Source organism: Ctenopharyngodon idella, chromosome 1 (assembly GCF_019924925.1).
Source record: "Ctenopharyngodon idella isolate HZGC_01 chromosome 1, HZGC01, whole genome shotgun sequence".
Taxonomy (NCBI): Eukaryota; Metazoa; Chordata; class Actinopteri; order Cypriniformes; family Xenocyprididae; genus Ctenopharyngodon; species Ctenopharyngodon idella.
Genome location: NC_067220.1, coordinates 28,501,103 through 29,031,422, shown reverse-complemented (window position 1 = coordinate 29,031,422; position 530,320 = coordinate 28,501,103). Strand labels below are relative to the sequence as shown.

General features: G+C 37.8%; 7 protein-coding genes and 1 non-coding gene across 20 annotated transcripts; 4 read left to right on the top strand and 4 right to left on the bottom strand.

Moving 5' to 3' along the window:
* Positions 1-11,208: 11,208 nt before the first annotated feature.
* chmp2bb (charged multivesicular body protein 2Bb) lies at positions 11,209-20,334 on the bottom strand. 2 transcript variants are annotated; one of them, XM_051893278.1, is made up of 6 exons: positions 20,160-20,334; positions 19,653-19,744; positions 17,909-18,103; positions 17,152-17,254; positions 15,795-15,901; positions 11,209-12,542 (listed from the first exon to the last, which is right to left on the bottom strand). In XM_051893278.1, the coding sequence occupies exons 1-6, from the start codon at positions 20,191-20,193 to the stop codon at positions 12,429-12,431; spliced, it is 645 nt and encodes a 214-aa protein (XP_051749238.1). In that variant the 5' UTR covers positions 20,194-20,334; the 3' UTR covers positions 11,209-12,428. The 2 variants fall into 2 exon arrangements, with proteins under 2 accessions (XP_051749238.1, XP_051749247.1); XM_051893287.1 differs by lacking the exon at positions 20,160-20,334 and having other exon boundaries at positions 19,586-19,738.
* Positions 20,335-21,164: 830 nt separating this feature from the next.
* On the top strand, positions 21,165-32,646 carry creb1a (cAMP responsive element binding protein 1a). Of its 2 annotated transcripts, none has more exons than XM_051893264.1 (8): positions 21,165-21,462; positions 22,805-22,903; positions 23,086-23,217; positions 24,979-25,079; positions 28,028-28,167; positions 28,357-28,539; positions 28,767-28,920; positions 30,505-32,646. In XM_051893264.1, the coding sequence occupies exons 2-8, from the start codon at positions 22,814-22,816 to the stop codon at positions 30,647-30,649; spliced, it is 945 nt and encodes a 314-aa protein (XP_051749224.1). In that variant the 5' UTR covers positions 21,165-21,462; positions 22,805-22,813; the 3' UTR covers positions 30,650-32,646. The 2 variants fall into 2 exon arrangements, with proteins under 2 accessions (XP_051749224.1, XP_051749214.1); XM_051893254.1 differs by having other exon boundaries at positions 21,171-21,462; positions 23,086-23,232.
* Positions 32,647-74,663: 42,017 nt separating this feature from the next.
* dhrsx (dehydrogenase/reductase (SDR family) X-linked) lies at positions 74,664-120,144 on the bottom strand. 3 transcript variants are annotated; one of them, XM_051901110.1, is made up of 8 exons: positions 119,728-120,141; positions 113,302-113,558; positions 111,666-111,773; positions 109,773-109,838; positions 92,308-92,409; positions 89,655-89,862; positions 84,711-84,918; positions 74,664-76,790 (listed from the first exon to the last, which is right to left on the bottom strand). In XM_051901110.1, the coding sequence occupies exons 2-8, from the start codon at positions 113,432-113,434 to the stop codon at positions 76,608-76,610; spliced, it is 1,008 nt and encodes a 335-aa protein (XP_051757070.1). In that variant the 5' UTR covers positions 113,435-113,558; positions 119,728-120,141; the 3' UTR covers positions 74,664-76,607. The 3 variants fall into 3 exon arrangements, with proteins under 3 accessions (XP_051757070.1, XP_051757080.1, XP_051757088.1); XM_051901120.1 differs by lacking the exon at positions 92,308-92,409 and having other exon boundaries at positions 119,728-120,144; XM_051901128.1 differs by lacking the exon at positions 113,302-113,558 and having other exon boundaries at positions 119,728-120,142.
* An 884-nt stretch (positions 120,145-121,028) lies between these two features.
* Positions 121,029-139,196, top strand: cd99 (CD99 molecule). 2 transcript variants are annotated; one of them, XM_051895842.1, is made up of 15 exons: positions 121,029-121,176; positions 121,278-121,342; positions 127,672-127,716; positions 129,295-129,345; positions 129,515-129,544; positions 130,222-130,263; positions 130,808-130,828; positions 130,961-130,993; positions 131,469-131,516; positions 133,521-133,598; positions 134,045-134,080; positions 134,204-134,227; positions 137,758-137,865; positions 138,490-138,540; positions 138,652-139,196. In XM_051895842.1, the coding sequence occupies exons 2-15, from the start codon at positions 121,282-121,284 to the stop codon at positions 138,678-138,680; spliced, it is 657 nt and encodes a 218-aa protein (XP_051751802.1). In that variant the 5' UTR covers positions 121,029-121,176; positions 121,278-121,281; the 3' UTR covers positions 138,681-139,196. The 2 variants fall into 2 exon arrangements, with proteins under 2 accessions (XP_051751802.1, XP_051751803.1); XM_051895843.1 differs by lacking the exons at positions 137,758-137,865; positions 138,490-138,540; positions 138,652-139,196 and adding an exon at positions 134,902-136,326 and having other exon boundaries at positions 121,029-121,342.
* trnar-ucu (transfer RNA arginine (anticodon UCU)) lies at positions 138,236-138,327 on the top strand. Its single transcript is given in 2 exon segments — positions 138,236-138,272; positions 138,292-138,327. It is a non-coding gene; the product is annotated as a tRNA-Arg (tRNA).
* Positions 139,197-139,866: 670 nt separating the features above from the next.
* Positions 139,867-527,041, top strand: gyg2 (glycogenin 2). Of its 7 annotated transcripts, none has more exons than XM_051908469.1 (12): positions 139,867-140,034; positions 143,373-143,511; positions 143,757-143,931; positions 144,178-144,340; positions 145,578-145,704; positions 145,852-146,047; positions 146,666-146,827; positions 148,020-148,181; positions 149,552-149,713; positions 152,468-152,599; positions 153,185-153,326; positions 527,032-527,041. In XM_051908469.1, exons 1-11 carry the CDS (start codon positions 140,028-140,030, stop codon positions 153,308-153,310), a joined length of 1,551 nt encoding a protein of 516 aa, XP_051764429.1. In that variant the 5' UTR covers positions 139,867-140,027; the 3' UTR covers positions 153,311-153,326; positions 527,032-527,041. The 7 variants fall into 7 exon arrangements, with proteins under 7 accessions (XP_051764429.1, XP_051764421.1, XP_051764472.1 ...); XM_051908485.1 differs by lacking the exon at positions 527,032-527,041 and adding an exon at positions 142,306-142,946 and having other exon boundaries at positions 139,927-140,034; positions 153,185-155,490; XM_051908461.1 differs by lacking the exon at positions 527,032-527,041 and having other exon boundaries at positions 153,185-155,490.
* Positions 156,394-168,767, bottom strand: mxra5a (matrix-remodelling associated 5a). Its single transcript, XM_051908421.1, has 7 exons — positions 168,337-168,767; positions 167,812-168,020; positions 165,386-165,515; positions 164,815-165,205; positions 160,462-164,565; positions 159,402-160,323; positions 156,394-159,024 (listed from the first exon to the last, which is right to left on the bottom strand). Exons 2-7 carry the CDS (start codon positions 167,994-167,996, stop codon positions 157,116-157,118), a joined length of 7,641 nt encoding a protein of 2,546 aa, XP_051764381.1. The 5' UTR covers positions 167,997-168,020; positions 168,337-168,767; the 3' UTR covers positions 156,394-157,115.
* prkx (protein kinase X-linked) lies at positions 189,381-237,524 on the bottom strand. 2 transcript variants are annotated; one of them, XM_051908525.1, is made up of 8 exons: positions 236,839-237,524; positions 218,984-219,170; positions 218,244-218,507; positions 210,741-210,860; positions 201,458-201,553; positions 196,011-196,068; positions 193,990-194,067; positions 189,381-192,257 (listed from the first exon to the last, which is right to left on the bottom strand). In XM_051908525.1, the coding sequence occupies exons 1-8, from the start codon at positions 237,026-237,028 to the stop codon at positions 192,132-192,134; spliced, it is 1,119 nt and encodes a 372-aa protein (XP_051764485.1). In that variant the 5' UTR covers positions 237,029-237,524; the 3' UTR covers positions 189,381-192,131. The 2 variants fall into 2 exon arrangements, with proteins under 2 accessions (XP_051764485.1, XP_051764494.1); XM_051908534.1 differs by having other exon boundaries at positions 218,984-219,152.
* Positions 527,042-530,320: the final 3,279 nt, after the last annotated feature.

Here is a 530,320-nt window from a genome sequence, read left to right as displayed (position 1 = left end):
CATGGCCACAGGTGTATAAAATCAAGCACCTAGGCATGCAGACTACTTCTACAAACATTTGTGAAAGAATGGGTCGCTCTCAGGAGCTCAGTGAATTCAAGCGTGGTACTGTGATAGGTTGCCATCTGTGTCCATTCGTGAAATTTCCTCAATATTCCACGGTCAACTGTTTGTGGTATCATAACAAAGTGGATGCAATTAGGAACAACAGCAACTCAGCCACAAAGTAGTAGGCCACGTAAAATCACAGAGCAGGGGTCAGCGCATGCTGAGGCGCACAGTGCGCAGAAGTCGCCAACTTTCTGCAGAGTCAATAGCTACAGACCTCCAAACTTCATGTGGCCTTCAGATTAGCTCAAGAACAGTGCGTAGAGAGCTTCATGGAATGGGTTTCCATGGCCGAGCAGCTGCATCCAAGCCTTACATCACCAAGTGCAATGCAAAGCGTTGGATGCAGTGGTGTAAAGCACGCCACTGGACTCTAGAGCAGTGGAGACGTGTTCTCTGGAGTGACAAATCACGCTTCTCTGTCTGGCAATCCGATGGACGAGTCTGGGTTTGGCGGTTGCCAGGAGAACGGTACTTGCCTGACTGCATTGTGCCAAGTGTAAAGTTTGGTGGAGGGGGGATTATGGTGTGGGGTTGTTTTTCAGGGGTTGGGCTTGGCCCCTTAGTTCCAGTGAAAAGAACTCTTAATGCTTCAGACATTTTGGACAATTTCATGCTCCTAAATTTGTGGGAACAGTTTGGGGATGGCCCCTTCTTGTTCCAGCATGACTGCGCACCAGTGCACAAAGCAAGATTCATAAAAACATGGATGAGCGAGTTTGGTGTGGAGGAACTTGACTGGCCTGCAAAGAGTCCTGACCTCAACCCGATAGAACACCTTTAGGATGAATTAGAGCGGAGACTGCGAGCCAGGCCTTCTCGCCAACGTCAGTGCCTGACCTCACAAATGCGCTTCTAGAAGAATGGTCAGAAATTCCCATAAACACACTCCTAAACCTTGTGGAAAGCCTTCCCAGAAGAGTTGAAGCTGTAATAGCTGCAAAGGGTGGGCCAACTACATATTAAACCCTACAGATTAAGGATGGGATGTCATTAAATTTCATGTGCACGTAAAGGCAGGCGTCCCAAAACTTTTGGCAATATAGTGTATATTATGATGTTATGATGAACTATATGCCTTTCTGTTGTTAAAGCATTTGTAAGGATGCTGATTTTTAGAAGGCAGCTCTCTGACATGGCGAACGGGAACATGGTTTATGTAACATTAGCAACACATTATTAGCTGTTTGATAACATAGTCAAGCAAAAGGCTAATCATGTTCATTTCCATTATGTGTCCGATGTTGTAAAGAGCGATACCATTGTGCTGCGTTTACCTTGGTAAGTTGAGCGAGTAGATCTCTGAGCTGGCAAGCGAGTGGAGGCGGGGCTAATTTGCATATTCATTGATCTGCGTATATTAAATAACGCAAGGGTGTAGAGTTACATCCAAGCTATTTTAAGGCATGAAGAATTTTTTTTTTTTTTTCACAGGAAAAAACGTTTAAATATGCCATTTTGGTGATCCAAGGGATAAAATTATTGAATGCAGGGGGACTTTAAGCTTCATAAAAGACAAAGTTTGTGTCAAATAAATCCATACGGAAATTACAAGATAAACAGATCAAAATATAATCTCAAATCAATTCAAAGATCAATGCACACATACATCAAATATAGTAACACAAACCTTAAATGTCAACTAAGTCAAACTGTTCTTGCACGTCACGTGACTAGAATATCAAATGTTATTCATTGTATGGACAAAAACAGTTGAAAAATTCTTCAGAATAAAATCTTTTATTTTGTTCCACAGAAGAAATGACACCATGGAAGTTTAGAATGAACTCTTTCTTTACATCTAGTCTTGCAGACACTTTGGCATGAAGTATAATTAACTTGGAAACTACTCATTTAGACAGGAATGTGAGTAACTATACAGTATAGGGTTAAGCAGACTGAAACACAACTTGGTACAAATACGTTCTACAAACCTGGTGCAATCTGGGCTTAAGTGTCTTTTCAAGAGGCTTATTTCACAGGTCACTTCTATCCAAACCTGTGATATTTGTGTCACAGGCCCAGGAGGGCACTTCATACAACATTTATCATCTTGTCAGTATTGAGACGAAATGAAAAATAACCTATACATATCTTAACCACAAGGCAGCATGGTCGGATAGCACAGCAATGCATCACACTTTTGTTACACCACATAGAACTGAAAATAAATGCTGTAACAGAAGTAAAATTCCCAATGGATATTTTGTGTGTGTGTGTGTGTGTGTGTGTATCAGGATGGCTTCCTTTTTGGGTGACACCATTTGACGTGTTGATCAGGGATAAAAGTTGGATCTGACATCCATCTCTGAATTTTAACTTTTTTTTTTAAACCACTTCACATTGTTGTAATGAGTTCACAAAATTGATTCTTCAGACAGACCGCTCTTCAAATTTACCCTGCCATTGTCATCTGTCTCTTTTCATTATTATTTGTCTTTCACTCTCAACTAAACTAAATGTGAGTAGTTATAACCTTGTTGATATATATATATATATATATATATATATGTCACACAACCCAGACAGAGATCCAGACACCACACTTCCATCTCTTCTCTGAACTTGCTTTCTCTGTCTCTCATACACACACACCAATACATGCACACGACTTCCTTGGGAAATGTTCTCTCTGAGCTGCAAGTGTGTTGCTGTGCTTTGATGTTGCTCCTGCGCAGACAGAAAAAAAAAAAAAAAAAACTGCAAGGAAAAATACTCAAAAATGTGTGGGGGAAAAAGTGTTTTCTTGAGCTGAATGGGCATCATACACTGCATTATACATATACACAATATTATACATATATACATACATGTTTGTAAGTTTAAAAATATATACATGCACTCTAAAAAGATGGTTCTTTAAAGGTTTTTTACACATAGTAACAGTTTTATTTAGAACCATATCATCCTGAAGAACCCTTTACATGCTGAAATGGTTCTTTGTGTTAGAGTTTAGGGCTCTCTATTCCCGCCTTTTTGTTTTTCAAATCTGTAACTGTCAAAGCCACCTCATTACTGATTTTCTAGAGCTCAGCCATCCAATTACAGTCACAAAAAACAATAAAGCTATCCCATGGCTTTATATCACCTTTTCCTTTTAACATTGTGAAGTGCTCACATGCATTTTTGCTAATTTTGGCCTTCATAAACATCATTGTTTTTATATAAATGGAAGAGATACTGTAACTCTAAACTCAATTGTGTATTTCAGATGCTGTCCCATCATCTACAGAGGGAAACTGCCACTTAAAATACATACAATGATGGATCATGGATGTAAAGACAGAGGATTGTGAAGATATTTCACTGGTCTTCATTAGCCTATCATGTTCAATGTCAATTGCTATTTTATCTATTAATATTTATTAATGTATTCAGCAAATAACTGTTGTTAGAGCACTGTCATTTTTACTACAGTTTGCCATGCATGACAATAAAAAGTAAATACTAATATTAATGAAAAGAAACTATTATTAAAAAGGTTATTTATTTATTTAAGGTTCTACATACAGTAGCACATTCAAAGCATGGTTGGAACTTTATAAAAAGGGTTCTATTTAGAACCAAATAGGGTTCTACTATTGTTACAAGCTGAAAAACCCTAATTTGGAACCATTTTTTCTTAGGAGTGTGGAGTGTTTCTGGTCAGGTGTATAAAGGATCTGCCCAATAAAAGGTTTTGCTCAGCAAAAACACAAATTAGAGGGACCATTGGCGTATTAAATCAATTAAAAAATTTAAATGCAATAGCCAGCATCTGCTACCCCTCTTTAATAAATGCTGGCAGAAGAACATAGGTGCCCTTGTGCTGGATTGAAAATACTACTGCTCTGATCACAGCTGTATAGTACAATCATGAGCACTGTGTGTCTCAAAACAACATACAGAAATGCCCATACTTGACATTAGACTTACAACCCTCACACATAAGTGCTTGTTGAGTTTATGATTGGATACCATCATAAGGAACCCATAATCCATGACTCCATAATAAGATGGAATTGTCCAAAGCTCATGAAAGATAATGATAGGCCTATACGGGCATTTTTTAGGCATTGTTGCCATCAGGCGATGTTGATGCAAATGGAAGCAGGCATGACAGACATATATTTAGGGCCAGAGCACCGATGGTGTGAGGACCCTATTGTAATTGCTCAGTCAATTCTTCTTTTTCTCCCAAATGAATCGCATTTTTGAGGGCCTAAACATGCTCGAAAACTCATGAAACTTTGCACATGCGTCAGAAATGGTGAAAATTTACTTCTGATATGGGTTTCAGAATTAGATGTGGCAAAATGGCTCGATAGCGCCACCTACAAAATTTCAATTAAGCACCCTTCGCGCTACGTTTCACATACAGGTATGAAGTTCGGTAGACACATGTAACAGCCCAATACTTACAAAAAAGTCCTGGGTGCAAAATCTGAAAACCCAACAACAAGTCAGGTATTTAGAATTTTCTCTGCAAAATTTTTGAAGTTTTTGCCATTTCCAGACATTGTACTTTTAACGAACTCCTCCTAGAGCTTTAATCAGATCAAGGTCATATTTGGTCAGTCTAATCTAAAGGCCTTTGTGACGTTAAATTGCGAAGATCTTGACTTTTCACTGAAGGGCATGTCCGTGGCGGCCTGACAAAGTTCGATGTTTCGCCATGAAACAGGAAGTTGTTGTAACTTGGGCATACAATGTCCAATCTGCCCCAAACTTAACATGATTCATTAGAGTCCTGACCTGAAGACATCTACAATGCAATATTCAGTTACAGTCATAGTGCCACCTGCAGGCAACAGGAAATGCCATGTTTTACACTGTGATTAACTCCTCATAGAGATTTAATTAGATCAACATCATATTTGGTCAGTCTAATCTTAAGGCCTTAGCGATGTTAAATTGCAAAGACCTTGACTTTTCACTGAAGGGCATGTCCATGGCGGCCTGACAAAATCTGATGTTTCGCTATGAAAGAGGTTGTAACTCAGGAATACAGTGTCCGATCTGCCCCAACTTGATAAGAGTCCTGGCCTGAAGACATCTCTATGCCAATATTCAGTTAGTCATAGCGCCACCTGCTGACAACAGGAAAGGGCATGCTTTGCACTAGGGATGCACCGATCAGCCTTTTTCGCTTCCGATACCGATTCCGATACCTGGGATTCAGTATCGGCCGATACCGATCCGATATTCAAGTAATAATAAAAAAAAGTGCTGAATTACCTAGTAAACTGTATGCCTCACTGTGTGAAGAAACTGGGGTCATTCTTTTGTGCATGGTATCAGGCTTGACTTAAATATTACTTTCCTAACGTTGTAAAACAAAATAACAAACAGACACAAATGTAGTGAATTATTTATTAAATAATTGTGCATCAGTGCATCAACTGTAAATAAACCAATAGCTTCACTAGCTTGGTCGGTAGACATTCAAAATAAACAGGAGTCCAGCTGATTCCTTCATCCATGACTCATGGCTTGTTTTTCATGAATGTTTGAGCCAAACATGACATAAACTAAATAAATTTATATATAAATATAAGCTATACAATAAAATTAAAAGACATTTCTTTTAAATTTATAGCGGAGTTTTTTTTAATGAGGCAGCAACATATGATATATAGGACAGAACAAAAAATGCTATTAACAATCTTTCATTGCGCAAAAGTATTATAATATGAACGGCTCCCATACAGAGCGGCACAAAGCGCTTATGCGCATTTCGTGTGCAGAATGATGCGCTTGAAGCATCATGGAGTCACAGCGCGCAGCGGCAGCGCTCCGCATTGAAAGGTTCAAAGCACAAAGTGAAGACATAGTGATGCGTATTGTATGACCGGTATCGTTGTCTACAGATGAAGTATAATAATAGAAACATTGATTCATCTTGGAGAGAGTTTCATTGTGTTGACTGTCGTAACCGAACGCTAAATGCTGAATAGAGAATGACTGACAGCCGTAGCGGAGGGAGGCATTTACGTGAACTTTAATTTAACGACTTAAATATTTATCTGTACCTCAAATTAAACTATGGAATGGCTTCAGAACACTTGGAATATAGTGTACGGAAACTTTATGGTGCTTTTTAATGTTTTTGTGCCTTTTGTGGAGCTTAACAATAACAGAATAGTACACGCACAATATCGGATTTGGATCAGGTCCCATCCGGCCGATACCCGATCCGGCAAAAATGGCAGTATCGGAGCCGATACCCGATCTGAATATCGGATCGGTGCATCCCTACTTTGCACAATAATTCACTCCCAGAAACACATTTAAATATGCCATGAAGTACCAAACATACTAGAAACACATTAAATCATGCAACACTTGGCTAAGTACTAGTGTTGTAACTCAGACAAACAATGTCCGATCTGCTCCAAACACATGATTGATAATAATCTTAGCCTGAAGACATCTACATGGCAATATTCAGTAATAGTTAAAGTGCTACCTGTTGGCAGCAGGAAGTGTGGCACGTTGAAATGACTTTGCCATATTTCAACTGTATTTACTCGCTTACATGCATGTCACCCACTATTCACTTTTTTCCTAAGGTGGTGGCCCTGGGTGTGAGGGCCCTTTCATCACTGCTTGCAGCTTTAATTGATTATTGAATTTCTTGGTCCCTCCCTACTGCCACCCAGCAACATTGCCTTTGAGATTGTGGTGTATTGTTACAAAATAGCTGTAATGACATTTTAGCTCATTAATCTTGTTAATACCATAATTACAAGCTGGTTTAAAGCAAAAGTGATCGAACATGGTGAATGACAGCCTCATTAAAAAGTTATGTTTAATATGTTCTCCTATAGCTAAATGTTATAGACAATTTATTGGGGTATCCAGGCTAGAACAATACAGCAAAACTGGCTCATGTAACAGGGTGAGTTTGAGAAATGCATACTGTGTCTATGGACTGTCAGTTTTTACAATGTTATAAAATATAGCTCAGACACAAAACATTGGCTGCGCTGTCTGCCGAGTTATTTATGAGATCAAACAAGGATTTCAAGCTCAAGTTGTTGCCAAAAAGGTATTAGCAGTATATGTTGGTCATATTTCAACATCATAGCTGTTCATTGTTTTAGGGTAAAATGTTCCTAGTTAGTCAACAGGAGTAACGTGCCAGTTATTGATGTTTTCTTGTTTCAAAAGGGAAATGGTTATTATCCTACACAAATTATTTAAATTACTACAATCTGTCTCGGAGAAGAAAAAAAATGTTAATTAAAAATTCCTAGAACTTGCATGCAAAACAGCATAAATTACTTCCTCTCAAAATGTAAATAAATTCAGAGGAACAAAAACACGGTTGCTGTTCTGCAGCAATGTAATTTAACTATTATCCCTTCCCATGAATAAGTAGAGGTGACTGCAGTAAGTGAATTATTAGAAGTGTTTTGTTCAACATTAATTACTTTTTTCCCCACTAGGCTTTTTCTCCGTTACTTAGTGGCATCACAAGTGCGCACCCCCTCGCAGCCCTCATTGAAATGCTTGTGATGACATGATCTAATATAATGAACTGTTTAACACTGAAGATGTCTGATCCATGTGACCCCATGATGCATAATTTACTGCCTGTTAACTGGCAGAAGTTTTAGCTGCTGCAAACTAAATATATGTATAATAAATAAGACATATACACCGATCAGGCATGACATTATGACCACTGATAGGTGAAGTGAATAACACTGATTATCTCTTCATCACGGCACCTGTTAGTGGGTGGAATATAGGCAGCAAGTGAACATTTTGTCCTCAAAGTTGATGTGTTGAAGCAGGAAAAATGGGCAAGCATAACAATTTGTGCGAGTTTGACAAGGGACTGGGTCAGAGCATCTCCAAAACAGCTCTTGTGGGGTGTTCCCAGTCTGGCCAGTATCTATCAAAAGTGGTCCAAGCAAGGAACGGTGCTGAACCGGCGACAGGGTCATGGGCAGCCAAGGCTCATTGATGCACGTGGGGAGCGAAGGCTGGCCCGTGTGGTCTGATCCAACAGATGAACTACTACAGCTCAAATTAATTAAGAAGTTAATGCTGGTTCTGATAGAAAGGTGTCAGAATACACAGTGCATCGCAGTTTATTGTGTATGGGGCTGCATAGCCGCAGACCAGTCAGGGAGCCCATGCTGACCCCTGTCAACTGCCGAAAGCACCAACAGTGGGCACATGAGCATCAGAACTGGACCACGGAGCAATGGAAGAAGGTGGCCTGATCTGATGAATTACTTTTTTATTTTACGTCACGTGGATGGCCGGGTGCATGTGTGTAGCTTACCTGGGGAACACATAGCACCAGGATGCACTATGGGAAGAGGGCAAGCCGGCTGAGGCAGTGTGGTGCTTTGGGCAATGTTCTGCTGGGAAACCTTGGGTCCTGCCCTCCATGTGGATGTTACCTTGACACGTACCACCTACCTAAGCATTGTTGCAGACCATGTACACCCTTTCATGGAAACGGTATCCCTGACGACTGTGGCCTCTTTCAGCAGGATAATGCACCCTGCCACAAAGCAAAAATGGTTAAGGAAAGGTTTGAGGAGCACAACAACGAGTTTGAGGTGTTGACTTGGCCTACAAATTCCCCAGATCTCAATCCAGTCGAGCATCTGTGGGATGTGCTGAACAAACAAGTCCGATCCATAGAGACATTACCTCGAAACTTACAGGACTTAAAGGATCTGTTGCTAACATCTTGGTGCCAGATACCACAGCACACCTTCAGGGGTCTAGTGGAGTCCATGCCTCGACGGGTCAGGGCTGTTTTGGCAGCAAAAGGGGGACCAACACAATATTAGGAAGGTGGTCATAATGTTATGCTTGATGGGTGTATATAATATATAATAAATAAAATGTTTGCATGTGCTTTTTTTTTTTTTTTTTGAAAAATATTTTACACTATCACTGATCTTGTCTTCTGTAAGAACATTTACAGCAAATTTAAGATTTATACAAACAAATGTAATGACCTGCTGTAGACTAGAGGGTCAGTCATTTGAAATAATAGTATTATAGATTATAATAATAATAATCTAAATGAACATAGAGTTTTATTATTATAGCAGGAATCCATTTCCATAAATTCAAGTATTTTATCTTTTAGACTTTTAAATACAGAAGCTGTTTTAAAATACTTTAGCGATTGGAGATTAAGAAATGCCAGAAAGTTATTAAAATTAACCACAAAAGGGTCTAATCATTTTAATTAATGTTAAAAAAATCACATTACACTTTGGGACTATAGTTAAAAACACATTTTTTCCCCCTTTGGGTCTGTTGCCAGATTGAATTCATGAATTTTGAATAGTTTTCAATGCGAGTCAAATTTGATTCGAGCACCACAAGTGGGTGCAGTTTTTCTTTTTCTTGTAAAAATGTATTAAGAAGATATGGGACAACTAAATAAAATATTTAACAAACAATCATGCAAAAGGCAAAGGGCTTTGTGAGTTTTTCTGCAGCCTCTGTAAAGCCATATTCATGACAAAAGATGGACTTTCATCTCTTCATATTGACCCACACACAAAATCTCCCCGTCATATCCTTCTACCAATTGATTGTTATTTGGGATGAAGAACCTACCACCTTCAGTGTCTGAGTGAATGATATAGATAGAAATAAAAATGTCAACTTCTGAAGAAAAGTCAATATCAATTGCTTCTGCCAAACACATGCCTGCAGAATTATTTCCAGCCTTGGGCCTGTCTGACCATGGCTGACCAGAAGCTGTAGTTAAATTTCACACAGTCTTTTGGCAACATCTTGCTTTGTTTAACCATATACTGCGCAAAAAAAAAAAAAAAAAAAAAAAAGGAGGTGAAAATGTTAAAATGTTAAAGTTAAGATACCTTTGGACTTTGAGTTGGATTCTTCTTCATGGCTAGTCTGGCATGACCTGAATGGAATGGAATATTCAAGTATTTGTGAGTGGGAGGCCAGCATTTGCCTCTGAGTCATGCATTCTTACGTCTCCAGACGTTCAAGGAGGCCAGAAGGATTTTACTATGTGCATCTTCTGTCTCTCTGTGAAATGAAGTGAAAATGTGAGGGTGACACATTTTTCAGTAATCCTCAAAGGACTCCTACACTAGTGGCAGTTTCTGGGTTTGAAGTCAGTAAGCTGTTAAATTGAGATAAATGCTTCCGAACGACCGTAACCAAAAAGGTTTGTATTATCTAAGACTCAAGTCTCCCAACTATTGTACTTTTTGAAATACAGGATTAAGGTCAGAGAAACAGTCTGGTTTTTTAAACATAGTTCAAGCAATTTGAGACTCTCTTTCTTTGAAGAGGGCAGTTTAATGTTGATCCCGATATTTTGGAGACTTTCATTAACAACCACTGAAATTCTGTTAACATCAGATTGATGATTACTATTATCACAAACATATTTTAAGACATTCTCCAAAAATAAATCTAGATAAAATTACTGTTGAAGGCAATACTGGTCTTAAATGTGGGACTAATGGCCAAGAAAACAGATACATTTTAATTTGCAAATCAAAGTACATTTAAGAGTTTGGGGTCTGTATGATTTTTTTTTTTTTTTTTTTTTTTTTTTTTTAGAAGTATGTATTTAGAAGAACTCTCTTATGCTTACCAAGGCAGCATTTATTTGATCAAAATAGTTTTTTTTATTTTAATATGTTTAATATGTTTTAAAATGTAATGTATTCCTGTGATAGTAAAGCTGAATTTTCAGTGTCACATGATCCCTCAGAAATAACATGCTGATTTGGGGCTAAAGAAACATTTATTATTATTATTATTATTATTATAAATATTGAAAACAGTTGTGCTGCTTTAATATTTTTTTTTCAAGATTCTTTGATAATTAAAAAGAGCATTTATTAAAAATGTAATTTTTGTTACATTATAAATATGAATTGAATTACAGTCAATTTTGACCAATTTAATTGATCATTGCTAAATAAAAGTATTAATTTCTTTAAAAAAAAAAAAAAAAAAAAAATGTACATTTTATGCACTTGGTAACAAATGTAAATATTTAAGCATGTTTCTCTGCCCTCTAGTGGTAAATGGCTATTTAAACAAATAATTTCCCACATGTCTATAGAAACAAAACACAAACAAGTCACATATTATTACAAATTTTATTTATGGTTAAATAGGGCATATAATCCCCTTAAATTTGAACAATACCTGTCAGTGAACAAATTTTAAGAAAGGAAAGTTATCACCCATATTTCAAAACTCTCACTGTAGATTAAACAAACTCTAAACTAATTAACCTTTCATGCTTACATTATTTACATCCTTATGATATATTGCAGTGCATAACTATCGTCAACCTAAAACCCATTTCTGTGCATAAAGATCAAGCTCAGTATGCCGCTTTCACGTGCGACTCAAAATAACAACCCTTACTTAGGCCACACTCTGATTTAAATTGACAGGAAACAGGAACCTTTCGAGTGTCTCTGAAGTCAGAATAACTGACTTGACTGATACACCTATACAACTGCAAGAGAAAACCACACACACTGTCAACCTGAGACCTCAGGCACATGAGAAATCAAGGAGAGCTACCATCTTCAGACATCACAGGAGGATAAATAATGTGCTCAACAGGAACACACTTCTTAAAGTTTGGCATCGCCCCTGAAAAGCAGCTGAATAAAATATGAGCACTCAAAATATCCAAGCAAGATCTGAACCCAGAAGACAAACTCAGTCATTTCCAATTCATAAATGGAGCGAAGGTGAGAACAGGAAACTAAAGATGTGACTCACACAAGTGTTTTGTCATGCACCGGGAGAACAGCAAGGTAAAGTAAGGACAAGACAAAACACTGCGAGACTAAAGAGCCAGCCCTGTCACTTCTTATGTTTACAGAGGTAGAGTTCTCCTGTCAAACTTATTTACACCAATGTGATTTTCAGAGTTATCGATCAAAGAGACTGAAGTTGTAGATTTCAGGGGAACATAATCGCCTTATTCTCAAAGGCATTGTGTATTCATTTACAACATGTGTATTCAAACTTTTTTTTTTTTTTTTTTTTGTCCTTCTAAAGCCAGATGAAACAGAGTCCTAAACAACCTCGATAGTCATCTCTTATTGTCATAAATAAATAATATTTAAAAAATTGCATTTGCCATCTGTGGCACAGTTATCCCAGAGAAGGCAGGTCTGTGACTGTGAATTTTTAGACTGTCCATTTATCAGCAACTGTGTGTATATGTATTAGTATTCGGTATGGATGTATCCTAATGCGTGTCTGTGAATCTGAGTGGAGTGTGTTGTTGCCTCCTGTTGCCAGGCAATAATCAGGTGTTTGTGTGCGTGTGTGCATGAGCACTAGTCCACTCCAAGGGCTTTGAGCTGTCTCTCAATCTCCTCATCTGATATCCCATCTGCTTTGGATGTGGCGGCGCTTGGTTGCTTTCGGCCAGCTGAAGGGGCATGAGCCATCTGCAGAGGAAACAAAAAATCCATTATGGATCAAAATACGATATGATAGATAGTGCTGCTGCAATCAAAGACTCAATAATTATGACACTGCACTGCGTAGGCCGTAGGGTACAGAAAAACAATATTTAATTCTCTATGGATCTCTAAATATAAAATATATAATATGTGTGAATTCTTTCACAGAAATTATGATTCATTCAAGTTTCAAATTCAAGTTTGCACTGAAAGTGCCCCCATACTTTTTCGGACATTACCTTTCATGTGGTGTGATCAGTAGCTACCTTTGCTATGTTTCACCCGTTTCACTTGAAACGGGCCTCGCAACAGAAGGGGCCTCCGCTTGCGCTCGAAAAAGAGCTCCGCCCCCCCCGGCGCACACACATCAGGGTCGGAAATTAACGGGGGCTTGAGGCAAAAATGCCACAAAAAGCAATAAAAAAAAAAATACCCCAAAATCCAATTTATGGTGCAAAAAAATCTATAAGCAATACCACACAAGCAAGAGTGCCATTTTCCCGATTATCAGCACGTTTGAAAATGCGATATTGATTTTAGTTCAATAAACAAGAAGTCAATATTAGGTGACTTACATTTTAGACTCAGAATGTTGTTTTTGCTCTATTTTGCCAACGGAAATAGCTCCACACTAATGCACATTAGAGCCATTGTACATCTCTGAGCAACACAATGATGATTTGTTACTGAATAAATCTGCGTCTTTGAATGAATCGGTCAAATGAATAAATGAATGACTCATCCATAAAGACGGGTGCGACCCAATTCATGTACTTAAAGTATGCACTATTCTATGCCATTTTGTAGTAGTGAGTAGTTAACTTTAAATACCCAGATGATGCACAACCAAAAAACGAAGTGTGGAATGTTGGACCCTACATGCACTCAACTGTCGCAGCTTTAGTTATGTATAAGAGCGTATGGGAGCAATCAGACTCCGATGCTGAATGACAAATTAACCTTATGAAGTTCGGTAACACTTTATTTTACAGTGTCCTTGTTACACATGTTACATGTAGTTACTATAGTAATAACTATAAATTATGAATAATTACATGCAACTAACCCTACAACAAACCTAATCCTAACCATAACCCCATAGTAAGTACACACAGTTAATTAATATTACTCAGTACTTACCGGTAAATGCATAATTACATTGTAACAAGGACACGTTAAAATAAAGTGTAATAAGTGTGTAATAAGTACACAGTGTATAAGTGCATAGTGTATAATGCACCAACTGCAATTGTAGGTGAGGTATGGAAGAGTTTGTGTTGTTGTCATGTAAAAAAGAGGGAGTTTTCTGTGCTGTGAAAGCAAATCCACTTTGCATGCACTTCCAAAGTGACTCGAATTGATAAGGTAAAACCAAATGGCATCCCTACTGTTTATATCATACATGTGCCAAGTACTGGTTTTCGGTAGCAAGTAAATACTGAATATATATATATATATATATATATATATATATATATATATATATATATATATATATATATATATATAAAAATATATATATATATATATATATATATATATATATATAAAAAAAAGTATATATATATAAAGTATATTTTATATATATATATATATATATATATATTTTAGAGATCTGATAGATTTCACAATGCTGTTGTGTGCTGTTCCAATGGACCATTTACATATAATAATTATTAGCATTAATAATTAACTCCTTTCATTTATCTATTTTTCAAACAGTTAAAATATTTTTTGCTATGGTACCGAATGTGAGACCAAGAACTGCGAAATCTAACTGTGGTACCATCTACTTAAATTTTGTTATCAAAATCAACACTACTTTTATAATAAAATAAGTATTTCAGAATAAAAACGCAGCTGTTCACATATAGTATAGGATTATATGAAAGGTGTACTTTTCACATTTCTGGAGTTCACAGAAGCAGAAGTTGTCATAGATGGGTTAACTTCAATAGTGATAACTGGGAGACTACAGCAAATATGTTTACTCAAAGATCTTGCTGCATGTGCACTCAGGACATCTCAGAACATAAGGATACTTTTTGAAAGAGTGACGAATGGCTGTACAGGTGACGTTGTGTGGAATACTCTGAACACGTGGGTGTTTTTTTGTGCAAATTTAAGAGGCAATACATGAAAATTCATGTAATTTTACATGAAAAACTTATATTGAAGAACTTGTAGGCAATTATCATCAAATGAAACCCACTGTGATGTGGTAAAATTCTCTACTGGCATTTGTAAATAGGGATTTTATAGTTACATAAACATTAGGGCTGCGTGATACAAATGAGAAACATGATATGTGATAAACTTGTTGGATTATTTGATAGCTCCTGTTTTTATTTAGGAGATCAATATCTCCTGTTCTTTCTAGTTAAAGAAAACATATCTTAGATTAAACAGCAAATCCTGTACTGAAGTGACATTCTGCATAAAGTCTGATCCAGGATTACTGTAAGTCAAATGAAAACCTAAAAAAGTCTTAAACGTATAGGGTTCAATTATTTATATGCTAAATGTAATGTAGAACATCAAGACCAACAAATTATGGGAGGCTCAGTGCTTTGACTCCATTTTCCACATGTGATCTTTTCTCATATTGCTTTTTTATATTGCTTCTTTACATATAGCTATATATCAATGTGAAAAAAAACAGGCCTTCTAAACAAAGGGTACGCTTAAATAGATCAAAACTTGAACCTATGGAATGCTGCTTTCGTGCTGTTTGAGAAGAAGGTTAGAGCTATCCATGCTTGCGTGCTTATACAGAATGAAGAGGTTTGTCATATTTCTACTCTGAATAGCAAATGTGGTCTACAGGTTTTATTATAACGACCTCTGACTGAGCATGGTCATCAAATTTAAAACCAAAATACTCCCACACAGCCGAGGTGCTTCCTCATTTTGGCCTTGTTTGATTGCAAAAACATTTGTAAATTCAGTTAAAGATTCTCTGTACCACACTGGCATCACTGCTGCTTGGCTGTTGCATATGACACATATATGCATAATCATAAATATGCCAGTATTTTCTCTGAATCTCCATAAAGTCCATGGATTAATGCATTGAAATCATATCGCAATGCATAGGATTTTTTATTCAATATATTATGCAGCCCTAATGGACACAAATGGATTTCAACACTAATGCACAACAGTAATAAGACAGTTTATTGAATCTAGTGCCTTAACATGATTTGACTGATGCCCATATAATCTTTCAGTTCTTACCTTTCCTGAGATCTCAATTCCAATTTCATCCAACACCTGATTCACAATGTCCTGAGTTTCTTCCTCATCACCAGAATCCTCAAAGATCTCATCCAGAGTGTCGTTCACTGTAAATAGACACAAACACAAGGAAAAAAAAGGTCTAAAAACACATCTAACTCAAGTTGGCTACAGGTGCAGAACACAATGTAAGAAAGGTGAACCTAAAACCAAAATGTCAAAAAGTTGCATTTCGTGCTACATTTGTAAGTCTCTTATGCTTACCAAGGATGCATTTATACAGTAAATTGTGAAACATTATTACAATTACAGAAACAGTTTTTAGGATTCTTTGATGAAAAGAAAGTTCAAAAGAACAGCATTTAATTAAAAAAGAAATATTTTCTGTCTTAACGGTCACATTTTTAGTAATTTAATATATCCTTCCTAAATAAATGTATTCATTTCTTTTCAAAAAAAGAAAAATTAATGGTGGTGTATACATTTTTTGAGCAATAATATTAGTGTGCAGTCATTTACTTCCTGGCCCTGTTTCCACCTGGTATTAAGATGCGTTTTGGTCGATCAGATCACAAGTGGACGAGGGAGACGCATATCCGTTTACACCTGGTATTTTAATCCGTCTTTTTTGTCCACTTTCAACCACTTCTGTCCTGATTTCTTCAAGTGGAGGGTCTATGGGCGGGTAAATATGTTTTTTTCCCCAATCTTTGATCTAATGGACAAAATAAGCTTGTGCAATTTACATATGAACGCGCCCATGATGATGGACAAAAATACGGAGATCAGCAGCTTTCGTTCTGCTCTGATAGCCACAAGACCGGCCAAACACGGTAAGTGTGTGTTAGAAATCAGGAATGGTGAGAGAACATTGTGCTTGGTACATTTTTCATCTTCAAACCAAACTTGGGTCTTCAGCTGACAAAGTTTAAATCCCATGTGGCTAGCGCACTTTCCATAATGTTTATGCATTAAGTCAATAGGCGAAGAGTAGGCTGTCTTTAGTGGCTGTTCGAACACATTCCACCACATGAGTGTCTACACTATGAAAGCAATCCGGTCGAATGTGTTTTCGACTACCTCTGGAAGTGATCGAAAATGGACAAGCTTAATACGTTTTAGACCCCGTTTACACCTGTATTTAGCGTCGTCCACTTGTGATCCGATCAACCAAAACCCATCTTAATACCAGGGCCTCTTTTTCCACTTATTCATTTTGGAAACAACAAGCTATTCATCATAGGAGCGGCAAAAAACAAGGATGTCAAACAACTTCCTTTAGGATTTCTATAACATTAATTATCAAAATCCACTTACAAAAACACCCACAATAACAATAAATAAAAACACATCTTACTCATTTCTTCTGTCATGTCCATCTTTGCTGTTTCTTTCTGGAAGTTCTGCAGGGTCTGCATGGTCTTCTTTGGATCCATCTTTTTGTTGACAGCTTGCATTGTCTGTAAGTTGTTTCGAGAGAGGCAGACACAAACAACTGAGTCACTCTTTGATTCATGTCCATTTTAAAATGTGCACTTTAGGCTACTCATGCAATTATGAAAGAATGATGGCTGTGTATCAGCATCCCACTACACTGTGCCAGTTATGCATTAATAGACCAACATATAGGCCCAAATTAGAACAAATACTAATAAAACCAAAACAATTTACCTACATTATTAATAGAGTCTTGCACAACATCAATTTGCAGCCCTAGCTGGAAGCAAATTAGCATTTTCGAGCCGTGAGTTCCCTTGGGAATTTATAATGGGGGTTTTGAATAGTGCTTTTCCATTTGAGCAAAATAAGGTTAACATTACTTTAATATCCTTTTACATTAAAAGAGAATTTTATAAACAAAATATCAAAGTTGCTTTCAGTAATGTTTACCACAATCCTTATTTTACTCCTAAATCCAAATCCATAAACCCATTAGAAATTCCAGAGGGAAGCCATGGCTCTAAAATGCTCATTCTCTTTGGGTTTTAGGACTACAAAATGACTTATATGTGAAATCATAGTAGACCTGAATTGCCTAAATGGAATTGAGCTAAAATTCCTGGGGCTTAGAACAGACTTTTATAAAAGTTATCATGAGTTCAAAAGGATCTTACTTTAGTGGTTGTGGCCATGGCACCAGCCATCTTCATCTGGGAGTTCATAAGCTTGGTTTGTGTGGACATGGAAGTGACCTTAGAGCTGACAGCATATGTACGTGTTTTCTGTTTCCTCACTTGCACAAGCTGCTTGGCTAAAACTTTACAGGCATCTCTGTTCCCTGTTTTAGCCATTTTCTTGATTTCCATCTCCTGTGATAAAGAAAACAGATAGTAGGAAACGGTTAAGGATGGATGGCATTATAATTGCATTACACAGTTCTCAGTTAAGCTAAAATGAGGCTTAGATAGCGTAATAGTAAGATAAAGAATAAGAATGTTTATTTGTATAACACCTTTAATATATAAAATGCAGATCTTTTGTACATTTGTGTAAGAAGCCAAAGAAAAAAAAAAGTCTAATTCTTTCTTGCAAAACAAACAAACAAACAAAAAAACAACTTGTGAAAATGCTGAAGTAAAAACCTGTTAAAAGGTTAGTTCACCCAAAAATTTAAATTCTGTCATTAATTACCCTCATGTCGTTCCAAACCTGTAAGACTTTTGTTCATCTTCAATACACAAATGAAGATCTTTTTGATGAAATCTGAGAGCTTTCTGTCGCTCCATAGACAGCTACACAACTGTCACTTTGACACTTCATAAAGAGATTGTGAAACTAATCCATCTGAATTAAGTGGTTTAATCCAAATTTTCTGAAGAGACTCGATCGCTTTATATGATGAACAGATTGAATTTCAAAGCTTCAGTTGTGTAGCTGTCTATGGAGGGACGGAAAGCTCTCAAATTTCATCAAAAATATCTTCATTTGTGTTCTAAAGATAAACAAAAGTCTTACAGGTTTGGAATGACATGAGGGTGAGTGATGACAGAATTTTCATTTTTGGGTAAACTAACCCTTTAGACTTTTATTTTGGACACGATTAATCGTTGAACAGCCCTACACCTTACCATATATGGTGAAAAACAAATTTGGTTTAACAATTTATTTTTTTCTACTGTAAAATACGGTCAAATTTATTTCATTTTGTTTCTAATTTTTGTTGTCAATAATGTACATTAGAGTGTTTGTGTTTATATATATATATATATATATATATATATATATATATATATATATATTTATTTGCATTATTTTAGTGTCAAACATGTTTTTGTGTGTGTGTATGAACCTGTCTATATATGGGTATTGGCCATGTTTTTAGGCCACGACCACTTATGATGAACTCAATTCATCATGTGGCTTTATATTTTACCACATGTATTATTATAATGGCTATCTGTAGTACTTTTAAAGGTGAAAAGCAAAGCAGATTCTGGTAGATCAAGTAGATCAGTATATTATATCAATTAATGAAATATATGGTTATAAGTTCTAAATAAAATATACAGGCACCAATATACCATTCTGTAATTCCTGAAACACTGTCAAAGAACTTTTTGCTGTGAATTTCTGACAACTACAGTTACTGTTTTTATGTTTACACTGGTTTTAAAATATAGCCACTGAAGTATGACGGGCAGCTATAAGAAAAGTATAAAAGTAAACTTATAAAAGATACACAAAAACAGCCCTTATCTCAACTTGAAACAGAATCATGAGCTGAGTCATAATCTAGTGACACACTAAGGCCCTCTGTGACATTAATGACATAACCTCGTGATCTCACACACCTCACTGCTGAGAAAGGGGAACATTTGGCATCATATTCACGTCACATTTATGGGTGGGGATTCTCACCAGCTGTTTTTCCTGTCTTTCCAGTGCTGTCCGGTCTCTTGTAATCTGTCTCTGCGTTCCCCGCAGCTCTTTGTTTTGTTCTTTAATAACATCTGTAGTATGACAGGAGACATAGATATCGATTACCCTTTACATTAGTAACGCTGACATTTTTGAATCAGTCATAACAAATTAATATATAGGTATACTACTTCTTTCATAAGACATTTTAGAACCCTTAACGATACAGTAGTGGCCCAGTGATTTCATAAACTAATTAGTTTGTTTTAAAGACCACCTTTAACGCGACACTGTTAAGTAGTATTAGTTCTTAGACTCGAGTCAGATCAGCTTCCCCAAACACGTTTTAGAATAAAAGACACTTCTGTGTTAGATCGACCCTAAATCAGGTTAAATGTATTAAACAAATTAACAATGAGTAACGAAACCACGATGATTGACGTGAGAGTGTTGCTGGGCGGCTTGACAAACAAACAAGCCCTTAGAGCAGCAGCAAAAAAAACTTACCATCTACGGTCTTTTTCTTGAATAACGATGCCATAACTGCGACAAACTCTGTCGACCACGAAACTAACAGAAAAGTAAGTGTATCACAATGACTAATATCAAGTGAGAGTCGTCTATCAAAATATCATGACTATTTCCTGGTTCTTGGCAAGTAGGCGGAAAACTTGTGCTCTTCTGCAGAGATTATTTCATTTTGATTGGTGTACATTGCCGTGACGTTGCATTCAAGTCATCCAATCGTAACCTCATATTGGAAAGGACCGCCCATAGATCTGGCTGCAAAAAAATCCTTTGTCGGTTTTATGGGTCTCATAAACAAAATACGGGTTGGATTTTTTCCTTGTCCTTTTGAAACATAGTACAGAGCCGGAAAGGGGTTTTCAAACTTGGGTCCACAAGGGAGTGCTGGTGGTCTGTGGAAATGTTTAGAGGAAAATAGTGTAAAAAAAAAAAAAAAAAAAAAAAAAAAAAATAATGATAATATGATTAAAATAAATAAATAACGAAAAGTTTGATTAAAATAATTCAGTATATTGATTTCTTAAAATTATTTTAATATAAATTAAAATAATAGAGTTATGTATACATTAATTAATAATGAAAATAAAACATTAAATTAAATTATTAAAAATAAATCAAAATTGATTAACATACGTAAATAAGAAATTAGATTACAATAAAGAAAGAATAAAAATTATTAAAATACATAAATAAATACATAAATAACAGTATAGTATTATAGTGAGTAGAAAAAAAAAAAAACTTAATAATGTAGCTTGATGGAAACTAAATATTTTCCAAATAATATTTTACACATATTCATAATACTATTCTGCATGAAAATATATAGCTGCCGTAAAAGGTTCCTTGCATGAGGATGATAAGGATGGTTCATGGCATCTAAAAGACTGAAAACCCCCTAGTCTAGTACATTTGAACGTTTATTCATATTTATTACGACAAAGGGCAGCCAATCATAGCGCAATGATTTGACGCATGCGCAGCCAATTATTGCGCAAGGACTCAGACGCATGCTCGTGTGAGTAGACATGGAGCGAGTGCTCGTGTGAATCCGACTCTATTCGTTAGCTGTTCGTTTATCTTCGTACACCATTCGGCATGTTCCGCCCATACCTCGGATTCTGTCGATCGTGAATTAGGGCTGTATTTCGTCCCCCTCGATCTCTGTGTTGTTGTCCTCGGTGACGCGACGGAGGTGTAGCCTGACGCGGTCTCTTACGTGTCGGACTAAATAAAAGTGGAGCTCCGGAGGCCTGGGAGTGACGAGGCGAGTCTGTGTCGGGTAAGAGGAGACGCATTCGTGGGGGAAAGAGATAATGCACTTGCTGTTTTAGTGGACATGTCGCAATGCTCGATCCGTGTGTAACAAAGAGATCATGGCGGCGGTGGGCATGTTTCTCAATAGCTCAGACTTGCTTGCAGACAATGAGTCAGTCAGGCAGTCGAAGGAGGAAAGCGCGACGGTTCTACGAAGTACGGGTGTTTGTGGAAAGGATAAGAGATGCATAGCGTTATGAATGCGATCGCTCGTCCATGGCACCTTTTGATGGAAATACAGCACATGAATTTTTTTTTTCTTGACTCCAGCATTGGTTTATCGAGCAGTCGAAGCTTTCCGTGTTACATTAAAGATCTTTACTGCATTCTCGACCATGCAAAGGTCTTTCTGTACCACAAAAACATATCTTCTGTAATAAATTGTGGATTTAATTGGTAAATAAAATAAGAGCGAAAATGTATTCCTCTCGAGTATTATTTCCTTCAAATTACACCATAAAACTGATTTTGAGTTGCATACTTGCTTCATTCAAACTGGAACACTATTTTACAAGTCGAAACATGCCTAAAAATGCAAGCACTTATATTTATTGAATTGTTTTACTTTAAATATACATAAATAGGCACTCGTAAAAAATGAAATTATTTCGCTTACACTCTTTTATTATTATTCTTTTGCTATATTCATAAATCCTTAAAAACCAAAGCTCAAATCTGACTGACTGACAGCTGTATACGGAAGTAAAAAAAAAAAGGCGGCAAATGGAGTCAGCCTGGTTTGTGGAGCACTATGATTAAAGTCTCAGTTTTAACATTATTAAAAATAGTCATGGGCTCCTTCAAAGTGTATTTCGTTAATATTAATTATACATATTCTCATTCATGTGTTAACTCTTGGTGGCTACATTTGTTTCTATATGTATTACAATCTATTTTTCATGTTAATTATATAATGTCATACATTATTTTTGCCATCTGAAACTAAATTTAGACTATAAATGCAAACATTTCCCCCCTCTAAGAATGTCAACAAATGAATTTATATGATAAATTGCATATGTGTTATATATTATACGTGATTAATTTATTCATTTTCTTTTAATTTATTGCATTTATTTAAGACAACCATTCAGTCTACATAAATTAATACTCAAAATGAAACTGACAAACCCAGTCTGTGGGCAGAGTGATTTTGTGGTCACACCCTTTCAGATACATTTACATCGATAAAACGTCCTCCTTTTTTTAGGGGACTTTGGTGACCTACCCTATATATTCATAGTATATTGTATATTCATAGTATCTTTTATATTTGCCAAAATAAAATATTTGAATTACATGTCCAGGCTATCTAAATGACCATGGAGGCAGGAGCAGATGTCCAGCAGGGCGGTGACACTGCGGTCTCAGAGACAGACGCTCAGCAGATTGCCACTTTGGCACAGGTGAGTTTCTCGCATCGCATGTTTTTGAGGCCCTTGGAAACACGTTTTCTAGCATGGCAAGGCTGATTATAATTCAACAGTTAGAGTAATCATGCATGTAGAGATGGGTTGATATTTTAATTCAGTCCAGTTTTAATTAGTTTTGTCTCTGTGTCTCACCCTGTTTTACCTCCCTGATGCAGGTTTCGATGGCTGCAGCACAGGCATCAGCTACTGCACCCACAGTGACCTTAGTTCAGCTGCCCAATGGGCAAACAGTGCAAGTTCACGGGGTCATCCAGGCAGCCCAGCCCTCCGTCATACAATCCCCACAGGTGCAAACTGTACAAGTAAGCCTGACGTGATGATTTAAGAGAGAACTTACACTGTGGGTGATCCACTGTCACTTGTAACTGTAGTTCCCAGCCCTGTCCAGTTGGTGGCGAGTGTTGCGGCCAGTGTTACCAGAATTTGATTGTGCGGGTAAAAATTGGTTTGGGTGGGTGGACAAAATTTGGGCGGGTTTGGGGTCAGTTTGGCGTTTTTCAAACATTTATGTTTTATTAATTGGTTAAAAAACAAAACCCAAGTGTACATGTCATTCCATTCAATCGTCATCATGACATTAGTAAACACACAACGAACAACGATTAATTAGTTTTGACTGTGCAAAGTTAATGTTCTACAATGTGTGCTTCAAGAAAGACGTGTAGTTCTGTTTGAAGTTAAAGCATAACACAAAGCGCATATTTATTGTCTTTCATTTTTTGAACACGAATGACACATTTTCTGCTTTTATGGTGTGTGTGAGGGGTAAAATGTGTTAATTTCTTGACTGTCATTTGCAAATAGGCTATTTAATAGTTTTTTGTTTGAGTAGAAATGTTGTTGTCATATTTGCTAATTTTCTTTTACTCTATTTTCCATGTTTTGATTCGTTTTCCTGTTGTATTGATCTCCTGGCAGAGAAATTTATTAAGTTTTATCATTTTATTTTGTCATCATTATTTAGTTTTAAGAAGGTAAATGGTCCTTCTAAACCTTGGTTGTCATGACAATAGAATTCTATCACATTCTTTAGGCAGTGAATGTTTTGGGCGGGATTTGGAGAGCTTTTGGGCTGGAAATTGTTGACTCAATCTGGCAACACTGAGTGTGGGTTCAGCCTCCAGAACAAAATTAAAACTGCCAAAAATACGCAAAATCTAATGATAATTGCCTCTGCGTTAGTCTCCCTTGATGCATTGACTGTGCACAGGCGAGCATCCAGTTTAACCCTCCCTGTTATGTGTAAATTTTAGCAGTGTTTTTGTGTGGGGTCAAATGCCCCCAGACATCACAGATGGGATAAAAATGTGTACAGGCATTTTGAAAACTCTGTAACACAAGATGTGCATGTTTATGAATTCTTCTAATAAATACAATTAGCATATTTTTCAGAGATGTCAAAGTGGCATTGGGGTCCATTTGACCCCAGACATTACAGGAAGGTTAAGTCGATGTGGACCCGAAGGATGATTTAAGGCAGATACAGAGCATCGATTGAGTTTAGCTCAGTTAGTTTTTTATAGGAATTGGAATCGGAATTGTATTTTTTTTAATATATCGTATTGTTCATATTTGCCTGTTCAGGCACAAAAGCTTTTGTTTTAGTGGCCTCCACTGTCACTGCAGAAAAAAAAAAAAAAAAATCATATGTTCATCTGTTCTCTTCCTAAATAAATAAATGCATAATCTAGCCCTTATGCTTGACCTGTAATTTTTTTTTATTAAAAATGAAAATGTGAACGAAAACAAAAGCTATTTAAAATCTTATTTTCATTAAAATAATAAAATTAAAATGATGGATAATAATAGATTTTTCGACCCTGTCCGTCAAAATGACGGACAATGAGAAAGTCTACCATAACCTCTGGTGTGAGCTGTCCTTGCAGACTCCATATTGTATGCAGGTAGCACATAGGATTAAATAACCGTAATTCAGTATTTATTCCCTGTTTTTTGTTAATCTAAGAAGATTTGATAGTTTAGAAATAATAACTTTTTTGTAGGAAATGAAGTTGCTTCAGTATTTATGGGTTCCTGTTTTGTCTTAGATTTCAACCATTGCTGAGAGTGATGATTCTCAGGAGTCAGTGGACAGTGTGACAGATTCCCAGAAGAGGAGAGAGATCCTGTCTAGACGGCCATCATACAGGTACTTGAATGTATTTGTACTTTGATCTCATGAAATCAAAATGGACAATTCTTATTTTTTATGGAATATTGCAGGATTTATTATGAATGATTTATCCATGCACACCATTATTTATTTGTTTATTTATTTTAAATTCGTGTTCCCTTAATCTTCAATCAAAGTAACTTACCGTCCCTCTTGCGGTGACAAGCTGTAGACAACCACAACAAACCAATGATCCAATAAATTTTCAATGGACAAAATAGAGTCCCTCCCTAACATCACAATAGAGACTATCGCAATTTCCATTTCATCCTGACCTTAACTCTTGCAGAGTTGAAGAAATGAAGAAATTAAAACCAAAATTACTAATAAAAGTTTTGTAATTTTATTATAAAAATTCATTATATACTTAATATTAAATATTAAATTACATTTGTTTTACGGTGCAGTTATATTACCATAGAAATGTATTACTGTCTTAGGCAGGGCTTGACATTAACTTACTTGCTCAGCAGACACTGTGGCTAGTGGTTTTCTAAAATTAATGGACACTCAGCATTTTCACTGGCCACAATTTTGTTGTTGGGAAATTACATTATTAGGGGTGTGACGATACACTTAGCTCACGAGATGATACACAATATTGGGTTCATGAGAAAAGACGATATTTTAACACTATTTTTAAGATATCTTCAATAAAGAAATATATGACTGGAAAAATAGTCTTTTGTTCAACTGAATGTCAAAAAATGCAAAATAATGCTGGTGCATTTTTAAATGTTTTAATTAATCTAGGGCTGTCACTAATGATTATTTTGGTAATCGAATAATCAGTTGATTATTTTGACAATTAATCAAGTAATCGGATGATATTTTTTGTGGTAATAAAAATAGACCTAATTGAACAATAGGCTTTTAAATGACTTAAAATGCATATATAATAACAATGGGGCAATAATAATTGTTTCAAATAAAATATCAAAAGCAAGTAATCATGGTTTTATTGAACAACACTGTTATAATACATAATGCAATATACATAATATAAACAATCAACTTGCATACATATTATATATTATAACAAATGCCTGCAGAGGGCATCAAATCCTTGTTTAATATTGGCTAAACAACATTTAATTGAAATGTCCATTTAATCTTTAATATTTGGCCGTCTTTGATAGAAATACAGCCACAGTGACTGTAATTTCTTGAACAAAACATTTAAACATTCAAACTCAAAGCAAGGGTTTAAACTAGAGCTGAACGATTTTGGAAAATAATCTAATTGCGATTATTTTTAACAATATTGCGATTGCGATTTAATATGCAATAATTTTTTTAAGCTCTTTATCTTCTGTATTGTTCAACAAAGACAAGCAATAAATCATTGTAGGAGTGGGAATCTTCTGCGATTCTGGGAGTCACAGTCCGATTCCAAAACGATTCTTGATCTTTTTTTCTTATTGATTAGTCTTATTAATAAAACGTTTTTATTATTTCATTACATATGTGATTATAAGTACTCTTTAAAATAATTACACATTAAAAATGTAATTAAAACAATTGCATGTTAATCATTTTAAATAAACAGACAGGGCTTAGATTAAGCCATTATTAGGCCTTAGTTTTAAGTAGCTTTTATAAACGTGCCTTAGAAAGAAAACATTACTGGTGTGCATCTTGAGACAAAACAATGGCACTGATATATTTTAAGACATGTCAGTGCAAGTTGCTTTCAGTTAAGACAGCTCAAACATTTATTTTAGTCTGGGAATAGCTTAAGCCTTGTGTGTGAAACTGGGGGAAAAGCTAGTAAATAATAAAGAGGGGAAAAAACAAACAAACAAACATTACAAGCAATAATCAAACAGTTTTCCTTTCAAGAGCTTTGAGTGATTTTTCTCTTTCTCAGTTTTACTGTTGTTGATTATTATGACATCATAGAGACAAGCAAGCATCAGCAAAGCACGCGTTTCTCACAGTGCATCCTGTGCAATGAAGCGCACAAATGTCCTTGCAATTCGCTTCAACCTTTCCGAACTTTATTAAAGATTATTTTGTAGATGGTTCGAGTGGTGTGTGTGTGAGAGAGAGAGAGAGAGAGAGAGCGCAATTGGAAGCAAGCAGAAGTAAGTTTCTAAAGCACACGCAGCGCCACTGCGCATTAAAAAACTAAGCTCAGAATCGTTAGAGAATCTTTTCTCCCATCTCTATTGTATAGTATGAACAACACAATATTAGATAGATTAAACATAAACTGTGTTTTCCTGTAGGCTAGGCATATGCGTAGCGTGTCAAGTTGATGCTTCCTCTGCAGACTGCTTACTCGCGTGTCACGTGACAGTGTGAAATCGCAGCCTTTGCGGTTAAAAAAATAATGTTTTGTCATATCGCGATATTATCGCAAATGTGATTAATTGTTCAGCCCTAGTTTAAACTGTTATTTTGAAATTGTGATGAACAACAATTAGCATATTTAGAAAAATATTGATGTATTCTTCTGTGTTGGCATAGGTTAATAAGTGATTTCTGTTACAAATCTGGTGAAATGGCACACATTGTGTTCCCAGATTAACGTTATAAGCAACCCAAACTCACAGCATATGCAGAGATGGAGTTTGTTAACTGAGCTGCATAAATAATAACAGTACACAACACTTCGCTATGAAACATAAAGCGTGTCAGACTTTATATCATTCCCAAATGCACGTTATTAGAAACCCAAACAAACAGCACATGCAGAGACTGAGTTTGTGTGGAGCAGCATTTACTTTGAACGGAGCCGCTCTGAGATGCAGGAAGAAACACGTAACCTGCAAGCATGTAAATAATTAAGGCGTCGCGCTTCACTCTGAAACCTGCAGCGTATTTATCTATTTAATTGAATATAAAATTCAACCCACCAAAGTGGCTGGTTTATTCGCAATCCATTGTTCACAAGCTTGATTTGATATTTTGAAATGCAGAAAGATCCTGAACGACCTTTCATCCGATGTTCCAGCGGTCCCACGGATAGAAGAAGAGAAATCAGAGGAGGATTCCACTCCAGCCATAACAACCGTTACCGTGCCAACGCCTATCTACCAGACAAGTAGTGGGCAGTACAGTAAGTCGTTTGCTTCTCTAGTGCAATTACACTACTACTACTATTTTCCAACTTTTATAATAGTAACTTGACACTTTTTGAGTCTGCTAAATACATAAAGAAATGCAAACATTGTCAATATATTTCAGATAACTTCATGAATATACCTGTTGCATTTAAATCAACCTCATGCCATTAGTTTTCTCCCAGTTGCTATTACTCAGGGGGGAGCGATCCAATTAGCCAATAACGGAACAGATGGAGTTCAAGGGCTACAAACCCTGACTATGACGAACGCAGCAGGCGCTCAGCCCGGCACCACCATCCTGCAATATGCACAGACCAGCGACGGACAGCAGATACTGGTGCCTAGTAATCAAGTGGTTGTGCAAGGTGAGATTTTGCAAAAATAGAAGATATTTCAGTTTTAAGCAAGTACATACAACCATGAATAAAAGATGGCAACAGATAGAGAGATAAGAGTAAGTGTGCTGATCTAGTTTCTCAGAGGTAGATTAAATCTAGGCTCTAGGCTTAATCTTTGTCCAGGACGCCAGCCACACAAGGCATCTAAATGTCTCCTTGTCAAACCATAAATCTGTGCTGCTTGTGTTTTTCAGCGGCCTCAGGAGACGTTCAGGCATATCAGATCCGCACCGCAGCTGCTAGCACCATTGCTCCAGGTGTGGTCATGGCCTCGTCTCCTGCACTGCCCAGCCAGGGAGGAGCTGAGGAGGCCACTCGCAAGCGGGAGGTTCGGCTAATGAAGAACAGGTACGATTAAAAACTTATCTGCATGATTAATTGCACATGTTCATTTTGGATTGTAAATAGTGCACTGATACCAGTGCTAAAATTAAACAGGTATGTGTATTGTTGCATATTTAGATACATTTAAAATAAAAATCTTTGTAGAATAAATAAGAAAAAATTAAGAAATAATAGTAATAATAAATTTAATAGGAACAAATTATAATACTTGTACAATATAAGATAATATATTATAGAATAAAAGATAATTTGTGTAAAGCATCAAATAGACATTACAAAAAGTAGCTTCAGAAAGAAATACTTTATTTGATTCAACATAACATTTATTACATATAAACTTTTAGACCATGAAAATGAGTAAATGATGACTACATTTTCATTTTTGGGTGAACCATACCTTTAATGTTTTTTTTTTTTTTTTTTTTTTTTGAAATATAAAATTATTAATTAAACTGTACTCTAAATAAGACATTTAAACTGCCAGTAGGTGGCGGTAAATGTCTTGATGATTAAGTCATTCATTTATTCATTCATTCGATTCATTCAAATGGCTGATTGATTCAGGAGTGAAGTGAATTCTCTTTATGATTGATTTATTAAATCATTGGTTCACCCGATTCGTTCAAAACGCAGATTCAGAAATGAAATGCCGTTGTGTGTTGTTTGGAGACTAGTTCTGCTTTCTTTATATTTACGTTGGCAACATTTAGCAAAACAGACAATATTGTGTCTAAAATAACACAATATTAACTGTTTTATATATATTGAACTGTTGTATAAAATCAGTATCACATTGCACTCGTGCTGGACAGAAAAACAGCACTCGTGTGATATTGCTTAACTATATCATATGATGTAAATATGTAAATATGAGTCAAAAACTCATTTTTGCCCTCCATATCTTGAATTTTAGAGACATTCTAACTACATTATATAGCTAGGCTTCATCATGCAATGAGTTGTTGCCCTGCATCATATTCGTCATCAATCAACTGTATGAAATGTCAGATGACCTACATAGGTCTGGGGCGGGGCAAGTGTGTTACATGCATTAATAATTTTAATGCGTTTTTACTGTAATTAATTAATGCGTTAAATCATATATCATAAATCAGATATATATTAGTATTGTAATTTGTTCCTATTAAATTATTATTACTTTTATTTTATGGTACAATAATATTATTGTAATAGTAATATTACTTTATTGTTTTGTTTTATATAATTTAAATATAAAATAAAAATATGATTTTGAATTATTATTATTATTATTATTATTATTATTATTATTATTATTATTGTTATTTACAATAATGTAGCAGTTATTGTAATCATATTGAATTAGGGGAAAATACAGATTTGTTCTTAGCTGATCATGCCTGATTAAAACGGCTGATTTGTGTGTGTCATAATTTTGTTTATAGATATTTTTTTTCTTGTAATTTTACTTTTACTATGACTATATATCACCTCTATGCTGTGGTCTCCCTTAGAACCTTAACTAAATGGTTTTGACTGTTGTATTTTTAGTGACTAATTTGGTGTCCTCTGTAATAACCTGACTGTAATAATGTGTTTCCACCACAGGGAGGCAGCACGGGAGTGCCGCAGGAAAAAGAAAGAGTACGTTAAATGTCTGGAAAACAGAGTGGCCGTGTTGGAGAATCAGAACAAAACGCTCATTGAGGAGCTCAAAGCGCTTAAGGACCTTTATTGTCACAAATCTGAATAATTGGCCTCACGCATACATGCTGAATGGATCTCTTCTGGTGCCTCAAGAGACAGAGACTCTAAACATACCACAGGCACCTGCACAGCATCTCTTTTTCATTTCATTTTTTTTTTTAATTTTTTTTTTTAAATATTCTCTTCTGTAAAAATCCAGTTATCAGGAATACATTGTAAGTTTGTAAGTGTAAACTTTTTATTTCTCTTTTCTCTTCAAAAGAAAGAGAGTCGGTTTCGAAGAAAAAAACGAAATGCAGGGTACAGTTTCGTTATCAAACATGTTGCCCTACTTTAGGAGCGTTGTGAACCATAAAGAGCACCTTTCAGCTGCAGCCGTGACAGGGAATGAATGTTTGTGTGGGTTTATCATGAAAACAGCTTCTTCTGAGACCTGCTCCTGTCACTCTGAGGTTCCCATTTGAAAGACTTTCCCACAATGCACCAGTCGTTGATGGCGCTGCTTGCGAGCATGATTAAAGAAGGGTGGATTTTTCACTTTTGCAGCATGGGTCTTTAATGATTGAGATTAAATCAGCTGTGCCCTCTCCTGTTGTTTAACTGCTTCTGTTACTAATACATATACTCATATTTTTGTTCTTATCAAGACATGCAGATATATATATATATATATATATATATATGCCTCTGTTATGACTTGGTTTGATATGTAATGCGCCATTGTCTATTTTTTTTTTTTTTTTTTTTTTTAAAACAGTGTTTATTTTGTTACAAAATTAAGTGCTATAAGGAGAAACTCAGTCACATTTGTTAACAGAAAATAGCGGACCCTTTGAAACTTGGAATGATAACGTTGGAAAAAGTGTTGTAAAGTAAATGATATATACTATGTGATTTTCAGTGAGAATTTGATAGCCCATAATCAGAAAATCATTTTTTAAACTTGTAAGTGTGCTTATATTGTAATATATTGGATTTCTTCATCTATGCTAGACTTTACAGGTCATTCTGGTGCCATCTACACTGATCAGAGTCTAATTGTGTTGATTCCCTTATATTTTGATCTCTGATCAATGGAAAAGGATTTTTTTTTTTTATGTTCCACATTGCAATGAAATGCTGATCTTATTCTCTTCTATGTTTTGCCATAACATGTACCTATCCACAACAACAGAACATACATGTTATTTTTACTTTTTTTTTTTTTTTCCTGTTAAACTTTTTTTTTTTTTTTTTTTTAATGTAATGTATTTTTAAGATATGTTGCTTATGTGTAACCTAAATCAGTTATAAAGCATTCTGGTGCAGTCTTTCATCAACAATTATATATCTGGCAGCTGTTCATAATCTGATGTGTTGAGGAAGTTTTTATTTTCAGAGTTTATCTGGAATGTTTGTGAAGATTAAATATCATTATTTAATCTTCCAGGGTTGTTCAGACCAGCAAATTTCAGTTCAAACCTACTTCAGACCTGTCTATAATTGGTTTTGGTTAATTCATTTTAGAGTTGGAAATAATCCCTGCAGAAAGGTCTGATCAACCTTAAAGCCGCAAAATGGGTTGTGTTCAGAATACTCTATACTTTATACTGTTTTATCAGTATGATATCATTCAGTAATCATTCAGTTTTTTAAAGAAAATACTTTTATTCAGCAAGGATGCTTGATCAAATGTGACAGTAAAGACTACAAAAGATTTCTATTTCAAATAAATGTTCTTTTTACATTTATTCATCAAAGAATCCTCAAATAAAGTATAGTTTCCACAAAAATATTAAGCAGCAGATCAACATTGAAAATAAGGTGATGCTTTACAACAAGGTTTCATTAGCTAACAACATTAGTTAACATGAACTAACAATGAACTAAAATACTTCTACAGCATTGATTAATCTTAAATCAATGTTAATCTCAACATTTACTAATACATTTTTAAGATCCAAAGTTGTATCTGTTAACATTAGCTAATGCACGGTGAACTAACATAAACATGAAGATTTTTAACTAAAATTAACAAATGTTAATAAATGCTGTAAAAATATATTTCTCATTGTCATATTTTATGTTAGTTAATGCGACTCATGTTGACAAATGAGACCTTATTGTAGTGTTACCAAAAATAATGAGAAGTGTAGAAATGACAAAGACTGGAGTAATGGCTGCTGGAAAGCTTTGCCATCACAGGAATAAAATAATTGTTTAAAATATATTGAAATAGAAAACAATTATTTTAAATTGTAGGATACTATGCACATTTTCTACACATATAATTCCTGAGTGGCCTATTATATTTGCTTCAAAATAAAAGAACTGACTGCAAAGAGATTGTACAATGGAATGTGCTCACCTTCACACTTGCAGTGTGTTAAAAGAACTGGAAGTAACAAATACTGACTGACGAGACATTTTTACACAAAATTGGATCACGCTTTAAATTAGGTGTCTTTTTTGTACTTGCATCAAAAAAGAATAACTGTTTGGTACAATATTGATTGTGTTCATGTTGTATTGTAAAACACTGTTGTTATGGAGGTAGGATGCAGGGAAGGTTAGGGACAGGTTTGGTGGTATGGGTCGGTTTATGGGTTAAGGTGTAAGGAAACGGTTTAATTATTGATATAGTTTTTTAAAAACACAAGTACAATGTAAAAACATGTACACAAAAAGTGCATTAAATTATTATTTTAAAAGTTAGACACTTAATGTAAAAAAAAAAAAAAAAAAAAAAAAACTGATTAAAATAATATAAATGTGCAATATAACCATGTTTATGAATAGATTTTTAAAATACACTGATGTGCACATGCAGCGCTATGCCATTTCACATATAATACATGTCAGACTACATTTTAGAAAATCTCAAAATGCAATTTTCAGGCCATTTATCGTTCAGCTAGTAGCTGAATGGATTGAAAGAGTGAAATGCCTTGAAATGATGAAGGTTACTTGATTGAATCAGGTGGGCACTGCTTCAGTCATTCATTCGCCTACAGATTGAGAAAATGAAAAACAGATGTAGTGTAAATTGTCTGATGCCTAAACTGCCTAATATGAAGTATTTTGTTTTAAGAGACATGGAAATCTAAATTTTCTGCTTAAAGAACAACAGATTGTTGTTGTTGTTGTTGTTTTTTTTTTTTTTTGCAGCAGAACAGCACAGAACAGCTCCCTGATTGCTTGTATTTTGCTTGTACTCAGAGCGTTTTACCTTCACGGTCAGTGATCAAGGTCTCCAGCAGTCTTTGATAGGGGCCACAGGCAAACTTTTTCATAAAACACACTAGGGTAGTAAATGGTGCTAAATGTACCCTCTGTGTCTCACCCCCTTGTCTATGAATCTGTGAGTTTGATAAAGCAAAATGCAGTCTTAGATCAGACTGTTCTTTGATCAGTAATTATAGGCTCTAGTTATTAGCACTGATTTGTATTAGCAATATTTAAATGATTAAAAATGATCATTTGTGTCAAGGGATAATTATAGAGCTTTTTCATGCAGTCTATCATTTAATGATCTAAAGATTTATTCAATTAAGTTATTCATCATCTGTTAAGAGGTTTGTTTTTTTTTTGTTTTTGGTTCTTTGCTCTGGAAGAAAAGACATTGGTAACACTGCAATAAGGTTTCATTAGTTAACATTAGTTAACTACTTTAGTTAACATGAACTAAGAATTAAAAATACTTCTACAGCATTTATTAATCTTAGTTAATGTTAATTTTAAAATGTACTAATACATTATTAAAATCAAATGTTGCTTTTTTTTTACATTAATTAAAGGGTTAGTTCACCCAAAAATGAAAATTCTGTCATTAATTACTCACCCTCATGTCGTTCCACACCTGTAAGACCTTCATTCATCTTCAGAAGACAAATTAAGATACAAACCCGATTCCAAAAAAGTTGGGACGCTGTACAAATTGTGAATAAAAAAGAATGCAATGATGTGGAAGTTTCAAATTTCAATATTTTATTCAGAATACAACATAGATGACATATCAAATGTTTAAACTGAGAAAATGTATCATTTTAAGGGAAAAATAAGTTGATTTTAAATTTCATGGCATCAACACATCTCAAAAAAGTTGGGACAAGGCTATGTTTACCACTGTGTGGCATCCCCTCTTCTTTTTATAACAGTCTGCAAACATCTGGGGACTGAGGAGACCAGTTGCTCAAGTTTAGGAATAGGAATGTTGTCCCATTCTTGTCTAATACAGGCTTCTAGTTGCTAAACTGTCTTAGGTCTTCTTTGTCGCATCTTACTCTTTATGATGAGCCAAATGTTTTCTATGGGTGAAAGATCTGGACTGCAGGCTGGCCATTTCAGTACCCGGATCCTTCTTCTACGCAGCCATGATGTTGTAATTGATGCAGTATGTGGTCTGGCATTGTCATGTTGGAAAATGCAAGGTCTTCCCTGAAAGAGACGACGTCTGGATGGGAGCATATGTTGTTCTAGAACTTGGATATACCTTTCAGCATTGATGGTGCCTTTCCAGATGTGTAAGCTGCTCATGCCACACACACTCATGCAACCCCATACCATCAGAGATGCAGGCTTCTGAACTGAGCGCTGATAACAACTTGGGTTGTCCTTGTCCTCTTTAGTCCAGATGACATGGCGTCCCAGTTTTCCAAAAAAAACGTCAAATTTTGATTCGTCTGACCACAGAACAGTTTTCCACTTTGCCACAGTCCATTTTAAATGAGCCTTGGCCCAGAGAAAACGCCTGCACTTCTGGATCATGTTTAGATATGGCTTCTTTTTTGACCTATAGAGTTTTAGCCGGCAACGGCGAATGGCTCGGTGGATTGTGTTCACCGACAATGTTTTCTGGAAGTATTCCTGAGCCCATGTTGTGATTTCCATTACAGTAGCATTCCTGTATGTGATGCAGTGCCGTCTAATGGGGCACTGCATGGGGAAAAAAAGGTGAATAAAGACTGAGAGGAAGAACCTGACATCCAGAAAATATTATTTCAAGAAATGTTCAGCATTTGTACTGGCTCATCTATTTATCTTGTGTTCTGTGAGAGCTGTGAGTGGAGGGAGGGGAGTGTTTTTGTTCAGCTCTGTGTTTTTCTGAATGTCTGAATATGTTTCTTCATCTGTTTGCCTGTATAGTTTTGATCTATGCTGTATAACTGTGTTTTGCAGTGTTCATTGTCAAACTACAAAATTATTTAAATTTGAATTTCTAAAAAAAAATGCTATTATTTTATATGAAAAAAATAACAATTGTCTTTTATAGACAAAATATTTTAGTTTGTCATGTATATTTTTTTAATTAAATCAGATAAGATTTTTAGTTGTCATATGTTCATGTTACAACGTGCCCCATCACATGTTACAGTTGTCACATTTCACTTCCCTTCTTTCAGGGTAAATAAAGAAAAAAGTATACACTGTATTAATGAAACAAAGCCACATATTTGTACCAGACGTGTGTGAAATTCATGTGGAACAAAAGAAATTCTCTGAACCCTAAGTACATTTACACAAACTGAGAAAGTCGAAAAGCGTTAGGTTGTGCCCCACTCTCCCCTACCTTTCTGGACCTTGAAAGTGGTGATTATATTGCTGTCTATGGATGTCATATACCTCTCGGATTTCATTAAAAATATATTAATTTGTGTTACAAAGATGAACGAAGGTCTTGCAGGTGTGGAACGACATGAGGGTGAGTAATTAATGACAGAATTTTCATTTTTGGGTTAACTAACACTTTAATGCACTGTGAACTAACATGAACAATCAATGAACAGCTGGATTTTTATTAACTAACTTGAACAAAGATGAATTAATACTGTAACAAATGTGTAAAAATGTGTATTGCTCGTTGTTAGTTCAAGTTAGTTAATACACTATGTTAACAAATTGTAAAGTGTTACCACAACATTTCTATCTAGGGAATTCAAGATGGAGAGGTTATACAATAGGAATATGAATGCCTTATCTTAACTTAATCTTATCTTAACTTAAACATTACAATCAGATTGCCTTTAAAAGAAAGAAAAATATATTTAAGTTCTCTTGAAAATGAAAATTCTGCCATCAATTACCCTCATATCAATTTAAACCCACTTACTTGATCTTCAAAACACAAAATGAAGATATTTTTTTAGTGAAAACTGAGATATTTCTGTTCCTAAATTGAAAGTCCATTCCACCAAGACCTGCTTCAAAAAGAAACACAATCGCTTTATATGATGAACAGATTTATTTTATAGGCTTAATTATTCACACATAAACATTGATCAACGCACAAACATAGAGCACATCAAATATGGTCAACAAGCTTAAATACTTGATACATATGGATAACTTTTATGATATATGGATGAACTTTTTTGTGGAGATGTGCAAGTGTTAGTGGATTTTCAGTGGTGGTACAGAAAGCTCTCAGAAATCTCAGGTTTTAAAGATGATGGGTTTGAATGACATGAAGGTGAGTAAATGATCACAGAATTTTCGTTTTTGGGTGAACTACCCCTTTAAGAGAAATATATTTCAAAAGTTTGGCCATTTTAAATAAATTATTTTAGTGCATGTTCCAAAATATTGTAAGGTGAATATCAGATTATGAAAATTATGCTGGAAAAATGGATAGATTCAAAAGCAAAATACTGATTCCCCCAACTACTGATGACCTATAGACAAAAGAAAATTCTCAAATCCAAAGCACAAAATGGACAATCTGCAAAAAGCCACAGAAGGTATTTGCATTCATATACTAAACACACTTAAAAAAACAATTTGCCCTTCATTTGTTTCACCGCCTGGTCATTTGTTAATCAGATTTGATTAAGCATTATTGAAATGCACGGTGTGATTGCTTTTGCACTCATACAGCTGTGTCCTGATGCTCTGATGAAGGATTTTTACAGTAGTCATGGTATAAACTCCCCTCTCATACATTCTGTGCTATTTAACTTCATGACCCTGTCGGTTTGATTTCTGTTCTGGATTTTATTGTTTTTCTTAGCTGGTGAGGTCCTTCAGACTGATTTTAATGTGCAACGATTTGAAATAAATTAAACAGTAAATGAAGTGTGAACCCAGCTGCCAGTAATGGGCTGATAGACTGATATTGCATTTTCTAATCTAAGTCCATTATGTCCTTGTGATGTATGTCTGTGTTTTTCTACCATGTGTTGAAGTCCAAGAAAAAAAATCTCTGAAAAAAATACATTCTATTCTATTCTATTCTATTCTATTCTATTCTATTCTATTCACCTAATATTCTCTATATATAGAGGAGCCTAAAAGTCCACACTAAAAATCTAATATTCAAAATCCAATAATTTAAACTTGGAAATAAATTTATAATTAAAAAAAAAAAAAAAAAAAAAAAAAATGCATACATATATAAATAGTTAAAATATAGAAAGAAACCTTTTCAACAATGGTCTCATAGTCTTTTTAATTTTTACATAAAAAAACAAATGTTACATTTATCTTATCAATTAAAAGATAACAATTTGATATATAATCCTATTTCATTAGTACAACACACTTATTGTTACATTTTAATAAATCTCATTCAGTAAAATTAAAATTCATAAGCTGACACCTGTCCTCCTCGTAAAGAATTGTAAAAATTTACATGACATATTGCACTATTTTCTGATCAAAGAGCATGTACGGACATGATCTAATTATCATGTCCCTACTGTTGCATTGACTAAGGAGCATGTATTGCCAAATTGAAATGAGACCTCCCAGGATGGCTATACATTTTCACCCATTCACAAAAATCAATTCATCACTCAATAAGAGAGGAACAAGCTTAGCAGGTATGTCTACCCAAAGCCTTTTGTCGCTTTCAATATGTTTCAATTATTCATCCAAAGAAAGCTAACAAAAATGGCTATGAACGAGGACAGCGCAGTTGATTTGATGACTTGGTTCCTTTGGGCATTTCACTGTGGTACAATTACAATCTAATTACACAGCGGCAGGGCAGAGGGAATGGGTCGCTCCAGTGGTATTACTCATCTACCATTCGTTTCTGGAGCAAATCACTGAAAACTTGCTTATTTATTTTCTGTTGTCAGGCGCCGCTCTTTTTGCTATGCTGAGACGATTTTGTTTATATTCCAAGGATAGAGAAGGCAGAGCAGAATGGTGAATGGATTTGTGGCAAATTAAATACTTTGAAGATACAAACGTGTCTCATTATAATGCATTTTGAAGGGAAGAAATGTCTTGATGATTGTCTTTGTCCCCATAAATAAACTCAGAATTAATCAGCATCCAAGAAAATTGCAAAAAAAAAAAAAAAACACTGTTTTTGACAGATTTATTTCAAACTGAATATTTATAATAAAAGTTGAGCATAGGCACAAACTTCTTGTTCTCCAACAAGAAACTAAGCAACACAAAGAACCAGGATAAAACAAGGAACATACACCATCAACAAACCTACAGAAAATATTGACTGACAAGGAACAAAGGAAATAGCAGAGCAGGGGAGCCAGGGTGGGGCCAAGTAACACCAGGGTAGGGATGGAGACCACCACAGCAGGGCCGGTGGGGCTGGAGACCACGGTGAGGCCGGTGGAACAGAGAGAGAGAGAGTACAGAGAGTTCAGAGAAGACTTTAGTGGTCGTGACAGGGAGCACAGAGAGTTCAGCTATGGTCTCCGTGGCTGTGAAAGGGAACAAAGAAAATCCAGAAATGGCCTCCGTGGCAATGAGAGGGCAGGCGGAGGGTCATAAATAGCGTCCTTGGCCGTGACAGGGCAGGTTGAGGGTTCAGAGATGGCCTCCTTGGCCGTGACTGCGGACGCAGCCACCTCGGTAGGAACTGCCGATGTGCGTGCATCCTAAACACACAAGAAAGTGGTAGCCATCACAAGCAGCACAGATGACAGTGGAACGACCTCAGACCTCATGCCCCTTGAGTACCAACACAGGAAAGTTGAGTTCTGAGTGGCTCATTATGTCCAGTACGTGAATTGTCCAGAAAGTGGGTTTGAAATGCTAAATCTAAAAACTCATGGGTGTGAGTTTAATAAGCTGAACCTAGATCTGCTAGATCGATTTTTGGTCAGTCGATCTGTAATCAGGGCAGGAATGGAAGAGAGAGTGGATCTGTGTAAGGGGTTTATTGAACAAACTAATAAACATAAACTGAAACTAACAAGGAAAACACAAGGGTGTATTGTGTGGACCAATCGGACACAATTATTCATTATATTTAATGAATAATCCAGAAAACTCACTCTCCCAACAAAGTTCTGTGAACCCATCCCTCCAAAACTGCAAATCAACTCCCCAGCTAACACCAGGTCTCTGGTTACAGGACACATGAGGACTGATAAGGTTTATGACTCAAAGGAATTTGCAGAGCTATGACTCACTTAATTCTTATTGAAAAGGACAAATAAACCCTTTTAATCTTATATATTCTATATGTAAAATCACTTGAGAAATGTACTAAACCTGTATCCAGTGTTCGCCTTTTATGATTTTCCTATCATATGAATATAGATTTTTCCTTTTCTATGCATTAATTCAAAATCTTTTGGATTAATGTTTCAGAATATGGTTAACTAAGTTTGCATGGGTCACATGTTTGCTATCTTTGGACTCCAACTTTCATCTCCTATTTGTTAATTTATGTTACATGCTACATTTTGTTAATTTATGTTACATTGCTAACTCTGTGAAACATTAGTATTATACGAATCTTGAAAGTTCTTCTCTTGAACACCCAATCAAATTACATATGCAAATGCCCTGCTAGAAGGACAAAGGATCGTAAAATTTCCCTCCGAAAGCTTATGTGAACATTGGCTCGCTGACCCGTGGAGGTGGGACCTCCGCACAGAGTTAAAGTGCAACTTCACAGTGACCTCCTCTCTTCTTCCTTCTACTTGCTGCTTCTACTGATTGATGTTCGCGTAAGACCTCACCCGGCAAACAACACAGCCGCACTGGCAAGCCTCATTCACTTCAAGCCATGCTCAACTTCCTCGACCACAGAGTCAAATTAGCAATGCAAGGCTGTCGTTATTTCTTCATTCAGCGCAGAAGATATTGATTACAACTTCAACACCCTCAGACCGAACCATTAAGAATTTCTCCTGAGACTGCATATCCAGACGCTCTTCAACAGCGAAGGCATTTGCAAGTATTGTACATTTGAACACTAAACAACGATTTAGTATTAAGTTGTAAACCCCTTTGTTAACAAAGGTGCTTTATAGTGAGAAACTGGTGGTTCTTCCAGCTTGTTAAATAACTCTTTTCATAGCTCCATTCCTCTGTTATGCTACGGTTTCATTCACTTCCACTTTCTCATTTCCTGTGTATGCGTGATTTGTATGTCTGTGTTTGTTTAGTTTAGTTATGTGTTAGTGAGTTAGTTAAATAAAACTTTTGTGCACATTATTGCGATTGTGCACATTATTGTTGATTCTGATCTGCTTATCAACCAATGTCAATTTAACAGATTCGATCACAGCTACATGCTAAGAAAGTGTTATTTTTCTGTGGCCATGGAAAATATCCTTTCTGAAGAGTTGATAGATGATCAATCCAAATATTTATAATAAATTATAACGAGTTATGATTAATTATTCATATTTCCCTTCTGAGATAATTTGCTACAAGGGAAATACAAGGGCTATATATACACAGGGGGCTAATTGGCTAACAAGACGCACCTGGGAACAATGAAGACTAATCAATAAGAAAACCACAAAGAACTACAAACATGACACTTGAGACAGGAAACAACCTTAAAGTCCAAACACAACACAGGGAAGTAACACATCCCTCCAATTCATAACTGTGGCAAGCAGGGCAGGGCCAAGAGCTGAGGGAACTGAGCGAGGCCAGCGGCGTGAGTGCTAAAGAGCATCACCTGCGTGACATACCAGTCTCGAGTCTCACGGAGGAGCTCCGGAAGGATAAAAGTAGAAGTGATGACGGTGCAAGACGAGAGACGACCTTGGACTGGACTTTATGTTGTTGTGTTTTATTATGTTTATGCGGCAGTAGTCCGTGAGGGGCTGTCACTTTACTTTCGTTTTGCTGTTTGTTTGTTTTTGGATTAAAGTATGTTGAGCGTTCGCCAGTTCCTGCCTCCTTCTTCCCTTATCAACGAACTGTGTTACAGTTCGTTGATAAAAAAAAATATATATATTATAAAAAGATGTATAATAAAAGAATATTATACAAAATAATAATAAATAAAAGGAAATAAAAACTAATTTATGAATAGCTATATCAGAAATCAATCTTTGTTCTAATTATAACAATAATTTTATTAGCATCATCAATGCACAATAACTTTAATTTTATTAGGTCCATCAACACACAATAACGTTATGTTTATTATAAGCTTGCTGCTTATAATAGCATTGAAAGATTGGCTCTCAAATGTTTTTATTTTTTATTTTTATGAGCTGAAAAAAAAAAAATCGTACTGAAAGTGATTCCAACGATATTTTTCCTCTTTGTCGTTATTGCTATAGTTGTGGTGTGAACAATTTCCCATTTCCCTATTAAAATGATTATTAAAACTTTATAATTATTTATCATTATAGATATCATGTGAACTGTTAGGGCTATTTGATCTAGACAGATTCTTGTAACATGTTTTTATGACATCCAATCTACAATTCCTCAAACGTTTATCAGAATTTGAGGTAATTTTGTAGATGATAGCTACACAAAAGACAAATCGCTCACATACAGAGTGAAAAGCAAGACATCCAAAAATAGTGCAAAGCTTGTTAATTCACAAAACCAAAAATTATCCAAATTCTGGATTACCATTTTGGCAGCAGGGAGAACTAAGACCTTATTACAGGCCTACCGATAATTCTCAGTGTTTCCGCAGCTCACACATGGATGAAGCTGGCTCAGCCTGTTACACCCTAATATGTGTTTCTACACCCCAATGAGACGGTGACAGTCAGCCAGCGATGATGAATATATCTATTCCCTCAACACTGACAAATCCCATTTTCACCGTACGGAGTCCAGCCTTCAAATATGTGTCCAGGCACATTCCATTTTCTCACAATAAGGAGCTACAATCCTCTGTAATGGGTGATTTTTGTGGATCATCTTTTTGCGATCACCATGCAGCGGTGCAAGACAATGAGGGCCGAGCCATTGCTGTTCATTGTGCACCTAATTTAGTGCTCCCACATCCCTATATATCACTGTCTCATAGAGATAAGCCATGAGAAGTTGATTCTGAACAAGATTTTTGTCGTTTACATGCTAGCAAGAGTGCTGTTGTTACAAATATCAGCATGACCAAACCATCTAATATGCTTGATTGACATTGCTTTTACCAGTTCAATTAACGAAAAAAATAATATGGTAACACTTTATTTTACAGTGTTCTTGTTACACATTCCATGTAGTTACTGTAGTAATAAATATAAATTATGCATAATTACATTGCAACTAACCCTAAACCAAACAAACCCTAATCCTAACCCTGTAGTAAATAGTTATTATTACTCAGTACTTAAATATAGTAGTCAGCATTTGAAGTGGATCAAAAAAGTTAATCAAAGTTGTCCTAAGAACTAAGCTGTTCTAAGAAGAAGGTTTTAGGACAACTTTGATGAAAGGTTTTGATCCACTTCAAATGTTGACTACTGTAGTTACACTGTAACAAAGACACGTTAAAATAAAGGGTTACACTTTATTTTAAGGTGTCTTTGTTACAATGTAATTATACATTTAAGTGCTGAGTAATATTAAGTAAATACATGTACTTACTATAGGGTTTGGTTTAGGGTTAGCTGCATTTAATTATGCATAATATATATTTATTACTATAGTAACTACATGTAACATATGTAACGATGACACTGTAAAAAATAGTGTTCCCAAATAAAGTGTAATCATAAATATTGAGTAACTTAAATTTTAGACATAATATTGCCAATTACTTTGTGAATTTTTACTCCGAAACACTTAAAAACAAAGTCAAAGCAGAACCTCAGAGCAATACGCAGCAAAAGTGTTTGAACAAATAATTTCGTTTGAGTGGATGATTGAACAAACTCATAAAGACAGTCACATATCGCCAACTACTGGAGTATTGATGTAATATGCAGAAAAATAATCACTGACAACCTACTACTAAAAGGTGTGGTCACATTTACCATTGCACATTTACATTTACCATCGCAGGGCAAAATTCAGTCATTCTAATAGGAATCTGAGCAATTGGGAGTTTTGAGTGAGAGCAAAAAAGTTCCCCACACAGATTTCGCTCAAGTTCAAGCTGGTCATGTAATTTTGCTTTGCCGGCCAACAGAAAGCTGCTTGGTTTGACTACTGTGTAAGCTGAGCTTCATACATATCTATGGTTCTGACAATGGACAACTGAACTTTTTGAACGCAAAATTTTGCTAATGTGACTACAAATTCCAAAAAGCGTTTTGTGCCCTTGAAAGGCACTGGAGGAAATGTTGTTCACACGAAAGAGAGCAATTTAACCCCTTAGGAATTGCCCTCCCACAAGGCCTACATTACTGTATCTACATGCAATGGTCCCTTCAAAGGAAGTTATTTTACCGTTTATGATCACATAACCCAGTGTGGCAAGTCTTTATAATTAATTTTAATCCTTAAATGCATACCTCGGGTCTTTATCGACCCGGGACATCATTCACTACCCTCCTCCTCATTCTTTTTTTAAAGATAGACATCAGCCTTCTTAGTATTCCTCAATCAATACATTATAAAGAATATAACAAGAAAAAAAAAAATCAAAAAATTTTAAAAGAATGCCTGTTTTTTTGTAAAAATTGTATAGGGTCGCTAACGACCCGAGGTGTGTAGTATATTTTTTTCTGCACAACAATTGAATCTTTGATGACGGAATAAGTGCAATTCACCTTTATTCTACAAGGTGGCGATGTCTGATACACAATGATGAAGTGACGTTTCATTCAGACAGAAAATGAAAGAATAGGAAGTTATTATCAGCAAAATGTGAAATGGCTCAGCAATTTACTGCAGAGCAAGTAGACAACTGAACGCAATCAAATATGAGTGTCAATGTCACTTGAAGGATCTAGTGAAGCTGTCAGTGATCAAAATATTGATTTTGAAGATGTTGAAAATTATATCGTTTTTTGATATCACGAATGGGCTCATATTCGCTCAAACAAATTCTCAAAACTATCATTTGCTGAATGTACTGGGAAATGAGCTCTGACGAGGACAGTGATGATAGCATAAAAAATCAGCTCAAACTTGAACTTTTTGAGTTTTATATTATCGCGACAGGTAGAGATCCATCCGTGTATAGATCGGGGTCGCTAAAGACCCGAATAATTGGCGAAACATTCATGCATTTAAGGGTTAAAGCTAGATGGCTTGTAGTATTGTAATTATAGTATATTACAGTTTTTCTCGATTCCTTAAACACTATAACCAGGCTTTTGAACTAAAATTTCAAAACCATAATGCCATTTATCAAAAAGCACACCCATTTCCCTAAACTATAAACACTATTCCCCTTTTTGACACATGAATCAGATTTGTTGAACTGTCACTGCAAAACTCTACACACAAATCCCTTCATTTCTCATTGCCTACACCATGTTGTCATTTAGAAAGCACTAGCGTTCAATATTGTTTACTTAAGTCAGCATAGCTTGAGCTCAATTAGCACACAGTTACCCACGTGGAAACACTAAGAGTCAAAATTTATCACACAACAATCAGAACGTTCAATAGATAGATAAAAGAGCCCCAGTCAGTTCATTCAGTTTTGAAACAATGGATCCAGAGAGATGTGATTGAAAAGGTCGAGGACACCAGAGAGGAGGAGGAAGAGGATGAGCAAGAGCGGTAAAGAGTGGAGGAAGAGGTGAAGAAGGAGGAAGAGGAGGAGGACGAGGATGAGGGGCAAGGAGACAAGGAGTCTCAGATGAAATTCGTGCCACTAGTTGATCATGTCCTTGTCTGTGGTATGACCATGAGGGAGGCTGGGCAATGAGTTCAGCCAAACTTAAGTTGCTTCACCGTAGCCTCGATCATAAGAACCTTTAGGGAGGAAAACAGGTAGGTGTACCTCAGTGTACTCTACTGTAACTTTTGAGTGCTGTTCTCTGTTACAACACAAGCATCAAATTGCCTTACATACAGATAGAGTTTCTGTCTGCTTCCATTTTGTAAAAAGGATGTGTTACAGTTACAGTAATCAGTACTTCTATTTTTGTAGGACACAGAGACGATGAAATGGAAGAAGCCCGACTAGACATTTCAGTTGATGCGCGCCGGGGGGGATCCGGCATGCAAGAGGATTTTCCCCAGCTGCCTGGCTAGGGCCAGTATAGCCTGTGATGTTGACGAGATACTCTGGCCTGTCCCAGACCAAAGATGTGATGCTGGGGCAGAATGTTTTTTGTTGTTGTTTGGTGTATTGTACTGTACAGTAAATTAAGGAATAAAAAAATGTGCAAATGTATACACGTGTTCATCGTGTGAAAAGTTCCTTGAGGGGGAGAACCACAAGCAACATAACTTATTACTGGTTTTTGTTTTTGGTTTTTGTAGTATTGTTTTGAATTTCTCTCACCAGTGTGTAAGACTATGTTGTAGTGTGTGCGTTTTTGAGGGCTTGTGTGTGATGTCTGAGGCCAAAGTGTGGTTTTTCAGCAAGAGTGAATGGTTTTGATTCTAGAGCTTCATTTTGACCTGAAAATAGGATGTTTGGGGAATTGGGTGGGACGTTATGGATTTGTTGTTTACTGTTTTGAGAATATGAGGCATAGTTTCAAGAAATGTGTTTAAGCAATCGAGAGAAACTGTATTATTATAATATATTTTAAAATGTAATTATTTCTTTGATGGCTAAGCTGAATTTTCAACAGCAATTACTGCAGTCTTCAGTGTCACGTGATTCTTCAGAAATCATTCTAACATGCTGATTTGGTGCTCAAGAAACACTTCCTCTTGTTATCAATGTTGAAAACAGTTTGTTGAAAAAAATATTTTTATGGAAAATTATTATTTTTCAGGAAAGGTCAAAAGAACAGCATATTTGAATGTTTTTGTAGCAGTTCAAAAGTCTTTAGTGTCACTTTTGAATTTAGTGCGCCCTATCTGAATAAAAGTTGTCTTTCTAAATAAATAAATAAATGTTGCTAACCCCAGAATAGAATTATTCAAGTTGTTTTGTTGTAATATATTACACACGTTTCCATCACCCATAAAAAATATTTTAAAACATAGTTTAAGTTTCATAGGCACCTATACCTGCTCCTTCCAGAGTTCCCACTTCAAGGACTCTGTCCTTTGGAGTGAGCAGCGATGCATAGGGATGTTCATTTCCTTTTGTAATTCACCCCATATCAGCAATATAATGTTGCTCAACCAATCAAATTCAAGGACTGTAACAAACCATTGCATGAATATGAATTAGTGAATGAGACGTGAACAGCAGTCAACACACACAGATTGGAAATAGGTTACACTACAAAGCAGTCATGCGGCAAATCAAAGACCTCAGCCTATTTCCACTTCTGTCAAAATGTTTGTGAGTATGTGTGTGTCTCTTAAGGCAAGGTCACAGAATGCGACCACAACGTTTTCAACACTTGCTCAGTCGCCCCTCAATCCACCCGTGTTTGCAGTGGTGCAATCTTTGCGATTCCCATTTCGAGAAGGTAATAGTGATCTTCTTCTCCGTTCTACTGAAATAACGCAGATGCTGATCACCTCTTTTATTTTCTCTCTGCTGTCTCCCACTGTGGACTCGGTTATTGGAGAAACGAATAATAGCTTGAGCACTGATTATTTTGCTCAAATGTTATTGCTTTTTTATTGGGTTGACCTTATAAAAGCAGAAAATGTAAGGCAATTTCAGCAACTTCAAATTGGTTATTGATGCCTTTAGCATACACTTTTCCTTTAAACCCTCAGAGGAAACATATCAGCTGTCACGTGAGGCATCAACAGTCATCATGACATCATCATAATCAATGCAAATCCCTTTTACTTGTGAAAGGAAATCTAATCAAGGATGCGTGTTGTAGCAGACCACATGGACAACATACATTTTTAAAATTTGTTTTAAAATAATTAATTTAGTGGTAAAAAGAATAGTGGAAAATTTTGTCAATAATGTACCAAACCTGTATGCTGTTAATTGTTTCGATGGAACACAAAAGAAGACATTTTGAAGAATCTTCAAACTGGTATTTTCCATACAATGACATTTCACGGTGACCATATCTGTCAAGGAGGGAAAAAAAACATAAAAGATCATCTGACTCATCTGACTCTATATTCTGCTTCTTCTGAAGCCATACAATACCGTTGTGTAAGTTATTTTCTGAAAATCTTGATAACTGCTGTGATCGGATTATTAAATCAGTAAACTGAACTTGAGAACCGAATCAATGTGATTTGTGAACAAGTTGTTCTTCTGAGCTAATTCTTGAATTGGTGTTCAAGCCAGTTCACAAATTAGATTAAACGATTCATTCAGAAATTGGATTGTTATATGTGTCATTAATCAGACTGAATCAGATTTTTTTTTTTTTTTTTTAGAATAAAAACTGTTACAATGTCTTGATTTTTCTGCTAAGAAAAAGAGTCAATTACGACAAAGAAAACCATCTGGTTGAAGAGAGCAAAAAAAAAAAAAAATAATTAAATTAAATAAAAAAAAAATAAAAAAAGGAAGAGAGAAATAAATACTTTGAACTGTTTTCAACATAAATAATAAGAAATATTGAGCATCAAATCAGCATATTAGATTTCTGAAGGATCAGTGTCTAGCAAATGTTTATACTATCCATTAAAATAATACTGAAATCCACTGAGACCCCTATTACAGACAGCAAATAACCATTAGGATTTATAATATGGCATCAATGAGATATTCTAAGTTTGGTGTGAAATGTGAGAAACCATAGTGATATCAAAATAGCATGGTATATTGCCATTGACAGTGGTGAAATATACAGTTTAGCAGTTACAAACCGAATTCTGGAAATGTTGGGACGTTTTTTAAATTTGAATAAAATGAAAATAAAAATGATTTTCAAATCACATGAGCCAATATTTTATTCACAATAGAACATAGATAACATAACAAATGTTTAAACTGAGAAATTTTACACTTTTATCCACTAAATGAGCTCATTTCAAATTTGATGCCTGCTACAGGTCTCAAAAAAGTTGGCACGGGGGCAACAAATGGCTGAAAAAGCAAGACATTTTGGAAAGATTCAGCTGGGACATCTAGCAACTAATTAAGTTAATTGATATAAGGTCTGTGACATGATTAGCTATAAAAGGGATGTCTTAGAGAGGCAGAGTCTCTCAGAAGTAAAGATAGGCAGAGCTGTGAAAGAGTGAGTAAAAAGGTTGTGGAATACTTTAAAAACAATATTCCTCAACGTCAAATTGCAAAGGCTTTGCAAATCTCATCATCTACAGTGCATAACATCATCAAAAGATTTAGAGAAACTGGAGAAATCTCTGTGCGTAAGGGACAAGGCCAAAGACCTTTATTGGATGCCCGTGGTCTTCGGGCCCTCAGACGACACTGCGTCACTCATCGGCATGATTGTATCAATGACATTACTGAATGGGCCCAGGAATACTTCCAGAAACCACTGTCTGTAAACACAATCTGCCATGCCATCTGCAGATGCCAACTAAAGCTCTATCATGCAAAAAGGTAGCCATATGTGAACATGGTCCAGAAGCGCTGTAGTGTCCTGTGGGCCAAGGCTCATATAAATGGACTGTTTCAAAGTGGAAAAGTGTTCTATGGTCAGACGAGTACAAATTTGACATTCTTGTTGGAAATCATTAACACACTGTGTCCTCCGGGCTAAAGAGGAAGGAGACCTTCCAGCGTGTTATCAGTGCTCGGTTCAAAAGCCAGCATCTCTGATGATATGGGGGTGCATAAGTGCATACGGTATGGGCAGCTTGCATGTTTTGGAAGGCACTATGAATGCTGAAAGGTATGTAAAGGTTTTAGAGCAACTTATGCTCCCCTATAGACGACGTCTATTTCAGGGAAGGCCTTGTGTATTTCAGCAGGACAATGCAAAACCACATACTGCAGCTATTACAACAGCATGGCTTCGTCGTAGAAGAGTCCGGGTGCTGGATTGGCCTGCCTGCAGTCCAGATCTTTCACCTATAGAGAACATTTGGTGCATCATTAAACGAAAAATAATCAAAGATGACCACGAACTCCAAGCAGCTGGAAACCTATATCAGGCAAGGATGGGACCAAATTCCAACACCAAAACTCCAGAAACTCATAACCTCGATGCCCAGACGTCTTGAAAAGAAGAGGAGATAGTAAACATGCCCCCGTCCCAACTATTTTGAGACCTGTAGCAGGCATCAAATTTGAAATGAGCTTATTTTGTGCATAAAATTGTAAAATTTCTCAGTTTAAACATTTGTTATGTTATCTATGTTCTATTGTGAATAAAATATTGGCTCATGTGATTTGAAAGTCTTTTAGTTTTCATTTTATTCAAAATTTAAAAAGGTCCCAACATTTCCGGAATTCAAGTTGTATTTTACCAATTTTTTATTTTTTATTTTTTTGACTGCTCAGTGCTGTGATTAACCAGAGAGAATAAAGTATTCCAGAGGGGATACGAATATGATGGGTTTATATTATATGCCTTAATATAATCTGAAGCCTTTAGCTTTGCCAACGTCTGAGCACATAACTCTAAAAAAAAAAAAAAAAAAAAAAAAAAAGAGGTATATATATATATATATATATATATATATATTGCTTCTTGAGTAAAGAAAATGTTCAAACAACTAGTTCTTTATTTACCTTTGCATTGCAAGCAGAGATGGTCAAAACTGCAGCAATTCATTCAAGATTCACAGTATGTAAAGTTTTTAAAATATCGAAAAGCCTAAATAACTGTAGGCTTATCTCTGCTAAATGAATTTAACATGTTTGTGATGCCCTTTAAGTTCAAGTTTTTGTTTCTTTTTATTTAAATTATTGTTGTTTCAATTTATACTTATACAATGTGAAAATGTGTGAACTGTGTCAAGAACTTGCTGTTGAATTCTGTAATTTTGAAAGTTCAATAAAAAAAAAAAGAAGTGGGTGGAGCTATGAGGTTTGACCACCAGATTGAGGAGCCAATGGAGTTGCGAGGTTTAGTCACAAGCTGTTTTTATTACTTTTCATTGGTTAAAGTTTTGCAAAATCCACAGACAGACGTAAAGGGTGACCAATAGTAATGATTTATGAAAAAAAAAAATTTAAAAAAACATGACGAAATATGGAGATACCATTTCTGCCCGACAGGGACGACATTTTAAATGTTATTAATTCATAAAGTAATTGTCTTACAGAGTTTTAGCATTAGAATAAAATAATAATAATAATTAAAAAAAATATTATTTCTCCTCATTGTAATTGGGCCCCCCTCCGGACAGCATAGGCGCGTGCATAGAGTACCTAAGCATAAATCTAGCCTTGCTCCTCTCTCTCTCTCTGTGTGCTCCCTTTCTACCAATCTGTAATTACACTGTGCGAAACACATTATTTTTAATTGTTAACGTGAAGTGGATATTCAGAGGTCAGAGAGCAGTGTTTCTGATTACAGTGGGACTCACTTGTGTCTATGTATGTGTGTGTTTGTGTGTAGTGGTGGGTACCTCCTCTATGTCCTGTGATTAATAGCTGCAGTACTGTGCTGTTGACCTTGAGAGCTCCGTCATTACAGGTGGTGGCTTAAAGGGTGGGAGGGAGAACAGATGGGACATATTACCCCTGAATATCCACAGACAGGGAATATCGCACGGGCCAATGCACCCACCTAAATCAAAGTTTGGAATGTGGAGAGGGGAATTTGATAGATACTGATACATAGGAGGACAGTGCGCTTTTCACTGTGCTCTTTCATGCGAACTAAGGACAGCCCAGTGATTGGTTACACTGCTTAGCTGGAAAAAGAATGATGCCAAAGGGGTAGACTTAAGTAGAATGCTGTAATCACTGGGTTTCACGATCACGGCAACCATAATAGTAATATCTTTATTTGATTAATTGGTCAGCACTAGATGATGTTTTATGATTAATTTTCCATCTGTAGATTGTGCACGTGGATAGGCAGATGGAGTAGACATGGTTTGTGTCGTTCTCCCGCACTTTGTTTTTCTTTTGACTGTTTGAACCCCTCTGTACGTTTATTTCAGTTTTAATATGATTGTACTGAAGAAACTGACTAAACAAATCGACTAAACAGAGCAGGAAAGACCCCAAAACAGACCTCGCTGATGACGCCACCAGCGAGCTTAGCATGCCCTTTCAGCAGAATTCAAATCGAGTATTGCTTCACTCGAGTCAAAAATAGACATTGTTCAAACTGCAGTTTCCAACCATACCCACAAGATTGCTTTACTGGAATCTAACGCTAATGTCCTGGATGAATGTATGCTTGCACTGAAAGCATCTTGTGCCGCTGACAGTAACACTAAGTTACAAGCAAAGTTTATTGATCTTGAGTCCCATAGCTGCTGAAACAACATTCGAATAGCTGGCCTCCCGGAGTCGATTGAGGGCCCTCGTCCATCGGTCTTCTTTTCACAACTCCTGTTCGATGTCCTGGGGAAGTCTTTCTTTCTTTCTTTCTTTCTTTCTTTCTCTTTCTTTCTTTCTTTCTTTCTTCTATCTTTTCTACTTTCTCTTCTTTGGATCCAGAGTGTATCCTATCAGATCAGTACCACAGCTTTACTAAATTACGTAGAATGGCTAATATTCCTACAATGACAGGCCACAGACTGCGGCTAATCTCTTGGAATCTCAAGGGAATGAATAATAGTGTTAAGGCTGGTAAGGTGCTGTTGCATTTACAACATCTTAAGGCCAATATTAAGTTTTTGCAAGAAACACACCTGCGAACTGCTGATATACTTCGAATCAAGAGGGCCTGAATGGGCCACTTGTATCATTCTAAATTTTCCCAGAGGGCTCGTGGGGCTGCTATTATTATTCATAAAAATGTCATGTTTGAACTGACTAATACCATATCGGGCCCCAGTGGCCGTTTTGTTGTGGTCACGGGTAAGCTCTGTAATGTACCAGTTGTTTTAGTTTCTATATATGCCCCTAATTGGGATAATGATGAGTTCAAGTTTTTTTCAAGTCTTCCAAATGTGGATGATCACCACATAATTATTGGAGGTGACTTCAATTTGGTCCAAGACATCTCACTTGATAGGTCTTCCTCTAAGCAGTCCATTTTATCTAAATCGGCGAACGTAGTCTTAAATTATGCCTCACAGCTGGGACTCTCTGACCCCTGGAGATTTAAGAATCCTCAAGATAAAGCTTTCTCATTATTTTCTCATGTACATCGCACCTTCTCAAGAATTGACTTTTTCTTGCTAGATAACAAGTTGTTAAACTGTATTAATGCATGTACATATCACACAGTATAGTGATTTCTGATCATGCCCCCGTTTTAATTGATATTGCTTTATCCCCCAGTAGATTCTCACCCTCCTTTTGGAGATTTGACTCTTTATGCTGATGATCTTTTATTGTACATTTCAAATCCTGCCTCTTCCTTGCCTAATATTTTGGACATCCTTGACAAATATGGCCACTTATCTGGTTACAAGATAAACTTGCAAAAAAGTTAACTTTTTTTTTTTTTGTTAATGCTCAGGCCAAAAAGCTCTCATACTCTCTTTTTCTCGTCAAGATTGCTCTAGGTGGATTCAAATATCTTGGGGGTTTTTTTTCACCAATTCTTATAATAATTTATTTGTTAAGAATTTTCAACCACTTGTGGATAAATCCATATTAGGTATGTCCAGATGGGCCTTGCTCCCTTTATCCCTTTATCTTTTTCAACATATTCCAATTTGTATTAACAAGTCTTTTTTTCACTAAATTTGATGGCACTCTGCGTTCATTTCTATGGGGAAACAAGCTAGCACGTTTCAAAAAATCAATTCTTCAACTTCCTAAGTTTAAAGGAGGCCTGGCACTTCCTAACTTTCAACAATATTACTGGGCTTGTAATATTAATCAGATTCTCTACTGGAACAGCTCTATCCACGCTGAAACCTGTCCCTCTTGGGCCCACATAGAGATTGCATCATCAAAAAGCTCGTTGTATTCTGTTATTTGCTCTCAGCAAATAAAAAAATTTCCTTTATTTTTTCTTAAATTTTCCTTTAGCTACAACCAAAATCTCAACCAATCCAGTTGTCACTAGCACTATTAAAATCTGGGTCCAATTCAGGAAACATTTCGGTTTGCATAGAGCTTCTATCTACACACCTATTTTAAATAATCACCTTTTCACCCCATCTTGCTCTGACCCTGCATTTCGCATTCGGTAAATCAATGGTCTTGTTACGCTCAATGACCTTTATGTAGATGGGGTCTTTACATCTTTCTCATTTTTGTCTACCAAATACAATCCGCCCAGTAGTCATTTTTTTTTCAGGTCAGACACTTTGTTCAAAGGTTATTTCCCCACTTCCCCAATCGCCCTCCTGAATGCCCCCTTGATCAATTTCTTACCTTAAAGTACCTTTATTATTGTAGACCCTACTGTTTCCCTTAAAGTGTCCTGGGAGCAAGACTTAGGAGTCTCTATTACTGATGAACATGGAATGGCATCCTTAATCTTGTTCACTCTTCATCAATATGTTCCAGGCATGGTCTATTGCAATGTAAGGTGCTCCACAGAGCCCTTCTTACTAATGCCCGATTGGCCAAATTTTTCCCTGATAGGAGTGATGCTTGTAATCGTTGTAAACAGATTCCTGCTGATCACCTTCATATGTTTTGGAGCTGCCCCCGGTTAGCAGACTTTTGGTCAAATGTTTTTGATACGCTTAAAAATGCTCTTAGTATAGACTTGGACCCCGACCCATTGACAGCCCTCTTTGGCATTTCCTCAAGATCTGACTTAAATGCATAATTTTGTCGGGTTATTGCATTTACTACAGTTTTAGCTAGATGAGCCATTCTTCTTAAGTGGAAACACGCTGCCCCCCATCACACGATAGGTGGATCCAAGAAACTTTTTGCTGTATAAGACTCGAGAAGCTAAGATGTTCACTTTCTGGATCCCTCAAATCTTTTCATAAGACATGGAAACCTTTCTTAGACTATATTAAAGGTTTGCCCTGTTCTCCTAATGTTTGTAGGGATGAACTGTAATTAAATCCTAGCAGCAACTAACTGAAAGAGGAAAGATTCATGTTGGAGAGAGAAAATTATTATTATTTTATGTTTTGATTTATTTATTGTTATTATCGTTGTCTATTTCTATTTTTCTGATTATTTTTATTTTATTTCATTTTATTTATTTATTTTTTCACCTTGAATGTAGGGTGTGAGCTACTTGGAAGGGGAGGGAGGGGTGGGGGGAGGGTTTCAATATGAGACAAGCTGTATTCTTTTTTTCCTTCTCTTTTTGATTTAATAAATGTACAGCTATGTTTTGTCTTGTTAAATACCAATAAAAAGATAGGGACAAAAAAAAAAAATTCCATCTGTATATGAACATTTTAAAAAAATCTTTCAAACTTATGTTCAGCATCATAAAATGAGCTAAAGAAGACTTTTGAATTATAAAACAGGGCTTTTCACAGTTTTCACAAAAATATTAAGCAGCACTATTTTCATCACTGATGTTTCTTAATTAGCAAATCAGCATATTGAAATGATTTCTGATGGATCATGTGACAATGAAGTAAGACTGAACTAATGATGCTGAAAATTCCGCTTTAACATCACAGAAATAAATTACGTTTCTAAATTAAAATAGAAAACAGCCATTTTAAATGGTAATAATATTTTACAATATTACAGTTTTACTGTATTTTTGATTAAATAAATGCAGCCTTGGTAAGCAAGAGATTTCTTTCAAAAACATTAAAAAATCTTACTGAACTGAAGCTGTAAATAAAACAAAGATTATTGGAGTGATTTACAAGAAAATACTATTTCAGTCTTTCTATTTCAAAATTTCACCTTTAATTCAATGTTACTTGCCATTTCTTTGTTTATTTGTGACATTTAGCAAGTTCTGCAACACAGGGTGAAAATTGTTTCAAAGTAAATGTTAAACCATTTTTTCAGAGTGGGGGAGGGGGATTCTATGGAAGCCTGTTTCCGCCACTAAATAAAAAAATAAAAACAGCAATTGCGACTTTTTATCTCAGAATTCTGACTTTTTTTTTCTCACAATTGCCAGTTATAAAGTCAGAATTGCGAGATATAAACTCGCAATTGCGTGATATAAAGTCACAATTCTGACCTTTTTTCTCGCAATTGTGAGATATAAACTCACAATTGTGTGAAACTTTTTTCTCACAATTCTGACTTTTTTTCTCGCAATTGCGAGTTTATATCTCAGAAGGGGGTGAGATTTATGAATCATAATGAAAGACAGCTTCCTTACTATCCTTTCTTGCCCAATTTCATCTGCAGAGGGCAGAGGGCACCCCAATACTGAACTAGACCTCCTTCCTAATGAGTTTGTTGAGTCTTTTTTTTTTTTCTTTCTTCTTTGTCACTCTCAGAAATCCCAACATACCACAGCATAAAAAAGCACATGTAGCATAAAAAGTCCTTAACAATACCCAGCACACACAAAACAATCTCAGTCGAGTCTGACCCTTCTTATACAAGTAATTTATGTGATCCCACCAGTCCAGCTTAGTAGACTCTAAGGTATTTATATAATTTCACAATTTCAATGTCCACCCCTGGAATATTTACAGGGACAATGTGATCTGTTTTCTTTCCGAAATCTATTACGAGCTCTTTAGTTTTACTTGCATTAAGCTCATGGAAATTCAACTTGCACCAATCTACAAAAAACTTAATCAGCTCTCTTTATATTCATGCACATTATTATCAGTTATATAACCAACAACCGCAGTGTCATCATTTCTGAAGATGATAACTAGCAGAACTGTACTGAAACTCATGCCTACCATCAAATCCTCATACCCCACCCAAAACACACCATACTGTGAAGTATGGTGGTGGCAGCATTATGTTTTGGGTTTTTTTCTCTTCAGCGGGGACTGGGCAGTTGGTCAGGACTGCAGGGAAAAATGGATGCTGCCAAGTACAGCAAATTTCTTGAGGACAATATGTGTCCCTCTGCTACAGCTGAAGATGGGCAGGTCATTTGCCTACCAACACGACAATGATCCTAAACATACTGCCAAAAGAAAAACTCAATGGCTCAAGGATAGGAAGGTGAATGTCCTTGAGTGGCCAAGTCAAAGCCCTGACTTAAAGCTGCAGTCTGTAAGTTTTGCCTCTTTGTCACCTTTTCTGTTCGAAACCTGCAATTGCAGTTATTTGCGGAATTATTATCTTTACGTGGATTGTGCCTCGGCACGACTCCTCAGAGTGGATGAATCTAATGTTTGCTGTCAGTCACCGCACCGGTGGATACTGTACTTTGGAATCACAGATTGTAGTTTTGAAGTATGACCAAAGTAAGAATTTTCACCAGAAAATGTTATCTGAACAAGTAAGTAACATGTTTGCCACTTTTGTTCTGACCAACTGAGGAAAAAAAGCATTGCAATAAACCGCGCTGCCAATGGTGATTAAATCTATAATGATCACTTAGCTCGGATCACATCAAACTGTGAAAATTATTATTATTGTTATACTTTGTTCTCAAATTGTTAATGTTAAGCATTGCGTTACTATGTGTATTTAGTGTGTATTAGCGTTACCTGTAGATTTCAATTTCTGTACAGTCTAATCTCTAACGTTAATTTGTCATATAATCTGCCATCCAAATGATAAGTTTAATTATTGCAGCTGCTGTGAGAAAAGGCTATAAATGAAGGCTATAAAAATGATTTTGGATCATTTTTAACCAAAAAAAGTTACAGACAGCAGCTTTAAATCCAATAGAAAAACTGTGGATGGACTTGAAGACAGCAGTCCATTGCCACTCACCACGGAATTTGACTGAACTTGAGCAATTCTGCAAGGAAGAATGGGCAAATATTCCCCAATCTAGGTGTGCAAAGCTAGTACAGACATATCCAAAAAGATTAATAGCTGTAATTAAAACAAACGGTGGCTCTACGAAGTATTCAATTAGGGGACTGATGACTTTTCCAACCCTGTTATTCAAATTTTTCAGTTTTTTATAAATTTTCAGAACTTGCCTTTTGAATTTGGCTTGCCTTTTGAACTCACCTTCAGACCTTGGGTTTTTTTGTTGTTGTTGTTGTTGTTTTGTTTTGTCTTTTTTTTTGGGGGGGGGGGGGATTTCAGGCAGTACGACAAATAAAGTAACTATTTCAAAGGGGTCTGATGATTTTCTATAAGACCACAGTGAGAGAAAATTGTATTTTATTTGGTATGTTGCTTTGTAGTAAAAATTTAACATAGTACAGGAAAGATGTGTATGTGCTTCTGATAAGGAAATATCTGTGAAATCTGTGGCATAAAAGAATGAGTATGTGTGTAATGCACATTTTAAGGTTGTGTCCAAAACCTATGTCTTGTTTACTTAAGAATCACATTTAATTCAGATGATAATGTTTACTCTAATCATGTTAGCTGTTTATTTTCTGCCTAACTGCCCCCAAAGATATGTTTAACCTTTAGATCAGTTGCAGCCACACTTACACTTACACACTTTTTGCTGCACAGCCTCTTACCCGTGTTTTTATACTGAGACTTCCTGGCCCTGCAAACCTCTTCCTTCTCCTGCACTGCAAACTCCATTTGAAATGCAAATCAAAGCCTGGTGATTATCGAGAGTAACCCAGCCTCCTTCTGTTCTGTCTGCTGAATGCTTATATTTGTGTATGCTCAGGCACAAAGACATGTATGCTCACACACACACACACACACACACACCAACTCAGCTAGAGATACGCCGCTGTTCTCCAGCGTGTTCAGGACGGAGCAGGATTTATGGGAACACGTCTAAATTAACAGCACTGCGCCAGCTGTACATCAATCCAGATAATATTTTACCAACACATCACCATTTCACATTAAATAAGGTCATTTATCACTGAGCATGATGTGTGGTTCCAAACGCATTTGTTGATTTAAAAAAGGATAGAAAAAGCTGGTTTATGGAGCCACTGTACAGCTTGTAGTGTCAAAAGGTAAAAGGAATATTTCTCAACAAAATTAAAATTATTTCATTTACTCACTCATTCCAAATCTGTATGACTTTCTTTCTTCTGCATAGCACAAAAGGAGATAGTTTAATGAATTTCCTTTTGGGTGAATTCAATACAATGGCATTATGCCGTGACTGTACTTCTATGATTAATAAAGCACCCATGAATGTCAGCAAAATAGTCCAGTGCGGCATGCTAATCATTTTCCATGTGCTCTTTTTGGGTTTGATGGAACCCCCCGGCTCTACTTGTAACTGATTTCGCAGATAATTAGTTTCAGACTAAAAATGTCGACACAATGTACTAACTATGTGTGCTCGGGGACCAGCAATATTAATTTCTCATCCATTTTGTTCCATTCTGTGCTTGTTGATGTTGTTGTACAGCAAGAATTTTGTGACAGTTGGTCGGTGTTGTATATGTCCCGCCCCTCCTCCACTCTGATTGGACGGCTGGCTAAAAAGTGACAGTGATGAGCGCAGCGTTTTACTCAAAGTTGAACATTCTTCAACTCGAGGCGACCGGTAAAAAAACGCTGAGCTCCCAGCGATTGAGCGTGAAAAAGACGCTCAGCGCATCGTTAGGCCGTGTGTCCACCAAAGCGTTTTTAGCCAGCTGAAAATGCTAGGCGCTCTGCTTAAAACGGCTATCTGTGAGCGCTTGAGAGCGCTTCAGCAGCGCAGCGGTTGAGACACTTTGTTGCTATGATACGGAATATCCCCGGGACTGTTACTTATAACTGATTTTACAGATTATTTGTTTCAGACTAAAAATGTCGACACAATGTAGAGTACTTGCTATGTATGTTCGGATACCAGCAATATTATATTCTCATCCATTTTGTTCTGTTATCTGCTTGTTGATGTCGTTGTACAGCAAGAATGTTGTGACAGTTGGTCGGTGTTTTATTTGTCCCGCCCGTCCTCCACTCTGATTGGACGGCTGGCTAAAAAGTAACAGTGATGAGCGCAGCAATTTATTGAACATTCTTCAACTCGAGGCGACAGGTAAAAAACGCTGAGCACTCGGCGCTAGAGTGTGAAAACGATGCTCAGCGCCTCATTACGCTCATGGCGTTTAAAAAACGCGTTGTTCCCATTGAAAACAATTGAAAAAGGACACTAGCAGCTGGAAAAAACGCTTTGGTGGACACCCGGCCTTACGCTCATGCCGTTTAAAAAATGCGGCGTTCCCATTGAAAACAATTGAAAAAGGACGCTAGCAGCTGGAAAAAACGCTTTGGTGGACACACGGCTGCTGAAAGTTCTGCTTTGCCATCACTAGAATAAATTATGACATATTTTAAATAATATTTCACAATATTACTGCATTTTAAAAAAAAAAAAAGCAGCCTTGGAGAACACTAGAGACTTCTTTCAAAAATCTTTAAAAAATCATACCAACCCCAAACTTCTGAATGGTAATGTTTTTAAGGCTGACAGCTGTAATAAATAACTGCTCATTTATCATTGTCCTCAGCATGAATGAACATTAAATAGTGGATCTAGGTGGAAAAAATAAGCAATGTCCTCTTGGAGCACTGTGACCTTCTCTTCAGATTCTCAGTTCGCTCTCTCAGCCTAAACAAATGCTGTCAAGACCCTGACAGATCTCATCTGGGACGTAATTGAAAACAGTCTTACCACAAAAGGGGCCATATTGATTATATTCAGAGCTCCCTCTGTCACCTGTCATTCAGCTACAAACATATCTGAGCAGCGGCCTATAGAGATTTGTTGATGACATTAATGGGTAAATTCAGTACATTTGGGATTGTCAGAAGAATGAAAGAAGGATGAAGCATATTCCTGGGGTAAGGACTGGTTATGTATGTATGCAATCGTTGCACGACTTTGATGAAAATGAATGCTGAAACCATAAAATTTAGTGTCTATCAAATTAAAACCTCAGCATATAAAAATGTCATGGCAAAATGAAGCAGTATCAATCTCATACAGACATCCAGAGTTATCTGCATACATCTTTGTTTGGTTGGTTTATTAGTTTCAGCCTGAAATTGCATGGCATTCGTTTCTACGGTATACCTAAGAAAGGGACTTGGCATGACTAAATGGCCATATTTAGTAATATATAAATGAATACATGTGTAGCTGATGGTTTTGGAGTATTACTGTTATTGATATTATATTTAGTTCTCAAGGATTCAGCAGGGATGCAGATTACATATACTGCTGAAGGAGATGTTCACAGTGTAACTAATGAGAGTACTTCCTGCTTGAATGGTTTAGATGTTTTGATCTACAAATACCCTGAAGCTTGTGATGTTCAGATGTGTGCCCTCCACTTATCTGTGTTTGAGACACCTAATTCACTCCCATGGCACAATATTTCTTTCATAATCCCTTATTTGTCTGTCATTGTTTCTCAGTCATATGCATATGAAATATTAGTGCACATTATTAAGCCTTAGGCTAACAGCATTTAACTCTAACAAATGAACATTTTTATTTTGTTGTGGCATTTGTTATAAATGCTTATTTGGGATTTATGAGTACTGGCATACTGCATCAGCTAATTTTGGCAGAGATGTAACCATGTTATTCTTTTTTTTTCTTGTTATATTCATAATAATACCTCTGGCAAGCAGACAGAGCTGAACAGTGGTGTCTCAAGAGTTTTATAGTTTTTCATCAGTTGTTAAGATACAATTCCAAAAAATAAAAATAAATAAATAAAATCTCTAACCTATTTCTCAAAGCAATGAGCACAACCTACAATCTCAATTGTGCAATTGCCATTATAAAACCATCAAATACACCATACACTGAACACTTATTATTAAAAAAATATGACCATATCACTACTGTATCACCCTAAGGATTATTTTGCCATTATACCTGTTTGACTGTACAATTTCCTGCTTATTACATGACTACTTACCAAATAAATAAATAAGGTTACACTTTATTTTAAGTTCCCCTTATAGTGTAACTATACATACTGAGTACTTTAATTAAGGTTAGGACTAGGGTTTGGTTTGGGGTTAGTTGCATGTAATTATGCATAATTTAGTGTCATTACTATAGTAACTACATGTAAAATGTGTAACAAGGACATTGTAAAAGAAAGTGTTTTTATATATAGTTTTATCAGTATATTATCTTGAAGCTTACACTTTAAGGTAATATACATATAATATACAATAAAATAGACTTAAAACGTACAAGATTAAGTGTCACCACAAGTGTCACCAAACATATTATTATATTTAAAGACTATGTATGGCAAATGGAATGGATTTTAGTGTCTTAAAAATTGAGAACTGTATGTATTTGACCTCTGACCTGGGGTTCAACATGCCCAAGGGAAAGCAAGTCTGCTAATTCAGATTCTAAGCACATGCTCTCCTCCTCCTTCTCCCTGCAAAAAAAAAAAGAAAGAAGAAGCCCAGAGGGAGCAAGATACTGTTCCACTGAGACTACCTTGTCACCTCATATTTTCATTACGGAAACGGCTTATTACTCCAGTATTGCTAATCTGAAAGCTTACACAAAGGGTAAACAACCACTGCAACAGTTGTGTCAAAATTCATAGTGGCCTCAAGCATTTCTTTAAGACTTACTGGAGACCTTGAATTTGTTTTTATTCTATTACCATAAACCAACTTGAAATGTTGGGTAAAAAGGAATTTATGCATTCAGAAAAGTACAAAGCACAAAAGTGTGTGTTTTTTTTTTTTATGATGTTACAGAACTGAATATAAATCTATGGTTATCTATAAGCCCCTCTGAAAATGTCAAATGGGAAAATTAAATACATACATACATATATGCTATATATATATTATATATATATATATATATATATATATACAGTGCTCAGCATAAATGAGTACACCCCCTTTGAAAAGCATCATTTTAAACAATATCTCAATGAATACAAAAACAATTTCCAAAATGTTGACAAGACTAAGTTTTATATAACATCTGTTTAACTTATAACATGAAAGTAAGGTTAATAATATAACTTAGAGAACAAAATTTTCGGTTTTACTCAAATTAGGGTGATGCAAAAATGAGTACACCCCACTGAAAGTCTCTGGAGCAAAGCTCAATTTTAGACTACAAATGTCTAATTTAACAAGAATTCAACCACAGGCGAGTCTAATTATTCATTACACAGGTGTCCAGCAGACAGTTGACTTAAAGGGGTTAAAACCCCTTCCCATTTCATGCTGTCAGCAATGGCACCACATGGAAGAGAATTGTCACAAGACCTGAGAAAGAAAATAATTTCTTTACACCAGAAAGGTGAAGGCTACAAGAAGATCAGCAAAGCTTCACTTATCAGTCAGAATACTGTAGCAAAACTAGTACAAAAATTTAAAAAAGATGGAACTGCAACCATCTCACAGAGACGTCCAGGTCGTCCACGGAAGTTAACACCTCGACAGGAGCGTCTTCTGATGAGAAGGGTTGAAGAAAATCGGCATGCAAGTTCACTGCAGTTATCTAAAGAAGTAGAAAGCCAAACTGGGGTGACTATTTCCTGCGACACAATACGGCGTACACTGCAGAGGAATGGCATGCATGGGTGCTGTACACGAAAGAAGTCTCTCTTAAAGCCCAGGCACAAAAAAGCTGCCTAGAGTTTGCCAGGGCCCATGCTGACAAAGATGAAGACTACTGGGACTCTATACTCTATACTATCTGGAGTGATGAGACCAAGATAAATGTTTTTGGAACTGATGGCTTCAAAACTGTATGGCGTCGCAAAGGTGAGGAATACAAAGAAAACTGCATGGTGTCTACAGTGAAACATGGTGGTGGCAGTGTCCTTATGTGGGGCTGCATGAGTGCTGCTGGTGTCGGGGAGCTGCATTTCATTGATGGCATCATGAATTCACAGATGTACTGCTCTATACTGAAAGAGAAGATGCTACCAGCACTCTGTGCCCTTGGTCGTCGTGCACTTTTCCAACATGACAATGATCCTAAACACACATCTAAGGCCACTGTTGGATTTCTGAAGAAGAACAGGGTGAAAGTGATTCAGTGGCTCCTGATCTGAACCCAATCGAACACCTATGGGGAATTCTGAAGAGACAAGTTGAGCATCACTCTCCATCCAGCATCCAGTCTCTAAAAGAGGTCATTCTTGAAGAATGGAAAAAGATAGATGTTGCAAAATTTCACCAACTTGTTCATTCCATGCCTAGAAGACTTGGTGCTGTCATTAAAATCATGGAGGCCATACAAAGTACTAGATGTAGTAGTTTTTGTTGTGGGGTGAACTCATTTTTGCATCACCCTAATTTGAGTAAAACTGAAAAATGTGTAATCTAAGTTATATTATTAACCTTGATTTCATGTTATAAGTTAAACAGATGTTATATTAAACTTAGTATTGTCAACATTTTGGAAATTGTTTTTGTGTTCATTGAGATATTGTTTAAAATGTTACTTTTCAAAGGGGGTGTACTCATTTACACTGAGCACTGTATATATATAGCATATGCCAAACTGTTTTATAGAAAAAGCTCCATAATGATTCTACAATTATTTCAATTTTTTTTTTTTTTTTTTTTTTTTTTTTTTTTTGTTCCACTGAAAACATATCAGCATAGGCATTTGGCATGACATGAGTACTTTTAAAGAAAAAAAGGTTTTTTTTGTTGTTGTTTTTTTTTTTCCTCCATTGGCCCCATCCAGGCAGACAAAAAGAGATTTCTCAAAAGATCCCTTTGTATTAGCAGCACTAATGCTACTGATTATATCACAAGGACACTTACCTGCTCTGTCAGCCATTAGCCATTTAGGCTTTAACCAGTGTTGCCTGCGCTTTAATAAAGCTGATACAAAGAGATTGTGGAAGCCAATGTTGGATCTATAATTACATGTTGTCTGCCTGAGACTAGTGGTTGGGTACCTGTTAAAAATGACTGACACCTCAAACAAATGAGGCAATATTTTGATAGCGTCAAAGAGCAGCAGTGTTTACAGTTTTTGAAGAACTCAGTTGGAAATAGAAGTTGTGGGACTAAATAATTGGAGAAGTTTGGCATACATCACCAAAGAGAAGTCCGTCGTTTCACTGAAAGATCGAGTTATGACATTTTGATTAAAAATTACAAGGTAAAAAGATTCATTTTGAGAATGTATGCTTATAGCTTGTAGCTATACTTGTAGCTGTCTTTGAATATTCAGCTGGTAGAGAACAAGTATTTTAACATTAGTCATTTTCCTCTAATGTAATCTAGTTTTTTAACATTTAAAATGATTCTCTGGCTCATATGCATTTTATTTTGCAATGCAGAAATAAGCTATTTTCTGTAAATGTGTGAGACTTCCAATTCATCACCAGCTACAGGTAAATAACTTGAAGAATAACAGTGGTTATACACTAGTTATAGTTTAAACTGTAAAACTGTTTGTGCTACAAACACGTGTGCTTAGGATTAATATGTTAACATAATAATAATTATGTTAACATATGTTAAAACAAAGCATAATGGACTGTTTTTGACAACTAAAATAACTGGAAGTGGATGAAACCAGAAACCTCACACACTGAGCCTCACAAATGGCCGCAGCCACTCTTATGTTAAAAATAAGGTGGATATGTGCATGTACAGTGGAGTTCTCTTATTTTACTAAATTATATTTAGATTTTTTTTTTTAAAAAACTGCTGAAACTGAAAATTAAACCATATTATAAAGTGTCATGTTAGAATAATTATTAGTTTGAGTGTTCTAGAATAAAAATATCACAGATAACAAAAGGTCATTATAGGATTTTTCTTCAGTGAAATGAGAGAATAATTGGTAATGCCATTGTATCTCTACTTGTGAGATCAGGGTTGGACTCTTAAAAGTTGTTAAATATGGATGATGGCTGTGCTTTGGTTGGGACTGGCAAGGGAAAGAGCGAGAGTCTGAATGTTGAGGCTTATCGAGATAGCATTACCAAGGTTTAGGCAGGCCTGCTGGTTTGTGAAGATAAGGCCTTTCCACAGAGCCTGCTAAGGGGGCACAGGAGCTATTAGCAGTGAGCTAACAGCTCTTAAAATTGCTCTTTTATATGGATCTAGGGTCAGTCGCACTTACCTCAATTCTAACCAGAAACCAGGAAAAGTAGATCTTGGATCAGGTGTGAAAAAGGCCATTTCTGGCAACACCGTTGATTGTTGTGTCTCTCAGGCTGTGAGGGATAAGTAGTGGAGAGTTGGCAGAGGATTTGTATGATTAGCGACACAAAGTTCAGCATCCAGTACACAGAAAGCTTTCTGGAGGACATATAATTACAAAGGCCTATTTAGAGAGCCCATTAGAGCCTGATCTGTCTTGACAGGCCAAATTGCCTTTTTTTTTTCTTTTACCTACAAATTATTCAGTGCTGCTCCTACCCTTTTGGGGAGCCCTCAGCAAAATTTGTGTCTGGGCCACCGTCAGTGTATTCATAACCTCCAAAACGGAGGTTATCTAGCTCTCCATGATTTCTGTCTGAACAACATTTCTGTCTGAAAATTAAGTCCTAACCCTATCACTACCCCTAAACCTAACTCTTCCCATAACTCATGCCTAAAATCAGAGGGAAATGATAGGTGAATAACACTGATGTAGAAGCACCTACCCCTGGTTTTAAGCCTAAACTTGACATAAACTGTAAACTTGTCTCTCAAATCTGATTGGTTGATTGGAATGTTGATCCAGGAACATGTTGTACTTGATGAAATCACGTTAGTGTATAACATTTCATTAAACAACAAAAAAAAAGTTACTCTCTTACTGTTCCCGGTCAAAAATGACCAAGAACAGGAAAGGTGTGAGCCTTTTTCAAAAAGCTTAGGCAGGTTAAGACAAATATTGGCAGCAACTCTTTAATTACTTTTATTTTTATTTACTGACAATAGGCCATATAAGATAAGATAACACTTCATATAAGCATTGACATTATACATTCAGAAAAGCTTGCTTGCTTCATTACGTCATGTTGTGATTTGCATGCTTTAAATTGGACTCCTGACATTCATTTTTATTTATATTATTTTTTTAATTTGGCATTTTTGTTGTAAAACATTGGTCGAATATCCTGGAGACCTAGAGAATTACTTAATACTGTGATATGTTTAAAAATGAATATTTACATATTAAATATTTAATATAAATATTATAGAGTTGACTTTATAGTTTCATGTTTCATACCATTTTTTTTTTTACCATTATGTTTTCATGACAAGAAATACCAGTACTAGGCTGCTTACAAGAACAGCATGTTGGTTCAGGGGCCCCATGTGTATTTTGCATATACAGAGGACCGGCAATGAAAGAATTGGGTTATTGGGAAAAACTATGCACCAGTTGATCGTTGACAAGGTGACGCTCCACCAATTAATTAGATTCAGCAGCGGCTACTTACTTGCCCATGTGTACATCTTTTATCGAGCAGATAGAATGTACATATTAGATGGTAAAAACAGGGTCAGATAAGGATCAGAATAGTGAGGCTAAAAGCTGGATTCCAGACGCGGTGGGGCACCAACCGGAGCACCACAGAGGCCATCGAGTGACGGGCAAATTGTGACAAGCCCTAGCAAGCCTGTGACAGTGATAAATTAGAGATAGCCATCCTTTTCTGGAAAACAAACTGCAGGGGAACATGGATCAAGTCAAGCAAATACACTCCTTTACACACTAATGTGGCTTGGAGAAACTAATCAGAGATTTATGGATAAGACAACAGCTCTCTGCACATATCACATATCCATCCCATTGAGAGTAAAAAGCAGGAGGATTGATCGAGGACAAATCTGATAGATGACTGATAGAGTTAAAGAAATACTGATGTACCTGCTGGTCACCTCTAAGGTGAGTCTGTGGAATAATTTAATTACCTCTATTGGTTCTAGAATGATGTTCTTATCAAATAAGCATTGTTCTAACCCCACACCTAAAATCTGAGAAAAATCATAGGCTGATTAGAATGGGTCGCAACCCTTTGTGGGGACTCCATAGATGCACATAGATAACTATGAGTCTTATTTATGGTAAGCTTCTCTTTCGCTCAAAATATTTTTTGGAAATATAACTATGCAAGATTCAGGGATTCCATTAAGACCAAATCCAAATCCAAAATATAGCTGCAAACAGCAATTATCGGGGCCAAGCACCACAGAGGCAGAACGAGGAGCTAAAAATCAAGGCTGCGAGCATCAGTCAAACTTCAAAAATGAGTAAAGACATTTGGAGATGGTTTTAAGCAGAATGGTTGAATACAAGTATAATACAATCACTAATGTGGCATAATTGCTTATTACTTTTGACCAATAGGTGGCACTGACACCAAATTTATCTGGTTTAGATTTTTTTGGTGAGTTTTTTTTCAGAAGGTTTCATTAAAAAAACAAACGAAAAAACAAACAAACAAAAAATCCGATTTCATTACCACTAGGTGGCACTGTGCCGAAACTGTACAGGTAACCTCAGGTCATGGTTGTCATAGCACACACCAAGTTTGGTCAAAATATGCTAAAGCGATGCAGAGATATAGCCTCACGTCCATTTTGTTATGTTGTTCGTACAATTTGTTCTCACGTTAAATGAGAACGGTTTGACAATTGATTTGAATTCCATGCTTTTTTTGTCAGCATGGTCAGAAGATTATCCAATTCAATTTTAGTAAAATAAAAATGGATGAACAATCTAGGAGGAGTTTGAAAAAGTAGGTTTTCCGGAAAATTCAAAATGGCAGAAAAATGTTTAACTCTTACGGTTTAAAAGTTATTAGCGTAAACATGAGTGCAAATTTGGACAGTTGGTGGCACTAGTGGGATTGAGTTAGAGACTCCAAAATTGTTGTGGTTAATGTTCAGACTGTTTTCTATCTGTGTGCCAAATTTCATAAACTTCTCGCAAACGGTTCTATGGGCTGCCATAGACTTGAAAAGCGGAAAAAGAAGAAAAAGAAGAAGAAAACTAACAGATACAACAGGTATTATACAACCTAATTAGATAAAACATTAGAGATGAAATGAAACACAGCATGCAACACAAGCCAATCCACTCCATACACAGGGTGAATTCTTGTTACAAACGTAATAAAAATGGACTAAATTGGAAATTTTATTGTTATTCTTAAATGAACATACAGTACATTTGCAGTTATCTAAATATGTCTGTGAGATTCTACTGTCTACAGTTTATATTATACCTCTGTGACGTGGGGAAAGCACCTTTTAAAACCTAAAATATATGATGCTAACCAAAAAAACAACCTAAGCACTAAAATATATTCTTTGCAAGTACATGAATGCAGACATTTCTAGCTACAGTATGCAAACATGATTTTGTCCTCGCCTTCCAAAATAAACAGAGCAAATACATGTTGCATTCTCAGCGTTGCTGCAAACGGCGCTATGGCAGATATTACCATAAATTGTTTTTCAGTTTTCTCTATCAGGTCAATTACTGTCACGGCAGGGCAACAGTTTGAAGACAATCTTGTTAAGCTAGTTAGTGAAAGTTAATGGCTGCCTCCGAATATGCTATATAGTAGGTAAAAAAAAAAAAAGGATGCAAAAAAGTAGTATGTCCGAAATTCACAATATTCATAAAGCAATATGTAAAAGTTTCCGAATGACCTACTACTTCTGGTTAGATTCTAAAGTGTGCATTCAACGGACACTTTACTATCCCATTAGGCCATGGGAGACAGCAGTGAAGTGACATCGTAGGTCAGATGACAATGACAACATGATCAATGTAGTATGTCCGAATTACATTCATACTACACACATTCATAATATAGAAAATGTCAAACGAAATTTAATCAAAAGAAGTACCTACTCAGAGACTATGCGATTTTGGACACAGCCATTGTTAATTTTGTTAATGTTCTTTTATTTTATGTCGCTATGGATAAAAGCCTCTGCTAAATACATAAATAAAAATGTGTTTAAAGCAACTTACCTAAATAATAACATGTCTGGTTTAATGGCACAGTCATCTGAAGGTAAAGGCCCCAGTATACTCATAGCGAAGTTCTTGTTCATTTTTTTGGTTCACACACCAAAAATGACAGCGGTGAGAAACATCAGTTAAGAAAGCATCTGATCATAGCGATGTGGATATGTTTGCATCAGCTCTGCAATTCGGCATTCCAGTCAAGCCACGTCATGTTTATTTATATAGCACTTTATACAAACTGCCTTACAATACAACTGTCGCATTCTATTAGAATTACAACTTAAATTTTTACCATAAAGGCAGTAGGATCCGTGGTCCACAGATCAATCAGGTCCCAGTCTGCTCCTGGCTCTGGGGTGGACTGATCAGCGTGCTTCGTCTCCGGAGATGGAATGGTCTTTTGCTCTGGGACTTTGGTGTTGGCCTCGGGCTTGAAAGTGGTGAGGAAGAGGCTGCCATGTTTTACCATCCAGCCCAAGTACCCCAGAAGACTCCGGTTCTCAGGTCGGAGGAGAATCTGTATCACCGCTAAGTTAATATCTGATTTTATTTTGTACTTGTTCTCAAGGGTCGGTTCTTCTGTCACAACATCAAGGTTTTGAAGAAGAAGCTCACACGATGAAGATGAATACAAAGGAACCGACTTTAATAATAAGCTCAATAATAACAACAACACCTTAACATATAAACATAACGAGAACCAACAACAGAATGAACATAACGGGATATTTATACTCAGAGTAAACGAGGAACTAAATCACAAACACCTGAATGTGATGAATAACAAATGAGTTACCACAGAAACAAGCGTGAATTAATACAGACATGACAAAAACTGAACAAAACTGGACATAACCGTGACAATCAGGGCCTAAACTCAATCGCCCCTAGAGTTCTGAAGTGTGTTACAGCTTTTCTCAGTCGCTTTGGTATTTTTTTAATCATCCTTAAGATTTGCAAACCAGTGAGTGCTTTTCTCAAAACAATTCATACAAACAGCATCACACAATGTATTTACCTGCAAAAGCCTGTAACTTGCTCAAAATCCTTAGTTAAAGGATTAGTTCACTTTCAAATGAAAATTAGCCAAAGCTTTACTCACCCTCAAGCCATCCTAGGTGTGTATGACTTTCTTTTTTCTGATGAACACAATCGGAGTTATATTAATAAATATCATTACGCGTCCAAGCTTTATTATGGCAGTGAGCGGGATCAACGAGTATGAGCTGAACAAACTGTCTCCATTCACATCCATCCATCCATCCATCCATCCATCATAAACATAGCTCCGGGGGCTAATAAAGGCCTTCTGAAGTAAAGCGATGCGTTAGTGTTAAAAAAAAAAAAGAAAAAAAAGAAAAACAAGTTATGAAGTAAAATATCTAGCTTCCGCCAGATCGCCTTTCGTATTCTACTTACGAAGAAAGTGTAAAACTCTCGCAGTTTAAATGCTTACGCTACGTCCTACGCCTTCCCTATTCAATTTACAGAAAAAACCTAACTGACGTGACTCCAGTTTACACTTTCTTCGTGGAAGCTATAGATATTTTACTTCATAACTTGTTAAATATGGATTTTTTTTTTACACAAATGCATCGCTTCGCTTTAGAAGGCCTTTATTAAGCCCCCGGAGCCGTGTGGAATATGTTTATGATGGATGGATGTGGATGGAGACACTTTCTTCAGATCATACTTGTTGATCCTCACTCACTGCCATTATAAAGTTCGGATGGGTCAGGATATTTACGTATAAATATTTCTTCAATTGTGTTCATCAGAAAGAAGAAAGTCATATACACCCAGGATGGCTTGAGGGTGAGTAAAGCTTGGGGTCATTTTCATTTGAAAGTGAACTAATTCTTTAATCTCTTAAAAGTAATTATGTCAGTGAACATAACAGTGCGATCAGAATGACAAGTCCTTGTGTCATTGTTCACAAATGTGACCCTGGACCACAAAACCAGTCATAAGTCGCACGGGTATATCTGAAGCAATAGCCAACAATATATTGTATGGGTCAAAATTATCGATTTTTCTTTTATGCCAAAAATCATTAGGATATTAAGCAAAGATCATGTTCCATGAAGATATTTTGTAAATTTCCTGCCGTAAATATATCAAAAATTTATTTTTGTGAGCAGATATGCATTGCTAAGGACTTCATTTGGACAACTTTAAAGGCGATTTTCTCAATATTTTGATTTTTTTGCACCCTCAGATTCCAGATTTCAAATAGTTGTATCTCAGCTAAATATTGTCCTATCCTAACAAACCACATTTCAATGGAAAGCTTATTTATTCAGCTTTCAGACGATGTATAAATCTCAATATCAAAAAATTGACCCTTATGACTGGTTTTGTGGTCCAGGGTCACAAATAAGATATATGTTATCAATATAACTGTACTCTGTCAGTATTTTCAGATGTAAACTATGGCTACGATTTTGATGAAAGTGATTAAAAACAAATTTACACATTACTCTATGTGGGATATTGATTGCAAGAGACTGGCCAGGATTCAAAGTTACACTTTTACTGTTGGTCTGTCAACAAATTACAGTATAATGTTATTGCGATATAAAGAAAAAGACAACACATTGTCATAATTTGTAACTCTGTGTTGCACTCTGTCTACATGCTTGTCAAATGAAGCTTCACGAGATCCTCCTCTGAGCTATTTTAGAGAACTGGTTGATCATAATTGTTTACATGTCCCTTCATTAGTTAAATTCAAAATTCACCTCTGCAGTTCATCAATTCAGTACACATTTGCAAAAAACAAAAACAAAAAACAAAAAAACTAAAAGAAATGCATAGAAAATATACACATTATGACAACTAGTTCAACCATTTTGCATTTAACGACTTATGCAAGGAACTAATACCTAGATGTTTTTGGGGGTAAAACTATTCAACAGAGAACCAGTGTAATACATTTTGATCAACATGACATAAGCAATTGATAATGTAGGAAACAGCAGACATTTGTACATAATCAACTGCATGAATGTACCAAAGCATTTGCAATTTCTTCAAAAAAATGAGAAATTGCTTTTATGATGTGCACAAGTGACTAGATGATGTGGAGGTTGAACAAGTAGTTTTGAGAATTTCAGCAGTGATTGAGAAAAACTGTAATGCCAGACCAAAGAAAGACAGCACATTAAATACGTTCAAACAATGTGTTGACCAAGTGTTTGCTACTGAATACTTGTGTGAAGTATGTTTGTGGCCTAACTCTTAGCTTAAAATCTTAATTAATAAAATCCAAAAACGAATCCTTACTTAACCCCTAAATAGATTATATGGAATAAAAGTCAACTGAATCATTAACACTTGAAAAATTTGTAATGCTGGAATAGGTGCAAAATTAGAAGTCAACATCTGATCAGCAAGTGCTCGCATTCAAAAGTATCACTTAAAATGCAATCAAATGTGTTAGTATTAAATATGTGAGCGAGGTGAGTCTTGCATATCGTTGCGTGTGCTTGAGAGTGGGTGCTAGGATATGCTTTAAGATAGATGTCCTACAAACTGCCAAAGGCATTCATAACAGAAAAACCTAAAATGAGTCATCCGCTCCAGTAGAGGATTTCAGGTCACAACACACACACATTGGATTTCCATGATTTATGGGGACTTTCCACAGACATAATGATTTTTACACTGGACAAACTGTAGCTTTATTCTGTCCCCTAATTCTAACCCTACCTCTAAACACAGCACTCACAGAAAACTTTCTGCAAAACAGGTAAAAAAAAAAAAAAAAAAAAAAAAAAAAAATCAACACTTTCACATATTACATGTGACTATGCATGACAGAACTTGTTGGGAAGTATTAGCAAAAGTTAAAGGGTTAGTTTACCCAGAAATGAAAATTCTGTCATTAATTACTCGCCCTCATGTCGTTCCACACCTGTAAGACCTTCGTTCATCTTCAGAACACAAATGAAGATATTTTTGATAAAATCTGATGGCTCAGTGAGGCCTCTATTGCCAGCAAGATAATTAACACTTTCAGATGCCCAGAAAGCTACTAAAGACGTATTTAAAACAGCTCATATGACAACAGTGGTTCAACCTTAATGTTATGAAGCCACGAGAATACTTTTTGTGTGCCAAAAAACAAAATAATGACTTTATTCAACAATATCTACTGATGGGCGATTTAAAAAAACCGCTTCATTAAGCTTTGAAGCTTTACGAATCTTTTGTTTCGAATCTGTGGTTCGGAGCGCGTATCAAACTGCCAGTCACGTGATTTCAGTAAACGAGACTTCGTCACGTCATAAGTGTCTTGAAATTTCAATGTTTCACCACTGGGGGGTGTGACTTTGGCAGTTTGATACACGCTCCGAACCACTGGTTCGAAACAAAAGATTCGTAAAGCTTCGAAGCTTCATGAAGCAGTGTTTTGAAATCGCCCATCACTAGATATTGTTGAATAATGTCATTATTTTGTTGTTTTGCTGCACAAAAAGTATTCTCGTCGCTTCATAACATTAAGGTCGAACCACTGTACTCACATGAACTGTTTTAAATATGTCTAGCTTTCTGGGCATCTGAAAGTGTTAATTATCTTGCTGGCAATGCAGGCCTCACTGAGCCATCGGATTTTATCAAAAATATCTTAATTTGTGTTCAGAAGATGAACGAAGGTCTTACGGGTGTGGAACGACATGAGGGTGAGTAATTAATGACAGAATTTTTATTTTTGGGTGAACTAACCCTTTAAATAATTTTCAGTGAAATGCCTGACAGAAAGGATAAATGTAGCCCTTTTTTATTCTATTCAAGTTAACAGAGCACATGGATAGTATGGCTTCTGCTCTGTCCTTAAAACGGCAATTGACCGACCCTGCACAATTTTTAAAACCCACATAACATAAATTGGATTTGACATCCCATATTTTCATTTACACTTCACCATTAGCAGAACATTAGCAGGAGAAAAAAAAAAGAAAAAAAAAACAGCTACTGCAATAGGGAAATCAGTGTTTTTATTTAGACAAGAGCCTTAGAAGAGAAACTCATTCACTCTGTTTTCTACAAGAGCTGAAGATGAGACACTTCAGAGTCTTCTGGCAGATAATGCTGCACTCTTTTCTCTGTCTTTATCCCTCTCTTTCACACACACAAATGACAGAAACATTGGGCTCATTCACAGTGCATGTGGCTGAGGAGCTAAGTATGCAAAATCCTCTTTGCACATTTTGTACTAAGACTGTTTCTCGATTCATTTATTATCAACGATTTGGTGCCTCCAAATATTGTTATTAATTCATTTCTCAGCGTCACAACCATATAATTAATCTATTGGATCATTATTATCTGTGCATGGAAGTTAATTACACTTCCTATAATGCTAAATACATTATAATACAGCAGCACTTCCATTAGTGCATAATTACAGTACCATGAGCAAAACTAGGATGATGATAAAAGCAAATTCTCAAAAGCAATCGTCTCTCATTGACCCAAAAGCTTCATATCCCATTCACTGTACAATAAAGAAAAGGAACAGAATTAGTTAGGAGATGCTTAAACGTCTGCATGGGAACGCATTTGGTCAACTGCATGACTGACGCCACATAAAACACACAAATGACAGGCACATTTTGACACCAGTACATTTAAATTAGAATTTAACAGGTCAAGGTAGCACTTTATCCAAAGCAGCCAAAGTCGAGACAACACCTCCAAGTTGTTACAGACACCAGCAGGTAGAAAGTAACTCATTTTACAGTACTTTTATATATTGATATTTATGAAGCGACATCTCCGATCGGAAAACTTTTACGTTTTCCATTATTTCAAGACTCAATTAGCTGTTTTGCTATTGCACACTGACCTTGGGTAATTATATATATTAAAAAAATAATAATAATAAAGATAGCTGGAATATATTTAAAAGTTAAGACTCAACATCTCAAAAAAGTGCACATATTTTAAATGTTTCTGTTTCAATGTCTGCTCAGAAGCAAGAATAAAATGAAAAAAGAACACCACAACCACATTATTACACATTGGAATCACAAATTCTAAGCACATCACAGTCACAAACAGAATATTTGGGTGAAATATTCCCCTCAGGGAGAAAGAAGGTGGATGAAGGTGAGGCACCTGGCATGAGGATAGCAGTCTCTTTTGTGGAAGATTCAAAACACAGTATTGCAAATTGCACAGTGGAAGAATGAAAAATGAAGGGCTTAGCCAGACAAATGTCCTTAGCCTTTCTGCAGTTTGTGTTTAGAGAATTAGATGCGGTAGGCAGAGGCAGGAATGACACTGACTGATGGATGGAATAACCCAATGTAGAAGCCACTGAAGATATACAACTATACTAACAAAGAAAGACGTAAAATCCCAGCGCAGCAACGAAGAGAATCAACAGAGATAGGCTGGTATTTGCCCAGTTTAGAGAGCTTGAGATTTCACATATAATCATTTTATCCTTCGTTTGTCTTTAGTCTGTTGACAAATTCCAAAGGAAAATCAGTGGAACAGCCATTGCGACGGTCCTGATTCATTAAGCACTCAAAAAGGCTTAGCAGAGTACAAGATAGTAGATTATTAGACAAAATCATTGTTTTATTAGCTTAGTTCAGGAAAACAAAACTCTTCAGAAAGTTCCCAAGTCAGAAGAAGTGGAGGAAGAGAGAGGTTTTAGGTTGGAAAACAGTGCACTTGTTAGTATTGGTCATGTATTGTTGAGGTAAAGTCTTCAAGACTTTAAAGGATGGCTTGTGTGAACACTAAAATGGTAATGAGATGGTTTAAAAACCAAGGGACGGTTTCAGAGAATGAAAATTTGGCAAATAGGGATACTAACTTAACTTAAGGCAGAAGGTTGAATTTTTTTCAGGTGGACGTTTTATGAACTATAAGTTGAGAGCTGAGGTCTCTGTGATCAGGAGCTCGGTGCTCTCAGGTCTTTTGGAGACCCACTAGAGCGCAGCTTTCTTTCCATAACTTGGTTTGCAGCCGTTCATCACAAGACAGCGCTGAAGACTCCGTCTTACGACCGTTGTACAGATACAGTCCTCCGATCCCCTCGAGCTCAGAGGCAGCTGCAGCGTAGATAGCTGTGGATGCTCCTTCTGCAGGCGTCTGTGGATGGACAGGAATCAGAGATGAAGTCAACACAGCTGTGGGCACGTTAAGAATATTTAATCAGAGATGGATATATGACATATCAAAGAAGGGCAGAAAAGATGTTCCTGATTCCTGGAAACAAAAATCCTAAATTTTGCATTTCTGCTAATCTCGTCGACTTCACTCGTCCTTGTACGTGACGGCCATCACAACATTCCTCCTGGTGCGTGTTTGCAGTTGTAATGGCGTTCTTGTGTTTGTGCTGTAGTGCTCTTCTTGGCACTTGAAGTCTAACCCTAGCACTTGACATGTATCCTTAGCTGCAAGCTCTGGTAATTGCCACTTATATGTGCACTTTTTTGTAAGTTGCTTTGGTAAATATACTGGTTAAAAAAAATAGCATTGTATCTGTATTAAATTTCAATTTGTCATTTGGTAACACTTTAGAATAAGGTTAAATTTGTTATCATTAGTTAGTGCATTAGGTATCATGAATTAACAGTTTTTTTCTCAGCATTTATTAGGTCAGGGGTGTCAAATCCTGCTTCTGGAGGGTCAATGTCCTGCAGAGTTTAGCTCCAAGCCTCCAACCTGCCTAAAACACACTTACCTGGAAGTTTCTAGCAATTCTGAAGACCTTGATTAGCTGGTTCAGGAGTGTTTAATTGAGATTGGTGCTAAACTGCAGGATAGTGACCCTTCAAGAACAGGACTGAAGACCTCTAATGTAGGTTAATTTATAAATATACTCCTATTGATTGTTAATTAATATTTGTACACAATACATTAGAGGCTATATTATGCCCTTTTACAAAGTCTTTTTTTTGGGGGGGGGGCCTACTTGAATAGGTTTTCATGCTTGAATGTTCAAAAAACATTCAAAACAACACAATATTTTACATTGTTGCAGCACCTCTCTTCTTAGTCTGTCAGTAACACTCTGTGTGTGTTTCAGAAATGTCACGTCCCTAACCGCAAGTTTCAACACTACTAACGTAACTAGGCTTCGGCCTCCCTCCCTTTTTCTGCATGTGCCTTGCCTTTGGGCAGGAATTATTTAAATAAGGAATACTGTGATGTCTACATTTCTGGAGGAAAAAACTCAAGACTACAATCGAGGCATTTCGGGGAATTCAGAAACACTGCTTACTGGTATGAAGAATAACTCCAATATTACATAGTAACTCCGATTAATTAAATTCAATTAATTAACTTAATTTAAATAAAGTGCAATTAATTAATTGATTTTTTTTTAAATAATAATAATAATTATGCCTCGTGACCTGGGCATAAATTCCCCACTTAAATGAAGTTTTTGCAAGCCAGGGAATGAGAAGGTGTCCCATTCACACAGGACACATTCAAAAACAGCAAGATGGAAAATACTTGAATGAAACAGAGGAATAGGTGTTCTTAAAAGCTTAAAGAGATAGTTCACCCAAAAATGAGGGTGAGTAAACGATGACAGAATTTTCATGTCATTCCAAACCTGCATAACTTTTCTTCTTAATAAAAGAAATGAGGATATTTTGAGAAAATGTAAAAAAAAAAAAAAAAAAAAATCTTTAAAATTATTTTGTATTCCACAGAAGAAAGAAAGTTTTAAATGACATGAGGGTGATTAAATAATAACAGAATGTTCATTTTTAGGTGAACTATCCCAAGACATCTCAAAATCTTGTGCTCTTGATGCAAATTGCTGTAAAAAAAAAAAAAGTCTGACGTGACACAATGGCCAAAGATGTCAATCTAGTGCACGTTAAAATAAATCAAAAACAATTATAAAACAAGTGTAGATGGGTTGCAAGAACATGTTGAACATGTTAATCAACTTGAATGGATTATACTGACTTTTTGTAATGGCTAGTGAATGCATTACTGGTAACACTTTACAGTAAGGTTCATTAGTTAAATATTAGTTAATGTATTAACTAACATGAACTAACCATGAGCAATACATTTGTTACTGTATTTGTTAGTCCTTGTTAATGTTAGTTAATAAAAATACAGCAGTTCATTGTTTGTTCATAGTGCATTAACTAATGTTAACAAGATTTCAATAATGTATTAGTAAATGTTGAAATTAACATTAACAAAGCATTAATAAATGCTGTAGAAGTGCAGTTCATTATTAGTTCATGTTAACTAATGTAGTTAACTAATGTTAATTAATGAACCTTACTGTAAAGTGTTACCGCATTACTTGCCTGCCACAACACTGTTATATTATCTTTATATTTTAATTTCTTTTTGCAAATATTCATATATTGTATTTATCGCAATTAATTTGATTACATAGCTAATCATGTAATTCAATTTAAATTATTTGTTGTCGGTCCTAATTCGTACACTTGACTCTTGCCTCATGTTTACACACGTGATGCTTTCCGACTGTCATGGCTGATTATTCAAATTAGCCTTCTAATTGCAAATGTTATGGCTCGCTTCCACATCAGAAGATCTAAAAGTTGGGCTGCACAGTTGGTGAGATTGATATGCAGACGGTCAGTTGGACTATGACCTCCAGACGGATCAATTACACAGGACAGCCGATCTTCTCTAACACTGGTGCCAGATTCTCCACTTCAAACGGCTCTCTTTGAGGCCAGGCAATTGGGGCTGAGCACTGTTTTTCTCTTTTCTAGATCTCTTTCGTCTGAGGGAATTTGGATTAAACTACAGGAGCCACAAGGTTTCTCTATACTGAGCTGAATCAATACATCACAAAGAGTGTGAGAAAAGCTTCTCTCTTAAAGTTGTTAGTACTGGGGCATACGGGGACTGTGTGCTTAAGGGGAAATGGAGCAACAGCTGCACTTTAGAAAGACTTAACACTTTTATATACTGTTTTATAGGGCTGGGCGCAAAATTTACAAAGGTAGAAATGTGTCAACCAGTAGATTTTGCAGTAGTATCTGCATGGTTATCATTATGTAGGACTGCTTATGTGAGTGATAGTACACTGCATGTGCAAGATTTTTCGAAGAAAGATTATTGGAGTACATTTTACAAGAAAATACTGTCAAGTCTTTCTACTTCAAATGTTCACATTTAAAGGGTTAGTTCACCCAAAAATGAAATTTCTGTCACTAATTACTCACCCTCATGTCGTTCCACACCTGGAAGACCTCCGTTCATCTTTGGAACACAAATTAAGATATTTTTGATGAAATCCGAGGGTATCTGATCCACACAGGCAGCAACGTCAAATTGTTGAATAAAGTCAAATTGTTGAATAAAGTCGTTATTTTTGTTTTGTTTTTGCACATAAAAAGTATTTTCGTCGCTTCATAACATTAAGGTTGAACCACTGTAGTCATGTTGACTATTTTAACCATGTTTTTAACTACCTTTCTGGACGTCAAAAGGTGCAATGACGTTGCTGCCTATGTGTGGATCAGATACCCTTGGATTTTATCAAAAATACATTAATTTGTGTTCTGAAGATGAACGAAGGTCTTATGGGTGTGGAACGTCATGAGGGTGAGTACTTAATGACAGAAATTTCATTTTTGGGTGAACTAACCCTTTAAGTCAATGAAACTTGCCATTTCTTTACAATTATTTGTAAAATTTACTAGCAATTTCTGAGTGAAAATTGTTACAAAGTAAATCCTACACCAAATTGTTTTCAGTGAAGATAGAGTGAAGTAAAAAGGAATAATGCGAAATTGCACACCATGCCATTTCCCAAACAAATCAAGATGAGGAACAAAGTGAATTTAGTCGTTTATGGTTGACAAGCTACATCATAGATGACGCATATAAAATTAATATAGAATTCAATCGATATTTGCATAAGTCGGCTATTTTACAACCATTTTAAATGTGGTTCAACCAATTAGAACATAATAAAGCAAGAAGCCACAGTTTGCAGAGATTTTATAAAAGTTAGGGGCCGTTGCTTCGTTTGCAGCTCAGCCAATCATAACTAAAGACTGGAACTATTCATATTATATTAGTAGTTTTACTATTTAGATTCTTTTGTATTTAAAGGAACACTCCACTTTTTTTGAAAATAGGCTCATTTTCCAACTCCCCTAGAGTTAAACAGTTGAGTTTTACCGTTTTCGAATCCATTCAGCCGATCTCCGGGCCTGGCGGTACCACTTTTAGCATAGCTTAGCATAGTTCATTGAATCTGATTAGACCGTTAGCATCTCGCTCAAAAATGACCAAAGAGTTTCAATATTTTTCCTGTGACCCCCTGCTTGCACAGGGAGCGTGCCTTGCAACCATGGAGACATTTGTGTGAGACGCTGCGTAATATTATTGCTCCTGCTGCACCCACGATATGGCAGCAAAGTTCCTTGATTATTACACCGGAATAAAAGTATAGTTCCTAGCCATTATCGGCCTAGAAAATCGCAACTTTTCATTCTCCGTCTGTCTTGGTACACAATGTAACTACAGAAGAGTCACGTTTTAAATAGGAAAAATATCGAAACTCTTTAGTCATTTTTGCGCAAGATGCTAACGGTCTAATCAGATTCAATGAATTATGCTAAGCTATGCTAAAAGTGGTTCCGCCAAACTCGGAGATCGGCTGAATGGATTCGAAAAAGGTAAAACTCAACTGTTTAACTCTAGGGGAGTTGGAAAATGAGCCTATTTTCAAAAAAAGTGGAGTGTTCCTTTAACTGTTCCAAAATGTAAAGTTGTTTTTGCATGGCATTTATCATGCATATCATATTTTATGAAAATCTCATAACCCTTCACACTTAAGGTTTTATACGTTAACATTAGTTTAGCTAACATGACATAACAAAGATCAATACCTTTACAGCATTTATTAATCTAGATTAATGTCGATGTTTACATGTACTAACACATTTATAAATGTGTTAGTATACCCTATATTCAAGTCTAAATGAACATTAGTATTATAAACAAAATAAATTTACAATAAATTTGTAAAATGACATTGATCTAGATTAATAAATTCAGTAAAAATGCTATACTTAATGAATTACCAAATGAACTGAAACATAATTGTTACTTATTAAAAAAACACGAGTATTTTTTCATCCATTAAGTACCTTGTATTTGTACATAATAATTCACTTGATTATCTAAAAATGGACATTACCAAATAGCTATTTAATATGTAAAGCATTATTTTGCTGAATTTACAGTGAAAATGAACTAGCGAAAAACAATGTGTGAATGTAAAATATGTTTAAAAGTATGTGTCATATTATATCGTATGTGTTTAAAAGATAAACACATATCTCCCTCATTCGTTGAAAACACAGTTCCAAAAATAAACATCAGAAATTGTATTCGTATTCAGACCGTGCACAGCAAGCACTCCTTTTCAGGGAAGAAAACCTATTTAAACACATCATTATCTTTTTTTTCTTTCTTTCTTTTTTTCTGTATTTTCTGCTCTTGGATAAACCTTCCCCATCACAGTTTCTTTTCGCCAAGTGCCAAAAAATTGCATTCTCTATATCAGGTGTTCTTTTCTATTTTGAAAGTCTTCGGCTGTCTAGTCATTAGTAATAAAATTTCTCCTCAAGACATTCATAATTTGTCATCTTTTCTTTTAAACACGTAAAGCACACAGTCCTCGCTGAGCTCCGTAATTTCTGGGTTTTCTACAGCAATTTCTGTGCCGCATACATAATGGACGCCGTGAACCGTGACTCAACCTGACTCATAAATAAGCACCCTGCAAAAGGATATTGCTGTGGCTGATAACTATCACAATAAATCAATATCAACACACCTCACCTCAACAAGGGTACGAGATTCACGGATATTACATTTGTATTCAACAGATTACACATTGAATTATCCTTTGTAGTACAAATAATTCCCCTTGAGAAGAGGCCAAGGTCACTGCCCATTGTTGTGGTTTTCATATGTTATCTATTGCACATAACCAAAGAGAGTTGTTCACACACAAAAATGAAATATATAATGTTCTAACAGAGCGTTCAACGCAGTCATATGCTGCTGTTTGCTATAGATGTTTGCTCATCTCTAAAGCTCTTTTAGCACAAGCTCAGCTGAATTTAATGGGCCAGAGAGAGAGTCTATGATTGGCTGAGGGATGACAGCTGTAAAACAGCCTGCAAAAAAAATGGTAGCAATTTTGATCATTTTGAGACAACACATCACTGAGCACAAACAGATGGGTAGTTATTGCATAGGTGGCATATAACATACCAAAGACAGTGTTGAAATAAACAGTGAGGTCCAACATTAAAACCATTAAAAGCCTAGAAATACTATATACATATTTGTAATTGTATACTGTATATTACTTTATTTTTCCTTTCTCACGCTTGCCTCCATTTTCTTTCAATGATCTGAAATTCAAGGTGTTAACATATTCTAAAAAGAAGATAAAAGAATCATGTCTGATTAACACACACTGACACACACACACACACACACACACACACACACACACACACACACCTTTGAAGCAAAGAGACAAGATAAATCCAATTATTGTTCACCCTGACATAGCGGATCCAAACCTTTAGATTTCAAGACGAAATCCAAGAGATTGGTTGAGACAGACAGATGGAGAAGAAGAAAAGAGAGAGTGAAAACAGTGTCTCCCAGGATACACCACACTGTCACAATACCTTATTGCAACATATTGGGGCAGGTGGGTTTGTCATAAAGTGTTGTCATTCAACAGAGCACATTTCACAACAACCTTGTCACTGATTCTAAAGTGTGTGTTACACACACACACACATTGTATCTAAAGGAGAATATTCATGTACTCATGAAATTAAATGTGTTTTAGATGCAAAAGCAGGAAATTTCATATTGGACCTAGAAGTAATAAAAGTTATAAGGGATATTAGTTATTATTTAATTTATCAGTATCATTCTATATAGGACATTTATCAGCTGATATTTAATTGTAGTTGCTTGCTTCTGCCTATTTTTAGATTTTAGATTACTTTTGCAATTATATAGCACTTACTTAATGGGAAAGATTAGGCAAAATTAAAAGAGCTTTCCTTTAAATAGGGCTCCCACCCAGGGTTATTATAGTTACAAAAAAAAAAAAAAAACATTAATTGAAATGAAAATGAAAATAAAATATATAAAAAATCTTAAACTTGTTTTATTTCAGCTTATAGCCAATTTCATATTTTCATTTAGTTCATTTAGTAACTTGATGTACTAAAATAACTAAAACTAGAGCTGAAATATAAATTAATAAAAACTACATAAACATACATACAAAACAAAAACTAATAAAAATGATAAAAACTACAACAACAAAAAAATAGTAAAACTAAAATGAAAATGTATAAAAACAAAATATTAAGAAAAACTACAACAGTATCTCAATACTGGTCCCAACTCTATGATGGGGACTTTCTCATCAACTATCCATCTCAAAATAATAGTATTTATACATTTCATACTTTGCATTATCACAAAATCATGTATTTATTTATTTATTTAGCCATATCAGCATCAATGGCTATTTCAACATTCATTTAATTTTGATAAAAATATTGATTTTAGTTTCTAGTGTATTTTATTAATTTTTTTTAGACAAAATAGCAGATTTTAAATATTGTTCTATTAGCAGTTATCACCCATAATATGAAAATAACTGCAGTCTTATTTCTATAGAATTTTTTTTAATTAAACCACTTGAAAGCTGTAAATTCGCTCAAGCCTAGTTCCCTCATTTCCTGTCCTATTTCTGTCCTGTCAATAAAAGCGGCAAAAAAGCCAAAAATAAAATAAATAATGAACCCAAACATGAGTGAAACTGAAGCCTTACACCTCAAGAATTCTCTGCCAAGCACAGACATGTGCCTGAATAAACCATCACACCAGTGACTCAGACCTGGTTTGACAAAGTTTGGCAAGTTCTTCAAATAACATATAAGACAGTCCAAATATGTACAGGCAATTATTATCCTTATGTAATATGATTTGCCTTACCCTGAAGAGCAGTTTAGCAAAAGGCTTCTTGGCCATCTGGGCCGGGCTACACAGATTGTCATACAGGGCTGTGTCCACCATGCCTGGGTCCACTGCATTAACCGTTACATTGTCTCCTTTGGCCCACAACTGGTCCTGTAGGTGGTAGGAGAACAGCAGCAGGGCCAGTTTACTCTGGGCATATGCACCATGGGAACTATAACACATCCTGTGGAAGAGAGACAACGGGGGGAAAAAAAGAAAGAGGCCTTGAGCGTAGTTATGCAGCTATTTTGGTGTCAACAGCCATTAATGTGTTGTTTACTGTAATTTGTGTTTGCAAACCCATTTTGACAAGAATGTGCATGCTGATGTGTTGTTGCTTCAAGTCGGATCATTCAGAACAGCAGTGAATCTTAAAGTCAACATGAAACCAGTGTTATTTAGTATTATTTATATACTATTACATACTTATTAGTATTTTGAATTAGCTTTTAATTTTATATTTTCAGTTTTCATTTCCATATTAAAAGATTTAGTAATTTTTGTGTTATATGCTTTTTGTCAGTTTTATTAGTTATTGTTTTCTAATATTTCTATATAGCTTTTTTTAATCTAATATTTTTGTTTATAATAAAAAAAAAACAACATTGAACTTAAACGCAATTATCGCTTAAACGTGATTCTTAGTGCGATTATGAAATCGCAAAGGCTGCGATTATTTTTTTTTTATGCGCAGCTTGTCAATGAAGTATGACTCCAAATGCTAATCCATTTGAAAGCACTGCGAGTTTGAGTCGCTTATAATGTCCATTTGAAAAAGCAACATGCGTCAAACATCGTTCCAGACATTAGAAGCATTTATTAACATTTTGTCCAACAAAAGACAACATTTAATAACATGTTTTTACTCCAAACTCACTTCATAATGACAGTTGAGCATCCTTCTGTGGCTTCTTACACAGAATAAGGCAGTCGTGTGCTTATTAGTCATGTTTAATCAATCAAAGCGTTTCAATCTTTTGTTTATTCAGCTACAGTGATATGATGCGTGTTATCTTCTTCTGCGGCAGGGCATATTTAGAGTTTCTGATGAAGATGGAGAAGCATTTACTACTGATCACAGAGCCGTACAGCTCTGACAAGCTGCGCATAAAATAATCGCAGCCTTTGCCAAATTGCATGCAGCTTAATCGCGATAAATCATGCAGCCCTACTTCAGAGGTTTAGCAAATTATTACATTTCCATGAAGGATTGTGAAGAATAACATATCAGGTGTTATTTCAGACATATCTTTGAAATAACACTTGATATATGATATACCTGATGTAACATCATGTCACACAATGAATGATGGTGAAAAAAAAAAAAAAAAAATCCCACATCCGATCTGATTGTTCAGACTGAGACGCACTAACAAAAACCTGGATTTCAGACCAGCTAAAGAGTGGTTTGGATTTGGTTTATCAAGTATTTTTTACATGTATTTTTCAGATTTCATCAGTGGAAGAAAAAAAAAAACTTGGTTTAGGCTATTTGTTCTATTGTAATTAGTTTATTTGTTCTTCTTCTTCTTCTTTTACTATTTACTTGAATAATTCACTTGAAATGTTTACTTGACTGACAAATACTTGATTGCAGCATATCACAGTTTTAATTTAATATGTTAATAAGTATTTTTAACATTTAACTTATAAAAAAATTTGTTCAACAGCATAATAGTTTTAGTTGTGGTGTTGAAATTAGCATCAAGAATTGTGAAATTTCACCAGCATTGGTCCATAATTGCTATATTCACATTAAAAAAACATAAATTGATTAAAAAAACCTTTCCTTTCTATGCACGTTTTGAAGTCCTAGAATGCCCTAGAATGAAGAATCCATGTCTAATCATTCAGCTGACTCATTTATCCGTTATTTATACCAGCAGATGTCTTTGCACCCACCCCTTCCTCTCTCTCTCTCTCTCTCTCTCACCTTGAAGGACATATTTATTAGGAATCTTCTGTGCCAAACCACAGCATGAACCCCCCCACACACTTAACATACAGCGTGACAAGAAGTCATCACCAGTGGAAGCAGGCACCTTGTTTGCTGTATTAGATTTGTTGTTTGTCAGTATTTTATTGTAACACTCATAACCACCCCTTTCTGCCTCCCAGGAGGCATTGCAGCATTCAGTCAATCAATAGACACACGGTGCTCTGAATCACGCTGCATGTTATAGCGACTGTGTCCTTGAGCCGTTGCGAGTCTCTGCAGTACATGACTGCAGTAACGAATGAGGACTCTCAAGACTGAAAAGCAATAAACGCAGACCTGAGAAATATAGGTTAGAACAGTGGCAATATTTTGCGGAGTAAAGCAGACGTCAACAGGATGGACTGATCTGCACTACAGGAAGATCTGTGTTTAATACAAGACACAAAGAGATGTTTCACCTTTTAAGAATGCTAGGGATGCACCAAATATTAAAATTCTGGCTAATACAGATAACTCGATATTATTTTCACTGATAAATGGCCAAATTCTAAACTTGGTTATAAATGTTTTTTTTTGTCTTAAAGGATTAGTTTATTTCTGAATGAATCACCCCCATGTCTTTCTTCAGTTGAAAAGAAATTAAGGTTTTCGAGGAAAACATTCCAGGATTCTTCTCCATATAGTGGACTTCAGCGGGGTTCACCGGGAGGAAGGTCCAAATTGCTGTTTCAATGCAGCTTTGTACGCGATCCCAGACGAGGAATAAGGGTCTTATCTAGCGAAAACGATCCGTCATTTTCTAAAAAAAAGCGAACATGCAAAGATTAAGCCAAACGGCCTTTACAAAAAACAAACAAACAAACAAACAAAAAAAAAACAATATCGGACGATTTTGAAGTTGGAGGAGAAATTTAGATGAATTTTTTCGCCCTACCGCGGTACTTCCACCTAGGTCACGCGTGACCTTTCAACGTAATGCCGTGGCGCATCGCAGAGATAGTGGAAGACAAGCATTTGTGGTTAAAAAGTATATACATTTTTTTTTTTTAAATGACCGATCATTTCACTAGACAAGACCTTTATTCCTCGTCTAGGATCACGTAGAGCCCTTTGAAGCTGCATTGAAACTGCAATTTGGACCTTCTACCCGGTGAACCCCACTGAAGTCCACTATATAGAGAAGAAACCTGGGATGTTTTCCTCAAAAACCTTAATTTCTTTTTGACTGAAGAAAGACATGAACATCTTGGATGACATGGGGGTGAGTAAATTGACTATATGCACAGAGGGTTCTTTAGAACTTCCACAATAATATAAGCCAGCTGGAAAACTTCCGGTGAGATGTCACTTGCTAGTGTGTTGAGCATCAGTAGTGTAATACTTAGTTTATATTCAGAATATAGTCACTTAAATAGTCAGGCATATCATTAATTTAGCCTTCCATCAGTTTTCACACTTTCTTGTGAAAAAAAGCATCAATCTAAATATTTATTGTGCACTTTAGTTAGATTAATTGAATAAAATGTGTGTTTTCACAAGTGTGCCAAAATCATTGATCTTGCGCTGCACTGACTGACAGCTGCTGTGATCACAAAGGGAAAGCGCAGTGCTTGCTTTCTGTGTAATTCATTCACAAGAAAAGTTATTGTTTTTCATAAGACTTTGTGAGTACTTCATACTTCACATTGACAAAATGTATTTTTAAACCTAGTTATTTTATAATGCTTAATATTTAGTCAAAAACGAAACTAAGTGAAAAACTATTAGAGGAAATGGCTGATATACTATGCGCAAATAAATGCTACTTGGCCACCACCTGCTGGTTATAGTGGTAATCATTATCTTTTTTATTTTTAAATAAGTGTTTTCTATCAAATGTTGGATTTCCTACATTTTGAAACGTTCAGTTTTACAAATGGGGACAATTTCAGAAGGATGAACAAGTAATGTTTGTGTTCATCACATTAAAAATAACATTTGAAGTGCTGGAAAAAATAATGCGTGTGCATGTCTAATTACAGACACCGCGTTTCTTAAACGGTCCCAATAGCTTCATCTTTATTGCAATTAATAAAGTTGGTTTATTGGCAAATTAGGTAAATTAAAATATTAATTAAAATATGAATACAACATTAAAATATGAATACAACATTAAAAAGTCAACCACTGATGGGTTTGTGTCGATGTACAGCGAGTACAGAATGAACAGCTAACAGTTCACCAGAAATGCCCAAGCTGGCTTAACGAAAACCAGGAAGTAGCCATGCATATAGTCAATTATCAGGAAATTTTCATTCAGAAGTGAACTAATCCTTTAAGTTAAAAATAAAACACTAAAAACTGAAAAAAATAATAATAAAAAAATAAATAATAAAAATATTAATAATTTTGAATGCTTTATGGGAATTTAGGCATCACAATATTATAATGTACCGTATGAATGGACATTAATTTTGAGATCTGCTAAAAATGAAGAACATTTAACAGTTTAAGTGAGTGATAGATGATAGCAAATATAATTTAAATGAAAAAAAAAAAATAGATAAATGAGTAATTTTACAATTAAATTAATTTTACAATTAATTTTACCATGGGGCCCGGGGCCCACTAGGGTGCTTCATGATAACTTATGAGTTAAAACAAGACAAAATAAGCATTAAAATAATTTATTAAAAAATTGTTTGAAAAAGAACAGACTCAGAATTTGTTTGTGAATATGACTACAATGACTGGGTTGTACGTTTTTGATTGTTTGTGCAGTCAGAGAAGACAATTCAGACTGCAAAAACAGAATATAAAATAGGATGTCTCTTACATGTAGCACTATAGAGTCAGTAGTGGTGCCGAACCATATGGAAAAAAAATGATTGTAAATACAAGTAGGAAGATTAAATCTTTATCTTTAAGATTCTGTTCATCCCTTCCATTCACAAAAATGCTTGAGGCAAGAATCTCAAGTGTAATACAGTAAAGCTTCTAACCTTCCCTGCAAGTCATCCAGAGTTAATCTTCCTCCATAATGGGTAGCTGAAGACATAATAACTATTCGGGAACATTTCCCAGGTTTGCCTGACTTCCTCAGGAGATCTAGCAACAAGTTGGTCAACAGGAAATGGCCCAGGTAGTTTAGCCCAAAGTGCAGCTCAAATCCATCCTCTGTTCTCCTCTCCGGAACAAGCATAACGCCAGCTGCAGACATAAAGGAACATCATTGCTGATATATTATGAACAGACAGAATATGCAGGACACAGGGAAGAATCCTACTAAGTTTGATCAAGTATTCACACCTTAAAAATGACTCATGAGCCATTTCTGAGTCACTGAAAAGCAATGAACTTCATGCGCTCAGAGAACATTGTACCGTATGCAGCTCTCTGAATACCGTGGATTGAGTATTGCTGGTTTATTGATTCGCATCTTTTTGAACGGCTTTTAACACACACAGAGAAGGATATCAGAGATGTCTTCATATGAAACTGAACTAGAAAATAACCATTTCCGCCACTAATGTTCTTAATGTGTCTCTTTCTGCTTAATTCATGTTCTTGCTGAGAAGAAATAATGTCTCAAATGAAAAGATGTGAAGATCATCATGCGTCACATTCACAGATAAACATACCCTTCTACAAAAAAACATTTCTATATCTTTACAAAGAGCGACCACAAGATAATTAAAGTTGGTGAATCCCAATATTAAATGGATGTAATCTGGTTTAAAACCCTGACTGAGACTGAGCACTAGCATTCATGCAGGAATAAGCCTCTGCTCTTGAAAACATGTTTCATCGTTATTTTGCTCTTAACAGAATTACAGCTCAGTTCGCAGGAGAAAACAGTAATCAGGATTATAAAAAATGTCCTAAGCATATTAAATGAACATTAAACAGTATGTTTTTAATTAAACTCACACTGGAAAGTTGAACCTAATGAATCCTAATTTTATCGATCCATGTTCTCTGAAGAGAGAATCAATGTCCCTCGACTCTTCCTCAGACACATGCAGTGTCTTGACCAGCCAGAGCACTAGAGGGGTCAAGCGTTGACCTTTCTGCATCATTAGACCCTCAATGGGGTGGCACAAATGCATTGGCCCATCAGCTGGCATCAGAGGGGAGGGGTGTGTGCCATAGAGAACAAACAGGAAAAGGGGAGCGTGAATTATTAATTCTCTCTGTTAGGGAGAGGACAGTGTGTGACTGTTCCTGTCATTTAGAGACATTCCCTGGGGCAGGCTTCTAAATAAAAGTCATTCAGTTAAAACAAACAACCCCCAAGGCCCTCAGGACACAGACCAGACATGTCCAACAGAGCGAGCTTAGGAGGACGCAAGAGATTACAAGTTGAGAGACAACCTATAAATGATAAATATGTAACACATTTTTCCGTTAACACTTTACTGTTAACAAAAGTTAATGCATTAGGTATCATGAACTAAGAATAAACAGCAATTTGCAGCTTTTATTATTCATTATACATTAATTTTAATTAATAAAATGTAATATCTATTACTTATACAACTTAGAAATTAATATTAACTTTATTAAATTAATAAATGCAGTAAAAAAATATTTTTTGTTAATAAGAATGCTTTAAATCATTAAAGCTGCAGTTCGTAGGTTTTGCCTCTTTGTCGCCATCTCTGTTCGAAACCTGCAATTGCAGTTATTTGCAGAATTATCATCTTTACATGGGTTGTGCATCGGCACGGCTCCTCAGCGCCGATGAATCTAATGTTTTGAGGGAATGTGTGGCTCTCAGTCACCACACCGCTGGATACTGTACTTCGGAATCACAAATTGTAGTCTTGGAAGTATGACCAAAATAAGAATTTTCACCAGAAAATGTCATATGAACAAGTAAGTAACAAATATGCCACTTTTGTTCTGACCAACGGAGAAAAAAAAAGCATTACAATAAATCGTGCTACCAATGGTGATTAAATCTAATGATCACTTAGCTCGGATCACGTCAAATAGTGCAAATTATTATTATTGTTATACTTTGTTCTCAAATTGTTAATGTTAACAACGTCAGCATTGCGTGACTATGTGTATTTAGTGTGTATTAGCGTGACCTGTAGATTTCATTTTCTGTACACTCTAATCTCTAACGTTAATTTGTCATACCGTCAAAATGATAAATTTAATTATTCCAGCTGCTGTGAGAAAAGGCTATAAATGATCCGCCACCTGCATTATCCTCACATGCGATATAGCCTACTAGATGGGACTCCTTCTTTATGTGAACAGACGTAATGTAATGACGCAAAGACGAATGGCGGCATGCTCGAATTTCTCACGGAAACCTACCAGTACCACTCAGATTAGAACACATTGTTACAAGCTTACCGTTGTGAATCAGGTTAAGGTAAGGAGTTAGTTTTGAACACTGGCTGGTTCTGTACTTCCTCAAAAATTGATTTTGGATAATTTTTAACCAAAAAAAGTTACGGACTGCAGCTTTAAATAAATAAAACTTAAAATGTTAGACACTGCAAATATGACAAATACGACAGAATATTAAAATACAAGCACAATACACAAGTACAATTACAGCACAATTGCTGTAATCAACTGATGCATTTACAGTGGGAAAATTGCCTAATGTTAAGAGGAATTCAGAAATTTACATACCATTATTGACAAGGACATGTAGTGGCAAACCTGTGGCTTTATATCTCTGGACAAACTGCCGCACAGATGTCAAAGAGGCCAAATCCAGGTACATGAACTCCACTGAAAGCAAACAGATTACAAAATCAGTACTAAAGCAGCACCTATTAGAGCTAATGCTGAAAACTAATGTAGGAATTCTGAATTGGAATGACAGGAAGATGAATTTACTGAACTGCGGTTCAAACAAATTAAACAATATAACCCTTTAAACTTAAAGCGACAGTTCACCCCAAAAAAAAAAAATCCTATTATTTACTCACCTCATGTTTTTTCATTTAAGATAATTTATGTCTTTCTTTCTTCTGCGAAACACAAAAGAAGTTGTTGGTAACCAAACAGATTTTGTTACTATTGACTTCCATTGTATGGAAAAAAACAAAAAAAACAAAAACAAAACAGAGACATTTCTCAAAATATCTTTTTTTTTGTTCCACAGAAGAAAGAAAGACATACAGGTTTAGAACGACATGAGGGTGAGTAAATAATGCCAGAATTTCTATTTTTGGGTGAACTAACCTTTAAAGACTTTCTTCAAAACTTAGGCTTTGTCAAGCCAACATATTAAATTTGTTTTGAAAAAGTTAGCTTTTCTTGTTAAAAAAAGGGGAGGAATTTCCTTGTTTCTTTGTTTACTTGAAGTTCACTTCAATTCTACTGCTTTACATTAAAATCTGAATTTCACTTATGCATCTTGTTTGCTACCTATGCAAACTCAGTAATTGAATTGGAACTTAAAAGGCATTTTCAATTCAATCCTGAATAGCATACAACCCTGGTAAGCACACATAATGAATTGCTCAAGGACGGCACAAGCATGCGAATGGCAATAATACTGAATTATCCAATAATATAAGGCCTCTAAGAATGGTCTGATCAGCTGAACAGGTCATTTTCTGGATACAAATCAGTTCAAGCACTTACACAATCACAGCAATGATGTATTCAATACAACAACAGCATTGCTCCACAAATGGCATACTGAATGAAGTATATTTTCATATGCAGCTCATAATAGTCAGAGGTAATAAAAAATAAAAGCTTGTTTTACAGGAGTTTGTTTCAAATAGTTAGAGGCTAAATTCTGTTGATTCATCCAGCGTTCTCATGCTGTAGTTCATTTAATAACCTTTTTCTGTTGGTCTGTACATCAAAGAACGTCCAATTAGTCTCATTTCAAAGCATGCAAATTATTCCACTCACTAACGCTCACATAAGGTCAAAAGGACATTTTTCCCATCATCCCAAATGACCTGGCAGTTTCAATGATCGCCTCTTTAAAGATAAACATTTGAAACAAAAACAAATCACTATAATTGCCATAAAAATTAGCTTCAAGCTTACTTACAAAATTACCAAAAAACAATAATATCTAGCTGAACCATAAGTGTAGCTAAATTTGAATGCTATTGAATCGAAGACTAATATAGCTCTCTTAATTAATAAAGTCTTGACAATACAGCTCACTACAAAGTACACCTTAAAAACAAGTTCTGCCCATTTTAAATGTATATCATTTATGTTACTAATCTTGAAAAGTATTCATTAACTATCAATCTGTCATGTTTCTTTGATGTAACATTAATAAACTCTCTTTAAATTTGACATCTACTCCATTTTGAATGAACAGACTCATATGGAACAACTAATCTAAATAATTTGATGGGTCTTCATATCTCTGTTTAAAGAGGGTCACAATCCTAATTGTGGAAACAGAAGCTAGAGTTTTGCCTACTCATCATTCCTGTTCTTGTTCTCCATCAACTTTAATTAGGCTTATCATTCATTCAGTCTGACGGAACTAACCTTTGAGCTAATAATGGCTCCCAAGTGAGAATTAGACCATTACATGCCTGCTGGGGTGGACAGCAAGAAATGTACACAGGAGGCCTTATAAAAGAGCAGTGATAAAGCTAATGCAGTTCAAGGATGTCTTTTAAATAGATGAATGTGCCAGACATAACATGTCCAATTTTAGCGTAGAAATTCGACATGACAAAGTCAGGGTTTTTTGGCATTTTGTTGACAGAAAAAGTAAACCTGTAAGCCTTGAAACCTAAGCTTTTAGTTGCTCTAATGTGAATCAGAATGCTGTTGTGTTTATCTTAATAAGCCCTTTGGGCTTTCGGCTTATTAAAATGAGAAACTACATTAAAATACTCCAGTCATATGCACATCACTGCTTCAATCAGCTTTCGTTGTCATGTTATGCAAATCCTGGTACTTTGTTCATTTTTTCCCCCCCTCCCTGCATAATAGTGAGGTGAGGCAAGGTCAACTTTGACAAAGTGTTCACCTTTACTGTCCTATCAAAACAGAGTTACCTAGAGTTAGATGTGACCCATGGTCATCTAGCAGACGTGAGCAAAATTAGTAAAAAAAATAAAAAAAAATAAAAAAAAGCCAAAGGAATGGTAATAATCTTAAAATAACTGTAACTCCAATTACATCCTTACATCTGAGTTTCTATTCATCATTTCATTAGTTTGTAAAAACATTCAATGAATTAAATTAAATTCCAGCTGAAATTCCACTAAATTGAAACAACCTTTGGACTAAAAGGACTAAATTAAATCAACAATTAATTTTTTTTTTTTTTTTTTCCAAGCAAAAATTAGTTAATTTGAATGAATCTGTTTTGGTCTTGTTGCATGAACCTAAATTCAAATAAATTTCAAATTAAAGGGCTAAATGTTTCAAATTGTGCCATCACTCACACACCACTGCAACATATTAGATGAATTGAGAAATCAAATTTTCCTTGATCTTTTGTCATATAAGAGGTCTTTGTACTATTAAAACATCCTGTAAGTTTCAGAACTCAAAACTTCCTTGTTAGTTCAAACAGCTTTTATTGAAACCAAGCTCCCAAAATGACTCATTTCGGATTTTGTCACATTTTGACATCATAGTGCGACTAAAGACCGCCTCTGCTTCTTCATCATCGTATCTTTGGCCCCGCCCACTGGCACTTTAGTGAGATGAGAAGGAGAGAAGAGAGATACAGGATCACTGGACTAAAAATAACATTACCTTCCAAAGGATCCTAATGCTAGGAAAGTGGTTATTTATTTTCAGCTATGTGAATGTCTCAGTAGAGCATTATTTGTTCTGTACATTTCACTGTGGATTCTTTGATAAATCAGTCGCAATTTTGGCACAGGTTGGCAAACAGACTTTTACTGTAAGATATGGACCTGACAGTAATGCCACAATATGCTGTTATTTGAATTGCGATTAAAATATATACAGAACGCGATCAAAGAATGCTCCCTTAATAATCGCTGGAGCTGTCAATCACACAGCACGAGTTTATCGGTGATATAATCAATGACGCTGTCTACACTGCACAATGAATCTCTTATTTACATCATGCTTGCACTGTTAGTTACGATGAAGGCATTTGTGAGAGTGCAGAAATAGAGTTGCAATGACGAGATCACTGCATTCGTGCACTCAACAGACATGTCTGTCATCAGCTACAATGCTCATCGCTGCAACCTTTCATCTAAATATAATGCTATAATCAACACTTTTCACGATTAGTTAATCTCCACAGCTGTAATAGTAAAAATGTAGTAAAAGTTTTCAAGAGAGTTTCACATGTAATACTTATTTCATATGCAAAGATGTTAGCATATCATAGCAGTGGGCATTTACATTAAAGTCTCACAGCAGACACGCCCCTTCCAACACAGCGGTCAAATCAATGACAATATTTGATGTAAAAATCATACTAACATTATAAGTGAACCTCAGGAAACATTATAAAATAGTAATTAAAAAAAATGCTGTTCATAACTCATTTAATAGAGTAAAAAAATAAAAAATGGGTTCACTCAAAAATTAAAGTGATGTCTTAATTTAATCAACTATGGTTGAGCTTCCATTTACCAAATTTGATGTGTTCTATGTATTTGCATTGATCAGTGTTTATACATGAATAAATACGTGTAAAATAAATCTGTTAATTATATAAAGCAATGGTGTCTCTTTAGAAGACTTTGATTAAACCGCTCAATTCATGGATTACTTTTACAATCTCTTTATGAAACTTTTGAAGCTTTAAAATGGTGGTTGGGTGGTCTTTCAATGGATGGACAAAATTGATGAGAGTATATGGGTTTGGAATGACATTATGGTAATGATAACAGAATTTTCATCTATAGGGTGAACCGATTAAATAAATAGGGCCTGATGCAGAAAATGCGAACTGAATCATGTAATCCAGCCATTAAATCTGAATTTACTGTATAATGTGAAATGTCTTGGAAACTATCGCCAGATACACACAGAAACTCAACGGTCTTCACTACAACCTGCCAGCATAAAAATTCAGTTTAACTTGAAGAAATTATGACAGAAATATTATTACTAATGACTATAATATATTTTAAGAAATAAAATATCACACAATATTTGTCCATGTTTTAATTTAGAGTAAACCTCTATTGTGAAACTCTATTTTTTGGGAAAACAAAGTGCTGCACAATAAAGGAATTTTTGACATTCCATTTGATTATTTATAATAAATTTGATTAAATAATAAAACAGGGATTCCAGAAAAATAAAAGTGAGAAATAAAACAGGATTTGGGGGGGGGGGGGACAATAAAAAAAATCCTCCAATCAGTTTCTAATGTGTCTGTATCTCTGCATATCCAGTTATGGCAAAAAAAAAAAAAAAAAAAAAAAAAAAATCAATCTAATATAATAGAACCCAGAACTTAGCAAGGTGGTATTACTCTAACAAAAAGTTAAGCAGTTAATCTAATCCTGCCTCATGAAAGCCTCTCTGATCCTCAAGGCATCTTCATTTCTGAGATTTACTGTGATAAACAGCACAACTCCTTCGAGGTTTATAGCCCATTTCTGGCTGATTGAAACTGGCTGTAAGGATGGAATGGCCTCTGGTCCCCTTACAGTGCACTTGACCCAAATGCTATCAATCCATGAGATCAGCCCAGAAAAAATAATGAAGGGAAGAGAGAAAATGGGATGGCAGGAGGGATGAGAAAACCAGGTGCAATGAACAGAGATTCTGATGGCAGTGTGGAAACAGCAGATGAAAACAGTAGATAATAGGCCCTTTCTGCATCAGATCTATTTTTCATACAAACAGAAAAATATTGTCTATCTGGCCCTCCCATTAAGACTTACAATTACATACTATTTCAATGGTGACTTAGAAGCTAAGCTTTCATACCAGTAATAAAATGTGAGTATCTGTTCCTTTCAGCTCTTTGGCACAGACTGCACCTTTCCAGCGCTGAGTACTCAACCGCATAATTAAACTAATTATAGTTACACAATTACAGCAATTACCCACTACATTACATTAATCGTTCAACACTACCCCAGTTTAGAGTGTGAAATGCCATTCTGACCAGCAACCCTTGATTACAAAAACCACTCATTCATCCCCAAATAACAGAATGTTCTCAGACAACTTATCAAGAGCAAAAGTGACAATTTATAGTAGACTAGTCTTAAACGTGACAAGGTTTGGGTGAATTTATAGTTACACTGAGATGAAAATTCAACGCATCTTTTTTTTCTAAATCGTGTTACTGATTTTATTGTGAACATTTCATTAATGCATACATTTTATTCTTTAACATTTTTGTCAGCATAATAATATCAGCATTCCTGTGAAACAACAGATTTCTCCAATCATTCCATTCATTTTACAATTGACTGCAAGCTCACACTCAGATCTGCCTCCATCCAATCAACAACTAGTGGACTGAAACAAGACCCTGTCTACATTTTTTTTTTCTTCCCTTTTTGATCTGTTTCACTTGGATGTATGTCACAATATGGAAGAAAAGATCTGTTGCTACTTCTGTTACATTGCGTCACTGACTTTGATAGTTGCTTTTCTTATTTTTATGGAATATTGCAGTATTTATTATAAACGATTTATCTGTGGAAATTATTATTTCTTTAAAATCCAAGAAGCACTATAACGGTTACAATTGTAGTTCACTTAATGAGAAAATCTAGGGAGTGCACAGGGTTTTAATTGTAACAGCTAGTAAGATTTTACATTATTTAATGGCTTAATTAAACTATTAGGGAAAATGTTGTTTAAAATATTAAACTTTAATGAAACCATGTATTAATTATAGCCTTACCAAGTCATAAAATGTCCATTTGTACCACATTACATAGTCTAGCTTAATGAGAATGCTGTAAAAACCATAGACTTTTCTAGATGCACCCTTCACACACATTAAATGATTTGAATTTATGAGACTGGACTAAAAGAGTATTAAACAGAGGGATATAAACAGGAAGACTGAAGTCTCTCGGTGGTGACATTGTGTATCATGACTCATGGAATGAAAGGGCAGTGGGGTGAGATACAGCTGAGCGTGTACGAATGAGTCTGTGTGTGTGGGGGGGGGTATAGGGGATATCAGGACACGTTCATGGGGCAGAACCCTAATGATGTATTTTGTACTCCCTTAGGTTTCTCTCTCTGTGTTGTGCATATATAAGAGGCAGTTTATGGTGTGAGGCAAAAAGGATGACTAACAGCCCCGTGTATGATAGCTCTATATTGTCTCCCTCACATAATTTGCTGTGCTTCAGGCCTTTTCCACTACAATATTGTCAATTTAGATAATCTAAAGGGTGTTTTCACACTTGGTTAGTTTCCGATTTCTTAACAATTGGCACGAGCTGACATGTGAACGCGCCAAAGCAAACCTCATTAAGGTGAACCAAATTGAGACTATCTCAAGAGGTGGTCAGAGTATGTGAGTATTTTTTTTTTTTAATATGAAAAAAGTTTTATTTAGTTTGACAAGGATACTACAGCACACAAAAAAAAAACAATTACTTTTCTTTTTAGCAGCACAGCCTAAAATGCATCAAACAACATATAATCAAGCATCATATGTAAGTACAATTTTAAAACTATTTAAACACACATAGAATAAAAAAAAAGAACAGTTACATTTCCTATTAGTAGCACAACCTGAAATGCGTCAAGACATCACAAGTCAATGCATCATATACAGTATCATATACAGTTGCAAGAAAAAGTATGTGAACCACTTGCAGAATCTGTGAAAATGTTAATAATTTTAACAAAATAAGGGAGATAATACAAAATGGATGTTATTTTTTATTTAGTACTGTCCTGAGTAAGATATTTTACATAAAAGATGTTTACATATAATCCACAAGACAAAAAAAAAATAGCTGAATTTATTAAAATTCAGCTAAGAAAAAAGAAAAAAACTCCACATGAAGTGGTGAAATCATGCAGTCCATGAAGGGCAGATCATTAATGGCGGGTCCTTGTGGTATAATGTATGTCGGGGAAGGAAATCCAAACATTCGCCTATTATCCATTGACCTCAAATATGGCTTATCGTTTGAAGCATGTAAGAAGTAGCAACTTTACTTGGCCTACGCTCTTACGTTACCCTAGATAAATGTGCGCTATTAACATGTCTTACTGCAAGACATGGGCCCTGTTTCCACCTGGTATTAAGATGCGTTTTGGTCGATCGGATCACAAGTGGATGACGCTAAATACAGGTGTCAACGTGTCTGAAAACTTTTTGAGCTTGTCCACTTTCGACCACTCTGAGAGGTAGTCGAAAACGCATTTGACCGGATTGCTTTCGTAGTGTAGACACTCATGTGCTTGAATGTGTTTGAACAGCCAAAAACGACTGCCTACTCTCCGCTAACTGACCTAATGCGTAAACATTATGAGAAGCACGCTAGTCAGACGGGATTTAAACTTTGTTGGCTAAAGACTCAAGTTTGGTAACGAAAAACGTACCATGCACAATGTTCTCTCATCATTCCTGATTTATAACATGCACTCATAGCATTCAGTGTGGTCTTTCAGAGCAGAAATAAAAGCTGTTGCTCCATATGTTTTGCTCCATATGCATTCATAAGTAAATTGCGCAAGCTTATTTTGTCTATTAGATCAAAACATCAAATAAATAAATAAATAAATAAATAAATAAAAATAATAATAATAATAATAATAATAATATATAATAATAATATATAATAATAATATATAATATATATATATATATATATATATACACACACACCAGATATATTTACCAAACCCTCCCCTAGAAGAAAGTGTTCTGATGTAGAACCCGGAAGCACTGCACTGTGTTTACTACGTCAAGTGCGTAGGAGACTGGCATGGAAGAGAAGAAATTGTTGAATAAAGTCATTATTTTTGTTTGTTTTTTGGATACAAAAAGTATTCTCATCACTTCATAAGTTTTGGGTGAACTAACCCTTTATTAAGTGCTTCATGAGAGTATTGTAGAATCTGAATCAGGGGACGGTTAGTTGATCTGTGCGCCATAAAGCTGTTGCGATGGCACAATCTTAGTGACTGTATCCTCCAGAATGGCATCTCTGAGGATTCCTTCATACACTTTTCCACCACAACTGATTAATGAAATCTGGCAGTAATCTGCTGGAAAACTGGGCTTTGCTTTTTTGGGAACAGCTTTGACCATAGCCTTCTTCCATTGTTTTGGAAAAATATTATGTTGAATTCATGTGTTAAAGATATCACATATCACATATCACAGGTACCAGTTCTTCAAGAAAGGTTTTAAGACCCAAGGATGAATACAGACAGGACCAGCAGCCTTCGCTGCATTCATTTTGCAAAGTCTAGCTTTAACTTGCCCAATACTCAGGGGAGGTATTCTACCATTTGACAGCTTTTGAATAACATCATCTTCAGAGGGAGAAGTGTGGATCACTTGATCCCACACGGAAGCAAAATGCTTAGGTATCACACTCATGTTGCAAGATGTTATAATCCTGAGATGTTATAAGTCTTTGAAGGCAAAAAATAATGCCTTCAAAGACTCAAACCACTATTTCGTCTTAGTACAGCACAATTCTTCCACTTTGTTCTTGTAGTATTGTTTCTTTTTATTCTTAATTTTAGATTTCTATTGCAAATTTTATTACCAGGAGCAAAAAAGCATGCTGCCTCTCTTTTATCAGATCTTTAATTTGTATAGTCATCCAAGGCTTGTCATTATTTGTAATAGACACTTTTCTTTAATGAAACAGTTTTGTCCAAGGTAGACCTGATAGTGGAAGTAGAAGCACTAATCTTAGCCTCAAGGTCAGTAGCCTCGTAAATGTGAGAAAAATCAGTAGTATTCATGGGAGGGCCCAACTGCCTATTTGTCTCAGAGGTAAGTTTTCTGCAAAAGATTTACCAACATTCAACATGAGCCAACAGGGGGCAAATGCTCAGGTGACTCATACATGGGAGCAATGTTGGTAAAGACTGAATCAAGTTGACTGGCCTTTCTTGTTGCTCCAGACACTACTTGTTTCAATCTATGTCTGCTACAGATGGTTTCAGACTTTGTGTCTCCAAGTATGACAATTGCGGCTTGCTGGTAGCTGCATTTAATGTTGCCAAGGCAGCGATCCAAGTATTGTGTAGTAAGCATATCATGTTGGGCCACTGCCGAAGAACACGGTAGAATGTACAGCACAGCAACAACAATACAACTTAACCCTCGGGGAAGACAACTGGGATGTAACCAGACCCATAGAGCTTCATGTTCATCTGCTTCTGAGTCAGTTAGTTCTGTGTGATGTTGTTAGACATACAGTGCAACTCCTCCTCCCCCCTGCCCTCGCGATCCTGCTGAATAACAGCTAAATTATTGTTCACTGGTATAATGTGCAACCATTTGTGGAGTAGGGAATGCACATTAGAAAGGAGAAAACCAGGCATAGATGGCTTTGATTTGCATAGGTTTATACTTCTGTGCATTAAGTTTTGAGGGAAATAGCAACATGCAGATATAAGCAATCTTCACTCAGTCAGCTGTGTTTCAGTGTCTGCTAAAGTTTCACATAAAGTGGGGCAATTAAAAACAATTTTACATACTGGAAGAATAAAGTTCTTCTCAGCTTTCTTACCCCTATGGTGGGATCTGAGGAAAAAGATTCTTAAAAAAGATTCTAAAAAGTTTCAAAGGAAACTACCATCCAGATCCACTATAAACGAGTTGGCCGCATTTCCTAGAATCTCCAAAAGTTGATACATCCACATATCTTTGCTTCCAAACTGAACATGTTGTCACTCATGAATGTAGTTTGAATGTGCATTTCCATGCCTTACTCAGTTAAAAAGGATTAAAAACTCATATTTTTCATATCTTCTCTTATGTTCCATAAAATAAGGAAAGTCATACAGGTTTAAGTGAACTATTAAGTGAAAATGTACTTTGTTCAGCTGCATGCTGAAACATCTAAAACATGTTTAATTAATCTTCACAATACCATTAATAATTTATTAGCTCTAATTATACTCAAATATTTAATATAATATTCAACGTACATTTAAAGGCGTCTTAGTCTGGTTCTTGAAAAGAGGACTAAATGTAAAAGCACCCTATTTTCGATATTGTGCCAGAACCTGAAGACAGACCAGAACCAACAATCCCCAGAACCCAAAAATCACAACCTCTAGAAACTCTTTGATGACAAGTTTTGTCCATGTATTTCCACTCTGCGCTTTTCATTCGAGACTTTCTCAAAGCTCTTCAGTCGTGGTCTGTCTGTCCTGGCATGATTGATCGTTGGCATGTCTCTCAGAGAGCTGCTGGACAGGGATGCCTGCAGATGTTCTGTTCTGATTAAGAATCTGAGCTGCAGTAATGAGCACAACAGCCCATGCAGAACTCCTGAGTGCTGTTTCCTGATGGCACCGGACCAACAGGTCTGCTTTATAAGAGGTGAGTTAATCTGGGCATACGGCCCGCCATGGAATATACCCGTCTCATCCTTATTTCCTCTTTCTCTTAACATTTTCAGTTTGAATGTGCCAAAGAGTGTGGTAATGAGGTAGTCTTGGCACCAGAGGTACAGTGCCAGCTGGAGGACATGGTGATTGGCATACCGCCATTTTCAAGTACCAACAAAGACATTCCCCCCTTCTCCATCTTCAAAGGCTGCCAGTAAATCAGACACGGGCTCCTGAGAGAGGAAGACTGATAGAGAATAACTCCTGGGTAAGTGACAGCTCTGGCTGAGATGCAGGGTTTTGTCAGTCAGGTTGGTCTCCAACAGGTCTCTGAAAATGTAGACGGAAGATGCAGATTGGACAGTACATCTTAGAAGGGATGATAAGATTTATCTCTCCGTATCAAGACAGGAAGAGACAGAGCAGATCAATAAAGGACAGTGAAAAGGGAATGGGCTGTTTTTTTTTCCATTGATGTCATAATTGCAATGTCAGACTGCTATTATAATGAAGACGCAGAAGATAAAAATGTATGACTGTTATATTATAAACATGCAAAACAGATGATAACACAGTTATATGCACAAACACTATCAACTGCTCTGTATTTGACACCTCACAGATGTATGAACCTCCTGTTTGGTGCATATGCGCCATTGTCTCTATAACAAAATATTTTACAACTTTTGTGAACCTCTGACACACAGTATGTGTTGTGGCCATATGCTGGGGCGTCTGTCTAATTACATCAGGCGGTAGGGTGCCATCATCCCTACACTGAGCCCTCAAGTACACATTTTACTAAACACTGACTCCACTGGTGAGGATCCAGCAGGTTCTTTGCAGGTTCTGGCTGTGCAGACGTCTGCTATTCACATCAGCTGCCAGCTGGCTTTCAACAGGTACCACAATAAACTCTCACCATGTCCTATTGACAATTACATACAGGTTTATAGGCAGTTTATTGTAAACCGTTCAGTTTGAGTATGTAGTGAGATTGTACACCACCATTGAGAGTCATAAACCTTGATAATAAAATCTTGATACCACAGACCCCTTTTTGTGTAGTAAATTATTACTTTTGCATTCTAAGTAAGCAATAAGGTACGAGAGGCTGTGCTGTGTTGTGAATAAGTCACAGCTGAAGGGCGTTGTTAGGCACGACGCGAACCCTTTAGCAGTGACTTATTCACGATACAGCACTAGCCTTGAGTACCTTTTATAAAACGGTTACCACACAATACAAATAGTAAAGCCTAAAATGTGTATCAATGCAACTTTCATGAAGTAAACTTTCACTAAAGCATTCCTTCCGGCGGAAAAAATAGTCCCTGACCGTGAACAGCAACAGAAATTACATTATACGCCATTAGATGGCGACAAAGACTGTCTTTATGAGTGTGTCAGTCAGTAGCTTTTACATTAAAAAGACTGAATTGTTGTGAACACAAAACAAGACGCAACTGACAAATGCTTTGACTAGCGCTGTCAGTCACGGGAAAACCCCTTAACTGTTAAAAGGACAGGATAATACATCGGACATTTAAACAGATTTTTTATTATGAACATAGGACTGACCTGAAGGAAAATGCGAAATCTGAATGCAGGCAATAAACTCGCTCACTCGATCTTTTTCTCACAATACTCTTCTACATAATACAGTAAGCTTCACTGAACAATATCAATTGAGAACATACAGTTTACAATGCTAAGAGTGGTTGCTAAGGGTGTTGTGTAGTGATACACAGAACCATTGGGTGAAGCGGTCATAGCCTTGTTTTATCATGAATAAAACACAGCTATTGACCAATCAGAATCAAGGACAGGAACTAACTGTTTTATAACAGTTTACATACACTACCATTCAAAAAGTTCAATGGTATTCAAAAAGAGGTCAGTAAGATAATTTTGTTAAAGAAATTAATGCTTTTATTAAGCAAGGATGCACTGAATTGATTAAACGTTACAGTAAATACAAGTATAAATGTTACAAAGATTTCTATTTCAAATAAATGCTGTTCTTTTGAATGTTTTTCGCAGAAGTCGATATACTTTTTTTTCCAGGATTTCAAATTTCAAAAGTACATAATTTATTCGAAATAGAAATCTTTTGTATCATCAAGTCCTTACTGTCACTTTTGGTCAATTTAATGCATCCTTGAATAAAATTATTAACTTTAAAAAGAAAATAAAAACTTGCTCACCCAAAACTTTTGAAATGCATTGTATATTTACATCAAAATGTACTTTGTTGAGTTGTAAAATATGTTTTATTGATGCTGAAACATGTTGAATTAATGTCATTGATATCAATAAATTAACTTCCGTAATAATACTCAAATATTCAATAATCTATTGGATGAGAATCGAATTAGTGAGTCTGAAAGTAACAAAAGACTCAAGTCACTGGGATGAATTAAATTTCCTACCACTAGTCAGATCAATGAACCACAGTCAGAGCAATGTCATCCAAATGGAGATTATTTGAAATAGTTGCCAGTCCAGTAAGTCACAAAGAACACCAGAGCTGCATCCAAAAATTGCATCAGAAAGACACTGGGCAAAAATGGTATCCTTGGCAGAGTAGCAAGGATGACCCACCAAGAAGAACACGAAAGCTCGCCTCATGTTTGCTAAGAAGAACTTGGATGATCCTCAAGAATTCTGGATCAAGTTTTTATGAAGACATGAATCAAAAGTGGAACTTTGGGTTCGTTATGTCTGGCGAAAAACACTGCATTTCATAAGAAGAACCACATTCCTTAACATATTTATACAATTAAAAAAAGCCAAAAGAGAACAATGGTATAACCATATCTGTTTTTTTGCAGTGTAATTGTAATCTTGCATACTTTTTAAGACAGACAGTATGCAAATTGAGATGCAATCTATCTGTGCAAAGCAGAGGAAGAGACATTTAAACAGACATTCGATGGCCATACAATATGTATGTCACATATTGGTCGGACAACTAAAGTAAACTCAAATAGTGCATGACATTATGGCAGACTCCATGACCACATCTAACATCTGACACACAGTCACATTCTGAAAACCATTGTTATGAGCTATAAAGGCCTCGTCACTCAGAAATCACACCAAAGATCCAGAGCTGCGGCAGCTGCGCAGAGAAAGAGACAAGCGGAGGATGGGTGGAAAACAGCCTTGGGAACATAACTGTCCGCCCATCCAGAGTGACTGAATCCATAACGTGTTGACAGGGTGTATTGCCGCCTGCCACGGCTCAGCTCTGCACGTCTGCCTTGTGTTGTCAGGGCAAGAGAGAGGAGAGCGGATCAGCGTGGGACGAGTGTGTCTGCCAGCAGCGCTTTGCCCTGAATCAGTCACTCAGCACTATCTGTCTAAGACCGACATTATCTTGGAGCTGCAGAGTAAAGGGTCAGTGTGACCCCGTGATGAGCTTGGCCTGTACCATTTTGGGTGGTTCTGTTCAATTGAGCTTGGGTACATTTAACTAAAGCCATCTAAACTCAATACATTTGCTTCACAGTAAGCATTTTTCTCCCTGGTGCCCTAGTTGGGCAAATACTTGAGATTTTAGCTTGCCCTGCCAACACTTTGACTGGTGTACTACAGTTCAAAGGTTTAGGGTTGATAAGAAAATTAGTCTCTTATGCTCACCAAGGCTACATTTATTTGATCAAAAATACACTAAAACAATAATATTGTGAAATATTGTTTTTCATTGTAATATATTTTAAAATGTAATTTATTCCTGTGATGGCAAAGCTGAATTTTCAGCATCATTACTTCAGTGTCACTTGCTGAATAAAAGTATTAAAGGGTTTGTTCAACCAAAAATGAAAATTCTGTCATTAATTACTCACCCTCATGTCCTTCCACACCCGTAAGACCTTCGTTCATCTTTGGAACACAAATTAAGATATTTTTAATAAAATCTGATGACTCAGTGAGGCCTGCATTGGCAGCAAGACAATTAACACTTTCAATGCCCAGAAAGCTACTAAAAACATATTTAAAACAGTTCATGTGAGTACAGTGGTTCAACCTTAATGCTATGAAGCGACGAGAATACTTTTTGTGCGCCAAAAAAAACAAAATAACGACTTTATTCAACAATATCTAGTGATGGGTGATTTCAAAACACTGCTTCATGAAGCTTCGAAGCTTTACGAATCAGAATTTCGAATCAGTGGTTCGGAGCGTGTATCGAACTGCAAAAGTCGCGCCCCACAGTGGTGAACTATTGAAATTTCGAAACACGTATGACGTAACGAAGCCTTGTTTACTGAAATCACGTGACTTTGGCAGTTTGATACACGCTCCGAACCACTGATTCGAAACAAAAGATTCGTAAAGCTTCGAAGCGTCATGAGGCTGTGTTTTGAAATCGACCATCACTAGATAGTGTTGAATAAAGTTGTTATTTTGTTTATTTTGTCGCACAAAAAGTATTCTTGTCGCTTCATAGCATTAAGGTTGAACCACTGTACTCACATGAATTGTTTTAAATATGTTTTTAGTAGCTTTCTGGGCACTGAAAGTGTTAATTGTCTTGCTGGCAATGCAGGCCTCACTGAGTCATCAGATTTTATTAAAAATACCTTAATTTGTGTTCTAAAGATAAACGAAGGTCTTACGGGTGTGGAACGACATGAGAGTGAGTAATTAATGATAGAATTTTCATTTTTGGGTGAACTAACCCTTTAATTTCTTAATAATTTATCTGGCATATTATGCAAAACATTAGGCACTTTTTATAATATTCAACCAAATCTAACTAATTCGTCCACAACCAACACAAGTCACTCACACAATTTAGACAAAACCTCATGTTAACCAGTTAGAAAACTGTACCATGGTGAGCAGAATTTGCAAAAACAAATATACAAAAAAAAAAAAAATCACAGATCAATTTATAAAAACACATGTAAAATAAACTAATGTAAGATGTAGTGTCAATGCAACAATGGTCCAATGGGGGTTCAAAAATGGCTCCTTAATATGTTCTTTGATATTGTAAATGGCGATTAATTTTTTTATTTATTATAATATAATTTATATTAAAATACTTTTGTGTAAGGCAACTGCATTTCAAAACAGGCTACACAATCAAAACAAGGCAAGAACTGTGTTCCTAAATCAGTTTATTGCCATTTTACACAGTGCCTAAATGCACATTGGTCCACTTAGCAGCATGAAATACAAAATTATTATTCTAAATTTTAATAAATAATGCATATGTAGCGAGCAATACAACAATACTTGAAGCTAATGCTGCAGGTTTACACATCTCCAGTTACAGAAGTGAAACACACAAGACCTGTTGTCGTTAATAGTAACAAAGATTAAACATTTTTCATTATTTGTTAATTGTGGTAACAATAATCATAATCTTGATTACTTTTTCAAATAATTGTGCACCCTAAGGTAAATTTAATTCACATTTAATTACAGTTTAATTCAGCACTTAATGAGCATTAGCATGTGTCATCATAATGAAGCAAGCAACACATTCCTGGCAATTTTAGTGCAATATTAACTGTGATTCAGGAGCAAAAGAAATGAGGAAATATAGGAAATAGAGACAAACTTTGAAGTAAACATTTTCAAGTGTGACCTCTTTGACCCCACCAACTGCTTTTATACCAGCAACATTCACACGGCACAGCATTCGTTTTTAATAACCCAGCCACAGCAAAATTTAGACTGTCCAATTGAGCAGCAGTAAACATCTTAAATAAGACGGCTGCTCGACTTTAAAGTTCCCACACAGCAATCTGAGCCCATTATAATTACATGTCTTATCTTTGTCAGCTCAGTCTATCTTGTTTTCCTAAATCAACTCCTCTGTTTAACTGGATGTGATGCCTAACCCTCATTAGGTGATTGTAGACGTATAAAGAGCGATCATGTGTCATTATTAGACCAGCTTAAAGAAGTACAGTGACAGATCACGCTGAGCGCAAAGCCTCACACACACATATGAACACAACCAGACCTCCAGCCAAGCCTTTGCTTGTTTTGAAAGACTCATTTCTTGTTAGCACATCTGACATCTTCGCAGTATTGCTTTTTTTGCCTCTGAACCAAAGACCAATTTCAAAACTGGTATTTAAGGTTACGGTTTCAGACTAACTGACCCTAGATGAGGGCAGAAGGACAGCTTTCCTTCAGTGCATTATTTCCCAATTTCAAAAGCCCAATGATAAAAGCTGAGTAAAAACGGATGGGCCTGTTCTCGTCTAGCAGTTGAAAATCCATGTGGGGGAGGGGTAGATACCGCAGGGAAGCGAGCGTGCCTTCATCCAAACTGCAGCTCTCAATATCCCATCTGCATTACAATGAGGTTATGGTTCTTCAGCGAACACAATCATCAAACATCTCTCTATTGGTATTCTTCTGCTTGCATTCACACATTCTTCCAGTAAACACACCAGTCCAAACATGGCAAGAAAAATGATCCCGTTTAGCTGCAAGTTAAGAGGTGTCAGGTCATGGTGGAGTAAATCATCACCTCAAGGAGAATGTAAAAGTCAGGATCATCGATGGAAGAGGGTGTAGACATAATGATGCTCAGGAATACACAGAGCCTTTCTTACAAAGCAGACCAGCTAAAAGCCCCAAGCCTTCCAAACCATTTAATTTAGCAAGAATTTTACCTTTTCCCCGATTCAACTCCTGAATCTTCTTCACTGCTGCCAGACCCTCCTCTTCCTCATTCCCAGCTGAAGAAGAGAAAGAAAAGACAGGGAAGGTTAAATATACTAATTATTAAGTTCTCATTGCATCAATGGAACATGAAGAATTTGAATCAGCAAATTGGTTAAAAAAACAATATCAAGGTAAATGTGCAAAAGTTGATTCACCTTTATTTGCTCATGGTAAAAATAAAGGTGCATTCAGTAGTTTGGTTCTAATTTAAAAAGGTTAAGAAAGAAATTGTGTATTTTGTGAAAAGAATGTTTTTATCTTTTCTATATGAGGGTTGTCCCCTTCAAAATGTATTTGGCCATGTTGAAATGATGTGATCTACAGTACAAACGTCGGAAAGAATCCTCACGCTCATTGGCTGCCCTCTTTGTTGATACACTAGTAGCGTAGTGTTGTTTCGTGATGTGAAACATGAAAATTAGGCAATAGCAGAGACCAGAATTTTTTACCAACAGAGACAATTGGGGAATCAGTACCTGTATAGCCAAAGAAGCAGAAAAAAGTTTGAAGCCAGAAGACAAACAAAGACAAAAAACAAGCATAAACATTGGTGGAGCGTACACAAGTTGGAAAGATTTGATGATGGAGAAAATCCTGAGAAGTTATGCCTAAGTTGCTTTTTTTTGTTGGACATGAATGGGAATTAATTATTGCGTAGATCGCTCTCTAAAACTCACTAGTATCAGTTTAATTAACATAAAAGCCAGAGACGATCATGCTGATCCACGTCAATAGATGGCAGTGTAGTGTGTAACAGCATTGTGGGATCAGTACTTAAAGGCCCACCGAAGAGCCTTGGAACGCACAGCATTATTCAATGTGTTGACGTAATTTCAACTAAAACTGGAAGACAGGGTGTGACATATCAAACAGCTCCTCCCCTTTTTTTAAAAAAAAAATAGCCAATAGCGTTTTGTTTGTATCACAGCTTGGCCAGAGCCATTGAGCTAGTTAAAATATCAGTTTCATTCTAATGATGAACAGTGACGTTAACGCTACCTGAAGAAATACTGAATGCACCTTTAATCAAATTGTTCAAAAAGTTATTTCAAGAAAAAAAAAAGACTCACTTTGCATAGAAATTAAATTATAACATTGATGTTAGATGGCACACCATCAGAAAAATAATGAGTGAAAATGTACCTTATCTATGGTAGCATATTAGCACTGAAAGGGTCCATATTAGCATGTTAAGGGACTAATATTTGCATCCTTTAGGAGTAGATGATGTCCAGAAATATACTTTTTGAGGGTTTCCCTAATGACAATCAATTTTACTGTCATTGCACATGTTTTTCTGTCAGTTTACCTACAAAGAGGCACATATTTACCTCAGGCTCACACTTCAACCATGGAGCTCAGAGCAATTATACAACAGTTTTACCATGAGCTTTTACCAATATTATCAAAACAGCCAGTACATATAAAAACTTCTGCCAAAGTCAACTCCTCTTCCTGCATATACAGTACCCTAGGAACCCTGTCCTGCATTTGAATGAACATGTGAGGAGAGGTACTCTTGCATAAGCCCTTTTTATTGCCTTTTATGTGTCACTATACTCCAGCAAAAAGCTCTTATTGATAATGCAGACTGACAAGGAGGAATAAAAAGAGAAAATGCTTGAAACAGGAAGACAAGGAATAAGAAGAAGGTGGGTTGGAGCTCCTTCGGCACCAGTCATACTAATAACACTGTACATGGTATGGACAAAATTAAAAAGTATCACAAGTAGCAGGAAACCAATTAACAGGTTACATAACCACAGGAACTGATCTGTCAAGACACCAGTGGAATACTGTTGGTTCACTGATCTGAAATCAGGTGTGAGATGATACTATACCAATGATAACATGCATGTCCAGGCTGACCAGATGTCTGGAAATCTCATATCCCATTCCTCTGGTTCCCCCTGTAACTATGGCAACCTTTCCATTCTGCTTTGGCAAATCTGAGCAAGACAGGAAGCAAGAACATTTTGAAAAACATTTTAATGCATAATATTTCAAAAACGAGGGGGGAGGGGGGTTACACTGACACAGACTAACTTTGTTTGGGACATATTCTGAAATCCCTCTGTGAGAGTTCCTGGATGTGCAGTGGCCTCAGGGATCATTACATGTAGAAACTGCATGACCTGATTTTGTGATAAGCCTACTAATGGTGCCATTCCTTCACTCTTTTGCTTAATGGGTACTATTTATTAACACTAATTACCAATATTGATGTTTTTACTCGACATTAGTCAAGATTATGAAGCAGTGTTGTTACTTTTTGTTACCATTTCCATGTTAACATGTCCAGTTAAAATTAAATAACATTAAGTTAATTATGCATTAACCTCAAGGTTTATATTGTATTGCCATCACACAAAATAGTCAAAGAAAGCAAACAATTCTTAAAAATCAGTATTCCTTAATCATCCTTTTCTTTTCTTTTCTTTTTCCTTTTTTGTAGCTAATCCCGTAGGCTTCAAAAGCATTAAATATTTCTGAATCAAAAGACCATTGTGAGGAAGGATTTGGTTCTAATCCTTGTGCTTTGCACTGGGACATGGTTGCCCTTTAACGGTGATTTAAATTTAAGTAAAGAGCTGTCTAAAATTACAGCCATGCGATCTTAAATAGAAACTTGTGATTACTTTGTGATAATGATGAAAAGCCTTCATTGAATCTCTGGCAGCACTCAAATGACCTGGAATCCACCATGAATTAAATAATATATTACTTTTTTAATAAAACAGGCATAAGTATGTACACTAAAAAGCCAAAGTTTAAGTGAGAGACCAATGAGACACTGGAGGTCCGTAGGTAAGATTTTCTTTTAAGATAAGTTCTTTTAAAAAAATACATTACATTTCTATTTAAATGAACATTAACTAAAGAGCTTTATTATGTAATCACATTTAATGAAAGGTATTATGGTGTCCTATGTGCGTGTACTTTAAAGTACATAGGTCAAAGGTTACAGTAGTTTATGTTTATTATACCAAATGAGAAACAGGTTTAACAACAGGTTCAATGCAAGTTAGCAGCCATAATATACAAAAATCATATACAAACTGTCTCAGTAGAATAAAGTATAAGAAAAGTTAAAGTAGTCCACTCAACAACATTAAAAAAAAAACGTGCAATCTTCATTGTTTTAGACAGAATAACAGTCTCAGTCACCATCCACATTCATTACACTTTTCCATACAACTAAAGTGAATATTGAGTGACTGCTGCTGTCATCCTGCCGTACAACTCATTTTGTGTTTATCGGAAAAAAAGAAAATCATACTGGTTTAACCTAACCCTAATATGAAGGTGATGCAGAAAATCTGTTTTTGGGCGAACTGTCCCTTTAAGCGCAGTTCCCACATATCATTCCAAAACTACACATGCATACAACTACTGAATAAATGTTTGACAGCTGTTAAGACATAAAATAACTACCAGTTAGACCACTACAAATCCGTAACGATAAAAACGTCTAACCTGGCAGAGTGAACGATTTGTTGAAAAGCTGGTATAGGAGAACTTTGACGCCATCTAAGTAGAGTCTGATGAAGCCGAGGATACAAGGCAAAAACCACCACATGTTTGAAGATGACAGCGAGTGTCTCAGCATTTACGCTCCGTGCTGAAGTACAGTAGGAACGGATCAGCTGTTCTTACGATAGTTCCGCTGTCTACGACAATCACTGTAGACACCCAATAGAGTCTGGATTCCGATTTACTACAGGAATTAACCACTGCCAGGAAGGAAAAAAGGGGGGGATTACAGAAAAAAAGAAAAGCAGGATAAAGATAAGGATTTGAAAGTTTGGTTAGAACAACCATTTAAGACATTTAAATAGTCCTGTCCTATCAAGAGATACCTTGAATAAAAAGAGGGTTTTTTTCACTGGCCAGTGCAGACCTAATAACTAGAGAGCTGGCCAATATAATGCAGATAGTTGTAACTTGTAACAAAATTTAATGAGAGCAAATAAGATCAAATAATTGTTGAATTCAATTGACCAGGTATTTTTTATTTTATGGCCATCTATATTTATTATGTCTATACAGTCCCAGATAATGAGGGCTTTAAAACTGCAGTGAGCATGGGAAAAAACTATGGGAAAAGAGCAGGGTGTCAAGACGTGTTTAACATATAACTTTATAAACACGGCACAAGAAACTGAAAAAGCAGACAAGGCACAACAGTCAAGAGCATTATGTTTAGATCAACCTTTTCTCTTTTTCATTACCACTAGGCTATGGCAAACAATGGGCAAGATTTAATATTGAAATTTATATTATTTGACGCAGTGGCGGCACTATAGCCCCGGCAGATATTTGCATAGCACCGACAAAAGTCAATCTGCTGAAGTTCAAACTGAGCATCATAACGGGGAAGAAAAGTGATTTAGTGTCGTTGAATGTGGCATGGTTGTTAGTGCCAGACGGGCTAGTCTAAGTATTTCAGAAACTGCTGATCTACGGAGATTTTCACGCACAACCATAGGGTTTACAGAGAATGGTCTGAAAAATAGAAAATATCCAGTGAGCGAAAATGTCTTGTTGATGTCAGAGGAGAATGGCCATACTGGTTTGAGCTGATAGAGAGGCAACAGTAACTCAAATAACCAATCGAGATCGAACCAGAAGAGCATCTCTGAAAGCACAACACGTTGAACCTTGAAGCAGATGGGCTACAGCAGCAGAAGACCACACCGCGTGCCACCGCGTAAAAACAGGAAACTGAGGCTACAATTCGCACAGGCTCACCAAAATTGTACAATAGAAGATTGGAAAAGCTTTGCCTCGATTTCTGCTGTGACATTCAGATGGTAGGGTCAGAATTTGGCGTAAACAACATGAAAGCATGGATCCTGAAAGCATGAAAGCATCATCCTGCCTTGTACCAGCAATTAAGGCTGGTGGTGGTGGTGTAGTGGGGGATATTTTCTTGGTACACTTTGGCCCCATAGTACCAATTGAGCATTGTTTAAACACCACAGCATACTGCTGATCATGTCCATCCCTTTATGACCACAGTATACACATCTTCTAGTGGTTTTTACAGCAGGATAATGTGCCGTGTCACAAAGCTCAAATCATCTCAAACTGGTTTCTTGAACAGTGAGTTCACTATACTGAAATGGCCTCCACAGTCACCAGATCTCAATCCAATAGAGCATATTTGGGATGTGGTGGAACGGGAGATTCCCATTATGGATGTGCAGCTGAGAAATCTGCAGCAACTGAGTGATGCTATCATGTCAATATGGACCAAAATCTCTGAGGAATGTTTCCAGCACCTTGTTGAATCTATGCCACAAAGAATTAAGGCATATATATATATATATAAAAAAGAAAAGAAAAAGAAATTGTCGGATGTCCTTGCTTCCATCGAATTATACAAGATGTGCTTTTGGAACATTTTCAAATCTTGCTGGATAACATGGATCATCAGGTTTTACTTGTGGAGTTGCCAGCTCTCCAGCTTAAGTTCTGCTGTCATTACAGCAGAAGGAGGACACAATAATCCTAAAACATTATGAAATTCATGTGAATTGTTCGATTTAACTTTTCACTGAAAATGTTATGTGGATAGTATAATTTGTCATGAAAATCTATTAGAAAAAAAAAAAAAAATAGAAGCATTTCCCCTAGTGGTCTCAGACTTCTGGGCCCCATATTGTATATTTTGTAATGTACACTGACCAACCAATTCATCAAAAGTCTATTTTTTTTTTTTTTTTTTTTTGCATTTACAGTATGATGAAATGAAGAATCTCTGTTTCACACATTCTCAGCACATGCAGGTTTTTTCTGTTGGGAGCAAACAGGTATTTATGTAGCCTACTGTCATACAAGGTGGATGTGTGCCATGAAAACGCCTCAGGAGACAGGAACACAAACCTGGGGCTCAGCTTTGGTGCAGTGACAGCAGGTTGTGGAGAATCCTTGATGTTTGACTAGTACTATGTAAACAGACATTTTCTACTGGAAGTGCTCTCAAGCCTTATAAGAAGAGATTTTGTCTGAGAAAAAGTGTCTGGATGTCTCAAATTATGGAAACTGAGCACCAGCGAATACTTTCTTTGAGTAATTTTGTTTATAATTTAAGCATTGACCTGTTACTGAATTTTTATAATGTATGAGAATTCTGGGAAAAAAAAAAAAAAAAAAAGGAAAATGCTGGACATGGGTCAGATGGACAACACAGGACATGCTGAGGTATGACAAAACGACAACTTGCTTTTCAACACTAGCACTCAAGATTTGTGCTCGCTGGATAAATCAATACCACTGATCAAAAGTGAAAACTTTTAATAATGTCAGTGTGACCTGAGGATCTCCTATCTTGTCTCTCTCTCTCCTTGTCTTCATCTCTTTCAGCAGACATGTTGCGTTATCCTTTCAGGGCCAGGGAGGGTGCTTCCCCCTGAGCATGTTCTAACACTGACCTGAATCCCTACTCACAGTCGTTTCTTTCCAGAAGTGCTAAGCCTCCAGACAAACATCCACTCGCGCATAAACTCAATCTCTCTCTCCTTCTTTTCCACTTACTCTGGAAGCTGGATAGCAAAACAGCTGTTGTATTTCTCCCTTCAGAGTTTGTTTGTATCTACTGACTCCTTGTCAGAATGCATTCAGAACAACAGCACATTTAACCTGGGAGCTCCAACCCTCCCCCATCTCTCACTCTACCTCTTCTTATTTTCTCTTTCTCTCCAGTTCCACTGTTCCAAGAACAGTTGTGTAATTTGTTACATATGCACACATGGAGTATAGTTGGCATTCAGAGCGTGAGTGAGCTTAGAGGGATATTTCACCCAAAAATGAAAATTCTGTCATCATTTACCTTCGCTAGATCTTTGTTCATCTTTGAAATACAAATGAAGATATTTTAAATGAAACCTGAGAGGTTTCTGTCCCTCCATTGAAGGTCCAAGTAACCAAAACTTAAAAGGTCATAAAAGCATCATATAAGTAATCCATATGAATCAAGCAGTTTAATCCGAGTCTTGTGAAGAGATACAATCGCTTTATGATGACTTTTATTTAATTTACTTTTATTTAAACAAATATTGACACACATATACTGTATTACATATGGTAAACATGAAAACTGAAATGAGCACATTTGAGTCTATGTTTACTGTATGTGATTTGCTCTATGTATGTGTGTTTATATGTAGTCATAAAATCATAAATTAAATTTGTTCATCATGTAAAGCTATCATCTCTCTTCACAAGACTTGGATTAAACCACTCATTCATTTATGTGGATTTGGTTTCCAATACCTTTCTGGATCTTTTAAGTTTCTGTCTTTTTTCTTTCTTTCTTTCTTCTTCTTCTTTTTTTTTAATCTTTGTTTCGAAGATTAACCTTAGATTAAATCTTATGGGTTTGGAACAACATTAGAGTGAGTAAATGATAACAGAGTTTTAATTTTTGGGTGAACTATCCCTTTAACCCATATAGATTTGAATTATATTCAAGGGACAACAAAATAGGACCATGCTTTATTTTTGCTTACATTACTAATGTATTTCATCAGTTATGACTTATTTGTTTAATGTCACCTCTCAGCTTTAAACTGTTTTTAATAGTTGTTAAATTTATTATTATATGTTTTATTTTTCTGTATGTTTTTATTTTTATTTATTTATACTGTGTGATATGGCATATTTGACAGCAGCAATGCACTAATGGGTATGTACAGTCAGTGTTGAGATATAAGTGTGGTTATTTTGTAATGAATTGTTAATGTCAGTGTAAATGACTTCTTCACATCTATTGTCTCTCTTTTGCACACATTTATCACACATCACCTAAATACATCTCTTACATTATTTTTAGTATTCTTAGTTTTTATTCAAGTCTAATGATTTTATATTCAGCTGAACAGCTTCAACATCTTGAGACATCTGCAACAAAATCAATGAAATCTGGGTTAACTACAACTAATCTACCCTCTATTTGTCCTTCAGATAGGAAATGTAGGCGACTTTTTGAGTTCAGTCGGTAGCCTATAGCAGTTCAGTCGGTAGCCTATAGCAGTTCACCTCAATGCCATTGATCTGGTTCTAGCGGTTCTTTCTCAAGCTCACTTGCAGTAGGTGGCCTCGGTTCGAGGGCAATTTGGCAGTTGGACGCGCTCATGATGCGCTATGGTGACTGTGCTGACACTTGAGATTCTTCTCACGTTCAGAGTGGAGTATTTAATCGGTGAGTCACTATGCTCGTGGTGTGAAATTGTAGCCGGTTTACAAAAGAAGAAATAGATAAATTTATATACTCTAAGCATTGGAAAGGATAAAGCATTATTAAAGCATTTCAGAAATATGCACACTGCTTATAAGCTATACATTTGTGACTAAAAACGATTAAATATAAAGACACCTGAAGCTGTAGCATTGAATCTCTGCATAACGAACGGATGAAGGAACGAACCAAATTCCAAACGCTCTCGCATCCCAAGCGCACAACAGGCGTACCACAGGTTTATATGGCAAGCCGGTTTAACATTTACTTTGTAAACCCAAATAGTATATTTTAATGTTTCTAACTATAGTGACAGGCAATGTCACTAGTAACACTCATAAATAAGTTCTAGTAAATAACTCTCTATTATAGCTGAAACAGATACTAGTGACTATAGAGATAGTTAGGCCTATAGGTAGGCTACTAGAAAAAAATGAGTAGTTACTTGTAAAACTGGAATAGGTAGCAGCAACAACTGAAATTCATTCTATTCTGTGAATAGCTCACACACACACACACACACACACACACACACACACACACACACATATATAATCTCCGTTCAAAAGTTTGGGGTTGGTAAATTTTAATGTTTTTGAAAGAAGTATCTTATGCTCAACAAGGCTGCATTTATTTGATCAAAAATACAATAAAAACAGTAATATTGTGGAATATTATTACGATTTAACACAACCGTTTTCTATTTTAATATATATATATATATATATATATATACACACACACACACACACACACACACAATTTGTTGCCACTAACAATGGAATTGTTGCTATTATGTTATGGAATAAGCTAGTATGTAAAGAATAGGTTATGTAATGACTAGCCCTATAGTGATTATTGGAATAAATATTAGTATCTATTGAATGTTATGAGTGAAATAAAAGAAATTTGTTAATATTGTTAATATTGATTACTCAGACAAATATACTAGTAGATTAACAAAAACAGATACTATTTAATTTAAAGGAATAAATGTTAAATAGGCTTGCCATATGATTCCATAAACTTCCAGTGCGATTAAATGGTGTAAGACATTTGCTTTAGTGTATCTGAAATCTATGACAGACGAAAGGAGAGACATAGGCTATAAACTGTATAAACACTAAGCAGAAGGCACTCAACAGATGTCATGCTTAAAAACAATTGAGAGCCCCTGATATCATATCTGTGCCAACTTTTATTGGTAATTTTCGCTAACAGCGCAGCAGTAGGCTATCTGCTCTGTGTCTATTTGGGAAAGAAAGAACTGAATTCATGAAAGGTGATTTAGTCTTTTGAATATTTACTAATTGAGAAAAGTTCTTTTATCATAAATGGCAGCTAAGTCCATTGAATTCAATTTAAACGATGGATGGAATAAGATGCGGTTGGTTCCTTCTTGATTCCCTGATTTCAGATTAGTTTAAAAGCTTAAAATTGGACATGTGAAATTAGTTGAATTGTTGCGTCCACATTAACAGGTGGAAGGAAAGCAGGTCTTTGCAGTGGTTACCGACAGCCAGTGAAGCGCAACACGTTAGTGGAAAAGGACACCTCAGTCTATGTCTATAGCGTATATTAAAATAATAGCTACCGAATCACTGCTGTCCACTCCTAAATCTCATTCCTGGAGTTAAACGTGTTAGTCACAGGGCACTTACCAGAGTCACCCTTTGCTCCCTTGTTGATCAGTGCCAATGCTGGGACACCCGGTGCATGTCCTTAAAGACGCATCCAATAATGTCAATCAAATTCCGTGATCACAATCCACATCTCGACATATATACCATAATATCACGTACAAAATGAGCAGGATCGCAAAAATAAACAGTGCAACCAGTATTGCTTTGGTGACTGGGGATATTAAAGACTGCATGATACCGGCGAGCTGGAGAAAAGCACCGTGAGCGCAATGAAGATGGATACACGTTCAGGCGCCAGCAGCGTCCGATCCGGTCCGTATCTGCATTGGTGCGTGCCGAGTGGGGAACCTAGAGTGAAACGCGTGGCTCTTCAAAAACATGACACGCGAAAGAGCGCTGCCTCATCCATTGGTGATCTCTCACACCATTTGCGCAAGGGGGCACAATACTCTGAGGTCCCTTCAGGATACCCATCATCCAATAGCCTACTGCTTGCTCAAAAGATAGATGTTAATTAAATCAAATGTTAAATGTTTAAAAAAAATTCATCATTCAAATTTATATATAGGCATATGTAAACAATATAACAGATTTGTATATTTATTCGGTTGCGTTCCAAAAAGTGTTTTCAAAAGCAAATCTTAGGTTTTGAAAAAATCTGATGCTCTTATAGCGTTTTTGTCCTACAAATGAGGTGTCCTTGTATTGTCACCAAGCCGTCGACAAATACGATATCACATGGGCTGTTTTTTATTTTAACTTTAATCCCAACTGCACTACTGAGGTTATGCATCTGATAAGGGTGATTCTCATAGGGTGAAATATTTGTCATTGTACTTAATTCATGCTGTAGATCTGCCTGCGCTTCTGTTGTTGCAGCGCCTTCGTTTAACACTAGATGGCGTAAGCAGTCTATTTTCTGTACAAGAGCGCGCCATGCTGAAAATGAATTTGAACACCCAAACAGGCACGTGCACGTCCAATGATTTTTGAGCAATAAATAAATACATACAATTTAAAATGAGGTGGTAGCCTGTTAGCTAGCCGTTTGTAGGTAAACATGCTTGTGTTCAATTCTGTGGCAGAAACCATAAATTTGTAACGATTCTCACCTTTCGCAAATTGTTTTACAAATTGTTTTTTACCCCAAGTTTTTGTTCATTTGTAATGTAGCTTGCTTATAAAATCAACAATATCCCAGGCCCCCTAGGCATATGCGAAACAAAAATTCTATATTCTAAATGTTCTATAATAAAGACTGCTCTGGCCGTAATAGTACAAAAGCCAGCACTCACACGCACAAACCAGCGCAGGTAGGGCGTGTCGAGGCGCGTCTTCTTCCTCACTCTGTTTCGAATCATCACTCTAATTAGATTACATAGACATCTGCACTGTAGAATAGCAATTGGTTTACGCTTGGATCACTCAGAGGGGCGGGTGACTCCTCAACTTTCCTTTCCAGAACTTGTAGGTTTAGTACGTTTCAAGGGTTGTAAAGCGGTCGCGTGTTTGAGAATTAAAAACATTGTACGAGGTTCCTTTTAATCTTAGGCTACATCTTTTCACAGCAACATGACTTCATACACGTGGATTTTACTCATTCTGGCAAGTCTTGCGGCAACAAGAGCACAAGGTATGGTATCCTATCTAAACTGTTGACATTTTGTTTTGGTAACAGCGCTCGTAACATTTCTTGCACTGGGACTTATATGATCATCCCTAAAATAACAACGGGAACAGAGTCGTTACTTTTTGCTTGTGCTTAGACGTCCTGCTGAATATAAACGACGTCGTCGCTCGTTTAAATCTTTCTTGAATTGAAGGTGAAGCGAAGTAGAGTTAAAAGTGGTTATTTACGCTGATGCCATACGAGAATGTTTTTAAGGTGCCAAGAACTTGGTACATGGTGAATTTTTCCTACATACAAGTAGCATGACTCACCAGCCTATGGGAAAAATGGCAAGAGGACGAAGCTAGCCTACTAAGATCACATAATACTTTTAAAAGTGCTTACAAAAGCTAAAATTAAAGCAGAGCTACAGAAGCTGAGGTTGGTCTTCCCAATTTTAATTCCTTATTCCCAACTTCAGTTGTTTTTAAGTAAATTAATTTAGCGGCAAACACAATGAAAAACAGAGTTTACATGTTAATTTGAATAGTATGGCTGTTCCTCACAGAGCAGCAAAAAAAAAAACTTTCAATTATAATAAAAAATAAATAAATAAAACAAACCTTATGGACAGTACACTGTAATGTAATGTAATTTAAGTCTTCTGTTTAAACTTTAAATACAGTAAATCTTAACAGGGCTTGATACTGGCAATTTCATTGGTGCCATGTAATGCCATTCCATGTTTAATGTTTTTTTTTGCAGGCTTATGAATGGCTATGATTGTATTCTTGACATTGCTAACCACCTAAAACAACTCTTCTATTTTTTTGGTGTCTCTCCTATAGCTGCAAGCAAGTAGCAACTCATAGCATCCCCTGGTAGTTAGACTTTGAAGGTCAAAGAAAAAAAAAACTCTTCAACCACAGCAAATTTTGCTCTGAACTACATTTTCAGCAGTCAAGTTTCCTTCAGCAGTCAAGTTGCCTTGAACACAGTGTTCTAAATACTTGATCCCATGATGTTGACCCATACTTCCTGTGGTATTGTTGCTTCAATGAGCCCATTAATCCACAGGCACGCACCTTTGTTCTAGATGGTGCGTTGACAGTTTTGTTTTGAAATGATCTAATATTAATTTCACCTATCTGGTTTTAATAGTCTAAATGCTCCGAGATCAGCATGACAGGACAAATGTACAGTAAAAAGTACCAGAAGATCATCATAAGGAAAATAAGACATGCACAAATTAAGATAAATGTATAAAATAAAATAAATACCTGCATAACTCAAGTTTGCCTGAATCTTCACTTTTCCTAAACTCTAAATGTAGTTCTTCCCAAATTTAGTTTGCATGCAAAAATGCATTAACATATATTTAGATGAAAGGATCACTCTGGTTTGAGTTCTGACTCAACCACCAGTCATCATCATGAGTTATGCAAAGACCGTAATAAAAACAATACATCGCCTTGGCAACATAAGCGACAGGATGCGGCTTCTGCTTGGGTATTTCGTGTGGCAGACACACACGCAAGCTCACCATCACGTGTTGTGTAGTGTACATCTTTTTTCATATACAAAAATTGATGTTTAGTTTTGCTGAGTATGCCAGAGGTGGGAGGGTTTGGTCACAATGTGAATCCAGTACAACACACAATAGTTTATAGAATACAATACAGTATATAGTTGGGTGGGGTTATGTCAAAGAGAACTGTCAAATTCCAGTCATTTAGCTCAGTCACCGCCTTACCCAACGTTCCTACCCTCTAGGAATGAAACTGGTTTATTTTTAGTTGGTGATTTCTTTTTCTCACACACAGATGGTTTTAGTTTTTTTGAGTCTTCCTATTTGTGGGTCATACAAGAGTAATTTTGCTGGAGGAAAAGCATTAGATACTTTCTGTAATATGACGGCTGTCTTGTTACGAACTTGGAACACTTTAAAATGACTCCCTGCAGTGCTAATAGCCTTTATATTTGGAAATGGTTTCATAAAAACAAAACAATTACTTTAACTAATTTGAGTTGCTTGACTTGAGTTCGATGTGCGTCATTTATTTGGGTTTTGTACTGAGATGTGGAGCCACATGTAAATTGCATAAGTCAACTCAAATCTGGCAAATTGGTTTCCATTTGATCAAATTTAACAATCTGAAATGCTAATGAAATCTTTCCAAAATTTCATTAGGCATAGGCGCATATTTTAATGAATATTTTGCTGTATTTGGAGTAGTGTTGTCAAAAGTACCGGTACTTCGGTACCAAGTCGGTACTGAAATTTTGAAAATGTGACGATACCAGCATTTCTGTAGTACCGGGAGTACCGAGAATATTCGGTACCCACTGATACACTGTAAAAAATGATGTGTTGGATTTACTTAAAATATTTTTGCATTACACTTTTTAAGTAAATCCAACTTGAAGCAAATTTATGTAAAACTAACAAGAAATCCTTTGTTATAGGTACTTAAATATATTTGTTTACTCAACATTCTTTACTTAAAAACACAAGTTGAATTTACCAAGTAATAGCAAGTTGTGTTAACTTAACATTTAAGCTAATTTACATTAAAAAAAGACAGTCAATTGAGTTGAACAAACTTAAAATTTTAATTTTAACCTTGAGCTAAAGAATAAAACTTACTGTACTGCTCTAGAACATTCAGTGTCTTAAAATAAGTGCAAAACATACAAATAAACACAAAACAGCATTTTACTTCATTTGTGGACAGCATTTCAACAAAAGGTTTTCACATAATTAGTACAATTAGTAAAATCAGTACAAAAATAAAGCATTTTAGGTTTTCTGGCAGAGATTGCAATACTACTCTGGAAACAGCAACTTAAATAGTCTAAAACCAAAAATCATGACTGTAGTACTTCTGAAAAAAGTGACAGTTTGACCAAAGGATCGTCCATGAAGACACCTTTGTGATAATCCTCAGTGTGTGTGCTGTTCCAGTTCCTTTAGGTCACCATGGCTATCCTAAAGAAAAGCATAGCAAATATGTATTTACTTACAACATTACGTGGTAGTTTCAGATTGTTTTACAGTGGGAAAAATATAATGTATTTATATAACACAAAATGAGATCGAATGTTTTGAAATAACAAGAAATCACATATATATTTAATAAATAAAATAAATGTTAGTTTATCGTTTAATTTCGGTTTTATTTTATTTTACTCTAAACAACTGTCGGGTGGTTGCAGGCAAAAAGACGAAGATGAAGAAGAAGGTGCCAACACAAAGCTTTAATAACAATAATCCAAATGACAGGCGAACAGGATGCAACACACTTAACTTAGGGGCTGTTTACACAACACCGTTTCCAACAAAAAATGGAAAACTTTTTTAGCCGTTATGGCCGTTCATTTACACAACAGTGTTTTGGTGGCCTGAAAACACAAACTTTTGAAAGTGGATTTCAAAAAGCTTTTGAAAACGATACAATTGTCATCTCCATATAAACTGCAAAAACACGAATCTGTGAAAACAGTGATAGCACGCACATGCGTATTACGTGTTTAGTCTATCCACCTTATTTTACAATGAAAAGGTAAGGTGTTTTCTGCGAGTGCTCTGTAAAAGAATGCGTATCAGATCTGATGATCTGAATCAGGGGTGTTAAATAAGGGAGACATGCAAAAATGTGCAGAGCAGGGGGTCCCCAAGACCAGGTTTAAATACTACTGCCTTATGTATAGCGTTCAATGTATTCCAGACACTCACCTGGTAATGCCTGATGAGATTATCACCATTGTCAGAGATGTACACCATTAAACACTGAATCAACTTCTCTGTGTATTTCCACAGCATTGGACTGAAAAGTACATGAAACAAAAAAGTTGATTTTCATGGTCCTTACACAAGCTTTTATACTGTATCTTAACTGACTGAAATATGATGCCTTTAAAAGCAGACAAATCACCCAAAATGCAGAAAATATGCCAGGTTCACCTTTTATTTTGGCAAAGCCAATTTGTCAAAAACAATTCATAGTCAAGTGTGAAATTAACAAAACTGTATACCTCAAAAAACAGGATGCACCATATCCTTCTATTGTTGCACCACAAATGTTCGCACTGGAAAGACAGATAGAGAAAAACAGTATTAAACAACATGAAAAAATGATTAGGCTAGCTTTTTCAATTTTTATTATGTATTATTTTTGGAGCTGTGTGAAAACTCAATGCATTAATGTATATGCATTAGTGCAAACTCGATACTTTTACCTTAAGCAGTCTTCGTGAATACAAACACTGCATAAGCACTCAATACGTTCGAATGAAGCACGCACATTTATAAATATATATAACGTTATATAACTCGATATAGAAATAGTTGCAAAGCTTTAGCTTACCTCCTTTCACCATCGTCACCACATTGCGCTTCAGAAAACGTTGCGTTGTGCTTCCAGTTTAACGAATACACCCCACTAACACAATAAATGAGTGTTAATGAATGTTAAAAAAGTCAAAATCTAATGTTTTACTTTGTTAATCTAAAGCTAAGCTTTATCTTACCTCTTATCTCCGTCTTCACCACATCGAACTTCAGAAAATGTTGTGTTGCGCTTCCGGTTAAGGAATACACCCCACTAACACAATAAACGAGTGTTTATGAATGTTTAAATAATCAAACTCTAATATTTTATTTAGTTTTCTTTAAAGACCGCTTACCTGACAGAGTACTCGCTGTCTTCACCACATCATGCTTCAAAATGGCTCCAGCTTCGCTCATTGGCTGGATAGAATATTTGCATATCACGCAGCTCACAAATACGTAAAATTTTATGTTAGGTTTACTTAATTTTAACCAAGTTTTAATGCTAGTTGATGTTACTTACGTTTTTTCATTTACTTACGAATACACTTATGTTACTTAATTTACGTTTTTGTGTTGCATACACTAGAAAATGTTAAGTAGAGCTTGAAATGTTATGAATATATATATTTTTGAGTTTATTCTATTTATCTTGATAAGTAATAGATGTTGAGCCAACGAATCACTTTTTACAGTGTAGGGCTGTGTCAGTATTTACTTGAATATGACACGAGTGAAGCACAAAGCTTTGTTTAAAAAAAGAAATAATAGGTTAGCAATTAAATGTGACATCGCAGCCATGGAAACATTTTGGTTCATGCCGAATGAGAGAGGTACATGAGTCCATAAATTTAAGCTTTGTATTCTGTTTTGAGAATCACGATCTGGTCAGCCGATTAGCAGAGAATTTAACAATATTCCATTAGTTATTCCACTGAACATGGAATCTTTGTTTCTTTTCCCAAATCCTCACTCACGCAGGGGATTATAACGTTTCTTCCTTTCGTTCGCTTTTATTGGCCTATTACAGGCTATTCGCATTCTTTACTGTGGTAAAGTAGGAAAAAACACCGTAGGACAGAAACCTTTTTGCTTGCACGTCAATTTCTATTTAACACAGTTTGTGCTCCCACACGCTGGTAATTTTTACTTTCGCTTTCTCTGGCAGCGCAAAATTAAATATAGCCTGAATGTGTGAAGGTAAAACTCGCTCTTCAGACCTTTTACAACAAGTATCAGTTCCTTGTAACATCAGGAGATAGCGTGAAGATATTATTAAAGCAAAATGGTCTCTTTCCTGCTTGTGTCCCACATCCATCTCAAAGAGCAGAGCAGTAGGCTATATGAGGCATCTTTGTGTAGAAATAAAAAACTAATGTTTTTTTTTTTTTTTTTTTTTTTAATAATATTTTAACTTTCTTATTGTTTAGGTTACCATTATTTACCGATATTTATTTCATAGTTTTACAGGCTGTAGTGTGTTGTTTCATTGAAAGAATAGCTAAAATAAACACGCACGTCTGTTACAAAATGGATGTTTGATAAAATGTATTTTTGTTTAAGATTTAAGAATTTATTTTTTTTATATTTCAAAATGTATTTCACTGAGGTGTGTATATATAATATTTATATACACACACACACACACACACACACACTCTCCAAATATTTATATGTATGATTACCATATTTAATAGGTTTTTAAAATAGTTCCAACAGATTTTGCTGTGGTTCCGAAGTTGGTACCGAGAACCGTAAAGTTTTTATGGTATTGGTACTGACTACTGGAATTTTGGTACCGTGACAACACTAATTTGGAGTGACTGTCTATTGCTGAGATATAATATGCATTGCCTTAGTGAATCAAATGAGTTCTATTGGTTGGATGCATTCTCTATTGACAAGTCTATTGTCAATTAGATTTTAAACTTGAGTTTTGAATGGGTTTAAACTGGCCCTAAAACCTCTAGAGATGGTTTTTAGTTTGAACAAATTATTAAAATAACAACTGTTTTTCTTGCAGACTTGGACCTCTCTGATGCCCTTTTTGATGATGATGATGATAAGCGTAAGTAAAGAGCACTCTATATTTACTGACCTTATTATTTTATTAATTAATTATTTTACTATTTTATTTTTTATTTTTTATGTTAAATAATTATAATATATACAGGGCTCAGATTGCACGTGTCGCCCCGCCCTAATCAGCCAGGTGTGCTTGGAAAATATCAGTCGCCAGATTTACTCCAGATTCTTTGCATTGCAAATTGATGTATTGTCTCAGCCCTACCAATCAAGTATTTCATTGCAAAATAGAATTAGAGAAAATGCCACAAACCATTATAAAGTGACACCTACCATTCTGAAATGCATTAACCAACGAATTCAGAAGTGTCCTGTGCCTTTTACACTGGCTCTTCACAATGAAGAGTAATGTAGGTCTGTCGATACTATATTAAACTGGATAGGGCTGCACGATATATCGAAATTATCGAAATATCGCAAATGTACATATCGCAATATGCATATCGCAACGGCATACGATAGGCTATATATGAATGATTTTAATAAGCTACTACAAAACGTTGCGAAAAGTCAACGCATATAGCAGTGAATAGACTGGGCACACGACTGTTACTTACGTGAAGTTAAAAAGAGTTATTACCTACAATAAGTTGCGGAAAACAACTTGTGGTCTTGCACTGTCTGCTGTCTCGTCTGACACACACACCGAAGCGTGCCCACAAGCCTCAAGCCCACAAAGAGAGGCCTCTGACAGAGTATGATCCTTTCAGTTCTCTTTCGCGCCTCTTTTGTACTCAAATGGTCAAATACACACACTGTTATTTCAAAATGTCTGTCTTGGTGAGTATTCATGTAAACGCAGTCGGTTATAACTCACAAACAAATAACAAATACACCTCCCTTGGTTCTTCCTCAACTGTTGTAAGTTTTGGTTTATCTTGCGCTGGCCAATGTTACACTTACTTATACTTACACCTACTGGTGTGCACGCAGCATAAAATAAAGGAGGAATAAAGGATTACAGTAACGGATGCAACTGTTAATGTGGTAGTATTGACCTATGTTTCCTAGAATGGGCTGTTTGCATGATCAACAACATACAAGCACAAGTAGCACTGGTATTGCATAACATTCAGTAGCACGTGCCACTCAAATACACAAACTGACTACATGTTTGAAGAATATTACTGATTTGTAAAGGCATTTAATTGATATTTATTTTTAAAAAAAATCACTAAATTAGGCTATTTATTTATTTAGGCTATTTATTTTGGATTTTGTGTCAAAATTATGTCAGTACAGCTGCAGTATCGTGTCTTCTTGTGTTTGAATCTGAACTGTTTTGAACAGTTAAAAATCACCTGAATGTTTAAATTGACACTACATAAAAACACAGGCAAATGATCTTTCCTGACTGTGAATTAGCAGCACTGGGCCGGGCAAGTGACAATTCCATCTCTCACGGCCCATCAGCAGTCCTTATTGTCAAGCCCTGTATAAAGTGATTTTTTTTTTAAATCAAAAGTGGAATATCATATTCCCATCCTTGTTTATGTGTTAACTATTCTGTTATGTCATTTATATTGTATTTTCAAACAATTAACAATATTATAATCTTAAGCTCCTGCAAAGGCAACGGTGAAACCAGCCCCACCAAAAAACTCAAATCCAGGTAATAAGTAACTTCTTCTTTTTTTTTTTTTTGGCATATGGCAATTAAAATGTGTTTGAGCATATTATTTTATAGTCGTATGGACTGTTTTAGGCACATTGCAGGATATGTAGAGTGACTTATTTAACATGAGTTTCACCTAATTTATAGTTTTGTCTTGCTCTTCTAGATTTTGATCTGTCAGATGCCTTCGATTTAGGTAAGACTGAGTGGGCTATGATTGCCGCAATCTATTTTTAAACTCTTTGTGAATATTTTTTTTTTATGATGCATGCTAGTATTCCTCTAAATTTGCTAAGTATTTTTTATTTTATTTTTTAGGACATGGTTATATATATTTTTGCACTGGAAGTTAACTAGGGTTATATTATTATTATTATTATTATTATTATTATTATTATTAATCATTCTTTATTATTCATTATTATTTAATTTTGCATTAGTTTTTAATAAAGTTCAACTACTGAATGTATGATGATCACCATATTGATTAAACTCATAATTTATCAGTGTGTGTTTGTGTGGCAACTTTATGAATATTTTGTGGTTCTGCATAGCAAAAATGAACACCACCTTTGGGGATTTGAAGTTTTTAACTTGAGTGATATGTCGGAAAAACTGCATTTTACATATTGGGGAATAAAAAGGCACAATTACTCAAAGATTAAAATCATATTTTATAAAAACTTGACTATTTAAATTCCGTTGCTGTGTGATGGTTGAATTTCTTTGAATTTGAATTCAGTAAATTCCTTTGCCATGCTAATTCAAATTCCACCATTCCACGGGGTGTGGCCATTTCATTTCAGTTAATGAATTTAATTTACCTTAAACAAAGTAAAATATCTATTAATGACCGTTGTTTATTGTACACAGACCCGAAAAAACCTGCTGTGGTTCCCCCCAAACCAGGAGATGGTAAGAAATCATTATGCTGGGTATTTATTTATGTATAAAGTTCATGGGTTACACTTAATTTTAAGACAGTGATTCTCAAACAGTGGGCCTCAAGATGACTTAATATTATTTTTTTTTAAAAATCAAGATATTTTGAATATACATACAGTATTTTACATCTTTCTAGCTATACCAAGCTTTAAAATATTTTATTGGGTAGAAATTTTGTGGTGGTGGGGTCTTCAGATATTGTTAAAAGTTAAAAAGTGTTGAGTTCCACTGAGGTGTCCTTGTTATAGTAATATTAATTAATAACATGTACTAATAGTGTTAGGATTATAGTTTGGTTTAGCGTTGCATGCAATTACACAATTTATTGTTACTATACATGTACAGTTCGTAACAAGGACACTGTAAAATATAGTGTTACCATTTTATGTAGTAATGTTTGTTTAACTGACCCATATAGTGCATTTTGTTTAATGAGCTAATTTAAGTTGATTTATTACTTGTTTGTAAATGAGTGCATTAATACAATGTATTGTTCCTTTTTGTGTATTTGCAGATAAAAAGAAACCATCTGGAGGTAAAATATACATGTGCACACACACACACGTCATTGTAGGTTAATAATGTTTCTAAATCAGTTATTTTTGTACAGTAATCAACCTACTAGTATAATGCAAACAAATTAACATGATGATTTTGTTATTATCAGATGAATTTGATCTCTCCGATGCATTTGGTCCAGGTAAAAATGAATGTTTGTCTCTTTCTCTTGAGAACTTTGTACTTTCTTTGTAGTTTTTATCTTGTTTACAACCTGTTTTTCCAGTATCATTTATTGATTTAATTAAATATTGCAATCCTGCTTGCAGTTTATGTTTGAGGTGCACTGTATTCATAGATAGTCAGCAGATAACTGCCAACCGTTTTTTGCTTTTAACACAACAGAAGGTTCACCCAATTTTTTTATTTTTTTATGTTAGGCATTAATGTGATTAAATATTAATGTAAAGCTACAACTTACTAGCTCCTTCTCTGCTATTCGTGGCTATTACAAATGCTAATAGTTTTTCTGTTATGATTGTTTTAAAGGTGCTATCAATCCAGTGTGTAACAAATCATGACATAGGTTTTCTTTAAAAAAAAAAAAAAAACTTTAAAACATTCTTCAAAATATCTTCTTTTGTGGAAAAATACATATGCACTTTCAATTTTTACAGATGAGGAGCCCAAAAAACCTGTTGTTCCACCCAAAGAGAGAGGAGCAGGTATGTTTTTGCCAACATGTTTGTTTGTTTGCATCCTTTAGGGTTTTGCACTGCCCTTATATCTCAAAAAAGTAATAGTGATTCTTGGGGTCTGTTTTACTGTTTAAGAGAGAGAAAACTGGAGCGCTGCACATTAAATTATGTAATTGTTTTATTATAATGTATGACACTAGTAAAAAATAAAATATTGTACTCAGCCAGGGAACATGCATAAATCTTCTTAAAGTCCAGGTGAAGTGGCTTGATGAACACAGTTCAGTCAGGACCACTTAAGTCAAAAAATTACCAGAGACAAACTTTTTAGTCAGTTTTTTATTGGCATATTTTGCTGAAGTTACATTTGGCGGTATGGCTCTGTTCTAAATTCCCCGTCCTTTTCATGAGCTCCATGAAAGCTAAGACCGGGAACAGCAGCAGCTTCTGGGGACAACCTCCCTTTTTTTTTTTTTTTTTTTTTTTTTTTTAACAACAGAATGACACTGATTAAGTTACACAATTTTAAGGAGGAGGTGTGTTGCAAGCAGCATGCAGTGGAAGCAGCCAAGCAGGCAGAGAGACAGAAGCTGCGTTTAAGTAATGCGCCTTATTTGAGAATTGCCAATTGAGTCCATAGAAATCAGATCAACTAATATGGGTGGGGTTGGAATTTCTGAATCAGCTGATAGCGGAGCTTGACTACGAGGCCTGCCTGAACTAACACAGAATGCTTGTGTTTTTTTTTTGTTTTTTTTTCTCCTTGTTGCTGACGAATTATCCCAATGGAAACACATTTATACTGTGTGGATCGCTCCCTATTCCATATATAGTTCACTATGTTTTATTACTATCTAGGAATTAGTAAATGTGTTCACAAACTACCAATTTGATTGGATACACAATCTGGTGAGAAGCTGAAATGCAGAATTATGTAATCAATTTTCTTTTTTTTTCTTTTTTTTATTTGTATCGAGAAAACAAAAATGTAAATTTTTAAATGCAAATCTTCTAAATGAGAATTATGTTGCCATTTTGAAACACGCTAGCTTATAAATAAACTTGAATGACAATTATGGATTATGTGCACATTTTCAAATTCCGTGAAGTCCATCAGGGGTAAAATTGCTTATTGATGTAATTTTTTTTTTTTTTTTTTTTTTTATATATAAAGGAAAATAAAATGATGCAATATACTAGAGACAGCAGTCTATTTAAAAAAAAAAAAAAACTTATTACATTTAATTTTGGTAAATCAACACTTTAAAGAGGTCACTTATAATGTTTGTTTGTTTTTTTTTTGTTTTTTTTTTTTACATCAAAAATGTCAATGCATTTTTCCTACTCTGATTTTTAGCCCTCTGATTTGAGCTCTGATTTAAGGGGCGTGTCTGTTGTGAGACTTCAGTGTAAACGCCCACTGCTATGATTGGCTAACATCTTTGCATATAGAATTAGCTAAGTATATAGAAGGCACAGCATAGTTTTTTTTTTTTTTTTTTTTTTTATTTCAGGTTCTATGCAAATCCAATGCAGCTACTGTGTTTTTCCACAACCTGGCACTTCACAACATTTTGCACTCTTCAAAGGCATGTTTATCACTTAGCTGCTCGATCCAGTGTTAGCGTCATGTCTGTTATTTACCTACTACTACTTGTCATGCTTGAATCAGTGGGCGGGGCTACAGTGGTAACGATGTAGAAGTAGGCGTTGATCATCCTCTGCAGACGTGGTCTGTCACCTCTCTATGACGTAATAAAGAGGCACACTCCGCACGAGTCGTAATCTGGGCTTGGTTTCAATAAAAGCTGTTTTTGGACCAAAAAGAATGTTTTCAGTTCTGAAACTTACAGGATATTCTTGTAGTACAATGATGACCTGTTATATGCCAAAAGCTCAAGGAAAATTTGATTTCTCAATTTATGACCCCTTTAAAAAGTCTAAGGAACTGAAAGATTACTCAGCCCACTCAGATTCTTACGTGTATTACACTGCTATTCTCATGAAAATTTGCATTTGTTTTTGATTAAGGTGGTGGAACTTTTGATGACAAAGACCTTTCAGATGTGAATGAGGACGGATATGTGCCCGATAAAGGCCGAATTGGAGGTTTGTGTCAAGTTTTACAATCTTTTAAATCAGTTTTTCAGCTTGATTTAGTATGTTGTCTTCAATTTGAAGTTTGTATCTCTGTTCATAGCAGAGGATCAAATCCAGAGTTAAATTAGACGGATGTTACCCAATTCAGTAAAAAAATCTCCCAATAAACGTTATATAAACATAAATACTTGCAGTGATTTTCTAATTTAAAAATGTTAATTTAAAAGATGTTCTTCATTGTCCATGTGTGGCCGTAGAACTTACCACATTTTTCATGCTTCCCTGGGGTTTCCCATAGTGGTTTCTGTGACTTGTAACTAGGCTTTATATCTGCACCAAATGCAACCACACACAATTACCTAAACTTGGTAGCATTTTGTAACTAAATGTATAGTACTGTCTGTCAAGTACATCAGTGCTGTGAGTGAATGTGTGGTTTTTGGTTTTGGTTTAAGGAGGAGGAGCAGACCCTGGTTATGATGATCAAAGCGGTATTTATTTTCTTATATTCATGCCAAATATATACCCTCTGGTTCATAATTGTTTTTGTTTTTAATCTGCTTTAACAAAACATTTACATCTGGGTGTTAATTTAAATGTCATTTTCTCATTAGGTGGTGCCTCTGAACAACCTCAAGGTAAATATTATTATTTTCACTAATTTTATTTAAATAGAACTTAAGTTCCATCTGTCAGTAATTGTTTTGGAAAAACTGTCGGTCACAAAATGAAGGTTGCTATGGAGTTTACCTAAGGATAAATTGTCCCCTGAAATATAAAGTTGTTCTCAAACGCTTACATGACTGAGTGCCTCTGGGTGGTGTTTTTGTTTCAGCTGTTTCATGCTCTCTTTTCTTCACTTGTAGTTGTTTGTCCTGACTAAAGCTTTGTTTACTTGCCAATGTCGTCTTTCTCAGTGGAGTTAACATGTGCTCTGTTTCAGATTATGTATTTATTTATTTATTTATTTTTATTTTTTTATCAAGTCCACAAAATGAGACCACAAAAGCTAAAATGTTTCAGCCTAAATATTGAGTGAGACCATGGAAACTGTGCTAGTCTGATGACTAACTGTCACACAGTTCTTGCATAAGGACAGGGCGGTCCAACTTCCAAAAACAATTATTGTGGGCAGTACATGTTGAGGTTTTTCCACTAGGTGATTGTTTTCCTCTGTGTTGGAGTTGTAAATGGGTGGTGAATAGTCATATACAGTGCCTTTTAGTATATCTGAAGACTGATTGATTTGACTGTTCATTCTGCCAGTGGCTGTGCCCTAAATATCTGCTTCGATTGCCTGTTGTTGTTGCAGATCTAAACCAGAAGTGGCTCCAACTTATCAAGATGCTAGGCGTTAAAATACCGGAAGGCCTCAGTGTCTGGATTGACCAGTTTTTACAAACCGTAGAGCCCCTGCTAGAGCAGTTTCGGGGACTTCTGAATGTAACGGAGGAAAAGGCAGAGCTCTAAATGTCTTGTATAGTAACCTCCTTTGCTTGTGTTGGGATGAAATGGTTTTAAACATTGTCATGGTGTGCAAATTATACTTGGTTTTAAGGCTGGGGCTCTTGGTGTTCATGGTTTTTTGTGGATGAGATGCATTTGGTCGTGATCAAAATTAATTACGTTGAGATTTTGCAAATTTGGCATTAAGGAATGAATTGCATTTTATTGCTGACTAGTTTGACTTTTCTTTTTATGTTGGTAAGGATTATTAAAAGCCTATACACTACCATTCAAAAGTTTGGGGTCAGTAAGTGTGTGTGTGTGTTAAGAAATGTTTCTTGAGCACCAAATCAATCTTCAGTGTCATGATCCTTCAGAAATCATTCTAGTATGCTGGAGTAATAGTTGTTGGACATTCAGCTTTGTATCACAGGAATAAATTACATTTTAATATGTTAAAATAGAAAAGTTTAAATATTATGGCCTTTACTGACCTCAAACTTTTGAACAGCAGTGTATGTAATAAATCAGTAGGTGGTAGGCCTGTCGCAATAATCAATATATCGACTTAACGTGCAATATATGTACATGACCTCAATTTTTGGTGACAATATGTCGCCCATTATGTTTACATGATGATGAATGTCACCAACATTTTGCGAATCATGCTGTCATCTGCAATTCCTACACAGCAGTCATCAACAGGTCAAAAAAAGCTGTTATTTGAGGCGTTCTAGTGTTTTGCTGACAACTACAGACAGTTTGGAAGAGCAAGTCCGAATGCTCTCAATTTCAAAGCCGCAATCCACTGTTCCGGTGCAAATATAAATTTCTTTGTTCATACGGACATCTGACTGCTAAGTAGGGTTTGTGTTTTCAGCAGTAGTGCACCCTTACTTTACTGAGAAAAGGTCAGGGAAAAATCTGTAAATGGAAAATCTCGTGCCTTTTGTGCATTTGCAGTTGTGTGTTTTTTAACTTGTTACTTTGCACTTTTTTTTTTAGAAAATATTTACCATTTATTCAAGTTTTTTATTTAGGATATTACATTTTTTGATCTGAAAGTGTGTAGGCCTACTTGCATTTATTATGCTGTTATATTATGATTATATATTAAGTGGCATAAAATGCTCTTAAAATAACAATATTATCATTTATCGCAATTATTTCTGGAACAATATATCGCACAACAAAAAGGAGTTATCGTGACAGGCCTAGTAGGTGGAAGCCAATAAGTTTTTTGTAATGCATCTGTTGTACAAATAAATGATGATTCTGGCTGTGAAAAAGAGAGTATACTAGTTGTACTTTATTTTTAGATGAAAAGAAAGAGCGGAGTTCCTTTTTCCTCAGGACATCCTTTATGACTTCTGGTCTTTTGTTCTTTCTTCCTTGCTGTGTTAACATGTTGTACATACATAGGGTCACTCACTTTTTTGCCAATAAATAGATCTAACAGAGTGACTGATTTTGCCTGGGTTTGAGAAGGTGTTTCTCATCTCTGTCGGTTTAATGGAATTAACCCCAAGGCCATGTTGATCATTCCATAACTTCTCTTCTCTGCTCATGGAAGCCATCTTATTACCTATTTTCTTGAAAAAAAGAACATTTAAGTTTGAAACATTGTAGCACAATTCTCTTTTGGCTAAAACTTGGTTTTAGATATACTTGACCTCAAATGTACCAGTGGATTGAAATTGTCAAATATTTGCCCGTGTGTGCGACGGGCGTCTCAACTGAAACTTGCCTTAAGCACACGCAGGGATTATGCCTCCTAATTCTCAAAGAGAGTAGAGGTGCTATAGGGATGTTTTTTCACCCCAGATACTTGTTCTAACATTATAGCTTTTGATGTTTCAGGTAAAAAGTGACAGATTCATTATGCAGATACTCTTTATAAATTGAGTTTTTTTTTTTTTTGGCAACAATGGTTCCCCAATGGTTTGTCTGGTTTCTTTCCCACAGAAGTGGCTATTTTTTTTGTCAGTGTCAGCATATCTCACTGGGTAAATACCATCAACAATGGCATGGTGAAAATGTATTGAGCATGTGTGAAGAACACTGCTAGCGGTTGCCTTTTATCTTGTCTAGCTACCTAAGGTTGTGGGAAGTAAATCTTCATAGCTTTACATTATTTTGTTGGATGTTAACTTCAATCATTAGTTTAGATAAGTAGTTTGGAAGTCTCTTTAGTCAAGTGAACTCCTGCATGCACGGTTGCGTACACAAAAATGGGCGTATGCAGGCAACTCCCAGCATGTTTACACAGTATATCTCGACACAGTGGTATCACAGCAACTCCGCAACTGAATTTCTAGTGTAATTAATCAAAATTGCACAATGTACTTACAGTATTATGAACCTTTCTCTTTCTGACATAGTACAGTTAAATAAATGAATGCATACTGTAATCTGTCTGTCTGTCTATCTCTCTCACATGTTTAGTTGAAGAACGATATGTACAGGAACATTTGCCAAGTGTTCTGTGGAGAATAGGAAACTCCTGTTGCACCCTCTAGTGGCAAAAACCATTTGTTTGTTTGTCCTCCTGTTAAATGCCCATGTTTCTGTAGTTTTATCAAACTCCAATTAATAACTGATGTAGCCATTTAAAAAAAAAGTTAAATATGAATCACTTATTGTACACTCCTAAAACAATTTGAAACTAGCCCTTGTCCTTCTCTTTTCTTGTGTGTTCTGTCCCTTTAAATTTATCCCACAGGCGGAGCCATGGCTGCCATCATCAGTTCTGTGGGTGTTGCTCTGCTCGGTGCCGCCTCAAGTTACTTTGCGTATCAGAAAAAGAAACTGTGTTTCAAAGTACAAGGAGGTGAGTTTAACACTTATCCAGTGAAGGATTCTGAATCCTTATACAAGCACTAGCTTGGTTTTGATTTAAGTTTCTTGCTTAGCCTATCTGAGCAGTTCGAAAAGAAAAGGGGAAAAAAAAACTTCACATATAAGCTGTTAAACTTAACAAAAAAACTTTTTTTTTTTTTTTATTACTCAAACTATTTGACCTCTTTTAATAACTTGTTCCACAATTATATGTAAAGGCTTTCGGTAGCCTCAGTACATGGTTTAATTTAGCTCAACTAACACAGCAGCTCTTGTAGAGGAAGTGGGGGTTGGGTGCGTGACGTGGCAGGCAGTTTAACTGCTTTGCTTGTATTACAAAAGACCTCGGGGCCTCAACAGGTGGCTCTGTGGCGCAATGGATAGCGCATTGGACTTCTAAGCTACACTTAGAGAAGTGATTCAAAGGTTGTGGGTTCGAGTCCCACCAGAGTCGAGCTTTTTGAGTTTGAGAGAATGTTGAAAAAGCCTAACAACACAATTAGCAGTGTTGTCCAAGTGTGAATGGTGTTAACATAGAACTTTAGTAACAGAATTTTCAAAATACCATAAACAAAATTGTTTCATGGGATAAGCTAAAAAGTAACTTTTCTTATAGGGGAGGATCCAGAGAGTGGCAAAAACCGTGGTACTCAGTCTGATCCACAAGGTAAGCATGATAGTGCCAGCATAGCATTTTTATATACCGTATGGTTTAAGATTTAAATTAATTTAAGAAAGTGTAATTATAGATAACAATGTACTCTTTTCTCCCCCAAAGTTCTTAGCAACCTGCTCCGTTCATCGTAACTGCAATTGGATCTGCACACTGAAAGAATATGTACATTTGGCATGTACAGTTATGGAGAGCCTAAACCTGTGGGAAACATGTTATATGAAAGACTGGTTTAAGGCTAATTTTTAATTTTTTTTTTTTTTTTTTTTTTTTTTTTTCCTTGACTAATTGTTCGTCTTTGAAAGAGGTAGAGTAATGTCACTAAATGGCTTTTAGTGTTCTTTTAGTATTTCATGTGCCAATGTAAGATTCTGCACTTTAAACTGACAAAGTTGTTACTATTTTTGTAGAAGTACAGCAAGTTTCATAAGGGACTTGCTATTGTAAAGCGCAAGCTGTCTGTATACAGATGAATGCATCAGTTGTTTTTGTTCATTCTTACATTACATACATAATCTGAATTTATAGACTGCCTTTTTTCCCAGTCAGACAAAACACGGAGGAGGAGGAGGAGGATGATGAATGCTGATGAGAATTGAATTGACTGGTGACAATGTCAACTAAAATAAAAATCATTGAGTTTAAAATTATGGGCCATCTCACTTGTATATCATTTTATATTTTTTATATTTAAATTTATTTAAAATAGAATGGAGTGATTTGAGATTAAAAGGAAAAAAGATATACACACACACACACACACACACACACACATATGTATTTTTTATATATATATATATATATATATATATATATATATATATATATATATTAGGCTATATATATTTTCCCCCATTATTAGCCTGTTTTAGCCATTGTAAATACTACTAAAGCAAGATATAAAGATAGAATAAACTTTTAGACTGGCCATATTATACACAAACCAATTTGCATTTGTTTTAATGCGTGTTTAACTACAGAACAAGGCTTGATGATTTATTGTCTTTTTTTTTTTTTTTTTTTTTTTTTTTGTCGTTTAGCTATTTTTGTTTGAATATTCGTTTGGTTGTCCTTCCAAAATAAAGCCGTCGTTTACTATTCCTAGATTTAGAACATTGTTCTATATTTTGATGTTTCTTATAACGCATTTTTTTTTTTTTTTTTTTTTTTTTTTTTTCTCATTCTTTTAATTCGGCGCCAAGATTGTTTTCCTTGATTTAATTTTCAGTGTTGAAATATTGTAATAATTTTAATGACCCAAAAATCGATATCGGTAGTTGCTCGTTCTATGTCCAGTCGTAGTAGTGGTGGTTGAATGACCCCTGTCGCGTGACCGTTACTTCAAACAGTCCCCCCACTTGACAGTGAACGTTGACTGAAGGCAGCTGATGTTTGAAGACCTTGCACGAGTATCGTTTAATCGACTGTTTAATTAACTTTATAGCACTTGTTCCATAAAAAGTTGCCCTCGTTACTGAGAAATGACGGGTAAGTTGATCCTTCTAATACTACTAAATGTTTAGACCGAGTAAAAGTATATTTCGAGCTCACTTAAATTATTAACTGGGAAGGACGGTGTGATGTATTTGACCTAATCCAACAAACCTATATTTATAATGGCGTTTTGAAAGAATTTTTTAAAATACTTATTTTGCTTGTTTAAAAGAAATTGTTTATTCCAAGTGCTGTCAACAATATAAGCACTCTATCTGCACATCAAGCCTGTTCAATCACTGACCATGCCATCCAGTGACGTGTCAGAGCCTGCTCCCATTGCCTGCCAAAGAAAAGGGGGTCAGAAAAACAACTGTGGTGATATCTTGTGTATATCAGTAACCAAATCACATTGGCAGGTGAATGTAATATGTCATTGATTTAAACTTGAAACCTTGTGTGCTTTTTGAAACCCACCTTAAAATTCAGGCACACTTATTTCTTTTATTAGGCTAATATTCAGATGTGTGCTTGGCACTTGTTGGGTGCTTTTCCTTAAATATCAGGTCCATTTAGTTTACAAAATTAAATTCATGTAAGCATCTGTCCTAAGTTTAGTTAAAAAATAAAATTATCATGATCATGAATTTAGTTAAAAAGTAAAAGTAAAATTAAGATCAAGATGGCGCCGTGGATTTTACTGTTTTTGTTAGTAGTTCTATAGTCTCAGCCTCACACGTCTTAAAAAAACATCTGATGCATATGGAATACTTAACTGGAAACACTTCAGGATTTTCAAAGTCGTCATCTGGTTGGTTGAATTCTACAGGATGTCAGAGAGACGTGTGTGTCGCATTTAATGGTCCGACTGGAAACAAATGCCGTGGAACACCAGACCCCCTAGTGGAAGAAGAACTCCGTCGTGTTTACAGCTTTGACAATGAGTGCTTACCAGGATCAACTAAACACTGGATTTTCAAAAGTAGTCCTATGTGAAGTTTGTGGCTCGTTGCAGTAAACCTGCACTCTTGAATTAATAATTTATTAGATGCATGCTGGTGTGTTATCGCAGGGACATCGACTTTTTCACATTTCTACTTTTTCACGCCCCTGAACATGACGCAGAACAAAACGAACTATGATTGGTTGCGTTGCATGTCAGTCAAACGTCCTCTTGGGTGTTCCTTGGCCAACGAAAGCTGCGATAGGCTACGAAAGTTATATCCCTACAATAGATACACATTTTTAGATTTCACATTTCTGCATTCCTCAGAAGCGGAAGTCGTCATAGTTGGGTAAACTTTTCTAGCGGTGAATGAGAGACTTCATTACATAATGTGTTTCCATTTGTGCAAATAGCAATAGTGTTTTCATAACTTTCAAAAAAAAAAAAAAATAGAGAGTGATTGATAATGACAGTCAAAGTCAGAAAAATGTCATTTTTACTGTCACTCCCATATAGCGGCTGTATTAGATACTCCCTCACAGCAGCGTTAACTAGTTTTTGTAATTGGATGCAAAGGTAATATAATACTAAGTATAGTGTTATAAATGCACATTTAAAAAAAAAAAAAAAAAGACGCTTCGGAAGCAAGCTGGCGCTAGTCAAGTGCGACAGAATCAGCGGGGAAATCGCGTGGCGGTGGGACATGCTTCTACATAAATGAAAGGTGGTGTACAGGGGCCATATTATAGCATCATATATAGCAAACAGGGTTCAAATGGTCTAACTAATCAGCTCAAAAGGGAAGCAGTCCGCCAACCCAACTCCTTAGTCTCGGCTAGTTCCTATTCCCAGGATATGGGGGAGTACTTTGGGTTTGAGCTCAATTCCGAGCTCGGAGCCTCTCCTCGGACAGCACGCCACATTTACTCTATTCGATCATTTGTAAGTGTGAAATCATGAAAAAACTGCCACATGTAATCGGACATTATTTTCTTTTTTATTAATTTATTTGCAAAGATTTATTTTTGGTGTTTTTCCCTTTAATTATGATAGGACAGTGAGCATACAGGAAGAGAAGTGGGAGAGAGAAAGGGGTGGGGCGGGATTCGAACTCGGGTTAACCGAGCTGCCCACAAGGCTATCGGTGCTGACGATAGGATATTATTTTCAACTTGACCGCAATGTTTTATTCTTCATCATTAAATACACTAGTCAACATTTGAAGTGGATCAAAACCTTTCATCAAAGTTTTCCTAAAACCAAAATGCAATACCCATCTTGTCTTAGGACAACTTTGATTAACCTTTTTGATCCACTTCAAATGTTGACTACTATACATTTAGCCTGTACATAAATTAACCTTTGTTATGTCATCGCAGATTAATTGTAAACACAGGTAGGAATACCTGCAAGGCATTTCTGCCTGCCATTTGGACTGGCTGCAGAGACGTCAGCCAGGAGCCACCCATCGTTGATGTTTTGCTCCTTTAATTCCGGAACATCTCCGGTTGGTGGAGCAGCGGCAGGGACGTCTCCCTACTGACCCCTGCAGCCAGCCCTCGAATTCTTCTCTCCCCCACACCTTGTACTTTCTCCGCAGCCAGAGCTAGAAACTCCCTTTCTCTACTCCTCTGTTAGATCTTTTAATGCCTTTGACAACCTGGTGCCTCTGACAGCAAGAGACTTCAGGAGCCGGTGAAGCCTCGACAGCCAGCTTCCACTGGATAAGTGAAAGCACTCCACCCTGCCTCTGTGCACGCAGCTGTTAGGTCTGCATACTTCTCCTTCTTCCTCTCAAAGGCAGACTCCAGGCCATCTTGCATTCATGAAGAAAAGGCTCAGCACCCAAATCTCTATCACCTATTGCCTCAATGGTGTACAGTGTCTTACAGTGTCTGTAATAAGGACTGTAAAAAGATGGACTAATGAAGCAGAGCGGGATTTACAAGCCTGCTTCAAATGCACTGACTGGAGTGTTTTTGAAGCTGCTGTCTCCAACCTGGACGAGCTCACGGATTCTGTAAGTTTCTGTGAGGATATGTGCATCCCTACCATGACTCATTTAACTTACAACAATGACAAACCATGGTTCAAAGCAAAACTCAGACAGTTTCGACAGTCCAAAGAAGATGCCTACAGGAACAGGGATAGAGTCTTGTTTAAAGGGCTAAATACACACTGACAAAGGAGATCAGAGTGGCTAAGAGGAACCATTTTGAAAAGCTGAGAAACCAGTTTTCAGCCAACGACACTGCATCAGTGTAGAAAGGCTTGAAAGACATTACTAACTACAACCCCCCACCCCCACCCCCACCCATCAACACCTCCAGCTTTTTTGTTTTTTTTACAGTGTGGTGTGGTGTATTAGCCCAAAGCACATTTATTGCATTATTGTCCTCTTTTTACTATTTCTTTCTTGTATTTTATCTGTGTCTCTTTCTCTCAGAGGCTCAGGCCTTTGTGACCCTGGCCACTACAGATTCCTATTGCATGGGATGTATAGTGGTAGGCAAAAGTTTGCGCAGACATGGAACATCAAGGAAGTTAGTGGTGATAATTTCCCCCAGTGTTTCCAGAGCAGGAAGGTGAGTGAGCAACTGTCCTTCACTAGTCATTTTGAAATAACATCAATCCATTCCTGACTCAGAAGTGAGGGCTATTATAAGTGATAAAGCTCCTCCTTCTGTAAATTTATAGTATGACTTTCAAAACGGTAATACATTCCCATATTTTTATTTATTTTATTTTTTTTGGGTTGCTTTTCATCTAACTTGAATTGAGATTGATTTTTTTTTTTTTTTGCCTCATTGATTTTTATGCATTCTTCTAGATTGGCCCTGGAGGACGTGTTTGATGAAGTTGTCATGGTAGATGTGTTGGACAGTAGAGACAAGGCTCATCTCGCCTGGCTGGGACGTCCTGAACTAGGGGTCACCTTCACCAAACTCCACTGCTGGACCCTTACACAGTTCAGCAAGTGTGTGTTCTTGGATGCAGACACACTTGTGAGTTCTTGGTTCTGTTCAGATAAATGAGAGTAAAGATGGCTATTAAACTACATCAAGGTGTTCAAAGCTTTAGGAGCACACAGAATACATAACTAAATAAATATATATTAAAAATGCACAATATGCAATAATACACAATGTGCCATGGTCTACATATGTTACAGTGCAAGTAAACTACATTTGAGGAAAATGTATGAGTTGATGCCCCCACAAATTAGGCTGTTATATTATTCTGTGCCGCAGGTACTGTGTAATGTTGATGAGCTGTTTGAATATGAAGAATTATCTGCTGCACCTGATCCAGGCTGGCCGGATTGCTTCAACTCTGGGGTATTTGTGTTTAGGCCCTCCCTGAATACTCATACCCAAATACTGGAACACGCCGCACAGCACGGCAGCTTTGATGGTGAGTCACTCCGTTATATTTAGCGTATATTACATTCAGATCTTTTAAGTTCAGTCTAAATCGGCTGCGCTCAATCGGATGTTGGAAGTATAATTAGCCTCAAATGCTGTTTTGTCACATTTGTATTTTTAATCTTTAAAAGCAACAACAGGAGCATCAAATATACACTTCCATTAAAAAGTTTGGGGTCAGTTATACAAATGCAACAAAGATGCATTAAATGACCAAAAGTGACAATTGTATATATAATGCATTATAAAAGTATTTTTAATGCATAAATTATACCTTGTAATGCACCTTATAATGTATTGCATGATCTCATGAATAATTGTAACCACACTTATAATACATTGTAATACTTAACTAGTCACTGTTACATCTTTACAAAGTATAATGCGTTAAAACACACGACCAACAACCAATTTTAGATGTAACAAGTTATCTGCAAATATTAAAATGCATTTTAACTTTGGTTACAATTATTTATGAAAAGATATATTTCATTATATCGTACCTAGAAAAATACCTTTATAATGCATTATACTTAAAGGCTTCAAGTAAAGTGTTACCAAGATCTCAGGTAAATGCAGTTAAATATGAACTTTTTATTCATATTATGTTTTCCACAAAACTTTTAAGCAGCACAGCTGTTTTCAACATTGATAATAAGAAATGTTTCAAAAGCAGGTGACACCAAAGACTGGAGTAATGTTTGCTAGAAATTCAGTTTGCCATCAAAGGGCTGAATTACATTTTAAAATATATTCAAATAGAAAACAGTTGTTTTACTTGTAATAATGTTTGACAATATTACTGTTTTATATTGTGTTCTTGGTGAACAAGACAGGCTTCATTTCATTATAAAATCTTACAGAGCTCAAACTTTTGAACTGCATGTGGCTCTTCATTGATTGATTGATTGATTGATTCACTCACTCAGATGCAAACACACTTGTAAGTACTTGGTTCTGTTCAGATAAATGAAAGCAAAGATGGCTATTAAAGTACATCAAGGTGTTCAAAGTTTTAGGAACATACAGAAAACATCATAAAATCTTACCGAGCCCAAACTTTTGAACTGTATGTGGCTCTTCATTGATTGATTCATTGATTCATTCATTTATTAATTCACTGATTCACTCACTCACCTCACTCGGTCACTCACCTCACTCTAGGTACTACAGTACTGTCAAATATATATAAATGACATTAATACGACATGACCCGTCATGCATAGGAGGAGACCAGGGTGTTTTAAACACTTTCTTCAGTGACTGGGCAGTAAAAGATATCAGGAAGCATTTGCCATTTGTGTACAACCTCACAGCCAGTGCCATCTACACGTATCTGCCAGCATATCAGCAGTAAGTATTCACACTAAATCTTATTATTTAGGTATACCAATAAATAATGGTGTTATTTATTTGTGTAACGTGCTGTTTATTAACTAATCATATACCGCAATAAATACATACACAAGTAGGACAAATAAGCATTTTGGTTTTGTACAGGTATGGCCACCATGCAAAAATTGTCCACTTCTTGGGTGGGATCAAGCCCTGGCATCAATCCTATAATCCACAGTCTGCCAGTGAGTCATATTTCAATGGTTGCAAGAACTTTGAGCAGTTTATACATTTATGGTGGGCGGAGTACTACAGTCAAATCCAGCTACAAGTTAAGAAGGATGACAAGAATGAAGACTATGTAAGACAACATTCACATCAGATATTTTGTTTTTTGTGTTGTACATAGCAGTGTTACCTACGTGGCCCATTTGGCTATTTGTATGACTTACAGTAGATTTATGCATTTTGCAGATACTTTTTTCCAAAGTGCCTTAACACTGCATTCAAGGATTACATTTGATCATTTCTTTAATCGCTAACTAGAGTTATTGCAAACAAGCGCTTGGAACCTTATAGTCCACCCATAAATCTAAATTCTGTCATAATTTACTCACCCTCATGTCATTGCAAACCTGTATTGTATGACTTTCTTACTTCAGTGAAACATAATAGAAGATATTTTGAAGAATGTTGGTAACCCAGCAGGTTTGGTTCCCATTGACTTCCATTATATATTTTTTGGTCCATACAGAGGAAGTCAATGGGAACTAAAACTGTTTGGTTATCAACATTCTTCAAAATATCTTATTTTATGTTTCACTGATGAAAGAAAGTCATATGGGATTGGAATGACTTTTCTTTTTTCGAGTGGATTATTCCTTTAAATTCCATTAGTATAATAATTTTATTTAATAGACAATGTTAAATGAATTTAATCTGTCATACATCTCTGATCTTTTTTTTTTTTGGTTTGCAGTCAGTGCAGCAGTTGGATTCCCTACAGACACATCAGACTCCATCACAAAACCAAAAGAGCAGCACTGAAGCCCACCACAGAGAGATGAGACCCTCTTCACCTCTCCAAGATCTGACTTTGGACTCATTGACAATCAGCTCATTTGAAAAGCCTGAGGAAATGGTAAGTGATAGGTGGTGCTGTCCATCCAGAGAAAGGTTTGAAGAACTGAAATGAAGAGTTCTGAAGAGGAAGGGGGAAAAAAACAACAAAAAAACAACAACATTATGCAGCCTTGATTCATCTCTCGCTCTGAGTCTCTCTCTGAATCAACTCTACTTCCTTTAAAAGTATTGTGCCCTCTGGGCTTTTAGAAAAATCCAGTGACACACCCAACAGTGACTCACTCCAACACCAGTGACTCACCCCAACACAAACATGTTCAGAAGGATGCAAAACCGCAATGAATGTGAAGATATCAGTTTACATGTAATGCAAAGACCCAGAGGAAAAAAATGGACTTTTGATTGATTGAAGAAAAGGATACAATAGGTTGTTTGCACATGACGTTACGTGGTGGCGCGAAATGCAGATGGAGGGCAGGAAGTGATTTTCTACATAGGGAAGCACTATGAAATGCCTATAATTTGCGTCTCTTATGGTTGCTCTAATCGATCAAACCGAGAAACCACAACCACAAGGAGCCTTTATCGTGCACCAAAAGTTGTTGTTCATCAAGGGGAAAAATTCAAGAAATTGACTGAAAAATACAGGAAAAAGTGGCTTGTAATCCTGCGTCTGTGGTCGGGAGGAGCCGAGTCAGATAATGCTTGTGTGTGCAGTGACCACTTTGTCAAAAGTTAATACTTGCATATGCAACTATTAACAAAAAAGTAGTATGCCTCCATAGTTTTGTATGCTTTCATTTGTTTTTTGGAGTAGAAGGATGTCCGTGCCCGGTTGCATAAAGCACCTAAGTGTAAGTTAGGTGCTAAATTTCCCTTAGAGAACTGTTTAAGGAATTATATCATAGACTTTATCCTCCAGTTTCACAGACAAGGCTTAAGCTAGTCCTAGACTATATGCATGTTTGAGCTGTTTTAACCCAGCAGGTTCGGTTCCCATTGACTTCCATTTTACATTTCTTGGTCCATACAGTGGAAGTCAATGGGAACTAAAACTTTTTGGTTATCAACATTCTTCAAAATAACTTCTTTTACATTTCAATGATGAAAAAAAGTCATATGGGTTTGGAATAACTTTTTTTGGGTGAATTATTCCTTTAAATTCCTATTAGTATAATGATTTTATTTAATAGACAATGTTAAATGAATTTAATCTGTCATACATCTCTGATCTTTTTCTTGGTTTGCAGTCAGTGCAGCAGTTGGATTCCCCACAGACACATCAGACTCCATCACAAAACCAAAAGAGCAGCACTGAAGCCCACCACAGAGAGATTAGACCCTCTTCACCTCTCCAAGATCTGACTTTGGACTCATTGACAGTCAGCTCATTTGAAAAGCCTGAGGAAATGGTAAGTGATAGGTGGTGCTGTCCATCCAGAGAAATTAAGGTTTGAAGAATTGAAATGAAGAATTCTGAAACATTATGCAGTCATTAACAAAAAAAGTAGTATGCCTCCATAGTTTTGTATGCTTTCATTTGTTTTTTGGAGTAGAAGGATGTCCGTGCCTGGTTGCATAAAGCACCTAAGTGTAAGTTAGGTGCTAAGTTTCCCTTAGAGAACTGTTTAAGGAATTATATCATGGACTTTATCCTCCAGTTTCACAGACAAGGCTTAAAGAGTTAGTTCACCCAAAAATGAAAATTCTGTCATTTATTACTTACCCTCATGCCGTTCCACACCCATAAGACCTTCGTTAATCTTCGGAACACAAATTAAGATATTTTTGTTTAAATCCGATGGCTCCGTGAGGCCTTCATAGGGAGCAATGACATTTCCTCTCTCAAGATCCATAAAGGTACTAAAAACATATTTAAATCATTTCATGTGAATACAGTGGTTCAATATTAATATTATAAAGCGACGAGAATATTTTTGGAGCGCCAAAAAAAACAAAATAACAACTTATTTAGTGATGGCCGATTTCAAAACACTGCTTCAGGAGGCATCGGAGCACAATGAATCAGTGTTTTGAATCATGTTTCAGATCACGTGTCAAACTGCCAATGGCTGAAATCACGTGACTTTGGCGCTCCGAACAGCAGATTCGATACACTGATTCATTGTGCTCCGATGCTTCCTGAAGCAGTGTTTTGAATTGGCCATTACTAAATAAGTCATTATTTAGTTTTTTTTGGTACTCCAAAAATATTCTCGTCGCTTTATAATATTCATATTGAGCCACTGTACTCACATGAACCGATTTAAATATGTTTTTAGTACCTTTATGGATCTTGAGAGAGGAAATGTCATTGCTCCCTATGAAGGCCTCACAGAGCCATCGGATTTCAACTAAAATATCTTAATTGTGTTCCGAAGATTAACGAAGGTCTTACAGGTGTGGAACGGCATGAGGGTAAGTAATAAATGACAGAATTTTCATTTTTGGGAGAACTAACCCTTTAAGCTAGTCCTAGACTATATGCATGTTTGAGCTGTTTTAACCCAGCAGGTTCAGTTCCCATTGACTTCCATTTTATATTTCTTGGTCCATACAGTGGAAGTCAATGGGAACTAAAACTTTTTGGTTATCAACATTCTTCAAAATAACTTCTTTTACATTTCACTGATGGAAAAAAAGTAATATGGGTTTGGAATAACTTTTCTTTTTTCGGGTGAATTATTCCTTAAATTCCTATTAGCATAATAATTTTATTTAATAGACAATGTTAAATTAATTTAATCTGTCATACATCTCTGATCTTTTTCTTGGTTTGCAGTCAGTGCAGCAGTTGGATTCCCCACAGACACATCAGACTCCATCACAAAACCAAAAGAGCAGCACTGAAGCCCACCACAGAGAGATGAGACCCTCTTCACCTCTCCAAGATCTGACTTTGGACTCATTGACAGTCAGCTCATTTGAAAAGCCTGAGGAAATGGTAAGTGATAGTTGGTGCTGTCTATCCAGAGAAATTAAGGTTTGAAGAAGAACTGAAATGAAGAATTCTGAAACATTGTGCAGTCATTAACAAAAAAAGTAGTATGCCTCCATAGTTTTATATGCTTTTATTTGTTTTTTGGAGTAGAAGGATGTCCGTGCCCAGTTGCATAAAGCACCTTAAGAGTAATTTGAAAACTTCACGTCAAATGTTACACGGAGCGAGCAGGTTCAATCCAAGTCTTACGAGACATGACCGTCCGCTTTAAACATTAACATTTTAATTTAAGCATTTATACACATAAACATTGATTAAATTACATACGTAGCATACCCTGTCTGTATTAACAAATACGTGTTCATGGCAACAATAGAATTTTATAACGGCAAAACCTGGGTCGCTGTTGTGAAGCACAGAGGTTTCCCTTAGAGAACTGTTTAAGGGATTATAGACCTTATTCCCCTGTTTCACAGACAAGGCTTAAGCTAGTCCTAGACTATATGCATGTTTGAGCTGTTTTAATTGAAAGCAACTTGTACTGACATATCTTAAAATATGTCAGTGCCATTGTTTTGTCTCAAGATGCACACCAGTAATATATATATATTTTTTTTTTCAGTGCAAGTTTATAAAAGATACTTAAATGCCCTAATTGAACTAAGGCCTAATCCTGGTTTAGGCTAAACCCTGTCTGTGAAACCAGGCCTATATGCAACACCGTTAAGTCAATCCCATAAGGGGAAGGGTTTGTGTACTTTTGTGTCCATTCCTTTCACATTTTTTAACCACGTTGAGAAAAACAAAAAACGAACAGTTGTTTGGTATATGTAAATACTATGTTAAATACCAAAATTTAAATTAAAACCGAATACACAAATTGCATGTGCACAAAATAAATATTTTTGCTTCTTTATAAACCAAAATTAAAAATGGACAGATTAAAGACAAAGAAATGTCAATTTACAAGTTTTCTTTTGTAAATTGTTGTTTCTCCCACACTTTCAAGAGCCATGTCTCTGAAACATGATAATACTTGACTTGATTTTCAACTCATTCTCACTCACGAGGGGTCCGATACTGGTGCATGTCCAAGAAAATGCTATAGCCTACTGGAGGGGAAAGGAAAAAGGAATGGACGCAAAAGTACACGGACCGGGAAATCATGCCTCATACGTCTCATACTTGAGGGAAAAACTCGAGGTGCTTTACACAACCGGGCACTGGAGAAGTTGTGTCTCGATGACAGGCAAATATTCCAATTCAGTAGAAAAATGGCTCCTCTTTATAACATAATGATCACATCCAACATATGTTGTAATTTTCTGTTTATACTTCTCTTGTAATGGTGTCTGAACCATTAAGGACTTTCATCTATCTCATCTGTTCTGCTTTTCACTTCCTGCCCTCCATCTGAATTTTGCGCATCATCAGAATCACGTGATTGCAAACAAGCTATTGTTGGCAGTTTGATGTCAATCCATTCCATTTCTTGTATCAATCCATTCCATTCCATTATCTTTTTTAGGATATGCTCAAGTTCAGTTTTTCTGTACCTTCTGGTATGATCTTTCTTTGTTTTAAACAGAGCACAATGGAAGATCTGATTGCATTCTGATTCACTCTAAATATATCTCATATACACACATTACATTACCTCACAAAAGTGTACATCCTCAAATAAATAAAATTCATTACATTTAGCATTCATGCTACATTTATGTTTCCCTTCAGCAGGCCGTTATTGTTTGATCTCAAACTAATTTTTATGTATAAATGAAAAACAGCATTAAACAAAAAATACAATATCAAGTTAACTTCAATCAAAGCAAAGTTAAGAAACTAAAGTTTGTTATTTCATTTCTTCTAAGTGCCACCCTCCACCTCCAAATGCCAATTTTGTATTAAAGGGTTAGTTCACCCAAAAATTAAAATTCTGTCATTTATTACTCACCCTCATGCCGTTCCACACCTTCGTTAATCTTCGGATATTTTTGTTGAAATTCGATGGCTCCATGAGGCCTACATAGGGAGCAATGACATGTCCTCTCTCAAGATCCATAAAGGTATTAAAAACATATTTAAATCAGTTCATGTGAGTACAGTGGTTCAATATTAATATTATAAAGCGACGAGAATATTTTTGGTGCGCCAAAAAAAAACAAAATAACGACTGATATAGTGATGGCTGATTTCAAAACACTGCTTCAGGAAGCTTCGGAGCATAATGAATCAGCATGTCGAATCAGCGGTTCGGAGCACCAAAGTCACGTGATTTCAGCAGTTTGGTGGTTTGACATGCGATCCGAATCACGATTCGATACGCTGATTTATAACGCTCCGATGCTTCCTGAAGCAGTGTTTTGAAATCGGCCATCACTAAATAAGTCGTTATTTTGTTTTTTTGGTGCACCAAAAATATTCTCGTCGCTTTATAATATTAATATTGAACCACTGTACTCACATGAACTGATTTAAATATGTTTTTAGTACATTGCTGGCTATGGAGGCCTCACTAAGTCATCGGATTTCAACAAAAATATCTTAATTTGTGTTCCGAAGATTAACAAAGGTCTTATGGGTGTGGAACGGAATGAGGGTGAGTAATTAATGACATTATTTTCATTTTTGGGTGAACTAACCTTTTAATCATGCATACATTGTGAATGTGCATGTATTTTGTCTAGTTCTAGTGTTTTAGTTGAAGGCCTGTTTATTTATTTACTTATTACTTATTTATTTATTCTGTCTTCTCAGAATATTCTCTTTGATGTCCTGTCTGGTGGGGAGACTGACGAGACCCCTATAGTCAGCCTTTCGTCTGAGCAAGAGAGTGAGCAAACTGAACCAGAGACTGCTGATGATTCTGCCGCAGCCACTGGAGAAGCTGTATGTATGAAAATAAGCTGTGGCTTATGGGAAACATTACTTTTAATTTGACGTTGTTATAATTTTTTATAATGTATACTTTTTACTAATTATTACTTCTTTCCAAGATACTTGAGTACCATATATTTTTTCTTAATTTGAAATAAACGTCAACTAAAAAAACCTGAGAAAACAAAAAAAACAAAAAAAAAACTTTTGTTCAGCTATAACATTTCTTATTTTTATTTAATTTAACTTGATATACTAGAATAACTAAAACTGGAATAAAAATTTATACTCAACAAAATTACTAAAGTTAAATTGAAAATGAAATATATAAAAATAAAAACTAATTCAAAATAATAAAAACTGTAATAGTATCTCACATGACACTAAAATAACTGCTTCACATAATGAAGTTTGAGATGGGTGTTTTTTCTTGCAAATATTAGTGTATATACTGCCATCTAATGGTGGCTCGGTAGAGCAGTTATTATTTGAATTTGCAGTCGTGAATCAACCAGTATTGAACTTCATACTTATCATTATGATTTTGATAGTAATATTGTAATTAAAGATGGACTTTATCATATGGTCCCATTGCAGATTGCAATTGAGACAGAGCAAGAAGACTTGGAGCACCGGCGCATGTGGGAGGAAGGTCACGCTGATTATATGGGCAGAGATGCCTTCGACAACATCAAGAGGAAACTTGACCTATTCCTTGATTAATTGTGTGTGTGTGTGTGTGTGTGTGTGTGTGTGTGTGTGTTGGATGTGTTTTCAAGAATGTATAACGCAGTATCTCAATATATTTTCGCTTGTACTGTATGTCCATCATTTCAACTGTTACGTTTTCACCTGAAATATAGCCATTTTTTCTACCTCTGTAGTATATTTGCCACAATGACGGGATCATATCAAAAATGAAAATGTCTTGCATATAAATGTAACATGTTAAACTGAACTTAGTAATTCAATTTATGTACTATGAGCCTAGATTATGTGATATATGGTCTATCTTAGCCTCTGCTGTGATCTTTTGTTTGCAGTTTTATTAAAGCGTAACTGTAAATCAATCCCATTCTAGAGCTGTTAAAGAAGCCATTATAAATAACTTACTAATTAATCAATTATTAAATCATGAGTAAGGAATTAAGAGAAGGTCTGGTATTAATTGTCAATGTCCAAAAATAATCGTGTAACATCCTTTTCAACCCAGAGGAAATGTACAATTGTGTTCAATAGCGTTAGTATTACTATTATTATTTTGGCCACTAGAGGTCAGGCTATAAACACTCTCTAGCTTTAACACCGCCACAATCTCCACTGGTAGAGCAGGCGGTCATCGTGATTTTGCCAAGTGAGACATGTTCCTGGATCAACATATTTTGTTGATCCTGGAACAACATTCCTATCCGAAAATTTTGTCCTAACCTTTTCCCAACCCCTAACCCTACCCATAACTTAGGCTACCCCTAAAATCAGAGGGAAATGATAGTTGAATAATACTGTTGTGGAAGCACCTAACCCAGGTTGTAAGCCTAGTCTTGACATAAATGAAAAACTTGTCCCTCAAATCTGATTGGTTGATTGGAATGTTGTTCCAGGATCAACAAAGATGTTGATCCAGGAACATGTTGTACTTGGTGAAATCGCGGTCACCAGAGCAGTCCAGTATGATGCAAAACTATAAATCATTTAATATTTAAACATCTATTAAATGGTGATAGTCATAAATGATTATTCCTCTGAGCTTTACATCACATCTCTTTCCAGAGATGTTGACCCGTCTCCAAATCTTATCTTCCAGACACCACAAACTTATGGTAATCAAACTAGTGGTCAGGCATAGTCAAAGGCAGCATGTTCTGTGATGCATATTTTTAAACCCTTAATTGTTTTCTCAATGTTTTACTGGAGCCATTTTTACCCCCTGGCCCTGTACAATTAACATGACAGCTCTTTGAAGTCATGAAATATTTATGCTTATGTTGCACAGTCAGATAGGGAGCATCCTTTATTTGATCTTGTTTAATAAAACACGTCGGCCACAGTATCTTGAGGTTTTCAGGAGTACCCTTCTGATCTCTCTCTCTGTTTTAAACAGCGCAAAGAAAGATTTGATTGCATTCTGATTCACTCTAAATATATCTCAATTTTAACCATTACTTTACTACATTAATATTATTTAAATTAAGCAAATGCTGTCAATACAACAGGGTTGGAACATGGATGCAATGTAAATTTAGTAAATGTAAATTTTTTGTTTGTTTGTTTTTTTTGCATTCCAATTTGCTCCAACACTGGAAGAAAAACACCACTGTTGCATTTCCATGACTTTTCCAAGAGAGTTTTTCTGAAAAGGGTTCATTAATAAACACAATCTACATAGATCAGTTTGAGGTAATGCAGTTTTTAGATAAGCACAATTTATATGTAGATAAAATGTTAGCCACCAATTCCATCATTAAGCAGTATATTTTAACATTCACATATTTTCACTGCCACAACAGGTGCAATTTAAATGGATCGTTCACCCAACGCTCAAGTTGTTCCAAACATGTATGAATTTCTTTCTTCTGCTGAACACAAAAGAAGATATGTCGAAGAATGTTGGTAACTAAACAGTTTATTGGACCCAATTGACTTCCATAGTATTTTTTTCTTTCTTTTCTTTTTTCTTTTTTCTTTTTTTTTTGCTATAGAAGTCAGTGGGGTCAATCAACTGTTTGGTTACCCATATTCTTCAAAATATATTCTTTCGTGTTCAGCAGAAGAAAGTAAGTTTGGAACAACATGAGGCTAAGTAAAAAAAAAATAAAAATTCCGGTAAACGTTAAGCAAATGAAGTTGACATTTTATAAAAAAAAAAAAAAAAAAAAAAATCAAGATGTGGCACTGGACATAAACTCTCATAAACTCAGTCTTTCACAATTACTCATTTTGACATCTTAGCAATCTGAGAGATTTGTTAAGCCGCTCACGCTCTGCCGCATTACCTGTGCTGTCATGGTCTGGTACAAAGCACCGTTTACTTCGTTTCACGGTGCTGCCAAAATCAGAAGTCTCAGAAGTATTCTAAGAGACCGATGAAGAACAGGCTGAATATATATAGAGAGAGAGAGCTTTTTTGTATACCTTTTTTGGTGAGCTTTTTGTATACCCTAAGTGTCTGCAAAGTACATAGTGTATAGCACTATGTGAAGCGACCTTGAGCTATGGAAAGGCGCTATTTAAATAAAACTTCTTCTTCTTCTTCTTCTACAAGCCTTCCATTGTCATAACTGAATTCAATATGGATTATCTGAGCTCTTCCACTTTGCATGGTTTGTGTTTTTGGGATCAATACATAGTTTTCTTGCTTCCCAAACAGATTTCACACACATTTGTGTAAAAGACATCTGTTGTATGATATAAGTGTGAATTTGACAATTTAAAGCTTTGCATGGGAACAAACAAAGATGTACCACATAATGTGGCAGATGTAAAGATGTTTTCTGTCTCGTAGTAATGTTCTTCCACTCTTTGAGAAAATATTTACAGAACATTTAGTGACTAGCTGCTCAGAATATGTTTTGTTGAAATTTTAAAAACCATAAAGCAGAAGAGGGTTTAGTTTAGTCTGTGCTTTCATCATGTCTGAGAAAACCTCAATTACATGATAGTTTCCAAAATCCCATTTTTATGAACTGCTCTCATTTACTGGTTGGAGAATGTTTGCATTTGCATTTGAAAGTCATTTGCAGAAGGGAGAGAGTGCTCACATCTTTTCTGTCTTATCAATACCATCATGTTGCTCAAGGACATGAAACTTTGGTTATTTATTAAAAGTTATCTTTATTAAAAAATATGCAAAATAGAAATACACTAGTTTTTAAAGGACAAATAATTTATGTTACAAATGGAAAAGTAGGTATGACATTTTTCAAATGGATCAATGTAGATTTGTATTTCATTTGCTAGTAATTCTTGAAAGCTGAATTCAAATCTGTGATTGTAATACTGTGAAAATGAATCTAAGCATCTTGTTACATTTGAAAGATTTGAATAATTATATTTTTTTTCTTTATTTGAAGCATTATTAAAATAATGTTATCCCTGATTTGTGAAATATTCTGCATTATTGGCTTCCAAAAAGTCAGAATATATAATTTATATTTTTCTTCATGGCTACAAATATATATCTTTTCATCTATACATTTAGACATAAAATGTCGTTGTCAAACATTAAAAGTAGAAAGATGCCTTGTAATATCAGTAGGTTGGTTACATTACGTGAATCTCATACCAAGCTTTTGAAGAATAGTACCGTTTTACATTTTGCAAAGTTTTACTTGCAAACTTTAAACTAAAGCTCACATCATTAATAAAATATAATGAAATGTTTTTTTTTTTTTTTTTATTTTATTTATTTTTTTACATTGGGCAGATTTCATTCTATATTTCACATTGACAAATGCTATTGCTATCAAGCTTTGTTAAAGCTCAATGTCGCAGTTCCTTGGGCATTTGAAGAGTAGATGTCCTGTGTTTCTTAGTATACATAAAGGTATGTACCTTTTGAGTCAACCCCTACCACATTTCTGGCTGTGCATCTGTACAGTCCAGCATCTCTTGTTGTAGGATTCTGGATGATTAAGGAACCCAGAGGATGGAGGTACTTGTTCCCAATCAGCCGTGGTTGGAGGCTGACAACAAGCCGTGTTCGGTCTGGAGTCTCCCATGCAATTTCTGCTTTGGGGATGCCAGTGGCCACACAGTTAAGTTGTACCGCTACTCCTCTTTTAGCATAGGTAGCAGGAGCTGGGCCATTAGTGATACGGGGTGGATATGCAATAATGATGACTGGAACAGTTAGCAGGGAGCTTCCATATTCATTAGAGGCCCTGCAGGTGTATGAGCCCCTGTCATGGACAGAGGCCTGTTGGATGGAGAGGGTTCCATTGGGAAGAACAGCATAACGACCTGCTCTCTGAGGTTGGTTTAAGACTATACCACTTGGCAGGGTCCAGGTGAGGCGGACGGAGTCAGTGTTTGACAAGCAGTGCAGATGTAAACTTTGCCCATTTATGATACTAACAGGTGAGTTATACCTGTTATTGATCTCTGGCTTGTGCCCTGGGATTAATGTAACAGTTCTTTCAACCAGCCCAGCTGCATTGCGTCCCAAACAACGATATGTGCCTGCCTCTGAGAGAGCAGGGTTACTGATGACCAAAGTCCCATCAGACTTGTGGAGGAATTTACTGAATTGTGCACCACTCAATAGTGGGGAGCCATTTAGAAGGATCCACGTCAGCTGTGGGGTTGGTGATCCCTCAACTGAACAGTTTAGGTTAATGGTCCTGCCCACGGTCAATAAGAGTGACTCCATTTTAGGACTCTTAAGTTTCGGCTTCTCCAAAATATCTGTTACATCAAGCTGAACAATGAGTCTTGTTTCACCTCCCTCATTACGAGCAACACAGGCTAACTGGCCTGAATCAGTAATTCTCACTGAACGGATATCCAAAGTGCCATTGCGATGTACGGTCATTCTACTGCCATAATATGGTGCAGGGAGTACAACATTGTCTGGAAGAACCCACATGACACGTGGAACAGGTGTGCCAGTAGTTTCACAGTCAATTAGTTTCCGTTGATCTCTCACACTAGACACTTTCGCTGAGGTTATGGTGCCTATGAGGCCATTAATAGCAGGTGGAGAGACAAGAACTTCTACTCTGGTCACTTTGCGATCCTGTCCTGCACTGTTTCTGGCAATACAAATGTAGTTCCCACCATCGAATCTCTGAACTTTCTGAATGACTAGAGTTCCATTGCTGTGTATAAAGTATTTGTCTGAAGCTGAAGTGATGGCTCTATTAGTGGGTGAGAACCACAATATAAGAGGTGTTGGCTCACCCTTGGCACTGCATTGCAGAGAGATGGATTCTCCATAGAGGACCTTGATGACATCATGTGTCTTATTTGCAATCATAGGAACATCTGCAACTACTTTGACATGCACTTTCATCTCATCTTTTCCAACCTGGTTCTCAGCATAACATGTATAGTCACCCTCTTCACGCATCCCTACTTCATTGAAGAAGAGGGTTCCGTTATCAAAGACAACGTACCTGCGACTTCGACTGCCAACATTACGTTCAGATTTCACAACACTGTTGATCATGGTGCCATCAGGCAATGCCCACTGGATTTTAGGATCGGGTAGTCCAGAGGCCACACAGTCAACTTTTAAGTTACCTCCATACATCACCTTCCTGTCAACCTCTGTCTTCTGCTCAATTTTAGCAGGTTTTGCCAGGACGTTGACCTTAAAGGGCACAAAATCATCCCCAATTTTGTTGCGAGCAACACAGAGGTATTCACCGTTATCTTTCTCTGTCACAGAGATGATGGATAGTGTACCGTTGGCAGAGACTTTTATCCTTTGATCATAACTGAAATATAAAAAACATGACAAAAGTATTATTACTGAAGATGTTTAATTCAACCAATTTCATGTAAAATGTTACTAACAGAAGATTTTTACTTTATATTTAAAATGTGGCACCCCAGATGCTTGGGATTTCATAAACAGATAAGCACCTCTTTTAGAGGAGCAGTTAAGAGTGTTTGATTTGCATGCAAACAGTAACGACTCGTTAGTCAAAACAGGATGCAAACTTAAGAAAACATAGTGTCTAAGTGCCTGCTTTAAGGAGCATGAGAAATACAGAGGGAGAAGAAAAAGAAAGGAAGACAGTAGCTATGTGCACATTTTTTCTCAATTGTATAAACTCAAAGTAGATGTACTTCAGTGAAATGTTTATATTACCTGTAGTGAGCATCCACAAGCTTTTTGGACGGAGTCCTCCAGATGATCCTGGGTTCTGGATTCCCTGACGCAATACAGTCCAGGTGCAACCTGCCTCCATAGACCACATCTGTTTTTTGAGGCGATGAGAATGTAATCTTGGCTCTTGAGAATGTTATGGACTTCCTCACAGTCAAAATAATGGCCCTCCGTGCAGTGCCAACGACATTGGTTACTGAGCATTCATACCTCCCTGCATCTGTCGGAGCAAGACTACGAATATAGAGTGTCCCATTGGGGAATACAAACAAGTTACGTCCAGTAATAAACTGTGAGGGACGGAGCTGCATGCCATCAGGGGTGATCCAGCCAATGGCAGGGGGTGGGGTACCCCTAGCAGTGCAATTCAAGTAGGCAGTGCTTCCCTCTGGAAGAGTGACATTCTCATGTTTTGGCTGCTGAATGATGGGTGGCAATGCAGTAATAGTCAGTCGAACGGATATGGTATCAGCACCTGCAGCATTGCTAGCAATGCATTTATAAATTCCTCGATCCATGTGACTGACCGATTTCATGTGAAGCGTGCCATTAGGTAAGACTGAGACCATGTGCTCAGGAGTGCCATCAGTAGGTTCACTAGAATGTACCATTTCCCTATCAGGTAGGACCCAGGTGATCCGAGGCTGAGGATGCCCTTGGGACTGACAATCAAACTTGACAGTTTCTCCAAGGTATGCTGTGGCTTCTCTATAGCGAGGCTGCAGCACTCTGGGGTGTTCAGCTAGAACAATTAAATTAACTACAATCTTGTCCTCTCCATACTGGTTTTGAACACTGCAGAGGTACTGGCCTCTATCCAGAGGAAGTACACTGTGGATTATGAGCGTACCATTAGAGGAGACCTTGAATCTCTGAACCCTAGTGTTCTGTGTGATACTAGCTCCTATAGGGAAAAAAGGGCCAAAATAATTTTAGAGCTACAGCATCAAAAGAATATATTTCTACATGAACGTGTCAACAATGTACTGATTTAAAAACCTAATTGTAATATTTAAATAAAGATAAACCATATATGTCCTACCTGTGGATACTTTAGTCCAGGAAAGGAAGGGACTGGGTTTCCCCACAGCCACACAAGGCAAATAGGCATCAGTCTCAGCATGTGCTGTTACTGATCTAATGTTTGTGCTGGTGATCCGAGGTCTGCCTCTACCCTCAGGCACTACCGTTGGTCTTTGTTGAGGTCCTCCTGATGTGGCGTAATGTACAGAAAAGCTTCCTCTACCCTGAACACCTGGCCTGCCAGGAAGTTTTTGCTGTTGTGAAGATACTGTTAAAGTTGAGTGAAGTGGTTGAGTTGTGGGTGTTTTTGTAGTGGTCTTTTTGTAGATATTTTCCTCTAATTCTTGAGATCCTGTCTTTTCAGAGGTGCTGGCTAATTGATAAGGAAATTGTGTGACTGGAAGTCTTGCCCTACTGTATGTTCTGTGAAGTTCTTTCTTACTAATGTTTTCCTGGCCTAGGGTTACAACTCTGTCGTTGTCACTATCAGGAATGTGATTTGCTTTGTCTGGTTCACCTAGCATGCTTGCAGAAGTGGGTGTATTTGGGTAAAGCATATGTGTATGTGCTGTGGGAGGCATCAGGGCTGTTGTTGTTGTTGTGGCAATTATGTTTTCTTTTGTAACTGGAGACACATTCACATTTTCTGATGGAGACCAAGGGGTCATGAATAAACCAGAATCTTGTCTGTTATGAATGCTACCAGTTGGAAGTCTAATTGGTTTTGTTGTTGCAAGCACTAATGCTGGATAGATTTTGGGCCTTCCTGTTGGAAGTTGTGAACTCTTTTGTGCCCCTTCAAAAACTGTAGTAGTTGCTGATGCTGAACCATGTGGGATTTCTGAATTTTTTTTGATGATTTCATCCCGGGTACTTGGGGAAGATGAAGAGAATGACCTCAAAGGAAACCTTCTTTCAAGCTCTTTGTATGACAGAACTCTTTCAGTCTCTGTGGGGTTATATTGGCTGTTTGTTTTGTCTAGACTTGCATCTGGAAGTTCTTCTAATTGCGCATGAGAGTCATCTGATGTTGGGCTCGAGCTGGGGTCTCTTGTAATGTTTCCCTGTTGAGTCTCTTCAAACATTTCAGCTGCAGGGGTATGGGTGCTTGTAAACCACTCATGAATGGCTGCCTTCATAGAAGGATTTGGAATATGGGGAGACAAGGTGGATTCTTTTTCTTTCTCTATAGTTGCTTTTTCTTGTTCACTTCCTAAACTACTGAATGTTGATGGAGACACTAGTACTGTTGTGGTGCTTTTCTCTTGAGCTGGCTTAGCATGAGATGAGTGTCTATCCTTTGTCACAGATACTTTTTCTTGGGATAGGGATTTGTGGGTTTTGTGATTCCTGTCACTGTATAATGGATCTGTGTTCTCTTCATGAGTCATTTTGCCTAGTGACTCTGGTTGGCTGTCAGTTAATGGAACAGTAGTATTCATCTTGGCTCCTGCATTTTTGGCCCATGGAGATGTTTCTATTTTAGGTTGAGAGAAGGCAGTTGTCTTAGTAACGACTGAAAACTCATTTGTGACCTCTGCAGCTGAAGCTGAAGTGGGCTGAGGGGTGACATTAGTGACATGTACTGATGATTTAGAACTGTTTGTCTTAGTTCTAATTCGATTAGGCTTTCTACGTCTTCCACCGTTCCTCCTCCTCAAACTGGACGGGTTCCTAGCACGTGAGGAGGAAGCATTAAGTGAATTAGTGAAGGTTGCTTTATGTCCTGAAGTGGGTTTGGTGGTTGGTGCCATAGTAAGAAGCAATGGAATTTCTGAGACATTCTGTTTCTTTTGAGTTATGTGCTTTTGCAGCGTCTGTGGTCCTTGCTTAATTGTAGTTAGAATTTCAGTAAATGAGTACACAGCAGTTTCTGTACTTGGTTCTGTGAGGGTTTTTGCTGTGGTTGATGCTAAGCCGTGATCCATCCTTTCCTGATAAACCTCTCCCACATGCTGAGGGTTTTGCAAAACCCTGTATTCTACGTCATCTTCGCCATCAGACTTTTGAATTGCTTCAGTTACATCCATTGTGTGGCTTTGGTTTTCCTGTAAATGGGTTCCATATGATGCTGTGCTCCACACAGTGCTCCCAGCAACTCCATCTGCACCCTCTGAATCTCCCACTGTAAAACTGGTCATCTGTGGTCCAACTGTGGGTTGTGTGTTATACTTGCTAACTGTAAACAAATCTGAATTTGAATCTGTTTCAGGAGCTGCTATCTGGTAAATAACATGTCTTGCATCCTCAGAATCCAGAGCTCTTATATCCAAGTTGTACTCAGTAGCCTCAATAGGCATCTGTGGTATTGTGACTGAGTACAATACTTCCTTTACTGGTGCCCTAGATGTTGTACCTTCTGCAGATGACCCTTCAGTTTTGTTAGCAATTTCTGACTGCATTGTGTAGGCAGCTTCTGACTCCTGTATTTTGTTTGTACTGGTCTGAACATAGTTTGGAGTAGTTGTTTTTGAACTAGTTCCACCACTGCGAACTTTTGCCAAAATGTTAGCCCAGTGCTTTGGGTCTATTTGGTTGTTAATTCTTCTTCTTGACTCAACAGTGTTTACCCTGTCCACTACTGGGGTACTTATTCTTCTCCTTGGTGTAGCAGGGCGTCTCCAGGAATTCCTAGACGGATGGCCTCCCCTTATTCCTATACTTGGGACCCTCCGTCGATTGGGAATATCCACTTGCGTAGGTTTCGCTTTCTTGGAAAACTCTTCAGGGTCATTATCCCCAGATGACTCCACATCGTTTGTCACAAGGACTTTTATTTTGGTTGAAACTCCCTCAGCAGGTTGAGGGCTACTGGAGTACTTCCGTAAGGGACGCATACCTGGTGGCCTAGTTATTATTACTTTTGTGGCTAAAGTATCCATCCCATGCTGGTTTCCTGCTACACACTTATAGTATCCATTGTCTGAAAGCTGACTGTGTCGAATAATCAGCGTTCCATTTGAAGCCACAAATATCCTGGAAATGTTTATCCACTTGTTAACAATGCTGCCATCAGGGAGAATCCAGTGTATATCAGCATCAGGGGATCCAGTGGCGACACATGGAAGGGAAAATTGTCCACCTGTGAATCCTGTTACTGGCTCAGTTACTCCTTCTCCTCCAGGAGGTGGGCTGGAGGATTCCTCCACTGTCAGGCGAAAAGGGAGGATCGTAAGGTCATCTGAAACCTGTGCAATACAGTAGTACACTCCTGAATCAGAATGATCCAGAGATTTGATTTCAAGAAGACCACCACTTGAAGCTGAAAGCACGTTATCAACATTGCTATAAGGTGTTTTTAAAGTAGAGCCATCAGGTAGCATCCATTTAACTGACTCGTTCCCTGAGCTATGTATGGCACAGTTTATTTTAGCAGGACTTCCCACGACAGCAGCCTGCATTGTTCTAGTGTCATTCCTGGACTCAATTATAACCCATCCCCTACTCTGCTGTCTTATAGATTCCTTTTCTATAACTTCTGTCAAATGGGTGCTGAGAATAATTCGAACACTTTTACTTGTCGACTGAAGTCTGTTTAGCTGGAGGTCCATTGATGATTGCATTAACCAGGGTGGGTCAGCTGCTATGTTAGCTTTTACTCCTGTATAGTAAAGAGCATCCCTTTCAACATCTTGCCGATATCTAAAGCTTGTGTAAGGGTCCTTACTTAACATAATTTCCTTTCGAAGGTGGGCTGGAACATCACTGTAATATGCAATCAATCTCCACAACCTCTCATAACTGGACCTGTCAATAGCGCACTTTAAATCTAATGTCAAAGTCACATTTGCTGATATTTGATATTGGTTAACATAGTCCCAGCCTATACTTGTCAGCTCTCTTGGCTCAGTGATAAGGCATTCCAGGTCTACTTGATGTCCATGTTCATCTGACAGGCCCAGGGAAATGTTGCCAAGGGGTTGACGAAATTCATCCATTGTCAAGAGGTCACTTTCAGTGTCCTCTGGGGAAATGGCTCTGTGAGAGGGGCGGATGATGGGACTATTGCAAGTAGGTTTCTCCAACTCCTGTAGTTGTTTCTTCTTTAGGTGTTTTGGAGAGAAACACATAGGGCATAGCTGGCCATCCAGATAGGCTTTGTCCTTTTTACATTTCAGCACACCTGGAAAAGAAAAAAGGAGGGCATTAGAAGTAAGTGGACATTCATCAAGATAAAGTAAAGTCTTAAAATGATCTTAAAATTATTAAAATGAAACAGGCATTGGAAACAGGTCTGCAACTAATGTTACAATTATGAGTACAGTATAATTATAAACAACATTATATAATCCTATGCAGAACTACCATTATGTAGAGATAATCACAAGTGATGGTTTCTATTACTACTATTGTCAGTCATGATAATAATGACCTGGCAAATTTTTATTCCACTCTTTGAACCATCTCATGCGACAGTCACAGGTCCAGGGGTTCCCATGCAAGGAAAGGTTCTCCAGGTAGGGCATGCCTGCTAGCATCCTCTGTGATAATGTGGTCAGTATATTATCTGACAGGTACAAGTGCTTCAGGGTGGACACGGGGAAGTGTCCAAGAATAGTGAAAGTGGAGAAGGTTGCTGGATGGAGCTGCTGAAGTTGGTTGCCTTCCAGTTGGAGAAGGCGAAGAGATGTGAGACCTTGGAATGCATCAGGGTGGATGAACTCAAGTCTGTTGTGATCCAGGTGCAACCTAGTGAGACTCCAGAGACCCATAAGGGTTTGCCTGCTAATTACCTTCAGTTTATTATAGCTTAGTTTCAGCATCTGAGGAGAAAGAGGCATTGAACTAGATATGATTTATTTATTTATATTGCATTTTCAATTTGATTTCATTGATGTTATTTCATTGCAAAAGTTGTTCCATAAATATATGAGGTATCACTGCAAACAGTAGTACAACAAAAGTACAGAGATGAATGTTTTCTCAAGGGAAAAAAATTGTACCTGAAGGGATATGAGGTCACCGAATGTTCCATCAGGAATTTGATGCACATCATTGCCATGTATTAAAAGAAGCTCCAATTTTCGTAACCCAGCAAAAGAGCTGTAAGTTATTCTATTTATAGTATTAAACCTGAGTGAACAGAAGAAGGTGACAATAAGATGGTTAATTATGCTGTGATGCTGCAGATTTACCTAATAGTACCTAAACTGACTGAATTTCAATGTGGGAGAGTAGGGCTAGTTTTGAAAAGGTTTTATCTCAGTAACTGTAAGGTTTTCAAATGCCTAGTTCAAAGTTTTCTTAAAATTAATAAATTCCAAAATCACATTTGTAATTTGTAACCTGCTTGGCATGCAAGAACAAACCTCTTGCGGAAGCTCAAATGTGCTGCGTAACACACAAAAATGAACCTCATTGGTTCTCTCACATCATGCAAACATGCTTGAGCTTCCGTTTACCACAACTGATATGTGAGTTGATGAATGTTTATATGTGATTATACTACGGGGCTGTTGAATGCTCGAATCTGATTGGTTGACCAACATTCTAAGGTGTGCAATTATATTCAGGGAAATGCACGGCTAAAGTAGTTCTAGGCAGGTCTTGACCGCATTGCAGTTCCGTATCACTTCACCAAATGATTTCAGTTATTTCAATAGGTCCTTACAGCCTACAACTGCAAAAGAAACAAAACCCACAATGACACTGACCAATCAAATAAATATAGTAAACAATAGGATGAAAACGACAAATTATTGTTATGGTTTTTGCCACAAAATACGTTTTATTGTGCCCTGAAAGTACATACTCTCTCACACGCTCTCTTTCTCGCTCATTCAAACGTACACACGTACTGTATAGTATGGACACACACTCGCACAGAAGCGTTTTGTCAGTGCTGCTCTAACGAATTAATCAGTAAAATAGTTTAGCAACTTAAAAGATACATGACATTTCTCACCAGCGAGGTAATAACTGTGGGAAACATAGTTTTGCTAGTAGTAGACACTGCTGCCGTGAGAGATGCACAGACTCAGGTAAGTTAGGCAAATTCACATATGCTTATTCTCTCTCTCTCTCTCTCTCTCTCTCTCTCTCTCTCAACTGTGTTAATAACTGTAGCTCAAGCCTCCGTTACGAGTTCTGAAATGACGTTTTGGAATTAGCAACAGAGGCTTGGGATGAGATGTGTAAGAAATTAGTCCCACACACAAGAGTGTTTTAAGGACAAAAACTTGACAAATGTCTTGAAATACAACGTCGGAACAGTGTCTTGTGGTGTGGTAACCGTAGTGTAAGCGAAATAATTGACTCCGGACCGTTGAATTCTTAGAAAATAATGCACACCTAAGGTGTAACGGCCACTCCGCTTTGTGTCGTGGCCACATTACCACCTCAGGTGTGCATTATTTTCTAAGAATGCAATGGCCAGTCGTCAATTATTCCTTACACAAAAGCCTAAATTCAATCTGTACATCATATAAAGTGATCGTGTCTCTTCAGAAAATTTGGACTATTCATACGGATTAGTTTTATGATCTCTTTATGAACTTTTTGAAGCGTCAAAGTATCAGTTGCGTAGCTGTCTATGGAGGGACAGAAAGCTTCAGATTTCATCAAAAAGATCTTCATTTGTATTCCGAAGATGAACAAAAGTCTTACAGGTTTGGAACGACATGAGGGTGAGTAATTAATGACAGAATCTTCATTTTTGGGTGAACTATCTCTTTAAAATGTATACAATTTATTAAATACAATTTTTGTTGGTTAAAGCAATTGTTTTATTTTGTTCATTACTGATTACATTTTTGTTGCTTTATAAATTATTTTGTTTATAATAATCTTTTTACTGTTTATTTTTCATTTCATTTTACTTTATTTTATATATAAAAATAGACTGAGCATAGGTTGCATTGTGACAGCTATTCAGAGAGCTGGATCTTACACTTGGGTAAGAACAAGTGAAGTAGCTTTTAAGTTTTAACTAATAAGTTATGTGTTTATGTAGAAACACATAGAATTTACATACATACATACATATATTCACTGGAAAGAAAAGTGTGACAACTAGCCCCTGTCACCCCAATTAAGTATGATCTCAAATCCTTCCTGGGAGAGTAAGCATACTGCATAGTTGTAGGTCACCTGTAAAATGGTAGAAATATCCCCGGCATTTGACATCATCAAGGGAAATTCCCACTAACCTACAGATGAACCCACTTGGATTAAATGTCTTAAAACAACGAGTAATAAAATCCAGTTTCAGCATGCTACAATGACCTGTATGATTATCTACAGATAAATCAGTTTTGGTTTGGAAGTGTGTCTGCTAAAGTGTTCTATTAAGAAAGCTGATATCAGAATGCGAAGAAAGAAAGCAATGTCTAAGAATAATAATCTCATGGCACATCACAGTAAATCTTACCCCAAATTCATCCGCTCCACCTGTTTGGGCACGCCGGCAGGCACCGTGAGTAAGGAGCGGAACGTGCAGTGCACCTCTGCGGGCTGGTGGCATGCACATGACCTCGGGCAACACCGTACCACTACAGGCAGTGCTACTAACAACAGCATCATCAAAACCTGAGCATAAAAGCGACCCATCTTCATCTTCACAGCAGCAACCACCTTAAACTGCAGAAAGACGCAATAGTTGAAGCGGCATATTGCAAAATACTGTCGAAGAATTTTTTGCTTGTGATTTCTAAGACATAAGATAATATGTCTGCAAGCACAAGGCGCTCGTCCAGAAGTAAAATATAAAAACTTGACGATCTATAGTTATCTATATTTGATCTTTTTATTGAGAAATTAGATGTTTTTGCGGTTTTGTTGTTAAATGTCACTGTAATCTTACAATAATAAAAAAGCATTCTTGCTTAAAATAAGTTAGGGAGCAATACTAAAATCCGATTTCATTCAAGAGCTACTGGAAAGAGAAAAAGCAAACCTTATGTTAACTTTGTTAACAGGAGATTATTCCAACTACAATCCGGCATGATTTTGATCCGCGGCACCCCTCAAAATTTCATCTCCAGAAACCATGTGATAGCCCATTAACTTCAGGAAGCAAATTATCCACTGATGGTGAAAAAGCTCAAAATGTTTTCATTCATAAAGTTTGTATTGGTTGTCGGTGTTCTCCTTAATCCAAGATTACTCCAGTTGATTGTATTCTGATGCGGAGAAACGTCAAAATAGTATAAATAAATCCATACAATTTTAGAGAAAGGCTGTATTTCAGAAGCGCATTGGAGACTCCAGCTGTGAAGCTGTGCGTTATGTTGGAAACGTGAGAATGGAACTTTCAGATGGCGGTGGCGCGCGCGTGGATGCGTCTGCGCAGAGAACGCAGGACCCAGGGGAGTGACCGACCGTGAGCCTTTTACACGCGTTCCTGAAAGTAATGTTTTGGATGAGACGAAGAGCTGCTGAAAAGCACACAGTCCAGACAAAAGGTAGTGTATTAATGTCAGTTCTATGCTAAAACTTGGCAGTATCAAACCCGAACATGTATGTGCACATTGTTGTTTATAGTGTAGCTTTGAAGTTATTGCATCCCCCACTGTTCTTTTTTCCATGACATGCTGTTTTGACCCTTAAAGGTTCAGAATCTATATAAGTAAAGGTTACACAAGGTTCAAAGACTTGTTATTTCTTTCCTAGACCCTAGACCCTCCATGCTATTCACACACACACACACACACACACACACACACATACTTGTATATGTGGTTTACGAGACTCTCCATAGACGTAATTGTTTTTGTACTGTACAAACTGTTTATTCTATCCCCCTACACTACCCCTACCCCTAAACCTACCCATCACAGAAAACTGTGCATTTTTTGAATTTCAAAAAAACACCGTTTAGTATGTTTTTTAAGCCATTTGGTTTACGAGGACACAGGAAGTGTAATACCCATGTCATTATACACATTTGTGTCCTCATAAACCATGTATACAAGAACACACACACAAACAAATACTGTGCATGCTTTAAATTGACACATGAAGTCCCCTGAGTTCACAAGGCACCCTGAAGCATTTAGAGAAGAAAATGCAGGGGGCTGGCAAGGGCAAAGGTCACAAGCTCCTGCCCATGTTATTGACCACTTGGGAGATTCCATATATTATGTCATGTCATGTCATTTCAAGCAGAAAGCATATCTGTTTGAAAATGATATGTATCTGCAGTCATCTTCAGTGATGGAAATAGAGGTGAGCATGCACAAACTGTGATCAAGGTAAGACAAGAATAAAAACAAAATGTAATCATCTTCAGGAAAGGATTTTTCTTTCTTTCCTCACATATTAAGACATATCAAATTGATCAACAGTAAAACAACAGCAAAAACAGTTATTTTAAATTGTAATAATGAATGCAGATAAATGCAGTCTTGGTGAGCATAAAAAAAATGTTTGAATGGTAGTGTAAATGTAAATTACTTGATCTGATTACTTGATTCTTGTTTTTGTTTTTTTTTGCTTTAGTATGTCACACAGTAAGTCTAGGAATGTGCTTTAAGAAAGTAAATAGGTTTTCCTTTTGATTTCAAGACATCTTGAATAAACTTTTGTTATGTAGGTCTTAGTGTGAAAACATATAACGGGAAAATGAGTGATTTATGAAATTATAGTTTAGTTTTTATAGTCAAAAAGGTTAACAAAACATGAAAATAAAGAAATTCCATTCTTCAATCACAATCAGGGCATTGTTAAAAGGTAATCAAAACAGTCTTCCAAGGTGACTGGTTTTCTCAGTGAGCACATTTACACATTCTTCAAACAACATGCACAACTAATTTCCATTTAATGTTCAGTGACCTCCACATGTCGTTTTTTTTAATGGCAGAATAACTTCTAAACACAGTGAAAGAACCTGATGTCAGAATCTTTTAACAACTACTGACTGAGTGGTTAAAAAACAGGCCTCTCTTAAAGAAGAGGGAAATGTCTCATGCTTTGCCACAGGCCAGTCATACACTAAGTCACGCTGAATGGTCTTTGAATATACTTCTACAGTGGTCAGATGAACTAGTGCACCTGGAACAGACTTGTGAGTTCATCCTCCATCGCCTTCGATACACACACTGCACACGTGCAGGCTCACATTATTCTGAATCAGCCACCATGACTTCAACTTTTCAAAACAAATTCTAGGGCTATATGTAGCATAATGTGTACATTTTTATTGCATACATGCTAGAGGTGGAAAAAGAAATTAGCTGGCCATAAGTGTGCACTCTAAAATGCATTTTTAAGGATAAGCTAAATATCTGTAGCAAGTGTGCAATTAAATTTAAAGGTTTAATACATTTTTAAAAATGTATGAGTGCCTATGCCCAATAAGGATAATGATATTACTTTAAGGCGAGACACTACAGGCATTTTCTTTTTTTTTTTTTTGTTCATATGTCAATTTTGAGATTTTAAGCTTTTTTGGCTTTTCATTAAGTGTTTTTTTTTTTTTTTTTTTTTTCAGACTAGTGGAAAGAAACTGTCCACTTTTAAGTGTATCTTTTATAGCACTTTATGTATTTGTGTCTGTAGATTTCAATTACAGTACAATCTTTAAAATCCATTTTCTCAAAATGGGTCCGAAATCTCCACTTCAGTAGCACTTACATCAGTTGCACCAGACTTTACAGTTTTATTCCTATCTATATTCTGAAGGTTTTTACAGAGGGGTTTGTTTATTTTGTGTGATTTTATACATTTTATTCCTAAAAAACTTTCTGATTCATGTAGTGATAAAAGAGATATTCAAAATCCCCTCTGTAAAAACCTTTGACTCAAATATGTCAACAAAAACAACAACAAAAAAAAATTCTGGAAGTGTATGCAAATTACTGCATATTTAATTAGATAATGCCTAATTTGCATATTTAAACATAACATTTCCGAATTGTTTTTTTTTTTGTGTGCAATTCTTAATGTAATAAATCAGCTGGGGAAGTATGGTGATTTTTTTACCCTGTTCACCGGGGGTGTCTTGCCTTAAGGCTTGTTGTAAATTTGTTATGTCTGAGACATGATTAAACTTAATAACAGGGAGGCATGAAGACCTAGCATGTTTACAGGTTGTGAGGTAAAAAGGTGCTATGTTAAGATTATAATCAAAGACCTTTGTTGGTATGTTTTTTAAATTAACATTAAAGGGTGTGCACACAATTTAACAACAATCTCGTATTGGATTAATAATATTTTGGTGTAGTGGGAGGCATCAAAGCTTGCACCTGTTTTTCCAGACACTGTTTTGAAAGCAAATGTAGCTACCATTCAACAATGAATCTACAGTATGCAATGCAGACCCATGCACCTGGATAGCATATGTTCCCAGTGGTCCCTGAGTGGTAATTCAGCTGACATGGAAATGACCTAAGGACCTATTGCATGCATAATCTTTTTGCAAATACATTTCAGGTGTAGTAAAAGCTTTGTTTCTGGCAGTTAAGATCTTCATGATACTTATTGCAGAAAAAAAATCATCATTCATTGTCCAATTTAATTTTACTTAACAAAACAAAACAAAAAGTTAAACCAACAATAAAACATATTGCAGCAAGCTGTAAATTTAAAATAGAATGAATGAATGAATGAACAAATAAATAAATAAATGCAAAATAATCATTGATTATTAGTGGGTTTTATTCTTTTTTAGCAATTATCAGATTTATTTTACATTGTTTACTTATTATTTAACTGGTATTGTTCAGATACAATAACATTTTTTATTTTTTTCCAGCGTTACCAACAGCACCTGCTGTGGCAGATGTGAAATATACTGTAGCACCTGTTTTGTAACCTCAGTGATTTATAAAATTTTACCAGCTTCATCATTTCCATTTTTTTGTCATCTGACACTGAAATGTGTTTTTCATTTCCCTCTGCATTAATCAAAAAGTGACAGTTGCCCATTTATGCTGCTCCCAGATCAGTTTCCTTGCTTTATTCATTGAAAAAGAAACTGTAAAGCTGACCTTGGATCAGCAAAAGGCAGCTGCAAGCTATGATCTATATTAAGCAGACTCCCCTGTTTGACCATCTGGCCGAAGACCGACCTGTAGAATACCACTAATAACAAACAACATTCCCTAGACAATGAAGTCCTGTTTATTTTCACTGGTGGTCTGACCACATATGTTAAAACGATAACTGTGAGACAAATGATCCTATAATGGGTAAAGTAGCTTTTATTTACATTGTCATATTTCTAATAAAGGAATATATTATAACATAGATTTTTGTCAAAGCAATGCAAAACAAACTATGAATCCTGAAATGAATATAGCTTATCACTTCTGTTATTACCATGACTCTTAAAATATTTCCAACCTTATCTCAGCTTTAATGAAAAAGGAGTGATGGACATTTAAAGGGCATATCTGAGAAAGAAGGCAAGCACTAACAAGACAGATATAAAGATGTGCCATTTTAGCCTTTCTGTATTTGCTTTTGGCACTTTACTGTAGAGCAGGTTTTCAGTGTATCAGTATTAAACCGTAGCATTCAGGTTTATAGGCCATTACCCTGAATTCTCACATAGCTTTTTGTCTTGCCGTTCTGGCCTAGATCCCCAGGGCCTCCACATGGACAGGACTGTATAATAAACAGCCTCCCAACCCACTGAGTGCAGCTGGACTATTGCTAGAATCCAGACAAAGAGTGGAAAACCATGGAAACATCAACCTACAGAGAAATATTTTAGACTGTGAGGCTATAAAGAAATAGTTATTGAAACTTTAAAGATGATGTGTCCAATTTCTGAACAAATAGTGCACCAAACAGAATTGCAAAATTGACTTTTTTCCAAACAGGTTTCCTGATCATTTTCCTCACTCACACCATTGGTTGAACATTTCTTGTATGAGGTAGTTCGCGGTTTAACCACCATAGTATAATGCATCATTGAAGAAATCACATCATTAACCACATCAACACTGAATTCACATCAACGCTGAATTCACTATATTTGAAAGCCATCATTTTAAGCATTTAATATGCTTAAAAAATAAAAATGTAATTTTAGATTATTTTAATTTAAGTAAACTTAAAACAATCTTGCATGTCTTAATTGTTGAGAAAAGCATGCTACTGGCATAAACAGCCAGACAGACAGAGCTTGAGCTAGTGTCCTGTCGGTCGCACTCATTGGACTCCCAAAGATGGAAATGGAATGAAAGATATAGACTGTCCTGCATGTTCGCTTATTGTGCCCAAGAACATGATCTATTTAAGTCCACATTTCATACAACCCGAATTCCGGATATGTTGGGACGTTTTTTAAATTTGAATAAAATAAAACTAAAAGACTTTCAAATCACATGAGCCAATATTTTATTCACAATAGAACATAACATAACAAATGTTTAAATGGAGAAATTTTACAGTTTCATCCATTAAATGAGCTCATTTCAAATTTGATGCCTACTACAGGTTTAAAAAAAAAATGGCATAGGGGCAACAAATGGCTGAAAAAGCAAGAAATTTTAAAAAGATTCAGCTGGGAGAACATCTAGCAACTAATTAAGTTAATTGATATCAGGTCTGTAACATGATTAGCTATAAAAGGGATGTCTTAGAGAGGCAGAGTCTCTCAGAAGTAAAGATGGGCAGAGGCTCTCCAATCTTTGAAAGAGTGCATAAAAAGATTGTGGAATACTTTAAAAACAATGTTCCTCAACATCAAATTGCAAAGGCTTTGCAAATCTCATCATCTACAGTGCATAACATCATCAAAAGACCCAGAGAAACTGGAGAAATCTCTGTGCGTAAGGGACAAGGCTGAAGACCTTTATTGGATGCCCGTGGTCTTCGGGCCCTCAGACGACACTGCATCACTCATCGGCATGATTGTGTCAATGACATTACTGAATGGGCCCAGGAATACTTCTAGAAACCACTGTTGGTAAACACAATCCGCCGTGCCATCTGCAGATGCCAAGTAAAGCTCTATCATGCAAAAAGGAAGCCATATGTGAACATGGTCCAGAAGCGCAGTCGTGTCCTGTGGGCCAAGGCTCATTTAAAATGGACTGTTTCAAAGTGGAAAAGTGTTCTATGGTCAGACGAGTCCAAATTTGACATTCTTGTTGGAAATCATGGACGCCGTGTCCTCCGGGATAAAGAGGAGGGAGACCTTCCAGCGTGTTATCAGCGTTCAGTTCAAAAGCATCTCTGATGGTATGGGGGTGCATAAGTGCATACGGAATAGGCAGCTTGCATGTTTTAGAAGGCACTATGAATGCTGAAATGTATATAAAGGTTTTAGAGCAATATATGCTCCCTTCCAGACGACGTCTATTTCAGGGAAGGCCTTGTGTATTTCAGCAGGACAATGCAAAACCACATACTGCAGCTATTACAACAGCATGGCTTCATTGTAGAAGAGTCCGGGTGCTGAATTGGCCTGCCTGCAGTCCAGATCTTTCACCTATAGGGAACATTTGGCGCATCATTAAACGAAAAATACTTCAAAGATGACCATGAACTCTTCAGCAGCTGGAAACCTGTATCAGGCAAGAATGGGACCAAATTCCAACACCAAAACTCCAGAAACTCATAACCTCGATGCCCAGACATCTTCAAACTGTTTGGAAAAGAAGAGGAGATGCTACACCATGGTAAACATGCCCTCGTCCCAACTATTTTGAGACCTGTAGCAGGCATCAAATTTGAAATGAGCTCGTTTTGTGCATAAAATTGAAAAAATTCTCAGCTTAAACATTTGTTATGTTATCTATTTTCTATTGTGAAAAAAATAATGGCTTATGTGATTTGAAAGTATTTTAGTTTTCTTTTTATTCAAATAAAAAAAAAAATGTCCCAACATTTCCGGAATTCGGGCTGTAGAATAAACTCTAACTACGGGTTAAGAGCTGTAGTTCCAACTACACAAGTTTGCTATGCTGCTTGTGAATGTTCATTGGAACTATGGTTTAGGGAATTGCTAAATCGTTGAACTATGTTGGTAACTACAAAACTTGCGACCATTGTTGGCTAACGATGTTCAAACAATTTTTTTTGAACATCGCCCATTTCTTTGTGGAAATCAACCAAGAAATATGTTTTTTTAATCCAGAATAAGCAGGGATAAGATATAATATTTAAAGATCACAAAGAATTACATTAAGAAATTTCTGAGAAATGTGTTTGCTGCTTGTATAAAGACAATACATTCTACAGTCTAAAGTAAGACTAAGTGTAAACTGTTCTGATGTTCTTCCAATGCTCTCATAATGCATTTCAGCTGAGTCAATATTTATCCAGAAACTGTAGGAAAACACTGCGTATCTAAGTCGCATAATCAAGCTTTAGGCAAATGATTCACCCGAAAAATTACACAGCACTCCTTTAGAGTGCACACTTATCTGTTATACAAAAACTGGTTTGATAAATATTCCTCATATTAGAGATTAATACTTTTAATCTTACCCAGAACAAAAAAAATGAATACATCTCATAGCACATGCAATCTCTCTGCAATGAAGGTAAAAAGATTTCTTCATCACCAACACATCTGTCTTTAGTGGGCAGGAAAGTTATTCTGTATTTCACTAGTCCATCAAAACAGCAGTTGAATATCCAGGCAGGCAAACTTTATACGAGTTTACTCACAAATGCATTTTACCCCACTTTTGGTAATGAACTGCTTCCTGCAACAGCTAAATCACATGTTGTCAGTTGGAACATAACACCTGGTCTTGATTACTGTGATATAAGATGACAGTAAATCACAGAACTGTGTGTACTACTGAGAAATCATGGCCAAGGTATGTGGAAACTACTGAATGTGATTGCACATTAAACCAAACATGCCCTGGCACATTTTTTATTTTTTACAGGTTAAAGGCAAGAAAAATTATAGAAATCTATCCTGCCTTTTCCAGGTCTTACAATAGTTTGTGTCCTCTAGAGGGATTTTTCTTTCTCCAGAGATGGAACAGACCCTGCGTATTCTGATTAAAACACTTTAATGAAGACCATCTGTGGAATGGCACTGAAATTAATACCTTTCTTTCCAGGTTGTCACATGTGGGGGAGAAAAGCTTAGAATGTTCAGTAATAAAATCCCTGAAAGTAAAGAGAAAGAAGAAAAGAAAAACTAAAATTGATCTCCCTTAAGTGATGCTATGTAAAGTAGACAACTTTTGAAGATAATACAAATTGAGCTGAAAAGAACGAGAAATGTTTTATTTTTATTTTCATTTTTAACAGCTATGACTTTTTGGACTTTTCGAGGTAACAAAACTTAATTGATGCAAATGTTGAACCCCAGTGACTGGAAAACCTCTTAGGTCAAAGAGAGAATATAAATCAGTATTATACCAGAAACCCCAGATTACACAGTGTAACATATTTTCAACATGTCTGGCTCAGATCACAAACAGATGCTAAGCATAAAATGCTCTACTGTAAGTGCAGGATTATATAACAACTACCTGTAGCAACAGTAATGACTAAAACACAAACCTGCTCAGATAATTAACTCAACAGCTGTAGAACACATTCAAAGAATGCATTTCAAAACAACCACCTCCAAAAACAACGGATACTTCTTTAGGTGTTCTGCCCAGTGAAATCAGTAAGAGGCATGAGATGTTTCTTAGACATCAAATTGAACATAAACTTCCCAATGAATCACTAAATGGTGTAACAGACCTACTGTATTTAACATCTGCTCTAGACCAGCCTGTCCACCAAAGGGTGATAAACCGAGAGTTATTTCAGATGTGCTTCCAGAGCAGTTGTTTTAAATTGTGATTTTAATTGAACAATTTCTGAGACTTCTTAGACTTCTTGGGGTTCGCCGGAAATGGTCTACTAATACATTAGTTCTCTGACTGCTAACTGTTAAAAAAAAAAGCAATCCCTAATGAATAAACCTGCAATCCCTAATTCTGAGTGCTTACTTGTTTAACATTGTAAAGATTGATATCACACATTGCAAATTGTTTAAAACACTTCTTGTCTTGAAGTCTTGTCAAATAGTAACTGAGAGAATTTGGATTTTTAACAGATGTACCTCTAAACAAATCCACATGGACTCCTTTGGAGAAATGCAGTGAAAGGCAAGAATGTGGAAATCTTTTTTGACCCCCAGAGGAAGAGACCCTGATAGGATCCGCACACAGAGGGAGGAGCTCCTATGGGAGAGTAATTAAATTACAGAGCTTTTAAGTGAATTTCATAAATTGCTCATTAGTGTAGATCAACATGATGATATAAACAATACAATTTGGAAGCATATATTAAATTAGTTTTATCTCCTCCTGTGGCAGACATTAATGAGGTTGCTATATCACTACGCTGACAGCCAGTGTTGAATTAAAGTTGTAAAGTATTGACTTTTTGCTTCTGGAATGAGATAAACTAGATGTCTGTTTCATGAGTGAGAAAGCAAGACATGTCTATCGGAATGTCCATTCAAAAGCAGCCCAGAATATTTGTAAGAAAAAAAAAAAAGTGGTCCAATGATCAGAATGGAAACCAGTTTATTGGAATCACCTCACTGTTATTTGAAATCAGTTACAAGTATATGGGCAATTATATGCATGTCACTTTTGCCTTTCGGAGCAAATGGACAACAGAAATGTTGATTGTAATCTGATTAACAAAGGTAAGCTACAATCACATTATTCAGGTCTGTTAGTTCAACTTTGTAAAACTAGGACTAATACGATTTTAAGTCAGATTAAGGGGCTGTTTACACGGCACTGTTTTCAACTAAAAATGGAAAACTTTGTATGCATTTTGGACATTCGTTAATACGACAATGACGTTTTGGTGGCCTGAAAACGCAAACTTTTGCTACCTTTGTCATCTCAGTGTAAACTACAAAAATGTGAATCTGTGAAAACGGTGACGTCATGCACATGCATATTACATGTTTAGTCTATCCACCTTATTTTTCAATGCGGAAGTAAGGTGTTTTCTGTGAATGCGCAACACTTCCAATTTATTAGCCACTATAGGGAAATAACGAGAAGAATATCAAAGTGCAGTAAACTGTAAAAATAAGGTGGTTAGGCATGCGCATTTGGCGCAGATGCTCTGTAAAAGAATGCGTATGCGCAGGCGCGTAGTCTTTCTTTACAAAGTGACATCGCCAACTTGTCTGGCATAAATAATGCAGCATTTTTAATCATTTTCGTGAATCGTTTCGTGGAACATTGTCATCTGTACAAAGAAAAAACTGTCCCACTTTATATTAGGTGGCCTTAACTACTATGTACTTGCATCAAAAAATAAATACATTGTACTTATTGTGTTCATATTGTATTGCAAAACACTTGAGCTGCTATTGAGATGGATACGGGTAAGGTTAGGGACAGGTTTGGTGGTATGGGTAGGTTTAAGTGTGGATCAAGGTGTAAGGGATGGGTCAACAGTGTAATTATAAATGTAATTACAAAAATTAATTACAGATGTAATTACATGCAGGTATTTTTAAAATATAAGTACAATGTAAAAACATATATGTACACAAGTGCATTGTATTAAATGATTAATTTAAATGTAAGTACATAATAGTTGAGGCCAACTAATATAAAGTGGGACCTTACAAACTTTTCAGTTTTTAGTACATCACTGTCGTGTAAATGTACCCTAAAGCAGGGGTGTCCAAACCTGTTCCTGGAGGGCCACTGTCCTGCAGAATTTAGCTCCAAATTTCCTCAACACAACTGCCTGGAAGTTTCTAATATGCCTAGTAAGAACACAATTAGCTGGTTCAGATGGGTTTAATTGGGGTTGGAGCTAAACTCTGCAGGAATGTGGCCCTCCAGGAGCAGGATTGGACACTCCTAGACTAAAGCATTCACATGACATACTAAAAAGATAAATGGATGTTTTTGTCCAATTGAATCAAGTTCTTAAAGTGCCTGTAAAGATCTGTTCACACAAACAAAAATTGTGTGAAGTTTTGCATTAAAATTTGTCTGATTGTCGCATGCGTTTTGTCTGTTCAGACAAATGTGTAAAAACAGAAGGGGGGCAGAATGAAAATACAGTTTCACTCTCTGACAGTAGGTGGCGCTTATAGAAAAGTAGAAAAAAAAAACTGTAAAAAGTGCTGTGCAACTCTCCTTCTGTAAAACATGCCAGGAAAAAAAAAAAAAAAAAAAGTTTACAGCCTTTAATTTTTTGTATTCGCTATGGTGTTTGTCAAACAACACCAGATACAAGAGTACAGAGACAAGATAGTCAGTTCTGAATTCTTCCTCTGCTATTACATAAGAAAATCATCTGTTTGTGAGCACCAATAAGTTAAGTAACATCAGCGGCTCTAAAAATGTGACCAAAAGATCACCTTTAAAGCATGCAAATGTTCATATCAATCTAAACAGATGCATTAACAGCCATTCATTCAAATGAAAATGTTTATTGTGCCAAATTTTCTCACCAAATATTCTTCTTGGTGTGAATAGGCCTTAATTGTACTTGGCGATTTATTTTCCAATTCCATTAATGGAACATACCAACCTTTCTCAAACAAGAAACTTCTCTAAGTTCACTTTTATTATTTGTTGTATGAAGAATAAGGCCAGCCATATAGCTAGTTACTCCTAACCTCTTTTTTAATGACTTGATGTTTGAAGTTACAACAGCAAAGGCTTTAATAAGATGTCCTTGGTCACACTTCAAAAGGGGAAGAGATGGTGAACTAATGGCAGATTACCTGCAAGGCAGTAATAACAGGGTGATGACAGGGGTCGACCTTTATGGGACACCATGTTTGCATAATAACTTGCAATAAAGGGCTACAAAGGGTTCATGGTATAAGCAAATGATTAGCTCTTTTCTTCTCTTGATTTCATTGAATCTTCTCAATGTGACACAAACAGCTATTTAGCATGCTAAAGCAAAACCGAAGACAGCTGAATCAGTTAATCCTTATAAAGTGTTTGTATCAAATAACTTGTCATCATACACATACATCTGTTAAGGAATGCAATCAACCTGTTGTCACTGACCTGGAAAAGTCTAAACTGATTTGAAGGCAAACTGCATTCAGTAACAAGATGGGTTGATAGGAAGGCCTTAGGCAGTGCTTAAACTTGCAGTGTACTGATGGTATGATAAATCTTTGGATTGTCTTTCAGCCATGAGCTTTAGTTTTATGTTTCCTCTCTCAAAGCTAAGACATCTCCTGGAAACTATGCCAGAATATACTTCACTTCTGCCAGGGCATGACTCACTTTTCTACTGGTGCCTGTTGAGCATGTCAGTGTGTCAAGGACTGAGGGGCTTTTATAGGGGCTTATAAAAGGAATGACAGCTGGGATATGGGACACTGAATTCACCATGATCAAATCGAATTATATTGTAGAATTGATTGTCACACTTCATAAGGCAGCATTCATATTATTCTGTATTTGCATATAGTATTGAAATATGTGGCCTGCTCAGTAATTTTTCTATGTTGTATGATTAAAAGTCATACAAACAAGCTCTTCTTGAAGCAACACAGATTATGACATCACATCAGAGCTCTGTCATTCTAGGTGTAACTTTCAAAGACACAAAACGTACATTTTTGTACGTTTAGAAAGGTGCTAAAACGTACAATACTGACGTAATTATGGCACTAAAACGTAAAAATACTTACGTTTTTACAGCGAAAAAACGTAAAATATTTACGAATCTTTCATAAAGATATATGTATAATTTCTATTTTATCGTTTTGTAGATAAATGTAAGATCCCTAAACCCCATCCCGAACCTACACCTACCCATTTTATACAGAATGTTAAAAGAATAAAACATAATGGACAGAAATGTGTAGGAAAATGACAATTTTAGTAAAAATATAACATTAAAACGATATTTTGAGCCACTAATCCTACACCTACCCCTAAACCTACCCATAACCATTTCTTTAAACTCCGTACCGTTATAAATAAAAGAATAGCAGACAAACAAGCGTAATCACAATAATTTATTTTTTGCGAAAATGTCAAAAGTGGTAACGTTACCAAAAGTAGTTCAAATGATGAGTTCCAGTCACAGTCTTCTCTGGCGGTAATAGTTTTTTACAGGGTACAGAGCAGAATTTAACTTATTAATCCATGAAAATATGATAAATCCGGCTTCTCTCCATGAAGGCGCGACACTCATTTCAAATGTCAATCCACTGAAACACGGCATGTCGCAATCTGTGACGAAGCAGGTGAGAGCCAATGAGCGTTCGATATCAGTGCCGTAAACCATGTCGTAACGCTTCTCGAGGGTGGCGCTACTTTCAAATTTGAATCATAACGAGCGCGAGCTTTGACTGTGACGGTCGCTGTTGCTGAGAATCAAAATGAAGATCGATGGATAAAGGGCTGAATTTGGATCTGTTCCTTACAAACATATGGATTCTAAAGATTTGGAGTACAGCGAACAAATAAAATGGATGTGATTTGTGAATTTATGTTGTGCTTTGGTGTATCTTATGGTTGTATTGTCAGTCGCTGCATAGGAGAAAACGCCTTCTGTGTCTCACAGCAAACAAACTAAATATTACAAAATGGTTAAACAATTACAGAAATTTTATTCATAAGGTTTCAAATTGTAGTCGTGTTTAACATTATGTAATCCTCCGAAACGAGCAGCACAAGTCATTTCATATTAAGTGAGTAAACTGCTTTCAATAAATTCGACTAAAAACATCATTAAAGCAACGATTTTAATATTAATACATGGGAATTTATATACATTCACACTTTACGTTACATGATTTACGTTTTTTTTTTTTTTTTTTTTTGCTGTTAATACGTAAGTATTTTTACGTTTTAGTGCTATAAATACGTCAATGTTGTACGTTTTTGTGTGTATAAAAACGTAAATGTACGTAAAAATACACACGTATTCTCATAAGATCACGTTGCACATCCACATAGCCCGATAACACCTGTTGTGTACAACCTACAGCCTGACCAGACCACAGATCTTGACAAAGATGTCAAATTGGTGCGCCCTCGAAAAATTCAAGTGCTCTTGTTTTGAAATTCTGCTTTCCATCTTCTTGTATTGTGTCTGTTTCTTATAGTTGACATGAAACAGAAGTCGTGACTGACTACTTCCATACTGTGATGTATTTGCAAATAATTTAGGTAGAAATGGTGTAGAGAGGGACTTGATTTTATCCATTGGTTGTTTGAATTGTGAAAAGCGAGCGCTGCGTACTGAATTGAAGGCAGATCTGAATGCAATTGGCTGAACTGCAATGCCTTGCAAATGTCAACAGAGAGAAGTGAGCATATCAGAGGAAGAGCAAATTATGAAATTTTGATTAAAAATTACAAGCAAATTGCTTAATGTACAGCATATAATCCTTTTTTTTTTTCTTACTATCAAATGTTGTGCTTGTAGGTCATAATACTGTCAAATGGTTGTTCCATTCAATCCTTGTTTCCACTTAAGTTTTTGGATTCTTCTTTAGAGATTCTCGTTGTGTTTTGCTGTGATGAAATAAAGCAGCATTTAGATCCTCACATCAAGCACGAAAACACAGGATACAAGAAGTAATAATGTACAAAATAACGGACTAAAAAAAATAAGGGTAATAAGGGTTTTTCCTTCCATTGGAGCAATTCAAGCTTGAAGTGCCACCCTTATATTTTTGAGTTTTCTGCTACTACAAGCAACACAACTTGCCAAACCACATTTACACAGGATGTGTTACTGCTTTCAATACGGAATAAAACAGAATACAGTGGTCTGCAACACATTTTACAAGGCACTTCTTGTTTTTCACTTGACATCTTAAAAATATGGCACTCATTGCATTAAATAATAGCCAGGCGCAATACCCAAAGACATACTTGATTCGATTTTTGTGTATAGATCTTAAACTTGTTTTCATAGGCAAAAATTTTGACGCCATCACTCACAAACAAGAACAAAGCCGAGACATAACAAATCTTCAAATAAGTCAGTTCCTCATTTTGAATAACAACCAAGCAGAGTCAGTCTGATGATGCAGACTGACCACCAAGCAATTCATTTATAAGAGCCTTGCAGTTATTTGAAGACTTTAGGAAAACAACTGTTAAAATGATTTGTTTGTGTCAAACATGTGTGTCTGCTTTTCTGTAAAAGTCTAAATAAAGTCAGATCAAATTCCATTAACAATTCACACAAAACAACACTGGATGAACAATAAAGTAATCTTGTACCCATACGGCCTAAAGAAAAGCATTACAGTTAATTAAGGGGAAGCGTTGAGTGTTTCCGACCAGTCTTTTGTACGAGTCCAAATCATAATGATACTGATACATTCTGACAGTTACAGCCATGAATCACAAATATATGTTCACATAAAAGTCTCCTCTATTGCTCTTATCCACCACTTGAATAAGACACAGATCCAGTGTAATATCATTTCAATTAGATCTTTTACTTCTCCATGCAAGAAGATCCCCTCTAATTTGATTCTCATTTCCATGCAACATCTTCCCCTCTAATCAGACCGTTAGACTGTAATCACAAGAGCTACAGTGCAGTTCACTCCTTCCCCAGAGGCTCTGCAAATGGACGTTTAGAACTGAGTAAGCATATTTGTGCAATGACCATCACCGTGGAGGCCTGCTCTAAATTCACTTGCCGTTACACTCAACAGCTGGTTAATCAAGAAATATTACAGCATTGCCGGTGTTAAAATCTAGGCTGACCTAGATATGGTCTTTATATATCTGCTGACCTTAACTGCCCCCATGTACCGACAGGGTTTTGTGCCTGATAGCCACATGGTTTTACTGATACCTTAGTGTCATTATACTTTACCCTCATGTTGTTTCAGATGTGGAACACAAAAGAAGATCCAATAAAGGGCAACATTGGACCCCACTGACTTTCATTGTATGAATAAAAACAGTTGAAAGCATTTTTAAAAATGAATGTCATACAGGTTTGGTCAAGATGACTGTGAAGTAAATGATGACAATTTTTTTTATTTCATGGTGAACTATCCATTTATCCCTAAAGCCTACTATATCATATTTGATACACAAATTACTAAGGCCTCTAAATTATCATCATGATCAAAATTTTGCAGAAAAAACATTTACATTTATGGTACTAAAGCAACTTAGGTTTTTTTTATTATCCATAATTTGTATACAGTTGAGCTCAAAAGTGTACATACCCCTTGCAGAATCTGCAAAAATGTTAATCATTTTAACAAAATAAGGATTGCATGTTATTTTTTATTTAGTACTGTCCTTAATAAACTATTTCACATAACAGTTGTTTACATAAAGTCCACAAGACAAAAAAATAGCAGAATTTATAAAAATGACCCTGTTCAAAAGTTTACATACCCTTGATTCTTAATACTGTGTGGTTACCTGGATGATCCACGACTGTTTTTTTGTTTTGTGATGGTTGCTCATGAGTCCCTTGTTTGTCCTGAGCAGTTAAACTGAGCTCTGTTCTTCAGAAAAATCCTCCAGGTCCTGCAGATTCTTCAGTTTTCCAGCATCTTCTGCATATTTGAACCCTTTCCAGCAGTGACTATATGATTTTGAGATCCATCTTTTCACACTGAGGACAACTGAGGGACTCAGACAAAACTATTACAAAAGCTGCAAACATTCACTGATGCTCCAGAAGGAAACACGACGCGTTAAGAGTCGGGGGTGAAAACTTTTGAACAAGAAGTTGATGTGCAAGTTTTTTTAATTTTGTTTAAAGAACATATTTTTTCATTTAGTTCTGCCCTTTGGAAGCTACAAAAGATACATACATGTATCCCAGAAGACAATTCAATCCAATTCAAAAAGTTTACATACCCGACTCTTAATGCGTCGTGTTTCCTTCTGGAGCATCAGTGAATGTTTGAACCTTGTTTAATAGTTGTGTTTGAGTCCCTCAGTTGTCCTCATTGTGAAAAGATGGATCTCAGAATCATACAGTCACTGCTGAAAAGGGTTCAAATATGCAAAAGATGCTGGGAAACCAAAGAATTTGCAGGACCTGGAGGATTTTTCTGAAGAACAGAGCTCAGTTTAACTGCTCAGAACAAACAAGGGACTCATGAACAACCATCACAAAAAAAAAAAAAAAAAAAACAACAGTCGTGGATTATCCAGGTAACCACACAGTATTAAGAATCAAGGGTATGTAAACTTTTGAACAGGGTCATTTTTATAAATTCAGCAATTTTTTTGTCTTGTGGACTTTATGTAAACAACTGTTAGGTGAAATAGTTTATTCAGGACAGTACTAAATAAAAAATACAATGCAATTTTCATGATCCTTCTTATTTTGTTAAAATGATTCACATTTTTCTAGATTCTGCAAGGGGTATGTAAACTTTAGAGCTCAACTGTATGTTGTATATATTTTAGAAAAATCATGTATCTGTACCAAATTGCATACTTTTGCTCAGTTTGGGCCTCTAAAATAAAATTTAGGTGTTTTTTCCTCCTCAAGTATGAGCTCCATATTTTCAATACATAATAATATATAAGCCATAAATGCCTGATGTATCAAATGTGATACTCAACAAAGAACCCATATGCAACCTTTTTTTAATAACCTATTCCAACAAAAAAAAACTATTGCCCAGTGTTCCAATATAAACGCGTTAAATCCTCTTTTGATGAGTAACCCTCTCCAAATCTGCAAACGCAGTTACATTAGATTATGTGTTTACCTTGATCGGCTAAAGGGCACAGGGATATTGATATTATGAGCTGAGAAATGCAATTAGTTCATGACATGGAAACAGATGCTCTTTGAATTATTCCTGTTACACTATCCAGCTGCCTGCTTTCTTTGTTTACTTGAAACAAATCTCTAGAAAGTATGTTCCCAACCAAGCTTGAAATGAAGAAAGCATTTTAACATATCTACTGATGATTTGTTTGTTGTCTGATTCATCGTGTTTCATTGATGTTTTGGGAATTTAGTGAATCATTTTGCGGGTTTGCTGACATGTCTTTGGAAGGCCTAGTTTTGGAGAGAGTGCATGTAATTAAAGTTAGCAAAATGGTGGAATCTAGTAAAACGCCTGAAATCATGTAAAGCACCTTTATTTGCCAAGAAGCAGCTCCCGATGAGTGCACTTAAAGGGATAGTAAACTATCTCTTAGACGCAGATGCACTTTGTTTTGAACTTAGTTAATACTTTGCCAGGATCTTACTGTTTCAACCTGTTCTTACTCCAATGTCATCAGATGTTGATATTGAGCTACACGACAGGTAAACCCATTGCATTCAATGAGAAACCTTTAATTGATGTGAAGCGCATCAATATTTTTTATTTTCATAAAGAACTTTCTTAAAATATCTTAATTTTGCTGGCTAAAATGTCTCCATGGTTGTGTATATTTCTAAAGAAATATGTATTATATACAGTATATACACTACAGGACTGGATTCTGATCGTGCTGGATCTGAACAATGCAAAGCTCCTCCAGGAGACAGACTGTGATCCAAATCTGGAATAAACCATCACTGTTTTTTTATTGACCGAGACAAACTCTCAGATGGTGAGCTTCCCTTCCTAAGTACTAACAGGTGTGTATCAGTGAAAGACCGGCACATGATACATCTGCAGAGAAAAAGTTCATATCAGAGCCAAATACAAACCAAATCCAGCATCTGAATCACATTCACATACACACTCCTCCCTTTCAAAAGATGGACATTACTTGGTGTAGCCCACTAATAGCTTTTTGTTGTGTGCACAATGTCAAAACATCTACTGTATATACACAACTTTGGTCTTTAAAATTAATTAATAAAATTATCTAACATTATTTACTTCAATGAATTTAATATTAATTTAGCATGAATTTATTTGTTAGAAAAAGTTGAGAAGTTCAAGACATCTAAAGTGGGACAGACTATAATAAGTTTATCCAACATATCCAATAGTTCTCACAACAAAACTCATTGAATTTGTTCCTGTAATGATTTATGTGGAAAGTGTCACCAATCTAGCAGAAGTTTCTGCCTTTTATATGACAATTAGTTTGGCAAGACAAGAAGGTGCTACCTTCGGAAATTTCCTACTTCCCACTTCTGAAGTTGTAATTGCGAGTTTGACATGCTTTATTGTTGGAAAGAATAGGAATAATGGGGGACACCAGGTACATTCTTGCCTATTTCTTGGGGAAACTTATTAAAGCTAAAATGTATTGAAGATATTTGGTCAATATACGACAGATTTTGAATTGAATCCCATTCATTGCCAACCAACATTACCTGTACTATGTATGCATTCACTGTACTGCACATTTATAAGGTTCATTAAAAAATAAACTCTTGTAAAATATATACATCAAATGGTTTATTTATATGTTAATATATGACTGTAATGGCAAGAGAAAGCAATGTAGATGTTTTGGGAAAAAAAACAAAACAAATAATTAACATTTGCTACAGCAATGTTTCTCTCCTCCGCCATGTTTAGAGTTTATGACCTGTCAAATTTGGAAACTTGGGTATCAGAATAATTTTAGAGTTTACCAGTCGTTAATACGACTCGAGAGGCTGTTGATGTCCGATAGCACGTGAAGGCAGCATAAGCTGTAGCTGTTAGATGAGTGGGGCTTCCTCTATGATAATATCTCATTGTGGGTGTGGTGGTGGTCTGATGACAGGACTCTTTGACAACCTAAAGCCATTTAAATGCACTGATCACTGTGGTTTCCTGCTTTTACAAGGTGTCGCCCTATAGAGTTTTGTCTCTAAATGAAGGTTTTTAGGGTGGTTTGACCTGTTTACTCCAGTAAGTGAAGGGTTAAATGAGCGGCATGTAGGTGAACGAGGGTGTAATGGTAGGTTTGTAGGCTTTTTTTCTTTATTATGAAGTAGACTCCACCACACTCAGCAACTTTCAAGGTTCTTTGCTCCAAGCTGCAAATTCACATCAGGTTTATTTCCAACACAGCAGCACTGGCCCTGTAATTTCTTTTCCTAATAAATAAACTAACCCTGATGCAATAAACGAGCAAAATCAGTCTTCTTTACCAACAATTCCACTATGGGACAAAGGGAGATTAGAGAACATCATTCAGCGCCCCTGACTCAGCCAAAAAGTGTCATCAGGTAAGTGCTGCGTTGACATTGAAACAGCAGCTGCAACTTTCCACATCGCAGCTTCAGAGAACATCTTTCAACGGGTGATGTATCGAAATTTTGTTGGATTTGAGCAACCCAAACACACACAGATGAGTGTACACAAAGTTGAACACACCTGTAGTCTTAGTGTTAAATGGAAATGTCATTTACATCTTATGAGTAAAGTGTTTTTTTCTGTTTTCCTGTCACATGTGGGAATATATTACACAAAACTGCCAAAGAGCGGAGGTGCGCACACAATACATACTATACATTAAAAACCATTTCCTATCAGGCTGAGGACAGATCCATCGTACAGGCATTTAGAAGACCGTAAGGGAACTATTAAGTAAAATTAGTCTTTCCCAGTGGTGTGTCTGACAGGACTAAATGTCATTAAAATGTTTAAACTGTAGTCAAATTTTACAAGGAGCAGAGCGAAGAAAGAAAGTTATGTTTGAACATTTCACTATGGGTGAAGTCTAACCACAGGGGTTAGAGAATGAAATAACCTCTTAAAAATGCAATAGTCTCAATGGATGAGATCATTCATCTGCTTTTGCAGGGAAGGAGTGATGCTAATTTGTCTGTTAACTGCTAATGTACATTTAATATACATTTTACACTAATACTTAAGGAAAGTAAACTATAAATGGACCAAAAGAAGGAAATACAAGCATATTAAACTGTGGAAAACACTTAATCTTGGGTATATGGAAAATGAGAATATATTAAGAGACTTACAGTAAATGGTCTAATAATTTTCCCTAAGCTAGTCATAGTTTAAAAGGTTACAGAGACTGGTTTGAATCAGTCTGCTAAGAGCATATGGCTTAGTGCCAACAGACTGTCCAACCCATCTCAATAAGACCTCAACAAGTTTGGTCAGCGTACGCTGAAAAGTTATAACAGGCAGTAGGTGTATTAGTCAAATAGTTTTGCCCACATGAAAAGTTCAGTTTATTTTCATGGTTATAGTACTTGCAGATTTCCATAACAGCTTGGTTGAAGTTAACATTGCACTTGTACCATCTCAAATACACCAAAAATATTCAGAAGGCAATAAAAGAAAAGTACTGAAAAACTTAAAACAAAACGTAATTAAAAACCAGTATAAAATCCTATGCTGGGTTTGTCAATTTTTAAGTTCATAGAACTTCATTCTAGTTTTTGCTGTTGCAAATAATATAAAATACAATCTTTTCTCAAACAAGTGTAAAAAAGAACACACTAAAAACTGAGAATACAGCAAAAATCATCCACACAGGGTACAACAACATACAAATAATAACAGAAAAATCCAAAGATGGTAACAGCTGTAAAGTCCAATCTGCAAGTTCCTAGTACAAAATTGCATGTGCAATTTAAAAAGAACAGCAATTTCAAGAAATTATCTTAATAAATGGTTTTCAGTAGACACTTTACAATGATAGATAACTGCTTCAAACAAAAGCAGTTACAAAAAACTAGGGAAGTCCAGAATCAGAAAGAATGGTTTTGAACATACACACAGTAGCTACATTTCAAAAGCATTTCACACCATACTCAGTTCTCTTCCCATTATGCAAGGCTTTCAATATGCCAACCATGTATTGAGTGGCATTACAAAGCAATGTAAACTGTGTTTGCTAAATTCACCCCCATATCAATGCAAGGCAACTTTAGAAAACACCTGACTAGTAATTTTTTTAAGTGTTAATGCACTTAACCAATTATTAAACACATATAAAACATCATAAAGCACAACAGCCAAAGTATTTGAACAACCATCTGATAATACAAGCATTAATGCAGATTTATTAGTTACCTATAGGTTTGTGAGGTCAAGTTTGATTAGGTAAGTGCTACTGTACCTCTGTTTTACCTGGTATTCTCAGTACGACATCCTGGCAGGAATGTGTTAAAAAGCTCTTTGGATTTTTGGGGCCGTTCACACAGAACACTTTTTTTTCATATCTATGGAAGCTCATTTCTGCCACTTAAGAAAAAAAAATAAATAATTGGATATACATAACTGACAAAAAAAGTCAAAATTGAGTCATAAGTAATGAGACAAGTCAAAATGATGAGTCGTATAAAACCTATTATAAGATAAAATGTCGTATGACAAAGTTGAAATTGAGATTATAATATATATAAAATTATATATATATAAGATTATAATATATATATATATAATTATAAAAAGTCTGACTTTTTATCTCCATTTCAACGTCATATGACTTGATTTTAATTATAACAAAGTCACTTATGATTTTTAATCTCATTATTTAGAATTTTTCATATTTCGACTTTTTTCCCCACCTCATAGTTATGACTTAGGGTGTCATGATTTACCAAAGCATTTTTTCCCCCTTATGTTCTGGAAATGGGTTTCCATACATATGAACAGGTTATAGTATTCAAATAAAATACTGGAACAAACTATTCACCTATTGAGAGAAAAAAAAAAAAAAATCTGTCAGCCTTGATCGAAATGTAGGCACACAAGCAGCACTCTGTGTTTAGTAAATATGACAGAATTCAGGAGACTTAAGCAGTGTGGGTTCTGTTCTGTGTAGATTAATGACTATTTGGAACCTAATGTAAACTACATTTCAGACTATACATTTTTGTAATAATTTTAAATGAAAAAGACAATTGTTGGCCATTATTAAAGGAAATATTTATAATAGTAACCCAGAAATGTGACTATTTATTCATTTTTTTGTTTTTGTTTTTGTATAGACCTTATGTAGCCCCGCCCCTTTTCAGCGCTGCGCTCGTTGTCTTTTGACTTCCGGTTTGTATTTCCACAGCGATATTACGTATTTATGAATGAACTGTTCGTTTTAAAATCTTCCTGGTCTACTGACATTTGTTAAGACATCTGCTTTAAACATTACAATTCTCATGATAACCTTTGTTAACTCTACAGTAAGTAAATCCACTTCATTAGCTAATTATTCTTTGACAGCGATGCCATAGAAATATACAGAGCTACCGCAAAAACGGAAGTTCAAAGACAAAATTCTAAAGATGGCGGCGCGCACGTTTCTCTGGCGCATAAGGTCTATAGACTGGCAGTTTTGTTACTTGAAACGCTGAAGCGCAATTTTGCAGTTCCGCTGTTGTTTTGCTGATGGGCCTGCTCAAGTGTGCGGTGTAAAACAGGCCTTACATAGATAAACCATGTAGGAGGAAAGGGTCAACACAGCAAGTTCAGGTAACCAGAAAAGTAAATTCGTCAGACTTAAAGCTCTGATTCAGCAAGCTTTTCAAGATATGAAGTCATAACAAAAGCATAGCCATGCATGTTTAGGTATAAACAATGACATAGTCTAGATCCAGCAAAAGGAACCTTGAACAGAACCTTGTTATTGCTAATTTAAAATTATATTTTTGCATAATATAAAGAGACAGACTGTGTTGAATGATGTTATTCATTACTTAGTAGATGCTGAAGTGATAAACTGTTTCCTCCTTATTCGTTTGACGATAATTATGATAACAATAATGGTGATCACAAGAAGTCTATTTCTGTTTCTCAAGTGTGCAGGACTCAGGGACAGGCAGGGAAGACATACCTATATTAATGCAACTATGACCTTTTATTGTCCCCTGAATGGCTAGGTTAAACCTTTAGATCCAATTCATTATCTTCTACCAAGTCCTGTCGTTTGTGTCATTAAATAGAATTTCCTTTCAGAAGTTCTTGAAAATTTCCAGATCCTTAGCTGCTACTGGTGTGTCCTTCTTCCACTCATCCTCTGGATAGGTGTCGAAGTTAGACGTGTCACCCTCATGAGATACCTTCGGAACTATGGGTGGCTGTCACAGGAAGGAGAGAAACTCATTAATGAAGCTTCAGATACAGCTAAATATACAGTATTGTTCAAACGTTTGGGGTCACTACTTTTTTTTTTTTTTTTAAAGAAATTACTAATTTTATTCAGCAAGGATGCATTAAATTGATCAAATGTGACAGTAAAGACTTTTAGGTTACAAAAGATTTATATTTCAAACAAATGCTGTTCTTTTCAACTTTCTATTCATTAAAGAATCCTGAAAAAAATGTATCAGTTTCCACAAAAATATTAAGCACTTTTTTTTTTACATTGGTAATAATGAGAAGTGTTTCTTGAGCACCAAATTAGCATATTAGGCCACATTTACACTGCAAAACTTGAAGCCCAATTCGGATTCGTTGACTATATCCGATTTTTTTGACAACCAGCTTGCATCTTCTTTTTAAAGTGACCCATATCTGATATTGTCGTTTACACTACACTTAGCAAAACAACCCAAGGTAGATGTACTGATCCCGAAAATCTTAGGCCAAAAAGGAAGTAAAAACGGCGATGGATGCAGATGAAATGATAATATAAGCTTTTGCTTTCCATTGGGTTGAGCCTTCATCCTCTATTGCGTCAGTGAAAAGAGTGTGATTGTTGTTGATGTCATTAGCAACCGTCGCTTTTTCAATGACCTCGCATTGACGGGGAAATATCCATCTGTCCGCTTACATGGCAGATGCAAATGCCTGTATCCGATTCTTATGAGATTTTTTTGCCACATATGAATGAAGCCTGAAACCGATCTGAAAATATCGGAATCATGTGCCTTTTTCCTGCTTACACGTTTGTGGGTTATATCCGATCTTTGCCACATGGGAGGAAAGAAATCGAAATTGACCATTTGCAAAGACCCGCCTCCTTTAGTTACTGTTGCTATGTCTGACAAGCCATGCCACTCTCACGCCACACATCATGTTCTCACGCAGTGAAAAATACATCGCGGAGCAAAGAGGACACTGACAACGCGTCGACAGACAAGGCAGAAAAGTGAAACAAACTCTTAAATTTCAAATATTGTAATTTTTAAATAAATTTAAACAATAAATCCCATTTTGTGGCCCTTTAATGTGTCGTGACAGATCGCTGTAGCTCCTCAGTTCAAGCGGCTCGTGAACAGATCATCTCTTCCTACTAGTTAATTTATAGCATGAAATAAACATGTAAGAACATCAGAAAGAATGTTGTTTCAACTGCGGAAAGACGTCAGTACACACCATTTTTCAGGTTCAAGTCCTCCGACGTAATCTACTAACTCCCCTGACTGCTTTGTTGGACAAAATGGCAGATTCGGCGTTATGATTGGTTAGATTGCCTGTCAATCAAACTCCTTGCGAAAGGTCAATTGAGTCCAAAAAAAACAAAACAAAAAAAAAAACGTGATACTGAAGACTGGAGTAATGACTGCTAAAAATTCAGCTTTGGCATAACAGGAATAAATTACATTTTAAAATATATTAATATAATATATTTAAAACGGTTGTTTTAAATAATAACATTTCACAATATTACGGTTTTTACTTTATTTTTGATCAAATAAATGCAGCCTTGGTGTGCGTAATTAACTGTTGGTAATGTATATTGTACTTGCCACTGTTATGTGGCCAGTAATGACTTGGAAATCTTACAAAAATGGTTAGTGGTATTAAATGAATCTTCAATAACAAGGCATATCCTTAAACTCTATACGACAGAAGTGCGGGGCTTACCTTGAGTTTTCTACAGGGCACAGACTCCCAGTCTACTGACTTAAACCATCTGTGCTTTTTCACATCATCAGCTCCATTCTGGAAGAAGACAAAAATAATACACAAAAATGGATTACTATAACTAAATGAACATTAAACTAGAATAAAGTACGTTTTGAGACAAACCATCACAGTTAAAACTGTGACAAGAATCAAAACCTAAATGGTGCTACAATGAATAATATGTTCATCAACACTTTAGATCTGACCTTGAACATTATACTCCTCATTTGAATCCATTTTATATCAAACAGTCTTTTCAGCCACTGTGTTGTCTTTTTAGTTTCTTAGAGAGGAAAAGAAAAGTGGGGCAACAATGCAAACCTACTGAAGTCTTCTAGAAACCTAAGAATTTGGGCCACGCATTGCACTGTGGGACTATGAGAGATAGACATCCACTCAAGTGGAATAACAGATATCTGCACTTGTGAATGAGCGCTGCCAGCAGGACCTGGCCTTGCTGTGGAAACAGTGCAAACACAGCTGTGATTGGGCTGCCGGCTCTTAAACCCTCATTGTATGGAGTGAGAGGACAATAGAGTGAGTGAGTTAGAAAGAAAGAAAGAAAGAAAGAAAGCATAATGCTAAATTAACAACAGAAACATCTAGCCTGGGAAGTCTTTGTCCCCTACTCTGAATCTGCTTTGACAACAAAAAGGAAATCTGAATAAATCATAATGTATTTAATCTTAAAAAAAAAAAAAAAAGAAAAAAAGCAGAGATATACATTTCAGCACAGCTCATTCCTCACATGCAGAGAATTATAATAACAGCATTAACTGTTGCTAATGGGAAAATGACGCTCAGACGCAACCATTCACAAACTTCCCATGACATCACCGTCACGATATGCATCACATTACGCGTGACAGGCCTGGCGCACTGCTGCCACCTCATCTGGCGCCAGTTATTGACTTATTTCCTCTGAAAGGACAATTTAGAAAAGTTACTGCCATTAAACCAAAACTGTTTGAATTACTCAAGTTAGAGATGCAGAGACATTTTGCACAAGGACTCTGTCTGCAGTTCTTTCCTCTCTTTCCACCTTGTCTGATGGGGGTTGGAGGGGAGGTATAGTGGGAGAGTTGCCCTTTGTCAGAATCACTCTGTGAGTGTCCAGGGAATTTCTCCAGAGCCTCATCTCATCCCCTCTAGGCAGATAGGCAGCCTCCTTATCATAAATGGAAACATGTGGCCAACTGTGGCCTTTGGGAGAAAGATCTCCCAGGACTCAATCAAGGTCTTATTATTTACTAAAGATGCAAAACTGGCCTAGAAAGAGTTTAATCTATTAGATGATTCATGGATTTTCAGCCTGGCCTTGAATGTGTTATGACTATAAAGAGCCCATATGGACAGAATAAAGAGTGTATCATCAATATAATGTTCTCAACGGAAATATCCCAGATGCTGATTCCTGCTGAAATACTAGGGCTGGGACAATATATCGATGCATTGTGATTTGAAGATCATTTCAGATATTTTCCAAATGCATCGCAAATCGATTCTGAGCTTAGTTTTTAACAGCAGATGACGCTCTAGGCTATTTTTAACCACATGCTCAAATGCTCATGAAGAAGACCGCTCGTGCATTCGGCTGAGTCTGAGAATGTATTTGCACCTCAGAATGCTCTTATGATGCGAGATTAATGTAAACAACCCACTGCAAACAACCTTGTAATTCGCTTCAACCTTTTCGAACTTTATGAATGATTATTTTGTAAAAGGTTCAAGGGGTGTGTGTAAGGAATCAGAAGGAAGCAGAGTACGGCTGTTTCTAAAGCACGCAGTACCATCTGCTGTTGAAAACTAAGCTCAGAATCAATTTGAGAGAGAATCATGATACAAACGGAAAATATCAGAATCGATCCAGAATCATTTCTCGATTCGCAATGCATCAATGTATTGTCCCAGCCCTATGAAATACCTTGCTCAACCATACAAGCACTATAGAAAATATCTGTTACTAACACCTTGCTTACCTTCATGTTTCCAAGCCTTCTTGCACGGTCAATTACCAGAAACTTCTTGATTAGGTCCCTAGACAAACAAAGACATTATATGAGAATCACTATGCTAAAAGGAACATGATTTAGACATTTAATTATTTAATATACAAAAGAAAGTTATGCACAAGGCAAAAATTAAGGTTAGGGACACACTGTTATTGAAATTCTGGTATGATAACCTATAAATGGCTAATATTAAAAATCTGTACTACTTTGCTAAAAAAAAGAAAGAAAATGAAATAATTAAAACAAATTATCTGTATACTAAAAGTGAATTTAGGCATCACAGCATTATAAATGTACAGTATTGAAATTTTCTATATAAAATAAACACACTGTTTGAATATTTTGAAATAAGTCCTCAAAAAATGATATAATAATCTGTGTGTGGTCGGAAACAGTTTATGGCACATTTCAAGTAACAATAAAGTTTTAATTATTCTGCTTGTACTATTCTGAACAATATCTGAAACTTTGTAATACTAGCTTCTCGTATTTATTGTCTCCTTAAGATAAAAGATCTGTTGTATTCCTAATTTGTGAGTTGCTTTGGATAAAAGCATCTGCTAAATGAGTAAATGTAAACATTTGTAAATGCAACATTTGCTGTACTTTTTTTTTTTTTAAAGACTTTTTAAACTTTAAAGGGAAAATTGCCTCTTCAAGAGAGTGAGTTAAATCTTCACTATAAATGCAATTTAATTTTGTGCTAGATAATGGCAAAACAAATCTATATTCTATCTAATGTTTAAAAGTGGAAATATATAAAAAATATGATCAAATATCCCAAAAAAAAAAAAAAAAAAACGTTTTAAAAAACGTCCCAACATTTTGTCAAAGATGACCACGAACTCTTCAGCAGCTGGAAACCTATATCAGGCAAGAATGGGACCAAATTCCAACACCAAAACTCTAGAAACTCATAACCTCGATGCCCAGACGTCTTCAAACTGTTTTAAAAAGAAGAGGAGATGCTACACCATGGTAAACATGCCCCCGTCCCAACTATTTTAAGACCCGTAGCAGGCATCAAATTTGAAATGAGCTCATTTTGTGCATAAAATTGTAAAATTTCTTAGTTTAAACATTTGTTATGTTATCTATGTTCTATTGTGAATAAAATATTGGCTCATGTGATTTGAAAATCTTTTAGTTTTCATTTTATTTAAATTTAAAAAACGTCCCAACATTTCCGGAATTCGAGTTGTAATTCATGCTGATATCTTGTGTGTCCCTGTGGAAGAGTGGCCTGCTTTTAAAAAACTGTAAAATATATACAGATTGTTACATGATATGTGAATATATTTTTTGACAAATGTCAATGTTGGAGAACCACCATCTTAAAGAGATTATTCATTGTGCAAGAGGGTTAATCAGCTTATGAACATAAAAACAATTTCTTCAAACATAAATATCTACCTGCATTAAGGTTAAGAGTTACTTTCACAAAAATAATCTGTATCTATGATCCAACATGCTTCAAGCGAAAAGGAGCGCATTAGCATGTCGACTGCTGTGGCGTTGATGTTCTCACTCAAGCTAACGCGAGAGACGCCTGGAGCGATCTTGCTACAGATGACCTTACCAATCACTCTAGCCTCCCTTACAGATGTTATTCATTCTCAAATGATCACGTGTGTTTGACTTCACAATACTATAATCTTATCAAGCTTGTTAAACCCCTACTGACATAAAACGTCGTTTCGGCTACTTTCACAACTGTAACTAGAATAAACATGTCAATCGAAAGGAAACATGGATTTGCTTTGCCTGAGGTGACTGTCTGTCTCTATTTCCGAGAGCTTCCTTAAGCTGTCTTTGTATCTGGAGTGGAGATCGTTTGAAGCAGTGAACAGCAGTTAGTGGACAATTAGGAAATGCAGCTGTGATGTCATTTTGTGTATGTGTTTGTACAGCTGCAGTGACTTTTTAGATGATACAACTAAGAGAGGATATTGTTCTGTATCATTAAAGGATTACTTTTTTTTTTGAACATCAAGGCGAAACAGCAGCTTTTTTGCTGAATCCTGAGCTCCTTTAGTTCAAAAGCACCATGAGTAATTGCGTAGAGTGAACAGACACATGTCTGTCTGTAATCTAGAGGATGCCTCCACTCATATAGCCATCAGTGTGCTTAGTTGACATGTTTAGATGGGTTCATTAGAGGGCATGCATGTGTATCTGTAAAAGCATCTCTTTGAACTATGAACTGTGTAAAACATGGGTCTTCAACCTTTTCATGTCACGGACCCCTTGCTGGAAAGAGAGATGGAGCAATGAATCGTGTTATCACTGAAAAATGATTGTTACATTTTAAGGGCCAGATTTACTAACAGCTTGCGCCAGCGCAAACCCTCTTTTGGCGTTAAAAAACTACTGTCGGGATTTACTAAAGGACCTGCAGTGCAAAATTAGCGCTGAAAAGGTGTGGACTGAGTTGTTTTTGTGTCTGACCTTATTGGATATGCATTTGTAGGAGTTTCCCTTTCAGACACAATTTACAATTTATGGTAGGAGAGTATTTAAATGAATCACGCAACGCGATTTACTAATGTGTGCGCTTGTCAATTTACTGGCATTTGCGCCATTATTTAACACCCAATAAAATCATGTCTTAACCCATTTTGCGACGTGGCTGCAATTGTTGCTGCTAGGAGGAGACACCGCGGAGAACAGAGAGCGCGTGGTAGAAGGGAGAAATGATTTGACTGCGTCTGTGTTCTTTAATTTGCGCGTCAGCAGTAGATCAAGCGCAAAACTTGGCACTCCCATCGGCCAAAACTTGGCACACCCAATTGCGCTCTCACGCTAATTTGCCCCGTTTACTAAATATGGCCCTAAGTGTGGTCTAGTATCATATTTGTGGATTTAAAGTCCCACTGTGGTAAAATATTTTATCCCTTAAAACTCATCTTTGATCACCAAAATGACATATTTAAAAAAATTTTCCAGTGAAAAAATTGTCTTCATGCCTTAAAATAGCTTGAATGTAAATCTACACCCTTGCCTCATTTAATATGCACGGATCAATGAATATGCTAATTAGCCCCGCCTCCACTCATGCCAGCTCAGAGAGTCTATTCTGCTGTAGTGACGAGCAATTTGTTGCTTGTGTTGTGGATATTTAAGAAAAAAGCTTGCTTCGCTTCGTATATTCAGTTTAACAGCTGTGTAACTGAACTGCTCACATATTTTTTGACACTTAAATTGTGTTCTAAATTATGAATTGGTAAAACGCCTTTACAAAACGGTCTGAATCCACTCGCAACTTTAATGTCTTTACTTCAAGTCAGCTGTCACTTTACTTTGGCGCGAGGCCCTATGCGCTCGCACACTAAGCACAGCCCTTGCGACGGTTCTGTCGGACACATAACAGTAATTAATATGATTAGCCTTTTGCTTGACTATGTTCTCAAACAGCTAATAATGTGTTGCTAATGTTACACAAACCATGTTTCCGTTCTTCATCTCAGAGTCAGGCAGCTGCCTTCTAACTAGGGTTGGGAATCGTGAGAAATTTTCCGGTTCTGGTTCCGATTCCAGTTCTGCCTAACGATTCCGGTTCCATTAAAATAATTAAACAACTAATAAAAAAATAGTAGTAAGGGAAAAATGCACAATACTCGACTCAAACAGTCCTTTTTGTGTTTATTATTCTTGTAAAATGAATTTAACAGACTGTTAATCTCAACAAATTCGCTAACACTTTATAATAAGGTTCATTAGTTAACAATAGTTAACTACATTAACATGAACTAATAATGAACTGCATTTCTACTGCATTTATTAATCTTTGTTAATGTTAATTTCAACATTTACTAATACATTATTAAAATCAAGAGTTGTGTTTGTTAACATTAGTTAATGCACTATGAAGTAACGAACAAACTATGAACGGCTGTATTTTTATTAACTAACATTAACAAAGATTAACAAATACAGTAACAAATGTATTAGGCTACTCATGGTTAGTTCATAAATGAACCTTATGGTAAAGTGTTACCACAAATTAGATAAGATGCTTGAACACACATGTAAGATTCAGACAGGTGAAACAAAATATTTTTGTAAGTTGGATTCATAAAGACTTGTTTCTGAAAGAATGATTCAGTGATGGACACATTTTTAACAGTAAATTTGTTGCCACCTAGTGGCGTAACAATGCAATCGATACAGTCGTTATTTGAAGCCCAGTTACTTTCAGAAGGTGATTTATTATACATAAACATCAGCGTTTCTATCTGAATAATAAACTTTTGTATACTTCTGTTATAACTGGAATAGGCCTATTTGTCACACAGAAATAACGATACTGTGCGTTTGAAAAGTGTTTGTGAAGCTGTTTATATCTACACATGACAACTCTCTTTAGATCAACGGCAGCGTGAACGCAGATTTGAATGTCGTGATTTTAGAAATCTTGCACGGTTCCGGTACTTTTCAAAAAACGCTATCGGTTCCGGATTAGAACCGGTTCTTGGTTCCCAACCCTACTTCTAACAATCAGTATTCTTACAAACAGAACAGCTCAGAGCTTTGAACAGCTCAGAACATCAGTGGAGAAAAGCATATAGTTCATCATAACATCATAATATACATCATAGACTCGTTATATCGCTAAATCTACACAATTTTTCATATCAACAGAAAATATACTGGGATAACCTGGCTTCTCTCGATACTCTCCTTCTTCAGAGCATTCGTGGTTAATGATATGCCGGCATGTTGACGTGATTGGTTACAAGGTAGTTTGTGACGTCACAAACACCAGCGATTTTTTTCACTGCAGTTTTAAGCATAAAATACTCAGCAATGGTGTTGACTTATGAATTTGCACATGGTTTGTCTTAAAGCATATTAAAAACACCACATAGACATATAAACAATATTAAAAACTTGATTTTCACCACAGGGTGACTTTAAATACTTGACGATGGTTTGTTGCAGTCATTAAAATAGTCATTATTAATGTTCAATGGCATTTTTATTTTACTTGATATATTTTAATGTGGGAGGAGGAATGAAACTGAACTATAGCTTTTTAAATGTAACTTAATAATGCATTTTTGTTTTACCAGTGTTATTCTAGCATTATTTATTTGCTTTTACAGTATTTATTAAAATTCTGAATATTTAAATCTTTTCTTTTTAATGTTTAAGATTTAGTAATTTAATTAGTAATAAAATATTTAATTTTTTATTAATACATTTTTTTTATCTGATTTATTTCAGTGTAATTTCACTAAATGAAAATTAGTTAATCATTTAATCATAAGTTTTAATTACCAAAAACATATTTCAACATGAACATATTTCATGTTGATGCTGACATGATTTTATTAGACTTTGTGTTTAAAGTATGCTATAAATATGGCATGTGTAATTTTTTGGGGGGGTTGTGTTTTCTTTATCAAACTCACTTTACATAGAAATCCAGATGCCGTGGAAACTCCAGCTTTCCGGCCAGAATCTTCTGGTAGATGCCAAAAGGATTATCATCAAAAAATGGTGGATACCTTAGACAGAGAAACAATAAAAGGATAGAGATTTTTAAATGCCAGTAAATCCCAAAACCTTAAAAAGATATACCAACCAGAGAGGGCCTGAAATACTTTTATGCTGTCAAAGACATTTTGAAATAATGATCAATTAATGTGTCAATATGACACAGAGCAGGAAAAGTCTTTTACAGATGTGTACTTGCATCCTCCATCTTATTGACAGCCTAGCTGAATTCAATGCTGAAATCCCCAAAACTAATGAGGACTTTATCTCTGTCAGCAAAACCTCTGCAATGATTCATGAAGAGACCTGACCTGGACACTATACACACGGACAAGACAAGCACATAGATGAACACAAAAACAACTGTGACTTAAGCCATCAAGGACCAAACTTGAACTATAGGGCCCTGTTTCCACCTGGCATTAAGATGCGTTTTGGATCACAAGTGGACGAGGGAGACACATACCCATTTACACCTGGTATTTTAAACCATCTTTTTTGTCCACTTTCAACCACTTCTGTCCTGATATCTTCGATGGGTCTATGTGTGGGTAAATGTATGGGTTTTTTTTTTTTCAGATTTTTCGATCTAATGGACAAAATAAGCTCACTCTATTTACATATGAACGCACCAGGAGACGACGGAAAAACATACGGAGAGCAGCAGCTTTCGTTTCTGCTCTGATAGCCGCAATACCACGGCGAACGTTGTGAAGAAATCAGTAATAGTGAGAGAACATTGTGCTTGGTACATTTTTTGTCTTCAAACCAAACTTGGGTCTTCAGCTGACAAAGTTTAAATCCCATCTGTCTAGCGCGCTTTCCATAATGTTTATGCGTTAGGTCAGTTGGCGGAGAGTAGTGGTTGTTCAACACGTTCGACCACATGAGCGTTTTCACTACTAAAGCAATCCAGTCGAATGTGTTCTAGACTACCTCTGGAAGTAGTCAAAAGTGGACAAGCTCAAAACGTTTTACACCCCGTTTACACCTGTATTTAGCATCGTCCACTTGTGATCTAATCGACCAAAACCCATCTTAATACCAGGAGGAAACAGGGCCTAGATGGCAAAAAAGTCGATATTTGACTCAATATAAGTGCAGATTTAAAGCCGACATAGAATAATTCAATAACAACAGATCACTCTTTTGTTTTGTTTTAGGCGTCTATAATAAGTATAATTGATAAACAAATAAATAAATCCAGTTTACCAATGATAGAATACATTTTTTTTTTTCTTAGGGAAGTTTTACATAAATGCATTTTAAGTTTTTATGAAATAATTCCAAATGGCATACAGACAATACAGCATACATTTTTCTTTCTTTTTTTTTTTTCTTTCTTTTTTTTTTTTTCATTTTGTAGTGCTTTATTATCATTATGTTACCATGGAATTATTTAATAAAAAAAAAGACCTTGTCAATTATATGAATTTTCCTTAATGCAAATATTCCAATGTAATATAGAGTGAGTTAACTGAAAAAAGACTTCAAGTTTTTGCTTTCAAAATGGCTATAACAGATGCAGTCCTGGTATGCACTTGTCATCAAATCACCAAAAGTAGCATTGGAGGAGGACTGAAAATGCTGAATGTGTTGTTTAGGCCTTTGCATGACTGCTGTGGACTGTGTCTCAGTATAATACAGTTTCTACTCATTTGTGTCCACGTGTTCTCTAATGTCTGGTATGCGATTCTGTGTAATCCTTTACTCCTCCATTACAGACTTCCAGCTCAGTCCTGCTATGCCTCAACAAACATGCCATCAAACATCCTTCCATTCTCCAAGCAACGAGCTTGTGTTTAATGCCTGAGTCCAGGTGGCATTGCAAACAGCCATTAATATGAGGAATAGATAAGGTGAGAGATGCTAAGGAGCCTGTTACTAGGCGACCACCTGAAGTCGCATGAGGGCACAGATCACTGACAATGACAGAACTCAAGTGTCAACAGTGAAGATGAGATGATACATCAGCAGCGAAATATAGACTGAAAGACCCTGCAGTGATAGACACAAAATAAGCCATTAGCTCAGAGTTGCACAATGGGGATGTCAAATGTGTGACAAATGTGTACTCACCCAGAATGGCCGCAGTAAGATTTTATTTAAGATGTAATACTTAGTTTTATCATAGACCAACCTTATATCTTTTAATTAGGGATGCACCGATACTATTTTTTAAGGACCGAGTACGAGTACCAATACTTTTTTTCTAGTACTCGTTTATTTAACATATTTTGTTGTTTTATTAACATTATTGACAAATATAGGCTACGGTCCCTTTAAGACCGAATCCATGGATATTGACACATATCCTGTTTTCACCCAAATGTTTACGTCCACTTAAGCCATAACCGACTGTATTTACGTGAGATACTCCACACGATGGACATTTTGACAACTATGTGTGCATCTGACCATTCAGGCGCAAGGAGAACTGATCGCGCGCAAGAAAGAGAGAGAGCGCGTGCAGGAGAGAGAGCGCTTCTGGTCTGTGTCATTCAGCGCGATTCCGCCTATCCCGCCTTCACTAATCGATAACGAATTGTGATTGAAAGCATGCAGTTCGCAATGTGTTGAAGTATTTCCACACCTCTGAGGCTGACATTGTTTCTGTTGCTGCCGCCAGTGTCTTTTCTGCCAGTTACGTCACGTAAGGTATCGGTCTTTGGTATCGGGGGTATTTTTACGAGTACGAGTACAAGTACATGAGCTTGGTATCAGGCCCGATACTGGTATCGGTATTGGTGCATCCCTACTTTTAATTCTTGACAAAAAGTGAGCAAGATACATATTCCAGTCATTACATTACCATTTATAGTGCATTTTTGAAGCTTGATAGCACCTGGTCACCATTTACTTTCATTGAATGGAAAATAAAAACTTAAAAATCTCCTTTTGTGTTTAAATGAACAAAAAAGGTCATATAGGTTTGAAATGACACGAGAGTGAGTAAACGATGACAGAATTTTCTATTCCTTTACAGACTTCTAGCTGCGGCCTTCTAAAAGAAGTAAAATAAGGTGGTTCAACATAATGGATTGAGCAGGACTGACAGTATTGACTGAGTGTGGAAACCATAAACTGAGAGAGAGAATCCAGGAGAGCAGAACTTGCAGCTATTCCTTCTTGTGAGTGATGGAAAAGAGAGATAGAGTGAAGGAGAACGAAAGAGAGAGAGACATATTAGTCTCTATAGTGTTACTGTAAGCAGTGGCTGGTGACAAGGGGAAAAAAAGAGAATTATAAAACTAAAACTTTTACATAACAGCACAGGTGTCGCCAAGATTCCACTGAGAAAATGAATAGAAAAGGAGAAGCCTTGAAGTACTGGATCTTATAACAACCACTGTATTATAACTAAGACTGTAAATTGATTAAGTTCAAATCAAATTGATGGCATGATTTTCCGATTAATCAATCAAAATCAATTACTATTAGTCCATCGATTATCAATCAATTTATTGACATTTACATGTATTAATTTAGCAGACACTTTTATATTTGAAAAGCTCCTAAATGAACATAATTGAAAGACATTATTGTAGAAGACAATACTGCCAGTTACATTTAAACAGCTGGAAAAATATACATCAAATTTACATGAACTCTGAAGCTAAGAAGGTGATCTCTCTAGAGAGCCCTGAGTTACACTCCAGTTTCCTTCCTAAACTCTCAGAGGAAGCTGTGTCTGTCATTTTCTATGGACCCCCCTACAATCTGACAGTAAGTTTTTGGGTAACACTTTATAATAACTGCACACTATGAAGCATTAGTTAAGCATTAGTAAACAGTCAATTCATCATTTATAAAGCATTAATAGACATTACTAAGCAGTTTATAAATACACCTATACATGCTTTGTTCTTGATTTATAAGCATATCTATAATGTGTTTAATAATTGTATTTTCATACTTTATTAATGATCAATTTATCATTTCTAAATTATTACATTATTTACAAACCAGTTATTTAGGAGTTGTCAGTGGTTCATAAGATAATTTATAAAGTGCAAGTAAATGATTAATAAACTATTGAAACATACATTTATACATATTATTTAGACATATAGTAATAGTTACTCAGTGTGTTAATAAATGCTTTATTAATACATATTCCTACTGTAATTCATGATTAATTCAGGTAGTTATAAAACATTTAGTAGTTGTCAAGTTAACTATTGTTGTGAGCTCATCTAAAGTGAGGACTGTGTATGCCTCGTAAAGCTTTACAAAGAAGATTTAAAGGCTCAGTGATCTTCTGCACTGCTGTTCTCTAATGTTTTAAAGTTAGTACTGAGGTAGTTTTGACACTATGAAGTATTTTATTACATTATTAATGTTTTATAAAAACATTATTTGTTGTATTTTGGCACTCCTGTAATCCAGTGTTGGCACTGGTAAAATTTTATTCAGCAATGTTTACACTTTACAGAAATGTATTTTTATATCAGATTGGAAAATCTTAGTTTCATTTTACTGCAGTTATGTTTTCTGGAGGAGTACATGGATTTTTACTTTCTGTGAAATTGCAGAGGTTTACTTTTAATTTTATATCAAGTTACCCATTGTAAAGTTTCATTTTTTTCCTTGAAATAAATATTTCTATGTTCTGTATCCTTTAAATCTCCTTTATAAAAGCTTTACGAGGCATGCATAGTCCTCACTTTAGATGAGCTCACAAAAATAGTTAACTGACAACTACTAAATGTTTTAAAACTACCCGAATTAATCATGAATTACAGTAGGAATATGTATTAATTAGGCATTTATTAACACACTGAGTAACTATTACCATATGTCTAAATAATAAGATGCATAAATGTACATTTAAATTGTTTATTAATCATTTACTTACACTTTATAAATGATCTTATGAACCACTGACAACTCCTAAATAACTGGTTTGTAAATAATGTAATAATTTAGAAATGATAAATTGATCATTAATAAAGTATGAAAATACATTTATTAAACACATTATAGATATGCTTATAAATCAAGAACAAAGCATTTATAGGTGTATTTATAAACTGCTTACTAATGTCTATTAATGCTTTATAAATGATGAACTAACTATTTACTAATGCTTAATTAATGCTTCATAGCGTGAGTTATTCTAAAGTGTTACCAGTTTTTGTCACATATAAATAAACGCAACCGCTTTCTCTTTCAAACACCCTAGCTGTGCTATTGAAATTGAATTAAAATTGCTACAGTGCAGACTAACCCTAAACCAATCCTTAATTCAAAATACTTTTAATACAAAATATCTTCTGGTATTTTACCCAGTTTGTGAACCATTTTTGCTTTGTAATGCATCTCTAAATGTTTCTGCTCAGACTTTCTCACTAATTTTGTCTCTAAAAGTAGTTAGGTCAGAAATACAAACACACCCACAAGACATCTGCTCACACCCATTACACGGTCACATCATTGAGGTTGCGACTCCTTTGATGGCCCAGTCCAGGAGGAGCCATTTCAACTCTTGTTACATTTCTCACAAAGAAGAGTCAAACAACCTTTGACATAAAACGGACAGGACAAACACACAGTCCCAGAGATGACTGAAGAGAGCTTTTGTATGTCTGGGCAAGCTGAGCCTATGTCCGTGTGTCTGTCTCTTGGAAAAATAAGGGACCAGGTCTTTTTCTCTCACTGACTTGCAGGAGCCAACACTCCAAAGGAAGTCTGGGAGAAATGAAGAGGGTGGGTCACTTTTTCCTCAACACGAGAGCCTGTGAAAGCTCTAGGGTAGATTTAGATTCAGCAACATGCAGGTGGGAGAATGTAGCAGTTTGGATTGGATATACACCACAGCATCCAAAATTATACTAAGAGGGAAGAAGTTTATTTTCACACCGGCTTTGGAGTCCATGTGACAAAATGACCACATTTTCTTGTGCAAGACAAAGATTTTTGCCTTTAGCTGTGTGGAAATTGATCGAGAAATAAAAACATCACGTATAATTTGCCCAAAAGTTATCTACAAATTTTACATGCTTTTCTACCACACATTTATGCCCACATGTGTTGGTAATAACAGTTTAATCTGGATGTAATCTTTTTGTAAACAAGATCTATTCCAAGAAACACATCCGCCCCCTGAGATACTCTAAATGCGAGCTGATTATCTACACAAATATGCCAGTTTGTGCATGCTGAATATGGGCCGCATCTAGGCAAATGGATAAATATCATAAGGATATCATAAGGATAAATATCAAGACAGCACTGAAAGAGGCCGCTGCATGCACATGGAGGTTTACAACCTTGGCAGAGCTCAATATTCCACTGCTGCCCTCTAGTGGTGTATTTTTGACAATAGCCAAACTCTCCTGACCACACACCATATCAAATACAGTCTGAGCCATACAGGATGGAATGGCAACTTATTTTTCTTCAGACCTGCAAATCCTTGGCCACAGTTTTGCAATCCGTTCCCTTGGTTTAACAAATCGTGCCCACGGATTAATAAACCGTACTCACGAATTTCCAATTTGTGCGCTCACATTTGTAATCCTCACCTTTGGTTTTCAATCCATACCCACAAATTCAAAATCCTTGCCCACGCTTTGGCAATCAGCTCCCAGAGTTTTGCAAACTGTACTCATGGATTAGTGGCCCGTCCCTCATTTTAGAAATCCTTGCTGACTGATTAGACTATGGCTCACCTATTGGTTACATTTCTTGCTTTTGCAGAAGGTTTATGTATGGCTTGTAGTGTGGTTTTTGGCAATGTAGTAATATAATAATAATAATAATAATAATAATAATAATAATCTGTCAGTAGGTGTCCACATACCATACAATTATAATTATTATTTATACTTATTCCTATTATTATTATTATTAATTATACTTATTACTATATTTTTCAAGAGTACGATCTTTTTCTCCATGCAGTGGTGCACTTGATGAATTCATTACACAAAAGGTATTCATGTCTCGTGAAGTGAAACACAAGGACAGGAAATACATTACCAAACGAACAAAAACACATTATTATTATTATATTTTGTGTTTTCCCGTGGGTGCTCAGCCATTTCCCGTGGGTGATCGAGCCCCCGAGTACCCACAGGATTGGTGCTAATGATTATAATAATAATAAATCCTATGGTGTTGAAGAATGAATGGAGGCTTATGCTCCTTGGTTGACTGAAGGTTGTCATGGAAATGCTTCATGTATTTTGTACTGATGTTTGCCAATAGAAAAAGTGCTGGGGTAAAATGTATTTTGTATTGAAAGTACACCATCCCCGGTCTATAAAAAGCAAGAGTATTAGAATATCACAAATAAACAGATGGACAAGATTGACGCACATATTTCTTATTAAATCGTTGTCTATTTCACCCTGTCTCCACTACAAGTTATAGCCTAGAATTTAAGCAAACAGTTAAGACAGTTTGATGTATTTAACCTAATAATACACAATAAAAACAATATATATATATATATATATGAAGACTTCAGATGCAAAAGCCTCCAAGTGCCGTCTGAAATTTTCTTCTAAAATGAGCATTTTTATCAAGCTCATTTAGGTTCAGTAATTTCACTTTAATGGAAATTAGTAGGTTCTTTTCATTGCCATTAAAGTGAAATAACCGAACATAAACATACAAGCTTGATAAAAATGCTCATTTTATAAGAAAATTTCAGATGCCACTTAGAGGCTTTTGCATCTAAAGTCTTCATATATATATATAAAGATTTGTTAACAGAACTGGGAGCTTGTTCTGTTCTTGTGTCGGTAGACTACATTTCTAAAATGAGGGATGGGCCACAAATTCGTGAGTACTGAGGAAACAGATTACGAAAATGTGGGCATAGATTTTTTTTTTTTTTTAAATAATTAGTGTAAATCAGGGATTTTAAAGTTTGTAGATCCATGGTAGATTCTCAACCAACTTAGTGATTGACTTTTTTAGCCGGGTATGCTGGGTAGTGCATCATGCAAAAATATGTGGCCGATGCAGTTATGTTGAATGGGTTTATAGCTAATAAGCAAGATGCTCGCGTTCTCTCTAGACAGTGTTAGTTTACTCAGTTGCTTACTCAAGACACATAGCAACACAGCGAAAAGTATTTCTAATATGTTGGACCTTTTATTGAGAGTAGCCTACATTTACCTGTTGAGCCGTGCCTTCACAAGCAACCTTAAGAGTTTTGTGATGTTTGAGTCGATATGCGAAAGGTGCGTTTGCAAAATATGCTGTACTTTTGTAAGTCCGCTAGGTGCTGCTAGTGTCACAGAAACGACATACTTCACCTTTACACATATTATTTTAGGACACAGATCTAAATCAAACACGACAAATAAGAAACACCATGGCGTCAGTTTAAATGTATGCCAGAAGTACTTTTTAAATTAATAATTAAAAATAAGTAGGCTATAATATCATTTGTATTAGCAAATATAAGTAGGCTGTAATAAATAAAAAATATCAGTATTCTTTAAAAAAAAAAAAAAAAAAGTTTAAAAAAATTTGAAATTATGCAAACTGATGACTTTAACAAATGCAGACTACATTAACATCCTCTGATAGTTACAGTAGGACTGTCTTAAACAAGTTTTCGTAAAAAAATAAATTTCCCTATGGAGAAAATGAAATAGGTCTACTATGAAAATAATTTTAGTTATGATTTTTCCCCATTTGATTTAGTCTAGTTAGTTTTGTATCAAATACAATGTGATTTTCGGTGATCGAGATCTGGCAGCAGCTAATTTTTCCTCTTGGGCGAGCGATCTGCTCACAGCTTATCCTGCCCATGGAATCCGCCATAGGCCAGCAAACCAATGAGAACGCAGGAAGATGATGACGTTCCATAACAAAAGAGTGATGGCGCAAAAGCTGCTGTAGATCAGTTTACCCGGAAGTCTCCATAACTGGCAGATATAAAGAAAATTGCCGTCGTTTGGCAAATAAATAAATTACGGACAGTTACATACGCATTACCAACGTTTTATCATGTAGGCTTTATGGTACACCTCAAACAAGGCATTTAATAGTAATTTATAGTGTTAATATTAATTGCAGAGTCCAAGAATAGCTTGGGTACGCAGAGCATTCGGAGCTTATATGGACTGCACGCCACTGATATATATATCATATATACATATATACATACACACACACACACACACACACACACTCAGGGTACGCAAACTCTGTACAATGTTTAGCAGGTGGTCTTACCCTGCTAGCATTTCAAAGATGAGCACACCAAGAGCCCACCAGTCCACGGCTCGCCCATGACCTTTACTCTGGATCACTTCAGGAGCCAAATATTCAGGAGTACCACATAAAGTCCATGTCCTGTAAAGAAAGAAAGAATAAAATAGTGATGGACAGAAAAAGAGAAAAAGAATCCTACAGGGCCCAAAAGACTGATTTAAACTCTGAAATAAACCGAATGTTTTAAGACTATGAAAAATAATCAAATAGTTTTGAAATTGACCTTGTTAAGAGGTAAAGGCATGGTTCACCCAAAAATGACAATTGTGTCATCATTTACTTACTCTCATGTCGTTCCAAACCTGTAAGACTTACCTTCATCTGCGGAACACAAAAAAGAAGATATTTTGTTAACCAAACAGTTTTGGCGATTACTGACTTCCATTGCAGGAAAAAAAAAGCACAGGGACATTTCTCAAAATGTCTTTTATGTTCCACAGAAGAAAGAATGTTATACAGGTTTGGCAAATTATGACAATTTTCATTTTGGGTGAACTACACTTTTATTAAAATATCAGATTTTCATGCTTTCATTAAAGTACACAATGCTCTTTGGGATATTCTCAATTCATGCTAGATTACATCAATCATCAGTTTTTGCCCAAAATGTGGAGTTTATGCCAGTCTGAGTGCTATGATCAGTAAAGCAAAAATGGGACATATTAAATATTAAACATACTGAAATTCATATAAATTTTTCTATTAAAAATTTTGCTCAAATTATTATGCTTATAATAATATGCACAAAAAAAAGACATGCAATAAATAAATGAATAAAAACTTGACATAAGTACAAGATACTTATGCAAAAAAGAAGGGTTGGAGGTTTATTTTGTGTTAATGTACATAATCATACTTACATACATACATACCTGAATTATTGATTTGTGTTGTCTATATATTTAACAGTTTAACAGTTAACACAGTTTAACTCAGTATATTTAACACAATACTGGTATATATATATATATATATATATATATATATATATATATATATATATATATATATATATATATATATATATGACAGTATGACATAGCCCAGCTACTGCAGTGACTGCTTAGATAACACACAGAGGGGTGTAATTACAGTACACCTTGTGACAGCTGGCTATCTAGGCTGGATTGTATTGGCTGGTGTAAGGTAGAGACAGCATATCCACTTCAAGCCAAGGATACTATAAGCGTAACTGTATATTGAGCTAGAAGCCAGGGTGAAAGCCCACTACACTGTGTTTTATTTGTAGTAGAGGGTTTCTGATTACATAGAGCAGTTGCAGCTCCATGGGGTGAAATGACAAATCTGTGTTTGTTTGGGGCCATAGGGCCGGTCGATAAATGAGTCTGTTGACCTGTCCTTCAGTAAACGGCTGCCCTTTGCTTCTTTGTCTGGACACGGTTTTGTAACAGAATTATAAGATTGTATCTGTTGATACCAGAATGTCAATATTGAAAAGATATGTAAATATGTAAAAGAGCAGAAAATTGTTGACTACTCATTCTGTATAAAAACAAAAATATATTTTGCACTTTAACAGAAAAAAAAAAAAAAACCTCTGCTAAATATACAGCTCAACCTTTTGATTGTTATAGCTTTCAGGTCTTCAGCCTTTTCAGGCCAAGAATTATTTAATAAAGGGACAAAACATATTGAATCAGTATTGAATTTTAGGCCAGGCCTCTAATAACACGTACAAAAAAAAAAGAAAAAGAAATTTCAGGTCAAGAATCGTTCGGTAAAGGGACAAAGCATATTGTAGGAGTGTTGAATTTTAGGCCAGGCCTAATAACATACGTAACAATGCAAAGTCATTAAAATGTTCATTACTGATGTCTGCAGTCATACACTTGTCACCATACATTATATTTACATTTTAGTTAAAACATTTTAGTATAGGAGGAACATTTTATTTTATATTAACATACATGAATTACATGAAGATTATATTCTTTATTACATTATATGAACATGTCCACTCAGTATTGCAGGGCAGAGACCAGAAATCTCACCATCTAAATACTGACACACAGGTCCCTCTTGTTCCAGGAATCCTATCTGATGGGTAGATTTTTCAAAGTTTCTTCAATGGGTGTTTAAATCATGTCACAACACTGGAGTACCTCAGGGTTCAGTGCTTGGCCCTTCTATTCTTAATATATATAACCTTATTGGGCCATACTACTGCTGATACCATCATAAAACTGCCATGATGACAGGATACTTAAATGCTAGTGGGTCTGGAACAGCTGCATAAATGTCTCACACAGTATTTCTATTCCTTATTTTCTTCCCTCTATTTTAGTCTCTTTCTTTATCTTTCTGTGCTCAGCTGTATGGTTTTAATCCTTCTCTCTGTAATAGAGAGGATTAGTCTCCCTTGTGTTAACTGAAGCCTCTCAGTGTCAGTTCACAACAGCATTTCAATGAACGGCAAGAGAAGTTTGGTGTGACGTGGTTTTTGATTGGCTCTGATGATTTATGTTTACACTAATTATATCAGACTGCATACTAATAGGAGCAGTGAAGAAACTGATCCTGTTATCAAGATCAGTTCCTGTTATCAAAATAAGAACACCTGATGACTCACTTAACAATATGTTTGTCTGTATGGCTGTGTTTGTGTGTCTGCGCAGGGGCATGACTAGAAAAGGTAAGCCTGTTTTATTTAACTGTTACTCTTTGCTGTGACGGCTGACAAGTCTATGTCATTGCTGTAATAAGTGTGTAAACATCTCAAAATTCAGCCGAATTTTCAAAAAGGATTTTTAGGATGTCAACGCTGCTGTGATGAAGGTGACTTTTCTCCTAATTCCTTTTTATGTTTTCTTTTTGATCGGCCACTCGAAGCTGTGCAGCTACCGTTTGACAAGTTCCCTCCTTTACCTCCAAACATGACCACAATAAGAGCCCTGCAATTGATCAGTAAAACTGTGGCACAGTAATAAGCCCTCATCTTGAGCAGACACTCTGACAAGATGATAAAAGAAAAACAGATGAAAATGTCCTAATGCTGTCTAAAAAAATAAATGAAGAAGAAGAAGAATCCAGATTTCCAAAGTCCTCATCCTGTTCTAATCTTAACAATACAGGCACTTTAAATGGCCACTGATCAAGGCAAACAGCAAATATCCCGTTCGTCATGCCAAATGCAATTATAGCCACCAGGTGGCATTGTTGCCACATGACAATCTGTGTAGACGTTAGCTACTCAAACTGGAAAAGCCAAAGCTGTTGCTTGCAGGAACTGCTGTCTTCTACACTGGACGAGAGACACTGCTTTCAGTTATATGTAGGTCACTTGCGCATCACAGTCAGAACCTCATTGTTCTGGACCCCTTCTTCATGCGCAGAGAAACAGAATCGTGACCCATTATGCATACACATCAGAGGGGTCATGGGCTGCTCTGAAAAAGCACTGCGGTACTCTGCACTGCAGATGGATACACACACATACAAACAAACACACACACACACACACACACACACAATCTCTCATTCTTTTTTTTTTCTTTTTTTTATTTGAATGATACTATCAGAGGACACAACCAGAGGGATTTTCAATTTCAGCAAGGTTACTCTTAAATTGGTCTGTGCTGCTCTCATTCAGAATTAATAACAGTGGGTTGATGGATGCTCTGGGGCCAAACAAAGCCACCTTTTTTGTTAAAGAGGCTCATATTAGGACAGCTTTAATACCCACAGAGAAGCACTTATATGACGTTTGTAGGGGAAGTCACACTGTATGAGTGAAGAATAAATTAAGGGATTCAGTAGGATGTTTTGAAGGATGAAGAGTGGACGTTTCGTTTCTGAGCCCTTTCTGCATCTTCATTCCCTAAACATCAGCTGAGATTCTAAAAAACTTAAATGAATTTGATCGCCTACAGAATTTCAGCAATGCACGTCTGATGGTTTACATTTCATTTGATAATGAAAACACTAGGAATGTTAAAATGCCATGAAATGAATGTAAAAAATCTGGAGCATGCCTTATCCAATCTTAAAATCATCTATAATCATCAAGGACACACACTTCAGAAAACTGCTGCTCAGACATCTCTCTCCCTGGTTTATGTACTTAAAATTACTTCAGAGCAATTATATTACAGAGAATTATAAACAGACCTATCTAGGGGTCAGTGTTGGGTAAGTTACTTGAGAAAAAAAAAAAAAAAAAGAAGAAGTAATTAATTACTACTAATTACATCTTCAACAGTGTAATTAGATTACACAAATTACTCTCTCTAAAAAGTATTGCATTATTATTACTTACTTTCTAAATCCCATATCAACCGAACAAAATACATTAAGGATAGACATGAAACTGCTCTTTTAATTTTCAAATAAATAAAATAAAATTGCATAAATAAATTTTGAACTGACTAAAATATTTAAAGGGAGAAGGTTAAATTAAAAACATACATTAACATAAGACATTAAATTTTGATGTTAAATCCACTATTGTTTTATATAAAATTGTTCTATAGTCTATACAGTATTTAATGCAGTTATATCAGAAGAAACTGTAAATCAGGGGTGGGGAATGTTGATCCTGGAGGGCCACTGTCCTGCACTCACCTGCCTGTAACTTTAGTAATCCTGAAGACCTTGATTAGCTTCAGGTGTGTTTAATTAGGGCTCGAGCTAAACTCTGCAGGACAATGGCCCTCCAGGATCAACGTTCCCCACCCCTGCTGTAAATAAAGGGTTAGTTCAACCAAAAATGACAATTCTGTCATCAGTTACTCACCTTCACAGTGAGGTTCATTCTTTTGTGTTATGCAGCATGTCTAAGCTTCCAAAATAACCAACAAGGTTTGTTCTCGCACGTCAAGCAAGGACAGTTGAGCGTCTGTTTATGTTCGCTGATTAATGTTTATATGTGAATTAGAGCCTAAATTCAAACTGCTTATGTACAGTGATTGAGTCTCTCCTCTAGATTCAATTAGTTCTACAATCTTTTTATGAATTTTTTGAAGCAACAAAGTGGTAGTGGTGTGGACTATCAACAGAAAGACAGTAATCTCTCAGATTTCATTTAAAATATCTTAATTTGTGTTTTGAAGATGGACGAAAGTCTTACAGGTTGGAACAACATAAGGGTGAGTAATTTTTTTTTTAATTTTTGGGTGAACCCTTTAAATTACAGAAATATTGAGAGAAGTCCCTTAGTTTACTTTTTCAAAGATAATTACAATAATTAATTAATTAGTAATGCATTACATCCAACACTGCTAGTAGTGTATTAAGCAGAAATTTCAAATGTACTAATTCAACAACAAGTAGAAAAAAGTGTGATAACTGCAGTCAAATTCTATGATATGTTGACTGTTTGAGGTAGGAATGCACCAATGCCATTTTTAGAGACTAAATATAAGAACCTACACAACTGTCTGCAGCTCTAATCTTTCATTGTATTGACTTTCTGATTCTGAGCACTTTAACGAGTACATAAGCACCGAATTCAACCTTATATTGATTCTAGTAACAATACTGATGCATATATTTATACATGCATGTATTATATACATTTGTGGTCAGAAGTTTACATACACCTTGCATAATCTGCAAAATGTTAATCATTTTAACAAAATTAGAGGGATCATACAAAATGCATTTTTTTTTTTTTTTTATTTAGTACGGTTCTGAGTAAGATATTTTACTTAAAATGTCTACATATGGTCCACAAGACAAAATAAAAGTTGAATTTATAAAAAATAAGTTTACATACACTTGATTCTTAATACTGTCTGTCGTCACCTGGATGATCCACAGCTGTTTTTTTTTTTTGTTTTTTTTTGTGATGGTTGTTCATAAGTCCCTTGTTTGTCCTGAGCAGTTAAACTATCCAATATTCTTCAGAAAAATCCTCCAGGTCCCGCAAATTCTTTAGTTTTCCAGCATTTTATTCATATTTGAACCCTTTCCAGCAGTGACTGTATGATTTTGAAATCCATCTTTTCACACTGAGGACAACTGAGGGACTCATACGCAACTATTTTAAAAGGTTAAAACATTCACAGATGCTCCAGAAGGAAACATGATGCATTAAGACCCGGGGGATGAAAAGTTTTTGAATTTGAAGATCAGGGTAAATTTTACTTATTTTGTCATCTGGAAAACATGTAAGTATCTTCTGTAGCTTCTGAAGGCCAGTACTAAATGAAAAAATATGATCTTTAAACAAAATAAGAAAAAATTACACATCTTCATCCTGTTCAAAAGTTTACACCCCCTGATTCTAAATGCATCATGTTTCCTTCTGGAGCATCAGTGAATGTTTGTACCTTTTGTAATAGTAGCATATGAGTCCATCAGTTGTCCTCAGTGTGAAAAGATGGATCTCAAAATCAGGATTTTTTTAAAATATAGCCTAAATTTAAAGTTATGAAACTTCATTTTCCCCTTAACCCAAATTGTTTTGCTCTGAAACAAGTAATAGATTAATAAGACCAAAGATTGCCCATTTGATATACCCCAAATAAATTATATCTCATTTTTAACCACTATCTACATAAGAGCCAGCGGCAAATTCCCAAAAGACTGGCAGAGATTAAGCTGTTCTCTGCAGGTATGAGTGCTGAACGGCCGTTGACGGCCTGGAGCTTGCATCTATGAAAGCGTCTAAACAAATTGTAAAATAGGCACTATGTTTATATATGAGTCACATATTTGAGATCTATATAACTACATTCTCTTAAAACTTAAAACATTTTGCAACAACAGCAGTAGTATTTTTAAAAAATATGGTGGATTTGCTCGACCGCCATGACAGCCGGCGCAAGCAGAATGATACAAACGGTGAAACGGTTCCAGTGCTGTTACTGGGGGAATATTGCACAGCTTTCAGCCAATCAGAATCGGGAACCAGAAATAACTGTTGTGTGTGTGTGTGTATATATATATCACAGATCAGTATCTATCACGGTTCCCCAAAACTATTAAGAGGCACAACATTTTCAGAATCGAGAACCACAAAGAACTGTTGTGTGTGTGTGTGTGTGTGTATATATATATATATATATATACATACACACACACATGTTTGGATGATTGTCCATAAAATTAGTGTAAACCACAGAAATGGCTGAACCTAAGAATCCTGAAAAAAAATCTATCACGGTTTCCCCAAAACTATTAAGAGGCACAACATTTTTCAACATCGATAATAATAAGAAATTTCTTGTTTCTTGAGCACCAAAGCACATTAGAAAGATTTCTGAAGGATCATGTGACACTAAAGAATGAAGTAATGGCTGCTGAAAATTCAGCTTTGCTATAACAGGAATAAAAATATAAAACATAAAATTACAATAGAAAACTGTTTTTCTAAATTGCAATAATATTTCATAAATTAGTAATAATATTTTTACAGTCTTGGTGACCATAAGAGACTTCTTTCAAAAACTTTACGAAAATTTACACAAATATTGTTTTTATAGATAACCAATGACGACATACCTTTCAGAGAGCTTTTTAGCGAACCCGAAATCTGTCAGTCGAATATGCCCCTCGCTGTCCAGCAGTATATTCTCTGGTTTCAGGTCTCTGTAGACTATTTCTTTGGAGTGAAGGTATTCAATGGCGCACACGATTTCAGCTGAATAAAACATTCCGGTGCTGTTGCTGAAACGTCCTCGGCTGCGTAAATAGCTGAAGAGTTCACCGCCATTCACATATTCCATCAACATGTACAGGAAGCGATCATCATGATGTGTCCAGAACCTGAGAAAGGTCCACATAACCACATGTGATTTGGTCATACAGCTTTATACAATTATATTAATTAATTTTATTAACTTTTCCATGTCGAGAATTCATACTTTTAAAATTGGACTACCTCATATATCCAGGTTTATGAGGTCTATCTATCTATCTATCTATCTATCTAGTTGTTAAGGGGGTGAATTAAAATAAGAAATATTTTTTCTTGAGGCCCCCTGGTTGAGAACCACTAGATCAGTATCTATATTAAAAAAAGAAATAATAATAATAGACTTAAAGATAACAAATTCAATGTTCTGAATTGACTAAACTGATTGTAGCAGGTAAAACAACATTTGACACTGATATATTTTGTACTTCAGAACATTGAAATGTTTATACAGATCACAAACCAGTGTGTTTATGAGATAACAGTGTATAAACAGTATTCTCAATTCTGTTAGCCTATATGTTAATGTTGTGTAGTGTTCACTCACAGTCTGACAAGGAAAGGATGGTTCACCTCCGTCAAAACCTCTTTCTCATTATGTACGTGTTGCTCCTGCTTTAGACGGATAACATCTGGGATCTTCATTGCCTTCAGAGCAAAGAAACCTCTTGTCTTTTTATCCTTCACCAGAAAAACCCTTCCAAAGGTTCCTGTACCTGAAACAATGTGGAGTACTGACATAAAGACAGTGATTACAAATAATAATAATAATACTAATAATTAAAATATATATATATATATATTAAAAAAAAAAAAAAAAAAAAAAAAAAAAATCACACAATAGCCTGAAAAAATTCAATAAATAGAGAAACTTCATTCACAGTAGACCAAAAATGTATAGACATTAGACACTTAAGCTACTTACAACTACTTTATCCAACTTTTTAAATACTGAGACTGCAGAAGCATGTTTGTGTTTGTTCTCCACAGATGAATGGCACTCAGAACAGGGAGCATAAAACTCTCAAAGAAGTCTTTGATTTCTACTGTATGGGGACACGGGTTTCAGTGGGTAAAAGATCTTATGCTACACACATATGATCAATGGCAACAGAGAGAGCTCTCAAGCTGAGAGAGCAGGGCACCTTGAACCACCCACCAAATTACAGGCTACTCAGTCTCACCGGAGGACTTTTACAAGCATGACAGGTCAATACCAACAGGAGACAACTCGACAGGCTATTTGAACCAACACATCCAATTATATGCTCTTAGACCTAAACCTTACACTAAATGCTTAACTAATTTTTGATGATAAACCAAACATAACCTTAAAGCATGGTGAGAAAAAAAAAAAAGAACCCTGTTGTGTGCACATGAGGAGTTGGCGTTCTCTGCGGGTACTATTAGCACTTGGGTCAAGAAGTGGAAAACCACAGTTGTGAAGTGGCAGTAGTTTGGGTTTAAGGGGCATGAAGTGGATCAAGAAGCTGTGAGATACCGCAGAGAGGTTTGTGTTTATATGTTTAACCTAGCTTCGACTTGAGAAAGACTTCTTAAGTAGTATACCTAGACACCTGAGAAAGAACAAACATCCCCAGCATTTTGAGAAATATATATTTTTTACAATTACATTTACAATGTTACAAAGATTTCGATTTCAAATAAATGGTGTTCTTTTGAACCTACGATTTATCAAATAATAAAATGAAGCACAACAATTTTTAATATTGATGATGATGATGATAAGAAATGTTTTAGCACTAAATCATAATATTGGAATGTTATTAAACTTTGGAACAGTAGTTTTTTTTTTTTTTTTTCTCAGCTGGATATGCATATTCGGAAATAAATACCACAAATAAATATACAATTATTTAAATATATACTTAAACAATAAAAAGTTTCATATTTGATAAAAATTCTTAACATTTTCCCACATTTATAAAAACATTTCTAAATGAAATTTCAGAAAACTGTTTCATAAAACTGTTGCTTAGTAATATTAAAAGGACAATACAGTATTGAGACTCATGGCTCTTCTTCTATATACAGTAACCATGAAAGTACAAATGTCAAAAGAAAGTTATATTTCATTAAACAAGTCAAAAAAATAAAAAAATAAAATCAAAAATATTGAATTAGAAATAGAAGCAAAATGTTTAATGTTTACTGAACAAGAACTAAGCCATGCTCCAAGTATTTGTAACAGGGTAGTTTCAGACGACCTACATTTCCTTGTAGTTGCATCGTGTGATGAGCTATGAGCTACAACATAGACGGAATAACTGACATGGAATGTTGGCATTTAACACGTTTACCTCACACAAGGAATCTTTGTTCAGAGACCACTTTGTTGACATGGTTACACAAGCATGGATGAAAACAAATGCCTTAGATGTCAGTGGGGAGGAGGCGGGATTGGTAACGTGAAGTAAGACACTTGATGACGCATTATTAGATCATGTTTCCAACGTTACAGACAAATCTTATTCAGCTAGCTACATATTCAAAACTTCAAACGAGTTGAAGTTTCATTGTGTTATGAATCTGATATTGTGAAGTGAAGTCACTGTAGACAATATGACCCAATTGTTCTTCTCCACCTTTGTACAGCTACATTTACACAGACCCAAAAACCAGATTAATGGCTCAATCGGACTGAAAAGCCTTCATGTAAACATCTGAATTGATCCAATTGAGCTTGATCCAAATAAAATTTCGATCGAATTGAAAGGGGTGGGACCTGAAATAATTTGAACAATATAGGAAAAAAATCTAAGCATGTAAACGCATTAATATGTTCTCAATCGGATTCAGAAATACATTGAGCACATGTGCAGTGCTGTGATGATGTCTACCAGAGCCTCCACTACCAGAGCCTCTGTTTACATGCGTTTTATTTCTTACGAATGTTTACTTAGGTCTTACGAACTGGTCAGTGAATAAGTATTTGCTAAAAGAGCTCTTCTGACATTTGTCAGCTTTCCTTTAAGATAAGTCATTACGGCAAAAACGATACTCACTCTAGTAGTGACTCCAGTGACATTATAGCTGTGGCTTTCTCCAGTTATGAACGTAGGGCACTGCGTATACATTTAGGTTTTGTTCAGAATACATAAATGTGTAACGGAATACCAGACTTGGAGACAGAGATTAGGTTAAACCCAAACAGGGCATTTATTGACAGTGTTGAATTAAACAGAAAGTAGGTTAGTAATGGTAGAGTCAGAATAACGATGAGCAAATGCATATGAACTGTCTGATTCTCTTTTCCTTTACCAGGGTGACAGCGGCGCAATGATGACTGGAGCGTGATAGTAGAGAGAACACACACACACACACACACCTCTTCACAGGATTATGGTAAGTACATAGGTACATATAATATTCCAAAAAGTAGCTTACAGGAGATTGCTGGAGTATCACAGGGAGATCGATTCACAAGGAGATCCAATAGGTATGTAGGGTGGTTAAGTAGTCTGTTATCCGTAGTTGAGACCAGACAAAGAGTAACTGTAAGGTGTGTGCTATTATCCTAGTGCAGATTGGAGTGCTGATGGGAAACAGGTGTGGGTCATGACCTAGTAATTGCAGGTAATGAACAGGAGGGTATGCTGGGAAATGTGGTCTTTGACTAGATGACTGGACTGTTAAAGTTGGGCAGATAGGGAGCATACCCCCATCTACGGGCAGCTCCTGACAAACACAAAAATGTAACGGTCCTTGACAACATAGTTTGTTGTAGTTTTTGAGGGCCCGGGAGACCCAGGCACAGCTGAGGAGCCAAAGAGCCAGCGTGACACCACTAGTGTAAAGGGGCCAAGGTGGAGCTGACAGTTTGTGAGACTGAGGCGGGGACCCAGAAAACCCTGGTGGAGCCGGAGTGACTGAGGACTACGGTGGAGCTTGAGGGAAGACAGAGCCTGGTGAAGCCGAAGGGATGGAGGATTGAGACGTTGGCAGAGGCAGAGGCCTGGAATCCTGTGACAAAACCAGGGTAACGTCTGGCCAAGGAAGAGCCAGAAGGACGAGGTAGCCCAGTGGACCCAGTGGGATGACGGTCCACGGTGAAGCCAAGGTGGAGCCAATGGGTCAGAAGGCCAAGGTGGAGTCTGGGGCTTTGAGGCGTCTCTTGAGTTGAAGACTGACGACACCAGGAGAACTACAGTGGGCTAGGAAGTCTGCGACTGAGGGGCGATGGTGTCTTCATCCACTTCTCCTACTGTGAGGGAGGAGCCACTCAGCCACAGTACATATTCTAGATATCGTTCCAGGGTACAGGTGGTAGTTCCCGCTGGTAACTGGCGGAAGAGATGATCATCCAAAACACCCCAGAAGAAGGACTTCAGTGCATCGTCACTCCAAGACACCAGGTGGGAAAACCTGAGGAACTCCTCCACATAGTTTTCTAGAGGACGGCCATCTTGTGAAAGCTTTTTTTTTTTTTGAAAAAAGCAGTGTACAGAGCCTATATATTTATTCCACGAACTAACTCTACAAACATGGAAAACAGCGACAGATGGACCTCTCAACCTTACGTTAAAAAGAAAATCCAGCGTGACTTTGAGCGGACCAAGTGAAACATGATTATATTTCTGCTCAGCTAGCGACACTGGGCATCAACCATCAACCAAAAGCTAATGTTAATACCTTTTTTTATATACTGTCTACTTTCTTTGTATAACAGTTCTATCTAATAACGCATTACACAGGACTGTTAAACAGATCGTAAACTAATGAAGATGGAGAATGTGTGCTCAGGCTCTTGCTGAGCTGTTCTCGGCGCCATCAAAAAAAAAAAAAAAAAAGTTAGCACACTTTATGTCACTTCACAGTTCCTACTGGCATTGCGGATGCAACCAGGAAAATGGCCCTAGGGGAACATTAGTTTTCGGGGAACCTTCCTGGTGGCTAGTTCCTATAACTAAGTTCCTAGAACAACATGGTGCGAAAGCCTTATTATTATTACATGCATACGTTTATTTTTGTTAGTTGACATTTAAGGCTTAATGCTATAGAAAAGCAATAAAAAAAAAATAAAATAAAAAAAAAAAAAAAAATCAGAAAGAGTGTTTTCAGATGGATTTTTATGTTTACATAAAAATATGGCATGCATTTGCTTCAAACAATGGTATAATGCTATTCAAAACATTATTCAATGTAATTTTGATAATTGTAATTAATAATCGCAATTACAATTTCAAGGGAATAATCGACTATTATGATTTTTGTCATAATTGTGCAGCCCTAGAAAATAGCCTTAAATAATGTATAATTACAAGTTAAGCTGCTGCTTCTTTTTTCTTTTTCTATTTTTCTTTTTTTTTTTTTTTTTTTTTAACACACACGAGAAGTGCGTTCAACATGGACGCGCGAGCGGATGCCGTGGTAACTAACAATATCTGCTTGTAAAAGCGAATGAATATATCCTGTATGAGGCTAAATCACTAAATATTGAGAATGCAACAGCACATACTGTATTATATATTTCTAACTTCAAATGGAGTCGGCCAATGATAGTCTGCAAAAGATGCAGGCTTGAGTAAAATAATAATCTGGTTACAAGGTGTGTACAATTCAAACTACCTTATTAAATAACTCCACTAACAGTAGCTGCTCTTCAGTTTGCATATTGCTGCTTTCCTTCTACACTCTTCTGAACTCTTCTGAACTTCATTAAAGCTCCAGTGAAGGATTGCCAAATAAAAACCAAATCAATTAAATAAAATTCAAAAATAAGTTTAGAATCAAATCTAAAATCAAATCTATGCATATGTCGAATCGATAATCCGATTCAAAATCGAGAATCAATTTAATAGAATCGTGACCACAAGAATCAATTTTAATCAAATCATGAGATTCCAAAAGATTCCCACCCTTAATTAATAACTACTTTTCTTTTTTTTTTATTTAAATGAAGCGGGTCTTAAATTAGTATTGGGGAATGTTCTATTTTTTATACGTATTATATTTGTGTGTATGTTATATTGTCTTCTGTGAAAATGCATGTTGAAACCCACTTGAACAAAATTTCCCCAAGGGGATAATAAAGTTTACTACTACTACTTGTGGTGAACAATTCATACATGCAAGTTGATTCCAATTTTTATTTTCCGTTTCACATTTAGAAAATATGTGACAATACTGAAGTAAAGTCAGTCGCAACTTCTGGTTCACAGTGACTTTAACCTAAACATTATGTTCATCAAGATAATCTTCACAAATTAACAACTTTTATGAATTTTAAAGTCATTCACCAGAAGCAAAAAGCTAAAAATAGGCTATAAACGCTATAAACTACACCATGGTCCATTGCCACAACTAAGCTTCCAATGACTCTTTCAATCATTCTTTTTTTTTTTTTTTTTGGAAAATCTACAAGTTGTAAAGATTGAGTTAAAATAGTTTTCAAGGGTGTGAACTATCAATACAACAAAGCTGTAAAAGACTAGTAAGTATATACGTTTCCTTGTTCAGCATGATGCCATTTAATGTCCCAGAAAACCTCTGTAGTTCTATTTAGCCACTTGTTAGTAACCACATAAAAGCTTAAATTCAAAATTGACCACTTATTTTTTTTACGGAATATTAGAGTATTTATTATAAATGATTTATAATGTGCACATAATTATTTCTTTTAAAATTCACATGCTCTTGTAATCTTTATTCAAAATAACTTTCCCCTCCCTCTTGCAACGACATCTCTTCTCTTCTCTGATGATGTGTTCACTAGCACAAGGGGGGACAACCTGACACTCACAATAGATCACAGCAATAGACAATGATTCAGGGATCCAATCAATTACCAATGGACAAAATCAAGTTCCTCCCAACATTTTTTCTTGTTCAAGAAGTTGTTTCACTATATGACACAATATGGAAGAAAAGACTATTTCAGCTTCCATTTCACGATTTAAATAATAATAATAATAATAATAATAATAAATCACAAGTGATTATTTATGTCATTAAAAGTGAAAATATGTTCAGCTTGTGTTAACCACCGACCATATTTCAGGCATTTAACCAAAAACCCATTGAAAAAACAAGTTACGAGGGAACTGAAATTGCAAAAATGCTAACGTTTTTCCAAGTTTTAGGACACTATTGTATGCTGTTTTTGGTTCTAATTATACAATCAGTTTAATAAGTATAAATATATTGAAGTTTTCTAAACAGGCGGATCACTCTCGTTTCGGGTGGCTGATGCTCCTTTATCTGGATATGGGAATAGCTTTTACTTTTCAATTACCAACCTTAACCATTAACTGGCCATTATGAGACACTGACCTTATTTTGAATCATTAATGAATACCTAATTGAAGGCATCATTAATGGATTAGTTGTTTTCCAATAAACACTGAAATTGGTGTTTTTTTAAAGGCTGTAAAGGTTCTTTTTAAAAGTAAGTCTCAGTAAAGCACAATTTCAGCCTTTCACTGTGAAACTCGTGTTTTAGTAATAGTCTGGCATCACATCTGACTTTATACTGGTGGGCAGAGATAACCTTCACTGAGCTGCATTTAGCCTGTGATATCAAATTCCTTAAAATCACTGGAAAATGTTCCAAGCTGTGTTTGCCCTTACTTAACAAAAGAACACTTGTGCCTTACTATCCAGATTCAGTCTCTTTTCTGCCATGAATCAAAACAGAGCAAAAAAGTGAGTTCTGATGATGATTTCCTCATTATTTTAATGACAATTTAACGATAAGAGCATTCAGATAGGAGCTTAAACCATTCGTCACAGGCCGTAAATCTCTACCATCCCACAAAAAGCTCTGCAAATTGGATTATTTATGCTGGGCCTAATGCTATAGTATACACTTTGGATCCCCGCTATCCATTTTTATACAGGAGATCGCCTCTCAAAATGCCATGAGCAAAATTTTCCCCTAAACCACAAAGCAATTTCCTTGTACAGTAAATCACAGAAATGACAAAGATCATTGTTTCTTGGAAATAGCACTTCTATATCCGCTCCAATAAAAACTGTGAGGCTGCTATGTGCAAATTAAGGATTTGTATTCTGTGTTAGGGCTGGGCGATATGGACAAAAAAATAAATAAAAACAATCATATTCTGTATTTTTTGGCTGAATGGCGATATACAGTATATATCTTGTTTCTACTTTTTATTAAAACAAATATAGAGAATGTAACCATGTAGGCTATGCTATATATTATGTGCAAAGAAAGGGCTAAAATAGCATTCTAACATTGTAACAACATTATTATCTAAAAACAAAAATAAAATCAATAAATGAAAAAATGAAAAATAAAAACAGTTTAGTTAACAGTCTTACCAGTTAACTAAATGTTAACTGGTAAGAGTAACACATATTTACTCATCTGAGCTTAGTAATTATATTAGCCTACATCTAATTAGTCCATTACAATAGTCACATATACAGTTACTGCTATCATAAAAATGTACTTTAAACATTGGTTTAACATTTAATGTCAAACAACAAATATTTTAGCGAAATGTGTATTTTAGTCAGAATTATTGTGCTCCAATTCTATATCTATGTATAGTGGTGCAGGAATGAAGTCAAAACCCAGAAGACTAATTTGCCACCTAGTTCCCTCAAGATTTTCCTATGGGGTTTTTCAATTTATGAGTAAAATAAGGTCTGTGGTAAACATAACTTGACTATACTTGCACGTTTTGCTCTGCAAATTAAAAACACCCATATCGAAAGCGAATTTTGAAGTTATGTTTATTTTAAAAATGTTTCTAATAAGTTTCTGGGTGTGAGTGTGTGTAATTTACGTTATAGAACAAAATGTTTACCACAGACTTTATTTTACCATAAATTGAAAAACCCTGTTATAAAAACACAGAGGAAAATCTCGAGGGAACAAGTGTCAAATCAAATCAAATCTTCCGGGTTTTGACATCAGTCCCTGCATCAATATCCTGGCAGCAAAATGGAAATATTTGCATGCTTTTCTAACATTTACAGATAAAGAATATATCTGTGAAATGAAAGTTACGCACTGAGTAAAACGCATCTCACACATTAAACAGCACAAGTAGCCACACAGCACAAGTATCTGTCGAGCATCTAACGGGGCAAGCAGCATTAAAGTATACATTAACTATATATCTTATGGGTTATTTTGAAGCCATTAATATAAAGCATGTCTGATGTTTAGGACAAATTGGATTATGCACTTCCTCAGTTTTTTTTTTCAGATGTGCTCGTAAAATCAAACTACTGTATATTGATATATTGTACAAACTTGATATACCGCCCAGCCCTACTGTGTGTGAAAGTTGTTGAAGCCTGAGAATGTATGTTGATGAAGATACTTTAATTATAGGCCTAAGGTTTACTGCATAAGAACATACACTACCGTTCAAAAGTTTAGGATCGGTAAGATTTTTAATGTTTTTAAAAGAAGTTTTGCCTGTTCACCAAGGCTGCATTTATTTAATTAAAAATACAGTAAAAACAGTAATATTGTGAAATATTAATTATATAATTTAAAATAACTTTTCTATTTGAATATATTTTATAAAGTAATTTATTCCTGTGATGGCAAAGCTGAATTTTCATCATTACTCCAATCTTCAGTGTCACATGATCCTTCAGAAATCATTCTAATATGCTGATTTGCTGCTCTTCTTATTATTATCAATGTTGAAAACAGTTGTGTATTTTTTTTTTTTTTTTTTTTCAGGATTCCTTGATGAATAGAAAGTTGAAAAGAACAGCATTTATCTGAAACACAAAGCTTTTGTAACATTATACTACTGTTCAAAAGTTTGGGGTCAGTGAGAATTTTTATTTTTATTTTAAAGAAATTAAAGAAATTAATACTTTTATTCAGCAAGGATGCATTAAATCGATCAAAAGTGACAGTAAACACATTTATAATGTTAAAAAAGATTATATTTCAAATAAATGAAATAATAAATAAACTTTATATTCGTCAAAGAATCCTGAAAAAAAAAATATTGTATACAAATATTATGTACAATTGTACACAAAAAATGTTTTTTGAGCAGCAAATCAGCATATTAGAATGATTTCTGAAGGATCATGTGACACTGAAGACTGAAGTAATGATGCTGAAAACTCAACTTTGCCAACAAAAGAATAAATTACATTTTTAAATATTTTCAAATAGAAAAGTTATTTTAAATTGTAATAATATTTCACAATATTACTGTTTTTACTGTATTTTTAATTCAATAAATGCAGCCTTGGTGAACAGACGAAACCTCTTTTAAAAACATTAACAATCTTACCGATCCCAAAATGAAATTCAACTTTCATTTTGTCAGACAAACTCTAATTTAAAGACTGACTGAACTATCGAATGTATAAAAAGTTACAGAAGAAAGAAGCATAGAAGCAACTCTAAACTTTTGAGTTTGCTTAAACTGATAGTTAGGTAAACTGAGCAAGTTATAAATCTCTATGTAATACATGTTGATGGCACATGAAAAAAAAAAAATATTTCACATCATTTTTTGGTTCATTAAAACACTTGAAAGACATTGATATATTGAATTTGATACATGCACAGGTTTGTATCATGTGTGTCATGTCATATAATGTACTTCATGTAATAAGATTTCACTCTGTATGAAACTTCAAAAAGCAGTTCTTCTCTGCTGTGAAATACAGGTGTATGTTATAATTTTTGCACATCACTTTGGGTGTTCCTGCACACCCAGGAACCCTGCATCTTCCCTTCTTATAACACATTATTGCCAATGTGAGGTATTATCCAAAACATCCTCGAAAAGTACACCTTATCGCACAACGTTGCCCTGAGGTAACGAAAAGAAAAACTGATTTACTGAACAAAAAAAAAAAAAACTTCATAAAACCTGACAAAAGTCTTCTCTACACCTTCATACACACACACACATCAGGGCCCCAGACTGCACCTAAAACGGTCGCAATTGCGAATAAAATATTAATTTGCGAGTAATATTTTTGCTGAGGTCGCCATTGGTGACCATACAAATTCACACGTTATGACTGTAAAATTTGCGTGTTCCGTGACCAGTAGCCTATCACATTTGCTGTGTTGACGTAATTAAATGAGATGCTGCGTGTGAATGTTTCACTGAGTTAGAGCGCCGAAATATGAACAGGTAGAGAAAAATTTCACACACCAAACAGACTCCAAAGAACTAGAGCTGATGAAAGCCGACTGTGTTGTTGCAAAACAGCTGCATTTGAACACACCGTACTGCTCCTGCGTAAAGGAGACAACTGCCTATTTCTTCATATAAATTCATCTATATTCGTCATTCAAAAGGGGAAACCGGCTCTACAGACTGCAGATACACACACAAAGCAGCGTGTTTCATTATTCCACTCCGCTCCTGCTCATCAGATAAATTTAAGGTCATTAAAAGTCTTCAGTGCCTTAAACAGTAAAAAAAAAAAAAAGAGTATAAACGATCATTTTAAGGCATCTTATATTTTGTGGATGGAAAAACAAATCGCGATACTCCCTAATGTGATTATTATTAATTTCATTAAATAAATGTGAGCGCTGCATGTTTTAAAGTCAAAACATGACGCTGTTGCGTGTTCTTCAGAGCAGCTCACAATCAATGATTAGCGCACATTTGTCAACCGATTGCTTATGAACTAATGCTGATCAATTATCACAGTTTACTTTATATTATTTATATTATATTGTGTTGTAAACGGTTGTAGCAACGTCATTTTTTAATCCTCATCTGAACTTGAATGAGCAGCAAAAGTAAAGCTCAGACATTTCAAAATAAGAGTCCCGCTGTATTTCAAAGTAATCAAAGTCAAGCAGTATGTTTATCGATTGCCCCTGTTTGTTATTTGGTTACACAAACCAAATTTAATATATTTATATATTTATTTCCATATATTTATATTTATTTTCATTTGATTCAAAGTAAACTGTTGTAGCTTCAGGAAGGAAGGACTAAGAATATTATTTGACACATATTATTCAATATAAAGATTTGACTAGCATCAGGGTTATTATAGTTAACTAAATTAAAACTAAAACATTTTTTATTGCTTGAAATAAATGTTAATACTAACTAAACAGACATGTTTAAAAAAAAATAAATAAAATAAAACTAAAAACAAAACAAAAAATTAAAACTTAACAAAAAATGAAAGCAGAAAATATAAAAATCTAATCAGATTCAAAATATTAACAAAAACTATAATAGTATTAAGTGAAAATAGTGACATTCATTTCCCAGAAAAGTCAGATGAAAAAGCTGAAACTGTAAACACAACAGGATGACTAAAAGTAAGTGATTTAAAATTTTAAGTTCATTGTTGTGTGGCTCTTAAAAAAATTATTTGGCGCCCGTTTTTTCCCCCTATAGGAGCCAATGGCTCCTTAATGATTTTATTTTGTCTGGAGCCCTGCACATGTTTTTTTTTTTTTTTTGTACAGTTCATGTCATTTTAAATAAGATTACTAAAGCAAATAATCTTGCCTTCTTCTCACACCAAGTGCTCCTGTGACCATGTGTCAGAACAGGATGTCCCACCTTCAAATGGTGCTTGATAGTGACTCCCACACCTTACTGGACTGTTCTTTGGTACTTTCTCAGTCTTTCTAATTGGTTATAATCATTTAAAGAAAAATGTACCAAACATGCCTGAGGGCAATGCTGTGCTGTAGAAGGTTAACTTAAAATACAAGCTCATCGAGTTTATAGAAATTTTGTTTTATGTTTGATGAAAACATAGACAAATTTCAATTGTTAGGATTTCCATAAGTTTTGAAGCTGATTGCCTGAGCTTTTTCACCTTGTGATTTTTTTACAGTGTTAACAGCAGGAAAGGCTTCAATGCTGCTGAACATCGCCTGACTAACTCTCTCTGTTGCTAGTCTGCACTTGCTTGCTATAGACTTACAACAGGAATCCAGCATGACAAGCTTATTCTTGTGAAACTGAAACCTCCCAAGGTTGAGGGACTGAAATAAGTTTTTCGATGTACGTTTACAGTCTATGGTATAGAAGTCTGTTTCTGACCTTGATCTTGAGCAAAAAATGATGCACCTCTCGATGGAAATAAATATTGTGACGTTATTTCCATCAAGAGGTGCATCAATTTTTGGTCAAGATCTTGTATTGACAATGCAAGAGGTGAGCACTCTATAAAGTCTACTCCAGGACATCCCAAAGACTTTCAATGAAATTAAGGTCTGGACTCAGAGGTGCCAATTCATGTGTGAAAATGATTCTTAATGCTCTGAACCATTCTTTCACAATTTTAACCCTGGTGAATCTTGACATTGTCATCCTGGAATATGGCCATGATGTGTCTTCCTACATGGCTGTGTAAGAAATGAAAAGCTACACACTCCATCTTTAAGGGTTAAAAGAACCGTTGCCAAACATATAAGCCAAACATGTTAAGTCTAACAGTAGTTTTCAGGTACAGATACAAAATAATCAAATTTAAAATATATTGTTTATTGTATAAATTAAATACAGTCTAGGGCTGTAACGATTCCACGATTAAATTCCAATACTCGATTTTAAAAAATCCTCGATTTCAATTTGCCCATGTCGAGTAACTGGTAAAATCCCAGAAGTTGCGCTTTCCACGGTTGAGAATCCATGAAACGCATTATTAGACCGTTTTCTAAGGCTGCATGATATTAAACCCATTTAAAAATCATAATAAAGCATAATGCTATTGTGACTTTACAAAGGCTGTGAATTAATTAAATAAATGTATGTGCTGCAGGTTTAATATGCACTGTAATTATTTACATACGCGTAGGTTATCCACGTGCTTCTCATGCGGCTCCATTCACAGTAAATACAGCTTCACGAGAACTATTATTTACATGAATGGCGCGTTTCAAACTCCATCTCTGCATATGCTGTGAGTTTGGATTGCTTTTAATATTCATATGGAAACGCAATGTGCGACATTTAATCAGATTTGTAAGGTAAGTCATCTATAAACCTTAGCAAACGCAGGAGAATACATTATACAGTATGTTTCTGCGTTAACTGTTTGTCGTGATTTCAAAATATAAGTTTAAGCCCTCCTTTAAAGGTGACCTATTATGCAAAATTCACTTTTGCATGGTGTTTGGCTATAAATGTGTGTTGGCAGTGTGTGTGTACACAACCACCCTATAATGATAAAAATCCAACCACTCCTTTTTTCTTAATTCCCATAAATCATAAGCAGTGTCTCAGAACAAGCCTTTTGTAGGTTCCTGGCAGTGTGACGTCACATTAGCCACAGGCCCCGCCCACAAATGTTGACAGACGCTGCTGTTTTAACATAGAACCGCCCTGAGCGAGTTCACAGCCAGTTGTACAGTCTGCCATTACTGCACTGAAGAGAATGTCTCCCAAGTCATACAAGTTCATATATGTGTGTCTGTGTGTGTCCATTCATTTTTCTATGGCTGTCATTTTTGACCGCAAATAACACAAGTGTGACTTTTTTTTTTTACGACCATTTAGTTTTTTTCAGAATTTTGTACCATTCCGATGAAGTAAAAAAAACAAACAATTTTTTTCGGTCTAAAATGACCAAACAACACCAGAGAGTTAATCCTTAATTTAAGTCAGTCAAGAGTAGTGAGCGATTTTTTTGTCTTTTGTTGTTTGATTAACATTAAAACACAGACAGCAGCGCAGCAGGGATAATAGGCTGCTGTTACTTTAAGAGCTGCACAGATCCAATATACTGGTGCACAAGTGTTTTATTTCTCAACTGTTTACATTCATTTAAGACATAACTGACTATGTTTACAAGGATACTCGCCAAGACTGAAATTTTGATATAATTTTGTGTGAATTAGAAGACAATTAAGAGAACTTAATTCAGTGTTTGCACGCTGTCTAAAACGCAGCTTTGGATGTGTGCGCAATAACCAACATCAGAAAAACAAAACCGAAACATGCTGACACATGAGCAGAATGCTTGTGTACACATTTCGACCTGACCTGGTAATTTTCTAAATGTGAACTGTTCTCCTCCTCACCCTGAGGCTCTTAAACAATGAGTTGCCCTTTCAGTTTCACATAGTCCAGCTAAAAGAGGTAGATTACATGACCACAACTACTAATAACTAAAACGACAGGCCTTAAAAAGAATGGCAGGACAAATATTAGCCACTATGCCCATCACCATGACTCGATATTTAATGAATTCTTATTCAAGTATGTATTTAAGCACTGATGGTCTCACCTATGACTAAACATCACTGGTTGTGTTAATGTAGACCAGACTGGTGCAGGTTGCTGTCTTATGATGTTTGTTCTATGGCTTGAGTAATAATTCTGTCAGTTTCTGCCTGAAATCACATGGTGCTAATGAGAATGAGGAAATACATAGTGCTCAGAGAGGAGGTAACATGTTCTCGCCATGCATTTCAATATAAATAGAGGGGCTTGTTTAGAAACGGTGCATTCTATTAACAGATACGATTTGGTCACATGAGCACATGAAATTTACTCCTTGTCAGACAGGCCTTGTTCCATTCGTGTGAACAGTACATTACAGTAAATTACTTTTCACTGCCAAATGTGGGAGTAGAAGAGAAGGTGTGTAATGAAACTAATTAAAATGTGTTAGAGGTGTGAGTGAACTAAGATAGTGAAGGTCTTCAGGGGCGGAAGGAAGAAGAAGACCAAAAAAAAAACAAAAAAAACACAGTATTATGTATTCTTATTGGGTTAAGTTTTAAAAGCAAGAAAAGCACTACTATAAACTGCTAATTAGTAGTAGTAAATTACAAACTAATTTTATAATTAGCATTGCACCGATGTAAGTGACTGCAGATTGGTCTATAAATGCAGGCTAAAACACTATGAGCTGCATTTTGCAGAAGTTTTTGGCTCTCCCATTTTGGAACAAAAATTCACTACCAGAAACACATTTCAATATGCCACAAACTACCAAACATGCTAGAAACATGTTAAATCATGCAACACTTGGCTAAGTGCTAATGTATGCGATTAACGCCATGAAACAGGAAGTTGTTGTAACTCAGTCATACAATGTCCGATCTGCTCCAAACTTCACACGTTTGATAATATTTCTGGCCTGAACACATCTATATCGCAATATTCGGTTACGGTCAAAGCACCACCTGTTGGCAGCAGGAAGTGTGGCACTTTCAAATGACTTGGCCATAATTTTCCTGTATTTACTCGCTTAGATGCATGTCGCCCACTATTCACTGTTTTCCTAAGGCCAACGGGTGGCGGTTAGCCCAGGTGCGAGGGCCCTTTCATCGCTGCTTGCAGCTTTAATTTCTTCTTGTTTTTATCAACTATATTAGTACAAGCATGTTTACTGATGAGTTTTATAATGTTTATTGTACTTCACACAAAATATGAAGTGTCCGTTCTCACTCTAGAAAATCACGGTAAGAGCTTAATAAAACACAGTGCAAGTGTGCATTAAAATATTATCCATAAACTCTCTCTCTCTCTCTTGCATTATCATCAACATACATAACGAAGTACACAGAAACACTCGTTACAACTAACAGTAAACAAATATATAAAGACCTTATGTCTTTTTGGGTGATGTTTAATAAACTAGTAAACTTTATATCCGCAAATCAACTCCGATGAATTGTAATAAAGTGCTCTCACCTTCATTACTGCCATATCCAGTATCACTCTGGAGACTGTTTTGTATTGTCCCTTTGTATTGACATTCGTTCACAAAGCAGTCCGGTGTGAAATGATTCACGCAGACGAATTTCGGTAGAGTTGAGGGAGCATTTTCTTCGAAAACAAAATTAATCCACCTCGTCTTCAGCAACTCGGATTTAGGGAGTAAATGGAGATAGCTATGTGGATTAATCCATACAGCTACAGAACACCTAAAACTCTTGGGAGACATTCTATTCAGTGCAGCAATGGCGAACTGTGTAAACTCGCTGTGAACTCGCTCAGGGCGGTTCTATGTTAAAATGACAGTGTCTGTCAACATTCGTGGGTGGGGCCTGTGGCTAATGTGACATCACACTGCCAGGGATCTGGAAACGGCTTGTTCTGAGACACTGCTTATGATTTATGGGTATTAAAAAAAGGAGTGGTTGGATTTTTATCACTATAGGGTGGTTGTGTACACACACTGCCAACACACATTTATGTCCAAACACCATGCAAAAGTGAATTTTGCATAATAGGTTCCCTTTAATATTATAAAGCAAAGAGAATACTTTTTGTCATTATTTTGTTTTTTTGGTGCACAAAAAGTATTCTCGTCACTTTATAATATTAAGGTAGAACCACTGTACTCACATGAACTGTTTTAAATATGTTTTTAGTAGCTTTCTGGGCACTGAAAATGTAAATTAACTTGCTGGCAATAGAGGCCTCACTGAGCCATCGGATTTCATCAAAAATATCTTAATTTGTGTTTCGAAAATGAATGAAGGTCTTACGGGTGTACAACGACATGAGGGTGAGTAATAAATGACATTATTTTCATTTTTGGGTGAACAAACCCTTTAATATTTTTGTGAAAACTATGATTTTTTTTTTTTAGGATTTTTTGATGAATAGAAGTTTAAAAGGACAGAATTTAAACTTTTGTAAAATTATAAATCTTTACTGTCACTAATCAATTGAATGCACCCTTGCTGAATAAAAGTATTATTCATTTTTAAAATTCACTGCATTTTTCTAAGAACAAAAAATAGAAGAAGAAAAAAAGAGAATTATCCCAAATTATGATTACTTCCAAAAAAGTTATCCTTTAACTGAGGATTTTTTTCTTCATTATGATATCAGCACAATTGTACAACTCAGACATTTGTGACTATCCCCCCCAAAAAATATCAACATGAATCATATTCAGTACTATGTTAATGAAAAACGAGGCTATAAGAGATAGACGTATATCTAAAGGGTTTGTACTGTTGTGCAACTGGGTGTTGAGCTTTCAGCTGACTCAACTTTGAAAATACTTTTCTTTTTTTCAAAAAAGCTTCCTGGTGTTGTTCATTCGTGTAAAGTTAATGGCATCCACCCATGAAAAAGATCAATGGAGGGGTGCAGTCCTGAAAATCAGCTTAAAAATCTACTGGTAACAAGTAACAAAATATCAAAAGTATATTTTTGAACTATATTTAGGTCTTGCTCTGTAAAGAAAGGGTGCAGGTGTACTTGACAGCCCATTACTGCAGTCATTCCCAAGGGAATTCCCAGGGCAACTTAATATGCTGCTATAAAGCACTGGCTTGTCTCTTTGTATAGTTGGTTGGTCTAAATGGTAAGCTTAGGATCAAAAACTAATCCTTGAAATGTCATTATAATAAGTCACTTGGTGAGACAAACATGGGTGGACACAATTTAGAGAATATAAACATTTTGGAAAATATTTGTTGAGTAAAACGTGTGTTAATCTGATGCAGAAGGACCAACTTACCAACAGTGGCAATGGTGTCCAGATCATCTAGTGTGTAGGTCCTGTTGGTCGTTAGGGATGCGGCCCCTGCGGATATCGTGGGACTGCCTGCGTCTGTCCTGCCACTATCCCGACCAGAACTGCTTTCATTATTTATTCCAGCTTTGCCTTTAGTTGATGCCATCTTCTTCCGTATGAACTCTAGCCACATTAATGGCTAATTCTAGATATCAAGTCTAGAATTTCCGCTTTTGGAAAACGCGCTATCGATAACATACACATTGATCTGTTTTGGTCAAGTTAACATATCCTTTGTTCGCACAAACCAGACTGTGACCCTCTGCTTTCCATCGCTTGGCAACCAAAAATTTATCAGAATAATAAAGACTAGTAAACAGCAAGTCATTAAAATATTAAGCGATTCATGTCAATGGGACTGTCATTTATTCTCTACTTTAATACGGACGTCCCCTGTGCGACTACCGCACGTTAACAAAGACAGGAGTGGACAGGATTCAAACTTCAAGTCTTACGAATCCAGGAGGTTATCCAGTCGAAAATTTTCAGGAACAAGGATACAATATAAACGTTGGTTGATGGTCCCCTAATGTATACTGCCAGATATCAGATACATTTCAATTATTTACTTCCCCCTTCCGTACCCATCAAGAAATCGGAACCCATTTCCCCTTCAAAACATCGCTCAGCGGCAAGGAAGCAGAGAAACGCTTGAAAACTGACAGGCAGCGGCGTTGACCAATCATATGCAGCGCGATTGCGGCAATGTCCAATCGAACGTTAGAAAAGGCGGAGCTCTATTTGACTGACAGCTAGAGTGTACGTATTTTCCCAGTAGTTTGTAGCACATGTAGACAACGTAGACATCACCACGCCTTGGGTACTGGATGCTATTTGGGGGAGGAGGACACGTTGTAGCTTCAGTCTTTCTGACAGGAGAATTTTCACCTTATAGATAAGATATAGGCCATTTAGCCTATAAATTTCATTTTAATATATATATAGCCTAGCTATATATATATATTTTTTCTTAATCATTTCATCAAAACACATATTAGTATGCGTTAATTATATAGCACAGTGACAGCACTATAATTCTCAGCCATCTAAGTGGATGTGACTAAATACTGAACATAATACTTAACAAAATTATACAAGACAGCGATAGAGAGCTGAGCTGACATGAGATAGGTGCAGTCCTTCATCTGAGATGTTTGTGTAAAGCAGTAATGGCAAATTCATAAATTATTAAAAACTACTTGCAGTACCCTTTAGATTTTAGTAGGCTACCATAGCCATCCACTCTATCTATCATTTTGATCAAAGTTTACTCAGGGTCCTATAAATTACTGTGTTGCCTTCTTGAACTTACATTTGTAGCTAATAGAAATCTCAAATGTGCAGAATATGCTAAAAAACCAAAGAATGTATGACCTGGAGGATTGGGCATTTTAACTGCTCAAGACAAAGAGACACATATCACAAAACATAAAAACAGAATCAAATGTATATAAACTTGTGAATGGGTTAATTTGTGTAAACTGTGGACTGTAAACATCTGTTATGTTGAATAGCTTATTCAAGACAATACTAAATAAATGTATTTATTTATTTAACTCGCGTTCTCTTAATAAAATAATTTAGCACAGCTGCTCAAGACCCCATACAAAACTTACAACCCATTCACTCATACACTTACTGTTATGGACTCACTGACCCATGTTTAAACCTTAAGTGTCTATTTATGGACTGTGCTCCCTGACCAGCCTAAGGGAAATGGTCAGGCACCATGAACTTTCTCTTTAGACTTTCAAAAATGTGATATCTAAAATCCAAAGCATTTTAACAAGTTAGAAATGTCAGTTTTTATTCTGTTACATAAAACAAGCATCTCTAATCATTTTTTTCATTTTTTATGCTTCTTACGTTGAAGGCACAAATGTAATGGCATCAGCTAATTATCTAAAATAAAATTAACCTAACATAAAACTTAGTTTTAAAAGTAGTTTTAATTAATTACCAAAACCTTAATATCTATCTAGTAGCTATGTTTCGCATTTTGTGTGATGTGAGATTGTATTATGTGATACAATATATTAGCCCCATAATTTTCTTTTTTTAATTAAAATTGTAATTTAGTTCAGAAAGAAAAGACATTATTTGAACATTTTCTATAATATAGTGGAAGTTAAAAAAAAAAAATAATAATAATTTCCTCATTTTTTTTTTTTTTTTTTTTACAAAAAATTGTTATCATGTGTTCATCTATGTTATTTGAAAAAAAAATGTTTTTTTTTTTTTTTTTTTGCTTTAAAATATGGGAAACATATATCTTTAAATAACATAAATGATAAATTACAGAAAATAAAAGAGCCAATATGAAAGTTGACCTCATGAACATTAAGCTCCTTATTTTCTCTGACCATTTGTTGTAAAATAAATAGCATTTAAAGCAACAGCACGGAACATTTGCTCACGGTTCCCCCATGTGGTTGATAAGCGCAATTGTCTGTTACCAGTGTCGTAAATACTGTCGCTGTGTAAGCTTCCCAATGGGCAGCGTAATATTGACTAATCTGACGGAACCGGCGAATGCAGAAACCTCGTTTGGAAACCATGTCCACCGACCTGGGGTGCGTTTCCCGTACATTTCATAACTCACTGCTTCACTACCAAAGTAGCCTACGATGCATCGTTCAACAAATCAACCAGCTAGTCACGACTGTTTCCCGAAACCGTATTGTCGCAAACCTGTCGTTCAGTCACGTTGGTGAATGACGTCACGCAGGTTGTGGAGTAATAACTTTTTTAAATGAATCCATTTGATATCGAATTAATGCTAGATTTTTTGCTACAAATTACGGACATGGCATCTGAGGACTAAGTCTCGTTTTTCTCAGTTATTTTGCTTTATTTCCAGATTCAACCATAGGCTCATTCTTGCTTACTAGAGCACGTATACACATGCACATTATTCAAAAACAGTGCTTAAAATCTTTTGACAAACTAAAATATGTAAATGACATTTGTATATATTCGAAATAAAGATATACATTGTACTTAATGTCGAGCTTGCTTATTTTGCACAAGATAATGATTTATTAAGTCCACGTGTCATAAAAACAAGGAACTATGCTTCTAACCACAAGTCAAGAGCTGTCATTCCAACCACACAAGTTTGCGATGCAGTTTGCGAATGTTCATTTGAACTATGGTTTCAGGAAACACCAAAGGGTGTAATTTGTAGGCTATAATAGAATAAAATGTTGTCCGCATGGTTTTGAGACTTGCATATTAGATAGTTTCGTCTTATAGGTAGCCGTTAACTCCACCCAGGCTATGAGTAAAATATGTGACTTATGCCGTAAAGCAGGTCGCACTCTTCTGCTGGCAGGGGATGGGTGGGGCTGTGTGTACCGACCCGAACACTGAACTTGTAGAGTGTCAGGAGGCTGCTCAGGTAGCAGCTGCAGTAGAATTTGTCTGGTTAAGAGTTGTTCTACCACTGAAATAATTTTAGAGACATTATTTTAAGGTCGAAAAACTACATAGTGTTGCTTTAAAGAGTTTTAGGGCCAGTTGCAATCTATGGAAAGTGCCTTTTATTCTCTCTCAAGCACAGAAGCTCAAACCAGCTCAGTATTTTATTATGGGTTCTGTGAAAGCTGTTACACTACCATTCCTCTCCAGATCAAAGTAGAGCACGTCTTCAGCTTAGGCTCATAAGCTACTAACCGTATTTTTCAGTCTTTCTGATGTATGTATTTTGTAACCTAACGATGATTGAGTCTTTTCTGTGTAGCAAGTAATGCAATGTCATATCATTCAGCCGTCTTTGGGGGAGGAAATAGACTGTTGGCTTGCATGGTTAGCTTGCAGAACTCCATTAAGCCTTTCAGAGGCTGTCAGTCTGAGTACATATCATATTCACTGACAGGGTAACAGCCGTTGCCACCACCAATGCCCTTGGAACATTGCATTTCTGAGTGTTAGAGTCAGCTACAGTACATGCACACACAATGTCAGCTCTAACATTTAAAATCTGTAGAATTCTGTAACGCTGCATGGCTGTTAATCTGACATGTTCATACTGACAGAAACTGGCATGGCAAGCCTTTAACATGAATAAGTTGTACGTCAGTCACGTCTTGTTAGAATGGTGTTACATACAAAATATCAGTATTTCTGAGAGAAACAAACTGCTCTGGTCTGGGACAAAAGGTCCCCCACATGTTATCATATTTAACATGTTCATGGTATATAAGAAATTATATAATGAATGGCGATGTGGATGAGGCAGGGTTCCATTATTCTCTCACATCATTGGCTGAGCAGAACCAATCATGCAGCATCAGACATGGTATAGAGCAGTGGTTCTTAAGAAGGGGGCCTCAAGATGACTTAAAATGATTCAAAATAAGACAAAACAATCTATAAATTAGGATAAAACAAGCTCTAACTTATGCAAAGCTCTAACTAACATAGGGTAGAAATTGTGATCTATTTTAAAGGGGTCCTATGCATTAGTTTCAGTGTCAGTTAAGTCTGATAATGATAGTCAAGAAGAACAAGCTGATAAAGCTGAAACACCTTCACAAGCAGGACTTGTGCAGAATGTTTCACAGTGGTAATTCTTTATTTTATACCTCTCTCACATTTCAGATGTTATGTTATACATGTCATTTATAACATCTGACCAGCACTGAGCTACATGGTTCTGGAAGCACTCGTTGGAAAAGAGAACACAAAAGGTTGTGGTTGTACTGCTGAGGGAGAATAGTGTTAAAAATAAATTTTAACGACTGTTTTCTTAAGTTTGTCCACCTTAGGAAGGCAGAATAAATGGGATTGAGATTCGCAATGTGGAAAAAACAGCATGTCTTTGACATTTGACATTTTTAAATTTGTTAACATGTACGTAACTTTCGTTTCGGGGAGTTCAGAAACAGTGCTAACTGATATAGAATAACTCCCTTTGGAGTGATGGACATTGTGCTTTGTAACTTTGCATATATATAAGGGCCTTCGGATATTACTGCAGACAAATATATATATATATATATATATACAGTGGGCACGGAAAGTATTCAGACCCCCTTAAATTTTTCACTCTTTGTTATATTGCAGCCATTTGCTAAAATCATTTAAGTTCATTGTTTTTCCTCATTAATGTATACACAGCACCCCATATTGACAGAAAAACACAGAATTGTTGACATTTTTGCAGATTTATTAAAAAAGAAAAACTGGAATATCACATGGTCCTAAGTATTCAGACCCTTTGCTGTGACACTCATATATTTAACTCAGGTGCTGTCCATTTCTTCTGATCATCCTTGAGATGGTTCTACACCTTCATTTGAGTCCAGCTGTGTTTGATTATACTGATTGGACTTGATTAGGAAAGCCACACATCTGTCTATATAAGACCTTACAGCTCACAGTGCATGTCAGAGCAAATGAGAATCATGAGGTCAAAGGAACTGCCTGAAGAGCTCAAAGACAGAATTGTGGCAAGGCACAGATCTGGACAAGGTTACAAAAACATTTCTGCTGCACTTAAGGTTCCTAAGAGCACAGTGGCCTCCATAATCCTTAAATGGAAGATGTTTGGGACGACCAGAACCCTTCCTAGAGCTGGCCGTCCGGCCAAACTGAGTTATCGGGGGAGAAGGTAAAGAAGAACCCAAAGATCACTGTGGCTGAGCTCCAGAGATGCAGTCGGGAGATGGGAGAAAGTTGTAGAAAGTCAACCATCACTGCAGCCCTCCACCAGTTGGGGCTTTATGGCAGAGTGGCTCGACGGAAGCCTCTCCTCCTCTCCTCAGTGCAAGACACATGAAAAAACACCTGAAGGACTCCAAAATGGTGAGAAATAAGATTCTCTGGTCTGATGAGACCAAGATAGAACTTTTTGGCCTTAATTCTAAGCGGTATGTGTGGAGAAAACCAGGCACTGCTCATCACCTGTCCAATACAGTCCCAACAGTGAAGCATGGTGGTGCAGGGACAGGACGACTGGTTGCAATCGAGGGAAAGATGAATGCGGCCAAGTACAGGGATATCCTGGACGAAAACCTTCTCCAGAGTGCTCAGGACCTCAGACTGGGCCGAAGGTTTACCTTCCAACAAGACAATGACCCTAAGCACACAGCTAAAATAACGAAGGAAGCTCTTCACAACAACTCTGTGACTGTTCTTGAATGGCCCAGCCAGAGCCCTGACTTAAACCCAATTGAGCATCTCTGGAGAGACCTAAAAATGGCTGTCCACCAGCGTTTACCATCCAACCTGACAGAACTGGAGAGGATCTGCAAGGAGGAATGGCAGAGGATCCCCAAATTCAGGTGTGAAAAACTTGTTGCATCTTTCCCAAAAAGTCTCATGGCTGTATTAGATCAAAAGGGTGCTTCTACTAAATACTGAGCAAAGGGTCTGAATACTTAGGACCATGTGATATTTCATTTTTTCTTTTTTAATAAATCTGCAAAAATGTCAACAATTCTGTGTTTTTCTGTCAATATGGGGTGCTGTGTGTACATTAATGAGAAAAAAAAAAAATAACTTCAATGATTTTAGCAAATGGCTGCAATATAACAAAGAGTGAACAATTTAAGGGGGTCTGAATATTTTCCGTACCCACTGTATATATATATATATATATATATATATATATATATATATATATATATATATATATATATATATATATATAATATGGGAGTTGAGAAGCTATACATGTAGAGTTTCACACCTGTTTACATCACTCACCTTTGATGAAATGTTGAAGAATGTAAATTTTACATCTTTATCATATGACATTCCCTTCTGCAGAAAAAAAAAAAAAAAAACTGAATGTGAAAAATATGGAACCCAGTACATTCAAATGAACATGACTCACTAGACCTGCACCACATTCATTTCATTTTTATGTAATCATATACCACACAAAATTAAATGCACAATTCAGTTAGGATATGAAGACAAATGAGTGTATGCAAAGCCGTTTGAATAAATCAGCTGCAGTTTACAGTATACTACAAATACACAGTTAGTCCATAAAGAGACAAAACATTCATTAGCGTAATGGACAAGCAGAGCAAAATACCCCATCGACTCTTCCTGTTTGTGAACCATAGTCTCTAAAAGGCTATGATCGCCAGTCTTATAAAAAGACTATATTGCAGAAAAAGAAGTGGGTTAGACCCATAATTCAGCTGTTTTGGTTGCCATTTATAGTAGGGCAACATTTGTTGAAGATGACCAGCTGCTCCTACTCCAGTGGGAAGAGGGAGATTATACACAGACAGAGGAAAAACGTCATTACATTAGTTTACCCTTATTTCTAAATGCACCATTTTAAAGTATACTCTCATCCATCATCAGAAATTTCAGTTTTCTGACAGAAATGTTTGCTTTTGAGGCATAAACATATCACCATCCGTAATGAAAAATCCAACGGAGAAATCCCAATGGAAAGATCCTCAGCCAGACTTCATTATCCAACTCCACAGCAGCTGGATCCCATATGTAGTAACAGGTGAGTCTTTCCATTGCTTTTTATGGAGTAACCACTTAGACTGTGCATTTAATGTCCTTAATAAATCAAGTATGGAAGTGGCAGGCAGCAGATCATGAGTCTTACATGTTTAAAAGATGTCTGCTCATTGATTGATTAATTGATTAATTTATTCATATATTTTCAAATGATATTACAGTTGTTAGAATCAAAGTTAACTAAATCTGAAAATGTGTACTATACTGTACAGCAACCTGCAAAAACAGCAAAATATTTCAGCACCAATCCCATGAATTTCGCTGTGGTAAATCCTTCATACATCCGAACTCCTCAGCCTACATGTACATCCTAGATTCTTCAGCCATCTGCTTGAGTTACTCATCACTCAAATCACTGAGTGTGTAATTTCTCATTAAGGGGCTTCTATGAGAAGGGTGGAAGTGTGTCTACATATCCCTGTGTTGACATGCCTCTTGTCCTGACCATCTGTTCAGTGGTTACTATTGCCCCCTAGCTTGTGTTTTGGCTACTGCAGTATGATGGTTTCTTAGGAGAGAAAGAAAGAAGGGTTAAAATCTGCTGAAAAGAAGAAAAGACATACATGTAGAATTATATAAACCTGCAAAGTAAAAATCAAAAGTTTTTTTTCTGTGCAAAATCTGATGTTCAGTCTGAAAAATGCAAGGCTTGGCTAGTTAGCATGCAAGGCACTTAGCCCCTGCTGGTAAGTGTTGTAATTACACCATTATGCTGGTTAAAAGCACCAATAAACATGCTGGAGGAAAAATGTTGTATATAAATTGCAGCCATGTATAAAGAATCATATTATTTATATATATATATATATATATATATATATATATATATATATATATACTCTTTACCATAACAGCCATCTATCTGTGCTGAGAGCGCAAACACTGTCCAAGTCCATACACACGCAATTAATTGTACATGCTACAAACATGCATGCTACAAACAAGCTTATATACATTTTTCCATTTTTAATTTTTATATAGGCCTACGTTTTTAATACCGGGTGCACATACCCATGTAAAAAAGAAGTTGTGCTTAATTGTATTGAATGTGCATTTTAAACCTCTTTCCCTGTGACTGTCTCCAGTGTTTATTCTCCAGCATTCTATCTCCATTGTGTTCTCTCTTCCTCATGTGCTCTGTCAAGTTTCTTTGTTACCTGCATCAAGGATCACCTGCTAACTGACAGCTACCAAAAAGGTGTGTGCGCGCTCATCCCTCTATCTATCCACTCAGCCATCCACGATCTCCTGCACCTGCAAAAGGAAATTTCTGTTATCATTTGTACTGCTCTGCTAATGTTAAATAGATATGAATACTCACCTGATTCCTCCATTTTTCTCATTGCTGTCAATAAACTGTTTAACATTCATGTTATCATCTTGTCTGAGTCTACATTCCATGACTATTATATTATATAAATGTACCAATTTGCAAATAACTAGATATGTTTGAATACATAATATTAAGTTTAAAGTTACATTAAAGTTTAGTTTATCATAAATGCTTGTCAATACATTCAACAGTCTAAAGGGGCTTTCGCACCGAATAGTTTAGGAACTCAGTTATAGGAACTAGCCACTAGGATAGTTCCCCGGGAACTAATTTCTCTCCCTGGACATGTTCCTGGTTGCATTCACACCGGGAATAGGAACTCCGAAGCGTCCGATAGCGGCAACTTTAAGCGCAGCATTTACAAAAGCTAAAAAACGGTGATCTACGCAACTGAAAGAGCAAAAAGTGGGGCCTAGAGACGAAGTCTCCTATGACAACTTTAAGTATTGCATATCATCGAGGTGGAGAAAAGAACACAACCCTGCAGACAACAGGTAAATGCCGTTATCGCTGTTTTCCTTATTCGTGAAGTAAATATGTTTACACAGCTTTTTAAAAATGCCAGGTGCCAGTGTCTGACATGCGTTTGACCAATCAACGTACCCTCACATCACTGGTACTTCCTATAGTGCTGGTTTAGGCAGCGTGATTCTCCCCCCCCCCCCCCCCAGCAGAAATCCCATCCTGGAGCCGATTCTAAAGATTTCATTGGCCATGTCAATCACAGTAATGATTGCCTACACCAAACACTGATCCCTAAACCTACCCGTCACTGTAACCTCAGCCAATGAAACTGGTTGCAGGGCGGGATTTCCGCTGAACTGGTTTGAGGAAAAAAATCATGCGTTTAGAACCTACTCTGAAGTAGGAGCTAATTTAGTTCCCCCAGAACTAAAATTGTTCCTATAGTTCCTGAGGTGCGAACACAGCAAAATCCGGGTACTTCAGCCAATAGTTCTAGAAACTATAAAAAGGTTCCTATGGTGCAAAAGCTCCTCAATTTAACCATATTTCAAAGACAATAGGAGTAATTATGAAATTATAAATAAATGTAGGATGAATTCAGGCTGATTGAGATACTTTTTCCAAGTTATCTCAATGGGAAAAAGTGTCCCAATCACACTGAATTCATCCTACTTAAACGTGGGTAGAAAAAAGCACTCTCAACTAATTGCATTTAATACCAATTTAAACTATAAAGCATTTTCATTTAATTGCAATAAACAATAAATTAGTTCACACTTAAGTAGGCTATCTTTTAAAGTGTTATTGCCATAAAAAGTATGCTATACTTTTTCACAAGGGTATATTATATAATGATTGGGAAGTTGCTCAGTGCAAGAATTAAAGGGATAGTTCACCCGAAAATGAAAATTCTGTCATCATTTACTAACCCTCAGGTTGTTCCAAACCTGTATAAATTTCTTTGTTCTGTTGAGCACAAAGGAATATATATTTTGAAGAATGTGGGAAACAATTCTGGGACACCATTGACTTCCATAGTATTTTTTTTTCTACTATGGAAGTCAATGGTGCCCCAAAGCGGCCTGGTTACAAACTTCCTTCAAAATATCTTCCTTTGTGTTCAGCAGAACAAAGAAATGTATACAGATTTTGGAACAACTTAGGGCGAGTTAATGATGACATCATTTTCATTTTTTGGTGAACTGTCCCTTTAACTTTTCACAATCAGGAATTTTCTGTGACACCACTGTAATTAGTGACATATAATTTATGATTAATTAAAAATCACCTGTCTTCAAAATGGAGTGCCCATAAATGAAGATGCACCAGCAACTGCTTTTGAGATGACAAGGAATGCTAATGCTAACAGCTAGCTTTCTTCAGGTAATATAGACCTCATTGAAGAAATGCAATCCTTTATGTAATCTGAACATACTCATTTTTGATGACAACCAGAAATGTTCTCTCTAATCTGAGGCAGCTTGTGGAAAACTTTACGCTGATAAGAACTCAGTGCACTTCACTTCCCTTCACACAATCATGGTACACTCCATATTGTGAATCACAGAATAAGATATTTATAAATCTGCAAAAACATAGCCATGCACAAAACTGTTCACGCAATCCAATTATCAGCGGTGAACTGAAGTGAAGGGCTTGGATGTTGTGATGCTGTGTGCATCAACAGAACAAAAGAAATGAACAAAGCTCTGTGACTGCTGTTGATTAGAAGTCATGCCCAAAGGGAAAAGTCACAGATGGCATTCTGCATGTTTTATAGGCACTCACTCTGTCAGCCAGCGCTGGGAATACCAAGAGACCAACCAGAGAGAGAGAGGGAGCGCCACCCTGAGAGAGAGAGAGAGAGAGAGATATCTCTCGCAGGCATGATTCGAAATAACCCCCCTTTTATCACTAATAGTGAGCAGGATTTATGAGTGTCCGGATTGTTTCACTCTGTTGTTGATGGAGTGGAGGCAATCAGGGATCGAGGCCATCGTAAGAAACATGCTACAGACATAAAGTGAAAGGCAGCAGTGCTGCCCATACTGTGGAAATAGCAGTCATCATTTTATTGTCTGTATGAAAGCTGCCATTTTCCTTTCCTTCCCATTGAACACCTCTATATGAAAGCCTCCCTTTTGCACTGCATGCATCCTTCTCTCTCTCCCTATTTCGTTCGCTCTAATTCATACTGCTTGTGTGTGGGAAGGCACCTCTACTCCCTGCATTACACTACTGATAAGAATGGGACAACTGGATTCAGCCCTGGTTTGACTGTCTCACTGCTGGGAGAAACTCAATTATCAGAACGTCACAGCAGTTTGCCCTGTGGGCCTTCTGCTTACGCAGTCTCATTCACATGTACACACACACAAACCTTTCTTTCTTGTAGACACAGACTGCAGTCAGGGGTGTGATGGACACTAATGGTGAAATAGAATGTCAAGTAAAGTGTTTGGCTGGTTAAAGACAAACTGTCAGACAGAGAAAAAAAATCTTGGGTTCTTTTCAGCAGCTGTAACACATAAGACATTTGTAACTGACTGTTTTTGTCCAAACAAAATCCTTCTTGGTAAAAACAGATTTTTTTTTTTTTTTTTTTCCCAGATTTTTCCTGCATGCCTTCTTGAGGAGCTTTCTTTGTTAATAATTAATATTGGTCTGTTTTTTTTTTTTTTTATCACAATAATGTAATGTACTGTATGATATATCTGTACATGATTGGCCAATAAATGTAATGTGAAATGTATGATTTACCATTATATCACATGGCATTTTAACAGTCATTAATTTGAAATTTTCTTGAAAATGGTTTTAAAACCATACAAAAACAGCATGCAAACAAAGAGCGTTTTAAAGTAATTAAAAAAAAAAAAAAAAAATCTTTGACGTAGACACTCTTATTGATTCATTACCATGATCAATCTCCCCTCCCCAATTTCAATCACTGTTCAATGTCAGTTCTAACTCTACAGAAGCAACAGTTCAACATGTTTTGCCCATTAGGAAGTAGACTCTTTTGATAACTTCCCAAACACCAGCAGGATTCTCAAGTTTAATAAAGAAAAGCCTCCAGTTCAACCACATCAACAGAGTCTCCAAAGAGAGTATCCCCCATGACTGGCTTGGTGATGGTCCCCAGAGCGCAGCATTGCAGGCCACGACTCCAGGCTGGTTGTACCGATAAGCTTTTGACCTGATGGGAAACACAGTTCTCCAGGCTTTATCAATTTCAAACAGAGGACTTCATGCTCCATAACTTTTCAGCCCTACAGATAAGCAGCAGCTTTCTCGCAACATCATGAAAGAACATTGAAGAACTCAGGGGCACTTAGCAATAGATGATGTTAGAGAGATATGTACCATGTAACTGTCACGAATGGGTGGTTGTAATGATTGCAGGAAGATGAGGAATAACACAAACAGATCCAGTACATATACACATATACATATACATATATATATATATATATGTATACACTGCTCAAAAACACGGAACACTTTGAAAACACATCAGATCTCAATGAGGAAAAATATCATGCTGGATATATATACTGATATGGACTGGATAATGTGTTAGGAACGAAAGGATGCCACATCGTTTGATGGAAATTAAAATATTAACCTACAGAGGACTGAATTCAAAGACACCCCAAAAATCAAAGTGAAAAAATGATGCAGCAGGCTAGTCCATTTTGCTGAAATTTCATTGAAGCAAAATGGCAGCAATGTTACAGGCAGCAGAACGATGTTACAGGCAACATAACGTTCTCCACGGCTTCTCCAGACCCTTCACGTCTGTCACATGCTCAGGGTGAACCTGCTCTCATCTGTGAAAAGTACAGGGCGCCAGTGGCGGACCTGCCAATTCTGGTGTTCAATGGCAAATGCCAATCAAGCTCCATGGTGCTGGACAGTGAGCACAGGGCCCACTAGAGGACGTCGGGCCCTCAGGCCACCCTCATGATGTCTGTTTCTGATTGTTTGGTCAGAGACATTCACACCAGTGGCCTGCTGGAGGTCATTTTGTAGGGCTCTGGCAGTGCTCACCCTGTTCCTCCTTGCACAAAGGAGAAGATACCGGTCCTGCTGATGGATTAAGGGCCTTATATGGCTAGAGTAACTGCCTGTCTCCTGGAATCTCCTCCATGCTCTTGAGACTTTGCTGGGAGACACAGCAAACCTTCTGGCAATGGCATGTATTGATGTGCCATCTTGGAGGAGTTGGACTGCCTGTGCAACCTCTGTAGGGTCCAGGTATTGCCTCATGCTACCAGTAGTGACACTGACCCTAGCCAAATGCAAAACTAGTGAAAAACAGTCAGAAAAGATGAGTAGAGGAAAAAAATGTCAGTGGCCTCCACCTGTAAAACCATTCCTGTTTTGGGGGTCGTCTCATTTTTGCCCATCTAGTTGCACCTGTTGTTAATTTCATTAACACAAAAGCAGCTGAAACTGATTAACAACCCCCTCTGCTACTTAACTGACCAGATCAATATCTCAGTAGTTTAACTGACTTGATGCTATCCAATTAGGAAAAATGCAAGAGAATTACAAGGAGTGATAATATAACACAACTACATTCAAACTAAGACGACACCGAACCATGAACAGAGGAAACTAAGGGCTTAAATACACACAGAGTAATCCATGGAACTAAACAAACTAGCAGACAGAACAGGGAACAGAATGAAAATGAAACCAAAACAGAAAGAGTCAGTTACTGTAAAAAGCATGAGCTACAAATTAAAATGAACAACAGTTTATGGAATTTAACCACAAAGGTTTTGTGGCAGAGGAAAAAAAGAGCTTGATTCACGGACATATCGGTTACCAGAAAAGGAAATGGAAGTTGAACATGGGACAGGTAGCCTACTGATTTGTTTAAAAGAGTTGGAATACTGTATCATATGATGTTTACGCTGCTAAGGGTGTTGTGTAGTGATACACAGAAGCAGTCATAGCCGTGTTTTATCGTGAATAAAAAATAGCTATTGACCAATCAGAATCAAGGACAGGAACTAATCGTTTTATATATATATATATATATATATATATATATATATATATATATAAAATTCAAAATATTGACACATCACGCTATACACCAGCTCAATTCCACATGTCATTGTGTTCTGAAATGTGTCATGAGTGCTAGAAAAAAGGTAGGAATTAGTAAGTCTTCTTTTACTGTCAGTTTTCTCTTTCAGATCAACTATTGTCATCATATTGTCAACATAATCTTCACAAATAAATTAAAGTTTAATGAATTTTGAAGCCTAAATACAATCTCCAGGATTTAAAGTTAAATGAACTACACCACAGCTGCATCATTTCAATGCCACCACCACTAAGCTTCTGAAAACTTTTTCAATCTTTATTTCAAATCTACAGATTGGAAAGTTTGAGTTAGAATAGTTTGCAAGAGCTTGCAATAACTGAGCCAATGATGTAAGAGTTTTCTATCTATTCTATCAAAAATGCACTACGGAACAACTCTTACTTTCCCCCCTTACTATCTCCACTTTATTACCTTTTCTTCAGCATTCTGGATAAACCAAACACATACAGTGCTCAGCGTAAATGAGTACACCCCCTTTGAAAAGTAACATTTCAAACAATAGGTTCATCTCAATGAACACAAAAACAATTTCCACAATGTTGACAAGACTAAGTTTTATATAACATCTGTTTAACTTATAACATGAAAGTATGGTTAATAATATAACTTAGAGAACAATATTTTCTGTTTTACTCAAATTAGGGTGAAGCAAAAATGAGTACACCCCACTGAAAGTCTCTGGAGCAAAGCTAAATTTTAGACTACAAATGTCTAATTTAACAAGAACTCAACCACAGGTGAGTCTAATTATTCATTACACAGGTGTCCAGAAGACAGTTGACTATAAAAGGGTGTTAAAACCCCTTCCCATTTCATGCTGTCAGCAATGGCACCACATGGAAGAGAAATGTCACAAGACCTGAGAAAGAAAATTATTTCTTTACACCAGAAAGGTGAAGGCTACAAGAAGATCAGCAAAGCTTTACTTGTCAGTCAGAATACTCTAGCAAAAGTGGTACAAAAATTTAAAAAAGATGGAACTGCAATCATTTCACAGAAGATGTCCAGGTCATCCACGGAAGTTAACACCTCGACAGGAGCGTCCTCTGATGAGAAGGGTTGAAGAAAATTGGCATGCAAGCTCACCTCAGTTATCTTAAGAAGTAGAAAGCCAAACTGTGGTGACTATTTCCCGTGACACAATACGGCGTACACTGCAGAGGAATGGCATGCATGGGTGTCGTCCACGAAAGAAGTCTCTCCTAAAGCCCAGGCACAAAAAAGCCCGCCTAGAGTTTGCCAGGGCCCATGCTGATAAAGATGAAGACTACTGGGACTCTATACTCTGGAGTGATGAGACCACGATAAATGTTTTTGGAACTGATGGCTTCAAAACTGTATGGCGTTGCAAAGGTGAGGAATACAAAGAAAAATGCATGGTGCCTACAGTGAAACATGGTGGTGGCAGTGTCCTTACGTGGGGCTGCATGAGTGCTGCTGGTGTCGGGGAGCTGCATTTCATTGATGGCATCATGAATTCACAGATGTACTGCTCTATACTGAAAGAGAAGATGCTACCATCACTCCGTGCTCTTGATCGTCGTGCACTTTTCCAACATGACAATGATCCTAAACACACATCTAAGGCCACTGTTGGATTTCTGAAGAAGAACAGGGTGAAAGTGATTTAGTAGCTCCTGATCTGAACCCAATCGAACACCTATGGGGAATTCTGAAGAGACAAGTTGAGCATCACTCTCCATCCAGCATCCAGTCTCTAAAAGAGGTCATTCTTGAAGAATGGAAAAAGATAGATGTTGCAAAATGTTGCCAACTTGTTCATTCCATGCCTAGAAGACCTGGTGCTGTCATTAAAAATCATGGAGGCCATACAAAGTACTAGATGTAGTAGTTTTTGTTGTGGGGTGTACTCATTTTTGCATCACCCTAATTTGAGTAAAACTGAAAAATGTGTAATCTAAGTTATATTATTAACCTTACTTTCATGTTATAAGTTAAACAGATGTTATATTAAACTTAGTCATCTCAACATTTTGGAAATTGTTTTTGTGTTCATTGAGATATTGTTTAGAATGTTACTTTTTTTAAAGGGGGTGTACTCATTTACGCTGAGCACTGTATATCTAATGGCATTGTTCAGACTGGAGTCATATAGTGTGTTTCTAGGTCTAAAGAAAAAAAAGAAAAGAAACCATTAACTCTCCTTTCATTCATTTCACTGTAATTACTCTAATTAAGCAGTAGCAATTAGGCAACTCATGCTGATGAACTTCACATCCGTGTCCTCGGAAAGGGAAAGGACGAATGTTCCAGATTAACAAGAAAGTGGGAAGTAGTGCAGTCTACAGGACGTGATCAAAATGTCATTTCACTCATTTTTTTTCATAATCATTATGTTCTTAAGAGCAGCTTTTCATAAGATCATTGGTGATTTTAATAAATATGTATATGTCTGTAGTAGTGTTGTAGTCCAGACCACCGAAACTTGAGACCAAGTTGAGATCAAGACAAGACCAAGACTTTGTGGGGTTGAGAACAAGACAAGACAAAGGCAGGGTGTGACCGAGTCAAGACCAAGACCAGACCAGCACTCATCTAAATGATCCATATCTACTGTCTGAGAAATGTCTTATACTTAATCAATAAATACAATTAGAATAATAAGACACTATATAGAGCTGTTATCAATCAAATCACTAACAATAAAATTAATCCTTGTGTTGCAGAGGTAGCACTGAATTGTTACAATTACACCTGCATAAATAATGTTGGTGTTAATGTTTTTAAAATAGCATTTTGAATATAGAAATATGATGGAAAATAAAATGATAGGCCTACTTTTAAATGTGAAACTGAAACTGCCAGTGGCAACAAAACACTTAATGAGCGAGTCACAGAATAATTTATTCAACTAATTTGTTCAAAGCAGCTGATTCATTTAGGAACGAAGCACTGCAGCGTGTTCCTCGGAAACAGTTCTGCTATGAAATTGTTTGGAGCTGTTTTCTTTGCCAAAATAGCAAAATCTTGTGTCTAAAATTATGTCTAAAATGTAAGTGACTTAATATAAACTTCTTATTTATTGAGCGTTTGTATAAAATCAATATCACGTTTGCAATTTCATAGCCATAGCCAATTCGTGAAAACAGCTCTCTTGCTCTTGTGATATTTCTTAATTATACCCTATGTTATAATATAAAAAAAAACAAACTCATACACTCAATATCATACAAATACCTTTTTTCCGATCATATCTTGAATTTGTGGGCATTTGTATTAATTTTGGGCATTTTACTTTTTTGAGACAATCCTGCATTGATTTCGAACCCGGCACAACAGTAACAAAAGAAATCGCATTAGAAATATTCACAGTCGCTTTGCATGACACTAAAAAAAATGAAGATAATACTAAAAATGTCAAGACACAGGCTTAAAGGAAATGGCACACAGTCATTTCTTTGTTTTAATAAAGTTTTTTTTTTTTTTTTTTTTTTAATTATTGTTCTTCTCGCTAACATATTTAAATAGAATAAAAGGCAACAATAAAAAGAACTAGCTAGGTTAGGTGATTACCTTAAAAGTCCATGGATATTGTCATCAGTTCATGCTGGCGTTAACACTTTCTCCGACAAGTGGATGCAATGAGACCTGTTTCCCTGTTTGTTCATGTGACGTTTGGCATACAGCCTACTGAGAGATTACTTGGAGACACGCAGCTGTATTACATATTATGCATTGTGTTTTTACTGCAGGTAAACCCAACCTGAAACCAAACTCTAACCAGCTGTTGTTTAAAACAACAAAAATCAATTTCTCCATCAATGAAATTAACTAGCAGTTTCTCTTACATAGTATTTTTGTTGTTTTATACTGGTCTGCTATTTCATTTTTTTCCTTTTTTATTCAAAATATTCACAAACTGAAACCTAAAATAAACATTATGTGGTTGAAAACACTGCATAATTGCGATATAAAGCGAGCAGCATTATTCAACATGTTGACTTAATTTCAACTGAAACAGGAAGACAGGACATCGAACAACTCTTGTTTTGCGTTTCGTTTATACCACAGCTCAGCCATTGAGCTCAGTAAAACCGCAGTTTCCTTCTAATCTCTAACCGTTTCTCCTCCTAATCTTCTGCATATTGCTTTAAAATATAGCATTCTGTGCAGAATTCAAATGTGCCTGATACGTTTTGTGATCTGTACCGACTCTCAGATATGATCCGCTCTGTGCTATGTTTCTCTGGACCGGGATAGACTGTGTGACACTAACATGAAATCAGACTTCATTCGCCTCAATGGAAAGCATACACTGTCTAACTCATTCCCTATCCCCTATATAGTGTACTATGTTTTGAATGCTTATATCTCCTAAATGCAAATTTTGTCATTGTTTTGGAACACACTAGATATTCATAACCTTAAGGCTATTCATACTAAAAGTTAAAAAACATACATTTTTATTTCGGGAGAACTTTAAATGAATGAATGTCAATACTAAGCAAGAGTGAAAAAAGTGTTGCATATTTCTTACATCATGCCTTCTATTCTTCAGATATGAAAATGTTTTATCTTGTGTGCTGAAATGTATATTTTTATGATTCATAACAGGTTACAAAACTGCTTATCAAATGTCTATGTTGAATATCATTGTATCTTATCATTGTATATATTTTTCAGTCGCACATGACTTTACATTGATAGTCAAATATCTGACTTGTTTCATACCTTAACACATCTTTCCCTTAAATAGGTGTTATTCGTTGTACCAAATTCACCAGCTGACCATGCATAATTGCTTAAGCATACGGGTTAATTCATTGATCATAACAGGAATAAAACGTATGTGTGTGACCATGGTTTTATTCTTGTGTGCACAGGCGCATAAATGTGATTACTGAACCAAAATGCATTGCATTTTATGAGTAGACAATATTGTGACAAATATAGCATAATGAAATTATATAATATGCAATTATTGATTATAATCAGCCAACATTTGTTTCCAAGAACAAGAAGATACCTGTTTTTTCGATTTTTCATTCATCTATGATGATATCAATAAATGTCATGAAATTGAATACTGAGAAAAAAAGTAAATTTACCTCAATTGATTGGTAAAAGGAAAGCTCATGTTATATGAACAAAAAGCTTTCCCAAGAGCTGCATTTTTGTGTGAAAACAACCTTGGTTCCCTTCAAAGTAATGAGCCCTCCATTTAGCAGAGAGCACCATCAGTGCTAAGATCTCTCTAGCTATAAGTTTTCCCTATCCGGTGCGTTGCGTTTTCTAAAAGCACAAAATGACACTATCGATTCCTCTTCAGAGAGGCCACATTGGCGTAATGTTTATTTTACTTGTGCCATCAACCAGTTTTTTTTTTTTTTTTTTCCCACTGGAAAACTGATCCAAGCCAAGGTGAGAAACCATCTGATGTCAGCGAGCAGATAGAAATATCCAAGCTTTCAGAGAACAACACTAATCCATGATCGCTCAGTGTTGGAAGCTGTCAAAGAGTAAAGGTGGGTTGAGAGATACGGCATTGCGATCTTCCCACCCCTTGCACCTACTGTCACAATAAAGACAAAAACAACTTGATAAATATCTCACTGACCATGCTAACACTACTGTGGGATGTAAAATAAAAGATGTAAGGAACCTGCTCTCACTTACTGTTGATGGAGCCCCTGAGCTGCTTTCTGAGAGGGCAAATAGAGGTGAGGTTTGAGCTGTGTTTCCTGAGCTGTCAGTTGCTGACATTTTTGTGTTTGTGGCTGAAGCTTTTTGTACCTTGAATCATTACTGAACCAACAACTATAAGATAACAGATCTTACTCTTTTATGTTAGAACAGTCCCTCAATTTCCATTTGTCCCATGCTGGGAAACAAACAAACAAACAAACAAACAAACAAACAAAAAAAAACAGCTGGTCATCAGCTTATGTTTTGGGCAATGTCAGCATAAATCATCTCAGGTTACATCTGTAACCATAGTTCCCTGAGAAGGGGAATGAGACACTGCATCATGGATTGACGCTATGGGGACACCATCAGCGTGGCCGGTGTCTGAAGAACACAGCAATTTCATTGGCCAGCGACAGTCCGTGGTGCCACTACTGGAGTGCCCGTGAGTATAAGAGGGCACCTGCAATGTACGTCATCAACTTCTTTGTATAAAGGAGACGTGCAGGCGAGCCAGAGGCAGGGCAACGAGACACAGTGTCTCGTTCCCCTTCTCATGGAATCATGGTTACGATGTAACTTGAGACGTTCCCTTTCGAAGTGGAAGACTGAATCTTGGATGGGAAACAAATACCCACTCCGCCATGCTGAGGGAATGCTTGCCTCATTAGTTGTGCCTATGTACAACCGTAAAGGGCATTGCATAAATTGATTCTATGGACTTACTTAGCTGAAGTCGGATGCAACAGTCATTCAGGGCGCATCCTAAGACTTATAACTGTCAAGTGGTAAAATTACCTCGGACATCACCCAAGCTCCTGTGCTCTGTGACAAGGAAAGTCCCGGCGTTTACAGAGGAGCACGAGTGGCTATGCTCTCTCTCTGGCCCTACCTCCATTCCTCAGACTCTGATGAACCAGGACCCCCAGAGGTCTTAGGTGAAGATTTAGATTGGCAGGGATGTACTTCCTGAAAGCTGCTGACAGCACCCTAGCCTCCCTAAACTTCCTGACTACTGTCTCTACAGAACTGCCAAAAAGCTCAATCTAGATGTGTTGTGGGCGCTCTGGTAGTGACGTTATGGATTGTCGTCCGCAAATGAAATTGTTGTGTTGGCACACATGCTTCAGACACCAGTCACGCTAATGGCATTTCCATAGCATTGATCCAAGATGATCCTGTTTGCCTTGCCAAGTCTTGCCCTGTCCAGCTGCTGGTCTTGTTTTCCCCCATGGGCGTGTTTTGTTTGTTTTTGTTTTATTTTTATAATTAATAAAAGCCCTTAACTTCTGCATTACTGAGTCCTCGCCTCATCCCTTCACCCAAACCCTGACAAGTTGCAAATGCAACATTTCTAATTATTTTTATTGCTATTTTTTTTTTAATAGCTGCAGTCCGTAACTTTTAGACATTAGACGGCAAATATTAAATTCATCTGCGCTGAGGAGCCGTGCCGATGCACAACCCACGTAAAGATGATAATTCCACAAATAAATGCAATTGCAGGTTTCAAACAGAGATGGTGACAAAGAGGCAAAACTTATGGACAGCAGTTTTAAGTTGAAGTATAAAATTGCTAAAACTAAAACTGAAATAAAAAAATAAATAAATTAAAGCTAAATAGAAATAAACTAGTAAAATAAAAAGACTATTAGGAAAAAAAAACTATAATTAGACTAAAATGAAAATGAAAATAAAAAATATAGAAATACAATTTAATTCAAAATATTAAAAAATACTAAAAGAGTATACAAATAATACTAAAATATCACTGTCCCTTATTAATGCAATGTCTTAATGCATACATTGCCCAAGACTGTAGTTTGCCTAGAACATTTTCAAACTTTTGGAGAGCACTATATGTTGCTTTGTTGATGCTGATGTCCATGATGCCTCTTTAAACTAAAACCAACCACTTTCTTGGTTAACCAGCTTCACCAGCTAAGTTTTGTTGCTGAACATTAGCTAGACCAGCACCAAACCAGCATAAACCTTTTTTTATGTCCCTTACACCAGGTTAAACCTTGCTGAACTCTCCTCCCCATTATGGTGTATTTTTGTCTCTGTCTCAGACAGTATTCTCTATTATTACTTTCTCGTCTGTAATGCTATCACATGATGTCTTGGGCTTTCTTGCTCCCGGCATTCAATTCCTCTCTCTCTATCTCTCAAGTCTCTTTGCCCCTCACAGCTGTTTCTGACAGTATGTGCTCATGCTGGCTGTATGAGAGGGGCAGCCGTGTAAGGGGGTGGCCACGCATAATTAGGCCTCTCATAACCACCACTGTATTGCAGCTAAACATAGAAATCCCTCAGGCCATAAGAGGAGCCACTGTGAGGTGACAAAACATTTACTCTTATTGCCAGATGGGGGCGATGTGACTCTGCTCTGAATGTACAACCCACTGGCTTGCCGTTTATGTCCTTTTGGTTTTCTCTGCAGTGATCAGTTAAACGTAGAGGAGAGAGATGAAAGAGATGAGAAGGGCAGGAGAGAAAGAGAGAGTGGGGAAGAAATCTGATGGTAATCACTGATAAATGAAAGTCTCACATCTGTACTGAAAAACTTAGAACAACAAGTGCTCCGGTTTGGAAGCCCTTTACCACTCATCTTTACCACTCCACACAGGTTCATGATCAGAGCAAGAAATTGACATGTAGTGCATGACCTTCTGTAAACCTCTGACAACTGATGTTTGTATTGTAATAGCTCCATTATAAAAATTAGTAAATGTTTTTATTTTATTTTATTTTTATAATTTTGTTATTATAATAATGTAGAGTAATTAAAGTCATTCAGCGTTATCCCCCGGTTTCACAGACAAGGCTTAAGGTACTCCCAGATTAAAATGCATGTTTGCACTGTTTTGCAGTCCCCCTGTAGTCAATAATTTTATCATTTAAAACTCATCTTTGATCACCAAAATTACATATTTAAACGTTTTTTCCTGTGAATTTTTTTTCATGCCTTAAAATAGCTTGAATGTAACTCTACACCCTTGACTCATTTAGTATACGTGGATCAATAAATATGCAAATTAGCCCCACCTCCACTCGCTCACGCCAGCTCAGAGATCCACTCGGTCAACTTACTGAGGTAAACGCTGCACAATGGTATCACTCTTTACAACATCGGACACATAACGGTAATTAATATGATTAGCCTTTTGCTTAACTATGTTATGAAACAGTTAATAATGTGTTGCTAATGTTACACAAACCATGTTCCCGTTCATCATCTCAGAGTCAGACAGCTGCCTTCAAACAATCAGTATCCTTACAAATGCTGTGAACAACTCAGAACATCGGTGGAGAAAGGCATATAGTTCATCATAACATCATAATATACATCATACACCCGCCATACTGCTAAATCTATACGATTTTTCATATCAACAGAAAAATATACCGGGATAATCTGGCTTCTCTCGAGACCCCCCTGCTGGTTCGCTGTCAATGATATGCTAAAGCCCGCCGGCACGTTGATGTGATTGGTTACAAGGTAGTTTGTGACGTCACAGGAAGGAAATCACCAGTGATTTCAAACCACGGGTTTGAGACTGTCTTTTTTTTAAATACAGTTTTAAAGGAGAAAATACTCAGCAATGGTGTTGACATGAATTTGCACATGGTTTATCTTAAAGCATATTAAAAACACCACATAGACATATAAACAACATTAAAAACTTGATTTTCACCACAGGGGGTCTTTAACGGAAAGCAACTTGCACTGACTGGCATTTCTTAAAATATGTCATTGCCATTGTTTTATCTCAAGACGCACATCAGTAATGTTTCTAGGGCACATTTAAATGCTACTTAAATGCCCTTATTGAACTAAGGCCTAATTCTGGCTTAGTCTAAGCCCTGTGTGTGAAACCAGGGGCCTGTACCATGAATCCGGATTAGCTGGCTAGCCAGGTAAGTTTCAGATCAGTTTGCGCCAATCCTGGGTTTTAGGTACCATGAAAGTGACTTGGCTTTTAGCTGTGTTCATCGCCATAGTAACTTATGCTCCACGGCTAACCTTCTCCGGGGCAGGTTATGTTCTGGTTCAGAGATCTCAAACCGAATTTAGGCCAATCGGATGTGAGGAAAGTGACACTGACACATCCAACGCAATAAAGTCACTCCCCCAGTTTCTCTTCCTCCAAATTAAAGGTCACTTTATAGTAAAAAAATATTTAACAATGAAATTGTCTGGCTTTAATGATAATTACTTAGAATGATTTTATGATTTATATTTGATTTATATAATAATTCAATGATATATATTATTAATCCATTACACAAGCGATTTTAGTTTAACAGTTAGTATTAATTATTTAGTTTCAATGAATATTAATATATACAGATCATATGTAATATAAATAAGCTGTAAATAAACTTTAAATATGACTACATGTGACCTTACATGTCTCTATCACTATATATTATCAACTAAATAAACTAACTTCACAAGTTTCACTTGCACTGATAGAGCAAGATCATTTCTTTTATTTTCATCAGTGTAAATGAGTTTAAATTCTTCATTTTCTTCAATCTCTTAATCTTCAGCAAAAGAGTTTTGAATCGCACTGGCTCTCTCGCGAGAAGTGAATCATTGTTTCTCTCTGTTGCAAGGCATGTTATTGGCTGTTTGCCACTGATGTCAAGCATTCATGTGCACTCGCTCCACAAACTCAGGATCAAACCCTGAGTTGACAGAGAAAGTTGATGATCAGCATCATGGTACCAACAAAGCCGGATTGGAGTGGTTTGGTTTTGTCAACTCGAAACTAATCCTACAACCCTGAGTTTGTTCAACTACCATCATGGTACAGGCCCCTGGCCCATATTTGAAAGTCATAATCCAATACATGTAGGTCTAAATTACAAATGATCAAATAAAATTAAAAGTTTGGTAACACTTTGGTAACACAGTAAGCTCCCATCAGTTAACATTAGTTAATTCATTAACAACTAACAATAAACAATACATTTTGTACAGTATTTATTCATGTTTGTTAACATTAGCTAATGAAAATACACCTAATCATTATATAGTTCATGTTAGCTCAAGTCCATTAAATATTAACCAATACAACTTTTGATTTTAACAATGTATTAGGCCAAGTAAATGGATTAACATGAACTAAGATTAATGAAAGCTTTAGAAGCATTTTCATTGTCAGTTTCATTGTCACTAAACTAAGGTTAACAAATGGAACCTTATTTTAAAGCGTTACAAGAGGTTTTATGTATCAGTAATTATAGAATATATTATGTAGATAGTGAGTCTTATAATGTAGAAAAAACTTACAACAATCATCACATCAACCCATTATAATAAATGTTAGCTTTTTGCCTTTGTTTAGTATGAAATAACTCCATGATGTCTCTTTTATTACTCCCCTCTTTGTGTTTAAATGAGAGATGTCTGTTTTATTTTTATTTTTTTCACTTCAATGCTTATTTATAATTTCCATGTAAAATAATTAATGAAATTAGTATTAATAATATGTGATGATTTAGACAGAATCAGTATTGTTGCTGGTGCAAACAGTGTGCAAAAAAATAAAAATAAATAAATACTGCATTAATTGTTTATTTTTAGAAGAAGATACAAAAAAATAAAAATAAAATAAAATACAACATATGCTCTGATTGGCACTGATCACAGGATTTTCATATGTAATTGCTGCAATCAACCACACTCATGTAATAAAGGCACCAACAGAGAATGACTAACAGAAATCATTTAATTCCATCAGTTTGCAATTAATCTGTGATGCACAAATGCCTTTGACCAATTTAATCACAAGGTAATGCAAGTAAATGTATGAAACAGACTGCAGGATCAAGCTGTGTGTTATGGTGGGCTACCACTTTGCCTGCAGTAAAGTGTGATGCGATTTCACCTGCAGCCTATTTGGCTGACTGGGTATAATCTTTTATTCATTCAACTCTTATGTGACAGTGGGATACCCACTCAGAATCTGGCTGCTCACATCAATCAACAACCTTCAGTGAGCAAGAGAGTAGCCATAATGATTGTCGCATTGCTGCGTATGATCCATAATACAACGGGCCATTGGTGTGTTGAAAGCTTGATGGCATTGTTTGGACTCATCAAGTTTTACAGTATTAAACAATTCCACAGAGTTCTGTCGCATTATGGGGTGGCTTGCGAAACAATGTTATTGACTATTTTGGTTTGCTTCTACCATCTGAGCTGCAGTACCAATTTAGAGATGTTATAAAGTTTAATGTAAGGGTGTAGATTTGGTTTGGAGACATTCTCCCTTTTGAGATTTTATTTATTTTACAAAATGGTATTTTGTGGTAGCTTACATATTATCCACACTTCTAAAGTTGCTTAATAACTGCAATTAAATAATAGTTAATAATTATATGCATGCACATTATGTTTGCATAGGCTATAAGCATCTTTCTACTGTTCGCGCTACTTTTGGTTATTGGTTATTGAGGAACTATATTATATAATGTATATCATAAGGGGCAAGAAAAAACATTAAACATAGGGTAGTGGAATGAAAAAAGATGCAGGTTATTGAGACACATTCAACTTTTAGTCCAAAAGTCATTCAAGCTTCTGTTAATGTTTGCTTATCAAGGTTTATATGTGAGCAAAAGCCTAAATTAAATGTGTTCATCATAAAAAGCGAATGAGTCACTTCAGAAAATTTGGACTAAACCGCTCAATTCATATAGATCATATAGCACTTTGTTCAGCTCATACTCATTGAACCCTATCACTGCCATTATAAAGCTCGGATGAGTCAGGATATTTATTAATATTTCTCCGATTGTCTTTGTCAGAAGGAAGAAAGACATATACACCTAGGATGGCTTGAGGGTGAGTAAAGGTTGGGCTAATTTTCATTTCAACCTGAACTAATCCTTTAACATGTCAGTAATGTTGTTAGTTAATGCTTTTAAACTTCGAAATTTATTTTTAATGTTCGATGGTTGAAGGGTGACTAATGTCATTTTATTGTAACCAGTTTTTGAAAATGCTTATTATTGCTTTCATAGAGTGAATCTTTCTCTGATTGTTTACAGCTTAATGAAAGAGATTTTGTGTTCTCTATCGGCCTTTGTGTTAACTCAAATTTTTAGTTGCAATGAGCTCAAAATTCTAAGGCAACCGCGTTACTTTTTTTAAGTTAAATCAAACAATAATTTTTACAGTGTAAGTACACTGTAAGTACAAGTCTGGTATTGTTTGTATAAAGTGCACTCTGTCTCGCATGTTGGATTGTTATCTTGTTTGGAATAAATATTCTGTTATATATTCATTGTTAAATATTCAGAGCACAGCCAGACCCAGAGCCCGTTTCACCACCATCGACCACGGAGAAGTCACGTGAGCCTCCCGCAGACCGAACGGCACCACCCGCCGCGACGAATGAGCCAAAGCCCAAGGATAATAGGTCAGAGCTTACCGTCGCCCAGGAAGCAGTGCCCCAGTGCGGATCTGACCAGGGGTGTGACCCGAGACACCAGCAGCCGAGGGAACCGAGACGGAGGACTGGCTGATGTACTTCAATGGGGACTTGTCAACTCCCACCCTATCCCACCCACTATCTGAATCATCTGTATTATCCAAGGAGAACTGTGAGAACTGGGAATTATTTTTTGTTCTAACCTGTGTGGACTGTGTCATGATTACTGTTACCCTCTCAAGTCTTGTTTTATCGCCACCACCACAGATCTCAGCCTGTCCTCCAGTCCCATCGCTGCCAGATGCTTGCAGCCCTGTGCCGTCTCTGGGGATTCCCTGCAATGACGTTGAGCTGCAGGTCCAGCAACCACCAGCAGCGCCTGTCCAGGAGGATCCTTAGGCTCCAACTCCAGCCTCGGATCTCTTTGCTCCATCTTGGCCCGTCGACCTGTCGGCACCATCTTTGCTCCTCCCACCTTCGGCTCCACCAGAGACCCTCGGTCTAGTGGCTCCTCTGGGTTCCTTTGTCCCACCGGCTCCCCCTTGGTCTGTCATCACACCACTTCCGCCACGAACCTACGGGCCATCCTCTGCGCTCCGTCCCACCACCCTTTCGGCTGCAGCAGGTTCCTCCTTCCCATTGGCACTGCATCTGTCCTCGCTCGCACCGTTGTCGCCCCAGCCCTCGTGTACTCTGGCTCCGCCTATGATGCTCGTCGCCGCGTCATCACCTGGGTCTCCTGCACCAGCGATCTCATTCAGCTCCCTCGACCCGTCAGTCTGTGCCAGCAGATCCACCGCTCTGTCTCTGTCGTTGGTTGTCCCTCAGATGTCGTCAGCCAAGCCAGCAACATCTTGGCTCCTCCCTCCCTCGTCTCTGCCGTGGGCTGTTGACACTGGAGAGCTCTGGGTCTGTGCCACCTAGAACATTCCGTCTTCGCCGCTGGGGTCTTGTCGTCATCCTCCCATCACCATCCCTTCGCCTCATCCTGCATTCGTCCTTCCTCTTCTGCCTCTCACTATCCCATGGATCGTTCCACCTTCATCATCTCCTTGAAATTTTTCATTGGTTGTCCCGTTCGTCCGTCCACCTCCTAAGCCACCTCCTGCTGGGTTGTGCCAGTCCTCTTGCCGCCTCCTCATCTTCCTCTCCTTCGCTTCACAGCGCATAGAAGCACCTACCGGGAGGGAGCATTATGTCACAGTTATCTTCTGTTAGTTTCTGTTCTCATGGACTTTCAGTTTGTTTTCATTTGTCACGTGTCATCTTTGTTCATTTGCCACCACTCATCAGTCACCATGGACACTAACCTATCATCACAGCTGTTCGTCATTTGAGTTAATAATCTATGTATTTAGTTCCTGTTCATCCTCAGTTTAGTGTCCGGTATTGTTTGTGTAATGTGCACTCTGTCTAAAATGTTGGCTTGTTATCTCGTTTGGAATAAATTATCTTTATTGGAACCTTAGCGTTATAGACTGTTATTTACTTAACTGTAAGTCACTTTACCATAACATAGGCTATGTTCACACTGTCAGTCCAAATCCGATTATTTGTGTATCGGATTGGAATCTGATCTAAAATTATTGACTGTCCACATTGTGTGTCGCAACGGTTCAGATCCGATTTGTGTATCCATGCTGCTCTTTTGTTTTCCAGAATATCTGCATTGGTTTCTATGGCAATGACGTTGCATTGGTAGGCATACACCAAACATAATAACAACAACCACAACATGGAGGGGTTTGCAATACAGATGTTGTCTTATTTATAGCATGACAATGTGTAGCCACTGCGCACTGGACTACTGGGTCTTATGAGGCAGCGGCAGAAATGTAGGAGGCTGGTATGAGTGGCTTTATTCTGTGCTGTCGTCTCTGCTGGTTTCAAAACATGTCTCCATTATATTGTCATTTTCTGCTGTCCAGCACTTTGCAACAACACAACCTTGTTTCTTCTGCAACTTTCAGCATGTTTCCTACAACGTCTGATGTTTATGTTTTACGTGGCGTGAGAAAGTCACATAAACCAAAATCCAATCAGAACAGTCAGACTGAAACAGATTTCCAGAAATGCAATTTGAATAGGATTTCAAACCACATATGAATGTAGCTTGAAATGGATTTGTAAAAATCTAATTTCATGTGATTTTTGCCCATTCAGACTTGCTATATCTGATCGGATTTCAATCGGATATGCACAAAATTCGGATTTGGACTGATAGTCTGAACTTAGCCATAGAGGCATCAAATGTAGAAAATACACAAAACAAATAACAATGCAAATGAGAATGCAGGGATCAACAAAAACAAAGCACTCAACAAAGAACCAAGATGAATGTAAAGGACCACTACAAGCAGTGTAGTGCAATCTACAGTACATAGTCCTGGTTAACCCTTGACCACATGCCTCGGGTCTTTAGTGACCCGGGCTGTCATTCATTATCATTCTCCTCATTCGTTTTGTAAAGTTAGACTTCAACCTTCTTAGTATTCCTCAATCAATTCATTATAAACAATATAAGAAGAAAATAATAATAACATTTTAAAAGAATACCTGGTTTCTGATTCATTGTTTGTAAAAATGGTAGAGGGTTGCTAACGACCTGAGGTAACAGTGTAAGTATATTTTTTTCTGCACAACAATAATAAAAGGGGACATATCATGAAAATTTGTCTTTTACGTGTTTAACCCTTTCAAGCGTGAGTTTAAAATATTCTAACTGACCCCCCAAAGTGAGTTCTTTTTAAGGCGACCGTTATTTTAGAACAAATGCCCTATTGTTTCCATGGTGACGCGTCATGCATGTCACGTACGCTAAACGCAACCACAATAACACTGTATGACAGATGGATCGCTATTATTTTGTTTTTCCTTTTTTATTTAAAATATTCACAAGCTTGCTTACCCTGTCATCAACTATCTGATATTCCGATTCTCAAATATGTGTAAGTGAGTGTGTTTTGTCATTTAAAAACCTTTATAAATGATCTTTATCTTGATCTATAACGCGAGATGGGCGCCGCCATCTTAGTTTGCCCCGCAGTTCGCAGAGTCCTGTCAGTCGGATTTACAGCAGGTGAATTCATCAATTTCTCCCGAAATATATGCAAGTAAGTGGCTGGTGAACTGTAAGAATAATAGAGTAAACTTTATAGTTACTTAGGCCCATTATGTGTGTCTGATATGAATAAATGTCGGCAAATTATATTTGAATGGATTGGTATTGCTGCTTCCACTGATGTCTGACATCAGTGTGTATTTTATAAACTCTAAATGTATTGTTTAACTGGTGCTTATGCGTATTTAAATGTCTGAAACCTTAAAAGAAACATTATGTGGCTGAAAACACTGCATAGATGTGATATATGACAAGAGTTGAGCGTGTTCATCTCGCAGCCAAAGCGGGAAAGCACAGTTTGAATCTGGCAGTTATGTGACGTCGCTGAACGTTCTAAATCCCATATGTGGGACCGTACGCCCAGGGGCACAGAAATAAAAATCCCATATGTGGGACCGTACCGCTCAAAGGGTTAAGTGCTATAATCGGGTCCCCGGTGCATCTACCAACCCAGAAAAAGAACAACCCAGTAACTTTGTTTTGGCAAGCCTTTCTCTGCAAGCATGTGAAAAAAAATGAGCCACTCAGATTTCGCTCCCCTTGTGACATACGAAGCGGATCTTATTGTTATATTAAAGCCCCTTAATCTACACGTTTCCTCCCACGGCGCCGTTCGAGCAAAGCATGCTAGCTGTTCTGTCGTTGGCTGCACAGACAAGCACGGAGAACACTATTAAGAGTCTCGTTAGATTGGATAGTATGCAAGTTGTCTCTGGCAAGCTTGATTGCTAAAAAAGAAGCATTTCTGTCTGAGCGATATTTTAGAAAAAAAATATTAGACCATTCACAGCATTTGATAGCAATCATACACGTTAGCCTGGTGTGTATGGCTCTGTTTGGCAAACAGGTATGCTATGTATAGTGAGCATCCATACAGGTTTTGCACAAAAGATTAAAGGATTAGTTCACTTCAAAATGAAAATTACCCCAAGATTTACTCACCCTCAAGCCATTCTATGTGTATATGACTTTTTTCTTTATGATAAACACAATCAGAGTTATATTAATAAATATCCTGATGCATCCAAGCTTTATAATGGCAGTGAACGGGACCAATGAGTATGAAGCTCAAGAATGTGCATCCATCCATCATAAATGTTCTCCACAGGGCTTCGGGTGGTCAATAAAGGCCTTCTAAAGCGAAGCGATGAGTTTATGTATGTACGGATGTATGTATGTGTATATATATATATATATATATATATATAATTATTATTATTATTATATATTATATTATTATAATATATATATTATATAATTCAACTAGTTTTGTTTGCCTAGTTGTTTTAGTTTTATTATGTTCGCTTTTAGGCCTAATCAATTTGAATTTGTTTTTTTCCCGTATTTACTCAGTGTTTTTCCACTATGCAGTAATACTTATAATGCTTCAATATAACCTTTTTGTTTTAACACAAAAGAATGCATCACCAACATTCAAGGAAAAAAAAAAATATATATATTTTTTTTAAAACTGTAGGCGAAAAAACCCTGGATGGCCTATTGCTTCTGCCCAGATTCTGAAGTGTTTGACGAATACTTTTCTATCCCAGCCTTCCCAAGAGTCCATGGGAGAGGATTATGGAGTGAATATTGTAATTAAACAAACAAATCCAGCATTTTGCAAACAAACAGAAAACTCGACTCACAAACAAACAGAAAGTGAAATACAAAGATCAGTTTGAGTGAAAACGCAGAGGAGTAACAAATAAATGTATTGTGTTTTAGAACTATAAATAAATGAGCCTACATCATATTTCACAAATAAATACAAACCATCCTACAAATGGCATGTAACCTTTGAACAAATACCAAATCTAGTGCATACATATGCACACCTGTCTGTTACGATTGTAAGACACTTGCCTTTTTATGAGATCTCTCAGCTTGATTTTCTCACAAATGTGTGCAGGCAGATTTTCTCACAAATGCAGTTGAGCAACTTCTTCTTCCAAAACAGCAGATGGTGCTTTGCTATGGGTCAATTTACGCTAGTCTCCCGTGAGAAACCCTGAAACATGCGTTTATAATAAAAAATAATAATAATAATACCGTTTATGGTAACACTTTACAGTAAGGTTCATTAGTTAAACATTAGTTAATGTATTAACTAACATGAACTAACCATGAGCAATACATTTGTTACTGTATTTACTAATCTTTGTTAACGTTAATAAAGTTAATAAACGTTAATAAAGTTAATAAAAATACAGTTGTTAATTGTTCATGTTAGTTCACAGTACATTAACTAATGTTAACAAGATTTTAATAATGTATTAGTAAATGTTGAAATTAACATTGGCAAAGATTAATAAATGCTGTATAAGTGCAGTTCATTATTAGTTCATGTCAACTAATGTAGTTAACTAATGTTAAATAATGAACCTTATTGTCAAGTGTTACCAGTTTTATTTTATAGCGCCTTTAAAAGTTGAATTTCAAAGAGCTTTACAAGAACATACAAATAAAATACAATGGGATAGGGGAAATAAAAGATAGAAACATACATCAAAACACATTTAAAGACATATAGTTATATATAAAACAAAATAATCACGTACAGCCTGAAAAAATAAGTTTACAAGAAGTTTACAGCTGACGAAAATGAGTGGTGAACAGGTGAGTGATGATTTCTGAAGGATCATGTGACACTGATGTGACAAATTCAGCTTTGATCACAGGAATAAATTACATTTTGAAATATACAACAGAAACCAGTTAATTTAAATTGTAATATTTCACAGTATTACTGTTTTTATTGTATTTTTGATCAAATAAATACAGCCTTGGTTAGATTAAGAGACTACTTTTAAAAACATAAAAAAAAAAAACCTTAATGTTTACAAACTTTTGACCGGTACTGTACATGCATATGTATGCACTAGATTTGGTATTTGTTCAAAGGTTGCATGCCATTTGTAGGATGGTTTGTATTTATTTGTGAAATATGATGTAGGCTCATTTATTTATATTTGTAAAACACAATACATTTATTTGTTACTCCTCTGCGCTTTCACTCAAACTGACCTTTGTATTTACACATCACTTTCTGTTTGTTTGAGTCGAGTTTTCCTTTGCAAAGCAGATTGTGTTTGTTTGCAAAATGCTGGATTTGTTTGTTTAATTATGGCACAATATTCGCTCCATAGAGGATACGTTATAATTGAACATGGAGGAGAAAAGTGACATGGGTGTTTTCAAATGTGAGTAAACGTGGTTCCTTGTGTTAAAATTGCATTTGTTGAACTACTGTAAAGTAAACTGTTGAATTGTTGACAGTGTAAAGATGCTAGACAGTATAGTATATTTGTGATTTTGCTGTAAAAACACATTTTATTATGTATAGCTCCAGGGGAGGGGAAGCTCCAGCAAGCACACATACGTCTCCAAAGTGACTGTAAATAAACCATAAACATCTTAAAGATGCTTACTAAATGTCTGTTTAACACCTGACAGGAAAATCTTCGATAAGTATTGCAGATGAGCATCTAAATGAGTGATGTATGTGTGCTGTTATGTAGTGGAATTTACTGTTGTCAACACTGCTACATTACATGAATGTAACAAGTAATGTAAATAAACAAATCTACATAAAGTAACTAAATATAGGTTATCTATTTTATTTGTCCATTAGTACTGTTGATAAATTGAGGAACATTTGTGTTGGTTAAAAAGTGAGTTAACACATCAACAACTACCTCAACAATTTAAATGTAGTATTGAGCACAGAATTTTTTTGTTTGGAGCAGACACAGCACAGCCAGATTGTCCCACACATGTTCTCCCACTCTTGCTTCAAGGTTGTGGGGTTCAGGGTTCCATCATCATGATCTTCCTCATCCTCTGGATCAACGATGTCCCCATTGAGATGAGCTAGACTGTGAAGCACAGCACAGCACACAACAACCTTAAGGCATAAAGGCTTGGCTCAGCTCTTGGCCGTGAAGAAAATTCCAGTCTGACTGCAGCAACGAGGGACATGATGGATGGCAAAGACAGGCGAAGGTGGGCACAGTGGTCAGCTGCTTCATCAAAATAAAGCCGCAGAATTAGCACAGCTGTGTTGAGATGGCAGTAGGATGTGGGGTTCACCGCCTGTAAATACATGATTGTTAGAACAAGAATTTTGAATAAAGCTTTGTATCATGTGTTGTTGACTTGTATATGTATTTATTTATTGTGATGGTTATTTTTATTAATTCTTTTACTAATTTATTCATGTTTTCTATTGTTGTCAGTAAATACAATATAATTATTTAATTCAGTTATGCATTATTTTTTTGCTTGACTGAAAAATGAGATGTATTCACCTTGGCTGCATTTGTCTAGTGCGTATTCATGCATAGCTATGTCATATGACAAAACAAATTACATTTTGTTTGTTTTACTAAAACATAATTTTCCGTAAAAAAAAGTAATATAATTAAGTATTGGTCAGCATTTATCATTATTATTGTGCATAAGTGTTGGGGTGGGCAAGCAATGCAATTCATTCTGAGGTATTCTTAAAGGGTTAGTTCACCCAAAAATGAAATTTCTGTCATTAAGTACTCACTTTTTTTTTTTTTAGCTTCAACACGATGTGAAAATCATCATGTCCACTCATTCACATAAATATACTGATCTAAATTTGTAAGACATGTTTTGTGTCAGAAGGCTAAATGCGGGGAGGGCATGCATGATCATGAATAATGATGTGTCAGCTGAATGGTACTGTGAGGGAACTAGAACAAAGAATGTGAGGAGATGAATGGCTTTTTGACTGATTGTATTTTATTTACAGCACAGCTAATCCAAATATACTTAACGAAGGCCAAAAAGGCACATTATTGAGCACACTAATCTAAAGACAGAGATTTAAATACACACCTTTGTGCCATTCCTGAAACAGTTCCTATTCAACATACCTGTCATTTTACCATGTTCATGTAGTGCAGCATGCTGATGTTGGTACAGTGCTCTCAGAGAAAAACAGTTTCAGCAGGACTCATCAATGGCATCTGGTTCCTGTGAAACAACAACAACAACAACAACAACAACAACAAAACAACTGTGAACATACTGATATCAGAAGCAACTAGGGCTGCATCTAACTGTGATTTTTCTGGTTAAAATTGTGATTTAAAATTCACAAAAAATATAAAGAACACCAGGTTTGTTGTGCTTACTTGAAGGGCTGCATAAGATAATAATAATCATAATTTTACTTTACAGAAAACTTTTATTACATTCTTCCATCTTAAAAATATATCTAAACTACGACATATGCTCCCAATGACAAATGTGGAACAGTTAGTTAATGCCCTCATGACCTCAAGGCTAGATTATTGTAATGCTCTACTGGGTGGTTGCCCTGCACTTTTAATAAACAAACTACAGCTGGTCCAAAACGCAGCAGCTAGAGTTCTTACAAGAACCAGGAAGTATGACCAAATTAGCCTGTTTCTGTCAGCACTGCATTGGCTCCCTATTAAACATCGTATAGATTTTAAAATCTTGCTAATTACTTACAAAGCATTAAATGGTTTAGTTCTTGTGGTACTTGAGCGAGCTCTTAACGCATTATAGTCCTTCACGTCTATTGCGATCTCAGAATTCTAGCCAGTTGATAATACTTAGAATATCAAAATCAACCGCAGGCGGTAGATCCTTTTCCTATTTGGCACCTAAACTCTGGAACAGTCTTCCTAGCATTGTTCAGGGAGCAGACACACTCTGTCAGTTTAAATCTAGACTAAAACACATCTCTTTAACATGGCATTCACGTAACACATTATCAATTTATATTTTCACATCCGTTAAAGGATTGTTAACTATCCCCTGTGAAGGCCTCATCGACACGACAGCCAGTGGCACAGATCCTCAACAAAACCATTTCCATACCGACTGAGCCTGGTTTCTCCCAAGGTTTTTATTTCTCCATTTTTGTCACCTGATGGAGTTTGGGTTCTTTGCCACTGTCGCCTCTGGCTTGCTTAGTTGGGGACACTTGATATTCAACAATGTTTGATCTGCCTGCATTGACACCATTGCATGCAAACTGAACTGAACTGGATGATGACATCACTGTTTTCTCTAAGGCTGCTGTATAGATACATGAACTAAAATAATAACTAATGATTTTTACAACGGAAATGAATCAACACTGAACTTACTTAAGCTGGACAATGACACTATTTTCTTTTATAGCTTCTGTGCAGCCAAAATTATTTTCACTGTGAAGCTGATTTGAAACAATCTGTATTGTAAAAATGCACTATATAAATAAAGGTGACTTGACTTGACAATAAACACAAGACTGCAAGAGTATATGGTTTATCTTTGTTATTCAAGCCATCTCGGATATTTTTATAAGAATAATGTATATTTATGATGCAACTCTAATCGACATTGCATTAATTTTATATAGAATACTTCAAAATAATATACTGTCTGCCTCATTCTGAGATAAGAAGCCACTTCAGATCCCAAATGAAAATTATTGGCTGATGATCCTGGACAACTGACTCTGCAAGATCTGGGGCATGGAGGTTCAGCAATGACGAGGCCCAAATGGAGTAGGAGGCAACTTGACAGGAGCAACGCTGGAAAACAATACAGCGTCAATTCAGGCATATTTAACATTTATGGACAAGGTATGCCTTATGATATTTTTTCGAAAGGGGCTATATGAGCCGCTTAACTCACTCGTGCCTTTGCATGATCCTCAATGGACTCTGGAGTTTTACATAAGTATTGCGTTGCAACTGAGCGGCTCTGCTTTTACTGTGGGTGTCATGGAGGAGGAACATGACGTTCCTGCATTACCAGCAACACCAGAACCCTCAGCCAAGATGGCCGCCACGCCTGAGCCCTCAGCCAAGACGGCCGCCATGCCTGAGCCCTCAGTCCTCAGCCATTTGGTGTGTGTGGGCTAAGCACACATCCGGTCCAGTCCATGAATTTGATCCAGAGACCGCTCCTGTCCATGAGTCCACTCCAGAGCCCGCTCCAGCCCATGAGTCCGCTCCAGAGCCCGCTCCAGCCCATGAGTCCGCTCCAGAGCCCGCTCCAGCCCATGAATCCGCTTCAGAACCCGCTCCAGACCATGAGTCCGCTCCAGAGCCCGCTCCAGCCCATGAGTCCGCTCCAGAGCCCGCTCTAGCCCATGAATCTGCTCCAACCCATGAGTCCGCTCCAGGGCCCACTCCTGCACCAGAGTTTCTTGTCTGCCCTGACCTGACCATGGAGGTCGTCCCCAAGTTTCCTGTAGGCTCTGAGCTTCCTGTCTGTCTTGATATGACCGCGGAGGTCGTCCCTGAGTTCCCTGTCTGCCCTAATGTGACTACAGAGGTGGCCCCTGGGGTTCCTGTCTGCCTTGACATGACCGCAGAGGTCGTACCAGAACTGTTTGCCTTCCTCAACACAACCAGAGAGGACATTCCAGTCAGAGCCCTGGAGGGCTTTTCTGAGCTCCCTGTCTGTCCAGTTATGGCCCTAGTGGCCAATGCTAACCTCTCTGTGCTTCATGTTTCAGTTTCTCCTGTTCAGCCATGTTGTTTCCCAGGGTTACCAGATCTGCTGTGGTGGTCTTCTGTTCCACTGTGGGTATCTTCAAGCCCGTCTGAACTGCTGTGGTGGTCGTCTGCCCCCCCGTGGAGGCCTTCAAGCCAGTCAGCGCTGCTGTGGTGGTCGTCTGCTCCACCGTGGGGGTCTTCAAGGTCGTCTGCGCTACTGTGGTGGTCATCTGCTCCACTGTGGGGGTCTCTAAGCCTGTCAGTGCTACTGTGGTGGTTGTCTGCTCCACCGTGGGGGTCTTCAAGCCCGTCTGCAAGGCCGCCTGTCCAGCCTGCTTCGCCCTGGCCGCCTGCTTCGCCTTGGGTTTCTGCTCTACCTCAGTCTCCAGGCTGTCTTCCACTCCATGGGCCTGGCCCTCCATCCCTCCCCCTGTTCTGCCTCCACTCCAGCTCCCTCCTGGAATTAAGTTTGTTGTTGTTTAGGAGCGTCTGAGAGCCACTCCTTAAAGGGGGGTCTATGTCACGATCACCAGCTGGAGTGCCCTAGATACTCACTGGAGGGCACTCCACCCCAGACCATTGCCACTCATTCATGGACTTCATCCCCCATAATCCTTTGGCTGGACTCATCATCACTGATCATATCCACCTGTGCACAATTACATTGTTAACCCGGCCTATATAATCTTGTGTCTTTTAATCAGTCTTTGTCAGGCGTTGTCTTTGTGAGGATGTAGCATGTGTTTTGCCCTGTGTTTCTGGATTTCTTGTTCATGTTTGGATTATCTCTTGTTTTATTAAATTTCTGCTTGCATTTGGATCCAGCCTCTCCTCTTCCCTGCATTGACACGTTACACCCGCAGTTGTGGTCTTGACCGGTCTCGAAATAAAATCCAGAGTCCTTTTAGTCTGAGACCAAGACAAGACTGAGACCAAGACAAGACCAAGACCGGTCTCAAGCACTACAACACTACTTTTCATCAATAACAGTTACAAAAATTTGGAACAATACATATTTTAAACAATTGAACGAACCAAATCCGTTTTCTCTCAAATTCACAAATGCGAATGATCACAAGTCAATCACAATGTATATGGAAAAGATTTCACCACTGTAGCACCTCAGAACAACTTAAATGTACTTTCCCAAGCAAATAATCTGAGTTTTTTTTTTTTCTTCACTCCACTGTTCTCTTTTAGCATCACCTCCCATCTCCTCATTCTCTCTCACCTAATCAACACGTGCGATGTTCTTAAAGCGACCATGTTCTTTTTTTCTTCTGACGTTAAAACAGTGTTTAATACATTTCAATTGCTTAGTTAAGTAACCCAGAATTTTATTTTAAGATTTCCTTTTTTATTTTAGGTGCTTGAGATTGTGTATTTATATTTCTGTCACCGCTGAAATTTTTTTTTCATGTCCACTGCACTGTACACCAGGTCTGAAGCAACAAAATTCATCATATTTTAACCATACTTATGAACAGTATGTAAATTAGTATTGAAGATTTTGTAATACTAATATACTGTAATAATGAGCAATGCAAAAAGAATGTAGAAAAAAGTAAGACTCATTCACTCATTTCACATTCATTGTTTCTCTCTCACTAAAACCACTAAAAGGGAATGACAGTTAATAGTCACTTTGAGGACAAATAAAATCAATTTGATAATATTAATAATTATTAAACATTAATGTTCATAAAACATTAGAATTTGTAGCTCTGTATTTTAGCTTTGAAATGCTTGCACAAATTTCACAATTGGCATATAACTAAGTAATGAGGTTCCTGCTGATATCTTTCAACACTTGATGTCCATTGTGTTGGACATGAAACTTTATAAAAAAAATCCTGTTTTACAACTTTGAAAGATCTTCTAATTATTGAAGTTATTAAACAAGTTCAGGAGGAGTATGCCCATCTAATCTTCTAATTATTACCAAGATATAAAAGCAGCAGCTTCCTATTCACTGTGTCAGTTCTTTCGGCATCCCTCCTCCTCCCCTTCTTCTCCTTTATATATTATCACTTGAGTTCATACTATTAAGATTATTAAAGATGCAAGTTGATGATGCTACCATGAACATAAATTAGCATATAAAAGGTAAAAAGTGGGCTCACTTCTCCTCCTGTAGAGTCAGGGTGCATCTCAACCAGCTCCCTAGTTCTACCATCATGGTATAGACCCCTGGTGTTTTCTGCTGGCCAGTGTTTATTAGCTATTTTCAGATTTGATGAACTTTAATCATTTGGTTTTCTGTTTTCCTACTTAGTGTTATAATCGATTTTAGTATAATAAAGTAGATTACATTAAGATATTCAGGCACCAAAATGTCACAATATTCAGGCACAAACAAATGTCACCATTTCTGGCAACCACTGCTGCCATTTTTTTATTTACATGAAATTTAACAGAATGTGTGATTGGTATGTGTCAGGAATACAAATGATGAATTGGGAAACTGTTGTGCTTCGAGGCAAGTGCCCTATTCTGCCACTGTAACCTTGCAGACTCATTGGCTCTTTGACAGGCCCTCTTATTTCAGGTCATTAGGTGTGACGTTGGTCATGTGTCCGCAAGCACCACCTGACATACCTCCAAACAATGGCAAACGTTTTACCTTTAAACACGCTGTAAGTTATGAGAGCTATATGAGTGTAATGACTGCAACATCAATGCAGAAAAAATGCTCTTGAATGAAAATTCCCACAATATGCTAAATGCATGTTTCTTTGACGTCAACTTATCAAAGCAAGCTTTACATTCTGAGCCAATCATATTATCGGTCATATCTGCATATGTATGAAAATGCAATGCCCAAGAACAAATGAATTAATGTATTATAATATAACCATATGGGACCCTTTCTCTCTTGTTTTCAATGCATTTAAACCAGTCTGTACAGTCAAGGCCATTTGTTAAGCATGACAGTAAAGCTTTGAACTTATGGGGGAAAATTATGCAAAAATTTCCACTTTGAAGTCATGCAGACTGGGCCTATTAAACAATTATCATAGCTATTCTGGTTGTAATCATTATGAGAGACAAGAGAGATTAAAACATATAATGAGAGAGGCAATGAGAAAGTGCTAAGAATAGAAAAGAAATTGAAGTGTCTTTTTTGTCTTGGATATGCACACACATGCACGCACACACACACACACACACACACACACACACACACACACACACAGTATATATGGACACTGATGATGTTAATGATTACAAGGGCTTCTAGAATTCTAGAACACTTTAACTTTGTAACCTTTAACAGAGAAAATGAAAACAACTAGCTACAGCATGCGCGTATGAGGTTAGACCAGACTATCTGCATTATCTAACAAGGTTGAATATTTCCTTTCAGAGATCGGTTATGGTTAACTTGGGGAGAGTTGTAACACCACCAATTCCACCAATCAGGGATAGGCTAGAAGTCCAATAATCACAATTTTTACTCACTTCATCTCAGATCCCATGTGAATGTCTGTCAAGGCCGGAGATAGCCATATGCAGATTTTATAAAGAAAAAAAAAAAAAAGATTTTGAGGTAAGAATGTAAATGTTTTGACCAAAACTATATTTTGTTTAGTACTTAAACTTTTGCAGATAAAACCATTTAACTTATTATTATATTAATACTATATTAAATTGTAGTTTATCAGGCAAAATGTGATGCATTTTTAACCTGCTATTTTCAAATCATTATGCCATTATGTTAATATGGCAAGCTAAACAGTGGCTGACAGGAGTGGGTGGGTTTTAACACATCTTTAAAAAGTGTTAAAACCATCCCCTTACAAACAACTGAGAACAGAACAGTTAAAACAGTTTTGTTTTAATAATTTTACAAAATGCCTAGACAGTGGGGGGAAAAAAAGGAACTGATGAGGTTTCAAAGCAGGGCAGGTCAGTCAGATCAGTTATGAAGAAAATGTTGAAAGCCAGTGGTGAGGATAATGAGACCTCAGACAATGTGTTGTCTGCATTGAGCCATTTGGCAATTCAAAACCAAAGGAAGTGTGGGTAAAATGTGCTCTATGCAGTTTAGGGGCCCACCAAGCCTGCGCTCCAGGGTTAACAACATTCATTTGTCACCATTGTGTCTCTGACTGAGAATATTCACACATAGACATGCAAACTCACAAACACAATTACTTTTTTTTTTGTTTTTTTTGTTAGACCTACAAGTTATTTGCACAGGTACACTGGAGTTGAGTGTTCATTAAGCATAAATACCATTAAAGAAGTTTGTTCTATAGTTTTGTTCTATAGTTACACACACATGCACACACTCCTGTGCCAAACAGGAAGTGGATTTGAGTTATGGTCAGTCACAGAAAGAGAGAAATTCAGTATACCTGGTTTTGAAGCATGGTGTGGCTGCTGTTTTTGCTTCTTTAGTTTAATTGTTACAACTTACCACAGCATGTGTTACAACCTACCCTGGTAGTAGGGTAGATTGTAACAATGGCACACCATGTATTTTATATCAACTCATAAGGGCTGTGATATTCTTGAAGAGATTTGAATTGGTGCCTTTTGTAGTAAACAAATGTGGGTACTTTGTATACATGTTTGAGCATTCTAGCTCAAAAATTCAGTGAAGTTACAGATGCCGAAGTAAAAAGTGTTACAACCATACCTGGTCTCCCCTCTATGCTCCACTGTCTTTCTCCATCTGAGTGCTTCACAATTCCGTGCATCACCTTTAATACATCACAGTTTATTAGAAACTTCAGTAAGTATTTACTTGCACAAAGTGTTGTTTAATAGAGACAGGCTTGTAAAAGGTATGTAAATGCGCAAGCAGGAAAAAAAAAAAACACAAATATGAACACTCACAAATATGTTTGCAAAAACTTGCAACTGAGACCCAATGAGAGTGTATATATCAAACAAAGTGATTTATGCAGCTAGTTTTTTCTTGATGATGGTAGTCTTATAGAGATCTAGAGTGAAATTGTGCCTAATACCTCTCTCTTTGCTCCAGTGACCTCCGATTCGTGATTTCGTCTCCACTCCATAAAGTTTGATGTTTGTAAACGGTGAACCCATCAGTCCTTATCAGAGCCCGTCCGGCATAACGGAGATTAATTGCTTGGCTCCACTTCATCACCCTGATGTTGGTCCAATGCTCATGAGCTACCGAAAACAAATTAGTGTGCTCACTAGTGCCAAATATGGTGCAATCAGGAGTAGGCATTAATCTATTTCTATTTCCTTTTTTTTCCCTTCTCCTTCCTCTGCCTTCATTTCCTTCTCCATTCGTTTTCAGCAGTTTGGTGACAAAGTGCAAGTCAGTGTTCACCTATTTTTATTGTAGAAGAAAAAGATGTTTTTTTTCAGTAGATGTGTAGACAGTGTTTTTCTTCTTCTTCTAAAAGAAAGAAAGAAAGAAAGAAAGAAAAAATAGTGGAGAGCAGAACACCTAACAGTTTCTTGTAAATTAATGCAACCAATAATAATAATAATAATAATAATAATAATAATAATAATAATAATAAATAATAATAATACAAATTTAAAATGAAAATGACATCATAGACCCTCATGGGCATGTGTCGAGGTCAATAAATCTTTTAAAATGTCAAATAATATTATCTTGTTATGCACTGTAAAACATTTTAGGCTGTTAAACTTAGAAATGAAAGTTCACCTGCTGCCTTAAAAATGAGAGTTAACTCAACTACACATAAGTTAACTCAACTTGAAGATAATCTTTGTTTCAACTCACAAATAGTCAAGACAATGCATTATTTTAAGTTTAAATTTTAACTTAAAGTAATGTGTTGTCTTGACTATTTTTGAGTTGAAACAAAGCTTATTTTCAAGTTGAGTTAACTCACATTTTTAATAAGTTTAACCAGCTGAAAATGTTTTACAGTGTGGCTAAGCAATGTTAGTTCAAGTTGTAAAAATGTGGTTCAACTCCTCAAAAATATAATAAAATTTATGAATGAATAATTATTTTTGTAAAAATACGTTTTACCTTGAAAATGTTTAAAACATATTTGAAAATAATGATTTTACTTGGTTAGAGCGATTAAATTTAAACTTTTCTTGAAAATAATATATAAATAATACTAAAGCAACATGAATAGTATTTCTAAGAACTTTGCACATTATTTTTTACTTTTGATGGATGTTTGTCATTGACCTTTCAAGCCTTGTTTATACTTTTGCCTGGCTCTGCACTGCGAGCCTCCGCTCCCTCCTCAGCACATGAAATGGGGTCTAGCGTACTCAGCGCGCTCGACCGCCCACACTGCGATGACGTCATTTTTGTCGTGTGCACCTTTGCGCTCATGCGGACGTGGCAAATATGATCCAAGCTTCTCCCTTTTGGACATTAACATTATCTAAGCTGTTTGCTTTTTGACAGTTGGCACACACATAATAGTGTTAATAGCTCTATTTATATCTGTTTCTGTGAGTCTGTGCATCTGTTTATACATAAAACTCATGGACAACTTGCTGTGCTGGCATTTGACAGTATAAATTCATTTTTTCTTTTCCCACTTTCTTTTGCACTTTTTTCCCCCCACTAATCCCTCTGTCAGTCTGAGCCTCACGTTCTCCTCACTGCATTGGACTTTTTCCAATAGCTGTTTAAGTCTGGCCTGGCTTTATTTTAGGCTGTAGAACTCTCCCGTGCTGACTTTGACAGTGGAAAATTAACTTTCTTTTTTCCCCCTGTGGTATCTGAGAAGATCCACCTAGCATTGTCACGTCTTTAGGGATTGCCCACCATGCTACTGTTGGAATCCAGCCTGTCCTTACAGGACAGAGTTGAACGTTTACTGGTCAATTGGAGTTAAGCTCTTAACTGACAGCAAACTGAACAGACAGAAGGATGGTGAGAGAATGAGAGAGAGAGATGTTATTTTGGCAGCTTGGCTTGGACAAGACCTACTTCAAATAGGTTAATAGCTTTAGCAGGCAACTGGCCTTCGCCATATAGGATTTGACTTTAATTGTATTGAGGAGTTAAATGTCCCTGTTTTCAGAGGACAAGAAATAACAGAGACTGCTACACAGGTCACTGCACAGGTTTACGTTGCCTACACATCAACCTCAGCAGAAAGACTTAAAAAGACCTTGGGCTGTTTTACCTGAGCTAGTCAGTTATTATGTATAGCTGTGAGGCATTGAATGACCTCAGATGTTTTGAAGTTGAAAGATGTGATGAATGTAATTTGCTGGTGTTTTTTCTATTTGCATGTGTTTCCTTCAGTTGCAGTGCGTTGAGCTCTCTCAGCAACCGTACTATTGCTCCTACATAACATGTTATTTTTATCAGTTATTTTGTCTGTGGGTCATTATATTCAGTACGGATTTATGCTCGCTTTAAATCAGATACAGACAAAGAAGCACAGTAAGATTATATTTATTTGAATGCATTATGAGATTCAAATAAATATATAAATAAGACTAGTTATTTTCATTTTTTACATTTGAATAACATGAAAACTAAAAGACTTTCAAATCACATGAACCAATATTTTATTCACAATAGAACATAGATAACATAAAACAATGTTTAAACAGAGAAATTTTACACTTTTATCCACTAAATGAGCTCATTTCAAATTTGATGCCTGCTACAAGTCTCAAAAAAGTTGGCATGGGGGCAACAAATGCTGAAAAAGCAAGAAATTTTGAAAAGATTCAGCTGGGGGAACATCTAGCAACTAATTAAGTTAATTGATATCAGGTCTGTAACATGATTAGCTATAAAAGGGATGTCTTAGAGAGGCAGAGTCTCTCAGAAGTAAAGATGGACAAAGGCTCTCCAATCTGTGAAAGAGTGCATAAAAAGATTGTGGAATACTTTAAAAACAATGTTCCTCAACGTCAAATTGCAAAGGCTTTGCAAATCTCATCATCTACAGTGTATAGCACCATCAAAAGATTCAGAGAAACTGCAGAAATCTCTGTGCGTAAGGGACAAGGCCAAAGACCTTTATTGGATGCCCGTGGTCTTCAGGGGACTTGACCCTTACATAAGCATTCCCCTTCTTGTATAGGGTAATTTAATAGAGCTGAAGCTCCCCAGCAGTTGCCTGGGGAATAAGTTTATTACACAAATTTGCATTCAAGTATTTGCCATTCTTGTGCCACAGTCTACTTTATGAAGCCAGCCTATCCATTTTTCCTTAGTGCTCTGCCTTTGGGGCTAAAGTAGCCCACTGGGGAGAGAGAAGGGTTTCGTTGAGGGCAGGAATTCCCCACTATAGAGATACAGAAGCTAAGGTATCTTCGATTTTTGTGCGAGATAATGGCTTAGGGAACTAGATGGTCTGTGTACGTACATGCCTCAAATGGACGCTCTGACTCTGGCTAAGTAAACTGCTGAGTCAATGCATGCTATGCCCACCATGTGTTTGCATATTTTCACCTAGTGAGACAAGCATCCTGGCGGCATGGCAGAGTGGGTATTTGTTCCCCATAGCGTCCATCCAAGATGCAGTGTAAAGTTCACATTGCCATGCCATTGGGTCTGCCTGCATGTCTCCTTCAGACAAAGTTGATGATCTGTGTTACGTGCGCTCTGCTAATGACATTGTGGACTGTCGCCAAACAATCAGATTGGAGTGTTTTCACACGTGCTTCACACACCGGTTATGCTGATGGCTTCCCCAGTGTCCATTTATCTGATTTATCTAATGACTTGGACCATTATTCGTTAACACAGCCTGTTTGTCATTATTTCACAAGAAAAAGAGGACAGAGCAGTGAGAAACACTGAAACGTGATAAAATGTGATTGCGGTGAAGTTTTCACAAATCAAGCTCAGTCTAAAACAAGTGATTTTATATAAACGTGGTCTGTGTGTTTATTTGAAATAGACATTAAACATAAAGAACACCTGTTTTTCAAATTCCTGACTAGCGGACTTACCAAGGGGTTTACAGATAAGTGCTTTGCTGTGAAAAAAAAGAAGAAGAATGATATGTCATATGTCTTATTTGTCATATGTCTTATTTGCATGTCGACAGCGCACTGCAGATTTTTAAATCTGAATATCAAACTGCAAACTATATATTTACGGTGGTTGATCAGGAACTAGTCAACGTCAAGCTTAAAGCGTCATGGCAGAGCATTAAAGTCGTCTAGTCTGTGTAACCCCTAAGAGGGATGTGAGTCAACCAAATGCACAAAATCATGTGGAGTAATATTTTGTCTGAGTCATCTCAGCTGCTAATTGCTCATTAGCACAATAATCTACTTATGTTGAGTTTCATGACGTACTTCGATTTGAAATAATATGGCTGCAAGTTATGTGTAATTTCTTAGTTCCTTAACTTCAGTTAAAATAGCAGAAGAAATACCCTGAACATTACTGCAGGGACGAGGAATGTATATATGTATGAAGAATAGTACAAAATAGCTATTTTTCTAATTGTTGAATTATGATGAATTATGCATTAGACTTACGTATTGGCTCTTGTGCTGTATTGTAGCTGTTTTTGTTTTCTTTCCCAGGCCATGTGGATCAAATCTACTATATATTTTGTATGTAAACATTTCATTAATGCTTTTAATGCGATTTGACATACAGCTGTTTTGTGTTATTTTGGTAACACTTTACAATATGTATCATTAGTTAACATTAGTTAACTACATTAGAAAACATGAACTAATAATGAACTGCACTTCTACAGCATTTATTAATCTTTGTTAATGATAATTTCAGCAGTTACAAATACATTATTAAAATTAAGAGTTGTATTTGTTAACATTAGTTAACGCACTGTGAACTAACATGAACAAACAATGAACTGCTGTATATTTATAAACCAATGTTAACAGAGATTAACACATATAGTAACAAATATATTTCTCATGGTTAGTTCATGATAGATAATACATTAACTAATGTTAACAAATTAACCTTATTGTAAAGTGTTACCGTTATTTTTATAGACTGGATATGTTTTATTTGTTATTTAGGAGCCTAATCAGCAATGTTTTTGGAAGAAATCCATTTAACTGTGTGATATGAAGCTTCTCTTCTTATTCCCCTGCCGTTGTTTGTACAAAAATAAAAGATCCTTACAAACATGGTCCATTTCCTATTTCTGTGGTTGATTTAGAAGCACTATGCCAGTAATTTTGCAAGATGTGTATGTGCGTGTGCAGATGCGAAACAATGTCTGTTTGTGAGTGCATTCAAGAGGCAGGGCTTAAACTCTGGCAAAATTGGCAGTTTGTTTGTCAATACATTCCATTTCCTTTATGCTCCAGTTAGCAGTTGGCAAAATGTTTAGATAACAGTAATGTTTTAACAATGGTTTGTAAATTACACATAAAAATGGTTTGTGAATTAAATAAACATAAGGTAAAGGTGTTTGAATAATGAAAGACAAATCGTAACATTTGATTTCTTTTATTTTTTTCATTTGGAACTGGATGGACATAATGCAAGAAAATAAAGAAATGTGTAAGTACATCTAAAGGAGAAAGATTCATATTAAAATTCACTTAAAGGAAAATGTACACTTTAAAGAAAAAATATAGCTTAAATATAAAAATTTCTAAAAGAAAAAAAAGAAAAAAAAATGTTTAAACAGCTTTCATTCAAAACAACTACAAATTGAGAGCAATAAATATAAGCTGATTTTTTTTTTTTTTTTTTTCTTTTTTTGATAATCTGCAGCATGTGTCTACATTCACATTTTTCTGAAAGGGATGCACAGATATATATATATATATATAATTTTTTTTTTTTTTTTTTTTGACAGGCTGGACAGTCATAGAAATGCTCATCATTAACCTCAACTATATGTAGGGAAAGCTCCATTTCTGTAGACTCTCTGTCTGATCAAGGGACAGTTTGATCTTGATGTGATCCCATTAGGCTCTCCATCTCTGCAGGAACTTCATGTAATTCACTTTCTCTTTCTCTATGTTCCTTTCAGTCATTTGTTGTTGAAGTTCTCATGTGGTTGGGGTCTCAGTTATAAACTGATGAGCAGAGGTAACTAAAAGTAACTAACTACAAATACTTTTCGTTACAGTCCTTGAGTGCATTTTTCAAATTTTTCTACTTTCTTGAGTATAATTAAATTGTGGTACTTTTACTTAAGTTGAATAAAAATAAAGTATTCAACTTCGCTACATTTATTTTTCACCAAAAGTACAAAGTACTTTGACAAAGATGCCGACGGAGCAACAGGGCGACCTGGCATTTGACAGGCACTTTTCAAACTATTGCGATGGAGCCCTGCACTTCAGGCAATAACTGACAGGTCTGACTCGGGTCCAAAACCAATCAAAATTTCCAGTTCAGCTGGGGGGCAGGGCGTTCAAGCCACGCTTTGACATTCAATCACTGGTGCTTGCATTTTGAGTCAGCATCGCTAACGCTTCAATATTTTAGTGAATGTAAGTGTAATGTAACTATTCTCATATTCTGATTTAAAATTGTAATTTTGGCAGCTCCTGAATGGGTCATATGACTCATACCATTGATATTACCAGAGCACTGATCAGTTGAAGTAAGTAGAAAACTCAGCTCATTCAAGGACGCAGTTACTGCATGGACGGAGCAAGAACAATTTAAGTGTCTAAAATGCTTGCACACAGTTCCATTTAATGGTAAAGTTTGTCCTCTTTAACAATACAGTTAAACTAAATGTACGAAGCTTAAAGTCCCCGTCAACTGGAAATTGCAACCGACTTTTCTCCAGTGTTGTGACGTATTTCCAAGTGAAATGGAATATTGAATAGAGGGCAAGGTTTTACTTTAGCGCATATCCTCTCCATCTCTTGCTCATAGCAGACTAACGGTTGGAGGGGAATTAAGCATTTTCAACCCAAGCCGTCATCAGAGAAGGAACACCATTCCAAACCGGAAGTAATTTTTCAGATTTTGATTAAAGATTACCACTACAAACATTTTTTTTTTTGTTTTGTTTTCTGTGCATTAACTTACAACGGATTAATTGTTCACCAAAAGACTAGTAATATGTGCTAACAAAGTAAATAGGGTCAATTTTGATTTCATGACGACTTTAAGTAACCACAACATTAGCAACAACAGTGAAATAATATCGCATGATTTGTCAAACAGATGCGCGTAAAAGTGTAGTTCGTTACTATAGCAACAGAGGGCTCCCGGTGCACATTTTTTAGTAGAACGAAAAAATAAAGAGCATTTTATTTACCATGTTAACCCATGCCCCACTTTATTTTTTAATTTTTTTTTACTGGCACTTTCATATTGTTTTAATCCCTCCTTTCTTTGGCCGACCATTCTTAAAAAAAAAAAGTGGACTTTTCAAAATTAGTAATAAAACATTCGCTCTTGGCAACAAGGATAGCTAATACGTTTGTTTAGCATAGTGTCCAACATGACAATTTATGAGATTATTACCATGTTTTGCTCCAAAATACCTTTTATAGCCTTTATAAAGTTTTTCAGCAAACTACTTATTTACTCTTACTCTTAATCAATAATATCATACTGAAAATAGAAATGAAACAAACATTAAAATACATGAAACATGAACAAACAAAAAACATAACGCTTGAAACTCATTCCCCTGATCATTTTCCTGAGCTTCTGTACCGTTTAGCTTGTGTAACAAACATGAACTTTTTCTCTATACCCTTTTTCTTATATCCTTTACGTTTATTGTGCCATCTATGGTGAGGCCAAGCAAAAAGAATTAAAGGGGGAGGCTATCAAGGTTATCCCCTTTGGGCTGTCCCTGTCACCTCGCGTCTTCATAAAGGTCGCAGAGGCTTGCCCTGTCAAGGGAAGCGGGCGTTCTTATTCTCAATTATCTCGACGACTGGCTGATTCTAGTTCACTCTCAAGATATACTGTGTGTGCATAGGGACCTGGTGCTCAGACACCTCAGCTGTTTGGGGCAAGCTCTTCCCAGTGAAGATCAACACTATTCTCGGGATGGACTTGGACTATAACAGCACATCTGATGAACGAGCATGGACAGTCAGTGCTGAACTGCCTGAAGACATTCAGGGGGAAGACAATTTCAGAGGATCCTGGGGCATATGGCATCCTCGGCAGCAGTTGTGTCACTCGGGTTGACGCATATGAGACTGCTTCAGCACTGGCTTCAGGCTTGGGTCCTGAGATGGGCATGGCACCAAGGGACACATCCCGAGACAGGGTGGTGTACATTCACACCACATGTCACAACTCACCCCCCATCACCTCTTCTGGGGTCAGCGATTGAAGTTGCTGTGATCTACTCACATTCCAGGTGAGCTCAACTGTGTAGCAGACATGCTGTCACGTCAGTTGATGCACTTAGGAGAGTGGAGACTCCACCCCCCAGGTAGTCCAGCTGATCTGGAATCAATTCAGCGAAGCACAGGTGGACCCATTCACTTTCCAAGAATCCTCCCACTGCCCTCTGTGTTATTCCTGACCGAGGCCCTCCTTGGCATGGATGCACTGGCACACAGCTGGCTCCAAGGCCTATGCAAGTATATGTTTTCCCCAATGAGCCTACTTGCAAAGACATTGTGCAAGGTCAAGGAGGATCAAGAACAAGTCTTGTTAGTTCCACTGTATTGGCCCAACCGGACATGGTTCTCGGAGGTCATGCTCCTCACGACAGCCCCTCCCTGATGAATTCCCCTGAAGAAGGACCTTCCTTCTCAGGGATGGGGCACAATTTGGAAGGCTTGAGTGGTCGGTCACCAGCAGTGATAGACACCACCACTCAGGCTAGATCCCGCTGTACAAGGCAGGTCAATGTTTTGAAGTGGAGTCTGTTTGCTAATTGCTGTGCTTCCTGTGAGGAAGACCAACAGAGATACGCAGTCAGGTCAGTGCTTTCCTTCCTGCAGGAGAAGTTGAAGGGTTGGCTTTTGCCTTCCACTCTAAAAGTGTATGTGGCTGCCATAGTGGCACATCACGATGCAGGTGACAGTAAGTCATTAGGAAAGCACAACCTGATTATCAGGTTCCATGTGAAGTAATCTCCATATACTAACTTCCTCTTCGGGTAGGATGTGGTCTTCGTAGTGCTATTTCTACCATCTGGGAGGAAGAGTGCTTCCTCAATGCTCTGGTCTGTTGATATTTCCTAAAAAAAATAATAATAATAAAAAAAAAAAAATCGGAAAACAGAAAAGGTCAAGGAAGTCTCAAGTAACCTACTCTTATCGTAAGATCTGTCCTTCAGTCCCCTAATGGTACGAAGGACTATGGGGCTTGCATGGGGTGTTGTGTAGTTTACAATGGGCTTGTAATAAGGGGCTTGCCAACATCTGCATTGCTGAACCTCATTACTCAGTTCAGCGCTGTGGCTTTTTCTATAAGGACCCCTGGTGTTGTCATTTGACACAATGTCAAAGTGACTGACAGAATGTCTTGGTTACTATTGTAACCTCCGTTCTCTGATGGAGGGAACGAGACGTTATGTCCCTCCTGCCACAATGCTGAACCATCCATTGAATGGCCGGGACACACTCTCGGCTCCTCAGCACAAACCCGAATGAGTGCGTCTGCATGTCGCTCATTTATACCCATATGCCCAATATATATATATATATATTATACCCAATTCTCATTGGCCTTTTCTGAATTCTCAGAGGTGATTGAAGCTCCCAAGTTCAACCCCTAGTGTCATCATTTGACACGTCTCATTCCCTCCATCATGGAACCGAGGTTACACTAGTAACCAAGACATTATGTGTTGTAACTCCGGTTCCCTGAGAAGGGAATGAGGCTCTGCATTGTGTTGCCATGCTTCAGGTATGCCTGCACATCTTCCTTTACACATGCTTCAGACAGGGGGTTCCATGGGATGCGTCCGCAACTGATGCAGTCTCGTTACCTTCTCAGTTGACGAGGGTTACATAAATAAACTTAAGACTTTTTAGATTCATAATTATTTTTTACATTTGTGTGAAGCTGATCTAGTAATGATCTTGCTAATTTTTAGTTCTTTATAAATATCTGTTTTTATTTATTCCAGGAACCACTGTTATATATATATATATATATATATATATATATATATATATATATATATATATATATATATATATATGCACATACACACAAACATATAATGAGACAAATCATTATGAGATGAATTCTCAAATCTTTCCCTTTAAAACAAAAGAACAGCCTTTCAAAAGGACCGTTTTCTAAACTAAATCGAAGGAGAATGTTAACTTCAGTGTTTAATATTCTTGTGGTGAATGTTGGGTGCAGTTACATCCTATTAAAATTTAAACAAGCTGAGTATTTTGATCTTAATCATTCTTCACTACCGCCAGCATTGTTTGCCATCAGTGTTCGTCTGACTTTCAAACATAATCCAGTCATTCAATGATGCATTGGAAATGCCCTTCAGCAAACTCTCTCTCTCTGTCTCTCTCTCTCTCTCTCACACACACACACGCGTGCGTTGGGTTTTCATTTTTTTATGGGGACATTCCATAGACATAATGATTTTTATACTGTACAAACTTTATATTCTGTCCTCTAATCCTATCTCCAAGCATAACTTTCTGCATTTTTTACATTTTCACAAAAATATAATTTACTGGTCTGACCTCTAGATCACATTATACTGTATATGAACATAAATTTTGCACATTCTTGCACAATTTGTCATGTTTGAGGCGAGGGATGATGCAGAGTTCACAATGTGCTTTTGCTAATACATAATAAAACAAAAAACAAACAAAAAACAGTGTTGGGGAGTAACTAGTTACATGTAGTGATGTTACATAATTTAATTACATAATAAATCACCCCCTTAATTATAAGGTTCTATCTGCATTCTGAGCGGTTTTGGGATAATGAACTTCAAAGATTTTGCATTCCATATAGCAAAAATGAAATGGGGAACAAGTCTCTTTCATACAAGAAAATGACAGAGACCCTAAATGTATTCTAAATGTATAATATCAAAATTCTCTCAAATTTGTAAATGGGGATTTTTGGAACAGGTCAAATGCAGATAGAACCTTCTAATTCTAAAAAAAAAAAAAAAAAAAAAAAAAAAATTTCGCTTGGAATTATAAGATTCTATCTCGCAAAACATTAATGGAAGCAATATTTTTCAAGAAACAAAAAGTTTACTTATAATTTGTTTTAAAACATATGATTAGTGTTGTAACAATGTGTCGACATGTATGAGAAAGTTAAATTTGATGCTTTCTATGACATTTCATATTTTAGGACAAATTATTTTCTTGTTCAAGTTAAGTATAAAAGGCAGTGCTAAATATTTTGTCCAGTGCAGATGTTACATTACTTTAATAAAGTAATTGAAATAGTTACACTAATTATTACATTTTAAATAGGGTAACTTGCAATCTGTAACCTATTACATTTCCAAAGTAACCTTCACAACACTGACAAAAACTACCTAGTAGGTGAAAACATACTGGCAAGGCACTAAGCAGGGCAAGACAGGGCTGGACACGTGCAGAAGAGGACAGATGCAACAGGACACAATGAATAGGTTTGACAATGAACTGGCACAGGATGGAGAACACAAGGAGAATAAATAGAAGTGCAAACAAGGATATCGAGGGAGCAAAGACAAGGAAAATGAACCAATAATCAGGTAACAAGACAAGGGCGGTGCCAAGACAAGAGACATCGGAGAACATGGCACATAGAAACAAACAATGGGTCTCATTCACTAATAATTGTGTGGATTATTTCATATTTGTACGCACAGGAGAACTTCTCACGAAAAATCTCCACTTAATTCACAACACGTGCGTACACACATTAATTTTTTCTTAACCTCGTTCTTATTTTAGTGAATTTGGAGTATTCTAAATGAGCGACCGCTCGCACAAGGTAAGTAATTTGCATAAAACATGCCCAAACCATGTCCATATAAGGGCTTTCCACACACGCTTTCCTTACAGGCTTATGTCACTTGCATCAGAAATGCTGCTGTTTAAAGATGTGCTCCGAACACCACACTCCACCTATACGACATATCACACAGACGAAAGAGCGCAAGGCCAGAGCAAACTCGAAACTGCATGCTCACACAAAGATAAGATGATAGGAGCATCAGAGCTTTGTCACCAAACCAAGAATAAACAGACCGAAGTGACAGAACACTGACACAATGACAGGGGACTGGAGTTTTTTTTAAGCTTCAAAATGGACACAAACACCACAGAAGTAAAAATATCATAAAATATCATAAGCCCATATGACTCGTGCACCATATTCCAAGTCTTCTAAACCATTATGTAACCCCCGTCAGGTGATTTAGGGGTTAACTCACAGTAAAAGCAACAATGGCTCACTAGAATTTAGATGATTAATTTGTAGGATCACTGTAGGCCAGTTTAATACCAATCAGAAGACACAATATTTTGTACGAGGCAAGGGCACATAAACACACGTTTAATTTAAATGCACTTTATATAAGGTAAGTTCATAGTTTGTTCATGTTAGTTCACAGTGCATTAACTAATGTTATCAATATAATGTTATGCGCTTTATAATGCGCCACACATTTTCAATGGGAGACAGGTCTGGACTGCAGGCAGGCCAGTCTAGTACCCGCACTCTTTTACTACGAAGCCACGCTGTTGTAACACGTGCAGAATATGGCTTGGCATTGTTTTGCTGAAATAAGCAGGGACGTCCCTGAAAAAGACGTCGCTTGGATGGCAGCATATTTTGCTCCAAAACCTGTATGTACTTTTCAGCATTAATGCTGCCTTCACAGATGTGAAAGTTACCCATGCCATGGGCACTAACACACCCCCATACCAACACAGATGCTGGCTTTTGAACTTTGCGTTGATAACAATCTAGATGGTCCTTTTCCTCTTTAGCCCGGAGGACACGACATTTATGATTTCCAAAAACAATTTGAAATGTGGACTCATCAGACCACAGCACACTTTGCCACTTTGCATCAATCCATCTCAGCTGAGCTCGGGCCCAGAGAAGCCGGCGGCGTTTCTGGGTGTTGTTGATGTATGGCTTTCGCTTTGCATGGTAGAGTTTTAACTTGCACTTGTAGATGTTGCGACGAACTGTGTTAACTGACAGTGGTTTTCCAAAGTGTTCCTGAACCTACGTGGTAATATCCTTTACAGAATGATGTCTGTTTTTAATGCAGTGCCGCCTGCAGGCATCAAATTCAAAATGATTGAATATTTGCAAAAAACAATAAAGTATATCAGTTTGAACATTAAATATCTTGTCTTTGTGGTGTATTCAATTAAATATGGGTCAAAAATAATTAGGCCTAATAATTATATAGGTTCACAAAGAGCTCAAATGAATACATGTAGGCTTAATTTGTTTAAAAGCTGTATATATTAATGCATGTATTATATTCATATTAATTTAAAAGCAAAGATTAATATTATTTGTCAATTAATGTAATAATTCTATGAATACATTATATATTATACATAATTATAATTCATATTAATATAATAAATAATTAGCAGCAAAAGTTGGGCAATTTTGTCTCTACATTTCTTTTACTCTAAACTGATTTAATTTGGAGCGAGAAATACAGGGGAAGTGGCTTTATTGCATCAGATACAGGTCCTTTTACTCACAAATGATTGGTCCAGTTTTGGTTTGCGCTCCGGATCAGGTTAGCTGTGTAGCGTAAGTTACCATGGCGATGAACACCACTAAAAACCAATCAACCTTCTTGAACCCGAAAAACCAGAGTTTGCTCAAACTAATATCAAACTTACCTAGGTAGCAACTGAAACCGGCTTTGTGCACTGATGTATCTTGTGAATCTATTGTTTTTTCACTTTCATGTTTGGTATCATTTTAAATGTCTCAGTGAGATTGGTAAAATGGTCTCAATTTCACAGCAGTCACTTGTATTATGAGAAAGATTGAAAACTTATGAGAATTCTGTTCTCCTCTTTGGGTGATGTCTCTTCAAGATATCTGATAACCCTCTCCTTTCCCACAAAACCAGGTGTCGGTATAGTAAATATTTGCAATCCTTTTGTTCTGGTCTGGGAATTTAAGGGAGGGTGGCAGAGCAGCCATTTGAGAAATTCTGTTGCCAGAAACCCCCATGCAGTTCTGCGTGAGTGTCCTAAAAACACACGCACACCACTGTGTGTATACATTTCTTACTCTTAGAGTCATCTTAGAGCAATTTATGTTATGTATTTATTATTTCTGAATTGGCTTCTAATTGTTTAATTGTGTAATTGGCATGATACATTTTTGGCAGCGGCTATTTACACTAAGTGCAAATAGTGATAGATGCTGTTTACACCAGGTGTAAATAGCAATTAGATGCTATTTACACTAAGTGAAAATAGCATATTTTCTTAGCAATAGATGCTATTTACACTAAGTGCAAATAACTGTGGATGGTATTTATACTTAGTGAATATAGAAATATATTCTATTTACACCATGTACAAAATATCAGATCTTTGCAATAAGAGTAAATAGTAATTAGATGCTATCTATACTTTATATTGGCAGATACTATTTGCACCTCAGTATTTTTGTACATTTAACAGGATGCAATAATATCATAGAGTGTAAATGATTCTATTTGTTAAAATTATTAAATGGATGCTGCCTTATTGGGAGAATAAAAGCCCTCCCTACACCTTCCCCTAACCTACCCAATAAATACTTTTAATATTATTAAACACTCATTATGCAGTTTATTTCCACTTTTAGAACATTATTTTCAAATAAATGCCTTTCTGATGTGATATATGATGGAAAAATGGAGAAGAGCAAGCTCAGCAAAAAGTGGATTCGAAGACGCGGCGATTGCGTTAAAAGTCAGGTCTGCGAACCATACCCGCTACTGTTGCGCCACTGAAGACGTTGAATTCTGCATGTCTTTTTTAAAACTTGAGTGGCCCAACCAGACATTGGTGGGCGGAGCTAGTGTAAATAGCGTTTGCCAACAAGGGACGCTATTTGCACTTAGTGTAAATAGACACTCTGGTCATTTTTACCTGACAAATAAAATGGTATATTTGATTCATTCTGGACTCTCTTGAAATCATTATGACTAGTAGATCATGAGGAGGCTGTGTTCAAGATAAAAGGCTCAAACTAAAGGCTCATGAATGAATGGAGCAGTAGGCACATCATCTGAAGACCTTTTGATTTCTGTCTATCACTGATTTAGCAAGTTGTATGAAAGTGGCTAAATAAACTACACTTTTTGTACCAGTGAGCAGTAGGCAACCGACTAAAAGGTACTAGCTAACCCTACATCCTCTGACGAAGATCAGACTGACGAGTTTGTGTCTGTGAGATCCACAAACCTGGGGCGTGTGACTCTAATGAATGAATAATTGAAAGTATGGGATATCCAGAAAAATCAAAGATCTAAATTAATACATAACCAATAGTTATGATTAATTCCTAATTAGAAACACAATCTAAATGTAATAATTATTTAAAATTGAAGTCAAGCCTGCAGCTATAAAGTGAAATTGAAACTAAATTCTAAAATTTAAAATTTAACTTCACAGGAGCGCTGAAAAGACATACACGCATTATACCTTTACCCAGGCCATTGGATTCCGTTGTTGGGCCGACGGGTGGTGGACGGGTGGTACTATGGTAGTCAATGTGGGTCGAGATCTGCTTGGTTACAAACATTCTTCCAAATGACTTCCTTTGTGTACAACAGAACAAAGAAATTTAAACAGGTTTGAAACAACTTGAGGGGGAGTAAATGATGACAGACTTTTCATTTTGGGTGAACTATCCCTTTAACAGTGCTTTTCTCTTACTAACCATATTTCAGACCTGTTGAGTTTACATTTATAAATGAATTTGACTGATAAACACCCTTATGAAAATTAACCATGGTTTTATTATAGTAAAAGTGTAGTAAACGTGTTTTTTTTTTTTTTTTTTTTTTTTGTGGATTAATTACAATTACTCTTACTCTTCTTTTAGGAAGTGTGCTGTAGAGATTAAGAGCTACTTATGACTAATGTTCTACCTAGTGCTTCGGGGTAACCTAGTACTGAATTATTGCCATATAGAATATTCTTTTCTCAGGAAACCAGAAGCTACACTTCTTCACACCAAAGTTGAAATTAGCACAGATGTTCTGTCACAGCAGTGGTCCCACACCTTCAGTTCTCCCTTATTTCCTCTCTCTAACACTATGATTCTCTCATAACCTTTCTCTCACATTTTATCTCTCTCTCTGACACACAAACTCAGCATCAGAGCTGTCTTCCTCTCCATCCAAAAGAACCCTGTAGCATTCCATTAAGGACACTATAGAAAGGCTGGGAACATCCCAGAAAAGAAAAGGTCAAATCCTTGGAGTGTCTTTAGCCCGGGGCATACCTGCTGCTCTCTTCATTTCTAAATGATTGATAAGAGCCACATAGCTAAAAAAAAAAAGAAAAAAAAAGAAAAAAAAAGTGGGAGTTGATGTCTTGCCCTTCTGATGAATGGCCTATGAAGGATTTTTTTTACTACATTAGGCAAAATGAAACACCTCACATCTCCAATTTTGGCACCACAGATTCATAACATTTCATGAAGGGAACCTGAGAATAAGAGGATAACATCCTTGAACATTTCATGAAGGGAACCTGAGAATAAGAGGATAACATCCTTTCAGAGGTCTTAAAATTCCTGTGCTGGAAAGACTACTTTCATAATTTGACCTGAACAGTAATGCTGTAATACTGGTGTAACACAATACTTATTGACAGAGCTCATTGATCAAATGCTACATTTGGAACAGGGTGAGGAACTTAGACAAACTGATATATTTTCATGCAGCTTTGGGTGAAGTAACTTAAAGACCTTTAAACTATCAGGGTCATACAGTTTGTTGACCAGCCATTGAAGAATTTGAGATTGGCAGATAAACTTTTGCTTCAGGTACCACGGTCCAGACACAAGCGAAAAGGAGATTGTGCCCTTTCAATAGCCGGATCTATTTCTTTCATTAATATCTGAAAGATATTCAGATATATCTTTCATTCAAGCTGAACTCTGAGAAAGTTGATAGTATGCACTTACAGTGGGTACAGAAAGTATTCAGACCCCCCTAAATTTTTCACTCTTAGTTATATTGCAGCCATTTGCTAAAATCATTTAAGTTAATTTTTTTCCTCATTAATGTACACACAGCACCCCATATTGACAGAAAAACACAGAATTGTTGACATTTTTGCAGATTTATTAAAAAATAAAAACTGAAATATCACATGGTCCTAAGTATTCAGGCCCTTTGCTTAGTATTTAGTAGAAGCATCCTTTTGATCTAATACAGCCATGAGTCTTTTTGGGAAAGATGCAACAAGTTTTTCACACCTGGATTTGGGGATCCTCTGCCATTCCTCCTTGCAGATCCTGTCCAGTTCTGTCAGGTTGGATGGTAAACATTGGTGGACAGCCATTTTTAGGTCTCTCCAGAGATGCTCAATTGGGTTTAAGTCAGGGCTCTGGCTGGACCATTCAAGAACAGTCACGGAGTTGTTGTGAAGTCACTCCTTCGTTATTTTAGCTGTGTGCTTAGGGTCATTGTATTGTTGGAAGGTAAACCTTCGGCCCAGTCTGAGGTCCTGAGCACTCTGGAGAAGGTTTTCGTCCAGGATATCCCTGTACTTGGCCGCATTCATCTTTCCCTCGATTGCAACCAGTCGTCCTGTCCCTGCAGCTGAAAAACACCCCCACAGCATGATGCTGCCACCACCATGCTTCACTGTTGGGACTGTATTGGACAGGTAATGAGCAGTGCCTGGTTTTCTCCACACATACCGTTTAGAATTAAGGCCAAAAAGTTCTATCTTGGTCTCATCAGACCAGAGAATCTTATTTCTCACCATCTTAGCAAACTTTCATGTGTCTTGCACTGAGGAGAGGCTTCCGTCGGGCCACTCTGCCATAAAGCCCTGACTGGTGGAAGGCTGCAGTGAGGGTTGACTTTCTACAACTTTCTCCCATCTCCCGACTGCATCTCTGAAGCTCAGCCACAGTGATCTTTGGGTTCTTCTTTACCTCTCTCACCAAGGCTCTTCTCCCCCGATAGCTCAGTTTGGCTGGATGGCCAGCTCTAGGAAGGGTTCTGGTCGTCCCAAACGTCTTCCATTTAAGGATTATGGAGGCCACTGTGCTCTTAGGAACCTTAAGTGCAGCAGAAATTTTTTTGTAACCTTGGCCAGATCTGTGCCTTGCCACAATTCTGTCTCTGAGCTCTTCAGGCAGTTCCTTTGACCTCATGATTCTCATTTGCTCTGACATGCACTGTGAGCTGTAAGGTCTTATATAGACAGGTGTGTGGCTTTCCTAACCAAGTCCAATCAGTATAATCAAACACAGCTGGACTCAAATGAAGGTGTAGAACCATCTCAAGGATGATCAGAAGAAATGGACAGCACCTGAGTTAAATATATGAGTGTCACAGCAAAGGGTCTGAATACTTAGGACCATGTGATATTTCAGTTTTTCTTTTTTAATAAATCTGCAAAAATGTCAACAATTCTGTGTTTTTCTGTCAATATGGGGTGCTGTGTGTACATTAATGAGGAAAAAAAAATGAACTTAAATGATTTTAGCAAATGGCTGCAATATAACAAAGAGTGAAAAATTTAAGGGGGTCTGAATACTTTCCGTACCCACTGTACCTGCAACAGACCTACCTGATCTGTCTGCAGTTGCGATGAAGTCTGAATGCGTATTATGAATGCGCATGCTAAGTCATATGTTCCTCAATACATTCCTCCAGCTAGCACGCCACCACAGGCAGAGCCTTTGGCACAGCATTTAGCACAACGAGACCTTGTTAATTCAGGACTGTACCAATTTAATGATAAGCACGAGAATTAACGGTCATGGTATTCCTCATTCACCAGTGTAGCTTGTGAAGTTCACCTCACAGCAATCCAAGAATTAGACCTCATGACTAAATGGCTGGGAAAGGAACCTGGCGAACAGGTGAAATACATCCACTCAGTGCATGTCAGCAACCCCAATTTCGCTTTGCACAAAGCATGGGAGAGACTATGTGACTGTTGTGCTGCGCCTGAATTCACAGAAAAGACGCTGTTTCAGTGGTTGGACAGTTTTCCTTGGATTTCAGCTAAATACCATGCCAAATTATGTGAACTCGGGGGATTTGCTTTTGGAAATCCAAGGTGCTAAAGCAAATGGTTATCTCACAACCCTGTCTTACCTCGACTCTTCACGTGGAATTGGACCAATTGTAGACAAGCTTCCATATGGGCTTCAGGACAAGTGGGTGACTTCTGGGTCATTCTACAAAGAAGAAAATCACAGCCAATTTCCTCCCTTTGAGTATTTCAGTAATTTTGTGTGCTATGAGGCAAAGAAGTGAAATAACCCTAGCTTTATGCATCAAAGCAGTGCTACGACACCTGCAAAACCAGACAGATCCATTGTGAAGAGTTTCCATACCAACAAACCCATCTCACTGTACAAAACAGATGTGTGTGCAGCAACTCGCGGTACTTTGATGTTATACGCCAACTAGTCTGCGCAGCGCCAAAGCATTTCGAACGAGCCTAATGAGAAAGACATGGTGCCCTCTCGCTAATATCCATCGCATCCACTATAAAGCATCATAGAGGCAATGCCGTAAGTTAATTTATGTGACATTAGACATGTTCAAGATCATATATCAGTAATGATTTTGTTAAAAAGATGTTTAATAAGTTGTTAAAAAACGTTTGTGTACAAGCTAACAGTGATGCTAATAGCCATTATAGCTGCTACTACAGCCAGAACAGCAGTGCATGTTTATGTTAGTCATTTATAATGGGATGCTAGTCGAGACATGGACATTGAATATTGTTGTATTGTTTTATCTCAGTTTTCACCGCAAGTGTGACAGTAAATGATCAACCTTACTACGACCCTGTCTTCATTGGCTACGATTGTCCACAAAAGTGTTAAATCCATGAAATATCGATATATTCTTCATTGTTTACATCATATTTCTCCTGAACAATCTGCTCTCCAATTGTGCAGCAGTTTTACTTATGACATCCAAACAGTTCCGTCGGATTTTGTGGTGTCTTGAGAGGCATATTCTCCAGCCATTGTCATTGTAGTAAATCTGACAAAACTTTGTTTGTGTGTGCTGTTTACCTTCAGCATGTGCACAATAGCTGACCATTCAGAATTCAGAGCTCATATGACAGGTGCACCTGTTATTCATCCGCATCCCAGACCGTGCTGTTCTTTCCCTTCATTTGCTTTAAACACAAATCCTTGTCTCCCAAAAACATCTTATTTCCCTCATCAGGATGTTTTAGAGAAGAAGCGAGAAGGAGAACGACTCAAAGAGTGAAGTCATCGACAGAATCATGGCGATGCTCTTCTATATGGGAGAAAGCCATTAGCAGAATGTCTGTGTATGTATCGAGACAATCGTTTTCTTTTGGAGACTAAAATGCTAAAAACTGTTTAAAGGCTGTGAAAAGGCATCTTTTATCTTTCTTTCTTTTATATACAGCTAGGTATTATTATTATTTTTTTTAATAAAAACACCAACTTTTAACATCATGAAATAGTTTGTAATTATTTTACTTTTTTTCAAAGAATTGTTTAGTATATGTGGTACATGTAAAAGCAACTGTAACAACTTTCTCTAGCCCTCAGATCATTTTTGTTACAAAGGGGCACTTTGGAGGTCCAAGTGGCCATTTTTGAAAAAGGTACTATTCAGAGAAAAAATGATCATTCAAATTCAATAATATAATTTACATTTTCTATTTCCTACACTACTTTTAACATACAGAAAAATACATACAAATTTTTCACTCTTTGTTATATTGCAGCCATTTGCTAAAATCATTTCAGTTCATTTTTTTTCCTCATTAATGTACACACAGCACCCCATATTGACAGAAAAACACAGAATTATTGACATTTTCGCAGATTTATTAAAAAAGAAAAACTGAAATATCACATGGTCCTAAGTATTCAGACCCTTTGCTCAGTATTTAGTAGAAGCACCCTTTTGATCTAATACAGCCATGAGTCTTTTTGGGAAAATGCAACAAGTTTTTCACACCTGGATTTGGGGATCCTCTGCCATTCCTCCTTGCAGATCCTCTCCAGTTCTGTCAGGTTGGATGGTAAACGTTGGTGGACAGCCATTTTTAGGTCTCTCCAGAGATGCTCAATTGGGTTTAAGTCAGGGCTCTGGCTGGGCCATTCAAGAACAGTCACGGAGTTGTTGTGAAGCCACTCCTTCGTTATTTTAGCTGTGTGCTTAGGGTCATTGTATTGTTGGAAGGTAAACCTTCGGCCCAGTCTGAGGTCCTGAGCACTCTGGAGAAGGTTTTCGTCCAGGATATCCCTGTACTTGGCCGCATTCATCTTTCCCTCGATTGCAACCAGTCGTCCTGTCCCTGCAGCTGAAAAACACCCCCACAGCATGATGCTGCCACCACCATGCTTCACTGTTGGGACTGTATTGGACAGGTAATGAGCAGTGCCTGGTTTTCTCCACACATACCGCTTAGAATTAAGGCCAAAAAGTTCTATCTTAGTCTCATCAGACCAGAGAATCTTATTTCTCACCATCTTGGAGTCCTTCAGGTGTTTTTTCATGTGTCTTGCACTAAGGAGAGGCTTCCGTCGAGCCACTCTGCCATAAAGCCCCGACTGGTGGAGGGCTGCAGTGATGGTTGACTTTCTACAACTTTCTCCCATCTCCTGACTGCATCTCTGGAGCTCAGCCACAGTGATCTTTGGGTTCTTCTTTACCTCTCTCACCAAGGCTCTTCTCCCCCGATAGCTCAGTTTGGCCGGACGACCAGCCCTAGGAAGGGTTCCGGTCGTCCCAAACGTCTTTCATTTAAGGATTATGGAGTCCACTGTGCTCTTAGGAACCTTAAGTGCAGCAGAATTTTTTTGTAACCTTGGCCAGATCTGTGCCTTGCCACAATTCTGTCTCTGAGCTCTTCAGGCAGTTCCTTTAACCTCATGATTCTCATTTGCTCTGACATGCACTGTGAGCTGTAAGGTCTTATATAGACAGGTGTGTGGCTTTCCTAATCAAGTCCAATCAGTATAATCAATATGAAGGTGTAGAACCATCTCAAGGATGATCAGAAGAAATGGACAGCACCTGAGTTAAATATATGAGTGTCACAGCAAAGGGTCTGAATACTTAGGACCATGTGATATTTCAGTTTTTCTTTTTTAATAAATCTGCAAAAATGTCAACAATTCTGTGTTTTTCTGTCAATATGGGGTGCTGTGTGTACATTAATGAGGAAAAAAAATGAACTTAAATGATTTTAGCAAATGGCTGCAATATAACAAAGAGTGAAAAATTTAAGGGGGTCTGAATACTTTCCGTACCCACTGTATAATTAAACATATATTTTAACACTTTCTAAGTTGTAGCAAAATTATCATTTAAATGTTATTTTTTTCTTAATTGCATTTACTCTCACAGTTAAGTCTCTTGCGATTGCATTTTCATTATATGTCCTGCAATGAATGTAGCAAAACTCAATGTGGATTTGAAAATGCATTCTGAGCCGATCTTGCAAATTCTTGCAAATTCAAAGATTTTTACAAACACAATTTAAAGCTATCCAAGGTAAAGTCACTCTATTTATGTCATATTAATCCCACTTGTTAATACAATACAGCTGGTGCATTATTAAAGTTTCAGAATGGACTGCGCATATGAGTGTTGGTCTAATATTAACATCCTGCCTCATGGACAAGGGCAATATTTCTGTAATTACAGTTGCAGCCAATGTTTCATTTGACCTTGAAATGGAACACAACCCTAAGAGACCTACATTTCCCCACATTTTACACAGCTAATACAACTAAATTAGCTCATCTCATAGCGAATACATAAAATGGGTGTTAATTACTGCTGAAATTAGATTGGTTTGGAATTGTGTTGCGGTCTCTTATAGGAAGTGAAGCATGTTGAGAATCCTTATTAGTGGTCATGGTGGCAGTGGAAGTCATGCATTACCCTCCAAAGGATTTTAATTTTCACATTCATCAGAGCTTTTGGGAGTCTGTAGAATGTGTAGGATACGTGTGCTTTGTGCAGTGTGATATAAACATCCCATGTGATTTTTTTTATATATATATATATAAATCTCCTCATTATTCTGTTATTATCTTGGGCATGAAAATGTGTGCCTGTGTATGTGTGAGTGAAGAGATACTGTAATGGTGTCTGCTTCCAAAGCCTAGTCTGACATTTCGATATCCGAGGGAGAGAGGGAAGCTGATAACTAGGCATTATGATGCGTGTGTTAGGCTTGAGCTGAAATCCTCCTGTAACACCAATGTCTGAGAGACACAGGCGCTATGACAACAAGCCTGATAGAGCAGCCGGTAAACCTTTTTGTCTTTTTATGGTGAATTTTATTGCACTGAATACAAAACAAAGTGGCCCTGAAGTTCAGAAAAGAGAGAGAGAAAAAACAGAACACACACAAAATATACCTGTGCATCCTAAATATTCCAATATTAACCCACACTACTTTAATATGTGCTAAATGTCACCAATAGCTGCAACAAGAGTGTGTCTGAGCATAAGGTAAATATTTACTGTAGCTATAACCTTCAAGATTTTTCTGAACTAAACTTGAGCATGGGTTTAAAGAATATGGGTTAATACTTTGAAAGACATTCGCAATTCTGAAGCACAAATCTGTAAATTATCCTTTACTGTTCTTTCCAGTAAGAGCTTTCCTGTTGAGACTAGAGAACTTTCTCAACTAAACACTGTCTTGCGATCTGATCATGTTTCTTATCAGCTAAAAATATTGCATGTTTGTTAAGGTATTGTTAGAGAAAACCAGCATGTTTCAGAATGAAAACATGAATTTTATAAAATAAACATGCCACATTCTTGTCTGTTTAATGAAGATGGTGTTTGTGGTTTGTGTTGAGGCTGATCTTACAACAGAGAAAAAAATCTTCTGCTTGGAAAGAGGGAGAGAGCTGACATGTAGGGGGATGAAGTCTGTTATTTACAGTATATTCAGTGATTTTTTGACAGTCTTTGAATTTTACACCTGGGGCAGTTTCCACAATCAGTTTTGAAAGGCAAATATTGTTTTATTTCTGTCTCAATTCTAAGGCTACATTCACTAACATATTTACTAACAGGTGACTCTTGAAATATCCTTCATCCATCAGTTTACAAGTCGAATAATCAAAAACAGGTATAATAAACTGTAGAATAATCTGTGTGGATCATTTTCTATACCTTTTGCACAAATGCATTTAATGACTACTTTCACATTACATTAATTCTTTTCTCACTCAATCAAAACCACAGGCAAAACTATATGTACTTACAGGCCAATTTCCACGTTTACATACTTTTTTTCAAAACTTAAGTTCAAACATAATGCAAAACATAATACAAAACTGAATAAGACAGCAGTTTGCTACATTTCATTGCAACATTTATTCAATTCATAAATTCACTGTGTTTGGATCCAGCTCTCCTTTGTTTTTGAGTTCCCCCTACATTACAAATACAGGTGTTAGTCTTTCTATTTCATTACCATCTATACAAAATGGGACAACTTAGGAATAATTTTTTACTGAAATGGGTTATTACTACCCATCAGCCAATTACATTGGATCTATCTGCCTCTTTGCTCTGTTTATCCGTTTGGTGTGTGTGTGTGTGTGTGTGAGCCCCTAATTCAAACCCTACCTAAATCTAACCCATGTCTCAAAGTAAAAAAAAAAAAAAAAAGTAATTGGCAGATAAATGTACAGTGTCAATTTTAGTCACAATATAGTATTATATACTTATTTCATATACAGCATAAATGTTATAAAGGGTTAGTTTACACAAAAATGAAAATTATGTCATTATTTACTCACCCTCATGTCGTTCCACACCCGTAAGACCTTCATTTATCTTTGGAACACAAATTAAGTTTTTTTTGATGAAATCCGAGAGCTCTTCTATCTTCTCTTCTGTGTCATTCTCTTATGCTGTTTACGTCCAGCGCTTCCAGGTTCTACGCCAGAATGCCAGCTCAGTATTGGCTGGCTCCTGTGTCAGCATCACATGCATGCATCGTCTGCCAATACAGAGCTGGTGTTCTGACGTAGAACCTGTAAGCGCTGGACGTAAACAGTGTTAGAGAATGACACAGAAGAGAATATATTGTTGATTAAAAGTCATTATTTCTGTTTTTTTGCAGACAAAAAGTATTCTTGTCGCTTCATAAAATTAAGGTTGAACCACTGCAGTCACGTCAACTATTTTAACGATGTCTTTAGTACCTTTCTGGACCTTGACACTGGTGGTTAAATTGCTGTCTATTGAGGAGTCATAGAGCTCTCGGATTTCATCAAAAATATATTCATTTGTGTTCCGAAGATGAACGAAGATCCTACAGATGTGGAACAACATGAGGGTGAGTGATTAATTACAGAATTTTCATGTTTGGGTGAACTAACCCTTTATATGAATGCAGTATTTGAGTGTGGCAACAGATGGTGATGATTTATTCTTATGCATAACAAGTCACATTATGTCCTTTAAAGACTTGTGACATAAATAAATAGATTACATTTGTGATTATTTTATATTGAATTTGTCATTTTTCTAGCTGCCCCTAACACACAAAATATACAGTGATTAAGTAATGGTTAAATGATTTTTGAAAATGAATTTTCATTTGAACATTTTAAAGATTAGGCTTGGGCAAACTAAGTGATGGAATAAGTTGAATACTGCATCAGAAATCTCACAGAATAAAACGTACTCGGTTACTAACGTAACCTCGGTTGCCTGAGATACGGAACGAGTACTGCGTATGGGGAAAGGTCTCCTTTTTCCCCGTTACTGAAGCCTTTTTCAATAACGCAGTGTAACTGCATCGTCATTGGTTCACTCATGGAAAGTTGTTGAACCAATGACGGCGCGGCATAGCTGCGCGGCCTATGGCGACAAAGCGCGCGAAGAAGCCCGCCAAAAAAGGCGGGGCTTACGGCTATATAAGCAGGCATTTCGCCATAGGATTTCAGGTCATACGACTGAAGCGACGACACTGAGGCCGCAGCCTCGTGGCACGGCATGTAACGCAGTACTCGTTCCGTATCTCAGGGAACCGAGGTTACGTTAGTAACCGAGTACGTTCCCTTTCGATACTTCACTCGTACTGCGTATGGGGAACGAATTCAACCGCGCCGTGCCACTGCAGGGAACGACTGAACTTGTCTTGGACACCGTGAGGGAACCAGTGGACAAGTGAGAGGGCCGGAGCCGTCGAACCCATGTGTTACACTTGCAAGAGGGGAGCTAACTCCCGGGGTGGCATGAGGCGGAGCTCGATAGAGGCCGCAGTATCATACCGAGAGGACCCGAGCTTGTAAGGTCGGGATATCCAAGTTATAAAATCTGACAAAAGTGGACGGTGAGGACCAGCCGGCCGCCTCACAGATGTCTTTAATAGGAACTCCACTGGACCATGCCCAAGAGGAAGCCATTCCTCTAGTGGAGTGGGCTCTAACTCCTATGGGGCAGTTGAGGCCCATAGAGGAGTAGCAAAGAGCAATAGCGTCGACTATCCAACGCGAAAGACGTTGCTTTGAGACCGAAGACCCTTTGGTGCGCCCGCCAAAGCAGATAAAGAGCTGATCGGATTGCCGGAAAGGCTGTGATCGCTCAACATAGGTCCTCAATGCCCTGACAGGGCAGAGTAATTTCAGCTCTCGCTCGTCCGACGACGGAGGAAGCGCTGAGAGGGAAATGACCTGTGCTCTGAATGGAGTCGAGAGCACCTTCGGAACGTAGCCATGCCTAGGTTTCAGAACGACTTTGGAGTCGTTGGGCCCGAACTCAAGGCATGCAGGGCTCACAGAGAGGGCCTGCAAGTCGCCGACTCGTTTGACCGATGCTAGTGCAAGCAGCAGAGCGGTTTTGAGTGTCAGGGGCCTGAGGTCAGCTGAACACAGTGGCTCAAAGGGGGGCCCTTTGAGAGCTCTGAGGACCAAAGAGAGGTCCCAGGTGGGAACAGTGAGAGGACGAGGTGGATTCAATCGCCTAGAACCTCTCAAGAAACTCGCCACAAGGCTGTTTCGTCCCACTGACTGGCCAGCGATAGGAGCATGAAACGCTGCGATGGCTGCTACGTAAACCTTGAGCGTTGAAGGGGTGCGACCCATATCTAAACGCTCCTGGAGGAATGACAGTATCGGTGATATGCCACACTCCACAGGGTCTATGCTGCGTGCAGAGCACCAGTCAACAAATACCGACCATTTCTGGGCGTAGAGGCGTCTCGTGGACGGGGCTCTCGCCTGAGAGATGGTGTCTAGCACGTCCCCTGGGAGGTTTGGAGGCTCCCATCGAGGGACCAGAGGTGCAGAGCCCAGAGTTCTGGCTGGGGATGCCAGATCGTCCTGTTCGCCTGAGACAGGAGGTCCTGTCTCAGGGGGATCGGCCACGGGGCTTCCGTGGAAAGCCTGAACAGTTCTGAGGACCAGATTTGGCTCCTCCAGAGCGGGGCCACTAGGAGGACTCTGTGCTTGTCTTCCCTGACTCGTCTGATAACCTGAGGGATCAGAGCGATCGGGGGAAAAGCGTAAAGGAGGGTGCAGGGCCAGTCGTGGGCCAGAGCATCTTCCTCCTTCGAGAAATAAATTGGGCAGTGAGAGTTGTCTTCTGAGGCGAAGAGGTCTATCTCTGCCCTCCCGAAGAACTCCCAGATCGTGAGAACCGTCTGCGGGTGGAGCATCCACTCGTCTGAGGGGACGTTGCTCCGAGATAGCATATCTGCTCCCAAGTTTGTTCTCCCGGGTATGTGAGTCGCTTTGAGCGACTGTAACCTCGGAAATGCCCACTCCAGAAGACGTTTCGCCAGTGCGCATAAGCGGCTGGACGAAAGGCCGCCCTGGTGATTTATATATGACACCACTGTCATGCTGTCCGACTGGACTAGGACGTGGCGTCCCGTCAGGTATGCCTGAAACGCCTGAAGGGCTCGGAACACTGCCAACATCTCGAGGCAGTTGATATGCAGATGGCTTTCTTCGCGAGACCACGAGCCGAAGGCCGGTCTGCCCTCGCAAAGAGCGCCCCAACCCATGTTGGACGCATCTGTCGAGAGCACTGTCCTTCTGGACACCGCCTGTAGGGGTACTCCAAGACTGAACCATACAGGGTTCGTCCAGGGTTTCAGAGCTGTCAAACAGGCCTGATTGACCCTGAGACGCAGGCGGCCGTGCCGCCAGGCGTGAGGAGGGACTCGAAACTTCAACCAGTATTGCAGAGGCCGCATCAGGAGAAGGCCGAGCTGCAGAACCGGGAAGGCGGAAGCCATCAGCCCTAGCATCCTCTGGAAGAACTTCAGAGGGAGGTAGGCTCTGTTTCTGACTGAAGCCGCGAGCTGCTGAATGGCCAGGGCGCGCTCTGGCGAGACTACCGTCGTCATACGGACTGAGTCGAAAACTGCACCCAGGAACGTGATGTGTTGGCTGGGAAGCAGCGAGCTCTTGGCAAAATTGACCCTGAGTCCTAGACACTCCAAGTGGCTGAGGAGCACGGATCTGTGGAGTTCTAGCTCGGCTCTCGACTGGGCCAGAATGAGCCAGTCGTCGAGATAATTCAGAACACGGATTCCCATCTGTCTCAGTGGGGAAAGCGCCGCGTTCATGCACTTGGTAAAAGTGCGAGGAGCTAGGGACAGCCCGAAGGGAAGGACTGTATATTGGTAAGCCACTCCCTCGAATGCGAATCTCAAGAATCGTCTGTGACGAGGGGCTATCTGGATGTGAAAGTAAGCATCTTTCAGGTCCAGCGAGCAGAACCAGTCCCCGGGGCAAATCTGCGCGAGGATCTGTTTCAGCGTTAACATCTTGAACTTCCGTCTCATGAGGGAGCGGTTCAAGACTCTGAGATCTAAGATGGGTCTGAGACCGCCATCTTTCTTGGGAACCAGGAAATAACGACTGTAGAACCCCGATACGCTCTCTGAGGGGGAGACTATTTCTATAGCTCCTTTCTTCAGTAGAGTCATGACTTCGGCTCGGAGGACATGAGCGTCGTCCGTGTTTACTGAAGTCTGAAGCACCCCGTTGAAGCGCGGGGGCCTTCGGGCGAACTGAAGCGAGTAGCCCCGACTTATGGTTCCCAGGACCCAACTTGACACCCCGGGAATGGCTTGCCAGGCCTCGGCCCGTGTGACAAGGGGTTGTATGGCATCGGATGACAGACCGCTGGTCGGGGGCCCGTACACCGGAAAGAGTGGAAGAGGAAGTTTGCTCATTTTTTGAGGAGGTAAAAAATTTGTAGTGTTCGCCATGAGAACGGCGTTTTGCATGGGCGCAACATTTTTGGGCCCAGTTAGCGCAACACTGAACATATCTCCCACGCCCGGAACTAAACAGGGCGGAGGGGAGACTGAACGAAGGAGCTTCTGGGGTGGTCCGGCCTCGGCGAGACTTAGCCCCATCCTCTTCCTTCCTGGCAGATCAGGAAGACTTAGGAGGCATCGGGTCCAGCGAAATCTTAGGCCGGGGTCCCTGACGTCTCGGGAAGGAGGAGCGCTTTGCGGGGCGTGAGCGCTGGCGCTGTTCCTTGGGAGGTGCTGCCTGAGAGGTGGAGGGGGCAGTCTTGCTCTGCTGAGCCGGCGCAGCCCTGGGGCGGCTGGAAGCAGAAGCAGAGCTGGAGCGCTTGGGCAGGAAGTGTCGCATTGCTTGGGACGACTTCTGTGCTGCGGTGAAGCGTTCCGTGAAGCCCTCTACCGCTGGCCCGAAGAGACCGGAGGGAGAGACCGGGGCGTCCAAGAAGGCCGTCTTGTCCAGGTCCTTTATCTCGGTCAGGTTGAGCCACAAATGGCGCTCGAGCACGACCAGGCTGGCCATGGATCGTCCAATGGCCTGGGCTGTGGCCTTTGTGGCACGCAGGGCTAAGTCAGTGGCGCTGCGGAGATCACGAAAGGCAGGTGCATCAATGCCGGACTCGTCCAGAGAGCGGAGGAGCTTCGCTTGGAACACCTGGAAGATCGCCATGGCGTGCAGCGCTGAGGCAGCCTGGCCTGCGGACGCATAGGCTCTGCCAGCCAGGGCAGAGGTGGTCCTGCAGGGCTTAGATGGAAGGGCCCTCTTCGTCTTCCAACCCACAGCCGCGGGGGGACAGAGGTGAGCTGCCACTGCTTCATCCAGGGGCGGTAGGTGCTCATAGCCCTTCTCTTCAGAGCCGTCCACAGTGGTGAGAGCTGAATGGTGCGTAGTGCGTAGGCGGGCAGAATAGGGAGCGCGCCACGACTTCGTCAGCTCGTCGTGCACCTCTGGGAAAAACGGGGCGGAGCGTTGGCGAGGGGCCTGGCGACGGCCCGGCAGGAACCACTCGTCAAGCCTGCTCCGCGATGGCTCTTCTGGCGGGGCCCATTCGAGGTCCAGTTCCTCCACTGCCTTTGAGAGGACGCGGAAAAGCTCGGCGTCCATGCTCGGCTTGCAGTCAATGGGCTCCAGCGAGGGTAGGTGGGCGGGGTCCTCCGAGTCACCGGCCCATCCCTCTGTTTCAGAGGCCGCGAGAGACATGGAGTCGTTGAGCGGCTCTTCATCCGATCCGCCAAATGAGACGAGGTCGCTCGCATCTGCAGAGGGACGCAGCTCAGGGCGTGAGAACAAGACGGGGGATTGCTCTCTAGTGGGAGAGGGCGAGGCACGCGGGGGCTGAGCCGGCGTGAGCTCGCACAACTCCGGGCGCTGATCCACTCTACCCCGCTGTCTCTTCCTAGCCGGCTCGCGGGAGGAAGAAAACGGGAGGGCGCGAGCGGCGGGACCACTTTCAGAGAAGAAAGCAATCCGTGAGCGCAGAGAGGCTAGACTCATGCTCTCGCAGTGAGAGCATGAGGTCCCAGTGAGCGCAGCCTCTGCGTGGGACTTGCCCAGGCAGCCGACGCACTCACCGTGCCCGTCATCGTCATGCAGAGGGACTCTGCATGTGCCACAAGAGTGGCGCGGCATTTGCAGCAACGCCGCCGCCGTGAAAACGGCGTTTGAGGGGCTCTTTTAGAGCGGCGAGAGCCGCGAGAAAAAGCTCTTTTAGAGCGGCGAAAAACCGCGGGAAAAAGCTCTAATAGTCGCGCCGGATGGCGGCAGGAGACGCGCTGAGAGGCGGCCGGAAGCGGGAAGCGGGCGGCTCGAGAGCGGCGCTCGAGGCGGCAGTCTGCGAGGGCGCCGGCGCTGTCTTCGTCCGGCGAGCTCAGCTCAGTCCGCTGCGAGAGCCTGTTCGACGGCGGCGAGAGCTTCTCTAGAGCGGCGAAGGCTTCAGTTAGGAGATCAGCAAAGAATGCGTCGTTGTCGCTGAAGGAGAGAGAACTGAAATCCTATGGCGAAATGCCTGCTTATATAGCCGTAAGCCCCGCCTTTTTTGGCGGGCTTCTTCGCGCGCTTTGTCGCCATAGGCCGCGCAGCTATGCCGCGCCGTCATTGGTTCAACAACTTTCCATGAGTGAACCAATGACGATGCAGTTACACTGCGTTATTGAAAAAGGCTTCAGTAACGGGGAAAAAGGAGACCTTTCCCCATACGCAGTACGAGTGAAGTATCGAAAGGGAACCACACTTTTCATCATATACCTATGAGTATTTATGAGATGACATTGGCATACTTGAAAGACCTGGTCTTGTCAGAATCAAAGAGTCTTGATTTGTGACTGACGAGAGGAACAAAAAGCTGGGGATTACTCTAAGTGACTACAACAAAACAACCGTAACTCACATTCAAACACACACTGAATTCTCTTTCTACCCTCTCTTTCCTCCACTTCTCCTTCTAGTGTTCGATACGCTATCATTTCCAACAACGAAGTGAATACCTGCAATTGTAAAGATGCTGGCAACTTCACTGTGAATTTGCATAATGCTCTGGAATGTTAGCAATGGCTATGCATAAAGGTCTGGGTGTGGGTGAAAAAAAGGAAGTAGACATTCAGCAGACTTGGGTTTTCAACAGATAAAGTTTTGCTGGAATGTAAGGCCATGGATATTTTTTATGACTCAGACAGGATGGTAATCTTTAGCTATGTGACAATCACAGTGGCGCGTCTGATTCCTGCATCTGTGCTATTCATCTCAGTGAGGCCTCATTTGCATTGAAACTACTTTCTGACACAATGTACTCTTTTAAAATGACTCAACAGAGAGATATGAATGGTGTGCTATCATTGCAAAAGCCAGAACAGATATTACAGTCACAGCTGCATTTACCTCGACCGTCCTTCTAAAAAATTGAAAGCATGATGTTAGTGACACTGCAGTTGTAAAACCAGATGGTTCCAATAGTCTGATGTGCGTAAAACATTACATCTAATGTGTGTATAAAAAGCCTATTTGAATCAGAATTTAAATCTTGCTTTACCATTAATCCCAAGTAGATTTGTTTACCTGTGTATTCAAACGTCTCATAGCCTGAGGACTTGCTGACTGTTTTGTTTGCTTACATGTACTGGTTCTGAGAATAAATTCATGAAAACTTTTAAGTGGAACTTGAGTAGCAAGTTGTAATTAATCTCTATAGCATGTTTCCCAAAAGAATTGTTATTCAAGTTGTGCATAAAAAAGCACTTGTGAAATAATAAGAGCCTTGGACTCTAATGTGCAATAGAAAAACATTCCTGCACACTGCTGAAGCTGGCTAATCTTTTAGTCAAGAACCTTCTATGGCATAGAAGGTGACCAAACATTATTTGTTTTTTTGTTTTTTTGTTCTTTAATGCTTGAAGATGGTCTTAGACTGAAATGTTGCTAATACAGATCTGACAGTTACAACACTGTGTGGGACTCTTCTTAGCATGTCCTCAATCCAAGCACACATTCGACACCTCACTGTTTTAAATAGATAACAGAACATTACACATTTACAGGTTTTCAGTTTCTAATCTAGGTTACATATGTAACCTGGTTCCCTGACAGGGTAACAAACACACACTGAATGAAATGAGTTCATTTATTTGAGTTCAAGGTAGTCGTATGCTAGCATGTCAGATGGAGCATCACTGACTGGCTTAAACCGCCATGATGGCACAGCATGCATTCATACAACAATGCAACAATAATAAAACAATGCGTTAACATATAATATACATATCTATACTTTCACTCAAGTAATGGAGTTGTGTACTTTGTCAACCTCTGCATCTTCCACTGGTTGTGCTGAACACTCAGAATGCAGGCTAAATCTGTGTCCAGACTATAAAACCTAATAAATGTGTGTGGAGAGGACTATCCTGCCACAGAACAAATATCTTGTAAAGAGCTTTGGAAGACTGGAGTAGGCCCTAACCCCGAGAGGCGAAGCCATTCCGTGCACGTACCTTATAGGAGAGGGAGATCGCGTCAGTGATCCAATGCGAGATACGCTGCTTGGTGACTGCATTCCCTCTATCGCGGCCACCAAAGCAGACCAGAAGCTGGTGCAGACTTGTGCAGACTTTCTTGTCCTTGCGTCTCATGGGGCAGAGGAAAGAAAGCCTGCAAGACCACTGGCTGACCAGCCATAGAAGTAACTTTTGGAATATAGTCCAGTCTGGGGTGCAGTTTAGCTCTGACATCACCTGGAGCAAAGTCTAAGTAGGATAAGGCTACTGACCTGCAAGTCTCCTACTCTCTTAAGCGAAGTCAATGCTAGTAGAAGAGCCACTTTAAGAGTTCACTTTTTTTTTTCAGAGACTGACTCCAAGGGCTCAAATGGGGCTTCTGCTAATGCTCCCAGGACCAATGCTAGGTCCCAGGAAGGAACATATGACTGGCAGATAGGCCTCAGCTTTCTGGTACCTCGTACCGAGACACCAGAGGATGTCTCCCAACAGAAGCTCCAACTAAAGGCATGTGGCTTGCTGAAATGGCTGTCATGTAGACCTTTAATGTAGCTGGAGTCAAACCTGTTGAAAGGCGTTCTTGAAGAAACTCCAGTACTGAACCAACTGGGCAGTTGACTGGGTTCAGGTGGCGCTGGTCGCACCATAATACAAAGAGTCTCCATTTTAGGGCATACAGCATTCTAGTGGAAGGGGTTCTAGAACTCAGAATTGTCTCAACAACCTTGGTTGAGAGACCAGATTCTATGAGCTGGTACCCCTCAGGGGCCAGACACAAAGTTTCCAGATCTCCAGCTTGGGGTGGTAGATCGTCCCTTGCACTTGAGACAGAAGATCTCTCCAAACCTGAATTCTTTAATGAAACGTTGTCCAGGAAAGAAATCAGGTCCGAGATCCATACTTGGCCTGCCAGAACGGAGCCTCTAGGAGAAGGTGGACTGGGTCCTGGCGAACCCTTGCTAGAACCCCGGGAGCAGATCTATCAGAGGAAAGGCATACAGACGCAGCCTTAGGCACATCTGTACCATGGCATCTAGCCCCAGAGGAGCTGGAGGTGTGAGGGCAAACCATAGGGGATAGTGGGTCATCTCCTCTGTGGTGAACAAGTCCACTTCCACTCAGCCGTACCTCTACCAAATGGAATCCTTGTGGATGGAGTCGCCATTCCCCGGGCCTCAGCCCCTGCCTCGACAGGATATTTGCCCCCAAGTTTGCATGCCCTGGAATGTAAACTGCTTTTAAAGATTTGAATTTCTCTCCTGCCCAGAGCAGGATCTGCTGCGCCTGCCTGAAAAGGGGGAGTGAAGGTAGCCTGCACTGGTGATTTATATATTTGTGATGCAATCTGGGAAAACCCGTCAGATGTTGCGATGGAACGTTTTTAGTAAAGTCAAAAAATAGGTCGAATGTCATTTTTTTTGTCAAAATTGGGTCTTCATTAAATTATCATTATATAACATCTTGTCTATCATCTCTGAAAATATCTTGACAAAATTTGCCTGTTAAGTGCAGAAAAATAGCGATTTATTGTGGCAAGGCTGTCTTTCTCTAATGTTACTGTTTAAGAACACACCCAGCGGAGGTAAAAAAAAAATAAAAATAAATTTAAAAAACGGCCATAGCTTTATTAACACTACAAAGACAGTTCACCTATCAAAATAAACCACATAACATGAGAATGAAGGTATATTAATGCAAATTTCCCGCCAGTCCTATATAAACTACGACACACAAAGGTTTTTTTTTTTTTTTTTAATACAATGTTATAGTGAGAAGGTGGAGCACAAGAGAACAACGGAGCTATAATTTTTTTTTTTTTATTTCACTTTCATAATTTATTTCACTTCTACAATAATCTGACAAGTGTCTTCTTTAAAACAAGACCAACATTAGGTCTATATTCCAAAGCATTCTTGAATTACAACCATTTGTGTTTGGATAGTGCATTTTCATGTCTATGCGAAAAAAGGGGGTGACAGTTATTTAAATCTGTTTTTCTCAAATTTCCGTTTTCCCTCATTTTTACGCAATTTATGAAGATGAAGATGAGGGTCCCCCAAAGACCACTGGCTGGGCGGCTATAAAAAACCACACCCCAGCCCATGAGAAAGTCTTATGATGGCAGCGCGAGAGGAACCTGTTCAGGAACCATGGCTCCTTCCAAAGTCATAGAGCACGTAACCTGTGGTGCATGAGCCGGTCCTCTATCTGGATTCATGAAACAATTACTTTGAAGGTCAGCATCTTGATCCTGTATGTCTGAAGAGTACTGTTCAGGCCTCTAAACTTTTCCAAACTTTTTACCAGTAGTGTATATGCATATTTATTGCATGTGAGCCTGCGATAGATAGATAGATAGATAGATAGATAGATAGATATCGAAACTAAAATGACTAGAAAAACTAAACTAAAAACAATCATGTTAAAGTTTTAGTTGTTTTGATTTTTAAATTCACATATTATATTGATAGTGACACGTTTAAATTATGAATGCATATTCTGACCACAAAAAAAAAAAGAAAAAAGAAAAAAAAAGAAAGAAACATCTACAAGTTTGTACAGTTTTTAATCAATAGAACTATTTGGTTTCAGGCAATGCACCAAGAATGAAGGTATCAAATAAATCATTGATAGAGTAATCAAACGCCCTGTCTGCGCAGCTTATAATAAACATTTTCAACACTTTGCCATTTTGTCCTGAAAAAAAAAAAAAAAAAGGTCAAAGACCATTAGGAAGCACAATGACAATATGCCTTTCTTCATCAAGAGCAATGACGTCCAAATCATTTCATTTTCAAATGAATGGAAAATCTAAACGTGAACACCTGAACACAGTCAAATAATGACAATCAACTAGCCTTGCATAATAAAGCCATTCTTACCCGTAATTTCACTCTAGACCTCTTACCAATCTCATCCGCTTTTCATGTCACAGACTGGAATAATCAGTACAAGATAAAGCAATAGTAATCTATCATCAGACTCTGGGGCTCTTGGACATTCAGTAAGAAGGATGTAGGCCTGGTTAGTGCAATGCCATCCATCATTGCAAATGCTAACTAGGCAAGGGATTTTAACACAGAGATAATGCAGCCAGCAAATGAGACCTCAGTGTTGCACAAGGGGGCCCTCTTACATTTTCAGCAACCAGGGTTGGAATGACCTTGTGCCAGGATGCAACATAAGCTTTGTTCCCTGATTGTGGAGTTAGTTCAGGCTCAAGGGAAGTGGTGAGTGTTAATCAACAGATCATGATATTATGCAGAGGTGAATTAGAGCAGATCCGTAACTCCAGGATGAACAGATTACATTTCCCTCATCCATATATGTTTTTCTTCCTAAAGGTAATACAAATGCAGTAAAAATGAAATTGAAAAAGTGCCAGAGAAAGTCAGCAATGATCTAAACTGAGTGGTGCAGTCTCGGCCATTTCATTTATGTTAAATTTAAATATAATGTAGACAGATTTTTTTCTTAACAAGAATAGTTTGAATTTATTATTCTGTTGAAAGTTGCTCAGAAATAATCTTATAGCCAGGTGTCTTAAATGACTGATTCATAAATGCAGAAAATAGATACTATTTGTTCAAACTGCTAAATTGTTCTTGAAAATAATAATAATAATAATAATAATGCAATAGCTAGTACAAAATAACAATGAACAATATTGCAATTTAAAACATTTTTTTTAATTTTTAAGAATGGTAATGGTAAATTTATCTACTATTAATCTACTTGCAAGTTAAAGGGGAAGTTAGTCGGGCTGAGACCAACAACAAACGTCTATTCAATCAGCATTAGGGGGCATATGATGGTCGAGGAGAGAGAATGAGCAAGAGGGAGATTTGAAAATAAGAAAAAAGAAAAAAAAAGAAAACTGCAGAACAAGAAATGGGACACAATACAAAACAGCTCAAAAGAATATCACTGGAATGAAGGTTTATGCCTGGGCAAGGTTCGAGACCGACTCAGAGCAGGGTGGTTAAGATTGGAGTGTGAGTTTTGGAGGCGGAGCAATGAAGAGAGGGGTGGGTTTGTTTAGGTTGATATCAACAATGTCCAACAGCATAGTTCAAATACTACTTACAGCACCTTTAATGAACAAACAAATAATGAATAAAGAAAAGCTGAACAATGTAAATATACATTTGGATTGACATTAATTAATAAATTAAGATCAGGTTAAAATTAGATTATTTCATTGTTTGTTAATGATACCTGAAACATTAACAAATCTTACTGAATTGAACACTATTGTAGTGTTCAATTGTATAATTATGCTTAGTAGTCACTTCATTGGAAATGGCCATAAGGCTAAAATCATTTTTAAGTCTTTGTGTTAATCTTTATCTTTATCTTAATCTTTAATCTTTTTACCTTTGGAAGAAAAAAATCCCAATCCTCCATCAGTTAAAGGTGCAATATGTAATATTTTCTGTCTGCTAGCGGTCGCTAGAGACCTATTCAAAACAAAGGCGTAGCTTGATGACGCCAAGTTTGAGCGCGGAATCTTGGGACATGTGGTCTTCACCTCACAGCCGGTGAAAAACAATTGGGATAGGACGTGGGAAGAAATCATGTTCATGGATGCTATTATTAATGTTACTGTAGTATGAAGCAGAGCAGGACTGAGTGTTGCGGGAGCTGAACGAGGCCGCTGGAGCAATTGAGCAACACACGCCGCGAGTAGCGGAACTTTTATTATGCCGCAGTCGCCGGCGCTGCTTCCGCTTTTCCGGTCATGAGTATGAGGTCACCTCTGTTTATCATATTAGATACATTTGAGTGTGTTGAAAATTATGTTATGACGTTACTCTGTGCGTTCGCTTGGCGGCTGCTGTGAGACACTTGTTGCACACTGCAGTAAGCTAGATCGATTTTAGAATATCATATTAAATGCTGGATGGCTTGTGTTGATAAATGGCATGCAATTCATTTTAAAATGTATTGTATGATGGAGAAAATGCTGTATTACTGTTACTAAAAATAAAGCTGCATCTGATTATGCTATGTTAGATACTTGACAAAATAGTATATTTTTTCCTCTGAGGCATGGTAAAGCATGGTACTCACAAAAAAATCAAGAAAATTAGATTTAAACAATAAGACTAAACATGTTGAGCTATATAACAACAATTAGTTTTCTGTGTATAAATATATCAAAACAGTTGTTCCCTTGTCTATTAAAACGTAAATATTAAAGCGTCTTTGGTGTTTCCATGGTTTCTACAAAATAAAACCGGAAACTGAGAGTAACGCGGGTATGACGCAATTGACAGGCGACTCCTCACATGTCCCAGAGCCTCGGTTAAAATTGCAATTTTCCCACAATTTACAAATAGTTGCAAACATTTGGGATATTGCAAGTACTCAAGTGAACGATATATATAACACTGGCCTAGTGATTTTTGGATATTTTACTGCAAATTTATGCAATTATTCTAGCAATTGTGATTATGTATGTATGTATTTATTTATTTGTAGACTATGTCTTTGCTCTTTGCTGTGGAGCTATACACTTCAGTAGTAAACATGCAAAAGTGAACAATATCTTACATCTTTTCTATTGGCTATGCATTTCTAAGAGTTTTAGTAAGGATATCTCTGTAACAGACTCTCAAGGACAGAAGGCCACAGTGAACACTTCACTGCAACCTGATCTATATTCTCAGTGAGGCTGATGCTATATAAAGAGAGCTAAGCGACAGGACAATGTAAGTTTACCTGTCCCAGTTTCTGTAATAAAAGTTCCCGAAACTTTGGCTCAGATAAGATGAGCGGAAGGGAACAAAGGCTATACTTGGGAACGTGAGCAAAGAACAAAGACTTCTTGAACATTTAAAGAAGCTGGACAGGCATTCTAGAATAAATTATCATTTGCTTCTTTACAAGGACTTTTGAATTCAACCAGCAGTCATTCAAGTAAACAAACATGACGAACGGCTCTAATTATCTGGTTTATGTTTAGCGGTGTATTTTTATGTGTATTCACTGTAGTAGATGGAGAGCTAATTCAAAGAAGCCGTTTTGCTCATCTCAACATCTCCAGGTGCTACATCCTAAAATCTCACAAATGCATTAAGACAAAAGTTGCTCTGCAAAAAACCTTTCATTACACAATGTGTAATGGAGTGAGAGTCCATCACCCACATTTAAAGGTTAATTTCCTGAAGAGTGTCTTGGAATGAAATGGTCTACCTGGGAATTACATCAAGAAGACCTGCAGGCAATAAACCCTTTAGCAGATATTGCAGAGCATGCTGTTTTAGCTTACAGTTTTTAATTATTTTAATAAATCAAAGCTAAGAGAGCTGCTTGATGTACCATTGAAAGCTTTAAAAAATCTTAAAACTCCTTTGTGGTCTAATGACAACCTAAATGTGTGTACACAGCAAAAGCAAGGGTCTCTCTGGTCTGTCAGTGCTTCTTTCTCTCACAGAGCCTGTTGCTAAACAGAATTCTATTGCCTGTCACAGGTGAAGCAAAAGGCTATTGCTCCTTAATAAAGGACAGTCAGGAGGCAATCAAGGCTTAAAGTCTGGGGCATTGTCTTCAAGCTAACTATAATTTGTTCATGCTGTCTTAATGCAGCATTCTGTCTTGTCCAAATTAGAAATAAACTGCTTCACCTACAGGCCACCAAAACATGGTGAAGAAGCAGATTGATTGACCACAACGAACGCTGAGGCTAGGTAAAGGTCTGTTTAAGTGACTATTAAACTCCTCTTACAGTGCTTGGCATTTCCAACTAGCAACTGGAAGTTCAGCCTTTCAACTTTGCTGCAGCACATTTCTCTCAACATTCTCTATTGCTACTTTCTACTCTCACTTCCTGAAAGTCATTCATCTGCGATTGTGGTACACATATACAAAAGTACAAAGTCTCTGTCATGACAATTCTTTATGGTGGCCGTAGGTCTATGGCTAAATGACTGTGCAGACCCTCTCTGATGAGGTCACTAAAGGTGTGTCATAGCATTGTGGGGTTGGGGCGCAGATTGAGTTCTACTTCACTCCTCACACACTTTGTGATAAAGGTGTTGGCACTGCTGACATGCACCAATAACTGCCTGAAAATAGAGGGTGCTAAGGGGTAAAGCTTACATTTTCCCATAACGTGATTTAATGATATTGCCTGATATTTTGAGTTGTGTGTACAGTGGCAACATGAACTTTAATGATGGATGTACAATAGGCAATTATTGAAGAGTTGGAATTAAAGGGGACCTATTATGCCCCTTTTCACGAGATGTAATATAATTTCTTGTGTCCCCAGTATGTGTCTGTGAAGTTTCATCTCAAAATAACCCACAAGATAATTTATTATAACTTGTCAGATTTGGGTATGAGCAAAAACACACCATTTTTGCGTATGTCCATTTAAATGCAAATGAGCTGCTGCTCCCAGCCTCCTTTCCAGGAGAGGGCAGAGCTTTAACAGCTCATGCTTCGGATACTCCGGCAACAACAAAACTGGAGAATCTCACGCAGCCAAAATGTCAGAAATTGCCAGTAGCGGTGTTCAGACTCACACTGTTCGAACTGGAGTTGGACACTGATGGAGATACTTAGAAAGAAGTTACAACTTTTAGAATGCGACATTTCTGAATGGTTAGTGGAAAAATTTATGTAGTTGTTGTGGAGTTAATAAGTTAATAAACTCATCAAATAGCATACGGTACGTCATGTCAATCTTCTGTACAAATCCAGCATTAAACTGACCCTCGTTTGTGAAGCAGCCAGGTGTAAAATGATTTGCGCAAATATATAACACTTTACAGACTCTCTTTGGCACATTTCCTTCATAAATGAAATTCAACCATGGTGTCCTCAGTGGCTCAGATGCCAGGAGTCTATGGAGACTCTTATGTTTGTTGGTACATCCAATAACAAAACATTTGTAATGCTTTTTTTTTTTTTTTTTTTTGGTGCAGATATCTCCAGCTGCTACAGCAAGGAAACAGAAATGGCAGACTGTTGCGGCCTACTTAGGGCAGTATCTATGTTAATAGGGCAGGTAATCACCAATGATGGATGGGGATTCCCCCTACTCTTGCATCTGGAAATCTGGAAACGCGCATTTGGAGAGACTGCTTATGATTTATGGGCACTGTGATAAAAGGAGTGGGTGGATTTTTACCATTATAGGCTGGTTGTTTACATCCACTATGGACACACATCTGTGTTCAAACACCTTATAAAAGTGCATTTTGCATAATAGGTCCCCTTAAATAAGTGTAATCACAAGTCTGCTTAAAAGCCTTGAATTGTAGGTCACTCTCAGTTGAAAATGCTTTATTTGGTTTGTTCACATATAAACATGCATAGAGCACATTTAATATGGTAAACGGAAGTAATGCAATTAATATAGTAAACGGAAGTAATGTAATTACTTGTTCATCAGCCCAAAATACAATTAGTGGTTATTCAAATATAAACCTTCCCTTAAATATGATCTCTTGTAAGTTGTCCGGCAAATGATCTATAACTGGCCTCCACAGCTGCTCAAACACAGCAGTGTCTTCCCCTAACCACTGCAGTTAGTCTTTCCATGGGCAAAATTCTGAAGATCGAGTGAAAGTGATGGGGGTCGAGAATGAATCCACTCAATTAAAATGCATTTTCTAGTGAGCAACAACAACTTCTCACAGAGTAGAAACCGATTACTACTTAAAGTAATATCTTTTACTGGAAGGCCAAGTAAGAAAAACCCTGGATCTTTATTAAACGTTACTTTAAAGATTTTACTCATCTTCCGTGCCACCCCGTCCCAGAATTTTGTAATGAGTGGACAATGCCAGAAGCAATGCATAAAGGTACCAAGTTCACTCTGACATTTATTGCATAATGGGAAGTGATTACTATTCATCTTATTCAGAATACGCGGGGTAATGTAAAGTCTCAGGAGTATTTTGTATTGTGTTTCAACCAGTCTGTTGCAAGTAAATATTCTTCTGATTGATTTAGTTGATCAATGTTTAAAAGTGAATAAAAGCCTAAATTATATCTGTTCATCATATGAAGCGGTCATGTCTCTAACTTGGATTAAACCACTTGATTCATATCATGTATTACTTTTACAATGTTTTTATGAACTATTTGAAGTGTCAACTTTTTGGTGGACTGGACTTTCAATGGAGGGACAGAAATCGTCTCGGGTTACTTGTGTAACCCTGGTTCCCTGAATAGGGAACGAGACGCTACGTCATATGACGTTATGGGAACCTTCTGCGTGATTGCGTCGTGAAGCACTCTTGTATCTAACCAATGATGAGACGAGACGTCGGAGGCGGGTGACGTCACGGACCAGGAAACTATAAAGCATACCCAGAACAAAGAACGCTAGCTTCTGGATTATGGCTGAAGCAAGACGCTCACAGGTATGCCAGGGATACGGCAACGCGACGTAGCGTCTCGTTCCCTATTCAGGGAACCAGGGTTACACAAGTAACCCGAGACGTTCCCTTTCATGGGAACTGTCGACGCTACGTCATATGACGTTATGGGAACACTGTCCCAACTACGCCGTAGAACCAAGTACCTGTCTGTTATCTTGTAGACAGAACTGACGACCCCGGAGTGAAGCCTATATCCAGGTTATAAAACCTAATAAATGTGTGCTGGGATGACCATCCAGCTGAATCACATGTGTCATTAATGGATACTCCTGACATTAAGGCCTTTGAGGCCGCCATACCCCTAGTAGAGTGGACACGGACAGCTAATGGAGATGGCTGTCCGGTCGCCTCATAAGCAAGTGAGATAGCCTCGACCACCCACTTGCTCATTCTCTGCTTAGATGCTGGGCCTCCTTTCTTAGGAGATCCGTAACACACAAACAATTGATCTTTTTTACTCCACAGGGCAGCTCTGTGGACATATGCATCTAAAGCCCTCACTGGGCAGAGCAGATTGAGTTTCTCCTGATCCGAAGTTGTAAATGTAGGAGGATAGAAGGCCTGAAGTACGATGGGACCCGGGACGTTGGTGGGGACCTAAGCACATAGCCTGGTCTAGTGTGCAGGAACGCTTTGACCATTCCAGGTGCGAATTCCAAACACAAAGGAGCAACTGAAAGTGCTTGAAGATCTCCTATTCTTTTAAGAGATGAAATAGCCAGTAGAAATATGGTATTTAGGGTGAGGAGTTTCTCTGAAACTTCCTCTAGTGGTTCGAAGGGAGCCTCAACTAACCCTTCTAATACCACGGCCAAGTCCCAGGCCGGAGTCCTTGTACGTACTGAAGGCCTCAGCCTCAGAGTACCACGGAGGAAGCGTATAAAAAAGGGGGGTCTCGACCTACCGAGGAATCCCCCAGAGGAGCATGGCCGAAATGGTCGCAACATAAACCTTCAAGGTTGAAGGGGATAAAAACATCCGAGAAATTGTCTTGGAGAAATTGAAGCACAAGGCTAATAGAAGAGTGGACAGGGTCCACATTGCTTTGTCTACACCAAGTAGAGAACAGTTTTCATTTATACGCATACAACTTCCTCGTGGAGGGAGCTCTGGAGTGGAGTATGGTCTCCACAACCTCAGTTGGGAGACCAGCATCTATGAGCCTGGCCCCCTCAGAGGCCAGGCCCACAGTCTCCGTAGTTCTGGGCGTGGATGAATTATCATGCCGCCCGCTTGAGACAGGAGGTCCTGCCTGAGAGGAAGCTCCATCAGGGAGCCATCTAGAAGTGATAGTAGGTCTGAGAACCATATTTTGGTTGGCCAGTATGGGGCTATCAATATTAGACTGACCCCTTCCTGGCGTACTTTCTCCAGAACTCCCGGGAGCAGAGCGAACAGGGAAATGCATACAGACGCAGCCTCGGCCACGTCTATACCATGGCATCCAGACCCAATGGTGCTGGATGAGATAGGGAGAACCACAGTGGACACTGGGTTGATTCCCCTGAAGCAAATAGGTCGACTTCCGCTCGACCAAAGTTTTCCAAAGTGAGCTCCACCACCTCAGGGTGGAGTCTCCATTCCCCGGGCCTCGGCCCCTGCCTCGACAGGGCGTCTACTCCCACGTTTGATGCCCTGGGATATAAGCTGCTCTCAGTGAGAGGAGCTTCCCATGGGCCCACAGGAGGATCCAACGGGCCAATTGCATAGTTGGCGAGACCGCAGACCCCCCTGATGGTTGATATGAGACCACCGACATGTTGTCCGTGTGGACCAACATGTGATGGGCCCTCAGGTCTGGGAGGAAGTATTTTACTGCAAGAAATACCGCCATCATTTCCAGCCGATTTATGTGCCAGGAACTCTGATGGTCCTCCCAGAGACCCTGAGCTGAGCAACCACTCATGATCGCCCCCCAGCCCGTGAGGGAAGCATCCGTCGTAAGCATTACGCGACGACAAGGAACCACCAACACAGGTACCTGGGACAGGAACCAAGGCTTTTTCCACACGACCAGAGCACGAAGGCATCGCCGCGTGACTTTGATCGTGCAAAAAGGATTTCCCCTCGGAGAAACCCCTTGGTCCTGAGCCACCACTGCAAGGGTCTCATGTGCAGCAGGCCAAAAGGTATCCCGTTGGACGCAGCTGCCATGAGACCCAACAGTCTTTGAAACTGTTTAACAGTGAGTGACTGGCCTAGTTTCACCCCATTCACGGCATTAAGAATGGAACTCACACGAGCAGGAGACAGATGTGCCTGCATCGTGGTGGAGTCCCAAACTACCCCTAAGTAGTTGGTAATTTGAGCCGGAACCAGCACACTTTTCTTGGCATTGAGCCTCAGCACAAGCCTCTTCATGTGTGACAGAACAACATCTCGATGTTGAACTGCCAGATGTTCTGTTTGAGCTATAATCAACCAGTCGTCGATATAGTTCAGTACGCGGATGCCCTGGAGTCTCAGTGGAGCCAGAGCTGCATCCACGCACTTCGTAAATGTGCGGGGTGATAAGGCCAAAGGGAAGAACCCTGTACAGGTAAGCTTTGTCCCCGAAAGCAAACCTGAGGAACTTCCTGTGTTGAGGATGGATGGATACATGAATGTAAGCATCTTTCAGGTCTATCGCAACAAACCAGTCCTCGGACCTGATCTGTGGGATAACCCTCCATCCTTCTTTGGAACAATGAAGCACTGGTTGTAAAACCCTGACAGCTTGCTGGGAGGAGAACCCCTTCTATAGCTCCTTTTTGCAAGAGCGTCATAACCTCCTGTTCCATTACCAGAGACTGCTCGGGGGCCACCACTGTGGGAAGGACCCCAATAAACTGGGGCGGGCGAGACCCGAATTTGTAACCCTTTTCTATTGTGAGCAGCACCCATTTTGAAATATTTGGGAGAAGTTTCCATTCTGCCAGAAAATTTACTAAGGGAACCAGTCTCTCGAGACTGGCCTCTGGTGTTTTTTGAGCACTTAATTCGGCGCCCTGAAACGGCGGACCGGCAAGGAACAGCCGAATCAAGTGATGACCGGCCCTCCTCGGAGGGTCAGTGGAGACCGCTGCGCCCTGAAGCACACTGGGTGGCAGGGTTAGCAGAACGGCCCCCTGAGGGCGCCAAAGAGGGATGGGTACCAAGTATTTTAATACCCGACCCTCTCTGGAGGGGGCTGCCCTCCAATGTCCCTCGCCACTGGCATCAGGACCTCTTCGAAGCCTTCTTGGTGATAATTACAGTCCGCAGATCTGTGTTACCCCACAAAGACTTCAGCTGTGTCGCCTGTCCCTGTCCCCAAGCTTTCTGCGGGGGAGCACGGGTGGCGACACTTTCTTTGGATGAACGGTCAGACCAGTGCCCTGAAACGGCGAGTCGGCAGGGAACATCTGAACTGACCGCTCTACAGCCCTCCTCTTTCTTGAAGGAACACTGGAAACCACTGCGCCCTGAAGCACACGAGGTGGCAGGGTTGGCAGAACGGTCTCCTTTATTTTCTTTTAAATTCCTCAGAATTTAATGCATTTTAATGTATTCAATATTTCATCTAATCCTCAAATTAAATGCAGCCAGATTTTTAGAATACAAAAGAATTATAGCTCGTAATAATTCGCAAGGTATTTTAGGGAAAGAGAGAAAGGGAAACTCCCGTCTACTCAGTTCCCTCCAAATATAAATATATATACATACACATATATATACATACACATATACATATATATATATATATATATATATATATATATATATATATATATATATATATACATACACATATATATACATATAAGATTACGGACACGTGATCTATGCGCAGCCTCGGCAAACGCGAGACCCGAGCCGTATATTCTCTCTTGCAGACTTAATCTACACGCTGCCTCGGCAACGCGAGATCCGAGCTATAAATTCTTTAATGAAAACTCAATCCACGCGCTGCCTCGGCAACGCGAGATCCGAGCCTTGCGTTAGACTTTTATTCCCTCGAGAATAAAGCCAACAGGAGTGGAGCTAAAAAACTCCCGCTAGTGCATGCTTCTCTTCGGGACATTTTTTTTTTTATGAACGAACACTGCTCACTGTCAGTTGTGAGCTGACGTGCATGCTCCACTCCCAGCAAACAACACATAAACTGCGTGTATCCCCACTCGCTTTATAATGTAGCACAGGGGGAAACGCGATTCAAACTGCTGTTCACTATTGATTTGTTATAAACGTGTGATTTTGAAACACGATATGTGTATGAGGTGGCGAGTCCTCAGATCGATATCACAATATCCACCTCCTCAGAGCTGGACATGTGAAATACCGGTGCCTCAATCCGGGGGAAGAAACCGCAGAGCGTGCTTCCACCTGGGAGACGGCACTGAACCTGGCAGGTAAGGGCAGAGAAAGGGCGGCGCCCGTCTCTAACCCCTCTGTCAGATCCAATTGTGAACCCCACGAATGGAGCCTCCGCTCTGCCTCAGCAGAAGCGGGACCCGATCCGCGGGGAACACAGGAACACAGTGTCCTGAGAGTGAGTTTTTTACAATGCGCACAGACAGCTCCCTCAAGAGCTGCCTGGGCATGCTCAACTCCCATTCAACTGCTGTTTTTCGCCATAATACGTGTCTTTTTTATATATAAATATATGGATTGGTGTGAGATACTCTTGTCCTCAGACGAAGAGATTGTGACTTGTTTATGTAATAAGACAAACAACACCAAATAAGACACACGATAACACAGAGCGCTTGCTGAAGACAACAGAAGCTAGCGTTCTTTGTTCTGGGTATGCTTTATAGTTTCCTGGTCCGTGACGTCACCCGCCTCCGACGTCTCGTCTCATCATTGGTTAGATACAAGAGTGCTTCACGACGCAATCACGCAGAAGGTTCCCATAACGTCATATGACGTAGCGTCGACAGTTCCCATGAAAGGGAACTATCAATTTTCATTAAAAAATATTTTAATTTGTGTTTCAAAGATGAATGAAAGTCTTATGGGTTAGGAACGACATGAGGGTCACTTGATGATGGAATTAATAAACTATCCTTTTGAAAGAATACAGGGAATATTTATGTAGCTGGATTTTGGGTGGTTCATGAATAAGATGCAGGTGAAATACCACATAAAGTGGCACTTTAGTTACCCAAATGCTTAATAACCAACTCTTATCACTTAGCACTGTAATTTGCACCTGGTTTACATAATTTAATATTGAGAGGGCTTTATTAGAGAAGCCTGTTAAGACTCTTTAGAGTGTATCCAGAAAGAGCCTGACTGACTTTTTAACATTATCTTTTAAGTTTTAGACAAGATGAAGACCTTTAATTTTTTAACTTGTAAGGCCCTATCATACCCGGGCAGTGCCCACGTTGTTTAAATAGCAAATGCATTCATGGCCATCTGTTCACACATGTGCGTGCTGGTCTGAAAACGAGGTGTGTTCAGGCGCATTGTTAGCGTGTTGCTATTTTAAGGCAACTGAAAACGACTGTGCCATTGGCCAACAAAAACCTGGTCTAAAGTCAATGGTGCAGTATTTTTATTTTTTATTTTTTATTTTTTGTTGTTATTTACAGGGCGCATTAGTAATATGCGCATCTAGGTATGTGCACAACGCACGTGCACTGCTTGTTACACACACGCAGCAGCAGCAGCAGCAGCAGACAAACATACCTATTTGCAGTAATGACAAATGAAATTGGCTAATTATTTGACCAATCTTGGCAATGCACACGTATTGACTCATCAGATTGAGGGTGTTTATATTCTGCCATGTAAATAGCAATCTACCATGGTGCAAGCACACCTGGCTTTTAAAGGGAATGGGAGATGACACTCTGATTGGTTTATTGCACATTACGCCCAAAACACACCCATGACTGACTAGGTACAACCCTTTTGGACCATGCGTCTGGCACGCCGACCATTTTTTTCCATTGTTAAACTAGCAAAAGTGGATTTGGACATGCCCTAAGTGCACCTGCGCCATACACTTCAGACCATGCGCTTAGATTGTTAAAATAGGGCCCTTAATCTTAAATGTGCAGTAAGTGATTTCTGAGAAACACTGATGATATCTGAAATCAACCCAAACAAGCACATCCCTCCCTTTATTGCTCCGCCCCCAAAATGCATGATCGTACAATATAAGAATGGATCTCTTTATCATAGCTGAAGCAAAATAAAATAATACTTCACAAAAAATAAAGCAAAGATGACGTACAAACAACAAGGAAGAACAAAAAATGAACACACTGTACGTGAGAGTATATACAAGCAAGAGTTTGTTATTAGTTGTCAGCGGCACACACCAGCTCCAGACAAACAATGACACTGAAAACTGTCTTGCTTCTATAGTTAACATTACAACAACATCTTGGTTCTGTGAAACATAGCAAAACCAGTGTTACTCACATACAGGGCAGAAACAACACAACCTCGGTGTCCATTTTCAGGCCTTCCCACTTAGGTCTCTCCAGTGCTGGAAGCTTTTCTAATATTAATGTGGTTCCTAAAGCTCTTGCCTGATCAACCCTCCTTTTTTCCTGTGATTCCTCTGACAGTTTCTCTTTTGTCTCTAAGCCATTTCACTTTCTACAGTCTTTCTTCAAATCTCCCTCTTGCTCACTCTCTCTCTCTCCTTCCCCATCATACTGCTGATTGGCTGTTGTACTGCCTGGTCCAATCCACCACTTTCAACAGAGTTTCTCAAAAATCACTTACTGCAGCTTGACTTTTTTTTTTTTTTTTTTTGGATACCTTCAGGAGGATTATTTTTAAAATTTTCTATTTGTGATGCCATCCATCTGGAGCTTAACAGTTGACCAGGTGTGTTCACAACTTTTATCATTATCATACTCTTTACTGGGAGTCACATCTCACAGTTTTTACACCAATAAAAGAAGCACCAAGTAAAAATGAAGTGAAAGTGCATGAGTTATTAAAATCAAGTCATAAACAAGAATGAAATTATTTTAACTGCTTTCTTCTATTCCTAAGCTTCAAACGAGCGGTTGCTGAGACTTTGATCTATTTCTCTGTATTATTCGAGCTTATGTCAGTCGTACAGATATCAAACTGGACACTAAATTTGATGTAATAAGAGAGGCAAATCCTGTTTTTTGTGAAAGTGGGCAAATCTTGTAGCACTCAAAAATCAACAAGCCCTTATTACTTCAGAATATGACCTTGCTGTTATAAGTTGTGATAAAAGGATTTTGAGGCCTATGTGCATGCAGAGGAGGATAGCATAAGAAATGTGTGTTGAATGAGAATAAAATAATGTTTTGTTATTGTTGATGTTTATTTACATCTGTTTTCTTTCTTCTGTGATTCACTTTGATTTTCCAGAGGGACCCGAACAGAATGAATGAATGAATGAATGAATGAATAATGTCTGTAAAGAAAAATAAAATAGCCTAAAAAAAAAAAAAAAAAAAAAAAAAATATATATATATATATATATATATATATATTAATTGAACAAATAAACCTAAATCAGGAGGACTACAGAAAGAAAATGACTCTGAGTTTATGTGAGTTTAATAATTTATCTGTTACAGTATCATGTACAATTAATACAATCTTATTGTATTAATCGTGCCAGGAAAAAAACAAAAACAAAAAACACATCTTTAAAGGTGAAATGTGCAAACTTTGCACCGCTACAGAATTAAAATAACTATACAGAAAAGTTCGTCAAAACAAACTTTGAAGTCGTCTTGAGAAAGCCTGACCAGAAAATTTAAAATAACTTTGAACAGCTTGAAGTTTAAAGGTTTTCTAGTCTCAAAGTTTTTACTCAAAGTAAAAAAAAAAAAAAAAAAAATGTTATTAGTATGTTTTAGCATGTTTCTAGCATGAATTAACAGGTTGTTAGCATGATTAACATGTCATCAGCATGAATTAGCATGCTGATTGCATTAATTAACACGTTCTAGCACATAGCTAACATGAATTAGCATATTTTGCCATATTGCTAGCATGATTTAGCACATTGCTAACATAAATTAGCATGTTACTAGCATGTTTTACCATAGGCTATTGCTATCATGATTTAACACTGTGCTAACATGAATGCTAACATGTTGCTAGCATGATTTAACACATTGCCAGCATGATTTATCATGTTGCTAACATGATTTGACACATTGCTAGCATGATTTAGCATGTTGCTAGCATGATTTAACATTTTGCTAACATGATTCCGCACATTGCTAAATGTTGCTAGCATGATTTAACACGTTAGCGTGATTTAAAACATTGCTGCCATGTATTAGCATGAAGATAGATATTTTAAAATGATACATATTTATTGTAAGATATATAGTAGTAATAGTAGTACTCTTTATTAGATAGATATTGTAAGATGTATGGGGTGTCTCGATATACCGGTATTGACGATAACCATGATATTCAAAAAATTGTATATCCATATTGTCACGAATATGGCTCCCTTGGCCCTTTCTCCGGACCGCCGGAGGGAGCCATCACCGGAATACTGATCAGTTCTCATTCGGACTACGTTTCCCATGGGCCCTCATTCCTGGGACTGATTGCACACACACCTGCACCGCATCACACTCACACTATTTAAGACACACTCACACACATCGCAAAGTCTTGATTTGCCTTGGTGATCATTTCTGAGCGTTTTTCTGTGGACTGCTACCTGTTATCGTTTGGATTGTTTATTCCCTGTGACCCTTTGCTGCCTGCCCTGATCTTTGCCTGTTTCCTGGACTGTGATTGTTTGCTGCCTGCCCTGATCCTTGCCTGTACCCTGATTCTGTTTGTCTGCCGCCTGCCTTGACCATTGCCTCGACCACTGTCTCTGTTTATGCCTCTGCCTTTGCCCTGTCTGCCTGTAAGCCCATTTAATAAAATAGCTGCAAATGGATCCACATTCTGTCGACCCATCATTACACATATTGTGTTAATTAAGGGTGTGACTAAATTTTGAGATAACCGTAATATTTAAAATTAATAGTACACATATGTGATGCGATCTGGGAAAACCCATCAGATGGAACGTTTTCAGGAAAGTCAAAAAAAAAAAATAAAATAAAATAATATATATATATATATATATATATATATTTATAGTGGCAAGCTGAAAAGATTGTCTTTCTCTAACGTTAATGTTTAAGAACACACTCGGCGGAGGTGAAAAAAAATTGCCTATATATAGCTTTCCCTCTCTTAACACTACAAAGACAGTTCACCTATCAAAATAAACCACATAACATGTAAAATAAAGGTGCACATTTCCCGCCATTCCTGTGTAAACTATGGCACGCAAAGTTTTTTTTTTTTTTTAATATGTTATGATAAGGTGGAGTACAAGAGAACAATGGTGTCAAGTAACGTGCCCACTTAAATGATCTTGCTTGCCTCAATCCTGTCAGTGTCCTAAACGATTTCATAATGAACACGCCTTATCAGTATCACTGCAAAAAATGCTTTCTTACTTGGCTTTTCTTACTGTTTCCAGTCCAAATATCTAAAAATTCTTAAATCAAGAAGTATTTACTAGATAAGTAAAAAAAAAAATCCATTGAATAAGATTATTTTTCTTACCCCAGTGGCAGATAATTTTGCTTGTTAAAAGTCTCTTGTTTTTTTTTTTTTATTTATTTATTTATTTTTATTTATTTATTAAGCCTTTAGCCTCCTTGTTAGAGCATACGACTCCCACGCCGGAGACCCAGGTTCGAGGCCCGTGCAGAGCGGGGTGAGTAGAACCTGGGTAGAGGGGTTACATTGGTGCCGTGACCTGGATGGGAGTGAGGCTTAGGGGGGTGAGTGTAACAGAGGCCAGCTAGTAGTTGCTGTGCGAGTAAACCTCAATCCTCTGATCTCAAGAGATGCTCTAGTGACTGACGTTAGAGGTTGCAGCCTCCTTGTTAGAGCATCCGACTCCCACGCCGGAGACCCAGGTTCGAGGCCAGTGCATCGTGGGGCGAGTAGGACCTGGGTAGAGGGGTTACATATATATATATATATATGGTTCAGATCACTGAAACCATAAATGGAGGCACCCTTAAATGGTCAGTAATGGAGCTTGGATGTCAGTGAAAAAGTTTGGTACTGCGCCCAAACAAAATCTCACTGAAAGCTCATTTTTTGAGAGATCAACCTAAAATTTGGAATGTTGATAATTTTGGCTTTGACTTTTTTGCAGTTTAAGAGTAAAACATGTTTTGTAATATATTATTATAAAATATAAACAATTATATTTTTACATTCATAAACTTAAACTTCTATGGCCCGGTTTCAGACAGGACTTAGCCTAAGCCAGGATTAGGCCTTAGTTCAATTATGATATTTAAGTAGCTTTTATAAACGTACACTAGAAAAAAAAAAAAAAAACTTGCTGGTGTGCATCTTGAGAAAAAACAATGGCACTGATATATTTTAAGATATGTCAGTTCAAGTTGCTTTCAGTTAAAACAGCTCAAACATGCATTTTAGTCTAGGACTAGCTTAAACCTTGTCTTTGAAACTGGGAGTAAAACTTCTTTTTTTCATTTCATTTCACTTTCATCATTTATTTAACTACAATAATCTGCCAGTTGTCTTCTTTAAAACAAGACCCTAGGTCTATATTCCGATGCATTCTTGAATTACAACCATTTTAGTTTGAATAGTGCATTTTCATGTCTTTGCAAAAAAAGTAGGGTGACAGTTATTTAAACCAGATTTTCTCAAAGTTCCATTCCTGAAAATCACAGCGATCAGCTGACTTCAGATAACCATAACTTTTGTTACAGACAAGCTATGAAAGAAATAAAAAACAGATTTGTAAAGAGCTTGAATCCAGCTTTCATAACGAAACCTGTGATAGGTAAAATTTCACCATGTTATGGGTTTTCGTAGATCACAACTCATATGATAATATAACACATAAATAATCCAGTGCCAGCACCTGGTTGACACCCCAAACTACAATAGGTAGCGGTATTGCACCTTAACACCGCATGCAGCGGTGACTACCGTGCAAAATTATCATGTCCGATAAGAGAGGAGTCTCTCTACCAACAGTGAGCGCAAAAGGGGGCAAAACCACCAACCTGTTCACCCACCTCTGTGTCCTTCATCTTGCCACTATACAGAGAATAAGTTGCAATTATTTTGCTAGTCCTGAAACGAGAACCTGTCAACTGCTGACGCCTTTCTGTGTTTTGTTATATTTACATCCATCGAGGCTTTTAGTCAAAAAAATGTGCTCATTCAGATAAAAACTTATGGGTTTTTACTTATGGTTTTATCCAAAATAGGGCGACGTCATTATAAAGCACTAAACTCTCTCATGTAATTTGTGTCATTCATAATCGACACTGGAGGGCACCCTCGTGCAGAAAGTCCACAAGTGAGACACATAGAAGTATTAAACTTTTGACGTTCCAGGAAATCCCTAATATGGACAAAGTCATCGCTTTAGCTGAATAAAATGCAGATAGAGACGCTTTGACTGATTAAACATGGAGAATTAACACACCATTATGACAGACCAAATATGGTGTATCCGTGTTTTTCAAGCCATCTTTGATTTTTCGTAAGGATAATGTATATTATGTATACAATACTAATCGACATAGCCTTTATCACTGTATAGAATACTATAAAATAATTTCTTCTCAATTCAGACAATTGTTGTCTCAATTGTTGTATACAGTGGTGTGATTGATTGTCTAAAAAAGAAAGCAAAACACAAAATAAACAAAGTAAAGGTGAATTTGCTTAAACTTTTTTTTTTCAAGGTTCCTACTTTCTACAGATATCGCGATACAGTATATCGTTACTGTGAATTCTTTTTGCGACGATAACTGTGGTCCGAAAAATTGATATCGTGACAGCCCTATAAGATGATAGTAAAATGATTAAAGTAAAAGCAAAATATGATGGTCTTTTTAAAGTGAACCCCTTTAAGGAACAAAAAGACTAATTAATTGCCATCTTGTCTTAGAGAACATGAAGTACCCACACTGTGAATTATAGATGAGGCTACAGAAGCCATAGGCCTGAAGAGTAATGGGGGACCTAATCAGTGAGGACAAATAAAAGAGAGGAGAGGAGACACTAATCACTAAAGGGACTGACACATGTCCAGCATTACGTCCAATTCATTTTGTCCTACATTTGGTCTCTACTAATAGTGCTGATTGTAGCCTAGCTACTTGGCTGCTTCTGTTGTCTGGACATGCCAATGTTGTAGGCATGCTGCCATGAGACAGAGAACATAGTCTAGCGTGACAACTAGTGTTCCAATACCTCCTGGAGTGCCCATCACTATGCTGTGGGTAATGAATTGGCTCACACAAAATCTGTACCCACAGAACCCTACAGAATTATCTCCAGATTTTCACTAAATTACACTTTTCTTGTTTGTTTTAAATGTTATTAAATATTTTGAAAAGTGTGATCTTTCAGGTATCATTATGCAGTTATCTTTATTTAACACATCTACAGTACCATCTACAGTATATTCATTCAACTAAATTCCACAGATTTGTCCCTAAAATACTGTTGTATTTGTGCTGAAAATGTAAAAAAAGAAAGAAAAAGAAATAAAAACTGAAAAAATGTCTTATCATAATATTTATTTTTTCTTTTAAGATATACATAGTTGTTTTCATGCTGTTTTTTTTTTTTTTCCCTTCTCTTTTGCTATAAACAAATGTAGACATTGTGTTTGCTGAAGAAATCTCATTCACAGGACTTCCAGGTTTGGTGGTTTTATGCCTCAATGTTTTTCACTTGATAAGCAGCTGTTTATGCACAGCATGGTGTCTTCTCTCAGTTCCTTTCTGAATGACAGAATTGTGTAAAAAGGGAAAACAACCTGAAATAAAGAAAATATACAATAGAAAATTATTCAGTGGAGAAAATGTAAAAACATTAATTTGAATTGAATTAATTTTAGTGTGTGTGTGTATATATATATATATATATATATATATATATATATGTGTGTATATATATATAATGTGACTGCAAAAAGAAAAATATATAACAGCAATAGTTATTAATGTCACCTTTTGAAACACAATAATATAAAAGACTGGATTTGAATGCAAGCAGTGAAAGTTTAATGAAAACAAACTCAAAACAGAATACTCTGAAATCTGAGCAAAAACTTGGGAACAGGTCAACCAACTATACATAGATGTGAACGGACAATGAAATGAATAAAATACAGGGCTTAAATAAACAGAGAAACTAATTAGCGAAATGAACAACAGGTGTAACTGATAATCATAGAAACGAAGCACGAGAACAGAACTAAACGTGCAAAACCCACCCAAACAGACGCAAAACCCAGATTATCTCTTACAATTAATACATATAATCTCAAATGACAATTTATTACAACAGGCAAAAGCATGTTAGAAAGTGAGGAAAAGAATGGTTACACTTTATTTCAATGGTCCACTTTAGACATTCAGTAACACTTTAGTTAAAGCCTTTATGTATAATGTATTATAAAGTTATTTATAATATATGTTATAATAAATTATATCTTTTTATAAATAATTGTAACCAAAGTTAAAATGTGTTATAACATTTGCAGATACATTTATTAATTGTTACATCTGAATTTGGTTGTCTGTCATGTGATTTAATGCATTATAATGTATTACAGGCTAATTGTGGTTACAATTATTCATGAGTCTATACAGTGCATTATAATGTGCATTGCAATGCATAACTAATGTATTAAAATGTTATAATGCATTATACATAAAGGTTTTAACCATGTAATAACCCTGTAACAATGTTTTTTTCTCTTTAAGACCACCATTTACACAACTAATAAATCCTATTGTTCAACCCTGCGATGCTTTTGAATGGTAGATTTTGCAAATGGGTCTGTTTACCTGGCCATAAACTGTCACAACCTGCGAACCTGACTTGATCAGCTTTTTTTTTTTTTTTTTTTAACTGGACTGCATAAATCAACATTCAAAATGCCTAAAATATATATATATTTTTTTGTGATTAGTAATATGTCTAGATCATGCAGATATTAAGATACTGTTAAATGCTTTGATCATGTTATATTTCTGAGCATGTCAGTGTTGTAATTTTACAACACTGGGTCAAAGGAGTAGCAAAATTGGCCTGTGCACCTTACACGTTACATGGATGAATTGTACTTTTCACCTGTTACCAATTTACTTTTTTGATAATTTTTTGTCAGCAACAAAACATATTGATTTTAAATGTCTTCTTTGGTACCATTTTGAGTTTCAATCAAAATTGAATGATTATTAAATAAGTTCAAGTTGACTGAAGAAATAAATTATTTTTTTGAGAATTTGAGGCTATTTGTGTAGCAGTATTTGTATCGTATTATTTATAAAATATACTTAACCTGATGTCCTGATTTCTTTTCTGGGCTTTGCTTATTTGCTCAAATAACTACTTGCTGCACAAGGGACAGGTAATAATGTTCTTGAATGTGGAGGTATAAGTTCTATTAGCATGATAAATAGAGCACAGTAAGCTAGCCAGACAGTATTGTGTGAATTCTGTGGAATGGGTTAATTCCTTGAAATGTATTAGTATGATTTAGATGGATTTGCATTTTGATTAATAAGCCCGAAAAAAAAAAAAAAAAAAAAAAAAATATATATATATATATATATATATATATATATATATAGATTTTTTTTTTTTTTCCCATTTCAGAATGCTACCAGACAGGACCTTCTTATCTACAATGAGTATGAGATCATTATGCCATCCAAAATGGGAACAGTGACTTTGAGATGGGACTCTGATACAACTGATGAAGATGAATGTGGAGATACCTGTGAACTGAAAATAAATAAATAAATACTCTATGACCACCCATATGATGATTATATGGACATCACACCAACAAAACCAAGCTAGTCAAGAACACAGACCATGCCCTGTGATAGGTATCACTGGCTGAGAAAAGGATTTTATCAGTCTTGAAACTGATTTTTCTGGTAAGGATTTCACTAATAATGCCATCTCCTTCCATACACCACTGGAGTACTTCCGAAGGTTTGTGTCAGAAGACGTGATCACAGCTCTGACAGATAATAACAAGGAATACAGTTTTTAAAGGAACACTCCACTATTTTTGAAAATAGGATCACTTTCCAACTCCCCTAGAGTTAAACAGTTGAGTTTTACCATTTTCGAATCAATTCAGCCGATCTCCGGGTCTGGCGGTACCACTTTTAGCATAGCTTAGCATAGTTCATTGAATCTGATTAGACCATTAGCCACAGCCACATCGGCCTAGAAAATCACAACTTTTCATTTTCCGTCAGTCTTAGTACACGATGTAACTACAGAAGAGTCAAGTTTTAAATAGGAAAAATATCAAAACTCTTTGGTCATTTTTGAGTGAGATGCTAACGGTCTAATCAGATTCAATGAACTATGCTAAGCTATGCTAAAAGTGGTACCGCCAGACCCGGAGATCGGCTGAAAGGATTCAAAAATGGTAAAACTCAACTGTTTAACTCTAGAGGAGTTGGAAAATGTGGAGCCTATTTTCAAAAAAAGTGGAGTGTTCCTTTAAAAATAAAGAGCATCCAGCAATATGGAACTACCATAACTAAACATGTATACCACAATGGCAAACTTTGATCAGTTGATCAGGTTTTGTAAACACAATCTGAGCATATTTTTTATAACAATTAATTTTTCATAAAGATATGATTTGTCTGGTTATCATTATTGTATGATTATTAGTGTATAGATACGCTATTGTTATTGGGCTACATAAGCAGTACACCCTGCAAATTAGTTGTTCTCTACATTTGTTCAGACAGTGAGTAAAAACACTGAAATTCTGCTACCCCACAGGCTGTCAGGGAACACACACTGGACAGACCGGTAAATATTCAAAATCCAAAACACTTTATTTTCACAAAGAGGAAACTGGAAATTGAGTGAAAATACAAGCAGCACAGCAGTGAAGATGAAGATGAATGACGAATGGTGAGTAGCCACACACACACACTTTGAACAGTCACTGAGGGATATTAAACAAGTTTCCTTTTATCTTGTAGGAAGCTCATGAGGAAACTGGAGGATGGCGAGGAACTGGAGACTGGAAACGGACAAGGAGAGGATCAAGGAGGTAAGAACACTTCAGGTAAGTATACAAACAAACAGTCTGAGCTATAGATGAGACCAGACAATGTGTATTTGGCAAGTTCTTTTAACAGGTGCTGAGGTGATGGGTGACAGCTGGTGATGATAAGAACTCAGGTGATTAAGAAATGCATGCAGGTGAGAGCCAAGGAGGATGTTGGGAAATGTAGTGCAGATGTTTTGACTGAACTGGTGACCGTGACACAGGCCCAACGTTGCAATATTACAACATTTCCATAAAAACTTATTAAAATGTCAAAAATATAAAAACCCTTTTATTTCGGCTTTAGAGGCCTCCTACAACAACATACAAAAGGTGAACAAAAATTCCACTGTTTTTTTCCTCTATTTTTGGGTCCTTCAGGGTTAACTATTTTTTTTTAAAAGAACTATTTTTCTTTTTGCTGTAAAGAACAATGTGAAACGTATAAAAAATGTATTTATTTAAAAGCTTGATATTTATGAATGTCTCATTTTATGAATTAATCCATTTTAGGTCAATTTTAGGTAAACGTGAGGAAGAATAATGGAAGCATTTGAGAATTTAATAAACAGTCATAGAATGGCTTTCAGTAAACTTTAACCCACTAAAGATTATGTGTCCCTGGTAGCATTTAACAAAAACCAGCAAAGCACAATGCACACACTACAACGCGCTTTGCCTTATTATTGTGTTCATGGCAAGTCTAAACCCACAGTGAATGTCCTGAAGCAAATATACTAGTGTAGTGTGTGGCAGGTGATGACAAAAACCGTCACAGAACATTACAAACCCATCACATTCTCACTATGGCTCATTGGCTTGCCGCTGTGCACTCTTGAACCCTCTAACAGTTGATGTGTTATAAGAGGGTTAGAGAAGTTTGATTTACCTCTCATGCTTCAAGCACCAAACACTATTGTTTAATCATTTCCCCTCTTCCTCTCTCTCTTTCTCTCTCTGTAATTGTAGCTCACCTTCTTTGACTTCTTTAATTCAATTGACCAGAAACATAATGTCAGAGGACATTCCTTTGCCTGTGGTATGAAAAGGGTATCAAATGTTTTACTGAGGTAAAAATAGCATGACACCCCTTACTAATCCCCAAGATGCCTTACAAACACTGATCAGAATTTATATAGAAATGTATAGAGCCCATTCTGTGTTTTCACCAGTATTATTATTATTTTTTTTAAATGTAAATATTAAACACATTATTACACGTTTGTTACTTGGTGAGGCATTTATTGTTTTCAGCAAATAAATGTACAGATTTTAATCTTTTATTTTAATTTTATATTAAGATGTTATATACATATTAATCTTTTTCATAATAGACTACATATTATGATCTAAGTTGGATTCATCTGTCATATGAATGATGGCTTCGAAAACCATTCTTAAAGACTGTGCAGTTTGATTCCATATGGAGTATTAACATAGTGACATTGTACAAATACATATTCAGTCCACTTTGCACAGTTGATATCAGCTGATACGAATTTATACAATGTCCTACCTCTAGTACTCTACGTCAGACCTGTCCATTTTTATTTGGACAATAAAAGTGATCTTGTGTGCTCTGTAAATAAAAACAGTGTGTATATGGCTTCTTCTCTTTTGCTGTCCAAATAAAGTTGTCAGCACTTCTCTGTGCAGTCCTCAGAGGGCAAGATTTATGGAATAATCCACTTTACTCCAGATATCCTTATCATCCTTCCAGTGCTTCCTAGGCTCAAGGCTTCCTTTTCTTCCACAGAGCTTAGAAAGGAGTGAGGGTTGAGGAGATTGCGAGGAGAGCTGGTCAAAACTAAATGAATTAGAATAAAATATCTGACAGCATTTTATTTATTTATTTATTTACTTAGTTACTTATTTTTGTAGAGCAAAAAGATATTTAGTATAATGTGAATTTATATATCGGCCTCGTGTGACCACTCTCACCAGCCTCCTGTGCTTTAACCTTGCCTCTGCCACTTGAACAGCCTCATCTGCCCTTCATTACCTGGCAGTCCTCACTTGGATCCCTGCATTGGCTACCTTCGGATCTCTTGAGCCCCTGTATTGTACCACTTCTCTAGTTATTGTTATTTTAAATTCCTCCTCCAAGGATTTGAATAGTAGTTGCAGGCTGTTGTGATGTATGTAATGCACAATGCTGCTCAGACTCTTCGGCTGCCCCAGCCAGCTCCTGAGGTAGTTACTGACTTTCTTCTCCAAGATCTCAACTGTTGAAATTGGCACTGCATACTCAAGAAAGGGCCACAGGATTCTAGGGAGAATGCTGTGCTGATACACCCAGGCTTTGAACTTCCAAGGCAGGCCAGATTTATCTACAGGTTTCAGCCAGCAAACCAACTCTATGCAGGTGGCCTGGATAGATCTTGTGTCCCTCAGAAACCTGTCAAACACCTTGCCTAGGCTCTTGACTGGCTTTTCTGAGATAGTTGGGATGGCTGTACCTGCAATGTGGAATCTGAAATTGTCTTCAAACTTCTCTTTCTTCAGCATCATGCGGAACTGGTCTATCTGGGTTAAGTTCTCCTTTTTCGGGATCCATACTGCTTCAGCCACGTTGCACTGCTCTGGGATTTTTCCCCTTCTCCAGAAGACTCGCAGAATCCTTCACAGATGCTGCAGGACTTTAGGGCATTTCTTATACACTTTGTATGAAGTGTTACTTGGTCCAGGTACAAAGCCTGCCCTTGTCTTTCGAACAACTTCTCTGACTTTGGCTGCAGCTCTGAGTCAAACTGTACATTCGGTTCAGGGGGGTCTATTAAGATGTTGCACTCTACAAACTCTGTTTGTTCTCTCTTGGGATCACTGTATGTCATACTCGGGTACTGATCCATGTTTTCCTTTGTCAGGCTTGATCCATGTCTTCCATAATGTTGTTTTTCTTATAGTTATACATAAGTTAGAGTAATAATATAATATTATATAAGTATAATAATGTAATATTACACACTTACAAATGTATTTTATAAGTTGTAAGTATTAAACTAATTAAATTAAATTAATAAAATTAATCATTACAATGAACTTTGCTTAAAATATGAAGAATATTCATTTTTGACTGACTTTTAATTTAGAAATTGCTAGCAAATTTCACAGTAACACTTTTGAATACTGATCCTTCATTAATGAATAGCTACACAGGAAATGAGTAATGCACTATTAACATTATAGTAACTACAATTAACTAACAAGAAACTCTGATTAATGAATTAGTGCAGTAAGTAATAGTGCTTAGTTGAATGTGGTAGTTCACTATTAGCTAATCCAGCTTGGTCTCATTGTTAATACGTAGGTATTAATACGTAACTTTCAAAGACACAAAACGTACATTTTTGTACGTTTAGAAAGGTGCTAAAACATACAATATTGACGTAATTATGGCACTAAAACGTAAAAATACGTTTTTACAGCGAAAAAAACGTAAAATATTTACTAATCTTTCATGTCATAAAGATATGTATAATTTCCATTTTATCGTTTTGTAGATAAATGTAAGATCCCTAAACCCCATCCCGAACCTAAACCTACCCATTTTATACAGAATGTTAAAAGAATAAAACGTAAAGAACAGAAATGTGTAGGAAAATGACAATTTTAGTAAAAATATATTAAAACGATATTTTGAGCCACTAATCCTACACCTACACCTAAACCTACCCATAACCATTTCTTTAAACTACCTACTGTTATAAATAAAAGAATGACAGACAAACAAGCGTAATCACAATAATTTATTTTTTGCGAAAATGTCAAAAGTGGTACCAAAAGTAGTTCAAATGATGAGTTCCAGTCACAGTCCTCTCTGGCGGTAATAGTTTTTTATAGGGTACCGAGCAGAATTTAACTTAATCCATGAAAATATGATAAATCCGGCTTCTCTCCGTGAAGGCGCGCACTCATTTCAAATGTCAATCTACTGAAACACGGCATGTCGCAATCTGTGACGAAGCAGGTGAGAACCAATGAGAGTTCGATATCAGTGCCGTAAACCATGTCGTAACGCTTCTCGAGGGTGGCGCTACTTTCAAATTTGAATCATAACGAGCGCGAGCTTTGACTGTGACGGTCGCTGTTGCTGAGAGTGAAGATGAAGATCGATGGATAAAGGGCTGAATATGGATCTGTTCCTTACAAACATATGGATTCTAAAGATATGGAGTACAGCGAACAAATAAAATGGATGTGATTTGTGAATTTATGTTGTGCTTTGGTGTATCTTATGGTTGTATTGTCAGTCGCTGCATAGGAGAAAACGCCTTCTGTGTCTCACAGCAAACAAACTAAATATTACAAAATGGTTAAACAATTACAGATATTTTATTCTTAAGGTTTCAAATTGTAGTCTTGTTTAACATTATGTAACAGCACAAGTCACGAACAGAAATGTTATTTCATATTAAGTAGATGAGTAAACTGCTTTCAATAAATTCGACTAAAAACATCGTTAAATCATTAAAGCCACAATTTTAATATTAATACATGGGAATTCATATACATTCACACTTTACGTTACATGTGTAGCGCCCCCTACTTGTCTTTGTTAATTAAGTAGAGCAGTGCACCGGATTCAATTACTAAGTTAGGCCCCTCTGGTCACAATGAATTACTTCTCCTTTAGAAAGTTATATATAATAAAATCTATATTCACTTATGAATAATTTGTCTATGAATGAACTCTTGTGAAAGTAACAAAATGTAAAGAATTTAATTAAACAATAAAAAAGGGATGAAAAGGACCTCAAATAGACAAATGGTTCAGGATGTGAGTAATTCACACAATCACATCTCTATTAAATCACCATTTAACAATATCACACCAATAATGCAATACTTCAGGTGATAAAATTAATTAATTTGTATATGTCACACTCACTTGAGATGACTGGACAAAATAACTCACTAGGAGTATCAAAAAGTCACTCAAAAAAAAAAACATCACAGTTTGTAAGTGCACTGAATAACCATATAAATCGATAGGAAATACTGTGGGCCCACACACATACACCAGTCATACACTACACACCCCGTTGCAGGCCTGAGACGTTGCTGGAGTACGTGGTGACCTTAGAAACTGCAAACTGGCCTCTTCACTCTCCTGAGCGGGAAAAACAAAACTCACACAAAGGTACCTGAATTCCGTTGTGGAATAACCAGTGACTCTGCTGCACTGTGGAAATTTCCGGGAAATCTTCCTACGGTGCACGGCTGCGCGCTCTCCGAAGACGGACCACTGACTCCTCTGCACAGTAGTAGGCCTCCGGGAAATCTTCCTGTGCGTAGCTGCACGCTGTCTGAAGACGAACCACAGACTCCTCACTTGCAGCCAGCGAACTCTCACGTTAACTTTGAACTATGTTGTCCTTGCACAGATCGACAAACCGCCAATAAAGTGCGTGAATATAGTCTTTGTGTCTGTAGAATAACTTGAAACACTGCCTGTATTAACGATGGGTCCAGCTAACGAATGGCGAAAGTCCGCAATGTTGAGTGAACATACACGGAGAACCCAGTTACCAACAAATAACACAAACTCCAAACTCGTGGGTCTTAATCAAATTAATATACACAAATCAAGGTATTAATACGATGAGTAACCTATTAAACAACTCCTTATCTTTACTGCAATCTTTTCGCTTATCTTTTCGATCGGCTGCACTTGTCAATCTCCCGCTCGTCTCTCTCGAAAACAACCACTCATATTCCACAACATGTAAGTGAGGGCGGGACTTCACTTTCATAAACCAATAAAATAAAGAAAGACCTAACTTGTAGGTCAAAACCACGTTTTCGACATGTGTTTAACAATCAAACTTGATATATGATCGCGTTCTTAAAGGCATACCTACACACATTTTATACAACACATATAGCGATATACTCATTCATATTTTAGCTCTGAGCTAGAACCAAACAAAACAAAATCAATTCGATTGAAATAAACCCATTACCTGTAGAATTTTATTCTACTGGGTTACACATGATTTACGTTTTTTTGCTGTTAATACGTAAGTAGGCCTATGTTTACGTTTTAGTGCTATAAATATGTCGATATTGTACGTTTTTGTGTGTATGAAAACGTAAGTAAATGTATGTGTGGTAGAACCACAATTTACGTAAAAATACACACGTTTTCTCATGAGATCACGTTGGCTAATCAATAACTATTTTTTCATACGTCCCGGAGAACTACTAAGAACGATACAGGTTCATAAGTGAAGATCATGGTAACCCACTAGTAATGACTCAAGGGTTACCAAATCCATCGGAAGGAATTACTATCCAAACATTTTCAAAAACCTCAAAAGCTTATAATGACTTCAGTCATTACTAGTTATCATGTTTTTCACTTTAGAATATTGATCCAAATAATTAGTAATTACTTTAGAAGGATGTAGCAACACTTGAGTCATTACTATCCAACACTTTACAAAAACCTCAAAAACTTACAATCATTTGAGTCATTACTAGAGAGTCATCATGCTTTTCACTTTAGAATACTGATCCAAATAATTAGTAATTCCTTCTGAAGGATTTAGTAATACATGACCTTTACTTTAGAAGTAATTATAGCATTATTCATGTTAATTATGAACCTGTATAGCAGTTCTTAGTAGTCATCTGGGAGGTATGAAAAAAATAGTAGTTATTGATTAGCTAATAGTGAACTACCACATTCAACAAAGAACTATTTGTTAATCGGTTTCTTGTTAGTTATAGTTAGAGTTAATATTGTATTACTCATTTGTTCTTGTGTAGTTATACATTAATGACCGAACAGTATTCTAAAGTATTGCCAATTTCACAAATAATTAAAACAAAAGGCAAGTAACACGTTGATTTAGAGAAAGTAGAAAAACTGAAATAGTGTTTTCTTGTAAAATGTACTCTAATAATCTGTATCTATATGGAAAGTTTACTTTGCTGATAAGAGTAAGAAAATCTTGGACATTGAAATGAGAGAGAATTAGCCAGGTCAGTTAAAGTTAGGTGATTTCTGCTCCGATAAAATACCTAGTGCAGTCAGCTTATTCATCATATTGGCATGCAGAATGAAGCCCAGGTAGAACGGTCTGTACAGTATAACACAAGTGCCGATTCTGCAGCTCTGCCACACTGCAGGCAAGCAGGAATGAATCTTTCAGCTGTCATTGTCGCTGTCTGACACAAGTTCAATTTCACACCAGTCAAAGATGATGTTGGCAAAAACACTCGCAAACCCCAAAAGTAAACAGAGTTAGCGCTGAAGTAGACCTGCAAACAAAGTGCAACAACCTCGGATTATTGCTTACAAAGGGAAAAAGGGTCGTGTGAATCTAGATCTTACAGCAGAGTACAGCTCATCTTTTTCCATAAGCAGCACTCCTTACATTACATAAGAACCTTCACAACACTTATTTTTATTTCATGGCAACTCTGCAAATGTATACAAACATTCTGTGAAAAACTAGGTTAGGCATTTCACAAAAAATATAATATCAACAAAACAGTGTTTGCAGGATTGTGGTATGATGTGGCTAGTATTGATGTACTGGCATTCTCTGCACAAATTGCCAACTAACATCTTGCCTCCATATAATGCTATACGAAAACATAACACAATTTTGAATTGTATTGTTTTTAAAACCATACAAAATAAGCTGGTGCTGGCAAGAATGAAAACTGGATGCTGAAACCAGCTGTTGATATACATTATATCAGCCTCCTGTTTGCTAGTGTAATCCCATTACTGACAAAACACTCACATTCTCATAAATGAGGAGTTGCTTTTCTATAATTCTTTAGAGGGGGCTTGGGTTTACATTGCACAGGATTTCTATGCATACTCTCCCATGCCAGATTTCTAATTGATCTTGTTCTACATTACAAATGAGTCATCCATATTAGCGTTGGCCCTTTCTCAAAGAGAACAACACCCCCTCTCTTATCCCCACATTGCAGGCGTTCATTAGCATTGAACAGAGACTGCATCCTGGCACTCGCAGTGCCATGCAAATGGGTATGAATAGGTAATGTGTCATGGAAAGTTCTTGTTTGACTTTTGGTTGGTTGGTTTTGTTTTGAGACTTTGGAAGGGAGAACATGCTCAAAACATGGTGAATTCCTCAGGTTTCTACTTTTACACATTTATGACCAACTGCAAAACATCCAATACAATTAATGGATGAAAGCATGTTTGTGTGGAAATAGCTGTGTGTTGGTATGTTTTCTGTGATAATACTAATATTTGTGGACACAGAAACACTTTTTAACTACTACCTTAATGATGTGGTGATGTGGTTAATTTGATTTGAGCAATTTCATAAAATTTGTGTGAATAAATGTTAAGTTCAAAATTCTTAAATCAAGAAGTATTTTTTAGACAAGTTAGAAAACTTTTGTCTTCGGATAAAAGTTGAATGTTGTATATGAAAAGATTAATTGTTAATTTTGAAATGTGTTACTGGCAAAGAGAAATTCATTTAAATTTGTAAACTACAAATGTATTCTTTATTCTTGTATATTTATATATATATTTATTTTTTAATAAATTTTTATTAGAACCCCCCCGGTTCTAATAAAAAGACTGAGAAATAATTATATATGGTCAGTATTGCTAAAACAACGTGTGTGTGTGTTAGGGGTTCCACAGACTAGTCGACTTTAATGCTCATCCATGACACTTTATGAAATGTAATATTGTAACGTTGGGCCTGTTGGGTAGCAGAATTTCAGTGATTTTTGGGGGTTTGTCCCTATTATCTAGGTCCCTAGTAATCCTGTGCGAATAGGGCTTAAGGGTTTATTTGCAGGGTGTACTGCTTATGTAGCCCCATAACAGTAGCCATATACACTAATAATCGCACAATATTAATTACTGGACATTAATATTAATTATTGGACATATTATAAAAATATGTTCAGATCGTATTTACAAAACCTGATGAACTGAATGAAAACTTTGGCATTTACATGATTTATCACTGTTCATAGCCATGTTCAATTATGATAGTCCCAAAGGCAGTTTTTTGTCATTTTAAGTGTAACCTTCCCAACCCGACACAGTGTCTCGTTCCCCTTCTCAGGGAAGTAGGGTTACCTATGTAACCTAGATGTTTTATTGTATGCCGTCTGTTTTTGTGAAAAAAATTATATTCAGTCTTATCAGAGAATTTAGCATTACAAAATAAAAATGCTAGCAAATATATTTTACATATTCTTCCCAAGTTGCTCCCTTTTTGTCATTTTCGAATTAGCAATTTTTCCCCATTTATTTAGATCAATAAAATATTGAATGGTGCATCATCATACTGTATACAGTAAATTTATCACTCAGTATGTTACAATTTAACAGTAAATGCAAATTGTTTTGTTACATGGAAGAAAGAATGTCAGGTTTGGTGCAACATGAGGTTGAGCAAATAATGAGAGAATTTTCATTTTTGTGTGAACTATTCCATAAAGTGTGTACGATATCATGCTGAAAATGGGACTTTCATACATCTTGGCAATCGTATTGTTCCTGCATAAAAAAATGAAAACAATACCCCAACCGCAATACAACAAAAATCAGCACACTAACAGAACCACAGGATGTTGAGAGTGTTTGAGGGATGGTAAGACAGAGCAGTGCAGCATATTTTTGATGATTTGTAGACTATAGAGGAAGAGTGCTGCCTGTGGCACAACTCTCCACAGGGAGCCAGAGCAGAGAGAGAATGCTATGCAGATGATTCCTACCGGATCCTCATGCACAGATTTGACAGCCAGAAAAAGAGGCAGAAGGTAATAGAGACAGGAGGATAAAAATCAAGAATCTGCCTTTAGTTGCTTAAGACATGGGTACAAACTGGTTAACTGATTAGTAGGTTGCACTTTGTATCACAGTCGTTCTGCTGCAGTTTAATTACATGACTAAGTAATACTTGTGAACAACATATAATTTAATAGTAATTATTGCGGAAGAGCTTGTAATTACTTATAATTGATTACTAAAACAATAACCATTTATATCAATGTGTAATGCATGTAACATGGACACAGTAATGTGTTGCTATTTAGTGATGTGTGTGTGTGCGTGTGTGTGTGTGTGTGTGAACTTCAACAATCTAAATGCATCAAATCTTTAACAATAACACTCAACATTAACTAGAATACTACTTGTGTACATTTGCTAGTTTTCATTTCCTAAACAGTAAGACTTTGCAAACAATGCTTTGTTTTTTTCTGTATTTTGACATTTGCCCTCAACTGTACCTTTGTGTATTTCAAGACAATAGTGTTGTCAGAGAATTTAGTGGAAACTCACTAAGTTCTCACACTCCCTTTTAAGTTTGTTCTGAATCTTAAAGGGCACCTATTATGCCCACCCCCTACAAGATTTAATACAAGTCTCAGGTGTCCCCAGAGTGTGTCTGTGAAGTTTCAGCTCAAAACACCCTACAGATCATTTATTATACCATGTTGAAAATGCCAGTTTTTGAGTGAGAGAAAAACGAGCTGTTTTTGTGTATCTCTTTAAATGCAAATAAGCTGCTGCTCCCCACCCCAGAGAGTGGAGCCAATGGTGATCATCTCTATCGCACCCAACTGGCTGAGGGTGGAAACTATGGTAATGAAGGCCATGGGCAGGGAATGAGGAATGTGACGTCACATTCCTCAGAAAATGAAAACGACATGTATGATGAGACTGCTTTGGTTTAATGAGTTTAAAAAGAAAAGAAGTGGGTGGATTTTTTTCATTGTAGGGTGATTGTGTTCACACACTGCCAATACACATTTATGTCCAAACACCATGTAAAAGTGGATTTTGCATAATAGGTGCCCTTTAAATCTTAGCCTCAAGCCCTTTTACTTTCCTTTTACCTACAGATTTCCAATCTCAACCTACAAATATCAGCTTTAAGAAACAATTTCTTCTCTCCCTAGCATCAAACTGTTCCCATCAATACTAATAACATCCTTCAATTTAAAAATTATGTTTAAATACCAAGATTTCTTCCCACCATCTGCATTTACACATTTGGCTGATGATGCATCCAAAGCAGCAAGTAGTTTTGTAGTGCTTTCAGAGTATACATTATGCTTTGCTAGTAAATGGTTACATTTCATTTTTTGTTACGGTGTCATTATACATTTAAGTCCTCAGTAATATTAATTAACTGCATGTACTTACTTTAGGTTTAGGGTTAGGAATAGGGTTTGGTATAGAGTAAGTTAAATGTAATTATGCATAATTTATAGTTATTACTATAGTAACTCCATGCAATATGTGTAACAAGGACACTAAAATAAAGTGTTAGAAAATATACCACTTCATTTCACCTCCAAAACAAATCATTTAACAGTAAAACCCAAAAGAGCAGCTAACACGGAACATTCAGTCATTTTAATAATGACCACTTAGCTTGCCCTCAAGGCCACAGCCTGTCCTTCTTTTAAATTCAGAAGTGGTGGACTCTACAGTTGTTACCACTGTACGGACATAATGCCACTCCCAGCTTTGTGTTAGAGGAGAGTGTTTGTACAAACAGAGAAGTGGCAGACTGCTAATGACTTTGGGGACTTTGGACCTTCACTTTGATAGTGAATTTGGACATTCAAGGCTTGAAACGCCAAGGATGTTTCAAGCACCTCTTGGCCAAGGTTGTCACAGTAACCGAATTTCATTATGTCTTTGGTGTCATTGGTGGATGTAAAACGGCATCCCATTTTTTTTTTTTTTTTTTTTTTGTGTCCAAGATTAAAAGAATTCAGAGATTTGTATTTGATATAAGGGAGAACTGCATTTAATTAAACAGTCCACACAAATATGTAAGATCTATTATTATTTACTGACATACATGTCATTTCAAATATACAGTACAGTGTATATATATATATATATATATATATATATGATTTTCATATAGTATTTAACAAACCATGTCAGCTTTACTTGACTTCGGGGCACATCGGTTTCCAACGAACCCAAACCTCAATGTCCACCCGTCAACGTTGCAGCCATGAGGGGTTTACTCTCCCTAGGGAGGCCTGTAGAAACATCAACTCGGTCAAACCCTGCCGGGAATTTGCTTCAGGACACCAAACCTATTGCTCCAAACATACTCGAGGTCAGTCTCGAGAGACTGATTCCTCTAGTGGATAACCTGGAAGCCTGGCAAACACTACCCAATGTACCTCAATGGGTCATACATACAGTTCACAAAGGATACAGACAAAGGGTATAGTTTGGGTCTCGTCCACCAAAGTTCGACGGGGTGTTACCCACGGTAGTAGGCCCCTGAGCAGGCACAGGTTATGGAACAGGAGGTTCAATCTCTGCTGGCGAAAGAGGCCATAGAATATATTCCTTGCTCAGAGAGAAATACCGGGTTCTACAGCCGGTACTTCATAGTTCCAAAGAAGGATGTAGGGTTGCATCCCATTATAGATCTTCGTCAGCTGAACCATTCTCTGAAGGGATTCAGGTTCAAGATGCTCGATTCCTCTTATTGTGAGCCAAATCAAGTCCAAGGACTGGTTTGTCATAATCTATCTAAAGGATGCTTACTTCCATATCTCCATCCTGCCGCAACACAGGAAGTTCCTGAGGTTCACTTTCGGGGGCGAAGTCGGGTACCAATATCGTCCTCGCACAATTTTATAAGGTTTTATAGCCTGGACCTGCCGGCCACTCTGGGGTCTCAGCTGTGCCTGGGCAGCTTCACACTAGGACAGACATTTGTAAGTATGATGAAGTGGGTATTTCATTCCCCAATTCGTTGTCACAGGACACAGTGCGAGTTCCCTCGAAAGGGAATGTCTCAGGGTTACGACTACATCCCTTTGCCATACTTCCTGCATGCCTGGAAACAGCTTGCTTCAGTGTAGCATCTGAAAAGCTCAAACATACAAGTGCTCAACAAAACAGTTACTCTTCCAACCCTTCACCCATGCAGGCCCCATAATGTCTGGGCTCCCCACTGAGCACTATCACCCCTTCTGCACCATTTGCTTTCCACATACACTTCAAATACACTTAGGAGACAGGCCACTAGAATCATACATTGTCTATAAAAATGGATTCTTTGCCATTAATTCATTGAATTGAAATTAAATGAATGAGCATGCATCTCCCCAGTACGTTTTGTGCATTATATCTGTTTGTATATTGTTCTTTTGTATATTGTAAAGTGTTATAAATGCATGTGATGATATTTCCTGATATTGTAGTCCATCTAGGTGGTGTTTAATATCAAATTACTCCTTGTTTAATGACTTACATTTTGGTGGACATCACAATATTATAGAATGCATTGTATGTTTGTTATATTTATCAGAGTATAAATGGACACAAACCTACTAGTTAACTCCCCCCATGCAAATGAACTCACTTTCAAACAAAGGAATCTCCCGCCAGAGAATTGCACCTTTCTCATTGGTCAAGCCAAGACGGAGGGGAGTATACTTTCTGTAGAAGTTAAATACCTCTGAGCAGATCACAGCAAGTTCTCCTGGTTCTTCTCTTTGTTCCTGCTGATACTACGGATTGCGTCACGTGAGAACCAACCTGGCCCCTGAGCCGGGCTGATAGGCCTCACTTCCTTTCAAGCCATGCACAACTGCCTCGACCACAAAAGAGTCAAATTAACAGCGCATGTTTGTATGAATTTCTTCATTCAATGCAGAAGATATTGATTACAACTTCAGCACCATCGGACCGAACCATCAAGGATTTCTTCTGAACCTGCAGATCCGGACGCTCAACAGTTAAGGCATTTGCAAGTATCGTTTGAACACTAAACGGCGATTTAGTATTAAGATTGTGAACCCCTTTTGTTAACAAAGGTGCTTTATAGTATTGCAACTGATGGTTCGTCCAGCTTGTTATTTTTGACCCTTTCCATTGCTTCATTCCCCTGTTATGATACAGTTCAAATTCATTATCACTCTCTCATTGCATGAATGGTACGTTTGTGTTTGTTAGTTTAGTTATGTGTTTGTGATTTAGTTAAATAAAACTTGCGTGCACACTCTTGCGAGTTGATTCTGGTCTGCTTATTAAACCAATGTCCCTCATAATGATTCGATCACAGCTACTTGCTAAGAAAGCCTTTTTAAAAAGTTGATAGACGAGTGTTCGCTGACCGAACAGATTAATTGATTGTAATATTAATTCAGCTACATTAAGTTAATTTGATTAACTGATTCAAATATTTATAATTAATTATAACGAGTTATGATTAATTATTCATATTTCTTTTGAGCTAATTCGTTACATCAGCCTATCAGAAGCTATCTCTGTTGTGTTGCCGGCTTCCTTTTGTAGCTTCCGCATTATGCCGTCACACATCACGAGGTGACTCGGCACCAATCAGGACTAGTTGCACACCTGCTTCAGACGCTGTCACACTGAATGCATTCCGCAAAGTGTCGTCATATGACGCAGCGTCTCGTTCCCTTCTCAGGGAACCAGGGTCACAGTTGTAACCCGAGACATTTGGATGCATGTACTTTCAATGGAGGGACAGAAAACTGTCAAGTTTTATTTAAATTGTTTTCATTTGTTAAAGTCTTTTGGGTTTAAAATGACATGAGGGTGAGAAATTGATGAGAGAATTTTATTCTGAAAGCAAAGGAACAAAATTTAAACATGACTACGAAATGAAAACTGTTACGATACAGATTTATTTATTTTGTGTGCCTTGGCTATTGAGACTTATGAGACCTTCCATCATCCCCAGCAGTTATCAACCTGTAGCTCTTTATTAGTTTCCCACTGAAGTTATACAGAGTTGAGCTTGGTCAGTACATTGATGGGAGAACTGGGAAAACTGAATTGTGATTGTAAGAACTTCTCACCACAGTTGTGTGGAACTACTTGACACCACATATAAATCATTACACTTTTCAATTAACGTCAGTCCATATGACCTTTGAGAAAGTCAATAATCATAATGAGCAGTGAGTCAGTGGTGTGTGTCTGTGTTAGAGACACAGAGAGAATTCTCTTGACTTAACATCCCCTTTATTTTTCACATATGTATGTTCAGGCTCAGGAAAGACCCCCAGCTGTTGACCTTCATACTGTATGTACTACAGATCTCCATCCAATCCCACTGCAGAAATGATCACACACTTAAGCACATATGAATACACACATGCCTCTATATCACACATTGATCTAATCACTAATCACATATGAATACACACACATGCCTCTATATTACACACTGATCTAATCACTGATCACATATGATCTCAAACTCACACCTCTCTCCCAACCATTTCACATATGAAAACAGACTATGCAGGCCCAAGATTGGTCTGCAATGATACAGCAAAGAGGAGGGGATGAAAGTGTTTGTCTGTTTAACCCTGGCCCACCTCTGAAATGCGTTTTATCACTTGTTACTGTAAAAGAATTTAATCAAATAAAATGTGGATTTATAACAACAAATTTAGTTTGCAGTTGTGTGAAAATAAATAGTTTTGAGTGTTGTTCTTCTTGCCTGTCAAGCTCTCAAGGAAATATAAACTCTGAAACCCATTAGCACGGAACAAATGAATCAGTCCTGAAGTATTGTATTTGGAATTAGGTTCAAACAAAGCCGGTTTTTATTTTGGGATATCAAATTATTGGTGTGCCTAACTGTACCAGAAACATAACTCCTGGATTTCTGGAATTACTATTTTGGGCTGAAGATAGTTCAGGTTTACCCTTATGAAAAAGAAGTATACTTCAAGTTCATTTTATCAAGTATACTTAAGTAATGTTCAAGTATATTTTTTAAGTATACTTTATGTAGTAAGTATACTAGTATCAATGTACTAGTAGTAAACTTGTAAGTGTACTATTTTAATACCACTGACTAAATTGGCCCAATTGAAGTATACATTTAAGTGTACTATAAGTGTAACAGGTAATTTTCTTTAAGTGAACATATCACACTTAGTTTACTTTTTATATATTATTTTTGCACTTTAAGTATACTACTATGTTCCTATTTAGGTATTATATTTTATACTTGAAATACCTTTAACTGTAATTCCATTTTAAAAACATTTAATTCTAGCTTCAAGAATTCTTTTTTATCAACACTTAAATGTGGGTAAGTTTCTTTTTTTTTTTTTTTTTTTTTTTTTTTTTTTTTTTTAAAGGAAGCATTTTAAACAAAAAGCCGAGAAAACTGCATTTTTGTCAAAGACTACATCCAGATGGGATTCAGAATGATGATCAAACACAGGTGGAGTAGATAGAGTTCATATAAACAACCCAAAAGCTTCATAATCCTCAGTCCACATAGCGTTTGGCAGTTTTTATTTATATGCTGTTTAATGTTTGATGATCACTTTATTTTATATTTGCGTGAGTAATCTTCTATCGCTTGTTTCAGCTTCTTCTTCTCCTGCATTTTGATACTGAGAGATTCTGTATTAATCCAGAAGATGCGCAACAGCGCCCCCTACCGTATATAGCCTGAAAATTCAGTCAATGGCGAGGAAAGAGGGAAGTAGATTTGAAGTAAATTCCTACGTACACTACCAGTGGACTAGCCTACACAAAAATTCAGATACTCAGAATTAGGAATATATCTGTATTTCTGAGAAGAATATAAAAAGTAGACTGAAAGTATACTTTCTTATTTTTAGTTTAAAAGAAGTATGCTAATAGTACACTTGAATAAACTTCTTTTTCATAAGGGATTCTTATGGCAGAGCTTGTGATCATTGAGGTGAAAGCAATATTTATTCCCCTCCTCAAACCTTGTTTACTCAGGTCTGTTTACCTTGCACTTTCAGGTTGCACAGCCAAAATGTAACACTGTTCTTAAATGTCACCTTCAGTGATAACCTAGATGCACTCTAATATACACAAACATTCTTTCTCCCAAGTCATTTTTCTTCAGTAATTGAACCAATTTGGCACATAAAAGCTGAAGCGGCAATTATTGCCTTACTGAGAAGCAGCAAAATATTTTAAAGCATATCTTACTTTGTAGTCAGAACACATTGTTCTAAACTAAATTATTTTCATTACTTAAATTACACTGAAGCAGATAACACCTAGTTGGATATGTCATCAAATGACAAAAACACAAACTCAAATGCTAAGAAGTAATTGAATGAAATTCTCCTCTGGTCCTTCCTGATAAAAATAGTTCTGAGAGTGTGGAAAATTGGTAAAAATTGTGTTTTAAACAGAATACAAACTGCCTGAGGATCTCATGTGGCAGCTGTTACAGATTTTATAATAGTATAATCAGCAGGTTGGAGCTTCTATGAAAGTAATACAAGAACACTTATAACAGTGTGTCATTGTTCCAGGGCTGTTTACAAACTCTTTGAAAATTACCTCATGTCATTACTATACAATGCAATACCTTTGTGAACATAAACCTTTCAGAGTTGTTTCCATAAATTAGCTTGATTGAACCACACAACTATTATTTCTTGAAGATTATAGCATCAGGAATAATACAGCTTGGTCCCCATAGGAGTCATCAGTCACATGCTTGAGATACATCAAGGAAGTCTTGAGAGAATTGCTGTTTTAGACATATACCTCAATCATACATAGTTTGTGGTCCCAGAAAGGTAAGGTGTCATCCATTATCTAAAGGAACCCATTAACATAAAACCCATTCAGCAACTTAAATACTCACAGGGCCTCAACACACCATATGCAAAATATTTCTTCATTAGTGTCTCATTAATCTCCTGAACAATAGAAAAATTCTTCACAGTATGACACAGCCCTAGGAGAAAGGCCTCAAAGAAATGACTGGGAGTAATTAGACATGGCCTTATAGATCATCTTTCATCAAAATATTTTCACAAACTACAGAGGCACTATACCTTCTCAGCAAGGGCTGTGACCTCAGATAAAAACAGCTCACAGTCTCCATCTGTTTTAGTTTGCATTGAACAGTACTATGTATAGGCTAGGTGTATTTCTGAAATAAATGGAAAAATTAAACCTGAATAGGCTGATGTGCTAAAGCAATGATGTTATCAGAGAATGCACACACTGATTAGTTGAGGTAATCAAGGTAATCTTTTTTAATATTGTGAAAAGTTAAAGTGAGACCCTTGGGATAAGATGCCCTCGAAATGGGGAATAAAGGTTCCTAATGGCATGCTGTTGCTCGTGGTGTTTTAGCTAAAGTTATTGTTTAAAAATTCTTCTGAAGATACATATTTCAAACATCATTCATTATTCACCATAATAATGTATATTGCAACTGAGTATCATTCATTCTGAATTAATAGCCTTTTGGAATTATGACATCCCATCAATTGAAAATATAGGCCTGCATATATAATTCATAGAATAATAGTGTCATTTAAGGCAGGAATACACACAATTTTTTAAAATTGGAACAGATTTTAAAATCGCACAATTCCAGACTTTCAAGTCTTTCCGAGCACAGCAAACCCAGACAGAAACATGCACCTTGTTGCTAAGAGATGCATAACAGATGAAAATATGTGTACTAAAACATCACACGTTTTATATCCTCCGACTAAATAATCATAGTCTGAAGCTAAAAATCAGAGTATGTACCCATCATACACTACGTGATTTTCTTTAAAATCTGTTAACTGCCTAAAGTCTGTAGATTGACTATGACTTTCTGCAAACAGGAAAAAGTTGTGTATTGTATTCCAGCCTTTAAATGTTTATATTTAAGTGGAATTATATTATTTAATTTGTCTGTCATTATTCACCTAAATCATAAAAATGCACAAACTATAGGATTTAGTGTTTTTCATTAATGACAATAACTTCTTTAACAATTTTCAGTTACATAATAAAAAGATAAAGATTGAGAGAGTCTGAAGTCACCAAAAAGAGGGTTTTGTGTTAGTGCACATAAACAATAGGCAATGTGGTCTCCGTTTTCTTTTCTTTTTTTTTTTTAATCCTTCAAAGCAGTGTTTCTCAGTCCTGCTCCTGGAGGCCCTCAAACACAAATTTTAGGTCATGCTACTAATGAGCTGATTAATGCTGGATAAGGATGAGATCCAAAACTTGAAGTGTTGGGATGCCTATGGTTACGTGTTCCAGGAGGTATGACTTGAAAGGAAGTTAAGTTTACATAATGAGCAGTCAGTTCTGCTACTCTGCGTCTAAGTTGTTTTAAACCTCCATGCACAAGCTTCACAAGCACCAAAAATCATCACTGTCCATATGCTTAAAAAAGTAAGTGCAGTTTTTACAAGGTGCACTTTACTTTGAGCAACCTGCACGTCTCTGTAATTTATCTGAGTAAACAGAGCTTGGTGTTCTCAGGTTCTGTGCTGCATTTTGATCACACCGTGGTGACAGGGAGCACCTGTGGACGAGAGGCAGAGATAAGAGCTTGTCAGACGTGGTGAAGCCACAGGACTCAACCCAGCATACCAATGCTGCAGGACAAATAACTTCTCAAGGTAATTCTATTCCAAGGTCTCCAAGCGACAAGCTCTCGGCAACTATAATTAGCTCAGATGATGCTGATCATTGATTCAAAAAAACAGTACTGAATATCCATGGCAAGACTTGCCCTATATTGACTGTGGTTATCCCTTTGGAAATGTAAATAGACACAGCATTATAACAACAAATGTGGCCACAAGTTAAAAACTTGAAAATTCTGTTAAAGGGTCCATGAAAGTGTCTTACATCAGTGCCTGTCATTCATACCTTGGTTTTTGGAAAAGCTCAAGAAATGGACAATTTGTGGAAAGGCAGAGGGTGGGAACAGGGGCAGGAGAGAATGGAGACAGGGACAGCCGCAGGTGAGAAAAATGGGTATGTCATAAGTTAGGGGGCATGCCAAAAGGTAAACAATGCTATAACAGAAACTAATCCCTAACCCTACCCCACATCCTAACAGGCAGCTTTGACAACCAATTTTAAAGCTGTTTAAAATTGGTAACTGGTAAAATTGGCAATAGTGAGCCCACTACTTTTCGGCATGGCCATTACTCTGACCTGCAGATAGAGAGAATAGGAAGTTGAGAGGGTCAAGTGTCAAGCAACAGCTTACTACTCCCAGACATACAACACCCTATAAGGGTAGGTAAACATTAAAATGTGAGTGAATTCTTCTGTATAAGTCATAGGGTAAAAGTGTGAAAATGTAAAGAGTTGAGTCAATAGAATCAGAAATAAAGATATTGTGGGACTCGGGGAAGCGGGAATGGGTAAGTTAAAATAAACACTGTGAGACAGGAGTATTTGACTCTGTACTTGAGTACTTGAGCACTGTGACTCGCCTGGTGCAGTACCTTAAATCAAGAGCGCTAAACGCCCTCTACAGAAGGCATTAATAACAGCAACGCAGCGCAACATAACATTTTTTTTTTTTTTACCCACAACAAAAAAAGTAATAATACATTTAAGCATCAAGAAATGAGTGTCTAATGCATATTAACTTATAAACAATGCAAAATTTAAGGGGTGTCCTTTTTTCTTTTTTCTACATATACACATATCCATATTTTCCAACTCACTACACAAACACTGAAATATCTTCTTTATCATCCATCTGCCTATCCATCTATTCATCTATCCATTCTCCAAACTGCTTGTCCTAGTGTTGCAGGGATGCTGGAAGCTATACCAGCATCTCAGGCCGAAGACACCTTGGATGGATCGCCAGTCTATCACAGTTCAAAAATATATGAATGTTCCATTATAGTCAAGTCTTCTCAGTTCTTGTACTGCCCTGTATCAGGCAGTGCAATGATTATATAAAAATCAGAGGGTGTAAACATTGTAAACAAACCGAGTATATACTGCTTGGTTTCCATAGCAATCACAATTCAGACTGAAAATGTTACATTTTGTGAATCTGTTCAAATTTGTTTTGCGATGCAGAACAACAAAATAACAGTATTATTATTATTATTTTTTTTTTTTTAAACTTACAGTATAAATAATTTGTTATTTTCCTGGTTGTTACCTCTTTATTCCCAAGACTTTACATATTGTTCCCCTATAATTAAATGTACTTACTTTATAGGTACACTATAATTATCGAAAGTTACGCTGTAAATTCGTTGTAATTACGCAGTACTTTCCGGGCTGTAATCTAAAGCGTTACCTTAAACTTAGTATCACATAAGGTAGTTTTCATAAGCACTTGTTGTCTTCATGGCAAATTTACACAAACATATAATTAACAGTAAATAAGCTTCTCTCTAGTGTTTTTTATATGTAGATAGCTAAGGAACTGTGAACATTGGAAAACATTCCTGAGGTAAATGTGACGTGATGTGACATTGTTCACAAGCTGTTTTACTGACGTCTTTCCGCGGTTGAAACACAAATAAAGTGATAACATGAGATGTGATACATTCCGGTCAGTTGTACAATGTCTTTTAACATACCTTTGGACATACCACTGGTGTTCATTCATGTTTTTCGAGATATAACTTGTATTGAAGAGGAAGAAAAGACTCACGGTCCGAGCTGCCACCTGAACTGAGGCATTACAGTGATCTGACACGTCACATTTAAGAGCGTCAAAACGCCATTTATTGTTTGAATTTCATGATAAAATGGACATAATTTGAAAACTGAAACTTTCATTTTATCAGAAGTAATAAAGCACAAAGCTTTTTGCGATTATTGGATGAGAGGCGCTACAAATAATATTTGATGTAGGAAAAAAAAACACTGACCTGGCAACCCTGGCTTGAACTACGGGTGATTCATAGGGTCAAAAAGAGCCTGCTTTAATGTCACTATTTTTAAACTGTTAATGTGTTCAAATTCAACACAAGTTATTTTCTTCACACAGTATGTATGAGTTGCAGTCTGAACACGTCTTTCCGCACCTTTTTGATTGACAGGATATAATCGGCCCTGATCATCGGCAGTTTTTAAACAATCGGCCAATGGCCGATAGTGATAATAGCTTTTATCGGCCGATACCGATTGCTGGCCGATACATCGGTGCATCTCTAGATGTAACCCTCATTCTCTGAAGGAGGGAAAGGAGACATTACGCAGATACTGACATATTAAGATTCAATGAATAGCTTCGGGTTCGGGTCAGGTGCCATCTTCTGTGTTGTGGCCTAAAGAGCACGCGAGAGTGGGAGCACATTTATAACTTATATATTAACAGAACTGTTTTGCACAAGTGCTCCCGCTCTCGCGCTTTTTCAGTCACAACACAGCAGACAGCAGTCAAACCTTTAACTATGAGTGCGATAAGGCAAACAATTACTGAGGGAAAACTTATTACAGTGCCAAATGGTGCAGGGAGCTGCACAACAAATTCTACCGGATTCACAGGTGAACCAGGGGATAGCACAAAATTATACATTAGCCTTTAAAATTACTATGCAATAATGTGTGTATGAAGTGAATGACTGACTGAGCGCAGCCGCAAATCAAATAGCCGATCAAAGATTGGCCGTAACCCATCGCTATCTTGGGTGCGATGAAGCATGGGCTGTAAAATCCTGACTTCATCTCAGCTGGAGGGACAGTCTCTGTTGTGACCACAATCTCCGCTCGCAGGAGAGGGGCATCTTTGTTTGCCCCCGATGCAAACAGGATGCCACTGAACCTGGGGGAATGCATGGCGAACTGAATTGTGTAGCTGAGTCTGACTCTCCGAATGAGCCAGCAGGATGGGCTGGGAAGCATTAGCCAGGCTCCTAAGCTCCGTGTGAGCAGCACCAGAGGGACAACAGATGTACCCACGTGGGGGCAGCGAGGAGCGCTGGGCCTAACCCAGGAAGCACAGTGTCTTGAAGTAAAGGCAGTGAGAGTGATGTGAAGCTTACCAGGCTCAGTGGGACCCATGAGAGACTGACTAGGGAGGTGTGAGGAAGCAGCGCTTTCTCGAATGCACACTCCCTGCCTGTGGCAAAAGAGCTGGGGCTCAGAAGAAGGAATCAGGGGGTCACTCACTGCCCATGCACGCCTTGTATGACCTGGAGAGTGAGGAAACCACCCTTTCTTGAGAATTTGGGTACGGCTGGCCTTTGAGCCAGTGGTTGAACAGAGCCAAAGTAAAGATTCTCCACCCGGCCCTCCTCCGGGGGAAGGAGCAGTTTGTTCAACAGCTCCTGAGAAAGAGCAGTCTACTACAACTGCCGGTTACCTGTCTCGGGGGCGCCTGCCCAAGGGCCCACACCATGATTTCTGTCACCCGGACTGTCCTGTATCAACCCTGGCTCAGAACTACTCTTGTGCATTATAAGTGCTTTGGCTTGCAGGACAGCATCACATGCAAGGTCTGTCCAGCGGCACTGTGAGGCTTAGCAGCCAGAGCTGCTTTCGTCTCACAGGCGCTGGATGAGAGCAGTGGACGATTCCTCCAAGTGGCAGCACTTTGTGGGCATAAATGCAACACAATTGCACACTCCACCTTGGGGAATCCCCACAAACTTTTGAACAGATTTTCGCACTAATTTGCCTCCATACTGCCAATGCTCTTCATACACTTCTGGAAAGAAAGGCATGGGGCAGGGTGAGGTGATCTTCCCATCACGCTCCAAACCCAGAAACCAATCATGTAGCTGCGATTGCTCAGAACGAGTCCGAGCGTGTGGCAGCCTGGGCAAGGATGGCTGTCAACTCTGAATCCAATTTAGCGTGAGCAAACACCACTGAAGTGGAAAGCTCAGGGTCATCATTCTCTCCAGAGGACAATAGCCCTCTTGCTGATGCAGCTATCAACATATCATATATATCTATATATCGATCCTATATTCCCGTGATAGGAACCCACGCTGTCACCCGGCAGCTCGACTGCACATGACACACTAGAAGAGCGGGAGATTGGTGTGGATTTACCTGGTGGAAGAGCTTTCACTGTAACCCTCAGGTCTCCCAAAATTGTTAACCAGACTCGCAGCTGTGCTTTACACACAAGCGTTGGGCTGGATAACAACAGAAGGGATTCTAGTCTTTACAAAAAAGGTGAGTCGCAACTAGTGTGCCGACATAATGAGAACATAAACCATCCACAAATGCCGTCTCAACTTGCTAAACGTGTGCGACAGCTATCGTGGCCATCAGATGAGGACAGGAAACGACCGCATCCAGAAATGCATGGATGGAGAGGCACCTTTAAAAAGACGCTCGCCGCCCGTTCTTGCTCTTTTAGGAAATCTGCTCTTATGCGCCACAGCACCAAGGGGTGAAACGCTGCACTCAATGCACAGCCCTTCAGGAAGTGAATCACCGCTGTGTGCACACTCACACCGGCAGGAGAGATCTCCTTAGAAATAAACTCAAAATTGGTATTTGTCGGAAGTGGCGAAATCATGCAGCCTGTGATGGACAGATCGTTAACTGGCAAGAAATCCAAACATTCGCATATCATTCATCATTCATAAATCTCAAATATGGCTTATCACTTGAAACATGTAAGTAGTAGCAACTTTACAAGTCCGCTCACTCTAACATTAACCTAAATAAATGTGCGATATTATTTGGCGCATATCCAAGTGTTTGTGTGGAGAGCGCGCTTGCTGCATGACATGGAGGCGCCGGTGCGATTACTGCATTTAACTTAAAATACTCTGTCAGTTTTGTTCATACAGATAAGAATATATTCAACAATCAATATTCGAAACTGTAAATGGTTTGCTTTAATTTCTGTAAACTCACAATAACAACAAAACATTGTACTTTTGTAAAAATAATGAAAACAAACAGAATGCCGCTTTCTGCTGTCTCGGTCCCAAGTGAGCTTGAGTGCAAAAATGAACCGAAATTCAGCATATACTTGCCTTACAGACATGAGAAATATATCTATGGAGAGCTTGAAATGTATACTTTTAAATGAACTGATTTGAATTTAAAACAAATATTCTCAGATTATGTAATCCGTATGAAACATGCATATAGACCCACTACTGCGGAGATGACGAGTCAGCATCATCGACTTCATCTCTGCAGCCAAAAACACTAGTCTAGGGGGGTCTGAAGTGTTGTCTATGATACAGCAAAAAGACCATACAGCAATGTATGTATATCATTAAATCTGTAGTAATATATTTGTCCTCTTTAAATGGTTCAATTATTTGTTCTTTGTCTCTTTTAAAGTCCCACTGAGCAAATGTCTGCTTATTGGCCAACAATTTAAAGTGTACACAGAGCGTCAACATATCTCAGGATTATCAGAGCTGGAGTGTGCTGTGTAAACTGACCTTGTTATTGAACCTGCGTTCTCTTCGTCATGCTAACATGCAGTCCCAGTCAGTCTGCATTAAATGCCTGGTAATGGGTAGAATGACTGACATTAAAAGCTTTCTGAGCCTTGATGCCTCAATAGCTTTTCATTAGAGCTTTGCATTCAGCTCTGCTTTAAAGTAATGGTGCCTGTAAGTGCACCATAGCTTTTTCCAAGTATTCTTTTCAAAAACAGTTCATGTTCAAAGTACTAGTAGGCTTTTAAGTTTTTTTTTTTTTTTTTCTTTTCTCACATCAAAACACCTAAAAGCCTTCTACAGTGACCAATTTGTATATCCCCAATCATACTCACCCTGAATGAAAACCTATAAACAATTTCACTGCCTTTTTTTCCCCATCTTTAAATCTTTGTAAATGGTTTGCTCCACCCAGTATACAACGCATGAGGCACAAAACCCCCAGAGGCCCCTTCTCTTTATTCGCTTGGTGTACTGTATGCAAATGAACAGATTTCCAAGTTCCCTCATTACAGATAGTGCTAATGAGAGTCAGGTAAAAAAGCATGTACTTGTCAGGACTGGCCAGAGCAATGTTGATAAATAGTCCCAATTAGGCATCACCTTCACAGGGTGACCCCCTGTGTATTGTGAGTTTTCATTTGCATTGAGTAGTCACAATATGGTGTTCCAGAAGACACATTGTACAATACAATGAGCAAAGCGTATCAAAAGATATACTTAAAATATAAAGAAACAGGGTTGCAATAAAGCACAGAGAATAGTTACTCGCACAACAGAACAGAACACAAAAATAATTCTACAAAGTAAAATAGCATTGTAATTGTTCTTCATGCATTACTCACTCAAGTGCTCATATAACATACAGTAATTACATAAAACACTCATATGATTTATTAATGTGGAACCTAAAAAAAAAAAATTACATTGTCAGATATTTTATTCATGTTGTTTTTTAGAAATTGTGGAAAGTAGACATCTACCCTACTTTATTAAAAAAAAAAAAAAAAAACAGTTTAAAACAAAAACTTCTAAATACCTTTTTAAAATGTATCAAGTTCAATCTTCTGCTAATATTGACCCATTAAGCGTATTCCAGAGTTCACCTCCCAGAAAATGATGGCAATTTGAATTCCTTTTTTAATCTGTCTAAAGTAAATGAAGTTGATGGTTACTTAAACTTATCATAATTTAAGATAACTTATAGTAAATGAGGTTTTGACAGGTCCTTTTGGGGGAAAAAAAAAAAAGGGTGTGGGAGGGGATTGAATATGAAGGTGGACAGGAAAATTATGCAGACTGCTGCAGTGTTATGTTAAGTTTAGTTGTTATTTTGCTTTTGTTTCTGCTTATTGTGTATCTTTTCAGTTTAGTTCTTGATTAACACTTATTGGTTGCCCTAGTTACTAATTAGTTTCGCCTGTGTCTAGTTTAGTTGCCTTTATTTGCCCCTGGTATTTACTGTATATATCTCTGTGTTTCAGTTTTTCCCTGCCAGTTCACGTCTTTACGTCTGTGTGGTTTTGCTAATTTGAATTCCCGTTAATCTCCAGCGTTCTCCTGCATTTTTGGTTTGTTTATTAAAGACTATTTAAAGGGACAGTTCCCCCAAAAATGAAAATTCTGTCATCTTTTACTCACCCTCAAGTTGTTCCAAACCTGTATAAATGTATTTGTTCTGTTGAACACAAAAGAAGATATTTTGAAGAATGTGGGAAACTGAACAGATCTGGGGCACCATTGACTTCCATAGTATTTTTTTTTTTTTTTTTTCTACTATGGAAGTCAATGGTGCCCCAAAGCAGCCTGGTTACAAACTTTTTTATAAATATCGTCCTTTGTGTTCAACAGAACAAATAATTTTATACAGGTTTGGAACAAATTGATGGTGAGTAAATGATGACAGAATTTTCATTTTTGGGTGAACTATCCCTTTAAATAGTATCTTTGTGAGCATCTCTCTGCCTGCTTCATACTGGGAGAGTTATCATCCAAGCCAGGAGTGTCCCTCTATGATAAAGAAAACTTCCAGCATGGACCCAGAGATGATGCCATGGAATCAGAGCCTGAGCCCACGCTTGCCATGGACCCCGCACTAGAGCCCCCTACAGCTACGGAGCCAGAGCCAACCATTATGTCTGTCCTGGAGCCTATGTCGGTTGCCACATGTGTACTCGTGTGCGTGTATGAAAAAAGCAAGTCTCCTGAATGAAAACTCTGCAACCCAGTGTCACAAAAAGACTTGTGTTTATGCATTATAGGTTGTATTATAGGTTGTAAATTCATATATGTACTATGAATGTTCAAGTCTGAAGTGTTAGATTCTTTCGTTCATGATTTTACTCTTTTTTTTTTTTTTTTTTTTCCCTAAATAAAAATCAGAAAATTTATTCCTGTTTTTTTTTTTTTTTTTGTCTACTTAAATTCTATTTACAAACCACACACATTAATGGTCAATAAATGAAATTTATTGAAAGCCATTTGTTTTCTGAAGAAAAAAAAAGAAGACACCTTACACTTGAAGATAATACATTCTGTTAGAATTTTACAGAAAAAAAAAAAAATCTGTTTTAGCTTCAGGTTCTAAAGGGTTAATACCATGAATTATAAAAGAATTAAGTGCATAAGATGCATAAAATACAATAAATAAAATACAAGTTGGATGTGGCTATGGCAGAGTTATGTTATCTTATGGAAAGATAAACTAATAAGCTGCGTCCTCTGCGTGATTGCGTCTGAAGCACCTGTGTAATCATTCATTGGTGGAATGTCGTCCCGTGATGTACCGTGGCAGCTATAAAGGATATCCAGATCAAATATAGTCAGCTTCTGATTGGCTGAAGTAAGTCGCTCACAGGCATGCAGGAAGTATGGCAGGGCGACGCGGTGTCTCGGTCCCTTATCAAGGAACAATGGTTACTGTCGCAAACTGAGAGGTTTCCTTTCAAGGGAACTTGCACTGTGTCTGAAGTAACAACGCTATGGAAACGATAATACCGACTATGTCATACTGACAAGTGCCTGTCCTAGCCCAGCTTAGGACATAAGTACCTGAGACCCTGGTGGTCCACATCCAGCTGTAGAACGTGATGAATGTGTGCGGAAAGGCCCAGCTCGCCACATCATTATCTTCTTGGAGAGAACTCTTGACAGTAAAGTCTTAGATACCACAAGGCATATAGTTTCCTCATGGAGGGAGCTCTAGAGTTTAGGATGATCTCACCAACCTTGTTTGAGACCAACCTTGTTTGAGACCAAAAACAGATGTGCCTGCATCGTCATCGATTCCCAAACCACCCCCAGAAAAGTGGTCCTCTGTAGTGGAGAAAGCACACTTCTGGTTACGATCCCACTCTATAGTCTGCAGGACCCACTGAAACACATTTGGCAGAAGTTTCTACTAGGGGAACTCTCGAGACTGTTCTCTGGTGTATTTCGAGTAGTCAGCTCAGTGCCTTGAAGCAGATGACTGGCAGAGAACAACCAACCTGGCTTCTGTAAAGTCCTCCCTGGAGGGAGTGAGTCTCCCAGTGCCGCAACCTGAACTCACTGGTAACCACTGCACCACGAAGCACCAGTGGTGGCGTGGTTGGCAGAACGGTCCCCTGTGGCCACCGAGGAGAAGGGGGCACCTTATAATGAAGTGTGAGCCACTTCCCCCCAAAGGGGTCTGCCCTCACAGGCCTGAGCACCTTGGCATCAGGCCCTCTTTAAATTGTGTAACCAACAGAGAATTGCAACACAGCCAAGTAGATATCGGCCTCTCAGGACTGACCTCTGGTGAAGACTGAGTAATATGCCCGGTGCCCTGCTGCCTGCAGTGGACAACTAAACATACTTCTCCAATATCCTCCTCGTGAGCCTCCCAGATCCACAACATTCCTGGGACAAACTCACTGGAAACTGCTGCACCCCGAAGCACTAGGGGTGGCAGGGTTGAGAGAGTGTTACCCTTAGGGCACAGAGGAAAAGCGGACACCGTATGATGAGGTGTGAGCCACTTCCCCCCGGAGGGGCTTGCCCTTGAAGTCCTGAGCCCTGCAGCATCAGGACTGAAGCCTTTCTCAAGATGATGACAGTCCTCAGATCCATCTGCCCCTGGGAGGACTTTCGGCTGCAAGTGCTGCCTCGACCCCAAGTCTCTATGAGGGGGGCTCGAGGAGCAACCTTCAGATCTTTATATAGACATGTCAAGTCAAGTCACCTATATTTATACAGTGATAACTAGTATATAATTTTTGGTTGCACAGCAGCTCTTAAAGAAAATGGTGTCATTGTCCAGCTTAAGTAAATTCAGTATTGATTCATTTCCGTTGTAAGGATCAATAGTTATTAAGTTTATGTTAAAATTTAGTTAATGTATCTATATCAGCACTGGAGTAAACAGTGATGTCATCATCCAGCTCAGTTCAGTTTGCATACAATGGTGTCGATGCAGGCAGATCAAAACATTGTTGAATATCAAATGTCAAGTGTCCCCAACTAAGCAAGCCAAAGGCAGCGGCGGCAAGGAACCCAAACTCCAACAGGTGACATCAGGTGGCAAACAGGTGTTAAAATGGAGAAAAAAACCTTGGGAGAAACCAGGCTCAGTCAGGGGGCCAGTTCTCCTCTGGCCAAGAGCGAACAGTGCATGATTATGATTCAGGCAGCTTTCATAAGTCCGATTGGGATCGCAACAGTCAAAGTGTTTATTCCAGTTCCATCTAGTTGAGGATCGTGTTCATCACGCCGTTATGGGGCGGCTTGTTTAGGATCTGTGCCATGAAGATTGATGAGGCCTTCACAGGGGATGCTCTAGTTGAAACAATCTCTACTGACACTTCAGAGCTGCGTTGTCGTCGTGTCTAGGTGCACGTCCTCGATCTCACCTGGATATGGCCCGGATCCGGCTGACTACGGTAAACCTCGGGAAAAACAGAGAGACTAATATTAGCGTAGATGCCATTCTTCTTCTGGTGCATCTGGTGTAATAGGAAGTCTTCCCGGTTCCGGCTGACCTAATTTATGCAACCTAACAATCCTTTAACAGATTTGAAAACATCAATTAAGATCAAGAGATGCGTTTTTAGTCTAGATTTAAACTGACAGAGTGTGTCTGCTTCCCAAACAATGCTAGAAGATTGTTCCAGAGTTTAGGTGCCCAATAGGAGAAGGATCTACCACCTGTGGTGGATTTTGATATTCTAGGTATTATCAACTGGCCTGAATTCTGAGATTGCAATAGATGTGAAGGACTATAATGCGTTAAGAGCTCGCTCAGGTACTGGGGAGCTAAACCATTTAGTGCTTTGTAAGTAATCAGCAAGATTTTAAAATCTATACAATGTTTAACAGAGAGCCAATGCAGTCTTGACAGAACCAGGCTAATATGGTCACACTTCCTGGTTCTAGTAAGAACTATAGCTGCTGCATTTTGTACAAGCTGTAGTTTGTTTATCAAGCGAGCAGAGCAACCATTCAGTAGAGCATTACAGTAATCTAACCTTGAGGTCATGAATGCATGAACTATCTGTTCCACATTTGTCATTGAGAGCATATGTCATAGTTTAGATATATTTTTAAGATGGAAGAATGCGGTTTTACAAATGCTAGAAATGTGGCTTTCAAATGAAAGATTGTTATCAAAGAGCACACCCAGGTTCCTAACTGACGACGAAGACTTAACAGAGCAGCCATCAAGTGTTAGATAGTATTCTAGGTTATTACGTGCAGAGGTTTTTGGTCCAATAATTAGAATCTCTGTTTTTTCTGAATTTAGTAGTAGGAAATTACTGGTCATCCAATTTTTTATATCAGCTATGCATTCCGTTAATTTTGTGAATTGGTAAGTTTCGTCAGGGCTTCTCCCAAGGGTAGCATGTACAGAGTGAAAAGCAACGGTCCTAGTACTGAGCCTTGCGGTACTCCATATTGAACTTGTGTTCAATATGACATCTCGTTTACTACTATAAACTGATAGCGGTCAGGTAAGTATGATTTGAACCATGCCAATGCAATTCCACTAATGCCAACATAATTTTCGAGTCTATTTAAAAGAATGTTGTGATTGATAGTGTCAAATGCAGCACTAAGATCCAGTAACACTAATAGAGAGATACAACCACGATCTGATGATAAGAGCAAATCATTTGTAACTCTAATGAGAGCCATCTCAGTACTATGGTACGGTCTAAATCCTGACTGTAAATCCTCACAGATACCATTTCTTTCTAAAAGAACATAGTTGCGATGATACTGCCTTTTCTAGTATTTTTGACAGAAAAGCTAGATTGGCCTGTAATTGACATTCTCTAGGATCAAGTTGTGGTTTTTTAATAAGAGGTTTAATAATAACCAGCTTTAAAGTTTTTGGTACGTATCCTAGTGATAAAGATTAATTAACGATATTAAGAAGAGGATCTATGACCTCTGGAAGCATCTCTTTCAATAGCTTAGTCGGTATAGGGTCTAACATACATGTTGTTGATTTTGATGATTTAACAAATTTAGACAATTCTTCCTCACCTATAGCAGCGAATTAATTGAATTTTTCCTCAGGGATACTACAATGCACTGTCTGACGCAATACTGTAGTAGACGGTTGCATGGTTATAATTTTATTTCTAATATTGTCAACCTTGCAAGTAAAGAAGTTCATAAAGTCATTACTGCTGTGCTGTTTGGAAACATCAGAATTCGAAGCTTTATTTCTAGTTAATTTAGCCACTGTATCAAATAAATACCAAGGGTTGTGTTTACTTTCTTCTAAAATATTTGAAAAATAAGCAGATCTAGAAGTTTTTAAGGCCTTTCTGTACTCAATCATTCTCTCTCTCTCCACGAAATGCAAAAAAACACTAGTTTTGTTTTCTTCCAGCTACACTCCATTTTTCTGGCCGCTCTCTTAAGGACCCAAGTATGCTCGTTGTACCACGGCGTTGGACTAATTTCCTTAATCTTTTTTAAGTGCAAAGGAGCTACTGCGTCTAATGTGCTGGAAAAGAGAGAGTCAATAGTTTATTTTGCAACATTGAGTTCTTCTAAGCTGTCTGGTATGCTAAGGCGATGAAACTGATCAGGAAGATTATTTATAAAGCAATCTTTAGTGGTAGAAGTGATAGTTCTACCATATTTGTGGCAGGGAGGCAGTTTAGCAGCCTTGGCTAAATGTAGTATACATGAGACTAGATAATGATCTGAGATGTCATCACTCTGCTGCAGAATTTCGATGGCATCAATATTGATTCCATGTGACAATATTAGATCTAAAGTATAATTATGACAATAAGTGGGTCCTGACACGTGTTGTCTAACTCCAATAGAGTTTAGAATGTCTGTAAATGCCAATCCCAATGCGTCTTTTTCATTATCTATATGGATATTAAAAGCACCAACAATTAGGACTTTATCTGCAGCCAGTACTAACTCTGACAGAAAATCAGCAAATTCTTTGATAAAGTCTGTATGGTGCCCTGGTGGCCTGTATACTGTAGCCAGTACGAATTTCAAATGGATTTGTCACTTACATTACATAATGTTACATATAATTCCTTCGAAGTAATGATGCTTTAATTGAAAGACTTTTGAGTAATACTAAAGATATTACTATAAATTACAGCAACACCTCCCCTTTTGCCTTTCTGACGTGGTTTGTGTCGATAATAGTAACCTTGAGGGCTAGACTCATTTAAAGTAATGTAATTGTCTGGTTTTAGCCAGGTTTCTGTCAAACATAGCACATCTAGATTATTGTCTGTGATATCATTTACAATAAGTGCTTTTGAAGAAAGGGAACTAATATTCAGCAACCCAAGCTTTATAATTTGTTCATCAGTATTATATTTGTTTTTTATTTGTTGAACATCAATCAAATTTTTACCCTTAAATGTGTTTGGGAGTTTTTTTTTTAATTCACTAATTCGGGGTACAGACCCAGTCTCTATGTGATAATATCTAGGTGAAAGAGTTTCTATGTATTGGGATTTATCTGACTTCTGTGACGTGAGACAGCTAGCAGACAGTTTAGCCAGTATATCTGCTTCTTGACCTGGGCCCCAGTTTGTCATGTTTCGGCTCTAAGACTATGTGCCATATTACTAGAGAGAAGAGCGGCACCATCCCAGGAGGGATGAATACCATCTCTTTTCAACAGGTCAGGTCTGCCCCAAAAACTTTTCCAATTGTCTATGAACCCTATATTATTCTGCGGACACCACTTAGACAGCCAGCCATTGAGTGATGATAGTCTGCTAAGTATCTCATCACTCCGATGAACAGGGCCAGAGGGCCAGAGCAAATAACAGTGTCTGACATTGTACTTGCGAGTTCACACACCTTTTTGATGTTCATTTTAGTGATTTCCGACTGGCGAAGTTGAACATCATTAGTGCTGACGTGAATAATAGTCTTAGAGTATTTACAATTAGCATTAGCCAGCACTTTTAAATTTGCTTTGATGTCAGGCGCTCTGGCTCCCGGCAAACATGTGACTATGGTGGCTGGTGTCTCTATTTTCACGTTCCGTGTAAAAGAATCGCCAATAACTAGGGCACTTTCAACAGGATTCTCATTGGGTGCGACACTGAGTGGGGAGAACCTGCTTGATGTTCTAATCGGAATGGAAGAGCGGTGTTTTTCCCCACGACTAGGCCGTCTCACAGTCACCCAATTGCCCTGCTGTGCAGGCTCTACAGCCGGAACCGAACAATGTACAGAGTTCACTGAGCTAGTCGCATCCAAAACAGTATCTAAAGCCCTTACATCCTTCATATCCTCGATTAAAGTTTGGATGCGTGTCTCTAATTCTGAGATTTTCTCTGTCAGCCTGACTATCTCCCTACATTTATGACATGTGAATCCCTCGTCGCTGGCAAAGAGAACTATGCTAAGCATGTGACAGACAGAGCAAGTAACAATAGAAGGAGAGGATGACATGACTCACAGTGTTTTTAGACTGATCCGACTTACCACAGCTGTTTGATGAACGCATAGAAAAAGGAGCGCATTGCTAACGCATTGTGACATCTAGAAATCGCAAAGCCAGACAGTTATTTCATCATTTAATTCCTCAAAATTAAATGCAGCCAAATAACAACCAGACAAGTAAACACAGTCTGGATGAAAGGCTGAATACAGTATATAAATACAGACATCTAACTTCTAAAGACAGATGACTGTTTTATCATTTAATAAAAATTAAATGCAGCTAAGAAACAACCAGACAAGTAAACTCGACTGAATATTCATATTAGAATAGTTTCAATTACAAATAAAAACATCATAGCTTGCAAACAGGCATAATTAGTTTTTTATTTATTTATTTTTTTTGCGGACCCAAAATCAATGCATTGCCTCGGAAAACGCGAGATCCAAGCCACTCGATTCTTTACTGCATAAGACTTACCTCGAGAGCTAAAACTTTAGCCAATCGGATTGAAGCTTATCAATCGACCAATCATCACGTGAGGGCATGCCTACCTGGGTGTTACGTCATCAGCTGTCAACCAGTTCAAATCATGCAGGGAGTTATGTGCAGTTTGATCGTTCATTTCATGTGTTTACTGAAGTAAATGAAGTTAGAGATCAGTTGAAGCTATAGTTTAACAACTTTAGTCCGAGTGTGAACATAATTTTAAGTATTGATGGATTCTTATGTTTACTTCATAAAGAATTCATGTGCATACCATACAACGTCGGGATTTTAGATAAACTCCATAGAACGCATAACTATGGTTTGACTGATGAGAGATGTTGTATAGACGATAAGGAAAATATAATGTTTGTTTATTTATTTATTGAGGATAGGAAAGAGCAATCAAGCTAGGGGTGTGCGATAAATATCGTCTGTGATAATCGTAATTATTGTTTTAACAATGCGCAATCTGACATCGAGTATATCCCTCACACACCCAGAGAATGCACGCATACATTACATGATGTAGTCTTGTAGATTAGACTAGCGATTGTACATTTAGAACGCACGCTTACACTGCAAGATTTAGTCTATATTTGTATTAATTTAATATAGTTAATAAATATCACACAAAGAGTGCAGTTTTTCTCCAGATATCAGCATGATAACAAATGTGACATTGATTTATACAAGTTTAAAAAACAAGTTAATATTAAGTGACACCATATTGCCATTTCACCAACGAAAATGGTTCAAAACAAAGCCACAGCACTGTTATTGCATCTCTGAGCAACACACAGCAGTGTTTCCTTACTGAACAAATCAGCTTTTTGAACAAATCAGTTGAATCAATGATTTGATGATTACGATAGGTTATGATAGTCAAATGCTTTGTTCCTGAATGAATCAGCCATTTGAATGAATCGTTTGAATCTCAATGACTCATTCAATAACGGTGACTTGCTGCCACCTAGTGGCGGTTTTATATCTTTTCATGTTTTAAATCATTTTAAATATCAGTATTCAATGTTTTATATTTAAAACATAAAAACATTATTTGTATTTTGTTTTATTTGCATTTGTAACTGCAGGTTATTCATTTGTCACCTCTGAGCTGTATTAAACTCCCTGTGTAAATGATCTAAATGCCACTTCAGATGCAGCTTCTGTTTCCTCTATTGCAAAGATTAATTTTGTTGAGATTTGATTGGTGACAGTCCTATTGTGTCTTATTATTATAATTGAATTTGTTTACATTTATGAAATTGACATAAAAGATGATGCATGTATAATTAGGTTTAAAAAAATGGATTTATAAAGGTAAAAATGCCCATAAAAAGGTAAAAAAAAAAATCAATTGAAACGTATTGAAAAAAAAAAAAATAATTGTTACTGCTGTGAACTGACCATCACGCAGAATATGAAGAATATTAAAAACTCCAGAGTCAGCGGTCCACGACAGTCCCAAACCTGCTAAGCTACCAGCACAGTAACACACTCAGCAAATTATCATCCAATTATCGTTATCGATAAAATCTTTTTTCTTTTTTGTCAATATCGCACACCCCTAGTCACAGCAGTGTTTGTACCTGTACTGCATGTCATATCCACCACATATATAACTGATGATGATAATGTATGTAATGACGTGCACATTGGAGAACATTTACGTTTCATCTTTTTTTTTGTTTGTTTAAGCTGCATATATATGTAGTTTTATTGTTTCAGATTTTCAAGGCAGATGATGAATGAAGTTGCAGAGACAACCAGTACCTTGACCTTACCATCTCTACTGTAATTCTTTCAAAATGTTGTAAGCCATCCACTTTAACAGTTGTTTCAACAAGAGGTTGAAAGTCATGCATCGTTACTATTCATTTGAATCCTGCTGACTATACACGCTCAAGCCCTGCTATGCATTATTAAAAGTTCTTGTTTTATGTCAGAACTAAAAGATTCAAAGACATTTGCTACAGTTGATAAATACGTTTTATTAATTTGAAAGTTTCCGAATCCTTTGGAATTGGAAATAAAATCTGTATAAAATGACTTGGCCATGATTAATTATATTGTACCTGTTAAATATGAAGATCATGAACTGGCAATCTCAAGTATGAAGGAGCACAACATTCAGTACAGAGAAATATATGTCTCTTCCATAGTTGTGAGATTGTCTGACTAACAGTTTGAAGCTGGGCTACAAGTTCTTTAGTCACAGGCCATTCTACTGGAACCACAATTCCACTGCATGGCCAGTCAGGGATGATTGTAGTGTTTCAGTCAGAGTCTTCTTTTCTTTTAAAGTGGATAAATGTTTATGGCCAAATGATAAATATAAGTACAATACATCAGGTGAAAAGTTAGCATATAAATGTGTTCAATCCAGTCATCTCTCTGTCAGGAGATATCAGATTTTAGTCTGATATTTAAAGCAGTCAGCACATAGTACAAGAGGTGATTGTGAAATAATTGAAAAGAGTTTACCGAGTAATCTTAGTTGCATAATGTTAATTGCATCTCTAATCAGTTTGCCTTCATAATTAATGTTAGTTAATACATAAAAAAAAACTTATAAAGTGTTACCAATTATTGCTTCACAACATTGTCCTGTGATATTAAAAACCTTGAAATTACAATATAGCACAGAACATAAGTAAATGAATATTGGATATATTAAGACATTAATACATAAAGTATAAAAGCATAAAGAAACAAAATGAATTAAGATGTTTGTGACTGATATCCAGATGTCAAGCCAACAATGTTTAATCCTGAAAAATGCAGAGAAACAATAAGTTTGTAATAATTTAACACTGCATACTGTTGCACAAATGCCAAGTACATATATCATCATCACTAAACAATGAGTGCTATTAAAATTTGGTCTATTCACTATTTAAAGAACATGAAAGTATCGATGAGGCCAGTGCTGAGTGGGAGCTAGGGTGGATACTGGCCACCTAGATGATTGTTTTTCAATCTATCTGAGGGGCTCTGTACCCGCAGCTAAAATATAAAACAAGCATAATTTCCTCTTCATTTTGGACAAAATGGGATATCTGATTACCACAGCAGTTGCTTATATCTGTTAATAGTTAATAAACTATAGCTTCAACTGATCTCTAACTTCGTTTACTTCAGTAAACACATGAAATGAACGATCAAACTGTACATACTTCTCTGCATGATTTGAATGGGCGACAGCTAATGAGATAACACCCAGGTAGGCACGCCCTCACGTGATAATGATTGGTCGATTGATAAGCTTCAATCTGATTGGCTAAAGAGTACAAATGACCTGGTGGCTGCCAGAAGTTTCTCAGAAACACACACACACACACACAAATCCAAGGTGATCCACACGCGAATGGGAGGATAAACTCATAAGTTTTAAACATTCAAAACTTTTGTGCACAGGTATGAATTGTGTTTTACATTTGTGAAATGTATTTTATGAATATCTAATTTTATTTTACGCACATGAATTGCTTTTTGGCAGACAGGGAGACACACAAACTTTAATTGCCGCTTATTCATTTCTTAACGGGACAAACAACACCAAATAAGACAAATGACTCACACAGAGCGCTTACTGAAGGCACAGAAGCTGATTATGTTTGGTCCGGGCATCCTTTATAGCTTCCACGGTATGCTGTCACACATCACGGGATGACATTCCACCAATGAGTGATTACACAGGTGCTTTAGACACAGTCACGCCGAGGCGTTCCTATAGTTTAATAGCATCCCTATCTGATGGTGCTGGATATTTGTTTGTGCTAGTGCACCAAGATCCAATCAAAATGTAGCAGTCAAAGAGGGGCCCTGCTATAAAACTGGGCCCTGGAATGTGCTGTTCACTACATTGCATAAGTCCAATGGCATGAAACCTCAGCCCAAACTCAAATTAGCTACTTAGGGGCAGTCATGCTCAATTTTCCTCTTTTATACTCAGTTAGGATCAGTTTCCCATCTCTTTATACTGTTAAAAGATTATTCTTCAGTTTATAAATCTCTTTTAAAGATAAACAACTTTCACTCTATGATTTTTTTTTTTTTTTTTTTAGAAAAGAACATGCTCTATATAATGTACTGTAGTTCAAATATGAAAAGTCCTATAAATCTGAAGCAGCTCTGATTCCATGACCGGAATATAACCACTCTTGCCATAGAGAATAAAAGGCTCTTGCAAAAATGATTTGAACCACTCTGACCACATTTTGACAAAAAGCATAGACCACATTTTTAGCATTTATATACATAAACATCCCCTTTACCAAAAAAAAAAAATAATAAAATAGCAATCATGTCCGGTATAATAACAATCATAATAATAATAAAATGGACATCAACAGTCTAATGATATGGTTATGGAACACCCTATTGTGTGGTGAAAATCAGTCTTAATTGTTTTGTCCTACAATTAAAGTTGGAATTCTTTTTAATGCTGCTGAAATGTGAAGTAAAGATCCAGCAAATTTCAGCAAGCATTGAACAGAAGACAGTTGATGTTAAAGATCAAAAGACTCATAATTTACAAGTCATTCTTAGATAAAGTGGATATTTTTGGCTCTGATAAAAAAGAAAGCAGGGAAGAAATACTGACTAGGCTGCTAAATATGCAGGATTTAGTGCTGTAGAGGTTGCTGACAATGGTTATACAAAGTCATTCATGATATCTATCTACAAGATTATTTGCATGAAATACACTCAATAGAGATAGGTGAAGAGCATATTTATAAGCTCCTATTCTTCACCTTTGGTGTTGGTTAAAAAGACAGATGGTAGCCTGGACTGTGAAGACCTCACAGAGAAGAGTATTGATGATTTGCAGAGACCCAAGTTTTTCTTACGGATTCACCTTATTCAATAGTCCACAACATTCTGCTAACTATAAGTAACTTTGCATCTGTATGTTAACTAACTCTAATTAATTTGCAACTACATGTCAACTAACTCTCATTAGAGTATTAGTAGACTGTTAGGTTAGGTTTAGGGTTAGGATTGGTATTAGGGTGACCACCTGGCTATTGATCTGTTGCAGGACAGTAAGTGTGATTTTGGGGGACAATGTAGGACATGCATAAGACAGATAAATTTACTACTATTATACTATGTAAATATTGATTTACATTTGTTGGCAAACTTGGCATATGCGCCAATTAATGTTTCTGCTGGTGGGTGCCGACACTATAATGTTGCGCTTCTGGCAACATTAAATCCTGGAGAGAAGACAATTCTTCAAATGTCGAGGGGATGCGCAAGCATGGATATGTGGGAACGCTTCCCATTGATGAGACGTTTGCAAACTATCTAGCAGATGGAGGGGCATCGACCCTTAAAGCTCCGGCCCTGCCTACAAAGCTGTTTAAAACCACCTCACACTTGAATGGCAGGGCATATGCGGCAGCAGGTCAGGCTGGCTTCAAGCGTACCAGGCTAATTTGCTGAAAGACTTGTACCAGGGCCAGGGTCTTTTCCCGAGGCGATATCCGAGCTGCGACGTACCACAGATCTGGCTCTCCAGGCCACCAAACAGACTGCTGCCGCGGTTGGCAGATCGATGGTGGCGATGGTGGCAACTGAGAGGCACCTGTAGGTGAACTTGGCAGGCATCGGGGAGAAAGAGAAGGGCTTTCTTCTCAATTCCTTGGTCTCGCCGTCTGAACATTTTGGCACCTCTGTAGAGGCGGTGGTTGGAAAGTTCAGGGAGGTGAGGGCGCGCTCGGCTGCATTTAAATTGTGCAAGGAGTAGGTCACAGAGAAGGCAGGACGCTAGGAAAAAGAAGCAGGATCTGAGGGAAGTGATCCAACACAGGTGCTCCCAGCGCCAATGAAGTGGTCCTTCCCTCTGAGGTTCTGCACATTCACCCTCTCCTCTTCTTTTTCCCTTCCCCCTGTACCCTTCTTCCCCCACAGGCGCTCATAACATCAGGCCTGAGGCTGGGCCAATGATGAGTTTGTTCCATCATTTGGAACCCTTCTAAGGGTTCTGCGCTGGGCTTGGTAGTGAGTGCATCCTTTCAGGCTGTAAGAGTATGGCAGGCCTCATTTACATTATGGCCTCCGCTCTTTGAAGTCACAGGTTGAGCTTTGCAGGTTGCCTCACCACTGGTGAGAGCCATTATAATGCAGATACCCCAGCTCCCTGTGGAAAGGGAATAAAGGGGCTGTTTATTCGTATTCATATTCATATTATTATTACATAGGGGCATTTTACTGGGGCCTTGGAACTCCCATTATCAGGGAAGGTTATTGTAACACCCTTACTATGTGCCTCCTCTTTTCTGAGAATAGTTCTGTGAGGTTCTGATGTAGTGGGTAACATTAGAACGAATTTTGCCTGTATTTAGTGGGCTGGCCTCCTCTCAATTGGAGAATTGTTTTATCAAGGCCGCCACTTGTCTGAGCTATTGATATTTCAAGTGTCGGCCTTTGGGGCTGCCCTGATAATCATTCTGTACTGAGTGAGTTGGCATCCTTTTGTTTAGAGAGTTGTTTGCTGAAGCCACCGCTGTACTGAACTCCAGGCAAGATCACGATCTCAAGTGTATTGCACTCTGTGAAGCATCCTTGATAAACCAGCCCAGGTTGAGTGAAGTGGTTTCCTCTCGCTGAAGAGTAAAAGGCACTATGCTGAAGCCTCTGCTCCCGAGCTCCATAGATCATGACTTCAAGCGTCAGCCCTCTGTGGGCCACCTTGACAATCAACCTGTGATGAGTGAGCTGGCTTCCTTTCATCTGAGAGTCACTACGTTGAAGCCGCCACTCAACTGAGCTCTAGGTAGTTGATGTCCTGAGCGTTGGCCTATCGTAAGGCCATCCTAACAATCACCCTGTGCTGAGTGTGTGTTGGCTTCCTCTCGTTTAGAGAGTCATTATGTTGAAGCCACCGCTCCACTGAGTTCCAGGTAGATAATGTCACCTTGATAATTAAAAGTCGGCCATGGGGCTGAGTGTCCTAGGCCTCCTCTGTGGAACTGTATCCTGTGGAGGTCTCCACTCCTCCAGAGCTTAACTCAGACAGCAACCTGTCATCAACCTGTCATTTTTTGTTCAGGCCTCCACCCTTGAGCTTTGTCCTGGGTCAAGTTGATATTTAACCCCCCATGTTCAGGGTCCTCTAAGAGTGCTTCGCTCCCAGAGCTCTGAAGCCCCTTGTGTCCAACACCAATGATGCTTGGGTCGAGCCGACTAAGTACTCCCTCCTATTCTGGTCGGTTTTTGAGTACGCTCCCTAAGAGCTCAAGCATTAGCCCTGAGCCCATGCCCGTGTTATTATATAGCTCCTATATAGAGGCCTCCTCGACAGTCTGGTTGCATGATATCTGTACTCCCCTTGTTTAAGGGATAGAAAGTGACATTCTGAGTGCATTGCTTGTGTGACAATGTGATTGAGTATCCCAAGCCTACACACCCCTGGTGGTTATCTCTGTTAGACTCATTTCCAAGTAGTTGGCCCTCCTAAAGTGGGCCGCCTTGATGGCGATCCTCCGGGTCAAGCTAAATTCCTAGCACTTCTAGCTAGTTTGAGTGTCCTGGCTCCCAAGAGTACACGGATTGAGTTCACGTTGCAGGCTCCACAGGTGCTTCCCTGATTCTAGCCCCTGAGCTTGGTTGATACACTACTCGGTCGAGCCTAGGTAGTACTCCCCTTGTGTTGGAGGGTCGTTCTGTAAAGCACTTCGCTATCTGACTCTGGTCAGAAGGTCGAAGGACCCTGGTAGATTAGCTTTTTAGAGCTGTAGGTTCTCTCTCATTGAGAGGATCATCCTATAGAGAGCCTTGCTCCCTGATCTTGGTCTAAAAGGTCGAGAGATTCTGGTGAACCCCCTTGATAGATCAGCTCCTGATAGAGCTGGAGGTACTCCTCTCATTAGGGGAAATTATGTGGAGTACCCAGCCTCAATGGTGCTTTGAAAAAGAAGAAAAGAAGCGCTCTGTAGGTCCAGGGTCGAGCAGAGTAACTCCCCTCGTTTGTAAGCATTTGGAATGCGTTAGGCTGAGTCTTGCTCCCCAGGATGCCCGTCTCTTTGTTCGGTGTGTGCTGCCTCTTCTCTCATTTGGTTACCTCTCCTGAGGTAAATAATATAAAGACTCTGTTTAGGAAACAGACAGGTTGTTGGCTAGACTAGGTCACAAGTTAGACCAGGTCAGCCTCCCTGGTGGATCTAGGGGTTGACACAATGTCTCCCTAAAAAGTGACTGGCCAGGGCTCCTTTCAGCTAGGCCTGGACGATTAATTGAAAAGTAATCAAAACCGAAATTCAGAACCTCTAACTGACATAATTTTCCCATGTCGGTTATTTCACTTTTTAATCCTGTTAATACTTCCCACTTAAAAACATACTGCTGCGTGTGTAGCCACGCGACTCCGTCCCGTCCAGTCAGCGGTATGAAAGCAACACGGAGGTGAACGCCAAGTCAACACACAGAGACGGCTTGTGAGCCCTGAAGTGAGACTACTTTTACTTGCGTAACTTTGTCAGTTGTATGTGTTTTAAGGTTTGCCAGTTTGGACATTCAACCGATTTTAGACGATCGGATGTGTATTATTATATCGAGCTACCATGCTCGTGCAGATGCATTGTGGCACGAACACTCAAAACAGTAGCTGCACAAAACGTAAAGATTGCGCGCACAGAGAGGAACACAGAAAGTAGTTGTTAGCGCTGTCCTGTGATTTATCACTAAAGTAGCTTAGAAACTCAAAAGTTATTATAGCATATATTTGAAGTAACTATTTACAACCCACAGCTTCACAATTAATAGAGAGACGGTATGACTAATTCACACACGCAATTGTAGTGAACAGCAGACGTGATGGCACCAGAGCTTCACAACAGACATCCCTTTTGTCCCACTTTGATTAATATAAAAGAGTCTGATAGGACCCTCAACGCCCTCAACTAAATGACTATTGTAATCAGAACTGCCAAAGGTGGAGGACAGGAAAGATGACATCAACGGCCCATTGATGATAGGCTAATCTCATCACGAGTTGCCTTTGTTCACCTCAGCCCTCCATGCCTGAGTTAAAGGTGTGAATGACCATGGACTCCTAGAGCTGCCAAACTGGTTCTGGCTAGAGCACAGAAAGAACAAAGAAATGCTCAGAAAGAAAGACATTTTCTAAACATATTGGCTTGAAATCACCAAAAATGGACAGGAATACTGTAAGGAACATGTCCTATATATCCTTTTACTCATCCAGGAAACTGTGCACACACAGTGGAAACCACACCTGGAATAAAAGCCAATGCAACCGCATCCACTGAGACAGAAGTGTGATACCTCCACCAATTCACATCAAGTTTGGACTCTACAAGTTCAGAACACTGCTACAAGGACTTTGAGAAAGGTTTGAGAAAGAAATAAAGCATTTCCAAGGTCCTAAAGACATTGATTTATTTAACTGTGTATTTTGGGACAATACAACAAGTTTCACAGGATGAAAGGTGGGCATGTTAAGGGACGGACACCTGAAATGCTGTGACCCAATCACATCACCACATCAGGAAAGGTGGGGATTTGTAATCCCCTCCCCAACAGGAAGGAATAAAAGCTTCCCCAATTGAACAATCCCTCGTTCTGAGTTTCTGACCTGACGAGGAAAGAACAACAGCACGACCAAGGTGAGACTCTTGTGAGTACTCTTGCCTTTTACCGCACGGATCTTCAAGCAGCCTAAGTGCTTCTGCAGAGGACTTTGACTCCCGACCTGCATAACTCAAGTACCTCCAACCTACAGAAGATCTTACGGACCGACCACCATCTGACCTACATTTCTCTGGATTACACAAAGACCTCCAGCCCTCAGTGCAGCTCTGCAGCTTGGAAAGCAATCCAGTCTCCCACTGCACACGGAAGGATACCAGTGGACAACGTTTCCCATTCCCAGACAGATCACCTGACCAAGTGAAACGTAAATATAAGCTAACCAAACCTTTTCCCAAAGGCCTTGGCATTAGGTTGTTGCTAAATAAGATTGTTATTTGTGTAGAGACCATTTGTCTAGGGTCAGCATATACAGATAGATACATTAGACACGTTATCTGTATTCATAGCAAATGCTTATTTACTATTTTTAATACCAGCATCCAGAAAGACCACAATTGACTCGCTCATAGACTGCTAATTACCCATTCATTGCTTCGTCCAATCCGTTGCTCATCTACTTGGCATTCAGTTTTGTTAACACCCATTTGTGTTGTAGTTTCTGTTTGATTATTGATTCGATTTTCTTAGTAGTTTAGTCATTTTTCCTTAGTAGTTTAGTCATTTTCCTTCGTAGTATTTAGTGAGTGTGATATTTTACTCTTGTATATCTTTTTGTTAATAAATTCATTTTATTGCAAACTGTGTCATTGATAATCAGAGGTTCTACAAGCTCACTAAATCCTTCAGATTGGTCAGATGATAAACTTCCTCCAATTTATAAAATTCTAATTCGGTCAACAATCTTTCATGATTGTTCTTTATTGTCAAGGTGAGAATCCTGACTGGTGCTCCGAAATATTGGAAGGAATCATCTGACTCAATATTAATATTAATACAAAATATTAATATTAATATTTAAGACCATAAATAACTACATTTGTGGTGCCCTCATGTGAGGCTAATCCAAAATCACTACACAATCGCTCTCATTACGTACTGGTATTGTGCTAATTTATCTTTATCTGATTTACAACAAGCAGAAATCTGTAAGAAATGTTATGAACCATAGATAAAATAACTGCTGAAAGTGAGCTGTTATGTCAGATCACTCTATCAACAGGAAAAAAAAAATATCCCTTTAATAATAATAAAGTATAATTTACAGTACAAACCTTGTAAGTGAACTTTGAGGGCAAAAAATAAAAATGGAAACAAAATAATCATTCATTAATCGTAATCGAGGTAAAACGTTCAATTAATCGAGGTTTTGATTTTAGGTCATAATCGTCCAGCCCTACTTTCAGCCCATTGGCCATACTCCCTTAAAGGAACCCCTCCCCAGTGAAGATGCTGGTTCCAAGCCTTTGAGCAGTTTTTGACAAGTCCTTCGGTTACTACGAAGGTACTTCCTCATTGAGGCGTGCTAACCCGGGCAGTGGCCTTAGGGAGTACTATCACTAACAGCCTAGTGTGTGATCAGAAGTAGTGAGTGGTTTTGTTTTGGCATTTCTGCTGAATAACTGCCATTATGTGTACTTAGTCTCAGCCATTTCTTGGCATTCACTCCCCTCAGCATGGCGGCATGGGTATTTCGTTCCCCAGTAGCATCTCAGGATGCAGTCCAAGTTCCCTTTCGAAAGGGAACGTCTCGGGTTACGACTGTAACCCTGGCTCCCTGAGGTAATTACGTTGGTAATTACGTTGCTTTCTATTGGGGTAATTACGTTGGTAATTATGTTGCTTTCTATTGGGGATAAAAAACGTCTCGGGTTACGACTGTAACCCCGGTTCCCTGAGAACAGGGGAAGAGACACTGCATCTCCTTGCCATGCCTCCGGGCTGCCTGCACAGTCCCTTCAGATGATAAGTGGATGACATGTTCTCTAGGCACCCCTTATATACTTCCTGGTCACACTAGTAGTACGTCATAGGCTGTTGCCGGCCAATACAATTGCCGTGATTTGACAGCTGCTTCAGATACCAGTCACACAGAGGCGTTCACCAGTAGTGTCTCAGGACGCAGTGTCTCGTTCCCTGTTCTCAGGGAACCAGGGTTACAGTTGTAACCCGAGACGTTTTTTATCCCCAATAGAAAGCAACCTAATTACCAGCATTCAAGGTCCAGGAAAGTACTAAAGGCATCGTTAAAATAGTCAACGTGACTACAGTGGTTTAACATCAAAGGGGACCTATTATGCCCCCTTTTACAAGATGTAAAATAAGTCTCTGGTGTCCCCAGAGTGTGTATGTGAAGTTTTTAGCTCAAAATATCCCACAGATAATTTTTTATAGCATGTTAAATTTGCACTTTTTGGAGTTGAGCAAAAACGCGCTGTTTCACTGTGTGGCCTTTAAATTGCAAATGAGCTCCTTCTCCCCTGTCAGGATTCAGTCAGGATGCACTATAATGACATAAACTGCAAATATATGCTGCATGGAGATAGATCAGGTATAGTTTAGTTTAATTACGGTTATAACTTATAATATCTTCTTGTTTTTATCAACTATATTAGTACAAGCCAGTTTACAGATGAGTTTTATAACATTTATTGTACTTCACACAAAAGATGAAGCATCTGTTTTCACTCTAGAAAATGTCTGTAAGAGCTTAATAAAACACAGTGCAAGTGTGCATTAAAATATTATCCATAAACTCTCTCTCTTTCTCCCTTACATTATCATCAAGATACACAGCGAAATACACAGAAACACTCGTTACAACTAACAGTAAACAAATATATAAAGACCTTATGCCTTTTCGGGTGGTGCTTAAAAAACTGGTAAACTTTATATCCGTAAATCAACTCAGATGAACTGTAATAAAGTGCTCTCACCTTTATTACTGCTGTATCCAGTATCACTCTGGATTTTTGTATTGTCCCTTTGTATTGACATTGGTTCACAAAGCAGTCCGGTGTGAAATGATACGCGCAGACATAAACGAATTTCGGTGGAGTTGAGGGAGCATTTTCTTCGAAAACAAAATGAATCCACCTCGTCTTCAGCGGCTCAGATTTAGGGAGTAAATGGAGAGAGCTATGTGGATTAATCCATCCAGCTACAGAACACCTAAAACGTTTGGGAGACATTCTCTTCAGTGCAGCAATGGCAGACTGTACAACTGGCTGTGAACTGACTGTGTTCTATGTTAAAACAGCAGTGTCTGTCAACATTTGCGGGCGGGACCTGTGGCTAATGTGACGTCACATTGCCAGGGATCTAGAAATGGCTTGTTCAGAGACACTGCTTATGATTAATGGGGATAAAAAAAAAAAAAAAAAAAGGAGTGGTTGGATTTTTATCATTGTTGGGTTGATGTGTACACACACTGCCAACACACATTTATGTCCAAACACCATGCAAAATTGAATTTTGCATAATAGGTCCCTTTTAATGTTATCAAGCGATGAGAATACTTTTTGTGCGCAAAAACAAAACAAAAACTTTATTCAACAAATTCTTCTCTACCCTGTCAGACTTGTATGCATTTGCCATGTAATGCAGTTCAGCGTTTCCGTGTTTACATCTGAACACGTCTGAATACTGAGTCGGCGTGCTGACGTAGAACTTGGAAGCGCTGGACATAAACAGCTTAGCAGTAAGACGGGAGAGAAGATATTGTTGAATAAAATCGTTATTGTTGTTTTGTTTTTGCGCACAAAAAGTATTCTTGTCGCTTTATAACATTAAGGTTGAACCACTGTAGTCACGTTGACTATTTTAACAATGTCTTTAGTATCTTAATTTGTGTTCCGAAGATGAACAAAGGTCTTATGGGTGTGGAACAACATGAGGGTGAGTAATTAATGACAGTAATTTCATTTTTGGGTAAACTAACCCTTTAAGCAGCTGGTCTACTAATACTGGTAGTTGGTAGTTGACGTGAAGTTGCAAACTTGCTTATAGTTAATAGAATGTCTAAAGTGGACTATTGAAATCATTTGTTACCAATTGTTCTTGGTTAACTATCGATTTAGCCAGCATTTGTCAGCATGTAGTAGATGAATGGAACAGACATGAGTCAGTCTTTGCAGCATTATTTGGTATATGTAAACATCATGTCTATGGTGGTTTGCACATCCCAGGCTCATTAGAAAACATGCCTGTGGCGACATTTCTGAAAAATTATATTTTGCTTCTTGCATGTTTCACAAAACTTTCAAAGGGAAATGTCCAGTTTTACATGAAATAAATGAACATGAATCTGGCAATGTTTTATTACATTAGTTGTTGTACTTATCAATGAAATATCAGAATGAAATGTCTGGTGAGATGCACTAAAAGGTTAATGCCCTAGCATGTTTGACAATACTGTACCTACACTAAACCCTACCCTAAACCTCACCGATAATGTTAATACACATGTAACCCTATTCTTAACCCTAGGGGTTAATTTGAATATTTTTCAAATAAGAAAATCCTGGATTCCCGGCAGCTGAATAGCGAATTTGGCCGGTATTTTTCTCTTTAAATGATGATAGTCATAAATTAGCTTTTTCGCTATACCAATTAAAAAAATACTTTACTAAAATTTATTAAACAAAATTCTTTATAGTATAACATACAAGCTCTTTCAGTTCAATATTACGAGTCATGCAGTCAAATATACACAAGTCAGTGACGCAGTCAAAATAGTGTTCGTTTCGTTTCCGTTGGGGCCCAGCTCGTTGGTGCACATCAACAGCTGACGAATTCAATGTAATCCACATTCAACAGTCTTGACAATGAATTCACTTACGTCGAAATTGAAGCAATGTTGAGAGTACGTACGCCACGAGCACACTGTTTCCCATCACAAGCAGTCCCGAACACGCGATGAATCCACGAATGTCTAATAACTTCCTCAACAGTTATTGTTACGAACTTGAAATGTCAACTAGCTGTTAAGCCCTATCACGCTCATACACGTCTTGACTCAGTGCGTTGACTCGAGAGAGGAAAAAAAAAAAAAAAAAATCACGTAGAAAAAAAAAAGAACAAAAAAAAAAATGAAATACACTTTAAATAGAGAACAGAAACAAAACGATCACCGTTACTCTACACTTTGGGCCTTATATTTCAAAGAATATATGAAGTCTCCAAAACGACGCACTTCTTACACACGCAGTGAAATTTCTAGTAGCCTTTTCTTGCCATGTGCGATGCTCCTCCCCTCCTTCTTCCGCATGTAACTTACGTCATGATGTAACATTAAAGTTCAACAGTGATAGGCCAGCAACAAAACACGTGCATTAAACATACTTTCTCACTGGACATGAACAAAAAGACAGTTACATCATATTTTGAAATAAAAACAAAATACATTTTAATTCATGTTATTCTCAACATGAATCATATTCAACAAGACATTTTAGGGGTCCCTACACACATTAACCGCTTGAGCGGTATGGTTCTACGTGTGGGATCGTTATTTCTGTGCCTCTGGGAGTATGGTCCCATATTTGGGATTTTAGAATGTACAGTGACATCACATAGGCTACTAACAGATTCAAATCAGCTTTCACGCCAACACAGAGAGGCAAGCTGGATAAGCAGCTGTCATTCATATTCGCACAACTAGCTACTCAAAAAGTGTTAAGAGGCATATGATGTTCATTTATTTATTTATTTATTTGCCACAGACACTCAAATTATCACAGAAGTACCACGACACAGTGATATAGGGCATATAAGCACTATAATGTAAATGTATCAATGAAACACGGTCATCCGATATGCACAACCATGCTTATTTACGTTCACTGAAACTGTTCACAGGAACATGGCTGCATACTACTATACAGAAAAATATAAACAAACATGGCTTTCCACATGACAGCTAACATGGAAATGCCCATTGTGTGTTGTAGATCAGCTAACATTCAATTCAATTCACATTTACTTGCATAGTGCTTTTCACAATACATATCATTTCAAAGCAGCTTTACAGAAAATGCATGTCAACATTTCAATTTGGAGGGCTCTGTTATCAAAGGTGGCTGTGTCCAAATTATTTAATTTCAGAAATGTACATATACAAATCATGCAGTTACCTAACAATCTATTAATTTAAACAATGTATTAATTAAGGCAGAAACAATGAGCTCATTGAAATAATTAATATATGTTAACAAATGATTACGATATATAGAAAATTTGCATTGGTGCATGTTGATCCAGAGTTGCATCATCTGAAGTCCTCACAGGAGTTGGCGCTGTCTCATCACAGGTGTTGAGGCATCTGAAGTCTTCATAAGAGGCTAGATCCAACTGGAGCTGATGTACTCTCTAGTTACCTCGGGATGGGCATCCTGACATAAAACAGAAAAGCAAATGGAAAATAATTAGCATAGCTAATTAACCAAAATAAAATAACAAAATAACATTAACCAAAGATAATCATGTGCATGTGATCTAATATACCTGGAATACAAGGATATGAGATGCATTATGTGAATGCTTGGCAAAAGAGATGCGTCTTTAATCTAGATTTAAACTGGGTGAGTGAGTCTGAGCCCGAACATTATCAGGAAGGCTATTCCAAAGTTTAGGAGCCAAATGTGAAAATGCTCTCCCTCCTTTAGATATCCTAGGTACAACCAGAAGTCCAGAGTTTTGTGATCTTAAAGAGTGTGATGGGTTGTAGGGCGATAGAAGATTGGTTAAATACACAGGAGCTAAACCATTAAGGGCCTTATAGGTCAGTAGCAATACTTTATAACTGATACGGAACTTAATAAGTAACCAGTGTAGAGATGATAAAATTGGTGTTATATGATCATATTTTCTGATCTAGTACTCTAGAACTCTAGCAGCTGCATTTTGGATTAATTGTAGCTTGTTTATTGAGGATGCAGGACAACCAGCTAGTAATGCATTACAGCAATCTAGTCTAGAGGTCATGAATGCATGAACTAACTTTTCTGCATCAGAAACAGATAACAAAGCTTAGCGATGTTCTGATGTGGAAAAAGGCTGTTTTTGTAAAATATGAAATATGGTTTTCGAAGGACAAGTTGCTGCCTAATATAACACCCAGGTCTTTAACTGTAGAGGATGAAGTAACAGTACATCCTTCTAAATGCAAATTGTATTCTAAGGGATTTTGTGTACAGGTTTTTGGTCCAATAAGTAATACATCAGTCTTAAATCTGAAATTAACAGAAGAAAATGACAGGTCATCCAATATTTTAGCACACTCTGCAAGCTTCGTTAATTTGGAGATTTCATCTGGTGTTGAAATACATAACTGAGTATCATCGGCTTAACAGTGGAAACTAATTCCATGTTTTCTTATAATATTACCAAGTGGCAGCATATATATTGAAAACAACAGAGGGCTTAACACAGATCCTTGCGGTACTCCATAATTTACTGACGTTATTTTAGATTTTTCCGTTTAAATAGACAAAATGGTGACGGTCTGATAAGTACTATCTAAACCACCTTAATGCCTGTCCCTGAATACCAAAATAATTTTGTGGTCTGTCTAAGAGTATTTTATGATCTATAGTGTCGAACACAGCACTAAGATCAAGTAAAACTAGTATTGAGATACAGCCTTGGTCAGAAGCTAAAAGTAAGTCATTTGTAATTTTAATGAGCACAGTTTCTGTGCTATGATGAGGTCTGAATCCTGACTAAAATTTTTCATAGATGTTTTTTTTTTTTTTTTGCAAGAAGGAGCACAATTGAGCCAACAAACTTTTTCTAGTATTTTAGACATAAATGAAAGATTTGAAATGAGTATGTAATTTGCTGATTCATTTGGACCTAATTGTGGTTTCTTAATGAAACGCTTAATAACTGCCAGCTTGAACGTTCCTAGGACATGACCTAGAGATAAAGACGCATTAATAATATTGAGAAGAGGCTCTTCTCCAGGAGGTAACAACTCTTTCAGTAGTTTAGTGGGTATTGGATCTAACAAACAAGTTGTTGGTTTAGACGCAATGATAAGTTTATTTAGCTCTTCCTGTCCTATAGTTGTAAAGCACTGCAATTGTTCTTGAGGGGCGATAATTGAGGCTGAATCATAAAACGCTGTCAAAGGTTGTATATTTATAATTGTATTTCTGATGCTTTTGATTTTCTCAGTGAAGAAATTCATAAAGTCATAAAAAAATTCATAAAAAATTACTACTAAACTGTAAATGGAATATTTTGTTCAGGTGATGTCTGTTTATTTGTTAATCTAGCCACTGTACTAAACAAGAACCTTAGATTGTTTTGGTTATTTTCTATGAGTTTGCAGAGATGCTCAGCCCAGGCTGCTTTTAGAGACTTTTTATAATGGAAAGTGCTGTCTTTCAACACATTTCTAAAGACCTCTAAATTAGTTTGTCTCCATTTGCACTCTAGATTACGAGTTTCTCTCTTGATAGTGTGGGTAATACTGTTGTACCATGGTGCAGTACTTTTCTCTTTTTTAATCTGATGGGTGCAACAGTTTCTAATGTATTAGATAAAATGGTGCCCATACTGATAGTCATTTCTTCAAGTTCTATTATGTGTTTGGGTACACTGAGCAGCTGAGTCAGATCAGGCAGGTTATTTGTGAATCTATCTATAGTGTTTGGGAGAATTGTTCTACCTAGTCGATAATGCGGCACAATATGGCAAATATCAGCAGTACACAGTATGCACATTACAAGGTAGTGATCAGTGACATCATCACTTTGAGGTAGAATATCTATGTCAGTAGGATTGGTTCCGTGTGATATATTTAAATCTAGTGTATGATTAAAACAATGAGTGGGGCTAGAGACGTTTTGCTTAACCCCAAAGGAGTTTAGTAGATCTGTAAACACAGTCCCTAACGCATCATTTGTATTATCTACAGTATCTCACAGAATTGAGTAAACTCCTCACATTTTTGTAAATCTTTTATTATATCTTTTCATGTGACATCACTGAAGAAATGACACTTTGCTACAATGTAAAGTAGTGAGTGTACATCTTGTATAACCGTGTAAATTTGCTGTCCCCTCAAAATAACTCAACACACAGCCATTAATGTCTAAACCGCTGGCCACAAAAGTGAGTACACCCCTAAGTGAAAATGTCCAAATTGGGCCCAAAGTGTCAATATTTTGTGTGGCCACCATTATTTTCCAGCACTGCCTTAACCCTCTTGGGCATGGAGTTCACCAGAGCTTCACAGGTTGCCACTGGAGTCCTCTTCCACTCCTCCATGACGACATCACGGAGCTGGTGGATGTCAGAGACCTTGCGCTCCTCCACCTTCCGTTTGAGGATGCCCCACAGATGCTCAATAGGGTTTAGGTACCCTCAGCTTCTTTAGCAAGGCAGTGGTCGTCTTGGAGGTGTGTTTGGGGTCGTTATCATGTTGGAATACTGCTCTGCGGCCCAGTCTCCGAAGGGAGGAGATCATGCTCTGCTTCAGTATGTCACAGTACATGTTGGCATTCATGGTTCCCTCAATGAACTGTAGCTCCCCAGTGCCGGCAGCACTCATGCAGCCCCAGACCATGACACTCCCACCACCATGCTTGACTGTAGGCAAGACACACTTGTCTTTGTACTCCTCACCTGGTTGCCGCCACACACGCTTGACACCATCTGAACCAAATAACTTTATCTTGGTCTCATCAGACCACAGGACATGGTTCCAGTAATCCATGTCCTTAGTTTGCTTGTCTTCAGCAAACTGTTTGCAGGCTTTCTTGTGCATCATCTTTAAAAGAGGCTTCCTTCTGGGACGACAGCCATGCAGACCAATTTGATGCAGTGTGCGGCGTATGGTCTGAGCACTGACAGGCTGACCCCCCACCCCTTCAACCTCTGCAGCAATGCTGGCAGCACTCATATGTCTATTTCCCAAACACAACCTCTGGATATGACGCTGAGCATGTGCACTCAACTTCTTTGGTCGACCATGGTGAGACCTGTTCTAAGTGGAACCTGTCCTGTTAAGCCGCTGTATGGTCTTGGCCACCGTGCTGCAGCTCAGTTTTTTAGGGTCTTGGCAATCTTCTTATAGCCTACGCCATCTTTATGTAGAGCAAAAATTCTTTTTTTCAGATCCTCCGAGAGTTCTTTGTCATTAGGTGCCATGTTGAACTTCCAGCGACCAGTATGAGAGAGTGAGAGCGATAACACCAAATTTAACACACCTGCTCCCCATTTACACCTGAGACCTTGTAACACTAATGAGTCACATGACAGCGGGGAGAGAAAATGGCTAATTTTTTTGGCTAAACATTTTTACTTAGGGGTGTACTCACTTTTGTGGCCAGCGGTTTAGACATTAATGGCTGTGTGTTGAGTTATTTTGAGGGGACAGCAAATTTACACTGTTATACAAGCTGTACACTCACTACTTTATATTGTAGCAAAGTGTCATTTCTTCAGTGTTGTCACATGAAAAGATATAATAAAATATTTACAAAAATGTGAGGGGTGTACTCACTTCTGTGAGATACTGTATGTGAATGTTAAAATCTCAGACAATCAGTGGTTTATCAACGTTGACCATTAGGTCTGAGAGAAAATCTGCAAACTCTTTTAGGAAATCAACATAGGGTCCTGGAGGTCTATACACAGTAGCCAAAGCAAGAGATAGTAAGGACTTTTTTCTTATATCTGAGAGTGTAACATTGAACACAACCACTTCAAATGAATTAAACCTGTGTTCTGTTTTCTGAGTAACATTAAGAATATCTCTATAGATTTTTGCAACACCGCCACCACGATCAATCAGACGGGGCTCGTGCTTATAACAGAAGCCTGGTGTAGACTCATTAAGACCAAAATAATCATTAGGTTTAAGCCAAGTTTCAGTAAGGCAAAGTACATCAAAATTATTATCTGTGATCATTTCATTTACAATAACCGCCTTAGGTGTGAGCGATCTAATTTAGGAGCCCTAGCTTTAGAAATAGTTTTTTTTCACTAATTTTAAGATTTTCTGGTTTAATCACGATCAGATTTTTTCTAGATCCTGTATATTTATTGTTTGTCCTCACTATTTGGGGAATAGACAGTTTCTATAGACTGTACCACACTCACATTTCTATAAATTAAATGGTTAGAACAAAGACTGTGATTTGAGGTTTGACTTACTAGTCATACGGTGTGTAGCGTCTTGGAGATGTTGCCTGACAGAAGATCAGGACCTATTCTGCTGGGGTGCAGGCTATCAGCATGGAAAAGCCTAGGTCGCTCCCAGAAAAGATTACAATTATTTACGAAGAGCAGTTTCTGTTCATTACGCCAAGACATTAACCATTCATTTACAGCAAATAATCTACTGAAACTTTCAAGTCCTCGTCAGTACGTCGGAAGCAGTCCGGACAGAATGAACCTCGTCTCGGGCGAAGTCAGAGTGATGGCATTACTTACCACAGATTTGTGAGCGTCAGCCCGCGATGTTTCTAACGCTGATCACCGTTCCAGTAGCTCGGCCTGCCTCTCTAGTAGGTCGCGGATCTGCTTCTTCGTGGCCTCCAGCTCCAACTGCACCATGTGCAGCTCGAATGTGTCCTCACCTGCACTCAAAGGTAGACACATATCCGATACATTCACCATTAGAACAATTAAACAGTAATTTATTGAGTGTAAATAAGACGAGTGGTAGGCGAGACCACGCTAGTGATGCTAGCAAGCTAAAGATAGTAGCAGATGGTCAGAAAAAGTGCGACAGCACAAGTGTAAATAAATAAGACACAACAACGGATTGTCTTTAAAAAACCTTTTTTGTGAGGAACTACTTCCTCCGCCACGGATTCAAATCTCAAGTTGACAGTTTAACATTTGAGCCCAAGCCTCCTTTACAAATTCTAAAACGTCACTTTAGAACTAGTTCCCTTGAAAGGGAACGTCTCAGGTTATGTCTGTAACCCTTGTTTCCTGAGATGGGAATGAGACGCTGCATCGCCCTGCCATATTTCCTGCATCCCTGTGATCGACTTGCTTCGTCTAATTAAAGCTAATGCCGGTCATTCCGGATGCGCTTTTATGCTTCCTGGTCATGACGACACTAGTCCGTAATGTACTGTTTTGCCTATTGGACTGATTTCACACACGTTCTTCAGATGCAATCACACAGAAGAGTTCCCAAAGCATCATTGACGCAGTGTCTCATTCCCTTCAAGGGTTACAGTTGTAACTTGAGACGTTTTTGCTGTAGAATCACAGGGGGGAAACTTGTAATTTAAGTAACAGAAAGTAGAGGTTAAGTCTGTCTTCAGGCAGTACTGGGACATGAAAATGACATTTAACCAATACAAGAGAACTAGTCCCACCCTCAGCACCTGAGCAAATATGACTGACAGATAACCCTCACAGAATTAAGATAAGAAAGAGGGCTGCTGTCAAAATGTCAGCTCAAGGGCTTTTTGGAATTTTTTTTTTTTCTTTTTCTTAACCGACAGAAATTTACATGCAATTCATGCAGTCAGGAGAACCTGAGGGATTTCTTTGATAGGAATAGATATGAGCCCAGCACAGATTTGAGATACAGTACTTTCAGAGGATTGAGGAAAATCCTTAACTTGTCACAGAGCTAAATTGTCTAGAGCAATGATGGATCCACTATTGAACCATTGCATCACAGCAATCCAGTGACTGGTTTCTATGCGAATTCAATATGCAAACTGTACTAATGAATTGTGGAAAAGCAGTGAGGTCACAGCTTACGGTGTTAAACTTAGGAATAAAGTGTACTAATGTATGCTAATGAATCTAAATTAAAGGGATAGGTAAACCTAGTATAACTAGTTTTAACAAACAAACTAACCCCCAATGGGTAACACTTTATAATAAGTATATAGTAATAAATACAAGTAGTGAGTTCTTCATTTATTGTCACTGTAATTAACCCTTTAGAGCCTGAAGCTAAAATAGGTCATTTTCACATATTTTCTTTTTTTGACTGTAAAATTCTAACAGAATGTGTTATCTTCAAGTGTATGGTGTCTTTTTTTTTTTTCTTTCAGAAAACAAATGGCTTTCAAGAAATTACAGTTATTGACCATTAATGTGTGTGCTGAGTTTGTAAATAGAATTTGAAGAAAAAAAAAAAAAAAACAGGAACACATTTTCTGATTTTTATTAAGAAAAAAAAATAATAATAATGAACGTAAGAATCTAACACTTCAAACTTGAAAATTCAACTATTATACATATAAACAAGTCTTTTTGTGACACTGGATTGCACAGTTTTCATTCAGGAGACTTTTTTTTTCTTCAATACACGCATACATATACACATACGCACACATATACACATGCAAAAGTCTCATTCAGCCTCCTCCCAAGTCTCATAAAAAATCATCCCAATCACCTCTTGTATTGTGTACTTCTTCTTTGGTATGTTTTTGTTCATTTCTTTTATTATTTTATGCAATCCAAAACTCTCTAACCTGCTCTATCTCTCCGTTCAAATCCTTACTTATTCCCGGAAAGCTGCCGTCATTTGCTGAACAAACAAGAAATTACCGTAACAAGCCATATAGGCTATTGCCGAAAAGTGCATGTTGTCTACTGTCAGAAGCAAATTGGTTTATTTTGATAGTGCAATTGAGTACTATCATGAACATGAACTAACCATGAGCAATACATTTGTTACTGTTTGTTAATCTTTGTTAACGTTAGTTAATAAAAATACAGCAGTTCATGTTAGTTCAGTGCATTAAATAATGTTAAAAAATACAACTCTTGATTTTAATAATGTATTAGTAAATGTTGACATTAACATTAACAAAGATTAATAAATGCTGTAGAAGTGCAGTTCATTATTAGTTAATGTTAACTAATGAACCTTATTATAAAGTGTTACCATGCCGTTCAGGAAATTATTGTATTTATAATATGAAGTTTGAAAATATGGAAATGAATGTTTGAATATATGGAATGAAAGTCTGAATATATGACACTCTACATTAGACACATCCTTAACAGCTCTTGTGTTTCATTTGGGAAACACTGGCATTTAAATGGCACACTCATTTACCAATTAGCTACACAGTGATTGTTACGGGTTCACTCCAAAGGAAGACGAGGACAGTAGATACAAGTAATACAACGTAGTTTAATCTCAAGGAATGGAAACACAGACAACAGCAAACACGAGTAACATGCAACAATACCGGACACTGAACAGAACACAGGCAGGAACTTAAATACACAATGCAAATGACAAACAGCTATGAGGGTAATCAGTGTCCATGGTGAATGAGTGGCGGGAACTGAAAACAAAGCAGCACGTGACAATCAAAACAAACGGGACGAGGCGGTGAAAACACACATAATTTGTTGATTTAGAAATCAAAACTCATTGTTTTGAGAAGGAAATAACTGATTTAATATTTTTTTACCCCTTTCGTTTTTCTTTATAGTGTAACTATACCTAATTTGATCACTTAGAAATCAAAACTCAATGTTCTGAGAAACAAATACATTTTTTTCACTCTTGCATTTTGTAAATATTTACTAAATATGCATACAAGTCACTTTATTTCTATAGTGCTTTTAGAAGAGTTTTGAATGAAGTGTTTGCTTTTGCAAGAGATGTGTAATGTTTTGTGCATTGTGGTGTTGTGTGTATCTAAACTGTACACTCTAGGTCACAACTTGTATGAAGTATGAAGCAGTATGAAGCAACTTGTGAACAAAGTGTACTTATGTAAGCTAATGCATCTAAATTAAATGGATAGTTATTCCAAACCTGTATGACTTTTGAAGATTTTTTTTTTTTGTCAATTCTTTCCCACCCCATATAAGTTCATTATCTTCTTTTTGTTTGAATATTTTTTAAATTATTATTATTGTATTGAAATGTTTTCTTTGTGGTCAAAATACTGCCAAATGAGTCACACATTTTCACATTTTTGATGCCAATTGCATGAAAAAGCGAGAGCATGAAATATGTAACTATTTACCAGTGAATCTTCTGTCCTATTGTACAGTTTTGAATGGAAACCTGTGCAGCTAGACCATATTCACGACCAAGGCTCAATGTCTCCCAGTGAAGCTGGGTTTATATAACTCTACTTTATGAGACACTAGATCTTGACAGTTGCTTAACCATGAGACACATCTGCTTCGGGCTATGGCCAAGTCGTGACGGGAGGAAAGAAGGTGACCCTGACAGCCTGGTGAAGGGGCTTAGTCATTGACACACATTCACACACACAGTTACTTGAGTTGACTAGCTGATGTATGGAGACTGGGATGATGCATCACTGGTGACGTTTACCACTGTTATAAAGGAAGGTGTTTACATATGCAGTAGTGTTACATGCACTTCACATTAGGCGCTACATTTACATACCTCAGTACATGCGTAAATATTTACTATGTTTGAATGGTCTTTATTTTGGCTGTAAAGTGTGGTTGTTTTTTAATTATTCTAGCTTTCATGTCAGTGAAACTAAATTAATTAATTAATCAATTCATTCATTCATTCATTTATTACGGAGGAAACCTTGACTTGCCTTTGACATGTTTTTTTTTTTTTTTTTGCATTTGTAAAGTTTTAATATCTCCCATATTCTTTTAAAAGACTAATATGATCTGGCATGCAGTTTTAGGAAATAAAATAAATGTAAAATCAGCTTACAGCAGAAGAAGAGAAAATAAAGTAAGAACGAGTGTGAGAGAAACCCCCTTTCCCATGATCTCTGATTAAATCACTAATATGATGCTTCAGCAGAGTTCATGTTTATACCTAATACAGAATATCAATACCTCGTTCTGTTGCTGAGTTTGCAGACGATATTTTAGTTAATCTTGCTGCTTTCTGGTGAGTCTATCTGGCTTTTGAAAAGATAAATTATTCAGGAAATGTTGAAACTGATATATATGACTAAATTGTTAAGCCTGAATTATGTAGGCATTGGAAGTCCTGCTTGGAAATCCTGCATTGGAAATCCTCTCCTAAATACTTTTTCAGTAGTATTTGATTGGACAAATATGCTTTTTTTTTTTTTTTTTTTTAAATCTTAGTGAGGTATTTCTTCCAAATCAACAATGCATGTGGGTGCATTTTCTTTTTTTTTTCTTCTTATCATCTTATCTTATCTTTTCTTTCGCAATAGTTATAGCAGGAACACCAGCTGCACAAAATAAGCAAATAGATAAAGTCTTTAATTACACATAATTTTGAAGCATTTTAATGTTGTTTAAAATATCCTGCTCTCACATCATCACCCTAACAAATAAGAAACACTCAGCAGAAATATGCCATGAAATCACCATGAAATATGCACATTTCTGCTCTGTCAGAATGTCAGCATGCCTGTTCTTCTTTAAAAGTATAACTGAGTCAAAGTAAAGACTGGTTATACACGGCTATTTTGTGAATTTGCAAGTAGCTTTAAAATAAGCTTTCTGTCAGTTAACCACTTAATAAAGGCTTATTTGAATACTGACTGCTAATTTACTAAGGAGGACAGTGAATGCAGAAAAAAATAAAAGAAAATAAATAGTGCACATTGTGTGATAAGGCTGTACATCTTACAGATTCTAGTGGTACAGGCTTGTAATTGCTCTTTGTATTTGTGTTGATGCCACTTCAGAAAAATAACAGCACATTCAGAGGATGATGGGTCTGTTCAGGGCTGCTGTTCGTCATCACTTAGCAACAAGTGATGTTCAAAGCCATTTGTCCTTGTGCATTTTGTATTGCACTCTTTTTTTCTCTTTCTTTGCACATCCCCTCATTCTCATTCTCTTTGTCTGTCTGCATCTGTAGAGGTTTAATCTCATGGAGGTTATAGTTTCAGCATATTTCAATATCATGACATATTAGATCATCAAAACTACAATGAATGCAAATAGTTTTACCTTGTATTTAGTGTGCTTTTGCGCCAACATAAATATATAGAGAGTGTTGTTCTATCCATTTGTTAATATCTCTGCAATTTTATATTTACTTTCACCTGAAGCCCATTTAAGACACAGTCCACCAGGGGGAAGACCCTCACTGCTGACCCAATACACTCCCAAAAAATTAATTACGCATTATTTACTGTTATTACTAATAGTAAGTACATATAACGTGTGACACTAAAATAATAATGTATTTCTATATATAATACAAATGTATCATTTAATACATATCTGCATTTACAAATGTACTACATACAACATATATGGACTACAGATATCTACTCAAAGAGCTCTAATATACCGTACCTGTAGAAAGCAATTTAAAGGTAGTTGTTCAGCTGATCTATTTCAAGTCGATTTCATGCTGTTAAGAGCCTTCCAAAAATGGTCAAGGGTGAAACATCTACTATAATGTAATGACAGTGAAGGGAAAAAAAAAAAAAAAAAAAAAAAAAACCTGCCAGAAAGCTACTGTTGGAGGAATTTGTTCAGTAGCTTGTTCAAGTGTGTGTGATTAGGGTTGAAGCTAGTGTTGTAGTCAAGACCACCTAAACCGAGATCAAGTCAAGACCAAGACAAGACCAAGACTAAGGCAAGTTGAGACCGAGTCAAGACCAAGACCAGACTAGCACTCCTCAAATTCATCTGAAAGATCCACATTTACTGCCCGAGAAATGGCTTATTTTTAATCAATAATTACAATTAGAATTAGAATAAGACACTATATGGAGCTGTTAGCAATCAATTGAAATCACTAACAACAAAGTTAATCTTTACACTGCAGAGGTGGAACAGAAGATGCATCTGAATTGGTACAATTACAAATGCATAAATAATGTTAAGATTAATGTTTTAAAAATAAAGTTGTTTATTGAACATATGTAAAAAAAAAAAAAAAAAAAAAAATCAATATCACATTTGCAATTGTGCTCCTATTTGTAAAAACAACCCTCTTTCTTGTGGTATTGCTTAATTATATCATATGTTATAATATAAATATCAAGATCTTATACAAGTAATTTTTTTGCAATCATATCTTGAATTTTGTGGGCATTTGTATTAATTTTGGTGACATTTTTGACACAATCCCTTGTTGATTTCTGACCCGGCACAACCGTAACAAAATAAATGAAATTAGAAATAAGTAACTGATTGCATTTGAAGCAGGAAGTTTTACATCCAATGAAATGAATGATGTCAACAAGGAAATCAGACAATGCAACTGCAGTTTAGCGATATCCCCGCAGTTGTGGTCTTGACCGGTCTTAAAATAAAATCCCAAGTCCTTTTTGTCTGAGACCAAGACAAGACCAAGACCAAATGCGTCCAAGACCAAGACAAGACCTTCAAAAAATGGTCTTAAGACTGGTAATATATTTTCCATCATGCAAAAAAAACAAAAAACAATGCGACACTCGTTAGGTGACTGACATTGCATACCTGTATGTTGCTTTGCATAAAATAAAATGATTTACAGCACAGCAATGATTTTTAGATAAAATAAAACGTACACAAGCCTGTATTTCGCCGAAGAAATGCACCAATTCGGCAGCGCTAAGAACCGCTCTCTCCTGAAGAGGATGAAAATGCATGCGCTAAGTAGGGGGGAGGGGCGGGGGGAATAACAACACAAAAACTACCCAACACTGGGGGTGGGGTTCCTTTCCGAAGCTGATTTCTTACAGAACATGCGCACAAAGTAGTTATTGACCATACAGGCAAAAACTTCTGAACAATTTGTTGTAATGAGCCTTTTTGGGAGTGCATATGCAGCATATAAATGCATGTTTAATTTCCATAATAATAATAAGTGATGGACTGTAACAAAGTACTTGTAATTTTACTCAAGTAATTTTGAAAATGAATCATTTTCTGTTCATTAGTAATTACTTCATAGTTATTTTTCTTGAACCTTAATTAGTAGATAATAGTTCTTCTTCAGGAGTTATGACAGAATTCATTAGTTACTGATTAGCTAACTGTTACTTAACATAATCATAAAATTATATTACATACTGATTAGTTAACACATCTTCCTTAGTAGTTAACAGTAGTGACTTAAGTGTTAAAGAAGAATTACCTATTAGTTCTTCAGTAAATCCTAATTAGTTATGCAGTAAGTAAGAAATAGTATTCTAAAGTATTACCGACATTTCTCACCAGCGAGGTAATAATGGTGCGGTTCTTGAGGTAGATAAACTTATAGTTTCGCTATTAGTAGAGACACTGCCGCCGTGAGAGACGCACAGACTCAGGTAGGCTAATTCACATATGCGTATTCTCTGTCAGCAGAATTAGCCATGCCTAGTAAAAACCACAATAAGTGAAATAATCTGGATGCTTAAAGTAAGAAACAGCGAACAAGCTGAATGAAGTGGACATTTACCTACAATTAAATGTAAAAAATATATTATTTTTCGAGGTCACCTTGAGAAACCAGTGCTGTCATGTGAATAAGGCATTGTTTACACCATAAGTGTGTTTTGTTCTGATCAGGTATGTCATTGCGCTGCTTCTTGTGTTTCTGTACATGATTGTGTTCGGGTATGTAATAGTCTTGTAGAAATGCCTTAGCCAGTGATTACATTAGTACTGTTTAAGTAGAGAATGTAACAAATTTAAAGTTTTGTTTTTGCCAAAATTTTCGTAAGGGGTTTCACAATATACTCCACAATATTTGAGAAATTACATTAAAGACTATCAAATATTTTTTTTTCTATCTGTTAAAATTGTACAGTGCATCGCCTCTCCTGTTAAATGGTAAATGTAAAAACTGTCAAGTTTGAATGGTCAATTAATGTTCCCTTTTGAGGGAACACGCTCTGCGTCGTATAAAGGCACTTTAGGGATGCCCTTGCGTCTGCAGCATGTGTGAATACTTCAATATTGAATGGTGCTGCTTCATGACGTAACGTGATGTGGCATGTGACGGCATACACGGAAGCTACAAAGAGATGCTGGCACACAATAGAGTCAGCTTCTGCTCTTAAGCAAGCGTTCTATATTAAAACTGTCTGTCTACTTGGTGTTGTGCATCAGTAGTCAGGAGTGTTTCTCTTTGAGAAAGTCAAAGAAATACAAAAGTGTAACAAAACAAGTGAACACAAGCATAAAAAGTGTATGATGGTGAGCCATAAGCAGTTTAAGCAGTGTATGCATCCCTGTCCCAGATACATCACGGGCGGGCACACGGGCACAAGCTGCGTGTTTACTGCTGGGACCAGAGCATGCATGGGCAGCTCTCGAGGGTCCCCGTGGCTCGGGTCTGATGTCGTGGGGATCGCAGATGGAGCTGGTTGAAGAGCTTTAGCCCTCATCAGCCAGCTCCAACACTCCCGATACCAGCACAAAAGCCCACTCTGTGCCTTATTCTGCCCGGGGCATGAGCCCAATGCTCGAGCTGTCTGCATCCGAGGATATGGGCGTGCTCAGCATCGACACCATTTCATCCCCCCACCTATGAGGAGCTCGTGGAGGAGCACTGTGGCAAAGTTAAACAGCGATTTGGCCCTGTGAGAAGCAGGAAGCGCAAAAGAAAAGCAAGCTGGATGAGTGCTTCCTACAAACTAGAACACAGCCTCCATGTTGGGGCTTACCTTTCTTTCCCGATCTGCATAAGTTATATAGATCATGGCAAAGACCATTCTCCTCATGAATATGTAGCTCTACTGTCCACAATTACAGCAGTATTCAGGTAGCTAAGAAAATGGTTATAGGACAATGCCACAAGTTGAAGAGGCCTTAGCAAGCTACATTACCTCTCACCTGACACTGCGTTGTCACTTAAAGCCCGGATGCTTCCCACCAAACCGGCAGGTACTATATCTGCTTTGCTGGGTAACGCATTAATGCCGGCAGGTTGGGCTGGTGCATGCCTGCACACGATGGCCATCATGCAGGCATACCAGGCCGACCTTTTAAGGGACCTCGACAAGGGCGACAGGGTCGAGACCAATGATATTATGATATACGTCTGGCTGCAGACCTGTCTCTCCATGTTACTAAGGACAATGGCCATGCCATTGGCTACTCCATGGCAGCATTAGTAGCCACGGAGAGACACTTGTGGCTGAATCTGTCAGTCATTGGGGAGAAAGACAAAGCATTTCTCCTTGATGCCTTATTCTTGCCTTCTAGGATTTTCGTAGATGCTGTATATATGGTCGTTGAGAAGTTTCAGGAGGTGAAGAAACAGTCAGCCGCATTGAAGAAATATCTGCCTTGATGCTCTTGGTGCCAGGCAGAAGCCCCAGCTGTCAATGAGCTCCTCCCATCAGCAACAACAGAAAGGCACAATTGTCTCCTGCACATATCGAGACCATCTTGGCCACAGTGCCCAGGATAAAGCTAGGCCATGGCATCACTGTAAAGCAATTTCAGAAGTTGCTGGGGCTCATGGCAGCTGCGTCCAACGTTATACCTTTTGGCCTTCTGCCCATGGGACTCCTGCAGTGGTGGGGGGGGTTGGGGTTGGGGGAGGAATCCATTCCATATGATCAGGGTAACTCGCAGATGCCTTCGTTTCCTGACTATATGGAAGAAGCCTTGTTTCTTTCCAAAGGCCCAGTGTTGGGAGCGTCCTGTTCCTGAAAAATCATCTCAACACACGTCCCTCACGGGGTGGGGCGTGGTCATGGATTGACGCTTCTCGAGAGGTCTATGGGGCGCCATCATCTCTCATGGCACATAAATTGCCTGAGGTTTCTCCCTGAACTCAGGGGCCATCACGTTCTAATTCGAATGGACAACATGTAAGTGGTCTCCTATATAAATCATCAGGGGGGCCAGAGGTTGCACCTTCTTTGCACTAGATCCTCCTGTGGTCCGGGGCTGAGGCCCAGGGAATGGAGACTCCACCCCAAGACTGTGGTGTCGATATGGGAGAAATGTGGACCAGAGGAAGTTGATCTATTCGCATCTCAAGAGACAACACACTGTCCACTGTGGCTCTCCCTCACACCTCCGGCTCTGCTAGGGCTGGATGCCATGGTACAGACATGGCCAAGGCTGCGCCTGTGCACGTTTCCCCGATTGCTCTTCTCCCTAAAGTTCTAGAGAGGGTCCGTTGGGATGGGGTCAGTCTGCTCTTGGTAGCCCCGTTTTGGCCGGCCCGAGTATGGTTATTGGACATCATATCACTCCTGGCAGGCCCTCCTTGGGAGAGTCCCCTCAGGAGGGACCTGCTTTCCCAGGCCGGGGGCACAATATATCACCCCAGGCCGGAGCTATGGAAACTGTGGCTCTGGCCCCTGAGGGGGCTCAGTACCTAGAGGTTGGTCTCTCAGCCAGAGTGATCGAGTGGTATACTGAACTAGGCATGTGACGGTATCAAATTTTCATGTTGTGATAATTGCTGAAGATTTTATCACGGTGTATGGTATTATCACGATATTGAAATAAGTTGCAAAAAAGTGTTGTCATAGTATAACAGGTTTAAGAACTCTTTCTTATAACAAAAAGAACATTTAAATACAATAACACAATACGCAAAAAAAGTAAAATGTTTCAAACAGATTAAAGTGCAAAAGAATATAAAGAACAACAGGTAACATTGACAATAAGGTCTCATTATTTAACGTTAGTTAATTCTAAGATTAAGAATGAGCAATAGATACATTTGTTATAAAAGGTATTATTTTTTGTTAATGTTAGTTAAAAAATACAACTGATCATTGTTAGTTTTAGCTCACGTCCATTAAATAATAGTTACAACTTTTGATTTTAGTAATGTTATTAAACATTAACTAAGATTAATAAATGCTTTATAAGTATTTTTCATTGTCAGTTTGGTAATAATAAATAAACATGTTAACTAATTAAGCCTTATGTCAGTGTTACTGAACAATAACAAATAATCAGAACATTTTCAATCATTACAGGTCATGTTGTAGTCCAGCTTAAAATATAAAAATATATAAGTTTGAAAATAAATAGCCTATTAAGTCTTTAAGTATTAAATGTTTTGGTGCTGTGATGAACAACATTGCGAATACAAAAAACTGAATATCAGTTTGAAGCATTTTAAACTGTGCAGTAGCACAGCTGCTTTGTTTATGGGGTTTCCGGGGTCACCGCTGCATTTCTGCTGTTCCATCAGCACCCTCTGATGTCAGAGTGTGAACGTGCACTTTCATTCAGCATGTCTCCTTCAGTAGTTTCGCCATGTTTTTCTCGTGGACGTTGGGCTTATTTACATCTGAGTGCACGTATTGACACAGCATACAGCGGTGTTGTGCATTTTATATGGTTGATGGGGAAAGTATTCTTAAAATGTATTATTAAAATTTGAATAATTCATAATAAATAATTATTCACTGTATTTTGAAGTGCCCTCGATAACAATATCATGCATATTCATTATCGTGATATATCGTATTACCGAATATCGGCACATGTCTATACTCAACTCTAGAGCTCCATCCACGAGGAGATTGGTCGGCCTAAAATGGAATGTTTTCACCTCTTGGTGTAGAAAGCGTGGGTTGGACCCAGGGGCCTCAGCCCCTGCCTTGACAAGACGTCTGCTCCTAAATTCTGGTCCCCGGAAATATATTGCTCTGTAAGGATATTTAAACTGCCTGACCAGTAGAGAAACTCAGGAGAAGCGATTAGTCAGTGGAGACGGCAAGAGTGTGCAAGTGCTTGCTGAATACCCTCTTTCTGTTTCTGTTGCTCAAATTAATATTTGCTGCTAGGTAAGATTAATTGGGTTACTGCTTATTTCTATTTTCTACTTTCATTTTTTTTCCCTCTGTTTTCTACTTTCATTTTACTTTGTATTTTGATTGTACGTGTTTGTATTTAGAATAACAGCCGTCGGCTAAGAAGAAGAGTTTGCTTTTGCTTTTGTTGTTTTTATTGCTCGTTATTGCACTTAAGTGGCTAACTGTCTTGCAGTAGTTTCGATTTCAGCCATTCGCGGGCTATAGGCTTTTGGTGTGCTAATTGTAAAGGCGTGCACAGCTGTTTTCACTCAAGAGTTGAGAAGCTGTATTTTTACGCATTTATAGTGTTCAGCCCTCGTGTGAAGACTGACTCATGTGAAGACCGACTCGGTTAAAGACCTGTGATATGCGCAACTCCATCGAGCAAGGACACTGATAAGACACTTATCTTCCTTTCCCCTTTTCTGATCCAACTTTCTTTTCAACTTCTTTTTCTCATACTCAAAATGTGCTTTCACTACATTCCTGTTGTCTCTCAACAACACTCTACCATCACACGGAAAAGGCAGTGCAATACTGCTAATCTGCGTTCAATTTGCACCTCTTCTAATGCACCTCTCTCAGTTTCTGTGGGTCTCTAGAATTGTCAGTCAGCAGTCAACAAAGCTGACCATTCCAGCCTTCGTAACTCAATCTACTCTCAGTATCTTTGGCTTGACTGAGACCTGGATTCACCCAGAGGACTCAGCAACCCCCGCTGCTCTCTCTAACAACTTCTCTTTTTCTCACACCCCTCCTCAGTCTAGGAGGGGTGATGGAACAGGTCTTATTTATAACAATTGGAAATACTCATCTCACTCTTCTCTATGCAATAATAATTTGTTTGAATGTCATGCTATTACCACAGTAAAAACTCCTGGTAAAATACATATTGTAGTAATTTATCGCCCCCCAGGTCAACTAGGTACCTTTGTAGAGGAACTGGATGTGCTGCTGTCCTCATTCTCTGAGGATGGCAGCCCACTTGTAGTCTTTGGTGATTTCAACATTCATGTGGCAGAGCCTTATGCTACAGACTTCCACTTTCTCTTAGCCTCATTTGATCTCAAACAGCTCATCACCACAATTACTCAGAAATCAGGCAACCAACTTAACCTAATTTACACACGCAACTACATCACAGACAACATTTTGGTAAAACCTCTGCACATCGCAGATCATTTCATCATTACTTTTAATCTACAACTTGCTACTTGTGCACCACCAACCCCTCTACCAGTTGCTTTCAGACAAAACCTGCACTCACTTTCTCCCTCCCATCTTTCTTCTGTTGTGTCATCTTTTCTTCCCTCACCCACACGATTCTCATCTCTGGATGTGAATACTGCAACGGACACTTTATGTTCCACTTTAAGTTCTTTTCTAGACAATAGCTGTCCTCTCTCTTCCAGGCCAGCACATGCTACTTTCTCTAATCCCTGATTATCTGATGTTTTTTTGTGAACACTGGACCAAACTCCAAAGAGAAAATGGCGCAAATCAAAGACCCATCTGACCTGAGTATGTATCAGTCTTTGCACTCATCCTTTTCTGTTGAAGTCCATGCTGGAAAATCTTCATATTTCCACAACAAGATCAACAGCAATTAAAACACATGCAAACTTTTCAAAACATTCACCTCTCTTCTCTCTCCCCTTCCACCAACTCTCACCACCTCTTTAACTGCTGATGATTTTGCTAATTTCTTCACCAACAAAACTACAACCATCAACAGTCAGTTCTCAGCTCTACACACACAGGGACACTCCTTCTCTCCCCTCACTGAGGCAAAAATATCTAAACTTCTCCTCTCCAGTCATCCTACCACCTGCCATCTAGATCCCATCCCCCCACACCTTCTTCAAGCCATCTCTTCTACACTTTTACCAGCACTTACACACATCATCAACGCATCTCTCCACACTGGCATTTACCCTATTGCATTCAAGCAGGCTCAGGTAACCCCACTGCTTAAAAACGACATTAAACATGTCACTTGTATATAGTTACAGACCTGTCTCTCTCCTACCATTCATAGCAAAAACACTTGAACAAGTTGTTTTCAACCAGGTATCACCGTTCCTTTCACAGAATAACCAGCTGGACGTTAACCAATCTGGTTTTAAGAATGGCCATTCAACCGAGACTGCATTACTGTCAGTCACTGAAGCCCTGCGAATTGCGAAAGCTGATTCCAAATCATCAGTTCTCATTCTGCTGGATCTATCTGCTGCCTTTAACACTGTGAATCATCAGATCCTTCTGTCCACCCTCTCATCACTGGGCATCATAGGAACTCCACTTCACTGGTTTGAATCCTATCTCACTGGTATGTCTTTCAGGGTTGCCTGGAGGGGGGAGGTATCCAAAACACATTGACTGATCATGGGGGTACCTCAGGGTTCAGTTCTTGGACCCCTCCTTTTCTCCATATACACTACATCACTGGGACCCATCATACAGGCACATGGTTTCTCTACCATTGCTATGCTGATGACACACAGCTCTAACTTTCATTTTACCATTCAGCTAGGTTTGTCATCAATTACCCCACCAAGGTCAGTCAGAAATCTTAGAGTAATCTTTGAGGACCAGCTGACCTCCAAAGACCACATTGCAAAGGCAGTTCGGTCATGCAGGTTTGCACAACACAACATCAGGAAGATCAGGCCACGTCACATGTTGCATCATGACGCAGCACCTATCAAGATTGGACTAGTTTCACACGTGCTTCAGACGCTTGCACGCTAAGGGCATTCACCAAAGTGTCATCATACAACGCAGTGTCAGGTTACAGTCATAACCCGAGACGTTTTTCTTTTCTGTATCGTGCTTATGAAGTAGGCCATCTGAGTATATACAGAACTGCAGAACTATTTCATGTCAAACATTGCATTTCATGCACACCAAAAACCAAACACTGATGGATATGTCAACAGCAGCACTACGCTTTCTGAATTCTGAATGAATTTATAGTCTAATCAATTTTGATGAGATACAATGATTTGCTGGCTAAGCTGGAATCCATTTTTTAAACTGTTTATGAAAGCTTTAAACTGTTTATGAAAACCATCCTATCGATAAACACTGACATTATATTATCAATGAACCGCACAGCCATATAAAGCAGATAGACCTTGCCACTAAACTCTGTCATCACCTAAAACTCTCTTCTCTTTAGAACTGTTTTTGCAACCCTATTTACATTCATTACAAAATGACATACATACTCCTTTTAAGGTGATGCCAGGTGCAGGTTGAATTAGCATGAGTCAATTAAACAGGGAAATGTTAAAAGGCCAGTCACAATCATGTTAAAGGCAAATTTCTAGTTATTATACCTTGCATGTTGCTGTTACTGCATAAAAACTCACTAGCAGAAAATTCAATATTCAGGATAACAGGATAATTCAAGGAAGTGAAAGAATGTCATGGTTATAACATTCGACTTGTGAACCCACTCCCACAAAAGCTATCAGCAACAACCAACATGTCATTTCTAGAATGAGCATACTGAGAGTATAGCAGTAAGGCAGTGTGTGTAAAAATAATAAGTTTTTGCCCCTCGCACTGCTGGTAAAAAATTGCAGATTCAAACACATATTACTTGGACATTTATTTCTCATTACTAGCTCATTTTAAATTCACCCATTGAAACATAGGGTTGCTCATATCCATAATCTATCTTTACTGGCAGCTTACTTATCAGCATAAACCACTGGCACACATTAACGACTTTTCTCATTGTATTGAGAGATAATGTACTTACTAAACACAGTTTTAATTCTGCTGTTAGAAATAACCTCTCATTAACCTTGTGAATTCAGAACACACTGGAGCAACACCTGGGGACTGATGTATAAATGTTGCACATATCTGGATTTATAAAAAAGTAAACTTCACTTTCATTTTAACTCCATTTTCTTTTTAATATACACATTTGGGTTAAATATTCCACTCTCATTAATGGAGTTAAGCACTCAATTTACATAAAGTCACAATCCATAAGTTAAACAAAAATATGAATTTAATGCTGCTTTTAAACACTTTTGCTGAATGCTGACCGCAACATGCAAACCAAAACAAACAAGACTTCATACTGAATACTGGGCAAAAGGCATTAAGGGTAATGATATGATTAACAAGACACAGCTGAAACCAGTAAACTAATAATGAGCAGTGGGTTCTGGGAAATGGAGTCCAGGAATAACAGAGGCTGTGGAGACATTGAGGGACGAGGCTGCCATCTGCTGGTATATAAGGGCACCGCAGCTGACAGGTGTAACATAGACCCCCTCGAAGGAGCGGCTTCCAGACGCTCCAACACCGTTGGGAGGTGGAACAGAGGCGGATCCGGGTGGCAGCATGGTGGGCCAGGACCATGGAGTAGAAACAGACACAGGAGCAGAAGCAAAGCTGAGAACCAGAGACTAACAAGCTGGATATAGTGAGCTCTTAAAGCTGGAGACAACCAAGGCGTGGCCCGCTGGACAGAAGGTCTCCAGGGCGGTGCATGATGGACAGAAAGTCTCCAAGACAGAGCACCCTGGGAGGCAGATGGGCAGATGGGACCAGAAACCCCCAAGGCAGATCAGCAGCAAACCAGGGCCAGGCAGACTTCTCAAAGCTGACAAGGCATATAGACTTGACATCCACATTAGTGACTGGAGTGGCAGAGTTAACTAACGTAGACACAAGGCAGTATTCAAAAAAAAAGTACAAGATCTGAACTGACCTCAGGAGTAGGCTTGATGCCAGGCTCGTGGACAGGCGCAGGTTTAGAGTTTACAGACTCATTGACAAGAACAGACTCAGAAACAGAAACAGTTTCATAGACTGGAACAGGCTCAGGAGCAGACTTATCATTTGGAGCAGGTTCAGGGACAGACTCATAGACTGGAACAAGCTTAGGAACAGATCCATAGACTGGAACAGGCTCAGAAACAGACTTATATACTGAAGCAGGCTCAGGGAGAGACTCATAGACTGGAACAGACTCAGGAACAAATCCATAGACTAGAACAGGCTCAGAAACAGACTTATATACTGGAGCAAACTCAGGAGAGGATTCGTGGACTAGCATGCTCTTAAGCTGATGTAACAGTAGCCGCGTTTCCATTACAGATTGGAATGACGGCGTTTTCATTAACTGATGTTATGCGATTAAAACATCTTTTTTTTCCTCACGCGATAAGTCACTCCAAAAATCATGGCAACGGATGTTGGTAGGTTTATGCATATCCCAGCCACTGCACCAGCCATTATTTTTAATCAAAGGAGACGCAGGCATGTTATCCAAGCATTTATGACAAGGAAAGCTCCTTATACTTGGGAGTGGCCACATATGAGGTGTTTCTGTGTGTTTCTCCCTCCTATCTGCTCCGAGATCTTGATAAATTCAAACTGTGGCATTGCTTTGTTGTTTAGAATCCAGCAGTCCCGTAATACTTTTGTCTTTTATGAGTTTAATGAGGAACTCTCGTCTTCTGTCCAAACATACCGCACACTCTTTAAAGAATGATCGACTTTGTTTTATATATGGCAGGTGACCTGTAAATGCAAAAATTGTTTCCATTGCAGTTTTGCGAAATATTCCTTTTTCGAATTGCTTGAAAAACCACTTCATGTGAGCATAAATGCTTTTTTTGCAATATATTGGAGTTTTTGCGCATATTTTCAATTCGCAATTTCAATTTGCGCAATTTTCAAGGGTAATGGAAACGCGGTTAGTCTTGTTCAAAGCCGCTTCAACGAGCGTCGCCCAAACCCCACTGCCATCACTGAAAGCACAGAGAAAGGCGGGATGATCTCGGGAACCAGAGAAGTATCAGCAGAAATACTAGACTGTAATGGTTTTGGTACGCCAGCTGTTCTGACCGTTCTCTGAGGTGGATCCATCAAATTTGATATCAAGCCCTGACGTGGATAGGATGCCTTGGCATCCTCAATCGCAGAGTCCACAACACCCGGGAACACAGGGATGGTGTCAGTGACAGCTAAAGACTGTAAGGTCTCTTCCTTAATAACTAGAGGCTTTGGTTTGGCGATTTTGACTGCTGGAGGCTCAGGCATGACTGTTTTGACGGCTGGCGGTTCTGACGTGACAGCGCTGATGGCTGGTGGCTCTGAAATGGCTGCGCTGGTGGCTGCCATTTCTGACGTGACTGTACTGGTGACTGGTGGCTCTGACGTGACTGCACTGGTTAGCGTTGTAATCACTGGAGCTTTCAGCATTAGAGTGGGTACAGATGGAAAATGTTGGCCAAGCTCTGTGGCCATCGGAACTTGTCTCACATGCTGACCATAACATGCAAACCAAAACAAACAAGACTTCATACTGAATACAGGGCAAAAGGCATTTAAATAGACAGGGTAATGATATGATTAACAAGACACAGCTGAAACCAGTAAACTAATAATGAGCAATGGGTTCTGGGAAATGTAGTCCAGGAATAACAGAATCTATGGAGACATTGAGGGATGAGGCTGCCATCTGCTGGTACATAATGGCACCGCAGCTGACAGGTGTAACAAGTGCTAGGCGCATGATAATTCCTCTTTAAACTAAATTGCATAACTCATGTTCTGAGAATATATTTCTCGGAGAACAATGATCAATGATGCACACTTTCGTTTGGTGGTAGAACGGTCTATTGGCCAGTTTGAAAAGTCGAATGACAATACTGTACAACCACTGCTGCACTGAGGCATGGTGTTAATAACATGTGCAGGCAGACAGTATCCTAATGATAACTCCTTCTGTAATCTTTCTGCAAATGCAATTATATTTGAAGGATAGGATTTGAAGGAACAAATTTGCATATATATATATATATATATATATATATTTTTTTTTTAATGTTTTGTCAGTGATGCACTGAGACAATTGTATTTACAATGAAAAAAAAAAAAAAAACTATCCGTTTCAAATAAAAAATATATAAACATCCTGAAACATGTTTATAAAACACAGTTTTATAAATCTGATTTGTTTAAAACAGTTAAAATTACTATTTGTCCAGTGGAAAAGAATGAGAATAACTTGTCTCTAAAAACTTTCTCTGAAAATTATTTTATTCAGTTTAGCTTTTATGGATATTTTGAAAGCTTTTATTTATTCTAAAACAAGACAAAGATACTGATTTTTTTTTTTTTTTTTTTTTGTAGCAATGTACTGCACAAATGGAATTTATACATGGTATCATGTGGATGGGAATATGCATGTGAAAAATTATATGCAGATGAGGATATATGGTTATTTCGGGGAGGAGACGGGGTGGAGATGCACGTACACACAATCTTCAGCTGACAGGGTTTTATAAAGTGAATGTTGTGCAGGTTCTGGCATATGCATTGTTTTATGAATCTGAAAAAACTGTGTGTATGCACAAAAGCTTGTATTAGACTTTTGTCTTTCTCCAAGGGATATGTAATCATTATTAGATGTGACTGATAAAAATTACTGCAGATATCTGATTACATGTCTTAGCGACACAATGCACAAGCTACAAGATTAATGATAAGATTTTCATATGCCACTCATTTCTGAAAGAAAGAAAAAACAGATTCCGGCTCACTTGATTGTAGTGGTGCAGTGGATTAAATTTTTTTATCCATTAACAATGCCTTAATGTAGTGTAAGATTGGAAAATTAGATAATTATGTACGTGAAGTGGTCTTTTGATGAATATCAATGCTTCTGAAATGGTATAGCTCTCATTTTAAACAGTTTTATCATCACAAGCACTAGTTTCAGTAAAACCTAGAAAATAGATAACATGAACTGATACTGGAAGAAGAAATGAATATGGGCAAAACAATTGACCTTTATCATTAACATTAGCATTAAAGGAATAGGTAATGCAAAAATGAAAATTCTGTCATTATTGATTTTCTTTTCCTTCTTCTGCATAACAGAAAAGAAGTGCATACAGTGAAAGTTAGTGGAGGTACACTCTAAAAAGATGGTTCTTTTAAGGTTCTTTACAAATAGTAATAGCTCTTTATATAATTATTTGAAGAATGCTTTTAGGCTGAAATGGTGATTTGCATTACAGTTTCGGGTTCTTTTTTCCCATCCATCCATCCATCCATCCATCCATCCATCCATCCATCCATCCATCCATCCACTTTGTGTAGCTTAGCCATCTATACATACTGTCAACACATTCTCAACAAGTACCTGATATCTTTCTACAAATGTCTATAAATTTTAACTTTCAAATTGTACGTTTGGTTTAAAACTTTCAAACTGTAACTGGTTTCCTACTAATCATGTCCTTTTCTTTTTTTCTTTTTAGAATTTTAACAGAACATTTAAGTGTAACCAGCTCTGTTTAGTTATTCTCCACTAAACAAGTAAGTGACAGAGATGTTGAATTAATGATACATACTATTCATTCACAATGGCTACTTTTGGACTTCATAAACATTAGCTCAAAAGGGAAATATTAATAATTATTCATAACTTGTTATGATTAATTATGAATATTTGGATCAGTTAACCAGATTAACTTGATGTAGCTATATTAACATTACAATTAATTAGTCAGTTCGTCTTGTGAACACTTAGAATGAATTAATAATCAATACTAAGAAAAGGATATTTTTCATGGCCACAGAAAAATAATTATTTCTTAGCATTTACAGCGCTTAGAGCGTGTAACAAGGTTGATCATTTAAGTGACACTTATATGCAGAAAGGGAGTCAGAACCAAATATGTATTGTGCACAAGTTTTATTAACTAAATCACAAACACATAACTAAACTAACAAACACAGACACACAATCACACATACATGGGAAAATGAAAAATGACAGAATGAAGCCGGAAATGGGGACAGGGAAGGAAGCTATGGAAAAGAGTCATTAAACCACGAAAATAACCACCAGTCTCTGATTTCAGTTAAGATGATTTTACTGCTTATATCTTTATGCTGTTTAGTTAAAATATTCGATACATGCCTTTGCAGTAGAAGCAGTCTGTTGATCTGAACAGGTTCTTGGTGTTGAAGTTGCAATCAATTTCTCCTGCGTTGAATAAAGAAATTATGACAAACTTGCATGGTTAGTCTGACTCTTGTAGTGGGGAAAGAGTTCTCTCTCTTCTAGGTAAAAACATGGCTGGAGTGCAGGTTTAGGCCTGCTGGCCCTGGCCCGAGAGGCCACAGAGCAACCAGGAGATACAGAGAATCAGTCAGAGGAGCAAGAGAGTAGGCGGAGCTGTGTGTGGCTCTTTAAAGTCTGGGAACAGGCACACCTCTTAGGGTTGCCCTGACCAATGACAAAGGTGGAATTTCCGAGCGGGAAATTCCTCTGTGAAGAGTTTTACGATCCTTTGTCCTTCTAGCAGGGCCTTTGCATATGTAACTGGATTGGTGGTTGAAGAAGAAACTATTAAAGATTCCTGTAATACTAATATGTTGCACTGGTATCGACATATCATATACACAATCATTTAAATCTCCAAAATACAAACTCGTAGACCCCAAACTTGGTATAGGTGAGGTTACATTAACCATTGGTTGTATCATAAAATAGGCATAAAACAAAATACCAAACAAAAGACACTACACAAGACAGTAATAATCATACACACAATGTCCTGGGATACATGTTCATTTATAGAATAGTTTGTCTATAAATTGAGGCAGAAGAGTCTGTTTTTACAGGCTCTGTGCATTTGTCAGTTGCTTTCTGTGCATATGTGAATCACTTCCTGTGCATTTGTATATCATTGACGTCAAACATTCCATGGGGTCAAACAGACCCCAAGGTTAATAGGAGGGTTAAATTATCTACTACATCTGGTTCAGAAAGAGCAGATTGAAGATTGTCACAGATGATGTTTTGGGAAAGCAAGCTCTCTACTCCGGGGTTAAAACCATGTTCAAGACTAGACAGGAGATATTTAATAAAGTTAACGTCTGGATGATGAGACAATTCGATAGACAAACAAGAAATATTCACAATGTCATGGTTAGTTTTGGTTTTGGTTCATGTTTCATGTTTTATTTTGTAGTTTAGTCATGTTTCATGTTCCTGTTTGCCATGTGCTTCCCTTGTTTGTGTCATGTTCTAGTCATGTCATCCTGCCATGTGCTCCCCTTGTCATGTTCTATGTTGTCATTGGTTCATTTGTCTTAATTTTATTACAGGTGTTTCTTGTTCATGTTTGCCATGTGTCTTTGTCAAGTATTGTCCGTGTAACCATTGTTTGGTGAGTTTGCCATGCTATGTCAAGCCATGTCTGGTCAAGTTAAGTTTTTGCTCTATCAAGTCTTTTGTTTATTTTATTTTTATTCCCCCATTTTCACAGACAAGGCTTAAGCTAGTCTCAGGCTAAAATGCATGTTTGAGCTGTTTTAACTGAAAGCAACTCGCACTGACATATCTTAAAATAAGTCTGTGCCATTGTTTTGTCTCAAGATGCACACCAGTAATGTTTTTTTTTTTTTCTGGTCTATGTTTATAAAAGCTACTTAAATATCCTAATTGAACTAAGGCCTAATCCTGGCTTAGGCTAAGCCCTGTCTGTGAAACCGGGCCATTGCATTTGATTATGCATTGTAAATAAACTGCACATGGGTTCAGTTAACTTGCCTACAATGGACTACTTTGTAACGAATGGACGTAATCAAAATGCTTTAGACATCATAAAATCCTTCCTTTTCTCTGTGATGTTGTTCAAACTAAGTCATCAGCCCCCAAGAGTCGCAAAACCAGTTCTCTTCAAAGACCATTATCACCTCGGCTCCCATGAACGACCTTAGCAGAGACAGTGTCTGGAGCTCTCTGCAAGCTTCAAAGACAGAAGGTGATTCCCTCTCCCCCAACATTGGACAGTGCCAGCCATTTGATCCACAGACTACAGACAAACTTTCAATACACTTTGGAAAAAGGACATTGACTCCATTTTTACCCACAATCAAACTGTCCTAACTGTATATAGTATTTTTGCCTGTGTTTTATATATGTCCTTATGATATATTGACCTAATTATGATACTTTAGTTATGTCAGAGTAACTTCAAATGCCCATATCGAGGTGTATGTATTACTGCTTGAATGCCTTCAAATCCCAATCTTTCTTGGTATCAATAGAATCTTCTTTTCATTTCATAATTAATGGTGTATAGTATGCTATGATAAAATGCATCAGAATATTTTTACCATGTGTAAAACTCAGATCAGGTACATCTTTGCTCAATCTCTTTTGAGACCATCGTTTCCCGTCTCCTTCCGGTAACTTTATCTTCAAGTTAACTTTGTTGGATTCAACGTGGAACACCCAGAAGAACCCAAGCAAACGTTTCAGCGCCCCCTGACAAAATCATCAAGAATCTCCAGAATCTACCAAATCTGGACTTATTCAACAACCAAAGTCAATGCAAGTACCCGGTTGCAGCCTTTAGATGCGTTTCTAAGTTATTGTGCCCCTTTTAAGGTGACCCTGATTCTTTGATATTTCTTGCAAGTTGTGATTAACTGACTGTAATCTTGCCATTCCCTTCTCTCTTCTCTCTCTCTCTCTCTCTCTCTCTCTCTCTCTCTCTCTCTCTCTCTCACTCTTTCTTTACTTCCCTTCACTTTCTTTATTCTGTATATACTCTTTGCTTAGTTTAGTTGTGTGTGTGTAGCCTAACGTAGTTTCGTTTATTAAACCATTATATCCACGCTTTATTGTCTCTGTGTTGACACTCACAAATCAAAGTCTCTTAAACGTTTTGATCTAGCTTACATGCTATTACCCTGCTGGTACTTTATACAGGAGGAAAAGGTTATTCTTTCTTCGCCAGAAAGATAATTTATTTCCTAGAATTGATAACTGATTATGCTGTCTGTTCGCTTGGATGAGCTGAATAATAATCATAAAATGAATTCTGCTACAGTCTGAAACTAATCCAAATATTTATAATTAATTATAATTCATTATAGTTAATTATTCATATTTCTTTTGAGCTAATTTGCTACAACTTACACACGGGAGTCGACAAATAGTCTTTTATTACATGAGCGCCACTGCAATAATTACATACATGCAAAAAATTACAACGCGGTCTAGTGCATTTCCCTATATTAAAATTGTTGCAGATATGTCTGCTAGATGATTCGGAAGGAGGGAGCAAAGTTAGTAGCAAAGATAAATATATCCGCACCTGCAAGGATCTGCGCTTTGATATTGTTAGTCACAGGAGGGGGTTCCAAGGTTACAGCATTTGGTGGGATTAGTAGCGGAGTTGTGGTGAAGAGCGAAAATTATGACTTGGTTTGTAGCAGAGTGTTAAGAGGGAGGATGGGTGGTACCGAAGTTGCTTGCGGAGGCAGCCTCATGCTAGCTTCGGCACCTGGGCCCTGGGGAAAAGTAGAAAAAGTAGCAGCTGAAGGAAGATTAGGCAGAAAACATGGCATCTGGGTTTGCACCACTAGCGAAGGCATCCTTGTGCTAGGGGCTGCTGTTAGAACTGACAGCCATGGATAAGATCCTTTCTGCAGCAAGTTAGGAACAGTGGAAGAAGAGGTCAGTGACATCTGGACCTGCACCGCTACCTGGAGGCATCCTCATGCTAGGGTCTGCAGTTGGAGCTGGAGGCCACAGATAAGGGGGAGGGTTAGAAACTGGTAGAGTTTGGGAAGTTGAAGGAAGGAAAACATCAAGGTAGGAGGGCACTGCACTTTGAAGTGCAGTGGCGGGAAGTGCCACGCTGTAAGATGGGGCGGAAGGAGAGTGAGGCTTTTCAGCGGCGGAGTCTTGGGCAAGGCCCAGGCTTGCTGACGGCCTACTGCTTCGGCCCTGTGCTTGAGAAGTACCTGGTCTTGCAGAGGAAGGCGGTTGACTCTGCAAGACGCGACATCCACGCGATGAAACCAGGGGCTCTGTGGCTGTGTCTGGCGGAGAGGGGTTGGTTGCGGCTGAGGATCGGTGGAAAGAAATGATTCGTCATCAGACATGGCTGCAATTGGGCGGGGGCCAATTGCCAGAAAACTGTCATAGAACAGAGGTAAGTCTGCTGTATATATATATATACACCTCCTGGTGTTAATTGAGTTGATTAACTGAATAGGCTCCTCCCTTGTTAATAAGGTTAATTATCTGAAAGTGCTCCTCCCGGACTTTGTTAATAAAACATCATTTATTGGGTGAAATATACAACATAACACTCTGTAATTTATATGGAGTGCTGGTGGAGATTTTGATTCCATATTTCTGAGGACGTTGGGGAATTTGAAAAGGGAGTGGAGGAGCTCTGAAAGGTGACAAAAGGTTCGAGTGATAGGAGAAAACAATTTTCATACACTGTATCTTATATCTGGTCACACTTGTATATGAATCAGACCAATCCTTCACTGTCATACATTTTCCCTTACTAGGCTGTTACCATCATCCAAGCTCTCCAAGACAAGCTCCTCACCGACCACTCATACTATAATTATCGACATCAGTGACATGGCAATGATTCATTGTCATTATTCTTCCCAGGGATAAAATGTAAATCTGGATAATAGCTGTCATTTTGGAAGGGGTTTGGCCAGGGAAACTGCATACAGATTGATACTTAGCTGTCCGTCATGCCGACGGATGGAAATTAAGTGGTGACTCATGCGCTCAGTGCAACAGAAGATGTCCATGGTGAAACAGAGACTCAACAGCCTCCTCAATAAAAAACAGTTCCCTCTGGGCTCATTATTGCATTAGTTTGCTGTCTGTGATATAATTCACCACACTATAGCAATGGTTAGAGATCTGAAAAAAATGTGTGTTTTAAAAGATGTTTAAAAAACAATGTCCTTTTTTTTGTCCAAATTACTCAGCTGTATGTATGGTCAAGGTTGACCATATTTTTTGTTCTTTGTTGGATGTGAAAAATCCATGGCTAATGTTTATTTGTTTGTCAAGGTAACATAATTGAGAGAAATGTTATTATATTGGATCTGAGGTCTTTAAGACATTTCTCAAGGGTCTTAGTCAAAATGGCTGATCACATGCTTAAGGCCTTATTAATAGGCTAGACTCACAACAGGGCATATACTGTCAAGGCAAAAGCAAACATGGCCCAAGAGACGGGCATGTTATCTAAACTAAAGGTCACCTCTTAGTTCTCACTTACTCTATATGTCCAAAAAGCAATAAAGTTTCTTATTTTCCTAATTATCTTAAAGGGGTCATGAACTGCATTAAAAAAAAAAAAAAAATATTGTAATGTTCTTTGAGGTCCACTTATAATGTTGGCAAGAATTTTACATCAAACAAATCTTAATTTAGAAGTAATAAGCTATTTTCTATCCTGTTTTTGACCCTCCCTCTGAAACACTTGGTTTTGATAGGCATGCCACACTCAAGATTTGGACATAAAAACACCCACTGCTATGATTGGGTATAAGTTTTGCATATTAAAATGATTTTAACGTCCCCACTACACGTGTTTTGAAAACGTTCTATGTTTGCAATACATATTTAAGCCAGAGTCTAATCCCGAATCAAAAGACAAACCTACACCTGATGTACCTGATGGATCGATGTGCGGTTGCATCCCGAATCCACCAGAGCCTGATAGGTACCCCCCTTAATACTCACAGGTATTTGGTACCAGCCAGCCTGATCGGGGGCAGCCTGTGGGACATCCGGGACCCAGATCATTGTCCCCACCTCCATCACGGGACACCCGTCGATAAAATGCCCCGGGTCCCCACAATAACTTACTTTGCTTACGTGCTTTGTGTAAACAAATTATGAATGAATGTACCATTGTTTGTCACAGTCGTTTATATTGTTCATCATTTTCAGTAAAGTGAGTACATATCAAATGATCTGTAACAGACAAAGCAATAGTAACACATGGTAAAAAACATTGTTACTCACACGTGTTGCAATATTACTGTCGGGTCCAGTATAGTTGGCATTGCATCATTCTTTTTTCAGTCTCTCTGAAAAGCCTGCATCAAGCTAGTATGTCTTGTTTAAAAACAAATCTGCAGTAAAATGAAGCGGACATAAACAGTGTTTTACTGAAGTGATCTGGACCGCTCTTTGTTAAAAATAAAGTTCATCCATGATCACAAGGAAGGTAATGCAAAGACTGTTATTCCACAACTTGGCACTGCAAAACATCTTGTAATCCTCAGATGCATCTCTGTCATTTTCTGTTGCTGGAGTAATCATGTGTTTGCGTCTCTCTTGTATTTACTACTATATGACCTGTGTAAATTGGTAGACGGGGCTAAAGAAATAATGATGTAGATGTAGGCGTTGATCTTCTTCTGCAGAGGCAGCCTTTCAGTTATGTCATACTGAGACATTTTGGGAGCTTGGTTTCAACAAAAGGTGTTTTTAGACTAACAAGGAAGTTTTGAATTCTGAAACTTACAAGTTGATAATTATAATTGAGATCTCCTATTCGCCGTGTAACCTCAAAGGGTCCTTGCCACTTTGTTTAGAACTCGAAGTTGGGAGTAACACAAGTACTTTATCTCCCGGTGCAAATTCTCGGAGTCTGGTTCCCCTGTTGTACAACCAGGTCTGTCTGTCCTGGGCCTGTAACAAATTCTCCATAGAGAGCCACCTCAAAGTGTGGAGTTTTGTTCTCAAGTCCAGGACATACTGAATTTCATTTCAACTCTCCGAAGGTCCGTCCTCCCAAGATTCTCTAAAACCCCTCTGGGCTGACATCCAAAAAGGAGCTTGAATGGGGAAAACCCCGTGGAGGCTTGTATATGCCTCATATATGTCAAAAGATCAAGGAAAATTCATGACCCTTTTAAAACGCATCCTCTACCCTATAAAGCCATATAGCCATATATCATATTTGATACATGAATTTCTATGGCCTCTAAAGTATCAACATGATAAAAACTTTGCAAAAAAAACATGTTGCACACAATCTACTACATGCCTTCTGCCCTCTGATTCATAGTTCATACTTTTTTAGTAAGTAAAATGCCTTTTGGTATGATTTAACCCTTTCACACATAAGTATAAAATATTCTAGCTGACCCCCCAGAATGAGTTTTTTTTTTTTTTAAAGCTTGGGACACATTTAACGACTAGCTAAAACATTCTAAGACACAAAGACTGTTTCCTTCGACTGAAGCAGATTTATATACTTACATACAGCATTTAAACACCAACTGTAAACACCGACTGAATGCAACTGGCTCTGACTCGGCGCGTTTGGGCATGATCAGTTGTAAGTATCAAATTATATTCATAATCTGCCTTACAATCGTTAAGTGTGTCATTGGCTTTAGGCGACCATTATTTTAGAATGTTTGCCCTTATTGTTTCTATGGCAATGCGTCATGCTTGTCATGTGACACACCGCAGCCACAATAACACTGTATGACTTATAGATTATTAACAGCTGAGTCTTATTCTACTCTTATTCTATTGATGTTATTTTTGCAGCCTTGTGCCATAGACATTGACGTTGAAGGGACTGTGACGCTACTCAAACAAGTGGTGTGTTGCAGACTCAACTCATATGTCTGTGCTAGACACCAGAGAGGTAGTTGTTTTTAAAAGGATGGAGCTCTTACTCCATCCTCTGCAAACAGTACATGTAAATGATGTAAACTGTTGTGTGCAAAATGCTCTGCCTGGGTAAATCACACTCCTCTACTTTGTTGCAGGACTGTTCTTGACTGTGTTTGTGATGGAAATGTTTTTCATTTTATGTTATTTATGTCACCTTGTTTAAACTGAGCTAACTTTAGTTTTGCTCTGTACTGCAACAGCAGTGACCAACTGAAGGAGGTGACTGGGAAGTGACATATTTTTCATCCCACTTGAATGAAACTAATAGCTTTCCTCTCTGCCTTTTTGTTTATAGGTGCTTCTTGGGCATCAATTTAGAGACAGGCACAAAGTCAGAGGTAGAGAGAGACATATCAACCAGAAAGTCTGTACACTGATCAGGAAATGCTTTGACTTTGAATAGATGTCAATCTAGTGTGTAAGCAGTGTTCCAACGCCAGAACGGACAAACCAAACACTGGCTCTGTGTTAAGCTAGATGTAGTTTTGCAGTACAATGGTCACTGAATATGTTCTAGTGTCTCCTGGTTCAATGGAGAGAAGCATGAATGCCTGAACCTCTTTGCTGGAAAGTTTAGACAGACTTTATTAAACTGCAAAATAAAGGTGTAAATTGATCATGTTTTTGTGTTTATTTAAATTTAACATGTCTTTTCAATGTTATAGGTTATTGATGGGTTAACAGATAGAAACGTCAAATTTACAGTATTCACAATAGTTTTTAAGTGTAAATTAACTGTACATTACTGGCTACTGAGTTGCATTACAGTTACAGTTTACACTGTAATTCTCAGACAGCATACTGCTAAATTGCAGTAATCTGATGCATTAACTGTAACTTCACAGTTAAATACAGTAATTCTACAGGAGCATACTGCTAAATCACAGTAATACAATGCAGTTACTACTGTGAGATCACAGTATACAGTTGTCAATTCACAATTATTTACTGTAAAAAATGACACAGTAACTTACTGTAAAAGTAATGTAACTAGTTGCCAGTAATTTACTGTAAATTTACATACAGTAACTTACTGTGAAAGTAATGCAACTAGTAGCTAGTAATTTACTGTGAATGTACGGTCAAATTGTTTTTCCTTTTTTATTTAAATTATTCACAAACTTGCTTACCATGTCATCAACTATCTGATTTTCAGATTCTCAAATATGTGTGAGTGTGTTTTGCCATTTATAAACCTTTATAAATTATCTTTATCTTGCTCTATAACGCGAGATGGGCGTCGCCATCTTAGTTTGCACCACAGTTCATAGAGTCCTATCAGTCGGATTTATAGCATGTGAATTCATCAGTTTCTCCCGAAATACATGTAAGTAAGTGGCCGGTGAACTGGGAGAATAATAGAGTAAACTTTATAGTTACTTAGGCCCACTATTTGTGTCTGATATGAATAAACGTCAGCAAATTATATTTGAATGGATTGTTATTGCTGCTTCCACTGATGTCTGACATCAGTGTGTATTTTACATACACTAAATGCATTGTTTTACTAGTGCTTATGTGTATTTAAATGTCTGAAACATAAAAACAAAACATTATGTGGTTGAAAACACTACATAGTTGTAATATATGACAAGCGCTGAGCGCATCCGTATTTGGCTCAGCACCCCTCAAAGCGTGAAACCACAGTTTGAATCTGGCAGTTATGTGACGTCACTGAACATTCTAAATCCCATATGTGGGACCGTACTCTCAGGGGCACAGAAATAAAAATACCATATATGGGACCGTACTGCTCTAAAGGTTAAAAAAAAAATGTTCACCTTCAGGTTGTGGTACACATATGTTTTTTCTGAGAAATCTTTAATGATTTTTGTAAAGTAAACAAATAAATTATTTATATTGTTAAAAATATTTCAAGATGAACATTTAACATATGGAAGGCAGTGCCTCCTAAAAAAAAGAGAAAATCCATATTACAAAAAAAATAAAACAACACAAATATTGGTTTTTAATTTAGTTTTCTAGCAACAGCATTCCAAGATGTCTTTTGGTTGTTTAAAATGAAAAGCAAAATATGAAGAGTTTGGTTCCAAAACGCTGTAAATCCATTTTGATTAATTTGAGTAAAAATGTGTTTTCTTTACCAAGAAAGTTTCAAACTTTAACATTGCATCTTTAGGTTATAATAGCATTAAATATTCAAATCCAGATTTTGATTTTCAAAGATTTATTATAAAAACTGATTCTTTTTTTTTTTTTTTTTTTTTTCCAAAATGCAATTAAAATGCATTTAATCCATTGAATCAATATAAAAGTTATCTTTCATACTGAAACTGTTGAAAATACACAACAAAGTAAGTTAATCCACATATGACAGCCTCTGAACTTGGTCAATACTAATCTTATGTAGTGATCAGCAGGCAGACTTGAGGGAAGACTCCCCTCATCACCTCATCTGCCATGATGAAAAGCACAGGACTCGAAAACTCACACCTCCAAGAGAAGGAAATAGATAGGCTAGCAGATAATCCTGCAAAGACAATCACCCTGACCATTTGTGCAAAGGAAGAATGATGACATTAGCATGTCATTGAACAGACTGATCTCATTACCGTTTGCACCATTGTTCACCCAAGTCCCTCAGTCCTAAAACCTGGGGTGTGAACTTAACTCCACTCACCAAACAAGTTTGCCATGTGGCTTGAAGTCACAATGGACACAAAATAGACACACAGTGGACAAAATGGAGCAAATCTTCTCCATTTCAATTATCAGAACTCTATATACTTAATGAGTGTTGTTTGTGTACATGCAAAATATACAAACTTGCCTATTAAGGTATACATTAATGCATAGGAAAAAGTTCAATATAACTCAGTGATGTTTGGTCTTTATGTTTTCAGCACGATGCCTAGGTTAATCTGAAATTGGTTTGGAAAGTGAATTATGCATAGGAAAAACCTTAAGGACATTGTTCTAAACATGAACTTTAAGCTATGCAAATGAACCTCATCCAAGAGGGGGGCCATCCAGTGGTCACCCCTGACAGCATCAGCCAATCAAAACACATTTCCCTCCTTCTCAGGACAGGTTAAGACTTGTTTCTGAGACAGAGAATTGTTCCAGTTTGTCGGGTTGCTGCAGTTTCCCGTTCTGGTTCCAGGCTCCAGTTCCTGTTCCAGTCCCGGTTCAAGGTTCCATTCTCAAGATGTGCTAAGCTAAGTCCAACTCCACAGAGTTGTGAAGTCGCTCAGTTGTGAAGTTGTGAAGACACTGAAGCTCTAAAGAGAGAAACAAGGAAGCTCTGCAAGAAGTGAATTTGGGGAGTTTGAAAACTGCACCAGAGACAACAACTACAAGCTTAGCCCCCCATCTTCAAAATATCTTCTGCACCAACTTCAAAATCCTCTCATCAGAGATCCTCCAGATCTGCGTGTTCCAGACTGCCCGGATCTGCACTGACTTCAGAATCTAAAGATCCTTCCATCTGCATGTTCCAGAGAATAAGGATCGTCTGCACAGACATCAGAACCTTCAAGGCTTCTTCAAGGCTTCTTCTATATATATATATATATGACCCGTCAAAATGACTCGGAATGTGCACGGGCTAATTTCGAGCTACAGGCAAAACAAGTGAATAATGTCAATTTTGGTCAAATTTGAGGTTTTCACAAAAAATTAGATCATTAAGCCCTTGTCTAGTGATCCCAAAACTCCAAAGCAATTAAACATCTAAAAGTATCTTTATTTGTGCGTTTTCTGAGAGGAGTACCTTTCCTTTGACCATGAAAAAGCCATAGTTTGACCATAGTTTTGAAGCACAGCAGTCCAACTTTGTGAATATTCATAACAAATTCTCGATGGCATGAGTCTGAACCAATGAAATGACTGACAGATCTGAAGCGCACGCACAAATACACCACGATCCCGATATATACATATACACAGAATTACAGTATTTAATAATAATAATAAAAAATAAATAAATAAAATAAAAAAAATCTGTCTGGACGAGCATTCACGCAAACATATATCTGTTATGTCTTAAGTGAACGTTTGGTTAACTGTTGGGGAAAAACATCTGATGTGTAACATATGAGATCTGTGTGATAATATAATAATATGATAATCCGTCTTAATATATAGGTTATCTGTTTCATTAATGTTAATCAATCAATTGTGGAATTATGGAAAACAAAGTTGAATAAACATTTCTTCCTATATGTAACCAGGTTGAAAAGTTGTGTTTTTTTACCCCCTGGTTTAAATGTATTGCACACACAGAATGTTTTCATGCCTTTCTCATCTGTTGCCATAATGTTATGCTGGCCCTTTAGTTGGAAAATGAGCCTATTTTCAAAAAAAGTGGAGTGTTCCTTTAAGAAACACGGCTGTGTGAGTGTCGAAAAGTGCCGGGAGAGCTACGAATGAGCAGCACGAGTTAACAGTGCAGGGTGAATGTTCCTCCCGAAATAGATGTGCAACATCATTAAAATCACAAAATATCGAGAAATATGCACAGACAGTGAGTTATATGCTCGTTCTCAGTGTGATGTGAGTTCGGATGGCTGTGCAGTTTTGCATATCGACAGCTATTGCTGACGAACAGTTCAGTGTGGGGGAGCTAACTGTTTCTCAAGATATTTCAAGCGTAAGTGTTGACGATATAATCTGTATCAGTGTACTGTTAAAAAACTTCTTGTGTGCATAATCTAATGCCAACCAGTGTTACTGAAACATAGTTATTTTGTTTAGAGGGGAGAAAAGTGCTCCATAGGCCCACGTGTTTCCGGTGCGAGTGTAAAGCATCCAAGTGAGTGTTCACTTTTATTGATTGTAACGGTGTTTATTAGTGTTTCCTTGGAACGATTGTAATAGTATCATTGTTCTAACGCCATGTGTTCCAAATGTTAAGAAAAGTTTGAATTTTGTCCCTTTATCATCTGCAGAGGGAAATCGAGTCAGCAACTGGCCCTGTTAATGGGTACATGTGCTCAAGTGGTGATGAGCTGTAATCAAATTCATTTTTGAAGTCCTCATAGTATTCATTTACGAATGTAAGGTTAACCGAGTGTTAAATGCTGCAATAGTGTTTGTAATGTATTAAGGATACCCAAAAATGCAACTAATTTCCTTCCATGTACTTTCCATGTAATTTGAGTAGCCTTGTTTGGTTTGACGACTTTGATTTGTTGACAGCTGTTATGTTACAACTGTGTGTCTATTTGTTTTCCAGCATGAAAGGCTACTACTGTTGTCTTTGTTAGCTAATTATTGTGGTGGAAAAGAAGTGCACTTATTTTGATGTGAAGATCAAACTTTATTTTTTCCAAAATTTTCATACTTAATGCTGCACTGTTCCAAGTGCAGTCTTGAATAAAAGACCCCATTTAAATTTTTCATCTTGTGTCCGGCATCACAAATTCATATCCCGGGCCACATATAGATATGAGTTTTGACTTGGTTTGTGCCCAATTTGGTGGTATTACCAGGGATTTTAAGGTATGGTTGCTAGGTGATTTTGTTTTAGAACCTTCAGAAAACTTTAACTCGATTTTTCTCAAAATTGACTTTGCTGACTCTATCGACTTCAAACAGGTGTAGCTCAGTCATTTTTTGTCGGATTCCAACAAATCATACATCATTTTGAAGGTTTTTAGAGAATGAAATAACAATAACTAATTTTTGCTAATTTGCTCATTGCGAATCATTTTGCCAGCACGGGACACACACACACACACACACACACACACACACACACACACCTTTAACCCTTTGCTATAGGTAGAGTTAGATTAAGGTGTGGTGGATTTTATATAAATTGGTAATAAAATTTGAAACACTTTACAATAATAGACAAACACAATCTGATTAAACAAATAATATTTTCATGAATCATTTTTCCAATATTCTTTGTCAAACACACTGAGTAAACATTCATAGTGCATGATGGAAATAGGTAAACCGTTGGATCTAATAACAGGTTTATCCTTAATTGGTAGCTATAAAATCCACCAAACATTTCCTGTAATTGCAGATCAGCCTAACACAAAGTCAGAAGGAATTTCACACCATTACTCTTTACAAAAAATCACCAGTTCAGCAATATTTTTGGGGTGTCACACTCTTGGGGTCATGGCAAACTTATTCCTGCAAATGTCCTTAACTTGAATGTTGTCGATGTGTAAACAATTTGATGACCTATCTATTTTTGCCATTCAGGCCATTAGAGACATCTCCTAAATGTCTGGCTGAAGGAAATGTTATAGCCCTTCAGCATTGCATTTATCATTTGTTTTGAAGTCACTGTCACGCTCTGAAAGGTGCATGATATTGATGACCAAATCACATAACACCAATTCAGTAAAAAGTTGACTGAGTTGAGTAAGAGGAAGGAATGTTAAGTCAGTAAAATATAAAAATACCTATGGGTGTTTGTGTTGATATGGTTTTGGAACCACTCTTCAACTGTACCAAACATATTTGATATCCTGACTTGAATATAGTCTTTGTATTGCACAGTGAGAAATTTCACAGACCATTAATCTGGATAGAAAACTATTAGAGATGACATCTGCGTTCTCTGTTGTCCTTTAGATTTTATGGCTAGAAAATCATTTTGATTGTGAGTGAAAGCAAAATTTGACATGATAGGACTAGCACATTATTATGCACAAATATTATCTATTGACTTCCATTTCTGTCTCATTGCTGCTTAACTACAGCATGAGGCATAATAAAAGAAAAACACACATCATGGGCTTTTAATGATTATGCAAAATTGCCTTATATTTGTTGCCATACATCTCTAATGGTTGCCCTTTCTGTGACTTTCTGATTTACAAAGGCATCTCACCGGAACTGAGTAATTTTGGGCTATATGATAGCTCTGCTCGTTTTTCATTTCAATTTCCACTCCCCTTCCTTTAATGATAAAAACAAATAGTGTTTTATTTCTTGCAGTAAATCGACTGTTTCATTCTCTCTTTTTTCTCTCTCTCTCTCTCTCCTCAGCTCATCTGCTGGCAAATGATAATGCTCCTATGAAAATGTGCCAGCTTCTATTTATAGAAGATGGCGGCCTGCCAGGCTAATAACTTCTCTCTGACATTTCTGAGAGCACCGAGATTGTCAATTTACTGCTCATCTTGCAGCGTAGCTTTTCCTCAGTGCCTCATCCTGAGCGGCTGGCCATCGGTGAGGCTACGCCAGGGAACTGAGCCTGCTAGCGACTCCAGATCCCTTACAACTGCACCTCACTTACATCATAGAGGACATCATGTCCTCCAGCTAAACCCCAGTCTGTCTGCTCTCTCTTTTTCCCCTTGGCATTTCTCTCACACTGTCTGCTCCTGAGTCACTTCCTTTCTTTAATTTTTCTTTTCTTCCTTTTACATATTATTATTTTATTTTTTTTACTTATTTTATTTATTTATTTATTTATTTTTTCCCTCCTGTTCTCTGTGATTTGGCCTAAATGTGACTTGTGTTGTCACATTTTCTTCAGGGCAATCATGGATTTCAGGTGTATTTTAGTTCAACACTGCATATGATAATATTTTTCTTTTCTTTTTTCTTTTTTAAACTGTGTTCAAATTCTGTCAGTACTCACTCTCATGTAATTCCAAACCTATATGCTGTTATTTTCTCTGTGAAACAGAAAATGATTTTGAATCCTAAAACAGCTTCATTCAATACTATAACAGTTTATAATAAACGCCAGATTGAATTCCTTCATGCAACTCAGTGTGCAGCTTTCAAATCAAAAATCTAATTATAAAAAAAAATTTAAATAAAGTTTAACATTATATAGTCCCAAGACACATGAGAACCAATGTTGTTTGATTTTATTTACAACCAACCTTACAATGGCCATTGTCATGGTCTTGGACTCTTATTGTGATATTCTGTTCTGTTTCCTTTAGTTCATATTTTCCTGCTCTGTTTAGTTTCAGTTTCTGATCACGTCACTGGTAGTTTCCCTGGTAGCTCCTCCTCTGACTTCCCTTCCACCAGCTTGGCATGATGCTGAGTCCCCAGCTGCACCTCAGGCCTCAAGGCACATGTCTCCACCTTGGTCTCTCAGCTCACTGGCTCCACCCCAGCTCTGCGTTCCCTCATCTCCACCATAACTTGTCAGACCTAGGACTCCTCCGGGCTCCCTAATCCCTCCGGCTCAGCCTCAGTCAGTCATCGCTCTGCCCCCTCCACGGACTTCCCAGTCTCAGGCTGCGCCTCAACCCCCTTCGGCTCCACCTGGCTTCTGCTTCCCTCCAACTTCGCTGTTGTCCTCACTCACTCCGTCGTCGCCCTGGTCTTCTGAGCCCCGTCTCTGCCTTGGTCCCTCAAGCCAGCAGCTCTACTTTGGGCTTCCAGGCCGTGGACGTCGCCCTGGTCCGTCGGCCTCTCTGCTTAGCCGGATACTCCACACACCCTGGTTCCACCTCCATCAGTTGGTCTCCGGGTTCCTGCCTGGGCATTCAGCCAAAGCTCCACCCTGGCTCCTCCAGCCGTTGGCTCCACCATGGTTTCTCTTGCTGCCTCCTGCTCCTGGTCCCAGTCCATCACCAGCTCTGCACCCTCCTCCAAAGCCCCAGTCCTCTCTCCACTATCTGTTACAGCACAAGGATGCACCTTCTGGGAGGGGGTACTACTGTTATGGTCTTGGACTCTTATTTTGATATTATGTTCTGTTTCCTTTATTTCATGTTTTCCTGCTCTGTTTAGTTTTGCTTTCTGATCATATCCCTTTTAGTTTCTGTGGTTACTTATAATCATCAGGCGTGTCTTCAGTTCATTGTTATCTCCTACATATATACTCCTTGTTCTGTTCTATCAGTTTTAACATTAATTAGGCTTTAAAAAAAATAACTTTTAATTTAGGTGAACTTACAACAATCTTCACATAAACCCATTATAATAAATGTCATATTTTCCTGTAGCCTTCCTACCTGTCTAACAGGTAGGAAATATACAGAAATTGAATACATTTATCAAACACTTTAAAGTATTATCAACTCATTAAAGCTACAATTTTACCTTTGTTTTTTGATTAAGATTAATGACAGACATTACAGCAACTGGTTTGTTAGGCTGCTGTGACTTTATGATGTGACACGCATCTCATTTTCTCTTTAAGGTTTTTTAAAATGTTACTTAACTCATTTAAGACTGCTCTTATGAGGATACTCGACAAAACAGGCATTTTGGCATACTTCTGTGTGTTATTGTTTGTTCAAGCACAAAAGAGAACTCGATGGTTTAATGGTTGAATGGTTTAAAAACATTTGCGTAAATAAGAGTTGTGATCATTTAATGTAGGTAAATTATGACGGGAAAAATGAATGCCGCGTTAATTGCAGATACCTCGGCCTTTAGTGACTCGGGACATCATTCACTACCTTTCTCCTCATTCATTTCCATCCTCATTATAAACAATATAACAAGAAAAAAAATTATTACAGAATGCCTGTTTTCCCATTCATCTTTGTAAAAATTGTATAGGGTCGCTAATGACCCGAGGTGTGTAACAGTGTAAGTATTTTTTTTCTGCACAACAATAATTGAATCTTTAATGACTGAATATGTGCAATTTACCTTTATTTCACAAGGTGGCAATGTCTGATACACAATGATGAAGTGATGTTTCACTCATATTTACCGCAGGCAGAAAACGAAAGAATAGGAAGCATCATTAGTAAAACTTGAAATGGCTCAGCGATTTACTGCTGAGCAAGTACTGAACGCAATAAAATATTAGTATCACTGCCACTTGATGGTGGATCTGGTGAAGAAGCTTATAGTGCAATCAAAATATTAATTTTGAAAATGTAGAAAATGATAGTTTTGAGAATATGTTTGAGATTGCAAACATGAGCCAGATTCTGAATGCACTGGGATTCTGGGAAATGAACTCTGACTAGGACCGTGATGATGGTATAAAACATCTGCTGAAACTGAACCCTTTCAAGCTCCAAAAGGTAACAAAATATGCTTTATTTTATTCTTCTGTAATTGTTACTCTAATATCATAGAGTAATAGAGTTTTATATTATCACAACAGGTAGAGATCTATCTGTGTTAGATATAGATACAGGTCACTAAAGACACGAAAATGTAATAATGACGAAACATTCATGCATTTAAGGGTTACATATTTTTAACGCGTTACACTGAAAAAAAAAAAATGCATGCACTAACAAACTAATTTTGACAGCACTAGATATGTATGCCTATACTCACTGTTTGAGAGTTATCAAGACATTTTAGACTCACATTTTTCTTTCTTTATATATTGAGCTTTTTGTTCAACATTTAAATACTTTGGTTCTGTGTATGCTGTAAGCAAGTCTTGCAGTGTGCAGAATTCATCTGAATATAAACTATTAAGAAAACTGAACAGTCTTTTTTATTATTCCAAATTACTTGCATGGTCTGCATTTATCAATTCCTAAATAAGCAAACAGGTCTTATAACCTATGCTAAGTGTCAGATATGCATGCAAATTGCACTTTTTTGGTAAGCAGTGTCATGCAGGAACACGTAGAGCAAGAATATGCATTTGTCCTTAAGATACTAATAGATGGTAATGAGCAATTTCAGTAGTGAGAAACAAATATATTTTTCATATACTAATGGAGCATATAACAAGCTAGCATGAGCATATGCATTGTGCAGGTAAAGAACTATGCGTTTCATCTTGAGATACTGTATTTATAGAAGTCAATGAGCTTGATTATGCATGAGAAACAATACATTAATGTACTAAAAGATCAAATTAAGCAATGCTTAGCATGAGAAAATGCAATTTGTGTTTAAAATTAGTTTCTAGTACCTAAACAATGCTATATATGAGATTTTTTTTTTTTTTTTTTTTTTTTAACTTGGTAAGAGACAATTAATTAGTGCAATTAGAATCAGTATGTGTAAGCAATTGTGGTATAAGAGAGCATTATGGTATTACAAGTGTGTATGCTTTCATTAATGATTGTCTTTTCAGGAACATCAGTGTCATTTTGTCTTGGTGGGAACATTTAATAACACATAATCTCTTTTAATAATGAAAAAAATGAAAAATTATCACAGCTCCATATAGTGAGCTACTGCACATGACACCAACAGTACCTTTGTGCGGCAGCAGTTATACAGCAGTTACTGTGTCATTGGTTCAAACCAGCAGTGTATGCATCATTAATCATCATAATCAAGTGAGAATTCTTTACAGTCAGAGTATATTCTGCAATTGGAACACAATGTAATGGCAGCAGCAGTGATTGGCTACTTTATTTGGAAGGCAGGACATATTCCACCATATTGCATGTCACACCATAATGCATGTTTCTTCCATTCATAATAATACAAATATACATGTCTTTGCATATCTACAGTCTTTGTTAAATGTAGTTTGTGTGCTAACTCTATTTATGACTGTGGCATATTTATTATAAATGTATAAATGAAAAGCATTCTGTGTTCCCTTTCAAGGGAACTCGATGCTGCGTCATGATGTTGACAATATGGGAATGTGTCTGCGGGACTAATGTGCGGAGCACATGTGAAATCTTATTGGCTAATGGCAGTCCTATGACGTCACATGGAGCACCTGTGTGTATAAAAGACAGCTTTGTAGTCACCAGGAAGCTGCTTTGTTTGTGTTTGCACATGTGAATAAAAGAGTTTGTCAGTTATACTCTGTCTGAGAAAGAAGTAACCGAATGGCAAGCTCCAAACAATTAAGAAAGTGTTGCTGTGTCCACGTTATATTATGGCCAGTGACCAGTGATCTATGTGTAATATGTTTAGGAGTGGAGCACGTTCAGCTCTCGAGGGAGTCAGATGCACTCACTGTGATAAGTTCATAGTGAGGGAGCTCTGCTCTTGTTTGATTCTCTTGCTTGAGGGAGGGGAGTTAAGCATCTACGCCTTGTTTCAGGTCCCGTGGCTGCCGAGGGAAAGGGAGAGTCTTAGGGTTATGTATGTAACCCAGTTCCTGAGAAAGGAACAAGACTCTGCATTGGATTTCCATTCTTTATCATGCCTGCGCATCTTCCTTAAGACAATTCAAAGTTGATAACATGTAATGGGGTGCTCCGATTGATCGGCTACCGATCGCTATCGGCCAATAATTGATTCGACCTCATGCTGACGATGCGAAAAGACACACAGAGGTATGGCTTGACGTGCTTGCTGTGGCACCATCTCAATCTCTGTCCGGCGTGGGTAAAAAAAATAAAATAAAAATATATATATATATAATGCTGAAGGTAAACTTCATAGATCTTTGTTAAATAACTTATTATAAAACAGTAATCTGAAAACTGTCTGTGAGAATTCATTTCACAAACAGCGTGAGTGAATTAGTGTGATCTCTCTCTCAAAATGCGCAAATGGCTTCACATCTGCACTATAAGCGAGCTGCATGCTGCACAGTTGATGGAATTGTCACTTGCGGGGCAGTGTCCCATCATCACTAAGGTCTCTGTGAGAGACAGTGCACTCATAAAGCCGCCTCACAAACAGCTTGCGAGTACCAAATTAAGTTCTTTTCGTGGCTGTTTGCGCTTAAATGTTCAAATACACACAAAAAAAAAATATATATGTACAAAACTACTGTCTTGGCAAGTATTCATGTGAACACAGTAGGTTATGTCTTAAGTGAATGTAAACAGTTGAGAAAGAAATTGCATGTGTAACAGTATATTGGATCCATGCATCAGCTCTTAAAGGGATAGCTCACCCAAAAATGAAAATTCTGTCATCATTTACTCAACATCAAGTTGTTCCAAACCTGTAAAAATGTTTGGTCAGTAACCAAACAGCCTATCAACTGTTTGGTTACTGACACTCTTCAATATATCCTCTTTTGTGTTCAGCAGAAGAAAGAAATTCATACAGGGGTGCGTTTCGCAAAAGCATTGTTAGCCAACTAACATCGCAAGTTCTGTCGTTACTAACATAGTTCAATGATTTTGTGTTTCCCGAAACCATAGTACAAATGAAAGATCGCAAACTGCATCGCAAACTTGTGTGGTTGGAACGACAGCTCTCGAACTGTGGTTAGAAGCATAGTGTCTTGTTTTTATGACATGTAGACTTAATAAATCGTTATCTTGAGCAAAATAAGCAAGCTGACATTAAGTACTATGTGTATCTTTTATTTTGAATATATACAAATGTCATTTACATATTTTAGTTTGTCAAGAGATTTTAAGCACCGTTTTTGAAGAGTGCATATGTGCGTATGTGCTCTAGTATGTAAGAACGAGCATATGATTGAATCTGGAAATAAAAAAAATAACTGAGAAAATTGAGAAATAGTCCTCAGATGCCATGTCCATAATTTATAGCAAAAAATTTAGAATTAATTCGATCTCCAACAGATTAATTTAAAGAAGTTATTACTCTACTACCTGTCTGACATTATTCACCAACGTGGCTGAATGACAGGTTTGTGACAATACGGTTTCAGGAAACAGTCTTGACTAGCTAGCTGATTTGTTCAACGATGCAGTGAGTTATGTCGTTGTACAGGAAACACACCAGGTTTATTATATTTCTGTACTATTTCTTACCTGAACACTACTGTTAGAGCTACCTGATAGATAGATAGATAGATAGATAGATAGATAGATAGATAGATAGATAGACTTAAAGCACTGTTTATTTAATTTGTATCTTTATTATTTTATTTATTTGTGCTACTGCTTGTAATTTAATTGTTCTAATTTTATTACTGACAGTTTACTTGTAAATTCAATTCAAAGTTTGAAATTGAGCTTGTGCTGTTTGTAAGCTATTGTGCAACAGTAGATTACTTGCTTTACAGTAAATGAATGGTTAATGTCTTGGTGTAATGAACAGAAACTGCTCTTTGTAAATAACTGAAATCTCTTCTGGGAGCCACCTAGGCTCTTCCATGCTGATGGCCTGCACCCCAGCAGAATCGGAGTGGATCTGCTATCGGACATCATCTCCAAGATGCTACGCACCGTATGACTAGTAAGTCAAACCTCAAATCACAGTCTGTGTTCTACCCACTTAATTCATAGAAATGTGAGTGTAGTACAGTCTATAGAAACTGCGTCTATTCCCCGAATATTGAGGTCAAACAATAAATCTATAGGATCTAGAAAAAAATCTGATCGTGATTAAACCAGAAAATCTCAAAATTTCTGAACAAAAACAATTTCGAAAGCTAAGGCTCCTAAACATTAGATTGCTGACACCTTAGGTTGTTATTGTAAATGAAATGATCATAGATGAAACCTGGCTTAAACCAAATGATTATTTCGGTCTTAATGAGTCTACTCCACCAGGCTACTGTTATAAGCACGAGCCCCATCTGATTGGTTGTGGCGGCGGTGTTGCAACTAGAGATATTCTTAATGTTACTCAGAAAACAGGACACAGGTTTAATTCGTTTGAAGTGCTAATGCTAAATGTTACACTCCCTACTATCTCTTGCTTTGGCTACTGTTTATAGACCTCCAGGGCCCTATGTTGATTTCCTAAAAGAGTTTGCAGATTTTCTCTCAGACTTATTGGTCGTCGACAAAGCGCTGATTGCTGGAGATTTTAGTATTCATGTAGACAATACAAATGATGCATTAGGGGCTGCGTTTACAGATTTACTAAACTCCTTTGGGGTCCAGCAAAACGTCACTAGACCCACTCATCGTTTTAATCATACACTAGATTTAATTATATCACATGGAACCAATCCTACTGATACAGAAATTCTACCAAAAAGTGATGTCACTGATCACTACCTAACGTGCACACTGCGTACTGCTGATATTTGTCATATTGTGCCTCGTTATTGACTAGGTATTCTCCCGACAACTATAGATAGATTCAAAAGTAACCTGCCTGATCTGTCTCAGCTGCTCAGTGTACCCAAACACACAAATGAACTTCAGGAAATGACTAGCAGTATTTTTCACCATTTTCTCTAGTACATTAGAAACTGTTGCACCCATCAGATTATTTACGCTATCAAGTGAGAAACTCGTAATCTAGAGCACAAATGGAGACAAACTCATTTAAATGTCTTTAGAATTGCGTGGAAAGACAGCACTTCCCATTAGAAAAAGGCTCTAAAAGCAGCCAGGGCCGAACATCTCCGCAAACTCATAGAAAATAACCAAAACAATCCAAGGTTCTTATTTAGTACATTGGCTAGATTAACAAATAAACAGACATCACCAGAACACAATATTCCATTACAGTTTAGTAGTAATGACTTCATGAATTTCTACACTGAGAAAATCAAAAGTATCTGAAATACAATTGTAAATGTACAACCTTTGACAGCATTTTATGTTTCAGCCACAATTATTGCCCCTCAAGAACAGTTGCAGTGCTTTACAACTATAGGACAGGAAGAGCTAAATAAACTTATCATTGCATCTAAACCAACAACATGTTAGACCTAATATCCATTAAACTACTGAAAGAGTTTTTACCTGTTACAGAAGAGCCTCTTCTCAATATTATTAACTCATCTTTATCTCTAGGTCATGCCCCAAGACCGTTCAAGCTGGCAGTTAATAAGCCTCTCATTAAGAAACCACAATTAGATCCAATTGGTTTATCAAATTACAGACCCATTTCAAATCTTCCATTTATGTCTAAAATACTAGAAAAAGTTGTGTCTGCTCAATTGTGTTCCTTCTTGCAAAAAAAAAAAAAAAAAAGGTATCTATGAAAAATTTCAGTCAGGATTCAGGCCTCATCATAGCACAGAAACTGCGCACGTTAAAATTACAAATGATTTACTTCTAGCCTCTGACCAAGGCTGTATCTCAATACTAGTGTTACTTGATCTCAGTGCTGCGTTAAATACTATAGATCATAAAATACTCTTAGATCAACTACAATATTACATTGTTATTCAGGGACATGCATTAAGGTGGTTTGGATCATACCTATCAGACCGTTACCATTTTGTATATTTAAATGGGGAAAAATCTAAGATCACATCAGTAAATGCAGCTTCTAGAGTTCTTGCCAGGTCAAAAAAATATTATCATATAACACCAATTTTATCTTCTCTACACTGCTTACCTATAAAGTTCTGTATCAGTTATAAAGTATTGCTACTGACCTATAAGGCCCTAAATGGTTCAGCTCCTGTGTATTTAACCAATCTTCTATTGCCCTACAATCCTTCACGCTTTTTAAGATCACAAAATTCTGGACTTCTGGTTGTACCTAGGATATCTAAGTCCACTAAAGGAGGGAGAGCATTTTTTTTAATATTTGGATCCTAAACTCTGGAATAGCCTTCCTGATAATGTTCGGGGCTCAGACTCACTCAACCAGTTTAAATCTAGATTAAAGACGCATCTCTTTAGCCAAGCATTAACATAATGCATCTCATATCGTCCTCCAGCAATTTCAGATCAAATGCACATGACTATCTTTGTTGAATGTTATGATCAGCAGCTACGCTAATTGTTCTCCATTTTCTTTTCTGTTTTATCTTGGGATGCCCGTTCCGAGGTGACTAGAGAGTACATCAGCTCCAGTTTGGATCCAGCCTCTTATGAAGACTTCAGATGCCCCACCACCTGTGAATAGATGACCCATACCCCTGCATACTCTGGATCAACATGCAGTATTCCAAATTTTTCTATATATCCTAATCATTGTTAACATGTATTCATTACTTCCATGAGCTCATTGTTTCTACCTTAAATTAATACATTGTTAGCTAACTGCATTATTTGTATATGTACATTTCTGAAATTACATAATTTGGACACAGTCACCTCTGATAACAGATTGCACTAAATTGTAATGTTGGCATGCATTTTCTATAAAGCAGCTTTGAAATGTATTGTGAAAAGCGCTATACAAATAAATTTGAATTGAATTTAATTGGAAATTGCCCCATTGTAAAAACAAAAATGCGTTGTGTGATCAAACATTTAGGTGAGATAATACTTTTTTTTTTTTTTAAAATGTCTAAAAATGGCTTACCCCCCCAACTCCCCCCCTCAAATAAAAAAATGCCCCCCACCAAAAGAGTCACACAAGGGGAGAATTTTCCAAAATGAAATACAGGCCCTGAATTAATGTCTTAAAATCCTGATTAGAGCATCCCTCATCATAAGACTTTCACACATGCTTCAGACACCGGTTCTGCAGATGTGTTCCCATAGAATCAATACCATCTTGTTCCCTTCTCAAGGAACCAGGTTACATACATAAGCCTAAGACGTTTACTACTTCACCTCCATTACTCAGTAAAAGATTACGTAACACAGTCCAGAGTGCTGGCACTTCACACATTAAATCCATCCATATATTAGGCCCCATATGGTCAGTGCAAATGTATTTCATGCTTTTATGTATATTCATGTCAGGAATGCTTATATATAGTGATCATTATTGTTGCTTAGTTAAAAACACTAAACAGTTTTATGCATGAGCAGTAAAGAGGGAGTATATGTGTTATGTATTATGCACTAATTGCTCAGGTGTTTGCTGTTTTTTTTTGTTTTTTGTTTTTTTTTCAATACAATATTTGGATCACTATTTGAGTTACAACTCAAATAGTCTCTTGAACCAGATCAGTATCAACAGTTCATGCTGGTGCAGATCATCACCTCCAGTCCTTTGACTGGATCTTTGGCATCTTGAAAAACCTTTCATACTGTAGCTATCATTGGAGAGATCCCATAAGATCACTATTTGTGGGCTATAGAAAGTTTTATAACTAACCCCCTGTGCTCGAAGTGGGCAATTCTATATTTTAATCTTTAGCGTATCTTTACTTTTTCTTTGCCACTCAGAGTCAGTGTCAATGCAAGTGAGCAGGGCCGTCACTAGCAGGGTGAAAGGTGGTGAAAAACAACCCCCACCCTGGAACATGATTTCAGCCGAGGGGGCCCAAGAACAAACACTGGCACTTTTATTTTTCCTCTTCAAACACTGCTAACCACAAGAATCTAGTAAGCAGAAACCAGTGTGTTGCAAACATTTTAAAATCAACATCTTGCAACTTAAGAGAGCTTATACCCTCTCAAATCTGAGAGTGATTTAAAATGTCATTCAACCCTTTCAGTCTTTTGTAAGTGACCTGATTGAGTATATTTACAGCACATATCAGGGCCTCAAAATCAAATCATGGATTAAAATCTATATGGGCAGAAAGTCATTATAGCTCCATTTGTCTTTTCTTCTGTCAGGTGATTTGCTCTATGGATATGAATGGTTCCCTCAGGGGCGTTATGGTAATATGCAGCATTTATTCGTAGATTTATGATACGTGAATGCTATGAGGTGAGGTCCATGTTGAACAAAACCAGAGGTGGACAATGTGCAGTATTGACCAAAGCTGAACATTTTTAAGGCCTTTTCATACCAAATATGGTATGAAAGAAAAGAAGTGGCATTTAACGGCACAGTATTCAAAGTAATTGTCCATTAAGCTGAATGAAAAAGCAAATTCATGCTGATAGATGGCACAATGCACAGTACACCTTTTAGCTGCTGTCAAAAGAGAAGAAACAATGCTCTAATTTTAGCCTAAAACACACACAAGTGATGTTTAATAAAAGTATGTTTTGTATGCCATGTTAGCACAAAAACAATTGGAAAATAAAATGTGATTAAACACATAAACTGTATTTATATTGAGGAACTTTTGCACTGTGTTGGGTCACCACCCCTGATGTCCAATGTAAAATTTGGGAACTAATGCAAAAACAATTGATAACCAGTGCTAGAGAAGTGCCAAAAGATAATTTATAAATGAAAAATGAACAAGAGCCTATGACTAAGTATGTAATTATCTTATGACACTGGAGCTTGAAAGGCTGTCATAACAAGTGAGAGCCTTTATGAATTAATTTTTCAACATTATTAATGCTTTCAGAATACATTGATGAGTTAAGATAAGGCATTCTTGTCAAGATTTACTCTAAGTGACAATCATGTCAAAACAAATTCTAAATTGGGTGAAACTAAATAATACTCTTCGCTCATTAATTAATGTTTCAAGTGTAACTGTTATGGTCTAGATTAATTCAATGGCACTTTTTTTTTTTTTCCATGGATTCCCCAGAGCAGTGTCCCACTTTACCTTGTCGGCTTCATATGGTCACTTACTATTATTATTATTTTTATTATTCGTTCCCCTCAATGACACCCTTGTCTGTCTCATAATATCACTTAAATAGACACTAAAATAAAACTTTAGTGGACAGGGACACCCAGGGAGAACAAATAAACCATAGCCAATATCATGCTTGTATTGTGATTTTGCTCAACTTGTCTCTTTCACTCTATGTAGAATGATGAGACCTGTAACAACAAGCTTAGGTTCAGACTCGGCCTATATAGTAATTTTATAACTTAATGGGGAGCACAAGTCAAGTCAATTCACCTTTATTTATATAGCACTTCTTACTATATAGATTTTGTAGCTTTCTACTACTATGTAGATTTTGCAGCTTTATAGTGATAACAGGAAAATAATTTTGGCTGCACAGCAGCTCTAGAAGAAAATGGTGTCATTGTCCAGCTTAAGTAAGTTCAGTATTGATCCATTCCATTGTAAAAAAAAAACAAAAAAACAAAAAAACATTGGTAACACTTTATAATAACTGCACACTATGAAGCATTAGTTAAGCATTAGTAAACAGTCAAGTCATCATTTATAAAGCATTAATAGACATTAATAAGCAGTTTATAAATACACCTATAAATGCTTTGTTCTTGATTTATAAGCATATCTATAATGTGTTTAATAATTGTATTTTCATACTTTATTAATGATCATTTTATCATTTCTAAATTATTACATTATTTACAAACCAGTTATTTAGGAGTTGTCAGTGGCTCATAAGATCATTTATGAAGTGTAAGTAAATGATTAATAAACTATTTAAACATACATTTATATACCTTATTATTTAAACATATAGTAATAGTTACTCAGTATGTTAATAAATGCTTTATTAATACATATTCCTACTGTAATTCATGATTAATTCAGGTAGTTATAAAACATTTAGTAGTTGTCAGTTAACTATTGTTGTGAGCTCATCTAAAGTGAGGACTATTCATGCCTCGTAAAGCTTTACAAAGAAGATTTAAAGGCTCAGTGATCTTCTGCACTGCTGTTCTCTAATGTTTTAAAGCTAGTACTGAGGTAGTTTTGACACTGTGAAATATTTTATTATATTATTAATGTTTTATAAAAACATTATATGTTGTATTTTGGCACTCCTGTAATCCAGTGTTGGCACTGGTAAAATTTTATTCAGCAATGTTTACACTTTACAGAAATTTATTTTTATATCAGATTGCAAAAGCTTAGTTTCATTTTACTGCACAGTTATGTTTTCTGGAGGAGTACAGGGATAATGCGTTAAGAGCTCACTCAAGTACTGGGGAGCTAAACCATTTAGTGCTTTGTAAGTAATAAGCAAGATTTTAAAATCTATACGATGTTTAATAGGGAGCCAGTGCAGTGTTGACAGAACCGGGCTAATATGGTCATACTTCCTGGTTCTAGTAAGAACTCTAGCTGCTGTGTTTTGGACCAGCTGTAGTTTGTTTATTAAGCATGCAGGGCAACCACCGAGCATTGAACACATGAACTAACTGTTCTGCATTTGTCATTGAGAGCATATGTCGTAGTTTAGATATATTTTTAAGATGGAAGAATGCGGTTTTACAAATGCTAGAAATGTGGCTTTCAAGTGAAAGACTGGTATCAAAGAGCACACCCAGGTTCCTAACTGACGACGAAGACTTAACAGAGCTGCCATCAAATGTTAGACAGTATTCTAGGTTATTTCGTGCAGAGGTTTTTGGTCCAATAATTAGAATCTCTGTTTTTACTGAATTTAGTAATAGGAAATTACTAGTCATCCAATTTTTTATATCAGCTATGCATTCCATTAATTTTGTGAATTGGTAAGTTTCATCAGGGCACGGATAAATATAGAGCTGAGTATCATCAGTATAACAGTGAAAACTAGCACCATGCTTCCTAATGATATCTCCCAATTAGCATGTACAGGGTGAAAAGCAACGGCCCTAGTACTGAGCCTTGCGGTACTGTATACTGAACTTGTGATCAGTATGACATCTCTTCGTTGCTGCTACAAACTGATAACGGTCAGATAATTATGATTTGAACATTGCCAATGCAATTCCACTAATGCCAACATAATTTTCGATTCTATTCAAAAGAATGTTGTGGTCGATAGGGTCAAATGCAGCACTAAGATCCAGTAACACTAATAGAGAGATACAACCACGATCTGATGATAAGAGCAAATCATTTGTAACTCTCAGTACTATGGTATGGTCTAAATCCTGACTAGAAATCCTCACAGATACCATTTCTTTCTAAAAAGAAACATAGTTGTTATGATACTGCCTTTTCTAGTATTTTTGACAGAAAAGGTAGATTCGAGATCGGCCTATAACTGACTAATTCTCTAGGATCAAGTTGTGTTTTTAATAAGAGGTTTAATAATAACCAGCTTAAAAGTTTTCGGTACGTATCCTAGTGACAAAGATGAATTAATAATATTAAGAAGAGGATCTATGACCTCTGGAAGCATCTCTTTCAATAGCTTAGTTTGTATAGGGTCTAACATACATGTTGTTGATTTTGATGATTTAACGAGTTTAGACAATTCTTTCTCTCTAACGAATGAATAGAATTTTTCCTCAGGGACATTACAATGCACAGTCTGATGCGATACTGTAGTAGACAGGTTGCATGGTTATAATTTTCTCTCTAATATTATCAATCTTGCAAGTAAAGAAGTTCATAAAGTCATTACTGCTGTGCTGTTTGGAATCGTCAGAAGTTGAAGATTTATGTAAAGAGAGTCAATAGTTTCTGTTGCAACATCGAGTTCTTCTAAGCTATCTGGTATGCTAAGAGATGAAACTGATCAGAAAGATTATTTATAAAGCAATCGTTAGTGGTAGAAGTGATAGTTCTACCATATTTGTAATGGAGGTGGTTTTGCAGCCTTGGCTAAATGTGGTATACATGAGACTACATAATGATCTGAGATGTCATCGCTCTGCTGCAGAATTTCAAAGGGATCAATATCGATTCCATGTGACACTAATGAATGATTACGACAATGAGTGGGTCCTGACACATGTTGTCTAACTCCAGTAGAGTTTAAAATGTCTGTAAATTCCAAACCCAATGCATCTTTATCATTATCTATATGGATATTAAAATCACCAACAATTAGGACTTTATCTGCAGCCAGTACTAACTCTGATAGAAAATCATCTCAGGTTACGCATGTAACCATGGTTCCCTGAGAACAGGGAACGAGACGCTGCGTAAACACAGTAGGGGAAAGCCTCCATGTGAACTGGTGTCTGAAACACCTATCCAATCTCAGCAAAATATCATATTGACCGGCGACAGCCCATGACATCATAACAATGCAACCCGCACGTATATAAGGGGCACCCAACAAAGTCAACCCCGAATACCACCAGGGAGGCTGACCTGGCTTCTAGCTGAGCTAGTAGCCTAATCTGCCAACAACCTGCCTGTTTCCTCAGAACCAGAGATTCTAGACTTAGAAGTCTCGCGATGAGACATCCAGAAAGAGGGACTGCAGAAAGGGTAGTAGACCAACTCAGACCAGATCTTAGAGACGGGCATCCTGGAGAGCAGGACTCATCGAAGTGCTATCGATCCTTGCAAACGAGGGGAGTTACTCAGCTCGATCCTAGGATCTACAAAGCACCAATGTTTCAAGGCGCTAAGGAGGCTATGCACTCTAAAAAGGAACCCTCGCGAGGGGAATGCTCACAGCCTAAGGGCTGATCTAACTGGGAGGCTTCGAGGGAAGCCTTCAACCTCTGACCAGACTTAGGAAGCTAAGTACTTAAAACCCACCCCAGAGTAAGGAGAGTACCAGCTCAACCTATTAGGTCGACCAGGCTAGAAATGAAGTGTAAATAAGGTTAGTCAAGCCATCAACGCATAGTAGTGTGCGGTCTCAGGGAGGCCGGAAAGGCCAACCACCTGATAACAAGACCTTGCTGACCTGGGGACTTGCATCAGGGAGGCCAACAGTGGCCAACCACCTGGCATCGAGTCTTGACTGGCAGAGAAGTAACTGTGGGGAATTCACCTTCAGAGGGGCCTACTAAGGCCGAACATCTTGATGGCAAATGTTCACTGGCTGACTGTAGTCGTTGCTAGCTGCCATGCACCCACTTATTAGGGGCTGGCTCTCAGGGAGGCCATCTAAGGAATGCTGCCTGATAGCTAGCTGTCTAGGGCCTGTGACACTGGGACCCACAGGGAGGCCTTGTAAAACACAGGGAGGCCTGCTAAGGCCAGCTACCTGATAGCAAATCTAGCTAGCTGTCCAAAGCCTACAACCTTGGGCTTGCCCTCAGGGAGGACTGCTAATTCTCAGAGCGGCCTGCTAAGGCCAACAAACTGAAAACAAGCAATAGCTGGTTGCCAGATACCCACACTGCTGCGGACTCACCCTCAGAGAGGCCTGCTAAGGCCTGCAATCTGAAGCAAACCCATGCACCTCTACCAGCAAACCCAATACTGCTGGGGACTAGCCTCCAGGGCGGCCTGTTAAGGCTAGCTGCCAGGTAGCCTGTTCTAGGTGGCTAAATACCGCACCCACAATGTTGGGGCTCGCCTTCCGAGAGGCCTGTTAAGGCCATCTACTGATAGCGAGTCTAGCCAGTACCCAACCAGAGGGGGACTCGCTCACAGGTAGGCCTGCTAAGGCCATAACCAAAAGTCAAGTCTTGCTGTTAAAAAGTACCTGCACTATAGGGGACTCGTTCACAAAGAGGCCTCCTGAGGCCTACTTATCCAAAAGCAAATCATTGCTAGCTGCTAAGAACCACAATCCATAGGGGCTTTGCCCACAGGGAGGCCTGTCATGGCCTGCTAGCTGTCACATACCCAAGTGCTGGGGACTCGCTCACAGGGAGTCCTGCTAAGGCCAGCTACCCGGAGCATGTCTTGTTGCTACAACATCCACACTGATGGGGGCTCGCCACAGAGAAGCCTGCTAAGGCCTACTATCTTGATAGCATATCAAAATGGCTACCAGAAAGCCCATTTACTGGGGCTGTTAACAGGGAGGCCTGATAAGGCCAGCTACCTGACAACGCATGTGCTGGCTGCTAGGGGCTCAACATGGTGGGGACTCACTCTGAAGGGAGGCCTGTTAAGGCCTACTACCTTATAGCAAGTCTAGTAGTAGAGATAGTTTTACTATTCAAACAACGCCTAGGACCTATCACATCGCCAACGAGCGGTGTGTTCAGTAAAAGCACTTTTTACCCTTTAAGTAAGGGGAGTACAAACATACGCCAACATGCACTAGAGGAGGCCCACCTGGGCCTACTACTCAAGATGAACACGGGAATCAGCTTGTGGCAACGCTGAGCTAAAAGGGAGCGTACTAAATGACCAGCCCGCAGTGAAGCTCAAATACCGCTCGACCTGAGCCACAATGGTGCAGGGCAGATAACAACAGAGCTATAAGCGAGGCACTTAGAAAACACCTTGTTTACAGGGGAGTACTATCCGACTAACCCTGAGAAAACTACAGGGTGGAGGCCAACCACAAAGACTCCATCATGACCGAAATAATATCTGTACTCAGCCCCAGGGGAATAGGGGCTTTTCATAGAAAAACCACCCACACTCAACCTAATGCTTGAATGCTAGTTCAGCGAGCTTAAGAGGAGCATAGCAAGGGCCTACCTGAGCTCAAATGCAGGCCTCAGGTCGGGACGGGTGAGGCCCAACCTGTCTGGTTGAGGACTCAGAACTCAGCAGCATGCACATCTTGAATGCTGCTGATCTAAGTCGCTCAGCAGTTCAGTCTGGTGCATCTGCCACACAGCTATCATGTGCAGAGCAGCACCAGCCTGACCCACTGCCGCGTATGCCCTGCCATCTAAGCGAGATGTCACTTTAAGGGGCTTAGATGGCAGAATCTGAATTTTTTTTTTTGTTTGTTTGTTTTTTTTAGGAAATGGGTTCTTCCATGCTGCCTCAACCTCAGTATGCAGGTCAGGAAGGAATGGAAGGCTCACTAGAGCTGTAGGATTATGGCCAGAGAGAAACTGATCGTCATTCTTTTTGAATGCGCGCTGTCTCTCTCCTAACGTGCTGCCATGGCAACTGTAGTCTGCCGGCAACACGTTCCATAATCTCCAACAGCTCAGCATACGCACGACAGGGTGGCTAAGAGGATACAGTAAACTCACTCTCTCTATCCTCCTCAGCCATCTCCTGCTCCCTGAAGATGATTAGAGGGTGACATGTTATTTGGGCGCCCCTTATATACGTGCGGGTCGCACTGTTATGATGTCATGGGCTGTCACTGGTCAATATGATATTGCTGAGATTGGATAAGTGTTTCAGACACCAGTTCACGCAAAGGCGTTCCCCTAGCGTGTTTACACAGCGTCGAGTTCCCTTTCGAAAGGGAACAGCAAGTTACTTGATAAAGTCTGTATGGTGCCCTGGTGGCCTGTATACAATAGCCAGCACAAATGACAAACAGGATTTATCACATTCACTACATAACGTTCAGTAATTCAGTAATACTGAATATATTACTATAAATTACAGCAACACCGTAATTTGGATGCGTGTCTCTAATTCTGAAATCTTCTCCTTCAGCCTGACTATGTCCCTGCATTTAAGACATGTGAATCCCTTGTGGCTGACAGAGAAGGCTATGCTAAACATGTGACAGGCAGTACAAGTAACAACAACAGGGGAAGATGACATGACTCACCATGTTTGTTGACTGATTCTAGCTTACCACAGTTGTTTGAGAGAAAAAGAGAACGAGAGAAACAGGCTAGCAAAATGCTAACACGTTGTGATAGCTATTTAGATTAAAAGAAAAAAGCTAGCGACATCAGATTAATGTGATAGGCAATATTAGACAATATCAGATATATGGTGATCAGTAAATTACATTTCATAATATAAAAAACAAGGAATGATACTAAATAGAGATTCAAAACAGAGCTATACGGAGCTACAGACACAAGCCACTCAGCAGCGAGGCAGACAGGAGCAACTGATCAGCAATCGATCAGGGCACAAAGGGGATCCGCTAGAGTGCAAATCCATGTGGATTTTACAATAGAGATGGGATGGTATGTAAATATAGTGACCAAAATTATCACGATTATTAATATTAATACTGCGTACTTTTCATATTGTTTTGTTAAAATGATATGAAAATGTTTAAAAAGAACTAATATGCACACTGAAAACATTTCAACAAGTTTTATATTTGAAAACCAACAAACGAAATTTTTTTAAAAACTTTTTTTAAGTATAAACATTAAATTATATGACCGTCGTCAAAAGGCAACGCATTATGTGTTCTCTCATTTCATTCAAATGCAATCTTGCGTCTCAGTTTTTGATTAAATTGAAAATGAAATCAGAAGACTTTAGTATTAATACTATAGTATTGTTGTACTGATCATCTTGTCTGGACGATTGTTTTGTACACTGTACAAAATGAATTTATAAACAGATTTTCTCACTTTCTGTGGAACTGAAAAATTAAAACAACCAACCAACCAACCATCTCTGTCAAAACAAATTTCGGAAGATATTTATTTGCAAAGATTTAAACTGCCACAGTAAGAGAAGGCTATATTTATAATCTATGGCAAAAATACCATTAAAAATGAGGTTGGTGGATAATTCAGCAGCAAAAGTTATTCTTATAGTTATTATTATAGTGAAAGAAAAAAAACAAAAAAAAAAACATTTAGTGGGGAACAAATAAAAGGTAAAATTTTTTGCTCTTTGTATTGTTATAAAATACATTGATAAACAAGTAAATGTATTTATACATACTATAAAATGAAAAGACATTTCTTTTAAACGTATAGCACAGCTTTTTAATGAGGTAACAACATATGATAGATAGGGCAGAACAAGATAGGCTATTAATAATCTTTCATTGCGTAAATGTATTATAATATGAAATTCTCCAATACAGAGCGGCAAAGCGCTTATGCTTTTGGTTACGACAGTAACTTATCGTGTTACTGTCAAAACCGGTAATCGTCCCATCCCTAGAGCACAATAGCAATGGGGGAAAAATTCTGTTCTCTACTAGTGTCAGCCTCCATGCGTCAGTAAATCTTGACTGACACACTGAATTGCTTAGGGGAGCGCGGGGGACAAACTAATGCGTGTTTAGTTGTAACACGTGTTTTAAATACTTCCACACATGCTAGCATGAAGAAACTTGCTAGTTGCCATATCGACAATATATAGAGAAAAAATTGCGCCAAGATATCACTGAACATTTATTTAACAATAGCAAAAGTAAATTTCTTACTTAAGCTAATTTTTCATCTATATTTTTTGTTTTTATTTAAAATTAGACAAATCTGATATGTAGCGTCTGGACCAATCAGGCACACAATTATTCATTATATTTAATGAATTACCCATAAACTCACTCTATCGAAGTTCTGTGAACCCATCCCCCTAAAACTGCAACTAGCATCCCAAACGTAGCTAACACACAGGCAGAACTAGGTGTCCTGTTACAGATACATGGTACTTTTACGATCAGAAAGAATTTTGCAGAGGCTAGTGACTCTGACTTCATTCTTTCTGAGAAGGACAAATAAACTCTCTTAATCCTATGTATTCTCTATATAACCACTTGGGATATGTATAAACATGTATCCAATTTTCCCATCTCATGACTTTCCTATATCTACGGTATCTACGGACTCCAACTTTCGTTTCCTATTTGGTAATTTATGTTACATGTTACTAACTCTGTGACACATTAGTATTATAAGAATCTAGAAGGTTCTTCTCTCATTCATCCAATCCAGTTTCTTATGCTAATATCCTGCCAAAGTCACAAAGACTCGTAAAGTTCCCTCCGAGGGGGCAACTCCTTATTGGCTGGGACATCTTAAGAGGGTGTGACATCTTCACCCTATATTCACTGATCACAAGATCAAGGTCTCTTATCTTTTACTGACAAATGCTGATGTTAAGATGATGCTGTGAGAAGCTAGAAGCTTCTAAGGAACCCCCAAGCTTGTGCCAGGCTTCGGCCTAGACCTTCCATTCACCAAAGATCCTCTGAATCCAACCGGTTCTCTTTCATCAAGACAATATCAGCAAAGATTCAATGGGAGCCTCCACAAATCGCATCAGGACAGTTTTAATTTAACTCGGAGAGACATGCAAGTATCAAACTTAGTCTCATTATCTGATACACTGAATATCCTTACCCCTTTTTAAAGAAGGGCTTGTTAAAACTAAACTGATGGTTTGCTCAAGGCTGTTGATCTGCTGAATTTCAAACAATGCTGTAAATTCTTGCTTTCCTATACTCTGCTTCAACTCTCTCTTTCCCTTGGTAAACTGTATGCATGTATGTGTGTGAATGTTAGAGTAATTAAGTGTTTAGTCTAGTTAATAAAGTCTTGTTCATGTAACACGTAAAGTTGTCTATGTTCCACGCTCATATACTGGAGTCCCTATTCATGCAGATCCTGACTACAGGCTCTGAGTAGTACTGTACAGTAAGATTGTTATTTCCCATAACCTGGAAATGAACATTTCTTAGAATTAATAAACAATTAACACTGTGTGTGCATTGGACAACAGGTTAATTGATTGTAATATTAATTTTATTACATTAAGTTAATTTTATTAACTGATCCAAATATTTATAATTAATTATAACTAGTTATTCATATTTATTTTGAGCTAATTTGCTACAGATATTATTTTAATCTTCAATCTCTTGTTTGGGTAGTTCTTTAATGCTTCACTAACTATCAGAAGACACTAACCAGGTTTAAATTCCAGTTGCGCAGGGTTCGCTGTAACACTGCGTTACAATGTCCTATACAGTTACGATATAACTGGCATAATTAACTTTTATGAATTTCTGTTGATAAACTATGGAAAAAAAAGATGAATAAAGACTGAGAGGAAGAACCTTAACATCCAGAAAATATTATTTCAAGAAATGTTCAGCATTTGTACTGGCTCGTCTATTTGTCTCATGTTCTGTGAGAGCTGTGAGTGGAGGGAGAGGAGTGTTTTCTTCAGCTCTGTGTTTTTCTGAATTTCTGGATATGTTTCTTCATCTATTTTGGTGTATTGTTTTGACCAGTGCTGTATAGCTGTGTTTTGCAGAGTGCTCAATTTCAAACTACAAAATTATTTAAATTTGAATTTCTAAAAGAAATGCTATTATTTAATATGAAAAAAATAATTATTGTCTTTTATTGATAAAATATTTTAGTTTGTCATGTATATTTTTTTAATTAAGTCAGATAAAATTTTTAACTGTCATATGGTTATGTTACAACATGCCCCATCACATGTTACAGTGTGCCCCACCTATAGGGCATGTTGTCACATTTCACTTCCCTTCTTTTGGGTAAATAAAGAAAAAAGTATACACTATAATAATGAAACAAAGCCACATATGTGTACCAGACATGTGTGAAATTAATGTGGAACAAAAGAAATTCCCTGAACCCTATGCAGATTTACACAAACTGAGAAAGTCAAAAAGCGTTAGATTGTGCCCGCTCTCCCCTATATTGTAATGCAATGCAGACAGCGTCAGATCATGGCCATTGGACACATGTCTTTGGAGGCACCCAGTCCCTGCCACCCTAGTAAGAAATGCATGAAATAAGAAATGCATGTTTTGGTAGATAACAGTAAACTATATATATATATATATATATATATATATTTATTTTAGGGCTGTCAACGTAATAATAATTTAATGCATTGAACACAAAAAAAATTACGGGTGCATGTGAAATTGCGTCATAACGTAATTTACGTCATGCAGTTAGATGATCTTAAAGTCCATGCTGATTATATCAGAGATGGCAGAGAGCATTATTCATTCCAGTGTCTGTTTTGCTTTAAAACACAAACTCTGTGTCATATTGTGTCATCGTATCTGAAGAGCGTGAGCCCTCCCACATCACGTTGTTCCTGTCTGAACGGAACATCGGACCATCCCACCGCTGTATGGCCAGATGATATGAAAACTATGATTCTCGGCTGAATAAAGCAAACCAGCTTCTTGCTATGAAAGTTTTGATGGATGAGGATTGCAATCAAAGTAAAGACGATGCGGTGACGTACAGAAGCAAGCGTGAGTCCGTTATATTGATGGGCAAACAAATCATGTATGAGCGCTCTCAACGCACTGATCGCACATTGTATTTATGCACAGACATATTTCAGTACAGTCACGTTGTTTTCACACACATTCAGGATAATGTTTGGATTTGTCCTGTGTATGTTGCTGTGTATTTTACTATATATGCAGGTCAAGGTGGTTGGTTTAGGTTCTTTTTGGCATCTCCATGTGGTTCTGTTCAGAATCTTAACTTGACTTGTCTAAAATGTAAACAAGATCTTTGCAGTTGCACATACTATACACTGTGAATTCTGAAACACATTTTTTGCTTTGGTGTACATAAATGTATGAATTATATGAAATCATATCATTTGGTTATTTGGTGTCCTTTTTTGGGAAAGACATCTAAATTTACCTTGCAAAAAGATGAAAAATGCAGTTTTGTGAAAATTGCACTTCAATCTTACGGTTTACTTTGCTGAATATAGGCTATAATGGTAAAATGGATGTGTTAAACGAGATGAATGGGGTATGCTTATGGGGGTATGTACCCCCACCCCCACCTCGGCCGGGTCTATAATCCAACTCTGAATGCTGAGAATGCTGGATGTTCTGAATGCTGACAAAGCTGTAAGAAAAACTCTTTAATCTCGTTGTCTCCACAATCTACTTTCCGTATGGAAGCTCTTTGTCTTTTCGTTCTTTCTTTATACCTTCCATCCATCTGATCACAGCAGGAATAACACATCAGATTGTTTAGCAGGAGTGGATAGGTACAGTTCCTCAGTCAACGGTGCACTGAAAGAAGAATGATGCATTTTCCTCTTTGCTGAAAGAATAAATGATAACGATGGGGTGTGACATTATTTGAGCTCTCGTCATTTGGTTCCTCTCTGACCGAAATGAGCTCATTTCATGCTCCAACGGGCAGTCTGAATCCCAAAATGAGCACGAATTGTCACTCGCCCTGGTGCTCGGATGGACAGCCAACGATTGTGAGATCAGAGAATCTAACGGAAAATGTGAAAATCATGGGCAATAAAAGCTACCCTAGAGTTCACATTACTGCCAACCAATTTGATGGCTGACATGTTTTTGTTTGAGACGTATTGTTAGGTGAAGAGATTTCCAAAGGTGTACCAGGCAGCTGGCAATGGCGTCTGTTGGATGTCAGCAGGGCTTTACCATCAAAGACAAAAATATCAAGCCCTGTCTCTCTCATTGGTCTAATGAGTCCTTTCACATCCCATCTACCTCCAGGCTTTTAGCAAACTGCCCTTTGGCACCACAAGAGCTGTAGTGATCTCCTCTGTGTCTGTAATATTGAGTCAGTGAGAAACTCTGGAAAAAAGTTAAATGACTAAGCCTACGCTAACTACTATATGACAGTCAATATTTTCATCTTCTCTCCACGGATGCTGCATGGAGATGCTGTTTGAGGTGTCTTTGACGATCTGTTTACTTGCACAGAAATTCTAGTACGTAACTGGGTTGCCCTTGTCACAGTGCACATCTCAATGAGCTTGCACCCTGTCAACTTGTTGCAAACTGCAAGTATGAGAGTGTGTGCAGGAGACTATTGCTTCTCCTGTAATGGTGGGAAACATGGAGGAAAAGCGAGAGCGACAGAGGACAGAGGAGTACCCCCTCCCCCCCACAGGGGACAGCGCAAATATGAACACTGTGGATATACTGGATGAGTGGAAGAGACAAGTCAGTGTGTTGGGTAGTCACTTTCAATAACAACTACCAACCAAAGACTCACAGGTGTTCCACAGCAAGCGAAGGACCCACTGGGGGATGGCAATCGACTCTAAGCCACCACTTAAAAACAAAAGACTGATTAGATCTGAATCTTTCACACCTACATTATACTAGAACTGTGAAGAAATTATGCTGTTGCATTGTATGTAGGCTTGTCAATCAAATTAATCCTAGCGTGGACTGTGTGTTATCTGAGACCAGCAATTACATGTATTGGAACTTTTTCTAAAAGTTAATGGAGAGCTATTGTTCAAGCTTTTGCAAGAGATGGGATAAACTCTGTGGTAACAGAATCTCACGGCTTAGTCCCATTGTACTCTCCTTTGCTTGTCTCATGTCTTGAAGCTAAGAGTTAAATGTAGTAGCTATCATTATTCTGTCACAAGATCATCAGAGCAATAATTAACGGTGCATCAACTGTTCCGTTCTGTGTTTTTGGTGTTTGAATGGGGGATAATGAGAAAGACAAAGGAGACAGACAATGTGAAAGTGGGAGCTTGAGACTTTTCCAAGCAGTTAGCCTCCAGGGGTTGCTGTTGCTCAAGCCTTTGTATCTGTGAAGTTTAATGTACAATAAAGTCCTCAATAACCACCTCTATTTGTCATTACGTTAATAGTACAGTTCTTTCTGTGAATTAGAAATCCAAATAATCAGATTGCATTTAGCGTTTGTGAAATGCCACATCACAAAGCAAAAATGCAGCCTATTCAGGACATTAAATACCAACTACAGGAAATAACTCAGCCTGCATTGTGTTCTGTCAGGTCAGGATACATTATTAATGTAATGTGTTTCTTGATCATTCTTCCCTGAAGATAAACATCACCTGACATTTTGAAATGATATTTGATTTCGATCTTTAAGAGTTTCTTTCAATGAGTGTACTTAATGACTTAATTCATGTTATTATCTGCCCTATTCCATGCCTGGGTCTCATTAAAATAGTATCAATTGTTAATTTGTGGGTGAAAAATTGCCACATGAACCAGAGAGCTTTGAGCTTCAAGCAAAATTCCACAAGAAACAGCATGGTCTTAGGCTGGGAAATGAAATGTAATCCTCAAAATAGGGTCAGTGTAAGCAGATTATACTCAGAACTGTACTTACAACTGTATTGTACTTACACTTAACTTAACTGGATACTAGAAAGGCACAGAATAGATGTCACTGAAGCTGCAAGTTTCCCTCTGTTCCTGTGAGGAGTCACTTTCATGTTAATCATGGTTTACTGAAGCATTTTATATACAGCTTTCCTTCACGTTACTATTCACTGCCATTTGGAGAAGATCCTTGTAATGACTTGGGAATCATAATCTGGAATGGCTTTTCGGGAATTAAATTTCCTGTCCCTCAAGACAGAGACAAAGTGGATGAAATCATTATTAAATTTTCTATGGAAGGAGACAGATAGTCTGGTTGTTCTGTTAAAGACACGGGAGTTTGGTTGTAACAGAACAGACTGTCAAGCGAGTTCTGCGGGGTCCTCAAGGACATTTGTGTCTTCAAGGAACACAAGCTTACTGGAGCATCATTGTGTCCAAAAGGTCCTACAAATATCACAATTGTCCTCATATCACACCGCAGACAGTGAACAGAATTTCCCAGTTGTTGTTCCTGCCAATATAGTTTGACTCCAACGGTTGAGAAAACCAACAGGCATCATGTGTAAATAACCAGATAGAAAATGAAACAAAAAAATTACCTATTTCCTTTCCCCACAGGCTATAATATTTATTTATTTATTTATTTTTTTTTTTGAACATTTGTATTTGTCTTCAAATGTACCGAGACAAGCTTTTGGAATTAGGACTTATCTGAGGGGACCAAGCATAAGTACCATGTGGATCCATTCATGTAGCACAGGGTGCTAAATTACTCTTCCATTGAGTTTGTGGGCACAGTGTTTTAATTGTACATATTCAGTTTCCATTTCTTTCGGTCCTGCTATTTGATGATAAGGCCTAATTGAATAAAGAAGTAACTTGTGCTACTCTCTCTTTTCCTATCTCTCTCTCTCTCTAGACAAAACATGAGGCAATAACTGGAATATATTATTGAAACAAATGCAGTATTGTTGTACCGGCTTTCAGCCAGAATACCATACAAAGGCAGATTTATATAAAACAAATTTTAAGCATATTTTAATCCAGATTCCCACACTTTGCCTTTGTCACAACAGGAGCAATGAAGGGTAATTCACATTCCTACCACTTTGTATTTTCATCATTTTTTTGTGAATTTGCCATAATTGCATGCTGAGAGAGAACACTGTGCATAATTCCCAACATCTATTTGTCAAGGTAAGCAATCTCGTCATCCCACAAGAATTTTACAAAATGCTTAATTCAGCATATGAACCTCTGCAGACAAGAGTTAATTTAGAACAATCCTGTGACTGCCGTGGTAATTACCCACTCCTTAGCATTGCTAATTATTGTCCTTTCATAACTGCTGATGATGTATTATCACAGATTTGGCATGCAAATTAGCCTGATAAATAAAAACATATTTGCATGTAACAGAAATGAAAAGCAGTTTGCCATATGATTGATGCAGATAAAAAAAAAAAAATTGTGCTGTTGAGTCATTTGATATGTGGGAAGCATGGATTTATTGTCTGAGTGATGAATTCATAAAGGCTATGAAAGACTTGCTGAGTGCAATACAGGTGGATTGACCGCCTGTTATGCTTGTGGTCGCAAACGGTTGCCATCACTGGTAATGTTCTTGCATTCCTTAAATATTGATGGAATTTCAATGTTCTTGAGATTTATGTCATGAATATGGAACCTGCTTGCCTTTGAATCAATTTTAAATGAGCAAAGCAAACTTTAAGAGCACACTGTGGGTTTCATTATGCAAATAAATCTGTGTACTTTTCATACTGTAAAACGATGAGGCACAAATTGTGATGTAAATGTGTGATGTAAAAATTGTGTAATATCAATAAAAATAACACCTTTACATTTATAAAATAAACATTCATTCATTGCACTTTTTTAAGCATGAACCTAAATAGAATTTCATTATTATTCAGTTAAAGTCATATAATTGGTACTTTAATCATCTGCAGTTACAATAGAAATATCCATACTGAGAAATTTATAAAACTCTCAAAAGAGTATAAACTTCTTAAGAAGCCCAGCAGGCTTAATGGTCAAATAAGGACACGTGTCTCTGCCTGCCCCTCCCAATCAGACTGTCTGAAGGAGGCTCTCTAATAAGCTCAAACCCTCAGGGCCTCTGGGAGGGTAAGAGGCCCAGTGACACTGCTGCTGTTCCAGCATCCCCTCCACCCACGCTCTGCTTTCAGCCAGCAGCCTCAACACTAAACATTGTCCCTTAAGGCCCCAGCTATTCCCATTGTGGCTTCTTCTGATGTACCATAAACTGTAAGGTGCCAGACCCCTCTGCAAAGTAAAGTTTTGAGGAGTGCAATCTTCAAACGGAAGCTTCCACTCGCGTGGCATCATAAAGGGAATGCATTTTTTTAGAATTTAAGTTGAAATGTATTAAAGGCCTTTAGTTATCCATTTTAGTAGTCCACAGTACGAGTATGGTGTTGCTTTGATATTTTGTTTTGTACGGTTACAATGCATTGCAGCATGGTCTTACTGACTTGCAGACAGTAAAGGAAGTCTGTGTACTAATCTAAACCCATGAGATTCAATAACAATATCCTGACATTATTTTACTTTAGCTATGCTGTTGTATGTGAAGTTGTAATATGTCTTATTTTGTATTTTTAAATAATTTCCAAACAAATTCCTGTGGTTGGCCTCCTTTATCCAAGGGACTGGACGTTGACTTGTTGCCATACTATAAACTGCGTCAGGAACTTTCTGTTAAGGATAACTTTGTCTTCCGATGCTCACAGCTGATTGCACTTGCTGCTGTTCGATCTGTGCTGGTCTCCATAGCGCACAAAGGACATCAGGACAAAGAATCAGGACATAAGAACCAAACAACGCTGTTGTGATCTCTATTGGTGGCCAGAGATGGATGCTTAAGTTCATGACGCTGTCCGTTCCAGCCATGTGTGTCAGCTCAATGAGAAAACTGTCAAGTCACATCCTGCTCCTCTCCAACCGGTGCTGCTGCCAGATGGACCATGGCAGAAAGTGGCTGTGGATATAGACGGGCCATTTGACACTGCTGCATCTGACTGCAGGTTTGCTATAACATTAACGGATTATTACAGCAAATGGCCTGAGGTTTCCTTTACTCACACTATCACTACAGATTCTATGGTTTCATTTCTGTCTTCAGCCACCATGGAAATCCATGTATACAGTAGTTACAATAACGGTGTTCAGTTTACGTCTGCTGCTTTCGCCTCTTTTCTGGAAGGAAGGAATATTTGTCACCATTGTTCCTCTCTCTACTACATGGCAGCTAATGGTGCTGTAGAGAGGTTCAACGGTGTGCTCAAACACACTGTCCAAATGGTCATCCAGCAACATCAGCCATGTAAACCTTGTGGTAACCAGAGGTGGACAAGTACACAACTCTATTACTTGAGTGAAAGTACAGATACTACTGGTCAAATATTACTCCATTACAAATGAAAGATGTAAAGACAGATTTTTACTTAAGTAAAAGTACAGAAGTACTTGCTTTTAAAAGTACTTAAGTATCAGAGATAAATTTCCCTTTTTATGTCAATGCATTGTTTTATTATTGTTGCATTGCTGTATACAATGCTTACAATACCTTATGCCTCTGAAGCAACCTACTGAATACACTGACTAGCTTGTAGTATCTGTGGAATAAAGAGCTTTTAGAGTGTTACAAAATCTAGAGAAATGATACTGAATTGACAAAAAAGGCAGCCAAAATAATCATTTTTTAACAATACTTTCCACCCCCACAATAAAACTTGATTCTTCCACGATTCTGAACGCCAGCTAAACAAAATAACATGTACTTTACTAGAGGTTCTGATAATATGTTAATTGCTGCAGTCTATTTAAAAATGTTTAATTGATTTGAATGAATTATTTTTAAAATCTTTTTGAACGATTCAATGACTCACTGATAAATACTTCACTTGTTTCATTACTGGAAGAATCAGCATTTTTTTGGTGGCGAAACAATATAATCGGTACAATCATTATTTCAAGCGTCAAGTTAACTTTCAAATGGTGTTTGCCCTATTTTGTTCGTAGACATCAGTGTTTATACCCAAGTACTTCTGTGATCATTTTAATAATTGTAATGCAGAAAGAAATAATGATACTGTGTGGTTGAAAAGATTGTTTGTGAAGCTGTTTCATACCTACATAATAACTGCTCTCTCTGGGTCATTGACAGCACCAACGCAGATCTGAATGTTCCAGTATGATTTTTGTCAAAGGTTTAATAGACAGGCGAATCGTTATCAATTAGGAAAGAGAGCGTGTGGGTGTTTGAATCGAGATAGCGATCTTTTTATGATTAATCGTGCAGCTCTACACACAACTATAGTTATTATGCAAGGTAACAAAAAAAACTATAAAAGTTACAAGATATTAACTTATTTAACCCTTTAAAACCGGATGTGTCGTCGGCGACACATCCAACCAAGCTGTATTCATGTTACCGTAACTCTTGAACCGTTTGATTAATAAAATAATTTTTCAAAATAATTCAAAGTGCGCCTGACAGTAGACAACATGCGCTTTACGCCAATATACGGCTTATTACGGTAATTGTATGCTTTCCGTCAGCAAATGACAGCGGCTTTCAGGGAGAGCGGGAAGGAAGAATTTGAACGGAGAAATACGGAGCGCGGCAGTTTACAGAGTTTTCGATTACAAATCATTATTAAAAAACGGACAAAAACATGGCGAAAACAGGGTATACAAGAGAGGAGGCGATTGAGTTTGTTTTTGATGACACTTGGGAGGAGGCTGAGCGGGACTCTTCAGACCCGGAGTCTGCATATTCAGACGTTGAGGAGGCGTATGCTGCTGGTGTTGATCCAGACGTGGATTGGTAAGTGAAACTTGTCCTTTTTTTTCTAATTACGCTGTGAGAAATGTCAGTAAAATATACATAGATTCAGTGTTTCAGTTCAAAACACCACTGTTTCATGCATTTTAGAATGTGCTGTGCATTTGTATGTGTGCATGCGTGCGCATGTATGTGTGCGTTCATGTGCATGTGTTTGCGTTCAGGTGTGTGCTTGCATGCCTGTGCTTTCATGTGTTTGCGTTCATGTGTGTTCATGTGTATGCATGCATGTGTGTTCCTGCATGTGTGTATGCGTGCATTCAAGTGTTTTCATGCCTGTGTTTGCATGCATGAATGTGTGATGTGTGCAGGCTTTATTTTTGTTATTTCATTGTTGTGTTGTTGTAATTATAGTTGCTGCTGGGTTTTTTTACAATGTTGCTTTTTTACTAATGTATAGTTTCATAATTAAAATACATTTATGAATATATAGTGAGTTTGTAACACAAGGTTGTATTTTTTTCCAGTGTGGCTTCTGAAGAAGCAAATGGGCCATCCACATCCTCCACGACGACACCTCAGAGGGGCCGTGGGCGCAGCCGTGGACGCAGTTGTAGCCGTGGACGCAGTCGTAGCCATGAGGAATCACGTAGCCTTTCACCATTAACACAAGGGGAAAGATGGAAGACGGAGGCAGAACCTGATATACTGCCCAATGTTCCAAGGTTTACTCCCAAGAGAATGCCTGGAGTGCAGCCTCCACTCATATTTGGAAAAATGTCTCCGCTTGATATTTTCAGTCAATATTTTGATGACGAAGTCATAAAGATCTTGTGTGAAAACACAAACAAGAATGCGGTGAGAAATCTGGAGAGGGGTAGGAAATTTACATGGGCTGAAATATGCCCTGAAGAAATGAAAAAGTACATTGGTCTGCTTCTCTACATGGATGTGATGGATCTGCCAAAAGTGAGGGACTTCTGGAGGAAGAAGACTTTGTTTCATGTTCCCTTTCCCGCTACTGTGATGTCCAGAGATCGTTTCCTAACAATCTCCTGCAATCTGCATATCAGTGATCCAATGGAAGATGCAGAGAATGACAAGAAATGGGGCACACAGGCGTATGACTGTCTCCACAGAGTGCAACCACTCTTGGACATTATGAGGAACAGGTGCATGTCTATTTACCAGCCTAAACAGCACATTTCTGTTGATGAGAGGATGGTTGCCACTAAAGCCAGGGTATCCTTCAAGCAATACATGAAGGCCAAGCCCACTAAGTGGGGCATAAAACTTTTTGTGATGGCTGATGTCAACGGCTACACCATTGACTTCAAAATCTACACCAGGAAGTCAAAATTTTCATCTGGGAAAGGCCTGTCTTTTGATGTTGTCACATCACTGGTGAACCAAGACTACCTGGGGTCAGGTTACGTGGTTTATTGTGACAATTTTTATTCAAGCCCTCTCCTCTTTCGACACCTGCGGCAGCTGGGATTTGGTGCATGTGGGACTTACCGAGAAGGAAGAGCTGGTGTTCCTTCCACCAAACAAAATGCCCTGAACAAAAGGTCACCAAGAGGCTCCATTCACTGGATCAGAGATGATGACCTTTTGTTTGTGAAGTGGATGGACACAAGGGAGGTCTCCATGTGTACAACTGTCCACACAGTGTACAGCGGGGAGACTGTGCTGAGGTGGCAGACAACAGAGGATGGGCAAAAACAGAGGGTCCCTGTTCCCAGGCCAACTGCAGTTCGGCAGTACAATAAGTACATGGGGGGAGTTGACACCTCTGACCAGATGCTAGGAACAAAGTCAGTGCACTGCAAAACACGGAAGTGGTACATGACCGTTTTCCAGCACTTCCTGGACATTGCAGTGACCAACAGCTTCATTTTACACAAAGAGTTGTGTGCCATCCATCAGAACAAGCCCATGATACGGCAAAACTTTCAGGAGCTGCTGGCTGCTCAGCTCACAGGCGTTCCCCTGGATGGCAGCCCCAAAGAGAGATGCGATCATCTGCCTATTCCTGTGAGTGGCATTCAGGACCCATCGAAGAAGGCCAGCATGGGTCGGCGTCGTTGCGTACGATGTAAAAAGAGCACCCCATGGAAGTGCCAGGAGTGTGATGTGGGCCTATGCTTGCAATTAGATAGGAACTGCTTCAGAGAGCACCACATTTGAGTGACTGGATTGAATTATCAAAAAACGCCTGGAGAACTGGGGTAAAAAAAGGCTCCTGAGTAAAAACTCTGCAACCCAGTGTCACAAAAAAGACTTGTATATATGTATTATAGTTCATTTTTGAAGTTTGAAGTGTTAGATTCTTTCGTCCATGAGTTTTCAGATTTTTTCTAAATAAAAAGCAGTAAAATTTATTCCCGTTTTTAAGTTTTTTTTCTATTTAAATTCTATTTTCAAACTCAACACACACATTAATGTTCAATAACTGTAATTTATTGAAAGCCATTTGTTTTCTGAAAAAAATGACACCTTCCACTTGAAGATAGCACATTGTGTTTTTATAGTCAAAAAACCAAAATATGTGAAAACGACCTATTTTAGCTTCAGGTTCTAAAGGGTTAACTCTATTTAATCGTCTTCTTCCATTTTGCCATCAACTTATCATCAGTGTTCAAAAAATGCAACACAAAATTAAAAAGTACACTGATGCTAAGCGGGGTGCACACAGTCCTTGTTTCCAAGAGGGGGATAAAGTGAGAGTACGGAACCCCTTGCATGTTCCTAGGGGACACAGAAAATGTACTGATCCTTTCACAGTTGCCAAAAGACATGAGGTGGGTACATACATTCTCAGTCATGGAAAGACATGGAATCACTGCATTTCCATGCACACCAACAACTCTTAGTCGACTTAGTTTTCGAAGTTTTGTGTTCTGACGTATTGTGTAGAGAACGAAAGAGTAAACAAGATGGATGAAGATCGCTCCTGTCCATGTGCTTCATTGTTTTATAACTTCTGACAGACACCACAACATTGTAGGGCATTGCATAAAGATAGCATGTCATCCCTATCTAACATTTCTTACAATGCCCGTCGGCTTGCTTACAGCTATTCATAACAGTAATGTCTCTCTCTTTCGCTGACTAATTCTCTTCCTCTGCATAACATAGATTTAACCACTATCTAACCAGTCAAGATTCCTTGCTTACTCAACACCTCATACCACAGAGAGGGAGGAGTCTTACCCATCCGTTGTTGAAACATGCAGACACAGATCTTTACTGTCCGAAACACATGATGAGTGCTGTCAGGGAGAAAAACTCTGCTTGTCTCCACCAGTCTGGCTGCAGAGCATCTTGATGGATGAGATTAAGGCAGGGCTAAAACTGTGCCCTATGAGCAAGCATGCAATTGTGAGATTAATTAGTGTCATCCGTCGTGGGAGGCCTTTCTTGAATGCATCCCCTTTGGATAAACTAGAGTAATGGAAAAGATACAAGGCCCCCCTAACTCAGTCAATCATAATATTTACCAGCTGAATCTTTTCTCAATTACTATGCCCAGTATTAGGTCAAAAGTGACATCAGGCTCGGAACAGAAAATTGCTCCAGAAAATTACATGGTGGCTTTGATAAATAACAAACAAGTTTTTTGGTTTGATTCAGGTCCCAGATCTGTGTGCCCCAAGGGATTTAGCGATGAATATCTTGATGAAGACAAAAGATAGAAAGGGAGTGAGTAATAGATAGATGGAGTTGCTGATAAATAGATGATCTCTTTGGGGGTAATTATACAGACAGAGCTCTGTGCGACTACTCGAAGTTGAAATGATAAACTGAGGTTCACTTTCTCCCTCAGGTTTCTCTCTCTCTCTCTCTCTCTCTCTTCCTCCTCCTCTTTACAGTTCATTTACTCCCTGTGGCTCACCTGAGATTGATGCTCTGATCCTCTGATTGCCATAATGGCTCCATCCTGGAGATCCCATACATAATGCACGGCAGACTCGCTGAACGTGGGGGGCATCGCCAGGTCCTGGCGGCCATTCGTTTTCCCTCCAGCTACTGATGATGCTGGATTAAATTTTGTTTTTTAATTTAAATTAAGTTTATTTCTGCTTTCAAATGATTTTGCTTTGTAATAAATTTGCATCTTACACTGCATGAATTTGTTAAATGTTAAATTGACCTATTGCATTCATTTTTTAATGCACTTGCTTAATAGAATCCTCAAATGGAATAGTGTGAAAGTTGCAGTTTAAAGATTATCAAAACAACTTAAAAAGATCCAAATTAAAGTGTATCATCAGTGCAGAAGCATGTAAATTAACTGATGATCCATAAGAAATAACAATTTATCTTCAATGAAAGCTCTGCATAAATTGACTGAGCAATCTGAAAACTTGTTTTACTGTTGTATCCACAATTCTTTTCATTGCATTAACATAAACCTTTCAAATACACATCCAATGTCATTTTTTTCACCATAAAATGTCACATTTTATACGCACTATCATGCTTCATGAAAAGAAATGTACTCTTCAGCCTTGGCACTACTTTCAATATAACACATTTTTAAATCTCTCAAGTCTTTTGTTAACAAAGTTAATTACCAAGTTGGATCAGGAAGGATGTGGCACTTTGGCTTTGTTAGAAAATGAGAATGGAGTCTTATATGCAAATATTTATGGTGGAAAGCGGATACAAAAAAAAAACAAACAAAAAAAAAAACAGTGTAGGTTTAGTTCTGGCAGGATGCAGGCATAATTACTAACACTGTTTTTATGCTCTCAACAGCAACTGATCCATGTTTTTTAAGCTGAAGTTTTTCACCCTAGGAATAAACTATCTAAAAAACCTAACTGAATAGCAAAGAGAAAAAATAGCAACTGCACAGAGAAAGAGCAAGTACTTTACCATAAGTTATAAAAAAATAACTCATAAGGGTAAAAAATGAATACCATAACATCATAACATGAACATCATAATCATAACATACCTGCACATCATAACATGGCCCTTTTAAATGGTTCCAGGGTTTGTCAAATGGAATATACAGTATAACAGGTACTGTAATTTATTGTAATTTGTTTGTTTGATGAATTTGGCTTGATTAAAATATATGTGTGTTGTGTGGAAATGTAGGCTTGGTTTGCTATTGGGGCATATTGCAAGGTGACAGGTGACAACCCTGTAGTTATAAGTAACAAACTAACAATCAAAGTAATGAGTCACACAATTCTGATCATATAACAGCATCACATGCATTAGAGAAAAAAAAAAAAAAAAAAAATAAGGTAACCAGTTTATGCCACACTACTAAAGTTAAAAATGTTACTGTTAAGAGTTATATATATATATATATATATATTTAAAAAAAAAACAAACAAAAAAAAAAAACACCCACATACCACAAGATTCGTTTACCTTTCTCTGCCCCACTAGAAGACCAAATATGACTGCTGACCTATACTTGTCCAGATATCTGGGGTTATTTCACTTTGCATCATCCCCTATATTTCATAATAAAAAACTTTATCAAATGCTTGATTCAAGTAGTAGTACATTATCGGTTGTTGTAAATTTTGCTTCACGGTGCCTGGCATACAGTTGACAGCATTGACCTCCAGAAGTGTGCAGTACTGTGGTTGACTGTGTTCTGTTTTTAAATTTGATTTATTCTGCATCTTTTTGATGTAAATGTTGAATGGGAGTCCCATTGTCTCCAAAAATGGTTAAATATTCTGTACACTGTACATTTGTTAAGCAAATATTTCAGAGAATTTCTGTATAACCCTGTTATTTTTTTCACTTTTTGAATGCAATACAAAACACAGTATTGCAGCTTTTTATTCTACCAATCATACATAGTCCATTCATGCACTGTTCTGAATAAAGTTTGAAAGAGGAAACAAACCAAACAAAACAACTTTTAGAAAACAGTAGAACAAGGTACAACCTTTTACTAAACTCGGTACATCCCAGTATAGTGAAAATAGTAAATCACAAAGTTAGATGGACATACAATGATTCTCTGTTTCCTTGGCAACAGCCATTGTGTCCTCTTTCTCAAGCAGAACCAATTTCTCAGGCAAAGACTCTGCACCCAGAATGTCTATTAAACGTTTATATGTCCAGGCATAAACCACCCCGCTGCTCAGGATATTTTTGTTCTATAGGACCATCAATAACTGACCCCAGCTCTTTTACATCTTCAAAATATGCCTTTGAATGTCTTCCGATTTTCTAACAATTTGTATTCATGAGGAAAAAGTGCTATGCCAATACACTGTTAAGAGAAATGTTATGCTGAACTCAAATTCTCTGTCAAGGTTTGGTAGATGATCAAGACCCTGTTAGCCATTTGCCATATAATTTAGTTTATTCTGGATTTCTTTCTTTTTTTTCTCTGTTTATTCAGCTAGGACATACTAAATCATACGTTTGCTTCTGAGGGTGAAGCGTTCCAATATCGGGTTCTTCCGTTGGCCTAGCTTTCTCCCCTCGTACAAATGCATGGATGCGGCTCTGGCTTCACTGAGACTCCAGGGCATCCATGTGTTAAACTGCAAGATATGGCAGTTCAGCATCGAGATCTTGTTCTTGACCGTATAAACGCTCAGGGTTGAGACTCAACACAAAAAAAGAGTGTGTTGACACCTTCTCAGAGAATTATGTTCCTGGAGTGGTATGGGACTCGATTACGATGTGGGCGCAATTTTCTTGAATCGAGTCCATCCTGGCCACAGTGTCCAGGATAAAGCTAGGCCATACCATCACTGTAAAGCAAATTCGTGATACCTTTTGGCCTTCTGCACGAGGCCCCTGCAGTGGTGGTTGAAATCCAAGGAGTTTCCCGGAGAGAGTTTCCATTATGTATGATCAGGGTAATGTGCAGATTCCTTTGTTCCCTGGCTATATGGAAGAAGCCTTGGTTTCTGTCTGACATGTGCAGACAGAAGCGTCCTGAGTGCGTCCTGTTGACTAAAACTTGTCTTGACAGACGCGTCCCTCACAGGGTGGGACGTGGTCATGGATGGCCGCTTCTCGTGAGGTCTGTGGGGGGGCCATCATCTTTCGTGGCACATAAACTGCCTGGAGATGTTGGCAGTATACAGGGCTCTGAGGAGCACCTCAGGAGCCACCACATTTTGATTCGAACGGACAACATGTCAGTGGTCTCCTATATAAATCATCAGGGAGCGCTAAGGTTGCGCCTTCTTTGCAGACTGCTGCACCAGATCCTCCTGTGGTCCCAGGGGAAACTGCTGTCTCTCAGAGCAATATATGTCCCCGGGGACCAGCATTCAGGAGCAGATGTCCTGTCGAGGCAGGGGCTGAGGCCCGGGGAATGGAGACTTCACCCTGAGATGTTGGAGTCGATATGGGAGAAATTTGGCCCAACGGAAGTAGATCTATTTGCATCTCAAGAGAAAATCCACTGTTTGCTGTGGTTCTCCTTCATGCATCCAGCTCTGCTGGGGCTGGATGCCATGGTACAGATGTGGCCGAGGCTGTGGCTGTACGCATTCCCCCTGATCGCTTTCCCCTGATTGCTCCCAGGAGTTCTAGAGAGGGTCTATCGGGACGGACTCCATCTGCTCTTGGTAGCCCCATTCTGGCCGGCCAAATTATGGCTCTCAGACATCATATCACTCCTGGCAGGCCCTCTGTGGGAGATTCCCCTCAGGAGGGACCTGCTGTCCCAGGCTGGGGACACAATATATCACCCCTGGCTGGAGCTATGGTAACTGTGGGTCTGGTCCCTAAGGGGGTTCAGTACCTAGAGGCTGGTCTCTTAGCCGGAGTCAATTTCCATGGTGAACGGCAATGGACTTCAAGTCCATCTACAGATTTTCTACTGGATTTAAGTCAGGGCTCTGACTTGGCCACTCAAGGACATTCACGTTCCTATCCCTGAGCCATTGCGTTGTTCTTTTGGCGGATGTTTAGAATCATTGTCATTTTGGAAGGTGAATGACCTGCCCATCTTCAGCTGTCTAGCAGAGGGACACAGGTTTTCCCTTCAATCCTGACCAATCGCCCAGTCCCCATTGAAGAGAAACACCCCCAAAACATAATGCTGCCACCACCATGCTTCACAGTAGGTATGGTGTGTTTTGGGTGGTGTGCTTTGTTTGCTTTTCACTAGGGATGTAACAGTATTATCAATTTTGTGGTATCGCAATAGTAAAATTGTCTCGATATTATCGTGGTCACATGACTGTATGAAAAGACAGATCTTCCGGGCAAAATGTGTTGTTTTTCAGCCTGGTTCCGAAAACAGTTCTGTTGTGATGGGTGGGCGAAGTGCAAGGAGCGTATCCTTTAATAGAGACGTCTCACCTCATGAATATTATAGCAATGAATGCACTGAAAAGCCCTCACGCTACTCATATAGGCTACGTCAGATATCAATGCAGAGAGAGAGAGGTGCACAAAGCTGCATGATAATCTTTAAAAGATCGCGTTCTCGATTTCATCAACTACATGATCTAATTCCTAAATGACAACGATTCACCCGTGTATATTAAACCTTTGACAAAAAAAAAAAAAAAAAAATCACGACATTCAAATCTGCGTTTGCACTGTCATGCTTAGATGTAAACAGCTTCACAAAAAATATTTTCAAACACACAGTATCATTATTTCTGTTACAAATATTCCAATGATCACAGAAGTATGCAAAAGTTTATTATTCAGATATAAACGTTGATTTCTACGTTACCGATCAAAATAGAATAAATCACCTTTTGAAAGTAACTGGGTGCTTCAAATAACAACTTTATCGATTTTGCATTGTTACACCACTAGGTGACAACAAAATTACTGTTAAAAATGTATCTATCACCGAATCATTCTTTCAGAAACAAGTGAAGTCTTTATGAATCCAACTTACAAAAATATTCTGTTTAACCTGTCTGGATCTTACATGTGTGTTCAAGCATCTTATTTGTGTTGAATTTCTGGTACAATAAGGTATCATTTGTTAACATTAGTTAATGTATTAACTATCATGAACTAACCATGAGCAATACATTTGTTACTGTATTTGTTAATCTTTGTTAACCTTGGTTAATAAAAATACAGCGGTTCATAGTTAGTTCATTTTACTTCACAGTTCATTAACTAATGTTAACAAACACAACTCCTGATTTTAATAATGGATTAGTAAATGTTGAAATTAACATTAATAAAGATTAATAAACACTGTAGAAATGCAGTTCATTATTAGTTCATGTTAATGTAGTTAACTATTGTTAACTAATGAACTTTATTGTAAAGTGTTACAGAATTTGTTGAGTTAGTTAAGTTAACAGTCTGTTAAACTGATTTTACAAGTATAATAAACACAAAAATAGTTATGATTAGAGGATAAAAAAAAGAGGACATGATATGACATGTTTGATTTGTACATTATTGTAATGTTCAATCATTGTTTAACACTTATGGCACTTTTTTCCAAGTGTTCATTTGTCTTTTTTTTTTTCTTTTTTTTTTTTTTTAAATAACGCAATAAATATCGTACCATGGACTTTATACCAAGGTATTATCATACCTTGAGATTTTGATAGTGTTACATCCCTACTTTTCACCAAACATAGCACTTGGAGTTCAGTCCAAAAAGGTCAATTTTGGTCTCATCAGACCATAGCACCTTTTGCCAAATGGCATCAGAGTCTTCCAGGTGTGCTTTTGCATAGTGCAAACGAGATTCTCTGATCAATGTACTCCTGGCTCGGTCATCCAGTTTGGATGGACCACCTCATCTAGGCAATGTGTTGGCGGTGCCGTACGCTTTCCACTTCTTAATGATGCTCTGAATAGTACTCAGAGGGATAGCTAAAGCCTTTGAAATGTTTTTGTAGCCTTCTCCTAACTTGTGCCTTTCTACAACTTTATCCTGGAGGCCTTTTGAAAGCACTTTCCCAACCATTGTGAATTCTATGCAGTACCATGCATTACTAACAGTGGAATCTTCAAGAAACAGCGGGTTTTATTCTGAAGTAATCAAAACCACTACAATTAATGTCAGGTGGGGCAATTAGCCTGGTGTTTGACCTGGAAGTTGATTGGTTGCACCTGAGCAAGTTTATAATGGTATACTCTAAGCGGCTGATCACTTTACCAAACCAGGTATGTCGCTAATTAATGTTTAACAGTTTTAAAATGTTAATATACTTTGATGATGGGTGTTATAATGTGTACATACAGCTCAAAAAAGTTAGACTTAATTTGATTATTTTTAAATGTATTATTTGTAATGTGACAAAAGGTAAAAAGGTGAAGTATCTTTTTCTTTCTTTCTTTTTTTTATTGTTAAAGATAGGCTAGGTCTGGTATGGAATTATCAGTTGACTGCGGAGAGAATAGACATTTGACACCATTGATATATATGCAGGATTGAGAGAATAAATAAAAAAGTAAATGTAATAATTTATTTTACAAACCCTAACCAAACCATACTGATGTGTGATTTTAAATCAAATTAAAATCTTTTTTTTTTTTTGGGAAATGTTTCAGTCTAAAATTTAAATCAGGTTTAAAGTTGTTTTATTATATTATATTACATTATATATAAAATATTATATTATTGTAGTTTTGTATCGTGTCTTGTCATGTGATTCCCTTGCTCCTCATGTGATCTTGCCATGTGCTCCCCTTGTGATTGTATCATGTTCTCATTGGTTGTTCAAGTCAGGTGATTGTCAGTTCTGTTTTCTCATTGGTTCATTGTCTTGATTGTGTTTGCAGGTGTTCCTTGTTTTATCATTAGTCTTGTGTATAAGTAGCCCTCATGTCACCAATATCTCTTGTCTAGCTTTGTTCTGTGTAACCTGCTTGTAGGTGAGTCTGGTTAATGGTCAGTTCAAGTCAAAAGTCAAGTCTCTGTTTATCTTGTATTTGTTCATGTTTTTGGATTAAATAAACTGCACATGGTTCACTTCAACTTGGATACATTACTATTATATATAATATATTTTTGCAATGCAACTGTAACACGGCTGTGTCTATTAATTCATTTACTCTCTCATGTGGCACTCTTTTCAGACATATGTGCATAATTGTGTAAATGCAACATTTCTTATGCTTCTGTTATTTGATGCAGTAAATATGTATGACATGAGCAGAGGTAAAATTTCTTTGTTTTTTTTTTTATCTCTATTTACACGCACTGACAATTGCTTTCATATGTTTCTTGGCATCGTGCTGATGCCTAAAGCATTACATTACTTTTAGCACTTACAAAACGACAGTGCGGATAGTCATTGCTAATGACAGGATTTGAAAAACAAATCCAGCTCTATTAAATGTCTGTGCGTGCATTTTAATAAAACAATATAACACAATATAAGCCACCTATGAGGATACTCCTTCTGAATTACTATAGAGGGAAGCGGGAGAGTTGAGTGTTTTGCCACATTCAACTGATAAATTCAGAATTTTCAACAGGGGGGGGTTCACTCTGTGTAAAAATTGGAGTTTGGTGACCCTGAGGAAAGAGATACCCCTTGGTAGTCGGTGCCATACACAGACTGCATACACATATAGGTAAAGCAGTACTGGCTACAGACTGCAAGATGGGGCAAAAATCTGGGAAAAAGTCCTATGGTGTATTCCAGACTTAACACTGTTACACAGACTTTACTTATGTATGTATGTATGTATGTGTAGCAGACTGGAGGTTACCACTTGAAGACACCACGGAAACACAACCACACCACAAATGGGATGATGGATGCAGATGGATTTGTTCCTTAAACAGAGTAGCGTGAGGCCATTACGTTCCCATACACTGTGCATCTGAGCGCGAACGCTTAAAGGATGTTACATATAGAAATATTTAACATGAGTAAATGTAGTGCTTAATTATCTCACATAACATGAAAACGCAAATAAAATCGTAATAGTAAATAACGTTTGTAAAAGGTAACATTCAAATATGCTGTAAACTCATAGGAATGCATGTAACGTGTACTATAAACTCTAAATTGCATTAAACTGTGGTTGTTAAACCACTGTGTACAATAAAGTTTTTCTTTTGGCACAAACACATTGTGTCACTGCATGAGATTATACCACAAGGCAATTAGTATAGAGATTTCCTAGTACACACTTAAGTACACATGCATTCTAAATCAATTCGCAAATAAATTCAAATTACAAAATAAACATTTAAATTAATGATCACAGATTGAAACAACATACCTTAAACAGAGTAGCGTGAGGCAATATTAGTATACACAGACATCAGAAGGCCTACTCTCTCATTCCTACATGGAAAGATACACGTGCAACCGAAACAGTAAATTTAACATGGTTAAAAGTATCACTTTCAAGGAAAATACGCTAATCACACGGATACAAGTTATGACAGAAACTCTTAACAGTGTTTTAACATCATAAACGTAGCGATTACGTTATAAAGAGACAGTTAATGCAAGATATATGAGAGAGAGAAAAACTACCTCTGCTTCTCCGTTCCCATACACTGTGCGTCTGAGCGCGGACGCTTAAAGGAGAAGCGATACATTTCCCTTCTGTGTCTCACTAATAAAGGCCCCACCTACAACAATTGATCGGAACTCCCGATCGGAACCATTGAAAATAGAACTTAATAAAAATTAATTTGATACAAGTTTTGCTTAAGTTAACTAAATTTACAGAACATTTCTCCTTGGAGATGAAAAAAATATCAAATTAAACAGATGTTTTAGTCAACTGGCTACATATGTATGCATGCATTATTTATTGATTTGTTTGTTTGTTTAGACAATGTAACTCAGGAATGGTTGCTATTTTGGTCTTCTGACTTCTGAGCCATGGGACAGCTGAAGATATCAATTTATGGAAAATGTATGGTCAAAGTTATATCAAATAGGGATGAACCGATACCGATACCAAGCTCATGTACTTGTACTCGTACTTGTACTCGTAAAAATACCCCCGATACCAAAGACCGATACCTCACGTGACGTAACTGACAGAATTTTCCTGCACAGAGACACCGGCGGCAGCAGCAGAAACGATGTCAGCCTCAAGGGAGTGGAAATACTTCAGATTAATGATAACAACACACACATTGCGAACTGCATGCTTTCAATCACAATTCGTTATCGATTAGTGAAGGTGGGATAGGTGGAATCGCGCTGAATGACACAGACCAGAAGCGCTCCCTCTCACGCACTCTCTTTCTTGCGCGCGATCCCAGTTCTCTCAGACAGCGTGCGATCAGTTCTCCTCGCGCCTGAATGGTCAAATGCACACATAGTTGTCAAAATGTCCATCGTGTGGAGTATCTCACGTAAATACAGTCGGTTATGGCTTAAGTGGACGTAAACATTTGGGTGAAAACAGGATATGTGTCAGTATCCATGAATTCGGTCTTAAAGGGACCGTAGCCTATATTTGTCATTCATGTTAATAAAACAACAAAATATGTTAAATAAATGTATACATTGTAAATAAACCTACTATATCTGAAAAAAAAAAACAAGTTTATTTAATTTGTATCTCTATAGTTGTCACAAGTGAGGCTCCCGCACTTCCTCCCCCGCACCACCGGAGGGAGCCTTCACCGGAATACTGAGACTATCATTCAGACTACATTTCCCATAGGCCCTCATTCCTGGGACTGATTGCGCACACACCTGCATCACATCACACTCACACTATTTAAGCAGCACACACACACACACACACTGCGAAGTCTTGATTTGCCCCGGTGATCATTTCTAAGCGTTTTCTGTGGATTGTTTATACTGTTGCCGATTGGACTGTTTATCTCCTGTGATTCTCTGCTGCCTGCCTTGATCCTTGCCTGGTTACTGGACTGTGTTTGTTTGCTGCCTGCCCTGATCTCTGCCTGCTTCCTGATACCGTTTGTCTGCCGCCTGCCTCGACCATTGCCTGTCCCCGTGTACGTCTCTGCCTCTGCCCTTACCTGTGTATATACTATTCTTAATAAAAGCTGCAAATGGATCCCCATTCTGTTGACCCATCATTACAGAAGACTTCGCCAACTAGCGATCCAGCAGCTATCATGCAGCTCACCACTGAGCTATCTGCCCAGGCCAACCAGCTCGCGGTTCACCACCATCAGTTGAATCGACTAACTTCACTTACCGAGGAGCTGGTAAAGACTCTACAGGGCCTTCGGTTCAGGCCTCCTGAAGTCGCCACCTCGCCGCCCGCGGCTCCCGACACCCAGGCCTTCACTCCCGCTCCTGCGGTGAATCCGCGACTCGCCTTTCCAGAAAAGTTTGATGGCAACCCAGCTAAATGTAAGGGATTTCTGCTTCAATGCTCCCTCTTTGTTAACCAACAGCCTGCTCTGTATCCCTCCGATTCCAGTCGGATATCCTTCGTTTGCTCGCTGCTGTCTGGTAAAGCGCTGGATTGGGCCACGGCAGTGTGGGGAGAGGAGGGCTCCGCGTTTCCCACATTCTCCGCATTTCTTCGAAAGTTCAAAGAGGTTTTCGAACATCCCGCGGGAGGTAAAAGCGCTGGTGATCAACTGCTGTCGCTGTGCCAGGGCAAAACCACCGCTGCTGAGTATGCTCTCACATTCCGAACTCTAGCAGCTCAAACAAACTGGGTCGACGATACATTGAAGTTGCTGTTTCGCAAAGGTCTGTCCCTAGAACTACAAGCCGAACTAGCCTGCCGCGACGAGGGAAGAACGCTTAGCGAATTCATAGAACTGGCCATCCAAATTGACAATTTACTGCGCTCTCGACGTCCGATCCGAGGGGCCACTTCCCAAACCTTAACCAACCCCACTCCAGAACCCATGCAGCTCGGCTACACTCCGCTGCACCCAGAAGAAAGAGAAAGAAGAAGACAACTCCACCTGTGTCTGTACTGCGGCCAAGCCGGTCACATCAAAATCAATTGTCCCATCCGGCCAAGTCCCTCTAACCCGAAAGCGGTGAGTTTCCAGCAATCCACCAACTATTCAGCTAGCAGTTTCAAAATACCAGTTCATGTGACTGTTAACAACCAGCGCATCTCCACTCAGGCGCTCATTGACTCTGGGGCTGCAGGCAACTTTATGTCAAATACTTTCGTTCAAGAGCACAACATCACTCTAACTGCTTGTGACTCTCAATTGACAGTGGAGGCGCTAGATGGTCGGCCCATCGGAGAGGGGAAAGTCGCTCACATTACTGCTGAGGTTGTTCTGCAAGTAGGAGTACTACATCATGAACCCATCAGATTTTACGTCATCCATTCACCCAACAACCCAGTCATCCTTGGTCTCCCGTGGCTCAGGATCCACAACCCACATATTTCCTGGAAGGAGGGACAGATTATTCAATGGGATCCATCCTGTCATGAACTTTGTCTGAAACAAGTCACCCCATTACCAGTTCAAACTGTATCAGTTCACACAGTTAACTCCGACGAGTCCCACATCCCTGTCGAGTATGCTGACCTGGCAATCGCTTTCAGTAAGAGCAAAGCCACAGAGCTACCCCCACATCGATCCAGTGACTGTGCCATTGATCTACTACCAGGTACCACGCCACCCAAGGGGAGAATATTCCCTTTATCCCAACCTGAATCTGCTGCTATGAGAAAATTCATTGAAGAGGAGCTAGCCAAAGGTTTCATCCGGCCCTCAACGTCACCAGCGGCATCAGGCTTCTTCTTTGTCAAGAAGAAGGACGGTAGCCTCAGACCCTGCATTGACTACCGCGGACTTAATGATATCACCGTTAAATTTCGTTACCCTTTGCCCCTGGTTCCAGCAGCTCTGGAGCAGTTACGGCAGGCTAAATACTTTACCAAGCTGGATCTTCGCTGTGCCTATAATCTGATACGCATCAGAGAGGGGGACGAATGGAAAACTGCCTTTTCCACCGCCACTGGCCACTACGAGACCCTTGTGATGCCGTTCGGGCTGGCCAACAGTCCCTCCGTGTTCCAGTCCTTCATCAACGATGTCTTCCGGGACATGCTCAACCGCTGGGTCGTAGTTTACATAGATGACATTCTCATCTATTCCAGCACGTTTGAGGAACACATCCAACACGTCCGGGCTGTGCTGCAACGCCTCATTCAACACCAACTCTACGCCAAGGCCGAGAAATGTGAGTTTCACCGCACATCCACGTCATTCTTGGGGTATGTTATCAGTCACGAGGGAGTGGCTATGGACGACAGCAAGGTGAGAGCAGTTCTCGAATGGCCACGACCACGAACACTGAAAGAACTGCAACGATTCCTGGGGTTCGCTAATTTCTACAGGCGGTTTATAAGGAACTTCAGTGGCATTGCAGCACCTCTAACCTCCATGACCAAACGACAATCCACCCGTCTCACCTGGTCCAATGAGGCGATACAAGCCTTCCAGGAATTAAAGGAACGTTTCACCACTGCTCCCATTCTCCGTCACCCAGACCCAGAGCTCCCCTTCATCGTAGAGGTTGACGCATCCAACACAGGCATCGGGGCCGTACTCTCACAACGTCAAGGAAATCCAGCCAAAATGTTTCCATGTGCATTCTACTCGAGGAAGCTATCAGCAGCAGAACGAAACTATGATGTAGGCAACCGGGAGCTACTAGCCATGAAGGCAGCGTTGGAGGAGTGGCGGCACTGGCTGGAGGGAGCACAGCACCCATTCACCATACTCACCGACCACAAGAACCTTGAATATCTCCGTTCAGCCAAACGCTTAAACCCCAGACAAGCCAGGTGGGCCATGTTCTTCACCAGATTTCAGTTTACCGTGACATATCGACCAGGCTCAAGGAATCTCAAAGCCGACGCGCTGTCTCGCCAAATGGAGGAGGTAGAGAGAACAAAGAGCGAGGAAAGCATCATCCCCGACAAACTTCTGGTCGCTCCCGTACAATGGGACATCATGACAGAAATCACCGAACTCAACGCACAGACGGTACCACCCCCGGAATGCCCACCAGATCGCACGTTCGTACCAGAAGCCCTCCGCAACAAGTTACTGCATCAAGTGCATGCTCTTCCCAGTTCTGGTCACCCGGGTATCACTGCCACATTCCATCTGTTACAGAACCGGTTCTGGTGGGAAACCATGCTAGCGGAGACCACTCAATTCGTAAAGAACTGCTCAGCCTGTCAAACCTCTAAGCCATCCCGTCAAGTACCCTCCGGGTTGTTACAGCCACTGCCCATTCCTCAACGTCCCTGGTCCCACATAGCAATTGACTTCGTCACCGACCTCCCTGTGTCCCGTGGCCACACCACCATTCTTACGGTTGTGGACCGATTCTCCAAAGCCTGTCGACTCATTCCACTACCCAAACTACCATCTGCCTTCGAAACAGCAGAGACCCTCTGCAACTATGTATTCCGTTTCTACGGCTTGCCAGAGGACATTGTATCGGACAGAGGGCCACAGTTCACGTCCCGGGTCTGGGCAGCCTTCTTTGAACACTTGAATGTCAATGTCAGCCTCACATCAGGATACCACCCCGAATCCAATGGCCAAACAGAACGCATGAACCAAGAGCTCACCAGATTCCTACGCACTTACTGCCAACAAAATCAAAATGACTGGAGTCGTTACCTGATGTGGGCAGAATACGCACAAAACTCTCTCCAGAAAACCTCCACCGGCGTGACTCCCTTCAAATGTGTACTTGGCTACCAGCCACCACTTTTCCCTTGGTCCGGCGTACCCACCAATCTACCATCCGTGACAGAGTGGCTGCAACGCAGTGAGGAAACCTGGGACCTCGCCCATCACCATCTGCAGCGCGCTGTGAGAAGGCAGGAGGTACAGGCTAATCGTCACCGGCGTCCCAGTCCAGAGTACACCGTGGGCCAATGGGTCTGGCTATCCACACGAGATCTCCGCCTCCGACTTCCATGCAGAAAGCTCAGTCCCAGGTTTGTAGGGCCTTTTCAAATTATTAAACAAATTACACCCGTGTCATTCCGATTAGACCTACCTGCTAACTACCGTGTTTCTCCCACTTTCCATGTGTCGTTGCTGAAACCCTCTGGTGGTCCGAGGGGGGAGTCGGAGGGAGCCGAGGCCCGCAACCCCCCACCCATGCTGATCGAAGGCGAGGAGGCTTACCAAGTTCGAGAACTACTCGATTCCAGGCGCCGGGGTGGGAGACTTCAGTACCTGGTCGACTGGGAGGGGTACGGCCCGGAGGAGCGATCCTGGGTCGATGTGGATGATATCCTGGACCCCTCACTCACAGAAGAGTTTCACAGGACGCATCCGGAGAGACCGGCCCCTCGACCACGTGGTAGACCCCGGCGTCGTCCGCCTCCTCGCGTCTGGAGCCGCTCGCAGGGGGGGGGCTCTGTCACAAGTGAGGCTCCCGCACTTCCTCCCCCGCACCACCGGAGGGAGCCTTCACCGGAATACTGAGACTATCATTCAGACTACATTTCCCATAGGCCCTCATTCCTGGGACTGATTGCGCACACACCTGCATCACATCACACTCACACTATTTAAGCAGCACACACACACACACACACTGCGAAGTCTTGATTTGCCCCGGTGATCATTTCTAAGCGTTTTCTGTGGATTGTTTATACTGTTGCCGATTGGACTGTTTATCTCCTGTGATTCTCTGCTGCCTGCCTTGATCCTTGCCTGGTTACTGGACTGTGTTTGTTTGCTGCCTGCCCTGATCTCTGCCTGCTTCCTGATACCGTTTGTCTGCCGCCTGCCTCGACCATTGCCTGTCCCCGTGTACGTCTCTGCCTCTGCCCTTACCTGTGTATATACTATTCTTAATAAAAGCTGCAAATGGATCCCCATTCTGTTGACCCATCATTACAATAGTATTTGTTGTATTGTTTGTAATTTGTTTTTTATATAACAACAATTTTATATATATATATATATATATATATATATATATATATATATATATATATATATATATATATATATATATTGGTAATTATGCTCTTTGAAGGTTATTGGACACTGTGAAATTTTTGTTCTTTAAGTTTGTGACAAGCACATAAAAATTATTACTTTTTTCATTAGAGTAATAATAAAGAAGCTGTCTTACATTCATTAGTCTCACTGTGTTGTGTTTGGAAAACTGCAACATCACCAAAAAAACAAAGAGAGAGAGAGAGAGAGAGAGAGAGAGAGAGAGAGAGAGAGAGATTAATAAATGTATAGGCATCGGTATCGGTATCGGCCAGTACTAGAAAAAAAGTATTGGTACTTGTACTCGGTGGTATCGGTATCGGTGCATCCCTAATATCAAATATCCCACATCCAATTTTGAATGAAACACATCATTAGTCCAAATTTTTAAGTGTTATTAATCCACACTTAAGAATGTATGAAAGTGTTATTCACTTGTAGTGTAATTAACTAAAACGTTACTGACAGTTTGTTGTCATTTATTGTACTGTATTTGCAGAACTTTGTACAATATTGTTTAGTGCTGTCAATCAATTAAAATTTTTAATCAGATTAATCACACTTGTGTTGTGTAATTAATCGCGATTAATCACACACTCATCGATTTTCACAAAACTGTATTTTTGCAAGCTTTTTTCAAGGACCCTTGGAGACTCCAAAAGGACACCAAATAACCAAATGATATAAGGAGTCCATATAATTAATAAATTTATGCACACCAAAGCTCCTATGAAAGCTCCCTTTTGGACAATCAGTCCAAAACAGAGCTAATGTAAAGAAGGCCAGGCTGATTACCTTATGTCTGAGGTAATCAGCCTGGCCTTCTTTACATTAGCTCTGTTTTGGAGTGATTGTTTGAATACTTTCGATTACTATATCACTGAAAACTTTCCTAGAGTTTAACGGCTTAAAATGGTCTGATCACAAACAGAATAGTGAAATTGGTTTAGAGTACAAATTTCCGCCTATCAGGGTTACAGGTGCTTGTGCCATTGTAGATGCTCAGTGATAAACTCCCGACTTCTAAGATCATCTAACTGTGTGATATAAATTACGTTAATGATACAGTTTCAAGTACTTATGCAATTTATTTTTCGTTAATTGCGTTAAATTATTTTAACGCACTAGTATTTTTTCTAATACACATTCAATACATTTCGGAAAATACAAATGACACAAGGATACAGACATCTTGATAAAACACTCAATGACTGAGAAGCATATTTTTCTGTGAAACAGTGACTGGCAGCCATGTTAGACAGGCACAACTCAGTGACAGAGATGAGGATTCGACTGCATTATGATGATCGTCAGCCATTATCATCTGGGTGTCACACGGCTGCCTGCCTCCCTCAGTTCACACTGCCATTGACAGCGTTCCCCACACATTGGTGTTCCTCTACGGGTGAGGAGAATTTTTAAAATACATTCATTCCAGCCTCTTCACAGAGGAGAGGAAAATGTCCATCGAACTGAAGACAAGCGTCAAGTTCCTCATGACAGAGGAGTGTCGTGTTTGAGTGGCAGGAAGCAGATTATAGACTCAAGTTGTGTGCAGGCAAAAAAAAAAAAAAAAAAAAAAAAAAAAGAGAAAGAATTCCTTTATGCATTGAGTTTTTTTAAAATGTTTTTTTTTTTTTTTTTTTTTTTTTTCAAAGCCACAATTTCGTGCTTGGTGTTATTATTGGCTTTTCAAAGAAACATTGAAGTCTAGTTGCCATTAGGAAGTATAAGCAAAATTTGGACTTTGGTGCCGACCAGTCTGAGCTATAGTAGACTTTGTAAATATGTTGTCAAAATTAATTTGCATGCTTAAAATGGACAGACTCATCTAAGTCGACATTTGAGATGCCTATTTGGATTACTGTGCATAATCAGATACTGTGTTAACATTAAAGTCTCTTCCATAACATTCTTCTTCATTATTCACATCTTTGTTTGAAGCAGTTCTCAGCAAGGCCATTAATCTTAATTTCAGAGGTTTGGATTTTGTGTGTCTGTCTTGTTTTTTTTTTTTTTCCCTTGCCCCACCTTCCTCTTCCTGTTCAAATACCGAGAGATTCAGTCCCTCTGTAAACAAAATAGTACATCAAAAGTACAGTGTGCTGAGAGCTTCCATTAAAAGCATAGAACATCAAACCTGGGAGCTCTGAAGAGTATCCTTGGAATATTGGCAAATAAATGAGGCGAAAATGTGATACATTTATCTTGTTACATTGCACGAGTACATCCCCAATGAAATCATGTGTAATTATGCGCCCAGAGGAGCCTTTCACATCCAAGGTGATCATAGGAGAATAGAAGTAATGAGAAAAGACACAAACTGAGAAATTATAAGCTGAATCTATTAAATTATAAATGTTGAATACAAATTAGATATGCTATACTATTTTCAATGCAAGCCTTCAAGTTGTCTGAAGGCATTTTATTTTTCACAGTTTGTACTAACCAACATCCTCTGCATGCTTATATGATATTTAAGATTGTCCTCTTGACATATCGACGCATAAAGCCTCTAACCCTGACCCTTTTGAAAGGCGAATTGAGAGGCCATCATTCTGTATCAAGCTAAAGAACCATCTGATGAGAACGATCCCTCCAAACATCAATAATGCATGTGCCTTGCACTACAATGTGAGAGACAGGATAGTGTATTGATAAGCATGTCTGGTACAGCAAATGTCAGTTGAAAAGTCCTCATAATGGGAGATGTCTAAAAGTTCTTGCCCAGGCTAGAGGAAACAAGGAATCAGGCACAAACAGGTCCTTACCTGCACAAACAGACCGTCCAATATGCCAGCAAAGTCTACCACAGAGAATATTATTTAGTGTTAAGAATTTTGATGGAGATTAAAGGAATAGTTCAATGAAAATTATCCCATGATTTACTCACCCTCAAGCCATCCTAGGGGTAAATGACTATCCTTGCTCTCCCAAGCTTTAGAATAGTAGTGAATGGCACTCCTGATTTTGAAGTCCAAAAAAGTGAATCCATCCATCATAAAAGTAATCCATATGACTCCAAGGGGTAATAAAGGCCTTCTGAAGTGAAGCCGAGAGTTTAAAAAAAAAAAATTAATATTTAAAACTTTATAAACTAAAATAACTAGCTTCTGGCAGATGGCCTACACAAATCAACTTACGCAACTTCTTCTTGTTCTTGAGTAACTTCTAAAGCAATGTATGACAAAGGATGTAGGAGTAGCGTAAGCTTAGACGCAGTTCAAAAATACAGGGATGGGCAACAAACTCAAGCTCCTCTTCTCTTATATCGAAATCCTCCAATATTTCTCTTTAAAAATTCTCGTTTTAGACTTCTAATTTGTGACCCGTGTTTTCTTTTGCTCTGTCCTCTGCGCTTCCACATTCGTCATTGTGTCATGCATCAGGTCAGAGGTTACTCTTTTGGCGTAAATTGGTTTATGTAGGCCGTCTGCCGGAAGCTAGTTATTTTAGATTTTAAATATGGATATTTTTCTTACCAAAACCCATTGCTTCAGAAGGCATTTATTAACCCCCTGGAGCCATGTGGATATATTTTATGATGAATGGATGCACTTTTTTGGACTTCAAAATCAGGAGCACCATTCACCACCATTATAAAGCTTGGAAGAGCTGGGATATTTTATAACTCGGATTGTGTTCGTCTGAAAGAAGATAGTCATATACACCTAGGATGGCTTGAGGGTGAGTAAATCATGGGATAATTTTCATTTTTGGGTGAGCTATCCCTTCATCATTAAAAATAACTACATTCAAATCGATTGTGATTACAGTGGCTCAATTGAATATTAGAATACTGAGCAGTTTGTAGTGTAAGGGGAGAATGGGGTAAGTTGTGCCAATTTTTACTTAAGTTGTCCTCTAGGCAAGGATAAATGAGATAGAAGTAATAGGCATAATTTTATTTCAAGATGTCTCATATCAACTGAAATACTGTCATGATCCTGGTGTTGTGCCTTTTGTTTTGTATGGACTTTTATGTTGAAATGTATTCTCATTGTTTCTGTACTCCCTTCCTGTGTTTGGTTTCTGTAGCTGTGTCCCAATTCAGGGGCTGCATTCTTTGAAGGCCGGGTCCTCCAAAGACTGAATTCCAAATAGCACACTTCTATGCACTTTCGGTCTTGTGGGCTTACAATGGCTGCCGTGTGCACGTCCACGATACCGTAGGGTGTCCCATTCATAATTTCTTGTTTCAGAAGGGTACTCGCGAGCACCCCCTTTGCGCACGCGATGCACCCTCGATGCGCACTTCAGCTGAGCCCGCAAGTCTGCGAGCTACGCAGAAGACTTTACCCAGCAGTCACAGCAGCATTATGTTACGAAAGTGCTGACTCAAAGGAAGACCGTAGTTGCGTTCCACTCCAATTTTTTAAGCCCTTCACTCGCTAACTTCCCTCTATGTCTCATGGACTCGGATGTGCGTCATCCCAGTTAAGTGCTGGGACGTCACAAACAAGTTGAATTGTGGGGATATAGAGCTGCTTGAAGTGTACATCAGAGTAGACTCACTCCCTCAGTCAAAATCAAGGGGACGAGGGTCTGTCCGTCCACTTCACGAAGTAGAACACACTTCATAATGGCGGCAGGGATTCCCCCGAGGGGAAGTGCTTAGGGAAGTTTGTGAGTGTGTGTCTAAAAGTGGAGTGGAATGCAGCCCATGAGGGTTTAGGGTGCCATTTGGGACCGGGCCAAAGGACGCAGCCTTTGAAGGACGCTCCAAGACGCCAATTGCATGTTACGACAAAGGCTGAAGTATCACAATAAAAATTGCGAAAACACGAGTAAAAAAACAAATGATTACTCTAAAGGTTGTGCTCGAAAGTGTTAGTGGAATGTCACAAAATGATAACTGCAAATCCATGTTTCTCTGCCTGGAGTCCAGTTGTTTATGTGAATTGCAGTGAACCATTTACTTCTTTTTTCTGTAGCTTTCAGCAGTCTGTAAAAAAATATACCTCCGATTTATGCAGTCAAGCTCTTTCCCGTTTTTGGATGTGTTTTGTGGGTTTTTTCTGTGGCATTCCCGCTGAAAACCAATGTTGCCTTTTTGCCACTCAGTGGGCGTAACCGCAGTCATACCGCCCAATGGTGACGTTACGTGCATACCCTCTATAACTTTAAACAGTCTAGTACAAACGTTACTGCGCTCATCAACTGCAGCTGTTGTCACAGTTGCTAGGTGACAAGAACAGAACTACCGGGACGCAGTTATACCAACAATTTGTTAATAATTTTTGTTAGTTTCATTTTCCAAATAACTAGTGGTGGAATGTAACGAAATACATTTACTCTGTATTTAATTATAAATTCGAAGTAGGCCTACTTTAGATTTTTATTAAACTCCACTTCATCTCGGAGGCAAATATTGTACTTTTTATGAAAAACTGACTTTTTACAGATGGATATTAAATCGATATTAGATATGGTTCAAAAAAAATATGAACAGTGTATAATAGAAACACTAAAACGTGTCTTATAGATCAGGGATAGGCAATGTTGGTCCTGGAGGGCTGCTGTCCTGCAGATTAGCTTTGCTGTCATAGAACGGTTTTGCATGTTAAATTATTTTATGGTTTGATTTTTGAGGATGTAAGTTAGTTTAATTTATTCTTCCCTCCTTCTGAAAACACCTTAGCAACATTCCAGCTGTCAACCGAGTCAGCCCTGCAAACCTGTTGGTGGACAGTGTAAATATGCACTCATCCCAGATGATGTCCGGCTGGCAGAGGCCTCACAGGGTTTCTATTTTGGAGCTCATCCAGGGTCTCCCTGCTCAGTTCAATAAAAGTGTACATAAAAATGTTTTCTTAGAATCAGTTTTATGTACTGTTAATTTAAACTTATTTTGTTTTTCTGATCTTAAACGTAACTTATCTTGTAAATAGTTGTAAAAAATAGCCTACCGCAAGTAAAATGTATAGAACAACTTATTTTTGTTAATTAAAAATAAATGTACAATAATTTATTTAATTTGCAAATTTTAACTTGCATTACAAAAATAATGTATAGAACAATTTTGTTTAATTTACCAATTTTATTTTAATCAATTTTATTTCTCTACCATTCTCTCAAGAAGAGAAAACAGTATATCCATTCTCTCCCTGCTCTCCTGTGATCTCCTCTCCTCTGTCTCTCTCTGAAACTTCATGTCCTCCCTAATCAGCTCGTCCTCTCAGTCTCGTTTTCTCTTGGCTAGTGCTGGTGCTGGCTCGTCTTCTGAACTCGGCCCTGGTGTGTCCTCAGGGATGGAGGCAATGAGGACAGGGGGGTTGTTGGAATGCCTCTCTAAGAACAAGACAAAAAGGAAACACTTATGAAAAATATTAAGTCAGGGGTGCAATCTTAAAAATATTAGAAAATATGACAGCAGTACATGCATACAAAACACTCTAGAAATCATATTTCTGGATACATAAATTTGGTTAAAACATTTGTAGACATGGCTTACATGACAGCAAAAAAACAACAAAATGAAAGACTATTGCCTTAGCTACTGGTTGTCTTATTGTTGTGGGCTTTATAGGGTGAGGGATATTTGTTATAATACACAAGAAAGCCTAGTGGAAATATTATAAATGGGTCGTTGCCACATTGCCGTCATTTTAATAAATTGAGTGGTCTGCTCCTTGCTCCCTAAAACAAAACAAAATATTAGAACAAGTTTTGCCTCAGACCACCTAATAAATTAAGCTGTGCAGTGGTAACATTTTTAGTTTAAGTTCACTTTTTTTTTTTTTTTTAAGAAAGACCCCTGACTTTTAACACTTGTTTCGCTAGTTATTTGAGTAAATTAAAACACAGTACTTGCATTTATAAGTGTATTCCTCGGCTGCCACAGAATCACCCGCAAATCCTTTCATCACCGATGTGCAATGAATTCTGGGGTAGGGTAGGCTGCAAAGTGTCCATTGTTGTATCCTTCATTTGTAAGTGGTACTCACTGCAGAGTCTATGATGGACAGCTCCTCCTCTTTGGACGTCCAGTGGGGTGGAGAGATAGAGTTGTGGGTAGGGTTAGGGTAGCCGCTGTGACGCAATCGCACTTCAAATGCGGCCTTCGGAGGATGCAGTCCCTGAATTCAGACATAGCTCGTTTCTCATAGTCTGTCATTAATTATCACTGATTTCACTGTATTTAAGCTCTTATGTTTCAGCCGTGTTTTACGATTTGTTCAGACAGCAATCGGACTCCAAAAACAATTGTTTGGAGGCTATACATAGAAAAATACCACAGCAATGGCTAATCATTCAGGCAAAAGACAATGTTTGATCTCCAAAAACAATCAATTGTCTCAATACTTATATAGACATTCCACTAATGGCGTCAGCCCATACAGAACGAGCTGACTGCACTCTTTAAGTCATTCTCCTCCTTGCTTTTTCTCTAACATGTCCTCATGAGGTAAATAAAACATTTTTGGGCGACAAGGATTTGTTTTTCAAGTGCAGTCTGGGATGCAGAAGAATAACAGTGGCATGATGGCAGGTGCATTCTGGCTGCTGAATGGTTGAGAAAGCTGTACATAATCATAAAAATGCTGTTGTTGGACGTTGTTGGAATCATCTTAGCATTGGCTAAAAGTTTTGTCCGTCAAGATTTACTACAATGACAATGGCTGGAGAATATGCCTCTCAAGATGTCACAAAATCTGACGGCAATGCTTGGATATTATAACTAAAACTACTGCCCTATTTTAAAAAATAAACTTTGTAGACGGGCTCATTTGTTTGTGAGAGTCTAATGTATATGATCATATATAGTTTTACAACAAACAGTGCTCAGATTGCATAATTTTTTGAAGAACGATCATGGAGAGCAAATCCAGATTCAGGCGAAATCTGATGTAAACAATGGACAATATATAAATATTTCATGGATTTAACACTTTTGTGGACAAAAAGTGCTGTTGGATTTTTTCAATGGATTCTTTTTATGGACATTTTACCGAAGTGATACAGATTGGATTCATCTCGCCATAACTATTTAATAGCAAAGGTATGAAGTCCTGTTTTGATTTTGCATGTTGTCATTCATACTCCCTACACAAATTACAATAGCCTACTACTGATGCTGGAGCATCTATATCGTCAGTGCATCTCAAGAGGTTAAAGTTGTGCGTGCATTTGGATTCTCTCTACACCTCGTCTCTTCGCACCCATTACAGAATGACTCGCCGAACTATGAATCCAGCAGCACAGATAATGCGTCTCTGTCAGGGAAATCGCTCGATCGAAGACTATGTTAAGGACTTCGTTGAACTGGCATATCTAGCTTCTTTGGACATGGTATACCTCATGATATATATATATATATATATATATATACACTATATTGCCAAAAGTATTGGGACACCCCTCCAAATCATTGAATTCAGGTGTTCCAATCACTTCCATGGCCACAGGTGTATAAAATAAAGCACCTAGGAATGCAGACTGCCTCTACAAACATTTATGAAAGAATGGGTCGCTCTCAGGAGCTCAGTGAATTCAAGCGTGGTACTGTGATAGGTTACCAGTCCATTTGTGAAATGTCCTCACTACTAAATATTCCATGGTCAACTGTTAGTGGTATCATAACAAAGTGGAAGCAATTGGGAACAACAGCAACTCAGCCACGAAGTGGTAGGCCACGTAAAATCACAGAGCGGAGTCAGCGCATGCTGAGGCGCACAGTGCGCAGAAGTCACTCAATATAGCTCAATAGAGTCAATAGCTACAGACCTCCAAACTTCGTGTGGCCTTCAGATTAGCTCAAGAACAGTGCGTAGAGAGCTTCATGGAATGGGTTTCCATGTCCGAGCAGCTGCATCCAAGCCTTACATCACCAAGTGCAATGCAAAGCGTCGGATACAGTGGTGTAAAGCAGACGTGTTCTCTGGAGTGACAAATCACCCTTCTCTGTCTGGCAATCCGATGGACGAGTCTGGGTTTAGCGGTTGCCAGGAGAACGGTATTTGCCTGACTGCATTGTACCAAGTGTAAAGTTTGGTGGAGGGGGGATCATGGTGTGGGGTTGTTTTTCAGGGGTTGGGTTTGGCCCCTTAGTTCCAGTGAAAGGAACTCTTAATGTTTCAGCATACCAAGACATTTTGGACAATTTCATGCTCCCAACTTTGTGGGAACAGTTTGGGGATGGCCCCTTCCTGTTCCAACATGACTGCGCACCAGTGCACAAAGCAATGTCCATAAAGACATGGATGAGTGAGTTTGGTGTGGAGGAACTTGACTGGCCTGCACAGAGTCCTGACCTCAACTCGATAGAACACCTTTGGGATGAATTAGAGCGGAGCCTGCGAGCCAGGCCTTCTCGTCCAACATTAGTACCTGACCTCACAAATGCACTTCTAGAAGAATGAAAAAAAATAAAAAAAATCCCATAAACACACTCCTAAACCTTGTGGAAAGCCTTCCCAGAAGAGTTGAAGCTGTTATAGCTGCAAAGGGTGGGCCAACTCCATATTAAACCCTACGGCTTAAGAATGGGATGTCATTAAAGTTCATGTGCATGTAAAGGCAGGCGTCCCAAAACTTTTGGCAATATAGTGTATATACTGTGTGTGTGTGTGTGTGTGTGTGTGTGTAGATATATATATATATAATTTATTTCTGTCATGACAACTCTCAGGATATCTTTAGTTTAGTTTATTGTCCTTTAAACTAAAGGACAATGAAGAATATGTACATGATTTGCATTTCTATATTTCAAACGAGTAGAAGTTTATACAAAACAAATGAACAATTTTAATATTGCACCTTCCGATTGCAAAGTTGTATTCTGCTGCAAATTATTTCCTTTTTCATCATCCATAAACAGTCAAGAAAAATGTTTAATATTCAGAAAATTTTAATAGTTTTTTTTTTTTTTTAAAACGTTACATTATTAATATAAAAACAAAGAACCTTGATTGGAACAAAGACATTCTAACTCCACATTCCAACCCTCAAGGTTGTAGGGAAATATTAAATGTTGCCTTCTTACTGTTTATGCAAGTATGTTAGTCTTAAATAGAATTATGTTTCTCATTTATTTTCTTAAATAACACATTTTTCTAAAGGAAGACTATCCAACAGCAACACAAGCGGGTAAAGTTACAGCGGGAGTCCACGTCTCTCTTGCCTTTCCTGAGCCCATCAAGTTTTAACAGTCCCCCGAAAGCATGTGGTGGGTTTGGTGGGGGGTAATTGAGAATGAATGGGGGAAAATCACGTGAGAGGAGGCAAGGCTATTGGATATGATTGTTTTTTGCAATAAATCCCGGCTCTTATTTTCGCGCATATTTGTGAATTGGTCTGAATCAACAAAATGATGACGTTAACTAATTAAAAGACTAATTAAAAAGTTAGTAAACAACTTACCCACTTAGATATCACCGCTTTATGTTACGTCAAAATCAAACTTTTTTTGACGTCCGAACGCAGACTCATTATTGGCCGGCTCCTGCATCAACATCACATGCATGCTTCGTGGTGCTCACGTGTTCAGCTTCGGCCAATACTGAGTCGGCGTTCGGACGTAAACACGGAAGCTTGCGCTGAGTTCACTACATATGACAACGGTTCAAATTGTTGAATGAAGTTGTTATTTTTGTTTTATTTTTGCGCACAAAAAGTATTCTCATCGCTTTGTAACATTAAGGTTGAACCACTTTAGTCACGTTGTATATTTTAACCATGTTTTTACTACTTTTCTGGACCTCAAAAGGTGCGATGACGTTGCTGCTTATGTGTGATTCAGATACTCTCGGATTTCATCAAAAATATCTTAATTTGTGTTCTGAAGATGAACGAAGCTCTTACAGTTGTGGAACGACATGAGGGTGAGTAATTAATGACAGAAATTTCATTTTTGGGTGAACTAACCCTTTAATTAATGCTGTCACATAACAAATCTGCTTCAAAGGTTAAATTAAATTAATTGTTAATTACAGCATTAAAATATGAATGTAAAGCATGTACAAATAGGAAATCGTGAATATAGCCTAAATAATTGGGAATCATATTAAAAAACAAAAAAAAAAAAAAAAAAAACAGTGCATATTTCATTTATTTACTGTAACTTTGTCGTTTTGGATGCTTGGCTGTTTTCTTATGAAAGGTCCAGAAATTTGTCAAGTGTTTTGTCAGGTGTCTTTTTTAATTATAAGATGTCACTACGCTGCCTTCTTGACGCCAGCCAGTTGCTGCATTGCTGATTGTGGTTTCGAGTATCGATACATCTGCCCTTTTCAAGGAATAAAGAACGCACAGTAACCTCAAACAATTTAATCCAGATATTTTAATCCAGTCCGCAAATTCGTTTGAAGAACCAAATTAGCCAGAGTTCAGTTATCACGATTAGAAGATCTGGCAACTGTCAAATCATCTCGGATGTATTAAGCGAGGTATGAAAAACGTGAGACAAAACGTGAGACATGGTGCTGTGAGACAAAACGGGCTTTGTTCTAGACTGGATCAGTGGCGATGAAGAACACTCTGTGTTGGACGGGACCAGTGGTGACGAAGACAACTCTGTGCCAGGCAGGACCAGTGGTGATGAAGACTACTCTGTGCTATGTGGGAATTCCAGAGGCAGAAGAGGTTTGTGAATGGGGATCAGGGTTGGAAGCACTACATCCGTCTCCCAGTCTATCAACCTCTCCTCTTCTTCCAGCTCCACTAATATAACCACTGGGATGGATGCATTAGCCAGCTCGCACACCTGGTCAGCCGGGACCTGCTTAGAGGTTTTTCCTCTGGGACAGACACGGCTGCTGGCTCTGTCTCTGCTGCAGGCATCGGCTCAGGCATGAAGTCCATGGCTGGCATCAGCTGGGTCTTTCGGTCTGCAGTGGGATTTGGCTCCTTATCCGCAGTGGGCATGGACTCTGGGTCTGGCTCTGGAGAGGTGACTGATGTTATATGGGGCTTGATGCTGGAAACACAATTCTCTTCAACGTTGCCCACCATAAAAGAGAATCCATGAATCCATATAAGGTGAAGTTGATTAGCATCCAGCAGGAATTCCCCTGTGGCATGACCAGCCGAATCTTGCCATCCAGTCCGCTTCTGAATCCCTCCATGAGCGTGATATCATTATAGGTGGCAAGGTGGCTGACGCAGACAACTCCATCTAATCCTCCAGATACCTCCCATCTTAAAAAATAAAAATCCCATTTATGGACACTATATTCATTTTCATTCTTGGGTCTGTTATTCTGTAATGTTAGATGAAGTAGATAGATGAAGTAAATCAAAATAACTGCATTGTTTATTAACTAAAGCAAAACTCAGGCAATCCAATATGATATAACAGAAATAAAACAGTGTTCAATACACAAACAATACCAGACAATGAACTCTATGGAAGCCCGTTTCCGCCACAATTGAGTAAAAAAATATAATTCTGTAAGTCATAATAATGAGAAACTTTCTCATAATTATGACTTAGTATCTCATTATATTGAGAAAGTTTCTCGTAATAATGACTTAGTATCTCATAATAATGAGAAACGTTCTCGTAATAATGACTTAGTTTCTCATAATAACGAGAAACTTTCTCGTAATAATGACTTAGTTTCTCATAATAACAAGAAACTTTCTCGTAATTGTGACTTAGTTTCTCATAATAATGAGAAGTTTTCTCGTAATAATGACTTACTATGTCATAATAATGAGAAACTTTCTCGTAATAATGACTTAGTTTTTCATAATAACGAGTAACTTTCTCGTAATAATGACTTAGTTTCTCATAATAATGAGAAACTTTCTCATAATTATGACTTAGTATCTCATAATAATGAGAAACTTTCTCGTAATAATGACTTAGTTTCTCATAATAACGAGAAACTTCTACTCATGCGCAGAGCAGCGGAGCAGAAGGGCGTGGCACGCTAGCGACATCCGCTGGTCAAAGTCTCGTAAATGCGAGAACAGCAAACATGGCACGTTATGCAAAACAGTTGTTTTCATTAAAGTAATCTACAAAGTGCAATCTATCTATAGTATCATTAAATAACATCAGTTATTATAAATTATTAGTATATCTTCAACACTTTTCCATGCGCACGAGAAGGTGGAACGCAAAGTGGTTTCCGTGGTAATGGTGGAAACTGTTGCATGAACGCGACGGCTTACAAAACTATCAGATTAACGAAGGAATATGACACGTATTCGTTAAGTTTAAGTGAAACGTCTTCATAAAATGTGTGGGTTTATGTGTTAACGTTAACACGTATTTCACGGATGAGTCTAGGCTATTTGATGTGCAGGTTTGCCTAGACAAAGCGCTGGAAAGCTTTTCTAATATAAACCGGGTCCTAAAGCACTTGCCCAGTCATAAACCTTCATTCCAGTGATATTCCTACAGAAAACACCTTTTAAGATGTTTATGACTCATTAGAATGTATGCAAAAGACAGCTTTCCAGGTGAAGCGTTCTTTAACAGACTTGGATATGTAGGTGTGTGCTGTCTTATCATTCCTCTATCTGTTTGAAATCTATGGATCACCACTCTGTGTTTCTGCTTGTTCATCCACAAAAATACAAATGAATAAACGACTATATCCCATCTCATATGGCTACTGATAATTTATCAATAAAGTTATTTATTTAATAATATTATAGATTACACTTTTGCAGAACATGCCATGTTTGCGGAGTTATCGCATTTGACCAGCGGATGTCGCTAGCGTGTCACTGCTCCGCTGCTTTGCGCATGCGTAGAAGTTTCTCATTATTATGAGAAACTAAGTCATTATTACGAGAAAGTTTCTCATTATTATGAGAAACTAAGCCATTATTACGAGAAAGTTTCTCATTATTATGAGAAACTAAGTCATAATTACGAGAAGGTTTCTCATTATTATGAGAAACTAAGTCATTATTACGAGAAACTTTCTCAATATAATGAGATACTTAGTCATAATTATGAGAAAGTTTCTCATTATTATGACTTACAGAATTATATTTTTTTTACTCAATTGTGGCGGAAACGGGCTTCCATAGAACTCAGTGACTAACAGGTGTGAAATAATTAATCAATAACCATCGTAACAAATGAAGTTTGTAACTAAAAGTCCATGAAAACGCAAACAGGCAGACTTTTTTTTTTTTTTTTTACTACTGTACATTTAAATACACTAAATATTAAAGAATTTTCTATAACAAAACTTTGGAATGAAATTGTGCATTAGTTAACTACAGTAATTTATGTTTATATGTTTTATTTGCAATGTAAATTATTCATATATTCCCTTATGTTGCAGTTCACGTTTTTTTTAAGAGTTTAGAGCATCAAGCTAAGTTGCTTACAGTTTTTCTCACTTGCTTTGTTCTCAGATCTCAGATCACATTTGAAATTCTTAAAACTACTTGTTCAACCTCCACATCATCTAGTCACTAGTGCACATCATTCTTTAGAACAAATTGTTAATGCTTTGGTATGTTGATGAAATTGATTATGTACAAATGTCTGCTGTTTCCTACATTATCAATTGCTTATGTCATGTTGATCAAAATATATTATACTGCTTCTATGTTGAATAGTCTTTTTGTAAATGTGTCTTGAATTGCACAGGTAATTCTTGAATTTCACTAATGAAGGGTAATCTAAAGTGTTAGATCAACCAATGATCAACCAGTTCTCTAAAATAGCTCAGAGGTGCATCTCACGAACCTTCAATTGTCAAGCACATATAGACAGGGGACAACTTAATGTTTTAATTTTAATTTCCACCACGTTCTGGTTTGCTCAGACAATATGTCGGTGATCGCCTATTTAAATCATCAGGGGGGTCTGAGATTGCACCATCTTTGCAGACTATTGCATCAGATCCTCCTGTGGTCCCAGGGGAAACTGTTGTCTCTGAGAGCAATGTATGTCCCTAGGGAACAGAATTTGGGTGTAGACTTCCTGTCGAGGCAGGGGCTGAGGCCCGGGGAATGGAGACTCAACCACGAGACGGTGGATTCGATATGGGAGAGGTTTGGCCCAGTGGAAGTGAATCTTTTCGCGTCTCAAGAAACGACTCACTGCCCACTGTGGTTCTCCCTCACGCCTCCAGCACCCTTGGGTCGAACATCGTGTCACTCCTGGCAGGCCCTCTGTGGGAGATTCCCATCAGGAGGGACCTGCTTTCACAGGGCGGGAGCACAATATATCACCCCTGTCCAGAGCTATGGAAACTATGGGTCTGGCCCCTGAGGGGGCTCAGTACCTAGAGGCTGGTCTCTCCGCCGGAGTGGTCGGGACTATTCTAAACTCTAGAGCTCCACCCATAAGGAAACTGTACAGCTTAAAATGGAATGTTTTCACCTCATAGTGTAGAGAGCGTGGGTTGGACCCAGTTAACTACCTGGTGGCTTCAGTGCTGGAGTTCCTCCAAGATCGCTTCTCTGCTGGTCTTACCCCGTCCACGCTTAAGGTGTACGTGGCAGCAGTTGCAGCTTTCCACGCTCCATTAAGTGATGGACCTCTGGGGAGGCACCAGTTAGTTGTATGTTTCCTTCGTGGAGCATGGAGGATGAGGCCTGCAACTTATTCCAGAGTCCCAGCCTGGGATCTGGTGGTGGTTCTCGAAGGGATATCCCTAGCCTCTTTCGAACTGCTTGAGTCAGCATCTGAGAAGTTTCTTACTCTAAAGTTAGCCTTTCTGCTGGCTATAATGTCTCTCAAGAGAGTTGGGGACCTTCAAGCTCTGTCTATTTCCCCTCCCTGCTTAGAATTTGCTCCAGGGAGGGTAAAGGCTATCTTACAAAAGTAAGTTACTAAAGTGCCCTCTAATGTGCCAAGATATGAAAGCTCTAGCGTAAGTTCTGCCGGGAAGACTTAAATGTTACGTCACTTATTAGTTTTGATCTAACCAATCATTATCTAACACTTAATGTATAAAAGATTGGTACTTACACATGTCTGAGTTTGCAGATGCTGACGCCAACCTTCACCTCCATCCTCCCCACCACCACCAGGATGGTCCCTGTCCAAACTTCCAGGGGGGCGGCTAAGCCCCTGCCTTCATCTTCAGGCAGGAAATGCAGAGTCCGAAACCCTCAGGATGTGAGCTAAGGTTGGGGCCTACGCCAAAGAACTTTATCTCACAATATTTTGCTTACTTATTGTTAATAAATATCATTGTTACATTATCTTGCCTCCCGAGTCTTTCTGGTAGAACTACTATTCTTCAGGCCTTCCATCCTCCACCGCATGTGTCAGCAGAAGACAAGATACTTAATTTACTCTGTCAGGTGTGGGCCCTAGAGTTTTATGTTCAAAGGTCTTCTCACTGGAGGAAGTCAGACCAGCTGTTAGTATGTTTTGGGTTGCCCAGGAAAGGATCCCCGGCCTCCAAGCAGACAAGCAATTGGATTGTCGAGGCAATTACTTTGGCCTACCAGGTGCGCGGCATGCCTTCACCTCTGGCCTTAGGAACTCATTCGACTAGAAGCATTGCGTCTTCTAAAGCTCTGCTTTTGGGGGTCTCCCTGCAAGAGATATGTGATGTGGCGGGCTGGGCTACCCCACATACATTCATAAGATTTTATAGTCTGCATCTTCCCTCCACGCCAGGCGCACAGATCCTCTTGTCCTAAGCTGTGCCTGGACAGTTTCACACTAGGACAGTGTAGGAAACTTTTTCCTCGTCGAAGCAGAGACCAGGAGACGTTGGGATATCTTTCAAGCAGAAGATACTCTTTATTGAGAAACGCACTGTGCGTCGCTGTAGTCATCCAAGTCTAACTAAGGCAGAGTACTTGGTAGTTCATATACATTCAAGGGGGAGGGATACATAGAGCAGAGGTAGAGACAATCTAAACAAAGCATGCAAATGCAGTGCAGGAATCAGCCCATTCCCTACATTTCCCAGCCATGATCTAATCAGCATAACGGTGTCATTCAAATGCATAGGTGCTAATCCAATGAGTCTGACAGTATAGCCCATACCTTTACATTATCATAGAGACAAAGGCACCGCTGTATCTTGAGCTTTGTCCTGCCAAATGGTTAGGAAGTGCATGAAGACAAAAGGTTAATGTTACAGACACCTGGGCTGCCTGCCTTGATCTCCTTAAATTGTCATTATCTTTACCTCAAAATGTTAAATACAATATACTTCACCTTAATATTTCATGTGAGGTTATGTCAGGATGTAGGATCAGCAGATCTTAAACAGATTCTTAAATTTGTAATCCCACAACAGACATCATTTGGCATGGCGCAGTGGGCATTACGTTCCCCAAAGTGTTGTCAAAACAACGCAGCGCGAGTTCCCTAGAAAGGGAATGTCTCGGGTTACGACTGTAACCCTTGTTCCCTGAGAAGGAAAGGAGACACTGCGTCCCTTTGCCATGCCTTCACATGTCTGAGAGCGACTTACTTCAAGCTATCGGGAGCTGGCGCTACTGTGTGTCGGCATCTCTTTATAGCTTCTGTGTATGCTGGAAAAAAAAAAAAGCAAAAACTCTAGGCTAAAATATACAGTTCCCAAAAGTCAGTGACTTATTTCGGTGACTTATTTATATACATAATTATCTACATAATTCTCTCAAAAATACAAACATGTACATACATGTTGCTCACATATTATTGTAGCCTAGTTTTTGCTGAATACAGTGTAATGAGATTTTTGTCATTAATATGTTTATAAGCAACTGAAAAAAACACAAATGTCAGGGCATGTCAGACTCCAGAGGGTTGATACTGGCAAACCATTGATGCATTTCTCAAAACAATTCATACAAACAGCATTACACAATGGATTACCTGCAAAAGCCTGTAACTTGCTCAAAATCCTTAGTTCATCTTCCAAAAGCAGGGCTTAAAAAAAACAACAAATGTAATTGGTTTGGAGCAGAATCAGTATTTTAACATTTCTGTTCATGAGTTCCTTCTGTATTATAACCTTTCTGAAACTGGTTTGATTAGGAAAAAAAAAAAAAAAAAAAAAAAAGGTTAATAAGGTTAATAACATTATTTTTTTATTTTTTTTTTATTTTTTTTTACCTGTACTTTAATAATAATAATAATAATAATAATAATAATAATAATAAGTACAGCATTACAAATGTATTAAACAAAAGGAAAACAAAAGGAAAAACAAAAGGAAAAAAGAAATTAAAGTATTTTTTTTTCAAGATATTTTAAAATGTTTGTTGCATGGTTAAAAAAAAAAAAAAAAAAAAAAAACACGCTACTTGCATTTTTGAGAGGAAAAAAAAGATAAGTCTTGTATAGGTGGCATTTTATTATTACATTCAGAAATAATCTAAAATACCAATAAATAAAGCAAAATGTTTACAAACATTATAAACACTATAAAACTATAGACTATTTTAGTTCCCCTCACTCCAAACAAATCCTCTAAATTTAACAGTATTCAGGATATATAAATGTCAAGCCAAAACGAATGAATTTTTCACGAGTTCACATTTACATATAATTAAATACAGTAAAAGTTATACGTATTTGGCGAGCTGACCGGGGGGAGGGCTCTGAGCTCGGAATTTTGGCCCGAACCCAGAGTACTCCCCCTGGTTGTGGTAAAAATAGATAGAACTAGAAATGAGGAGATGGGGTGGAGGAGGGATGCTGATAAACTGTCAACGAACAGAGGTAAGTCGGCTGTATTTATACCTCTTGTCGTTGGTAGAAAATGGGTAAAATTCAACAATTTGAGCATAGAGCCATATTATATCTATGGGATTGAACCATATTATAGGGCCTTTAAAATGAAGATTACAAAAGAAAATTAGTTTAAGAATGAGAATATAGACGGATATTGAGATATCTTTTATACTTTTAGAATTACAGGCACACAAACTTTGGAACAATACTATTTATGGCACTCAAACAGGAATGTTTAATTGTGCTGATAGAAAAAAACGAGATACATTTCTAGTTACAACATGATTTGTTCTTCAGAAAAATGTGCGACCATTGTGTACCTGTTACGTATGAGGTTGTAGCAGAGATAAAACGTTCATGGACTTCAACAAAACTAGGCATTTTAATGACACGACAGAGGTATACAACTTTTACATACGCTTTATACAACAATACAACAGACAGGGAGTGCAAGGAGTGAGTCCAACTTAAGTACTGATGACGATGAACAGGTGCAGGTAATCCAGGAATGGCGGGAAGGCTGATGAGGGAAGTGCAAACAGGTGAAGAACAAGGAGGAACATGGGAACTGGAGTCCGGGAAGGCATGACTGTGACAGTACCAGTTTACTCATGGAGATGCATTGAGATCCCTATCTCACCCCCTTGTAATCTGGCTCCAAATCTCAGGTGAAAATTGTAATTCTGACCCAACTCTACAAAATATTGGATTACTCAGTAAATATACATCCATTACATTTAATATTTTGGCTATCTTTTTCATTTGTTTGTTTTTCTTCAAAAAAAAAAAAAAAAAAAAAAAAATCCCTTATTCTGTCCCTTATTTTCCTATAAAGAACCATGATTTTCCCTTATTTTCCTTTCCAGAAGTTGCCAACCCTATTTGAGAGTAGGTTTATGTTTTACCAGTTGCATAATGTAGACAGGGCAAGTGTATATCTAAAGTCTTTGGTGTTTATTTAGCTTATAATTTATTATCATTTTAACCATTATACAGTATGATGAAAATGTGACGAAAATGTGTAATTGACCCTTCGCAAAGACCCGTCCCCCTTAGTAACTGTTGCTTTGTCCGACAAGCCATGGCGCTGTCACGCCACACAGAAGGAAAAATACATTGCGGCGCAAAGAGGACACTGACAACACATCGATAGACAAGACAGAGCAGGTTACTTAGGATATTAAACAAAGTCCCAGCTTTCAAATTGTGTATTTTTTTCTCAAGAAATTAGAACAATAAAAACCGTCTTGTGGCTCTTTAATGTGTTGTGACAGATCGCTGTAGCGCCTCAGCTCAAGCGGTTCGTAAACCGATCATCTCTTCCTACTAGTTAATTTATAGCATCAAATAAACATGAATGAACATGAGATGGAATGTTGTTTCAAACGCGGAAAGACGTCAGTACACACTATTTTTCAAGTTCAAGTCCACCGAGGTTAATCTTCTAACCCCTGACTGCTTTGTCGGACAAAATGGTGGATTCGGTGTTTGATTGGTTAGATCGCTTGTCAATTAAACTCCCGGTGAAGGGTCAATTTCCATTGACTAAAACTAGACTAAAATTCTCAGACATTTATTTGACTAAAACTTGACTAAACAAAAACAGGACAAGGTTGACTAAATATGATAAAAACTAAAAGTTACATTTGACACAGGACTAAGTCGAAGACTAAACAAAAAAAAAAAAAAGCTGACAAAATGAACACTAATACAGATAGAAGCAAGACATCATTCAAAACTGTAAAGCTTTTGTAAAATAAAGAAAACAAGCAGGATGCTGCTTTCTGCCATCTCGGTTTCCTTTCAATGAACTCTGGAGCGTGTCACACTGAACCGAAACTCAGCACAATTTTTTTTCTTTCGTTTTGTTAATATGTAATTATTTAAGTGAAATATATTTCACTTATAGGCCTATATATTGCATATTACCTACCATTCATTTTCATTTAAATGTAGGCCTAATGCTTGACATATCCTCAGAAAACCTATGAAAATGGATTTTTGACGATTTTGATGACAAAACTGTACTTTATCTGTACAGCATATAAAAATTTAAATTTCAACAGTACAAATGTACATGTTACTCTATGAGGGATATTGATTGCAAGATATTGGACGGGATTCACAGTTACCCTTTTACTGTTTGTCTGTCAACAAATTACAGTACAATTGTGATATAAAGAAAAATACAAGACTCTCTAAAATACTACAGTTCTTGTGGGGTGTTCCCGGTCTACAGTGGTCAGTATCTATTAAAAGTGGTCCAAGGAAGGAACAGTGGTGAACCGGCGACAGGGTCATGGGCAGCCATTAATGCTGGTTCTGATAGAAAGGTGTCAGAATACACAGTGCATCACAGTTTGTTGCGTATGGGGCTGCATAGCCACAGACCAGTCAGGGTGCCCATGCTGACCCTTGTCCACAGGCGAAAGCGCCAACAGTGAGCACTTGAGCATCAGAACTGGACCACGGAGCAATGGAAGAAGGTGGCCTGGTCTGATGAATCATGTTTTCTTTTACATCAAGTGGATGCGTGTTACATGTGTGTGCGTCGCTTACCTGGGGAACACATGACACCAGGATGCACTATAGAAAGGCAAGCCGGCGGAGGCAGCGTGATGCTTTGGCCAATGTTCTGCTGGGAAACATTGGGTCTTGCCATCCATATGGATGTTACTTTGACATGTACTGCCTACCTAAGCATTGTTGCAGACCATGTACACCCTTTCATGGAAACGGTATTCCACCTGTAAAATCTTGTCTAGTCTTTTGTAATCAATATCCCACATACAGTAATGAGTATAATTGTACTATTGAAATTGATTTATGCCATACAGAAAGGAAAAAAAAGTGCAGCCTTGTGCTCTTTTTTGGTAACATAGCTGACATCAGGAAATACTGACAGAGCACACAGTTATACTGAGAACATGGCTAAGTATTTTGACTCTATTGTTTGTGAACAATGGCATAAGGGATTGCCATTCTGATGGCACTGATAAGTTCATTGACATAAATATTTACTTTTGAGAAATTAACTAAGGATTTTGAGAAAGTTGTAGACTTTTGCAGGTAATCCATTGGGTGGTGCTGTTTGTACTAATTGTTTTGAGAAATGTACCTACTGGTTTGCAAATGTTAAGGATGAGTTGAGAAATGTACCAAAGCGACTGAGAAAAACTGTAATCACAGACTTTCTAAAACACACTTAGAAGATAAAGATCACCGAAGCAATGGCGACAACTACATCTAAAATTTCAACCAGTATTACAAGTAATTTGCAAGATGCCATTTTCTTTCCTGGCAGGTGTCTGAATTAAAATGTCAAAACATTATCTGTAACTAAAAGAACAGCTATAGTTCAGGAAGAGGAAACAGATAATCAGACTAATGCCGCTTCACAAGATCTCTCAACAGGAAGCAGAGTAACACAAGGCAGTGCAATTATAGCAATATTTATTATTGCAATTATTAGTATAAATCAGCACACAATATTACTGTCATAAGAATATAAGATAGTTTTTCTAGCCAGGTATTAAAAGCTAGTTACTTGCTGTTTTGATGTGATCACTTGGGCTTATTTACAAGGACAATACTAGGGAAAGACCTAATTCGATGTGAGATTTTGTGGTCAGCAGAGTTTGCTCAATAGATCAGAAGCCAAGAACAGTAGCAAGTGCTATATGCAAATACACACACACACACACACACACACATATATATATATATATATATAATAACTCAACACACAGCCATTAATGTCTAAACCGCTGGCCACAAAAGTGAGTACACCCCTAAGTGAAAATGTCCAAATTGGGCTCAAAGTGTCAATATTTTGTGTGGCCACCATTATTTTCCAGCACTGCCTTAACCCTCTTGGGCATGGAGTTCACCAGAGCTTCACAGGTTGCCACTGGAGTCCTCTTCCACTCCTCCATGACGACATCACGGAGCTGGTGGATGTTAGAGACCTTGCACTCCTCCACCTTCCGTTTGAGGATGCCCCACAGATGCTCAATAGGGTTTAGGTCTGGAGACATCCTTTAGCAAGGCAGTGGTCATCTTGGAGGTGTGTTTGGGGTCGTTATCATGTTGGAATACTGCCCTGCGGCCCAGTCTATGAAGCGAGGGTATCATGCTCTGCTTCAGTATGTCACAGTACATGTTGGCATTCATGGTTCCCTCAATGAACTGTAGCTCCCCAGTGCCGGCAGCACTCATGCAGCCCCAGACCATGACACTCCCACCACCATGCTTGACTATAAGCAAGACACACTTGTCTTTGTACTCCTCACCTGGTTGCCGCTACGCATGCTTGACACCATCTGAACCAAATAAGTTTATCTTGGTCTCATCAGACCACAGGACATGGTTACAGTAATCCATGTCCTTATTCTGCTTGTCTTCAGCAAACTGTTTGCAGGCTTTCTTGTGCATCATCTTTAGAAGAGGCTTCCTTCTGGGACGACAGCCATGCAGACCAATTTGATGCAGTGTGCGGCGTATGGTCTGAGCACTGACAGGCTGACTCCCCACCCCTTCAACCTCTGCAGCAATGCTGGCAGCACTCATATGTCTATTTCCCAAACACAACCTCTGGATATGATGCTGAGCACGTGCACTCAACTTCTTTGGTCGATCATTTGCGAGGCCTGTTCTGAGTGGAACCTGTCCTGTTAAACCGCTGTATGGTCTTGGCCACCGTGCTGCAGCTCAGTTACAGGGTCTTGGCAATCTTCTTATAGCCTATGCCATCTTTATGTAGAGCAACAAGTCTTTTTTTTTTCAGATCCTCAGAGAGTTCTTTGCCATGAGGTGCCATGTTGAACTTCCAGTGACCAGTATGAGAGAGTGAGAGCAATAACACCAAATTTAACACACCTGCTCCCCATTCACACCTGAGACCTTGTAACACTAACAAGTCACATGACACCGGGGAGAGAGAATGGCTAACTGGGCCCAATTTGGACATTTTTACTTAGGGGTGTACTCACTTTTGTGGCCAGTGGTTTAGACATTAATGGCTGTGTGTTGAGTTACTTTGAGGGGACAGCAAATTTACACTGTTATACAAGCTGTACACTCACTACTTTACATCGTAGCAAAGTGTCATTTCTTCAGTGTTGTCACATAAAAAGGTATAATAAAATATTTACAAAAATGTGAGGGGTGTACTTACTTCTGTGAGATACTGTATATATGTATGATGATTATGATCTTAGTCTCCTTAGCCAGTCTTTCTCTTTTACTTTCACCGACAAAATGCAACACACGTTCATAAGCTTTAGATCAATGTGGTAATGTAGGCAATACTGAAGAGCGTCTATAATTCATACCACTTTGCCTCATTCTGCTTATTCTGCAATACACAGCAGTCTCTGTATTCAGAGTGTGAACTTATACACCTCAATGTGTCCTCAACCTGCCTCTGTTTATGCAAGTTTATCAAGCTTTATATTGCCTTTCCATTACAAAAAAATAATTAAAAATAAATAAACAAAGAGATGGCAAAATTGTGTGCTATTTTCAGCCCATGTAAAATGTACAGGTTGACTGAAACTAGAGATGTATAACATGAAATAGTGTGATTTATTGTTTCTGGGCATGGAGGTGAGGCAGGTGGGAGTGCAGTGGTAGTTTGATATTCTTATGAGATCCTTACAAGTATGAACAAAAGGTCTCAGGAAATGAAAAGGGCAGAAGACTTGGCATCTAATTGGATGGAAGAATTTCTCAATCTTTGTCTCAAGATTTACTGTATTGTCTATGTATTGTTTCTCTTAAAGTTACCTAATTATCATCCAAAAACAACACTGATGAATTCCAAACTGCCTTACTGAAGTGTAAAGGAATCTAATGACTCATGTGTTGAATTTGCCAGTTAGGACAGCTCATTATTATTTGTTCTTATGGGACTCATTAAAAATAAAGTGTACTTTTGTTCCCCTTCAATGTTCAAATTCTGTACCTTCTATTTTCCCTAGGCAGTGGAACTGTTCATCTGCTTCTTGTGGTGGTTCTTAACATAAAAGGTGCTTTTCCACCGCCTACTGGACTGGAGTGTGAAGCACTGGATGCCCCAAAGAAAAACAATAGTGTGTAACACTCCGAATGGAGAGTTCACCACAAAATTGAGGGTAACTCTCGTTCCACAAAAAAAAAAAAAAAAAAAAAACCTGACACTCAAATTGTTTCAAACACCCAAGTGTATTAAACAATTAGAAAAATCTTAAAGCACAACACAGCCAGTAACAATCGAAAAACGAGTGTATGGGAGTGTGAAAGTTCCTCAAGTCCAAATAAATTATATACAACGTTTGAATCAGTCTCACTGGGTAATGTCCATGAATGAATGTCCAAGAGCAGATCCAATGCAACAACCGAAACTGTTAAAAGAAAAACAGTTTCACACAGAAAAACTCCACAAGTGAGGTGGCAGTATATTCCAGAAACAGTTTGGTAAGTAATCCACAAACACGCTGTAACCCGGGCAAAAGTAAGCAGAGCGAACACAGACACTGCCAAACACCGGTAAGTAGGATATCTATATAGTAAAAACTTCCGTGTTATGGTCACGTGACGACCAGAACACATCTTCTAACAGGACAACGATCCTAAGCACATAGCCAAGATAACAAAGGAGTGGCTATGGGACAACTCTGTGAATGTCCTTGAGTGGCCCAGCCAGAGCCCAGACTTGAACCCGATTGAACATCTCTGGAGAGATCTAAAAAATGGCTGTGTACCGACACTCCCCATCCAACCTGATGGAGCTTGAGAGGTCCTGCAAAGAAGAATGGGAGAAACTGCCCAAAAATAGGTGTGCCAAGCTTGTAGCATCATACTCAAAAAGACTTGAGGCTGTAATTGGTGCCAAAGGTGCTTCAACAATGTATTGAGCAAAGGCTGTGAATACTTATGTACAGGTGATTTTTTTTTTTCGTTTTTTATTTTTAATAAATTTGCAAAGTATTCAAACAAACTTCTTTCACGTTGTCATTATGGGGTTTTGTTTGTAGAATTTTGAGGAAAATAATGAATTTAATCCCTTTTGAAATAAGGCTGTAACATAAAAAAAATGTGGAAAAAGCGAAGCGCTGTGAATACTTTCCGGATGCACTGTATATACGATTGACGGTCTCTGATAGAGATTGGAAATTCAGTCTTAGACTTGGACTATGCTGCTTTGAATGTCTCTCGTTTGTACCTTCCACCATTCCTGTCGGATATCCCCGACCACCTGCATCAATGGCTTCTTGTTGTTCCATGGAAACAGCATAGACACCGTGGCAATCAGTATGCAGTCAGACTGAGAGCTACATTGGGGTATCACGGCTGTTGGGCTGTTTGGAGCATCCAGGAGGTCTCTTATCAGTTTTATTTGTCCAATTGTTCCCAAGGCTTTCAACAGGACTTTACAGTTCTCCTGTTCTTGGACACAACGTAACAGGGTCAACACTCAGTTTCTTTGCTCGCTAAATCGTGGAATAGAACCAGCCCGTGATTCACCGCTTCTTAGGATGGCATTGCTTAGTGTTTGGTCACTGCTTAATAAGACCTTTATTTTACATGACTATTTTAGATCACAGAATTTGAATTTTCTCTTCTTGACTGAAACCTGTATAAAAGATGGCGACTTAAGCCCATTTACTGAACTTGTCCCTTTGAATTGCACCTTCTTTAGCACTTCTCGTTTGTCTGGTCGTGGAGGGGGTTTAGCAGCAGTTTTTTAAAGACTGTTTTCATGGCCGAATCATTCCATCTGAGGTATATGGCAGTTTCGAATTACAATTGTTTCAAATTGAAGTTGCTGCCGATCCTGTACTGTATGTGATAATCTATAGACATCTGCAGTTTTTAAATGAGTTTGTAGACTTTTGGGGTGGTATAGTAGCAAAGTTTAAAAAAATCTTACTATTGGGTGATTTTATCATTTATATTTCTTGCCCCAGTATGACACTTCCCAGGGATTTCTGTAACCTTGTTGACTCCTAAAATTTTACGCAGTGGGTGCAAGGTCCTACACATATCCATGGCCATACTTTGGATTTGGTCTTCACACACGGCTTTTATATTTCAGACATTGAAATCTGTGACACTGGTCTTTCTGACCACAAATCTGTCTTATTTACCTTGACATTTCCTGGTTGACCTGCTGTCACAGCTTTGCAAACTCGATGGACTCGACACTTTATAGCAAGTGCAGCGGATGAGTTCGTTACAGCTTAAACATCACTGCATGTTTCTGGCTTAATGGATTCATCGCCTGGGACCCAAAATGCGTATACGTTTTAATGATACCTGTTTAAACATGTTGAATTCTATTGCTCCATTGAAGGCCAATGGCCTGTTGCACAAAGCCAGTTTCAGTTTCTACCAGGTAAGTTCAAGATTTGAGCAAACTCTGGTTTTTCGGGCTCATGAATTGGATTGGTTTTTAGCAGGTTTCATTGCTATGGAAACTTACGCTACACAGCTAACCTGCTCCGGAGCAGGTTAGGTTTTATTCTGGGTTAGGGTGCGTTCACACTTGTAGTTCGGTTTATTTGGTTTGTTTGGTCCGGACCAAAGAAGAGAAAAAAAACATTTAGTCCTGGTCCGATTAGCATTCAGATTGGCAATTTTATTACCGAACCAAAAGATACCGAACCTAAAGTCATAGGGAAACGTTCACAACCTGATTGGTCAGATTTTATGATGTATTGCCAGTTCTGAGACGGAACTTACCGAACATCCAAAACAATGCTGTGTACTGAGGTAAATGCACTTGTTGTGTGTGTGTAGCCTGCATATGATGGTATTTTGGCCAGCTGGGAACATGTGAAGAGCTTATAAAATGTGTAAAGGAGTCAAAACAGCGGCGGGAATCCATCTGTCGCACACACAAGCAATCTGCTGCGTGGAGACGCGCATCTGATGGCTGTCATGGGCAAACTCGCGACTATGACGAAAAACCCATATGCGTGAAAATTCTGTCTTTTTTAAGGTCTCAGCTTCCTGTTTTTGGTTTGTTTACATGTCTTTGGTCTGTGTTGCGTTCATATATTATTCAAACCGCACCAGTTCATTTGGAAGCGGACCGAGACCCATCTTTTCAGCAGTCTCGGTCCGCTTGTTTGGTGCGCACCACAGTTCGGATGGCAGCGTTCACATATATTCAAATGAACCGCACTAACAGAGCAGTCGCACCAGGGTTTGTTTTAATCGAACCAAACATGACAAGTGTGAATGCACCCTTAGAGATTGCAAACCAAAACTCAACCAATCAGCTGTGAGTAAAGCGACCCAATAAAGCCACTCCCCCTGTATCTCTCACTTCAAATGAAACCCATATGCGTGAAAATTCTGTCTTTTTTAAGGTCTCAGCTTCCTGTTTTTGGTTTGTTTACATGTCTTTGGTCTGTGTTGCGTTCATATATTATTCAAACCGCACCAGTTCATTTGGAAGCGGACCGAGACCCATCTTTTCAGCAGTCTCGGTCCGCTTGTTTGGTGCGCACCACAGTTCGGATGGCAGCATTCACATATATTCAAATGAACCGCACTAACAGAGCAGTCGCACCAGGGTTTGTTTTAATCGAACCAAACATGACAAGTGTGAATGCACCCTTAGAGATTGCAAACCAAAACTCAACCAATCAGCTGTGAGTAAAGCGACCCAATAAAGCCACTCCCCCTGTATCTCTCACTTCAAATGAAACCCATATGCGTGAAAATTCTGTCTTTTTTAAGGTCTCAGCTTCCTGTTTTTGGTTTGTTTACATGTCTTTGGTCTGTGTTGCGTTCATATATTATTCAAACCGCACCAGTTCATTTGGAAGCGGACCGAGACCCATCTTTTCAGCAGTCTCGGTCCGCTTGTTTGGTGCGCACCACAGTTCGGATGGCAGCGTTCACATATATTCAAATGAACCGCACTAACAGAGCAGTCGCACCAGGGTTTGTTTTAATCGAACCAAACATGACAAGTGTGAATGCACCCTTAGAGATTGCAAACCAAAACTCAACCAATCAGCTGTGAGTAAAGCGACCCAATAAAGCCACTCCCCCTGTATCTCTCACTTCAAATGAAATCGGTTCATAGTGACAAAATTGCTCATCTTTTGCTGCTAATTATTTATTATATTCATATTATATGAATTACAATTATGTATAATTCATATAATATATTCATATAATTATTATATTAATTGACAATATTAAACTTTGCTTTTAAATTAAAAAAAAATATATAATACATGCATTAATATATACATTCAATCAGATTAAGCTTACATGTATTCTTTTGAGATCTTTGTGAAACTATATAAATGATACGGCCTATTTGTTTGATTCACATGCATTGATATAGTCAGACATTTTCTTTCAGTTGCCTTCTCAAATTTTCACTGCAGCAGTAGTGTTTATTCCTGTTTTTTAAATGCATTTAATTTCATGATATTTTTCATAACATTCTCTTACCCTGCGTCTCAATCTGCCCACCAGTTGCTCAACTACCTTCCTTCAGCTGGGAGTACAGGATCTGTTTGGGGAGACGTGTATTGGGCATGCGGATGACATGGCCAGTCCATCGAAGTTGGTACTGCATTATTATTGTGGTGGTGATGCTGGTCATGTTAGCTTCCTCCAAGACGCTGATGTTGGTGCATCTGTCCTCCCAGCTGATCCTCAGAATCTTTCGTAAGGATCTTTGATGTTATTGTTCCATGGCTCTCAGGTGCCTGCTGTATGTGGTCCATTACTCGGCTCCATACAGCAGGGTGGGGAGGACAACAGCTCTGTAGACCAGGAGTTTTGTTTGGGCTGATAGGTCTCGGTCTTCGAAGACTCTTTTCCTGAGCCTGGCGTAGGCTCCACTGGCACAACTCAGGCGATGGTTAACCTCAGAGTCTATGTCAGCTTTTGTGGAAAGAAGGCTGCCGAGGTAAGGGAAGTGGTCCACATTTTCAAGAGTGGTATTATCCACTTTTATGGTTGGCTGGGTAGCTGGCTGGTTAGGTGGAGACTGGTATAAGACCTGGGCCTTCTTTATGTTTAATTTTAGGCCCAGGGCTCTGTACACCTTGGCAAAAGCATTCAGGATGCCCTGAAGGTCTTCTGTGGAGTGTGCAGCAATGACGTTATCGTCGCGTACTGAAGCTCTGTAATGGTGGTGTAGTTGACTTTACTCTTGGCCTTGAACCTGTTAAGGTTGAAGAGTCTGCCATCAGTTCTATACAGGATTGGAATCCCATGTGGCAGCTCTTCACCAATGAGGTGAGTATGGCTGCAATGAAGATGGCAAACAGGGTGGGTGCAATATTGCATCCCTGTTTAACCTCTCTTTCCACTGTAAAAGGCTAAGACTTGGAGCCACCATTGCTGAGCACTGTGACTGACATGCCGTCATGTAGGAGCCATACCTTGATAGTATGCTCCACAGGGCCTGGTGGTCTACCATGTCGAAAGCCTTTGTCAGGTCTATAAAGGCCATGTACAAAGGCTGTCTTTGTTCACGACATTTTTCCTGTAGTTGCTGTGCTGTGAAAATCATGTCTGCTGTACCTCTCTATGGATGGAAGCCACATTGTGATTCTGGGAGTACTCCCTCAGACAGTGGCAGTAGTCGGTTTGCAAGAACACGAGCAAGGGCTTTGCCTGTTGTTGACAGGAGTGAGATGCCCCTGTAATTTCCATATTCAGCCTTGTCCCCCTTCTTGAATATGGTCACTTTTAGAGCATTCCTGAGCTCTGAGGGAAGTTCTTCTTTTTCCCAGACTTTGAGGAGTAGGGCATGGATGTGTTACAGGAGCTCTGATCCACCCTCCTTTAAGATCTCAGCTGGGATCCCATCTGGACCGGCGGCCTTGTTGTTCTTAAGGCTCCTGATGGCATCTTGAACCTCTGTTATTGGAGGTTCCCCCATGTCTTCTCTGATGGGACTTTGGGGGATGGGTTTGGTAATGTCAATTTCAGTTAAGCTGTCACTGTTGAGGAGTTCTTGGAAATGCTCCTTCCATCAGTCATTAATGGTCCTTCAGCAGCTCCTGACCATCATTTGTGCGTAGGGGGTTTAGGCCACGGTAGCTTGGACCATAGACGGCCTTGGTAGCACTGAAAAAGTCCCTGGTGTCACCAGAGTCTGCCATTCTCTGGATTTCAAGAGCCCTTTCTGTCCCCCAAGAGTTGTTTTAGCTCCCTTACCCATCTCTGGACATCTGCCTTGGCTCTGGAGTGGAGTGTTGATCCCTGCCAACCCTGGCATTAAAGTCTCCAAGGAGAATAATCTTATCTTCCTTAGGGATTCTCGACAGTGTCTTGTCTAAGCAGGCATAGAAGGTCTCTTTTGCTTCCTCTTCAGAGTCTAAAGTAGGGGCATAGGTGCTCACAACTGTTGCTATCTGGTTGTTGGCAAGCACCAGAGAGATGGTTATGAGATGCTCACTAATCCCCACAGTAAGTTCATAGAGGTGGTTGATAAGCTGGTTCCTAATGGCAATTCCAACACCATGGATCCTGGGCTCATCAACAGCTTTTCCTTTCCAGAAGAAAGTGTAGCCACCCTTCTCCTATTTCAGTTGTCCTTCGTCTGCTAGTCGGGTTTCAGAAAGGGCAGCTAGGTCAATCTGGTATCTTCTCAGTTCTCTAGCAATGATTGGGGTTCTCCTCTCTGGTCTATCACTGGTTGCACTATCCATCAATGTGCACATATTCCAGGCTCCAAAGTTCATCGTTTTGTGTTTCTGACTGCGAATGGTGATCCCTCTGGATGCGGTAATCCAGTCAGGAGGTTTGAGGCAGGCTATTTTTAGGACACCTTTTCTAGCCCCTTCCCCATGTGGGGTGAGCAGAGTGGATCCTAAAAAGGGCTGCTCAGTTGTGGGTGCAGCTGCCGAAGGGCTCTTTCTGCCTCGTTCCAAGAGCCCAGCGACTGAGTCTAGCACTCACCACCTAATGTGCCAGTTTATGACTAGGGGCTTCCAGATCTCACAATCCTGCCCCTGTCACCACTTTTTGGTCACCATTGGACTTAAACCGGGATGTTTGGGTGGTTTCCCAAAGAGGACGCCTGTGTATGATTTTGTTTAGCGTGGGGAGACTGGTGCACAAACAGCCACCACACGGTCCTTGACAGAAATGGGTCAGAATCCAGTGGCATGGAGACCAAGACGACTGGGGACCCTTTTCTGCTGCAGCCTTCATCCGCCTTCCCAGCCGTTGTGAAGCTCCCGTAAGGCCAGCCCTCATCCTCCGCCTGCTCCACCGTTGAGGTCTTGGTTGGATTGCTCTTTGTCAGGGACCTCCCCCTTGACCTTACCGCCATGGGTGGCCCTACCAGGAGCATAGCTCCAGACTGCATTGCTCTTGGGATCACAGGACCACACAAACCTCTCCACCACGACAAGGTGGCAATCCCCCAAAGAGGTTGTTGTTCAACTAGCTTTGTGCAACAGGCCTCAAGCATCCAAAGAATAAATCTGAACCATGGTTAAATGACTTGGAGATTTGTAGGAGATATGAACATAAGTGGCTTAAGGATAGGTTGCAGGTTTCATATGAACTTATGAGGGACTCTCTTTCAGCATTTCAGAAAGCGGTTAAGTCAGCCAAATCTAAGTATTTATCATATATTATTGACTACAACTACCATTGTTCTAGAACATTGTTTTTAACAATTGATTCTGTCTTAAATCCGGTGGTTAATGTTTTAACTGTCTGAGACCTTATGTGAATTTCTTTTTAAGATTCTTTGTTGAGAAATTAGATTGGTTGAGACCACATCTACAATTTGAGTCTGACATCCATGAGATACCATGCATGGGGCTCTGCTATTTGGTCTTCTTTTGACCCTGTTACTTTGCCTACCTGCAAAATGATCATTGAACACTTAAGACCTACTGTTTGTCCTCATGATGTCATGCCTGCTTGTTTCTTAAAGCCACTTGTAAATTCTGTTATTCTGGTGCAAATATATTAAAAAAAAAAAAAAAAAAAAAAAAAAAAAACTTTAGTCTGACACTGGAATGGTCCCTGATAGTCTAAAACATACAACAATTACTCCAATTTTAAAGACATCAATTTCAGACCAATCTCTAATTTACCCTTTATGTCTAAAATTTTGGAGAATTTTAATCAATGTTAATGAGCGATGAGTGATGTTAATTCAGTTACAAACCTTCTTGAGTTCGAATCACATTTATGAAACTTTTCAATCTGGTTTCAGGAAATTACATAGTACAGAATCTGCCCTTTTTAAAAAAGTTTTTACATGTTACTGGCTACAGATACTGGAAATGCTGTTGCTTTAATCTTTCTAGATCTCAGCTCAGCTTTTGATTTGGTTGATCACAATGTACTCATTTCTCGTTTAACGAAATTGTGTTGGCCTTAGAGGTACTACTCTTGAATGGTTCCGATCCTTTTTAACTAATTGAAAGATCTCTGAACGTATTGGACGAAATACTTCCTCCACCGCTCCTCTGACTTGTGGTGTTCCTCAGGGCTCCATTCTTGCTCCAATTCTTTTTATGTTATATATACACTGGGTTTGATTTATCAGAAATATGGAATTTCTTTCCATTTATATGCTGATGACGCTCAGTTGTATCTTCCTTTTGAACCTAATGACACTAATGCACTAGGAGCTCTGCATGCATGTATTCAGGAACTTAAATTATGGCTTACAAAAAACTACCTGATTTTAAATGAAGGTAAAACTAAAGTGATTTTGTTTGGTGATGGTCTAGTGATGGTCTTAATGGCAGTAATCACGACCTTGGTTACTTAATACTTTGGGATACCCCCTGTGTGAAAAATTTTGGTTTTTGGCTTGATTCTGGCCTAAAGTTTGACAAGAAGATAAATGGAGTGGTTAAGTCATGTGTTTTCCATCTTCATCGCCTAGCTAAAGTCAAAGCGTTTTTATCAATGAAGAATTTCGAAAAAGTAATTCATGTATTTATTATTTCTCATTTAGACTATTGCAATTCATTCTATTATGGGATCAATTGCTCGTCCATGGAACGTTTGCAATTAGTACAAAATGCAGCAGCCAGGCGTTTGTCTGGAACACGTAAATTTCAGCACATCTCTCCTATCTTGTTTTCTCTTCAGAGTTGTATTTAAAATATTAATTTTGTTTTTTAAATCATTTAATAATTTCGCACCAGTCTCTCACGGAGTTGTTGCATTCACACAAAACAGCAAGACTGCTTAGGTCAGGACATTTAAATATATTATCCGTCCCTAGGTTCAGACTGAAGCACCATGGTGATCAAGCTTTTTCTATTGCTGCACAAACTCTTTGAAACAATCTCCCTGTAGCCATTTGAACAGCATCTTCTTTGTCTGTTTTTAAATCTATGCTTAAATCTTATTCATTCGAACCAATTATATGATGTTTCATTAACAAAATTCAGGAGGGGCGCACTCAGAAAATTAACCTAATTAACACGAGAGTAACGCATTCAGTTAATCAACCCAAATAATGAGAGAGGTGTATATATATAGCAGACTTAGCTCTGTTCGTTAACAGTTTATCAGCATCTCTCCAAAACCCCATCTCCTCACAACTGGGGGGAGTACTCTGGGTTCGGGTCAAACTTCCATGCTTGAAGCCCTCCCCCTGGACAGCACACCAAATACGCATAACCTTTATTCTATCTAATTATATGTAAGTGTGAACTCATGAAGTTGAGTTAAAAGTTAATTCTAATAGTTTTATTGTATTGTTTTTTTTTTTTTTTCTATTTGTTTTTTTTTTTTTTCTCAAATTTTTATATTTGTTTATTTGCTTTATGTTTTAACTTTATGTACATGTGATGCAGTGGTACATGCTTTAAGCACAAGCTCAAGTTATCGTAATTAATTGATCGACTATGCCACCCTAGGAATTTCACCCAGAGAAATATTAACAATACCTTAAAACTGGGCAATATGGTCACAGGTTTGTCACGCTAAAATAAATGGTAAGCAGAAAGTGGATCTAGTACAAAAAAAATATAACATACAGAAGCAATAAAACTATTAGCAAATTGCTATATGCTAACGCACCTACCTACAACAACACAAACGGAAGGGGAACAGCCAGACGTGACGCATCACAGGAGGCAAACAAACCAGCTCTTAAATACACGCCCCTCACTCTTAGGTGATCGCAACTGTCAGTCACAACTTACCTAATTCTGTTATATACAGCACTTTGGTAAACCTATGGTTGTTTTTAAATAAATAGAATGAATGAACAACAGTCCTACCTGTGAAAAATGAACGAACAGACTAATAAATAAGAAATAATAATAATAAAAAAAAAAAAAAACATTTGCAAACCAATAATTGCCCTGCATCAGATAACATTTGCAAACCAATAATTGCCCTGCATCAGATAACTCCAAAATTAGTCAAAACAGTATTTTGAAACATATAAATATATTGCAATTGTACTGTAATTGTACAAGCCATTCAAATGGGACTTATCGAGGAAGTGAGAAAATAGAAGAACTTCATTTGTTAGATAACTTCATAGCTCTATGCCATAGAGCTCAATGTTTTGAAAGGAAGACCTTTCTTTAGGAAGAAAACCTTGGAACACTTTTTTTGTCTTGATGCCAAAAGAACCAAGATTAATGAAACCACACACACACACGCACACACACCCCTACACACGCTGAGTTTTGACTTTAACCTTCTTGACAGTCCTTTCCAAAACTCTTAAAGCTCCCTGGACCTTTGAAAGAAGCATTTTTATTTTATTTTTTTTATTTTTTGGATGACAAAAAATCTCCAGAATCTCCTCTACCCCATCTATGCGACACTGGGCACTAGCATAAATGTAGCAAAAATTATTTACTGCGGTGAATATTAAGCATTGAACATGCAGCTTGAACACTTTGCTTCTGAACATGTAGCTCAGCAGTTTAGGGGGAGATTTATGCTGAAAGTAATGTAGATGGCTGAGAGTGAGGGGAGATCAGTATTTCAGCACTGACTCCATTCCAATGAGCTCCGCGCCACCCACACTATATTTACAGCTCTCTGCTAAGAAAACTGCCCAACATACACATACACACACAGAGACACTGGCCTTCATATGGGCTTTATTATGAGAGGGTCACTGGCATTAGTCTCTCTTGCAAGACAGACCTTCCGCTATTGTCCTGATTTATGTGGTTTCTTATTTATCCCTAAAGTAGTCCATAAAATTCTGGGTAACACCTTATTTCTGACAGTAGATACAGTCAAAAGCCCACCATAAATGTCCGAATGGTCTCCTATTCTGTCACATATATTAATTTGGGGGAAAATTTTGACAGTAATTTTTACTTAGCAGTGCACTCAACTTTATGCTTCCAACTTTATTTATGACATCACATTTTTATTGACTTTTGGTTTATGTTGTGCACTCATGTATTAACTCTAAAGGAAAAATTTTAAAATTCAATGCAGTTAGCACAAAGTCTAACCAACCTTATAAATCTTCATCTTTGTGACTTTCTTTTTCCCTAAGCTGTTTTTCCCCCAGCAAGCTTCTGTGCCACTGGAAGGTCAGATGTAGGTGAAATGCCCGCCATTAATTAAATTCCTATCTGCATTACTATGCACCAAATACAGTAACTGCTGTGTATCTATTTACCAAACAACTCTATATTCTGTACCCTCATGTAGGTCATATTTTAAAGATGCTATTAATCTTCTTTTTAATTATGAATATAATGTTGCAGTATAATTCCAGATTAGATGAAAAGATTGATCATCCTTCCTCTGTGCCCTGGCAAAGTGCTTGCCTGTATAATTAAAAGGAGTATATGAGAGAGTAGAATAGGGGGGACAGAATAACTGACAGCTCTCTCTGTATCTCACCACTCATTCTCTTTCAGTTTAAAGCAGCTGTCCAATAATCAAGGTTGGCAGCCTACAAAGGTTATGCTGTCTATGTACAATTGGCCATTGCTGAACTCTGAAACCGTGCTTCAGTGATCACAACACTTTAACTAATAAATTACATAATTAATGTATTACTTTGTGAGTAGATTATAGATTTATACTTATAATATATATTGTTGTTGCTCCCAGACCTCCTTGGCAGTATCTAGCAACCCACGGGATTGTCGTCCAAACAGTAACTCAAACAGTATCTCAAACAGAGTAAAGCCGGTTGAAGCATGTGGCACTTCTTGGATCCCAAAAAGCACATAGGGGTTAATTCGGTCCCAGTCACGCCCGTTCTCAGTGACCATCCATTTTGACATTTGCTTGAGGGTCTGATTAAAGCATTCCACCAGGCCACCTGTCTGGGGGTGGTACACTGACGTGCGGAGTTTCACTTGCAGCAACTTACACAAATCGGCCATGACCCAGGAAACAAAGGGGGTGGCCTAGTCTGTTGGAAAGGGTGAACAAGATTAAAAAATAAGGGCTGCAAAGGGAAAACAATTCCTGGGTGGTGGTGGTGGTAGCAGCTCGTCGAAGGAGCAGTTCGTTGGCATACTGCACAGGCCTGGCAGAACCATTGCACTTCAGAATTCAGTGGCCAGTGGAAGTGATTTCTTATCCCTTGCAAGATATTCTCTGGGCCGGCATATACCTTGTGTCCCCATAAACGCAGATGATTGGAAGGAGGGACCAGCCAGGCTTTGTGGTTCTGAGAAGCTGGGGTTGGATGAGGCTGACACTGCTACCTGTGTCTAAAATGGCTCAAACCTGATGACCGTTCACCCGGACTTCCTCCTCCAGGGCTCCGATGGGGATGTTATGGTGCAAAATGCATTCCTCCATCCAGGCTTGGGCTTCCGGTGGATTTGGGTCGGTTGGCATGGTCTCATCCTGTCCAGGTACTCAAGAAGGGCTTGCCAGGCTCACCGACTTGTGGGTGGCTTTTACTCACATGTAAACATCAGCGTACATAAGCAGAAGCTCAACCAAACCTACTATTTGGTTAAGCAGCATGTTTGAGTTTCCGGAAGAAGTTTGTTCTTTTCACTGATCAATGTTTACATGAGAGTAAAAGCTTAAATTAAATCGGTTCATCATAACAAGCGATCGAGGCTCTTCAGTAAATTTGGACTAAACCGTTCGATTCATATGGATTAGTTTTCCGATCTCTTTATGAAGTTTTTGAAGCATCAAAATGGTTGTTACAAAGGCAGTCTGTGACGAGCAGGGCGGGCGAGAGCCGTGAGGGAACGGCGCGAGGCCGGTGACGAGAGTGATAACGAGCATCAGCTGCGAGTCGCACCGGCCTCGAATCTCTCACGGAGGAGCTCCGGAAGCATAAAAGGGGAGCAACGACAGTGAAGGACGAGAGAGGACCAGGCCTGGACTTTATTTTATGGTTTTATTATGTTTGTGTGGCCAGCAGATGTCCGTGAGGGTCTGCCGGCATTACTTTCGTTTTGTAGTTTGTTTATATAATATTAAAGTTATGTTGAATGTTCGCCGGTTCCCACCTCCTTCTTCCCGTATATACGAACTGTGTTACATTGGTGCCGAAACCCGGGAGGAAGGAGGGACATGCTGTCAGAGAGCCCTCGCTGCTGAGGAGAATCGCGGTGCGGCGGAGGTCGGGCAGCGCGGGAGTGTGAAGACCGCGAGTGGCTGCCCGAGCCGGTGGTGCTGGAGCGATTATCAACAGGCGGGACGGAGAGCTCGCTGCCATGCTCCTGGGACGAGGTGGGGTGGCTGCCGTCCAAGAGGGAGCGGAGGGGTGGCTGCCGTCCAAGAGGGAGCGGAGGAGTCGCCGCCATTCGCCATGGGCCTGAGCCTGCTGCCGTTCGCTATGAAGGGGAGGAGCAGGGAACGGGGGACTCGCTGCCGGCTGAACTCATTTGGAGGAGCCATCACCGGCCGCCAGGGGGCGGAGGAGGATCGAGCCGTCCACCAAGCGTCCAGTACCATCGCATGGCACAGCGAGGAAGAGCCTCTCAGCTGGTTGAGGACCGAGCGGCAGTGTGTCCGGGAACCGGACCAAGATTTTTTTTTTTTTCCTCTCTTCTCTCTCTCGTTCTGTCACTCCCTGTGCTTCCGTCTCCTTTTCTCTTGTCTCGTCTGTCCTTACCCACAGGTGCTGCGGCCGCCGAGACAGGCCCCGGGGGGAGTAGAGCGCAGTCTCGGGAGTACCCCCCGGCCTGCGAGGGGCGATGAAGGTATGTGACGAGCAGGGCGGGCGAGAGCCGTGAGGGAACGGCGCGAGGAGGAGGAGCTCCGGAAGCATAAAAGGGGAGCGACGACAGTGAAGGATGAGAGAGGACAAGGCCTGGACTTTATTTTATGGTTTTATTATGTTTGTGTGGCCGGCGGACGTCCGTGAGGGTCTGCCAGCATTACTTTCATTTTGTTCTTTGTTTATTTAATATTAAAGTTACGTTGAATGTTCGCTGGTTCCCACCTCCTTCTTCCCGTATATACGAACTATGTTACACAGTCAATGGAAGGAAATCTGACAGCATTCTGTCATCAAAAAGATCTTCATTTGTGTTCTGAAGATGAACAAAAGTCTTACGGGTTTGGAACGACATGAGGGTGATTAATGACAGAATTTTCATTTTGGGGTGAACTAACCCTTTAAGCAATAAGCAGCTTTATTGAGTGTTTGTGCCCAAGGCACTTACAAAAAAGGGCTTGCAAAAATGCTTTTATCCAAGCAACTTACAGTGCACTTATTACAGGGACAATCCCCATGGAGCAACCTGAGTAAAGTGCCTTGCTCAAGGACACAATGGTGGTGACAGCTGCGAAAATCGAACCAGCAACCTTCCGCTTACCAGTTCAGTGGTTTAGCCCACTACACTACAAAAATAAGACATGAATTGTAAAACGTTTTACAGGTAGTCTGCTCATGGAGAGCAGGCACACGAACGTTTGGAGCAGACACAGCGGCAGCCAGATTGTCCCGCACATCTTCTCCCACTTTTGCTTCAAGGTTGTGGGGTTCAAGGGGGCCGACGACATGGTGTTCCTCATCCTCTGGATCAACGATGCCCCCATTGAGAAGAGCAGCAATTAGGGACATGATGGACGTTGTAGTGAACAGCAGACATGATGGCACCAGGGCTTCACAACAGGAGTCCCTTTGTCCTACTGTGATTAAGAAGACAGAAGGATTTGATAGGACCCTCATTGATAACTAAAGGAGTATTGTAATCAGGACTCCAAACCGCACCTGGAATAACAGCCAATGTAATCTCACCCACTGACACATTAATGGACATCTGGGTGATACCTCAATCAAATTTACATCATGTTTGGACTCTACAAATTCAGAACACTGCCACAAGGACTTTGAGAAAGGTTTGGAAAAGAAATAAAGTATTTCCAAGGCCCTAAAGACACTGTTTTATTTAATGTGTATTTTGTTCTGAGTTTCTGACCTGGCGAGGGAAGAACAACAGCACAACCAAGGTTATAGTCTTGCGGGTAAACCTTTCACTGCTCAACTGTATTTGCAGAGGACTTTGGCTCAGCAATCAGCGCCTGACCTGCATGACTCAAGTACCTCCAACCATAAGAAGATCCTGCGGATCGACCACCGTCTGACCTACAGTTCTCTGGATTACACAAAGACCAGCAGCAAACCTCCAGCACTCAGTGCAGCTCTGCAACTGTTGGAAAGCAATCCAGTCTCTCCCACTGCAAGCAGAAGGATACCAGTGGAATACGTCTCCCGTAGCCGGACTGATCACCCAACCAAGTGAAACGTAAAAATAAGATAATCAAACCTTTTCCCAAAAGCCTTGGCATTAGGTTGTTGCTATATGAGATTGCTATTTGTGTATAGACTGTTTATCTAGGGTCATCATATACAGATAGATACATCAGACACGATATCTGTATTCCTAGTAAATGCTTATTTAGTATTTCATACCAGCATCCAGAAAGATCACAATTGACTCCCTCATAGACTACTAATTACCCATTCATTGCTTTGTCCAATCTGTTGCTCATCTACTTGGCATACATTTTGTTAACGTCCATTTATGTAGTAGTTTGTAGTTTCTGTTTGATTATTGATTCACTTTTCTTAGTAGTTTAGTCATTTTCTTTAGTAGTATTTAGTGAGTGTGATATTTTACTCTTGTATATCTTTTTTGTTAATAAATTCATTTTTATTGCAAGCTGTGTCATTCTTGTGTTGATAATCAGAGGCTCTACAACAGTGGTCGGCAACAGGCGGCACGCGGGACAAAACTGGCCTGCCAGCAATAATATCTGGCCCGTGCCCGCAGCCAGATTATTTTGATAGCGGCTGGTCCTGAATTAGATCTTCATCTCGTGGTGCTGTCTAATATTATCACCGCGTCTACACCAGACACGACTTTTTTCGCGTTGCACCGCGCCGCACAGCAACAGCTAAAAGCTGTCTACACTGAATGCGACAAACCGACTGCTGCAAAGCACTTGGACTACGTCAGAAATAGAACGGGGAATCCGTTTACTGTCGGGAATTTGTTGTGTTGTGTCGCGTCGCGCCGCATCAAGTGTAGACAATATCACTGTATAATGGGTTTTGTTATCTTTTGATGCGTCACGTCGCGCAGCTCGCGTCCGGTGTAGACACAGTGTTATATTCTTTGCAAACAGATAAGAAGGTGCAGATAAGACACACCTGCTTTGCATTTTCAAAACTATGTAGGATGAACGCATAGTTGTCTTTTCATTCTTCTTTGTATGCCTATTTTTGCTGTCAACTTTCCTCTTTAGACTCTTTGATAGTGCCATTTTCTCTCACCAGCTAGCTTAAATGTTAACATCACTCTGCACACAACGTAATAGCGTACGAAAGGATGCCAAGGCATAATTCTTAATGTAAAAGTAGGCTATGTCAAATAATTATTACAATAAGTTAGGCTCCATTGTTTAACAAGCAAATTATTCACAATATGGAAAGAGGAAATAAAACATAGTTCGTTAAGAGCATGACTCAAACATGCCATTAATGGGCTAATTCAAGTTCCCTTTTATTTTTTGAGTTATTTTTATCCATTCTGCATCTCCTACATATGTGTGTTTTAGCAAGGTGGTCTGTGTTGCAAGTTGGTAAATTAAGGTTACATGAAACTACTCTGCTTTATTAATTTATCCAGTGTAAAACCCGGACACCGCCACACAAATGTGGCTTTTTGTTAATGACTTTCCTAGGATTTAACACAGAGTAACACCTCACTACCAGTTACAAAAGACAGTCTGTCACAGGCAATTCTAGTTGCATTTTTCATTAATTAATTTCTTAAATTATACTTTGACTATGTTCTGGCCCGCAATCTAGTGGCAAAATTTTTTTTTTTGGCCCGATGCCAAACTTACTTGCTGACCCCTGCTCTACAAGCTCGCCCGAATCTCACTAAATCCTTCATATTGGTCCGATGACAAACTTCCTCTAATTTATATAATTCTAATTCAGTCAACAATTCCATGATTGTTCTTTATTGTCAAGGTGAAATTCCTTGATTGGTGCCCTGTAATATAGGAAGGAATCATCTGACACTCTTACACTCACCTTAGGTGATGTGTGACCAAAATTTCAATATTAATATTAATACTAAATATTATTATTTAAGACCATAAATCACTACAACAGCAAAGACAGGTGAAGGTGGGCACAGTGGTCAGCTGCTTCATCAAAATAAAGCCGCAGAATTGGCACAGCTGCATTGAGATGGCAGTAGGATGTGGGGTTCACCGCCTGTAAATACGTGATTGTTAGAACAATAAGTTTGAATAAAGCTTTGTTTCATGTGTTGTTGACATTTGTCTACCGTGTATTCATGCATAACTATGTCATATGACAAAACAAATTACATTTTGCTTGTTTTACTAAAACATAATTTTCAGTAGGAAAAAAAAAAAAAAAAAAAGGGTAATATTAAGTATTTGCCAACATTTATTATTATTATTGTGCATAAGTGTTGGGGTGGGTTAGCAATGCAATTCATTCTGGGGTAATCTTTATTTTTAAGCAGTCATACTTAAATTTTTCTAGTATAAATTTAACAGTCTTCTCCAAAGGCGAAATCTTCGAGCAGGCCGACGTCTCCTTTGTGCAGACATTGCAAATGCTGAGGAAAACCGTACTAGGTAGGGTTGTCGAGTTACTGATCCTATGAGGTGTTAGTGCACCTGTTGCTCAAGGTTAGATTTTTGCTAATTTTATGAATTAAAGATCAAAAGGATAAACAATGCAGATTTAGTTTTACAGTCATCTTTGATCATATTTACCAAGGGTGTCAATAATTCTGACCACCACTGTATATATTTGGGTTTGCGTACATCATTGTATGAGATTATATATACAGAAAAAACAATGGCAAGGTTAAATATCTTTGAATATTTCATCACAAAAAATAGCTTTTTTTCCCCCTCTCTTTTTTTTTTTTTTTTTTGTTGTTGTTATTTATAAGCCTGAGGGATGAAACGCAAGAGTTACATTCAACAGGAAAAACATAAAGGAGATTTAAGCCACTTTTGATTGTGGATGAATATTGTTGACATTAATTATGTATGATCTAAGCATAATAGTTACATATATAAGTTGTAGACATGATATAGAATTTTGCAGTTGAACAATGTTTGATTACAAGTCCATTTAGTCACCATTTTGGAGTGATTTGATGCATTTTTATATTTAAAAGCAGTCTCTGTGGGTTTTAAGAGATTTTAAGCCTGTGTTTAACAGGTCAATCAAAGGTCAAAGGATTTTGCATTTAAAATAAAGAAATTAACAACATATTCAAGAGATAATGATTTTGGGTTTGAGATAAAAAAAATATCTTTAAGGATAAAACAGTAGGTCACATTAATAGGGTTAATAACTTAAATAAACCCAAAATTTATTTGTTGTACTACAATCACAAAATAAATGGGCTGTAAATGTCTTGATATTGATGAAACTTGCTTATTTTGTAGAAACAGCAAGACTACAAAATGAGCAAGTTTCATCAATATCAAGACATTTACAGATAGATGAATTAAACCTGTCGCTCATATCTTTTAAGTTGTTGTTCTTGTGATAATGTCGTAGATAACTTCAACATAGTGGATGTTGTCTGGATCACATTCATAGTTAACGTGATCAGGCTATAAAGTACGTACTCTTTTAGCACTCAATAAGTAAGTACTTATTGAAATTAAGGACCTACTCAGAGAGTATGCTGTTTTGAACGCAGCCTCAGTGTTTCGTGCAGGTGAAGTGTTCCATGGGGAGAAGTGCAGTTCCTCCATGCCTAAGGAAGAGAGGAGAGTTTAGCCAACTAGCTGTGTTATCCACACTCACTTGAGGAAGTCAATCACTCTCTAGGTAAAGAAAAGACACAGAAGTTAGTAACACACCCAGTGAGAGTCCATACTGCCCTCTCCTCATCTTCCTTGCTGGTGTTTATATCTCCCTCTGGGTGATTGTCTCATCGTCATCACCTGGGATCGCCAGGTGTTCCCCATAATTAGCTCTGCCAGGGATGACGAGTGGGGAGCAAGCGATATCTTGTCACAATATATTAGGGGTGTAACGGTACATGTATTTGTCCCGAACCATACGGTAGTCACAGTTCGGTTCATGCAGTTAGATGACGAATACAGTCAGTCACGGGTAATCTGCACTCTAATCCAGAAGGGGTGCGTGCGGTACTACAACACTGTTTGCTTACCACCACAACAGAAAAAAGAGCAGAAGAAGAACATCGCATATGCGAATGACTTGAGCGCTTGGAAAAAAAGTTCATTAGGTAGTGCGCAAGCGTCAAATTCGTCTTTCTGCACTCATGGACAAAGGAGAATACTTTGAAAGGGTCGCGCACTCAACTGTGCGCGGAACGGAACGGAAAGTAACATGAAAAGATTAAGTATAGGAGGGTTGGGCTTAAGCTTTGAAAGTTTAAGTGGAGCAAATTGTAACATTCCTAATGCACAAGTTTTATTTTTCATTATTCTATTTATTTTGTACTTTTATAACACATGTAAGGAAAACAGGTCAGTTTAGCTCAAAGGGAATTATTAATTCATTTATAGGGAATTTTAAATGAATCACTACAGTGCTCAGTTGAACGGGCCATAACTATCCACTATAGTGGATATTAATAACCAAACTATAGAAAACACTATTTATTAGCAAGGTAACAAAGATCAGCAGTTTAAGACATTAAATTCATAAGCACATAACACAAGAACACTTATCTTTAAATACAAACAAGACTTTATTGATTGTTGTAACACATAAACTAATATCTAACACATAAACACATGCACACACACATTCACATGGCAGATGAATGGATACGGAGTCTCCCTCGTGGCTGAAGTTTGAAGTTTTGAAGCGGGCAAAGATTGTAGAGTCGTTGATTAAACTTTGTGGCAAAACTTAACTTAGAACACGAGACTCACAACGGAAAAGGAAGGAAACTAAGTAAAAGAAAGAAATTAAGTGAGACGAGAGTAGATAGTAGTTAGATGGCTTGAATGAAGCTGTTCATTCTTAATCCATTTTCATCTGATCTTGATATGTCTTTGTCTACTCGTCTTGAGATCTTAAACTCAGAACTTTGTCCAGCCTCCTGGATGAGTTCTGACCAATTAGATATTGTCTTTGGTTCGGAGTGTAAATGTTTATCATCCATAAATTACACGTTGACTCATCACATGGTGTTTTAACTTTCCCGCTCTTAGAAAGTACAGAAAGTACAGTTTAAACATGATTTCTATAAAAAGAATACAATACATTTAACACATAGATTTCATTCAAGTCATCTTTTGAATTATGAGCAGAAATTTATGCTCATACTAAACAAGGCACACTTTCAATCAAACATTTAATAGTTATAACAATTGCATGAATTTTGTGTGATCTAAGCATAATAGTCACATATATATTCTGTAGACATGATATAGAATTATGCAGTTGAACAATGTTTGATTACAAGTCCGTTTAGTCATCATTTTGGAATGATCTGAAGCATTTTCATATTTAAAAGCAGTCTCTGTGGGTTTTAAGAGATTTCAACCCTGTTTAAGAGGTCATTCAAAGGTCTTGTAGAAGAAAAAGGTCTGTCTTATTGCTCTGTCTCAGGAGATCAAACAACCTCTGGCGTTGTCTTGGTGGGGCTCAAGCTGTGTCCTCGCCAAACCAATCCGTCTTTTAAAAACTGCCAAATGTTGACAACTTAAGTGTTTTTTTGTTGTTGTTTTTTTCTACCTTTTACAAGCGTTCATGGTCTTAAAACTGTGTTAGCTCAGACTGAAGGGAGTCCCAAATGGCAGATTGTCTGGTTTAGGTTCCTGCATGTTGATTTGGAGTTTCTATGAAATTCTGCTTCTTGATCAGTCCCAAAGAGTCATTTTTGTCTAGTTCGCTCTCAAATCCTACACACAAAATGCTTTTCTTTTTTTTTTTTTTTTCTTGTAGCTGATTGTGACCAAATACCTTTTGTTTTTATCAGCCCTGCAAAAAAATATGAACTATGCAAGAGTGTGTTATATTTACTGCTTAGTGCTTAATACACTAAAGGAGGCTGTACTGTACCAACTAGGGGACTAAATGTCTCTAGGTGGAACAAACTATGATTTGCACTACTGTCTGTTCAAAATAAATGAAAAGAAACCTAGCCATTGTGGATTTGTTCCTTTGTCTTATAACACTTTAGTTTAGGGTCCAAATCTCACTATGAACTAGTTTCTTATTAGCATGTATATTACTAGTATATTAGTACTGGCTGTTTATTAATACTTATAAAGCAGATATTAATGCCTTATTCTGCATGACCATATTCCACATCTCATAATCCTACCCAATACCTAAACTTAACAACTACCCTACTAACTATTAATAAACAGTAATTAGGGGTTTACTGAGGCAAAAGTCATAGTTAATAGTTAGTTAATAATGAGAACTGGACCTAAACTAAAGTGTGACCATTTTTCCTATTGTACCGAAATCGTACCGAACCGTGACTGGAGAAAGCTAACCATTAGCATTCCCATTCGTCTCAATGGTAGTTTTTGATCCAATCATCTGAGCTGTGTATGTCATGTGACCAAGCCAAAGCCCTTCAGATCAATTGCTTTAGCAACTTTAGCAACAAAGTCTAAGTCAGCATCATGGTTTCGCGAGTCCTCAACACAACATTTGGATCAAGTGAAGCATCTACTATGGAATGTTAACAATATACACTAGCATTCACAAGTTCACAGTAAAATATGCTCATTAACACTGAATTTATTTGATGAAAAATACAGTAAAAACAGAATTAATGTGAAATATTTTTACTTTAATAAATTTAAAATAGTTTATAGTGTATATCTAAAAATAGTGTATTAATGTTGGCCAATCAAATGTAGTCAAATAGCTGAAACATTAAGCACTTATATGATAAATAATTAACCAAGATTAAAGGTTATATTATTATTATTACCAGTAATTTATTTTGTTATTTTATCTTCATTTCGCACGTAAGTTTAAAATATTCTAGCTGACCCCCCAGCGTGAGTTTTTTAAGGCGACCAGAGCGTATAGCTTTATTGTTTCCATGGTGACGCGTCATTGTTTGTCACATAACACACCACAGCGCTGTATGACTGATGATCTGCTTTTATTTAATTTTTCCTTTTTTATTCAAAATATTCACAAATTTGTTAACTATAGCATGAAATATCTGATATTCCCATTGTCAAATATGTGCAAGTGGATGTGTTTTGCTGTTTGAACACCTTTATAACGATCGCGTTAGTTGGGATACATGCGCGATGGGAGCCGCCATGTTAGTTTGCGCAGTAGTACAGAGAATCGGATCTGTTGGATTTACAACAAAGACTATAGAATAACACAGGACGTGTCACTCGTATTGTTTTGAATGGGAGAAAGTGTAACGCGCAATATGGTGGAATAAGTCCCGCCTTCAAAATAAGAGCCAATCGCCGACTGGTAAAGTCATCGCGTCACTGCAGCGGCAGTTAGAAGCACCGGTTTCTATAGAAACAATCAGATGCGCGCCTCCGAAACGAGGCACAAGAGACGCGCATTTAGGTCTGTGCATGCGCATTAGCTTGTTTCCCCATTCAAAGAGACAGGAGTTGCACTTGCATGCCCGAGAGGCATTTCAAAGATGGCCACCGAGTGAAATGACTTGTCTTAAAGGGATTTACAACACGTGAATTCATCCACTTCTCCCAAAATACATTAAAGTAAGTGAGTTGGTGAACTGAAGAAGAATAGAGTAAGCTTTAAAGTTACTTTCACAATGTGTATCTGATAGGAAAAAAACGTGCCGTCTAATTATAATGGAAAGGATTGTTATTTCTTCTATATACATTGTTGTGTATTATACAAACTCTTAATATATTGTCTTGTTAGTACTCATGTGTATTTAAATGTCTGAAATCTAAAATAAACATTATTTGGTTTAAAACACTGCATATATGTGATATATGAAAAGCGCTGTGCGCATCCGTCTCTGGTTTAGCGCCAGCCAATGCGCGCAAGCACATTTGAATTTGGCAGTTGATGATGCGCTGTAAGTTCTAATCACACCGGTGTGGTCGTACGCAATGTTGGCAACTATTTTCAAAGGAAAGTAGCTAAAGCCTGCCCAAAAAGTCGCTAAATGTCGCTAGATGACGTCATGCGTCAATTAGCATATTCGTGACGTCATCACGTCAGTTGCATTCAGCCTGCCTAATGTGTTTTATCTCCTAATCCGTGCTCACATACTGTATTTTAATACAATATAATATAGCCAAATGTCAAATAAAGCTGTTTTAATTTCCTATATATATATATATATATATATATATATATATAAATTTTATTTTTTTGTCAGGCAACAGAACGAGTATGATATAGTGAATGACTACATTTTTTATATATGTAAATTATATAAATTCAGAGAGTTCGGAAACTGGATGAACTAAAGCTCTGTGATAGTGTTTGGTCCGTGGCAACACTGTGTGCTTGTGTGTAGCTCGCTCATTCACATCTGTCAGATGCCGTGCACTCAACGGTGCTGCTCAGCTACTCAATGAACTGAGTAGACGCTGAGAGAGGTTTGTCCAAAAAGTCGCTAGATTTGTCGCTAGGCGCTTTTTTGAAAAATAGTCGCTAAAGGGATCTGAAAAGTCGCTAAATCTAGAGACAAAGTTGCTAAATTGGCAACACTGGTCGTACGCTCCAGGGACCAGCCAAGACTGATCACACCGGTGTGATTGTACGCATCAGAGGGTTAAAAGTACAAATGTCACAGCAGCCTTACGCAATGTTGCAAACCGTCCCTTTGCGCCACCTGGTGGTGATTTCACCACAAGTGTCACATGTCACTGGGCTGTATTTAACGCTGCGTTACGCGCAGTGGTAATAGGCATTTTGGTTGAGTATCTACTGTAGCTATATACAGATTACATTGTGGTGGTTATAATTAAGACAAATGATTTGCCATTTGATTGGGGTAAATGCATACCAGTCTACTAATCTGAAAACACTACTTGCTTTTTTGACAGATAGGTTGGCTTAACAGTGAGTGACAATGGTAGATGTGGCAACTGAAAAAAGATGGTGAGCTTATGTGATTGGACGTTCATCAAGAGACCATCACCATTATTATTTACACCACAGCAGGCGATCTACTGTGCACTGAAAAGAGCTCATCTCACCGAGTCATTCCACAGAGTGGAGGGCAGCACTTAAACTACTCTTCAGCCAAATAGCCAAACCATTTTGTGAGAGAAAACGGCAAAAAGGTCTTTACCATTACTGAAAGAGAAACATCAACAGTGTTAGAGGTGTTTCAATTTAAAGCTACAACCACCATCAATCTGTTGGCAGTTTCTTTAAAACATTTTCTCTGAAATTTTACCTGCAGCGTTTTGAAAAGGCATTCAAACTTGTATTCATATAAATAAATATAAAATATGGGCTTTGAAAGCACATGCATATCTAACAGCCTGTTGGCCTGTAATTATTATTTAATATGCATTTCATTACTAATTACAGACACAAATAAACTTTTTTTCTAGATTAAGATGAAAACTCAGCTTACTTATAGGCACGTCTTACCCCACGCTCTACCTGTTCTGCTCACTACTCTTTAAAATAATACAAATGTGATTGTGTACAGTATGTGACAAGAAATGTTGTTGTCACATGATATTACTAAATCCTATGTGATATCGATAAATTGAATAATGTGTTGAATAGATCCCTTAAAATCCCTTTCCCTTCAATCAAAAAAAAAAAAAAAAGTTTATGTACAGTAGGTTTATTTGTTACTGCCTTTCACTTCCCTTCAGGATTCTCCATGAAGGCTTTCTCTTTGAATGCCCTCCATCTGTGTGTCCTCTTGTTACCTTTCAGAGGAACCAGACTAGAACAGACACTATATGTCCCAGACTTCTTTCAGTGTCTCAAAAAGTCTGTTCATGAACCCCCACAGGAGAACCCAGCGAAAGAAAAAAAACAGCATACCACAGTGTACCAAAGTCCACACACCAGCTTCTTCATTTGTACCTTCTTCAATATCTTATTTGCTGAGGCAGGGCCCAAGGGGGGCATGACCTGAAAGAGCTCGCTGAAATATTGAACTAGCCAGAGGATCACACAAAATATTCAATATTGATACTCAGAGGAGGATAGTGGGAATATACAGAACAAAGAAGGAAAAAGAGCAAGAGCGATAGATAGAGAGAGGGGTGGGTGAGGGTGGGGGGCATCAACTGAAGAACAGCATCAGCTGAAGTAAGTGGAGAGCATTGGGCAGCTTTATCTCAGAGAAATGAAACTAGGTGAGGTTCTTTTGCTGCTGTGGTGTAACATGTCTCCAAACAGACAATTTGGGACTGCTGAGGCAGGCAATAAAACCGTTAAACTGAATTGGTTTGTCTGAAAGCTGAGCGGAGCTCTAAACCCACTAGAGTCTCCAATGAACAGTTGTGTATGAATTTTAATGAAAGCAGTGAATCTCCCATTGCATTGCCCGGGAGTTT

What these genes read in the sequence shown, in the direction of transcription:
- chmp2bb (XM_051893278.1), bottom strand. Translation starts at nt 20,193, where the DNA reads ATGGCATCGTTATTCAAGAAAAAGACCGTAGATG. An exon ending in CAAGAAAAAGACCGTAGATG is followed by an intron (nt 19,745 to 20,159) that starts GTAAGTTTTTTT and finishes GTCATACTACAG; the next exon opens with ATGTTATTAAAGAACAAAAC. An exon ending in AAAGACAGGAAAAACAGCTG is followed by an intron (nt 18,104 to 19,652) that starts GTGAGAATCCCC and finishes TCTTTATCACAG; the next exon opens with GAGATGGAAATCAAGAAAAT.
- creb1a (XM_051893254.1), top strand. Translation starts at nt 22,814, where the DNA reads ATGACCATGGAGGCAGGAGCAGATGTCCAGCAGGGCGGTGACACTGCG. An exon ending in AGATTGCCACTTTGGCACAG is followed by an intron (nt 22,904 to 23,085) that starts GTGAGTTTCTCG and finishes TCCCTGATGCAG; the next exon opens with GTTTCGATGGCTGCAGCACA. An exon ending in CACAGGTGCAAACTGTACAA is followed by an intron (nt 23,233 to 24,978) that starts GTAAGCCTGACG and finishes GTTTTGTCTTAG; the next exon opens with ATTTCAACCATTGCTGAGAG.
- dhrsx (XM_051901110.1), bottom strand. Translation starts at nt 113,434, where the DNA reads ATGCTGAGACACTCGCTGTCATCTTCAAACATGTGGTGGTTTTTGCCT. An exon ending in GGACATGCATGTTATCATTG is followed by an intron (nt 109,839 to 111,665) that starts GTATAGTATCAT and finishes TCTCTTCTTCAG; the next exon opens with CTGGGAATGAGGAAGAGGAG. An exon ending in CTGGATGACTTGCAGGGAAG is followed by an intron (nt 84,919 to 89,654) that starts GTTAGAAGCTTT and finishes TCTCTTCCACAG; the next exon opens with GATGTGTTATAGTTCCCATG.
- cd99 (XM_051895842.1), top strand. Translation starts at nt 121,282, where the DNA reads ATGACTTCATACACGTGGATTTTACTCATTCTGGCAAGTCTTGCGGCA. An exon ending in GTCAGATGCCTTCGATTTAG is followed by an intron (nt 129,545 to 130,221) that starts GTAAGACTGAGT and finishes TATTGTACACAG; the next exon opens with ACCCGAAAAAACCTGCTGTG. An exon ending in ACCCAAAGAGAGAGGAGCAG is followed by an intron (nt 131,517 to 133,520) that starts GTATGTTTTTGC and finishes TTTTTGATTAAG; the next exon opens with GTGGTGGAACTTTTGATGAC.
- gyg2 (XM_051908469.1), top strand. An exon ending in AGTGTTTCCAGAGCAGGAAG is followed by an intron (nt 143,512 to 143,756) that starts GTGAGTGAGCAA and finishes GCATTCTTCTAG; the next exon opens with ATTGGCCCTGGAGGACGTGT. An exon ending in TTGAAAAGCCTGAGGAAATG is followed by an intron (nt 146,828 to 148,019) that starts GTAAGTGATAGG and finishes CTTGGTTTGCAG; the next exon opens with TCAGTGCAGCAGTTGGATTC.
- mxra5a (XM_051908421.1), bottom strand. Translation starts at nt 167,996, where the DNA reads ATGAAGATGGGTCGCTTTTATGCTCAGGTTTTGATGATGCTGTTGTTA. An exon ending in GTGGAATAAAAATTTGCCAG is followed by an intron (nt 164,566 to 164,814) that starts GTCATTATTATC and finishes TTTCTTTTCCAG; the next exon opens with GTGTGCTGAAATGTAAAAAG. An exon ending in CTTGTGGATGCTCACTACAG is followed by an intron (nt 159,025 to 159,401) that starts GTAATATAAACA and finishes TTTATATTTCAG; the next exon opens with TTATGATCAAAGGATAAAAG.
- prkx (XM_051908525.1), bottom strand. Translation starts at nt 237,028, where the DNA reads ATGTGGCTAGAGTTCATACGGAAGAAGATGGCATCAACTAAAGGCAAA. An exon ending in GGACACCATTGCCACTGTTG is followed by an intron (nt 219,171 to 236,838) that starts GTAAGTTGGTCC and finishes TCTTTATGTCAG; the next exon opens with TACTCCACATTGTTTCAGGT. An exon ending in CATCTGGATTTCTATGTAAA is followed by an intron (nt 196,069 to 201,457) that starts GTGAGTTTGATA and finishes TTGTTTGTCTAG; the next exon opens with GGACCTAATCAAGAAGTTTC.